The sequence below is a fragment of the Haematobia irritans genome, chromosome 2 (assembly GCF_050003625.1).
Source record: "Haematobia irritans isolate KBUSLIRL chromosome 2, ASM5000362v1, whole genome shotgun sequence".
Classification (NCBI taxonomy): Eukaryota; Metazoa; Arthropoda; class Insecta; order Diptera; family Muscidae; genus Haematobia; species Haematobia irritans.
Genome location: NC_134398.1, coordinates 103325808 through 103763307, shown reverse-complemented (window position 1 = coordinate 103763307; position 437500 = coordinate 103325808). Strand labels below are relative to the sequence as shown.

The 437500-nt window shown below is 37.0% G+C and overlaps 6 protein-coding genes, 8 long non-coding RNA genes and 2 pseudogenes across 18 annotated transcripts in view; 5 read left to right on the top strand and 11 right to left on the bottom strand.

Annotated features, from left to right (window-relative positions):
* The window catches only part of Reps (RALBP1 associated Eps domain containing), a 199330-nt gene extending 140667 nt beyond the window's left edge, over nt 1-58663 (bottom strand). Inside the window, exons 1-3 of one of the 2 annotated variants that reach the window (XM_075295784.1) lie at nt 58379-58663; nt 58060-58264; nt 57554-57991 (exon numbers count right to left, since the gene is read on the bottom strand). In XM_075295784.1, the coding sequence (XP_075151899.1) occupies nt 57554-57991; nt 58060-58209 (588 nt within the window). In that variant the 5' untranslated portion in view covers nt 58210-58264; nt 58379-58663. The remainder of the gene's footprint in view (nt 1-57553; nt 57992-58059; nt 58265-58378) is intronic. The other variant, XM_075295783.1, reaches the window with a different exon arrangement.
* A 3941-nt stretch (nt 58664-62604) lies between these two features.
* On the bottom strand, nt 62605-63499 carry LOC142223594 (uncharacterized). The gene is made up of 2 exons (XR_012718809.1): nt 63304-63499; nt 62605-63229 (listed from the first exon to the last, which is right to left on the bottom strand). It is a non-coding gene; the product is annotated as an uncharacterized LOC142223594 (long non-coding RNA).
* A 7941-nt stretch (nt 63500-71440) lies between these two features.
* On the bottom strand, nt 71441-71967 carry LOC142223593 (uncharacterized). The gene is made up of 2 exons (XR_012718808.1): nt 71718-71967; nt 71441-71650 (listed from the first exon to the last, which is right to left on the bottom strand). It is a non-coding gene; the product is annotated as an uncharacterized LOC142223593 (long non-coding RNA).
* A 10048-nt stretch (nt 71968-82015) lies between these two features.
* Nucleotides 82016-84732, top strand: LOC142224905 (uncharacterized). Its single transcript, XM_075294682.1, has 3 exons — nt 82016-83833; nt 83945-84668; nt 84713-84732. Exons 1-3 carry the CDS (start codon nt 82016-82018, stop codon nt 84730-84732), a joined length of 2562 nt encoding a protein of 853 aa, XP_075150797.1.
* A 2071-nt stretch (nt 84733-86803) lies between these two features.
* Nucleotides 86804-318637, top strand: l(2)gd1 (lethal (2) giant discs 1). Of its 3 annotated transcripts, none has more exons than XM_075295777.1 (7): nt 86804-86962; nt 87069-88610; nt 208737-208888; nt 208961-209240; nt 306857-307008; nt 318153-318243; nt 318301-318637. In XM_075295777.1, the coding sequence occupies exons 1-7, from the start codon at nt 86909-86911 to the stop codon at nt 318418-318420; spliced, it is 2391 nt and encodes a 796-aa protein (XP_075151892.1). In that variant the 5' UTR covers nt 86804-86908; the 3' UTR covers nt 318421-318637. The 3 variants fall into 3 exon arrangements, with proteins under 3 accessions (XP_075151892.1, XP_075151891.1, XP_075151893.1); XM_075295776.1 differs by having other exon boundaries at nt 318099-318243; XM_075295778.1 differs by lacking the exons at nt 318153-318243; nt 318301-318637 and adding an exon at nt 307077-307596.
* LOC142225930 (uncharacterized) lies at nt 110681-111328 on the bottom strand. Its single transcript, XR_012719519.1, has 3 exons — nt 111133-111328; nt 110894-111027; nt 110681-110830 (listed from the first exon to the last, which is right to left on the bottom strand). It is a non-coding gene; the product is annotated as an uncharacterized LOC142225930 (long non-coding RNA).
* Nucleotides 206934-207328, bottom strand: LOC142225931 (uncharacterized). The gene is made up of 2 exons (XR_012719520.1): nt 207192-207328; nt 206934-207129 (listed from the first exon to the last, which is right to left on the bottom strand). It is a non-coding gene; the product is annotated as an uncharacterized LOC142225931 (long non-coding RNA).
* LOC142225929 (uncharacterized) lies at nt 307912-309093 on the top strand. Its single transcript, XM_075295780.1, has 2 exons — nt 307912-308169; nt 308257-309093. Exons 1-2 carry the CDS (start codon nt 307960-307962, stop codon nt 309091-309093), a joined length of 1047 nt encoding a protein of 348 aa, XP_075151895.1. The 5' UTR covers nt 307912-307959.
* Idua (alpha-L-iduronidase) lies at nt 318431-403624 on the bottom strand. Its single transcript, XM_075295779.1, has 5 exons — nt 403082-403624; nt 384777-384872; nt 384416-384719; nt 383428-384353; nt 318431-318706 (listed from the first exon to the last, which is right to left on the bottom strand). Exons 1-5 carry the CDS (start codon nt 403545-403547, stop codon nt 318627-318629), a joined length of 1872 nt encoding a protein of 623 aa, XP_075151894.1. The 5' UTR covers nt 403548-403624; the 3' UTR covers nt 318431-318626.
* LOC142224081 (uncharacterized) lies at nt 357024-357456 on the bottom strand. Its single transcript, XR_012719024.1, has 2 exons — nt 357297-357456; nt 357024-357235 (listed from the first exon to the last, which is right to left on the bottom strand). It is a non-coding gene; the product is annotated as an uncharacterized LOC142224081 (long non-coding RNA).
* A 1710-nt stretch (nt 403625-405334) lies between the features above and the next one.
* LOC142223588 (uncharacterized) lies at nt 405335-406789 on the top strand. 2 transcript variants are annotated; one of them, XR_012718806.1, is made up of 4 exons: nt 405335-405748; nt 405868-406034; nt 406099-406195; nt 406261-406789. It is a non-coding gene; the product is annotated as an uncharacterized LOC142223588 (long non-coding RNA). The 2 variants fall into 2 exon arrangements; XR_012718805.1 differs by having other exon boundaries at nt 405337-406034.
* Nucleotides 406790-413131: 6342 nt separating this feature from the next.
* Nucleotides 413132-415738, bottom strand: LOC142225926 (cytochrome b5-like; annotated as a pseudogene).
* A 215-nt stretch (nt 415739-415953) lies between these two features.
* LOC142223587 (N-acetyltransferase eco-like) lies at nt 415954-418488 on the top strand. Its single transcript, XM_075293468.1, has 3 exons — nt 415954-416357; nt 416489-417154; nt 417229-418488. Exons 2-3 carry the CDS (start codon nt 416895-416897, stop codon nt 417428-417430), a joined length of 462 nt encoding a protein of 153 aa, XP_075149583.1. The 5' UTR covers nt 415954-416357; nt 416489-416894; the 3' UTR covers nt 417431-418488.
* Nucleotides 418489-418598: 110 nt separating this feature from the next.
* On the bottom strand, nt 418599-420586 carry LOC142224904 (putative inorganic phosphate cotransporter; annotated as a pseudogene).
* A 631-nt stretch (nt 420587-421217) lies between these two features.
* Nucleotides 421218-421736, bottom strand: LOC142225925 (uncharacterized). Its single transcript, XR_012719518.1, has 2 exons — nt 421637-421736; nt 421218-421566 (listed from the first exon to the last, which is right to left on the bottom strand). It is a non-coding gene; the product is annotated as an uncharacterized LOC142225925 (long non-coding RNA).
* A 1327-nt stretch (nt 421737-423063) lies between these two features.
* On the bottom strand, nt 423064-425018 carry LOC142225920 (uncharacterized). The gene is made up of 6 exons (XR_012719514.1): nt 424864-425018; nt 424613-424767; nt 424093-424545; nt 423662-423723; nt 423475-423592; nt 423064-423330 (listed from the first exon to the last, which is right to left on the bottom strand). It is a non-coding gene; the product is annotated as an uncharacterized LOC142225920 (long non-coding RNA).
* Nucleotides 425019-437500: the final 12482 nt, after the last annotated feature.

Sequence of the window (437500 nt, the reverse complement as noted above, 5' to 3'; positions counted from 1 at the left end):
ATACATTTTATGTATTGACAAGTACTACGTACTTAAACTAATAAAAAAATGAAACGAAACAAAAACGAATTTCCATTCTTTGATAAAAACTATACGTATTAAAACTGTTTATCACATTTAAGTGGTTATGGGATCATGGAGGTAAATCGATCAGTCAGAGAATGACAATTTCATTCATTAAATTCAATAAAAAATAAAAGGCTCTGAAAAAGAAAAAGCTATTAAACGATATTGAGGCAAAAGTAATTCGAATACTAACCCGACCGCAATAAAAAGCAAATTTATTTAATTCTCCTCAAAGGGAATTTGATTTCAGCGCGTCAAGCTCCAATGTTTTTATTTGTAGGTCAATTCGTTTAGAGGCTATGCTTCCGTCAAACTCCATTTGTTTCAATTTGAAGGCTTGTTCCTTAAGAGAGATCAATTTATCTAGCTTACGATTAGTTTCCTCTTTTATTTTAAGTGACCGCTCTTTAATGTCAATCAACTTGCTCAATTGGTCAATGTTTTCTTTAACAAGGTCTATCTTGGTATGTTTTTCATCAATCTTTTTTGTGGATATACGTCTTTTTGAAGTTGTGGGCAACTCAATTTCAATATCTGAAAATTCACTTTCCGATGTACCACTAATGTTTTTTCGTTTGTGGGTATATTCTCATTTTCGGCACAAGTTCGATTGGTGGCACTTCCGAAACACTCAACATTTCTTAAGCCAGCTACAGCCGCAGTTAGCCCAGCTGCTTCCACAATTTTCTCCTCTGCAACAGTAAGCATTATTTGATCATATGGGCCGCCACCAGTTTTTTTTTTCGAGGCCTTGTTGTGCGAGAGTTTTTTTTTTTTGTATTATGCTTTTGATCGGCATACACCTTGCGCCAACTTGTCACATCTTTCACTGGAGGGCCCCAGGAATTTAGTTTGGTAGTCAACTCGGGCCATAAGTTGTGGCTCTTGACTTTAGCTTGAGCACAGTTTTTTAATTTATTCTTGGCTAGATCCGGGTGTTCCACCATAAATTGAGCCAGTACTTCTTTTTGTTTTGCGTTTACTTTGTTACAGTTTTTTTTTTGAAGCGGCTGTTAAGCACTTTATTTTTTGATCCGTTTCCCTAAATGCATGTAATATTATATTTTATTAAATGTATTTTTGCCAAAATAAAATAATACTTACATTTTCACAAACTTCTCGTATCTTTTTGTTTACCTTTTTTCGCGCAAAAATACTACGTACGTTGATTTCGATAACATACTACCTATCGAGTACAACTTCGAGTAGAAACAATTCGATAACGACTGCGGTGATCCGCGTAAACTACATTACGATAGCAAAGTACTCGATTTCGACTGCGGTGATTTGGCCCCTGGCCACAAGCTGAAGAACCAAAGCGTATAACTTAAAACATGGATGAAATTACAATAAACTGTTACAACAACAACAAAAACATACTGTAATTAAGATTTTATATATCTTGTAGCATTGTTGAAATTGTTTTATACGAAAATTAATTATTGTGTTTTTGTTTTTCCTGTTAGAAATATGTATGTATATACAAATACATTTTTTCAGTTAATAAAATACATTCAAACTCAATAGGTTATGGGCCCAGTCTAGTAAAGGAAAATTTTTAGCTTTTTGACAGAAAAGAAAAAATTTCAAATCAATTCAAGAATATGGAGTTCGTGAAGAATTTAAAACCGCTGTCGTGTCCTGCTGATTGGCCAATATGGAAAAGGAAGGTGAGGAGCCACCGTGGTGCAATGGTTAGCATGCCGTGGGTTCGATTCCTGCTTCGACCGAACACCAAAAAAGTTTTTTTCAGCGGTGGATTATCCCACCTCAGTAATGCTGGTGACATTTCTGAGGGTTTCAAAGCTTCTCTAAGTGGTTTCACTGCAATGTGGAACGCCGTTCGGACTCGGCTATAAAAAGGAGGTCCCTTGTCATTGAGCTTAACATGGAATCGGGAAGAACTCAGTGATAAGAGAGAAGTTCACCAATGTGGTATCACAATGGACTGAATAGTCTAAGTGAGCCTGATACATCGGGCTGCCACCTAATCTAACCTAACCTATGAAGGTACATTGGATGTCATAGACAAGAAAATTGAAGCACCAATACCTTTGGCAAATGGAGCTACAGAGGCTCAAAATAGAGAATTCAAGAAAAAGGAAGAATTTTAACCCAAAGCAAATTGTTATGCAAAGAGCATATTAACCAACACGGTTACAAATGAGGTGTACCAAAAAATTATGGACAAAGAGAATGCCTATGAAACATGAATGGCATTGAAGAACATTTTCGACGCAACCTCAAAGGACCAATTATTTAAAATTTGTTCGGACATGTTTTCATTTGGATGACAAGATAATCTAGACGCATCAACACATATTGCAAAACTAAGAGGCCTATGGGATGAATTGAATGCTGGTTTGCAATTGATAGAACAAAATATATTACCAGATATGCTATTGACCTGCAAAATACTCCACATTCTTCCTCCATCCTATGAAATGTTCCGGTCTAGTTGGATGATGCTCACGAGGGATACAGACAAATCCATAGACTAGCTAATAATGCAAATCTGTCTTTTTGAGAGAAACTTTAAGAAAAATATTCAATATTCAAATAACAATCCAGAAGTTTTAATGGTGAAATCTAAGAAAAATTACAAGCAAAAAGTAAGTAGCAATGTGTCAAAGGAGGAGGACGTGTGTCATTATTGCAAAAAGAAGGGACATTGGCTGAAAGATTGCCGAAAATGGATTGAAGATGGAAAACCGTCGAAGAAGACTGCCACCACAAATATCAAGCTGGCATTAAATACTGAAAGCAATGTAGAACGTGCCTCAGTGTCTAAAGAAGTTTGGTGGATTGACAATGGAGCTACGAAACATGTTACAAATCCGTATGAATTCTTTTCTGAATTTAATAGTTTCAAAGAGCCTCAAGTTATTCAAGCAGCAGGAAAAGAATATATTAAAGCATATGGTACGGGAACTACGAGGGCAGTTCGGAAAGATTTTAGCCTAGCACAAAAAGCGTGGTATAAACAGAAAAAAGTTAAGTGTTTTGGAAACTTCCATCTCTGTTATGAACACATGTTAAATTTTGTTTCGATCTGGCAATTCCTTCATATAGAAACAGGTGTTCAAAAAAGACGCATCCGCAATTTTTTTATAATGGAAAAATTAGATATGCGTGCTGTCATTAAATATTTACATAAAAAAGGTTTCTCGGGACAAGAAATTCATAATGATATGGTGAATGTGTTAGGTGAAAGTGCTCCTTCATATGCAACAGTAAAAAATTGGGTTGCTGAATTTAAACGTGGTCGTACAAACATTGAAGATGAACCAACTAGTGGACTTCCAAAAACAGCAACAACAACAGAAATTGTAGCCAAAGTGCATGATATGGTATTAAATGATCGACGAATAAAAGTGCGTGAAATTGCTAATATCATGGGCATCTCAAATGATCGAGTCCATTTAATTTTGCATGAAGAACTATAGATGAAAAAGCTTTCTGCAAGATGGGTGCCGCATTTGTTAACAGTCGATCAAAAACGCATAAGAATGAACATTTCTCAAGCTTGTTTGGATCGTTTTAAGCGAAATAAAATGGATATTAAGCGTCGTTTCATAACTGTTGATGAGAAATGGATCCACCACTATACTCCGTAGACAAAAGTACAATCCAAACAATGGGCTGAAGCTGGAGGAAGTGCCCCAAAGAAGGCAAAAACAATTCAATCGGCTGGTAAGGTTATGGCAACGTTTTTTTGGGACGTCAAATGTATTTTATAGATTGACTATCTGCGAAAGGGTAAAACAATAAATTCAGAGTACTATTGCAACATTTTGGATCAATTAAATGTACAAATTCGAGAAAAAAGCCCTGGCTTACAACACAAAAAAATAATTTTTCATGAAGACAACGCACCAGTGCACAAGAGTGTTTTAACAATGGCTAAAATCAACGAATTAAAGTACGAGTTGCTTGACCACCCACCTTCACCCAGAAAAAAGTGTCTTCGAAACTAAAGGAAAATATGTTCATCAATTTAGTTTTGCCAATTTATTTCCATTAAGTTACATTTTTGTTTAAAATAATAAAATTTACTTGCTTCAGTAAAAAAAATCCTAAACTGAAAGCAGCTAGGAATAGTTCATTAACTAGAATAAGGCATGGAATTTTACTAATACTGTTTTCTTCGCTGGGTATAAGAATTTACTACTGAACAAGAAAATTTTATTCACTGATAACAAAGCATTCGTCAAAATAAACAAAATATGAACTAAAACCAAGTTTCCTCAAATTTAGTAAAATTTCTTATAAAATAATAATTCTGACTTCCTTTATTATAGAAAGCTTATCATACGAATAACACTTGGCATAGAAAAATATTTTAGTTCATTCGTACTAAGAAGTATTCAATCTTTTTAAAACTTAAGGAGACACACTTGTTAGAATATAGAAAATTTTCCTATATTTCTTTCATCTACCTGTAATAGATACTAGAGGTGTGCACGTGACACAAAATTGTCGTGACTCACGAACATTTTCGTGATTCGTGAGTCACGCTCATAACAACAGCGTGAGTGTGCGTGAGCGTGATTAACAAACCAAAATGTCGTGCGTGAGTCACGAAAAAAATATCTTCGTGAGTGTGCGTGAGTAAAGAATTACACTCACGAAAATATTCCTACTCACCAAGATAAAACGCTTAAGAGTTAAATCAATTACAATTTTAGTGACACCTGGTGTTGAGTTATGAACTTAACTCTCCATTAAGTTTTTATATTTTATCAAAGCATGCTATGACTTTGAATGTATATAGTATTTGAACTAACATTTTCATATTAGTCTTTAAATATACTTTATTATTTTGACTTTCTTATTAAGTATCAGTAGGCTATGCTTATGTTTAAGATTTATTTATACATTTTATGAAAATAAAGAATAAGACAGTCGTTGTCTAAAAGTCAATAATACTACATGGCGCAGTCGTAAAAACGAAATTTTAACGAATTTACCTATGTGAACATATACATACATACAAAATGGACTCTCTTAAAGCTGTTGGTGATTTGAAACTTTCGGGAAATCAGAAAAATAATTGGAAAATTTTCAAGGAAGATTTTGAAGATTTCATTGTGGCGAGAAATGTAAAATTAAGCGAAGCATCAAAATTGGCATTGCTAAGAAATCAAATTGGACCAGATGGCAAAATAATAAGAAATTTGGAATTATCCGATCGAAAGAGTTACGAGAAAGTTATAAATGCGCTAGACAATTTATTTGGGTCACACACAAATATCTTATATGAAAGATTTGTATTTTACAACAGAAATCAAATGGAACATGAACCAGTTGAAAGCTTTATTAAAGAAATCCGAGAGTTAGCAAGCAGCTGTGAGTTTTCAAATGTATGCGAAATGGTTAGAGACCGTATAGTTTTGGGCGTTTCTGATAAAAAGCTTCAAGAAAAATTGTTGAAAATGGAGAACATAACAATAGAACAAGCAACACTTGAATGCAAAATATTTGAGGGAAGGAGTAAATCCGGGCCGTTCAAGAGACGAAGAAAATTTTGGATGAAGTTAAAGAACATTCTGGAATAGCAGACAATAATGATGATGCTTGTATTCATAAGTTATAGACTAAGGCTCCAGGTAAAGATAGTACTACAACATATAGGACAAATAGACAGTGTAATAAGTGTTTCAAGATTCACCGTAAAGATAATTGTCTGGCTTTTGGACAGATGTGTCATAAATGTAAGAAATTGAATCATTTTTCTGTGGCATGTAGGTCTAGAGCAGTAAGGGTGAATACTCTAAGCTATGGTGAAGAGAATTCGGATACAAATAGTGAATTTGCTTTAACCTACAGCATTAAATCTCGTAGTAAAAAAGACGCTTGGATGAATGAAGTTATGGTTTTAAATATGCCCGTGAAATTTAAATTAGATACCGGTTCCGATGCGAACATAATTCCTTTTTATATTCTTCTACAAATAATTAAAAATCCTTCGTTAAAGCCTACAAAAACTATGTTGACTTCATATAGTGGTCATAAGATATGCCCCATTGGAGAAATAGTTCTGCCTTGTGTTGCAAAAGATAATTTGAGAGAAGAACTTTATTTATTTATTTATTACAATTTTAAAAACTATAATAAACATTAAAGCACTAGCTACAAAGGCTATCGACGTACTTTCTATATACTAGTAACCAATGAGTATTAAAAATTATATTTTGTTATGTAAGTTTAAAATCAGCACAAAATTATATATCTTTACAATATTTTCAGTTGTTGGTAATTTTAATAAGTAAAATGCATCTGAAGTATTTAGATAGGACATGCGGGTATTGTGTAGGGCAGGGCAGGTCGAAAGGAGATGTAGTGTAGATATGGAGTGGCTGTTGCAAAAAGAGCATTGAGGAGGTGGCCCCTTTTTGAAAAGGTGTTCGTGTGTGAGTTTACAATGTAGAAGTCGTAGTCGTACGAACCATTTGTTTTGAAGCACAGTAGTTGATGTGGGCAGGACTAGTGAGATTCTGGTTGGATTCAAGGACTGGTATGGGTGCTTATATTTTTCCCAACAATTTTTGATTTTTTCGTTAACCATTTTGTTGGCTTCTTCAATTATGTATTTTTTAGAAGGAGGGATATATGTGTAGGTTGGAAACTTAGTATGAACATCTTTTGCGACATTGTCGGCGAGTTCGTTTCCAGCTATACCAACGTGGCTGGGCACCCACATAACTTTGACTTTATTTGTCATTTCGGCAATTAGTTGTCGTATGGATAAAATAATTTCATTGGTATTCCTACCGTTTAATGCTGCCTTAAATACAGAATGACTATCGGTACAAATTAGCGTCTTTGTACGCCGACCTTTGCAGAACTCCAGTGACTTTAGTAGAGCTAACTCTTCAGCTTCAAATATAGATGATGATTCGGGCAATAGTCCAGTGTGGATAATACTGCCAGTTTTGTTAACAACAGCAAAGGAAGTGTTTGAAGTAGTTTTTGATCCATCCGTGTATAGTGATTCCCATCCATCTTCTTCAAAAGAGTTGATAATGTTATAGGATAGTGATTTATAAACCAATGGGCATGTTATCGACTTGTTTAAACAAGTTAAAGCAGTAACAAACGACAACGGGTTAACTGACCAGGGTGGATGCTTTACGATCGGAACCTTAAATGTAGGGACTTTTACTTTTTTTGATATTTTATATATGCTGTATAGTGCAGATTTGTGTTTCAAAGCGGTCTTTCTTTTCAACAGTAGTGGAATTTCTTTATGACGTATATTCTTTTTGCGACACATTATTTTATGTATAAGACGAGCTTTTAATTTGTATGTCTGATCTTGCAGTGAATCGAATCCTCCTTCGGCGAGAAGGTTCTTTATTGGAGTTGTTTTGTATGCGCGTAGGCTAGATCTAATGGCATTATAGGGAGCCACCGTGGTGCAATGGTTAGCATGCCCGCCTTGCATACACAAGGTCGTGGGTTCAATTCCTGCCTCGACCGAACACCAAAAAGTTTTTCAGCGGTGGATTATCCCACCTCAGTAATGTTGGTGACATTTCTGAGGGTTTCAAAACTTCTCTAAGTGGTTTCACTGCAATGTGGAACGCCGTTCGGACTCGGCTATAAAAAGGAGGTCCCTTGTCATTGAGCTTAACATGGAATCGGGCAGCACTCAGTGATAAGAGAGAAGTTCACCAATGTGGTATCACAATGGACTGAATAGTCTAAGTGAGCCTGATACATCGGGCTGCCACCTAACCTAATGGCATTATGGAGTGTACTTTCAACAGGTTTTAATGTAGATTTAGCTGATTTTCCGTAAATAACCAAGCCATATCTTATTTTAGATGATACAATAGCTCTCACAGCTGCGAAAAGAGAGTTCAAATGCATTTGACTTTTGAACGATGCTAAATATTTAATAACGTTAACTCTACTAGCGAGATCTTTTTTAAGATATACTTAGAATCTATATATATGCCAAGAGTTTTACAAACTTTTGTATTTTCAATTTTTTTATTTTCAAAAGTAATGTTTATTGGTTTGCAATTCCTTTTATGACAAATGTGCAAATGTTTTGTTTTTTCAAACGAAATATTTGCCCCTGATATCTTAGACCAATTATCTATACATCGAATACAATTTTCAAATGCGTTTGAAATATCGCTGTTATTCTGTTTCTTGGCTACTATATACAAATCATCGGCATATAGACAATGTTCGATTTTATTATTTTCAGCCAGCATTCGACTTAGATCATCAAAGGCGATTATAAATAAGGTGACAGACAATGGTGATCCCTGTGGGATGCCATTATGAAGTGGAACTATTTCCGACTGTGAGTTGTTAAATCTAGTTGTGAACTGCCTATTTGTCAAAAAAGATTTAATAAAATTGAACATTTTCGGACCGACCTTCCAGTCTATTAGTTTACGTAATACAATATGTATTCCAACCCGGTCGAAAGCTTTAATGAAGTCAATTGACAGAATAGATGTGTGTCTCCTTTTTGATCGGTTGTTGCAGATTATATGGTCCAAGTACAAGAGAGCATCTTCTGTACTAAACCCAACTTGAAATCCCACATGACTATGAGAGAGGAGGTTGTGTCTACGAATGAACCACATTAAGCGTCTAAATATCATTTTCTCCACAACTTGGAAAAAATGTACGGTCATAGTTCGGTCCTCAAAGTAATTCCAGATGTGCCTAACGTAGTGGATTACACCCTGGCAATGTTCGATTTTATTATTTTCAGCCAGCATTCGACTTAGATCATCAAAGGCGATTATAAATAAGGTGACAGACAATGGTGATCCCTGTGGGATGCCATTATGAAGTGGAACTATTTCCGACTGTGAGTTGTTAAATCTAGTTGTGAACTGCCTATTTGTCAAAAAAGATTTAATAAAATTGAACATTTTCGGACCGACCTTCCAGTCTATTAGTTTACGTAATACAATATGTATTCCAACCCGGTCGAAAGCTTTAATGAAGTCAATTGACAGAATAGATGTGTGTCTCCTTTTTGATCGGTTGTTGCAGATTATATGGTCCAAGTACAAGAGAGCATCTTCTGTACTAAACCCAACTTGAAATCCCACATGACTATGAGAGAGGAGGTTGTGTCTACGAATGAACCACATTAAGCGTCTAAATATCATTTTCTCCACAACTTGGAAAAAATGTACGGTCATAGTTCGGTCCTCAAAGTAATTCCAGATGTGCCTAACGTAGTGGATTACACCCTGGCAAAACCACTTTTCGACAAAAAGTTTGAAACTCTAATTCCTAACAGTGAGGCGTGGTGTACACAGACCCCGGGGAATAAAAGATATATAGATTTCTATACTGATGGCTCCAAATTGAATGGACAAGTGGGGTTCGGAGTATATTCTAAAGATCTGGAAATTCGAATAGCGAAAAGATTACCTAATCACTGTAGTGTTTTTCAGGCCGAAATATTGGCAATAAGAGAGGTGGTAAATTGATTGAGAAGTAATGTTCCAACAAATATTGGCATTAATATATACTCAGACAGTCAACCTGCAATAAAATCCTTGGACTCTGTGTTCCTTAACTCAAAAACGGCCATAGACTGCCGCAAATCTCTCAACGAGATGGCTGAGCAGTACAGTATTCACCTAATATGGGTGCCTGGTCATAGGAACATACCGGGGAACTGTGAAGCAGATGTGTTAGCAAGGCTAGGAACTACCTTACATATTCCAGGCGAACTAGAATCTGTTGGTATGCCTCTGGCCACCTCCAAGCTCTTATGATGGCCAATATTCGATGGGAAAATTGCAAGGGTTGTAACGACACCAAGCAAATATGGCCCCATTTAAACTTAAACCGCACACTAGATATGCTAGAGTTCTCAAGGCGTCAGATAGCACTCCTAATATCTGCTATAACGGGTCGCTGCCTGATAGGCGAATTTGCAAAAACTATAGGTGCCTATTGTATAAGCTGTCATGACGTGGAGGAAAAGGAATCAATTAAACACCTCTTGTGTGAGTGTCCTGCTTTTTGTGTAAGGCGTAAGCGAATTTTAGGAGCATATAGCTTTAGATTACTGGCTGACCTGGAACACGTTAACTTAAGCAGTTTGTTAATGTTTTTGGAGCAATCTGGTTGGTTCCACAAAAGTAAATAATAGAGAAGGTTCAGTGGGTAAGACTAGAAGTGCTTTTAGTTAAATGTGGTATCACAATGGACTGAATAGTCTAAGTGAGCCTGAAATTTAATCGGGCTGCCACTTTAACCTAACCTACAAAAGGCTCTCCATGCATCTTGTTTCGACTCCCGTAGGATTTTCAATTCATTAGACCACCAAGGAACATTTTTGCGTCCGTGACTACGATGTCGGCTCTGTGGTATGGTTCCATTTGCCGATATTCTAATAATCTTTCTCAGTAAGGCAGATTCCCCGTTTAAGTTCTCGGAAATAGGACGAGCATCTGACGCTTTCAGAATATTTTGTCTATACTGCGACCAGTTAGCTCTCTCTGTTACATATCTGGATCTTGCAACTGAAGAGAATTTAGAGTTTAAATTTAGGTTCGTAATGGTGGGAAAGTGGTCATTATTATGAAGATCATTAGATGTCCTCCAGATACAATTAGGTACAAGAGCAATGGAGGAGCCACCGTGGTGCAATGGTTAGCATGCCCGCCTTGCATACACAAGGTCATGGGTTCGATTCCTGCTACGACCGAACACCAAAAAGTTTTTCAGCGGTGGATTATCCCACCTCAGTAATGCTGGTGACATTTCTGAGGGTTACAAAGCTTCTCTAAGTGGTTTCACTGCAATGTGGAACGCCGTTCGGACTCGGCTATAAAAAGGAGGTCCCTTGTCATTGAGCTTAACATGGAATCGGGCAGCACTCAGTGATAAGAGAGAAGTTCACCACTGTGGTATCACAATGGACTGAATAGTCTAAGTGCGCCTGATACATCGGGATGCCACATAACCTAACCTAACCTAACCTAATGGATGCAATACTAAATCAATATGTGTAAATGTATTATGTGTGCTCAGATGTGTGGGAGAGCCGTCGTTCAATACAGCAAGATTGTATTTCGAAAGAAACTCTTCAATACATCTACCCCTTTTGTTGGAATTTTGAGATCCCCACAGGGGATTCCATGCGTTAAGATCGCCAACTAAGATGATCGGAGTATTAATATCCAACAACAAGTTATCAAGATCAGTATTAGTTAGAGAATCTTGAGGTGATATATATAGTGACAGCATGGTAAATTTTATTGATAATTTTATTTCTAACGAAATACTACATAGTGAATGATGTGCGTTTGTAGGTCTATGAGGTATGTTATTTTTTATAAGTATAACAGTCCCCTGCTTAGATGACTCGTGTATATTGAAAAAATAACCTACATAATCACGGGGAGTAAAAGGAGTTCGGTCTCTACTGATTTTGGTCTCTTGGAGACAAATTATGTCGGGATTTTCTTTAGATATGAGAAGTTGTGGGTTGGAGTAATTATTAATATAGCCACGGATATTCCACTGAATAATATTCAAGATCATATCTTTTTAACAAGATATATCTTGTGTATTCCGTAATTGTAAATGGGTAGTTGAGTTAGTCGGAAATGGGCTCAGTACCAGAGTCGTCCATAAACTCTGTGACTTGTTTGTTCCCAGAGGGTAAATTTGATAAGATATTGACATCACTGCCCAGAGAGAGCGATTCATCATCTACAGCTGAATTCTGAGATAGTAAATCTGTATTTGTATACTCTTATTCACAAAAGTGCTATCGTTAGTTTTTTCCAAAGAGTTCTTGTCATTCGCAATACGAGACTTACTCGGAATAGGCTTGTGTGAGTGCATAGTACTGGTAGAGGCCTGCGGAGACTTTTTGTAGTTGTTATTTGGACTCTTAGTAATGTCATCAAAAGAGAGTCTTTCTGAATAGGTTTTGTTGTTGGTTTTTGTAATTGCTTTTTGTTTTAGAGAGCTAGGATTGGAGACTATGGTTTTTGGTGTGGAGTTGTTGTTGGGTGTATTATTTGTGAACGAAACTGTTTTCGTGGAGGGGTCGGTGGTTCTACCAGATGATAAATAATTTGAGAGAGCAGAATTTGTTTGAGTAGAGGAAATCACCTCTGCATATGTGTTTTTGTTATTGTGGTTCAGAGATTGGTTCTTATGTAGGCGAATTGCTTCTTTCATTGTACATTTTTGTTTCGTTTTAATTTCAAGTATTTCTTTTTGTTGAATGTACTTTTTACATTTGTTCGAAGATGCTGGGTGTTCTTAGTAGCAATTTGCACAATAAGGAAGGTTGCAGTTTACGTAAGCAGGTAAATTATTACAGCGTTTTATTGTATGTCCCAACAATTGGCACTGCTTGCAGCGCATTGGGTTTGGGAAATATTCCATTATCTTAGATTTGTCGATTCTAGCCTTTTTGGGAAATGGTAGCGATCAAACGTTAGAAGTATTACTCCAGTTTTTTCCTTCTTCCCGTCAACTACCCTTTCAAATTTATATGCGTCCACTACTCCTTCCCCGGCAAGTTCAGCGATGATCTCACTCTCAGGAAGTTTAAGTAAGTAGGGTGAATATACTGTACCTTTGGTGTAGTTCAATTTGTCATGGAGTGTGCAACTAATTTTACAAACACCAAATAGTTCTTTCGTCTGTAAGAATTTTCTGGCAGTATAGTCATCTTTGACTGGAAGGAGCAAAGTGCCATCTCTCAAGGGAGAAATTGTAACGATATCCTTTGATATAAGGTACAAAGCTCTTTGAATAGCAAAGCATGAATAATCGTCCAACGTCTTGTCGGTCTCGGTAGTTGCAATAATTACATACCTGGGGTTCGGACTCGCCTTTTCAGGCAGAGTGGGGAATTCAAGGGGCGATCCTCTATCTCTTGGGGACTGTCTGCCAGTAAGACAAACTGGTTGTCCCCTAAGTTGGGGGTCCCAGGGGGCATGTTAATTCGCACAAACAAAACTTACTATGCTTTATAGCGGTTCCAGCCGGAGAGAAAGAGAGAAAAAATTGTTTTTCTATTCTAAAGATGAGAAATGAAAAGAAGAAAACTAAATACACAGGCCTATAAATACTATGCGCTTTAGAGAAGTGGTTGACTGTTCACGTTGAGTGTTAGTCGACGACGAGAAGAACTTTTTCTTATAGTTAAAGATGGATATAGGCCTATACTTGGAAGAGACTCATGTGTCTAATCAAGCGAATTTGGAATATGGAAAAGACTGAATGACTAGACGGCTTAATAAATAAGTACAGGGACGTTTTCGAAGGAATTGGCAGATTCAAAGATGATTATAAAATTGAAATTAGTACTCATGCAGTTCCAGTTGGATAAATTAAAGAGAAAATTAGACGAAATGGAACTAGGGAAAATTATAGAAAAGTCTTCAAGACCACAGGCATGAGTGAATCATTTAGTGATCCGAGAAAAGAAAGATGGTAGTCTTCGTTTGTGCTTGGATCCACGTGAACTTAATAAGCATGTTCTTCCAGATCACTATCAGATACCCACATTTGAAGAAATTACATCAAGTTTAGTTGAATATGAATACTTTTAAGTTTTTGATTTAAAGGATGGATTTTGGCATGTTCCTTTGACTAATGAATCCAGCGATTTAGTTACTTTTAGTACACCGTTCGGATGCTACAGGTTCAAACACCTTCCGTTTGGGTTAGTGACAGCATCTGAGGTCAGCACTATAATTATAACACATTTGGGGACCTTCCAGGAGTTAGCATTTACATTGATGATATTATTATAGGTGGTAAAACAATTGAGGAGCATGATAGAAATGTAGAGATGTTTTTGAGAAGGGCTAGATAGTGCAATGTCAAATTGAATAGTAGAAAAATACAGGTTAGGGTGCAAGAAGTGCAATTTTTAGGCCACATTGTATCGGGTAAGGGTATTCAACCGGATCAAAAGAGAATTGAGAGAATTGATACTGGGTGGTCTTCAATGTCCAAGAAATAAGACTGAATTGCAATCCTTCCTTGGACTTGTTAATTATTTGAGAAAATTTATTCCGAATTTAGCAGATTTGACATCACATCTTCGTGAACTTCTGAAGAAGAATGTTGAATACCAGATTTTGGCAGCACATGCAGAATGTTTTGAAAATATAAAGAAGGCTGTATGTGGTTATTTCGTTCTTACCCCATTTAATGAGAATAGAGATATTGTTATTCAGACTGATGCATCAAAGGATGGTTTAGGTTGTTGTTTGTTTCAAGAGAATAGAGTTATTTCGTTTGCCTCAAGGTCATTATCGACTACTGAAAAGCAGTATGCACAAATTGAAAGAGTTTTTTAGTATTTGCTTGCAAGAAATTTCATCAGTTTATATATGGTAGAAAAGTCATTATAAACACGGACCATAAACCTTTAGAGACTATATTTAAGAAAGACATAAACAAGATTGGTTCGACGAGACTCCAGAGATTGCGGTTGAAAATGTTTCCTTATAATGTTGAAGTAGTTTACAAACCAGGAAAGAGTATTGTTGTTGCTGATTAATTATCTAGAAATTTTATTGACACTGGGGATTCTGATATGGTCCATACCATCAATATAAATGACGAAGGATTAGAGGATCTACTAAAGGAAAGTAAAGACGACGAGTTGTTAAGCACTATAAGGGAATATGAACTTAATGGTTGGCCAGTGAAAGAAAAGTTGGCCGAAATCGTTAGAGCTTATTATAGTAAAAGAAATGATATTACTGTGGATGATGGTTTTTTATAACGAAAGAATAATGGTTCCCCGTAATATGAAGTGCAGAATTTTAGATAATTTGCATGATAGTCACATGGGCATATCAAAGACAAGGAAAAGGGCATCTGAGTTATTCTTTGGATGCATATGAATGAGGATATTGAAAGAATGATATTAAAATGTAGAAAATGTCAAGAGAATAGATCTTCCAACATAAAGGAACCGCTTATATCTCATGAAATTCCTGAAATGCCATTTATTAAAGTAGGTTGTGATATTTTGGAATATGCAGGGAAGTCATATCTTGTTATAGTTGATTACTATAGTAAATGGATTGAGTTACTCCAATTGAAGTCGAAGACTTCATCTGACGTTGTGGATGGTTGGATTCAAGTATTTTCGAGATTTGGTATTCCTAGGCTTGTTATAGCCGATAACATGCCATTTGGTTCATACGAGTGTCTGGAATTTGCCAAAAGATGGAATTTTAAAATAATCACAAGCAGTCCCAACTACCCACGGAGCAATGGCTTAGCCGAGAGGGCTGTAGGAATTTGTAAGGAAATGTTACGAAAATCGTATAAAAAGGAAGATTTATATAACTCGTTGTTAGAATACCGAAATACCCCTGTGAAAGATTATAGATATTCACCAGCTCAGTTAATGTTACATAGGCGCATGAGGACTCGCATTCCAATTACAGATAGTTTAATAAGACCAGATAGTAGATATATATTCAACAATTATATAAGGGATGACATATAAAAGAAAAAGTTAAACTCTCAAAAATATTATAACAGAACCTCACGGGAAAGAAGGATTTTGAATAGTGGAGAAAATGTATTTTTCAAAAATGAGGGCTCTCGTGTGTGGGTTCCAGAGGTTGTCATTGGTCATCATGGAACTCCAAGATCCTATATAGTGAAGAGCTTGCTAGATGGGAAGATTTACAGAAGGAATTCGTATCATATAAAGGAAAGAAAATGTACTGATTGCCCTGAGGGTGAGAATGTGAATCCAACGTCTGACAGATATGATGTTGTAGGTCCAAGAAGATCTTCTCGTTTGCAAAAACTATACACTTAAGTATTTATTATTAATTATGTTGTTTGTAATCGAAACAAACGTGTTGAGTAGTTTTTTCATACTAAATCTTTATTTGAACCTCTGCTATCCCAAAGGTTTTGACAAATCTTAAATCTAGTCTAGAGGCAACACTTGGTTACCCCATGCTAAGCATATAATCTTATCGCTATCCTAAATATACAAATGCTGCGGAGTTTTATTATGGTCTTCTTAGGAGAGACGATCTTAAACACAACGACACCCAATGCACTGATAATAGAGACGACCCTAGACAACCAAATGCACTTAACATACATTATCTCCAGTGCTCTTCATGATCGTTTTTAAGGGCATTTCAGTAATCAGTGGAATATCACCAACGGTGATATTACATGTTCAATGTATTTGCTTGAACATTCTGCCGGGGGCATAAATCCATTCTAGGGATTATAATTAAATTAGAGAAGTGGACTGTAAAATTTAGAGTTATTATGACTGTCGCCTAGCCTGTAGATTCCAGCTGATTTAAGGTATCAATGAATATTAGGAGTAGGAAAGTTTAAAGCTGCTATTGTACACATACTTATATACTCCTAATGGTATTAAATTAAATTCAGCTATCTGCGCAATGTCGGCCGTGAAAGTCATCCTGTCTTCCATGACCCGGGTAGATTGAAGGCTGAGCGGAGCTGTAATGGTCGTCCCTCGAACTCTTATGGTGCAGCCAGCTTCAACTTCCAAGATACCTTGAGGCGGTAATTCAATCATCCGTTGTGCACGATCCATACACTGTATATGACCAGCCGTTTGATTGAAAACTTTGAAGATCCAACCGTTTGTAAGCTCAAGTTTTTCCCAGAAAGCGTCGATCACAAAATCAGCGAACTGGCAGTTTGGACTGATTAGGGGTTTCAGTGGCGATGTCTCACACGATTGATCGTTAGCATCTCTCCAGGGCCAACCTCCGTCACACACGTATTCATCTTCTGCAAACGTCTGACAATTATTTAGATCCGCTTGCGACAACAAGTGATACGAGTCCATTTTGAAGTTATAAATCATGTATTCATTTCGCAGGACGGGTATCATTTTCCTTCCCAGCTTCTCGAAAGGAATTCCAATTAATTTATGGAGCTGCGATACCTGGTCATTAAATAGAGGTACCCATACAGATACTACCAGGCGGTCTCCGATAACAGTAGCCTTCGCCTTTAAAAGTTTATGCGAAGCTGGTTCTCCGCTGTTCCTGGCAACTTCAAGTGCTCCGGGATGTGCTCTCGAATTTTGTTTATCTCTTCCTGCAACTGTATAGGCGTTATTAAGGAAGGATTTAATTTCCCGTGATTCATATCGATCAGCAACGCCAACATTTGTAGTTGAATTTTTTCATTTTCTTCCACAATGATCCTTCCTTAGCAATCATAAAGAACTTAGTCGACTCCCGATGGAAGAAATAGTCCTCTTTAACTGTCTCTGTGATATTATCAATGTGGGTACCTATACTTTTAAAGGTTTTGTTGACGTCATCTGTAGTTCGCCGCAGGATATTTAAGGTGGACTCCACTACCGATGTTTGTTGTTTCACGAGATACTTTAGATTATGTTGGTTATCTAGTAGACTCTTCGTATTCTCCTCCATGGCTTTTCTATCCTCAGAATCCATTGTACCGAAAAGAATGTGCTGAAGCGATCCGATGAACTCCAATGGGGCTCGTTTGGTTCTTTTATCATCGCGCGGAAAAAGGAATTGATTTGTTCTTTCCATATTTAGTAACTGGCGTTCGATGGTACCCAGTATATGACTGCACTGAGCTTCGAACGACTGCAGTTTCGTACACGTCCGCCGCATATCTTTTAGGACGGGATCAGCCTTTTCAATCACGCCAAAAAAAGGTTCCATATCGAAATATATAACCAAATTCCATTTTGACGAAACTACATCTACGGAACCGATATAATCAAGGTATATTATGGCCGTGTCCTTCACGCTCTTCAGCGATGTCCCAACCGGTAGGGAACTTGATACACCTCCAATAAATATCAAAAGTAACGCCCAAATATGAGACATTTTTATTCTTGATCTGCTGCCAAACGTCGTACAATTTACCCGTGTAATCTTCGGTGGCTCTTGTTCCGAGGACACATTCTCCAAAGGGCATATCTTATTTATTGGCCTCTTCATTGAATTAGAAGCAGTTTTTACTGTGACAGCTCTCACTAAGCCGTCCTTTCCAGGATGTACATTCGTAATTCGCCCTAGAGGCCACCTTGCCGGATGGGTTTCCTCATTCTTCAAAATGACAACTTGACCTTCCTGCAGATTTTGTTTTACAGTCTTCCATTTGTACCTTTGCTGTAAATTGGTCAAATAATCGTTGGTCCAATTGTTCCAAAAATGTTTCCTCATCTTCTGCATCAATTTCCATCGATCTAGACAACCGATCGCTAAGGCGTTGGCAGATTCTGGGGCTTCTATGAGAGGTCGGCCAATAAGAAAATGACCAGGAGTAAGAACGTCTAGGCCCCCATCGCCGTTGCTGATGTCACACATGGGTCTTGAATTTAGAATCGCCTCTATCTGAGCCAGAAGCGTGCTCATTTCTTCAAAGGTCCTCTTGTTTTCCCCGATGACCCCTTTTAAATGGTACTTCATGGACTTCACTGCCGCCTCCCATACTCCTCCGAAGTGAGGACTTCCCGGCGGAATAAAATGCCACTTAACCAGCTGATGCTCCAAAACTTCTGCCAAATTGGCATTTCGCTTTATTACCTGTGCAAACTCTCTTTCCATAGCACCGGCAGCTCCAACAAAGTTGGTGCCATTATCGGAATAAATATGGCCACTTTTCCCTCTTCTTGCAAAAAACCGCCATAAAAGCATCTGTAGTGAGACCGCTAACCGCTTCCAAATGAATGGCCCTTGTCGTCATGCAAACAAAAACAGCAATGTATCCTTTAAAAGACTTTTGTCCTCTCCCATTAGAGAACTTCATTGAAACAGGACCGGCATAATCAACTCCACAATGGTAAAATGGAAATGCCACTTTGACACGATATTCAGGTAAAATGCCCATCAGCTGCTGCTTATTCTGGTGTTTGTATCTAATACACACCGGACAATTTCTTATAATCTTTTTTATACAATTCTTCACATTAATGATCCAGAACTTCCTTCTCACTGTACATTCCAAGAGTCGATTTCCTCCGTGCATTGTTTTCTCATGTGAGTCCCGGACAATTAAATCCGCCAGTCTGGATCTTTGAATAATCATTGGATGTTTCTGATCAAGCTGCAAATTTGAGTACTGCAATCGACCTCCAACTCTTAGGATACCCTCTTCGTCTAAATATGGATGTAAGCTCGACAACTTATGCCGATGGTCAACTTGGATATCCTTTTTTAGCTTTTGTAACTCCAGCGGCCATTCTGCAATCTGATGACCTTTAATTACATATCTCTCTGCGTTCAACAACTCTTCTCGGGTTAAATAAGGCGGAAAGGACCTGTTTCCTCTCAACTTCTCAACGAACCGTAGGATGTAAGAGCAAACTCTCAGTAGTCGTCCGTACGTCGAATACCTCTCTATCAACTCATTCACCAGGGTGGGCGCTTCCTTGATCGCGGTAGATGTGCATATACTCGCTTGTGGCGGGGCTAGGGACCATTCCGTCTCTGGCATACTCAACCACTCGGGACCACTCCACCACAATTTTAAGCCTTTCAATTTATCTGGAGACACTCCTCGTGAACCCAGGTCTGCTGGATTTTCTTTTGATTTGACATACCGCCATTGAGCTTGAGGAACCAAATTTCAATGCCGGCTACTCGTGTTCTTATAAACTTGTCCTTACTCTTATTATTCTCTATCCAAGCCAAAGCTATTGTAGAGTCACTCCATGCATAAACCTCCAAATCCGCTTTGACCACATCAACGATTTTCCTCAAGAGCCTAGCCAGTAAAAATGCTGCACAAAGCTCTAGTTTGGGAAGAGTCTTCTTGTTTTTGATAGGGTTCACCTTACTCTTAGAAGCGAGCAAAGCCACTCCTTTTCCAGTTTTAACATACACTACTGCCGCATACGCCTTCTCAGATGCATCTGAGAATCCCAAAATTTGCATTTTATTGGTGGATGAAGTGTTCAGCCATCTAGGTATATGAACGTCCTGTAGAGATGAAATTTTCGTCACAAACTGCTTCCAGCTCTTTTCCAACTCCTCATTTAATTTTTCATCCCAAGACATCTTCAGCAGCAATAAGCTTTGTATAAATATCTTAGCCGTTATTGTGACTGGTGTCAGCAAACCAAGTGGGTCAAATATCTTGGCTAAATACGACAATGCCAGTCGCTTGGTTGTAACTTCAGATGAGTATTCTGATATCTTGAATCGAAAATAGTCTTCATTGGGTTTGCATTGTAGCCCCAAAGTTTTCACGTTGGTGTTTTCGTCGATATCTATTATTTCAAACTCCTTGTCTTCTCTTGATGATTTTACGACTTGCTCGCTGTTCGAACACCATTTTCTCAAATGGAAGCCGTAGTGCTCAAAATGTCTCGATATTTCATGCTGAATCCGTAGACACTCCTCTATAGAGTCGGCACCAGTAAGAAGATCGTCCATGTAAAAATCTTCCTCCATTATCTTCCTCACTTTAGTATTTTGGCATTCCTTGGCAATCTGCATCAATGTTCTGACCGCTAGAAAAGGGGCACTCGGTGTCCCGAATTTTACTGTTGTCAATTGATACTCCTTTACCTCTTCATTCGTATCTTTGCGCCAAAGAACGTGTTGATACTCCTGGCTCTCCTCGTTTACCATTATTTGCCTGTACATCTTTTCGACGTCTGATGAAATCACGAACCTTTTAAAGCGAAAGTTTGTTAACACGTCAAAAACGTCTCTCTGCAAACGAGGGCCGACATGCATTACATCATTGAGACTTCTTCCATTTGTTCTTTTGGCGGATGCATCGAAAACAACTCTGACTTTCGTAGTCAGGCTGTCTTCTCGAACTACAGCTTGATGCGGCAAATAATATTTACCTCGACGAAGCTCCTCCACCGGTCTCATGTGCCCAAGCTTAATGTATTCTTCCATAATTCGAGCATATTCAGCTTTCATGACATCATCCTTGCTCAATTTTCTCTCCAAACTTCTGAGCCTCGCTGCTGCCTGTTTGTATGATGATCCAAGGGTTTTGTCTTCTTTAAACGGGATTTGAACTACAAATCGGCCATCCGCACTTCTTTTTGTAGAAGCATCATATAACTCAAGACACCTCTCGTCATCGTTTGTGACCATGTCATATTCTACCTCCTCTGTTTCCCAAAATTTCTCAATTTCCGTAGTGTCATTAACGGCTTTCTTTCCTCCTGGTGCTCGAACTGTTAATGGACCTGACAGCATCAATCCCAGCTTGGTATTTTGTCCCAGCATTCCATTTCGTTTAAATATACCATTCTTTAAAATCTCCACGTAAACATCTCCACCAAGCACCTTGTCGATTCTTTCGTTCTTCAGGTAGTTGGGGTCAGCCAATTTAAAATTCTTCCATACGCCCTTGCTGTGTATGAAGGAAGGATCTAAGTGAACCGATGCAAGAGCTGGCAAAACCAGAGCTTCCACTTTCAGCGAGAAGCTGCTCGGGAACCTCGGCTGTATCTCCACCGTTACTTTAGTCTTGGCAATTCCCACTAAATTGTCACCCAGTCCATGTAACTCCATGTTAGCCTTTTTCCTTGGAATTTGGAGCATCTGAACTGCTTCTTCTACTGCGACCCTTGATCCACCAAAGCCTTCAATGTCATTACTTCTCCATGCACATTCTTCACCTGCACTTGGGCCGTTGCTAGTAGCACACTCTTTGTCCCATTAGCAACACATGTGGTGGACGTTTTATTTAAATGAAGTATTGTATGATGATTAAATCCACATGTTCCGCATTTAACGCTACCCTCGCAGCGACTGCTTTGGTTGTGGCCTAAGCACCTACAGCATATTTTCCTCGACTTAGCCCATGCAACTCGCTCCGCTGTCAACAACCTCAAGAAGCTTCGACAGTCTACAATCGGATGACCTTGTCTCTTACAATAAAGACACGTGTTCTTGTCTGTATAAAGAGCCACACTTCTCATAGGCTGTTGTTGGCGTTGATTCTGATTGCTCGAATACTTCCTTGTACCCGCTGCTTCTAATATCTGCCACCGCTCCTCCAAAAACGCTAAGACATCTTTAAGCTCCTGAATTTCCTTAGACTTCTTTGTATGCTGCTCGTATAACAGTAATCCTTCTTTGTCTAGTTTGCGGATGATTATACGAGCTATGATAGCATCCGAATCGTCAACATCACACTGCCTTGCTCTTAACCCTTGGACGCATTCTATGGTCGTATTTAGTAACGTTTTAACTTGTTTAGTGTTTTCACTGTTAACATGTGGTTGGTCCAAAAGCCGATCCAGTGTTGTTTCGAACAAAATTCTCTTGTTCCCATAGCGTTGGATTATTATCTCCCATGCTGGCTTATAATTGCTTCCGTCTGCTGTTAAATGTTTTATTACTTTCGACGCTTCTCCTTTTATGTCAGCTTTCAAATGAAACATTTTCTCGACATCTGATAAACTGCCATTATCGTGAATCAGCTGTTTATATAAATCGTGGAACGATGACCATTCTTCCACTTTACCATAAAAATCGGGTATTTTTATTTCTGCTAGTTTAATGGGATTTCTTTGTTCATTCAGCTTGTCCAATTTTTGTAGCAGATCCGTTTTATTTACGTCATAAAGCTCCTCAACTGCTTGAATTTCTCTGCTGATAGACTCGCAGTCCCCATCATGATTAAAGCTCAAATCCCAAAAGAGCTCATCTAACTCCTTCATCTGTCCTTCCAAGGACTTCTGCGCCTCTCCCAGCACCACTTTGCTGTCCATTGCTTCTAATCTTTCCATTACGGATTTCACTTTATAAATCAGCTTCCGTATGCGGTCTTTCTTCTTTTCCGCCAATTTCTCACTTTGGAAATCTTGGAATTCTTCCTCTACTCGATCCTTCATCTGTGAATCCTGTCTTTCTGGCCGATAGTTATCTTGTATTTTTATATTGCTTGAAGTTCCAGCATCCTGCATATGTGATTCTTCCTGCTCCGACTTCAAAGCTGCAGCGATCTCTCCCACTGCAATTTTCACAGTTAAATAGTACTGATTTTTTATATAAGGGTCATTGATCCCTAATAGCTCCAATTTGGCATGGTTATTATGAAACTCCTGCCAAAGTGCTTCCAACTGGGCTTTGCAGTTTTCTTTTACAACACCTCGGGCTGTCTCCTTAATACAGCTCCGCGTTAAAGAATCGATTTTGTCGCCAATCTCTTGCTGGCGCTTATAATATTGTTCCCGATTCATTCTGACTATAGTGTTGTTTTTATTTGTTTTTGTTTTTTTTTTTAATTCGTTGTCGAAGCCGCGAATTACGCTTTTACTACCAATTCTTTTTTTTTATGGGTTTCTTATCTTTCTTCTCGTTGTTAAAAGCCACGAGGACGCTTATTCACTACTTTTATGAAGTGAATTTTAAACAATTATATATTTTCCTTTTTTAATTGTTTGTAGGGTCTGATTCTAATTGAGCTTCTTACCTCTGGTGGGGGATAGCTTCAATTTTTACGAAGGACCAAATGTTTGTAATCGAAACAAATGTGTTGAGTAGTTTTTTCATACTAAATCTTTATTTGAACCTCTGCTATCCCAAAGGTTTTGACAAATCTTAAATCTAGTCTAGAGGCAACACTTGGTTACCCCATGCTAAGCCTATAATCTTATCGCTATCCTAAATATACAAATGCTGCGGAGTTTTATTATGGCCTTCTTAGGAGAGACGATCTTAAACACGACACCCAATGCACTGATAATAGAGACCACCCTAGACAACCAAATGCACTTAACATACATTATCTCCAGTGCTCTTCATGATCGTTTTTAAGGGCATTTCAGTTATCAGTGGAATATCACCAACGGTGATATTACATGTTCAATGCATTTGCTTGAACATATGTAATGTCTCTAAATTAAATTTTTGAATTTGCTCATTGAATGTTATTCTATATGTATATATAAATACATCTTAGCTTATATTTAGTTGGCTATTGGTTGAATTCTTAAAAAGAGGGAGGTGTTGAGTTATGAACTTAACTTTCCATTAAGTTTTTATATTTTATCAAAGCTTGCTATGACTTTGAATGTATATAGTATGTGAACTAACATTTTCATATTACTCTTTAAATATACTTTATTCTTTTGACTTTCTTATTAAGAATCAGTAGGCTATGCTTACTTCGGTAAGGTAAATTAATCATAACATTAATCGTGAGTCACGATATTTTTCGTGAGTCACGGTATTTTTCGTGAGTCACGACGTTTTCGTGCGTGAGTACAAATTTTGTTTTCGTGAGTGTGCGTGAGCGTGAGTCCTACCAAAAAATATCGTGCGTGAGTATGATTTTTCAGTCGTGAGTGTGCGTGAGCGTGAGTAAACTATTACTCACGTGCACACCTTTAATAGATACCTGTCATCGATATGTTTTAGCGTGGGTTGTTTTTTTAGTTGGAATCGCGTTGTTATGGTATACGGAGTGATTGTTAAAAAATAATATAGTAAAATAATATAATAAATAACAAATAAAATATATAAAATAGTTATTTTAAATTAGTAAGACAAAATTATGTTCGTGATGGTGTATAAAGAAAGAAACCAGAATAATAACCCCTTCGTTCGTCTTCATTTTGGAATCTTCAATTAACAGGTAACATTCAGTGACGCTAACCTTTTGGGAAAAAATTGGTTTATGATTTTTTATATTTTTAGGTATTGGAATTGTAAAAGGAGGACAAGATCGTTACGCAGCAACTTATTAAAAGTAAAAGGTACAATAAGAAGAAAAACTGCGTTTACAGTTGATGACATTACATGGAAATTGGAAATAGTGGAATAATAAACTAATATTTCAAGGCCAGTCGATGCTGTTGATTCTTAATAAATATATTTAATATATTAGTAAAACGTGTATTTTTTTAGAAAAAATTGCCTATATAAATAAATAAAATTGTATTTAAAAACGAAGGTAAGCAGTTGTAAGTTTGAAGTAAAAAGGTTTACCACAAATATGTAAGATTTGTACCAATGAATGAAAAAAGTTCAATAAAATCATTCCATATATGAATTCAATTCAGTTAATTTTTTCATTCTGTAGTATAAGGGACATAAATATAGGAAAATGTTAACTAATATATGGAATGCATTCTACCCAATTTCAACGAAAATCACATCGTTCAAAAAAATAAAAATGTCTTTGGCGCTATATGAAGTTAAACTTTCTTCACAATGAGTTCATTTTAACTTAAAGAAGGGGTCACTTTTTTCTGGGTGTTATTCTCCTGATTTAGCTCCCAGTGACTTTTACTTGTACCCAAATCTAAAAAAAATCCTTGCTGGCAAGCGTTTTACCTCAAATGAAGATGCAATTACTGTTGTAAACCACTATTTTGAAGACCTTGAGGAAAATTATTTTAATCAAGGGATAGAATTGCTAGAGAAGCGTTGGACTTAGTGTATTGAAGTTTCAGGAGATTATATTGAAATATAAAAATATTTTTGAAAAATTATTCTCTTTCATTGATAGGCTAAGAAGTTTCCGAACCGCCCTCGTATCCAAATAATTTCAAAAATAAAAGGTACGTCGCTGAGAATGGAGCTCAGAGATGTTTGGGTTGTACCTGCTATATCAAGAAATTTGTTTTCTGTACTTGCAACACAAGATAGAAATCCAAACAGTAGTTTCAACTCAACAGTAACGGAATGCTGGGTATCAGTAAATAATCAAACCGTACTCTATGGGAGTCGTTCAAGAAATGGAAGCCTTTATAAAGCCTCCATACAAAAATTTTTCAAAAAGTGTGGCATCACCGTTTCTTATGCAAACAATGTTTAACAATGTGTATTTGTTTTTGTTTTATTCCATCTGTACTCTTTAAGAACGGCTTCAAAAGAGAGAGCAAGTAAGCAGTTGGTTTTTGAAGTGTGAAAAAGTATAAAATTAAGTGCACTTTTAAATAAATAAAACAAAAGAAAGAAAAATTATATCGAAATAAATCGAAATGAATATTGCACTAAATGGTATTAACTATATTTTAAAATAAAAAAAATGTATAAAACTTGTTTTAAATTTGTTATAAAATCAATTTTTGTCAGTCTCATTGTTTCGTGTTCGTTCGTTCTTATATGTAAATTTTATGTAGAGTTTTAGTTGTGTTCCCCCCTGAAGTCTCCAACGGGATTTTTTTTGTGGTTTATTAGTTAATATTTCAAGATTCCAAATTGATAAAAATTAGCTGCTTTCTTTTGCCCCCCTTTGTGTTATCTCCCTAATACCGTAGTGGTCTTGTTTCTTTATATCCAAATATGAATTTTTGTGTGGTGTTTGTTAACACTAGTTTACACTGAAAATGTACATTTGATGACTTTTCTTATGTATTTTGATCTGCTGAATTTGAAAATGAAGGTTAAACATTTTTTTATGAAATCGTTTTTAAAATATCCCGTTATTTTTAGTTTTTCTGACTTTTTTCGCTAAACAATTTATACCTCGAGCTAGAAATGTCCGATTATATCGTTGTTTGTACTTGAATGCAAGGTATTGAGATGTCGAACAAACGTGTATAATAAGATCTATGATAAGTTAAGTGGTTTAAAATATATCGATGAAAATAGGGCGAATTTTAAAAACAATCATGAAAAGTCGGATAAAAACTACTGCCCTACATCTATACACTCTTCAGCTTCATTTGAGATACATCTTAAGGACTATTTATCAATATACTGCAGAAAGACTTCCTCATCAAATGACCCTAATAATAATTAGAAAAAATCTCTTTTGGGCCAAATACATTAATAACCTATTGAATGAATTGGGCATGCCATTATTAAGAGAATCCACGACATCGGAATCTTGGAATAGCACAGTTGATTTGTTGCTGGAAAACTTGTGCCGGGTTAACAGAGAAAAATCGATCCAGAGAGCTCAGCAAAGCACATCACGTTTTTACAGAAACTTAGACCCAGATAGAGGCAAACTATATTTCACCGGAGGTTATACCTTGAGAGAGATTACATTGATTTTCAAGGCACGTGTGGACTTAATATATCTAAATTCACATAATCGCAATGCAGATGATCAATGTTCGCTTTGCAACCTTTCGGAGAGAGAGACACTTTACCATTTCTTAGCTGTTTGTCCAATTTTTAGAGGCCAGAGGACTCAATTCTTTTGTAAAACATACTTGTCCGAGCAAGAAGTTGTACAAATCCTAGATGGAAGAGGGGATCTTGACTGGAGAAACTTGGTCAAATATATTGCAGCCTCAATTATATACAGGAAGATGATAATGTCAGAGTATTCCTAATTTACTTTGATATTCATATATGTGCAACCTTTAAAGTTATACACAAAATTTTAAAATTAAATTCCGGCCGACGACAATATGTCATAGCCGTAAATCTTTGTTTCGCTTTATTTATTTTTAGTAAGAAAAACAAAACAAATAACTAAAATTTAAAATCACAAATTTTATACCATGTATATATATAATGAAAATTATGAAATAAAGATGCTACTACTACTACTGCCCTTGGAGTACAATCGTGAGATCGGTTTATACGTGGGCTATACCAACACATGGGCTGATTCGCCTCATTTCCGTTACATCTATTTGTGATCTTAAAATAATTGTAGATTTTAAATGTAGGCAAATCGGATAGAAAGTACGTTTTCTAGAAGCCCAAAAAATAAAATCGGAAGATCGGTATATATAGGGGCTATACCAACAAAAGAACCTATAACCATCATTTTCTTCACACCTATTTGTTGTCCTAAAATATCTCTGTATTTCAAGTTTAAGGCAAATCGGATAGAAAATACGGTTTCTAGAAGCCCAAGAAGTAAAATCGGGATATCGGTCTATATGGGGGATATATAAATACATGGACCGATAGACACAATTTTTGGTACTCCTATTTGCGGCCCTAAAATACCTCTAGATTTCCACTTTCAGGGAAATCGGATAGAAATTTTCAGCCAAATCGGATAGAAAATACAGTTTCTAGAAGCCCAAGAAGTAAAATCGGGAGATCGGTCTATATGGGGGGCTAACCAAAACGTCATCAATCAATCCCATGTTATCATTAAATAGTCCTGGCATAATTATAAAGCCGTGACCGAAGTTTCACGATGATGCCTATACTGGAAGTATTTTTGACCGCTAACTCCATATAGCACCGACCACTGTGCAAAGGCAAAACAAAATATTTGTTTGGCAGTTTCAGACAGATATATGCTTCAGCTTTATCAAGAAAGATGAGGACACCAAGATATACGCCATGTGAAAGAAAATTTGGAATGTTGGATTTTCATATACAAGTCAAAATGAAACAAGAAATTTGTGAGCCATGTACTTTTGGAAAATTGTCAAGAATGCCTTTTGGAAACAGGAAAACAGCAACCGCTTGTGGAGAACTCATTTCAGCTGACGTTTGTGCTCCATTCCATGAATCCTTCCAAGGGTACAAATATCTTATTCTATATAAGGATGATTTTTCGAAATTCAGGTATGGGTATATAGTTAAAAAGAAATCCGACGTGGTAGATACACTTAGAGAAATGTTAGTTCACGCAAAAACACAAGGTCATACTGTGAAAACTTTTCTAAGTGACAATGGGTTGGAATATAATAATAAAGAAGTGAATAGAATTTTAAAAGGTTTTGGCATAACTCACAAGTTAACGGCACCATATACTCCAGAGCAAAATGGTCGGTGTGAAAGAGATAATAGGACTATAGTTGAAATGGCAAGAACGTTTAAATATGCGAATTTAGAAGCAAATTTTCCCGATTCTATGTGGGAAGAATTGGTAAAATCGGCGATATATATTTTGAACAGGACTTCGAAATCCTCTATTCCTGGTATAAGTCCTTATGAAGCGAAGAAACGGCATACGAGGAAATTGAAGATAATCGCAATTCAGAAGAAAATGAAGGACAACAGACATCACACACAGCACAGGCTGAAAATAATCAAGATCAAATTGAAACCTTGCAATCGGTATCAGATGATGAACTTTCTTCAGAGGATTTTTAAGGTTGGCCAGAAGGAACTGCACCAGACTTCGTTATGATGGCAGAGGAAATAGAAAGCAATATTGAAATTCCATAGACTTATAAAAAAGCTGCAAAAAGTTCTGAGAAGAGTGAGTGGATGAAAGCTATGGAGAAAGAGATACAATCACTAAAAGAAAATAAAACCTGGCATTTAGTTGATTAGCCACAGGGAGCAAAAGCGTTACCAGGAAAATGGGTTTACAAATTAACACTGAATGCCGATGGAACTATAGATAAGTTTAAAGCAAGACTAGTTATTTCCAGAAAAGGTATTGACTATGATCAAACATTTAGCCCTGTTGCAAAAATCACAACTATTAGGTCATTATTATCAATAGTTTCTACCGAAAACCTCTACATGATTCAGTTTGATATATCTACGGCATTTCTCTATGGGGAATTAGAAGAGACTATTTATATGAAACAACCTGAAGGCTTTGAAGATGGTAGTGAAAATGTGTGCCAAATGAAGAGAAGCCTTTACGGATTAAAACAAGCGCCAAGATGTTGAATAGAAGAATGGGAAAATATCTAGAAAAAGAACTTCACGTAAAGCAATGTTCTGCAGATCCGTGCTTATACAAAAGGGAACAAAATGGAAATAAATTGTTACTTGCCCTATATGTCGACGACAGATTAGTTGCCGCCACAGACAAAGAACAATTAAACGAATTCATAGAGAATTTAAAGAAAATGGTAGCAAAAAAAGCTAGTTACTTTCTCGGCTTAGAAATTGAAAGAACACAAGATTTTATCAAAATAAATCAATCTTCCTATGCAAATCGAATTTTACAAAAATTTTTCAGAATGTAAGGCTGTTTCTACGCCTATGGAGAAATCGAAAGACAGTTCTAAAGCAAAAAATTCTGTAACCGATTTTCCATACAGACAGGCTGTGGGAGCCTTAATGTATATAATGGTTGGAACAAGACCTGACCTAGCCTACAGTGTTGGCTATTTATCAAGACATCTGGAAGATCCAACTCAAGAAGATGTTACTAAGTTAAAAAGGGTACTTAGATATATTTCTGGAACAAAAAACCATGGTATTACTTACGAAAGAAAAGGGCAAAATGTATTAAAATGTTATAGTGATGCAGACTTTGGAGGGTGTACAGATACAGGAAGGTCTACTTCGGGTGTTGTATCAGTCTATGCTGGTGAAACCATTTCTTGGTTTAGTCAGAGACAAAGAATAGTATCAACATCTACTACAGAAGCGGAAATTATAGCTGCAAATGAAGCGTGCAAATAATTAATTTGGCTTAGAAGATTGTTTAAAGAAATAACAAAATTAGAAGATACACCTGTATTATATATTGACAATAACAAACAAACAAAACATCTCTATCAAGCACTTTTTCACCAGAGAAAAAATTTCTGAAGGAAAAATTCAAGTATCTAAAATATCTACGGAAATGCAAATTGCAGATATGATGACTAAGACGTTGCCAAAGGTTCGTTTGGCAACTCTTTGTAAACAAATCAGTTTGTTTTAACTTATAAAACAAGGGGAAGTTTTGAAATTGTTTTATAAGAAAATTAATTATTATGTTTTTGATTTTCCTGTTAGAAATATGTATGTATATACAAATACATTTTTTCAGTTAATAAAATACATTCAAATTCAATAAGTATGTGAATGAATAAATGAAGTGAAAAAGAAAATCAAAATAAACTGAGATATTTTGTGCGTACTAAATGAACTTTGTTAGCTGATGGCCTTTGTAGCCAATGCTACTTTTCCTTCTAATATTATTCTTATATCTTTCTTCTTCTAATATATAAAAATAAGTCGGGTTTTCCTTCCTGACGCAATAACTCCAGAACGCACGAACCTATTTCCACGATTTTGCATTCGTTGGAAAGGTCTCGGGCTCCGGTTTATAGCAAAGAAAATTCAAGAAAAGTTTCAACGGAAAAGCAGGAAATCTTTTTTATATACAAGGCCATCTTTGCATTCGTTTAAAAGGTCTCGGGCTCTGTGATGTTTATAGCACAGAGTTTCAGAGCACCACAGCCTCTGAAACCATTGTTCGATGTAAGTGATCCCCATTCCAGCCATTTTCTTCAACACATCCTTGAATACAATAACTGATTTCGCATGACTTCCTTTCGAGAAGGCGTCTTCATGCCGACTTGCAAGGTAAAAGATTATCACACATCATTCTGCGTCTGACTCTTGTCGAGTCAAAATCGTTATCTTGAGTGCGGAGTATCGTTTTGCGTTTTTGTTGTCTCTACACACAAAAAATTATCACCAAAATTTTTTCAATTAAACACTTAATTGAATTTGGAAACGGATTCAATTAATATGTTAATTGATTCAATTAATTATTTAATCAAATCCGAATAAAACCCAATTAAAAACATGATTGATATTTGTTACGTTTCCAATTAAAATATTAATTGATTCAAGCAATTTGTTAATCAATTCGGAAATAATTTTCAATTACAAACGTGATTGAAAATTTTTCCGTTTCCAATTACACATGTGATTGATCCAATCACCTTTGTGATTGAAATTGAATAATTTTGAGCCATGGAAAGAGCGAAAAGAGAACAAGAGAATGGGTATTTATTCAACAATGTATGATGGAGAGATCAGTATGTGGAAGTAACTCGTAACGAACGGTTGGGTTTTTGTTTTTCGTGTAAATTGAAAAATATGATTGGCGATATTCTGTCTGCTGCATTCAAAACGTGTGCATAAATATTTTGAACGCAACAACAAATCATAGCAAAGGGTTGAAATAAATAAATTGTGCAACAACAAATAGCCACCTGGTAAAGGTTTGAAAAAATAAAGGGTGATTTGTTAAGAGCTTGATAACTTTTTTTAAAAAAAAAACGCATAAAATTTGCAAAATCTCATCGGTTCTTTATTTGAAACGTTAGATTGGTCCATGACATTTAGTTTTTGAAGATAATTTCATTTAAATGTTGACCGCGGCTGCGTCTTAGGTGGTCCATTCGTAAAGTCCAATTTTGGGCAACTTTTTCGAGCATTTCGGCCGGAATAGCCCGAATTTCTTCGGAAATGTTGTCTTCCAAAGCTGGAATAGTTGCTGGCTTATTTCTGTAGACTTTAGACTTGACGTAGCCCCACAAAAAATAGTCTAAAGGCGTCAAATCGCATGATCTTGGTGGCCAACTTACCGGTCCATTTCTTGAGATGAATTGTTCTCCGAAGTTTTCCCTCAAAATGGCCATAGAATCGCGAGCTGTGTGGCATGTAGCGCCATCTTGTTGAAACCACATGTCAACCAAGTTCAGTTCTTCCATTTTTGGCAACAAAAAGTTTGTTAGCATCGAACGATAGCGATCGCCATTCACCGTAACGTTGCGTCCAACAGCATCTTTGAAAAAATACGGTCCAATGATTCCACCAGCGTACAAACCACACCAAACAGTGCATTTTTCGGGATGCATGGGCAGTTCTTGAACGGCTTCTGGTTGCTCTTCACTCCAAATGCGGCAATTTTGCTTATTTACGTAGCCCTTTTTTTTTACATATGCTTAAAGGCACATATATAGCTAACAAACGTATGCGGTATATAGGATACGGACGGACATTATTTTTCCCACTTCTCCAACGAGTTACGTAAATCTCAGTATTCTTTCCGTGTTAGAAATTAAGATTTGCACTTGATAATTTCATTATTATAATTTCTTTTCTCAGCAATTGACAGTGTTTATTAACTTTTAAGATTTTTGTATAAGTTTGACGCCATTAACAAACTTTTTCGAATATTTCCCACCTATCTTTCTCTTAGCCCACAAACTTGGGTTTTCAAAACTTTGCTTCCTTTAATAATTTTCAACAATTTCTTTTTTGTTACACACTTAACATATTTTTTACCACACTTTTACAACGACATGCACCACACATCCGTATTAAAATTATAATAAGCATGGCTTACCGAAACCGATAATTGACTGACATCTTGGTTTTATGATCTTTATGCCCATATATGGTCATGTTGTATTTCAAGTTTCATTCCACCGTTCCTATGTATGTATACTTGTAGCTCAAAGGGAGTTATTTGCATAGGAGAGGAGTAATGAAATAAGCCTACACGAATCATACAAGACAACCAATAGTGTTTTCAGTGTTCAAGAAAATGTCAACATCTTCATCATTACAATTTTTATTTTGAATGTGAATTCATATATCTGGTTAAGAGAGAGAGAGAGAGAGTTTTCCTATATCAAGCTTTGGAACACATTATTGTGGAATTAATAACATATAATTAAAAACAAAAAAAAAAAAAAAAAAAAAGCTTCTTAACTAACGTATATCGATCGTTCGGAAAAAAACAACCTGAAGCTTAATAAAATAAAATTGCATCATTATCAAATATTTATGAAAAAAGGTAATTACGCTTTTTTTTCATTTTTTAATTATACTAATCTCCACCCTAATACATATAAATAAATTTGGAAAATAAGCAGATAATCGAATACGCATATAATCTCCCACAAGTTCCATCCCATAACATAAACCAGAGTAAACGAACAATAAAGACGGTTAATAAAGAGTGATCAAATTATTGCTCTTTCATCACGCATACAGTGCAACATTCTGTTACACTCACTTCACACATACCACACAACATTCTCTTGGAACAACCAAATTAGTACTCTTTCAGCGTTCATACTGTACAACATACTGTTATACTCACTTTACATCCACACTCCACTCTTAAAAGTATCACCATACATTCCATAATAAATCTCTTCCAAATTAACATTACGTACACATGCATCACTCGGAATTACAGAAAGAAGAAGCACACACTTGGAAAAATTACCAATAAATTGATCTAGCGATATTCAAAGATTGGAACATTTAATTGAAAATAGATATTTCTACATATTTTATATATAGTTAGACAATAACAGAACTAACCCTATTTTCAAATCCTTAAACATATTTTGAAAATCATATTCTTGAAAAACGGGAAAAAAACGTTGACGTTGAAATTTTTAAATACATACGTGGTAAAGGAACATATTACAACATTCTGTTTCAGCAGGAAATGTTCAAACGATTATTTAATGATATATTTAGGCAAATCTGACGACAGTTTAGTTAACGGTCGGAAAAGTTTTGAAACCCCCTTAATTTGAATATACTTCGATTGTTTTCATTTTGCATCAAGTCAAGTGAATTCAAGCCATTTTGAGTTTTTCCATTTGGGAAGCTTATCTCATTTATATGGGAATACATTGATGTTTCGTTTGATAATTCTTACATTTTTGGCCTGAGATTTCATTCAATTTTTCAGGCAGAAGTTTTACATGTTCTTGACGAATATCAAAAACGTTCCATTTCTGTTCGTATTGAATAAGGAGCGATTTCCCTCTCGAAATAGAGAAACTAAAATCAAATTTTTTAGTTCTCCATATGGTTCAACCGATTTTTAGTTTTAATCAAACGGTTATAGTTACCCTGGCTATTATGCTTGAACATCTTGATTTCAAATCATTTTAGTAAATATCATACGATTTTATAGTTAACTTATGGGGCTATAGGCGAATCATAAAAATTTGATTTAAAATGGGTTATATTATTTGAACCGTTATTTTATTTCTGCTATGTTGCAAAAATTTATTATGTCAATGGTTTTATAGTAATCCTGTAAAAACTATACTCTCGTATATCGCTGAATTTTTTTACAAAGGTTTATAAAGGGTGATTTGTTAAGAGCTTGATAACTTTTTTAAAAAAAAAACGCATAAAATTTGCAAAATCTCATCGGTTCTTTATTTGAAACGTTAGATTGGTCCATGACATTTACTTTTTGAAGATAATTTCATTTAAATGTTGACCGCGGCTGCGTCTTAGGTGGTCCATTCGGAAAGTCCAATTTTGGGCAACTTTTTCGAGCATTTCGGCCGGAATAGCCCGAATTTCTTCGGAAATGTTGTCTTCCAAAGCTGGAATAGTTGCTGGCTTATTTCTGTAAACTTTAGACTTGACGTAGCCCCACAAAAAATAGTCTAAAGGCGTCAAATCGCATGATCTTGGTGGCCAACTTACCGGTCCATTTCTTGAGATGAATTGTTCTCCGAAGTTTTCCCTCAAAATGGCCATAGAATCGCGAGCTGTGTGGCATGTAGCGCCATCTTGTTGAAACCACATGTCAACCAAGTTCAGTTCTTCCATTTTTGGCAACAAAAAGTTTGTTAGCATCGAACGATAGCGATCGCCATTCACCGTAACGTTGCGTCCAACAGCATCTTTGAAAAAATACGGTCCAATGATTCCACCAGCGTACAAACCACACCAAACAGTGCATTTTTCGGGATGCATGGGCAGTTCTTGAACGGCTTCTGGTTGCTCTTCACTCCAAATGCGGCAATTTTGCTTATTTACGTAGCCATTCAACCAGAAATGAGCCTCATCGCTGAACAAAATTTGTCGATAAAAAAGCGGATTTTCTGCCAACTTTTCTAGGGCCCATTCACTGAAAATTCGACGTTGTGGCAGATCGTTCGGCTTCAGTTCTTGCACGAGCTGTATTTTATACGGTTTTACACCAAGATCTTTGCGTAAAATCTTCCATGTGGTCGAATAACACAAACCCAATTGCTGCGAACGGCGACGAATCGACATTTCACGGTCTTCAGCAACACTCTCAGAAACAGACGCAATATTCTCTTCTGTACGCACTGTACGCATTCGTGTGGTTGGTTTAATGTCCAATAAAGTAAACTGAGTGCGAAACTTGGTCACAATCGCATTAATTGTTTGCTCACTTGGTCGATTATGTAGACCATAAATCGGACGTAAAGCGCGAAACACATTTCGAACCGAACACTGATTTTGGTAATAAAATTCAATGATTTGCAAGCGTTGCTCGTTAGTAAGTCTATTCATGATGAAATGTCAAAGCATACTGAGCATCTTTCTCTTTGACACCATGTCTGAAATCCCACGTGATCTGTCAAATACTAATGCATGAAAATCCTAACCTCAAAAGAATCACCCTTTATATGACAGAACGCATTAGAAATTACCTGTGTCTGTGTTTTCGTGGTATTGTAAATATGAAAAACAATCCACGTTTATTAAAGGTAAGAAATTGTGGAATGTGAATACCGTTTTCCATTGAAGCCTGTTTACATTAAACGGACTAAAATAATATATTTTTTATTCATTTCTTTTAGTGACCAATTTTATTTCGTGACATTGACCAATCAATCCCATCAACTCCATCATTTTTATCAAATATATAAGAATATGTTTGCAATCAAAAGGTGGGTACAGTATTGATCTTTTAAAATTATAATTTTTTTTCACTCCTAGTTTTCTTAAAACCAAGAGCGGAATGGAAGAAGCGTTGGCATTAAATTGCATTTTTGTTTTACCTGCCTTTTTCAGTTTGAACCCAAGTAGAGAGCAGTATATCTGATATATAAACTAATGAGCTGAATTATGTAATGGTAAAAAAGTTCTTTCTTTTGGATTTAAAAATTTGAAAAATATCCGAAAATAATAAAAATATGTATTTTCCTTTTATATTTTCTTTCTATTTCCAGAATTTGCAAAGTTCATCAATATAATACCAAATATTACATTGCTTTCCCATTATTTTTGTCTTTGATTGGTTCAAATTTTAATAGACGGCTTCAATGTGTGGAAATTTTGGAAAGGAATTAAATTACCGAGCTCCTTAATACACCTTTTTATGCTAAAAGACTATAACTGCAAAAGAAGATTATAAATCTGCAACCTGGGACTAAGAACTTGATATTCTATGCAGTTAATGTTTAAGAAAATTAACTTTTAATTGAACAAAATTAAATTCGAATTATTCTGTTCACTTTCAGAAAAACTAATTTAGCTTACAGGCTGCTAATTTATTGGAAATCCAGACGCATCTACATATTAGAAGGAACATGCTGACATGGTTATTATGATAAGGAAAATAATGATATATATAGTTTATTTTTTTCACTCTAAAGGGTGATACGATCAAAAGTTGGTCAATATAAACTTGACGTATTTCTTTCAATTTTGCATTTAAAAAACCTGAACACACCTCATTTTGAAGGTGTGTGTTGCTCATATTTTGATTTTGGAATTCACTTTTCAGTTGTCAAAATGCCGTCCAAGCAAGAAGAGCAGCGTATCAAAATTTTGCTCGCGCATCGCGAAAATCCGAGCTACTAGCACGCAAAGCTGGCAAAATCGCTAAAAGTTGCCAAATCAACCGTTACAAATGTAATTAAAGTGTTTGGGGAACGTTTGTCGACAGCCAGGAAGTCTGGATCGGGGGGAAATCGAAAACCGGAAGCCGCTGATACGACAAAGAGAGTTGCCGGTAGTTTCAAGCGAAACCCTAACCTCTCTTTCCGAGATGCCGCAAATAAGCTGGGTGTATCGTCTACAACCGTGCATCGAGCCAAAAAACGAGCCGGACTATCGACTTACAAGAAGGTAGTGACTCCAAATCGCGATGATAAAGAAAATACGACCACCAAAGCGCGATCCCGGAGGCTGTACACGACGATGCTGACGAAGTTTAACCTACGTCAATCAAAGCCGACTACAAGCAGCTTCCGGGACAGGAGTTTTATACGGCAAAAGGAAGGGGAAAGGTAGCAGATATTTTCAAGCACATAAAACTGTCAAAGTTCGCAAAGAAATATCTGGTTTGGCAAGCCATCTGTACCTGTGGCTTGAAAAGCAGCATTTTCATAGCTTCCGGGACTGTCAACCAAGAAATTTACGTGAAAGAGTGTTTGAATAAACGTCTGCTGCCTTTCTTGAAGAAACACGGTTGTTCCGTACTGTTTTGGCCGGATTTGGCATCTTGCCATTACGGTAAAAAGGTCATGGAGTGGTACGCCGCCAACAACGTGCAGGTGGTTCCCAAGGACAAGAACCCTCCCAACACGCCAGAGCTCCGCCCAATTGAGAAATACTGGGTTATTGTCAAGCGGAACCTAAAGACCAAAAAAACTGCTAAGGACGAGCAGCAGTTCAAAGCAAACTGGCTTTCTGCGGCGAAGAAGGTGGACAAGGTGGCTGTACAAAATCTGATGGCAGGTGTCAAGCGTGAGGCCCGGCATTTCGGATTTGGAAAAGCGAAAGCCTAACTGAATATTTTTCCTGAATTTTATACTAATTGAACTTGAAAAAGAAATTTAATTTGATTTTTTAAATAAACGATTTCACCGATTTACACGCGTTTTCCCTTGACCAAATTTTGACCGTATCACCCTTTATAACTGTTATAGATAGTAATTTTATGTGTAAGTCATGTTAGAACAAAACACACAAATGACAAGAACCAAATTTATTTGTCTATTGCATAATTCAAAAAATAATAAAATATTGAATATGTTTTATAAGAAACACATATTTTCTTTTATTTCAAATAAAACTAAATACGATTTTTTAATTATTTAATTGAATGAATCAAATAGTTGATTGATTTTTGTCGCGAAATTAATTAAAATTTTAATTGATTCAATTAAAACTGTGATTGAATTTTATGTTAAAAATCAATCACGTTTTTAATTGATTCAATCACACAATTAATTGATTCCGTGACAAAAGTCAATTAAATTTTTAATTGAAAATCGTGTTGGTTTTCAATCAAAATGGGCGATTGATACTATCATTTTCGTGATTGAAGACATTTCAATTAAAAAAATGATTGAATCCGCGATTTTCGTGATTGAAATCAAAAAAAAATTTTGGTGTGTAAGGAGCTTGAATTTTTTTATTGGAGTTTAAACTAAAAGGAAACCTCTGACTGTTGGCTTTTGTGAATCAGACCGGAATGAACGGGGTGTATCCCCCCAACCACAACAGGTTTGACCTGTTGGACACAACCAGGAAAAACAACGGGCAAAGGGACAAGCAAAAGGATTCGTGTAGATCCTGAAGAATTTCTTCCATTGTCGACTTGTTTACCGAACTATGACCACCTGCCAAGATTTGTATTCGCTTCAGCTGTATCAACCGACACTAATTCAGAAACTAAACCTCTTTCCGCCTATAATGTGTTTCAAATCGGCAAAGGTATATCTCATATTTCCAAGGAATACACTGAGGTCACAGAGCTTAAGAGCGGAGATCTTTTAAAAAGGTTAATAATTAAAGGCTTCCGAGAATTTTTTAGCTGCTAAATATATTGACACTGTGCCGGTTAAAATGACGCTGCACCAAAATCTCAATTCATCTTTTGGCAAAATATTTTCAAGAAAACTAGGTTAGGTTAGGTGGCAGCCCGATGTATCAGGCTCACTTAGACTATTCAGTCCATTGTGATACCACATTGGTGAACTTCAAGAAAACTAATAAATGTACCTGAGGAAGAAATTTTTAGAAATATAGATCCGAAATGTAAAGTAGTTGTGGAGTACGCAAATTCAAGGTTAGAGACGATTTAATTCATCCTTAACTTTCGATTTAATTCATCCTCCAAAGACTTGTCAACTTGGGTGGCAAACAGTTACAGTAGAAGAATATATTCCAAATCCTTTAAAATGTCGAAATTGTCAACGCCTGGGTCATGCAAAGAACCGTTGCAAACGTATTGAGTTATGCCAAGAATGTGGTAAATGTGGTGGTTTAAATTTTTTTCCGGAATCGGAGAATGTTAACAAGGAGGCATCACAGATTAAGCGTTTATTAAGAAAGGCTGTAAATGAGTCGATTCCCATCAACCACAGGAGAAGGACCTTGAATTCATCTGTTTGGTTTGACTCGGGGATTACACGATTGATTAGCCAAAGGAATAGGAGTTGGAGGATATTTAAAAGGACAAGGAACGGAATCAATGCCATTGAATATAGAAGGAATTGTGCAAGGGTTAAGCGTGCATGCAAGGAAGCTAAGAGGAACACAAGGTTGAATTTTTTGAACTCATTGGATCCATTTATGGATGTAAGGTTTTTGTGGAATAAGGTTAATAAATTGAGAACGGCGCGGTCTGACGGATTCGCTGCGATTCATGTGAATGATAGTGTAATTTCTCGACCACAGGACATAGCAAAGGAATTTGCTAAATTTTGGAGTTCACTGTGTGCCGATGGTGCCTTTGACACTCAAGTTATTTCGACTAAACGTGGTATTTCAATTAGCGATTCGATTTCCTCGGACGCGCGTCTGTCCAGACTTATGGACTCTATTGAGATTTACGAATTGGACGAGGTTCTCATAACTTTGAAGGGGTCAACGCCCTCGGCGGCCAAGCTGACTTATTCTATGGTGAGGAATGCTACTCAATCCTTTAGGAAGAGAGTATGTCGTTTGTATAACAGAATTTTGGATTTGGGGGTTTTCCCACACGACTGGAAGATTGCAGTTATGGTACCCATGCCGAAGCCGGGAAAGAACCAGTGTTCCCTGGAGGGTTATAGGCCGATATCGCTTCTGCCGGTTCTCTCAAAGATTTTAGAGAAAATTTTGGCTAGGAGATTTTTTCTGTTTGCTAGGGACAAGTTTTCGGATATTCAGCATGCCTTTCTTCCTGGTCGAAGGGTCCATAGCTTTTGCCATCGTTTAGAGGCGGTGCTGCGTTCAAATTTAGTTAAAAGGAGACACAGTTTGGTGCTTTCAGAGGACCTTGAGAAGGCTTTTGACCGGGTGGTATTCACACAGATAATAGGTGAACTTAATGGTTGGGGTGTTCCGCTATCCATTCTTAAAATAATCATTTCTTTTTTGTCGAATATTTTTTTTGATTGATTTCATTTATTTAGCAATATTTATGTTATTTTTAAGTACAGTTATATGTATAAATATCTACTTGAATTGGATTTCATTTAATTAAAATTTTTGTTTTACGTATGCAATAACTTTCTGCTTAAACCTATACAAATTTGTTTCGATTTTTATTTCATCGGGTATATTATTATACATTCTTAAGCCATTGCAGAGCAGTAAATTTTGACCAAAAGTTGTTGAAGAAAATCCTAATCTAAAATCAATAGCATTTCTTAGGTTATAGGGCGGGGCATCTGCTACGTAAACTATATATTCACGCATGTATCTTGGCATCCATCCATCCTTTATTTTAAATATGAATATCAGGGCGTTCATCATAATCCTCCGATTCACAGATAACCACTTCAGTGCATCTAGCATGTCGCTTATATGTGTTAAAAAATTACACTTGAGGATAGTTCTCATTCCATTGTTTTGAAGCTTCTGTAGCAGCGTTGCCAATTTAGCTTTTTTCCCGCTAGATTTGGCTTTTTTTGAAGACGTTTAGCGGGGAAAAAATGCATTTAGCTTTTAGCTTTTTTTCTGGCTTTTTTTCATGACACTTTTAGCTATTTTTGGCTTTTTTTATTTTCGACATGTTCCTATTGAAATATGGATAAAACTTCGTTTTTATCTAAGCCTTGCTGCCAGAATAAGGTTTTCCACATATTTCAATTCCTTATATAAACTGTCAGTAAATTATTAGGAATATTAGCATTTGACTCGTTTATCCTTTTTATGTTATTATAATATTCTACACTTATTATGATATTACTAAATTAAAATAGTAGATGTGAATTGCTGTGTACATTGAAAAAATATTGTGGTGAGTCCAAAGATTTCATTTCCTTAAAATACGAACGCGAAGTTTGGTTATAATAGCATTTGTGAATTTCTCTTATATAAACTGTTTTCCTTGTCCAATAGCCGATAAATTCTTTTTGTCCTTATAGTTAAGTGATTCAACTTAAAAATGGGTATCTTTTCATGAAAGAAGGCTAGGGTCAATTCTAAAAAATTCTTAAAATTAATGAAATAGTCTTTAAATTTGTGGAGTTTTTGTATCTTGACCACAAACCAAAATAGCGTTCAAAAATAGAAGAGGTTTTTCAACATTTTATTTTAAAAACGTATACATAGAATAATTTCTACTTAAAGTCGAGTCTGAATTTGGAAATTTAAGTTGTCGTTAGCACGGTTTTAAAGCACTGTGATAGCTCATGAAGAAAAAGCTGAAAAAAACGAATATTTAAATTCAAATTTGACTCGGAATCAATACCAAAATCATTAGTGTACAAAATCTTTGGAACCGAACATAGAAATAATTATTATTTTTTTTAACATCAAAAAATGCAATGAAAAAATTCGTAGTGATAGGATCAAAACAAATCTGCTATATATTAATGGAATGGATTTACATTTACGAAAATTGGACAACAATAGGTTTGTATGGGAATTTTTCGAATAAAAGTTATTCAATATAAACTTGCAAGACAGTTAGAATGGGTTTTATTCTCTTGGGTAAAATTAGGAGAAGTGTACACGTTCACGAATTTATCATTAATTCAGTTAAAACGAAATATATTGATATTTTCTAATGCAGTTCTATGTGACATTATGCAATATATCGCACATTGGACTTGTTGATGATTAACCAGCTGGCAATTGCAAGCTTACTGGGAAAAATGTTTTTACTAGGGGAAATATAAACGAAGGACTTCCAGTAAAAATTTGTGATAGTAATCAAAATGTATCGAGTACGCAAACAGAGCTAATATGACTAACATTTTCTTACAGTCTCACAGAAATTGAATTAAAATGAATACAATTAAAATAATATGCATTTTAAGTGAAATAAAGCCTTTAAGTTTGTTAAATTTCAACCAAAAATGTGACTTTTGATACAAAAAATTTTAGCTTTTTTTCTAGCTATTTTTTAAAATTTTTTAGCTTTTTTTGGCTAGTTTTTTGGACAAATCTAGCGGTTTTTTGTGAAACAATTCTGGCAACGCTGTTCTGTAGTCTTCCTTTCCATTGTAATGTTCCCATGAACAATATCGTTGAACAATATTCAAAGTGCGGCTTAATTGTGGTATTATATATATTTATAGCGGAAATAATTGATATTTGATTACGAATCCTTCTAAAAAGGAAATCTTTTTGGATATCTTTTTACAAATATAGTTAAAATGAGCTTCGAATTTCAGATGTTTGTCAATTATTACTCCCAAATGTTTGATTTCTTCTACTTTTTCTATTTTTACTCCTTCCATACAAATATTTTGCGTAGGACTCCCGTTTAATACCATTGCTTTCTTTTTGCTTGTATTAATCTTAATCTTGTTCATCTTTAAATACGTCTCAATTTCTTTAAGGTCGTCATTTACTTTTCGCACACATTCTTCTGCATCCTCTCCACTTACATACAACAGAATATCGACAGCAAACATACAGTAATCCCTCGATTTACGTCGTCTCGGTTTACGTTGTTTCGATTTACGTCGTCAATTTTTTTGTTCCATCAAACTTCGATTTACGTCGCCATTCGATTTACGTCGTCGATTTTTTTCCCCCACTTTATCACGAACGCCTTCCATAAGTAAAGTAAGTATCAACGATGATGACATCGTAATAATTTTTTCTGAAATTCTTACCGAAATTGTTCCGGAAACCGTTGATGCTGTGCGCCTGATATGATGCAAGACCTATCGTGAGTTTGGGACAATTTTAGACATTACTGGGAGCAGCATACATTCAAAATTGCATGTACATTTGACCGTCAAAAACATTTATTCACGTTGGATCCCCCGTAATTTGTCAATCGCTCAAAAAGATTCGTTTCGATTGGTAGAGAGAAATGCTCCAAAAATACGATCGCTTCGAGAAACGTCTATGACATCGTGAGAAGTGATGAAAACACAGTCTAGTATGGAGGTTGCTCGCGAACAAAGCACTTCCAAGCAAACGAAAAACTGGACACATCGCAATCGTACCACTAGAACAACGCAGAACGGTCTATTCTGAGTGGTACACAACCATTTGTTTGCCAGTTGTCTTCCAAGAAATCAGGAAAAACAAACGTCGAAGACAGATTATTCTTCACCGCTAGAATGCGAGCACTCACACATCGGCTCAATCAACTGCAATTCTTTTTATTGCCTCACGTAAAAAATAAAATGAGAGGTCTCTGTGACTTTCATGTGAATTGAAAAAGGTAAATAGGTATTATCTGCAATATAAACCTCTGGAATGGAAAACTCTAAATGTTCACTTTTGCCATGTAGCCCAATGTAAGACGAGAATTGGCATTCACAAAAGAATATGAGTGTTTGCAAGTTGATGATATTTGAAATTAATTTTGGTGGAGAGCTCTGAATGAATTACCGAATTACCTTTATTTTTTAAGTTTGTTTTATTATGTACATGCACATACATACATAAATGGACCTAGGAGTAAGTATGAGCAGTTTTTAATTCGGTTTACGTCGTTTCGATTAACGTCGTCAAATTCCGGAACCAATCACGACGTAAATCGAGGGATTACTGTACATACTTTTGAGTTTGCAACAATTTTTTCTAAATCATTTATATATATGAGAAAGAGAAGAGTTCCAAGAACTGCACCTTGAGGTACACCAAATTCATTAGATATTGGAGCTGATATGTAATTTTCACACTTTGTTCTCTGCGTTCTATTGCTTAGATAACTTCTAAACCATGACAATTCAGTCTCTTTGATTCCATATTGTTCTAACTTCTTTATCAAAATGTCTCTATTTATTACTTCAAATGCTCGTTTGAAATCGAGAAAAACGGCAACTACAGCTTTTCGTTGGACAATTTCGATTTTCCATCCTGATACCACTAGATTTAGCAAGGCTTCACAGCTTTGATTTTTCCGGAATCCTGATTGCATTGGATATAATAATTGATTACTTTCAAAGTAATTGCTGAATTGGTCGTATACTATCCTCTCCATTAGTTTACTCAACGTAGGTAACATATTTATGGGTCTTATTTCCGCAGGATTAGTGGTATTTTGCACTTTTGGTACAACGCATGACTCTTTCAAGCATTTGGGAAAAATTCCATTTTGGAGGGATGAATTTATTATTCTTTGTAATTTATTATTATCGAAGTTTTGGGTGAGCATATTTATTGACAACATATTTTGATCTTTCTTGTTGTTCATGGTTTTCATTGTTTCCTTTATTTGAGTTAGATCCAAAATTTTAATAAATTTTAATTCTGGATTTACGTTTTTGATGCTTTCATAATTAATGAAATCAATTCCATCAGATATATTTTTGATGCTTTGGATGAAGAAGAAATTCAAACCTTCAGCTGTCTTTTTCGCTACCCGTGTAAAAATTGAGAGATCTAATCATGTCTAATAATATCAAAGTATATATAATTATATCTGCTCAGATATGGTTGTAGATATAAATAGATCTACGGAGATATGTTATGTATAGTGTTATAAATGATTAGATCCGATTCAAGATCTCATTATATATGTTGTTATATCTATTTATATCAGTCATATCTGGTAAGATCTAATTGTATATCTTCATATATGACATCATATCTAATTATATATATCGCATTAAATCATGAACCAGTTCTGTAACACGGATAAAAAAAATATTTGTATATGTTTGTGTTTAAAAATAATGTGTTTGTTACGAGAATATTAACGTGATATACTTGGTTACAAGCACGTATGTGGTGAACACAACCAAACAATCTTTATATGTTGTGACAGTTTCAAGAAACCCTTTTAAATATCATGTTGAAGTGTCTTCATAAAATGATTAACTTTCAGACACAACTGTCTTTTTGTTTTCAAAAATGTCACCCCATAACTATCACCATTAGCAACGCCTGTTGTTATTAAATTTGAAAAAAAAATATATCAAATCTAATGTCTTCTCATTTTTTGAGGAAGATAAAAAGAGTAAGAGAACCTGTGATAAGGTAAGTTTATTGTTTTGTTGCTATTTTATATAATGAATATTTTCTCTTTTTTAGGAGGATGAAGTTGTGGTAGTCCAGGAAAAGATTAAAAGGAGACAGTGAAGCAACGTAAAGATTTGTGACCAGGCTATATCCGAAGTTGCGATAGAAGGAAGTATTATCCAATATCAAAAGGAATAAAAATTTGGAGATGACTTGTATGTTCATAGTATGGTATTTGGGGCTTCGCACAAACCATTCAATATAGCGTTGGTTTAAATTATTGGGTACGAGATGCAAATTTTAGTAAGTATATGTATTATTTGCAAATATATCTTTAAATAAACTGATAATTCTTCTGTATATTTTATATTTTTCAGAGTTTTCATTCCGAGCGGCCAAATGAAGGAATTGCGAGACTCATTTAAAGAACTGTTTGCAGAGAGCAATGTACTAATGCCTTGGAAAATTTAAATGCCAGAGCCCTTGGTGGCTATGTATATATATTCAGTTTTTGTTGTTGTTGTTTTTTTTTTAATTCTTAGACTTTTATACCTAGACATATATAATGTACATATGTTTGATCCAACTTATAATATTAAATACTCTTTTCATTATAAAACCATAAAATAAATCTTTTTTTATTAATTACTGTAATTTCACTAATTTTGGAAATTTGTAGATAAAATTATGTATAATTAGATATATTAACATCTAATTATATCAAATTAGATATAGTTAGATGTGGGCCAAATTTGAGATCTGGTCAGATCTAATTCCTTTAGAATTAGATCTGATCAGATATTACCATTTTTCGGATCTGTCCAGATCCGCCTACATATACTACCATATGTAATCAGATATGGCAGGAGATCTAATAATATCTGGCTAGATCCACCAATTTTTACACGGGTACGCAAAATTTTTCCATTAATTTCAATTTCGTTTACGCAAGTGTTTACCTTCTTTACCACAAGCTTTTTTATAGACGTCCACATATTTTTTGTGTCCTACATTCATTTATTTTACTATTAATATAATTTGCTTTAGCAATGTTCTATATTGATTCCATGAATACTCATTGTTATACCATACGGCCATATTATGGAGATATATCTTTCTATGCTTCATTGATTTTAAATGTTGGTTGAACCACGGATTTGAGTTGCTTTTAATGATTCTTGAAAATACCATAGACTCCATGCAGAATTTATATCATTTAATAATAGATCAGAATAATCTTCAAATTTTGCAAACATCAAATCATCATTGATCCTACTACAATTTAGTTTCCCCCGCATAATTGTATTATTGAATTGCAGAACTCGTATATTAGTTGGCTTGCAGTAACTGATATCTTCTTGAGATGAAATAGTTATTTGTAATGTTTCGTCACTGATATTGAGACTATCTTCTGTTTTTACTTTAATATTACACATGTTAGTAACGACATAGTCAATTAAAGTTCGTGAATTTTGTGCAATTCTTGTTGGTTCCATGACAACTTGTTTAAAACAATTATCTTCGATAATTTCCTGTATCCGTTTTTTTGATGCAGTGTTGACTAACCAATCATTGTTGAAATCACCAACTACAAGAAAGTCTTTTCCTACAAATCTGTCCATCTCCTGCTCAAAATATGTTATAAAATTTCCTTCTGGTGAATGTTGTCTATTTGGCGATCTATAAACTCCCACTAAATAAAATTTTACATTCTCATAAAATATTTAAATTTTTAACCACCAAAATTGCTTGTCCACGGCCTTGACATCCAGTTTATTGAAATTCCATCTTTTATCTATGTAAAAACATACCCCTCCAGTGTGTCTTGACGTACTGTCGCATCGAACAACATTGTATTTTTCCAACATGATCTCACTATCATCGATATCATCTGTTAAGTGGGTTTCCGATATGCATATGAAGACAGGTTTTTTTATTTTCGCATAGAATTTCCAGCTCATTGTAGTTTGATGTTAATCCGCCAATATTTAAATATAACCCTTTTATTTCCTTTGGTTGCTAGTAGGCTATTCTTTCCGTTTCCATTTTTTTCCTTCTAATCAATACAGGGCAATCCTCACTTTTACTGTCATGACCAATATCAATGTCTCCCAATCTCAATCTTTCTTTAGCTTTTACACAATTAATGCATTTACTACTATTTCAACATTCTCTATACGTATGACCAGTTTGGCTACATTTAGCACAAATCTGCCCATCATTTTTACAATATTTGGCAGTATGGTTGAATGCCCAACATTTAAAGCACCTTAAAATGTTACAGATTTCGTATACTGGGCATCTATCCCATTCAACATATATTTTCTTTTTTCCATAATTTTATTTTATTTTTTATTTTCTTGGCGAATCCAAGCCGCAAAACCATATACGGATTCCAAAACTGCACAAACATAGTAATAATTACAAATTATAAAAATTATGAGCTTAAAAACTAGAAACAAAAATAGTATCAATAAGTGACTAAACAGATTTTGAAACAAACAAATACACAATAATTAAAACAATTAACAAAAAAATTATGAAAATTAAGAAAAAAAACTATTAAAAAATATAAATTAAATTATCAATTTAAAAAATTAAAAAATAAGAACAATAGAAAAAAATAAAAAAAGTAAAAAAAACATGAATATGTGAGTAAGACAGCAATACTAACATAAAAAGCTAGTAAAGGGACTCAATAAAATAAATAAAAAATGATATAACATAATACAAACTAAATAAAAAAACTAAAAACTAAAAACTAAATAAAAAAATATATATAAATAAATAAATAAAAATTAAACAAATTAATTAAGGAATTTACAGCTACTCAGTAACTAGTCAACATCTGCAGTATAAAAATTAAATTAACATTTAACATAACAAAAAAAAATAATAATAAAAATAAAATTAAAATTATTATCTGACATAAATTATATAAGACTTAGTACTTATCTCACATTTGACTCATGAATTAGAAAAATGAACATGTAGTCTTTTACGAAATGTAGTTGAGGAACAATTAAATACCTTGAGAGAAATAGGTAATGCATTGAAGATGCGAGCAACGCGGACAAAATAAGACTTTTCTAATGAAGTCGTTAACTTTGGTATAAATATTTGTGGGTTACGAACCGACCTGCAGAAGGTAAACAATTCCGCAACGTATCTAGGCGTCTGTGTCCTATATACCTTATGGAATGCAACAAAACACGAATATCTACAAATTTGCAAAATTCACATCCCAAAAAGTCAATGACACATGGTGTCACATGCTGACGAACATTGAGAGCATAAACAAATCTAATAATTCTATTAAAAATCGGCTGAATTCTCTTGAAGACAAATCCTAACGTCCCAGAAAACACCTCTAAACAATACAAAATGACAGGCATCAACAGGGATGCCTGTCATTTGTTGTATCCCTCACCATCTGTTTCTATAATTGCATTAAAAATCTGCGGATTTTTATAGGACCTATAAACCTTAATGCATTCCAAATTGACATCATAAATATCGTTTTGTTTTTTTATTGCTGGTACTATTACAGATTTCTCCAGTTCATCACTCATTCCGGTTACTAATATTTTGGGATTTCTCATCCTTGGTGCCTGCACCTCGTACTCATTCCCCATCTTCTCTTTAATTTTATCTGACAGAGCGTTTCTCTCACTCACATTATCACAACTGATTGCTATAATACCGTCATTTCTCTTTGCAATTCTCTTAACGGTCATATTCAAGTCCGATGGTTTGATTTTCTCCTTCACTTCTTTTTCTGTTAGTTCGCTTGTTTGTTGGTTTTTAGGCTTCAAAATAACTGGTACACTATTCGATGATTTAAGCTTACTTGCATATGTATCATTTCCCGTATTTGTTTGTGCTCTCTTTATTTCTCTCACAATCTCTGCCTTAGCATCTTTAACTTGTTGTTCCATTAGCTTGTTTGTTTTATTTATTTCTTCAGCCATTTTTGTTTCGGATTCCTTAACAAGATTAAATAAACTTTTGTAGTTTTCAATTGTAATTTTAATAAAATTCATTCAGCCGTCGCAAATGTATCGCAAGTTCTTGTATTTAAAAAGCGCATCACATTCATACTTGGAAAGACCAACACATTTCATGTGGTAATTTTTCTCGCAATAGCCGCCGCGGCGCACTTTAACACCTCGACAAATTAAATTGCATTTTCCACAGTTCATATCCGTGATTCGCAAGGAATCGTATGGCCAAAGTGTTATATTTCAAATAATATTATCCCTGAATTTATTTTTTCGCCGGTTTGGAAAATTGTTCATATAAAAAATCCAATTTTTGAAGAGCTTTGGTTGTAACACGTCTGTCTTACTCTCTGTGACAATATAAATAGGATAGACGAATGATTGTGAGAATATATGGTTTTTTCGCCCGATATGTTCCGATGGACAATGGGATACTTCAAGGTTCCCCTCCCTCCGTTGTGCTTTATAATATATACGCAAATTCTTTGGCAAAGGCCATAGAAGGCATTCCTGGTATAGATTTCGTTGGGATTTTTGCTGACAACATTTTTGTTGTTTCATCTGGTAGCCGGGTGATACGCAGGCGAGTCTTGAGATACTAAATGATAGCGTACAGGAGTGGTCACGTATGTCAGGTGCCGTTGTACCCATTAGTAAGACAGAGGTACTTCATGTATGCCGAAGGAGGAGGTGTATTTGTGAGGATTTGCCTTTAGGAGGAGATGTCGTACCGGTCAAATCTGAAATGAGGATATTAGGTTTGACTTTTGCAAGGAACCTTTTATGGGATAGACATGTGTGCCATGTTGAATCGAAGTTGGGTAAGGTAACCAATTTGCTTCGACTGATTTGTTCTCAGTCGAAGGGTCCACATATCGACAGGCCATTATCTATTTGCAAGGCTTTGGCAGAAGGGACTGTTGCACATTGTATCACAATTTATGGTTGGACTTCTCGGCGGAACATCTCAAAGCTGGACACTGCATTAAATAAATGCTATAGGACTGCATCGGGTCTGCTGAGATCTACTCCTATTGAGTCGCTGCATGTGGAGGGTAGATTTTCTGGTTTTTGTTCTTTACTGCATAAATTCTCCATTGGCCTATCTTCCCGTTCTTTGACTGTGACTTCAGAAAATCTACATTAAGTTTTTGGACTAATTTGGAGTTGAATGATTTAGAGTCATCTTCGGGGATACGGAACATTTTAGGGACATTTTTAGATTATGGCATGGAATTTCCCTCGAGGCCTACCGTTTCATCGGATTCTACAAACTGTGTCGAGATAGATCTGAGCTTGAGCAAGTTTAGGAAACAATAGATAAGTGCCGATCCTTTTAGAATGCTTTATAAGGAGAGAGTTGAGCGGTATAACAGGTTGGCTGATAAGTCCCCGGTCTGACACATAGATGGCGCCGCTAGTATTAAATGCATATTATTTTTATATAGTACCAACCTTCAAATGATTCGTGTCAAAATTTGACGTCTGTAAGACAATTAGTTTGTGAAATAGAGCGTCTTTTGCGAAGCAACTTTTGTTATTGTGAAAAAAAATGGAAAAAAGGAATTTCGTGTTTTAATAAAATACTGTCTTCTGAAGGGAAAAAATGCGGTGGAAGCAAAAACTTAGCTTGATAATGAGTTTCCGGACTCTGCCCCAGGGAAATCGACAATAATTGATTGGTATGCAAAATTCAAGCGTGGTGAAATGAGCACGGAGGACGGTGAACGCTGTGGACGCCCGAAAGAGGTGGATACCGACGAAAACATTAAAAAATTCCACAAAATGATTTTGAATGACCGTAAAATGAAGTTGATCGAGATAGCAGAGGCCTTAAAGATATCAAAGGAACGTTTTGGTCATATCATTCATCAATATTTGGATATGCGGAAGTTTTGTGCAAAATGGGTGCCGCGCGAGCTCACACTTGACCAAAAACAACAACGTGTTGATGATTCTGAGCGGTGTTTGCAGTTGTTAACTCGTAATACACCCGAGTTTTTCCGTCGATATGTGACAATGGATGAAACATGGCTCCATCACTACACTCCTGAGTCCAATCGACAGTCGGCTGAGTGGACAGCGACCGGTGAACCGTCTCCGAAGCATGGAAAGACTCAAAAGTCCGCTGGCAAAGTAATGGCCTCTGTTTTTTGGGATGTGTATGGAATAATTTTTATCGATTATCTTGAGAAGGGAAAAACCATCAACAGTGACTATTATATGGCGTTATTGGAGCGTTTGAAGGTCGAAATCGCGGCAAAACGGCCCCATATGAAGAAGAAAAAAGTGTTGTTCCACCAAGACAACGCACCGTGCCACAAGTCATTGAGAACGATGGCAAAAATTCATGAATTGGGCTTCGAATTGCTTCCCCACCCACCGTATTCTCCAGATCTGGCCCCCAGCGACTTTTTCTTGTTCTCAGTCCTCAAAAGGATGCTCGCAGGGAAGAAAATTTGGCTGCAATGAAGAGGTGATCGCCGAAACTGAGGCCTATTTTGAGGCAAAACCGAAGGACTACTACCAAAATTGTATCAAAAAATTGGAAGGTCGTTATAATCGTTGTATCGCTCTTGAAGGCAACTATGTTGAATAATAAAAACGAATTTTGAAAAAAATGTGTTTTTCTTTGTTAGACCGGGGACTTATCAGCCAACCTGTTAGACCGGATTTTCTTATTTTCACGGACGGATCTTTTGATGGAATAGTTACTTCATATGCAGTGGTACGGTCCATTTCTGGTGGTCACTATGAGACATTGCATGTCTCTCGGTTGCCCGATATGACGGGCATTTTTTTCTGCGGAACTCGCTGCTATTGACTATGCGACCTCATATGCGTTGAATCTAATAGGGAAGGTTCTAATTTGCACTGACAGTCTTAGCGTGGCTACGGCTCTCGTGGAAAATAGGAGAAATGCCTATGATAGGATAATTAATGTTAATGGTTCTTCTGTTAGTGTGGTTCTGATATGGATTCCCTCTCATGTAGGGATTGTCGGGAATGATAGGGCCGATAGATCGGCCAGGGAGGCATTGGGTTGTTCTCGGATTGAGAAGACACCACCATACTCTTGCGCGATTTTGCATCAGTTTCGATCTATTCTCAAATTTAGGAGGCAAGACAGCTGGGAACGCTCAGAGGTGTTCCTAAAAAACGTTTGCCCAACTGGTTTGAGATCGGATTATTGTTCTACACTCAGTAGAGCAGATGGTATTTTATTAGGGAGACTTAGGGTTGGTAAGGCACTATTTAATACCCGACATTATTACGATTCATCTGATCCATTGATGTGCTCATTTTGTGGGACAGTTTTGTCTGTAGACCACATCTTGACGATTTGCCCCCATTCCAGAATTAACACTCCTATTTCAGAAGTTCGAATGTCGAACTCGAATGTCAACCTCGAACCTCGAATTCGGGCTGCGCTTCGTTCTCATAACATTACTGATATTTAAACTAACGATGATTTTTATATTTTATATTTTTTTTAGGATAATTTAGTTCGTAGTTTTAAGTATTTATCATCATATCACAATGGACTGAATAGTCTAAGTGAGCCTGAAATTTAATCGGGCTGCCACTTTAATCTAACTTTAACCTAAGTATTTATCATTCAATTTTCTTATTTTATTTATAACTGTTCATTCCATTGTTTCCTTTCTAATTCCATATTTTAGTATATTCAGTTTTCGTTTTATAATCGGGTGCGTATGGTCTAAGTTACCCTGCACCTTTTATATATATTTCATAAATTGTATTTATGTAATATATTTCAAATAAATAAATAAATAAATGTATCACACATAACCAATCACTCACACCAACACAATGAATTGAAAGACATAACAACCACGTATACACCACACGATCAGAAGTTACACCGTATTTTTCAATAAATGATTTCAATAAATGATGACAGATACATGGACAAATATATCATTTGCATAGTTCAATGGTGTCAACATCAGATGAACCGCATCAATTTCTGCAAATATATTTCACTTCGTCGATGTTGGATCAGCGGTGCAATATATAGGGAACACAGCAGTTAAAGGGGCGAATTATTGAACAATTTCAAGCATTTTTTCACACTAATAATGCTGTCAGTAATATGTTCAAAACAGCATTGGAACGAATGCCACCGGATACGCACAAATTTGTCATAACAGGTGAACATGTGGGAAGATTAAATACACCCACCGTTAATGAGGCTGCTGCAATTATTGTTGGCGATCCAACTAAATCGCGAGACATTGTCGTTCAGCGAAGAAGCAATATCATTCATCCTTTAAACGAAACACATCATTTGTACGATGCGTTATAATATCCAACCATTTATTGGCAAGTGCGAGACGGACATCACGTTGAAGATGGTCGATCCAATTACAGGTAAAATATTCACACACTAATTATTGCTATTATTGGTTTCCATTAACAATTCATTTAATTTTGCATTTTCAGGCGTATAAGGAATAAAAATTTAAGCGCAATGAATTACTATGCGTATCATATGATGATTCGTACATATGAGGAGAATGTCATTCTGTAATGCCGTCGGCTGTTCCAGCAATTCGCTGTCGATATGTATGTCAAAGTCGAGACCGAACGTTTAGCGTTCATCCGATTCAATCAGGCAAAGCTACGATCTGAGGACTTTATACTAGAGGTGTGCACGTGACACGAAATTGTCGTGACTCACGAACATTTTCGTGATTCGTGCGTGAGCGTGAGTCACGCTCATGACAACAGCGTGAGTGTGCGTGAGCGTGATTAACAAACCAAAATGTCGTGCGTGAGCGTGAGTCACGAAAATAATATATTCGTGAGTGTGCGTGAGTAAAGAATTACACTCACGAAAATATTCCTGCTCTCCAACATAAAACGCTTAAGAGTTAAATTCAATTACAATAATAATAATAACACTCACGATTTTAATAATGCTCATGTTTTCAGAAGTGGGTAAGGTAAATTAATCATAAAATTATTCGTGAGTCACGATATTTTTCGTGAGTCACGTATTTTTCGTGAGTCACGATGTTTTCGTGCGTGAGTGTACGTGAGTACACATTTTCTTTTCGTGAGTGTGCGTGAGCGTGAGTCCTACCTAAAATATTGTGCGTGAGTGTACGTGAGTATGATTTTTCAGTCGTGAGTGTGCGTGAGCGTGAGTAAACTATTACTCACGTGCACACCTCTACTTTATAAACATGCGCGATGCTATTCATTCAGATGGTGATGTTCAGAATATTGGACGTCTGACGATTCTCCCATCATCTTATATCGGAGGCCCACGTCACATGCACGAATACGCTCAAGACGCTGACGTACGTACGAATTATGAAACTTCGGATTTATTTAGTACGGTAATTACCTTCATTTACTTAGACAAGTTCAATTAAATAACACTTCATTTTTGTAATCGAAATAAATTCAGTACTGTTGCGAAATGAAATATTTTTTTTTCCTTTTCAAATATAAAACAAAATAAAAATTTTTTCTTCACCTTTTAATCACAAACGAAATGTTACGTAAACTTTGTTGAATTGAATCAATTAAACATTTGATTGATTAGCATCTCGAATTTAATAACTATTTTAATTGATTTAAATCAAAACATAACCATTTATTTGTTAAATGAATCAAGTAAAAAATTATTTCGTGACAAATGTCAATTAAATTTTTAATTGAAAGTAGGGGTTGCTCTCGATCATACATTCTTTTTTAATAAAAATAATATTGAAGTAGTTTATAATCCAATTATTCTCTTCAGCAATGTACAACTAACGCGGCTCCCCAGCCATATATTTAAAGGGTGATACGGTCAAAATTTGGTCAAGGGAAAACGCGTGTAAATCGGCGAAATCGTTTATTTAAAAAATCAAATTAAATTTCTTTTTCAAGTTCAATTAGTATAAAATTCAGGAAAAATATTCAGTTAGGCTTTCGCTTTTCCAAATCCGAATTGCCGGGCCTCACGCTTGACACCTGCCATCAGATTTTGTACAGCCACCTTGTCAACCTTCTTCGCCGCAGAAAGCCAGTTTGCCTTGAACTGCTGCTCGTCCTTAGCAGTTTTTTTGGTCTTTTTTAGGTTCCGCATGACAATAGCCCAGTATTTCTCAATTGGGCGGAGCTCTGGCGTGTTGGGAGGGTTCTTGTCCTTGGGAACCACCTGCACGTTGTTGGCGACGTACCACTCCATGGCCTTTTTACCGTAATGACAAGATGTCAAATCCGGCCAAAACAGTACGGAACAACCGTGTTTCTTCAAGAAAGGCAGCAGACGTTTATTCAAACACTCTTTCACGTAAATTTCTTGGTTGACAGTCCCGGAAGCTATGAAAATGCTGCTTTTCAAGCCGCAGGTACAGATGGCTTGCCAAACCAGATATTTCTTTGCGAACTTTGACAGTTTTATGTGCTTGAAAATATCTGCTACCTTTCCCCTTCCTTTTGCCGTATAAAACTCCTGTCCCGGAAGCTGCTTGTAGTCGGCTTTGACGTAGGTCAAACTTCGTCAGCATCGTCGTGTACAGCCTCCGGGATCGCGCTTTGGCCGTCGTATTTTGTTTATCATCGCGATTTGGAGTCACTACCTCTTGTAAGTCGATAGTCCGGCTCGTTTTTTGGCTCGATGCACGGTTGTAGCCGATACACCCATCTTATTTGCGGCATCTCGGAGAGAGAGGTTAGGGATTCGCTTGAAACTACCGGCAACTCTCTTTGTCGTCTCAGCGGCTTCCGGTTTTCGATTTCCCCCCGATCCAGACTTCCTGGCTGTCGACAAACGTTCCCCAAACACTTTGTAACATTTGTAACGGTTGATTTGGCAACTTTTAGCGATTTTGCCAGCTTTGCGTGCGAGTAGCTCGGATTTTCGCGATGCGCGAGCAAAATTTTGATACGCTGCTCTTCTTGCTTGGACGGCATTTTGACAACTGAAGAGTGAATTCCAAAATCAAAATAGGAGCAACATTCTACACACACACACCTTCAAAATGAGGGGTGTTCAGGTTTTTTAAATGCAAAATTGAAAGAAATACGTCAAGTTTATATTGACCAAATTTTGACCGTTTCACCCTTTAAACCAACAAAATTGTAAATGTATAAAAATATTCATAGCCTTAGCTGCACGAATGTGCACATGTGTGAGCATCATAAAAACGAACTGTTATCGGAGAGTTAAAATATATGAAGTGAGCTTGTATCTAAACATAGAAACAGAATATGAAAATTTTTTTAATTCAAGAGGAAGACGATTCCAAGCACGGATCACCCTCACCAGAAAAGAACGTTCGTAAAGTTGGGTTTCAATCAAATTTGATGATTGTTGGATATATTCTCCTTCGCCCATTTGTCATCTGGAGGGCTCTTACATGATATCTGTATATATATTTGGGAATTTTTGCTGACAGATAATGTCACATAAAAATGTTTACTTGCTCTAGCGCAGCAAAAAACGTCTATTCGTTAGAAGTTGGTCTACAAACTCTGCACAAAAAAATACCACCAAAATATTTCCAATTAAAATTTTGATTGAAGTTAAAAACGTAGTCAAAAATGTTTTCCATTAACTTTTTAATCAAATTAAAAAAGAAAGACCCAGTTTACATTTTAATTAAATAAAAAAGTATATAATATTGTTGTCGGAGGTAATTAACTCCTATATACATACAAAGAATTATAATAGTAAATCCATAAGAAAGCGCTAAATCATATAAAATGTATATGTAATCCTCCTAAACATTCTTCTACAAAGATATATATTTTAGATAGAGGACAACTTACCTTTGCATGAACGTTGATGGCTCTGACGCCCTCTTCTCCACCGCAACTGGATTCGCATTGGTCCACTTCTGAATCAGTACTCGGTAAATCTGTATTACTTGCTCCCGTTTCTGTTTTGAGCTGAAGAGTGGAGGAATTGCGTCGTGAAATCATTGGGTTTGTATCCGGCCACTCTGATCGACGCTGAAGTGAGTTACGCCGATCAGTAACTGGTGGTGGCGGAATCGCATGGTGGACTTGTTGATTAATACTCGCCTCGATTTTATCATTATTATCAGTCCAACTAAACCGGGGTAATGGTAATTGCACCGAAGCAGCTATTAGTTCTTGTCTTAATTGCATAGACGCTTGGTGAGCAGCGATCAATTTAAGGCAAGAATAAAATTGTGCTCGAGACACGTGAAGCGCTGTGTCTGGAATGCCAGACAGGGAAGTTATCTGACAATGGAAAATACAAATCGGGTTTGCAAATATTGACAAATAAAACATTACATCAAACATTTTACCTCGAGTATTTTATCGTTGGAAAGATTAGCAGAACGAAATAACTCCGATGCTTTAAGCATAGGTATTTTTCCTGTTTTCTCTTCATCACAGCATAAGAATAAATCGCCATAATAACGGCTTTCTGTTTCCGTCAAAGATACCTCCTCCATTCTGTAAAACCTATGTTACAGGTGGCGATATTGTGCGAATATTAGTGGGAAGAATCTGTGCGGCACATAGATACATACATTAATATATGGAACATTTTTTATAATTTCAAATATTTTAATTTGTTTTATTTCCAATATGAAAAACTTGCACCACCTACGAAATTTGTACCTGTCTTCTCACTTGATTCTTATTTAGGCTGTTATTCCCCAAAATATGTAGAAAAAAGTCAAGCTTTTCTACATCAACTACTTTGGAGTACAAACACTAAATGAATTACAATATTTTCTCAGTGCTTATTGGGGCGGAAGTTATTAAAATGATGTATCAACGCTTGCGAAAAAATATACAAGTACAGTGATATTTGTATGAAAATAGATTTATATATTCAATTGCTCCTTAAATTCTATCCTTTCTGTCTTTTTGCACATAAAAAGGAGACTGATATTGGGAATTGTCAAAAATGACAACTTCTAGTTATAATAGACTTCGAAGTCGAACTAACAAAGTAATGCGCAGTCCAGACTATAAGTTTATCCGGACGACAGTGTTCGTGTCGAACATATCCCAGATGTTGGCCACACTATAAGTTAATTCTGAAAAGCACCTTATGCGCTTCCGGAATAACTGATGGACTGTAATGCGCTTTACAGACTATCAGTTATTCCGGATGACAGTGCTCGTGACGAACATATCCCATATATTGTGCAATTTATAAGTTAAGTCCGAAGGCATAATCGATACTGCTGCATGTTTATGGGATCGATAACACATTTATCGATTATTTAGTCATCGCCGACAAGTCGTATCGATCCGACGTCATACGAACATTTTGAGGTATAACACATGTTCCAAATCAGCTCGGTTCCTTGTCAAATTCCAGATTTAAATTTCATCAACTGGAGGGCAGGACAAAAAACCCCAGCGACGGCTGACTTGCTGTTCATTTTTTGAAAGGGGAACCTCTCCAAATGTCAGGAAATCATTTTGGGCATAATTGTCATTAAATTTATTTTTCAAAAAACTTGTTCCGTGGTTCAACCTTTGAAGGTTTCCATCGGGATTAGGTGACCAGGACACAAAATCCAGCCTGGAGGACACATATTAAAAACCTAGAAAAATTGGACAAAGGAACATGAAAGCTGACATTAATACGAACATTTTGAGGTATAACTTATGTTCCAAATCAGCTCGGTTCCTAGTCAAATTCTAGATTTCAGTGTTGAAACTGGTGGTCAGGACACTAACCAACGCCTGGTGTCCACATATTAAAAACCTAGAAAATTTGGAAAAAAAAAGGAACATGAAAGCTGACGTCAATACGAACATTTTGAGGTATAACACATGTTCCAAATCAGCTCGGTTCCTTGTCAAATTCCAGATTTAAATTTCATCAACTGGAGGGCAGGACAAAAAACCCCAGCGACGGCTGACTTTCTGTACATTTTTTGAAAGGGAAACCTCTCCAAATGTTAGGAAATCATGTTGGGCATAATTGTCATTAAAAATTTTTTCAAAAAACTTGTTCCGTGGTTCAACCTTTGAAGGTTTCCATCGGGATTAGGTGACCAGGACACAAAATCCAGCCTGGAGGACACATATTAAAAACCTAGAAAAATTGGACAAAGGAACATGAAAGCTGACATTAATACGAACATTTTGAGGTATAACTTATGTTCCAAATCAGCTCGGTTCCTAGTCAAATTCTAGATTTCAGTGTTGAAACTGGTGGTCAGGACACTAACCAACGCCTGGTGTCCACATATTAAAAACCTAGAAAATTTGGACAAAGGAACATGAAAGCTGACGTCAATACGAACATTTTGAGGTATAACACATGTTCCAAATCAGCTCGGTTCCATGTCAAATTCTGGATTTTAACTCCATCAACTGGAGGGCAGGACAAAAAACCCCAGCGACGGCTGACTTGCTGTACATTTTTTGAAAGGAAAACCTCTCCAAATGTTAGGAAATCATGTTGGACATAATTGTCATTAAAAAATTTTTCAAAAAACTTGTTCCGTGGTTCACCCCTTGAAGGTTTCCATCGGAATTAGGTGACCAGGACACTAAATCTAGCCTGGAGGACACATATTAAAAACCTAGAAAAATTGGACAAAGGAACATGAAAGCTGACATTAATATGAACATTTTGAGGTATAACTTATGTTCCAAATCAGCTCGGTTCCTAGTCAAATTCTAGATTTCAGTGTTGAAACTGGTGGTCAGGACACTAACCAACGCCTGGTGTCCACATATTAAAAACCTAGAAAATTTGGACAAAGGAACATGAAAGCTGACGTCAATACGAACATTTTGAGGTATAACACATGTTCCAAATCAGCTCGGTTCCATGTCAAATTCTGGATTTTAACTCCATCAACTGGAGGGCAGGACAAAAAACCCCAGCGACGGCTGACTTGCTGTACATTTTTTGAAAGGAAAACCTCTCCAAATGTTAGGAAATCATGTTGGACATAATTGTCATTAAAAAATTTTTCAAAAAACTTGTTCCGTGGTTCACCCCTTGAAGGTTTCCATCGGAATTAGGTGACCAGGACACTAAATCTAGCCTGGAGGACACATATTAAAAACCTAGAAAAATTGGACAAAGGAACATGAAAGCTGACATTAATACGAACATTTTGAGGTATAACTTATGTTCCAAATCAGCTCGGTTCCTAGTCAAATTCTAGATTTCAGTGTTGAAACTGGTGGTGAGGACACTAACCAACGCCTGGTGTCCACATATTAAAAACCTAGAAAATTTGGACAAAGGAACATGAAAGCTGACGTCAATACGAACATTTTGAGGTATAACACATGTTCCAAATCAGCTCGGTTCCTTGTCAAATTCCAGATTTAAATTTCATCAACTGGAGGGCAGGACAAAAAACCCCAGCGACGGCTGACTTGCTGTACATTTTTTGAAAGGGAAACCTCTCCAAATGTTAGGAAATCATGTTGGGCATAATTGTCATTAAAATTTTTTTCAAAAAACTTGTTCCGTGGTTCAACCTTTGAAGGTTTCCATCGGGATTAGGTGACCAGGACACAAAATCCAACCTGGAGGACACATAGTAAAAACCTAAAAAAATTGGATAAAGGAACATGAAAGCTGAAATTAATACGAACATTTTGAGGTATAACTTATGTTCCAAATCAGCTCGGTTTCTAGTCAAATTCTAGATTTCAGTGTTGAAACTGGTGGTCAGGACACTAACCAACGCCTGGTGTCCACATATTAAAAACCTAGAAAATTTGGATAAAGGAACATGAAAGCTGACGTCAATACGAACATTTTGAGGTATAAAACATGTTCCAAATCAGCTCGGTTCCTTGTCAAATTCCAGATTTAAATTTCATCAACTGGAGGGCAGGACAAAAAACCCCAGCGACGGCTGACTTGCTGTACATTTTTTGAAAGGGAAACCTCTCCAAATGTTAGGAAATCATGTTGGGCATAATTGTCATTAAAAATTTTTTCAAAAAACTTGTTCCGTGGTTCAACCTTTGAAGGTTTCCATCGGGATTAGGTGACCATGACACAAAATCTAGCCTGGAGGACACATATTAAAAACCTAGAAAAATTGGACAGAGGAACATGAAAGCTGACATTAATACGAACATTTTGAGGTATAACTTATGTTCCAAATCAGCTCGGTTCCTAGTCAAATTCTAGATTTCAGTGTTGAAACTGGTGGTCAGGACACTAACCAACGCCTGGTGTCCACATATTAAAAACCTAGAAAATTTGGACAAAGGAACATGAAAGCTGACGTCAATACGAACATTTTGAGGTATAACACATGTTCCAGATCAGCTCGGTTCCTTGTCAAATTCCAGATTTAAATTTCATCAACTGGAGGGCAGGACAAAAAACCCCAGCGACGGCTGACTTGCTGTACATTTTTTGAAAGGGAAACCTCTCCAAATGTTAGGAAATCATGTTGGGCATAATTTTTATTAAAAAATTTTTCAAAAAACTTGTTCCGTGGTTCACCCTTTGAAGGTTTCCATCGGAATTAGGTGACCAGGTTTGAAAAGTTGTTGCTAATATTCTGAGAAATTGTTGCTAACGTGTTGAATTCTACTGTTGAGGATAATGTCTGTTTTTTGTTGAGATCGCGATTTTCTCAACAATTTCTCAAATTGAATTCTAATATAAATTTTTGAAAAAATGTTTGAAAGCGTATTGAATATAAGCATTTCTCCAATGCTGATGTTTATTGGGCATATTCAACATTAATTATAGGGCTGTCTTTCGAGATCGATTTTCAGAAATCCCGGGATTCGGGATTTCCAGATATAGAATCCCGGGTCACGCAGTATACAGTTCAATCCTTCTTTGAATTTCAGCGAGAATTTTATGAAACTAGTATGTATACAGAAACAAATTATTTCCGAAGAAAATTTTCAATTATTTTTATTTATAAATATTTTTTAATTTTATTAAACTGTAAATTGACAATTTTCCGCTTCTTGGAAGTTGTTGAAAATCAATAAAAACAAACAATCATTATGTGTGATGCTACACGGACGAAAAACACTTTTTTCGTATGTTTCGGTGAAAAAATTTATGTTTGGAACTTAAATTTTTAGCAGATTATTTTTAAGTGCAAGCATATAATGTTCATAAACTAGCATAACGTATTTGCGACATATATGTTAATATGTTAGAACATATTATGTTTGGAACAACATTTTTTTAATTATAATATGTGTGAATGCTAATGTTTTGAACAACACTGTAGATCTCACGGTCCATAAATTATATAAACCCACTATATACACCGACCCTTATGTTGCTCTAATAGAGTTTTTCATCTTCTTCAACGATTTCGATATTTTGCTCTACCTCTATGCCAAATCCAATGATCCACACACCTGTATGACTCTCGGTCAAACATTGAACTCCTGGCGACCAAGTGACACTTGTCACTACGGTTTGTTTATAGGGCCGTATATATATATCTTTCGAATGAGGTTCAAAACCCATATCCAACATATAATCAGCTTCATCTAAAAAATAATAGGTAATATTGGCTACGTTAATAACATTCACACATCCAATTTATTTCTCAATAAGTACATACTGCTCTCATATTCCTAAATTAATACTTGTTCACTTCCTTCTCAATTTACAATGCCAATACACATCTTGGGGCCATAAGTACATTTGGACCACCACGCCATGACCGAGGAATACTTTGATATTCATAGCGGGCAAGAAAAACTCTTAACTTTTTTTCCAGTTCCCATTTGTGCTGCATTACTATTTATCTGAAATTATTCAAGAAAGCGTTCCGTCAGCGTTGCCAACACACTCGAATTTCATTGTCACCACGTTTTCTTCATGAATGCATTTTTAATGAAAATAATTGAAACTTAAAATTTGGAAAAATTCTCAATGTGCATTCAATGTGAAAATCAAAACCTTGCAACAAAAACAATTAATGCTATATATTTCATTTGTTAGTAATTTTTTAGAGATTTCATTTTGAAACAAGTGCCAAGCTGCGATCTTTCTTTTTGTTGTGATGTCCAGGCTGCATTTAGTTTCGTGGTCATCAAATTCCAGATGAAAATATTATAACAGATTTCTTAGGAACAAGTCCTTTCTTAAATTTGCGACTCAAAATTTTACCCAACCTCATTCTCCATAATTTGGAGTAGGTTTCCCTTTCACAAAATGTACAGCAAGTCAGCCGTCGCTGGGGTTTTTTGTCCTGCCCTCCAGTTGATGGAATTAAAATCCAGAATTTGACATGGAACCGAGCTGATTTGGAACATGTGTTATACCTCAAAATGTTCGTATTGACGCCAGCTTTCATGTTCCTTTGTCCAAATTTTCTAGGTTTTTAATATGTGGACACCAGGCGTTGGTTAGTGTCCTAACCACCAGTTTCAACATTGAAATCTAGAATTTGACTAGGAACCGAGCTGATTTGGAACATAAGTTATACCTCAAAATGTTCGTATTAATGTCGGCTTTCATGTTCCTTTATCCAATTTTTCTAGGTTTTTAATATGTGTCCTCCAGGCTAGATTTAGTGTCCTGGTCACCTAATTCCGATGGAAACCTTCAAAGGGTGAACCACGGAACAAGTTTTTTGAAAAATTTTTTAATAAAAATTATGCCCAACATGATTTCCTAACATTTGGAGAGGTTTCCCTTTCAAAAAATGTACAGCAAGTCAGCCGTCGCTGGGGTTTTTTGTCCTGCCCTCCAGTTGATGAAATTTAAATCTGGAATTTGACAAGGAACCGAGCTGATTTGGAACATGTGTTATACCTCAAAATGTTCGTATTGACGTCAGCTTTCATGTTCCTTTGTCCAAATTTTCTAGATTTTTAATATGTGGACACCAGGCGTTGGTTAGTGTCCTGACCACCAGTTTCAACACTGAAATCTAGAATTTGACTAGGAACCGAGCTGATTTGGAACATAAGTTATACCTTAAAATGTTCGTATTGATGCCAGCTATAATGTTCCTTTATCCAATTTTTCTAGGTTTTTAATATGTGTCCTCCAGGCTAGATTTAGTGTCCTGGTCACCTAATTCCGATTGAAACCTTCAAAGGGTGAACCACGGAACAAGTTTTTTGAAAAATTTTTTAATAAAAATTATGCCCAACATGATTTTCTAACATTTGGAGAGGTTTTCCTTTCACAAAATGTACAGCAAGTCAGCCGTCGCTGGGGTTTTTTGTCCTGCCCTCCAGTTGATGGAATTAAAATCCAGAATTTGACATGGAACCGAGCTGATTTGGAACATGTGTTATACCTCAAAATGTTCGTATTGACGCCAGCTTTCATGTTCCTTTGTCCAAATTTTCTAGGTTTTTAATATGTGGACACCAGGCGTTGGTTAGTGTCCTAACCACCAGTTTCAACATTGAAATCTAGAATTTGACTAGGAACCGAGCTGATTTGGAACATAAGTTATACCTCAAAATGTTCGTATTAATGTCAGCTTTCATGTTCCTTTCTCCAATTTTTCTAGGTTTTTAATATGTGTCCTCCAGGCTAGATTTAGTGTCCTGGTCACCTAATTCCGATGGAAACCTTCAAAGGGTGAACCACGGAACAAGTTTTTTGAAAAATTTTTTAATAAAAATTATGCCCAACATGATTTCCTAACATTTGGAGAGGTTTCCCTTTCAAAAAATGTACAGCAAGTCAGCCGTCGCTGGGGTTTTTTGTCCTGCCCTCCAGTTGATGAAATTTAAATCTGGAATTTGACAAGGAACCGAGCTGATTTGGAACATGTGTTATACCTCAAAATGTTCGTATTGACGTCAGCTTTCACGTTCCTTTGTCCAAATTTTCTAGGTTTTTAATATGTGGACACCAGGCGTTGGTTAGTGTCCTGACCACCAGTTTCAACACTGAAATCTAGAATTTGACTAGGAACCGAGCTGATTTGCAACATAAGTTATACCTCAAAATGTTCGTATTAATGTCAGCTTTCATGTTCCTTTGTCCAATTTTTCTAGGTTTTTAATATGTGTCCTCCAGGCTGGATTTTGTGTCCTGGTCACCTATTCCCGATGGAAACCTTCAAAGGTTGAACCACGGAACAAGTTTTTTTGAAAAAATTTTTAATGACAATTATGCCCAACATGATTTCCTAACATTTGGAGAGGTTTCCCTTTAAAAAAAATGTACAGCAAGTCAGCCGTCGCTGGGGTTTTTTGTCCTGCCCTCCAGTTGATGAAATTTAAATCTGGAATTTGACAAGGAACCGAGCTGATTTGGAACATGTGTTATACCTCAAAATGTTCGTATTGACGTCAGCTTTCACGTTCCTTTGTCCAAATTTTCTAGGTTTTTAATATGTGGACACCAGGCGTTGGTTAGTGTCCTGACCACCAGTTTCAACACTGAAATCTAGAATTTGACTAGAAACCGAGCTGATTTGGAACATAAGTTATACCTCAAAATGTTCGTATTAATGTCAGCTTTCATGTTCCTTTGTCCAATTTTTCTAGGTTTTTACTATGTGTCCTCCAGGCTGGATTTTGTGTCCTGGTCACCTAATCCCGATGGAAACCTTCAAAGGTTGAACCACGGAACAAGTTTTTTGAAAAAAATTTTAATGACAATTATGCCCAACATGATTTCCTAACATTTGGAGAGGTTTCCCTTTCAAAAAATGTACAGCAAGTCAGCCGTCGCTGGGGTTTTTTGTCCTGCCCTCCAGTTGATGAAATTTAAATCTGGAATTTGACAAGGAACCGAGCTGATTTGGAACATGTGTTATACCTCAAAATGTTCGTATTGACGTCAGCTTTCATGTTCCTTTGTCCAAATTTTCTAGGTTTTTAATATGTGGACACCAGGCGTTGGTTAGTGTCCTGACCACCAGTTTCAACACTGAAATCTAGAATTTGACTAGGAACCGAGCTGATTTGGAACATAAGTTATACCTCAAAATGTTCGTATTAATGTCAGCTTTCATGTTCCTTTGTCCAATTTTTCTAGGTTTTTAATATGTGTCCTCCAGGCTGGATTTTGTGTCCTGGTCACCTAATCCCGATGGAAACCTTCAAAGGTTGAACCACGGAACAAGTTTTTTTGAAAAAATTTTTAATGACAATTATGCCCAACATGATTTCCTAACATTTGGAGAGGTTTCCCTTTCAAACAATGTACAGCAAGTCAGCCGTCGCTGGGGTTTTTTGTTCTGCCCTCCAGTTGATGAAATTTAAATCTGGAATTTGACAAGGAACCGAGCTGATTTGGAACATGTGTTATACCTCAAAATGTTCGTATTGACGTCAGCTTTCACGTTCCTTTGTCCAAATTTTCTAGGTTTTTAATATGTGGACACCAGGCGTTGGTTAGTGTCCTGACCACCAGTTTCAACACTGAAATCTAGAATTTGACTAGGAACCGAGCTGATTTGGAACATAAGTTATACCTCAAAATGTTCGTATTGATGTCGGCTATCATGTTCCTTTGTCCAATTTTTCTATGGTTTTAGTTTGTGTCCTCCAGGCTGGATTTAGTGCCCTAAACTGGGAGTTGCACACAGAAATCATTGATTTCTGAATCAAACTAAGTGATTGTGACAATGAGGCATACCTTAAAGTGTAGCTAAAGAATCAGTCTACATGTCTAAAACTTCCTAAACATTAGTAATTGGACACTTTTCCTATATTTTTGTCCAGGAATCTGGTTCTCCATTAAAATTCTAGCTCCGAACAGTCGATAAAAAAGGTACTTTTGCAGTTTTTGCCGTCTCTGTGTCAGCCTGTGAATAGACCAATTTTTTGTTATCGAAAATTAGCGACGTCGCTAACTTCACGGAGGTCGCTACTTGTAACTCAACATCATCATTAGTGCCAAAAATTATGTTAAATGTAATGTGATAGTGGTATAAATGTTATATTTTTAAGAATTTGTAAATGTTTAATCAAATTAATAAATATCTAAACAAACGTGTTTTACTCGACCACAATGATTCTTTTACAACTATCTTAAAATGCACTTTTTCTGATTGTTTGGAGGGTCCCTTATTGGCGTCGTTCTAAATTGATCTATAAAGGCACCTAATAATTGCACTCATGCGAAACATTTTTGTAGTAACTTGGCGTGGTACAACTTCTCAATAGTGACGGCGCTTTTCCGACGAGTTTTTGATGTCGTATATGATTGTTTTCGACGTAGTGGGGATTCTCAAAAGAGTCCCCAAATTCAAAAAATTTTGGCAGGGTAATGACACTACCTGTTTGTTTCGGAAAAACTACCTTATTTGTTATACCCTGCCTTACTCTTCATACCTATCCGTGTGTGTACGCCCCATTATAATTCACCTGCGTGAAGATAGCGACCCAGTGTATTACAAAAGTTTCATAAAAATTGCAGGCCATAAAAGTTGCCTTCAGGTAAGTAGCGCACCGATTTATAAAAAAGGAATATTACAAAAGTTTCCATAAAAATTGCAGGCTTCATAAACCAAAAAACACAAATACTTTTTACGGCAAGCGAGCTTTTTTTATTGTATTAAGAATATAGGAATAGTCTAACAGCCTATTTCTGATATATGAACAAAAGCAATTGCGAACGAACGGTAGTCACTCACTTTCGTCTAGATTTGGGTTTCTCTAACTTTCTTTAGTTCGTTCGCAAGGCTTACGTTACTGTCAAATGCTAGCATTACCAGATCTCAATTTTTTTCAATTTCCTGAAAAAGGCCCATACATTTTAAAAATTATTTTCCATAAAATTCAATCTGGCATCGCCGTTTATTTGGCAAACTTTTCCCACATCTGATATTTGGTTTCGCTCAATAATTCTTTTAACAAATTAGCCCGCGTAGATATATAAGATTTGTATATCCATATTTCGCGTAGATTTGTATATCCATATTTCTGCATTAATTACAGTTCAGTTATCCTTTTAATGAGTGTTTCATTCGAAATGTATGTGATTGTTCGTGTTAAGGTTGAATTACACACCATGCGTCAGTCCGTGCGTTGATGGTAGGGTTGATTTTTCGGTTTGTGGCAGACTGTTCGAGCTTTTGATTTCAAAGGGAAATTTCGACTCTTCAATCATCGGACGCATTGTACGCTTTGAACGCATGGTATGTAATTCTACCTTTAGACTTTCTCTTAAATGGTCTCTATGTCGGTTATAAAGAAAAAATAGATCGATATAAATCACTTTTATCACATATTTACATCAAAAGCTTTAATAAATTTATCAATTATTAAGTTTTTCCTTATTGACGAATGCCTTTTTCCACAAAACGAAAGGTCTTTACCAAGTGAGTGGTTTTGACATTTCAGTTCGACAAAATGCGAACGAATCGAGTTAGAGAAACCCAATTTTATAGGTTACGTTAGGTCTTCGTTCGCATTGACTTTCGCTTCGATTTTCATTTAGATACCCCTTAGAGAAACCAAAATCAGCTGTTTTTCGTTTTGTATGCGAACGAAGACTAAAATTCGGATAGCAGAAATAGGCTGTAAGTCGATCTGTATTTATATCTAGAGGCTTAAGGAAGAAATTTCTGGCAGGTATATATTGAATTAGGTTCTGTAGTTTGACCACATAATTGCAATCTAATAACCGTCTGTCATTGGTATACAAATATACAAACATTACCTATAAAAAATTGTAAATTGATCTCACATATATGTAGATCAAAAGCCTTTGTTGTTAGTACCTTTTGTATTTATTTTCGTAGTTTATTATGATTGTAAATCTTGTAATAAATTAATAAAATCTCAATATAATCTGCCCTTTCATTTGATATTGGAATTTGGTTAGGATAATAGTAAAGAAAATCGAGGTCGGTTGTACCAATGCAACAAACAAACCAATTAATATGAAATTGCGACAACCAATGCAAAGTTGATCCAACATACTACCACGCAGTTACAATTGCCAAATGTTAGTTGTGCTGACAGATATCATTGATAGTTGATGGAACCACCTGCTTTCGGTTGGCAAATAATTCGGTTGAGGCAACGAATTTGTTTTCTGGGTGTAAAAACATTGGAGCTTGACGCGCTGCCCCAATTTTCCTTTTAGATGAACGTGTGTGTGCGTGTACACATACGTGTTTGTGTTTGAATTGATATATTTACAAACAGCTGTTAAATCCTCAAATCTACGAAATATCGTTATTTTGCCAGTCCGAACACTTGAGATTTGTAAAGAGATATTGGTTCTAAATAGCGAGATTTCGTGTCTAGTGCGAACGTAGTATAATGCGCTTTTCAGATTATCGGTTATTCCGGACGACAGTGCTCGTGTCGAACATATCCCAAATATTGTGCACATTATAAGTTAAGGATTGATAACACATTTACCGATTATTTAGTTATCGCCGACAAGTCGTATCGATCCGACACACTGTAAGATTCTTTACAAACACCGACATTCCGTCCGGAATAACTGATAGTCTGTAAAGCGCATTATATTGTGTACAATATATGGGATATGTTCGAAACGAGCACTGTCGTCTGGAATAATTGATAATCTGTAATGCGCTTTATAAAGGGTGATTTGTTAAGAGCTTGATAACTTTTTTTAAAAAAAAAAACGCATAAAATTTACAAAATCTCATCGGTTCTTTATTTGAAACGTTAGATTGGTCCATGACATTTACTTTTTGAAGATAATTTCATTTAAATGTTGACCGCGGCTGCGTCTTAGGTGGTCCATTCGGAAAGTCCAATTTTGGGCAACTTTTTCGAGCATTTCGGCCGGAATAGCCCGAATTTCTTCGGAAATGTTGTCTTCCAAAGCTGGAATAGTTGCTGGCTTATTTCTGTAGACTTTAGACTTGACGTAGCCCCACAAAAAATAGTCTAAAGGCGTCAAATCGCATGATCTTGGTGGCCAACTTACCGGTCCATTTCTTGAGATGAATTGTTCTCCGAAGTTTTCCCTCAAAATGGCCATAGAATCGCGAGCTGTGTGGCATGTAGCGCCATCTTGTTGAAACCACATGTCAACCAAGTTCAGTTCTTCCATATTTGGCAACAAAAAGTTTGTTAGCATCGAACGATAGCGATCGCCATTCACCGTAACGTTGCGTCCAACAGCATCTTTGAAAAAATACGGTCCAATGATTCCACCAGCGTACAAACCACACCAAACAGTGCATTTTTCGGGATGCATGGGCAGTTCTTGAACGGCTTCTGGTTGCTCTTCACTCCAAATGCGGCAATTTTGCTTATTTACGTAGCCATTCAACCAGAAATGAGCCTCATCGCTGAACAAAATTTGTCGATAAAAAAGCGGATTTTCTGCCAACTTTTCTAGGGCCCATTCACTGAAAATTCGACGTTGTGGCTCGTTAGTAAGTCTATTCATGATGAAATGTCAAAGCATACTGAGCATCTTTCTCTTTGACACCATGTCTGAAATCCCACGGGATCTGTCAAATACTAATGCATGAAAATCCTAACCTCAAAAGAATCTCCCTTTATAAACATGCGGCAGTATCGATTATGCCCCTGCCAACATTTTTTGAATTTGGGGCGCTTCTGAGAATCCCCACTACGTCGAAAACAATCATATACGACATCAAAAACTCGTCGGAAAAGCGCCGTCACTATTGAGAAGTTGTACCACGCCAAGTTACTACGAAAAAGTTTCTCATCAGTGCAATTATTAGGTGCCTATTTAGATCAATTTCGGAGGACGCCAATAAGAACCCCTGCAAACTATCAGAAAAAGTGCATTTTAAGGTAATTGTAGAAAAATCATTGTGGTCAAGTAAAACACGATTGTGTAGATGTTTATTGATTTGATTAAACATTTATAATTTCTTATAAATATAACATTTTTTGGTTTATCTCATCACATTTAACATAATTTTTTGCATTAATAAAAGAATGATGTTGAGTTTTAAGTAGCAAGTTACATATTGCAGCGTCTATCAGCCAGTTTGTTTATTTTCGATGGAGACAGCGTGCCTGGAAAAATATTTGAAAAACGATCACTTTATTCTATTTGGAAAGTCGAAAATTGTTCACCATATACCTTTCACAATTTTAAGCGTAATATCTATGTTTTCAGAACTTTATTTTCGTTTTTATTTAAATATAATATAACAAGCTGGTTGCGCTTGGCGTTTCACAAAAAATAAAATGGCTCTTCTAACAGTAGTGATGGCAAAATACTTTCATGTACATTTTGTACTTTTTGATATGCTTCCCCCATCACAGTTCGCGATGGTTGTGGTGACATTTACGAGTCTGTGGTAGCGATGAGGATGAAATGGAACTTTGAAATGTTGGCAGGGGCCTTCCGACTTAACTTATAATGTGCACTATACATGGGATATGTTCAACACGAGCTCTGTCGTCCGGAATAACTGATAATATGTAAAGCGCATAAGGGGATGTTCGCCAAACATTAGCAAAAACAAATTTAGTTTCATAATTAAAACAAGCATTTCTGCAATGAAATTAGTGATGGATCGCTAATTCAGCTTGGAATTTTTATTGTTTCTTCCATTTTTTTTTAATGGCTTTACATAATGATTCCAATATATGGGATATGTTCAATAGGAGCACTGTCGTCCGGATAAATTTATAGTCTGCACGGCACATTAGTCACGAGCACATCTCTACCAGGATGGAAAATTCAATTTTTAAGAAAGTACCAATAAGGTACTTTTTTGAGCGAAAAAGTAGTTTTCACTAAATTTTAACAAAAATTCCATTGGAAGATTATTTTCAAGAGCTCCCTTAAATTGAATTGAAGAAAATAAAATTTTGTTTGCCAACTCCTAAATTTTAAATATTTTCTTTTTTAGTCTTATATTCGCTTACAAAGACTACCGTAGTATTGTAATCGCGGGTGCCACAGCTCTACTTTATGGTACTACATAAATTTTCTCTGGATAAATAAAAATAAAATTTTGACAAAATTTTCTATAGAAATAAAATTTTGACAAAATTTCCTATAGAAATAAAATTTTGACAATATTTTCTTTATTTATTTATTTTGATTTATTTTATTTATTTTATGTTGACATTGCGTGCACTACAAGGACTTATCCTTATTAATGACAGTGCAAGCATAGATTAGAAGTTAAATATGGGGTTACATTAATTAGGTGGTTTGATGGAGTTTTAAGAATTGTATGTCTAATATTATATAATTGACATATATTGAGCTTGAACTTAAGAAAGAGCTTCTGATATTTCCTTTTTAAAATATGATGCGTTACCAATCAGTTGAGTATTATATGGAAGATTGTTCCAAAGACGAATAGCATTGATAAAGAATTGCCTTTCAGATATTTGACATTTGTATCTTTGTTGGATTAATCTTTTTGTTGTTGTTGTTGTTGTTGTTGTTGTTGTTTATTATTAAATTCCATATCTAGTATAACAAGATTTCAAATCTTATAAATGACTATACTAGTACTTCTAATTATGCATTAATAATCTTTGCAACAGATAATAATGTTTAAAGTAAATGATAAAAAAAAGAGAAAAAAAAACTTAAGCTGTACATTAACATTAAACAAAACAAATGAAATGAAATGAAATGAAATGAAAAGTACAAAATGTAGAGTATCAATCAATCATTCAAATAATAAAAACAAAAAAAAATCAGGAATACAATCTATAAAGCTCTTTTTTAAATACAGATGCATTGCTTAAAGTTTGTGTTCGGTTGGGTAGGGAATTCCAAAGACGTATGACGTGTACGAAGAACTGCTTTTCAGAAAGTGCTCTTTTAAATCTGGGAAGAATGATTGTTTTTCCTCTGCTGGATCGAGCGAACTGCAAACGGTCGTAGAGGTATGAAGGCTCTTTCGTTGATATAACCTTGTGGATTAATGTAAGACATTTAATTTTAAGAAGGTTAGTGAAGGAAACATTATAAATTTGGCATGATAGTGCAGAAATTCTCTCTCTCCTTGTTTTGTTAAAAACATAACGAGCAATGTTATTAAAAGCTACGGTAAGCGTTCGCAAGTCATTAGAATTACAATTTGCAAAAACTTCACATCCATAGAGTAGAGGGGGGGACCAAATACGTCTTTGCTAGAAGCATACGAATACTTAAAGGAGTGGAAGTACGTACGGCCCACAAGCTTCTCAACATACCATATACTTTTCCAGAAACTTTATTTATGTGATTGGTCCATGTTAACTTCGAATTGAATGTTACTCCCAAGTTACATGCTGCTTCCACTTGTTGTATTACCGCACCAGAAATAGTTAAGTTTATAGTTTCCATGCTAATATATCGGGTTCCACATATGGTGATGAATTTCGATTTACATGGGTTAATGCTTAAGCTGTTATTGCTTGCCCATTCGCTGATCTTTCTCAAATCGCTATTAATATTATTAACGCAGAGTTCGATTTTGTCTACTTGGGCACTACTGTATATTTGCACGTCATCAGCATACATTTGCATATTACATGTCTCAAGCACATCAGGTAGATCGTTTATATAGAGGGTAAAAAGTAAGGGTCCCAATATTGATCCTTGGGGAACACCACAAGAAACACGCAATGGATCAGATTGATCGTTGTTAATAACAACACATTGAGAGCGGTTTGAGAGATAGGATGATACAAGACCACACGAGGAGTCAGAGAAATTAAAAAGTTTTTCGAGTTTCGAGAGCAGGATTCCGTGGTCAACCGTATCAAACGCCTTGCTGTGGTCTAATAGCACAAGAAAAGAAACCATGTTATCATCTTGTTTTGCTCTGATTTCCTCTACAACATCAATAAGCGTTGTGATACAGCTCCGTTTCTTTCTAAATCCAGATTGTTTGATAGATAGCAATTCGTTCTGAGTAAGATAAGAAGATATCTGGAGATTTAACAGACGCTCAACAACTTTCGAAAGGAACGGTAATATAGCAATCGGCCGATAGCCAGTACCAGATTTGGGTATAGGAATTATCTTTGATAATTTCCATTTCTGAGGAAAAACGGACTTTGTGAGTATCGTATTTATGAAAAATGTAATGAATGGTAGCAATTTCGGTAATATTAATTTCAAGAATATTGGACTCAAGTCATCAGCTCCAACAGCGTTCGATTTTATTGCAAAAAAACTCTCCCAGACTTCAGTGTCATCAACGCATCGAAATGAGAAAGTGTTTTCGATGAGAACAGTATGGAGTTGGGAATACACGTTGGAAGTACTCATTGTTGTATTTATCCTTGTGAAGACTTCGTTCAATTTATCCACATCCACACTATTTGTCGTCGACTCTTTCGCTCCAATGCCAATTTCACGAATGGCTTTCCACTTAGATTTACTATCCAGTTTAGATTTAAACTTCCGCCCGTAGTAAGCATATTTAGCGGAATTGATATGTTTAACAACATCCCGTCTGGCAGTTTTGAAAAGTTCATATAACGCTTGGGTTTTGAAGCGTTGCCACCTACGGTACAAAAGATCTCTTTTATCTATTAGGAATTTAATCTGATTGTTGAACCAAGGTTGGTGCTGATAGTTGACTTGTTTAGATCTTAAGGGTACACATTGATCAAAAATAGAATAAATGTTGTTATTTAAAAACTCCATCTGGTCATCAACTCTATTCAATGTATATATAATCTCCCAATTAACATCCTCAATTAGATTGTTTAAATGATCAGTGTTCAAACTTTTAAAGTCTCGATAAGTATATGTCGAAGTTTTGGAGATGTACCGTACATCATATGTAACAAACAGTAGATCGTGTCTCGAAAACCCTGGTGCCAAAAGCTGATCATAGAGAAGGATTTTGGATCTTTTATTAGTGAAGACAAGGTCAATTAGGCTTGAACTAGAAGATGTATAGTGGGTTGGCAAGTTGCAATTGATAGGAAGTAAGCCAAGAGTTTGCATACAATCTGAAAGTTTAGTGTCAACTATGAGGTTACTATTGAAGTCGCCAACAATTATAATATCATTGTAGTTGACGGACAGTGTTTCTATTATTTGTTTAACAGGCTCAAAATCGATATTATTATTTGGCCTATATACACAGCCGAGAAGAATTTTTGGTGTATTTTGTATACAGAGTTCAGCAAAAATAAATTCCGTCTTTGAGTGAGCATCGGATCGTTGTTTGACTATGCAGTTGAGTTCATTTCTAATATATATAGCGACACCGCCACCATGTGTATGCCGGTCAGCTCTTAAAAGTTTATATCCGTGAGCACCACATATACTATCATGAACGGAAGGGTGAAACCAAGTTTCAGATACACAAATAATATCCAAGCCAGAGTTACAGAAAACATACCGGAATTCTTCCATTTTGTTGTTTAAGCTTTGGGCGTTGATATGGGCAATACGTAAACCATTTTGCTGTTTTGCCATTATTTTAAGCATACATTGCAGACCGTCTTTAGACCCCTGGGTATTATTACTATTTAACATAAATTATTAGATTTAGCAATGCTTGCGAAGATGATGAAAAAGGCTGTATTTCAAATATCGAGCTTTGGATACATTCGTTAACATGATTGAAATTTTGTTTAACAATAATAATAACAATAATATTCATAATAATAAAAACTATAATAAAAGAGTTTATTTTTAAATAATGATTGAGATGTAAAGGCAAGGCAAAAATATAGAAAGACAGTTTAATGGTTGTAAGGGGTATCCTCTGGATGATTGGTACCACGAAAAAGGTAAGATAGATGATCCACGCTCTCGACTAAGCTAGGCGCATCCGACCTACGACGCTTCACATATACAAGCCCACGGAAGGAATACGCCGATTCCACTTTTTTCTGTTTTTTGAGCTTTAGTGCATTCTGCAGTATTTTGTAGTTGTTTGTTGTCAAATTTTCATTTATATGGACGATATTATTCGAATCAAATCCTAAGTGATTTAAAAGCAACGGTGTTTTGTAAGCTCGTTTAAAATTTGCGACTGCTTTAATAATGGAATTTTTATCAAACGGTGTTTTTAAATCAACTATAACCGGAGCATCAATATTATTAGGTATTTTACTTTTTATTCTATATATAGAGTTCACCACGGGAGCGTGAATGTTTAAACAATGACAGATGTTATTAAATATAGAGCTTAAAACTTCACCATTAATGAAAGGAATTCCATTAATTCTTAGTTGTGAAGCAACTTGTAAGTTTTCCAGTGATCATACTTTCATTTTGCAAATTTGAAAAATCTCGCATTTTCAGTTCAGAAACATCTTTTTGAATATCACTGATTTTGTCGACTAGTGTTTCAACTTTCTCAACGCGCTCTTTCATGTTATTGAGTTCACACCAAAAGTCACTAATTCTCTTATCAATCTCATTTAACAAACGTGACTCACTCTCTTTAATCAGAGTTTTAATAAATTCGTTTTGTTTTTCGTTGTGTTTTTCGAGGCGCTTGTCTATTAGCGTAAGAATAGATTCGGATGATTCGAAGTCAGACAGCCGCGGTGTTTTTGTTATTTTCATGGAGAGTGGCGATTGAGACGTGCGTTTGGACGTGTGAGGGGAAAAAGCATTCTCACTGTTATTGACGTTTGCTTTATCGACGCATATGTCCATCATTGTTCTTGTAATTTACTGTGCTGCTATGAGTAAATTTATATGGTGCTTGTTCTTATTAATCGTTTTGTCTTTTTGTTTACTTTTCTCAGAGCTATGACTTTAGTTTAGTTTTAGTCTGCCAACACTATAGAAGTTTATTTTTGTTTATTTTATATTTTTATGCCAGCTGCTCAATTTATTCAACGCAATTAAAACATGCACATAGACAACATTTAATATTCAGACACTTTACAGAACAATAGCTTTATTAAAACAAGTATAAAATATATTTTTGGGGAGCCTCACAGAAAACACAACCACTCTCTTCGCCGTTTTACGTCTATCCCTCTGTTAGATCTCGCGAACATAAGTCGATCATAAAGGTAATCTGGTTCTTTTGTATTGATTATTTTATGCAGAAACAATAAGCATCTGTATTTTAGAACATTTTCAAAAGACATGTTAAAAATTTGGTATGCGAAAGATGAAATTCTTTCTGTACGTTTTCTCGAGAATATATATCTGGCAATATTATTGAAGGTTACTTTCAGTTTATGCGAATCAGTATAATCGCAACTAGCATAGATTTCACAGCCATACAGAAGTACTGGAAGCAGGTAAGTTTTAGCGAGTAACATGCGTATATTTAAAGGCGTAAAGTTTTGGACTGCCCATAAGTTTCTTAGCATTCCATGGACCTTGCCGACGGTAACATTAATGTGATTTGTCCATGTAAGTTCTTCATTGAATGTGATGCCCAGATTGGATGCCGTAACAACACGTAAAAGCGGTGTGTTGTTTATTTTAAGAGGATAATCGAACTCAGTGCATCGTTTTCTCTTTGAAATAATGATATATTTGGATTTTTCTGGGTTAAGAAATAGTCCATTTTGAGAAGCCCAGTTTTGTACACCTTGCAGATCTTCGTTAATATTCTGGAACATATTGATAGCATCGTGCGTGTAAGCATTTGCATAAAGCTGGACATCATCAGCATATATTTGTACTTTACAGTATTTCAAAACCTGTGGTAAATCATTGATATAGGCACTGAATAACAAAGGGCCTAAAATAGAACCTTGTGGAACGCCACGCCACGTTTTGATCTCGTTGGATGTGGTATTATGATACGAAACAAGTTGGGAGCGTCCATTTAAGTAAGATGCAAGAAGACTGCACGCTGAATTAGAAAATTTAAAGGAAGAATTTAGTTTTTCGATAAGATTTGCATGATTGACTGTATCAAATGCTTTACTATGATCTAACAGCACGAGGCAAGCCAACATATTGTTGTCTATTCCCAATCGTATATCTTCTATAACGTCGATAAGAGCAGTAATACAGCTTCTTTTTGCTCTGAAACCAGATTGTCTTTGCGAGAGCAATTTTTCGTTATGTAAGAATTCTTCAATTTGATTGCACATAAGCTTTTCGAAAACTTTAGATAGATAAGAGAGAATGGAAATTGGCCTAAACTCATTATTCGACTTGGGTAAAGGTATAATTTTAGATCTTTTCTAGGAAGTCGGAAACAATGATTTAGTAAATATTGTATTGAATACAAATGTCCAGTATGGCAATAGTGAAGGTAATATCATCTTAATAAGTTTGGGGTTAATCTCATCAAGGCCAGTCGCATCAGATTTGATATCCATGAAACTTTTATAGACTTCCTGATGATTTACACATCGAAATGAATACCCGTTTTCGTTAGGTATGTAGGAAGTGTTTTCGCTAGTTTCTTGTGGAAGCAGATCACCGACGAATTTTTCGTTCAAGCAGTTAACATCTACTTCGGCAGAACTACTTGAATCGTTTTTCCTGATTCCAATGTTACGTATTTCCTTCCATTTTGTGGTATATTGTATAACGTGTCTGAAATTTCCTTATAGAACCAAGTTTCTGATACGCAAATAATGTCGATCGTGGCAGCCGTAAATATGTATCGTAATTCGTCCATTTTGTTATTTAGACTTTGGGCATTGAGGTGCACTATGTGTAGACCCTCGTTTTGCTTCGATAAGATTCTCACCATGTTGAAAATATTGTCTTTGGAACTTAGTCTAATATCACGATTCAAATATCACAGATCTGTTGGTAACGCATGAACATTGGAAGTTATATTTTTTTGTGTAATGTATAACTATATTATCTTTAATTCCTATTATAAATATTAATAGAAGGGTATATTTGTATAAAAATAGACATAAAAATAATAAAAATATATAGGTTATATTAATAAGAGGAATAACAATAATAAAACAAATAAGAAATGATTCTCTCAGTGTATATATATTGTTTAGCGTATACAAGTTAGTTGGCAATTCCATTTTCAATCTCATTGTTTGACGTCTCCATAGACAGCTGACGAAAGGATTGGTGGTTTATTATGTTTGCATTACAGTTTAGCCTCAACTTTTGTTGATGTCAGACTTCTACGCGCCGGTCGCTTATCTGTTTTGTTCTCGTTAGCTATTTTGGTTGACATTACGAAAAAAAACAAACTCCTTCGTTTATAAACGGTTGTTTCCAAATATCGTTATCAAAACAAAAACAAGTGCAGTGTTATTCCAAAACTTCATTATTAAAAGGAAAACAAAAACAAACCAGTGCAGTGTTTATTATAAAATTGCAATCCTAAAAAACTTTTCCACCGATCATGGTGGGAAATGAAAAGAAAAAAGAACCGCCCAACATTCATGATGTTAGGAAAAAAGAACAAAATGCTGAAATGCCTGAGAGCAAAAAATTCAAAAGTGTCACAACAAACTACACAACACAATCTCCATCTAATATAAAGATAAATTACAATTTTAATATGTATGAAAATTCCCAGATTCTATACCCGGAAAATCATCCAGGCCCTTTTTATATAATTCTCCAAACTAAAAATGAAATTAGCTCCAGTCGGAGAAACTGTGAACTCCACCTATTTGAAAAATTGGAAAAATTAAACATTCCAAATAGCTTCCAATCCAAGCATGTTGGTCTAAACACCTTCAGACTGGAATTTAGAAAATCAAATGAAGCAAATGACTTCGTCAATAACAAGAAACTGCTGAGTCTGGAAATGAAAACATTCATTCCGGATCGTTTTGTCCAAAACTTCTATATAATTAAAAATGTTCCCACATCCTGGTCGGGTGAGAAAATAATTAATGAAATCAACAGGAAGAATATTTTTAAATGCGTCTCTGTATACCGATATATAAATAAAAATGATGAAGGTATAGAATATCCAAGTGGGACAATTAAGATTGGTTGTATTCACAATGAAGTGATTCGAAAAGTGGACATGTTTGGAACATTTGCTACAGTGAACTTGTATGTACCCCCTCTCCGTCTTTGCAAAAACTGTGGAAGATTGGGTCATATTGCAACTCGATGTCGGTCAAAAAAGAGATGTTTACTATGTGGAAATTTTATCCCATGCGAAAAAAACTGTAAAGAAATAAAATGTAAAGATTGTCTAATGACAACCCAATGCGCTGCTCCTTGTATAACACCAAGATGCATTCTCTGTAATCAATCAGACCATTCAGCCAACGATTCAACAAAGTGTAAAAAATGGGAAGTGGAAAAATCAGTAAGAACAATTATGGCCTTATCAAATAAATCCCGCAAAGAATGCCTGCAATCTCATCAAAGCACGAACTACTTTGAAATTCTTGGAGAAGAGGAATATGCCAAAAATTTTCCTGAAATTACTACCAAAAAACATCAAAACTCCAATATTGTCTCCAATTCCATAAATGAGGAAATCAACAAAAGAATTACCGAGTTGAAATATAATAAAGTTGCTAGACTCTCACCAGCGAGAATAAATCCGGTTGCCACACCAGTGACAATTACTCCCACCAGACCCACATACGAATACCAAAACTTTTCTACTGTCTCTGATTTTGAAAAAGTAGTTACGCTATTCAATACTAAAATGACTGCAGTTCTTGAATCAATCAAATGCTCGGAGGGGCTAAATATTCTACAGAATTTCCAAGAAGCTATCAAAAGTGTACCATCTACAAGTAAAATTAAAACACATAATCTTAAAAATAATAATACAACTGTGAATGATTATTCTACAATATAACATTCAAAGCTTACCAAAAAATAAATTATTTTTAGACTATCATCTAAACAAATTAAATGTTGATGTGTGCATTCTTAGTGAAATTTTTAATTATGAAGACAAAGACACTAAAACGTGCCTTAACAACTACAATATTATAACTAAGAAACGCCATGATAATTTTGGAGGTGTTGCTATACTTAGTAAAAAAAGTATAAAAATTAAAAAAATACAATTTTCTAGTTCACTGGATATTCTGATTTGTGAAACAAAAAACCTAAACACAAATTTAATATTTGTTTCAGTATACTTCCCTCATTCAATTAGCACTAATACCTTAAAAATTGAATTGGAAAAACTATTTTTCTTTTTAGAATACAAGCAAAATGTTTTCATACTAGGTGATTTCAATGCCCGGTCAAAAGCTTTCGGAGACACTTTTGACTCATCCCGAGGTAATGCAATCAAAATGATTTTTAACCAATCAATTTTTCGATGCTTAAATGATGGCAGTGTCACCTTTAGGAAGAATATAAATGACCACTCTCATGGTTCAGTTCTCGACCTTTCATTCACAAACACGAACATGCCTACTTCATGGTCAGTATTAAAAAACTATATTGGTGGTAGTCATCACTACCCCATAGAAATCAAAATTATGAGTAATAAATTAAAAAAAACAAAATTTCTGGCAAAAAACTTACTATTGGAAAATATTAAAAAAATTACAATACCGAACAACATGCGGGATATCCAAAATTGCTTTAAGTCTGAAATTAAGAAATCAACGTTCACTTTAATTAAAAACAGAGTACCCAAAAAGTGGTGGAATAAAGAAGTAGATAAACTATACAGACTAAAACAAGCAGCTCAAAAAACTTTTGATCTCAAAAAAGACAATATAAATGCCTCAAAACTACACCAAGCAATAAAAAATTTTCAAAATGCAGCCAAGAGGGCTAAAAAACAATCTTTCTGTGATAAAGTTGAAAAGCTCAACAATAAACCTGACTCAAAGTCACTTTTTAAATTTATTAGAGGATGTAAGGAGTCACAAGAAACGTCAACAAGCTCCAAATGGTGTGAAGAGAATAACATGGAATTCCTAAACCACATGAAACTTCAAGTTCCGGATAACACATTTGTTACTCCAAGAACGCACTTTGCTATATCACATGATTTTTCACTGGATGAACTAGTCCACGTCTTGAAAGGCAAAACTACCCCCTCAGCCGCTGGTCTAGATGGTATTACTTATGAAATGATCCATCAACTATCATTGGTATGTAAAAAAAGACTGCTTGAAGCTCTCAATAACTCTTGGAGATCATGCGAGATTAGTGATAATTTGAGAAAAATCAAAATAGTACCAGTACCAAAAAAAGGTAAGGATCTTGATATCTATACAAATTTTCGACCAATAGCTCTCATCTCGGTACTCATCAAAATTACAAATCTAATGGTAAAAGAACGCTTAAATACATTCATTAATCTAAACCACATATTGCCAAATAGGTCATACGCTTACAGGAAAAATATGTCGGCTTCACACTGCATTAACGACCTAATTCACACTATGAATCTCCAAAAAGAAAAGGGAAGAAAAGTTGTACTGGTTACAATGGACGTTAGCAATGCTTATGAGCGGGTTAATATCAGTGTACTGCAATCTATACTACTTGAATTAAACTTCCCTAACCAAATAATAGCATGGATAATGTCATTCCTTTGCAAAAGAATATTAGTTATGGGAAACAATCAAATAGAAATTTTTAATGGCATCCCACAAGGCAGTTGTCTGAGCCCATTATTATTTAATATCTACACGTTGGGTCTCCATGGCGTAGAAGATGAGAATACGCACGTCTTTCAATTTGCGGATGACTTCATAATCCTCACTCATAGTCATGACTTTGATGATGCTATTAAAAAACTGCAAAATAAAGTAATCAGTTTTGCTTCGCTTTTAAAAGACTTAAATCTCAAAATAAACATAGAGAAAACATCTACAATGTATGTGGCTAAAGGTGCAAGAAAAGTTCCACTAATATCTCTCGCTGGTCAACTGATAAAACCGGTTACAAGTATAAAATTCCTTGGTAGAAATATCAAAAACAGTCTGTCTCTAAAAGAACATTATGATGAAGTCATAAATTCCTGCAGCTTTTCTCTCAAGGCCATAAGAATGATAACAACTCTGAATTGTGGTATACACCCCTACGTTGCCAATAACATAACAAAATCCATTATATTCTCCAAGACAGAATATCTCAACTCCTCCATGGCGCATATGCCAACATACCTAAACAAAAAAATTACTAGTTTTCAATATCAGATTCTACGTAGGAATCTTGGTCTAACTCGAACAACACCCACGCATGTAATCTATGCTTTAGCTGGAACCTTACCTCCCAAACAAAGAACGCAACTCATTGCTGCTAAAGAACTTATAAAACTAAAAACCTTTAATCTATCTTTATACCAATATATCACCTCCTCGTCTTCTAATACAAGCTTGGGTATGGTTTATCACAAATTCAAATATATTTTTGATAATATTGTAACAAATGAGAACAAAAGACCCTCATATAAAATAAAAGTCCTGCTAAATTTGTTTGATGGAAACAAAAACAATACTAACAAAGAATGTATAATTGCTATATATCGTCAGTCTATAAATGATTTCAAAACAATGGGTTATTCCATTTGGGCCACGGATGCATCGATCGGCGCACAGTCCTCAGGATGTGCGGTTTGCAACATCTCGACAAATCAAAATTTTCTTTTTTCCATACCACACAAGGTTTCCTCTCTCACTGGTGAACTACATGCTATTGACAAAGCGATTGATCTAATATTAGAGGAAGGAATACGCAATGCTGTTATCTTCACTGATAGCAAAAATGCATGTTTGCTTATAAGCAACAATTCGGCTCACAACTATTTAGTCAACAACATACTGGAAAAAATCAACAACTCATATATTTCGACTGTTACCTTTATATGGACACCCTCGCATGTTGGGATCACACCAAATGAAACCGCAGATTATTATGCCAAATATGCTGTTAGCGCCGGCTGCCCAATCTCCACCGCCTTATCAATAAGAGATGCACAATGTAAAATTCAGGAATCACTCTGGAATGAATGGTCTGATGATTACAAGGAAGCAGTTCTACACAAAGGCACATACTTCAAACTGTTCTTCCATGAACCTCCGAAGACCCAATGGTTCAAAAATGTAACAATGGCTCCCACCGACATTAAGACGATTAATAGACTATTAACTGGCCATACTTATTGCAAAAAATTCTTACATCGTATTGGCATAGCTCCATCAAACTTATGTGACACCTGTAATGTGGTAGAAGATGAGCATCATTTAATTTTTAGCTGTATAAAATTTGAACAAAATCGACCAAATTTTGAAATTTTCAAGCATTTCAACAACTTACCTGACCTCCTTCAAAAACGGAACATGGCGGATATTGCAGAATTAGTTGACTTCATCAAACACAATAAAATTTCGCTATAAAGCTCGCCATTTTTTCTCAAATGTCAAACAAATCACGCAATGTAATAACGACCTACAATTCAAATCATGGAGATTTATACTAAGACATAGACCCTAAACATTGGCATGTCTCTCATCAAGTCCTGGTATATGAGCACTATGTGACTCTACCAACACACACTGACGTGGAACTAAAACCAAAAAAAAAAAAAAAAAAAAATGTTTGCATTAAGCGACATTTGGTTATATTGATTATTGTGTGGTTCTGTGGGCTTGAATGTGTGATTGAGTTGATCAATCGTTTCGATGCACACAGCACGATCGGAGTTAAAAGCCCGAACATACACGAGCCCGCGGAATGTGTAGGCACTCGATATATATTTTTTCTTTTTTATGTTAATTGCTGCTTGTAATATTTTGTAGTTGGCGTTTGTTAAATCTTCATTTAGGTAAATAGGTTTACTGGAATTGAAACCAAGGCAATTTAGCGTTAAGGCCGGTATGCACCTCTAGCGAAAAATTTCATTCCCATAAGAAATGCATTGCTATTTATGCTAACGAAATTTTCGGTAGCGTTCAATTTCGTAAGCTGGTACGCACCTCTAATGAAAATAACAGGGTTGTCAAAAGCATATTTGGGCAGCAAACATTTAATTTATTACAATTATTGTGTGCGTAAAAGTTTTAAAAGGTCTGTAAATAATAAACAATTTATTTGAGGAATATTTGGAACATATATTAACAATTTTTAAAAGCGATTAGCTGGTTTAAAATTTGTGTACACAGCCCTGTTTTTTTGTTGTAGACTTAAATAAATTTTTGCTACCGAAAATTTCGCTAGAGGTGCATACCGGCCTTTAATTGTGATTTGGACGTACGTTTATATTGATTGACACATTTCAGAATAAAATTTCTTTCTTCTGACGTAAACAGTTTAACCATAATTGGGCCATCAAGGGAATTATTTTGGTTTTTGTAATTAATGCGATGAATTGACTTTACATTTGGTATAGTAAGATTAAGAAATGTGCATAAGTTTTTAAACATATCATAGAGTTTTTCATTTTCTGCGTACGGGACTCCATAAATACGTAGATTGCATGAAACATTTAAATTTTCCTGGTATGAAACCTTTGTTTTTATTTGGACAATTTCATCCTTTATGTATTGCATTTCTTTTTCTGCTTTAGTTAGTTTGTCTTTCAATTCGTAAACATGTTGTTCAATAGCATTAACTCTCTCATTTATTGCAACCATAGCATCACTCACACTCTTTTTTACGCACTCTTCAATTGTTGACATAATCAGGTTGTTTTGTTTTGCAAATTTAACGTCAATTAGTTGAAGAATCTTTGGAGAGTTGTTGTTGGTTGATGTTGGCGTATGCAAATTGACGTTTCGTACTCCCAGTGGTGGCGTTTGCACGTTGATGTTTCTCACTCCCAGCGGTGTTGGTGTTGACACTGCTTTATGTTGTTGTAAGTTACTCTTTCCCATGATTTTCTTCTAATATGTACTGAGAAATATTATTTTTGCAAAATCAAAATTTTTGTCAAATTTTTCTCCAAATTTTGGTAGATTACTTTTGTCTCAAGTTTCGACATTAATTGTATTTTATATTATTATTATTTTAGAACGCGATCGATAACTTCTTATCTAGATAGGGTTCGTGTGGAAGCGTAATATAGAATCACGTGCTTTTTTCGACTAAAACACTATTGAAATTCAAGCAAATCGTATTTGTGACTATGGCTTTTACAATATCGAAATTTTCTTCCCGCATGAACTTGTCTGTTTTGCCAAATTTATAAAAGACTATTAGCAAATAATTTTGTTAAAGACTTTCTCAAAATATTAAAATATTTTGTCAAAACTATTGTACCATATATCTGATATTGGCTCAAAAATGTCTACACAAAAGGTACTAAATCATTCGCGGGGGTACTACGGTACTAACCAGGGTAAAAAAGTATTGAAAAAAGTACTATAGTACTGCATTTTCCATCCCTGCTACCAACTATATATTATGTCAAAAGTCAATTTGACAATTGGCAAATGTTGTAAACAGAAAATATTCATTGGATTAGAATTCGCATTTATAGTTGGATAGTGATTTTAAACATGTTTCGAAAAAAACCTGAGCCACCAAAGCAGCGAAATCATAACCTGTCTCAGGTATTTCAGTTATGGGAAACACCATTTAACCTTTATTTGATTACATACCTTTTGGATGATAAGTGTAAAAAAATGACTCATAATTTTTATTTTTGATGTTCACTAGTTTGGGCTTACGGATATACCAAATGACTTTGATCCTCGTATGGGATTTGATGGAGGCGTTGACGATGACGAAAATAGTGATTTAGAAGCAGAGTTAGCGGAAATAACGAGAGGCACTAAACCGAAGCTAAAGGCCTCTTTAGTAACTCCAAATGACTTGGACAAAATGGTTGCAGAGAGTTTAAAAGATGTCGACGATGACGATGATGGAGATCTCGAAAATGATGAAGAACTCTTGGGAGAACTGCAAGGTATTTCTGATCCGATAGAAGGAAGCAATGAAAATGATTGTGTTGAAAATTCGATTGAAGAAGTGCCAGTGCAATCTGACGAACCAACATTGTTTTTACCTACTTCCGAAATGTGTACGGTCGATACGATAAAGCAGCGGATTGAAATGTACAAAACGGCCGAATCGAACGCGAAAGCAATTGGTGATAACACGAAAGCTAGAAGGTTTGGTAGGGGACTAAAAACGCTAAACGACTTATTGAAACAAGCAAATGGCGGGCGAGAAATTAAACCGGAGGATATACCACCTGAAGTTAGTGTCAAGCCCCAGGCAACAATTATGACAGCTCCATACATTGATGCCAGCCCAGTAGAAGAAGTTGTGCCAAATCTTCCAGTACGCGCGGCAACCAATCCTCCCACAGCAGAAATTGCCAATGATGCTGTCAAGGAAGAACAATTGCAAGCAATGGATACTGTTGTGCAGGATATGAGAGTACGACAACAAGAATATAAGGCTGCAGCCCTGCAATCCAAACGTTCTGGAGACACTGCCATGGCTTTACAATTTCTTAAAGTGGTAAAACAATTTGATGTAGTTATTAAAATGTGCGAAGATGGTCAAGAAGTTGACCTTAGTGATATGCCTCCGTCTCCTGACCAGTTCAAGGAATTCATTGAAAAAATGCAAATGGAAGCCGAACAAAAACCAGACTCTCTAACACCTGAAATTGAAACGGCTACTCCGCAGCCAGCAGAAGCTACAGGGGCCATTAGCATGTTGGATGCCTTACAGCAACGATTTGACAAATATAAGTCAGTTGAAGAAAACGCTAAAGCTGAAGGAAATTCGAGCAAAGCTAGAAGATTTGGTCGCATAGTAAAACAATATGAAGACGCAATAAAATGCTATAAAAATGGAAGGCCGGTAGCATATGATGAACTACCGGTGCCCCCAGGCTTTGGACCACTACCCGTAGATAATACAGCGCAACCATTGTCAAGCCCATCTGAACCCACAGAACAAAGTGCAAGCTTAACACCGAAAGCTCCACCCACGGATCCCGATAAAAAGCCTTCACCACAACGTCATGATTTAACAACTCGAACTTCAGGAAATCAGACTAAAAATAATTTAGCTGAGCAACAAATGAAGATTCTGCTAGACCGGCAAAAAGAATTTAAGTTGGCAGCGTTAGATGCAAAGAAAGCCGGAGAAATCGAGCAAGCAAAAGAATACCTTAAAATTTACAAAGGATTTGATGCTCTTTTAAACGCTGCAAGTAGCGGTTTACCAGTTGATTTGAGTACGGTAAGTATATTTGTTGAACCCCGGTTACCGGGTCCCGGTGTACAAAGATAACTTAACTAAGAGTTAATGAATTTGCAACATATTCTAAAAAATGTTTTGCCTTTCGGTCCTATTGTTTCTTTGTATTGAAATATACGTTCTTCAATTTAAGTCCTGAAGTCGAGATTTAATATGTCAAATTTGGATTGCAAATTAGAGATCATTTCGAAAAATTTTGAAATTTCTAACATTTCGACAAATTTAATTTAATTGTAAAATTAACGGCTATATAGTCAAAGACTCCTTTATAACATTCTTTCCCTCGGATTCCTTAAAGGTTCTCCAAAGATACAAACATAGTGTTGCGAATCACGAAAAAAAAAGAAAACTTTGTGTGGACCCATAGGAAAATATTGAAAGTAGTTGATAGACCTTCATCTTCTTAGAATTTGATATTAACGAGGTCGTTTGACGGCTAGACAATATTCTATATTATTACAACGGAATAACCGTTCTTGCTTAATATATATGTTCAATAACAATGAAACATAAAATAGAATCGACCTATTTATTTAAACTAACCTACATAATATATTAAAAAATTAAATCACAAATTTAGTTTTGAAACTAAATTTTACATATTTTATTATTAACATGTATGTATGTGGGAAAAAGGAAATACTGTATGATCACTCTACACTCAATTTTTTATACCCTCCACCATAGGATGGGGGTATATTAACCGTTTGTAACACATCGAAATATTGCTCTCACACCCCATAAAGTATATATATTCTGGGTCGTGGTGAAATTCTGAGTCGATCTAAGCATGTCCGTCTGTTGAAATCACGCTAACTTTCGAACGAAACAAGCTATCGACTTGGAACTTGGCACAAGTAGTTGTTATTGATGTAGGTCGGATGGTATTGCAAATGGGCCATATCGGATCACTTTTACGTATAGCCCCCATATAAACGGACCACCAGATTTGGCTTGCGGAGCTTCTAAGCGAAGCGTATTTCATCCGATTTGGCTGAAATTTGGTGCATGGTGTTGGTATGGTCTCTAATAACCATGCACAAATTGGTCCACATCGGTTCATAATTATATATAGCCCCCATATAAACCGCTCCCCAGATTTGGCTTGCTGAGCCTCAAAGGAAAGCAAATTTCATCCGATCCGACTGAAATTCTGTACATGGTGTTGGTATATCGTCTCTAACAACTATAAGGATTATTTTAATAAAACTTCCGTTTAATTGGAATGCAGTAACAGAATGAATTTATTATTTTTCTACAATAATTCATAAATTGTAAAATAATTCTCTTGGCTTGTTTTTCAAAATAATATTTAAAATATTATAAAAGTGCCTACACAACCATGCAAAAATCGGCCCATAATTATATATAGCCCCCATATAAACCGATACCACATTTGGCTTGTGGAGCCTCAAAGAGAAGAACATTTCATCCAATCCGGCTGAAATTTGGTACATTATGTTGGTATATGGTCTCTAACAACCATGCAAAAATTGGTCCACATCAGTCCATAATTACCCAGCAAAAAAAGCGTCGCCAAAAAAGTAATGAAAATGTTCTTTTTGGATCCGGAAGTGGTGCAAAATTGACGCAGAAGTGATGAATTTAAGATGGACTTTTCATAGGACGGAAGTCCTCCTTTCCAACAGCCGTTGTACTGAATTTGCATCACTTCTTTAGGTGTGATCTGAATTCAATATTTTTGATGTAAATTAAAAAATTCTGTCATATTTTGTCTATTAAATAATTTTTATAATTTTTTCTAATTTTTGATGGATTCTAACGCTTATCGGAAACGTTTGACCTCAAATATTTTCAAAAATTCACAATTTTCTCAGATTGGATTTAGCATTTGTTTCGACAAAATTTGTACCATTTTATGAATTCTTAATCTGTTTTTAACCTATTTGAAACAAAAAAAGTTAAAATTACCCAGTAAAAGTATGAATAAACCAAGTTATAGAAAATTGAATTAGAAGAACTTCCTGGGTAGTTAAAATAAAGAACATAATTGGGAGTGCATCTTCAGGAAGTGTTTTTAAAGTTGTGCCTTTGGAAGAACTTCCAAATTTTTTTTCTGGGTATATATAGACCCCATATAAACCGATCTCCAGATTTGGCTTGCGGAACCTCAAAGAGAAGCAAATTTCATCCGATCCGGCTGAAATTTTGTACGTGGTGTATATGGTCTCTAACAACCATGCCAGAATTGGTCCATATCGGTCCATAATTTTATATAGCCCTTATAGAAACCGATCCCCATAGTTGACCTCCGGAGCCTCTTGGAGGAGCAAAATTCATCCGATCCGGTTGAAACTTAGTACGTGGTGTTAGTATATGGTCTCTAACAACCATGCAAAAATTGGTTCATATCGGTTCATAATTATATATAGCTCTATATAAACCGATCCCCAGATTTGATCTCCGGAGCCTCTTGAACAACGTTGCCAGAATTCTTTCACCAAAAACCGCTAGATTTGGCAAACGTCACATTTTTCATTGACATTTAACGAACTTAAAAACTTTATTTCATTTAAAATGCATTTAATTGTATTCATTTTAGTTCTACTGTGAGACTTCAACAATATCTAAGTCATATCATTAGCCAAGCCATTCTTACTATCTTGTAAGTTTATGCTGAATAAAATTACCCAAACAAACCTATTGTTGTCCAATTTTCCTAAATGTAATTCCATTCCATTAATAAATAGCAGATTTGTTTTTATCGTTTTATTTTGTTGTGATCCTATCAATACGATATTTTTTATTGTATTTTTTTTATGTTAAAAAAATAAATCCACATTCAAAACTTTATTTCATAAAAAATTTCTTGCATACACTGAAAAAAAACATGTCCGGTTCCAAAGATTTTGTACACCAATGATTTTGGTATTGATTCCGCGTCAAATTTGAATTTATTCGTTTTTCCAGCTTTTTCTTCATGAGCTATCAAAGTGCTTTAAAAACGTGCTAACGACAATTTAAATTTCCAAATTCAGAATCGACTTCAAGTAGAAATTATTCTATGTATGAAGTAAAATACGTCTTTAAAATAAAGTGTTGAAAAACATCTTCTATTGTTGAACGCTTTTTTTGTTTGTGTTGAAGATACAAAACTTCCACAAATTTAAAGACTATTTCATTCAATCCCACGGCGGCGGGTTCTGTGTACCGGATTGACCCGATGGACCCCATCCATTGGGCAGCGGCTGCCACATTAGTGTACGTGTTGTTTCGTCCGTCTTTTTGTGTTGGAGAAGGTGCATCCCGGGGAGACTTCTCCGTTTGCTGTGGGTCCGAGCCGGGATAGAGAAGAACCCCGGACCATGGTATTGTTCAGTCTGCCGAAACCTGATCCACCACCGTTCGGTTTCGGTCAGGTGTAACCGGTGCTTGGAGTGGGTGCATTACCGGAACTGCTCCGGCTTAACATCGCGAAACTGTTCCGGCTTAACATCGCGGGAGTATATTTAGTCATACTGACTACGTGGCAGGATGATGTGCCAGCGATAGCAGCAGTGGGTCGTCTGACTATGCGACCCCCCGACATCTCCCGTACAACAATATTCTCCGCCGCAGCATCTTACACCCAATATTATTGTTCCGGTTCCGGATAGTGCATCGTTTTTGCAATTTAATTGCAACGGGCTCTGAGGTAAGATTAGCGAAATCGTGGACTTTATGAATCGGAAAAGGATAAGCGTCGCGGCGATCCAGGAGACTAAGCTGAATTCCACCTGCAGCCTACGCCATTGTGATGGATACAATGTGCTTCGAAAGGATCGCACAAGAAGTGGAGGTGGTGGCCTGGCTTTCATAATACACCGTTCCGTGCAGTATAGACCTATCCCGCTTGTGCCAGACACTAGTGACCCCTATATGGAATGTATGGGGGTAGGTTAGGTTAGGTTAAAGTGGCAGCCCGATTAAGATTCAGGCTCACTTAGACTATTCAGTCCATTGTGATACCACATTAACTAAAAGTACCTATTACATATGGGCACTTCTAGTTTTAACCGCTGAACCTTCTCGATTATTTTTCTTCGCTGAACCAACCAGATTGTCCCAAAAACATTAGCAGACTGCTTAAGTTAACGTTTTCCAGATCCGCCAGTAATCTGAAGGTATATGCTCCTAAAAGTTGCTTGCGCTTTACACAAAATGCAGGACACTCACACAAGAGGTGTTTAATTGATTCTTTTTCCTCCGCATCATGACAGCTCATACAATAGTCATTATACTTCGCGCCAATAGTTTTTGCAAAATCGCCTATCAGGCAGCGACCCGTTATAGCAGATATCAGGAGTGATATCTGACGTATCGAGAACATTAGCATATCTAGTGTGCGGTTTAAGTTGAAATGGGGCCATATTTGCTTGGTGTCGTTACAACCCTTGCAATTCTCCCATCGAACATTTGCCATCATAACAGCCTTCTCACGCAGCATGAGCTTGCAGGTAGCTAGGGGCATACCAACAAATTCTAGTTCCCCTGGAATATGTAAGGTAGTCCCTAGCCTTGCCAACTCATCCGCTTCGCAGTTCCCCGGTATGTTCCTATGGCCAGGCACCAATATTAGGTGAATATTGTACTGCTCAGCCATCTCATTGAGAGATTTGCGGCAGTCGATGGCCGTTTTCGAGTTGAGGAACACAGAGTCCAATGATTTTATTGCAGGTTGACTGTCTGAGTATATATTAATGCCCACATATTTTGGAACATTACTTCTCAGCCAATTCGCCACCTTTCTTATTGCTAATATTTCAGCCTAAAAAACACTACAATGATTAGGTAATCTTTTCGCTATTCGAAGTTCCAGATCATTAGAATATACTCCGAACCCCACTTGTCCATCCAATTTGGAGTATCAGTGTAGAAATCTATACATTATTTATTCCTCGGGTTCTGTGTGCACCACGCCTCACTGTTGGGGATTAGAGTCTCAAACTTTTTCTCGAAAAGTGGACTCGCCAAAGTGTAATCCACTACGTTAGGCACATCTGGCATTATTTTGAGGACCGAACTGTGACCGTAACCTTTTTCCGACCACAGCGATAGCTCGCGCAACCGCACAGCCGTTGTTGCAGCTGACTGTTTGGCCAAAATGTCTAAAGGCAATAGATGCAGCATGACATTAAGGGAATTTGTTCCTGTCTTGCTGAATGCGCCTGAAATACACAAACACGCCATACGCTGAACTTTATCTAAACAAGTCAGTCTCTGAAGTGCCGGCCACCAGACTACAACACCATATAGCATTATAGGTCTAACCACTGTCGTGTATAGCCAATGTACAATTTTTGGTTTTAGTCCCCACTTTTTCCCTATTGCCTTTTTGCTCGAGTACAAAGCTACCGTGGCTTTTCTCGCCCTCTCTTCAATAGTAAGCCTAAAATTAAGCTTCCTGTCCAAAATAACGCCAAGGTATTTTGCACACTCACCAAACGGAACTTCAGTACCCCCTAAGGAAATGGGCCAAACCGTGGGAGTTTTGCTATCTTTACAGTACATGACTAGTTCTGTCTTTGCTGGATTTACACCAAGACCATTATCTTTCGCCCATTTCTCAGTCATCCGGAGGGCCCTCTGAATACTATCTCTGATTGTTAATGGGATTTTTCCCCTGACTGCCAGAGCCACATCATATGCGTATGCCACCACTTTTATTCTTTCTTCTTCTAGGGTAACCAGAAGGTTATTTATAGCAACATTCCAAAGAAGAGGTGATAGAACTCCTCCTTGGGGAGTGCCTCTGTTCACATACCTTTGTATGTTTGCTTGGCCTAGTGTGGCTGAAATACGTCTCTTCATTAGCAGTTCGTCTAACAGCCTAAGTATACATGGATCAGCATTCAGAGTTGTCAGTCCATTTAATATCGAGCTCGGATGGACATTATTGAACGCCCCTTCGATGTCTAGAAACGCCACGATTGTGTATTCTTTGACAGATAGTGAGCTTTAAATAAAGCTGACTAGTTCATGTAGTGCGGTCTCAGTAGACCTGTCCTTCGAGTATGCATGCTGTCGAGTGAGAGGCTTTTCCCGCTTTAGGTATGAAAACGACTTTTGTTTCCCTCCACTTACCTGGGATATATGATAAGTTGATACATCCTTTATATATCGCCGACAACCAGGGGGTAATTTAGTCAGTTACTGCTTGTAACTCCGCCGGAGTAATTCCATCAGGTCCGGGGGATTTGAATGGTCCAAAGCTATTTAGCGCCCATCTTATTCTAGTTTCCGATACAATTTCCTCGACAGGAAACGACCGCTGAGCAACTGTGGCACCGCCAGTACATGGTTCAACCGTCTGATTTCCAGGAAAATGTGTGTCCAATAGTACCTCCAGCGTCTCCTCACTGGACGTTGTCCAATTGCCCTCCGATGTTTTAATGAAACCTGGAGCGGAGTTGGTGGATGCTAGAACCTTCCGTAGTCTGGAAGCCTCGGACGTATTCTCAATACTGCTGCAGTAATCATTCCAAGAGTTATGCTGAGCCTTTCTCAGTTCTCGCTTGTATCTGGTGGACTTTGCCTTGTTAAAGAGCTTCCTGCAGGATTTCCTCATATTACTTAATTCCGTAGACCACCATGGTGGTCGATTTTTCCCCCTTGGCTTCCCTCTAGGGCATGCAGCTTTCACTGAGATGTTGAAGACCTTAGTAATCTGCTCCACTGCGTGTTCGATATCTTGCACATTTCTCATATTTGCCTCTGTTATTTCCGGTATCATTATATTGAACGATTCCCTATACCTATTCCAGTCAGCTTTCCTAACATTTGGCGGAAATATGGTCTTGGTGATATGAACATCAAATTTGAAACTGATGTAGCGATGATCTGAGAAGCTGTGTTCACTTAAAACCTATCACTCAGATATCATTTCATTCAGTTCTTGTGAGGCCAAGGTGATGTCCAAAACCTCTTGCCTGTTTTTAGTGACAAAGGTTGGGGCGTATCCCTTGTTGCAGACTCCCAGATTAGTACGCAAAATAAACTCTATTGGCGACTCTCCCCTTGCATTAGTATCACTACTTCCCCATATACTATGATGCGCATTCGCATCGCATCCCATAATGAGTTTCGTCTTTGTTTTCAGTGACTCCTCAACTAAGGTCTTAACGGAGGCATCTCCCTGTCATGTCCCATATAGACCGAAGATACCCAATATTTGCATTTGGCTATTTCTAAATTAGCAACGACAGTGTCTGCATTGCACATTGAAGGAAGCAGAAACAAGTTAAGCTCGTTTTTAGCAATTATACAGGCTCGAATTACATCATTACCAGTATACTGCAATAGTTTGAAACCTGGAGTACTTAATTCACATATTTTGTTTCTATAAACATATGGTTCTTGAATAAGAACTATGTCTATGTCCCCTTTCATCAGGAGAACTTTTAAGGCAGCACATGCAGCCTTACAATGATGAAGATTTATCTGGAGGATCCGTAGAACCATCGAGATTTTCAACAACCGTCACATCAGCCGCTTCAATCGAGTCATCAAGAATATCCTCTTCAGAGATCTCGGTGAATCTCGCAATAACCATAGGTTCAACTTTGGTGAGTTCTGAGGCAATAGAAACCTCCTCTCGCATACGGTGTCTATCCATGTCTTCAACTTTGGTATCTCCCTCGAGAGGATCCGCTTACTTCTGATTCAAGAGGATCCGCTTACTTCTGATTCAGACAGAGGCTTGTCCATTTCTGAATCCTTTAGCTGATCGTTGTTATATACCTTCATTTGGATATAATGAAAGCCATAACATACACGGCCCTGGGACTTTGCTAGATGTGGCAAAGACTGAGTGTTCGATATAAACACTGCATGCCGTCTTGGTCCATCCACTTCATCCAAACGGCCAACCTTCCAATCAGCTGTTGGAAGATCTGGATTGCATCGTTTCAGTCTATTTAAAATAGATTCAGGGTCAGAAGGGCAGCTCCTTCCCAAACTTCACCAATTAGTATCAGAGAAGCTTTAAAACATGCTATAGACCTCTGGTCCTCAAATGCGACTAGCTTAAATCGTCCTAGATACCAACCAGCCTCTTGGGGTCGAGGATCTGGACCGGGAAACTTTTCCAGCACCTGTGAGTAGACGACAGACAGAGCATTCTCAATTTCTCCCCATTTTTGCTTTGGAACCATACCGTCCAATGCTCCTTTATTAATGATAGCCATTACAAGGCTGTCTTTAGCAACTGAGGCAAACAATCTTTGATCCCTTTTGGAGGATGGTGCTCATCCGGTGATCGTTCCCTTTTTCCAGCCTCAAGAATTCCTTGAGCCCGTTTTAAGGAATCGTTTTGTTTAGCCGACAGCGTGCTTGGGTCGACTGATCCTAACTTCTTTAGGATAAACAAAGCATTTCAGCGTTCCTTGAATCTCTTTCGTGAGGGATTACCTCCTTTTGATGTCGTTACCTTAGAAAAAGTACGACTTGTCAAAGTGTCGCCACCTGTCGACCCGTCTACAGGTCGACTAATTGGGCCTAATTATGGGTGACTGCAGCAGTTCGCCAGATTTATCTTTAGCGTCGCCTGGTCCGATAAATGGCGTTTCCTAGCAACCCGTCATTTCATTGGGATTGGACCACCTCCCCAAAATTCTCACCATTAACCGACCCTCCGATTTCATAACCTCTGAACCCCGGACGTTTATCAATCAAAAGAAAGCCAACTGGCCAACAGAGAATACACCGATCGCCGCTTCAGTGAGCTCCCGTCCCCCTCTCATGTTTATGTTGCCCAGAGGGCGTTCCGGGACATCATCAACGCAGCAGCCGCTCGCTTCATACCCGCTGGTCGCATTGCCCAAGTGAGGCCCAACTTCCCAGCCGAAGCGGCGGGACTCCCGACGAGCGTGATGAATGCCGTCGTGCTAATCCTGCTGATCTTAGAATCAGAGAACTAAATCTAGAGATTAGTAAGATAGTCGACAAGCACAAGAGGAACACTTGGTTAGAGCACCTGAAGCAATGTAATTTAGGCACCGGAACTGGTAAATGTGGTCAACAGTGAGAGGCCTCTCGAACCCCGCTGCAAGGGATGATGGGATTTCAGTCACCTTTGGCGACGTAACTGTGACTGATCCGAAGAGATGCGCCAAATACTTCAACCGACAGTTTGTCGAGCATCCCGAGAGTGATAGAGCGAAAAGGAGAGCCACTCGTCGCATACGTGGTCTCCGAGCCGACGACACACCACAATTTACCGCAGCCGATGTTACCAATGTCATCAACAGCGCGAAACCATCTAAGGCGCTGGGCCCCGACGGAATTTCAATGCTAATGCTGAAGCATCTGGGAATACTGGGAGTTGAGTACCTGACCAGACTCCTCAATTTGTCCTTAGAATCCCTCATTATACCCGATGTCTGGAAGATGGGAAGAGTGATTCCACTACTGAAGCTAGGCAAAGATTCGAGTAAAGGTGAATCGTACAGACCGATATCCCTTCTCTCGCCAGTAGCCAAGACACTTGAGGCACTACTCCTCCCCAGCCTTGTGGAGAATTTTCCAGCTGCACACCATCAACATGGATTCCGTAAGGTACACAGTACGACGACAGCCTTACATTCGACAGCCTTTATAAGCCGTCCGCCCATGCCACTGCAATTTGTGATAAGCTCCGCGGTAGAAACAAGGCCCCTAAGTCGCTTGCCGGCAGCACTTGGGGTGCGGACAAAGAAACCTTGTTAACTACATATAAGGCAATTGGCCGGTCAGTAGTAAACTATGCAGCGCCAGTGTGGACACCTCAAACGAGCGATACGCAGTGGAAAAGCATACAGACCTGTCAGAACGCTGCCCTTAGAACCGCAACAGGATGTCTCCCCTGGATCACCTTTACACAACTACATGTTGTCAAAGCAGTACCTCTTGGGTTGCCATCGAAGTTGTCATCCGAATCACCATCTTGTGGATAGACAACCTCCACCCAGGAATGTAAGGGTTGATCTTCACACCTTCTAGAGCCCGAGATCCAGCGTTACAAAAGAGAGCCTCTAGATCAGGCAGCATACCAGACAGGTCTGAACAGGATTCATGAGGATACTGTAGCTGAAGCGGTGAGAAGCTACAAGGTTAATCCTGTTCTCGGAGTCCGACCGCCGCCCATAGCACCGGAGGAGAGAGACCTCCCACGGCAGACAAGGGTAGTTTTGGCCCAACTAAGATCAGGCAAGTGCAGCCGCCTCAATTCATACTTATCAGTGATTGATAGCAGCGTAGCTGACGTGTGTCCCATCTGTAATCAAGGGCCACATGACACTCGTCACCTTTTTGCTTGCCCAGCTAAGCCTACCCGTCTCACTACCAGATCACTCTGGACACACCCCATCCTTGTCGCAGAGTTCCTTGATCTGGCTACCAGCTGAACTACACAAGCATAGAACAAAATGGATGAAACTACGTTAAAAAATGTTAGAACAACAACAACTATTTCATTAATTTTAAGAATTTTTCAGAATTGACCCTAGTTTTAAAAAACTGTTTCTTCCATGATAGGTTAGGTTAGGTTAGGTTAGGGACAAAACGACTTCACTGACCAAAAAGACTTTGTCGCCTTTTGGACAAGGAACACAGTTTATGTAAGAAAAATTCACAAATGCTATTATAAGGAAAATTCGCGTTCGTATTTTAAGGACATGAAATCTTTGGCTTCGCGACAATATTTTTTTGTATAAATCAATTTATATCTAATTTTTTAACTTAGTAACTTTAACTTGAGAACAGTTTATCTAAGGAATTTGTATGGTAATAGTAGATTTAAAGTTTACGTTAACTTTTATGAATATGAGGCAAAAACTTTACAACAAGGTGTATATATTTGCTGCGAAAATGTAATGTTGTTATGGGTCTCTAATTCCATTTTTATGTGCGTGAAGTTATGCCAACTGCAGTTCCTTTTAACTGATTTCCTACCATCTCCACCGTGGAGATGGAGCCACGGAGCTACCGTGGTGCAATGGTTAGCATGCCCGCCTTGTATACACAAGGTCGTGGGTTCGATTCCTGCTTCGACCGAACACCAAAAAGTTTTTTTGCGGTGGATTATCCCACCTCAGTAATGCTGGTGAAATTTCTTAGGGTTTCAAAGCTTCTCTAAGTGGTTTCACTGCAATGTGGAACGTTCGGACTAGGCTATAAAATCGGACTAGGCTATAAAAAGGAGGTCCCTTGTCATAGAGCTTAACATGGAATCGGGCAGCACTCAGTGATAAGAGAGAAGTTCACCAATGTGGTATCACAATGGACTGAATAGTCTAAGTGAGCCTGATACATCGGGCTGCCACCTAGCCTAACCTACCATCTCCAAAATTTGGCTGGTGGATAAGGTACCACATACCATCTGGCAATATTGTCCATCGAGTGTGGACACTTTATTCGTTTACCCCTTTAAAAAAAAGCAGCAAACCAATTTCATTTCCATATAGGCACAAAATGTGAAGAGGATTATCACGCACATATTATATCAACGTTGGTACCGGGCGGTGGTACTTTGATTCTGTCTTCCGACTTAAGCTCCCCTTTGGACTGCCCACAAGAATCCATGACAGCCCCCTGAAATGTAATGGCGATAACCCTCCTACTTTACCTCATAGCAAATTTATACCGAATTCATATTAAAGCCTTTCACACGAAGTTCAATTTCAAAATGTACATTATTTTATTTTTTTTGGTAACCTTTTCGATTCAAACAATATATATTTAAAAGGCGCTTAATATAAAGTACTTAAAGATAGCGATAAAAAGAAACGAAATAAGAGTAGAGAGTTTTGTGCAAAGGTCAAAATGTATGGTGTCTTTTAATTAACCAAGAGCTAAAACAATAAAAAAGGAGGGACAATAATGACAATATTCCCTAACTAGGTTCGAACTCGATTCCTAATATGCTGGGCCAACGTCGTAACAATAACGATATTTTCTTTTGAAAATTTACTCAATTTCAACTTTGTCCAAAACACTGTGATTTATCCTAATAAATCTTTTATTGCTTAACCACTATTTCTAATATTAGTATTTTACCTTGAGCTTTGTAACTCTACCAACGTTCAAAGTATTGTTTGTTCTCAAATAAACGTTTAATCATTGTGAAATTAAGTTAAGAATTTATATAAAGTAGTTTTTTGTAGTTTGAATATTTGGCGAATGTTAAAAAATGTCGTAAATGTTTTGATATTAATATAGAAATCAATAAATTGTTTAGATTTAATCGTAGAACGAATTTAGAAATTCATCACTCTGGGTATCAATTGGTTATAAAAATGAAATATCTTTCTCTTTTGTAGAATATAAGGTAAAATATAAGGTAATTTGATGTCAAGATATATATTGTTACGTTTTTATATTTAGGCGTTTTTAATTACCCGACAATTAAAACACAGTTCTTTTAAATAACGACAATCTACAATTTATTTACTATGACTTCACACTTTACAATTCGTTCACACTGAAGTTATTCGTTTGACGCTTTAATTAAGACTGACTCGTTAGCCGCATGCGAGCGCTTTTATATATGACGGTGTGGCAATACGAGAACATTCTGGTAGCACTACAATATTCTGGCAACGCCAGAACATTCTTAGACAATGCTAGAAGTATCTACGACCATTAAGTTATTCGTATGGTGGCTGCCAAACACATACACACTCACATAGATATATGCTCGCATTACTACAACAACAATGACAATAGACAATGAGATGAAATGAAATGAGAATGCAGAATAACAAAGCAAAGCAAAGAGAGTAAGAACTAACATTTCGGTAAGCATAAAAGAAATTCAGGAAAATACTAGAAAATGAATAGATGATTCCAACAAGTGATAGAGAAATTTTATCGTTACAATTTGAAATTTTAAATTAACGGAAACTAATTTAAATAAACTTATGTCTATAATTATCAAATTCGTAACACTGCCTCCCGCTTAAGCCTGTTCGTCCCGAACAGGCACAGAACCTGTTCCGTAAGGAGCCAATCGTTCCAGATGTACAACTTTCATCTTTGATCTAGGGCTGTCGTCCTTCTGAATCCGGTATACAACATCATTGATCTTCTTGATGACTTTGTATGGGCCTTCCCACTGTGTTTGCAGTTTAGGACACAATCCTTTCTTTCGTTGCGGGTTAAATAGCAGAACCAATTCTTCTTCTTGGAAGCCCTCAGTATTTACAGCACGATCGTATCTCGCCTTCATTCTGTTGCTGACCATTTTTATTTTGTTGCGCACTGATTCGTGAACTTCACCGAAAGTGTTTGGGATGTCGTTTCTGTTTTCTTCCATGGCGAGCTCATTAGGTTTAGCGCCGAATATCAGATCTCCAGGCAACTTCAACTCAGTTCCGAATAGAACATTGGCCGGTGTTCGAGAGGTGGAATCATGAATGGCAGATCTATAGGACAGCAAAAACTTTGGTATATGCTCGTCCCAGTCCCTCTGGCCGTTGTCCACTACTTTTCGAAGATGTTCCTCCAGAGTGCGATTAAACCTTTCTACCATGCCATCGGATTGCGGATGTAATGGTGTAGTCCTCGTTTTCTTGATACCAAGGGATTCACACATCTCTTTGAATATGGCCGATTCAAAATTTCTTCCCTGGTCTGAGTGAATCTCGGACGGCACACCGTAGCGACATATCCAGTTTTTGTTGACAACATCCACAATCGTTTTTGCTTCTTGGTTTGGAATTGCATACACCTCCGGCCATTTGCTGAAGTAATCCATGACCACAAGGACATAACGGTTTCCAGAATCACTTACTGGGAAAGGGCCTGCCACGTCCATTGCTATTCTTTCAAACGGGGCTCCTGGTCTATATTCTTGCATAGGACCTCGACTTTTCCTTGTTGGACCTTTCGCCTTCATGCACTTCTCGCAATTGGCTACCCATTCAGCAATTGATTTCTGGCATCCAACCCAGTAGAATCGTTGCTTCACTTTCTCGGCGGTTTTGGTTATTCCCAGATGACCTCCACTGGGACCATTATGGAACTCCGCCAAAACATCTCTTATTTTGGAATCTGGAACGATGATCAAATTTCGGCTGCTCTTGCCATCTTCGCTTTCCCATTTACGTTGCAGGGATCCATTGACTAGAACTAAACTATCCCATTGAGCCCAGTATGATTTCATAAGTGGACTTTCGGCTGCGATGTCTTTCTTACTGGGCTTCTTGTTCTCTTCCTTTGCCGAAATAATTTTGTTCAAAATGGGATCTTTACGCTGTTCTGTTGGCCAGTCCACTCCAGATTCGACGTGTAACAGCCGAATATCAACAATCTCCTCCTTGTGTTCAGCCTTCGAGCAGTGCTTGCATTCTATACTGCAAGGTCGACGTGACAAAGCGTCAGCGTTACCGTGTTTTCCACCTTTTCTATGCTCGACACTGAAATCATAGCTTTGGAGCCTCTCGATCCAACGTGCCAGTTGAGCTTCCGGATTCTTGAATTGGAGCAACCATCGTAGAGCTGAGTGATCAGTCCTGAGCAAGAAGTGTTGTCCATACAAATATTTATGATAATGTTTTACACTCTCTATGACGGCTAGCAGCTCTCGTCGCGTTACACAGTAGTTCTTTTCGGGCTTGGACAACGTTCGGCTGAAATATCCGATGACCTTCTCCTTGCCGTCTATCTGTTGGGATAGCACACCTCCAATACCATGCGCGCTAGCATCTGTATCCAAAACAAATTTTTCGCCCGGAATAGGATACGCTAGAACAGGAGCTGAACATAAAAGTTCTTTTAAATGTTGGAATGAATCCTCCTGTTCGTCGCTCCACTGGAACTTCTGACCTTTTTGCGTCAATTTGTGGAGACTAGCGGCGATGCTGGCGAAGTTTGGGACGAATCGTCGGTAATATGTACATAACCCAAGGAAACTTCTTAATTCGTGGAGATTTCGGGGTCGTGGCCAATCTCTGACAGCTTGGATTTTGTCTTCATCGGTGGATATGCCCTCTGCAGTCACATGATGACCCAGGTATTTAACTTCCCGCTGGAAAAGGGAGCATTTCTTTGCGTTAAGGCGTAGACCAGCGGCTGACAATTGCTGGATAACGTCTTTCAAGTTCTTAAGGTGCTCGTCAAATGTTTTGCCCATCACTATGATGTCATCCAAGTATATCAAGCACGATTTCCAGTGCAACCCCTTCAGTACCCGCTCCATCAATCTTTCGAAGGTAGCCGGAGCGTTGCAGAGCCCGAACGGCATTACATTGAATTGCCAGAGACCGCCATTAACGCCAAAAGCCGTCTTTTCCTTGTCTTTCTCGGCGATCTCTACTTGCCAATATCCACTCTGCAAATCGAGCGTAGAAAACCATGTTGTTCCGGCTAGTGTGTCCAACGTGTCATCAATGCGTGGAAGCGGATAACTGTCCTTTTTGGTGACATCATTCAGTTTTCTGTAGTCCACGCAGAATCGGGTACTTCCATCTTTCTTTTTGACCAGCACAACTGGGGAACACCAAGGACTTGATGACGGCTCGATCACACCACTCTCCGCCATTTCCTTTATGAGCTTTTGAACTTCGTCTCTTTTTGCAAGGGGAACACTTCGAGGTGCCTGTTTTATGGGCCTTTCTTCTGCGGTTTTAATTTCATGTTTCACTACAGATGTTCTTCCTTGATTTCCCTTTTCAGAAGCAAAAGCAGAGGCGTTTTTCCACAACAATTGCTTGGCTTTAGTTCTCTCTGACGGCGATAGATGACGTGTCCAAGCCTCGACATACGCTTCTAGATGTTTTCTCACTGCTCCATGTGTCTTTGATGAGTTGCCTTCCAAATTGACTATTGCCTCGGCTGGTGTACATTTGCCAATGTCAGAAAATTTTACAATTTGCTCGTGATTGTCAGACAAGTTCAAGACACGAACTGGTATTAGTCTCTCTTCGTTCGTTGTTACCAGGGCATTTGCTATCAAGATGTTGTTGCTTTTGTTTTCTGCTGGTTCAACAACCCACAATTGGCCGACTTCACAATCTCCATTCATAGAAACCCATATAATTGCTTCGGCATTCGGTGGTATAGACTCTGACTGGCTCGTTGTCAAACGTCTGACAGGTGTATTCCCGTCGTATCCCACGTTTACCGTTATTTCGGCATCGCACCATGTCATTACACGACGCTTCATATCCAAATTGAGACCAAAAGCAATCATGAAATCCGCTCCAATTATAACTTCGTCTACTATATCGGCCACAATGAAATCATAAGTAACGGATTTGTTAGCATTAGTTAATTTTACGGTGACCTTTCCATATACGGTTGCGGGTTCCCCTGTAGCCGTGCGTAGCTTGACTCCAATCAGTGGTGTAACTTTTCCTTTTACTAAATCAGATCTAATGATAGACTTTGATGCACCAGTATCCAACGTCAAAGTACGCTTGTCGCCATTAATAACACCCGCAATAGTTAAATTGTTATTTTTCTGTTGAACTATTGCTATGGAGATGGTGGGGCCATCGTCTGTGGGAGCCAGCTCTTGCCCCGCTGAACTAGCTCGATTTAGTTTAAAGGTGACTCACTTGACTGTGGGGTCACCTTCTTATGGCTATTGTTTAATGGAGATGGTGATGTGGACCTTGACCGTTTGCGTCGTGCTTTGCATTCTCGAGCTAGATGTCCCGGCTTATCACAGTTATAGCATTTGATCCGGGATTTATTTGCTTCTTGCTTCATTTCTTGCATTGCCTGCTTCATGGCCTCTTTCATCGACTCAATAACGGACTTTGATTCATCACACTCTGTCTCTACTTTACGTACCTTGTGAATTTGAGGCCGCGCTAGCAATCTCGCAGTCTCCTGTGCAAGTGCGAATGTTACTGTTTCAGCGAATGTAGCCTTTTGTGACGCATATGTTGCACATTTTATATCTGGGTCTCGAATACCATTGACGAAGGTTTCAATCTTGATGCTGTCCACAAGAGGATGACTCTCACCTGGGTATGTCAAAAGCACTAGACGCTCAACTTCTGTTGCGAAATCTTGTAGGGTTTCATTCGATTTCTGGATTCTTCCTCTCAATTCCATTCTGAAGATGTCCTGCTTGTGCTCTCCACCATACTTGCGTTGAAGTGCCGCTATTACTTCATTATAGTTATTTCTAGAAGCAGCTGGAATGCTTTGTATCACATCAGCAGCATTGCCCTTTAATGCCAATAGAAGTTCAATTGCTTTATCATCGTCATTCCACAAATTTCTACAAGCAACCATTTCGAATTGGAATTTGAAGACATCAAATGACGTTGAGCCATCGAAAACAGGAGTTTTGATTTTTGAGCCCTCGATGACGCGCACTGGACCACCTTTAATTTCCAGCTCTGACATTTTTTTCTCGATGTGCAGAAACTTCTCATCATGAACCATAATTTTCTCATCCACGGAAAGAACTTTCTTATCCAATTCCACAATTTGATTTTCTATATGGTCCACACGTTTCTCCATGCCTTCAGAAATTTGTTGTAATTTTTCGTTGACCATTCTAGAAGTTTCGTCGAATTTTTCTTCCAATTTTCTAGAATTTTCTTCCATTTTTCTAGAATTTGCTTCCATTTGTAGGGCATTTTCTTTCAGCAATTTTCTAGAATTTTCTTCCATTTTTCTAGAATTTTCTTCCATTTTTCTAGAATTTTCTTCCATCATTTTGCTCAAAGCATTGAGCATTGATGTGTAATCCGCAACATTCGAAGCCACAGATGGAGTTTCTACAGTGCTTGTATTGACGAGTATTGATTTATCAATGTCTTCCTTATAATCAAACTCATGCGTCGCAATGTCCATATTACGCCGTTCAAACTCTTCCAGTAGACGCTTTTGAAGCTGGGCCTTATTGCCTGTTGTCGGCAGCTCCAGTTTGCTCAATTCCTTTTTTAAGTCTTCCACTCGAAGCTCATTAAACTTCATTGTAGATTTTTTTTTCGTTATTTCACTTCCGACACCAATTGTTACGTTTTTATATTTAGGCGTTTTTAATTACCCGACAATTAAAACACAGTTCTTTTAAATAACGACAATCTACAATTTATTTACTATGACTTCACACTTTACAATTCGTTCACACTGAAGTTATTCGTTTGACGCTTTAATTAAGACTGACTCGTTAGCCGCATGCGAGCGCTTTTATATATGACGGTGTGGCAATACGAGAACATTCTGGTAGCACTACAATATTCTGGCAACGCCAGAACATTCTTAGACAATGCTAGAAGTATCTACGACCATTAAGTTATTCGTATGGTGGCTGCCAAACACATACACACTCACATAGATATATGCTCGCATTACTACAACAACAATGACAATAGACAATGAGATGAAATGAAATGAGAATGCAGAATAACAAAGCAAAGCAAAGAGAGTAAGAACTAACATTTCGGTAAGCATAAAAGAAATTCAGGAAAATACTAGAAAATGAATAGATGATTCCAACAAGTGATAGAGAAATTTTATCGTTACAATTTGAAATTTTAAATTAACGGAAACTAATTTAAATAAACTTATGTCTATAATTATCAAATTCGTAACAATATTAATTAATAATGGACATACGCTTGTTTAACGCATTAAAATTTGGGGTATAAATAAACTGAATGATTTTTTTTATTTATGGAACTTGACTCCCTACAGGTTTTCTGCTATTCTTAAGTGAACAGAATAAAAAACAAGTAAGGAAAGTCTAAAGTCGGGTGGGGCCGACTATATTATACCCTGCACCACTTTGTAGATCTAAATGTTCGATACCATAGCACATCCGTCAAATATGTTTGGGGGCTATATATAAAGGTTTGTCCCAAATACATACATTTAAATATCACTCGATCTGGACAGAATTTGATAGACTTCTACAAAATCTATAGACTCAAAATTTAAGTCGGCTAATGCACTAGGGTGGAACACAATGTTAGTAAAAAAATATGGGTACCATTTAAATCTGAAGCAATTTTATAGACACCATGTGTCTATCTCGTCTCCTTCTGGAAGTTGCAAACATATGCACTAACTTATAATACCCTGTTCCACAGTGTGGCGCAGGGTATAAAAGGAGGAAGCACGCTCAAAATAAATCCAGCAAACTGCACTCAAATCGATGATTTGGCGGTGGCAAAGGAAAAGAGATATGTTTGTACGAATTTATTTCGGCATAAAGGTGGGTATTAAGTTCGAGTTTAGCCGCTAAAATCGCTAAAGTGAAAACTAAATCAGTAAGAAAAATGCATGAAATTATACGTATTTGTTGCAAATTTTATTATAACTTGATGGGGAAAAGCCCAAAGTAAATTTTCACAATGTTTGTATTCCTTAAAATGGATTATTAAAGAAAAGTAATCGTGAAAAAATTACGTTTTTAGCGGCTAAACTCGAACTTAATACCCACCTTAAGCCGGCTATCATGTAAAACCTTTTTTCGGAAGGTTCAAGTGTGGTTTACTTTTGGGTATAGTGAACAGCCTGAATTTATTCTGATAATTGGTTGATAGTTTTGCTGCAAGTAGAGGATGCTGATGAGGAATGTGGTAATTCCGAAACGTGCGTTCATCCAACCATCTTGCAGTCTATATGGCTTTGCCCAAATAAATTTGACAAACATTCTTTCCTCTGTTGGTTAAGATACTCTTGTAGTTTAGTCAATGCATGGCTTTAAGCTGAAATCAAAAACAACAACGAAAATAAAAAAGCTAAAAATAGCTAAAAGGGTCAGGAAAAAACCAGAAAAAAATCTAAATGCATTTTTTCCCGCTAAACGTCTTCAAAAAAGCCAAATCTAGCGGGAAAATATCTAAATTGGCAACGCTGCTCTGGAAGGAGCAAAATTCGTCCGATCCGGATGAAATTCGGTACATTTTGCTAGTGTATGGCCGATAACAATCATGCCAAAATTGGTCCGTATCGATCTATATTATATATAGCCCCCAAATAAACCGATCCCCAGTCACAGAAAAATCACGATTGCCACTCGAGCCAAAAATAATCTACCAAAATTTTATTGTCATAAAAAATTTTGTAAAAAATTTATATTTCTATAGAAAATTTTGTCAACATTTTATGTCTTTAGGAAATTTTGTCAAAATATAATATAATGGGCCATTTTTGGTAGACTGGTGTTCATAATTGTATATAGCCCCCGTATAAAGCGACCCTCATATTTCAATTCTGGCTCTATAATTACCGCACAAAGGTTCATATCGGTTCGTAATTATTTCTTCCCTTTATATACCGGTCAAGAACTGAATATATAAGTATTTAATCGGCCTTTCTTTTGTCTACTATATATCCCACATGGACTAACTTACAATTTAGAAGATAATGTTAAGAAGTTTTATGATGGCTTGCCATCGGCCGCAACCAAAGTAATTCGATTGTGGATGACAGTCTTTCGTAGAAGTTTCTACGCAATCCATGGTGAAGGGTACATAAGATTCGGCCTGGCCGAACTTACGGCTGTATATAATTGTTATACCCTCCACCATAGGATGGGGGGTATATTAACTTTGTCATTCCGTTTGTAACACATCGAAATATTGCTCTAAGACCCCATAAAGTATATATATTCTGGGTCGTGGTGAAATTCTGAGTCGATCTGAGCATGTCCGTCCGTCCGTCCGTCTGTTGAAATCACGCTAACTTCCGAACGAAACAAGCTATCGACTTGAAACTTGGCACAAGTAGTTATTATTGATGTAGGTCAGATGGTATTGCAAATGGGCCATATCGGTTCACTTTTACGTATAGAGGTCTCGCAAGCAGCAAATTTCATCCGATCCGGCAACCATGCAAAAATTGGTTCACATCGGTCCATAATTATGTATAACCCCCATATAAACCTATCCCCCGATTTGGCTTGCGGAGCCTCTAAGAGAAGCAAATTTCATCCGATCCGGCTGAAATTTGGTACATGGTGTTAGTATATGGTCTCTAACAACCATGCAAAAATTGGTCCACATCGGTCCATAATTATATATAGCCCCCATATAAACCGATCCCCCGATTTGGCTTGAAGAGCCTCTAAGAGAAACAATTTTCATCGGATCCGGCTGAAATTTGGTACATGGTGTTAGTATATGGTCTCTAACAACCATGCAAAAATTGGTCCAATGGATCCATAATTATATATAGCCCCCATATAAACCGATCACCAGATTTCCTCTCCGGAGCCTCTTGGAAGACCAAAATTCATCTGATTCAGTTAAAATTTGGTACGTGATGTTAATATATGGCCTCAAACATCCATGCAAAAATTGGTCGATATCGGTCCATAATTATATATAGGCCCCGTATAAACCGATCCCCAGATTTGACCTCCGGAGCACCTTGGAAGAGCAAAATTCTTCACATTCGGTTGGAATTTGGTACGTGATGTTAGTATAGGGTATCCAACAACCATGCAGGAATTGGTTCCTGCCAGTCCATAATTATATATAGCTCCCATATAAACCGATCCCCAGATTTGACCTCCGGTGCCTTTTGGAGAAGCAAAATTCATCCGATCTGGTTGAAATTTGGTACGTGGTGGTAGTGTATGATATGTAACAACCATGTGAGTTGAAATTTGTGGATGACAGTCTTTCGTAGAAGTTTCTACGCAATCCATGGTGGAGGGTACATAAGATTCGGCCTGGCCGAACTTACGGCCGTATATACTTGTTTTTATTTCAATCACGAAAATTATAGTATCAATCACCCATTTTGATTGAAACCCAACACGATTTTCATTAAAAATTTAATTGACTTTTGTCACGGAATCAATTAATTGTGTAATTGAGTCAATTAAAAAGTTTTTGCTTTTTGACATAAAATTCAATAACTCTTAATTGAATCAATTTAAATTTTAATAAATTTCGCGATAAAAATCAATCAACTATTTCATTGATTCAATTATTGGCAGTAAATTTTAATCAAAGAATTAATATAAAGCGCAACCAAAATTTAAATTTGAAATAAAAGAAAATATGCGTTTCTTATAAAAAATATTCAATATTTTATTTTTGTTAATTATGCTATAAACAAAAGAATTTAGTTTTTGTTATTTGTGTTTTGTTCTAACATATCGTACACACACAATAACGATCAATAAAAAATAAACGGTACAAAATAAACTATATAAATTACTATCTTCCTTATCATAATAACCAAGTGATCAGTAGATGAGCCTAGATTTCCAATAAATCAGCGGTATATAGGCTAAATTACATTTTCTGAAAGTAAACAGAATAATTAGAACTTATTTTTAATTAAAATGTAATTTTGTTAAACATTACCTGCAAAGAATATCATGAATTCTTAGTTCAAAATTGCAGATTTATATTCTTCTTTTGCTGTTGTAGACTTTTGGTATGAAAAGGTCTAATTTTGGTACCAATATTTATTGATGGTTGGAAATACTTTGCAAATTCTGGAAATAAAAAATATAAATGCAAAATACATATTTTATTATACACATTTATTGCGATTTTCGGATATTTTTCATATTTTTAAATCCGAAAAAGAATTTTTTTACATAGAGATTGTAATGCAGCTCACTAGGTTGTTTATAAGATAGGCTCATCTCTGCTTGGGCTCAAACTGAAAAAGACAGGTAAAACAAACACCAGCGCTACTTCGGAACTTCAACGTGAATTTTCCAACGCACCCATAACACTCTTGCTTTTAGGAAAACTAGGAGTGAAAAAAATTTAAAGCATCAATACGGTAAATGTTTGGGTAATAACCAAACAAGACGAGTACTCTTTTCATACTAATTTATTTACAAAAATATTCTTCCTTATATACACTTACAAACTAAACTGCCTGTGCATTAGACCAACTGATCGTCGCACACAGCTATCACTTACCTATTTTGTTACATTAAGTTCCCACACACATGCGCTCTTATCAGCTAGTACAATGATTTTATGGCGATCCTAAGTAAACAAATGCGTCTCTAATCTCTATCTAATGATAGGGACCAATTCTAAGATATTTTTATTGTTGCCGTTACAAGATGTTGTTATCGCATTCATGTTCAAAAGATATTTACTTTGAACATTCTGCCGGCCGGGAAATAGGCTATCTAGACCGTCGCCCCCCTTGGGAACTGAATCGCAGCAATGATCCTCTTTTTGATCATTCTTCTTTTGCATCTCATCACATTCGTCTATAAGCTCGTGTATCTCTTTGGATATTATAATAGACGACATCACCAAGCTGAGGTTCACCATCATAGTCCACATCACCACCATTGATAATGATGTGGACCTTGTCTCGATCCTATGTGCCGTCTTTGGCCGTGAGTTTTCCATATTCATCTCTTCCAATTTTTCACCTTCGTGCTCTAATGGGCATAACTTTGTGACTGGTCTGTTTAATTCTCCGCTTTGCGTTTTGACCGTAAAACTCTTACTATTCCATCTTTACCCGTATGTACATCCGTAACTTTCGCTAACGGCCAACGAGTAGGGTGAGTGTCTTCATTCTTCAGTATGACCATTTGTCCCACCTCCAGATTTAGATCTTTTCTTCTCCATTTCGTACGATTCTGCAAAGTGGTTAAATACTCCTCTTTCCACTTTCTCCAAAAATGATTTTTTATCCGCTGCAGCAGTCTCCACCTGCTTACACATCCCAAGCTTCCTTCATCGCTCTTCGCCGGAGCTTCTAACAATGGACGTCCAACTAGGAAATGTCCTGGGGTTATGGTGTCTACATCCTCTGCGTTGCTACTGAGCTCATGCAATGGTCTTGAATTTAGCACCGCTTCAATAATCCTTTTCAGATGATACTTCATCGACTTAACCGCGGCTTCCCATAGTCCTTCGAAGTGAGGAGCTGCCGGGGGGATAATATGCCATATTATTTTCTCACTCTCCATAATTGATGCAACTTTAGTGTTATTTTTCAAGGCTTCTACATAATCTTTGTCTAGTTGCTTTGATGATCCTATGAAGTTCGTCCCGTTTTCCGAGTAGATGTCACTTGCCTAGCCCTTCTTGCAAAGAATCGCGCAAGAGCTGCAAGAAATGCATCCGTGGTAAGTTCGCTAACTGCTTCCAAATGCACTGCCTTTGTTACCATGCAGACAAATACAGCTACATAGCCTTTCATGGTTTTAGTTCCCCTAGTTTTTGAACATCTCAGTTGAATTGGTCCTGCATAATCAACTCCACAATGTTGAAATGACTGGCTTATATTCACTCTACACGCTGGTAGGTCCCCCATCAACTGACATCTTGATTCATCTCGATACCGTACACATTTTGGGCAGCATCTTATGCATAGCTTAATTCTGCTTTTTGCCCCGATAATCCAGTACTTCCTTCTAATCACATTTTCCATTAGCCGTATTCCCCCATGTAAAGTTTCACAATGTGTCTGTCGTATGATGTTTCCGGCTAACCTCGACTTTTGGATTATAATCGGATGTTTCTGGTTCTACGGCAACGCTGAATATTGCAGTCTTCCTCCTACCCTCATCACTCCAGCTTTGTCTAATTTCGGATACAATAAAGCTAATTTGCTTCGATGATCTACATCTCCTGATATTTTTAATTGCCTCATCTCAGCCGGCCATTCTAGTTCCTGATGAAGCTTAATTATTGTCATTTCGGCTTCTTCTAGCTCTCCTGCTGTCAAATGCTCACTTCCTGGCTTATTTATTCTCAACATTTATATAAACCGGAGAACGTACGCCATAACTCTTTGTTTCTTCTTAAACGACGAAAATTTCATAAGTCTTTCATAGACACTATCTTCTTCTGCTGCAATTCTCGTCGCTGCTGACACAGTCGAATTCGTGTTCACTTTTTGCCATTCCATCTCATCCTTTACTAGCCATTCAGGCCCATTCCACCATAAATGGTTTTTTACTAATGTTTCGGGGGAAACATTAGTAAAAAACCATTTATGGTGGAATGGGCCTGAATGGCTAGTAAAGGATGAGATGGAATGGCAAAAAGTGAACACGAATTCGACTGTGTCAGCAGCGACGAGAATTGCAGCAGAAGAAGATAGTGTCTATGAAAGACTTATGAAATTGAGCCTAAATCTGCTGGGCTTTCCTTTGATTTTACATATCCCCACTTCGCTTCAGGGATTCGTTCCAAAATATCCACCACTCTATTCTTGATAAATTTGTCCATATTTTTTGAGTTGTTTATCCATGCTAACGTAATCATGGAATCACTCCATTCATAAACTTTTATCGCTGATGCCACACTTTTTCTTATCTTTTGCAGTAGTTTTGCTAGGAGATGTGCAGCACTAAGTTCCAATTTTGGAAACCCATGCAGCTGCACTCCACTGGCTGGTGTTATATTATACCATCTGGGTATTTTCACGGTTTTCAGCGCTTGCAAATTTCGTGTGATAAGTCCCATTCTATTTGCTGCTTCCACAGATGTTGAATAAATAGTTTAGCTGTTACTGTAACAGGTGTCAGCCATCCCAACGGGTCTAAAATCTTTGCTAAACTCGACAACGCCAATCGCTTTGTTATTTTATCTTCGTCATCTATCTGTATGTTGAAGGTGAAACAATCCGTGGTGGGGTTCCATTGTAATCCTAATGTTTTAAGAAACTCATCCTCTTGTATTTGCAATACTTCATTTTCCTCTCTTCTGTTCACCGCACACAAAACATCCGGGGTATTGGCGATCCATTTCTTTAGATGGAACCCGTAAGTCTCCAGTTCTCTCCATATTTGTTTCTGAATTTCCAGGCATTCTTCCCTTGAATCTGCTCCTGTCAGCAAATCGGCCTATGTCTACATTTTGACATCTCTTACCAATTTCCATTAGCGTCCTTATAGTCAGAAACGGTGCTGATACTGACCATATGTAACTGTGGTCAGCTTATATTGTTGAATTGGCTCGTTCTTGCCAGTTCTCCAGAGTACGTATTGATATTCCTGGTCGACCTCTTCTATCTTTATCTGCCTGAACATTTTTTCCACGTCGGCTGATATGCCGAATTTCCATGATCTGCATTTGGTAATAATGTCGAATATATCTCTCTGCAGTCTTGGCCCCGTAAGAAGGATATCATTCAAGGACTTTCCGTTCGATGTTTTCGATAATGCACCAAACACCACTCTTACCTTTGTGGTAAGACTTGTTTCTCGTACCACAGCTTGATGGGGCATATAGTATTTCGCTTGTTTCTCCCGAGCTACTTTCACCATGTGCCCCACGGATATAAGCTTGTCCATCGTTCTTACATATTCTGCTCTCAAGTCTGCACATTCTTCCAGCTTTTTCTCCAGACTCAAAAACCTAGCCATTGCTCTTTTATGTGATTCACCCAATTCCTTGTTTCCAGCCAACGGCAATCTAACTACAAATTTTCCCGGAGAGTCTACTCGCGTTGTATCTTCATAGAGTTTTAAGCAATAGTCATCTTCCACAAGCGCTTCTTCATCCTCTATCTCTTCAATTTCCCAAAACCTTTCAATCGTTGTTGTTGCAGCAGACCTTATGCTTTTGTTTCCAGGCTTCATTCGAACTGTTCCAGACAGGATCCAGCCTAATTTCGTGTTTTTTGCCACAATCGACTCGTCATGACGCACTCCTTCTTCCAACAATTGCGGGAAAAGGTCAGCCCCAATCACTAGATCGATCCTTTCCGACTTATTGAAGTTCGGATCTGCCAGACTAATGTGTTTCCATCTTCCCACATTGTATTGGAAGTTATTATCTGGATGAGCTGAAGCTAACTTCGGCAGAACCAGTGCTTCGATTTTGATTTTGGTATCACTGAAAAATCTGGGTCTTATTTCCAGCAATACTTTTGATTTTGCCACTCCCACCATAGTCTCTCGAACACCTCGTAGTCTTACATCTGTCTTGTTGTTGCAACTGTGCCGCGTCTTGTAATACCGATGTTATTTGAGATCCTTGGTCAATGAATGCCCTTAATGTGATATATTCTCCCTGTAGGGATTTGACACGAACTTGGGCGGTAGCCAGAAGAACATTTGCTGCTGTGGTGGTTGTCATTGCTTTCGAGTTCCTTATTCTCTCCAAGTGAGTCTCTCCGGTGAGTCTTTGAATTTCCTTTGATCTTTTTACATTTTGCTCATATTGAATGAGCCCATCTTTATCGAGTTTCCGTATTACAATTCTGGCTAGAATTGGGTCTGCATGATCCAACGGAATCTCCATTGCTCTTAATGCATGAATACTCTCATTCACGCTGTCCAACAACTTCCTCAAACTTCCTGCTGATTGGCTGTTTATATTCGGATGATCCAGAATTTTATCGATCAGCTTCGTGAATAGAATTCTCTTATTGTTATATCTTTTTTCAAGCAGTTCCCACGCTACGTTATAATTCGCATCCGTCACCTGCAAGTGCTGCACCAACCGGAAGGCCTCTCCTCTCAAGTTAGTTTTAAGATAGTACAGCTTTTGAACCTCCGATAGTTGCCTGTTTCCATCAATCATTTTCTTAAACAAGTCGTGGAAGGAACCCATTCCTCCACGTTTCCATTAAAACATGGTATCTCTATTCTTTTTAGCTCTACAGCGTGAGCTTCTTCCTTTAAGCCACTTATCATCTCAATTACATTATCTATTTTTCCGTTCATCTTGGCTTCTATATCTTCCAATTCTTCATCCACTTCTTCCATCCCATACTTCGTGCTAAGTTCTAAATGCAGCTGCTTGATGCCGCCGAATTGTTTTTCCCACGTAGCCTTCATATTTTGCAATGCGTATTTAGAAACTCCAGAAGTCTGTACTTCCACGGCATCGGACAGCTTTATTATCTTTCTTCGGAATTGGGACAGCAATGCATTTTTTTCTCATTAATTCCTTGTGTGGGAACTACCACCGCTGCTTTGACCGCTGCGAGCTCCCTTTCTCCCACAAGGTCTTCTTTCTTCTTTTCCTGCATTTGCAGCACCTGCAGCATCTGCTCCATCATTCGTTTCTGAGATTCCTCTTGCTGTCTCATCCATTGCTTTTGGTGGAATTGAATCTGCATCCGTATGCTTTCTTTTAGCGCAGCCATTTGCTGCATGTTGGCGCCTTGACTCCCTGGTCTTTCTGTGACCACTGCTTCTCTTACTGGCTCTGTTATTGGCCGCTCAATTACTGCCTCCTTATTTTCGGGCTCTTCTTTTAATTTCTGTATGAGTTACTTGCAACTTTCATAGGTGCTCTCGATTCTCTCCCATACATTATCTTTAAAATAATTATCGTTTGCTTTGGGCATTACTCCTAACTTTTACTCATTTAATTTTGCCTCATCCATTTTAATTTCTAGCGACTTGGACGTGGCTTCCAATGCCGCCTTTCTAACCATTCCGGTTTTCAGTTTTTCGGAAATTTCCGTCATTTCCTTGAGTATTTGCTGCTGAATTTTTAGAGGGTGATTCTATCTGCCGTCATTTTATTTTTTTCCTTGTATTTTTTCCAAATGTGTATTATTTTTTTCTTTTGTGCCTTTTTTATATTTATTCGGAGTTTTTTATTTAATCTGATTTAGCCCCTTTGGCTTTTCTTGTTTTATAATTGCCGTGTTTAGCGTTTATTTTAACTTTGTTATAGCCCTTCTGGCTTTTTCTTACTTTGATGCCTACTTCGGTTTTTTCTCTTCCCGTTGTCTAAGCCACGGGGACGCTTCTTCCCTGATCTTTATTTTCTCATAGGATTTGTTTTTACTTTTTAGGTCTGGTTCGTATTGAGTATCTTACCTCGGGTGGGGGATATCTCAATTTATTTTTTTTTTCTTTTCGAAGGACCAAATGTTTGATTAATAACCAAACAAGATGAGTATACTTTTCATACTAATTTATTTACAAAAATATTCTTCCTTATATACATTTACAAACTAAACTGCCTGTGCATTAGACCAACTGATCGTGGCACACAGCTATCTTTTATCTATTTTGTTACATTAAGATCCCACACACACATGCGCTCTTATCATCTAGTACAATGATTTTATGGCGATCCTAAGTAAACAAATGCGTCTCTAATCTCTATCTAATGATAGGGACCAATTCTAAGATATTTTTATTGTTGCCGTTACAAGATGTTGTTATCGCATTCATGTTCAAAAGATATTTACTTTGAACAGTAACCCACCTTGATTGGAAAAATATTTTGTATACACACAAAAAAAATCTGATTCATGTCTTCAATCACAGAAATGATAGTATCAATTAAAAAAAATATTTGACAGTCAATTAAAATATTAATTGATCCAATTAAAAAATTAATTGATTCTATTAATTTGTGTGATTGATTTTTGTTTCAATTAAAAAATTGTTAAATCCATTAAATTTTTAATTAAACATGTATTAAAACTCAATTAATTGGAAAAATTTTCGTGAAATTTGTTTCTGTGTACTACATGATTTTTGATCAAAATGATGCGGTAAATTGGTCAATTTATTTCGTCAAATTGACCAATTTGAAGAAATAAAAATGATCACTAAAGGAAATGTATTTAATATTTTAATAAAAAAGGAATATTATTTTAGTCCGTTTACATTTCACAATTGCTTACATTCAATAAACGTAGATTGTTTTCCAGTTTTACAATACCACAAAACACAAACAGGTAATTCCAAATGCGTTCTGCCATATATTTTGTTTCAAGGGTGTGAAGATAAATTCGCGAGTTAAATTCGTGGTTTGTGTCTTGGATAAGCAAGATTCAAATTTGTGGAACGAATTTAACTTTGTGGGACGAATTTAACTTGTGGAACGCATTCCAAAAAAAATAGTTTTTCTTAAAAAGAGGCAAATTTGTGGTGGAAAAACTGTCAAACACCGTCAGTTATTTTATGTGTAGTCATATTATGCATTGGTGGTTTTATATCGTCGAAAAATTTATCCATAAGAGATAACCGCTAATAATTCTAAAATCGTATAAAAATGTCAATATATCCTGAAGTAATGGACATAAGATATTAAAATACAATAATAAAAACATCTAAGGGGTACCAAAATAAGATTCTTCAATAACTTCAAAAATCTCGTGCACAGTATTTGAGATATAGTGTCATCAGATATCGGCTATATAAAGGGTGATTTGTTAAGAGCTTGATAACTTTTTTAAAAAAAAAACGCATAAAATTTGCAAAATCTCATCGGTTCTTTATTTAAAACGTTAGATTGGTCCATGACATTTACTTTTTGAAGATAATTTCATTTAAATGTTGACCGCGGCTGCGTCTTAGGTGGTCCATTCGGAAAGTCCAATTTTGGGCAACTTTTTCGAGCATTTCGGCCGGAATAGCCCGAATTTCTTCGGAAATGTTGTCTTCCAAAGCTGGAATAGTTGCTGGCTTATTTCTGTAGACTTTAGACTTGACGTAGCCCCACAAAAAATAGTCTAAAGGCGTCAAATCGCATGATCTTGGTGGCCAACTTACCGGTCCATTTCTTGAGATGAATTGTTCTCCGAAGTTTTCCCTCAAAATGGCCATAGAATCGCGAGCTGTGTGGCATGTAGCGCCATCTTGTTGAAACCACATGTCAACCAAGTTCAGTTCTTCCATTTTTGGCAACAAAAAGTTTGTTAGCATCGAACGATAGCGATCGCCATTCACCGTAACGTTGCGTCCAACAGCATCTTTGAAAAAATACAATGATTCCACCAGCGTACAAACCACACCAAACAGTGCATTTTTCGGGATGCATGGCCAGTTCTTGAACGGCTTCTGGTTGCTCTTCACTCCAAATGCGGCAATTTTGCTTATTTACGTAGCCATTCAACCAGAAATGAGCCTCATCGCTGAACAAAATTTGTCGATAAAAAAGCGGATTTTCTGCCAACTTTTCTAGGGCCCATTCACTGAAAATTCGACGTTGTGGCTCGTTAGTAAGTCTATTCATGATGAAATGTCAAAGCATACTGAGCATCTTTCTCTTTGACACCATGTCTGAAATCCCACGTGATCTGTCAAATACTAATGCATGAAAATCCTAACCTCAAAAGAATCACCCTTTATATAGCCACGATATTAAATCGCCTATACCTAAGGAACCATTTGAGAGGAATTGACCAGACAAAATGCCAGTGGTAGATATTGGCCTGCACCAAAAACCAAAATTAAAAAATCAAAAATAAATTAAAAAATTTTCATGTAGGGTATTTGAGATATAGCGTCACCGATATCGGCTATATAGTCCCGATATTGGATCTCCTATATATACGAAACAATTTGAGAGGAATTGACCAGACCAAATGCCAGTAATAGATATTGGTTATTGCAAAAAATCAAAATTAGAAATTTTAAAGTCCCATGTACAGTTTTTGAGCTACATTATCGCCAGATATCGGCTATATATAGCCCCGATATTGGATCTCCTATATCTAAGAAACCATTTGAGAGGAATTGACCAGACCCAATGGGAATAAGAGATATTGGTGACTACAACAAATCAAAATTAAAAAATAAAAAGTCTCATATACAGTTTTTGAGCTATATTATCGCCAGATATCGGCTATATATAGCCCTGATATTGGATCTCCTATATCTAAGAAACCATTTGAGAGGAATTGACCAGACCAAATGCAAATAAGAGATATTGGTGACTACAAAAAATCAAAATTAAAAAATAAAAAGCATTTGGTCTGGTCAATTCCTCTCAAATGGTTTCTTAGATATAGGAGATCCAATATCAGGGCTATATATAGCCGATATCTGGCGATAATATAGCTCAAAAACTGTACATGAGACTTTTTATTTTTTAATTTTGATTTGTTGTAGTCACCAATATCTCTTATTTCCATTATCTTCTTTATCATAATAACCAAGTGATCAGTAGATGAGCCTAGATTTCCAATAAATCAGCAATCTGTAGCTAAATTAGATTTTCTGAAAGTAAACAGAATAATTAGAACTTATTTTTAATTAAAATTTAATTTTGTTAAACATTACCTGCAAAGAACATCATGAATACTAAGTTCCAAATTGCAGATTTATATTCTTCTTTTGCTGTTGTAGACTTTTGGTATGCAAAGGTTTAATTTTAGTACCAATTCCGTCTGAAATTTCCACACATTGTAATAGTTCGTCACAATTTATCAATCAGACACAAAAAGAATGGAAAAACACTACAATATTTATTGATGGTTGGAAATAACAGGTTGGCTGATAAGTCCCCGGTCTGACACATAGATGGCGTCGCTAGTATTAAATGTATATTATTTTTATATAGTACCAACCTTCAAATGATTCGTGTCAACCTTCAAATGATTGACGTCTGTAAGTCAATTAGTTTGTGAGATAGAGCGTCTTTTGTAAAGCAACTTTTGTTATTGTGAAAAAAATGGAAAAAAAGGAATTTCGTGTTTTGATAAAATACTGTTTTCTGAAGGGAAAATACGGTGGAAGCAAAAACTTGGCTTGATAATGAGTTTCCGGACTCTGCCCCAGGGAAATCAACAATAATTGATTGGTATGCAAAATTCAAGCGTGGTGAAATGAGCACGGAGGACGGTGAACGCAGTGGACGCCCGAAAGAGGTGGCTACCGACGAAAACATCAAAAAAATCCACAAAATGAAAATCTGGTCTAAACTCTTAGATAATCTAAAACCTGGCGACAAGAAGTTTTGGAAATTAAGCAGGAGTTTAAGAGGAAAACGTAAGGTACAATTACCTCCATTGGAAGTCGACGGCAAGAGGTCATTATCAGACGGCGAAAAAGCCGAGAGCTTAGCAAACACAATCAAATTATCTAACCTTAAACTATAAACATCCTTCCGAAAATAAAATTAATCGAACGATGGAAAATTTGATGATGGAACCTTCTGATTACGATGTACTGGATCTTATCACTGTTGGGGAGCTATCTGCTATATTATCACAGCTGAAAGCGTCAAAATCACCTGGTCTGGATGGGAAAATTTTAGAAAAATGTCTGCAATGCAGGATAAACGATTTCGCTGCTGATCACAACTTAATAGCTCAAGAACAGTTCGGATTCAAAAAGAATCACAGCACAGTGCATCAAATCAAACGAATACAAAATAAGATATGTATGAATAAAACCCAGAGAATGTCAACAGGGGTTGTGCTTCTGGATGTCGAAAAGGCATTTGACACTGTTTGGCATAATGGTCTTATCTATAAGCTGATTAGAATGAACTTCCCTAAATATCTTATGAAAATAATAGCAGGTTTTCTTACAAACAGAAATTTTTCAGTGTTTGTCAACAATGCATGCTCATCAGCCAGGACTATTCCAGATGGCCTCCCCCAGGGGTCTATCTTATCTCCTATATTATATTCGCTCTACACGTCTGATTTCAAACATCCACAAACATACGAAACAGCCTTTTATGCTGACGATACGGCTTTAATTACAAAAAGTAAGCTTACGAGTGCATTGCTTAAGAAAATGGAAAGAAGCCTTACATCATGTAACAACTACTTTAAGAAATGGAAGATTAAAATTAATCAAGATAAGACACAGGCCATTATATTTCCATACAACAAGTCCCCAAAAAGAATTCCTAGACGACCTTTATCCTTTAATAGAATTCATATCGAAATCAAAGATGAAGTCAAATACCTCGGAGTTATACTTGACAAAAAACTTTTATTCCATCGACATATTGAAACATCTTGTGAAAAAGCTATTAAGTCATTCCGAGCTCTGTGGACCTTTCTAAACCGACGATCAGTAGTCAACACCCAAAACAAAAATCTGTTGTACAAATGCGTAATTCGGCCGATCCTCGCATATGGCTGTCCGGTGTGGCAAAAAGCTGCAAAGTCTCACTTCAAGAAGATGCAAATAATACAAAACAAATGTTTGAAAATGATCTATAATAAACATTGGCGCCACCCTACTCAAAGACTGCATGAAGAAACTAATTACTTACTGTTTAATGAATTCACAGCTATTCAAAATACAAAATTTTTCAACAACATCAGAAACTCGCATTATGAAATAATGAGAGAATGTTTAGATTAACCAGCATAGCAATATGAAAAATTTGGTACACAGTTGATTATATACCTATATAATCAAATTGTATCCATCTCTTTTTCTAATTAATGTTTTGAATTTATAAATTTCTCTAATCAGTTTAAGGTTTTACCCATTTTTCCTATGCAAATAAAACATATGTATGCCCATGTTTACTTCCACATAACGAGATAAACTAACAAATCAACTACTATTATATAGACTACATTTTGTTGTAATATCATATAGATAAATCTCAAAACACAACTGAAAATATGTACTTTATAGCAATAAGATGATTTTGGATGAATAAAAATTGAAAAATTGAAAAAAAATTGTGCCTTTTCAATATTATCCTTAAGTTTCTCCCGAATTGCATTTAATTTATTGGAATGAGGGAAAATCGGAATATGGTCATATGTTACACTGTTCAATTTTGTTAGTATTTCATAGTTGGAACCATATTGACACTTAATTTGCCCGAAAAGAGCCAAATAGGGAGAACAGCCTATTGAGGTATGAAATTCACTCCTAAGGACAGTGAGTATTTGAGGAATGTAACAGGTTGGCTGATAAGTCCCCGGTTTGACACATAGATGGCGTCTCTAGTATTAAATGCTAGTGTTTATATAGTACCAACCTTCAAATGATTCGTGTCAAAATTTGACGTCTGTAAGTCAATTAGTTTGTGAGATAGAGCGTCTTTTGTGAAGCAACTTTTGTTATTGTGAAAAAATTGAAAAAAAAGGAATTTCGTGTTTTGATAAAATACTGTTTTCTGAAGGGAAAAATACGGTGGAAGCAAAAACTTGGCTTGATAATGAGTTTCCGGACTCTGCCCCAGGGAAATCAACAATAATTGATTGGTATGCAAAATTCAATGAAATGAGCACGGAGGACGGTGAACGCAGTGGACGCCCGAAAGAAGTGGTTACCGACGAAAACATCAAAACAATCCACAAAATGATTTTGAATGACCGTAAAATGAAGTTGATCGAGATAGCGAAGGCCTTAATGATATCAAAGGAACGTGTTGGTTATATCATTCATCAATATTTAGATATGCGGAAGCTCTGTGCAAAATGGGTGCCGCGCGAGCTCACATTTGACCAAAAACAACAACGTGTTGATGATTCTGAGCGGTGTTTGCAGCTGTTAACTCGTAATACGCCCGAGTTTTTCCGTCGATATGTGACAATGGATGAAACATGGCTCCATCACTACACTCCTGAGTCCAATCGACAGCGACCGGTGAACCGTCTCCGAAGCGTGGAAAGACTCAAAAGTCCGCTGGCAATGTTTTTTGGGATGCGTATGGAATACTTTTTATCGATTATCTTGAGAAGGGAAAAACCATCAACAGTAACTATTATATGACGTTCTTGGAGCGTTTGAAGGTCGAAATCGCGGCAAAACGGCCCCATATGAAGAAGAAAAAATGTTGTTCCACCAAGACAACGCACCGTGCCACAAGTCATTGGGAACGATGGCAAAAATTAATGAATTGGGCTTCGAATTGCTTCCCCACCCACCGTATTCTCCAGATCTGGCCCCCAGCGACTTTTTCTTGTTCTCAGACCTCAAAAGGATGCTCGCAGGGAAAAAATTTGGCTGCAATGAAGAGGTGATCGCCGAAAATGAGGCCTATTTTGAGGCAAAACCGAAGGAGTACTATCAAAATGGTATCAAAAAATTGGAAGGTCGTTATAATCGTTGTATCGCTCTTGTAGGGAACTATGTTGAATAATAAAAACGAATTTTGACAAAAAATGTGTTTTTCTTTGTTAGACCGGGGACTTATCAGCCAACCTGTTAGTTATCCCAATTAGAATGATCACTTTCATCCTTTAGAAAGCACCGCAACTTAGTCAATATCGCCCTATGCACTCAGACGAGTTTGACTGAGGCGAGTAGAACCCAGTCCTTAAGTGCCTTATACCTGTAAAAAGTTTGTAAAATCTTTTGAAACAAATTGTTTCCCATTGTCGCTATGAAGACATTGAGTTACTCCAAACATAGGAAACAATTCAGTTAGCAAAAACGATATGGTATTCGCGGCGTTTACTGCACGAAGTGGTTTTAGGAATAAAAATTTCGTTAGATGGTATAGACAAATGAATACAAAAGAATTTCTCCTTTTTGAACAAGTATAAGGCCCCAAAAAATCACAAAATAGCCTTTGGAAAGGCCTAAAGGCAGGAAATTGGTCCCCCATAGGTGGTCTAGAGATTCTGTTAGTGGGTTTCACGGACTTGCAAGTATCGCAACTTCCAATATAAGTTTGAATATCTTTCGCCATTGAAGGCCAAAAATATCTTTCCCTTACTTTTGCTAAGGTTTTTGAAAACCCACCGTGGCATGATAAAATATCATGAGCACATTTTGTTACTTTTTCCCTGCAAGGTGAGGGCAACCAAAGTCCACAATCCGGACTCCTCATTTTCCAAGCCAAGTCTGTATTTACTCGTTTAAACACCAATTTGCCAGAAACACATAAATCAGGCAAACTAGCTTTCTGGGTTTCAATAAAATTCCTGAGGCTCACATAATCCTCATCATCAAAATCTGTCCCATCCATATCAATTTCAACATAATCTTTCCCCGAGAAGACCAGCTCGTCCACATCGAAACGGGACAAGGCGTCCGGCACCGTGTTCAATCATCCCTTACGATGTTCAATGATGAAATCCAACCGTTGCAGTTTTAGGCTCCAACGTGCAAGGCGTCCAGAGAGATCTTTTTGGCTCATCAAGCATCGTAAGCTGGAGTGATCTGTCACAATCCGAAACGGTAAGCCCTCAACATATTGCCTGAATCTCTCAACTGAAATAACTGCCGCCAAACATTCCTGTTCGGTAACAGTATAATTCTTTTGCGCCTTGTTAAGCTTCTGCGAAACAAACGCTATTGGGTGCTCGTGTCCTTCGTCGTCAAACTGTAGAAGGACACCACACACACCAATTTTAGAGGCATCACATTGTTTTTAGGCAAGCAAACGACTGGATACCCTCATATGTTAGACGAAATGGTCTGCACGATTTTTGTAAGCAATTGGTCAACGGACCGCTAAGGTCAGCGAAATTCTGAATGAATCCGCGGTACCAATTTGCTATACCCAGAAATTTTCTTAGTTGGCGGGGTGTCTTCGGTAAAGGGAACTCAGTTATGCTCTCTACCTTGGACGGATCGGTCTTTAAACACCCATTGCCTACGATATAGCCCAAATATTTAATTTCACATTGGTTTGTTAACATTAATTGTGAGTTTAGCTTTCCACAAGCAGCTTGCCACTTACTGTAGCAGTATTGAGAATACGTCAGAGGCTTCCAGACTACGGAAGGTACTAGCATCCACTAACACCGCTCTAGGTTTCATTAAAACAACGGAGGGAAATTGGACAACGTCCAGTGAGGAGACGTTGGAGGTACTTTTGGACACACACTTCCCTGAAAATCAGACGGTTGAACCATGTTCTTGCGGTGTAACAGAGGCTCAGCGGTCATTTCCTATCGAGGAAATTGTGTCAGAATCTAGAATAAAATGGGCTTTAAATAGCTTTGGATCATTCCAATCCCCCGGACCTGATGGAATTACTCCGGCGGAATTACAAGCAGTGGCTGAAAGAATTATCCCCTGGTTGACGATGTGTAAACTTAGCATATATTCCAGAAAAGTGGAGGGAAACAAAAGTCGTTTTCATACCTAAAGCGGGAAAAGCCTCTCACTAGAGTGCGAAGGATTTCCGACCAATCAGCTTATCCTCATTCCTACTTAAGACTCTGGAGAGGATGATAGATATTTATCTTAGAACTAGCGTCGATTCAAGTTTGCTGTCGAAACGACAACATGCATACTCGAAGGGCAGGTCTACTGAGATCGCATTACACGAACTAGTCAGCTTTATTGAAAGCTCACTATCTGTCAAAGAATACACAATCGTGGCGTTTCTAGACGTCGAAGGGGCGTTCAAGAACGTCCATCCGAGCTCGATATTAAATGGACTGACAACTCTGAATGTTGATCCAGGTATACTTAGGCTGTTAGACGAACTTCTAATAAAGAGACGTATTTCAGCCACACTAGGGCACGCAAACATACAAAGGTATATGAACAGAGGCACTCCCCAAGGAGGAGTTCTATCACCTCTTCTTTGGAATGTTGCTATAAATAACCTTCTGGTTTCCCTAGAAAAAGAAAGGCTAAAAGTGGTAGCATACGCAGATGATGTGGCGCTAGCAGTCAGGGGAAAATTCCCATAAACAGTTAGATATATTATACAGAGAGCCCTCCGGATGACTGAGAAATGGGCGAAAGATAATGGTCTTGGGGTAAATCCTGCAACGACAGAACTAGTAATGTACTGCAAAGATCGCAAAACTCCCACGGTTAGGTTAGGCTATATGGTGTTGTAGTCTGGTGGCCGGCACTTCACCAGCCAACAAGTTTAGACAAAGTTCAGCGTATGACGTGCTTGTGTATCTCAGGTGCATTCAGCAAGACAGGAACAAATTCCTTTAATGTCATACTGCATCTATTGCCTTTAGACATTGTGGCCAAACAGTCAGCTGCAACAACGGCTGTGCGGTTGCGCGAGCTATCGCTGTGGTCGGAAAAAAGTTACGGTCACAGTTCGGTCCTCAAAATAATGCCAGATGTGCCTAACGTAGTGGATTACACTTTGGCGAGACCACTTTTCGACAATATGTTTGAGACTCTAATTCCCAACAGTGAGGCGTGGTGTACACGGACCCCGGGGAATAAAAGATATATAGATTTCTACACTGATGGCTCCAACTTGGATGACCAAGTGGGTTTCAGTCAGACAGTCAACCTGCAATAAAATCCTTGGACTCTGTGGAAAACGGCCATCGACTGCCGCAAATCTCTCAATGAGATGGCTGAGCAGCACAATATTCACCTAATATGGGTGCCTGGCCATAGGAACATACCGAGGAACATCGAAGCAGATGATCCAGCAAGGCTAGGAACTACCTTACATATTCCAGGGGAACTAGAATCTGTTGGTATGCCTCTGGCTACCTGCAAGCTCTTACTGCGTGAGAAGGCTGTCATGGCGGCAAATGTTCGATGGGAGAATTGCAAGGGTTGTAACGACACCAAGCAAATATGGCCCAATTTAAACTTAAACCGCACACTAGATATGCTAGGGTTCTCGAGACGCCAGATATCACCCCTGATATCTGCTATAACGGGTCGCTGCCTGATAGGCGATTTTGCAAAAACTATTGGTGCGAAGTATAATGACTATTGTATGAGCTGTCATGATGCGTAGGAAAAGGAATCAATAAAACACCTCTTGTGTGAGTACCCTGCATTTTGTGTAAGGCGTAAGCAAATTTTAGGGGCATATAGCTTCAGATTACTGGCGGACCTGGAAAACGTTAACTTAAGCATACGACGTCAAGATACGACGAAATCCAAGCCAAAAGTGTACTGGCCAATCCAATCCTATCCAGCTTATACAACAACAGCTTATGATTTACCCCGTCAAAAGCTTTACTAAAATCCGTATTAATAACATGTGTCTGATTCCCAACAACAAACTGATTAATAACATGAGAAGTAAATTCCAACAAGTTCGTAGTGGTCGATAGGCCCTTACGAAAACCATGCTGGCAAGGATCCAGAAATGCTATGCGACAAAACATCCGTCACCATCTTCTCAAAAACCTTGGGAATAGCACTCAATCTTGGTATCCCCCTGACTTATGAAGTGGTACGACAAAAGAAATCCTCCATCTTAGAGGGAAATAACCGAATTTCAATGAACTATTAAATAACATCGAAAATGGAGCGGAGAGACATTCGGAGCAAAACTTCAAAATTATCCCAGTAATGCCATCTGGACGCCTTAACCTCACGCAAATACCCAGACACAGACAGACTATCAAATAATGGAATTACCACTCGATCAAGCGACCTTAATAGAGATATGAACCATCAGCATCATAAGTACCATTCCTATAAACAGATTCAAAATAGCCCGCAAACAGTCCGCAATGGACGGGTCCCCATAAAAGTCAACACCCTCCCTCCGGATCTTCGATGGCCTAATCGAAGACTTAAGTTCCATCCCAACAAAATCATAAAAAGACCTCGGGTTATAATGAATGTCATTCCTAACCCTATAGATGTAACGAGCATAATCAAATCAGATCAGATCAGATCTACCCTTACCACAAGGAATTCAATATCATCAACTTCGTCCAGAACAATTCGCTCAGAGGGGAAGGTGCCAAGGACACCAATCAGTACTCCACCACCAGTCCTACCCATACGATCCTTCCTGAACACCAAGTAACGACCACAAAGAATCTCAGAATCATATACCGATGGCCTGAACCAAGTCTCAGTCATAATCAAAACCGCAAACTCAAAATCAAGAAACTCCTTAACGAATGCCCTAGGAGGCCAAAAATCACGATTACACTGCGTATCGAAGAGAACTGAGACTTCAACATAATAGTTCTAAAACCCGATATACCATCGACCCTAAACCTAATATAACAATCAATATCCTCAGCCGTCGTCTCCGGAGAAAAACGAGAAACAAAAACTACCCTCTTTGAAGCAGCCATATTGAGTTTCCTCAAGCTTTTCCCCTTCGACTGAGGCTGAGGGCAATTCAACAAAATAGGTGTCGCGAAACTTATGAGAGACAAGCCTGAATCAACCCCACGACCCCGCGAAGAAGACGATATCGAGTCAGTCACCAAAGGAATCGGAACAGGAGCTTGCGTGGGCTGTTCAGCTACAATACCTGGAACAGGATGACAAGCAATAGGAGCAGTCACAGCCGTTCGGGGCAGTGATGATACGGCACCACCTTCCGACGTACCGGAAACACTAGGCATCGCATCCTTCGTACCCCTTACACCTGCGGACACACCACCAACCGCTGATGATCCCACACCAGATTTCGGCAGCCCAGAACCAGTCCCAACAACCTTACTACGACCCTCCTTCGGCGATGACTTCTTGGAAGACCTCTTCCGTTTCGTCCCCCATACAGGAGAGGCAACAAATGACCAAAATCCGGAAACCTATCAAAAAACGTCGAAAATTTAACAAAGTTCGAATACAACTCTCAGATGTCACGCGTCATCGTAGTCACATTAGACGTAGCCTCTCTAAAAAAAGTTATAGAACTCCACACTAATCTTCCTACATCTTACACCATCTAAGACCGTTGTTACCAATAGACAACTCATCTACCACCCTTGCAGCAAGTCCAGCACATTTCGAATGCCAGTGCCCATTACAAAGCCAGAATACAATAACATCAGAAGCAATTTTACAATCCTCATTGGAGCATACCATGGTGAATTCAGTAAAAAAATAAAATTAAGTTGAAATCCAAATACAAATTATAAAACAAACTATAACAAAAATCTAATGAAAATATCCCACTGCCTCAATATACTAAGATGTCACAAAACTAAAAACGCCAAAAACACAAACCAACAATACAAGTATTGACCACAAATCAATAATACAAGTATTGACAACACCGCTTAATAAGAATGTATGTATTTCCACAGCCACTGAGAAAATTACATGCACAAAAAAAAAACAACAACAAACAACTGGTACTGCAAAGTAAAGCACCTTGTTGTTATTGTAAATTAACACAAACTATTTAGCAGACAAATAATCCAATGAGAATAAGTACAATATAGATTAATTACACGGAGAATCAACCAACATTGAACTATTTCAACAAACTAATCATTTATCTGAATAAATTAAAATACATGCAAACAACACAAAAAACTTTTAAAATTTTAATAGCGCTAAGAAAACACAACTAAAGCACAACAGTGTTACCAAATATCTTTTAATAATCCAATTCTCAGCCTTATGAATTTTTGTAATATATTTCTGCAAGCAGGTACTGAGGACACCGGCGGAACTTTATTTGGGTTAATTTGTTTATCATAGTGCTTATAACATAGTTGGACCATTGTTTAGCTTGTAGTCAGAGATGGTCTGTCGTAAGCTGTAAGGTATTTGACATACATTTACGACGTATTTTACCATACGTCAAAAACGTCGTAAACCTCCGTAAAATAGTTAGTTTTTTACAATATTGGAGTTGGTATAGTATACGTTTTTTTAGAACAATTTATTCCATACATTTTTTTTAATTTTGTATATACGAATGTATTTTCCTTATAGAAAATGCTAATACCAGAGTCGTAATATATTGAATCAATCTTTGCGACAAATTTCATAGCGTACTATTGTCAGTTTGATTACACATAACCATATGACAATCGGGGCTATATATACATCTAAATCTAAATCGTGGTTAGTATTTTGTATGCCCACACGTTGTAGCAAATCCGACTTTTGCCATGACTTTTTCCACAGTTTCAACAATTTGAAAACACGTTGCATTTAGACGTTTTTAAAATGCCTGTTTCTCTGGAAAATTGCAAATTAACAGGTTGGCTGATAAGTCCCCGGTCTGACAAAGAAAAACACATTTTTTGTCAAAATTCGTTTTTATTATTCAACATAGTTCTCTTCAAGAGCGATACAACGATTATATACTGAAAGGAAAATGTACGTCATGAAAACGAATTTTTACGTCCCGGTGACGAATTTTTCGTCAAAAATGAATTGTAATTCATCACTGTGATGAACACTTTGACATCCCATAGATCACTATATTACGTCCAGGTGATGAAAATATTTCATCTATGCGATTATTCTCTTTCATCCATGCGATGATGAAATTTTTCATAAGTACGATTCTCCTTCGTCGTCGCTACAAACGCGATCGTCACAGCGATGAATGCTTTTCCTAATTTTGACGTAATCCATTCATCAATATGATGTAATCGATTCATCCATTTGATGTACTCGATTCATTAATATGATGTAAACCGCTCATAAATTTGATGTATCATATTCATCAATATAAGTCAATTTTGTGGTAAGGAGGAGACATTTATATTAGTGAATGGACGATAGATAATTTCCGTCCTTATCACAAATTTGACTTATATGGTGAATAGGTTACATTAAATTGATAAATGGATTATCAGAAATATTTTCTACGACACTTAATAAACAACCATATTGTTTTTTTTTAAATTAAATTTAAATTTTATTTATTTGAAATAAAGTACAACTAACGAAATAAATACGTACATAAAATGTATCATAAAGGGTGATACGGTCAAAATTTGGTCAATATAAACTTGACGTATTTCTTTGAATTTTGCATTTAAAAAACCTGAACACCCCTCATTTTGAAGGTGTGTGTGTGTAGAATGTTGCTCCTATTTTGAATGGAATTCACTCTTCAATTGTCAAAATGCCGTCCAAGCAAGAAGAACAGCGTATCAAAATTTTGCTCGCGCATCGCGAAAATCCGAGCTACTCGCACGCAAAGCTGGCAAAATCGCTAAAAGTTGCCAAATCAACCGTTACAAATATAATTAAAGTGTTTGGGGAACGTTTGTCGACAGCCAGGAAGTCTGGATCGGGGGGAAATCGAAAACCGGAAGCCGCTGAGACGACAAAGAGAGTTGCCGGTAGTTTCAAGCGAAACCCTAACCTCTCTCTCCGAGATGCCGCAAATAAGCTGGGTGTATCGTCTACAACCGTGCATCGAACCAAAAACGAGCCGGACTATCGACTTACAAGAAGGTGGTGACTCCAAATCGCGATGATAAACCAAATACGACGGCCAAAGCGCGATCCCGGAGGCTGTACACGACGATGCTGACGAAGTTTGACTGCGTGGTAATGGACGACGAAACCTACGTCAAAGCCGACTACAAGCAGCTTCCGGGACAGGAGTTTTATACGGCAAAAGGTAGGGGAAAGGTAGCAGATATTTTCAAGCACATAAAACTGTCAAAGCTCGCAAAGAAATATCTGGTTTGGCAAGCCATCTGTACCTGTGGCTTGAAAAGCAGCATTTTCATAGCTTCCGGGACTGTCAACCAAGAAATTTACGTGAAAGAGTGTTTGAATAAACGTCTGCTGCCTTTCCTGAAGAAACACGGTTGTTCCGTACTGTTTTGGCCGGATTTGGCATCTTGTCATTACGGTAAAAAGGCCATGGAGTGGTACGCCGCCAACAACGTGCAGGTGGTTCCCAAGGACAAGAACCCTCCCAACACGCCAGAGCTCCGCCCAATTGAGAAATACTGGGCTATTGTCAAGCGGAACCTAAAGAAAACCAAAAAAAAACTGCTAAGGACGAGCAGCAGTTCAAAGCAAACTGGCTTTCTGCGGCGAAGAAGGTTGACAAGGTGGCTGTACAAAATCTGATGGCAGGTGTCAAGCGTGAGGCCCGGCAATTCGGATTTGGAAAAGCGAAAGCCTAACTGAATATTTTTCCTGAATTTTATACTAATTGAACTTGAAAAAGAAATTTAATTTGATTTTTTAAATAAACGATTTCACCGATTTACACGCGTTTTCCCTCTACCAAATTTTGACCGTATCACCCTTTATAAATGCAAATATCTGCTCTTCTTCGAAAGCTGTTGATCTTGATAAATTGACCATCAAGATACACAAACATTGCTGTTTAGATCACCAATAGCAAGGATGAAAAGTTTTTTGGGTTCAGCCTATGGAGTAAACAAATTATAAAGAAGAATTTAAAAATTTATATTTTGAATTATTGTAAAATATTTTCGATGCTAGTAGAACAACATTTAACTCACCCTTTTCTTTTGAATTTCTTGTTCATTCAATTCGTCTTTCTCACAGAACGAAAAATGTTATTCAAGTAGCTCTTTATTTTCGGCATGCGCGACCACCTTCACACTTTGGACTAAACTCATCAACTGATAAGAACCATTTGAGAAATTCTTACCGCACAACAAAAAAAACATATCTACCACACAACTACATATGAGTGTGTTATTGCATTACTGTTTGAATACACATCAACGGAGTAGATGAAAAGTTTCGTCTATTTGATTACTTTTTTCATCAATTTGGCGACTTTAGTTGTCCTCATACATCTTGGAAGCCGATTTAAAAACAACCATGTGAACAAATGTTTGCTAAAATTCTCGTTTGAGTTAAGTTAAATGTGGAGAGAGCATGAAATACAAAAAAAAATAACTTTGCTCTCATTAATAAGCAAGCGAATTTGGCTGTGTGTGTGTTTTTTAGGTAGAGAATAAATGCACATCTACAGACCGTATGAATTTCATCATCGCATTGAACACTATTTCGTCACATTGACGATTGATTCGACTTTTAGGTGCCACCGTGGTGCAATGGTTAGCATGCCCGCCTTGCATACACAAGGTCGTGGGTTCGATTCCTGCTACGACCGAACACCAAGAAATTTTTCAGCGGTGGATTATCCCACCTCAGTAATGCTGGTGACATTTCTGAGGGTTTCAAAGCTTCTCTAAGTGGTTTCACTGGAATGTGGAACGCCGTTCGGACTCGGCTATAAAAAGGAGGTCCCTTGTCATTGAGCTTAACATGGAATCGGGCAGCACTCAGTGATAAGAGAGAAGTTCACCACTGTGGTATCACAATGGACTGAATAGTCTAAGTGAGCCTGATATATCGGGCTGCCACATAACCTAACCTAACCTAACCTAGGTGTTTCACTTTAGTACTAATGGAAAAATGTAAATTACAATGATCCATATACTATATACCAGTTTATTTAGTGTTTGAGATTTTTTCAACACATATTTTAGAGAAAAGTGTATTTCATCAATTTGAAAATTCTTTCATCGCATTGACGAAAACTAGCATCCTTGATACATCATGGAAATAAAACACTTAAAACTTTTGTCCAACTTATACTAAAATGTGGAATTCATATAATGGAACTTCATATAAACGAAATTAATTTAAATCAAAAGTAAATTTTGGTTAACTTTCCCTGAATCGGGAAGAAAATAATGTCGTCTCATTGACGAAACTAGATCGTCAATGTGACGAACTACGAAAAGAACAAAAATTAACTTTGATGATTGCTTTCGTCACGTAGACTACCGAAATACTCACATGGACGAAATTTTTCATCGCATAGACGAAAACGCATTGATGAAATTGAATCGTCAATGTGACGAACGCTTTTTCTTTCGGTGTCGATCAATTTCATTTTACGGTCATTCAAAATCATTTTGTGGATTTTTTTGATGTTTTCATCGGTAACCACCTCTTTCGGGCGTTCACCGTCCTCCGTGCTCATTTCACCACGCTTGAATTTTGCATACCAATCAATTATTGTTGATTTCCCTGGGGCAGAGTCCGGAAACTCATTATCAAGCCAAGTTTTTGCTTCCTCCGTATTTTTCCCTTCAGAAAACAGTATTTTATCAAAACACGAAATTCCTTTTTCCGGAGCTTTTGATGGGAACTTAGCTGCATTATCAACCAATATATTACCAAATATTCCTACATGACCAGGAATATACATGATTTAAAATTTAGTATGATATCTAATAAGGATATCCCTAATTTTTGAAATAGTAATGTTTTTGTTTTTAACGTTCTGTATCGCTGTGATAGTGGACTTAGATTCCGTGCACATTAGGTATTTACCACGAGTTTTTTGTAGTTGTTCAAAGCCCAATATATTGCTGTCGACTCAGCTGCGAAGACTGACGAAAAATTTTTTAATATGCCAACATAAACAGTTTCAAGGTTGTGTTTTATAACACCCAATGAAGTAGAGTAATCAGATTTTGAATCGTCAGTATATAGTAATTTCCACTTTTTATTTATGAATGAATCTGAGATTTCGTTGAAAAGTGAAAAAAAATTGTTGATTTGATGTTTCGTTCTTTGGGAATCTCATCATTTCATCGATGAAGACTTTTGATGTTAGATTCCATGGAGGCTCTGATGGGAAGAATAACCGTTGTGATTTGGAATTAATTCCAAATTTAGAGGCTAACTTCATTGTAAGGTAAAGGGATGAAGGAATTCTTAATATGGATAGTTATTGAATTGAGGAGACGCGTTTAAAAAGGTGTTGCTCGGACGGAAACATAATTTTCGTAATTATGTTTGCGCTGATTTCTTGGAACCTGTGGTCCAACGTAATCATACCAGCTTCAGCTAAGATATTCTTTATTGGTGTCGATTTTAGGGGTCCAAGAGAAATTCTAATAGCAGAGTAATATGTTGGATTGATTATGTTGGAGTGTGATTTTGGTCCTTTGCCATAAATTATAAGGCCATAGTCTAGTTTGGACATAATAAGGCTTCCTACTGCACTTAAAATAGTGTTGGGATGAACGTTACTTCTTTGGGGGCAAGGCATTTATTTAAGCTTATCGCGGGACCTCGAAAAAAAATTCCTGGTAAATATTGGTCCTAAAATACGAAGATTATCTACAATTTCGTTATTTTGAATTATAATTACGCTGTAATTACGTGAGCGTTTTTTACAAATGTGAAAACACTTTGATTTAGTGAAATATATTTTACTTCCTGTTATATCGCACCAATTATTTTTTTCGTTGAACAGAGAGTCGATTTCATTTTGTATGTCCACTGTAGCTTGTGTTTGATTAAGATGTAAAGATCATCCGCATATATTAACATACATGTTTAAAGAATTTACAATTTCTAATTATTTTGTTTAATTTCTCCGTTGTGATCTGAAATAATACCACCGACAAAGGAGATCCCTGGGGAATTCCATTATCCAATGGTTTTATTGGAGAATAGGCGTTATTAACTTTAACTCTTATTTTCCTATTTGTCAGGAAGGCATAGATAAAATTGATGATTTTATTACCAAGTTTCCATTCATTTAGCTGGTATATTACAGAATGTATCCCAATTCTGTCGAAAGCCGATTGATAGGATCGACAAGAGGCCTCAATGTGATAGAATAGATACGGCAATATGGTCAATGTAGGTAAGGACATCTATTGTACTTTTGTTAGATTTGAAAACCACTTGTTGAGTGCTGATGAGCTTATTCTTTTGAAGAAATCATGAGATTCTGAAGGCAACAATTTTTAAGAATTTTGGCTGTACATGGTATTAGGGCGATATTCATCGATTGCATTTTTATTCCTGTTTGGCTTCGGTATTGGGATAATGGTTGAAGTTTTCCACTGCTGTGGAAGTACACCTGAGGAGAAAATTGAATTTAATAGCTGGAGAGAAATCTGAACAATATTAGTTGGAAGATTTTGTAACATAGGATAAAATATTTTGTCAAAACCAGGGGTTTTGCCTTTAAGTGATCGCAGAGTTGAAAGAAGCTCAAAAGTGGTAATGTCCGATTCAAGTGTTTTAGCAGCAGCATTTATTGGATATGCGACGGAAGGTCTGGCTAATAATTTGTTTCGTTTAAAAGTTTCACCAAAATTGTCGTCGTTAGATTGTTGAGACCAAATGCCAGCAAACAGGTCAGCAATATCATAAGGTGAATTCCATACCTGGTTATCAAACTCGATAAAACGAATGCTGTTAGCTGTGGGAGTGTTCTAGAGTTTTTTTTTTAACTGAAGTGTGAAGCTTAATGTTATTGGTGAAAGCTATGAAGCAGTCACGTTTAGTTTTCTTGCTGTAAAATTTAAATAGTGCGTCAACCTTTTTGTATGCTGTCCCTTTACTAGGGGTGGGGTGTTTTTTGAATATATTGAACAGTCGCTGTTTTTCATCACGTAACATTTTTAGGTGGTCATTCCACCAGTATGTGTACATTTTTCTTACTGTATTGCTGTAACGTGTTATAAATATATTAGTTGCAGAAATGATCAGTTTTTGGAATTTAGCAGCATTTTTGTTTACATTTGAAGAATCAAATTCGATTGTGGATTGCTCCAGAAATTATGAACTTAGACCAGTCGGCTTTGTTGACATTAAATCTGGTGTGGAGACGAGGGAGGCTGGATTGGATACATCCAGGCAGTTGAACTTCTATAGTAATGAGAAAGTGATCGCTGCAATGTACTTGTTTGACAGTATTCCACGTTAACTCTGGAGCGATGTCGGCAGATACTAATGAAATATCAACGTGAGTTAGTGTCATTGAGCTTAACATGGAATCGGGCAGCACTCAGTGATAAGAGAGAAGTTCACCAATGTGGTATCACAATGGACTGAATAGTCTAAGTGAGCCTTAGACTATTCAGTCCATTGGTTAGGTTAGGCTGCCACCTAACCTAGCCTAACTTAACCTAGTGTGTTTTTGGTAGAAAAGTGGGTTGGTGATCCATCGTTTAATATGATCATATTGTATGATTGTATTATCAGATCTTCCATGATGAGTCCTTTGGATGAAGTATTTGGTGAGCCCCACAAAGAAGAGTGGGAGTTGAAATCTCCTTGAATTAGAGTGTTCCGGTTATTAGATGAAAAACATGATGATAGAAAAGTTAATGAAAGAGGATCCGAAGGTCTAAGTTATAGAGATATAATTTTCATCCTGAAACCTATAAAAATTTCTACAGCAGTAGGAAAAATATTTGTTGATGCTAAACACTTAGACTTTATGTTATGTTACGAATTTGATAATTATAGTTTAAGTTTATTTAAATTAGTTTCCGTTAATTTAAATTTCAGATTGTAACGATGAAATTTCGTTATAACTTGTTGGAATCATCTATTCATTTTCTAGCACTTTCCTGAATTTCTTTTATGTTCTTTTGTTTGCTTATTTTCATGTAAGTTCTCACTCTCTTTGATAACAACCCCTTTGTTTTGTTATTTTGCATTCTCATTTCATCTCATTGTATATTGTCATTGTTTTTGTTCTTGTAGTAATGCGAGCGCATATCTATGTGAGTGTGTATGTGTTTGGCAGCCACCAGATGAATGACTTAATGGTCGTAGATCCTTCTATCATTGTCTAAGAATGTTCTGGCGTTGCCAGAATATTGTAGTGCTACCAGAATGTTCTCGAATTGCCACACCGTCATATATAAAAGCGCTCGCATGCTGCTAACGAGTCAGTCTTAATTAAAGCGTCAAACGAATAACTCCAGTGTGAACGAATTGTAAAGTGTGAAGTCATAGTAAATAAATTGTAGATTGTCGTTATTTAAAAGAACTGTGTTTTAATTGTCGGGTAATTAAAAACGCCTAAATATAAAAACGTAACAATTGGTGTCGGAAGTGAAATAACGGAAAAAAATCTACAATGAAGTTTAATGAGCTTCGTGTGGAAGACTTAAAAAAGGAATTGAGCAAACTGGAGCTGCCGACAACAGGAAACAAGGCTCAATTACAAAAGCGACTACTGGAAGAGTTCGAGCGGCGCAGTATTGATATCGAAACACATGAGTTCGATTATAAGGAAGATCTTGACGAATCAGTAGTAGCCAGCGCCTTGGAAACTCCATCTGTAGCTTCTAATGTTGTTGATTACACATCGATGGTCAATATTTTGAGCAAAATGATGGAAGAAAATTCTCTAAAAATGCAAGAGAATTCTAGAAAAATGATGGAAGCTAATTCTAGAAAATTGGAAGAAAAATTCGACGAAAATTCAAAAAAGATGGACGAAAATTCTAGAATTCTAAATGAGAATCTTCAACAAATTGCTGAAGGCATGGAAAAACGTGTGGACCATATCGAAAGCCAAATTGGGGAGCTGGATAAGAAGATTATTTCTGTGGATGAGAAAATTATGGTTCATGATGAGAAGTTTCTACACATTGAAAGAAAAATGTCAGAGCTGGAAATTAAAGGTGGACCAGTGCGCGTCATTGAGGGCTCAAAAATCAAAACTCCTGTTTTCGATGGCTCAACGTCATTTGATGTCTTCAAATTCCAATTCGAAATGGTTGCTTCTAGAAATTTGTGGAATGACGATGATAAAGCAATTGAACTTCTATTGGCATTAAAGGGCAATGCTGCTGATGTGATACAAAGCATTCCCGCTGCTTCTAGAAATAACTATAATGAAGTAATAGCGGCGCTTCAACGCAAGTATGGTGGAGAGCACAAGCAAGACATCTTTAGAATGGAATTAAGAGGTAGAGTCCAGAAATCAAACGAGACTCTACAAGACTTTGCAACAGAAGTTGAGCGGTTGGTGCTACTGACATACCCAGGAGAGAGTCACCCACTTGTGGACCGCATCAAAATTGAGACCTTTGTGAATGGCATTCGAGACCCTGAGATAAAATGTGCAACATATGCCGCACAAAAAGCTACATTCACAGAAACAGTAACATTTGCACTTGTACAAGAGACTGCGAGATTGCTGGCACGGCCTCAAATTCACAAAGTACGCAGAGTAGAGACCGAGTGTGAAGAATCGAAATCGGTCATTGAATTGGTAAAAGAGGCTCTAAAGCAGATAATGCAAGAAATGAAGCAGCAAGCAAATAAATCTAGAATGAAATGCTATAACTGTGATAAGGCTGGACATCTTTCCCGGGAATGTAAAGCGTGGCGTAAAACGTCGGGGTCAATCTCGCCATCTCCATTAAACAATAATCAGAAGAAGGCGACCACAAAGCCAAGCGACTCAAATTCAAATTTTGCGGATAATAGAAAAGGTGGCAAACAAGTTATTGATCAAGCCTTGACACGACGGCATTGCAATGTAGAAAGCAGACGCTACTCGAAGGCTGAACCAAAGGAGACAGTTGTAAATGTCAGGCAGTTACACATCGAATCTGGCACAGACTGGTCAACAGAGCAACATAAAGATCCCATTCTGAGAAAAATTATTTCGGCAAAACAAGAAAATAAGAAACCCAGCAAGAAAGACATCGCAGCCGAAAGTCCACTTATGAAAGCATACTGGGCTCAATGGGATAGTTTAGTTCTAGTCAATGGATCCCTGCAACGTAAATGGGAAAGCGAAGATGGCAAGAACAGCCGAAATTTGATCATCGTTCCAGATTCCAAAATAAGAGATGTTTTGGCGGAGTTCCATAATGGTCCCAGTGGAGGTCATCTGGGAATAACCAAAACCGCCGAGAAAGTGAAGCAACGATTCTACTGGGTTGGATGCCAGAAATCAATTGCTGAATGGGTAGCCAATTGCGAGAAGTGCATGAAGGCGAAAGGTCCAACAAGGAAAAGTCGAGGTCCTATGCAAGAATATAGACCAGGAGCCCCGTTTGAAAGAATAGCAATGGACGTGGCAGGCCCTTTCCCAGTAAGTGATTCTGGAAACCGTTATGTCCTTGTGGTCATGGATTACTTCAGCAAATGGCCGGAGGTGTATGCAATTCCAAACCAAGAGGCAAAAACGATTGTGGATGTGGTCAACAAAAACTGGATATGTCGCTATGGTGTGCCGTCCGAGATTCACTCAGACCAGGGAAGAAATTTTGAATCGGCCATATTCAAAGAGATGTGTGAATCCCTTGGTATCAAGAAAACGAGGACTACGCCATTACATCCACAATCCGATGGCATGGTAGAAAGGTTCAATCGCACCCTGGAGGAACATCTTCGAAAAGTGGTGGACAACGGCCAGAGGGACTGGGACGAGCATATACCAAAGTTTTTGCTGTCCTATAGATCTGCCATTCATGATTCCACCTCTCGAACACCGGCCAATGTTCTATTCGGAACTGAGTTAAAGTTGCCTGGAGATCTGATATTCGGCGCTAAACCTTATGAGCTCGCCATGGAAGAAAACAGAAACGACATCCCAAACACTTTCGGAGAAGTTCACGAATCAGTGCGCAACAAAATAAAAATGGTCAGCAACAGAATGAAGGCGAGATACGATCGTGCTGTAAATACTGAGGGCTTCCAAGAAGAAGAATTGGTTCTGCTATTTAACCCGCAACGAAAGAAAGGACTGTGTCCCAAACTGCAAACACAGTGGGAAGGCCCATACAAAGTCATCAAGAAGATCAATGATGTTGTATACCGGATTCAGAAGGACGACAGCCCTAGATCAAAGATGAAAGTTGTACATCTGGAACGATTGGCTCCTTACGGAACAGGTTCTGTGCCTGTTCGGGACGAACAGGCTTAAGCGGGAGGCAGTGTTACGAATTTGATAATTATAGATATATGCTTATTTAAATTAGTTTCCGTTAATTTAAATTTCAAATTGTAACGATGAAATTTCGTTATAACTTGTTGGAATCATCTATTCATTTTCTAGCACTTTCCTGAATTTCTTTTATGTTCTTTTGTTTGCTTATTTTCATGTAAGTTCTCACTCTCTTTGATAACAACCCCTTTGTTTTGTTATTTTGCATTCTCATTTCATCTCATTGTATATTGTCATTGTTTTTGTTCTTGTAGTAATGCGAGCGCATATCTATGTGAGTGTGTATGTGTTTGGCAGCCACCAGATGAATGACTTAATGGTCGTAGATCCTTCTATCATTGTCTAAGAATGTTCTGGCGTTGCCAGAATATTGTAGTGCTACCAGAATGTTCTCGAATTGCCACACCGTCATATATAAAAGCGCTCGCATGCTGCTAACGAGTCAGTCTTAATTAAAGCGTCAAACGAATAACTCCAGTGTGAACGAATTGTAAAGTGTGAAGTCATAGTAAATAAATTGTAGATTGTCGTTATTTAAAAGAACTGTGTTTTAATTGTCGGGTAATTAAAAACGCCTAAATATAAAAACGTAACAGTTATTTTTCACGAATATACAGGCTCCACCTCTGCTATAGCCGTCGGTAGCGGATAGACATGGGTGATAGCCGTTTAGATGCAATGAATGTTGTGAGTGATGGGTTTTTTTTGTAATGCTATGATGTCAGGAGCATATTCTGTTACTAATAATTGACGTTCGTGAAGGTTATTGAAGAAACCATTAATATTCCATTGCAAGATTTTGATTGCCATAGCTTAAAAAGAAAAATGTTACCTCATTGGTCGCCCATGCTTTGTGGATGTGAATCGGTAGCATTTCTTCTCTTTGATATGCGCTTTGGAGTGTATTTTACAAACTCTTCCTGAGTATCAATTGCGGTAGTAGAAGAATCAATAGATAAGTTGAGATTGATATTTTAAGATTGATATTTTGAGATTGTGTTGAGAGAGAGTTATTTTGAGAGAGAGAAAAGTTGTCGGAGGGATAGTAAAGAGATTTAGATAGTGAACGGTTATGTTCAGGAGACAATCGATAGAGGAAGAGATTTTTTCCAGTTTTTTTTGTCGTTTTGATTGGTGATGAAGGGGAGTTGAATTTTTCATTACTGGATTTTGGGTTGGTGGTTGTGTTTTGTTGACTAACAGTTGAAATTGTTGCATTTGTAGCTGCTGTGTTTTGTGTTTCTTTAGTTTCTATAGTTTGTATATTAGAGTTATTTTCTTTGTTTTGCATTCGTTTTTGTTTTTCTTCTAATAGGTTATTTAGTTCTTCGGTGGTTATTTTGAATTGTTATATATATATATCCGTATTAAATTGATAATAGGATGTAAACTAAACTGACGATGGGATGCACATTTTCACGCAGAAGTTGTTGATATGGAAAAATATCAAGTTTTGTACAATTTTAATTGGTTGCACTTTGACATGTTTCTGGAAACTTTTTCTTGTCGATAAGCCACTCATTTTTCATCGATCAGCTTCTTAATAGTTGCAAGAATGTCGCATCCACAGATTTTAGTTTTCTGCAAAGAGATTTAAGTTCACTGACTTCCCTAAAGTGTTGATTTAATTTTTCATATTGACTGACCAATTATAAACTATTTGACGCAGTTCCAGTTAATTGTCCAACATTTTTTCATCGGTCAGCTTCTTAATATTTTTAAGAACGTAGAATCCATAATTTTAGTTTCCGGCAAAGTTTGCAGCTGACTGTTTGGCCAAAATGGCTAAAGGCAATAGATGCAGCATGACATTAAGGGAATTTGTTCCTGTCTTACTGAATGCGCCTGACATACGCAAGCACGCCATACGCTGAACTTGATATAAACTTGTCGGCTGCTGAATTACCGACCACCAGACTACAACACCATATAGCATTATAAGTTTAACCACTGCCGTGTATAGCCAATGTACACTTTTCGGTTTTAGTCCCCACTTTTTTCCTATTGCCTTTTTGCACGAGTACAAAGCTACCATGGCTTTTCTCGCCCTTTATTCAATATTAAGCTTAAAATTAAGCTTTCCATTCACCCTAAGGATATGGGTTTAACCGTGGGAATTTTGCGATCTTTCCAGTACACTGGTAGAAAAAAGCCGGTACGTGGTGGTACCGTTTGGCATTAATAGATTGGTTCACGTTACCTTTTAATTTTGATACCACTTTATATCAAATCATTTACATCCTGTATTATGGTACTAACTATCACATCGCCGTAACATATGATATGTAGCCGTTGCGAAAAATTATAATTGCTTGCCTTGGTAGTTTGATTTTTCATATGGCTTGTAAATAACAATATTTCTGGGATAATATGACAACCGAAGAAATTAATTCAGTTAATATTGCGAAGTATAGGTAAGTATAATACTTCTTTCGCATTATTAATCTTTACTAATTCTGACATTCTTTAATTAGAATCGCAAGTGACATGCAACCACCACAATAGACGATTTGAGGGATGCAGTGCCTGAAGTGTGACATGAAGCTGAATTGGGAGAAAAACTTTGAATGGAGAAATGATTAGGTGTATGTATGTTATGTATTAAATGAATTAAAGAAACAAAGAAATTTTACGTGTGTTTTATTAAACAAAATATGTATTACCATTATTAATACCCAATACCATTTAGGTATTATTTGGTAATACCGCACTGTTTATACATCAATACCTTTATGGTATAAATAAAAATACCGGGTAGGTATTATTTCCAATACCATATTGGTACTTTCATAATATCGAATGGTACATTCATGCTTTGCTTACCGTCTGTACCGTTCGATATTGTACCCTACGGGGTTGGCTAACTATCACTTACATACTGTATCGATTTGAGCCCGTATATGGTAATAATTTTTCTACGGGTGTACATGAGTAGTTCTGTCTTTGCAGGATTTACCCCAAGACCATTCTCTTTCGCCCATTTCTCCGTCACCCGGAGGCAGTGTTACCGTTGAAAATTTTGAAAAAGTGGCAAAAAAGTCGCATATTCAAAACAAGGTCGCACAAAAAAGTCGCATGATGATAAAAAAAGTCGCTTATATATATGGGTTTTTTTTATTACAAAAATGTTCTATAAAACAACTCAAAAACAACAAAGGAACAGTCACTTTATCATAAAAAGATATTTTACCAACTTATTGTAACATAAAATCCAGTAAAACGTAAACTTGCAAGAGAGTAAAAATGGATTTTTTCTCTTTGCTAAAATTAGCAGAAATGTACGCGAACACCATCAAGTACCAATTGTTACGGATTGCGCACTACGATGCCATGCGCCACGCATTACATCACGCGAAGTTTAGTTTTAATGATCTCTAATTACTGTGGTAACATCTTTCATGATAATGACACTTTGTCTAGATGGCAACCTTAAGACTAAGGATGAAGCTCACACGCACATATATACATAATTCTTGCAAGCCGATAATTCTAAGAAAAGCAGGCGTTGTGAACAGTTCAAAGTAACAAAATAAAATATTTTATTTTAATAAAAGTGAATAAGGCGCTGATCAAAATAAATTCTTTTTGTTTGTATGTGCGTAGTGGCATAACACGTGGTGAGTTTCCAAATAAAAAAAGAAATAGTACAATTAGTGGACACATTTTGATTTTGGTTTCAATTCCCAATAGCTAATTGCAAGGGCATTTAACACACACACACTCCTTTTGGTGACAAGAAACATTTGCTGAGAATTTCGCCAAAATTTCTCAACCTGAACTCGTGGAAGTAGCCAACCAGCATCCACTCGAATTATAATTTCGTTGGTTGTGAAATAGCCTTCCAACTAGTGCCCAAGAGGAGACAGCAAGTTTTTGTTACCCAGGATTTCGACAATTCGTCATACACCATCTCGACGGCTGCCTGGAATTAACACAATTTGGTACCACCATCTCAACCACGACTACAATCAAAGATTTTGCTGTGAACTCAATCAACTTTTTTAGAATCAAATGGAGGATACAAAACGAGCCCTAAGTCGCTGGAAAGCGCAAATTGTTTTTATTGAATTTTAAATCGTGTTGGTGTTTGCGGACCCCAACACGTCCCAGCATAAGAGTACCATCCTCGCAAAATATTGGACAATACCCGGGTGATGTATACATGAAATTTAGAAATGCATGTCCGTGGAAAAACGCTTAAAAGCAAACTATACACAAGTGATTATTTTCTAAAAATTACACAAAATATTGTTTTCTTTTTTGCATACGTGCAGTATGCATTGTTAAAATCAAAACTAGCGGTACTCTATTTTTTTATATATTCTTTTTTTTTTTTTTTTTTTGGTTTACATTACAAATGTAAGTGCTCTTAAGCGCACCGAAAAAAAAGTTTACTATTTTTTATGAAAAATGAACTAACCCATAGTAAGAATGACCATGATTTGGCGCCAAAGATTTTTTTCATCTAGATAAGTTCATGATTTTCTTATAAATTAGTTCATGTATTGCATCGTATTTTAGTTCATTATTACTATGCTGTGGGAAGAATATAGTTAAACTCATTCAAAATATTCCTGCTATCCGGAAAAATGAACAATTTTTTGGGAAACCTGTATTAAGAAATTGGTTTGAAATAAACTGTTTGACGGTATAATTTTCAAAAAAGTAGAGAAATTGAGGAATCAAAGGTACAACAAGCCTGTATACAACTAATACATTTTTCGTACAAAACAAGTCAATTTTCTATAACCACCAGTATTTTATTCCAAAAAAATATTATTATATTACACAATACTATGGTTTATGATATACAATAAAGGAAATATTTTTATTAGTACGTTGGATGCAGTTACTTGTCGGTAGTTAGTAATTGCTTCTTCAAAAGAGTAATATTCTACGTTATTAGGACTAAACTAATTAATTTAAATTTCCATGTTTTCTATCCAGATGAAAGATATATTGAATTGTGCAATTTCGTCGATTTTGGCTAACTTTTGTTGGGCGGATTTGTCTTATAAGCATCTGAAATTGCAAAGTTATACAAAATATAAGAAAAATATTATCAAATTCTATCGTTCATATTGATTTTTACTTACGGTTTTCAAGAGTATTTCCTAGAGCCAATAAGGATATCAGCATAATTAGCATTAAACAGTAAGAATATTCAAAAAAATTACCATTACAAGACCTGTTTACCTGCAAGTGAAAATAATAATTTTTAATAAATTGAAATTTTAGTTTTATTAAAAACGGACAAAATACCGTTTATAGAAAACTTACCACATTGAAAAATCCATCCAGTTGGTACATTATTGAAATATATCCATGGACTAATGGGACGTTTTTGAAATTATTCTCAGAATATATTTGAAATAAAAAACGAAAAAAATTAGACATAATTTCCAATTGTCAGTATAGCATTTAGTATTTAAGGTGGATATTAAGTTCGAGTTTAGAGGCTAAAATCGCAATTTTCATGATACGTTTTCTTTAATAATCCATTATAAAAAAAAATAATCTTTATAAAAAACGTGGTTTGGGCTATTCTCCGTCAAGTTATATTTAAATTTTTATCAGAAGACGTACAATTTTACACTTTTCTTAGTAATTTATTTTTATTTTTAGCGTCTAAACTCGAACTTAGTACTCACCTGTAGGAATTGCTGTAACATAAAAAATATAGATTCAAAAACATGGTTGCATCTCCAACCTGTGATCCAGATGTAGAATAAATATAGATCATCCTATTACCACTCATGTTGTATATTTTTTATGTAAATCAATTAAAAATCCGCACTAATTTTAAACTATTAACAGAAATATACAGTTCCTTAATCTGTTATTTGTTTTTTTTTTTTTTTATCAATAAAAAGCGTTTTTGATTACTTTAACATCACATCATTCACTTCTCAGTTTATAAAATGTTTCGAAATAAATGTATTTTCATTAATAATCACCAATGCCTCACGTACAATTTTGCAAAATTAAAACCACGTGTGCACTTCATAAATGCATCAACATAACTGAATGCAACAATAAAACTCAAAGACACAAATAGTCATAAAGGATACATAGCTGCCGTAAAGAAAAACATCTCCACACACACACACGATCCCTTTCTGATCTCGCTATTGCAAGAAAACAACTCTCACCAAAAAAGATACCAACAACACACAAGGAACATTCCATTGTCTCTAGAATCAAAACAACCAACAACAGCATAAATGACGCAATAACAAACACAAACAATCATACGAGATATACACAAAATGTCTCTAAAAACTCCCTCATATGATGCACTCACATTTTCCAGTAGCACGTTTATTGATTAGTTGGAATTCTATCTATAAGTTAAGGTAAAATATATACCAAATCTATGAGGAATCTATAAAAAATGATATACACCCGGCAAGGATTATATTAACTACTTTTTATTCTACTTTATCTACAATTTTCAATGTGAGGAAAAACACTCCAACTTATAATAAAAAGGGAAATAATCTGTAGGTAGCCATCATACGAATCGGTAATGTCGTTAAGTTAATTTTTACTACAAAAATTTTTTTCCATACAAATTTTTTTCTTAGTAAATTGTCCACATTTCGTAGTAAGATTTTTATATTGCCCATGTATTTTTATAATAGAATCAACGATGCATTAACTACTGTGTTGGAAATTTATTTAAGGAAAAATCCTTCCCATTTCGTAGTTAGTGAACTAAAAAACATTTACTGAATTTTTATAAGTTTTCCTTTAGCTAAGTTAATTTTCGTTGTGGTTACGAAAAATGAACTATATTACAGTAAATTTGTTGAACTATGTGGAAGTCAAAATGGTCCTTAAATTTACAAGACACTTTTTTTTCTGTGCGATATTTACCGACTAGTATAAGAATTTTCAAGACATGTTAAATATACAGAATTTGAATATGACCTGCTAAATCTTTTCATTTATGAGGTATGTTGAGTGTGTGAAGTTATAACGAAGTAAAGTGGTCTTTATAGGGATAGCTAAATGGTAAACAGGTACAAATGCTATCATAGGCGATATGGGAGGGACTAATATACCTCGATATGGCACACCGGCTAGGTGGTGTAATGATGTAATGATCTGCGATTTATATTTATGAACTTTTATCTTGAACAACAACTTATTTGAAATATTTAAGACGGCATGGATATTTCACAAATATGCTTACGTGCTAGAACTCCGGGTCAAGAACCATTTATCCTGTCTGAGCTAGTCAGGGAGCTTTCAGCTTACCATGCCAACTTGACTGATGGATTAGTTATCGAAATTTATTGTTTTTTTTTTAATTTTGTTGTGGCAAAGCCACCGTAATAGCGGCGCGTAACATAGATGGCACCCAACGTTCAAGCAATATTTTTATGTAATTTACACCTAATAATTTAAATCGTTTTGAAACTTACATATTATATTATTTCAAGATGTCTGTCTGTTTTTATAGTCATGACCATTGGGTCATTATCATCATACCTGGTGTCATTGCAATGAAACACATTCAGTCATAGCAAATAATATTTTGGGAGATCTGTTCTTGCGCAACATCTTTGCATTGTCTTGGTGATTTTTGATCTTTAGGAGTCCTTTGAAATAAAATATGTCTGTCTGTAGTTGTACTAAAGATCCTAATCATTAAGATTCTGTAGTGATCATTTCAATTGGATTCAGTCGTTGTTATTATTCAACAATTGTCGAACGCTTGAAATAGGACACAAAGTAATTGGCATAATAGTGCTGAATCCGAACAGAATCCTAATATAATAAAATATTCTATTTTAGGCTTGAGTCTTCTAAAGGATTTCAGACGGAAGTCTTGATAGGCCAAGTTTATTAGGAGAGAGACAGATAAACTGATTATCTTTGCACTTTCTGGAAATAAGACCGCTTTCATTGTAATATTAACTTAACTCAACATTCCTCAATGATTCTATGCATTCGTTTCATAACACCCTTTTTACACGGAACTGGATTTGGAACATATGTGAAAGCTCACATTAAACTAAATATAATATCACACTGAGTAACCAGAGAACAACTCGTTCAACATCGGGAGCAACGCTAAAAGTACATTAAAATCTGGAATCTGAGAAAAGGGCTAAGGCGAAAACTTTTCCTTAGGGAAAAGATAACCAAAAGGAAAAAACAAATCTTTTTCTACGCAATGCTAAATACTTCTGTTACTAGTACATTAGGCAGAGGGAAAAGAATTCCAATCGACAACGACAAGAATTTAGACAGCTCTATAAATACTAACACAGAATTTCAAGAATCTTCCATTAGGTCTACGACGAGACCAGGTCAAATTTTCAATAGAGCCTCGAATTCTCAAAATCAATCGTGTATAGGACAGAATATTTCTGAAGATCACTACAGCAATTGTGACCCATATTCTAGTGCAGATCTTTATACATCACTTTCTGGAAAGTCTAGTCAGACTGGTCAAATGGAATCGGGTAACCAAAATTTAGGGGATCCCCCACCTTTAGCTGCGAATCCTCATATGAACGCAAACACGATAGAATCGCTTATGGCATATATACAGCAGGCAATGGCTGCCAGTCGATTAGAAATAGCTCAGGAGATGCGATCTTTGAGAGACTCCATTAGCCAGCCAGTACAAAATGCAGGATCGGGACCTCCGTCCCCTAGTAATAATAATCAGTTGCAGGATTTTGTATCGAGTTCAGCTCGAATCAAACTTAAAGATTGGAATGTCACGTTCAGTGGGGAGGGTAATGTTTCGGATTTTATATTCAAAATAGATGTGTTAACTCAGAGAACACAATGTCCCTTAGATTATTTACTGAACAACTTCCAGATATTTCTAACAGGCAAAGCTGAAACCTGGTACTGGTTGTACATGAGACAATACCCCCACACGACTTATTCTCAACTTAAATCCGCATTAACTTCAGAATTCGGAAATTTGGAAAGTGACAATGAGATCAGAATCAGAATTTCGACTAGGAAACAACATCTGAAAGAAACATGCGATGATTTCCATTCAATTGTCATTCAAATGAATTCTAGACTACGTAGCCCAATGGATGATGCCTCATTAATTGAGATTATAAAGAAGAATGTACTCCCTGAGCTTAAGGTTATGCTGGTTATTGTAAACCCTAAGACCCTGGAAGAACTTAGAGAGTTGGCCCGGACTTTTGAAAAGGTTGTTCAATAGAACAAAACTCATTCCCATCGCAATCGTCAGGTTAACGAGTTATCGGTTGACAATGTTAATAATCTGGAGGACAATTTCGATCCTCAGGTGGATGCCATTAAGGTGCCGCGTTCTCATGCGACGGGAGACTATTACAGAATTAAATGCTGGAACTGTCTTCAGATGGGGCATAGTTACATTTATTGTCCAGACGAGACAAGGCGAGTTCTTTGTTACAAATGCGGGCGTAAAGACGTCACAACTCCCAAATGTGACCACCAGTTGTCGGAAAACGGACGCAAGAGCGAGTTGTTAAACGGGGACACTCGTTCTCCGAAATAAAGCCCGAGATTGTTTCGGAAAAGGAAGACAATTCACCACAGGTGAATTTTCTTCCTCCACAACAACCTAAATTGGCCCAAGACATAAATCAGAATTATTTCACACATACATTTACACCTTCACGGAAAATTTTGAAATGCAGAGAGAGATATAGGAAACGATTACACTTTAGGAGGACAATAGAGTCGACATTATTCGCCCTGGCTCCAGAAATAATTCCAAAGATATCTAGTATTGAATTGGGCGATGAAGGGGAGATAGAGAACTCTATATTTCATGATCTCAGTCCCGAACAGAAACTCGAACTTGATCGTGTTGTTTTGAAATTTCCATCTTATGAAACACTCGGCCTCGGACGCACGAGCCTAGTCGAACACCGGATCGACACGGGGATGCCGCCCCCGTGAAGTCTACACATTACCCACTCTCACCCCCTAGACAGACCGAAGTCTATGAAGAGCTTGACAGGCTTTTGACTCTTGGAGTCATTGAGGAGTCAAACTCTCCATGGTGTAGCCCAATTGTCACTGTACGTAAACCCGGCAAAATAAGACTATGTTTGGATTGTAGGAAGATTAATTCATTGACGAAAAAGGATTCGTATCCGCTACCCCATATCAATGGTTTATTGAGTCGATTAAAAGACACGCATTTTATAACGGGGATAGATTTGAAAGACGCTTTCTTTCAAATCCCTCTATCTGAGGATTCGAAAGAAAAGACCGCGTTTGCCGTACCGGGCAGACCCCTATTCCAATATAGGGTTATGCCATTTGGGGTTTGCAACGGCCCGCAAACCATGAGTCGCCTCATGGATAAGGCTATTCCTTCCCGATTACGTGATTCCGTGTTTATATACCTCGACGACTTACTCGTATGTAGTCCTGATTACGAAAGTCATCTCATCGTACTTGGCCAAGTTGCGGATTGTCTTAAAACTGCTGGCCTTACAATAAATGTCTCTAAGACAAAATTTTGTCAAAAGGAAATCGACTATTTAGGATATAAAATGGGTGGGGGTCAACTCAAAGTTAACCCAGATAGAGTCGAAGCCATAGTCCAATTTCCACTACCTAGGACACCAAAGCAGGTGAGTAGGTTAGGTTAGGTTAAAGTGGCAGCCCGATTAAGATTCAGGCTCACTTAGACTATTCAGTCCATTGTGATACCACATTAACTAAAAGTACCTATTACATATGGGCACTTCTAGTTTTAACCGCTGAACCTTCTTGATTATTTTTCTTTGTTGAACCAACCAGATTGTTCCAAAAACATTAGCAGACTGCTTAAGTTAACGTTTTCCAGATCCGCCAGTAATCTGAAGCTATATGCTCCTAAAAGTTGCTTGCGCTTTACACAAAATGCAGGACACTCACACAAGAGGTGTTTAATTGATTCTTTTTCCTCCGCATCATGACAGCTCATACAATAGTCATTATACTTCGCGCCAATAGTTTTTGCAAAATCGCCTATCAGGCAGCGACCCGTTATAGCAGATATCAGGAGTGATATCTGACGTCTCGAGAACATTAGCATATCTAGTGTGCGGTTTAAGTTGAAATGGGGCCATATTTGCTTGGTGTCGTTACAACCCTTGCAATTCTCCCATCGAACATTTGCCATCCTAACAGCCTTCTCACGCAGCATGAGCTTGCAGGTAGCTAGGGGCATACCAACAAATTCCAGTTCCCCTGGAATATGTAAGGTAGTCCCTAGCCTTGCCAACTCATCCGCTTCGCAGTTCCCCGGTATGTTCCTATGGCCAGGCACCCATATTAGGTGAATATTGTACTGCTCAGCCATCTCATTGAGAGATTTGCGGCAGTCGATGGCCGTTTTCGAGTTGAGGAACACAGAGTCCAAGGATTTTATTGCAGGTTGACTGTCTGAGTATATATTAATGCCAATATTTGTTGGAACATTACTTCTCAGCCAATTCGCCACCTCTCTTATTGCTAATATTTCAGCCTGAAAAACACTACAGTGATTAGGTAATCTTTTCGCTATTCGAATTTCCAGATCTTTAGAATATACTCCGAACCCCACTTGTCCATTCAATTTGGAGCCATCAGTATAGAAATCTATATATCTTTTATTCCCCGGGGTCTGTGTACACCACGCCTCACTGGTGGGAATTAGAGTTTCAAAGTTTTTGTCGAAAAGTGGTTTTGCCAGGGTATAATCCACTACGTTAGGCACATCTGGCATTATTTTGAGTACCGAACTATGACCGTACATTTTTTCCGACCACAGCGATAGCTCGCGCAACCGCACAGCCGTTGTTGCAGCTGACTGTTTGGCCAAAATGTCTAAAGGCAATAGATGTAGCATGACATTAAGGGAGTCTGTTCCTGTCTTACTAAATGCGCCTGAGATACATAAGCTCGCCATACGCTGAACTTTATCTAAACAAGTCGGTTTCTGAAGTGCCGGCCACCAGACTACAACACCATATAGCATTATAGGTCTAACTACTGCAGTGTATAGCCAATGCACAATTTTTGGTTTTAGTCCCCACTTTTTCCCTATTGCCTTTTTGCACGAGTACAAAGCTACCGTGGCTTTTCTCGCCCTCTCTTCAATATTAAGCCTAAAATTCAGCTTCCTGTCCAAAATAACGCCAAGATATTTTGCACACTCACCAAAGGGAATTTCAGTACCCCCTAAGGAAATGGGCCTAACCGTGGGAGTTTTACGATCTTTGCAGTACATGACTAGTTCTGTCTTTGCTGGATTTACACCAAGACCATTATCTTTCGCCCATTTCTCAGTCATCCGGAGAGCTCTCTGTATAATATCTCTGATTGTGGATGGGAATTTTCCCCTGACTGCTAGCGCCACATCATCTGCGTATGCCACCACTTTTATCCTTTCTTTTTCTAGGGAAACCAGAAGGTTGTTTATAGCAACATTCCAAAGAAGAGGTGATAGAACTCCTCCTTGGGGAGTGCCTCTGTTCACATACCTTTGTATGTTTGCTTGCCCTAGTGTGGCTGAAATACGTCTCTTTATTAGAAGTTCGTCTAACAGCCTAAGTATACCTGGATCAACATTCAGAGTTGTCAGTCCATTTAATATCGAGCTCGGATGGACATTATTGAACGCCCCTTCGATGTCTAGAAACGCCACGATTGTGTATTCTTTGACAGATAGTGAGCTTTCAATAAAGCTGACTAGTTCATGCAATGCGGTCTCAGTAGACCTGCCCTTCGAGTATGCATGCTGTCGTTTCGAGAGCAAACTTGAATCCACGCTAGTTCTAAGATACATGTCTATCATCCTCTCCAGGGTCTTAAGTAGGAATGAGGATAAGCTGATTGGTCGGAAATCCTTCGCACTCGAGTGAGAGGCTTTTCCTGCTTTAGGTATGAAGACGACTTTTGTTTCCCTCCACTTTTCTGGAATATATGCTAAGTTTACACATTGTTTATATATCACCGTCAACCAGGGGATAACTCTTTCAGCCACTGCCTGTAACTCCGCCGGAGTAATTCCATCAGGTCCGGGGGATTTGAATGGTCCAAAGCTATTTAAAGCCCATTTTATTCTAGATTCCGACACAATTTCCTCGATAGGAAATGATCGCTGAGCCTCTGTTACACCGCCGGAACATGGTTCAACCGTCTGATTTCCAGGGAAGTGTGTGTCCAAAAGTACCTCCAACGTCTCCTCACTGGACGTTGTCCAATTTCCCTCCGATGTTTTAATGAAACCTGGAGCGGTGTTAGTGGATGCTAGTACCTTCCGTAGTCTGGAAGCCTCTAACGTATTCTCAATACTGCTACAGTAATCATCCCAAGAGTTTTGTTGAGACCTTCTCAGTTCTCGTTTATATTCTCTCATATTCATCTTGTAAGTGTCCCAATCCTCCGGAGCTCTTGTGGACTTTGCTTTGTTAAAGAGCTTCCTGCAGGATTTCCTCATATTACTTAACTCCGTAGTCCACCATATGGCGGCCGATTTTTTCCCCTTGGGTTTCCTCTAGGGCAAGCAGCTTTCAGTGAAATGTTGAAGGCCTTAGTAATCCGCTCCACTGCGTGTTCGATATCTTGCACAGTGCTCATATTTGTCTCCGGCATTTCCGGTATCATCGAATTGAACGATTCCCTATACCTATTCCAATCAGCTTTCCTAACATTTGGCGGAAATATGGTCTTTGAAGTACGAACAGCCAATCTGAAACTGATGTAGCGATGATCTGAGAAGCTATGTTCCCTCAAAACTTGCCACTCAGATATCTTATCATTCAGTTCCGGAGAGGTCAACGTTACGTCCAAAACCTCTTGTCTGTTCCTGGTGACGAAGGTTGGTGCATCTCCCTTATTGCAAACTACCAGGTTAGTACGCAAAATAAACTCTATTAGCGACTCTCCCCTTGCATTAGTATCACTACTTCCCCAAATACTATGATGTGCATTTGCATCGCATCCCATAATGAGTTTTGTCTTTGTTTTTAGTGACTCCTCAACTAAGGTCTTAACGGCACAGGGTGGCATCTCCTTATCATGTCCCATGTAGACCGAAGATACCCAATATTTGCATGTGGATATCTCTAGACTGGCTACGACAGTGTCTGCATTGCTCAATGAATGAAGCAGAAACAAGTTTAGTTCGTTTTTAGCAATTATACATGCTCGATTTATATCGGTACCGGTATTATGCAAAAGTTTGAAACCCGGAGTGCTTAATTCACAGATCTTGTTCTTATATATGTATGGTTCTTGAATAAGAACTATATCTATGTCTCCTTTCATCAGGAGAACTTTTAAGGCAGCACAAGCGGCCTTACAATGGTGAAGATTTATCTGGAGGAACCGTAGAACCATCCAAATTTTCAACCACCGTCACATCAGCCGCTTCAATTGAGTCATCAAGGGCTTCCTCTTCACAGATCTCGATGACTCTCGCAACAATCCGCGGTTCAGTTTTGGTGAGGCTTGAGCCTGTAGAAACTTCCCGCATATGATTTTCGCCATAGTCTGCAGGTTTTATGTCTCCTTCGGCTTCGCTAGGAGATTTTTCCACTGCTGACTCTACCGGAGGCTTGTCCGTTTCGGAATCCTTTGGCTGATCGCTTTTGTATACCTTCATATGGATATCATGAAAGCCATAACTTACGCGTCCTTGGGTCTGGGCTAGATGTGGCAGCGACTCTATGTTTAATATAAACACCGCATGTCGTCTTGGTCCATCCACCTCATCCAAACGACCAACCTTCCAATCGGCGGTTGGAAGATCTGGGTTACATTCTTTTAGTCTCTCTAGTATTGACTCAGGATCAGGAGGGTTTGCCGGTATCCATGCATGTGCTCTAGGTTTAGCCGGTATGTCTTTTTTATCGACTAACTCCAAAGCGGCTCCTTCCCAAACTTCACCAATTAGCATCAATGCAGCTTTAAAGCAATCCATAGACCTCTGGTCTGCAAAAGCTATTAACTTATATCGTCCTTGATACCATCCAGCATCTTGCCGTCGAGGACTTGGTCCGGGAAACTTTTTTCGCACCTCTGAGTAGACACCAGACATCGCGTTCTCAATTTCCCCCCATTTTTGCCTTGGAATCATACCGTCCAATGCTCCTTTATTAATAATAGCCATCACAAGGCTGTCTTTTGCAACTGAGGCAAACGATCTTTGATCCCGTTTAGAGGATGGCAGCTCATCCGGTGATCGTTCCCTTTTTCCAGCTTCAAGAATTCCTTGAGCCCATTTTAAGGAATCGCTTTGCTTAGCCGACAACGTGTTTGGGTCGACTGATCCTAATTTCTTTAGGATAAACAAAGCATTTCTTCGTTCCTTGAATCTCTTTCGAGAGGGATTGCCTCCTTTTGATGTCGTCACCTTAGAAAAGGTTCGACTTGCCAAAGTGTCACCGCCAGTCGACCCGTCTACAGGTCGACTAATTGGGCCTGACTCTTGGTCGATGCCCAAATTTATAACTTCAGTCGTTACCCGTCCACTGGGCCCTGAAGTTAGCAACCCAGTGGATGACTTTGAATTTCGCTGCATGGTGGTTTATTATTTCCACCACACTTGAAATTCGTAATAAGTACTTATTACGATGAAATACTCCGCTATTAAAAAACACGTCCGTTCAGTTCGACGGTTGAAGAACAATGGGTGAGTAGGAATGGCCAATTGGTATCGTTCTTTTATTAGGAGTTTTTCTGATTTATCTGGCCCTTTGACAGACTGTCTTAATAAATCTAACAAACCATTCCGATTATCGAAAGAAGCTATGGATTCGTTTTCGAAGTTGAAGTTGGCACTTTCCGAAGCTCCAGTTCTTGCGGAGCCAAATTTCAGTAAGGAATTTGTAATTCAATGCGATGCATCGAGGGTAGGAGTCGGCGGAGTTCTTTTCCAGTACGACGACCAGGGTAGGGAACATCCCATCGCATATGTTTCGAAAAAGTTGAATAAAGCTCAGCGTAACTATACAGTTACAGAATTAGAATGTCTGGCGGCTATAGTATGTGTTGCCGCCACATACAGAGACCCCATAAGGATTTTAGTCTAGTTTGGCATCTCTATTTGATAACAATTAATTGTGCATGTTTAAAGAATGATTGTTTTAATTGTCAACTATTTTTAACGAAACAGTATATCTTGTCAAGAAGCGTGGTTTTTAATGCGCCATTTTTAGTCCTTGCTTGGTAGATATAATTGCCTAATTGTGCAGTTTTTAGAAGACCACGAGATTTTAAGAATTGTTAGCAGTTTTTGCACTAAAAAGTATGTTGTCTCCTTAATTATTTATTGTATGCCATTTTTAACGAACCTTGTTTGTAGGAATTTTAATATAAGTGCGAATTGTGCCAATAAATTTTAAAGCCGAAACTTTTCGTACTTTATTCAAAGTCCAGCGGAAATTGCTAGCTAGACCTGTTTGCTGTCAACATTCTTAAAATTCCCGGTTTCCCTGTCTCCAATTTGCCAATCGCAGTAAGTAGACATGAATTCCACTGACCTAGAGAATCAACCAAACGATCGGACCTCCTCCTTGTGTCCTAAACCCCCTGACGAACGAATGGTAATATGCTCGGTTTGTACCAAACCATTTTACCAAACGCGCGACGTTTCATCAAACGAAAATGTCGTAAAATGCCAAAAGTGCTGCCGCTCAAAGCCAACTTCTGCCCACAGTGTTCACAGCCACAACTCTCAACGTTCTCACCGTTCCCGTTCGTCCAGAATTGAACTACAACTTCAACGTTTGGAAGAAGAAAGAGTAATGGAACAAAAGCGGTTAGAAAAGGAAGCGTTACTAAATAAACAATACCTAGAAAAGAAGTATCAACTGCTCGAAGAACAAGCAGATAGTATATCAGATGAGTCCTCATGTAGGTCTCAGTCTGTATGAAACTGGCTAGAAAATATGCCTGAACACTGCGAAAATGATCAATCGCCCAACAACAATACTCAAAACGCAACTGATGACTCTAGCATAGACCAACCAATCCCACAATCTGCAACAAATAACAACACAGATCAGCAGGAGCTGTTCCCGCCAGAAGAGACCCTTTATTTAGATATTCCTTCAGGTGTTACGAATTCTCTAAGTACACATATGCCCGCATCAATTCAGGAAAACAACATATCTAATATATACCAACGAACAGCACCCATAGCACAACCAACTTCTTCCAATCCACAGGCAAATACTTCCCGCCCCGTTCCTGATAGCCATTCAGCGCACCGCCAGTGCTACGTAACATTCGACAGTAATGAACAATACCAAATGGATTCCACTTACAGGCCAACGTACACGTATCCAATTGCGTCTTCTTCAAATAATTTTAATCCGGTAAACAACACATCACATCCTATATCATCAACAATGAACTGTCTTCCATCCACATCACGAAATATAAATGGGAATACACAATGTGGTTGTGATACACTCAACAATTTATCGCATAATCAAATTATTTCTCGACAATCGATTCCGAAAGAGCTTCCACCATTCTCAGGACAGCCAGAAGAATGGCCCATATTCTCCTCCACTTTCCACTGGTCTACTCAAGAATGCGGGCTTACGGATGCCGAAAATTTAGTCCGCTTACAAAAGTCACTGAAGGGCAGCGCTTTGCAAAGTGTTCAACAAATGCTTGTTCACCCTTCAAATGTAAACACAGTGATGGACATTTTAAAAATGCTTTTCGGTCAGCCTGAAAAGATTATAAATTCAATAAAACATCTTATAAAAATGACCCCAAAAGTTAGTGAAAATAACTTAAATACACTTACCACATTTACCGTAAATGTCCGCAGTCCAGTTTCTACTATTCACGCCAGCAAACAAACCGATGAAATAAATAATTCTTCACTCCTCCATGAATTGTTGTCCAAATTGCCCTCGTCATATCAAATGCAGTGGGCCACACAAAGAATGCGTTTAGCAAACGAAAACAAAAAACCCAATTTGTCCGAATTTGACAAATGGATGTTTAACCTAGGTATTACAGCAAGCAGTATAACAGTTGACCACTCCACTACATATGGCAACAACAACGTCGGTGAGAGTAGAAGTTATAATCAAAGTAATAATAACAAAGCTTACGTCCACTCTCACGGAGAGGGACGAGAATGCATCATTTGTAACAACAAGTGTGAATCGGTTGATCGTTGTGATGCATATCGTAAACTAGATCGTGGAGATAAGTGGAGAGTTGTGCGAGAACATAATCTTTGCAAATTTTGCCTACGAAAGCATAAAGGAGAGTGCAGAAAGCGAATTAAATGTGGGGTGGAAGGGTGTGACTATTTTCATCATCCGTCTCTACATAGGTACAAAAACATAAGAGATAATGAAGAAAATGAAATGTCAAACAACGATGGTATTGAATCAAATAGTAATAAAAGTGTGGTAAACTCTCATAGTGCCCAAGCGAGCAAAATTTTATTTAAAATTATTCCTGTTAAAGTGTATGGTGAAAATAAATACGTCGAGACGTTTGCATTCATTGATGAAGGCTCTTCCATTAGCCTAATGGATGAGTCAATTCAAAAAGAATTGGATTTAAAGGGAGTATGCAACCCCTTGTGCCTTCTTTGGACTGGTGGTATAGAGAGAACAGAAAAGAATTCTAAAAAAATGAATATGGAAATTTCAGGGCAAAATATGCAGCGTCTATCTCTTGAAGTATGTACAGTGGATAATTTGAACCTGCCCACGCAATCACTTGAATACGACTTCTTGGCACAAAGATACCAGCATTTGCGTAAACTTCCAGTTACAAGTTACAAAAACGCTGTACCGAAAATTCTAATTGGGCTTAACAACTGTAACCTATGTGTCCCACAAAAAATTTATGAAGGCGGAGAAGAAGAACCGGTAGCAGCACGTACGAGGCTAGGATGGGTGGTGTATGGCAGCTATGGTGGTGAGTCAAACACAAATAGATATTTAAATTTGCATATCTGTGATTGTTCAAAAGAAATGGATGACTTAGATAGGATGAAAGGTTTTTTTGCGCTAGAGAGTATAGGTGTAAGGGTTTGCGATCCACTTGTGACCGAAAGTGATAAGCGGGCTTTGGATCTATTGCAAAAATATACAAAAAAGAAATCCAATGGCCATTATGAAGTTCCTCTGTTATGGAAGTATGACTTAGTGGAACTACCAGATAGTTATAATATGTGCTTAAGACGTTTACGTTGCCTCGAAAGAAAATTGCGGGAAAATGCGGATTTGCAAAAAATCTTCCACGACAAAATTCAAATGTATTTATCAAAGGGTTACATTCGAAAATTAACACCTGATGAAGTTCATCAACATAACACTAGGGTTTGGTATCTTCCGATCTTTGCGGTTTTCAATAAAAACAAACCAGGCAAATCCCGTGTCGTCTGGGATGCAGCAGCGAAAACTAATGGACTATCTTTGAACTCGTTTTTATTGAAAGGGCCTGATCTGTTGACGCCATTGCCAGCAATTTTGTTCTCTTTTCGGGAGAAGTCAGTGGCCGTATGTGGTGACATTGAGGAAATGTTTCACCAAGTGTACATAAGACCTGAAGACCAAAATGTTCAACGCTTCCTATGGCGGGATTGCAATCAAGAAAGAGATCCAGATATTTACGTTATGGACGTCATGATATTCGGAGCCACTTGTGCTCCTAGCATTTCACAGTATATAAAAAACTTGAATGCTACTAGCTATGAACAAGATTTCCCAATTGCTTCAAAATGTATCAAAGAGAACCATTATGTGGATGATTTACTTATATCCGTTGATACTCCAGAACAGGCCGTCAATCTAATTGCAGATGTGACTTATATACACGAAAAGGCGGGATTCAATATTAGGAATTGGATATCAAACAGCCATGTTGTAATGAATTCGTTGCATCAAAATGGGGAGGAAAAAGAAAAGTGTTTGAATATAGGCGAAGAAAAACAGGTGGAAAAAGTATTGGGAATATTTTGGGAGCATAATGGTGACTCTATAACTTTTAAAATTTCTGATTGGCTTAGAGAAACAAACGTACTTGCTGAATGCAAAAAGCCCACGAAGAGAGAGATTTTACGAACTATTATGGCAATATATGACCCTCTGGGTCTTATCGGACATATTATTATGTATGTGAAAATATTACTACAGGAGGTTTGGCTTATGGAAATCCCTGACAGTTTAATGGCCAAGTGGACGCAATGGATAAAAATATTGCCAGATATGCAGAATCTTAAAATTCCTCGATGCTACTTGCAATATTTTATGAACTATAGTGATGTCGAAGTTCAGTTGCATACATTTGTGGATGCGAGTCGGGATGGTTATGCTGCGGTTTGTTATTTTAGATTGATGAAGGACTCGACTATAGTTTGTTCTATCATAGGCTCAAAGACAAAGGTAGCGCCATTAAAAATAATCTCTGTCCCAAGATTGGAGCTTATGGCTGCACTTATTGGTGCTCGTTTTGCTGATTATATAGCTAAAAACCATAAAATAAAAATCGACCGTAAATTTTATTGGTCAGATTCTAAGACCGTATTGAGTTGGCTGAAGTCCGATCATCGAAACTACCACCAGTTTGTGGCCTTTAGAGTCACTGAGATCTTAGATCTATCGAACATAAGAGAATGGAATTGGATTTCCACAAAGCAAAATGTAACTGACGATGCCACTCGATGGGGTAAACTTCCAAATATAACCAAATCTCATAGATGGTTTAAGGGACCAGAGTTTTTGAATCAGCCGGAAGGAAGTTGGCCAAATCCAGAAATTATTCCCGAGTCCACCCAGGAAGAGAGTGTACACCATTCGATGACTTTGGCGAAGTATTGTCCCCCTTTTGATGTGCAAAGATTCTCAAGGTGGAAAGATTAAAAAGATCAGCTGCATACGTAGTTCGTTTTTTGCAAAATTGTAGAAGCTCTATTAAAGAGAAGGGCGAGTTAACACAAAGTGAATTGATGAAAGCCGAAAATTTACTATATCGTCAGGCCCAGAAAGAAAAATATTCTGCCGAGATTTCCTGTCTCGTGACTCAGAATTCTATTTCAAAAGGAAGTGAAATTTTTTCAAAATCACCCTATTTAGATGACGGAGTTTTGCGTGTTAACAGTCGTATCGATAACGCAAACATTCCAGATGATAACAAACGGCCGATAATACTGCCAAAGGAAAGTTACATTACAAATCTTATTATTTTATACTTCCACAAAAATTTTTTTCATATGAACCATGAAACTGCGGTGAATGAAATTCGGCAGAAATATGCAATAGCCAGATTACGAACACTTTATAAGGCCGCAGTTAGAAATTGTCAGGCATGTAAAATCAATAGAGCTACTCCGCAGCCACCAGAAATGGAAAAATTACCTCGGGCACGCCTAGCTACGTTTGAAGCACCATTCACGTTCAGCGGAGTAGATTTTTTTGGACCAATCTGGGTGGTAGCTAACAGGCATAGGGAAACACGTTATGGATGCTTGTTTACTTGTCTGACAATCCGTGCTGTCCACATAGAAGTTGCCCATTCTTTAACAACTGATTCGTGTATTCTCGCAATAAGAAACTTTATGTCTAGACGAGGCATACCTCGCGAGTTCTATAGCGATAATGGAACTAATTTCATTGGAGCCGAACGAGAACTTCGTGAAGCATTAGCCGACGTTAACAAAGATGAATTAGTCAAAGCTTTTACTTCATCAACCTGCAAGTGGAACTTCAACCCTCCTGGTGCCCCTCACATGGGTGGTGCTTGGGAGCGACTAGTACGCTCGGTGAAGACAGTGCTGTACAATATGATGCCATCCAGATCTCCTAGTGATGAGCTTTTACGTAGCATGCTTATCGAAGTCGAGAATGTGATAAATTCTAGACCACTCTCTTACGTTCCACTTGATGACGTCACCAGTGAGGCTATTACACCAAATCATTTTCTCCTTGGGAGTTCAACTGGACTAAAGCCGATGTCTCTCTGTAACGATAGCGGTGTAGCACTTAAGCACAATTGGCGTGTTTCGCAGCAATATGCAAATATTTTTTGGAAAAGGTGGATTTCGGAGTATCTGCCGACATTAACTTGCAGAACGAAGTGGCATGAAAGACGTAAACCATTATGTCAGGGGGATTTGGTGATCGTTGTTGATCCTTCGCTTCCACGAAATGTCTGGATTCGTGGTAAAGTCGTGGAAACGCGATTGGCTAAGGACGGACAAGTTCGCAGTGCCAAGATTATTACCAGCAACGGAATAATGCAGAGACCAGTAAATAAGTTAGCGATTTTGGATGTGTCGTCAGAAAAGAAGTCTGACAATGAAAGGATGCTTTGTCATACTGCGGGGGGAATGTTGCCGCCACATACAGAGACCCCATAAGGATTTTAGTCTATTTTGGCATCTCTATTTGTTAACAATTAATTGTGCATGTTTAAAGAATGATTGTTTTAATTGTCAACTATTTTTAACGAAACAGTATATCTTGTCAAGAAGCGTGGTTTTTAATGCGCCATTTTTAGTCCTTGCTTGGTAGATATAATTGCCTAATTGTGCAGTTTTTAGAAGACCACGAGATTTTAAGAATTGTTAGCAGTTTTTGCACTAAAAAGTATGTTGTCTCCTTAATTATTTATTGTATGCCATTTTTAACGAACCTTGTTTGTAGGAATTTTAATATAAGTGCGAATTGTGCCAATAAATTTTAAAGCCGAAACTTTTCGTACTTTATTCAAAGTCCAGCGGAAATTGCTAGCTAGACCTGTTTGCTGTCAACAGTATGTGTGAAACGGTTTAGGCAATATGTTGAAGGGCTTCCTTTTAGAATAATCACTGATCACTCCAGCTTGCGCTGGTTAATGAACCTAAGGGATTTGTCCGGCAGGTTGGCTCGCTGGAGCCTCCAGCTTCAAAACTTTGACTTTAAAATGGAACACCGCAAGGGTTCGTTAAACATAGTGCCTGACACTCTCTCCAGGTTCGATGTTGACCAAGTTGACCTTTCAGTACCAGATATCGATATTTCCTCTCCGGCTTTCAAGGGAGATGATTACAACGAACTCAAGCGACAAATTATCGAGAATTCTAGGAATTTGCCAGATTTGCGGGTAGTTGACGATGTAGTTTATAAAAGAGTTAGATTCAGGGATGGGAATGTCGATGAGAACGATGTTTGGAGGATATGGTTGCCCCAGTCCTTAATAGATCAGACGATAAGTAATACACATAACGGTGGTATACACGGCGGTTATCAAAAGACTTTGTATAGAATTCGGCAAATGTATTTCTGGCCTAGAATGACACACGATATAAAGATGTATATAAAACAGTGCGATGATTGTAAGATTATTAAACCAGTTAATAGTATTTCGCGCCCACCAATGGGGAACCAAGTTATTACTTCTCGTCCGTTTCAAAGAATATATTGTAATTTTTTGGGACCATACCCTTGCAGCAAGTCCAGGAATTGTCAACTATTCATAGCAATCGATCATCTCAGCAAATTCGTATTTCTGAAGCCCATGCGTGCAGCAACATCGCTAAACGTTATCGATTTTTTTTTTTCAAATGAACTGTTTTGTACAGTTCGTATCCAAGTTCGTATCCAAGGAGCTTCGAGAATTTTTTGATATTCATGGCATTACTCATGTGACAACGGCGTATTATTCTCCACAGGCAAATGCCTCAGAGAGAGCAAATCGGGAGATTATATCCAAAATTAGGTATTTTCTTAAGGGTGAACCTGACCATACGAACTGGGATAGAAACATCTCGAAGATTCTTTCTGTATTACGTAGTGATTTTCATACCGCCATTGGCTGTTCGCCATACTTGGCCGTTTTTGGGCAGAACATGCTGTTACACGGTTCTTCATATGCTATCTTGGAAAAATTGAACATGATCAGTGATGACACACAAGTTCTGCATTTCGATAGGATGCAAGATATTCGCGATAAAAATGGGAATAAGTTGGAGTCGGCACACGAGAAAGCGAGTAAGACATACAATACACGTTGTAAACCAACTACATTTTTTGAAGGTCAGGAGGTTTACAGGAAAAACCATTCCCAGAGCGATTTTCAGCGTGCAATTAATGCGAAATTCAGTCCTAAGTTCGTAAAATGTAGAATTAGGAAAAAATTAGGAAACGTCCTTTATGATATTGAAGACCTACACGGTATATATATTGGAAGGTATCACGCTTCAGACTTGCGAGCATAGCATCGAGGTTTTGTTTTTACCCGGCTATGTGGGTCGTGCCCCACGTTTACCCAATCCTGCCTGTTCATATTTCCGAATATAATCATAATATGAAGCAGGTTTGTTACGGATTGCGCAATACGATGCCATGCGCCACGCATTACATCACGCGAAGTTTAGTTTTAATGATCTCTAATTACTGTGGTAACATCTTTCATGATAATGACACTTTGTCTAGATGGCAACCTTAAGACTAAGGATGAAGCTCACACGCACATATATACATAATTCGTGCAAGCCGATCATTCTAAGTAAAGCAGGCGTTGTGAACAGTTCAAAGTAACAAAATAAAATATTTTATTTTAATAAAAGTGAATAAGGCGCTGATCAAAAGAAATTCTTTTTGTTTGTATGTGCGTAGTGGCATAACACGTGGTGAGTTTCCAAATAAAAAAAGAAATAGTACAATTAGTGGACACATTTTGATTTTGGTTTCAATTCCCAATAGCTAATTGCAAGGGCATTTAACACACACACACACTCCTTTTGGTGACAAGAAACATTTGCTGAGAATTTCGCCAAAATTTCTCAACCTGAACTCGTTGAAGTAGCCAACCAGCATCCACTCGAATTATAATTTCGTTGGTTGTGAAATAGCCTTCCAACTAGTGCCCAAGAGGAGACAGCAAGTTTTTGTTACCCAGGATTTCGACAATTCGTCATACACCATCTCGACGGCTGCCTGGAATTAACACAATTTGGTACCACCATCTCAACCACGACTACAATCAAAGATTTTGCTGTGAACTCGAATCAACTTTTTTAGAATCAAATGGAGGATACAAAACGAGCCCTAAGTCGCTGGAAAGCGCAAATTGTTTTTATTGAATTTTAAATCGTGTTGGTGTTTGCGGACCCCAACACGTCCCAGCATAAGAGGACCATCCTGGCAAAATATTGGACAATACCCGGGTGATGTATACATGAAATTTAGAAATGCATGTCCGTGGAAAAACGCTTAAAAGCAAACTATACACAAGTGATTATTTTCTAAAAATTACACAAAATATTGTTTTCTTTTTTGCATACGTGCAGTATGCATTGTTAAAATCAAAACTAGCGGTACTCTATTTTTTTATATATTCTTTTACATTTTTCCGCATATACATATACACATATGCTAATGAAATAGTGTGAGTAAAGAACTCGTGTGAATATGTTAAAGTATATGATCAACAAATATGTGTACATGTATATGTAAACGTTGTACTTATACATACTTACGAATTGCTTTAAGATAATACCGTTATTTTCTGTATGGATATTTTCCATCCACACCTTTTATTTTTATTTTCGTTGTTTTTATTTCATTTTTTTTTACTTTTCGTTTACCAATAGTCATTAAGATATTCATGTGCAGGTGATTAATGTCTAGACAACATAAAATTATTTTTTTTTTCGACTACAGAGGAACCGTTAATTGAGCTCAATTCTTAGGTGTCCCTTGTCGCCTACCCCAAAACGTTTGTAGGGCATAAAACCTTCGTCGTTTAAAAATGAAATCAAAATTGAATTTTTCCTATTAGACATTGATCGCCCATTAAGGCCTTGCCACTTAATCTGTATTACTTTATCATCCATCTACACCCCTTTTCTTTTTTTATTTTTTTTGTTTATCATTTTTATTACTATTTTTTCCCCCTTTTTTATTTGGTTTACATTACAAATGTAAGTACTCTTAAGCGATATTTACCGACTAGTATAAGAATTTTCAAGACATGTTAAATATACAGAATTCGAATATGACCTGCTAAATCTTTTCATTTATGAGGAATGTTGAGTGTGTGAAGTTATAACGAAGTAAAGTGGTCTTTATAGGGATAGGTAAATGGTAAACAGGTACAAATGCTATCATAGGCGATATGGGAGGGACTAATGTACCTCGATATGGCACACCACCTAGCCATACAAAATGTAATGATCTGCGATTTATATTTATGAACTTTTATCTTGAACAACAACTTATTTGAAATATTTAAGACGGCATGGATATTTCACAAATATGCTTACGTGCTAGAACTCCGGGTCAAGAACCATTTATCCTGTCTGAGCTAGTCAGGGAGCTTTCAGCTTACCATGCCAACTTGACTGATGGATTAGTTCTCGAAATTTATTGTTTTTTGTTTTTAATTTTGTTGCGGCAAAGCCACCGTAATAGCGGCGCGTAGCACAATTTAAAGCTTTTACATCAATTAAAATAATAAAAATGATAATTTTTTATACTACACTGGTAGAAAAAAGGCGGTATGTGGACATTACCGTTTGGTATTAATAAATTGATTCACGTTACCATTTAATTTTGGTACCACTTTGTATCAAATCATTTACATCCCGCTGTAACACATGATATGTAGACGTTGCGACCAATTGCAATTGGTCGCCTTGGTAGTTTATTTTTTCATATGGGTTGTAAAGAACTATAGGTTGGGATAACATGGCTACGGAAAAAATTAATTCTGTGAATATAGCGAAGTATAAGGAAGTATAATATTTTTTTTACCAATATTAGTGTTTACTAATGCGAATGTTCTTTAATTAGATGCGCAAGTGACATACAAAACTCATCCATATACCACAGCAGACGACTTGTGGAATGCAGTGCCTGAGGTGTGACATGGAAATAAATTGGTAGAAAAACTTTTCGTGAAGAAATGATAAGGTGTATGTATGTATGTTATGTATTAAATGAATTAAAGAATCAAAGCCTTTTACTTGTGTTTTATTAAACTAAATATTTATTTCCATAATTAATACTGTGTTTGTATTAAAACCCAATACCGTTTTGGTGTTATTTGATAATACCGCACTGTTTAAACATCAATACCTTTACGGTATAAATATTAATACCGCTTAGGCTTTGTGTTTAATACCATATTGGTACTTTCTTAATACTGTTACGTTTTTATATTTAGGCGTTTTTAATTACCCGACAATTAAAACACAGTTCTTTTAAATAACGACAATCTACAATTTATTTACTATGACTTCACACTTTACAATTCGTTCACACTGAAGTTATTCGTTTGACGCTTTAATTAAGACTGACTCGTTAGCAGCATGCGAGCGCTTTTATATATGACGGTGTGGCAATACGAGAACATTCTGGTAGCACTACAATATTTTGGCAACGCCAGAACATTCTTTGACAATGCTAGAAGGATCTACGACCATTAAGTTGTTCGTCTGGTGGCTACCAAACACATACACACTCACATAGATATATGCTCGCATTACTACAACAATAATGACAATAGACAATGAGATGAAATGAGAATGCAGAATAACAAAGCAAAGGGGTTGCTATTCTATGAGAGAGTAAGAACTAACATTTCGATAAGCAAACAAAAGAACATAAAAGAAATTCAGGAAAATACTAGAAAATGAATAGATGATTCCAACAAGTGATAGCGAAATTGTATCGTTACAATTTGAAATTTTAAATTAACGGAAACTAATTTAAATAAGCATATATCTATAATTATCAAATTCGTAACACTGCCTCCCGCTTAAGCCTGTTCGTCCCGAACAGGCACAGAACCTGTTCCGTAAGGAGCCAATCGTTCCAGATGTACAACTTTCATCTTTGATCTAGGGCTGTCGTCCTTCTGAATCCGGTATACAACATCATTGATCTTCTTGATGACTTTGTATGGGCCTTCCCACTGTGTTTGCAGTTTGGGACACAGTCCTTTCTTTCGTTGCGGGTTAAATAGCAGAACCAATTCTTCTTCTTGGAAGCCCTCAGTATTTACAGCACGATCGTATCTCGCCTTCATTCTGTTGCTGACCATTTTTATTTTGTTGCGCACTGATTCGTGAACTTCTCCGAAAGTGTTTGGGATGTCGTTTCTGTTTTCTTCCATGGCGAGCTCATAAGGTTTAGCGCCGAATATCAGATCTCCAGGCAACTTTAACTCAGTTCCGAATAGAACATTGGCCGGTGTTCGAGAGGTTGAATCATGAATGGCAGATCTATAGGACAGCAAAAACTTTGGTATATGCTCGTCCCAGTCCCTCTGGCCGTTGTCCACCACTTTTCGAAGATGTTCCTCCAGGGTGCGATTAAACCTTTCTACCATGCCATCGGATTGTGGATGTAATGGCGTAGTCCTCGTTTTCTTGATACCAAGGGATTCACACATCTCTTTGAATATGGCCGGTTCAAAATTTCTTCCCCGGTCTGAGTGAATCTCGGACGGCACACCGTAGCGACATATCCAGTTTTTGTTGACCACATCCACAATCGTTTTTGCCTCTTGGTTTGGAATTGCATACACCTCCGGCCATTTGCTGAAGTAATCCATGACCACAAGGACATAACGGTTTCCAGAATCACTTACTGGGAAAGGGCCTGCCACGTCCATTGCTATTCTTTCAAACGGGGCTCCAGGTCTATACTCTTGCATAGAACCTCGACTTTTCCTTGTTGGACCTTTCGCCTTCATGCACTTCTCGCAATTGGCTACCCATTCAGCAATTGATTTTTGGCATCCAACCCAGTAGAATCGTTGCTTCACTTTCTCGGCGGTTTTGGTTATTCCCAGATGACCTCCACTGGGACCATTATGGAACTCCGCCAAAACGTCTCTTATTTTGGAATCCGGAACGATGATCAAATTTCGGCTGCTCTTGCCATCTTCGCTTTCCCATTTACGTTGCAGGGATCCATTGACTAGAACTAAACTATCCCATTGAGCCCAGTATGATTTCAAAAGTGGACTTTCGGCTGCGATGTCTTTCTTACTGGGCTTCTTGTTCTCTTCCTTTGCCGAAATAATTTTGTCCAAAATGGGATCTTTACGCTGTTCTGTTGGCCAGTCCACTCCAGATTCGATGTGTAACAGCCGAATATCAACAATCTCCTCCTTATGTTCAGTTTTCGAGCAGTGCTTGCATTCTATACTGCAGGGTCGACGTGACAAGGCGTCAGCGTTACCGTGTTTTCCACCTTTTCTATGCTCGATACTGAAATCATAGCTTTGGAGCCTCTCGATCCAACGTGCCAGTTGAGCTTCCGGATTCTTGAATTGGAGCAACCATCGTAGAGCTGAGTGATCAGTCCTGAGCAAGAAGTGTTGTCCATACAAATATTTATGATAATGTTTTACACTCTCTATGACGGCTAGCAGCTCTCGTCGCGTTACACAGTAGTTCTTTTCGGGCTTGGACAACGTTCGGCTGAAATATCCGATGACCTTCTCCTTGCCGTCTATCTGTTGGGATAGCACACCTCCAATACCATGCGCGCTAGCATCTGTATCTAAAACAAATTTTTCGCCCGGAATAGGATACGCTAGAACAGGAGCTGAACATAATAGTTCTTTTAAATGTTGGAATGAATCCTCCTGTTCGTCGCTCCACTGGAACTTCTGACCTTTTTGCGTAAATTTATGGAGACTAGCGGCGATGCTGGCGAAGTTTGGGACGAATCGTCGGTAATATGTACATAACCCAAGGAAACTTCTTAATTCGTGGAGATTTCGTGGTCGTGGCCAATCTCTGACAGCTTGGATTTTGTCTTCATCGGTGGATATGCCCTCTGCAGTCACATGATGACCCAGGTATTTAACTTCCCGCTGGAAAAGGGAGCATTTCTTTGCGTTAAGGCGTAGACCAGCGGCTGACAATTGCTGCATAATGTCTTTCAAGTTCTTAAGGTGCTCGTCAAACGTTTTGCCCATCACTATGATGTCGTCCAAGTATATCAAGCACGACTTCCAGTGCAACCCCTTCAGTACCCGCTCCATCAATCTTTCGAAGGTAGCCGGAGCGTTGCAGAGCCCGAATGGCATTACATTGAATTGCCAGAGACCGCCATTAACGCCAAAAGCCGTCTTTTCCTTGTCTTTCTCGGCGATCTCTACTTGCCAATATCCACTCTGCAAATCAAGCGTAGAAAACCATGTAGTTCCTGCTAGTGTGTCCAACGTGTCATCAATGCGTGGAAGCGGATAACTGTCCTTTTTGGTGACATCATTCAGTTTTCTGTAGTCCACGCAGAATCGGGTACTTCCATCTTTCTTTTTGACCAGCACAACTGGGGAACACCAAGGACTTGATGATGGCTCGATCACTCCACTCTCCGCCATTTCCTTTATGAGCTTTTGAACTTCGTCTCTTTTTGCCAGGGGAACACTTCGTGGTGCCTGTTTTATGGGCCTTTCTTCTGCGGTTTTAATTTCATGTTTCACTACAGATGTTCTTCCTTGATTTCCCTTTTCAGAAGCAAAAGCAGAGGCGTTTTTCCACAACAATTGCTTGGCTTTATTTCTCTCTGACGGCGATAGATGACGTGTCCAAGCCTCGAAATACCCTTCTAGATGTTTTCTCACTGCTCCATATGTCTTTGATGAGTTGCCTTCCAAATTGACTATTGCCTCGGCTGGTGTACATTTTCCAATATCAGAAAATTGTACAATTTGCTCATGATTGTCAGACAAGTTCAAGACACGAACTGGTATTAGCCTCTCTTCGTTCGTTGTTACCAGGGCATTTGCTATCAAGATGTTGTTGCTTTTGTTTTCTGCTGGTTCAACAACCCACAATTGGCCGACTTCACAATCTCCATTCATAGAAACCCATATAATTGCTTCGGCATTCGGTGGTATAGACTCTGACTGGCTCGTTGTCAAACGTCTGACAGGTGTATTCCCGTCGTATCCCACGTTTACCGTTATTTCGGCATCGTACCATGTCATTACACGACGCTTCATATCCAAATTGAGACCAAAAGCAATCATGAAATCCGCTCCAATTATAACTTCGTCTACTATATCGGCCACAATGAAATCATAAGTAACGGATTTGTTAGCAATAGTTAATTTTACGGTGACCTTTCCATATACGGTTGCGGGTTCCCCTGTAGCCGTGCGTAGCTTGACTCCAATCAGTGGTGTAACTTTTCCTTTTACTAAATCAGATCTAATGATAGACTTTGATGCACCAGTATCCAACGTCAAAGTACGCTTGTCGCCATAAATAACACCCGCAATAGTTAAATTGTTATTTTTCTGTTGAACTATTGCTATGGAGATGGTGGGGCCATCGTCTGTGGGAGCCAGCTCTTGCCCCGCTGAACTAGCTCGATTTAGTTTAAAGGTGACTCACTTGACTGTGGGGTCACCTTCTTATGGCTATTGTTTAATGGAGATGGTGATGTGGACCTTGACCGTTTGCGTCGTGCTTTGCATTCTCGAGCTAGATGTCCAGGCTTATCACAGTTATAGCACTTCATTCTGGATTTTGTTGTTTCCTGCTTCATTTCTTGCATTGCCTGCTTAACGGCTTCTTTCACTGAATCAATCACGGAATTTGATTCGTCATTCTCAGTCTCCACCTTACGTACTTTGTGAACTTGAGGACGTGCTAGTACTCTCGCTGTCTCTTGTGCAAGGGCAAATGTTACAGTTTCCACAAATGTAGCTTTTTGTGACGCATATGTTGCACATTTTATGTCTGGGTCTCGAATGCCATTCACAAAGGTCTCAATTTTGATGCGGTCCACAAGTGGGTGACTCTCTCCTGGGTATGCCAAAAGCATCAACCGCTCAACCTCTGTTGCAAAGTCTTGTAGAGTCTCATTTGACTTCTGGACTCTTCCTCTTAATTCCATTCTGAAGATGTCTTGCTTATGTTCTCCGCCGTACTTACGTTGAAGTGCCGCTATTACTTCATTATAATTATTTCTAGAGGCAGCGGGAATGCTTTGTATCACATCAGCGGCGTTGCCCTTTAATGCCAATAGAAGTTCAATTGCTTTGTCATTGTCGTTCCATAAATTTATAGAAGCAACCATTTCAAATTGGAATTTGAATACATCAAATGAAGTTGAGCCATCGAAAACAGGAGGTTTGGTTTTTGAGCCCTCGATGACGCGCACTGGTCCACCTTTAATTTCCAGCTCTGACATTTTTCTTTCAATGTGTAGAAACTTCTCATCATGAACCATAATTTTCTCATCCACAGAAATAATCTTCTTATCCAGCTCCCCAATTTGGCTTTCGATATGGTCCACACGTTTTCCCATGCCTTCAGCAATTTGTTGAAGATTCTCATTTAGAATTCTAGAATTTTCGTCCATCTTTTTTGAATTTTCGTCGAATTTTTCTTCCAATTTTCTAGAATTAGCTTCCATCATTTTTCTAGAATTCTCTTGCATTTTTAGAGAATTTTCTTCCATCATTTTGCTCAAAATATTGACCATCGATGTGTAATCAACAACATTAGAAGCTACAGATGGAGTTTCCAAGGCGCTGGCTACTACTGATTCGTCAAGATCTTCCTTATAATCGAACTCATGTGTTTCGATATCAATACTGCGCCGCTCGAACTCTTCCAGTAGTCGCTTTTGTAATTGAGTCTTGTTTCCTGTTGTCGGCAGCTCCAGTTTGCTCAATTCCTTTTTTAAGTCTTCCACACGAAGCTCATTTAACTTCATTGTAGATTTTTTTCCGTTATCCCACTTCTGACACCAATTGTTACGTTTTTATATTTAGGCGTTTTTATTTACCCGACAATTAAAACACAGTTCTTTTAAATAACGACAATCTACAATTTATTTACTATGACTTCACACTTTACAATTCGTTCACACTGAAGTTATTCGTTTGACGCTTTAATTAAGACTGACTCGTTAGCAGCATGCGAGCGCTTTTATATATGACGGTGTGGCAATACGAGAACATTCTGGTAGCACTACAATATTCTGGCGTCGCCAGAACATTCTTTGACAATGCTAGAAGGATCTACGACCATTAAGTTGTTCGTCTGGTGGCTACCAAACACATACACACTCACATAGATATATGCTCGCATTACTACAACAATAATGACAATAGACAATGAGATGAAATGAGAATGCAGAATAACAAAGCAAAGGGGTTGCTATTCTATGAGAGAGTAAGAACTAACATTTCGATAAGCAAACAAAAGAACATAAAAGAAATTCAGGAAAATACTAGAAAATGAATAGATGATTCCAACAAGTGATAGCGAAATTGTATCGTTACAATTTGAAATTTTAAATTAACGGAAACTAATTTAAATAAGCATATATCTATAATTATCAAATTCGTAACAATACGGTATGGTACTTTCAAGCTTTGCGTACCGCCTTTACCGTTTGGTATTGATATTGTACCATACGGGGTTGGCTAACTATCAATAATGTACCGTATCGATTTGAGCCCCTATGGTAATAATTTTTCTATGGGTGTACACTTCTAATTGACTCTGTGAAATATATTGCACGTATGATTTGTTTATGACAAACTCTTGCAAGTTTTTACTGGGAAAAACTGCTCTATTTCTCAAATGCCACATTTGATCTATCTTTGGCTCTCTTTTGCTGGCTTTTTGGAGTAACCGAACGATTTCCAGTATAAATTTGTGATGATTATCAAAAATTATTTAGTACTAGTTGTGTAGTTGTTGAAATGGTATGCAATAAAGCAACGGCTGAACCAACCAGAACACCGTGTAGGTTAGGTATCGTAGGTTAGTTGCCCATTGTAATACTATACGTGATTGTAGCTCAATGATAAGTGAATTCCTTTTTATAGCCGAGTTCAAACGGCGTTTCACATTGCGGTGAAGTACTTAGAGAAGCTTTGAAACACTCAGCATCCACCGCTGAAACACATTTAGTAGTTTGGTCGAAACTGGGGTCCATGAGCAAGGAGGGCCATTGCATAACGGTGGCTCCCACGTAAGGCGCAGGGCGATTAATTCCTATTTATGAAAATTGCTTCAAATTGAAGCACTTCCCTTTTATGCGATTTTAGTCGCACGCCTGCGACTATAGTCGCACTTTTTGTATATTTTAAAAAAGTCGCACAAAATGTTGCATGACGTCAGAAAGGTTGCAAAATGCGACTAAAGTCGCACAACGGTAACACTGTCCGTAGGGCTCTTTGTATAATATCTCTAATTGTGCATGGGAATTTTCCCCTGACTGCTAAAGCCACATCATCTGCATATGCCGACACTTTTATTCTTTATTTTTCTAGGGAAACCAGAAAGTTGTTTATAGCAACATTCCAGAGAAGAGGTGATAGAACTCCTCCTTGGGGAGTGCCTCTGTTCACATACGTTTTTATGTTTGGTTGTCCTAACAGTCTAAGTATTCCTTGGTCGACATTCAGAGTTGTCAATCCATTTAATATCGAGCTCCGATGGACGTTGTTGAATGCCCCTTCGATGTCTAGAAAAGCCACAATTATGTATTCAATGGCATATAATGGGCTTTCAATAAAACTGACTAGTTGATTTAATGCGGTCTCAGTAGACCTGCCCTCCGAGTAAGCATGTTGTCGTTTCCAGAGCAATCTTGAATCGATGCTAGTTCTAAGATAACTATCATCCTCTCCAGAGGATAAACTGATTGGTCGTAAATCCTTCATCCTTCTTGAGTGAGAGGCTTTTCCCGCTTTAGGTATGAAAACGACTTTTGTTTCTCTCTACTTTTCTGGAATTTATGCTATTTAAGTTTATACATCCTTTATATATCACCGTCAACCAAGGGATAATTCTGCCAGTCACTGCGTGTAACCCCGCCGGAGTAATTCCATCAGGTCCGGGGGATTTGAATGGTCCAAAACTATTCAAAGTCCATTTTATTCTAGATTCCGATACAATTTCCTCGATAGGAAATGACCGCTGAGCCTCTGTTGAATATTGCCTTTGACTTCCAAGTGACCACTCGCATCTCATAATTTAGTTTTTTTTTAATAAAACTATATATTCAGGTTGGTTAGGTTAGGTTAGGTTAAAGTGGCAGCCCGATTAAGTTTCAGGCTCACTTAGTCTATTCAGTCCATTGTGATACCACATTAACTAAAAGTACCTTTTAACTGCTAACCTGCTCGATTATTTTCTTCTGTTGAACCAACCAAAATCATTAGCAGACTGGTTAAGTTAACGTTTTCCAGGTCCGCCAGTAATCTAAAGCTCTATGCCCCTAAAATTCGCTTACGCCTTACACAAAATGCGGGACATGCACACAAAAGGTGTTTAATTGATTCTTTTTCCTCCGCATCATGACATTTCATATAGTAATCATTATACTTCGCGCCAATGGTTTTTGCAAAATCGCCTGATGTGTTAGTCTTGTTAGTATGAGGAGGTTATCTGAGTGGAATAGGCATGTAAGGTGAGTGTGTGGAATACGGAGTCCTTGGTAATATAATAGTTGGACAACAAGGATCATGGCAGGGAGGGCAAAGTGAGGGAGCAGAGGGCCGAGCTCCCGCAGTCAGACAGTGTGTTTTGTGTATGATGATCGTTTTTTTGTGAGATTTGTTTTGTTAAAGTTACCTTTTTTAGTGTTCGGGCTTGTTGGCTAAGGTGAAGGGTTGGAACCATCCGGACACCGCCTTCGTGCCGATATATAGGGTCCGTAAAAGTAATGGTCATGTAATCTGTGTGGTTATATTTGTTGTTGTGATTGAGTGGAATGTTGATGGGAATTTGTGTTTGAAAGTGTTATGCCTGCCTAGTTTGTTTGCCGGCGCTTAAGAACGCCATGGCCAGGCACCCATATAGGTGAATATTGTACTGCTCAGCCATCTCATTGAGAGGTTTGCGGCAGACGATGGACGTTTTCGAGTTCAGGAACACAGAGTCCAAGGATTTTATGCAGGTTGACTGACTAATTCTGTATTTGTAGGTTTTACCACAAGACCATTCTCTTTCGCCCATTTCCAAGGCACCCAAAGGGCTCTTTGTATAATATCTCTAATGTGAATGACAGTTTTTTCATAAATACTTTTCTAATGAAGTGTTTTGTGATTATGAAAGCTGAGCTCAAAACCTTTCGAATGAACCTAGTCTCCATACCGCACGCGGCTTAGTTTTAGCATAACAAGCCAAATGTAAAAATTCAAATTCGACTTTGAAAAAGTAAATTCGTATTTAAAGTAAAGCTGTGCACGTGACACGAAATTGTCGTGACTCACGAAAATGTTCATGATTCGTGAGTCACGCTCATTACAATAGCGTGAGTGTGCGTGAGCGTGATTAACAAACCAAAATGTCGTGCGTGAGTCACGAAAATAATATCTTCGTGAGTGTGCGTGAGTAACGAATTACACTCACGAAAATATTCCTACTCACCAACACAAAACACTTAAAAGTTAAATTCAATTACAATTTTAGTGACACCTGGGATGTTAAGAGTTTAATAACACTCTCTTTGATAATGCTCATGTTTTCAGACACTTCAGTAAGGTAAATTAATCATAAAATTATTCGTTAGTCACGATATTTTTCGTGAGTCACTATATTTTTCGTGAGTCACGATATTTTTCGTGAGTCACGGTATCTTTCGTGAGTCACGACGTTTTCGTGCTTTCAATAAAGCCGACTAGTTCATGCAATGCGTTCTCAATAGATCTGCCCTTTGACTAAGCATGTTGTCGTTTCGAGAACAATCTTGAATCGATGGTAGTTCTAAGATAAATATCGATCATTCTCTCCAGAGTTTTAAGAAGGAATGAGGATAAGCTGATGATAATCCTTCGCACTCGAGCGAGAGGCTTTTCCCGCTTTAGGTATGAAAACGACTTTTGTTTCCCTCCACTTTCCTGGAATATACGCTAAATTGGTACAGCCTATATAAATTACGTGTTTTTATATTTTTTTAAAAATGTTTTGCCGGTTGCCCGGTCTTGTTCATTAAAATTAAGTTGTTAGGTTGAGAACAAAGAATGAACTAAACAATTTTTCTAAATTATTCTTTATATTGATTGTTGGTATTGTTTATGTGATGAACGCTGCTCGTCTCCAATTTCGTTCGTTTTCCCACCACGCGATTTGAATTGTGAATTCTTCAGTGGAATATTCCACTGCGGAATATTTTGTTGGAGGATTTCATATTTATGTTTATTTGTTGTAGGATAAAGGAGTCTATTGTGTCTATTTGTTGTGCGGGAAGAGAATCCATTGTGTTAACTTCTCCCCCTTTTAATTCACACGTCCTCGTTTGATCAACGTTGTTTTCTTTTGTGCTCATATTTTGTAATTTTTCCATAATATTCAAATTATTATCGAGATTGATATAATGATCAATAACAAGATGGAATTGGTGGTTTCATGGACAACATTTTGTAGCCGTGTTATAATCAGTATTGTTCAGATGTAAGTTTTTTAACATCCCTCGATAACCCTTCCTTCAACAATGGGTCCAATTTTCGTAAATGTAATTCCATTCCATTCACAATTTTGCAGAATAGTTTTTATAGGGCGTATAATAATGTTTGATCTTTCCATGCCATATTTTTATTATATTTTTTGATGTTATAAAAATAATACCACATTCAAAGCTTTATTTCCTTCATTTTTTCTTGCATGCACTGAAAAAATCATGCCCGGTTCTAAAGATTTTGTCTTTACACTAATGATTTTGGTATTGATTCCGAGTCAAATTTGAATTTATTCGTTTTTTTTCATCTTTTCTCCATGAGCTATCAAAGTCGTTTAAAAACGTGCTAACGAAAACTTTCATTTCCAAATTCAGACTCGAACACAAAATGTTCTTTCATGTAAAGATACCAATTTTTAAGGTGAACCACTTAACTATAAGGACACAACGACATCACCGAGTTTGTCGACTTTTGGACATGGAAAAAACTTTATATAAGAGAAATGCACAAATGCCAGCAAAATTCGTTCGGACATGAAGTCACGACAATATTTTTTTAAGTGTACAAATTTAATTTTTTAACTTAGTAATAACACAATAACTTGAGAATATTATAATAACATAATAAGAACACCATAAACAAGTCAAAAATTTTACAACAATGTGTATTTGCTGCAAAAATGTTCCATATAATGGCGGGAATCATTGTTAATGTTTCAATTAAGCTTTGAAATATGTGGAAACCCTTATTCTTACAGCAAGAGTTAGGTAAAAACACAGTTTTGCCCATATTTCAATGCAAACATATCGAAAATAAAAAAGCTAAAATCGCTAAAAGGGTCATGAAAAAAGCCAGAAAAAAAGCTAAATACATTTTTCCCGCTAAATGACTTAAAAAAACAGATCTAGCGGGAAAATAGCTAAATTGGCAACATTGTTCCTATGAAATCCAGTGAACGTTTCACTTTATCTCTACCCAATAAACACAGGATGAGCGTTTTTTCAAACGCAACAACTTTTCAGTTTGAGGGTAAATATAATTTTCAACATAAATTCAACTTGACTTGAAACAGCTCATCTTCAATACATCTTCAAATTGTTTGCGAATTATTTCCAATTTGCCAAAATTTTGACGCAATCTTCGAAAAGGTGTTGAAGATAATATGAGAAAACTTTGACAAAACACTACCAAAATGCAACGAAAAAAACATGTGGTTTTCAATACTTATTTGTGCAACGAAGTTCGCGGACAATTGGAAGAAATAAAAAAAAATTGGAAAATTTTAGACAAATAAATGAATTTGCTCCAAATAGTTTATAATAATAGGTAAGTGAAAATAAGAAATGAAATAAAACTTTAAGGAAGTAACTAAATGTATATCTTTTTGCAGAAAACTAAAATTATGGATTCTACGTTATTGAAAACATTAAAAAGCAGACCGATGAAAAATTGTTGGACAATTAACTCGAACTGCTTCAAATAGTTTATAATAATTGGTAAGTCAATATGAAAAATTAAATCAACACTTTAGAGAAGTCACTAAATTTAAATCTCTTTGCAGAAAACTAAAATCTATGGACGCTACATTCTTGCAAACATTAAGAAGCTGACCAATAAAAAAATGCGTGGTTTATCGACAAGAAAAAGTTTCCAGAAACATTTCAAAGTGCAACCAATTAAAATTGTTAAAAACAACAAATTGGTAAAATCAACAACTTCTGGATGAAAATGTGCATGACTTTCAATTTGAAGTGGGGATATCATTCATACAAATTTTGGTTGTAAAGTATTTGCAACGGATGTTAATTTTTAATTTGACTCGCATCGAATGTTGTTTGAGAAATTATTGAGTAGCGATGCACTTCAATTTGAGGATAACACTTGAGAAATTATTGCTACTGTGTTGTTGCTGTTGTTGTAGCAGTTTATTGTGATTTCATCCATTTTTATGTTATACGCTTTGGTACTTCAGCTCGTGGCCATATCGAGGAACTCTGCGACTAAGGTGGGGTGCGTCCAGAGTGACCTGGCGGTAAGTCGGGTTGGTTTAGCTGGGCAAGAGAAAAGATGACGTGTGTCGTGTGGCCCTTGGGTGCAAATTGGACATATGTCAGCTACGCTGCTATCAATCACTGATAAATATGAATTGAGACGGCTGCACTTGCCTGATCTTAACTGGGCTAAAACTACCCTAGTCTGCCGTGGGTGGTCTCTTTCCTCCGGTGCTATGGGCGGTGGACGGACTCCGAGAACAGGATTAACCTTGTAGCTTCTCACCGCTTCAGCTACAGTATCCTCATGAATCCTGTTCAATCCTGCCTGGTACGCTGCTTGATCTAAAGGTTATCTTTTGTAGCGCTGGATCTCGCGCTCTAGATTATGTATATCAACCCTTACGTTCCTGGGTGGTGGTTGTGCATCCATGAGATGGTGGTTTGGATGATTACTGCGATAACAACCCAGGAGATACTGCTTTGACAACATGTAGTTGTGTCTTCGCACAGGGATGATCTTTGTCTCCACATAAAGGTGATCCAGGGGTGTGCTGCGGAGACACCCAGTCGCAGTTCTAAGAGCAGCGTTCTGACAGGTTTGTATGTTATTCCACTGCGTATCACTAGTCTGCGGTGTCCACACTGGTGCTGCATAGTTTACCACTGACCGGCCAATTGCCTTATAGGTAGCTAACAAGGTTTCTTTGTCCGCACCCCAAGTACTGCCGGCAAGTGACTTGAGGACCTTGTTTCTACCACGGAGCTTATTACAAATTGCAGTGGCATGGGCAGACGACCTGAAAAGGCTGTCGAATGTGACCCCAAGAATCTTGGGGTAATTTGTGGTCGGAATTATTACTCCATCGACACTAATATTCAATTGCCTGCGCACTTCTGCCGTCCATGTAGTGAATAGTGTGGCTGAGGATTTGGTGGGGGATATCCTCAAGTTTCTCGCAGTGAAATAACTGGTAAGATTAGCTAAGTAGACATTTAAACGATCGCAGATGTCATAAACATTGGGCCCAGATGCCAAGATTGTACAGTCATCCGCATATGATACAATCTCGACGCCGTCAGGTGGGCATGGAATCGAGGACAGGTAGAGGTTAAACAGTGCCGGAGATATCACCCCACCTTGGGGAACTCCCTGTTTAACTCTACGGGGTTTTGACTTTTTGTCCCTGAATTCCACGTACGACTGGCGTCCACACATATAATTCAGCACCCAACGTTTCACTCCTGCCGGTAGGAACGTATTTTCGATGTCCTCAAATAATTTGGCATGGTTGACCGTATCGAATGCTTTCGATAGGTCAAGCGCCACGAGGACCGTCCTATGACACGGCCTGGGCTGATTAAGTCCCTTATTGATATGTGTCGAAATGGCATGTAAGGCTGTCGTCGTACTGTGTACCTTACGGAATCCATGTTGATGGTGGGCAGCTGGAAAATTCTCCACAAGCCTAGGGAGGAGTAGTGCCTCAAGTGTCTTGGCTACTGGCGAGAGAAGGGATATCGGTCTGTAGGATTCATCTTTACTCGAATATTTGCCTGGATTCAGTAGTGGAATCACCCTTCCCATCTTCCAGACATCGGGTATAATGAGGGATTCTAAGGACAAATTGAGGAGTCTGGTCAGGTACTCAACTCCCAGTATTCCCAGATGCTTCAACATTAGCATTGAAATTCCGTCGGGGCCCAGCGCCTTGGATGGTTTCGCGCTGTTGATGACACTAACTTCGGCTGCAGTAAATTGTGGTGTGTCGTCGGCTCGGAGACCACGTATACGACGTGTGGCTCTCCTTTTCGCTCTATCACTCTCGGGATGCTCGACAAACTGTCGGTTGAAGTATTTGCGCATCTCTTCGGATCAGTCACAGTCACGTCGCCAAAGGTGACTGAAATCCCATCATCCCTTGTAGCGGGGTTCGAGAGGGCTCTAACTGTTGACCACAACTTACCAGTCCCTGTGCCTAAGTTACATTGCTTCAGGTGCTCTAACCAAGTGTTCCGCTTGTGCTCGTCGACTATCTTACTAATCTCTAGATTTAGTTCTCTGATTCTGGGATCAGCAGGATTAGCACGACGGCGTTCATCACGCTCGTCTGCGAGTCCCGCCGCTTCGGCTGGGAAGTTGGGCCTCACTTGGGCAATGTGCTAATGTGTTGAATTTTACTGTTGAGGGTAATGTCTGTTTTTTTGTTGAGAACGCGATTTTCTCAACAATTTCTCAACTTGAATATTACACTAATCCTTTGAATAATTGTTGAATAAATTGTTGAAATTTTTCAAACGTTTGTGTTTATTGTGTAGGTTTAAGTCTCGTAATTAGATTTTTCAATTGAGAAATTTCGTGTGTTAAAAATTTTGATAATGGATGATCGTTTCTTACTGCCGTTTCTATTGTACTATTAATTTTTTAATGAATCTTTCATATTTGTTCGATGATATGTACGATTTTACATGTTCCGTGCTGAATAAGTCCTGTTCTGTCCTTAATTGTAACCAGTTGTAATCCTGAGTAATCAAAGATTTGTGTTCCCGCGAAAACTATTGCAATTTGTAACCTGAAATAAAAATATTTATTATGTCCGTATGTTATGTTTTTATGAATGACTCGTCCAGTTTTTGTCTAAATTGATGTTTCAAAATTCTCATCTACTATTTCCTTTCTATATCTCGGTGTTAATTTAGATCCCAACCGTTTGTTAATTTTCACAAAAACTATATCTCCTTCTTCATAATTTTTAGTATTTCTATTTTTGTTGTGATATTCCAAATCTATATCTTGTTTTTTTCTTTAAAGTTTCCATATTATTTTGTGGAAATTCTTCTAATTTTTGTGGGTCAGACCATACTCTCTTTTCCAAAAAATTTTTCAATTGGTGTTTTATTTATTGTTGAATGTACTGTTGAATTATATTCTTTCACAGATCTATAAAGTAAATCTTCAAAATTGATATGTGTGTTGTCCGGTTTTGAACATCGCATAATTTCCCATAACGTGGAGTGGAATCTTTCCACTTGTCCATTTACTGTACTAGAATATGGTGGCATGGTAAATACATCATTGCCTATTTGGTCTTTTAACAAAAATGAGATGGAAGCTGAATATAAAGATTTTTCGTTATCAATAACAACAAATTTAGGTATACCGAACGATATCACTAACTCTGTTAATGGACCTCGAATATGCTCCACTGCTCTCGATAGAATAACTATAACTGTTTTTCCGTAGTGAAAATATCAATATGTATTATTTATCCAGGATATTCTGGTATGGGAGTAACCTTAATTTTCGGTTTTGCTGGATGTCTGTCTGTATTTTTGTTCCTTCACCCAAAAAATTTTGTTACTCATAATAGCAAAAATGTTTGCTAAAACAGCAGATTTGGTTTGCTGAAAAAGGGACGGCAGTAGCATGTAGTTGTTTCAGCGAACATACGTTAGTTGAAACAGCAAACTTTTTTGCAGCTAAAATAGTAACCAAATGCTGCTGAATTAGCAAACTTGTTTGCTAAAAATTTTTGACAGACATCGCTGCTGAAATAGCAAACTGTGTTCATTTGGTGTTTTATTTATTTTTCAATTGGTGTCTTATTTATTGTTGTATGTACTGTTGAATTATATTCTTTCACAGATCTACAAAGTAAATCTTCAAAATTGATATGTGTGTTGTCCGGTTTTAAACATCGCATAATTTCCGATAACGTGGAGTGGAATCTTTCCACTTGTCCATTTACTGTACTAGAATATGGTGGCATGGTAAATACATCAATGCCTATTTGGTCTTTTAACAAAAATGAGTTGGAAGCTGAATTTAAGGATTTTTCTTTATCAAAAACAACAAATTTAGGTATACCGAACGATATCACTAACTCTGTTAATGGACCTCGAATATGCTCCACTGCTCTCGATAGAATAACTCTAACTGTTTTTCCCTAGTGAAAATATCAACATGTATTATTTATCCAGGACATTCTGGTATGGGAGTAGCCTTAATTTTCGGTTTTGCTGGACGTCTGTCTGTATTTTTGTTCTTTCACCCAAAGAATTTTGCTACTCATAATAGCATAAATGTTTGCCAAAACAGCAGATTTTGTTTGCTGAAAAAGGGACAGCAGTAGCATGTAGTTGTTTCAGCAAACATTCGTTAGTTGAAACAGCAAACATTTTTTACAGCTAAAATAGTAAACAAATGCTGCTGAATTAGCAAACTTGTTTGCTAAAAATTTTTGACAAACATCGCTGCTGAAATAGCAAACTGCGTTAGTTGAAATAGCTAACGTTTTTACTGCTATAACAACTACAAATGTTTGTTGTCCCAGCAACAAAATTTTTCATTTTTAACGTTATGTTGAAATGAAACCCGTAAATCATTTAATACAACAACTTCTACATTTATTAAATGTGTGAAATAAATTGAATTTCATCGAAGTATTGGAAGTTGAGTTGAAGTGTTGTACAAGATTTATTTACGTTTGTAACGAGATATTTCTCAAATATTGTTGTTTTTTATGGGCGCCAGCCGTTGTTTCCTATTTGCCTTCCAAAATGAAAACACAGCAGAATTTTTTGTTGTTAAATTCAAAAATTACAGCAATCCTGTATTGGCGAAAATAACTTAGGATGTTTTGAAAATTAAAAGAAAATGAAATGCATTTAAGTTGTAAACAAAACAAAGCTGTTTCATTGGACTGCTGACACAAGTAAACAACAAAACAGACAAGCAACGACGACCATCGTCGCCTCGAATACCTGCATTGTAATGTTTTTTACAAGTTACAGCGACACAACAACATAACAGTAGACTCGGTGTGAAAAACGACCTCGAGTCATACATGTTAGTTGTTAGTGTCTTTCCACAGTCATAACAAACAAAACAACAAGAAACGATGCAAATAGAAGCGATCACAAATTCTTTTTTGTTATGTTGCATTAGAAACCTTAACACTGATCTGTTTTGAAAATTAAAAGAGAATGAACAAACTGGTGTGAAGTGCTCCTTTTATACCTTTGAGAAAAGAGCTTTCGATCAGTGACATGAACATTGAACAACTACACACAAACAAAAGCTTTCACATCTGATTTGTTCATTCTATTTGTTGTCAACGTAAGAAAAGTTTAATGCAAGAAAGGATAATGTTTAAGATACGTTACGTTACGTTCAAAGATTCAAATTCAAAAGATACTTTTAGTTAAAAGTAAAAGATACTTTAAGTTCAATGTGCAAATACAAAATATAGAAGTAGATACTCTTGAAAGATATGGTATATGCAAAATATGTCTGCTACAGACTACCCCAATACGTGACTTTTTACATCACTGCAGACACGAATTGCACACCATTATCAGATTTTATTCGACGGGGCATGCCGCAACGGAGATATATTTCTTCAATTAGTATTTTCGCGCAGGCTTCGGCCGTAGCATCAACAAGTTTAAATAGTTCTACCCACCGACTTGTTACGTCTTCGGCAATAAATATCCTCCATCGGTTTGCGGCAACGGTCCAAATAAATCGATCGCCACAACTTCGAAACGTTGATTACTACTTGTTGTTTGAAGCAATCCTGCCGGATTGCTTGCTTTATACCGCTGGCAATCGATGCAATTCTTCACATGTTTAGCGATATCACTGCGCATCCCAGGCCAAAAATATCTGCTGACTATACGCGCTATTTTCTTCTCGTTCCCTAATGTCCAGCGGTGCTGTCATCATGATAACCTTTTAGTATGTCAGACCGTTCATGAACTGGGATAACGAGTTGAGCATCATCGGTATCAACGTTAGCATAACAGTATAGTATTCCATTGTTAAGGACATAGTTTCTATTGATTATGCTGATTATGATTATGCTTTTCAAGTAATCATCCTTTAATTGCTCTTCTCGAATCTGTGATGCACTTTTGTTTGGAATATCGATGAAAAACGAGCAGATACAATTATCCGGATTATCGTGTTTCTCCTCCGGGCATGGTGGCCTGGAAAGCATATCCGCTGTAGCATTGTTTTTCCCAGGTAGATATTCTATAACAAAATCATAATGCTTAATTTGTAATCCCCATCTCGCAAGTCTACCAGTTGGTGACTTAATGTCAATCAACCATTTCAATGGCTGGTGATCTGTTAAAAGCTTCACTGATCCACCTTCAATGTAGCCAAGAAATTTGTTACATGCCCATACTATGGTCAGAGCTTCCCTTTCGGTTGTGGAGTAGTTGCGTTCAGCATTACTTAATAGACGACTCCCTCCCCCTGGAGCAAAACTGCCCCAAGAGCATAAGCACTTGCATCAGCTTGAATTGCAAAAGCGACACCGTCCACTGCTTGTTTCAATATGGGTGGAGTTGTTGGAGCCCGCTTCAGATCCTCAAATACATCTTGTTCCAACTTTCCCCACTTCCAAACTGCAGATTTCTTTATTAAATTCGTTAGTGGCCTGGCAATTTCTGCATAGTGGTTAATGAATCGGCGGTACCAGGAACACGTTTGAATAAAGGATATCAATTCTTTTACATTTCTAGGTTCTTTTCGTTCCACTATTGCCTGAACCTTTGACGGGTCAACAGTTACGCCTTCTCGTTTTAAAAGGTGGCCAAGAAATTTCACTTGTGAACAGTAAAACTTACATTTCTTATTATTGAGTCATAACTGGAAAGTGATAGGACGGTTCATGACTAACTCGATATCATTTAAATGTCGTTGAAATGATTCAGAACATATGGTAATGTCGTCCAAATAGGGCAAGATACAAACATTAGGAATCCCCACTTTAAATCGATGTATTAGCCTTTGGAACGTGGCGGGTGCATTTCTTAATCTAAAAGGCATTCGTTTAACCCCTTCGACCCCAAAGTTGCCTGTGGGCAACTTTTTGTGTTTTGAGACTCACTGTCAGCGTTGTTTTTGTTTTTGTTCATAAAACTGTAACGGTATCGAAAGCTACAAGTGTTTTCTTCAAGTTGAATGAAAAATCAGCTAATTTGGTTGTCAATTAGCAAAAAAATTTTCATTAATTCGCACGTACCTCAAGAAAAAAATATTTGCGAATTTAAAAAGAGGTTTTTATACATGTGACTTTTTTCAAAAATTACAACTAAAATGTTGAAAGTTTTTATTAAATCTATTGTAGTACATGTCAAATAAAATATTTCTGGAAGTCAAATCTTAGAATTGCAAAAAAACAACAGATGAGAAATTGTTAAAATTGAAAAGTTGCCTGTGGGCAACTTTGGGCAATTGTGGTAGTAAAATTACATATTTTTGAACATAAGGCCTGAGAAAAAAGGTTTGAAAAACAATGATTTTGAAAAAATTTTGAACTTCAATTGGGATGTCCCAGTGACGATAAATGCGGCGATGATGTGGAAAACATATCTGCAGTGCAATGGGGAATTTGGAAGGAATCGTAAAAAGGGAGGAAGCCACTTCTTGGCAACATACTAGTGGATTAGCAGGAATATTGACGCTTTATAATACTTTGTTTTTTTACACCGCCAGTTAGATTGACATGGGTTAAAAAAAAAAAAAAAAACATTTTCGTGAGTCACGCGAAGCCGTGAATGAAATTTAAACGAATTCTCGTGAATATGCGTGAACGGGATTAAAGAAAAATGTGTGGCGCGTGAGCGTGAGTAAAAATCAAATTGTGTTCGTGATTGTGAGTGAGTAAACTTTCTCCGAAATCACGCTCACGATAAAAATTTACTTTCACGATCCAACCCACCCTCACGATCCAACTCACGCTCAAGATAAAATTCACGTTAACGATAAAATTCACACTCACGGTAAAACAGACACAAAAAGTCACAATCACGAACAAATTCACGTTCACGATTAAATTCAAGCTCACCGATTTTAATCACCCTTACTTATTTAATCACGCTTAATATTTCAATAGCGTGAGTCACGAGAAATTTCGTTAATTACCAGAATTTTATTGAGCCACGAAAATTTTCGTGTTCCGAAAATATTCGTGACTCACGAGATTTGTCGTGAATTACGAAAATTGTCGTGGATCGTGCGAAAGCGTGAGACATAAACGTTGTTCATGTGTGATCGTGCGCGAGTATGACTTTTCATTTCGTGAATTCATTTCGTGACCGTGAATTCCTACCCACATGGCGTGCGTGAGTACAAATATTTCTTCGTGAATGTGTTTGAGCGTGATTGAAATTCCACTCACGCGCGCATCTAAGTATATATTTACTGTAAAATAACAAAAAACTTAACAAAAATCCAATAAAACGTAATACGTCTATCATTACAAAACAAACTATTTTGTAGTCACAATTGCCCAAAGTTGCCCACAGGCAACATTCTCTACCGCCTAAACGAATGGGCGTGGCGACCCGAAATTTTGGCTAGACGCTTCTTAAATGACTTCAACATGATTAAAAGTAAAAAAAAAATTTAGCGATACCTATAAAAATTCCGGGTCGAAAGGGTTAAAACGAAATGTACCAAATGGTGTTATAAGGCATGTTTTGTCCCTGTCTTCCACCGCAACTTCCACCTTATAATACAACACTCTAGGGTTGTCATATAATTGGTACTTTTCGCTGCGTGCAATAAATCATCCATTCTTGGCAACGGATATCTATCGGGCGTAGTGATAGCATTGAGCTTTCTATAGTAAATACATACACGGACCGAACCATCTTTTTGGGCTTAAGGTCTCGGCACTTGGCAGATGATAAGCGATATGATGGTGAAAATATTGGTTGATGCTCGGCAGTATTAATTTTATGAGTAATCAGAACCACTATGGTAATCCGGACATAAGTTTCGAAATCGGAGACATAGCATTTGCATGATCGCTTAGGGGTTACACATTTTGGCTCAACATGTTGGGCTGCAACTTCAGTCGGCTTACGCTTGATATGTGTCTCTGCCACTTTTATTGTTTCCATAATATTCAGCTCCAAAGGCCATTCTTTGACGAAATCAAAAACTTGAGCAGGACATCCCTCGAAGTGCCAATTTTGTTGACCCATATTTAAAACAATTTGTGCTTGCTCCATAAAATCTATACCAAGCAACGTCCTATTAATTTTGTCATCTGGGAAAATTAGGAAATTGATATCCAGACATCTACCTCCTATGACAATTTTACATATTGTGGTAGAAAACTTTCGAATATCTGTGGTTCCATCCGCTAGAGTTGTTCGACAATCCACAGTCTCGAACATGCAGCCTTTAAACTGCATTATACGTTTAAGATTGGAACTAGCCACACTCGTTTTAGCACCGGTGTCGAAAAAGGCCTGGCCGGGGAAACCAAGAATTTCCACATTTCCTACTGGGGTATCTCGTCCCATACACATACAAAGGGAGTTAAAACTGACTCTCATTAGGGCGCTATTACGAGGTTTCTTGCTACATTTCGGGCAATTTGAGCGCACATAACCTGGTGCATTACATCCATAGCAGGCTAATTTTGGTCTCACTAGCGCTTCTTCTACATCCGCTGTTACCTTTGAAACTGCATCTTGCATTTTATAACAATTTTCGACTGTATGCCCCTTTTTACGGCAGAAAGTGCATCGTTTTGTAACGCCTTGGCGACCACCGTTGCTAGCCTGGATGTTCACCTCGTTACGTTCACAAAACTTGTCTGCTTCTCTTGCATCGGCCAAAAGCTCATCAAATGTTTTGACTTTGTGGCGGTATACACGCTCCCTTACTTGAGAATGCAACATCCCAAACACCATGTCAATTTGATCGGTTTCCTGTGGTACCTTTGGCAATTGGGCAAAAAGTGTCCTCTTTTTACGAATAATGCTGTCAGTCGGTTCGTTCCTCTGCTGCTTTGCTTAATTTATTTCGGCGTAGATGCGCCAGGCTGGTTTTGGTGGTGCAAAAGCATCTCGCAACATTCTGATTACATCAGCAAAGGTTTTTGCATTCGATTTAACTCCACTCCACCATTCGGCAGCATCCCCTTCTAAAAGCAATGGCATTCCATTTGCCGCATTTGCATCAGCTATATTCTCCACAATTTTATATGTTGATATCGCGGAAATAAATTCCTCAACTTTCAATGAGTTACGTTCCCCATTGTATCTGGACTAGACTAGACACTAGATTTATTCGCTGCGCTTAGCAACTTCGCAAATTGTTCAGTTGTTAGAGATAGCATGGTTTTTGCTGCAATCCTTTTACTTCTGCGTAACTCTTCAGCTTCAAGCTCGATTCTCATCACTTTCTACAGGATCAGCCACGTTAACGCCGGAGTGCTACAAACGTGCAAACAAGAAATTTCAAAGGATTCTTGAAACAAAAGTAGTGAAATTTAATTCACGACCTAAATGTTGCATATATTAATGTGCTCGACTATACGGGTGTTATTCGGGCCACTAGGTTGGGCGTCAATTTGTAGAGAGATATTTCTCAAATATTGTTGTTTTGTGGGCGCCAGCCGTTGTTTCCTATTTGCCTTCCAAAATAAAAACAGCAGAATTTTCGTTGTTAAATTCAAAAATCACAGCAACCCTTTATTGGCGAAAATAACTTAACTTAAAATTAAAAGAGAATGAAATGCATTTAAGTTGTAAATAAAACAAAACTGTTTCATTAGACTGCTGGCACAAGTAAACAACAAAACAGACAAGCAACGACGACCATCGTCGCCTCGAATACCTGCATTGTAATGTTGTTTACAAGTTAGGTTAGGTTAGGTTATGTGGCAGCCCGATGTATCAGGCTCACTTAGACTATTCAGTCCATTGTGATACCACAGTGGTGAACTTCTCTCTTATCACTGAGTGCTGCCGGATTCCATGTTAAGCTCAATGACAAGGGACCTCCTTTTTATAGCCGAGTCCGAACGGCGTTCCACATTCCAGTGAAACCACTTAGAGAAGCTTTGAAAACCTCAGAAATGTCACCAGCATTACTGAGGTGGGATAATCCACCGCTGAAAAACTTTTTGGTGTTCGGTTGTAGCAGGAATCGAACCCACGACTTTGTGTATGCAAGGCGGGTATGCTAACAATTGCACCATGGTGGCTCCCTTGTTTACAAGTTACAGCGACACAACAACATAACAGTAGACTCGGTGTGAAAAACAACCTCCAGTCATACATGTTAGTTGTTAGTGTCCTTCCACAGTCATAACAATCAAAACAATAAGAAACGATGCAAATAGAAGCGATCACGAATTCTTGTTTGTTATGTTGCATTAGAAACCTTAACACTGATCTGTTTTGAAAATTAAAAGAGAATGAACAAACTGGTGTGAAGTGCTCCTTTTATACCTTTGAGAAAAGAGCTTTCGATCAGTGACATGAACATTGAACAACTACACACAAACAAAAGATACTTTTAGTTAAAAGTAAAAGATACTTTAAGTTCAATGTACAAATACAAAATATAGAAGTAGATACTCTTGAAAGCTATGGTATATGCAAATATATCTGCTACACGTTTATTTTTCTTCTTTGGCCTTATACACGCGGATAAAACATAACAATCTGTAATCAAAAGAAGTAGAAAAAAGCAATTAGTAACTACACTAGTTTATGTATTTTCATCAAGTGAATTCGAAAATAGAGGTTAAAATGTTTTTAATGAAACAGTTTTTGAGATATACTTATATTTTTTTGTCCTGTTTTCATTAGAAAAATCATTTCTCGAGCTAAAAATGTACGATTATATCGAACAAATGTGTATCGGTGATAAGTTAAGTGGTTCAAAATATATTTAAAAAAGGGCACATTTTCAAAAAATATGCTTATAACTTTGTCATTTTTTCTTCTAATCTTATTCTAACGTTAAAGTATCACCTTTACGAGCATAAAGAGAAATCCGACGTTATTTCAACGGTTGGCACTTTTCCACCGGCACAGAAGCACTGTAAAACATGATGAAAATGTGCTCAATTTTTATCGATATATTTAGAACCACTTAACTTATCACAGATTCAACGCTATAAGCGGACATTTGAGATATGATTCTCGCGTCTAGTAAAAAACTAAAAATATAAGTAGATCTCAAAACGTGTTGCATATACAAATTTAACTTCTATATTCGAACTCAGAAGATGCAAATATATAAAAAATCATCTCACATCAAATAGACATGGCAAAAATTTTGTTTTGTAAACTATTTTTGTTTATAGGTATTGTATTGAACGACGTCATCAAAGTTCAACCATTTTAATTTTTTGCTAAAAGTACCTATAGCAAAAATTAAAATGGTTAAAACTAAAAGCATACATTATTCTCTTAAGGGCGTATTTAGTAAAATAGCAAGGTTGTAATGTTATCCTGGTTTTAATACTCACATTTAAGGTGAACTTTGCCAATTGTGAAACATTCGGGTACAGTTTAGGTTAGCTATAGTGGCAGCCCGTTATTTTAGACCCACTTTGACTATTAAGTCCCTTATGATACAGCAGTGTTGAACTTCTCTCTTGTCACTGAGTGCTACCCGATTCCATGCAGGAAGCTCAAAAACAAGGAATCTCTTTTTAATAGCCTAGCCTGAACACCATATCCCATACCGATGAAAAATTTAGAGTAGGTTTGAAACATTCAGAAATGTCACCAACATTCCAGAGGGAGTAATCCACCTATCCACCGTTGCAAAACTTTATAGTGTTTAGTCGAAACTAGGATTGAATCCATAACCATTGTACGACGGTTGCTCCCATATATCAATGTATAATAGCAATTTTCCAATCTAAAAATTATTAAAAAAAAGGTCTTTAAAAGGAATACAATATTATAACATACAATCCAATACTTACCAAACAACACAAAATAATTTTTATATTTTCCCGGCTTGTCTCGTGTTTTCGTTTAAAAGTGATGCTTTGACGGCGTTGGCGTTTGACATATCGACGTTGACATTTGTCAAAACCAACATTAGGTCTGTTCGCGTACTTTTTTTTTAGCAATAATTATCCAATAAAAACTAGAAAAAGAGTAAATGTGCGTTTTACTCTCTTTGCTTAAAATTGCTGAAAAGTACGCGAATGCAATCCAGTAACTAGAGAAAAGGCTAAACTCGAACCCACCTTAAAATGTAAATTACTAAAAAGTGTTGCTTGTTCACAAATGTTATTGCATAATCAAAAAATACTAATTGTTTTTAACGTTTGAAGTTTTATAATGTGTACCATTTTACTATTGTCCATTTTACTGGAGAGACTTTATAATTTTATTCGGATCAGCAGAAAATTTCAGCAAACTACTGACTTTTCTGCAGCATGTCTGCTGTTCCAAAATAACAGATTGTTTGCTGTTTTAGCAAAAAAAATCTGCTAAAACAGCAGCATTTTGTTTGCTGAAAAACAGCAGACAGCCTTTGCTATTAACAACAGACTTTTTTTAATGAGTGTTGCATACGGAACAAAGTTTAATTATTTTTTCAATCTTCGATATCATTTTAGGAAAATAATATTTTTTTAATATTTGAACTTTGTTGTCACGACTTCCTCTATGAGCACGCTTATGTTCCTGTAGTATAATTTCCATTTGAATATCTTCAGATATGATGTCTTTCAGTCTGTTTTGAGTAAAGCAAGCCTTTATGTTAGAAAAATGTAAAAGGTATATTTCCTGAATTTTTCCCATTATTTCTTCATTTGTAAATATCCCGTTCTTCAAAGCCGGATCTAGCCGTCTTTTTAATATGTCCACTAATTCTTCCGGCGAACATGAAGGTCTCTTAATGATATGTCTGTAATATCCAGAAAATGGGATTATGAAGCTATAACTTTCTTTACCTGTCTCAAGAAAAATTTGATTTTTAAATGCGTTTATAGGTGCGTCTGTACCATGAATTAAATTATAGGAAGAAGTTTCATCACTATGAGCTGTGACTGACGTAGCATTTACTGCTGTTGTTTGAATTGTAGATAAATTGTCCGCCACAATATTTGAATTTCCTGGTTTGTACCTTAACTCGTTGTCGTATTCCTCAAGTCTGCATTTCCACTTGCGCAATCTCAAGTTACTGTTTTTATTATGCAAGGCAAATGTTAATGGTTGATGATCAGTGAAAATTATAACTTTTGCTGTACCGGTGGAAAATTACACCGCCCTTCGCAACATCATAAAGCCAAAAGCCTCTCATGGGTTTACTATAAAACAAATAGATGATCATTCTCTTAAAATATCAACGTTCGAAGCCAATGATTACAGAGAAGTAACCAAAGCTCTTAATGAGGCCAACATACAGTGGCATTCATATGAAAGCAAACATGATCGCCCTATACGTGTGGTAGCGAAAAACCCACATCACTCTTGCAGCCCCATCGAAATTATTTCGGATCTGAAAGAACAAGGCTTCAATATTTTGAATGCTTTTAACAAAACTCATCACTATACGAAGAGTCCCATCATTGTTTTTATTCTAAGCTTCCATCCTTCGGAGCATATAAAAGATATATAAGAAAAAAGCAAATTTTGAACACCATTGTCAAAATAGAAGCCATCAAACTTCCAAAAGCTATTCCCCAATGTAAGAACTGTCAGGGATATAATCATACAAAGAATTACTGCTCTAATTAACCAAGGTGCGCTAAATGCGCGGGCAAACACGAAACAAAAAATTGCGAAAAACCGTCCGTTTTTCTTCCGAAATGCTGCAATTGCGGTGAACAACATCCTGCGAGCTATAGAGGATGTATTGTCGCTAAGGAACTTCAAAAGTTGCGTAATCAAAAGCAAAAACTCCATAAACGTGTTCAAAACGCTGAAAATCGGCTTCAAAACAATAATGGACCACAAAGAAATGAACAAGCTCCAACTACCTCGCAAAATACTTCAAAAACAATTCAATTCAGAACTACTAATTTGTACTCTGACACAGTCAAAAACAAAAGCGCTCAACAGGTAAATGCACAAAAAGTTACCAACGAAACAATTATATTATGGGAGGGGATTTCAATGTTAAAAAACACAATGGGGCTCTAGATTGGCCACACCAAAGGGCAGAGAGTTACATCGTGCAATTATGAATGCAGAATGTACAGTAATATCTACCGGAAAGCCAACATACTGGCCAACAGACGTGTCTAAAACTCCTGATCTGATTGACTTTTTTATTACTAGAAAAATACCGGAAAACAAACTGATAATTGAAGATGGACATGAACTCAGTTCTGACCATTCTCCTATATATCTTCATTATCTAAGTGAAGCAACTAATAAACAAACTAATTTCAACCTAACAAGCAACAGAACCGTCTGGGTTTACTTTCGTTACATAATTACCACGTCTATTAAACATTCGCCAATCTACAATCCAAATGATATTGTAGAAGAAGTCGATGCTTTTACAAAGTTGATACAACAAGCGGCCTGGGAGAGTATACCAGTACCAAGTATTCAAACAAATACGTCTCAGTATCCCCAATACATAGTAAATCAAGTAAAGTATAAAAGAAGGATTAGGAAAAAATGGCAACAAACTCGATCACCAGAGGATAAAAGAGTGTTAAACAATGCTTCAAAAAACTTAGCAGATTAATAAAACAATATAATGGCCGTACATTCCACAAGTATGTGTCCAATCTAAGTCCCAACAAAAACTCTGACTATTCTCTCTGGAAGGCAGCAAAATTAAAAAATAAACAAATTGTGCAGAACGTCGCAATACTTAAAGGTAATGGTCAATGGGCCAAAAGCAGTATCGAAAAGGCGAACGAATTTGCGAATAATCTTCAGATGACTTATTCAAATTCTTATGTAACAAGAAATCTTCAACATCAAATAAATAACTATGCAATTAGCGAGCAGCCGCTTTACAACGTAACTATTAAAGAAGTTTATATTGCAGTGACTCAAATTAAGGTCAAAAAATCTGGTGGTTTCGATAAAATAAAGGGAGATATCCTAAGAAATTTACCATACCATGGATTTATGCGTCTAACCACAAAAATGAACGCCGTCCTAAAAATTAAATATATTCCAACTTGCTGGAAAGTTGCAGATGTGGTCACAATACAAAAACCGGGGAAAACACCGCACGATCCCAATTCATACAGACCAATATCTCTGCTTCCAGTAATTGGTAAGCTATTCGAAAAACTCTTTTGCAGAAAACTGAAATCATTTATTGTCTCGAAAAATATAATACCGGATCATCAATTTGGATTCCGGAAAAAGCACTCGACTATCGAACAAGTACATCGAGTCACCGATAATATTGAAAAAGCCTTCGAGAAAAAACAAGTTTGCTCCGCTGTATTCTTGGACATTTACAAAGCTTTTGATGGAGTATGGCATTATGGTCTCCTTCTAAAGCTCAGCAGATTACTTCCAAAGAATTATTGTGAGATTCTTTGCTCTGTTCATGTTGACTTTGCGAAAATTGCCTCAAGATACAAACCCCTAAATATAGGCAATGAAGAAGTGCCTTTTTCAAACTCAGCAAAATATCTTGGCTTTACACTGGATTCTAAATTAAATTGGAAAATTCATATGGATAAAAAGTGCGAAGAACTAAATATTAAATACCGCAAACTAAGCTGGTTAATCGGAAAAAAATTCAGTCCTGTCCACAGATAATAAACTCTTAATATCTAAGCAAACATTAAAACCAATGTGGTTATACGACATTCAACTATGGGGATGTGCGGCAAACAGTTCTATCGAGAAAATACAAAGGTTTCAAAACAAAGTGATAAGAAGTGCAGTAAACGCTCCATGGTATGTCCGAAATAGTGACCTCCACCGAGACTTAAAAATGACTATGATCAAAGAGGAAATCTCTAGAAATGCAGAAAAACATTTTTCTGCCTACAGAACCATACAAATCGCGAAGCCTGTAATTTACTTCAAACTTCCAATCAATCTAGAAGATTGCGCCGTTTCAAACCACATGATTTACTAACTCGCTTTAATATATGAAAGCCTCAATCCAAACAACAATTTTACAAGAATATTTGTCTTAGCTTAGTCTTAGGATATTTTAATTTCTATAAGTCTATTGATTGTAAATAAATAAACTACTGGTTAGTCACTTCTTCATAATAGAGACTAGTTGTAGTATAAGTTAAGCATCATATATGTATTCGCTTAAATAAATAAAAAAAATTAAAATGTAAGCTGAGACTTTAACATATGCTTTATTACCCTTTAACAATATTTTCTTCAGCTTAGAACAATTACAAATTATTTTTTTAAACAATTAATAATTTAATTTCCACTTTTCGGAAAATATGAAAACGGTACGTGTATCTTATATCTGTTGTGAACTGTCCAATGAAATCAAATTGGCACAAATTTCTGACGAAATGCGAACGTTAACGGTCGAGGATCCGTGTCTTGACAAACACCCTGATAAATAGCTGTTATAGGCACTATATTTTCGCGGTGTTTGTAAATTTTTTTGGAATAAAATCCAAGTCGTTGCAAGGCTCCGTCTACACACCGGAGGGCGGCACCGACAGCAATATCTGATGCATCGACATACAGGGGAGCCACCGTGGTGCAATGGTTAGGATGCCCGCCTTGCATACACAGGGTCGTGGGTTCAAACCCAGTTTCCACCAAACACCAAAAAGTTTCCAATAAACACCAAAAGGTGACATTTCTGAGTGTTTCGAAGTTTCTCTAACTGGTTTAACTGCAATGTGGAACGCCGTTCGGACTCGGCTATAAAAAGGAAGCCCCTTGTCACTGAGCTTAACATAGAACCGGCAGCACACAGAAAAAAATTTCACGAAAATTTTTCCAGTTAAAATCTTAATTGAGTTTTAAAAAATATTCAATTAAAAATTTAATTGATTTAACAAATTTTTTAATTGAAATAAAAATCAATCACACAAATTAATAGTATCAATTAAATATTTAATTGGATCAATTAATTTTTTAATTGACTGTCAATTAATTTTTTAATTGATACTATCATTTCTGTGATTGAAGACATTTCAATTAAAAAATTAATTGGATCAATTAATTTCGTGATTGAATCAGAAAAAACTTTTTGTGTGCACTCAGTAATAAGAAAAAAGTTCAGCACTGTGGTATCACAATAGACTGAATTTTCTGTAGAAATTTATTATGCCAATAAATCTTTTCAATTCTTTGTCCAATTGAGGTTTGGGAAAATCGCGAATCACCGAAACTTTTTCCGGAAATGGCCGAATTCCATCTGCCGTAACAAGATGTCCCAAGAAAGTTATTCCCATTTTCCCAAATTCACATTTAGTGCGGTTTATCGCCACATTTTTTTCCCGTAAATGCTTAAAAACTTTCATAAGGTCGCTTTTATGCTGCTCGACACTATGTGATGTTGTGAAAATATCATCGATATACGGGAAAGCACAGTCAATGCCAGGCAGAACTTCGTTTATCAGTCGCTGAAAAGTCTGCGCGGCATTGCATAACCCAAACGTGCTGAAAACAGCACGGACCTGACTGGTAGAAACGGCATCCACTATAGAATCAGCAATTTTCATAAACTTAGAAGCGGGGCCTGTGGATGCTGCTACGGGGTGAACTACGTCTGGCAATGGCTTAATCCAAAGACTTTTTAAGGCGGCTTAGCCCAATGTCGTTCCGGCTACCCTCTTCATTTCGTGATATAGTTCAGATGGTTTACGGTCATCCTACGGAAACTCAGATAGGAGGTTTAATCTGCGCTCAGATAGGAGGTTTAATCTGCGCTGTTTGCTGTCTGCAAAATGCTCAATTATTTTGGACCGAATATATTCGTATCTCTCCACTTCTTGTTTTTAATTTTTATTTACATTACAACTGAGTCACAATTATTAGTTCATTATCTTACTGCTAAAATATATAGCAAAGAATACAATTTTGAGAAGAAATTCAAGAATTTCTCTCTAGTTGGGTTCTTGAACGAATTTTAGATGACTAAATCCATGGGGGTTGTCCTCTGTAACCTTCTTATTGGTAGATAGTTTTGGAATATGGTGTTCAAATCGGTGTTTACATTTTTTTTAATCTCTTTATTAATGCATTCTATCTTATTAGCGATATTTTCATTATTTAATTGATTATTAATACAGTTATGCTAATGGTACCCATCCAGTGATGAGCCCATTTTATATTGAATATATTTAATTAAAATTATTATATTTTCAATATTTGTTTTCCTCAATCTTCATGTTTATGGTTTTTTAATGATTACAATAGTAAATCTTGCGGAGCTTTTCTTTTTAGTCTAGTGAAGGTTTCCACATTTGCCATTGAATTTGTTGCTAATGGGTTTGGATGATTTTGTGTTCTTATTTTGTAACTTTGAAGTTGCGATATTATTTCTTCTTTAACAGTTTTCATATTCAGTTCTTCATGTATTTGTTTATCTGTTATGTAGTAAGGAGCAGCAGTTATTTTCCTTAGTATTTTAGATTAAAATTGTTGCAGTATCTTGATAGTTGTATTGGAAGCTGTGTCCCATAGCTGGATACCATATGTCCAGATAGGTTTTATTATACATTTATATATCAGTATTTTATTTTCCAAAGAGAGTTTCGAATTGGGACCAATTAGAAAGTTCATTTTATTGGCTTGAATATCAAGTGCTTTTCGTTTCGTTTTGATATGGGTTCCCCATTTCAGTTTGCTATCTAAGTACAATCCAAGATATTTGACCTCTTTCTTTTGTGGAATATCTATTTGATTCATTTTCGCAGGTGGACAAGTTGAATGATTTAATGTAAATGTGACATGGGTAGATTTCGACTCATTCGCTTTTATGCGCCAGTTTTTTAGCCATATACTTAAAGTATTTAAATAATTCTGTAGTAAATTACTCGCATTTTCCGCATTGATGTCTACTACCAGTACTGCGGTATCATCCGCAAAAGTTCCAATGACAGTAGATTCTGATTCAGGCAGATCTGATGTAAATAGTACATATAAGATAGGACCCATAAGGCTCCCCTGGGGAACGCCCGCCCTAATAGATCTCAGTGTACTCATCTCATCATTCTCTTGTACATAGAATAATCGGTTTTGAATATATGATTTGATAAACAAATAATAGTTTATTGGAACAAGCGATTTGACTTTGTGTAGTAGGCCATCATGCCATACTTTATCAAATGCTTGTGAAATATCTAGAAACGCAGATGTACAGTATTGTCTCGATTCAAAAGCTAGATTTATTGTTTCCACCAAGCGATGTACTTGTTCGATTGTTCCGTGATTCTTCCTGAATCCAAACTGGTGATTTGGTATAATTTTATTTTCTTCAGTTATTGGCATTAATCTTTTAAGGAAAGGATACTCCAGAAGTTTAGATAGTACAGGCAGTAAACTGATTGGTCGATAAGAATTCACTTGGTCAAATGGCTTACCAGGTTTTTGAATCATAGAAATTTGTGCATCTTTCCATTGCGGAGGAATAAAGTTGTAAACTAGACAGGCGTTAAATATAAATGTGATACAATCAATACCTTCTTTTGGAAGCTCCTTCAGAACCTTTGGGGTTATTAAGTCATAACCCGGAGCTTTACCAAGTTTTAGAGATTTTATAGCTTGTGTAATTTCGCTTTTAGTGAATTTTTTAATTGGCAAATCGAGTTAATGAGTTTGATCTAAAAAAGTTTGAATATATTCTGGAGTTTCTTCGCAAATGTTATGAGTGAATACATTGTACAAATGGTCAGCGAATGTTTCTACTTTTTCAGTATTGTTTTTTGTCCATGTACTGTCACTCTTCCGAATTGGATAAATTGTTTTATCGTTCAGATTTAGTTTTTTAGTAATTTTCCACAAAGAATAGTCACTTGACTTAGTTGGGCCAAGATTGAGAATTTCCTTCTCAATTTGTTTGTCTTGTATTGTCTGTAGAATTTTTTTGAGTTCAGACGTTGTTTAGTCGACGTTTGTCTTCGGGAGATTTTGATAGTTGCCACTGCTTTTGGCCTTTCTTTTCTCTATTATTTTTCTCTTCACTGTATTGGATACGGTCGGGAAGTCTTTGAAACTTGTTTTTGGCGTTGAATTCCATGCAGCATTTTGTATTACTTGGACAAAATGTTCTACAGCTTCAGTTATTTCATACTCAGTTTTTAGAGGGAGTTTCTTATTTAAGTTTTTGCTGACTTGATATTTAAAGTAATGCCAGTTAGTTTTCTTAGTATGAAGTTTGCATTTATGATCTTTTTCGATTCGTTGTGTATGCAAGGTTAAGAAAACTGGGGAATGATCTGAAGACAAGTCTTCGCTACATTCACATTTTACAGAATCAGTCGGGATACCCTTTGAAATGCAGAAGTCTATCAAATCAGGAAATTTATTTAAATCAGTAGGCCAATAGGTCGGTGAATATGGAGAAATTGTCTCTAATCTAAGCTCTTTGATTGCCAAATACAATTGTCTGCCTTTGGGTGTCGTGAGACGTGACCCCAAAGGGTATGCTTCGCATTATAGTCACCACATGCTAGAAACCTATTTCCAAGAGTTTCTAAGAAGTTCATGTACTGATCTTTTTTAATAGTGTATCTTGGTGGACTATATACCGAAGATATAGTAATAAGACCCTGTAAATTTTCGACTCTAATATTAGTTGCTTGAATTTCGTCTGAGCAATAATTGCGTTCAGGATAATGCTTAATTGTTTCTTTGATAAGGATTCCGGATCCACCACGCGCCCTCCCACTGGGGTCCATAGTATGGTAAAAATTGTATTTTGGAATGGAAAAATGGTGCTTATCAGTAAAATGTGTTTCAGATATAAGTAAAATATCCACTTGGTTATATAGCAAAAAGTTTTTTATTTCCAATGTATGCTGGACCATTTGCATTCCAGAATACTACTTTCAGATAATCCAGTGTTAATATTATTGCTCAGGGTTGCAAGGTAAGTTTTGTGCTTATATTCGTAATCAGATTTGACATTTGTTGCACAAGCAAGGTTAAATTTTTCAGCATATCTTGAATTTCAGACACTTTATTTGGTTCAGTGGTTTGTGTATTGTTTGGTTGGGGTTCAGTGCATTGTTGATTGTTTAGTAGAAGGCGATCGCTTGCAGTAACAGTTGCGTATGTCATACCATCGTTTCTTTGAGCTTGGCCAAAGGAAGCTTGGGATTGAGTTTCTCTCGATGTTCTAGGAGGGGGATAGTGCTTGGTATATATTTGCTTATATACTAAGCATCCCTTATAATTTGCAGGGTGATTACAGTTACAGAGAGCGCACTTAACGTCATTTGCCCAATTTCTGCGAGTACATGACTTGGATTCATGATTTCCAGCACATTTAATACAGACAAGTTTTTTCCTGCAATATGATTTAGTATGCCCATACTGTTGACAGTTTGAACATTGAGGAACAGTTTTTCTTGGAATCGGGGGTTCAAATTTGATTATACTTGATACCAGTTTCGTTACATTATAAATTTCTTTATTATTAAATTTGGTGTTTAACACCAATTCAAATAGTGGTAGTGGTTTCTTTGTATAACGGCTTTTTATATTCAAGATATTCAATACTTCATGTCCAAGTGCAAAAGTTCATCCTTGAGTTGTTGTATATCAACTGAGGAATGCATGTTTCTCAGGATTACTTTGAATCCTCTCTCACTCTTCGGTTTGTAAGTGTAGAATTCAGTATTTTTAAGGTCTAACTCTTGGATTATCTTTTTATAGGTATCAGGGGTCTTTGGCAGTATCTTGACCTGCTCATTACGTAGAGCTTTTATTTCAAATTGGTCAGGTACAGTTTGGGATAAAAGTGTTATTAAAGGTTGAATATTTGAGACATTTTCAACGAAAATAGGTGGTGGTTTCGGAATGGTTGAGTTTCTGACGAAGTTTTCATTTTGAGTTTCATTTTCCCTGTCTTCATTATCTAGAACTGCAAATTGGTTTGTAGTTTGCGGATCTTTACTTAACCAATATGTGTTTTCAGTGGCAGGTTTTTTATTATTATTTGCTTTTTCAGGACTTTCGTTTGATCTTTTCTTCCTTCTAACAGTTTGCCATTCATTTGAGGTGGATTCCATCTCCCTCTCCGTATTTCTTGGTAGTTGTTGGTTTTCATTTTCAAAGTGACCTACTTCATGCTGAAGTTCGTCTTCTTCTGTCTCGTACGATTCAGTTTGTTTATGTAGTTGTTGTTTTAAATAGGCAACGTCGTGTTGTAATTGAATACATAATCTTTCATATTTCTCATTTCGTAGCGTTAGTTCGGCATTTGCCTTTCTAATTCTTGGAGCTTATTTAGGCGAAAGGAGCCAATGCTGTTTCTACTAGTTGTTTCGCCGCTTTCATAACGACCAAGATCAGACACAGGGTGACTCATGTCGTTAAAAATGTATTCGGTGTTTACACACCAATACGCACGGCATTACCCACCCACAAATCTTGAATGTTACTCTTCGGTACAACTCTGTTCAATATGGTGTATTGATAATGCAACTGAACAACCACTATTTTGAGAAAAACGATGTCATGTAAACGGTGTTTACATGACATCGCAATTTATTGGCGTGACTCTGCGCAGCAGATGATATTTCTTCTACAATAGGCTTCACTTGTAAATCTCTGTGAAGATCAGAATTTCAGATGTACCAAAGTGCATTAACTATAGTACGTAAAATCTTGTTTTGGGTTTTCTGAATACACTCGACATAGTTGTTTGAAGCACAACCCCAAAGCTGAATTCCATACATCCAAATTGGCTTAATCATTTGATTATAAATGATAACTTTGTTTTTTATGGATACCCTACTATCCACAAAAAGCCAATATAGCTGACTAAATTTTAGTTTCATCTCTTGGTTTTTCTTCTTGACATGTTCCTTCCATTTGATTTTCGTGTCCAATGTCATTCCGAGGTATTTGGCATTATTTGCGTAAGGGATTTGAACATTATTTATAAATATTGGTGTTGGCGATACTTTTTTATTTGTAAATAACATGTGTATTGATTTATTTTGATTTATATGCATTCTCCATCTAGCAATCCAATCATGAATCTCTGTCAGAGTTTTTTGTAGTTTGTTAGTTGCTTGCTTCTCTGAGTCCGATGTGCAAAGCAACGTAGTATCATCCGCAAATGTAGCTATCGTCGAAGATGTCTGATTTGGAACATCTCTAGTAAATAGTAAGTACAATAGAGGTCCAAGCACACTCCCTTGGGGTACACCGGCTTTTATTGGTTTAAGGGTAGAAAATTCATTTGCATGTTTTACGCGGAAGTACCGATCTGTTAAATATGATTCCAATATTTCATAGAACTCCGTTGGGAGATCGTTGTACAATTTAAAAAGAAGGCCTTTATGCCAAACTTGATCAAATGCGTTGCCTATGTCAAGAAACACAGCAGAGCAGACTTGTTTATTTTCTAAAGCTTTTTCTGCTACATCCATTATACGGTGAACTTGCTGCACAGTAGAATGTTGACTCCTGAAGCCAAATTGATGGTCAGGAATTAATTTTCTCTGTGTAATGATCAATTCCAGTCTTTTTAAGAGAAGTTTTTCAAAAATTTTGGATAGAATAGGAAGAAGGGATATGGGTCTGTAGGAGTTTATATCATTTTCGGGTTTACCGGGTTTATGTACTACAATTATTTCAGCTATCTTCCATGACAATGGCACATATCTCAAACGAAAACAAGCATTTATAATCAGTAATAGTGTTTTTAGGGATTCTTTGGGTTATTTTTTTCATTAATTTCCCCGTAATTATGTCGTAGCCTGGGGCCTTTTTTGCACTCAAATCATTTTTGATATCGTTTACTAATTCGTTCAGTTTGGCCGGCTTGATTGTGAATCTATCTATTTTAGTGATTCTACTTAAATCTTCGTTAGTGGCACTTTGTAGTGGTGTGAAAATATTTTGAAAATGTTCGGCAAACAGTTCAGTCTTTTCAATGGTTTTTTTTTGCCCAGGAACCATCTTCTTTTTTATTGGAGGTATTTTTGCTCGAGATTGTTGCAAATGTTTAGTGGCTTTCCATAAACTATAATTAGATTCTTTGGTCGACGCCAAATTCACTAATTTTTGTGACAGTGTGTTGTTTTTGAGTTTCAACTCTGTGACAAGTTTGTTTAATATCCTTTTGTTTTCTGGAGTTCTATGTTCTTGCCATTTTTTCCTGGCTTTACGCTTTTGGGACAAAAGTTCTCTAATCTTTTTGGGATAGTTATTACATTGATTCATTTTGTAAGGTGTATGTGTACACAGAAAAAAATTAATTGAAATTTGCTGAAAAAATCAATTAATTTTTTAATCAAGAATTTTTTCTATGTCCAATTAAAACTGTGATTGATACTATCATTTTCGTGATTGAAGACATTTCAATTAAAAAATTAATTGGATCAATTAATTTGGTGATTGAATCAGAAAAAATTTTTTTGTGAGTACTCTCCCGTGCAGCCGTTTGGATTGTGGAGACAAATATATCTAATTGTTCTTCAATTTGAAGCGTGGTTTTCAAAGGAACATTTAGGTTCAGTTTTTCATTAAGACTGAAATTGAAGTAATGCCAGTTAGTTTTACCGTTAAGCAAATGGTCAGTTGTTTTATTTTCAATTACGGTATCGCTGATGGTCATGATGACCGCAAAGTGATCAGACGAAGAAAGTACTGTGGTGTTATGTATTTGAATATAGTTCTTAGAGATGTTTTTAAGAAGAAAAGAGTCTATCCGGAATCAGTTCTGTATTTGTGGGCCAGTAAGTTGGTTCATTGCCAGTATATACTTCACATTTGCAAGTTTTGCACGCCATGTAAAGCTACCTGCATTTTGAAATAGTCTACACCCAGAAAAAAGTGACCCCTTCTTTAAGTTAAAATGAACTCATTGTGAAGAAAGTTGAACTTCGTATAGCGCCAAAGCCATTTTTATTTGTTTGAACGATGTGATTTTCGTAGAAATTAGGAATAATGTATTCCATATATTAGTTAACATTTTCCTATATTTATGTACCACTATACTACAGAATGAAAAAATTTAACTAATTTGAATTCATATATGGAGTGATTTTATTGAAATTTTTTCATTCATTTGGACAAATCTTACACATTTGTGGTAAAACTTTTACATCATAATTAGAACTGCTTACCTTCGTTTTTAAATACAATTTTATTTATTTCTATAAGCAACTTTATCTTCAATAAAAGACATGTTTTATTAATATATTGAATATATTTATTAAGAATCAACAGCATCGAATCTCTTTGAAATATTAGTTTATTATTCCACTATTTCCAATTTCCGTGTGATATTATCAACTGTAAAACGCACTTTTTCTTCTTCTTGTACTTTTCACTTTTAATAAGTTGCTGCCTAACGATTTTGTCCTCCTTTTACAATTTCAATAGCTACAAATATAAAAAATCATAAAACATTTTTGTTGCAAAAGGTTAGCGTCACTGAATATTACCTGATAATTGAAGATTCCAAAATGAAGACAAATGAAAGGGTTGTTATTCTGCTGGTGTTTTCTTTCTTTATACACTATCACGAACATTGATAGATTTATTTAAAAAACGAAATTTTTTCTCACTAATTTAAAATAACAAATATTTTATATATTTTATTTGTTATTTATTATATTATTTTACCTTATTATTTTTTAACAATCTCTCCGAAACAACGCGATTCCAACTAAAAAACAACCGACGCGCAAATATATCGATTACACCCACGCGCAAACACATCGATTACGATGACAGGTATCGATTACAGGTAGACAATAGAAATTTAGGAAAATTTCCTATATTCTAACAAGTGTGTTTCCTTAAGTTTTGAAAGGATTGCATACTTCTTAGTACGAACGAACTAAAATATTTTTCTATGCCAAGTGTTGTTCGTATGTATGAAAAACTTTCTATTATAAAGGAAGTCGCAATTATCATTTTATAAGAAATTTTACTAATTTTGAGGAAACTTGGTTTTAGTTCGGTTTTTGTTTATTTTTACGAATGCTTTGTTATCGGTGAATAAAATTTTCTTTTTCAGTAGTAAATTCTTATACCCAGCGAAGAAAATAGTATGAGTAAAATTCCATGCCTTATTCTAGTTAATGAACTATTCCTAACTGCTTACAGTTTAGGATTTTTTTACTGAAACGAGTAAATTTTATTATTTTTCACAAAAATTTACCTTAATGGAAATAAAATGGATAAACTATATTGATGAAAATTTTTTCCTTTAGTTTCAAAGGCACTTTTTTCTGGGTGTAAAAGATACAAATTAAACATACAGACCACGAGCTCGTTTTTATCAACAATTATCAATTGGAAAAACTTTTTAAACCATCTTATGTATAATATGTTAAGGTTATTCATTTAATACACCATTAAAATATTTCTAAATGGAAAAATCTTTGGAATAACTGTTAGATTATATATATTGGTTTTAATTTTTTATGTAATAAATGCTCAATTATGTTGATATTTATACTTTATTATCGGTCAACTTTATTACATTTAGAGAATAATCATCACAATTTACTGAGAGTATTTGCTATTATCATTATATGTTAGTCATTATAACACATAGCAATGTAGTGCAACGTGTAATGAGTGTTTTACCTCTGGTAATGCAAATTGTAATAGACGGTTCGTCTCCACTCTGTTGAAATGGTTGGTAGCATTCCCACTAATTGCGGTAAAATATATATTAATTATTACATATTACTAAAGAATATCCACAAAAAACTCAAACAAAACCCAATTTCAAAACAATTGCATATGTGTAAGCCCATTATGTGACATATGAGAAAAACCCCATTTCGCAGAAATGCAAATTAGTTAAAAAAATACCCTTTCTAAAACAAACCTAGTTTTTGCTCGATAACCTACTGTATATAATGACAAGCGGTGGTTTTTTAACAGTAACCAATACACAATCGAAACATGTACATTGCGACTTTTTTGTACGCTTTCTCTGTTCTATTCATTTCAATAAAATGCATTATTTTTAGTTACCAGTACCTCCATCCCAAAGAGATAATCTGGAAGCTTCCTTCGCAATGGTTGCCTCGGATGAATGTGATCCAGATGACGACATATCTGACATTGGAGTTCGTATTGAAGAGCAACTTGCTAAACAATTAATGATGATTAAGAATACAAGGTATAAATTCAATTTGATGCTGGACGTTTTATATCTATTTATTTTTATTATATAATACTTTTGTTCTTTCAGAGACCATCACAAAGCCATGGGTGATATTGCAGGAATGAATCGCTTTGAAAATTTGGCTCTAACAGTTCAAAAGGATTTGGATTTTGTTCGTTACTCTAAGCGAAATAAATTTCCACTACCGAAGTTTCACTATGAGAAACGTAGTTTCAACATCGTCCACTGCAACACGGACTTAACAGACAATGAATTAGAAATTGTTGTAGTAAGAGGGCTGAATTATAATGTTCCTAATCCAAAAGATGTTGATACATACGTCAAGGTGGAATTTCCTCTTTTGAACGTAAGTATGAGATTCAGATATATAGTTGTGTACAAATTCATATGAAAATTTCTTTGCAACTTGCTTTATACAAACAAACTATTGAGATTGTTGGAACAAGCTAGTCGCACTTTGAATATTAACTGCAATATTGCGTTATGAGGAATTCTGATTCAAAGGAGTGCAGTAATAATGAGATATCGTTCTCGTATTAAAAAGTTTTAATAAACACCATCTTCGCGAGTATGTATTTAATTAAAAAAATGTTAGGTGGTTATAAAAAGACAAACTTATCTTTAAAATAATCAAAGTAAACTTTTATAAAAATGATGACTAATAAAATTAGGAATGTGTTCAGTCAGTGCATTGTAGTAACCAACCAATATTTAGGTTAGCTTGTAGAGGATGTTGAAAAAAAAAACAATCTTTATTTGTGAACCGTTTATTCAAAATTTGGTATCTTTTGCTACAAGTTTTTATATCCTTCACCACTTCTGTGGTGCAGGGTGTAATAAGTTTGTGCATTTGTATGTAACGCCAAGAAGGAAAATTCTGAGACCCATCGTTTAGTATACCGATCGTCTTAGAATTAAATTCTGAGTCGATTTAGCGATGTCCGTCTGTCAATCTGTCTGGCTGTCCGTCCGTCTGTCTGTATATGTAATTTTGTGTGCAAAGTACAGTCCGATCGTCCTCAAATTTGGAACAGAGTTTTACATTGGATCAAAGACAATCGCTATTGATTTTGAAAAAAAAAAAATCGGTTCAGATTTAGATGTAGCTGCCATATATATATTTATCACCGATATGGTCATAATTGACGTACTTATCAACGTATTTTCTCAAAATTTCGGGCAGCCAAATATATTGAGGCTTTCGTAAGGTATGCAAAATATCAGACAAATCGGTTCAGATTTTGATATAGCTCCCATATATATATTTCGTCCGATTTGCACTTATATGACTTCAAAAGCCAGAGTTTTGCATAAGGAGTACGTTTAATAGTATCGTTAAGTGTGCCAAAATTTGGTTAAAATCGGTTCAGATTTGGATATAGCTCCCATATACATATATCTTTCGCCCGATTTACACCCATATGACCACGAAGGTCAAAATTATTTTCCCGTTTACCTTTTTTGAGAGATAGCAGGATTATTATTCTAACCCATATATATGTACGCTAGAGTAGGGGAAATATTGTAGAATGTCTCATATTTTAGACCCATTTTCAATGGGAGTTTCCTCCAATTGACTCGATAGTTTCCACAGAGAATACATTTAATATGCTATTTAATCTTGATCTAATATGGCCAAAATACCCACATTTTACACAAAATTCTGTGATGATTTCCCCATATCGTAGTCATATCCTACGATATGGGGAAATCATCACATATTATTTATTCAACCGTCGAACTGAACGGACGTGTTTTCTAATAGCGGAGTATTTCATCGTAATAAGTACTTATTACGAATTTCACGTGTGGTGGAAATAATAAACCACCATGCAGCGAAATTCAAAGTCATCCACTGGGTTGCTAACTTCAGGGCCCAGTGGACGGGTAACGACTGAAGTTATAAATTTGGGCAGCGACCAAGAGTCAGGCCCAATTAATCGACCTGTAGACGGGTCGACTGGCGGTGACACTTTGGCAAGTCGAACCTTTTCTAAGGTGACGACATCAAAAGGAGGCAATCCCTCCCGAAAGAGATTCAAGGAACGAAGAAATGCTTTGTTTATCCTAAAGAAATTAGGATCAGTCGACCCAAGCACGTTGTCGGCTAAGCAAAGCGATTCCTTAAAATGGGCTCAAGGAATTCTTGAAGCTGGAAAAAGGGAACGATCACCGGATGAGCTACCATCCTCCAAACGGGATCAAAGATCGTTTGCCTCAGTTGCAAAAGACAGCCTTGTGATGGCTATTATTAATAAAGGAGCATTGGACGGTATGATTCCAAGGCAAAAATGGGGGAAATTGAGAACGCGATGTCTGGTGTCTACTCAGAGGTGCGAAAAAAGTTTCCCGGACCAAGTCCTCGACAGCAAGATGCTGGATGGTATCAAGGACGATATAAGTTAATAGCTTTTGCAGACCAGAGGTCTATGGATTGCTTTAAAGCTGCATTGATGCTAATTGGTGAAGTTTGGGAAGGAGCCGCTTTGGAGTTAGTCGATAAAAAAGACATACCGGCTAAACCTAGAGCACATGCATGGATACCGGCAAACCCTCCTGATCCTGAGTCAATACTAGAGAGACTAAAAGAATGTAACCCAGATCTTCCAACCGCCGATTGGAAGGTTGGTCGTTTGGATGAGGTGGATGGACCAAGACGACATGCGGTGTTTATATTAAACATAGAGTCGCTGCCACATCTAGCCCAGACCCAAGGACGCGTAAGTTATGGCTTTCATGATATCCATATGAAGGTATACAAACGCGATCAGCCAAAGGATACCGAAACGGACAAGCCTCCGGTAGAGTCAGCAGTGAAAAAATCTCCTAGCGAAGCCGAAGGAGACATAAAACCTACAGACTATGGCGAAAATCATATGCGGGAAGTTTCTACAGGCTCAAGCCTCACCAAAGCTGAACCGCGGATTGTTGCGAGAGTCACCGAGATCTGTGAAGAGGAAGCCCTTGATGACTCAATTGAAGCGGCTGATGTGACGGTGGTTGAAAATTTGGATGGTTCTACGGTTCCTCCAGATAAATCTTCACCATTGTAAGGCCGCTTGTGCAGCCTTAAAAGTTCTCCTGATGAAAGGAGACATAGATATAGTTCTTATTCAAGAACCATACATATATAAGAACAAGATCTGTGAATTAAGCACTCCGGGTTTCAAACTTTTGCATAATACCGGTAACGATATAAATCGAGCATGTATAATTGCTAAAAACGAACTAAACTTGTTTCTGCTTCATTCATTGAGCAATGCAGACACTGTCGTAGCCAGTCTAGAGATATCGACATGCAAATATTGGGTATCTTCGGTCTACATGGGACATGATAGGGATATGCCACCCTGTGCCGTTAAGACCTTAGTTGAGGAGTCACTAAAAACAAAGACAAAACTCATTATGGGATGCGATGCAAATGCACATCATAGTATTTGGGGAAGTAGTGATACTAATGCAAGGGGAGAGTCGCTAATAGAGTTTATTTTGCGTACTAACCTGGTAGTTTGCAATAAGGGAGATGCACCAACCTTCGTCACCAGGAACAGACAAGAGGTTTTGGACGTCACGTTGACCTCTCCGGAACTGAATGATAAGATATCTGAGTGGCAAGTTTTGAGGGAACATAGCTTCTCAGATCATCGCTACATCAGTTTCAGATTGGCTGTTCGTACTTCAAAGACCATATTTCCGCCAAATGTTAGGAAAGCTGATTGGAATAGGTATAGGGAATCGTTCAATTTGATGATACCGGAAGTGCCGGAGACAAATATGGGCACTGTGCAAGATATCGAACACGCAGTGGAGCGGATTACTAAGGCCTTCAACATTTCACTGAAAGCTGCATGCCCTAGAGGAAAGCCAAGGGGAAAAAATCGGCCGCCATGGTGGACTACGGAGTTAAGTAATATGAGGAAACCTGCAGGAAGCTCTTTAACAAAGCAAAGTCCACAAGAGCTCCGGAGGATTGGGACACTTACAAGATGAATCTGAGAGAATATAAACGAGAACTGAGAAGGTCTCAACAAAACTCTTGGGATGATTACTGTAGCAGTATTGAGAATACGTCAGAGGCTTCCAGACTACGGAAGGTACTAGCATCCACTAACACCGCTCCAGGTTTCATTAAAACATCGGAGGGAAATTGGACAACGTCCAGTGAGGAGACGTTGGAGGTACTTTTGGACACACACTTCCCTGGAAATCAGACGGTTGAACCATGTTCCGGCGGTGTAACAGAGGCTCAGCGATCATTTCCTATCGAGGAAATTGTGTCGAAATCTAGAATAAAATGGGCGCTAAATAGCTTTGGACCATTCAAATCCCCCGGACCTGATGGAATTACTCCGGCGGAGTTACAGGCAGTGGCTGGAAGAATTATCCCCTGGTTGACGGTGATATATAAACAATGTGTAAACTTAGCATATATTCCAGAAAAGTGGAGGGAAACAAAAGTCGTCTTCATACCTAAAGCAGGAAAAGCCTCTCACTCGAGTGCGAAGGATTTCCGAACAATCAGCTTATCCTCATTCCTACTTAAGACCCTGGAGAGGATGATAGACATGTATCTTAGAACTACCGTGGATTCAGGTTTGCTCTCGAAACGACAGCATGCATACTCGAAGGGCAGGTCTACTGAGACCGCATTGCATGAACTGGTCAGCTTTATTGAAAGCTCACTATCTGTCAAAGAATACACAATCGTGGCGTTTCTAGACATCGAAGGGGCGTTCAATAATATCCATCCGAGCTCGATATTAAATGGACTGATAACTCTGAATGTTGATCCAGGTATTCTTAGGCTGTTAGACGAACTTCTAATGAAGAGACGTATTTCAGCCACACTAGGACAAGCAAACATACAAAGATATGTGAACAGAGGCACTCCCCAAGGAGGAGTTCTATCACCTCTTCTTTGGAATGTTGCTATAAACAACCTTCTGGTTTCTCTAGAAAAAGAAAGGATAAAAGTGGTGGCACACGCAGATGATGTGGCGCTAGCAGTCAGGGGAAAATTCCCATCCACAATCAGAGATATTATACAGAGAGCTCCCCGGATGACTGAGAAATGGGCGAAAGATAATGGTCTTGGTGTAAATCCAGCAAAGACAGAAATAGTCATGTACTGCAAAGATCGCAAAACTCCCACGGTTAGGCCCATTTCCTTAGGGGGTACTGAAATTCCCTTTGGTGAGTGTGCAAAATACCTTGGCGTTATTTTGGACAGGAAGCTGAATTTTAGGCTTAATATTGAAGAGAGGGCGAGAAAAGCCACGGTAGCTTTGTACTCGTGCAAAAAGGCAATAGGGAAAAAGTGGGGGACTAAGACCAAAAATTGTGCATTGGCTATACACGGCAGTGGTTAGACCTATAATGCTATATGGTGTTGTAGTCTGGTGGCCGGCACTTCAGAAACCGACTTGTTTAGATAAAGTTCAGCGTATGGCGAGCTTATGTATCTCAGGCGCATTTAGTAAGACAGGAACAGACTCCCTTAATGTCATGCTACATCTATTGCCTTTAGACATTTTGGCCAAACAGTCCGCTGCAACAACGGCTGTGCGGTTGCGCGAGCTATCGCTGTGGTCGGAAAAAATGTACGGTCATAGTTCGGTCCTCAAAGTAATGCCAGATGTGCCTAACGTAGTGGATTACACCCTGGCAAAACCACTTTTCGACAAAAAGTTTGAAACTCTAATTCCCAACAGTGAGGCGTGGTGTACACAGACCCCGGGGAATAAAAGATATATAGATTTCTATACTGATGGCTCCAAATTGAATGGACAAGTGGGGTTCGGAGTATATTCTAAAGATCTGGAAATTCGAATAGCGAAAAGATTACCTAATCACTGTAGTGTTTTTCAGGCTGAAATATTGGCAATAAGAGAGGTGGTGAATTGGCTGAGAAGTAATGTTCCAACAAATATTGGCATTAATATATACTCAGACAGTCAACCTGCAATAAAATCCTTGGACTCTGTGTTCCTTAACTCAAAAACGGCCATAGACTGCCGCAAATCTCTCAACGAGATGGCTGAGCGGTACAATATTCACCTAATATTCACCTAATATGGGTGCCTGGTCATAGGAACATACCGGGGAACTGTGAAGCAGATGTGTTAGCAAGGCTAGGAACTACCTTACATATTTCAGGGGAACTAGAATCTGTTGGTATGCCTCTGGCCACCTGCAAGCTCTTACTGCGTGAGAAGGCTGTTATGATGGCCAATATTCGATGGGAAAATTGCAAGGGTTGTAACGACACCAAGCAAATATGGCCCCATTTAAACTTAAACCGCACACTAGATATGCTAGTGTTCTCAAGGCGTCAGATAGCACTCCTAATATCTGCTATAATGGGTCGCTACCTGATAGGCGAATTTGCAAAAACTATAGGTGCGAAGTATAATGACTATTGTATAAGCTGTCATGACGTGGAGGAAAAGGAATCAATTAAACACCTCTTGTGTGAGTGTCCTGGTTTTTGTGTAAGGCGTAAGCGAATTTTAGGAGCATATAGCTTTAGATTACTGGCTGACCTGGAAAACGTTAACTTAAGCAGTTTGTTAATGTTTTTGGAGCAATCTGGTTGGTTCCACAAAAGTTAATAATAGAGAAGGTTCAGTGGTTAAGACTAGAAGTGCCCATATGTAATAGGTACTTTTAGTTAAATGTGGTATCACAATGGACTGAATAGTCTAAGTGAGCCTGAAATTTAATCGGGCTGCCACTTTAACCTAACCTAACCTAACCATCCTACGCACTGTAATAAAGCTCCGACTTGTGGAAATATCGCCCGAATTGGCCAAATAATATATCACAACCAACAATTGACCACATATCTTGGCGAGATTTAACCAATGTCCTTGTAAAATCGCCACTACTGAGTAGCAAAAATTGTAAATATTACTCAAATTGTCCTATATCTCGAATACATATGTATCGCCCGATAAATCATACATGCTCTTTTGCACAATTGCATCAAAATTGCTTTAGCTTTATATTTCCCATATTTTTGTACTAACATTGTATTTCATCCCAGGACGTTAACCGTATCACGATTTTTCGAAACACATACAAACATTGAGAGTTGTCATTCGGCCAAATCAATCAAATATTTGTGCAAGTATGTCACAAAAGTCAGTGACATGGCTGTGTTTGGTATGGCTGTGTTTGGTACTAATGTTGTTGTTGTTGTAACAGTTTTTAATGTAGTTTCATCCATTTTGTTCTATGCATGCGTAGTTCAGCTGGTAGCCAGATCAAGGAACCCTGCGACAAGGATGGGGTGTGTCGAGAGTGATCTGGTAGTGAGACGGGTAGACTTAGCTGGGTAAGCGAAAAGGTGACGGGCGTCATGTGGCTCTTGATTACAGATGGGACACACGTCAGCTACGCTGCTATCAATCACTGATAAGTATGAATTGAGGCGGCTGCACTTGCCTAATCTTAGTTGGGCCAAAACAGGAAAACAGGATTAACCTTCTCACCGCTTCAGCTACAGTATCCTCATGAATCCTGTTCAGACCTGCCTGGAATGCTGCCTGATCTAGAGGCTCTCTTTTGTAACGCTGGATCTCGGGCTCTAGAAGGTTAATATCAACCCTTACATTCCTGGCAACGACTTCGATGGCAACCCAAGAGGTACTGCTTTGACAACATGTAATTGTGTCGACGCACTGGGATGATCTTGGTCTCCGCATAAAGGTGATCCTGGGGTGTACTGTGGAGACATCCTGTTGCGATTCTAAGGGCAGCGTTCTGACAGGTCTGTATGTTATTCCACTGCGTATCGCTCGTTTGAGGTGTCCACACTGGCGCTGCATAGTTTACCACTGACCGGCCAATTGCCTTATACGTAGTTAACAAGGTTTCTTTGTCCGCACCCCAAATGCTGCTGGCAAGCGACTGGAGGACCTTGTTTCTGTCGAATGTGACCCCGAGAATCTTGGGGTAATTTGTTGTCGGAATTGTTTCGCCATCGACTCTGACATTCAATGCCTGCGTACTTCCGCCGTCCATGTAATATTCATAGCTACCATGCACCATGTATTACACTTGTGGTCTTACATTGAGCTACATGCCGTCAATCGAATATTTCGGATAGGCTGCATTGGATTTTCCAATCGAAAAACAGTTCCGTTTTTTGTGGAAAATGTATAAATATGCAACACATTTCTGACCTACCGAAATCACCATAAGTGAGCATGACCAATTCTCATTTCCATGTAATTTCTCGATCTTAAAATCGTCTATATTTGATGTCCATAAATTGAACTTCTGTCAATAAAATTGTCTTTTCAGCGACTTGACAAATTCACAAATGTTCAAAAACGTACCCAAATTTCCCAATAACCAGTTTAAAAAACGCCTTTATTGAATAATAGTTTTTAAACGGAATGAAAAAATATTTTCCAGAGAAACCAAATAATATCAAACGTTATTTTAAATATCCTACTTTGTTACAAAGTATATTATTAAGTAACATTTCTATTAACAACATGCAAACAGACAAGAAACTTAAAGACAATTTCATTAATTTTGAAAATGTGAATAGTGTGGCTGAGGATTTGGTGGGAGATATCCTCAAATTTCTTGCATTGAAATAACTGGTAATATCAGCGAGGTAGACATTAGAGGTGTGCGCGTGACTGAAATTTCACTCACACTCACGCGCATTCACGAAGCAAAATGTTTATTCAATCCCACTCACGCACATTCACGAAATGAAAACCAGTACTCACGCACGATTCACGACAATTCACGTGATTCACGACAAATTCACGAGACTCACGACATTTTCAAAACGAACAAAGGCAAAGGTAACAAAATTCTAAAATAGAATATAGTTCGAGAGCTAAATTAATTTCAGTTAATATACGAGTATGAATTAAATCTTGATTTTTTTCGTGAGCGTGATTTTGCAGAAATTTTATTCACGCACATTCACGAACTGATTTTATTTATCACGCACGTTCACGCACGACATATTTATTTTAGTCCCATTCGCGCACATTCACGAGAGTTGCTTTGGATTTTGTTCACGACTCACGTGATTCACGCGTGTCACGAGAATTTCGTGTCACGCGCACACCTCTAGTAGACATTCATTCGATCGCAAATGTTATCAACAATGGGTCCGGATGCCATGATTGTGCAATCGTCTGCATATGACACCGTCATATGCAGGAGGGGGTGGAAGGACCGTCCTATGACACGGCTTGGGCTGATTAAGTCCCCTATTGATATGTGTCGAAATGGCATGTAAGGCTGTCGTCGTACTATGTACCTTACGGAATCCATGTTGATGGTGGGCAGCTGGAAAATTCTGGGGAGGAGTAGTGCTTCAAGTGTCTTGGCTACTGGCGAGAGAAGGGATATCGGTCTATACGATTCACCTTTACTCGAATCTTTGCTTGGCTTCAGTAGTGGAATCACTCTACCCATCTTCCAGACATCGGGTATAATGAGTGATTCCAAGGACAAATTGAGGAGTCTGGTCAGGTACTCAACTCCCAGTATTCCCAGATGCTTCAGCATTAGCATTGAAATTCCGTCGGGGCCCAGCGTCTTGGATGGTTTCGCGCTGTTGATGACATTGGTAACATCGGCTGCGGTAAATTGTGGTGTGTCGTCGGCTTGGAGACCACGTATACGACGAGTGGCTCTCCTTTTCGTTCTATCACTCACGGGGTGTTTGACAAACTGTCGGTTGAAGAATATGGCGTACCTCTTCGGATCAGTCACAGTCACGTCGCCAAAGGCGACTGAAATCCCATCATCCCTTGTAGCGGGGTTCGAGAGGGCTCTCACTGTCGACCACAATTTACCACTTCCTGTACTTAAGTTACATTGCTTCACGTGCTCTAACCAAGTGTTCCGCTTGAGCTCGTCGACTATCTTACTAATCTCTAGATTTAGTTATCTGATTCTAGGATCAGCAGGGTTAGCACGACGGTGTTCATCACGCTCGTCCGCGAGTCCCGCCGCTTCGGCTGGGAAGCTGGGCCTCACTTGGGCAATTCGACCAGCGGGTCTTCTAGAACCAATCGGTTATGCCCGCACAACAGCCACTCAATGTTTGGGCTATAACCTGGAGCACAGCTACCAACTGGCGGTATATACACATTGTATAGCTCTATCTCGGTAGCCTCAGACTTGACTGCTACCCCCATACATTCCATATACGGGTCACCAGTGTCTGACACAAGCGGGATAGGTCTATACTGCACGGAACGGTGTACCATGAAAGCCAGGACACCACCTCCACTTCTTGTGCGATCCTTTCGAAACACATTGTATCGATCACAATGGCGTAGGCTTCAGGTGGAATTCAGCTTAGTCTCCTGGATCGCTGCGACCCTTATCCTTTTCCGATTCATAAAGTCCACAATCTCGCTAATCTTACCTCGGAGCCCGTTGCAATTAAATTGCCAAAACGATGCACTATCCGGAACTGGAACAACAATATTGGGTGTAAGATGCTGCGGCGGAGAATATTGTTGTACGGGGGATGTCGGGGGGGTCGCATAGTCTGACGACCCACTGCTGCTATCGCTGGCACAGCATCCTGCCACGTAGTCGGTATGACTATACTCCCGCAGCGATGTTAAGCCGGAGCAGTTCCGGAAGTGCACCCACTCCAAGCATCGGTTACACTTGACCGAAACCGAAGGGTGGTGGATCAGGTTTCGGCAGACTGAACAATACCATGGTCCGGGGTTCTCCTCTATCCCGGCTCGGACCAACAGCAAACGGAGAAGGCTCCCCGGGATGCACCTTCTCCAACACAAAAAGACGGACGAAACAACACGTATGTGGCAGCCGCTGACCAATGAGTGTGGTCCATCGGGACAATCCGGTACACAGAACCCGCCGCCGCCAATTCAGTTATGGAACAAATACAAAGACGACATATGTGAAGATATTTTATATCGCTTGCGCATTTAAACGAATACTCCTGATATCCAAATAACCGAAGAAATCTACAATGAAGGATTGATTCTGATTGAAGATCAATGCTTGACTATTGCAAACAAGCTACTGATTGAAGTATGAATGATTGCGCCAAATCGATCCAGTGCAATGGGAAAATCCTTTTGAAATATAAAACAAAATTAAAAATGTTTCTCATCTTTTAATCACCAAACGAACGGAATGGAGTTCGCCGAGTTTGCTAGTGTATATATATATATATTCAGTGCTGTTCAAAACATTTGCAACTAGGCCTACCATAAACCTAATCTACACACAAAAATTTTTTTTTATTTCAATCACGACAATCGCGGATTCAATCATTTTTTTAATTGAAATGTCTTCAATCACGAAAATGATAGTATCAATCACCCATTTTGATTGAAAACCAACACGATTTTCAATTAAAAATTTAATTGACTTTTGTCACGGAATCAATTAATTGTGTGATTGAATCAATTAAAAACGTGTTTGATTTTTAACATAAAATTCAATCACAGTTTTAATTGAATCAATTAACTTACACATACAATTACTATTAATAACAACCATAGGGTGAAAAAAAAAATAAACTATATCCCTTATAAACTATCTTCCTTATCATACTAACCATGTCAGCATGTTCCTTCTAATTGTAGATGCGCCTAGATTTCCAATAAATCAGCAGCCTGTAAGCTAAGTTAGTTTTTCTGAAAGTAAACAGAATAATTGGAAATTAATTTTGTTCAATTAAAAGTTAATTTTGGTAAACATTACCTGCATAGAATATCGAGTTCAGTTCTTAGTTCCAGGTTGCAGATTTATAATCTTCTTTTGCAGTTGTAGTCTTTTAGTATAAAAAGGTGTATTAAGGAGCTCTGTAATTTAATTTTAGTAACAATAGTTTTCCAAAGTTTCCACACATTGAAATCGTCTATTAAAATTTGAACCAATCAAAGACAAAAATAATGGGAAAGGAATGTAATATTTGGTATTATATAGATGATGCTTTGCAAATTCTGGAAATAGAAAAAATATAAATAGAAAGAAATTTTTACCATTACATAATTCAGCTCATTAGTTTATATATCAGATATACTGCTCTCTACTTGGGTTCAAACTTAAAAAGGCAGGTAAAACAAAAATGCAATTTAATGTCAACGCTACTTCGCAACTTCAAGGTGAATCTTCCAAAAAACTCATACCGCTCTTGTTTTTAAGGAAGAAATTTATAATTTTAAAAGATCAATACGGTACCCACCTTTTGATTACAAACATATTCTTATATATTTGATAAAATGATGGAGTTGATGGGATTGATTGGTCAGTTTTACGAAATAAAATTGGTCACTAAAAGAAATGAATAAAAAATATATTATTTTAGTCCGGTTAATGTAAACAGACTTCAATGGAAAACGGTATTCACATTTCACAATTTCTTACCTTCAATAAAAGTAGATTGTTTTCCATTTTTACAATACCACAAAACACAAACACAGCTAATTTCAAATGCGTTCTGTCATATATTTTTTGAAACCTTTACCACGTGGACATTTGTTGTTGCACACTTTATTTATTTCAACCCTTTGATATGATTTGTTGTTGCGTTCAAAATATTTATGCACACATTTTGAATGCAGCAGACAGAATGTCGCCAATCATGTTTTTAAATTTACGCGAAAAACAAAAACCCGACCGTTCGTTACGAGTTACTTCCACAGACATACATTGTTGAATAAATACCCATTCTCTTGTTCTCTTTTCGCTCTTTCCATCGCTCAAAATTATTCAATTTTAATCACAAAGGTGATTGGATCACGTTTGTAATTGAAAATTATTTCCGAATTGATTAACAAATTGATTGAATCAATTAATATTTTAATTGGAAACGTAACAAATATCAATCATTTTTTAAATTGGTTTTTATTCGGATTTGATTAAATAATTAATTAAATCAATTAACATATTAATTGAATCCGTTTCCAAATCCAATTAAGTGTTTAATTGAAAAATAATAAAATAATTTTTTGTGTGTACGTATATCTCCCATAATAATAACTTTATTGTTTCGCTTCCACTTATAATCTTTATGGAGTGTTATTTCCAAATTCTAATTGGGAAAATGAATGGGCTGTTATTAAAAATTGATATTTCACGACAGGTAAAGAATCGTATGATTCGACCTGTTCAAAACATTTGCAACTACTTATCACCCTGTAATATTTTCTTCTTTAAGGGCATTATTTTTTGTATTTTTTGCCTGTAATAGTTATAGGGACCTATAAGAAGATGGATTAAATGTACAAAAATGGCATTGTAGGAATATCGTTAAGTTCATTGCTTAATTTGGCCATAAACTGATCGCCATAGGCCTTGAAGGGTGATACGGTCAAAATTTGGTCAAGGGAAACGCGTGTAAATCGGTGAAATCCGTTATTTAAAAAAAATCAAATTAAATTTCTTTTTCAAGTTCAATTAGTATAAAATTCAGGAAAAATATTCAGTTAGGCTTTCGCTTTTCCAAATCCGAATTGCCGGGCCTCACGCTTGACACTTGCCATCAGATTTTGTACAGCCACCTTGTCCACCTTCTTCGCCGCAGAAAGCCAGTTTGCCTTGAACTGCTGCTCGTCCTTAGCAGTTTTTTTGGTCTTCTTTAGGTTCCGCTTGACAATAGCCCAGTATTTCTCAATTGGGCGGAGCTCTGGCGTGTTGGGAGGGTTCTTGTCCTTGGGAACCACCTGCACGTTGTTGGCGGCGTACCACTCCATGGCCTTTTTACCGCAATGGCAAGATGCCAAATCCGGCCAAAACAGTACGGAAAAACCGTGTCAGGAAAGGCAGCAGACGCTTATTCAAACACTCTTTCACGTAAATTTCTTGGTTGACAGTCCCGGAAGCTATGAAAATGCTGCTTTTCAAGCCACAGGTACATATGGCTTGCCAAACCAGATATTTCTTTGCGAACTTTGACAGTTTTATGTGCTTGAAAATATCTGCTACCTTTCCCCTTCCTTTTGACGTATAAAACTCCTGTCCCGGAAGCTGCTTGTAGTCGGCTTTGACGTAGGTTTCGTCGTCCCTTACCACGCAGTCAAACTTCGTCAGCATCGTCGTGTACAGCCTCCGGGATCGCGCTTTGGCCGTCGTATTTGGTTTATCATCGCGATTTGGAGTCACTACCTTCTTGTAAGTCGATAGTCCGGCTCGTTTTTTCGTTCGATGCACGGTTGTAGACGATACACTCAGCTTATTTGCGGCATCTCGGAGAGAGAGGTTAGGGTTTCGCTTGAAACTACCGGCAACTCTCTTTGTCGTCTCAGCGGCTTCCGGTTTTCGATTTCCCCCCGATCCAGACTTCCTGGCTGTCGACAAACGTTCCCAAACACTTTAATTACATTTGTAACGGTGTATTTGGCAACTTTTAGCGATTTTGCCAGCTTTGCGTGCGAGTAGCTCGGATTTTCGCGATGCGCGAGCAAAATTTTGATACGCTGTTCTTCTTGCTTGGACGGCATTTTGACAACTGAAGAGTGAATTCCAAAATCAAAATAGGAGCAACATTCTACACACACACACACCTTCAAAATGAGGGGTGTTCAGGGTTTTTAAATGCAAAATTGAAAGAAATACGTCAAGTTTATATTGACCAAATTTTGACCGTATCACCCTTTAATGTCATATTTTTTGAATAATTCGATAAAATTACCGGCAATAAGCATAATCAACATAATAAAAAGCAAAATATCGATGATTTTAAAGTTGAAGTATCACAAAAATGAATTTCGGAAGAGTACAATAGAAGAATGTCTAACATTACGCCAAAAGAAGATCATATAATCAAACGAACTATGCAACAATTCAATCAAATATCATGTAAAGAAGTCAAAAATTAAATTCAACTGGGTATATCTACCATAAGGGTAACGAGGTAGAGCATTATAAGTTATTTTAATTATTTAATTTCTCTGTATTATGGAAAGATTTATTTAAAAAATTTTATTCGTCGACAGACTGTTAACCAAGTTTTATTATCGAGTTTCCCAAAAAATAATTAAGTAAACAAAATAATACAGTTTTTTTTTTAACTTGGTTGGTGTTTATTAATCTCATGGTGTTGTAAAATTGATAATGCCATAGATGAACTAAAATTTAATTTTATCAATCCCACGGCGGCTGGTTCTTTGCACCGGATTGACACTCTGGATCCCATTCATCGGCTAGCGGCTGTCACATCAGTGTTGTTTCGTCCGTTTTTTTTGTGTTGGAGAAGGTGCATCCCGGGAAGCCTTATCCGCTTGCTTTTGGTCCGAGCCGGGATAGAGAGAAACCACGGATCATGGTACTGTGCAGTTTGCCGAAACCAATCCGATCCAAGATACTAAGCTGAATAACACCTGCAGCCTGCGCCATTGTGATGGATACAATGTGCTACAAAAGGATCGCACATAAAGTGGAGGTGGTGGCCTGGCTTTCACATTACACCGTTCCGAGCAGTATAGACCTATCCCGCTTGTGCCAGACACTAGTGACCCGTATATGGAATGTATGGGGGTAGCAGTTAAGGCTGGAGCTGCCGAGATAGAGCTATACAACGTGTATATACCGCCGGTTGGTAGCTGTGACCCAGGTTATAGCCTAAACATTCATGGATGTTTTGGGTCTCGCCGCATTGTATACCACACTGTACACTTTCCACACACCACACAAAAAGTTAGTTATTCTGGCTTACACGTGAGAACAGTTTTTTCAGACTTCTGATCGAAACATTTAAACTGCAATGCATTTTATTTGCAGGCAGAAACTATAAACTATTAATATTGGTCATCTAAATACCTTTCATTTAAGTACCAACAACGATATAATCGGACATTTCTAACTCGATATATAATTTGTTTAGTGAAAAAAGAGCGAAAAACTAAAAATAACGGGATATCTCAAAAACTGTTCCATAACAAATTTTTAAACATTTTTTCTCGAATTCAGCAGATCAAAATACAGAAGAAAAGTCGACTCTCATCAATTGTATATTTTCATTGTAAACTAGTGTAATCTATACAAAATAATAACACAATTACACAAGACTGTTATATTAAAATTAAAAAAATATAAGGAAGAATGCATTTTATTTTACTTCTCAAAAGCTAGTTTTGACTTGGTTTTTACATTCGAGGTCGAGGTCACTATTGGAGAAATAATCGCCGTGCCGCTCATTCATTTTTGACGACGGGAGATTTTTTTTACATTCTTTATGTTGTTAAACATGTTTTTTGTATCCGGGAATTTAAATGTAATGATCAAAATGACAGTTTTGTTTGTGAATTCACACCTTTTTACTTCTAAAATATTTGCAACAATATTGCAAACTAGAGCTGTCGCCCGGGATAAATCCCGTCCCGAAAATCCCTGGATTTTTTTGAATCCCGGGATTTTTCGGGATCTCGAACAAATAATTTCAATTTGTTAAATTTGTGGCTTTTTAGCATTATTTATTAATAAATTATAGTCTTCCCGACATATTGTGTTAATAAACATTTATTGTACACTATGTTACGATTCTTTTCTAATTTTTATTTTATTGAATGATAGAGAAAGGAAACAGAATTGTTCAAGTTGTAATGTTTGGTTTTTGGGTAACCTTCCCCTCATGGGGAGATTTGACTATGTTTTCGGCAATAGTTATGTGTGAGAGTATGTTGATGGCCTAATGTACTCTCTGTTGGCATACTCAATATTTCTCACAAGGCTAACATACTTACACATTTCTGAACTCGTGTCCAGATACACTGTTACGAATATTTTACAACGCCACAATTGGTTTTTATCGAGGTGTCCAACATTCCCAGAACTGGAAATATTATATCAATTTCGGCCACTTACAACATCATGAAGTTTTACGATCTTTCCAAAAACATTTTAAATATAAGCGAAGTACAAATGGATTGACACAAGTATACGAAAATATACCTAATCTGATCAAAAACCTTAAAATGCATTGCTGAGTAATATAGCGATAAGAAATTCCTTTTTAATTTAGTTTTGTCATCATTTTTTGTTTTTCATTTCTTCATATTATTGAGTTGGACTAAGTGTTCGTTAAGTATGATAGTAATTTGAAATTTCTTTTTAATTTACTCTTACGTTCTATTGTTATTTTGTTAATAAAATTGAATTAAACTAAAATGGTTTAATGTACAACAATTTTTTGTCGCTGTAGATTTTTATTACTTAAAATATTTAGAAAATCCCGAACATTTCGCGATCCCGAAAAATCCCGGGATCCAGGGATTCCATATTTTGAAATCCAGAATCCCGGGATTTATAAAAATCGATCCCGAAAGACAGTACTATTGCAAAAAATATTTGATCAACAGAAAGATGTTGCTGCGTTAGCTTTTGTCCATTAGGTCTGCCAAGAACACTTTGCAGATGTGAAGATGCCGTATTTGTCATGCAATAAATTTGGTGAAATTCACTTTTATTCACCCTCAAAAAAAATCGCTTCTTTAACATATGTTCCAAACATATTTTGCAGGAAGCACATATATTATTGGATACTGCCGAAACATTAATATGTTTGTTTTATGTGAACATATTATATGTTTGGAAGCATTTTGAGCCCAAAAATATGGTATGCTTGGAAGAATTTTTCCCAAAGACGATTGTGCTCATTCCCTAACATACTCGTAATTTTCACTTCCACGAAATATTTTAGTTCTTGGCACCTTTTTCTGTAATACAAATAATGTTGAAGAAATTATTCACTTTTATAAATTTTACCTTTCGCCTGCACGGAGAATCGAACCGAGGACCATACAGTTTGTAAGCCAACACACTATCCACTGGGCTACGTAGCTGTTATAGTCACCAGTAGATAATTATCCTTATAAGATACATTTATATAGCATAGTTTGCAGCGCCCACGAGCCCATACAAACATAACATTATTTAACAGAAACATACATTTGTTTGCCACGTGGAGCAGTGGTTATCATGTCTGGCTTGCATGCAAAGGGTCGTGGGTTCAATCCCTGCTCCGACCGAACACTTTTTTTTTAATTTACACATTTATATTTATACTATATTAAAGTTTTATAATGAAACTTCGAAATGTGGGTTATTAAAGATTTATAGTCAGTAACAGTGCTTGATATAAACGAAATTGACTGATTTTTGGATAAAATATTATTTTTTGTTATTGTTATTTTTGCAATAACAATTTTGTAACAAAAACGGTTTTTGGTACAAAACTTTTAAATTTGGAAGGAATTCAAAAACTAACAAAAGAAGAACGTGGAGTCGAGTATAAACATACATAAATAATTTTATAATATAAACATAAATTTAGTTAGGCGTGAACAGGTTTTTACTAGCATTTAACACCATCGCTCTAAAATGCCTTTTATTTTTCTTTAATAATTCATTTTAAAGAAAATAAACTTTTTAAATTGTTTCAGCTGCAAACTCGAACTTAATGCCCGCTTTTATATTTGAAGGTGTCCGTCAAATCCTCTTGGACTACTTATTAATAAAGAGGAACTAAATTTTGTTTTTATACATTTTACTGTTTAATTTTTCACTATTTCCTCGTTTTTTCATTTTACTGTCCCAACTCTAAAATGAATATAGTGCCCTTTCGTTATTTTTATGAAGACCCCTGATTTCTTTTAACGAACGAAGAAAAAAATTGTGCCCATAATGCCAAAATGATAAACAAAACACATGTCCACACATACATAAAATGCTGCTCTCAAGGCGAAAACATATGCTGTTTGTTTTTCAAATGTCTATTCTCTTGGTTCCGAATGTCTATTCTCTTTATTCAAATTAAATAATATTTAGACTTAAGCATATCAAATTTTTGGCCTTATCATAAAACAGTTTTCCGAAACAACATACAAGCGGTTTCACAGAAATTGTTCTCTTTTGATTCTTGCGCTGTGTTATGTTGATATCTTTCGTCAACCCTCCCGGTTTCCATCTCTATTTCTGTCTCTATACTCTCTCTCTCTGTCGCTCTCTGAATAAAATATCACAACATATATATGTTTACTCGAAATTTGTAAATTTATATATGTTTACATTCACACATATTATTTTTATAAAACATTCATGCCCCAAACATAATATATTCTAACATATTAACATATGTGTCCCAAACATTTAGTTTTAGTTTAGGAACATTACATGTTTGCACTTAAATATATTGTGTTTAAAAATTGTGCCCGAAACACATTTTGTTTATATGGGAACATATGAAAAACATATTTTTCTAACAGTGTTATTTGATTTTTGATTTGATTTATTGATTGATTTCGTAAAGCTAGTACAACAAGATCTTAAATCTTATAATTGAAAGTACCAGCTTATCACATTCCAAATGTTATATGTAACAAACAAAATAAAAATTTATAAATTATATTTTCAACATATTAACATAATATAATAAATAAAGTATAAAAAGTGAAAAGTGTGTTAGAAGTACGTAAAAAAAAAAATTTTAATTAAAAACAATATATATTATTTTCTTTAAGTAAATGTTTTAAATATTTCTTTTTTGAACAAATTAGCATCCCAGCAAAAAAAATTGGAAGTGCTTCTAAAGGCACAACTTGAAAAGCACTTCCAAAAATGTCCTCCCAAAGATGTTATTTATTTTAACTACTCAGGAAGTTATTTTAATTCAATTTTTTGTAACTCGCTTTTTTTTCATATTATTGAAAGGAAATTGTAACTTTTTTTGTTTCAAATAGGTTAAAATCCGAGTAAGAATTAATAAAATGGTTACATTTTTTTTCGAAAGAAATACTAAATCCATTCTAGAAAAATTGCCAATTTTCGAAAATATTTGATGTCAAACGTTTCAGACAAGCGGTACAATGCTTTAAAAATCATAAAAAAATTATAAAAAATATTTATTTGGCAAATTATTGCAAATTTTTTAATTTATATCAAAAACACTGAATTCGGATCACACCTTAAGAAGTGCAGCAAATTCAGTGCAACGGCATTTTAAATGGTGGACTTCCGTCCTATGACAAGCCCGTGTTAAATTCATCGCTTCTGCGCCAATTTTGCACCACTTTCGGACATTAGCGTAGCTAGACAATTTTCCTAGGGGGGGCTATAGCCCCCCCTGGCTAAAAATTTATAGACTGAACTTATAGGTTCAATTAATGTTTTATTTCATAAAATTGAATAAAAAATTAGACATCAAAATAACTCGTCAATTAATTTATAATAAAGCAACTAAAAGTAGTTCCACACTTTTACCAGCAAAAAAAATTGTTAGTTGTTCTAAAGGCACAACTTTAAAAGAACTTCCAAAAATGCCCTCAATTATTTTAACTACACAGGAAGTTTTTTTACTTGATTTTTTTCATATTTTTATGTGTAATTTGTTGTTTTCTTTTTTTCAAATAGTTTAAGAAAAGAGTAAGCATAAATAAATTGGTACAAATTATTAAAATTTTGCCACAAAACTGCTAAATCCATTATAGAAAAATCGATAATTTTGGAAATTGTTCTAGGAAAAACGTTTCAAACAAGCGTCAGAATGCATTAAAAATCATAAAAACAATATAAAAATTATTTATTTAAAATATCACAAAATGTTTTAATTCACATTCAAAACACTGAATTCGGATCTCACCTTAAGAAGTGATGCAAATTCATTGCAAAGGCTGTTGAAACGGTGGACATTTGTCCTATGACAAGCTCATATTACATTCATTGCTTCTCCGCCAATTTTGCACCACTTCTATACCCAAAAAGAACATTTTCACTACTTTTTTGGCGACGCTTTTTCGCAGCATTATTAAGATATTAATTTATGAAAGAATAGTTTTAATATCAATTACTATTTTTTTAAATTAAATTGACTAAACTACATCAATCATAAGTTCAACCACAGCTTTATTTCATAAATATCTGACTTCAAACATTGCCATCGGCAACTGCTACCACAAACCAAGTAATTCGATTGTTCATGAAAGTTTAGCGGAACTTTTTGCGATTGTATATACTTGTTTAATTTTTATAACAATTAAAAAAAAAAACTATTGACATTTATTGAAAAATGGAAAATCATAAATAGAGTTTCAAATTCTGGGGGGGGGGCTAAAATTTTTCTGTGGGGGTCTAAGCCCCCTCCCCAGAGGCCTTCCTACGCTTATGCTTTCGGATCCAAAAAGAACATTTTCATTACTTTTTTGGCGACGCTTTTTTGCTGGGATTGCTTATAGTTTGTAAACGTGATGGTAAGGAGTTCCAAAGACGAAAACTAAAAATAAGAATTGTCTCTCTGATATCAATGAATTGATTCGTCCTCTGTTTGATCGGGCAACACGAATGCAGTTGTAAAGGAGGTGAGGTTCTTTAGTGTAAATTATTTTATGAAGTTGTGTCAGGCATTTCACTTTTAATTGGTTCTCGAACGTAATATTAAATAGTTTAAAAGCAAACTCAGATATTCGGTCTCGGCGGCCTTTGTTGAAAACATATCGTAATATGTTGTTTCATGCTACTTTTAATTTATGGGAATCTGAATAGTCGCAGCTCGCAAATAATTCACAACCATACAATAAACTTGGTCTTAGGTACGATTTAGCCAATAGAATGCGTATGGATATTGGCGTATTTGTCCGAACAGTCCATAAATTACGCAGCATACCATTAAGATTACCAACAGCACATGTTATATGATCTGTCCATGATAGCTTCGAAGCTTAAATAGCCCATTGATTTTGTAGAATTGATTCTGGAAGTGCCCTCTATTATCATTAAGAAGCTAGGATTTGTTTTGCAGGCATTGTTCACAAAAATCAATCACATTTTGCTTAAAACTTTTTTGTTAACTTTTAAAAATTGTGGCAACATTTCAGTTTCGAACAGACTGAAAAACAGCTGACTAGAAATAACCCCCAAATGTACATACCAGTGACAAGAAATTTTGTTTCAAATTTTAGATGGATTTTTTAAATCGTGTTTTGTGCCATTGACATTTCAGAATATGTTATTTATTTTCTATAAAAATCTTCTAAATTTGCATACACAAAAAAAATTTTAATTTCAATCACGAAAATCGAGGATTCAATCATTTTTTTAATTGAAATGTCTTCAATCACGAACATGATAGTATCAACCGCCCATTTTGATTGAAAACGAACAAAATCGTGTTAAAAATTTAATTGACTTTTGTCACGGATTCAATTAATTGTGTGATTGAATCAATTTAAAAAAATTATTGGTTTTTGACATAAAATTCTATCAATGTTTTACTTGAATAAATTACAAATCAATTATCAATTATTTGATTGATTTAGTTAAATAATTAATTGATATTTCCAATAAATTTCAATGAAAAAATTAATTAATTGCGCACCCAAAACTTTATTTAATTTTGTTTGAAATAAAAGAAAATATGTGTTTCTTTCGTTCGTGTACATTTTTAGGTCTGTGACGGTGTAAAGTGTAGTCCAAACACTTTTCAAGTGTGACACCACACAAAAATTATACATGTGTGTACCAGAACAGGCACGATTGAGTGGTTGTGCGGGTATAACCGATTGGTGCTAGCAGACAGAGAACGGCTGCGATCTACCGCAACCGACCAGTGTATTTAGTAAACACCAATATTTGCAATCTTAAAATACCAATTGGTAAAATGAATTTAAATTGTTAGTATGAGTGTTGGTTTCTCGAAAACAACGTCTCTCGAAACCAACCACTCAAGTTGGTTACCTCATATCTTAGCAGTTTGGTATTCTCTTATTTGGTACACTCTCAATTCTCTTAAGGTGATGCCAACCTCTGCTCGTTGTTATTGTTGAGTGCAATCACACTCAGTGTGTGAACACGACCAAACTCGATTTTTGTTAACCGAGCATTGTAGGCGATGCGATTGGGTTAACACTACAAACGAATATTGGATATACTAGTGGTGTTTTTGCATTTGTATTAATGCAAAAGATCGCATGGTAATTGGTGTTGTACTCACTGCTACTGACATTTTTTGGGTAAGATTGTAACACGGTTGCAGTTCTCTCCTTGGCAATGATCAGAGAGGCATAGCTTTGGCAGTGCAGATATATGACTCTACATTTTCCACGGTGAACGAAGAGGCCCCCACGCAGAGGCAACGGGACTCGCAGACGAGCGTGATGAACGCCGTCGCGCTAACCCTGCTGATCCTAGAATCATGAAACTGAATCTAGAGATTAGTAAGATAGTCGACGAGCACAAGCGGAACGCATGGTTACCTGAAACAATGCAACCTAGGCACAGGAACAGGTAAGATGTTGTCAACAGTGAGAGCCCTCTCGAACCTCGCTACTAGGGATGATGGTATTTCAGTCACCTTTAGCGACGTGTCAGTGACTGATCCGAAGAGGTGCGCCATATTCTTCAACCGACAGTTTGTCGAACACCCCGTGAGTGATAGAGCGAAAAGGAGAGTCATTGTCTCCGAGTCGACTACACACCACAATTTACCACAGCCGAAGTGACCGAAGTCATCAACAGCGCGCACAGAAAAAAACTTCACGAAAATTTTTCCAATCAAAATCTTAATTGAGTTTTTAAAAATATTCAATTAAAAATTTAATTGATTCAAAAATTTTTTTTAATTGAAATAAAAATCAATCACACAAATTAATAGTATCTGCTCTGTCACACACAAATCAAATGTCCTATAAACTTGTTAGTGGTAACCAATTCGAACACATAAATCCGAACTGACACTAACCCTATTTGTTTATGTACCTTCCAGCACTTGTAACTGGAAAGCAGTAAAAAAAGCACAATGGTCGTAATTTCAATTGAATAACTGACAAAAATTTATTGATTTCCAATTGTATATATACCTACAAGATAGTTACATTATTGCCTATGCGTTGTACGAGAATTCATGAGTTTGCATATTGCAGTGTTCCACATGTCGGCCAAGTCATTTTTGGTGAATTAATTACTGCTTACTCAGTAATTAACGTCCAACACTCACAAATATGGGACAATTGATCATTGACAAATAGAATGTGTTGAACTAAACATAAATGAAATATAAAACCAAAGAAGTAAAATATGCGGAAATATAAAAAAACTGATCTACGACAATGTGTTGCAATGTGTTCTACTTATACGTTGATGAATTTTATAATAAATAGGTTATTCACCAAATAAAGACAAAAAGAAAAAACAAAGAAAAAACAAAAGAATCATATTACAGTACAATACTAAACATTAAATGAGCCAAAATCTAACATTCTCCCCCGCGTTGACCTATTGGTCAACCTAATAGTAATTCTTAAACATGAATGGCAAAATTATGTCTTGGAGTAGGTGTTGGTCTATTATTACTCGTCTCAGTAGATGGATATTTTCGTCTGTATGGCCTCTTGGATATAAGACATCTACATGATATAAGAATAAAGATTATGCCACCAATGCATAATGCTGCATACGATATTGGCATACTGTGTTGGTAATTACGGTGGCGCTCTTCTCGTGTGTTTTCTATTGCCTGGAGTTTCTTCTGTATGGATGATAGTTCGGCCAGATGTGAATCGAGTTGTTCCAGTGGCTGATTGGTCTTGGTAGCGTTATCATTGATCATGTTGTGCTTTACAACCAAATCCGTCACACTTCCTAAACTTGTATACGATGACCTAAGCGTAGATGATATGGTTTGTTGTCCTGACACGTGAATTGGACCATGTTTCAGTAAACAGTTTTGTTGCAGCGTCAGGATCCCGGATCCTTCTAGTTGCATCGGTATAATGTTCTTCTCACATACTGCTGTTGCTTGAGTGATGCTCAGAGTGGCATACATCCATTGATTTTGGTGAGTAAAGGTGGAATTACATACCATGCGGTCATGCGTGCGTACGTTATATGCTTTTGTCAAAAAAAGTTAAAATGTTATAACTACAATTGTTTGAGTTACACGACAAAAGTAACGTATGCATATGACGCATAAAGTTGACGAACTTTTAACTTTTCAATGCGTCGGGTGCGTTGACAACATTAAACAACATGTAAACAAATCAAGAAACGAAAAACAATTTAAAATATTGACGAGAAATTATTGATTGAATTTAAAATACATAAAGTCCTATACTTTAAAAAGTGTGTGGAATACAAAAACATAACAAAAAGCGCAGAGGCAAGGAATGTAATCAGCAAATTCATTGGTATTCCGACGCATACTGTGTAACTCAATTGAAGAATCGTATTCGTCAACGCATTCGAATACAACGTACGCACGCATGATCGCATGGTATGTAATTCCACCTTAAGTGGTACCCATGCCACGTTAGTTTGTAGAGTCTTTAAGTTGCAATCTGGTTTGGTGATATTCTGAAATAAACTGATCTCACATGAACATATCTCTGCTCCGAAATTGAACTGTAACTGAATATCAGAGCAGATCAACAGATCTTGGCTGATGACGTCACATTTCTGCAATTTTAGTGTTGAAATTGGGAAATACTGTTGTTGGTCTAGATTGACAGCTAACATTAAGCTACAGATATTTATAACTGACAATGAATCATCAACTCGTGTCGGAACTGGAATCAGATGATACAGTTTGAAATCGTCTAATTCTACCAATGGTAATGATATAGTGAACACTACATGGTCTTCTGTAAGTCCTCCTTTGATTTTCATTAGCTTGTACAGTTCTAATAAATTTTCATCAGTGACTGGTGACCTTAAAGAGTGTGGCATATGGATCTTTATCTGTTCGATTTCTGTCTGATGTTGATCTGGGGTTAACAGTAAAGGATTTATCTTCCCGTGATGGACATCAGTTAGGACGTTCAGCATGCATGTTTGCATCCGTTGAATTCTATCAGCAATTAATGACACTTGCTTGGTATTCAGATTGAAGTATTGAGACAATTTCATTTGATATATCTCACCACTGATTGCATGTTCTCTCTTATTTAGCTCGTTAAGTTTTTTCTCCATTTGTTCGAAGTTGTGTTTAGTTGTTGTCATACTTTGTTTCACAACATTCAGAGTTGAGTTGATAACTGAAGTCTGATCTCTCTACAGTTTCAACATGACGGCATCATCTGTTTTCATGTTTCTTATAGTTGCTGACATCTGTTCTGCGTACTCCGAGTCTAGAATACCAAACAGTGAACTAGCTAAATTTCCAATTACGTTAATAGCACGTCTTCTTATTCGCGATTTACGCAGCAGTCTGTTGTCTAATTCTAGTTCTTGTTCAATTCGGTAAAAATGTTGAAGAATATGGCGACAAGATTCCTTAATCTCCATCATATCACATGTCTTTTGCATGGAGAGAGTTTCATCACGCAACAATTTGATATCTTTCCAATACATTGATAAATCGTAGTAAACAATCAGATTCCATTGACTTGTTGCAATTTTTGTTCTTCCAACTTCTTCGAAGTGAACTCCGAATTTGGATGCAAACCTTGAGATGTTTATGTAAGTTGATGATACAATCGGCAGGATTAAAAGCATCGCTAGCAAAGTTAAAACTAAATGGTTTCCATGTAAGCGTGTCTTCTTTCTTTCTGATTCAGTTTCATTGACTTCATCAACACAACTAGTCTCATTTTCAATCGGAAGCAGTGCTAGGCGGTGTATCGGTCTCTTGAAAGTCCCTGTTGCCGTTTTCACCTTGTGGAGTGTTATCCTCCTCAATTTCCACCATATTTCCTGGTTTGACGTTGGGAGATGATTTCTTCCATTTATGTCGAAGCTGAAGTTCTTGCTTGAAGTACTCTTTTGACCATTGCTTCCAAAACTCCAGCTTCAGCCTTGATACAAGCTCCCATCTGGATAGCAAGGATAATTTTCGGGAGTCTGCTTCACTATCTATTGGAGTGGTAGGTGGCTCACCAATTAGGAAGTGTCCTGGAGTCAGTGCCGTTAAATCGGATGGATCACTTGACATAGGTGTCAATGGACGGGAATTCAGTATTGCCTCGACTTCCACAATTACTGTTTCTAATTCTTCGTACGTTAGCGAAGCAGTACCCATACTTCTTAAAAGAAGATGTTTTGCAGACTTTACTGCTGCTTCCCATAAACCTCCAAAATGAGGTGCTCTTGGTGGAATAAAGTTAAATTTGATTCCCTTGGAACTGGCAGCAGTCATTATATTTTATTGTGCGCCTGGTGAGTAAATCGCTTCAGCCAATTCTGATAGTTGATTCTTAGCTCCCACGAAATTAGTTGCATTGTCTGAATATATGTTTTGACAGTGTCCACGACGAGCAATGAACCTTTTCAAAGTTCCAATAAATGCACTAGTCGATAGGTCAGATACAAGTTCCAAGTGTACTGCCTTAGTTGCAAAACAACGAAAATCTGATATGTATGCCTTAGTAGGCCGCTTGCCTCTTACACTGTGATGTATCCAAAATGGACCACAGTAATCAACGCCACTATTAATGAATGGACGAGCAGGAACTACGCGTGTCTGTGGTAGGTCGCCCATTATTTGTTGACACAATTGTGGTTTCGCCCTGGTACATCTGACGCATTTTTGGACAACAGATCGAACTGTTATTTTTCCCTTCACCGGCCAAAACCGTTGTCTTACTGTGTTTAATAATGCCTGGGGTCCACAATGTTTGTTTTCTTCATGTAAAGAAATAAATAATAACTTCGTTATTGGGTCATTGTAAGGGAGTACCATAGGTTGTTTAACATCTTCGTGAAGGTCTGAGTTCCCTAAGCGACCTCCAACACGTATGATACCCTTAGGATCCAAATATGGACTAAGAGCATTAATACAACTTCTTTTATCCACTTCGTGGCTTTTCTGCAACTGTTTGGTATCGTCATAGAACTCAGATCTTTGAATCCTCCGAATGATGACGTATAGAGACTCATCTAACTCTTTTGGGGTGAGGGATATATGTGAATTTCGCTTATGTTTGTTATGTTCTCGTGTTGTTTACAAATCGGAAAAGGTATCCAATAATTCTTTGTAGACGTTTGAATGAATCTCCATGATGCACTTTGTATATGATTTCATCCTGCTCTACTGCGGTAGCTAACGTTGCCTTCTTCGCAATATCAGTGGGAATGGCTAAACTAGAATTATATTTTTGTGGCCACAAAGATTCCTTCCCATGAAGGAATAAAGGCCCGTGAAACCACAACTGGCATTTTGGCAAGTCTACTGCAGGAAGTCCACGTGACACAATATCTGCAGGATTATCTATGGATCTCACGTGGCGCCATTGATCACGAATGCTCAAAGATTGGATTGTTGATACTCTGTTAGCCACAAATGTCTTCAGAGAGGATGACTGAGCATTGATCCAGGATAAGACGATTTCAGAGTCAGTCCATAAATACACAGATTCGTTTTGAATGTTGAGATCTACTCGTACTCGTTGAACAAGTTCTGCCGCGATGACTGCTGCACATAATTCTAATCTGGGTAATGTTTGTCGCTTCTATGGCGATACTCGTGACTTTGAACACAATAATCGTACAATAATCCGACCGTCTTTGAGTGAAGCTCGAATATATGCTACTGCACCATACGCCTTTTCGGATGCATCTGCAAATACATGAAGCTGGATCTCTTTCGGAACATCGCCATCGAACATGTGTCTCGGCATTTTGAAATTGTTCAGACTGTATAGGTTGTCTCTTAGAGTTTTCCATTCTGAACAAAATGACTTAGGTAGCGGATCATCCCAACCTAATGAAGCTTCACAAAGATTTTGCATAAAGATTTTTGCTTTAACCACTGCAGGTGCTAATAGTCCAAGGGGATCAAATAATTTCGCAAGATCGGATGTGGCTGTACGCCTAGTAACTGTTTCATGTTCGTTAAATTTGACTTTAACACAAAAGTTATCACTGTGGGGCAACCAAAATAGTCCCAAAGTTTTGACTGTATCAGAACTTATAACATCGAAATCAAGATTAACTTCTTGACAGCTTCTGGTATGTCTTTTAGTAGTTTCGGGTGGTTGGCACACCACTTCTTCAGATTGAATCCATACTGTTTTAACATTTGTATTAATTCGTTTTGTGTTGTAATCGCTATGTTGATGTTATCTGAGCCACAAAGTCCATCGTCAACATAAAAGTTATCCTTCAACATCTTAGAGCCGTATGTATATTTTATGGCATTATCTACTGCAACCTTCTGCAGACATTTGGTAGCAATATAAGGTGCTGCTCTTGTGCCGTATGCTACCGTATTGAGCACATAATAGTCGATTGGCAGTCCAGGATCTTCCCTCCACATTATTAATTAAAACTGATGATTACTTGGATGTATTAGTATCTGTCTATACATATTTTCAATGTCAGTAGTGAATACATATTTCGGAAAACGAAATCGAAGTAAAATGGCAAATAGATCACTTTGAACGACTGGTCCAGTATACATTAGATCGTTCAGAGATAACCCAGTTGATGTCTTCGCTGATGCATCAAACACTACTCTTAGTTTCGTAGTTGTGCTATCTGGCTTTAGCACACAATGATGTGGAATGAAATATTTAGGATCCATTAGATCATCAATCTTGACTCGGTGCATGTGCCCAAGTCTTTCACATTCTTTCATAAACTGCACATGGCGCCCAAATCTGAATTCTTCAGCAAACGTCGCTCTAATCCCATAAATCGATTGTACGCCATTGTATATGAATCCCCTAGAGCCTGTGGGATCTCTCGAAACGGCAATCTTACAACAAACCTGCCGCTTTTATTGATTGCTACGTTGTGAGCAAAATGCGCTTCACATAGATTCTCTTCTGTGCTCAACGGTTTTGATGTTGGCTCCACTTCATCAATTTTCCACAATCTTTTAATAGCTTCATCAAGCGCCTTGTCACTATCGAAAACTGCACAGGTGGGCGTTGACAAACATCTTTCAGTATTATTGTTTTGCAGAGAACCTCCCACGATCCAACCGAGAGCAGTATTTGGAAGAACTGGTAGATTGTCTGAGAGTTTTATAGTGCCAGGATGCATCAAACTGAAGAAAAACTCTGCTCCAAGTAGAATGTCTATCTTACTTTGTTTATTGAAGTGCGGGTTTGCCATTTTAATATGAGGTGGCAAATTCCCTGGGGGCCTGAATAATGACTCTTGCAGTAGCTAGCATCGCATACGCCTCGCGTCCAACAAAAGTCTCCGTAACGTATTCATATTTATTTGGAATTTCCTTATTAGCCGGCTACTTCGTCTGTAAACCCTCCGGAACAAGCTCCAATATTTGTTCCGAGAACATCATCAACTGTCTGTTGATCTATACTCATTTGTTTTGTTTTTTGTCTCAATCTATCGGCCTCCGACTGGAATAGGGCAAGGAACTTATGTGCAAGCGACCGCACCTTCTCGTAAAACCCAGTTTCGAAATAGTCAACACCTTCCTTTGCCATAACCGCCATTCGAAGTTTTCCGTCATTTCCATCAAATCTAGCCCAATCCTCAGACAGAGCTCGATATCTTGCTTCGTAATAGGACGACTTGTCCTTCCTGCTATCCAAATCCTTTTTAAAGTTACGGATAATTTTTTCGATCTTTTCTCCAAGTTCACTCTGTTCTTTGAATAGTTCCTCAGTAGACATTTTCGCTTCGATTTTGTCTTCTTCGCTAATTAAATTGCCTCTCAACGTGTTGCTAATGACTTCGTCTTTTTCTATTCTTCACAAACTTCCACACGAAGTTATTTATACTCGCCACCACGTGACGATGCGTTGATTATATTCAAGTCGCGACACTGCGTCGGATTACTTGTATCCCGAACTGCGCGTTCTAATATTGTAACTTGCAGACGCAAGTCCTTACCACTGGTGGGGGGAACTCGAATCTGGAAGTGTTGTCGGGGTCACCAAATGTTCTGTCACACACAAATCAAATGTCCTATAAACTTGTTAGTGGTAACCAATTCGAACACATAAATCCGAACTGACACTAACCCTTTTTGTTTATGTACTCTATTCAACCGTCGAACGGAACGGACGGGTTTTTTTAATAGCGGATAAAATCATCGTAATAAGTACCTACTACGAATTTCAAGTGTGGTGGGATATTAGGCCACCATGCAGAGAAATTCAAAGACATCCACTGGGTTGCTAACTTCAGGGCCCAGTGGACGGGTATCGACTGGAGTTATAAATTTGGTCTACTCACAGGTGCTGGAAAAGTTTCCCGGCCCAGATCCTCGACACCAAGAGGCTGGTTGATATCAAGGACGATTTAAGCTAGTCGGATTTGAGGACCAGAGGTCTATAGAATGTTTTAAAGCTGCTCTGATACTAATTGGTGAAGTTTGGGAAGGAGCTGCTCTAGAGTTAGTCGAGAAGAAAGACATACCGGCTAGACCTAAAGCAAATGCGTGGATACCTGCAAACCCTCCTGACCCTGAATCTATTTTAAATAGACTGAAACAATGCAATCCAGATCTTCCAACAGCTGATTGGAAGGTTGGCCGTTTGGATGAAGTGGATGGGCCAAGACGGTATGCAGTGTTTATATTGAACACTCAGTCTTTGCCACATCTAGCAAAGTCTCAGGGCCGTGTATGTTATGGCTTTCATTATATCCAAATGAAGGTGTATAAAAACGATCAGCTAAAGGATTCAGAAATGGACAAGCCGCTGTCTGAATCAGAAGTAAGCGGATCCTCTTGCGAAGTCGAGGGAGATACCAAAGTTGAAGACATGGATAGATACCGTATGCGTGAGGAGGCTTCTACTGCCTCAGAACTCACCAAAGTTGAACCTATGGTTATTGCGAGAGTCACTGAGATCTCTGAAGAGGACATTCTTGATGACTCGATTGAAGCGGCTGATGTGACGGTTGTTGAAAATCTCGATGGTCCTACGGATCCTCCAGATAAATCTTCATCATTGTAAGGCTGCATGTGCTGCCTTAAAAGTTCTCCTGATGAAAGGGGACATAGACATAGTTCTTATTCAAGAACCATATGTTTATAGAAACAAAATATGTGAATTAAGTACTCCGGGGTTCAAACTATTGCAGTATACTGGTAATGATGTAATTCGAGCCTGTATAATTGCTAAAAACGAGCTAACTTGTTTCTGCTTCCTTCAATGTGCAATGCAGACACTGTCGTTGACAATTTAGAAATAACCAAATGCAAATATTGGGTATCTTCGGTCTATATGGGACATGACAGGGAGATGCCTCCATGTGCCGTTAAGACCTTAGTTGAGGAGTCACTGAAAACAAAGACGAAACTCATTATGGCATGCGATGCGAATGCGCAGTATATGGGGAAGTAGTGATACTAATGCAAGGGGAGAGTCGCTAATAGAGTTTATTTTGCGTACTAATCTGGTAGTTTGCAACAAGGGAGATGCCCTAACCTTTGTCACTAAAAACAGGCAAGAGGTTTTGGACACCACCTTGGCCTCGCAAGAACTGAATGAAATGATATCTGAGTGTCATGTTTTAAGTGAACACAGCTTCTCAGATCATCGCTACATCAGTTTCAAATTTGATGTTCATACCACCAAGACCATATTTCCGCCAAATGTTAGGAAAGCTGACTGGAATAGGTATAGGGAATCGTTCAATATGATGATACCGGAAATACAAGAGACAAATATGATCACTGTGCACAAGTTATCGAACACGCAGTGGAGAGGATTACTAAGGCCTTCAACATTTCACTGAAAGCTGCATGCCCTAAAGGGAAGCCAAGGGGGGAAAATCGACCACCATGGTGGTCTACGGAGGTAGGTAATATGAGGAAATCGTGCAGGAAGCTCATTAACAAAGCAAAGTCCACCAGAGCTCCTATGGATTGGGACGCTTACAAGAAGAATCTGAGAGGATACAAGCGAGAACTGAGAAAGGCTCAGCATAACTCTTGGAATGATTACTGCAGCAGCATTGAGAATACGTCCGAGGCTTCCAGACTACGGAAGGTGCTAGCATCCACGAGCTCCGCTCTAGGTTTCATTAAAACATCGGAGGGCAAATGCACAACGTCCAGTGAGGAGACGTTGGAGGTACTATTGGACACACATTTTCCCGGAAATCAGACGGTTGAACCATGCACTGGCGGTGCCACAGTGGCTCAGCGGTCGTTTCCTATCGAGGAAATTTTATCAGAATCTAGAATAAAATGGGCGTTAAATAGATTTGGATCATTCAAATCCCACGGACCTGATGGAATTACTCCGGCGGAGTTACAAGCGATGGCTGACAGAATTATCCCCTGGTTGTCGGCGATATATATAGGATGTATCAACTTAGCATATATTCCACGAAAGTGGAGGGAATCAAAAGTCGTTTTCATACCTAAAGCGGGAAAAGCCTCTCACTCGAATGCGAAGGATTTCTGACCAATCAGCTTATCATCATTCCTACTTAAGACTCTGGAGAGGATGATAGATATTTATCTTAGAACTAGCGTCGATTCAAGTTTGCTCTCGATACGACAACATGCATACTCGAAGGGCAGGTCTACTGAGACCTCATTACATGAACTAGTCAGCTTTATTGAAAGCTCACTATCTGTCAAAGAATACACAATCGTGGCATTTCTAGACATCGAAGGGGCGTTCAATAACGTCCATCCGAGCTCGATATTAAATGGACTGACAACTCTGAATGTTGATCCAGGTATACTTTCAGCCACACTAGGTTAGGTTAAAGTGGCAGCCCGATTAAGATTCAGGCTCACTTAGACTATTCAGTCCACACTAGGACAAGCAATCATATAAAGGTATGTGAACAGAGGCACTCCTCAAGGAGGAGTTCTATCACCTCTTCTTTGGAATGTTGCTATAAACGACCTTCTGGTTTCCCTGGAAAAAGAAAGGATACAAGTGGTGGCATACGCAGATGATGTGGCGCTAGCAGTCAGGGGAAAATTCCCATCAACAGTTCGAGATATTATACAGAGAGCCCTCCGGATGACTGAGAAATGGGCGAAAGATAATGGTCTTGGGGTAAATCCTGCAAAGACAGAACTAGTCATGTACTGCAAAGATCGCAAAACTCCCACGGTTAGGCCCATTTCCTTAGGGGTATTGAAATTCCCTTTGGTGAGTGTGCAAAATACCTTGGCGTTATTTTGGACAGGAAGCTGAACTTTAAGCATAATATTGAAGAAAGGGCGAGAAAAGCAACGGTAGCTTTATACTCGTGCAAAAAGGCAGTAGGGAAAAAGTGGGGACTAAAACCAAAAATTTTACATTGGCTATACACGGCAGTGGTAAGACCTATAATGCTATATGGTGTTGTAGTCTGGTGGCCGGCACTTCACCAGCCGACAAGTTTAGACAAAGTTCAGCGTATGGCGTGCTTGTGTATCTCAGGTGCATTCAGCAAGACAGGAACAAACTCCCTTAATGTCATACTGCATCTATTGCCTTTAGACATTTTGGCCAAACAGTCAGCTGCAACAACGGCTGTGCGGTTGCGCGAGCTATCGCTGTGGTCGGAAAAAAGTTACGGTCACAGTTCGGTCCTCAAAATAATGTCTGATGTGCCTAACGTAGTGGATTACACTTTGGCGAGTCCACTTTTCGACAATAAGTTTTCGACAATAAGTGGTGTACACGGACCCCGGGTGAACAAACGTGGGAGTAATTTCTAAAAGTGGACTGTAGTTAATAATGGTAAACTCCCAGAGTTGTTAATGCAGAAACCAAGACAATTGACCAAAAAATAAAGAAACAGAAAAAATTCAAGATTCAGTATACAATATTCAGATTTATTGCTGCTGCTCTCGATTGTGCTTCTTACCGTCTTCGATGAAGATGTACAAGTGAAGTTGAGAATTTTAACAATAGTCTAATAAAGCAATGTTAGTTAAACAATTCAGTTATGAAAAGGACAACTATTTTAATTCATTTGAGCAAAACTATTGTTGTAGTACGGATAAAAAATAGGGTTGCCGTTTTGGCTGAATTTAAAGTTATTTCATTACAATTCAATAATTCATTTATATAGTAGATACTGCAGTTCAATAATAAATTCAAATAATTCATAATTTTTTAATAAAATAAAAATAGTAAAATTGTTGAACTAGATTCAACACCGGGTAATAAAGGATATATAGATTTCTACACTGATGGCTCCAAATTGGATGGCCAAGTGGGTTTCGGAGTATATTCTAAAGATCTGGAACTTCGAATAGCGAAAAGATTACCTGATCACTGTAGTGTTTTTCAGGCTGAAATATTAGCAATAAGAGAAGTGGTGAATTCGCTGAGAAGTAATGCTCCAAGCAATATTGGCATTAATATATACTCAGACAGTCAACCTGCAATAAAATCCTTGGACTCTGTGTTCCTCAACTCGAAAACGGCCATCGACTGCCGCGAATCTTTCAATGAGATGGCTGAGCAGCGCAATATTCACCTAATATGGGTGCCTGGCCATAGGAACATACCGGGGAACTGCGAAGCAGATGTGTTAGCAAGGCTAGGAACTACCTTACATATTCCAGGGGAACTAGAATCTGTTGGTATGCCTCTGGCCACCTGCAAGCTCTTACTGCGTGAGAAGGCTGTTATGATGGCCAATATTCGATGGGAAAATTACAAGGGTTGTAACGACACCAAGCAAATATGGCCCCATTTAAACTTAAACCGCACACTAGATATGCTAGTGTTCTCTAGACGCCAGATATCACTCCTGATATCTGCTATAACGGGTCGCTGCCTGATAGGCGATTTTGCAAAAACTATTGGTGCGAAGTATAATGACTATTGTATGAGCTGTCATGATGCGGAGGAAAAGGAATCAATAAAACACCTCTTGTGTGAGTGTCCTGCATTTTGTGTAAGGCGTAAGCAAATTTTAGGGGCATATAGCTTCAGATTACTGGCGAACCTGGAAAACGTTAACTTAAGCAGTCTGCTAATGTTTTTGGAACAATCTGGTTGGTTCAACAGAAGAAAATAATCGAGAAGGTTCAACGGTTAAAACTAGAAGTGCCCATATGTAATAGGTACTTTTAATTAATGTGGTATCACAATGGACTGAATAGTCTAAGTGAGCCTGAATCTTAATCGGGCTGCCACTTTAACCTAACCTAGACATTTTCGCTTCAATTTTGTCTTCTTCGCTAATTAAATTGTCTCTCAAGGTGTTGCTAAGGACTTCGTCCTTTTCTATTCTTCACAAACTTCCACACGAAGTTATTTATACTCGCCACCACGTGACGATGCGTTGATTATATCCAAGTCGCGACACTGCGTCGGATTACTTGTATCGTGAACTGCGCGTTCTAATATTGTAACGTGCAGACTCAAGTCCTTACCACTGGTGGGGGAAACTCGAATCTGGAAGTGTTGTCGGGGTCACCAAATGTTCTGTCACACACAAATCAAATGTCCCATAAACTTGTTAGTGGTAACCAATTCGAACACATAAATCCGAACTGACACTAACCCTTTTTGTTTATGTACCTTCCAGCACTTGTAACTGGAAAGCAGTAAAAAAGAACAATGGTCGTAATTTCAATTGAATAACTGACAAAAATTTAATGATTTCCAATTGTATATATACCTACAAGATAGTTACATTATTGCCTATGCGTTGTACGAGAATTCATGAGTTTGCATATCGCAGTGTTCCAACACTCACAAATATGGGACAATTGATTTTTATATGAAAAACTTCTTTTGGCCATATCTCCTAAACTAAGCGCCCTAGAGCGAAAAGGACGATAATTCGTGACCACCCTCAAAAAATTGAAAAACCCCCCCAAAACCTAAGAAAAATAAAATTTGTATATGAAAAACTTCTTTTGGCCATATCTCCTAAACAAAGCGTCCTAGAGCGAAAAGGACAATAATTCGTGAATTGAATTGAAATTTTTATATGAAAAACTTCTTTTGGCCATATCTCCTAAACTAAGCGTCCTAGAGCGAAAAGGACGATAATTCGTGACCACCATCAAAATATTGAAAAATCCACCCAAATCCTACAAAAATTGAAAATTTTATATGAAAAACTTTTTTTGGCCATATCTCCTTAAATATGCGTCCTAGAGCGAAAAGGACAATAATTCGAGACCACCCTCAAAAAATTCAAAAATCCACCCAAAACCTAAAAAATTGAAATTTTTATATGAAACACTTCTTTTGGACATATCTCCTTAAATATGCGTCCTAGAAAAACTTCTTTTGGCCATATCTCCTAAACTAAGCGAAAAGGACGATAATTCGTGACCACCCTCAAAAAATTGAAAAATCCACCCAAAACCTAAAAAAATTTAAATTTTTATATGAAAAACTTCTTTTGGCCATAACTCCTAAACTAAGCGTACTAGAGCGAAAAGGACGATAATTCGTGACCACCCTCAAAAAATTGAAAAATCCACCCAAAACCTAAAAAAATTGAAATTTTTATATGAAAAACTTCTTTTGGCCCTATCTCCTTAAATATGCGTCTAGAGCGAAAAGGACGATAGTTCGTGACCACCCTCAAAAAATTCAAAAATCTACCCAAAACCTAAAAAAATTGAAATTTTTATATGAAAAACTTCTTTTGGCCATAACTCCTAAACTAAGCGTCCTAGAGCGAAAAGGACGATAATTCGTGACCACCCTCAAAAAATTGAAAAATCCACCCAAAACCTAAAAAAATTTAAATTTTTATATGAAAAACTTCTTTTGGCCCTATCTCCTTAAATATGCGTCCTAGAGCGAAAAGGACGATAATTCGTGACCACCCTCAAAAAATTGAAAAATCCACCCAAAACCTAAACAAATTGAAATTTTTATATGAAAAACTTCTTTTGGCCATATCTCCTAAACTAAGCGTCCTAGAGCGAAAAGGACGATAATTCGTGACCACCCTCAAAAAATTGAAAAATCCACCCAAACCTAAAAAAATGAAATTTTTATATGGAAAACTTCTTTTGGCCATATCTCCTTAAATATGCGTCCTAGAGCGAAAAGGACGATAATTCGTGACCACCATAAATAGAATGTGTGATTGACATAAATAGAATGTGTTGAACTAAACATAAATGAAATAAAAAACTAAAGAAGTAAAATATGCGGAAATATAAAAAACTGATTTACGACAATGTGTTGCAATGTGTTCTACTTATACGTTGATGAATTTTATAATAAATAGGTTATTGACCAAATAAAGACAAAAAGAAAAACAAAGTACAATACTAAACATTAAATAAGCCAATAATCTAACAGTATCAATAGTATTCATTTTTTTTAGTTGGATCAATTAATTTTTTACTTGACTGTCAATTAATTTTTTAATTGATGCTATAATTTCTGTGATTGAAGACATTTCAATTAAAAACTTAATTGGATCAATTAATTTTAGTGTGCGTAACCATCCAAAGCCATGGGGCCCGACGAAATCTCTATCGTCGAGAACACGTCCCTATCGGCAGGAATTAAGCGTTGGGTTACTAATTATCTGTGCGGGCGCCAGTTGTGCGTGGAGTTTAGGGATAGGAAACATGACCCCGTAGAGTGAAATAGGGATTTCTCCAGGGTGGGGTGATATCTCCGCTACTGTTTAACCTCTGACGGCGTCGAGCTTGTATCATACGTAGACGACTGTACAATCATGGCATCCGGGCCCAATGTTGATGACATCTGCGATCGTTTAAACGTCTACCTCGTTAATCTAGTTATTTCACTGCGAGAAATTTGAGGACATCCCAGGCAGGCAGTTGAATATTTGTGTCGATGGCGAAACGATTCCGACCACAAATTACCCCAAGATTCTCGGGGTCACATTCGACAGCCTTTTCAGATCGTCTGCCCATGCCACTGCAATTTGTAATAAGCTCCGCGGTAGAAACAAGGTCCTCAAGTCACTTGCCGGAGCCTGGGAGCCACCGTGGTGCAATGGTTAGCATGCCCGCCTTGCATACACAAGGTCGTGGGTTCGATTCCTGCTTCGACCGAACACCAAAAAGTTTTTCAGCGGTGGATTATCCCACCTCAGTAATGCTGGTGACATTTCTGAGGGTTTCAAAGCTTCTCTAAGTGGTTTCACTGCAATGTGGAACGCCGTTCGGACTCGGCTATAAAAAGGAGGTCCTTTGTCATTGAGCTTAACATGGAATCGGGCAGCACTCTGTGCTAAGGGAGAAGTTCACCAATGTGGTATCACAATGGACTGAATAGTCTAAGTGAGCCTGATACATCGGGCTGCCACCTAACCAAACCAAACCAAGTCACTTGCCGGCAGCGTACTAGGTAGGTCTGAAAAGGATTCATAAGGATACTGTAGCTGAAGCGGTGAGAAGCTACAAAGTTAATCCTGTTCTCGGAGTCCGACCACCGCCCATACCGGAGAAAAGAGTCCTCCCGCCGCGGTAGACTAGGGTAGTTTTAGCCCAATTAAGATCAGGCAAGTGCAGTCGCCTCAATTCCTATCTATCAGTGATTGATAGCAGCGTTGTTGACGTGTGCAACTAAGGGCCACATGACACGCGTCATCTTTTCTTTTGCCCAGCTAAACCTTCTCGACTCACCACCAGATCACTTTGTACACATCCCACCTTAGTCGCAGAGTTCCTAGATCTGACTACAAGTTCAAGTACCAAAGTATCACAATGGACTGAATAGTCTAAGTGAGCCTGAAACTAAATCGGGCTGCCACTTTAACCTAACCTAAGTACCAACAACTTTCACAGCAGCATGCGATTTACCATGGAACTGGAAGAAAACGGAAAATTACCATATTTTGACATATTAATACTTAGAAACAAGAAAAAAATAACTGTGGACTGGTATCAGAAAAACACGGCGTCAGGCAGAATTATGAATTTTTATTCAAAACATCCAAAGAGGATAATTATTAATACAGCCCAAAATCTAATTGACAGAGTTCTTTCCATCAGTGACAAACGATTCCATCAAGACAACAAGAAAATACTACAAAGGATACTAGAAGAGAATTTCCCTAAGAACCTAATTAAGAATTTAATAACATCCTTTAAGCCACGCACGGAAAAACGAGACATTGAAAAACCGGAAAAAAATTGTTTACCACCATCAAGGACAAAATTCCAAAAACGGAAACACCAAACGTAGTTTATGAAATTCCAACGAAGGAAATTCAGTAGAAAAGTGTAAAATGGTGTATATTGGAACCACAAAAAACAAATTAAAAACAAGAATATCAGGTCACAAATCCGATATAAAAACTCGCAGCAATTCTAAACTACAAAAAACCGCGTTGGCAGCCCACTGTGCAACAACCAAACATCAACCGAACTTCAATAATGTCCGCATATTACAGCAAGAAAACAATACCAACAAAAGATACACATTAGAAATGCTGCACATCAATAATGTACCAACAAACAGAAGAATGAATTACAAAACAGACACAGACAACATCGCCCACATATACAGACACATGATATGCAAAAATGATCACCGACAGACGAAGATCATTTCGAACAACAACATCAGCCAACAGTGCAATAGCGAAAGTTGACGAGAGCAGTGTTGCTCTAATAAGAATTTTGTGTATAGTGATTGATTTATATGTAAGTTGGAGATAATAGTTACGGCTTAACATTTATGTTAGCCTGGTAGATGATTTTTAGAATATGTATTTGAAATTTGTATTAATTGTTTAATTTAAGTTAACCTAATCATTTAATTAATATTATAATAAATGTAAAAAATGTTTATAGATCATACACCTCTGATGAAGCAATTCAATGAAAATTGCGAAATATTAGGACGGATGAACTAAAAATAATAAAAACAAATAGATCTCAAGCTTGGCAAAATAAAGAATTTTATCTAAGTACCAAAGCGTATAACATAAAAATGGATGAAATAACTATAAACTGCTACAACAACAACTAAAATTTAAGAGAATTATAAACTATAAACAATACTAAGGGCTAAATCATGGTTGATTTTACTACAGTTTAGTTTATTTTGTAATGGAAAATGGTTAACTGTTTCAGTGTCCCGATCCCAAAATTTATATAAGACAGCCCAGTAAAATATTATTCATATCGGATATCGTAGTGATACATCCCTACGCATGCATCACCAAATCATCAAGAAACTTCTTTCACTGCCCTCATGTATTCAATTTTTTTCAAATTTAGCACAGGGTAATACATTGCAACATCTCGGTTTAGATGTAGGTTAGGTTAGGTTAGGTTAAAGTGGCAGCCCGATTAAGATTCAGGCTCACTTAGACTATTCAGTCCATTGTGATACCACCTATAAGTACCTATTACATATGGGCACTTCTAGTTTTAACCGCTGAACCTTCTTGATTATTTTTCTTTGTTGAACCAACCAGATTGTTCCAAAAACATTAGCAGACTGCTTAAGTTAACGTTTTCCAGATCCGCCAGTAATCTGAAGCTATATGCTCCTAAAAGTTGCTTGCGCTTTACACAAAATGCAGGACACTCACACAAGAGGTGTTTAATTGATTCTTTTTCCTCCGCATCATGACAGCTCATACAATAGTCATTATACTTCGCGCCAATAGTTTTCGCGCCAATAGTTTTTGCAAAATCGCCTATCAGGCAGCGACCCGTTATAGCAGATATCAGGAGTGATATCTGACGTCTCGAGAACATTAGCATATCTAGTGTGCGGTTTAAGTTGAAATGGGGCCATATTTGCTTGGTGTCGTTACAACCCTTGCAATTCTCCCATCGAACATTTGCCATCCTAACAGCCTTCTCACGCAGCATGAGCTTGCAGGTAGCTAGGGGCATACCAACAAATTCCAGTTCCCCTGGAATATGTAAGGTAGTCCCTAGCCTTGCCAACTCATCCGCTTCGCAGTTCCCCGGTATGTTCCTATGGCCAGGCACCCATATTAGGTGAATATTGTACTGCTCAGCCATCTCATTGAGAGATTTGCGGCAGTCGATGGCCGTTTTCGAGTTGAGGAACACAGAGTCCAAGGATTTTATTGCAGGTTGACTGTCTGAGTATATATTAATGCCAATATTTGTTGGAACATTACTTCTCAGCCAATTCGCCACCTCTCTTATTGCTAATATTTCAGCCTGAAAAACACTACAGTGATTAGGTAATCTTTTCGCTATTCGAATTTCCAGATCTTTAGAATATACTCCGAACCCCACTTGTCCATTCAATTTGGAGCCATCAGTATAGAAATCTATATATCTTTTATTCCCCGGGGTCTGTGTACACCACGCCTCACTGTTGGGAATTAGAGTTTCAAACTTTTTGTCGAAAAGTGGTTTTGCCAGGGTATAATCCACTACGTTAGGCACATCTGGCATTATTTTGAGGACCGAACTATGACCGTACATTTTTTCCGACCACAGCGATAGCTCGCGCAACCGCACAGCCGTTGTTGCAGCTGACTGTTTGGCCAAAATGTCTAAAGGCAATAGATGTAGCATGACATTAAGGGAGTCTGTTCCTGTCTTACTAAATGCGCCTGAGATACATAAGCTCGCCATACGCTGAACTTTATCTAAACAAGTCGGTTTCTGAAGTGCCGGCCACCAGACTACAACACCATATAGCATTATAGGTCTAACTACTGCAGTGTATAGCCAATGCACAATTTTTGGTTTTAGTCCCCACTTTTTCCCTATTGCCTTTTTGCACGAGTACAAAGCTACCGTGGCTTTTCTCGCCCTCTCTTCAATATTAAGCCTAAAATTCAGCTTCCTGTCCAAAATAACGCCAAGGTATTTTGCACACTCACCAAAGGGAATTTCAGTACCCCCTAAGGAAATGGGCCTAACCGTGGGAGTTTTACGATCTTTGCAGTACATGACTAGTTCTGTCTTTGCTGGATTTACACCAAGACCATTATCTTTCGCCCATTTCTCAGTCATCCGGAGAGCTCTCTGTATAATATCTCTGATTGTGGATGGGAATTTTCCCCTGACTGCTAGCGCCACATCTTCTGCGTATGCCACCACTTTTATCCTTTCTTTTTCTAGGGAAACCAGAAGGTTGTTTATAGCAACATTCCAAAGAAGAGGTGATAGAACTCCTCCTTGGGGAGTGCCTCTGTTCACATACCTTTGTATGTTTGCTTGCCCTAGTGTGGCTGAAATACGTCTCTTTATTAGAAGTTCATCTAACAGCCTAAGTATACCTGGATCAACATTCAGAGTTGTCAGTCCATTTAATATCGAGCTCGGATGGACATTATTGAACGCCCCTTCGATGTCTAGAAACGCCACGATTGTGTATTCTTTGACAGATAGTGAGCTTTCAATAAAGCTGACTAGTTCATGCAATGCGGTCTCAGTAGACCTGCCCTTCGAGTATGCATGCTGTCGTTTCGAGAGCAAACTTGAATCCACGCTATTTCTAAGATACATGTCTATCATCCTCTCCAGGGTCTTAAGTAGGAATGAGGATAAGCTGATTGGTCGGAAATCCTTCGCACTCGAGTGAGAGGCTTTTCCTGCTTTAGGTATGAAGACGACTTTTGTTTCCCTCCACTTTTCTGGAATATATGCTAAGTTTACACATCGTTTATATATCACCGTCAACCAGGGGATAACTCTTTCAGCCACTGCCTGTAACTCCGCCGGAGTAATTCCATCAGGTCCGGGGGATTTGAATGGTCCAAAGCTATTTAAAGCCCATTTTATTCTAGATTCCGACACAATTTCCTCGATAGGAAATGATCGCTGAGCCTCTGTTACACCGCCGGAACATGGTTCAACCGTCTGATTTCCAGGGAAGTGTGTGTCCAAAAGTACCTCCAACGTCTCCTCACTGGACGTTGTCCAATTTCCCTCCGATGTTTTAATGAAACCTGGAGCGGTGTTAGTGGATGCTAGTACCTTCCGTAGTCTGGAAGCCTCTGACGTATTCTCAATACTGCTACAGTAATCATCCCAAGAGTTTTGTTGAGACCTTCTCAGTTCTCGTTTATATTCTCTCAGATTCATCTTGTAAGTGTCCCAATCCTCCGGAGCTCTTGTGGACTTTGCTTTGTTAAAGAGCTTCCTGCAGGATTTCCTCATATTACTTAACTCCGTAGTCCACCATGGCGGCCGATTTTTTCCCCTTGGCTTTCCTCTAGGGCAAGCAGTTTTCAGTGAAATGTTGAAGGCCTTAGTAATCCGCTCCACTGCGTGTTCGATATCTTGCACAGTGCTCATATTTGTCTCCGGCATTTCCGGTATCATCGAATTGAACGATACCCTATACCTATTCCAATCAGCTTTCCTAACATTTGGCGGAAATATGGTCTTTGAAGTACGAACAGCCAATCTGAAACTGATGTAGCGATGATCTGAGAAGCTATGTTCCCTCAAAACTTGCCACTCAGATATCTTATCATTCAGTTCCGGAGAGGTCAACGTTACGTCCAAAACCTCTTGTCTGTTCCTGGTGACGAAGGTTGGTGCATCTCCCTTATTGCAAACTACCAGGTTAGTACGCAAAATAAACTCTATTAGCGACTCTCCCCTTGCATTAGTATCACTACTTCCCCAAATACTATGATGTGCATTTGCATCGCATCCCATAATGAGTTTTGTCTTTGTTTTTAGTGACTCCTCAACTAAGGTCTTAACGGCACAGGGTGGCATCTCCCTATCATGTCCCATGTAGACCGAAGATACCCAATATTTGCATGTGGATATCTCTAGACTGGCTACGACAGTGTCTGCATTGCTCAATGAAGGAAGCAGAAACAAGTTTAGTTCGTTTTTAGCAATTATACATGCTCGATTTATATCGGTACCGGTATTATGCAAAAGTTTGAAACCCGGAGTGCTTAATTCACAGATCTTGTTCTTATATATGTATGGTTCTTGAATAAGAACTATATCTATGTCTCCTTTCATCAGGAGAACTTTTAAGGCAGCACAAGCGGCCTTACAATGGTGAAGATTTATCTGGAGGAACCGTAGAACCATCCAAATTTTCAACCACCGTCACATCAGCCGCTTCAATTGAGTCATCAAGGGCTTCCTCTTCACAGATCTCGGTGACTCTCGCAACAATCCGCGGTTCAGTTTTGGTGAGGCTTGAGCCTGTAGAAATTTCCCGCATATGATTTTCGCCATAGTCTGCAGGTTTTATATCTCCTTCGGCTTCGCTAGGAGATTTTTCCACTGCTGACTCTACCGGAGGCTTGTCCGTTTCGGAATCCTTTGGCTGATCGCTTTTGTATACCTTCATATGGATATCATGAAAGCCATAACTTACGCGTCCTTGGGTCTGGGCTAGATGTGGCAGCGACTCTATGTTTAATATAAACACCGCATGTCGTCTTGGTCCATCCACCTCATCCAAACGACCAACCTTCCAATCGGCGGTTGGAAGATCTGGGTTACATTCTTTTAGTCTCTCTAGTATTGGTATCCATGCATGTGCTCTAGGTTTAGCCGGTATGTCTTTTTTATCGACTAACTCCAAAGCGGCTCCTTCCCAAACTTCACCAATTAGCATCAATGCAGCTTTAAAGCAATCCATAGACCTCTGGTCTGCAAAAGCTATTAACTTATATCGTCCTTGATACCATCCAGCATCTTGCCGTCGAGGACTTGGTCCGGGAAACTTTTTTCGCACCTCTGAGTAGACACCAGACATCGCGTTCTCAATTTCCCCCCATTTTTGCCTTGGAATCATACCGTCCAATGCTCCTTTATTAATAATAGCCATCACAAGGCTGTCTTTTGCAACTGAGGCAAACGATCTTTGATCCCGTTTAGAGGATGGCAGCTCATCCGGTGATCGTTCCCTTTTTCCAGCTTCAAGAATTCCTTGAGCCCATTTTAAGGAATCGCTTTGCTTAGCCGACAACGTGCTTGGGTCGACTGATCCTAATTTCTTTAGGATAAACAAAGCATTTCTTCGTTCCTTGAATCTCTTTCGAGAGGGATTGCCTCCTTTTGATGTCGTCACCTTAGAAAAGGTTCGACTTGCCAAAGTGTCACCGCCAGTCGACCCGTCTACAGGTCGACTAATTGGGCCTGACTCTTGGTCGATGCCCAAATTTATAACTTCAGTCGTTACCCGTCCACTGGGCCCTGAAGTTAGCAACCCAGTGGATGACTTTGAATTTCGCTGCATGGTGGTTTATTATTTCCACCACACGTGAAATTCGTAATAAGTACTTATTACGATGAAATACTCCGCTATTAAAAAACACGTCCGTTCAGTTCGACGGTTTTGTTTAGATGTAGATAAAGCTTCCAAAATATGTTCCAATTAATTTTCTTATATACGATCATAGAATATAGAAGTGCGAAGCATCAGCCACGTCATACGAGATTTTATCTCCAAAACTTTATTAATAATACCCCCAAATTAGAATGGAAAATGAAATGGACGGCCTTAACCCATTATCGCCCACTGTTCCCATATGAAGACACCAATTTAAAGTCAAACAAACTACCCGTTATTTTTGTAATTTTAAATACACGTATAATAGCTTTTTACTGAATCTAATCTACAAACAAAGACACTTGGTCGCATTTGATAAACAAGTTTCATATCAGTGCGTTATATTCTTGTTATTATTCCGATAACTTTCGTAAAATACTTTCAAAAGTTTTATTTATTTTTGGTTATAATAGCATAGCACAACAAGATATTAAATCTTACAAGTTGTAGCACTAGGTTATATACTTTTAGTTACATGTATGTTCATGATTTGTATAAAATTGTTGAAACAATGATTTCAATATTTCTGAGACATAAAAATGTATCCATATTAAATAATACAAAATTATTCATCATGTAATTTATAAAATTCTTTAAGCTCTTTTTTTGAAATGTAGTGTGTTGCTGAGTAGTTCCAAAGGTGGATTGAGGGTATTAGAAACTGTTGTTTAGATCTGGTGTATTTATATCGCAATTGAGTTATTCTTTTTTTCGCGATTGGATCTAGAAAACTGCAATCTCTCATATACATATTTTGGTTCAGCGGTATAGATAATTTTTTGAAGAAAAACGAGGCACTTGTACTTGATTAGGTTGTTCAGGCTCATGTCAAAAAGCTGAGACGCGTAACGTCTCTTGTTGCAATGGAGTTGTAAACTATGAAGAGTGCAATGGAGTTGTAAAGTACGTTTAGTCTTTGCATATCGGCTCTATTACAATTTGCAAATGTTGCTACTCCATGTAGAAGAACAGGAATCAGGTACGTTTTTGCTAATAGCATTCTGATTTGAAGAGGTGTTGAAGATTGTACAGCCTATAAGTTACGAAGCATATCATAGGTTTTGGCAATGTTGTGTTGTATATGATTAGTCCAGGTTAGACGGTCGTTGAACGTTCTACCGAGGTTTGGCGGATGAAACAATGTTTATTGCGGTGTGTTTTATATGAATATGTAGTTCCAGTACCAGACATTTCGACTTCGTAGGATTTATTTTCAATTCATTTCTCGCGGCCCAGTTTTCTATTCTTTCCAGATCATGGCTTATTTCATTAATGCACTCGGTTAGATTCCTCATACATGCACTAGCATAATTTGGACGTCATCGGCATAGAAATGTATATTACAAAATCTTAACACATCACGCAGGTCATTGACGTAAATACAGAATAGAAGGGGACCTAAGACAGACCTTTTTGGAATACCTCTTTGATTTACACAGACGGATTGCTTCCTCTCACTGAGGTATTAGGTATGCTGAGTCGACATACAGATTCATCAAAGTGAAACTGTTCTCTAAGTTTGGAAACTAAAATTGCGTGATTTACTGTATCAAATGTCTTACTATGGTCCAGCAAAACGAGTATTGATACCATGAATTCGTCCATTTTTGATCGTAGGAACTCGACCACATCTGTAAGAACAGTAGTACAATTCCTTTGCTCTCTCAATCCGGACTGTCGGTCTGCAAGTAAGTTATTTGATGTTATGTAGGTGTTCATTTGATTAAACATGAGTTTTTCCAAAACCTTCGAAAGATATGGCAAGATAGAAATTGACGGAATTCGTGGTTTGCTTTTGGCATTGGTATAATTTTGGTGTATTTCCATGCTGAAAATATAAGTATAGTATGGAAGACAAATTGGTAGCATTAGATTAATAAATTTTGGATTAAGTTCATTCATTCCTTCTGCATTCGACTTTATTGAAAGGAAACATTTTCGTACTTCATATTGATCAACACAACGGTAGGTTAGGTTAGGTTAAAGTGGCAGCCCGATTAAGATTCAGGCTCACTTAGACTATTCAGTCCATTGTGATACCACATTAACTAAAAGTACCTATTACATATGGGCACTTCTAGTTTTAACCGCTGAACTTTCTCGATTATTTTCTTCTGTTGAACCAACCAGATTGTTCCAAAAACATTAGCAGTCTGCTTAAGTTAAGGTTTTCCAGGTCCGCCAGTAATCTAAAGCTATATGCCCCTAAAATTACGCCTTACACAAAATGCAGGACACTCACACAAGATGTGTTTAATTGATTCCTCCGCATCATGACAGCTCATACAATAGTCATTATACTTCGCGCCAATAGTTTTTGCAAAATCGCCTATCAGGCAGCGAACCGTTATAGCAGATATCAGGAGTGATATCAGAAGTCTCGAGAACACTAGCATATCTAATGTGCGGTTTAAGTTTAAATGGGGCCGTATTTGCTTGGTGTCGTTACAACCAGGGATCCGGAGCGGTCCATTTTTTTCGCTCCGCTCCGCTCCCGCTCCGGAGAAAAATAAACCGCTCCGCTCCACGCTCCGCTCCGAGAAAAAAAATCGCTCCGCTCCGCTCCTCTTCGAGAAAATTATAGTTCAAACATTGTATTATTTGTTCAATTGAGATTTATTTTATGGGGGCACAGCGTGACCCCTACTAAGGAGGTGATTCTGAGTCGATCGGTATATATTTTATGGGGTCTAAAATGAATATTACTGGTAGGCACATTTTTTGGCAGATCAAACTTATTATACCCTAACCACTATGTGGTTTAGGGTACACGGATGAAAAAGACTGTTTTTCATATGTTTGGCTATAAACATTATATGTTTGGAACACAAATTTTTAACACACAATATTTTTGAGTGCAAGCATATAATGTTCATAAACTAGCATAACATGTTTGGGACATATATGTTAATATGTTAGAACATATTATGTTTGGGACATAAAATGTTTTTAAATATAATATGCTTGGATGCAAACATATATTAATTTAGAAATAGCCTATAAACATATATGTGTTTAGTAGCTTGGAGCGCTATTTAACAGGGAGCGATATTGAATTAAGTTGGTGGTTGTTGCTTGTTATTACAAAATTAACATTTTATTTTTCCTTGGACAATTGATCAGCTACTTCTTTGATCCTTACAAACTGTGTGGTCCGCTGTTCGAATCCCCGTCCGGCAAAAGGTAAAATTAAAATAAAAAATCATACAATTGAATAATTTCTTCTACAATGTTTGTATTACAGAAAAAGGTGCTAAGAACTAAAAAATCTCGTGGAAGTGAGAAAGATGTGGGAGAATATACAATTGGGCAGAAACAAAATTTTGAGCATTCAGGTCGAAAACCTATGTTGTTAGCACCTATATTACCTGTTTATTTTCATAATTCATTATGATTGTAAATATATAAATAAATAAATAAAATTTTGAGCACAATATTGTTTGGGAGAATTTTTTTAAGCATATAATATTTTTGGGTGCAAAATGCTTCCAAACATATTATATGTTCACATAATAACATATTGTTTTTTGGAAGACAACATTATTGAATTTGGATGCAAAAATACAAAATGTTTGGAAATTGACTACCCAAACATATATTGTTTAGACCAATATGCTTTCAAACATATTGTATATTGGAAGAGATCAAACATATAAATGTTTGGGCAATAGCCAAAAATGTATATGCTTGAAGCAAAATATGTTTGGGAGTATATGTTACAGAAGCGATTTTTTGTGAGCGTGTATAATGACTTTAAAACAATGAGTTGAAACATTTTATTAATTTTGAAGATTTTTTCAGAAATATTAAATCCATTTTGACTTCATTAAAACGAAATTTTCATTCATGTTAGGATACACATTTTTATGTCGAATCACTTAGCTATAAGGACAAACAGCCTTATTTGAAAATTTAAAAATTAGAAATCTTTTGGACCAATTTTGGTCCGATCGGACCAAAACGGCAACGCTGATTGGAATTGAAAGTCTATACACAGAGTAGAAGTAACTACTCTCCGAAAGTTTTTTTTTTGTTTTGCAACAGACGTAGAGAAGAGGTTTTGTTATATTTGTAATGTGTGTGTATGTTTATGTTTGCAACAACCTCCATCGATATCAGTCCGTGGTATACCTACGAATATTCTTACACAGATCTATTGTTACCTAATTTCGCTTTTTTCCCCTTTATTGTAAAAATACATTTTCGAACAGCGTTTTTAAGAAATGTTCGTTCTCAAAAAAAGTAGATAACATGCAATAATACAAATCAAGTCATTAGTTTTCAATGTGAGAAAAATTAAAATAAATGTATATGCGCACATTTTTCAACCAAAATTGAAACTATGCATAATTTGAATTAAATTTTCGAGAACTAATATCAGAAATAAGAGAATGCTAGGATATAGTACAATAGTAAATATGAATGTCCTTACACTGAAAAAAGCATGCCCGGTTCCAAAGATTTTGTCTTTACTTTAACAGTTTGGGTATTAATTCCGAGCCAAAGAAGCGGAGAATACAAGTAAGGATACTTTAAAGACGCAATTCTCTTTTAAATTTGGGGGTTATGTACTTGCTTCTAGGAAGCAAATTTTAATTTTTCATTTTTTGTAGATTTTTTTCGTCAGTTGTTATCAAAATCCTTTAAAAACGAGTTAACGACAATTTTATTTTCCATATCAAGACTCGACTTCCAGTAGAAATTATGCTATGTTTCAAGTAAAAAGCGTCTTTAAAATAAAGTGTTGAAAAACATGTTTTATTTTTTAACGATTTTTTGCTTTGTAGGCAAGATGCAAAAAGGAACCAAATTTAAAGACAATTTTATTAATTTTAAAGAATTTTTCTTAATTATTAAAGTCACTGTGACCTTACCTCAAAAATTTTATCTTTCATGTTATGATACACATTTTTAAGTAAAATCACTTAACATAACATGAAAGAAAAAAATTTTGGGCTAAGGTCAACTTGACTTTAATAATTCAGAAAAATTCTTTACATTTAATGAAATTGTCTTCAAATTTGTTGCCTTTTTGCATCTTGACTACAAAACAAAAAAATCGTTCACATATAGGACATGTTTTTCAACACTTCATTTTAAAGACGTTTATTACTTGAAACATATCATAATTTCTACTGGAAGTCAAGTCTTAATTTAGAAAATAAAGTTGTCGTTAACTCGTTTTTAAAGGACTTTCATATCATACGAAGAAAAAAAGCTGAAAAAGCGAAAAATTAAAATTTGTTTCCTAGACGCAAGAACACAAAACCCAAATTTAAAAGAGAATAGTGTCTTAAAAATATCCTTACTTGTATTCTCCGCTTCTTTGGCTCGGAATCAATACCAAAATTTTTAAAGTAAAGCCGAAATCTTTGGAACCGGGAATGCTTTTTTTTTCAGTGTAGAGATATATTTTGACATTTGCCGTTTTTGAAAACAATTACTAAAAAAACACGTTGTGTTTCCCCAATGTACGTACGTACAAAAATACATATCGTACATTTTAAACGTTTACTCACACTACGCTAAGTACTAGCTATATTTGAAATTACCTACACAGTGTAATTTCAAAGTTACACATTTCATTCTAGTAATATTTTATTCGGAGCGGAGCGGTTTTTCATTTGGAAACCGCTCCGCTCCCGCTCCGCTCCGGATTTTAGAAATGCCGCTCCCGCTCCGGCAAAAAAGGGCTTGCTCCGCTCCGCTCCACGCTCCGGATCCCTGGTTACAACCCTTGCAATTCTCCCATCGAACATTTGCCATCATAACAGCCTTCTCACGCAGTATGAGCAGGTAGCCAGGGGCAACAGACTATAGTTCCCTTGGAATATGTAAGGTAGTCCCTAGCCTTGCCAACTCATCCGCTTCACAGTTCCCCGGTATGTTCCTAAGGCCAGGCACCATATTAGGTGAATATTTTGCTGCTCAGCCATCTCATTGAGAGATTTGCGGCAGTCGATGGCCGTTTTCGGGTTAAGGAACACAGTGTCCAAGGATTTTATTGCAGGTTGACTGTCTGAGTATATATTCATGCCAACATTTTTTGGAACATTACTTCTCATCCAATTCGCCACCTTTCTTATTGCTAATTTCAGCCTGAAAAACACTACAGTTGTTGAACTCCGTTCCCCAACCTTTCAGTTTATTATTTATTAACTTTTGAATATTTTGAATTTAACGTAAATAATTGAATTGCCAATACCTAATATGAATTATTGTTATCGATACTTGAATTCAACCTTTATGCGATAACCCTAAAGCTTTTACTCAAAATGAATTAATTGTTGTAAATTCTAAACCATAATGTCTGACTGACACTTCGTTTGTTGTAAAACTTCACTTGTGCTTCGTCATTGCCTTTGGTAAGCTGCCGTCATCCTGAATAAAGCCATAGTTTTGAATTCACAAACTTAAAACTTGCCTTTTGCTTTCTTCTCTTTTCGTTACAAAAAAATCTTTACATTTCTGGGAGTTAATAACCTTTACATACAGCCCACTAAAGGAAATGCCTCACGGATTTGTACATGGTCCTTCGAACCGGATAGGAACTGGGAAGAATCTTTTAATCTTGGATTACGTCCACTGTCTTGGAAAAGCGTTTGCATTTAACTTGGGATTACGTCCTCCGCTCATTACACAAATCGCAGACTTGCCTATCCATTTATTTCATATTCTCAAAATCATTATGGACAAAAGGTACGTGAAATTTATTATATTGTGAATGGTTGAGAATATCAGTGTTTGGCTTGTGATTTAGTGGCAACGCAACGGTAGAATCTGGTAGTTTGCAACAAGGGAGATGTCCCAACCTTTGTCACTAAAAACAGGCAAGAGGTTTTGGACATCACCTTGGCCTCGCAAGAACTGAATGAAATGATATCTGAGTGGCAGGTTTTAAGTGAACACAGCTTCTCAGATCATCGCTACATCAGTTTTAAATTTGATGTTCATATCACCAAGATCATATTTCCGCCAAATGTTAGGAAAGCTGACTGGAATAGGTATAGGGAATCGTTCAATATGATGATACCGGAAATAACAGAGACAAATATGAGAAATGTGTAAGATATCGAACACGCAGTGGAGCGGATTACTAAGGCCTTCAACATCTCACTGAAAGCTGCATGCCCTAGAGGAAAGCCAAGGGGGAAACATCGACCACCATGGTGGTCTACGGAAATAAGTAATATGAGGAAATCCTGCAGGAAGCTCTTTAACAAGGCAAAGTCCACCAGAGCCCCTGAGGACTGGGACGCTTACAAGAAGAATCTGAGAGGATACAAGCGAGAACTGAGAAAGGCTCAGCATAACTCTTGGAATGCTTACTGCAGCAGTATTGAGAATACGTCCGAGGCTTCCAGACTACGGAAGGTTCTAGCATCCACCAACTCCGCTCCAGGTTTCATTAAAACATCGGAGGGCAATTGGACAACGTCCAGTGAGGAGACGCTGGAGGTACTATTGGACACACATTTTCCTGGAAATCAGACGGTTGAACCATGTACTGGCGGTGCCACAGTTGCTCAGCGGTCGTTTCCTGTCGAGGACATTGTATCGGAAACTAGAATAAGATGGGCGCTAAATAGCTTTGGACCATTCAAATCCCCTGGACCTGATGGAATTACTCCGGCGGAGTTACAAGCTGTAACTGACAAAATTATCCCCTGGTTGTCGGTGATATATAAAGGATGTATCAACTTATCATATATCCCAGGAAAGTGGAGGGAAACAAAAGTCGTTTTCATACCTAAATCGGGAAAAGCCTCTCACTCGAGGGCGAAGGATTTCCGACCAATCAGTTTATCCTCAATCCTACTTAAGACTCTGGAGAGGATGATAGATATTTATCTTAGAACTAGCATCGATTCAAGTTTGTTCTCGAAACGACAGCATGCATACTCGAAGGGCAGGTCTACTGAGACCGCACTACATGAACTAGTCAGCTTTATTGAAAGCTCACTATCTGTCAAAGAATACACAATCGTGGCGTTTCTAGACATCGAAGGGGCGTTCAATAATGTCCATCCGAGCTCGATATTAAATGGACTGACAACTCTGAATGTTGATCCATGTATACTCAGGCTGTTAGACGAACTGCTAATGAAGAGACGTATTTCAGCCACACTAGGACAAGCAAACATACAAAAGTATGTGAACAGAGGCACTCCCCAAGGAGGAGTTCTATCACCTCTTCTTTGGAATGTTGCTATAAATAGCCTTCTGGTTACTCTAGAAAAAGAAAGGATAAAAGTGGTGGCATACGCAGATGATGTAGCTCTGGCAGTCAGGGGAAAATTCCCATCCACAATCAGAGATATTATTCAGAGGGCCCTCCGGATGACTGAACAATGGGCGAAAGACAATGGTCTTGGGGTAAATCCTGCAAAGACAGAATTAGTCATGTACTGCAAAGATCGCAAAACTCCCACGGTTAGGCCTATTTCCTTAGGGGGTATTGAAATTCCCTTTGGTGATTGTGCAAAATACCTTGGCGTTATTTTGGACAGGAAGCTGAACTTTAAGCTTAATATTGAAGAAAGGGCGAGGAAGGCAACTGTAGCTTTGTACTCGTGCAAAAAGGCAATAGGAAAAAAGTGGGGACTAAAACCAAAAATTGTGCATTGGCTATACACGGCAGTGGTTAGACCTATAATGCTATATGGTGTTGTAGTCTGGTGGCCGGCACTTCAGAAACCGACTGGTTTAGATAAAGTTCAGCGTATGGCGTGTTTGTGTATTTCAGGCGCATTCAGCAAGACAGGAACAAATTCCCTTAATGTCATGATGCATCTATTGCCTTTAGACATTTTGGCCAAACAGTCAGCTGCAACAACGGCTGTGCGGTTGCGCGAACTATCGCTGTGGTCGGAAAATGGTTACGGTCACAGTTCTGTCCTCAAAATAATGTCAGATGTGCCTAGCGTAGTGGATTACACTTTGGCGAGTCCACTTTTCGACAAAAAGTTTGAGACTCTAATCCCCAACAGTGAGGCGTGGTGCACACATACCCCGGGGAATAAAGAATATATAGATTTCTACACTGATGGCTCCAAATTGGATGGACAAGTGGGTTTCGGAGTATATTCTAATGATCTGGAACTTCAAATAGCGAAAAGATTACCTAATCACTGTAGTGTTTTTCAGGCTGAAATATTAACAATAAGAGAGGTGGCGAATTGGCTGAGAAGTAATGTTCCAAAAAATGTGGGCATTAATATATACTCAGACAGTCAACCTGCAATAAAATCCTTGGACTCTGTGTTCCTCAACTCGAAAACGGCCATCGATTGCCGCAAATCTCTCAATGAGATGGCTGAGCAGTACAATATTCACCTAATATGGGTGCCTGGCCATAGGAACATACCGGGGAACTGCGAAGCGGATGAGTTGGCAAGGCTAGGGACTACCTTACATATTCCAGGGGAACTAGAATTTGTTGGTATGCCCCTAGCTACCTGCAAGCTCATGCTGCGTGAGAAGGCTGTTATGATGGCAAATGTTCGATGGGAGAATTGCAAGGGTTGTAACGACACCAAGCAAATATGGCCCCATTTCAACTTAAACCGCACACTAGATATGCTAATGTTCTCGAGACGTCAGGTATCACTCCTGATATCTGCTATAACGGGTCGCTGCCTGATAGGAGATTTTGCAAAAACTATTGGCGCGAAGTATAATGACTATTGTATGAGCTGTCATGATGCGGAGGAAAAAGAATCAATTAAACACCTCTTGTGTGAGTGTCCTGCATTTTGTGTAAAGCGCAAGCAACTTTTAGGAGCATATAGCTTCAGATTACTGGCGGATCTGGAAAACGTTAACTTAAGCAGTCTGCTAATATTTTTGGAACAATCTGGTTGGTTCAACAAAGAAAAGTAATCAAGAAGGTTCAGCGGTTAAAACTAGAAGTGCCCATATGTAATAGGTACTTTTAGTTAATGTGGTATCACAATGGACTGAATAGTCTAAGTGAGCCTGAATCTTAATCGGGCTGCCACTTTAACCTAACCTAACGGTAGAATAACTTTGTGATCTGAATAATTACTTTTTACATTATTGGTGGTTCTTATCTCGAAACTTAAACCAGAAAGCACATAGTCAGAAATTCTTCTCACAAGAGATCGATGTTAATTGTAACATACATTGTTGTTACAGACTGCAAATTTGAACTCTGTTAGGTTCTTTGCAAAAGAAACAAAAAGCTGTTTAATATTAACCACTGTAAATTGGGAAAAATTGTTGGTTAAGCTACACTTGTAGTTTAGTCAATGTATGGTTTTAAGCTAAAATCAAAAAAACAACAACAATGATTAAAGAACAAAAACCAACAATAACAAAACAAAACGAATGAAAGAAAAAAGAGGAAGCACGCTCAAAATAAAACCCAGCCAACTTCACTCCAATAGATGATGTGATGGTGGCAAAGGAAAAATAGATGTTTGTACGAAAGCCTTTTTTCGGAGGGTTCAAGTGTGGTTTATTGTTGGGTTTAATTAACTGCCTGAATTTGTTCTGATTATTGGTTGATAGTTTTGCTGCAAGTAGAGGATGCTGATGAGGAATGTGGTAATTCCGAAACGTGCGTCCATCCAACCATCTTGCAGTCTATAGGGCTTTGCCCAAATAAATTTGACAAACATTCTTTTCCTCTGTTGGTTAAGCTACAGTTGTAGTTTAGTCAATGTATGGTTTTAAGCTGAAATCAAAAAAAAAAAAAAAAACAACAACAATGATTAAAGAACAAAAACCAACAATAACAAAACAAAACGAATGAAAGAAAGAAGAGGAAGCTGAAATCAAAAAAACAACAACAATTTTAAAAAATTTAACTTTGCATTTGTCTAAAAATCGTTGGTGAATGAAAATATTGTAAATTCACAGTTTATATCGAACTCATTGCAATCCCGAATTCGTACTACAAATCATAGATTGTGGCAAACGATAGGGCATCTCTGCCTTCGTCTTAGGAAATAGAGAGAGAGAGTTAGAGTATCAAAGCCGGTAAAGTGTTATTTGGATTAAGATTTCATAGCACTAACATCTAATTTGGGAGCTGTAAATAAAAATAAAGAAAGAAGAAGAAAAGTATGTGCAGAAAGCTGAAAGATTGAATATTGAATTGTATTAAAGAATATTATAGTTTCAAAAAACTCAAAGTATTTGAGAGTTTTTCATTTAAGCGCTTTTCGTGATTTCTGTTATCGAAGGCAACCCTGCATATGTATAAACATACCAACATACACTCACCATATATATGCCAATGAACGTATTGATGTTAACAATATGTTCTTCATGTGCCACCACAGAACTGTTAAGGAACAGCCCACAAAATTCTCAACCAGCATCCTCAGCAATATTCTAAATTAGCAGGCCTATCTTTCAATAATTTTTCATTCAATTTTCTTTTTTTTCCAAATTTTCTAAGCTTTTAAGGAACAGCCCACAAAATTCTCAACCAGCATCCTCAGCAATATTCTAAATTAGCAGGCCTATCTCTAAATAATTTTTCATTCAATTTTCTTTTTTTCCAAATCTTCTAAGCTTAGAAAATTTGGAAAAAAAAGGAAGCAGGAAGGAAGCAGAAACAAGTTAAGCTCGTTTTTAGCAATTATACAGGCTCGAATTACATCATTACCAGTATACTGCAATAGTTTGAAACCCGGAGTACTTAATTCACATATTTTGTTTCTATAAACATATGGTTCTTGAATAAGAACTATGTCTATGTCCCCTTTCATCAGGAGAACTTTTAAGGCAGCACATGCAGCCTTACAATGATGAAGATTTATCTGGAGGATCCGTAGGACCATCGAGATTTTCAACAACCGCCACATCAGCCGCTTCAATCGAGTCATCAAGAATGTCCTCTTCAGAGATCTCAGTGACTCTCGCAATAACCATAGGTTCAACTTTGGTGAGTTCTGAGGCAGTAGAAGCCTCCTCACGCATACGGTATCTATCCATGTCTTCAACTTTGGTATCTCCCTCGACTTCACAAGAGGATCCGCTTACTTCTGATTCAGACAGAGGCTTGTCCATTTCTGAATCCTTTAGCTGATCGTTTTTATACACCTTCATTTGGATATAATGAAAGCCATAACATACACGGCCCTGAGACTTTGCTAGATGTGGCAAAGACTGAGTGTTCAATATAAACACTGCATACCGTCTTGGCCCATCCACTTCATCCAAACGGCCAACCTTCCAATCAGCTGTTGGAAGATCTGGATTGCATTGTTTCAGTCTATTTAAAATAGATTCAGGGTCAGGAGGGTTTGCAGGTATCCACGCATGTGCTCTTGGTCTAGCCGGTATGTCTTTCTTCTCGACTAACTCTAGAGCAGCTCCTTCCCAAACTTCACCAATTAGTATCAGAGCAGCTTTAAAACATTCTATAGACCTCTGGTCCTCAAATGCGACTAGATTAAATCGTCCTTGATACCAACCAGCCTCTTGGTGTCGAGGATCTGGGCCGGGAAACTTTTCCAGCACCTGTGAGTAGACGCCAGACAAAGCATTCTCAATTTCCCCCCATTTTTGCTTTGGAACCATACCGTCCAATGTTTCTTTATTTATGATAGCCATCACAAGGCTGTCTTTAGCAACTGAGGCAAACGATCGTTGATCCCTTTTGGAGGATGGCAGCTCATCCGGTGATCGTTCCCTTTTCCCAGCCTCAAGAATTCCTTGAGCCCATTTTAAGGAATCGCTTTGTTTAGCCGACAACGTGCTTGGGTCGACTGATCCTAATTTCTTTAGGATAAACAAAGCATTTCTGCGTTCCTTGAATCTCTTTCGTGAGGGATTACCTCCTTTTGATGCCGTTACTTTGGAAAAGGTTCGACTTGTCAACTTGTCGCCACCTGTAGACCCGTCTACAGGTCGACTAATTGGGCCTAACTCTTGGTCATTGCCCAAATTTATAACTCCAGTCGATACCCGTCCACTGGGCCCTGAAGTTAGCAACCCAGTGGATGTCTTTGAATTTCTCTGCATGGTGACCTAATATCCCACCACACTTGAAATTCGTAGTAGGTACTTATTACGATGATTTTATTCGCTATTAAAAAACACGTCCGTTCCGTTCGACGGTTGATCATCATTATACGAAAAATTATATGCAAATTGAATTTTACACTGAAACAAATGTTTCAAATGAAAATTATATAGAAAACATACCATTTTATGATATACTGAAAAATATATTTACGAAACCTATTTGTCTGGTCTGACTTTCACTATATAGAGATTGGAGACAAATATATGTATGTATATATAGTTGGTAAGAATTTCCCTGGGCTCTGGTCTACATGACAGAATTTCTAATTTTTGTGTTTTGACACGGAAGATAATTGGAAAGAAATCTTTAATGATTGTACTGAGGTTTGGCGCATAAAATTTACTCGAGAAATATGGGATATACTTACATATGAATCGAAATATTCACTTCAGAAATTCGTAATACTTACCTTCAAAGAAAAATAACACTTACCTTTATAATTTGAAACACTGGAGGAAAAAATACTTACCTACACTCGCAGAAAAAGTGACTCTATATTTCACGAAAGCCAATTTAACATTATTTTAGTTCGTGGAGCTTGGAAAAAGTTTCCTTTACTCTAATAATTTTTTGCGTACGTTCGGTAAATGAACTAAGAGACGTGAAAAAATTCACACAAATTAAGCATTACTTAATTCGTATTTCTCACAAAATAGTACATTATTTATTTAAATTTGTAATTTTTACTACAAATACGGTCATCGTGAACTTCGTATGTCACTAAAGACATTCTTTCAATTTGCAATTCTCCAATTTTTCCATGCAAACTACAAAATTTTCTTTGAAAAGTGAAAAGAACTTAATTATGTCTAATAAGTATTCTTGAATTTGTCAGAAAATATATACTTATTTGTGCGATATCGGCGTGTTGCCAGCGTTTAATACTGTTTAGTTAAAATTTTCTAAGGATATTCAGAATTTTCTGAAATTAACCAAAAGTGTTCTTCTTGGTGGGTTCACTGTTTTGTCAGTGTGTAAAGGGAATATATGCCTATGATACGAAATACCTTCATATGAAAGTGAGAATATTGCACATCAAAATTGAGGCTACTTACTTGCCTGAAATTGCTATTCTGAATTGTAAGAATGAATTTTGTATTTCTTTGAATTCGGTTGTTGGTTTACACAGAAGGAAAAGTGAACTGTTTACGGGATTCTTCCTTATCGTGGCAATAAAGATTGAATAAAAGTGAAGATTAACATCATTGTTATTATCGTTACCATATTAACTACGCTGTAGTTTATATAAATCAAGAGAGGTGTACGAATTTTTTTTCCAGCTTGAGTTAGCATTTATTCAACAATTGTGGGACATAAAGAATTTCATACATGAAATTTTGAAAATTGACTAATGCAACATTATTTTTTCTACGATAAGGAGAAGTTCAATTAGCACCAGGTTTAGCGACATTTTTCTACATATTGAAGCACTTGTGTTTTTTTTAAGTTAATTTTGGCAATTTTCATTTATGGAGTCAATTGGATATTTATTTACGGTTTTCGTACTTTGAATCTCTAGAAATGCCACAGATTACTCTGTGAAAAGGCGGGGAATTAAATAAAATAATTTATCAATGAGGGGGAAAACAAATAAAAATGCAACTAAACTTTGGTTTTTAAAGAATAAATTAAAATTCAATTTATTGGCGGGGGTATTCGTACCTTCGGGTATTTGAGAGAGAGTGAGTGTCAGAGAAATTCGTTCAGTTAAATGTCATTTTCAATCTTTTCATACTACGTTATAAATTGCAGGGGTGTATTTTACAATTCATTATTCTTAAAACTAACAGGGTGTCAACCTGAACATCCCGCCCCCTTGCAGGAATGCAACATAGGGGCCAGCAGGAGCTAGGGGACAAAACAAGATTTCATTTCATAATTCAAAAAATATACAAATAAAAAACCATAAACATTGACGGTCGGATTATGACCACGGGTGCATCGTTCACTGTCATTTCGTTGCTAATCTCTGGATTTTGCGATGTCCTATGTGATCCATTATTGCGGCGACGTCTACTTTTGCCTCAGGGCGCCAGTTGGTGAGACGATAGGATAGGTCAGACATGTCTGGAACTACGAAAAATAAAATGGGACAGCACACACAAAGAAAAGAAGTGGTTATTAATTTTGATCATGAACAGGTAGTAGTACGAGTTTAACAACGGGCCTTGCAATAGTACAATTTTCAACCCTGATGTCAACAACTCGCACCTTTTTGTCGGGGCCTAAGTAGATCTTTTCGATTCTACCTATTTTCCACTCTGGTGGAGGCAAATTATCCTTCCTGATTACTACCATGTCACCAACTGCAAAATCTCTTTGTGGAAAGTTCCACTTATTTCGCTTATGGAGTTCAACGAGATATTCCTCTTTCCACCGTTTGGCGAAAGAGTGATAAAGTCCCTTAAGTTTCTGCCATCGATTCACATAACTTAAAGGCTCAATTGTCGTGTCGGGCTCCGGTGGGGAGAGAAGGGCAGAACCTATAAGGAAGTGTCCCGGGGTTAAAGGGGCCAAATCGTTCGGATTATCGCTCATAGGACTAAGGGGCCTTGAATTAAGGCATGCCTCGATTCTGGCTAACATAGTGCTGAACTCCTCTAAAGTGAACTTCTGAGAGTGAGACACCTTCTTACGATGAGTCTTGAAACTCTTAACTCCTGCCTCCCAAAGACCACCCATATGTGGCACACCAGGGGGAATAAATTTCCATTCTAATAATTGTAAGGCATTAAGCGAAATAAGATTTTGCTTCACTTCAGAAAGAAATCGGGCTTGGTCTCTGCCAAGAACATTAGAAGCTCCTACAAAAGATGTCCCATTATCAGAAAACATCTTAGAAGGACAGCCTCTTCGGAAAAAACCGAATAAATGCAGCAATAAAACAATCAGTCGACATATCATTTGTTGCTTCCAAATGAATTGCCTTAGTCTCAAAGCAGACAAACACAAGCACATATCCGTTAGTGATATGGCAACCTCTACCAATGTAGGTCTTAATATCAAAGGGGCCTGCAAAGTCGACTCCAGTGCATGTAAACGGGCGAGACAATGTAGGGGGAAGAGCGGCCATAATTTGGTCGACAGTTTTCTTCCGAAACAGTACGCATGCACGGAAATTATGAATGATTCTTCTGACGAGATTCTTCAGTCTGGGCACCCAAAATTCTGATCTCATTAATCTCAACATTAATGAATTTTCACCATGTACCGCATTCCTGTGAATATACTCCAGGTACAATTTGGTAAACCGGGCATCATAGGGTAGAATTTTGGGGAATCTCTCGTCATAGGTGAGAGTAGGGGAACGCGCAAGTCTACCATTCATCCGCATAAATCCAACAGAATCTATAAACGGATTGAAATTCAACAGAGGGCTCTTTCGAGATAACTGCGCATTGTTCTCCAGCGCCACATATTCAGGGAAATGACGACGCTGGCAGAGGACAACAAGACGACCTTTCACAAAGTTGATTTCACCTTGTTCCAAATTGAAGGATGAATGCGTCTGTGTCGATCTAAACTTCGGGTGTATTCGATGAAAGAATCTGAATACATATGCCAAAACTCTCAGGGCTCTGGATAAATCAGAGAAACGGGCCAAAATATCCTCAGGAGGGGATAATTGATTCAAATTGACTCGAATCGGTTTAGTCTCAAGATTCGTCATGATTCTAAACGTAGATTTTGGACATTCGGAGCGAGGGCGACATAACCAAGCTGGACCTTTCCACCAAAGGTTACTCGTTAGAAGATCGCGCGCTGAAGAACCTCTCGAGACTATATCAGCGGGATTATCGTGTGATAGAACATGATGCCAATTATTAGTACCGATCTTAGTAGAGATGTTAGCTACTCGATTAGCAACAAACGTAGGCCAGTGGCACGGGGGCTTGTGAAGCAACGAATATTGTCGAATCAGTCGAATAGAATGTCTCAATTTCTGGGAGACTCAGCTCGGAGCGTATAGTCTCAACCATATCAGTCAATAGAGTTGCACCGCAGAGCTCTATACTGGGCAAGGATTCAACCTTGATTGGGGCTACCTTAGTTCGTTCTGCGAGTAGATGCGTGACATAATCACCAGGGGCGTTTTTAATTCGGACGTATAGTGAATGCTTTCACAGAACCATCACAAAATGCATGAAGCTGAACTTCATGGTCTGGGCTGAAACCTACCCATCGGGGGATCTCTATCCGTTCGATTTCACTATAGTCGTCCAAAAACACAAACCATCTATTCAGAGTCATGGGTTTCAAACATTCGTCCCAATCTGTTTTGTCTTTCGAAAAAGTCCATTTTCGTAGATTAAACCTGCCAAAATGTCATCGACATACATCTGCGAACGTATTATCTCCGCAGCAGTTGGAACTCACCCTCAACGTCATCAGCCAGTCTAAGTAGGGTCCGAATAGCTAAATATGGGGCACAGTTCACACCAAATGTGACCGTGTTCAATTCGAAATCTCGAATCACATCATCAGGGGCTAAACGGAAAACAATTCGCTGATATGACGCATGGTCGGGGTGAATCAGAATTTGTCTATACATCTTCTCGATGTCAGCATTGAAGACAAATCTAAATAATCTCCATCGGAGAATCAAAACAATTAGATTTGCTTGTAGAACGGGTCCAGTATACAATACGTTATTAAGACTAACGCCATTAGAAGTAGGACTGGAAGCAGGCTTGAAAACAGCGTGATGGGGTAAATAATACACAGTATCAGAAGAATTTACCTTATTCTCATCAACCATGACCATATGTCCCAAATCAGCGTACTCTTGTAGTACCCTGTCATACTGAATCTTCAGCTCGGGATTTCTCATTAACCGCGACTCATTTCGCTTAAATAGAGAAATGGCATTATTTCGGGACAAACCAAGTTGCAAATCTTTGGGGTATTCACGCTTAAAAGGCAGTGAAAGAACATATCGACCATTATCATTACGATAAGTCGTTCGAAGGTATAATTCTTCACACGATCTATCCTCTTCTGACATAGTGCATACTTTTGGTACATCTTCGTTTTCCCAAAACCTAGCAAGTTTATCATTCAACTCCATGTGGTTGTAAAATGATACCCCCGACTGTAGGGGCTTGGTTTGGGGGACTTTGCCAGTCACGATCCAACCGAAAACTGATTTCTGGGCAATAAGATCACCATTAGGGTGCTTATGAAAATCAGTATGCATTATCCGAGAATATATGTCACCACCCAGTAAAAGGTCCATATGAGAACATTTTAAATCACACATCGTGATCTCGGACAGGTTTACATCTAATAGCTGCGACAATGAATAAGTTGACAAACGACCAGTCAATTTGTCAACAACACACGCCATCTGTCAACAGCTGAAAAGTTGGGTCAATATGGGAGCGCAATAAGATCCTACAAACATTAGTAGACTTCGCCGATATCGTGCCGTTTAGCCAACAATATTCGCAGAAGTAACTGGGAATATCGGCAAGGCAAGTTTCTTTTGCAACTTTCGTGAAATGAAAGTTGCTTGCGAGACAGGATCGATCAATGCTCTAGCCGAACACTTTACGCCATGACAACACAATTCTACCACAATAGTTCCCAAAAAGAACTGTAGAAAACTCTGATGTTTCCATAGCAGTTGCAAAAGTTTGCAACGAACGGGCAGCCTCTGATGTAGAAGGAACATCGTCAGAAGCTGATCGGGCCGGATTTCCCATATCGCGGATCATTCCAGGTCGTGAGCCCGAATCTCGACTTACTTGTGTTGAAGATTCCCTTCTATTTATGCAAGTGAGAATGATGTCTTTGTTTGCAGAAGAAACATATATTCGAGCTCTTACAATTGCTAATAGTGTGCGACGATGCTAGACAATTTGTGCAACATTTGAGTCGTTTGACGGTTTCCAATCGATTGTTAACCTACATTCTAAGAAATTTTCGCATAATCGAAGGGGATGCGATTCGGAACAAAGAGGACATTTCTGCTGAGGATTCGATGGTACAGTCGTAGCGAAACTCTTAAAATTTCTGTTACCATTACTATTAGTACTTGACTTTCGCTTTGGGCTAGTAGGTTTTTTAACATAACTCGGACCAGATGTCGAAATATTATGGGCGCCTTTAATGTCAAAGACGGACTCAAGGGTCTGATACCGAGCAGTCAAAAACTTATCCATTGTTTCCCATTTAGGTAGGTCAGAACACAACCCTTGAGATTGCTCCCAATGTCCTAGGGTAACCTCAGGAGGACGGGTGGAACATTTAAAAACAAATATAACGTCTCAATTCCTCGTATCAATGCCCAAAAAAGACAAATTAGTTATGCAGTCGCTCATAGTACGCTGCAATTGCTTTATAGAGGGACCAGATTCTTTTAAAACGGGTGCAAGATTGAGTAAAATCTTGAGTTGGGTGTTTACAAGAACCATTTTGTGCCAAGCCACCTGGAAACATGTCTTTATAATATCACGAGCTTCACCTTCCGTCTTTTGCATCTGATAATACATTTACTGAATGTTATCTTTATATAGGACAGAGAACATATCTCTGAACGTGGGCCAAGATTTATAATCACCAGAAAAAATCTCAGTATCACAAGGGGGAAGGTGAATTGGAAGGGATGAACTAGAAGACTTCTTCTTCGCATTGAGCTTTTCAATTAAAGACTCAATAAGGTCTAGTCAACGCACATACGTCTTATATGTCGCGATATATTTTGCCTTAACTTTGGAAATATCCTCACTAGAACCCATTGTGTCACACAATTCCTCATAAATTTCACGGAAATTCTCCCAAAGTCGAATAATTTCCTGCTTATGAATATTGAGGCTGTGGACGGTGTGATCATCCTCTTTGAGAGAAGTCACGAACATATCCAAATCAATTAAGCGGTCCGCGCTTTTAATCAAATTCTTGATATCAGACATCACTTTCGATAAAATTCAAATTTCGAGTAAAAATAAATAATTCGGAATGAAAACCGGGGTTGTACAACACAATTCCAACAACGTTAATGTTACCAAACTTATGTGTAGCACAAAAGGCAGAAAGTTGTGCTCAATACTCATTGGATTTTTTTGCATTTATTACTCCTCGTTTATAAATGAGACAAACAGTTTTGCTCGCTAGTTCGTAGATGAACGTGTCAAAGCCCACAAGCATTTGGAGGAGGTAATAGCTACGCGATGATACACATATACTTTGTTGGATTTGGCGACATTTGGGAAAGTGGTTTGCGCTAATGCACAAAACTGTTAAGATACATTTTGAATTATATTTTGTGGAAATCCACTTTCAATTGATTTTGGGCACGGTCTGAATTTACGAGTAAAGGTTTGAAAAGAAATCTTGATTATCCCACTTGATTGAAGCTTTCGTACGAATTTTTTATGGATTCTTATGAGCACATTTGCAGTTAAAGTTGCTTTGAGAGGAAATACATATCAATACACAGTTATATGCTGACTTCTAAGAGATTCTCTAGCGAGAAAATTCAACTTTGTTAGACTTCACTGTTCTTTTTTTTGGCTCTCTTTGTCGGCGTGGATCACTTGTGGATTTGATGTTCAACCCTCTGTGGGAGAAGAATTTTATTTATGAACTGACTCAATTGGGTTTGATGGAATTGCAGTATGGTTTTTGTTTATTGTGATCATCATATCATATGATCGGAGAATTTGACATTACGACATATTTTTCACGATTTGTCACAACACTGCATTACACTGTGAATGTTTTCATGAATTCTATTCAACACTCACAGTTTTCTGGATGTTATATAGTTGATGTTGAGGAAATTACTTATGAAGTGGTTCACTGTTGGATTTTATACTGATTTCTTGCTATCTTATTTGAAATTGCTCTTGTGGAGTTTAAACTTATATATGAATTGAATTTATTTATCTGGAATGAAGTATTACTTATTCCTATATGAGAATTAAGGTTGCGTGTGAAACTGTGATTGTTTTGCTGAATTTTGATTCAAGTTTACTTATACTTTATACTTTACTGGAAATTTTGTTAATATATTGCTCTCGTGGAGTTAAAAGTTTGTAATAGTACAATTACTCTGTCTTACCTCAGTTTAACATTTTTAGAGGTAAATATCAAGTAAATTTCTTGTCATTTAAATCTTTTTTTTTTGGATTATAAAAGCTACTGGCACATATCTGGAAGTGAGTGTGCACATTCATATTTACTTTGAGTTTTGGAACTTTAATTTTTTTATTATCGCAATAATACTTTTTATACATCTTACATTTTATTTGAACCCCAATTACTTAATTACGATTTGTAATGGCTTCACAAAAGTTCATATTTTTTTCGGACCAAGTCGTCACTTATTGCTCCATCTTTGGAGCCATTGATACTTCTGAGCATAGACTTTCAAGTTTACAAGTTGATCTTGAAGAGTCGTTGGCCGACTCTCACTCAGATGTATGAGACAGAGTTGGTTACCGATAGCGCTAAGGCGGAGAAAGAGTCAATACACGTGAAGTTTAATGAGTCTATAAGGGCTTATAAGAAATGCAAAGCTGATATGTTAGACTTGATTGAAATAGAAAAACGAGCGATGAAGCGATCTGCGCGTCCTCAAGAGATACTTGGAACCACATCGCAGGAGGTGACTGGGTATTCTTTGAAAGTCCCTCCATGCGATACTGAAATATTTGGTGGTGGATATGACAATGGTAAAACAATTCGCATTAACTGATGACAATTTTCTCTTAGCTTGGGAATCCCTACGTCAACGTTACGAAAATAAGCACATACTTATTAATCATCAGCTCAGGAAAATATTTGAAACTGAGCGCGTAACTTCGGAAAAAGGAAAAGCTCTACGAAACTTGCAGTACAATATAAATAATTGTCTTTCTATATTGAAAACTTACAATATATCGGTCATGTCGTGGGATCCATTACTAGTTTTCTGGGTTTCATCAAAACTTCCGGATGAAACTTTGACAGCCTGGGAAAATTCGTTAACCGACTTTATTTCAAAAAGATTAAATATGTTGGAGTCTATTTCTGATATGAGGAAGCCTTCAAGTAGTACAAATGCGACTCAGAAAACTCAGACTTATCACACGAAAACTGATTCCAAAGTCCGATCTTGTAAAGCTTGCAAACTTAATCATTCTTAAATTCAAAACTTGGCCTCTTGCACAAAGGAGAAAGTTTGTCAAGGATAACAAAGTATGCGAGAATTGTTTGTGTTACGGCCACACTGCGCAAAATTGTCAAAGCGAAAATGTTTGTCAGAAATGTCACCAGAAACATCATACACTTTTACACCCAGATTCTGTTCAGGAGCTACAAAGTAGTCCACCACCTGAAGTCACGACATTTCATACGGAAACTGCATATGATAATCAACCTTCGCTATCAGCTGCTGCTTATGGAAATTCAGTTTCACATGTGCAATCTAACTTTACTACTTCTGCAGATTCTACTATTTTGCCAACGGCGTTAATCTATTTAAAACACTTAGGAACTAATTTAACAATACGGGCTTTTATTGATCAAGGATCCCAAGAATCTTCAAACAGACTTGTAAAGCGATACTTAATACCAACCAAAAAGTCATTTACCACCATTTCAGGATTGGCGGGTACTCTTCTTGAGAATTCTTCGAAACTTTGACATCTGATTTTAAAATCTCGAAAATCTGATTTCAAAATTCGTACAACTGCATTTGTTGTTTCTAATATGAATCACTTAATGCCCTCTTACCCAAACAGATCTCTAACTGGTCAGATTTGGAGAATATTGACTTAGCTGATCCCTACTTTTGCAAAAATAGACATGTCATTAGGTAGCGACATTCTTCCATTCATCTTGAAATCGGGTGTGCGAAGAAATATATCTGGAAGTCTTCTTGCACAAAAAACTGAATTTGGTTGGATTTTGAGTGGCCCTCCAAAAACTAGATCTACTCACGTGCTTGCGAATTTTGTGACATGTACTGATTCACTTAATAATGAAATAAGAAAATTTTGGGAACTTGAAGAAGTTCCAACTTCAAAAAATTTGTCTGAAACTGACATGTGGTGTGAAGATTTTTATCGAAAAACTACTGTTTGCCAATCTGACGGGAGATATCAAGTTAGATTACCCTTTCGTCAGGAGCTACCCAAAGACTTAGCTCTAGGACCGTCAAGACGAGCTGACCTCGAACAATATCTTCATATGGAAAAGAACTTGAAAAAATCGCCTAAACTTGCTGCAGAATACACTGCTGTTTTATCTGAATATTTAGCACTTGACCACATGGAGATAACGTCTTCTTCAGAAATCTGTCGTAATTCTGCATATTTTTCCTTTTATCTTCCTCATCACGCAGTCGTAAAACCTGAAAAGTCATCTACAAAAGTACGTGTGGTATTTAACGCCTCGAAGAAAACTTCATTGAATGATATTCTACATACTGGACCGATACTACAAAATGAACTAATGAATGGTGTACTACGCTGGCGTTTCTTCTGATACGTGTTTAATGGCGATATTCAAAAGATGTATCGCTAAATTTATGTTCATCAGGATGATAGACAATATCAGCGCATTTTATTGCGGGAAAGTTCGACCGAAGGGATCAAAGACTTTTGCTTGAAGACTGTGACTTTTCGAGTAAACTGTGCTCCATACTTGGATATTCGCACACGTTTACAATTAGACGAGGAAGGAAAAAATACTCATCCCACAGCATCACATATTTTACAATACCAAACATATGTTGATGATATATTCTTTCTGGAGGACATTCGTTAACTGAGACCAAGATTTACTTGTTAGAACTTATTGATCTAATTCTTCGGGGTTTCCACTTAAAAAGCTTACGGCTAATCACCCACATATTCTTCGCAATGTGCCCCCGGAAGATCTTCTAAATGAAGATTTCTTGAAACTTGAAGATGCCAGCGAAACTAAAACGTTAAGCATTCGATGGATTGCCATGTCAGATATTACTCTTCCTTCCACACCGATGACGAAAAGAAAAATATTATCCATTGTGGCGAAGATATTCGATCCCGTTGGTTGGTTGGCGCCGATTATAGTTGTAGCAAAAACGCTTTTACAACACCTTTGGTTTGATGGGACTGATTGGGATGAGGAAGTCAAGCCTCACTCTTTTCATAAATGGAATTCTTTCAGATATCAGATACCTTGTAGGATTTATTATGCCCCCGACAGGCGTATTCAAATTCACGGATTCTGCGATGCTTCTGAAAAAGCATACTGCTCATGTATATATATCCTCATCATATCATCTGAGAATTATATAACATCAAATTTACTTGTGTCAAAAATTAAGGTGGCACCTTTGAAAACATTGAGCTTACCCAGGTTAGAATTCTGCGGCGCGGCACTACTGTCTAGACTTTTGAAATCAGTATCCCAAAATCTGACTTTTCCAGTTACCGGTGTTTATCTTTGGTGCGACTCAACTATTACTTTGGTTTGTTAGATAAACCCCCTTTCCATTGGAAAACTTTTGTCGCAAATAAGATTTCAGAAATTTTGGATAATGTGGGAAATGTGACTTGGCTGAAAACCCAGCCGATATTGGAACGCGAGGCTGTACTGCGGCAGAACTGAAAAATAATCATCTCTGGTGGCATGGACCAAAGTGGTTGGTACAACACTCAGAATGTTGGCCAAAATCTAAAACATTTCAAGAGCCAGAACTTGAGCGAAAAACTGTTAACTTCCAAATTGAAACACATATGGTAGACGTACTTGAAAGATTATCTTCCTTCAGTCGAGCTCTACGAGTTGTATGTTTTATGTACAGATTTCTAAGGAAATGTCAAAAGCGGAATTCTGACACATTTGGGGATCAATTTATTACTTCAGCGGAAATTAGAACGGTCAAATTTCAATTAATTAGGCTGGCGCAACTTAAATTTTTTTCTACGGAATATCAAGCAATGAAAAACAATCAACCAATATCTTCTAACAGCATACTTCTAACTCTGAACCCTTTTTTAGATGAACGAGACTTACTTAGGGTAAATGGTCGTTTAGCGAATTCGGATCTTCATACAACGAGACGTATCCGATCATTCTCACTTTTCTAAATTGCTTCTAACTTTTACCCACAATATTCTTTTACATGCCGAACATCAAAGTATGTTACGGGCAATAAGAGCTGAATTCTATGTGATCCGTTTAAAGAACTCTGTTCGATCTTGTATTCGAAATTGCCGTACTTGTACCATATATAAACAGCTCATTCGAAATCAGATAAAGGCTGCGTTGCCTGAAGAGCGTTGTACTTTCTCACTGCCCTTTATCAACACGGGTTTGGGTTTTGCCGGCCCATTCGATTTGAAAACTTCGAAATTACGAAACGCGAAACTTCATAAAGGTTATGCCTCTGTTTTCATTTGTTTATCAACTCGAGCTGTGCATCTGGAGGCGTGCTCCGAGTTAACTACTGAAGCTTTCTTAGCCACATTTGATCGATTTGTAGGGAGACGTGGTTTACCTAATAAAGTATTCTCTGATAATGGGACGAATTTTGTTGGTGCCAGCAAAGCCATCTCCCGAGAGTATCGAAACTTTATGCAATCTTCTGAGAAAGGTCTAGTTGATAAATACAATATTCACGGGTTCACTTGGCATTTTATTCCACCACATGCGCCACACATGGGGGGACTGTGGGAAGCTGCTGTAAAAAGCATGAAATCCCATCTTCGAAAAGCCGCAGGCAATATTAAATTTACGTATGAGGAATTCTCTACTTTACTAGTTTGAATAGATAGTGTACTGAATTCTAGGCCCTTGTCTCCTATAAGCGAAGACCCTTCGGAAATTACTGCTTTGACACCTGTTCATTTTCTTAGAGGTTCCGCATTGATTGCTGCACTGGAGCAATGTACTGATAACTTGACTTTAATAAATCGATATTAAAAACGATCCAATTTAATTTCGCAAAGAGATGGAAGAACGAGTACATCTCCAAATTGCAAAAGAGATATAAATGGAAGACGGAACAGCAAAATCTTAAGGAAGCTGAACAGACGTATTTTTCTTGTTCGGATAAATTCAATAAAATAAATAAGGTAGCAATTGTACCTATTACGAGTTTCTCATGTGGTGGCGCAGAACCAAAGCAGGAGTTTCGAACGGGGTTTTAGTCAACCGGGGTCTATGAATTTTCATCCCAATGCAAATCACATTACCGCGCAGGAGACTTTAACCTCAGGGCCGGCGGCCGATGACCCACCCAGGAGTCACCGGGAGTCGTCATCTTGCAATCCTGGGCTAATTCCAACAGTTGCGGATGCCTTGGCGCCTGTAATCGATGGAATTGAACCAAGAGCATATTTAGCCAACTATGGCAAACCAAACGCAAAGGAAGAAGAGGAGCCCACTCAGTCTTCAAAGACAGATGGAAACAGCGACTCCGAATCTGATCCAAACGAGTCCGTTAACACTACTGTTTTAGAAAATACTAAAACGAAAGAAGTCAGTGATGGAACGAAGCTGACACCAAAAATAAAGAAGTTGTCCGGGGCACAGCGACGTAAGTTGCAAAGGTTGAACCAGGCAACTAAGAAGGCCACGATGCAAACCGATCTACAAGGAACGACTGAATCTCCTTCCACATCCGTGGAGACGGAAAAGAGAATTAGATCTCCTGAAGACCAGTTTATTCCAACGCCAATGAAAAAGCAGAAGTTCCATGTTTTCAATTACATCGCTCTCGGATAAGTCTTGTAAATCTCTCAATGGGGACTCTAGTAAGAGAAACCCAATGAAGATAGAGAAAGCAAATCCGAATAAGGAAGAAGCGCACGCGGCCACAGAGAATTCTGCGAAGGGAACGAAGCCCGCTAAGGCTACAAACCCTCCAAAGAACACTAAAATGGCAGGCGGAAAGAAAATGGTGGCACCTCCTTATGCTAATATAGTCAAGAAGCAGTACAGGGAAGAGCTATGCTATGCAGTTATCAATCGCTGTACTGAATCTGGTAAAATCCCATAAGACCTGCAATCTCAAGTGGAAGATCTGGTCGACGAAAAGATCTATGAACATCTACTCTGCCCTAGAGATGGATCATCGATCGAAATCATGAATTCCGATTTCAAAGGGGGCTTCCTCATGCTGAGGTTGACGACAGCAGCATGTGTGAAGACGCTTGAAGAGTTGGTGGATGGCATAGCTTGCCCTAGGGAAGGTGTTAAGCTGAAACTAGTCAAGAAAGATGACATCCCTCAACTTACGAAAACGACAGTCTATATCAACGGAAGGCGTGCTGCTTCTCGCCCGACAGAAGGCATACTCAAAGTCTTGGGAAACCAAAATAAAGGGCTGGAAACAGAGAAGTGGGAGGTATTTCACAGGAAAAATGACTGTAATGGAACTCTTCTTGTGGTGGGCCTCGATCAAGTCTCTAAGCCACCCTAACCAAGACGAATGGTATGTGCTTCTTTGTTACCAATGCGATCTTTTTCAAGATTTGGTGAAGAACTCAAGAAGAAACCAAAAATTACAAGCGACCACACAGGGAAGGAGAAGAAAGTATTGAAACCGAGGAAAGAGAATGGCGATACTAACCTCCTCCAGACCGGTGTGGAAAGAAGCGTTACGGAAACTGAGGGGAAGTTAGGGAATGTAGGTGACGATAGTGGGAAAAGGAAGGAAGTATCGGAACCACCCAACGACCAGGTAGCATCTGTGGAGAGAGATACCATGCTTGCCGAAGAAATCAAGGACAAGCAAAATATTGTTGGTGAAGATACAGGAGAGAAGAGGGTAGTATCAGAGCCAATGAAGTGTCAGGGAATCGGCAGGACAAGCGCCGAATCTCAATCAGTCTACTTATCGGATGACCAATGATCCAGGTCATCCAAATAAATCTCCATCGGAGTGAGATGGCGACATGTGCTCTGATGGATACGATAATAAGAGGTAAGATTCACATCGCTTTAATTCAGGAACCTTGGACCACAAACAACAAGGTAAATGGATTAAATCATGTAAATTACCAATTATTCTATGCAGGAACTGGAACTAGACCATGAACCTGCATTCTCTGTCACAAAAACCTATGTTATCTTTTTTCTCCAGTGTTGTCAACATCGGATGCAACAGTACTGAAGCAATGGAATGGAAGTACATATCTTGCATCAGTATATTTGCCATTCGACTCACCGACGTTACCACCATCGTCGGAATTGCAGCGTCTGGTAAGCAGAGTGAAACAAACTGGCAGCGAAGTGTTAGTAGACTGTGATGCCAACTCACACCACATAGCGTGGGGTAGTACAAACACTAATAAAAGGGGTCAGTCTCTGTTAGAATTTTTGAACTCTAACAATTTAATAACCCTTAATAAAGGTAATAGCGCCACCTTCATTAATAAAGTTAGAGAGGAGGTGATAGATATAACCTTTAGTTCAGAAAATCTGATAGATGAGATACAGGAGTGGAGGGTCTCCGATGAGCACTCCTTTTCTGACCATCGATATATAAGGTTTAAGATAGCAAGGCCTGGGCCAAATCCAATAACTTTCCGCAACAAGGCGAAAACAAATTGGGCAAAGTATGGGAGACTAATCAAGGATGGTCTAGAGCAGCCCAATCCTGAATGTTCAGACATAGAAGCGATTGATGCCAGTGTCAACAAGATAACGGCAGTGATGGTGAGGGCTTTCGAGGAGAGTTGTCCTCTCCGAGAAAGGAGATCAGCCCACGAAAAACCCTGGATGACAGGGGAGATTCGTAATATTGGGAAGGATGTCCGAAGGCTCTACAACAGAGCACGAAGAAAGAAAGCAGTAGTGTACTGGGATGAGTATCATAAGAGACTAAGAGAGTACTACAAGATTACTAGAACGGCAAAACGCAACTCCTGGCGTCTTTTTTGTGAACAGGTTGACGGCGTCACCGGTACATCCAGGATAAAGAAGTTCATTTCCAAAACACATAACCAAGTCGAAACAATGGTCGATGATATGGACAATAAAGAGGAATCAATGGAAGATATAATGAAACTCTTGATGAAAACTCACTTTCCGAAAACGAGACGGTACAAACCGAAACTCCGTTACGAAGGGAGGATGAGTATGTGCAGAGTTTCACTATAACGGACATTATGGTTAGGGAAGCCGTGAAAAGTTTCTCTCCCTTTAAGTCACCGGGTCCAGACGGGATTTTCCCTGCACTAATACAAAGGGAGGCAAATCTCCTAGCACCTCATTTAGCTGTCATTTATACAGCATGCTTAAAGTTCGCATGCGAAGGCCTGGCAAGAGGCAAAAATGGTATTTATACCCAAACCAGGCAAAGCGAGTTATGCGGTACCAAAATCTTACAGACCGATCAGTCTTACATCATTTCTACTCAAAACCATGGAACGTATCGTAGACACCATGATAAAGAGTAAGATTCCAAAAACATTACTAACAACATGCATACGTGAAGGGAAGATCAGTAGAGACGGCCCTGCATGAGGTGGTACACAATATTGAAAAATCCTTTGACGCCAAGATGTACACATTAGCGGTATGTATGGACATTGAAGGAGCCTGCAATAACCCAGCAAAAAAAGCGTCGCCAAAAAAGTAATGAAAATGTTCTTTTTGGATCCGGAAGTGGTGCAAAATTGACGCAGAAGCGATGAATTTAACATGGGCTTGTCATAGGACGGAAGTCCTCCAATTCAACAGTCGTTGCACTGAATTTGCATCACTTCTTTAGGTGTGATCCGAATTCAATGTTTTGGATGTAAATTAAAAAATTCTGTGATATTTTATCAAATAAATAATTTTTGTAATATTTTATAATTTTTAATGGATTCTAACGCTTGTCGAAAACGTTTGACCTCAAATATTTTCAAAAATTCACAATATTTTCAGATTGGATTTAGCATTTTTTTCGACAAAATTTAAATGATTTGTACCATTTTATGAATTCTTACTCTGTTTTTTAACCTATTTGAAACAAAACAAAGTTAAAATTACCCATTAAAAGTATAAAAAACAAAGTTATAAAAAATTGAATTAAAAGAACTTCCTGCGTAGTTAAAATAAAGAACATCATTGGGAGTGCATCTTCTGGAAGTGCTTTATAAGTTGTGCCTTTGGAAGAACTTCCAAATTTTTTTGCTGGGAATGTAAGGACAGACGCGCTTATCGAATCCCTAGACCAGTATAAGGTAGACCGGGCACTACGGGACTGGATAAACCATATGCTAAGGAATAGATGGATAAGCTGTGGATTGTACGATACCAAAATAAGGGACAAAGTTACACGGGGAACACCACAGGGTGGAATTTTATCACCTCTATTGTGGGTAACCACCATTAACGGTCTGCTGAGGATTCTAACTAAGGAAGGATTTGAACCAGTTTGTTATGCAGACGATGTTATAATACTTCTGAAGGGGACGGATCCAAACAAGGTATGTAGGAGAGCTGAGCGTGTTCTAAGGATAGCATATGATTGGGCTAGACCAAGGGGTCTGAACGTAAACCCAGAGAAGACTGATATATGCCTCTTCACCAGAAAGACGAAGATCGGCCAATACGTTGAACCTTGCTTTTTAAGCAATACTATAGCAGTATCTGACAGGGTGAAATACTTAGGAGTAATCCTTGACAGGAAGTTGAATTGGAAGTGCCACATCAAGGAGAGGGCAGGGAAAGCACACAGATGCTGGGCACTATGTCGAAGAGCCGTTGGCTCAAAATGGGGACTAAATCCCAAAATGTCGCTCTGGATATACGCCAGCGTAATAAGACCTATGGTGACTTACGCATCGGTAGTATGGTGGACATCAATGGAGAAGAAATGTAACGTAGAAACCCTGCAAAAGGTACAACAGACATGTTGTCTTGGTGTAAGCGGGGCAATGAGGACAACTTCAACTAGAGCGCTAGAAACGATTCTAAACGTCCTCCCTATAGAGATACAGATAAAAAGTGAAGCAGCCATGACTGCAATGAGACTCAAGATGATGGGAGAATGGTACCAAATGGGGAACAGATCAAACCATCAGAGGATAATTGAGGTGACGATAGGAGAGACGTCTGATTTAGGAGTGCTCCATGATCGCATACCTGAAGAAACGCTAGAGACCGAGTGTGAAATACTCATACCGGAGAGACAATCATGGTCTAACGGAACCCATATTGAAGTTCCTTATGGTAACAATTGTTACACAGACGGAGCGAAGATGGGGGATAGAACGGGATTGGGGGTATACTTTGAAAACTCTGGCACCGAAATCTCCTTTCGCTTGCCAGATCATACAACTATTCTGCAAGCAGAAATCAGAGCGATCACGGAGTGTGTAAAATGGCTCAGCACAAACACAAGACCACTAAGTGTAAATGTTCTCACCGATAGCCAGATGGCTATACGAGCTATAGCATCCAATACGGTTAAATCACGAACCATTTTGGAATGCAAAAATATAATAAATTCCTACACCGAGTATGGCTCCATTCGAATTATCTGGGTACCTGCTCACTGTGGGGTGGATGGAAACGAGCATGTGAATGACCTAGCGATAAAAACCAGGGAAGCTGAGGAAGTAAACTTGGATAACCCCAAGCCCTTTGGGGCTACCCGGTCCGAGTTAAAAGTGTGGGCAAAGCGAGCACATGTAGAGCTGTGGAACAGAGAAATAGTCGGAAGGACCACGAAGATCATATGGGGAGATCCCGATGAAGATAAAACAAGAGAACTACTGAAGGGGAGTAGGAGTACGATCAGTAGGGTTATTGGAATCATCACGGGACACTTGGACCTCAGGGCACACTTGAACCGTATAGGTGTAATAAACGATAGTTTATGCAGGGCGTGTGGAGAGGACGAAGAGACACTTGAACATTATCTGTGTCACTGCCCGGCATTTACAAGATACAGATCCCAACATTTGGGAGTCGAAAACATTCCAAATTTAAACCGATTGAAGGGAGTAAAATGGAAACAAATTAAGGAATTCGTCGAAAAAAGCAGGGGGTTATAATTATAAACTAGAGCGCACAACAAGCCGATTTCTGGCTTAGGCGTATGTTATATGACATGAGACGGAGTAATCCGACTCCTCTTTTCAACCTAACCTAACCTAACCTAAGGAAGACGACATAGTTATTATTAAAGACGATAACTTGCCGCCGACTGAATGGAGTTTGGGACGTGTTACTAAGGTATTTCGCGGTCCTGACTCAAAGGTCCGCGTTGCTGAGATTAGGACACAATCTGGTACGCTTTTGCGTCCAATAGTTAAACTGTGTATTCTACCCGTCGCCAACTAAATTTCATGATCTTTATTCTCAAGTTCACAAGTTAATAAATTTACGTTACAGTACCACATTTAGTCAGCCGAAATGCCGTATCTGCCACAACCGTCATACATTGAAAGACTGCCCAGAAGTCCAACGAATGGACGTCCATGAAAGAAGGAAACATATGAAAGAACATCGGTTTTGTTTTAAATGCCTTTGTGCTTCCCATACTCGCGAATAGTGCGGGTCCCGAAAAACGTGCGTGGTATGAAACTACAACCACCACACAATGCTCCATGTCGATGATCACATGAGAAGTAAAGGACGACGAGATAACAAACCACACCATGAGAGCGCTAGAAAAAACCATCGGAAAGCCCCAAAGGTAACTCATACGCTAAGCAGAAGTTCTCCACCGCTGGTACGTGAAAGACCAAAGAGATACATCTTCCTGCCAACCGCTCTAGCCCGAGTTTTGACACCAAACGGTCCCATAAAAGCACGGTTAATGTTAAACTAAGCTGGTTTACAAACATTGGTTCTTAAGTCACTGGTACAGCGTCTTCATCTACGTACAACCAGAAAAAACAAAAGCGAATTCTGAACATTGAATTTGCAGTCTTACTATGATCCAACCGTAAAAATTCAAATAACTGGCATAGTGAAGAACCAATTTAATATGACATTACCGGAAGCGACATCCGAGAAAAAACTTCAATCGGTTTACAACCATCTGCCTAACTAGGCAGACCCACATTTTTTTAAGCCAACTAATATTGAACTTGTTGTTGGAAATGATCAGTTGTCAAGAATCTTGTTGGCTGGCCTCATTCAGACATCGTCCTCAATGCCCATCGCCCAAAGGTCTGTGTTTGGATGGATAATATCTGCAGCCTGTTCTTACTGAATTGCATTGCTGCAAGGGGGCGGCATGTTGAACTCCGTTCCCCAACCTTTCAGTTTATTATTAACTTTTGAATATTTTGAATTTAACGTAAATAATTGAATTGTCAATACCTAATATGAATTATTGTTGTAAATTCTAAACCATAATGTCTGACTGACACTTCGTTTGTTGTAAAACTTCACTTGTGATTCGTCATTGCCCTAAGCTGCCGACATCCTGAATAAAGCCATACTTTTGAATTCACAAACTTAAAACTTGCATTTTGCTTTCTTCTCTTTTCGTTACAAAAAAATCTTTACATTTATGGGAGTTAATAACCTTTACATGCAGTCCACTAAAGGAAACACCTCACGGATTTGTACAACAGTGATTAGATAATCTTTTCGCTATTCGAAGTTCCAGATCTTTGGAATATACCTCAAAACCCACTTGTCCATCCAATTTGGAGCCATCAGTGCAGAAATCTATATATCTTTTATTCCCCGGGGTCTGTGTACACCACGCCTCACTGTGGGAATTAGAGTTTCAAACTTTTTGTCGAAAAGTGCTCTCGCCAAAGTATAATCCACTACGTTAGGCACATCTGGCATTATTTTGAGGACCGAACTGTGGCCGTACCTTTTTTCCGACCACAGCGATAGCTCGCGCAACTGCACAGCCGTTGTTGCAGCTGACTGTTTGGCCAAAATGTCCAAAGGCAATAGATGCAGCATGACATTGAGGGAATTTGTTCCTGGCTTAGTGAATGCTCCTGAGATACACAAGCACGCTATACGCACAAGCACGCCATACGCACAAGCACGCCATACGCTGCCGGCACTTCAGCAACCTGTCGGTTGTGCCGGCCACCAGATTACAACACCATATAGCATTGTAGGTCTAACTACTGCCGTGAATAACCAATGCACAATTTTTGTTTTAGTCCCCACTTTTTTCCTATTGCCTTTTTGCACGAGTACAAAGCTACCGTTGCTTTCCTCGCCCTTTCTTCAATATTAAAGCTTCCTGTCCAAAATAACGCCAATGTATTTCGCACACTCACTAAAGGGAATTTCAATACCCCCTAGGGAAATGGGCCTAACCGTGGGAGGTTTTCGATCTTTGCAGTACACTAGTTCTGTCTTTGCAGGATTTACCCCAAGACCATTATCTTTCGCCCATTTCTCAGTCATCCGGAGGGCTCTCTGTATAATATCTCTGATTGTGCATGGGAATTTTCCCCTGACTGCTAGCGCCACATCATCTGCGTATGCCATCACTTTTATCCTTTCTCTTTCTAGGGAAACAAGAAGGTTGATTATAGTATACATTCCAAAGAAGAGGTGATAGAACTCCTCCTTGGGGAGTGCCTCTGTTCACATACGTTTGCTAGTCCTAGTGAGGCTGAAATACGTCTCTTCGTTAGGAGTTCGTCTAACAGTCTAAGTATACCTGGATCAACATTAAGAGTTGTCAGTCTATTTAATATCGAGCTCGGATGGACGTTATTGAACGCCCCTTCGATGTCTAGAAATGCCGCGATTGTGTATTCTTTGACACATAGTGATCTTTCAATAAAGCTGACTAGTTCATGTAATGCGGTCTCAGTAGACCTGTCCTTCGAGTATGCATGCTGTCGTTTCGAGAGCAAATTTGAATCGACGCTAGTTCTAAGATAAATATATATCATCCTTTCCAGAGTCTTTTTCCGCTTTAGGTATGAAGACGACTTTTGTTTCCCTCCACTTTCCTGGAATATATGCTAAGTTGATACATCCTATATATATCGCCGACAACCAGGGGTGATTCTGTCAGTCACTGCTTGTAACTCCGCCGGAGTAATTCCATCACGTCCGGGGGATTTGAATGGTCCAAAGCTATTTAACGCCCATTGTATTCTAGATTCCGATACAATTTCCTCGTTAGGAAATGACCGCTGAGCCACTGTGGCACCGCCAGAACATGGTTCAACCGTCTGATTTCCAGGAAAATGTGTGTCCAAAAGTACCTCCAGCGTCTCCTCAATGGACGTTGTCCAATTGCCCTCCGATGTTGAAACCTGGAGCGGAATGAATGAAACCTGGAGCGGAGTTCGTGGATGCTAGTACCTTCCGTAGTCTGGAAGCCTCCGACGTATTCTCAATGCTGCTGCAGTAATCATTCCAAGAATTATGCTGAGCCTTTCTCAGTTCTCGCTTGTATCCTCTCAGATTCTTCTTATAAGAGTCCCAATCCTCAAGAGCTCTGGTGGACTTTGCTCATATTACTTAACTCCGTAGACCACCATGGCTTTCCTCTAGGGCATTCAGCTTTCAGTGAGATATTGAATGCGTTAGTAATCATCTCCACTGCGTGTTCGATATCTTGCACAGTGCTCATATTTGTCTCTGGTATTTCCGGTATCATCATATTGAACGATTCCCTATACCTATTCCAATCAGCTTTCCTAACATTTGGCAGAAATATGGTCTTGGCATTATGAACATCTAATTTCAAAATGATGTAGCGATGATCTGAGAAGCTATGTTGGGGCATCTCCCTTATTGCAAATTACCAAATTAGTACGCAAAATAAACTCTAGGAGTGACCCTCCACTTGTATTAATGTCACCACTTCCCCATATACTATGATGTGCATTTGCATCGCTTCCTATAATGAGTTTTGTCTTTGTTTTCAATGACTCCTCAACTAAGGTGTTGACGGCACATGGAGGCATCTCCCTATCATGTCCCATGTAGACCGAAGATATTTGCATTTGGCTATTTCTATATTTGCATTTGGCTATTTCTAAACTGGCAGTGTCAGTATTGTACATTGAACGAAGCAGAAACAAGTTGAGCTCGTTTTTAGCAATTATACAGGCTCGATTTAGATTATTACCAGTATACTGCAATAGTTTGAAACCCGGAGTACTTAATTCACATATTTTGTTTCTATAAACATATGGTTCTTGAATAAGAACTATGTCTATGTCCCCTTTCATAAGGATAACTTTTACGGCAGCACATGCAGCCATACAATGATGAAGATTTATCTGGAGGATCCGTAGGACCATCAAGATTTTCAACAACCGTCACATCAGCCGCTTCAATCGAGTCATCAAGAATGTCCTCTTCAGAGATCTCGGTGACTCTCGCAATAACCATAGGTTCAACTTTGGTGAGTTCTGAGGCAGTAGATGCCTCCTCACGCATACGGTATCTATCCATGTCTTCATCTTTGGTATCTCCCTCGACTTCGCAAGAGGATGCGCTTATTTCGGATTCAGACAAAGGCTTGTCTTCTGAATCCTCTAGTTGATCGTTTCTATATACCTTCATGGATATAATGAAAGCCATAACATACACTGCCCTGGGACTTCGCTAGATGTGGCAAAGACTGAGTGTGCAATATAAACACTGCATGCCGTCTTAGCCCATCCACTTCATCCAAACGGCCAACCTTCCAAACAGCTATTGGAATAATCAGCTGTTGGATCTGGATTGCATTGTTTCAGCGTATTTAAAATAGATTCAGGGTCAGAAGGGTTTGGAGATATCCACGCATTTGCTCTAGGTCTAGCCGGTATGTCTTTCTTCTCGACTAACTCTAGAGCAGCTCCTTCCCAAACTTCACCAATTGGTATCAAACCAGCTTTAAAACATTCTATAGACCTCTGGTCCTCAAATGCGAGTAGGTTAAATCGTCCTTGATACCAACCAGCCTCTTGGTGTCGAGGATCTGGGCCGGGAGCAGCTGTGAGTAGACGCCAGACAAAGCATTCTCAATTTCCCCCTATTTTTGCTTTGGAACCATACCGTCCAATGCTCCTTTATTAATGATAGCCATCACAAGGCTGTCTTTAGCAACTGAGGTAAACGATCTTTGATCTCTTTTTGAGGATTGCTTTGGAACCATACCGTCCAATACTCCTTTATTAATGATAGCCATCACAAGGCTGTCTTTAGCAACTGAGGTAAACGATCTTTGATCTTTTTTTGAGGATGGCAGCTCATCCGGTGATCGTTCCCTTTTTCCAGCTTCAAGAATTCCTTGGGCCCATTTTAAGGAATCGCTTTGTTTAGCCGACAACGTGCTTGGGTCGACTGACCCTAATTTCTTTAGGATAAACAAAGCATTTCTGCGTTCCTTGAATCTCTTTCGTGAGGGATTACCTCCTTTTGATGTCGTTGCCTTAGAAAATGTTCGACTTGTCAAAGTGTCGACACATGTCGACCCGTCTACAGGTAGATACTTATTACTATGAGTTATTCCGCTAGTGGAGGAAGTGGATTTGAACTATTGTTTCTACGTTAGTTGTTTGGTTTGCAAATAAGCGATTAAGACTACAATATCTATATCACCGATCGCATTTTGCTTGCGTCCAATACCAATGGCTTTCCGCTTTAACCTGCTATCAACTGCAGTAGTGAATGGCTATATTCCTGTTGACGTCGCGTCTTGCTTTCTTGAACTGATTTTGTATCGTTTCCACAATTCATACTTTGCATCTCGAGCTTGAATCAATTGTTTAATTTCACGACTAAACGGTTGCTGCTTAAGTTTGATTACGACATATTTTCAGGTACGCATGTGTTATATAATATAGATAAATATTCCTGTATAATATTCTTGATTCTCGCTAGATTCGATGAGGTAGATGTCATCCCAAGGAATGTCATTAGATAATTCAAGAAGTTGAGTATAGTATAATTTCCGAAAATATCTGAATTTATATGAAGTTTCCATTTTTCTTAAGTTAACTTCATATGTAGCGAAAAACAGGTCGTGTTTTGAGAAAGTCGGGGCGGATTATTGATCATAACAGGTTGTCTGATAAGTCCCCGGTCTAACAAAGAAAAACACATTTTTTTGTCAAAATTCGTTTTTATTATTCAACATAGTTCCATTCAAGAGCTATAACGTGTTTTGTCGTAGGCTGAGATAGACCAGTAGTTGTCCAGGATTACCTTTAAGGACCCACAAACCTTAAAATTAAAACACACGATTTATGCCTTAATAGGTTGAACAGTACAGGTTTTATTGATGGTTATTTTATCGTTATACGTATATATATAATAATTCGTTTTATAAGCTTGGAATTCAGGGATATTGTAGATATTCGTTGCTGAGGCTCACTGTTGATTTGACGACCGTGAAGACGAGCTAGGTTCGTTGATTTGGGTTTTATTGTTGTCGATTCGTTTAAAGGTTGTCGGCCACCGTCCGGTGATTCGGGCTTTTTGTTAACGATCTGTTCGGCTGTCGTTAACGATCCCCTGAATCGGCGTTCGTGGACGAGGCTTCGGTATTGGTAAGTCAGGATTGTCGTAGATGATTCGGCGTCGTTGACTAGTCGGTTGTTGATTAGGTTTTTGTGGTTCGTGATGGTCGTTGGTTCGGGTATCGTGACGTTGACGATTCGTTAATTCGAGTCTGTCGTTAACGATCCATTGACACAGCGTTCGGTAGTTCAGGATTGTCGTTGACTGTTCGGGTGATAAATCGGTTCGGTGATGCAGGCTTGTTTTCAACGATTTGTTTCGGTAGTTCAGGTTTGTCGTTGACGATTCGTGCTTGATTGTTGATTTGGTAACTCAGGGTTGTCGGTAATTCGGGGTTGTTGTTGACGATGTCTTGATAGGGTGGTAGGTTGATAGGTTGATTTCGTGATCGTTGCTTTCTCGGTGATGAGATGCTGGTGATATGTTGATTGTAGTTCGTCGATCCGGTGCTCGTTGGCTGCTCGGTGATTCGTTGAAGCTTCGTTGTTCGGTTAGTAAACTAATACTAAGGGAAGATACACGAATGTAGAAGCAAGCTAATGGCCGAAGCGATCAATGCGGAAGCAAGCGAATGCGGAAGAAAGCTAATTGCCGAAACAATTAGTGCGGAAGCAAACTAAAAGCCGAAGCAATTAGTGCAAGCGAATGCGGAAGCAAGCTAATTGCCGAAACAATTAGTGCGGAAGCAAGCTAAAAGCCTAATCAATTAGTGCGGAAGCAAGCTAATTGCCGAAACAATTAGTGCGGAAGCAAGCTAAAAGCCGAAGCTATTAGTGCGGAAGCAAGCTAATTGTCGAAACAATTAGTGCGGAAGCAAGCTAAAAGCCGAAGCAATTAGTGCGGAAGCAAGCGAATGCGGAAGCAAGCTAAAAGCCGAAGCAATTAGTGCGGAAGCAAGCTAATTGCCGAAACAATTAGTGCGGAAGCAAGCTAAAAGCCGAAGCAATTAGTGCGGAAGCAAGCTAATTGCCGAAACTATTAGTGCGGAAGCAAGATAAAAGCCGAAGCAATTAGTGCGGAAGCAAACTAATTGCCGAAACAATTAGTGCGGAAGCAAGCGAATGCGTAAGGGGGTGAACTCCTTTTGATTAGACGCATCTATGCCAATTGACTTGTCCGTCTGTTGGAATTCTGCCTACTCACTAAAAAGGCTGCCCATATAAGTGGGGGTCACAATGAAGTGAATGAAAATTATCTCCATAGCGACCAAAAAAATAAAAAAAAATATTGTAGTCAGAAGTCATGTTACCATGTAACTGGCATCACTCGGTAGTGAAAACATAATCGGCATTGAGTGATAATGGGCTATAGTGGTAGGCACAGTATATGTAGAGGTGTAAAACGATTATAAGTAATGGTACGAAAAATACGTATTTTTTAATATCATGTGGTAGTGGGAGATAGTATGTACGGGCGAAATATATTTCGAACCTTTACATCCCCCCCTTTCTTCGCGAAAAAAGCGTAACCTTTCTTTCCAAAAATAAAGACTTCGTTGATGGTCGAATTTTGGTCCTAACGAATTCACGCTTGTCCAAATTTATTATCATCTGGGCTTGTTGTAATCGATTAAAAACAATATTCATTGTGTGTATATGCTCCTCGAATGTTCTCCCCAAGATAATAATGTCGTCAAGATAGACGAAAACCAATGGTTGTAGGTCGGATCCGATAATCTGGTCTATTGCGCGCTGAAAAGTAGCTGGAGTCGAATGAAGCCCGAACGGCATTACTTTCCATTGGAATAGCCCTCTTCCAGGCACGGTAAAAGCGGTGTATCGCCTGGAATCTTTGCTTAGCGGAATCTGCCAATATCCATTTTTTAAATCTAACGAGGAAATAAATTTTTCTTCACGAAGCTGGTCTAAAATTGAATTTATTTGGGGCAGTGGATAAGCGTCTGGCCCACTAATGGCGTTCAGTTGCCGATAATCAATACACATTCGCCATCCGCCTTGCTTCTTCCTAGCTAACACGACGGGAGAACTGTAGGCACTACACGAGGGTTCTATGCGACCTTCGGCAAGTAGCTTATCCAATTCTTCGTTGATGATCGCCATCATAGCCGGATTACGTGGAATATACTTTTTCTTGAACGGCCTGTTGTCAGTCAATGTTATGTGGTGTTCGGCTGTGGTACACAGCCCCGATATGCGGTTGAAACGTGCCTGGTGTTGCTTCAGAAGACAATCTAGGGCTTTGTTCTCTTTTTCGCTGAGGAAATCTCGAGATGTAATGAGTGTATGACTGGACGACATTGGTTCGGTCGATGTACGGGTTATTACTTTATCATCCATCGAGAGCTTGACATTACGGTCGCACAGGAAGTCCATGCCTAATATGATCGTTTCGGCTAGGGTAAGGATGACGGCGGCTTTCACTTGTGTAACCCTGTTGGCGTATTTTATATTTAAAGCATAGATGTCGGTGCACGATGTGAGTCGTTGATCAGCCATTTGCACCTCTCTTCGCATTCTCTCGGGTTTGATTCCCTGTTGAGCCAAGAATTCTTTCAGTGTTCCCGATATGCAACTAGCTGTGGCGCCGGTACCAATCAGGGCCTTGAATGGTCTGCCGAACAGACTTATATTTATGAAATAGCGAGTGATTGGAACGTCGTCGCAAGCCAACCAGTTGCGTTTTCTGTAACATGAGCAGTCAATTGTTTGGAGTCCTTCCTTGCCACAGTAAGAACAAAATAAAATTCCCGGGTTTTTACAGTGGAAACGAGAATGCCCGACCGCCTTACACCTCCAGCAATGATTGTGCCTTGAATAACCCACCGATGTTGTGGTCATCCCGTGCGACGTATGGGGTTGCATTTGTCGGGATTCATCACGTTTCAGTAGTTCAAAATCGTCGGTTAACCCGATTAATTCGTCGAGCGTCTTGAAGTCGCCTCTTCTAATGTAATGGCGATACTCCGGCCTGAGTCCTTCGTAAATTCTATCGAGATGATCCAGGGTTTTGAGTTGCGCGTGCTGACGGGCCGTTGTCAGCATGTGCAGTATGTAGTCTTTTGCCCTTTCTTGGTTGAATTGCTTTCGGTTGTAAAACGACTGTTCTGACTGGGTAACATGTCGCTTTGATAAGAAGAATCGTTCGGCTTCTGTCCGAAATTCTGCCCAGTCGGTAATGTCTCCTCGTTTCACCCGAAACCACTTCAACGCGTTTCCTTGTAGAACCACGAGGAGGGTCTGTAGTAGTCTGTCCTTGGTGATGCGGTAACATTCGGATAACTCCTCTATTCTCTCGAGGAGGTCGCCATCCCCCGAGTATTTTAAGTCCCATCTTTGTACAATGGCAATCATCTCGTGATCAGGTGATTTGGACTTATTCGGAGTAGTGGAATTATGGTGTGTGAGTTTAATCGGGGTACCTCGAGTATTTTCGGTTGTATGATTTCATTTTCTTTAGCTTTAAGTTCGGCTTCCAAGTCTTTCAACAAGTCTTCCGAGGAGTGTCTCAAGCGTTTTGCTCGGACGTATTTAGCTAGCTCTTTCCTAAGGCGGTCTACCGTCGAACCTTCTGTGGGAATATTTGCTGCTTTACACTCAGCTACCAGTTGCTCCTTTTTCAACAAATATATCCAGCCGAGTGATTTCGTTTCCAGATGCTTAAGTTTAACCATCGTACTGTCTTCGTGTGTTGAACTGGAACTATCCTCGTCGTTGGGGTTAATTCGTTTTTCCCCAGCGCGATTCTGTTCCAGTCCCTGCTCGGGCGCCATTTTATAACGTGGTTTTGTCGTAGGCTGAGATAGACCAGTAGTTGTCCAGGATTACCTTTAAGGACCCACAAACCTTAAAATTAAAACACATGATTTATGCCTTAATAGGTTGAACAGTACAGGTTTTATTGATGGTTATTTTATCGTATATACGTATATATATAATAATTAGTTTTATAAGCTTGGAATTCAGGGATATTGTAGATATTCGTTGCTGAGGCTCACTGTTGATTTGACGACCGTGAAGACGAGCTAGGTTCGTTGATTTGGGTTTTATTGTTGTCGATTCGTTTAAAGGTTGTCGGCCACCGTCCGGTGATTCGGGCTTTTTGTTAACGATCTGTTCGGCTGTCGTTAACGATCCCCGGAATAGCGTTCGTGGACGAGGCTTCGGTAAGTCGGTAAGTCGGGATTGTAGTAGATGATTCGGCGTCGTTGACTAGTCGGTTGTTGATTAGGTTTTTGTGGTTCGTGATGGTCATTGGTTCGGGTATCGTGACGTTGACGATTCGTTAATTCGAGTCTGTCGTTAACGATCCATTGACACAGCGTTCGGTAGTTCAGGATTGTCGTTGACTGTTCGGGTGATAAATCGGTTCGGTGATGCAGGCTTGTCTTCAACGATTTGTTTCGGTAGTTCAGGTTTGTCGTTGGCGATTCGTGCTTGATTTTTGATTTGGTAACTCAGGGTTGTCGGTAATTCGGGGTTGTTGTTGACGATGTCTTGATAGGGTGGTAGGTTGATTTCGTGATCGTTGCTTTCTCGATGATGAGATGCTGGTGGTTAGGTTAGGTTAGGTTAAAGTGGCAGCCCGATTAAGATTCAGGCTCACTTAGACTATTCAGTCCATTGTGATACCACATTAACTAAAAGTACCTATTACATATGGGCACTTCTAGTTTTAACCGCTGAACCTTCTTGATTATTTTTCTTTGTTGAACCAACCAGATTGTTCCAAAAACATTAGCAGACTGCTTAAGTTAACGTTTTCCAGATCCGCCAGTAATCTGGAGCTATATGCTCCTAAAAGTTGCTTGCGCTTTACACAAAATGCAGGACACTCACACAGGAGGTGTTTAATTGATTCTTTTTCCTCCGCATCATGACAGCTCATACAATAGTCATTATACTTCGCGCCAATAGTTTTTGCAAAATCGCCTATCAGGCAGCGACCCGTTATAGCAGATATCAGGAGTGATATCTGACGTCTCGAGAACATTAGCATATCTAGTGTCCGGTTTAAGTTGAAATGGGGCCATATTTGCTTGGTGTCGTTACAACCCTTGCAATTCTCCCATCGAACATTTGCCATCATAACAGCCTTTTCACGCAGCATGAGCTTGCAGGTAGCTAGGGGCATACCAACAAATTCTAGTTCCCCTGGAATATGTAAGGTAGTCCCTAGCCTTGCCAACTCATCCGCTTCGCAGTTCCCCGGTATGTTCCTATGGCCAGGCACCCATATTAGGTGAATATTGTACTGCTCAGCCATCTCATTGAGAGATTTGCGGCAGTCGATGGCCGTTTTCGAGTTGAGGAACACAGAGTCCAAGGATTTTATTGCAGGTTGACTGTCTGAGTATATATTAATGCCCACATTTTTTGGAACATTACTTCTCAGCCAATTCGCCACCTCTCTTATTGCTAATATTTCAGCCTGAAAAACACTACAGTGATTAGGTAATCTTTTCGCTATTCGAAGTTCCAGATCATTAGAATATACTCCGAACCCCACTTGTCCATCCAATTTGGAGCCATCAGTATAGAAATCTATATATCTTTTATTCCCCGGGGTCTGTGTACACCACGCCTCACTGTTGGGAATTAGAGTTTCAAACTTTTTGTCGAAAAGTTGTTTTGCCAGGTTATAATCCACTACCTTAGGCCCATCTGGCATTATTTTGAGTACCGAACTATGACCGTACATTTTTTCCGACCACAGCGATAGCTCGCGCAACCGCACAGCCGTTGTTGCAGCTGACTGTTTGGCCAAAATGTCTAAAGGCAATAGATGTAGCATGACATTAAGGGAGTCTGTTCCTGTCTTACTAAATGCGCCTGAGATACATAAGCTCGCCATACGCTGAACTTTATCTAAAAAAGTCGGTTTCTGAAGTGCCGGCCACCAGACTACAACACCATATAGCATTATAGGTCTAACTACTGCCGTGTATAGCCAATGCACAATTTTTGGTTTTAGTCCCCAATGCCTTTTTGCACGGGTACAAAGCTACCGTGGCTTTTCTCGCCCTCTCTTCAATATTAAGCATAAAATTCAGCTTCCTGTCCAAAATAACGCCAAGGTATTTTGCACACTCACCAAAGGGAATTTCAGTACCCCCTAAGGAAATGGGCCTAACCGTGGGAGTTTTGCGATCTTTGCAGTACATGACTAGTTCTGTCTTTGCTGGATTTACACCAAGACCATTATCTTTCGCCCATTTCTCAGTCATCCGGAGAGCTCTCTGTATAATATCTCTGATTGTGGATGGGAATTTTCCCCTGACTGCTAGCGCCACATCATCTGCGTATGCCACCACTTTTATCCTTTCTTTTTCTAGGGAAACCAAAAGGTTGTTTATAGCAACATTCCAAAGAAGAGGTGATAGAACTCCTCCTTGGGGAGTGCCTCTGTTCACATACCTTTGTATGTTTGCTTGCCCTAGTGTGGCTGAAATACGTCTCTTTATTAGAAGTTCGTCTAACAGCCTAAGTATACCTGGATCAACATTCAGAGTTGTCAGTCCATTTAATATCGAGCTCGGATGGACATTATTGAACGCCCCTTCGATGTCTAGAAACGCCACGATTGTGTAATCTTTGACAGATAGCGAGCTTTCAATAAAGCTGACTAGTTCATGCAATGCGGTCTCAATAGACCTGCCCTTCGAGTATGCATGCTGTCGTTTCGAGAGCAAACCTGAATCCACGCTAGTTCTAAGATACATGTCTATCATCCTCTCCAGGGTCTTAAGTAGGAATGAGGATAAGCTGATTGGTCGGAAATCCTTCGCACTCGAGTGAAAGGCTTTTCCTGCTTTAGGTATGAAGACGACTTTTGTTTCCCTCCACTTTTCTGGAATATATGCTAAGTTTACACATCGTTTATATATCACCGTCAACCAGGGGATAATTCTTTCAGCCACTGCCTGTAACTCCGCCGGAGTAATTCCATCAGGTCCGGGGGATTTGAAAGGTCCAAAGCTATTTAAAGCCCATTTTATTCTAGATTCCGACACAATTTCCTCGATAGGAAATGATCGCTGAGCCTCCGTTACACCGCCGGAACATGGTTCAACCGTCTGATTTCCCGGGAAGTGTGTGTCCAAAAGTACCTCCAACGTCTCCTCACTGGAGGTTGTCCAATTTCCCTCCGATGTTTTAATGAAACCTGGAGCGGTGTTAGTGGATGCTAGTACCTTCCGTAGTCTGGAAGCCTCTGACGTATTCTCAATACTGCTACAGTAATCATCCCAAGAGTTTTGTTGAGACCTTCTCAGTTCTCGTTTATATTCTCTCAGATTCATCTTGTAAGTGTCCCAATCCTCCGGAGCTCTTGTGGACTTTGCTTTGTTAAAGAGCTTCCTGCAGGATTTCTCATATTACTTAACTCCGTAGTCCACCATGGCGTCCGATTTTTTCCCCTTGGCTTTCCTCTAGGGCAAGCAGCTTTCAGTGAAATGTTGAAGGCCTTAGTAATCCGCTCCACTGCGTGTTCGATATCTTGCACAGTGCTCATATTTGTCTCCGGCATTTCCGGTATCATCGAATTGAACGATTCCCTATACCTATTCCAATCAGCTTTCCTAACATTTGGCGGAAATATGGTCTTTGAAGTACGAACAGCCAATCTGAAACTGATGTAGCGATGATCTGAGAAGCTATGTTCCCTCAAAACTTGCCACTCAGATATCTTATCATTCTGTTCCGGAGAGGTCAACGTTACGTCCGAAACCTCTTGTCTGTTCCTGGTGACGAAGGTTGGTGCATCTCCCTTATTGCAAACTACCAGGTTAGTACGCAAAATAAACTCTATTAGCGACTTGCATTAGTATCACAACTTCCCCAAATACTATGATGTGCATTTGCATCGCATCCCATAATGAGTTTTGTTTTTAGTGACTCCTCAACTAAGATCTTAACGGCACAGGGTGGCATCTCCCTATCATGTCCCATGTAGACCGAAGATACCCAATATTTGCATTTGGATATCTCTAGACTGGCTACGACAATATCTGCATTGCTCAATGAAGGAAGCAGAAACAAGTTTAGTTCGTTTTTAGCAATTATACATGCTCGATTTATATCGTTACCGGTATTATGCAAAAGTTTGAAACCCGGAGTGCTTAATTCACAGATCTTGTTCTTATATATGTATGGTTCTTGAATAAGAACTATATCTATGTCTCCTTTCATCAGGAGAACTTTTAAGGCAGCACAAGCGGCCTTACAATGGTGAAGATTTATCTGGAGGAACCGTACAACCATCCAAATTTTCAACCACCGTCACATCAGCCGCTTCAATTGAGTCATCAAGGGCTTCCTCTTCACAGATCTCGGTGACTCTCGCAACAATCCGCGGTTCAGCTTTGGTGAGGCTTGAGTCTGTAGAAACTTCCCGCATATGATTTTCGCCATAGTCTGCAGGTTTTATGTCTCCTTCGGCTTCGCTAGGAGATTTTTTCACTGCTGACTCTACCGGAGGCTTGTCCGTTTCGGAATCCTTTGGCTGATCGCTTTTGTATACCTTCATATGGATATCATGAAAGCCATAACTTACGCGTCCTTGGGTCTGGGTTAGATGTGGCAGCGACTCTATGTTTAATATAAACACCGCATGTCGTCTTGGTCCATCCACCTCATCCAAACGACCAACCTTCCAATCGGCGGTTGGAAGATCTGGGTTACATTCTTTTAGTCTCTCTAGTATAGACTGAGGATCAGGGGGGTTTGCCGGTATCCATGCATGTGCTCTAGGTTTAGCCGGTATGTCTTTTTTATCGACTAACTCCAAAGCGGCTCTTTCCCAAACTTCACCAATTAGCATCAATGCAGCTTTAAAGCAATCCATAGACCTCTGGTCTGCAAAAGCTATTAACTTATATCGTCCTTGATACCATCCAGCATCTTGCCGTCGAGGACTTGGTCCGGGAAACTTTTTTTCGCACCTCTGAGTAGACACCAGACATCGCGTTCTCAATTTCCCCCCATTTTTGCCTTGGAATCATACCGTCCAATGCTCCTTTATTAATAATAGCCATCACAAGGCTGTCTTTTGCAACTGAGGCAAACGATCTTTGATCCCGTTTAGAGGATGGCAGCTCATCCGGTGATCGTTCCCTTTTTCCAGCTTCAAGAATTCCTTGAGCCCATTTTAAGGAATCGCTTTGCTTAGCCGACAACGTGCTTGGGTCGACTGATCCTAATTTCTTTAGGATAAACAAAGCATTTCTTCGTTCCTTGAATCTCTTTCGAGAGGGATTGCCTCCTTTTGATGTCGTCACCTTAGAAAAGGTTCGACTTGACAAAGTGTCACCGGCAGTCGACCCGTCTACAGGTCGACTAATTGGGCCTGACTCTTGGTCGCTGCTGGTGGTTTGTTGATTGTAGTTCGTCGATCCGGTGCTCGTTGTCTGCTCGGTGATTCGTTGAAGCTTCGTTGTTCGTTTAGTAAACTAATACTAAGGGAAGATACACGAATGTAGAAGCAAGCTAATGGCCGAAGCGATCAATGCGGAAGTAAGCGAATACGGAAGAAAGCTAATTGCCGAAACAATTAGTGCGGAAGCAAACTAAAAGCCGAAGCAATTAGTGCGGAAGCAAGCTAATTGCCGAAACAATTAGTGCGGAAGCAAGCTAATTGCCGAAACAATTAGTGCGGAAGCAAGCTAATTGCCGAAACAATTAGTGCGGAAGCAAGCGAATGCGGAAGCAAGCTAATTTCCGAAACAATTAGTGCGGAAGCAAGCTAAAAGCCGAAGCAATTAGTGCGGAAGCAAGCGAATGCGGAAGCAAGCTAATTGCCGAAACAATTAGTGCGGAAGCAAGCTAAAAGCCGAAGCAATTAGTGCGGGAGCAAGCGAATGCGGAAGCAAGCTAATTGCCGAAACAATTAGTGCGGAAGCAAGCTAAAAGCCGAAGCAATTAGTGCGGAAGCAAGCTAAAAGCCGAAGCAATTAGTGCGGAAGCAAGCGAATGCGGAAGCAAGCTAATTGCCGAAACAATTAGTGCGGAAGCAAGCTAAAAGCCGAAGCAATTAGTGCGAAAGCAAGCTAATTGCCGAAACAATTAGTGCGGAAGCAAGCGAATGCGTAAGGGGGTGAACTCCTTTTGATTAGACGGATCTATGCCAATTGACTTGTCCGTCTGTTGGAATTCTGCCTACTCACTAAAAAGGCTGCCCATATAAGTGGGGGTCACAATGAAGTGAATGAAAATTATCTCCATAGCGACCAAAAAAATAAAAAATAAAAAATATTGTAGTCAGAAGTCATGTTACCATGTAACTGGCATCACTCGGTAGTGAAAACATAATCGGCATTGAGTGATAATGGGCTATAGTGGTAGGCACATTATATGTAGAGGTGTAAAACGATTATAAGTAATGGTACGAAAAATACGTTTTTTTTTTAATATCGTGTGGTAGTGGGAGATAGTACGTACGGGCGAAATATATGTCGAACCGTTACAGAGCGATACAACGATTATAACGACCTTTCAATTTTTTGATACCATTTTGGTAGTACTCCTTCGGTTTTGCCTCGAAATAGCCCTCAGTTTCGGCGATCACCTCTTCATTGCAGCCAAATTTTTCCCCTGCGAGCATCCTTTTGAGGTCTGAGAACACGACACGGTGCGTTGTCTTGGTGGAACAACACTTTTTTTCTTCTTCATATGGGCCGTTTTGCCGCGATTTCGACCTTCAAACGCTCCAATAACGCCATATAATAGCCACTGTTGATGGTTTTTCCCTTCTCAAGATAATCGATAAAAATTATTCCATGCGCATCCCAAAAAACAGAGGCCATTACTTTGCCAGCGGACTTTTGAGTCTTTCCACGCTTCGGAGACGGTTCACCGGTCGCTGTCCACTCAGCCGACTGTCGATTGGACTCAGGAGTGTAGTGATGGAGCCATGTTTCATCCATTGTCACATATCGACAGAAAAACGCGGGTGTATTACGAGTTGTTGTTTTTGGTCAAATGTGAGCTCGCGCGGCACCCATTTTGCACAGAGCTTCCGCATAACCAAATATTGATGAATGATCGATCGACTTCATTTTACGGCCATTCAAAATCATTTTGTGGATTTTTTTGATGTTTTCGTCGGTAACCACCTCTTTCGGACGTCCACTGCGTTCACCGTCCTCCGTGCTCATTTCACCACGTTTGGATTTTGCATACCAATCAATTATTGTTGATTTCCCTGGGGCAGAGTCCGGAAACTCATTAGTAAGCCAAGTTTTTGCTTCCACCGCATTTGTTCCCTCCAGAAAACAGTATTTCATCAAAACACGAAATTCCTTTTTTTTCCATTTTTTTCACAATATCAAAAGTTGCTTCACAAAAGACGCTCTATCTGACAAACTAATTGACTTACAGACGTCAAATTTTGACACGAATCATTTGAAGGTTGGTACTATATAAAAATAATATGCATTTAATACTAGCGACGCCATCTATGTGTCAGACCGGGGACTTATCAGCCAACCTGTTAAAGGAGTACCTTCTCTTTGCGATTTACAAAGATTGCATCGATTAGTATATTGACAGTATGTGAGTAATGAGTGGGAACAGTATTATTTATGGATTGTAGCCCGAAAGCGTTGAAGGTATCAGATAATCTTTTTTAGGCAAGAAGATTGCTGTTAAAATCGCCTGCGATTATGATATTATTGTAAGACACAGTAAGATATTCTAGTGCATTGATAAGATTGACAAATGGTGTATTTCGATGAGGCCTGTATACTGTTCCTACTAGTAATTTTGGCCCTTGAGCTGAGCATATTTCTAAAAATATAAATTCCATTGAGCTAGCGATGACGGATTTTAATTTCAAGTTGCACTTTAGCTCATTCCGAACGTACATGCATACACCACGTTAGACTCTCGGTCAGCCGAAATAGTCGATACCCCTGCAGTTCGTAAATAGAGTCCAAAATATTGCATTGAAACCATGTCTCAGACACGCATATGATGTCGATATTTTATGTTATAAAAATCTGTCTCAGCTCGTCCATTTTATTATTAAGACTTTGGGCATTGATATGAACAATTGATTCTCTGTTTTTTTTTTTTTTGTATTTAAGAGCAGCTTGGAAGATTTTAAAATAGTCTTTCGTTAACTCTTCATTTACAAAAAAACTGTCTATTGGAGTTAAAACACACATACTAAAAGAAAGAAATGTTTTATGTTCTTTCCTAAATTTAGCAATTGTTCTCCACAAAAAGTTTTTGTCGAGTGGTGAGCACAATTTAACAATAACAACTCCATCGTTGTTCCTTTACGTACTCGCTGAATGCTATTAAAGTTCGGAGTCATAAGTTGTAACGAAGAGCATAGGTTTTTGAATATTTCGAACAAATTTTCGTTTTCTTGTGGTCGTATTCCGCATAGACGAATATTACAAGAGACTTTGTCGTTTTCTTGATGACTTATTTTAGATTTAAGTTCAACAATCTCATTTTGAAGATCATGTATTATTGCATTTGACTTTTCAAGCTCAATCACCCTTACTGCAAGATCATTTAAATTTTTCGAAATGTCTTGGATTTTACAGTCTATAGCACTCATGACATTAGCAATTGCATTATCAATCTTAGCTGATAGTATTTCGGTTTGGTGTGCGTGCTTTTGTTCAATAAATTTAATTATTTTAGGGGATTTATTTTTTGATGATATTGGAATGTCCTCCAATATCATGTGGGATTTAGTTGTGCTTGGTGTGGAAAGTAAGTTTATCCGTATGTTTCAATTTTTGCTGTTCATATTGACACGCTTGTTTTAATGATGGTAACCTTACAAAATGGTATTTTAATTTAACCGTTGACACCCTGTTAGTATTGGCTTGAACCAATTTAGTTTATTTCTTCAATCAATGTTCACAGACCGATTGCACTTATCGTTATCGATTTGCGTACCAAGTGATATAAAATCTATAATTCATCGCATATAATATCTCGATTGTGTGTAGATAAAACTGTTAAGTTTATTTTATTAACCCCCATTTTCATGAAGCTCCGTTAGTGCTACGTTAGCTAACGAACTTTTAAACCGAACTAGAGACATATCTGTTATCTTGTCTATGTATTCCATATGCCTGTTAGGAGCTTAACTGCTGGAAATTTTTCAGTTAAAGTTAACTGAAGAGAAGATATTTGGAATTTACTTTCTGTTAACTGGCAGTTAAAGCCTAACGGAGCTACATGAAAATGGCCGTAAAAAGTTTAATATTGTTCTACCAGTTAATGGAGATGTTTGAAGAAATTCAAACTCTGCGCAATGTCCCCACATCGGTACACTGTTTTTTCTAAAGTGTCAGTTTTTTATTTAAATCTTTTTATTTAGTCGTTACTGAGTTAATAAAACCCCATAAAATCAATTTTTGTCCGGCAGTTTCATTTTGGGGGTTAATGGGTTAAAGCAAGAATCGGGTTATTAAAAATAAGGAAAATGCTAAATGAAACTATATATTACCGTAATATCTACAACAATAACCCTCGGATTTCTTTACAGGATGAAACATTCAGAACAAAAACAAATTTGGTAAAAGACACTGATTGTCCCGACTACAACCAGCGCTTTAAAGTTGAGATTTTGCGTGGAAATAGGCAATTTCAACGAATTTTCAAAAGACACAGCGTTAAATTTGAAGTTTATTCTCGAGGGTAAGTTTAAACTTAGACTATTTAATGTGAATGTAATCTTCACAAGTTATATGTATATCTCTTGTTAGCTTTTTAGGTAGATCATTTTACATGTTGTTTTGTTTTTGTCTGTCCGACAACATGAGACCTGTTTTCTTTAGTACTGGATCCACGATTTGTATAGCTCTCCAGAACATCTATGAACTGGTGTTCAATCCAGAGCGTCGGTGTTGCCAGATTGCATCTTGATAAAGTGACGTTCTTTCGATTCACAATAGCAACTTATTGTTACTAACTAATTTGTCAAATAACATGAAATTCAAAATGGTACAGTGTCATAACTAATTACAGCAGTAAATATTTATTTCTATTTGAGCATTTAATACATTAAAATGTAAGATTTCACGTGTTTTCTGTGATTGTTTGTAAACAGCTAATGACAGTGTTGCATATTTTTGAAGATGTTGTTGCTTTGCAAAACTCTACATCACTAGTTTAGCATGTCAATTATGACAATCATATTTCACGCTTTACAACACTTGGGAACTGTCAACAAGACATGTAGAAAATCGCTCTTTTTGAATTGAGATTCATTATAGTTAATACTCATTTTTTCACATCGATAAAAAATTAAAGAATTATTCTAAATTCCTTTAAGTAAAAATAAACGATTTTGAATTTAATGTTAAGGTGTTCGATTAAAATAAACTCCTACTGTAAAGCACAAGTGTACGTATATAAAAAAAAATCATATGAAATATAACTGTAAATATAAATGAATTATTTAAATAAATTTACAGATTTTAGCTATCTGAATTTACAAGCTGAAAATACGCTTTCCTTTTCTTCAATAATCGTCGCCTCAACATAACTAAAATACTTGGAGTTTATTTATAACTCAAATTTTGAATACCTTATTGGGCTGAAAACACGTTGGTTAATTGCGTTACGTAACCACAAGACTGCGCCACCATGTCTACACACAGTGACAAATTGGATATCTTGGTTACTGAAAAGGGATTAGGTGATAACTCAGCACCTATTACACCATCAACTGCGCAACACTCATCCACTTTAAACACCTCCACCGCCGGGGACAACATTGAAGACGGACAAAACTTGCCTACAGATGATCACCCAAAAATAAATGCCAACCCAGCTGCGCCCAAGAAAAAGGTTAAGGTAAGAAAAACATCATCCTCTACACCCCTTCGCATGCATTCTGCTTTGACACGAGTCCCAATTAAACGCACTCGTCGTACAATCAAGCTCACCAGAATAAATTCTAATGACAAGGAACATCACGTTAGTTGGCTCGCCCCTACCTCTCCAAAATCAACTCCACAATGTCCACCGACGTCTCTTTCCAGCTCCCAAGTACACTCGGAACCATTGCAGATTCAAGACCAAATAAATAAAATGTCTTCACTCTCCATTCAAAGCTCCACGAACAAAACGATTAATCCCAATATATTTTCGACCTCTTCCACTCAAGGTGTGTTCGTTCCGAGTACTTCCAGTTCAGCCGTATATGGAATACATAACAATCAACAGCCAGGTAGGCAACCTTCCACTGTTTTGTCACATACTGGTGTGAATTTAATGAATTCAGCTTGCACTGGAAAAGACTTCCAAAATAACCAAAATTTGTTCAGAGGTACTTCATCGGGTATGAATCAAAAAAGAGTGGCGCTTATTAGCTCAAACTCATTATTCGGCAGTTCTTGTCTGAACAATGCTCAACACAACCAGCCTACAGCAAATAACAATTCTCTACATATTCCCGTTTTCAACCTTCCCTTCACCCAATCTTCTCATTCTATTGCATGCCCACCTTCTCAAGCACTTCCACACCTCTCTTCAGCTTCTTTTTTGTATAACAATACTACTGCTTCTAACTCCCACTCGCAGTGGCACAATCATAGCGGGTATTATAATCAACACCCTTCAGTCCCCTTCATGTCTTACAGCACCATGCCATCTTCAATTGCTGCACCATCGTATAGTTACTCAACAGTCGATTTGACATTATCCAATTCGCAAATAGCAGCACGTCAAGTCATTAGCAAAGATTTGTCGGTATTTAATGGCAATCCTGAGGAATGACCCGTTTTTATTACAAATTATGTTCAGTCAACTGAAAGATGTGGTTTCACAGAACAAGAAAACTTAATACGTTTACAGAAGAGTTTAAAAGGACAAGCTTTGGAAGCCGTGAGGGGAAATTTAATGGTACCCGGTACTGTAAAATATGCTGTGGAAACTCTACGAATGTTATATGGTAGGCCGGAGATAATTCATCACACTCTTCAAAAAAAACTCAAAGAGCATCCAGTGGTACGTAAAGAGAAATTGGAGACTCCCATTCATTTCGCTCTCGCTGTTCAAAACTACCGTACAACTATGCAGGCTATGGGTCTCTCAGAGTATTTGAATGATCCAATGCTCTTAAATGAATTAGTAGACAAATTGCCGAGTGACTTAAAATTGGATTGGGGGAGACATCGTTTCGCTTCGCCTCGAGCAGACATCGCTGTATTCGATGGGTGGCTGTTTAGCTTAGCGGCTTGCGCATCCCATGTGACGTCATTTGTGTCAACGTGTTATGATGAATCTAAAAAGCATACAAAAGAGCGCATAAATTTGCATGACGTCACTTTCCACAATAAAGGGAATACTATTACAACAACAGCATGCTGCAAGTGCGCCCAAATTCATCGATTAGCAGAGTGTCCAGAATTTTTGTTGTTTACTGTTAACGAAAGGTGGAACTTCATAAAAGAAAATAATCTTTGCGTGCGATGCTTCAAGAAACACTCAGTGCGACGTTGTTATTCGAAGAAACTATGCGGAGTGGACAAATGCACGAAACCGCATAACCCTTTACTACATAAAAGTAATTTGGGCGAAATCACAAACAAAACGAGTGAACCGTCAGAGCAAAATGTAAATTTAAATTCTTCTGTTTTGTTCCATGCAAGAGAAAATAAAACGCTATTTCGTTATGTCCCTGTAACTATTTATGGAAAGTCACAATCATTAAATACATTTGCACTAATCGATGAGGGCTCGTCGTGTACACTTATCGAAAATGAACTAGCCATGCAGTTAGAATTAAGTGGGCCCAAAGAAGAGTTGTGCTTGCAATGGACGGGTGACATAACGCAAATAGATGACAGTTCAAGAATAGTTTCTCTGAAAATATCGTCACAATCAGAACAAGGGAACAAAATGGAAATGCGAAATGTAAGAACTATTGCAAATCTTGGATTGCCTATACAAACCCTCAAAAAGAAAGATATTGAGTGTTGCGAACATTTGGCGAATTTACCGATTATGCCATATACGTCGGCTAAAGCAAGAATACTTATCGGAATCGATAATGCAAAGCTCTGTGTTCCTCTAGAAATTCGTGAAGGAACAAATAATGAATTAATTGCAAAACGAAGTCGTATTGGTTGGGGGGTATAAGGGCGGCCTCCAGCTGATATGTTTCCAATACATAGAGTGATGCACGTATGCCCTAGTGCTGTTCATAATCGCTTGGATGATTTATTGCAACACTACTTTTCTTTAGATTCAGTGGGCATAAGCATGAGTAAAGATAAAAATTATGGAATCAAAAACTAAATATATACAGAAAGAAAAAATATGGGAGACTGGTTTGCTTTGGAAATATGACAACATAAATCTTCCTGATTCGTATTCCATGGCCTGCCGAAGATTGTTTTGCCTTGAGGCTAAAATGAACAAAAATCCCGAATTAAAATCATTTCTGTTAGAAACGCTACACGGATATAAAGAAAAAGGGTACATAAGGAAATTGGAAGAAAATGAAATTTCTTCAGGTGGGAAGTCATGGTATATACCAATATTTACTGTTACTAATAAGAACAAAAACAAGAAGCGTGTTGTGTGGGACGCGGCAGCATCGGTCGAAAACACTTCGTTAAATACAATGCTATTGAAAGGGCCAGATCTATTAAACAATTTATTGGGTATTCTACTACGGTTTCGAGAGAGACCAATTGCTATTTCGGGTGACATTCGTGAAATGTTTCACCAAATTCGTATTGCAAAAGAAGATCAGCAGGCTCAGCAATTTTTATGGCGCAGTGGAAATAACAAGGATAAAATAGATGTATACGTAATGACAGCCATGACCTTCGGAGCTTCTTGTTCCCCTTCCTTAGCTAATTTCATAAAAAACAAGAATGCTGAGCACTTTGCCTGTCAACATCCAAAGGCTGTTCATTCAATTTTAAATAATATGTTTGTGGACGATTGGCTACAAAGTTTAAACTCGGAAGAAGAGATGATACAAATAGCGAAAACTGTTCGATATATACACGAAGAGGGGGGATTTGAAATGCGCAACTGGCTTTCGAATTCGGCAAAAGTTTTAAATGCGCTAAAAGAGACCACAACGCATATGGAAAAACCCATCGTAGATCCAGAAGGGAAATTCGAAAAGGTTTTAGGCATGTGGTGGATGCCAACAAACGATGAGTTGACATTTATTGGGAAATTTGATGCTGACGTGTTTAATGAATACATAGTACCAACGAAAAGGAGCGTTTTACGTGTTATAATGTCTATATTTGATCCCTTAGGTCTTCTGGGTCACTATGTTGTACATGCGAAAATTATTATGCAGGAAATTTGGAGATCGGGGGTGAATTGGGACGAACCGCTTTGCGATAAGGAATGTGAAAAGTGGCGAACATGGGTTAGTTTTTTGCCTAGTCTGACAAATATTCGAATACCAAGATGTCATGGTCATTCATCAAATGTTCAAATTCACACATTCGTGGACGCAAGCGTCGATGCTTACGCAGCGGCTGTTTATTTGAGAGTTGAATTGGAAGGCAATGTGAAGTGTAGCCTCATCGCATCTAAAACCAGGGTTGCCCCTTTAAAGCCTATTTCGATACCAAAATTGGAATTGATGGCTGCCATAATTGGATTGCGACTTTCGAATTTTATCACTAGAGAAATGTCGATAGAAATCCATCGGAAAGTATTTTGGTCCGATTCCAAAGATGTCTTATACTGGATTAGGTCAGATGCAAGAAAATTCCAGCAGTTTGTGGCTGTACGTGTGGGAGAAATTTTGGAAGGTTCACTCATCAACCAGTGGAGATGGGTTCCATCTGCTCAAAATGTGGCTGATGAAGGAACGAAATGGAACAATATGCCTAATCTAAGGTCTGACTCAAGATGGTTCACAGGCCCGCCTTTTTTGTATTTTAATGAATCAGAATGGCCAATTTCAGATCTATCTTACACTCCTCATGAGAACACAGAAATAAATTGTCATATAAAATCTAGGAAATCTGAGTTTCCCCTGTTCAATTTAGTTCCAGATCCAAAGAGAATAAGTAAATGGGAAATACTTCGCCTCAGCCAAAATTTAGTTTTTAAATTCATCATTTTGATAATGGGTAAACGGGCCTTCAAAGATGAAATTAAGCCATTCACTAAACAAGAAGGAATATATATGTCCGAGCTGTTCATATTTAAAGCCTGTCAGGAACAAGCATACCCTGAAGAAACTTCAGATCTGAAATTAAAAAAGAATCTAAAGCCAAGTAGCCCTTTGTTTAAATGCTCGCCCTATTTAGACCAAATGGGAGTTTTACGTGTTAATGGTGAATAGATGCAGTTTTAAATGTTCCAACAGACATGAAAAGACCCATAATTCTTCCAAAAAACCACAGAACCACATTTTTATTACTGGACTTTTACCATCGCAAATACCATCATCACCATAATGAGGTCGTTGTTAACGAAATCCGACAACGCTTTTGGATACAAGGATTACGAGCCATTGCTCGCAAAATATCGAAAAATTGTCAATACTGCAAAAATAAAAGTGCAAGGCCTATTCCTCCAAAAATGAGCGAACTTCCCATAGAAAGACTTTCACCGTTTACGCCACCATTCTATTTTACAGGAGTTGATTATTTCGGCCCTTTTGAAGTGGTTATCGGAAGACGCAGAGAAAAACGATGGGGTGTTTTGTTCACCTGTATGACGGTCCGTGCAGTACATTTAGAAATATCTCCTTCATTATCTACTGATTCATTCCTACTTGTGTTGAAGCAGTTCATATGTCGTCGTGGAGTACCACGTCGTATCGTGTCAGACAATGCAACCAACTTTCGTGGGGCAAGTCGGGTATTGGAAAAAGAAATCAAAAAAATATCCACATGTGAACTTCAAAGAGAATACCCAAACATTGAGTGGCTATTCATTCCACCCTCTTCGCCACATATGGGAGGTTCGTGGGAAAGAATGATACGTTCAGTGAAATCGATTTTGATGGACATTTTACCAGCTGCCGTACTCCGCGAAGAAGTTCTCCGATCATTATTAGCAGATGTAGAAAATATTCTTAACTCACGGCCACTAACGTATGTTCCACTCGACTCTTGGGAGAGCGAAGCGTTAACACCAAACCATCTTTTAATTGGATCATCCAGTGGAATAAGAGAGCGAGTAAATGTAGATCGCAATGGTTCGGCATTAAGTAAAATGTTCAGAACATCCAGTGCTATAGCTGATACCTTTTGGAAGCGATGGGTGAGAGAGGTTCTTCCGTGCTTAACCAGACGTACGAAATGGCATGGAGAAGTTGAGAGTACAATAAACGTCATGATATTGTTATAATTGTTGACGAGAGGACCAAGCGAAATACATGGACGAAGGGTTTTGTGATTGATGTTCACAGAGGCAAAGATGGAGTGGTGAGAAGTGCAGTGGTTAAAACGGAAAATGGCATAGTCACTCGTCCAACGGTAAAATTGGCAAAACTAGATGTGGAAAGTAAACCCTGAGCTGAAGCACAAAGTTTACGGGGGGGATCATGTTGCGGTGCAAAACTCTACATCACTAGTTTAGCATGTCAATTATGACAATCATATTTCACGCTTTACAATACTTGGGAACTGTCAACAAGACATGTAGAAAATCGCTCTTTTTGAATTGAGATTCATTATAGTTAATACTCATTTTTTCACATCGATAAAAAATTCAAGAATTATTCTAAATTCCTTTAAGTAAAAATAAGAATTCATAAACGATTTTGAATTTAATGTTAAGGTGTTCGATTAAAATAAACTCCTACTGTAAAGCACAAGTGTACGTATATAAAAAAAAAATCATATGAAATATAACTGTAAATATAAATGAATTATTTAAATAAATTTACAGATTTTAGCTATCTGAATTTACAAGCTGAAAATACGCTTTCGTTTTCTTCAATAATCGTCGCCTCAACAGATGTCTTGGATAAACGAGTACTCTGGTTTCTTTAGTCCGTCACGGCTTAGAGTATCCAGTACTAAAAGAAAACAGCTCTATTAATATAATTTTCTAATTCTTCGTAGTACTGTTCACGTAGAAGCGAATCTGGCTAACTGTATTTAATAGGAATTATCTGTGATAATCTCAAATTCAAAAACTCTATAAACGTTGGCATTAAAAAACATAGCAACAGATCATAAGAGTAAATTAAAAAGCAATCTCAAATTGCTACTTAGCAAAAAATATGAACACAAAAATAAATTAAAAAGCTATTTTATATTGCTTTCGTACCCAACAAAAGATTTTAAGGATTTTCTTTTATACTTCATAGTTTCAAGTAACCTCTTAAGAATATCAAGGCATCCAAAGTTTCATCAGATATACGCGATCTTACACTGAAAAAGCAGTGAACCACCGGGAAGAAAAAATTTTGTCCATTTTAGAAAATTTAGATTTTTAGAAAAATTTTACTAACCAGTAACCAGTAACGCTGACATCACGCCGATATCACAAAACTAAGTAAATATTTTTCGACAATTTCAAGAAAATTTATTAGACATAATTAATTTTTCCCTTTGTTAAAGAAAACTTTTTAGTTTGAAGGAGAAATTGGAGTTCAAACTTGGAAGAATGTCTTTAGTTCATTTAACTTTTTTAGTTCATTTAACTAACGTGCGCAAAAAAATTATTAGAGTAATGGAAACTTTCTCCAAACATTATAATATCATGAACTATAGTAAAGTTAAATTGGCTTTAGTGAAATAGAGGGTTCACTTTTTTTTTTGAGTGTATCTTATTGCAGATGAAAAACATCGCTCACAGTCGACACTGGTCTAAGGGTCGTAGACCAGTGTTCATATTTAGTTTTCTATCATAGACCAATAAGGACCAATAACCTAACCTATCATAGACCAATAAAGGACATTATTTGTGTGCACTCCAGAGAACTGCAACCGGTGGCTTTTTTCGTATTGCAATCTTTCCCACAAAATGTCGGTGGCAGTGAGTAAAACACCAATTACCATGCGATCTTTTGCTTTAATACAAATGCAACAATAATACCAATAGTATATACCAGTATTCGTTTGCTGTGTTTTACAGTGTTAAACCAATCGGCATCGGAACAATGGTCGGTTAACAAAAATCTAGTTTGGTCGTATGAAGGCCTGGTTATGCGCCCAAACGTGTCAGCTGTTTGTTCTTGATATACGTGTCGTAAGATTCAGAAAAAAAACAAACGCGTCGTTGTCTTTTTAGCTGATCAAAAAACTAGCGTTATCGATTGAAAGAAAAAAATGCTATTATCGTGAAAATACATTGAATGTACTACACGTTGTTTCGATTAAAATGGAGGATGAGAAATTAATATTATTCGTGAAATTAATTTTAAGTGTAAAAAATCTATCTGTTCTTGATAGTTTGTTGGTACGTTTATTCTATTAGTCTAATCGCCAAAAAATCATACGTAGCCATTATGTTACGGCTACGTTACATGTTTAGATGCATAACCAGGCCTTGAGGTTGATTGCACTCAACAACAACAACCAGCAGAAGTTGGATCACCATAAATTAATTGAGAGAGTACCAAATAAGAGAATAACAAACTGCTGAGATATGAGCAGGGCTGCCAATTTTGCCGATTTATCGGCATTTTGACGATTTTTGACTCCAAAAATAGCAGTTTCCGATTTTTGCCTCGAAAATGACGATATTTATTCCGTTAAAAAATTTGGGAAAATCGAGCGAATTCGAAAACTGAACCGATTTCGATTACATTTTGCTTACTTTAAGGGTGTTTAATTGTCTTGTATTAAATTTGAAGACGACCGGTTAGTAAATAGGCTCAATACGACCCCATTTGTTACAATCGATATCTAAATTTGATCCGATTTTTTCCAAATTCGGTAGCATTCGTCCTTGTGGATGTATTAATTGCTTTTAATGTTTAAAAGCTGAAATTTAGAATATACAAATAGTTACTGCACTGAAAAAAGCATGCCCGGTTCCAAAGATTTTGTCTTTACTTTCAAATTTTTGGTAGTGATTCCGAGAAGCGGAGAATACAAGTAAGGATAATTTTAAGACAAAATTCTCTTTTAAATATGGGGTTTGTGTACTTGCTTCTAGGAAGCAAATTAATTTTTCGCTTTTTCAGCTTTTTTCTTCATATGCTATCAAAGTCCTTTAAAAACTAGTTAACGACAACTTTATTTTCGAAATTCAGACTCGACTTCCAGTAGAAATTATGCTATGTTTCAAGTAAAAAACGTCTTTAAAATAAAATGTAGAAAAACATGTCCTATTTTTGAACGATTTTTTTATTTGTAGTCAGGATGCAAAAAGGCAACAAATTTAAAGACAATTTCATTAATTTTAAAGAATTTTTCTGAATTTTTAAAGTCAAGTTGACTTTACCCCAAAAAATGTTCTTTTATGTTAGGATACCCATTTTTAAGTCAAATCACCTAATTATAAGAACAATACGACTTCATTGAAAAGTTTATCGACTTATGGACAAAGAAAAAAACTTTATATTAGAGAAATGCGTCCTTTATGCTAAGCAAAATTTGCATTCGTATTTTAAGGACATGAAATCTTTGGCCTCACGACAATATTTCTTTTCAGTGTGGATGGCGTTCGCGTACTTTTCAGAATGCGTAATAGGTTAGGTTAGGTATAATGGCAGCCCCATATTTCAGCCTCACTTGGACTATTCAGTCCATTGTGAGACCCCAGTGGTGAACTTCTCTCTAATCACTGAGTGCTGCCCGATTCTATGTTAAGCTCAATGACAAGGGACCTCCTTTTTATAGCCGAGTCAGAATGGCGTTCCACATTGCAGTGAAACTACTTAGAGTAGCTTTGAAACAATCAGAAATGTCACCAGCATTACTGAGGTGGAATAATCCACTGCTTACCACGATTTTTTTTGACGATTTGTAAAATGCAAATGCCGATTATAACGATTTTTTCCGGAAAAAGGGGCGATTTTTCCTAAAAATTTCTTGGCAGCCCTGGATATGAGGTAACCAATTTGAGTGCTTGTTTTACTACGTTGTTTTCGAGAGACCCAACACTCATACTAACAACCATAGACCTTATACACATTAAAAAAAATGTGTCAGTTACAAAAATTAATTTTCTGACATTTCGTTTTGATTTTTTCTTAAAGAGTCAGTCCCAAGCATTAATTTTCGCGCATTTGCTTTTGCATTTTCGCGGTTTTGGTCACAATTTTTTGTTCAAATATGAACTTTTAATATATTAATTTATTTATAAATCCTCTGTTGCATCATAAACGTTCTAATTTTGTGTAAAATTGGCAAACTACAAAAAGGAAAACGAAAGAGATTATAAACGTGCACTTATTTTTCTTCATTATTCATCTATGTATTATAAGGTCTATGCTAACAACCACCGAAGTCGTTGGTTTAGTTTATTAATTAATCCTTAATTTCGTTCCTTTCTACTTTTCACAAAAAGGGAAATTGAGTGAATCGTGTGAGGAATTGTAAGTATGTGAGTGCATACAGATAAGCAAAAGCGTAGTTATTTAATAGTCTATGGTACTACGAAAAAATGTTGGTAATAAATTGGCTTGCAGAACTAGTCTGTGAAGAGTAAATACCGGTTGCATGATAGTTGGGTAGAATTACCAACCTATTTGCTCGTTTTATTCATACATCTCTTGAATCTTCCTGGTCTTACTTGTCATTTTTCAAAAATGTATCTGTCCTAAGCGCATGTTCTTGTCGAATGGATTAAAAGATTAATTCTTACTATAAAAATAATCAAATTATTAGATGCAGTTTTAACTGTTATGGATTAAGTCGATTACTGCCCATATGTTGTTTCAGAGGATTTCTTCGCTCGGATATTCTGATTGGAACTGTTACTGTCAAATTGCAACCACTGGAGACAAAATGTGATATCCACGATACATTTGAAGTGAGTTAATACAATAAATATATCGTATAAAAAATTGAAAGTTATTTTTCTTTGTAGCTCATGGACGGTCGCAAATCTGTTGGCGGTAAATTGGAAATTAAAGTACGTGTTCGCAATCCCATTTTAACAAAACAAATCGAGCATCTGAATGAGAAATGGTTAATACTGGATACATAAACAGTAGTAATATATTTTACACTATATTTTATTTATTTAACTATGTGGATAATTGTTACAATATCATGCGGTCAAACGTATAACTATTGTAAGTCTATAAGATAGTAATGTCAATCAAGCCTTTGTTTTTCTTACGTAATATTTGATTGTTTATTAAAACATTATTGTAAACATTGAAGTGAGTTGTCTCATATTCTAATAAATTGTTATATCTCAATATATTGTACTTGTCGTGAAAAGGGGCTGGTCCTGTTGAAGACATCTACGCTGCGTACTCTGTAAAAACCTGAAAATACATAATAAATTTCAATATTACTATGCTATAAATTTTATTAGTTTATGAAGACTATATTTTTCTCAAATCTTGAAAAACATGGATGGAGAAGCTTCATTGCATTGATTGTATAATATTTCGCAGTTTGATATTCACTCATTGAAAAGCTTCATTGCATTGATTGTATAAAATTTCAGTTTAATATTAATTCATTAAAAAGATATTTATTATTTTTTATGTTAGCCTGGTATCAATGCAGAATTTACAATACGCTATGCAATCGTGAAGCTGATGTTCGGCAAAAAAAGCAATAATCGGCCGAAGCCTATTATTTTCCTCAAATTTGTAATTAAAGAAATTTGTTGTTTTTTAGTTTAATGTTAAAATATATTTTAAACAAATGCATAAATACAACAATCAAAGGTAATTCATTTGATATTATAGTGACAAAACAAAATTTTTATAATTTTTTTACGTATTATTTGTACTAGGTGTTTTGACAAATTCAACACTTGGACAATTCAATATCAAATAAATTATTCAAAAAGCTTCGTCTTCGGTTAATCGGCCTCTTGATGCTCATATATTCCTCAGGCTTCGGAATATTCTATCATGTTGTGGCAATTAATACAATTATATCTGGAACGAGTGATTCCGACAGGATCGTGGTTTTGGGAGATTTTAATTTGCCTATGGTGTCTTGACTTGCCCGATACTGTGGCATTGACTCCACTGCCTTCTTCTGGTGGATCGGAATGGGTGACATTTTTTTGGATCTTTTTCTTGATGCAGAAAAAAATTTCACGAAAATTTTTCCAATTAAAATCTTAATTGAGTTTTTAAAAACATTCAATTAAAAATTTAATTGATTCAACAATTTTTTTAATTGAAATAAAAATCAATCGCCCAAATTAATAGTATCAATTAATTTTTTAGTTGGATCAATTAATTTTTTAATCGATACTATTATTTCTGTGATTGAAGACATTTCAATTAAAATCTTAATTGGATCAATGAATTTCGTGATTGAATCAGAAAAACAATTTTTGGTGTGTGGTTTAGGTCAGATCAATGCGTTTATGAATTCCTTTGGGAGGACTGTTGATTTGGTTTTTGTAGGCGATTCTTATAATTTTGATTTGTCTAGGTGGGATCCTATTTCTTATACCGAGGATAGGTATCACCCTGCCTTCTCTCTTTCCCTCTTGGATGTTACTCATGAGTCCCCATTGGTTGCTGGTCGGGATGAGGTATTATCGGTATGTTTTAAGAATAAGAAAATCGATATGTTGAATTCGCTTCTTTCGGGTGTTCATTGGGGTTCTGTATGTATGTGCGATTGGTTATCCGATCTCGATGTTGCTGTTGATAATTTCTACTGCATTTTGTACGGTTTTGTGTCTCGGACTGTTCCTAGGCAGATGGTGGGTTTTCCCTAGGAATAAGCCGTGGTATTCTCCTGAGTTGACGAGAGTTAGGAATGATAGGAGTAGATGTTTTAGACGGGTCTGATTTTGATTATTCTCGTTACTCGGTCGTAATAGTATTAGTACCTATAGTCATGGCTCATATCCCTATTTTATACGATCGCTTGTTCGGCAGTTCCATTATTTGATGTGTCTGAACATTTGCATGGGGTAAGGCCTCCACCCGTGGTGGCCCGGATGAGACTATCGGACCATGTATTTATATAGCCCCCATATCCCTATTTTTGGGCTTCTAGAAACCTATTTTCTACCCGATTTGTCTTAAACTTCAAATACAGAGGTATTTTAGGACCACAAATAGGTGTAAAGAAAATGATGGTTATCGGTTCATGTGTTGGTATAGCTCCCATATAGACCGATCTTCCGATTTTATTTTTTGGGCTTCTAGAAAACGTACATTCTATCCGATTTGCCTAAAATTTAAAATGTAAAAGTATTTTAAGATCACAAATATGTGTAACGGAAATGAGGTGAATCAGCCCATGTGTTGGTATAGCCCACATATAGACCCATCTTCCGATTTTACTCCACGGGCAGTAGTTTTTGTCCGATTTTCATGAAATTGCAAATCTTTTGGTATTTTATATATAGGTTAGGTTAGGTTAAAGTGGCAGCCCGATTAAGATTCAGGCTCACTTAGACTATTCAGTCCATTGTGATACCACATTAACTAAAAGTACCTATTACATATGGGCACTTCTAGTTTTAACCGTTGAACCTTCTCGATTATTTTCTTCTGTTGAACCAACCAGATTGTTCCAAAAACATTAGCAGACTGGTTAAGTTAACGTTTTCCAGGTCCGCTAGTAATCTGAAGCTATATGCCCCTAAAATTTGCTTACGCCTTACACAAAATGCAGGACACTCACACAAGAGGTGTTTTATTGATTCCTTTTCCTCCGCATCATGACAGCTCATACAATAGTCATTATACTTCGCACCAATAGTTTTTGCAAAATCGCCTATCAGGCAGCGACCCGTTATAGCAGATATCAGGAGTGATATCTGGCGTCTCGAGAACACTAGCATATCTAGTGTGCGGTTTAAGTTTAAATGGGGCCATATTTGCTTGGTGTCGTTACAACCCTTACAATTCTCCCATCGAACATTTGCCATCATGACAGCCTTCTCACGCAGTAAGAGCTTGCAGGTAGCCAGAGGCACACCAACAGATTCTAGTTCCCCTGGAATATGTAAGGTAGTTCCTAGCCTTGCTAGCTCATCTGCTTCGCAGTTCCCCGGTATGTTCCTATGGCCAGGCACCCATATTAGGTGAATATTGTACTGCTCAGCCATCTCGTTGAGAGATTTGCGGCAGTCTATGGCCGTTTTCGAGTTGAGGAACACAGAGTCCAAGGATTTTATTGCAGGTTGACTGTCTGAGTATATATTAATGCCAATATTGCTTGGAGCATTACTTCTCAGCCAATTCACCAATTCTCTTATTGCTAATATTTCAGCCTGAAAAACACTACAGTGATCAGGTAATCTTTTCGCTATTCGAAGTTCCAGATCTTTAGAATATACTCCGAAACCCACTTGGCCATCCAATTTGGAGCCATCAGTGTAGAAATCTATATATCTTTTATTCCCCGGGGTCCGTGTACACCACGCCTCACTGTTGGGAATTAGAGTCTCAAACTTTTTGTCGAAAAGTGGACTCGCCAAAGTGTAATCCACTACGTTAGGCACATCTGGCATTATTTTGAGGACCGAACTGTGACCGTAACTTTTTTCCGACCACAGCGATAGCTCGCGCAACCGCACAGCCGTTGTTGCAGCTGACTGTTTGGCCAAAATGTCTAAAGGCAATAGATGCAGTATGACATTAAGGGAGTTTGTTCCTGTCTTGCTGAATGCAACTGAGATACACGAGCACGCCATACGCTGAACTTTGTCTAAACTTGTCGGCTGGTGAAGTGCCGGCCACCAGACTACAACACCATACAGCCAATGTAAAATTTTTGGTTTTAGTCCCCACTTTTTCCCTATTGCCTTTTTGCACGAGTATAAAGCTACCGTTGCTTTCCTCGCCCTTTCTTCAATATTAAGCTTAAAGTTCAGCTTCCTGTCCAAAATAACGCCAAGGTATTTTGCACACTCCCTAAAGGGAATTTCAATACCCCCTAAGGAAATGGGCCTAACCGTGGGAGTTTTGCGATCTTTGCAGTACATGGCTATTTCTGTCTTTGCAGGATTTACCCCAAGACCATTATCTTTCGCCCATTTCTCAGTCATCCGGAGGGCTCTCTGTATAATATCTCGAACTGTTGATGGGAATTTTCCCCTGACTGCTAGCGCCACATCATCTGCGTATGCCACCACTTGTATCCTTTCTTTTTCTAGGGAAACCAGAAGGTCGTTTATAGCAACATTCCAAAGAAGAGGTGATAGAACTCCTCCTTGAGGAGTGCCTCTGTTCACATACCTTTGCATGTTTGCTTGTCCTAGTGTGGCTGAAATGCGTCTCTTCCTTAGAAGTTCGTCTAACAGCCTAAGTATACCTGGATCAACATTCAGAGTTGTCAGTCCATTTAATATCGAGCTCGGATGAACGTTATTGAACGCCCCTTCGATGTCTAGAAACGCCACGATTGTGTATTCTTTGACAGATAGTGAGCTTTCAATAAAGCTGACTAGTTCATGTAATGCGGTCTCAGTAGACCTGCCTTTCGAGTATGCATGTTGTCGTTTCGAGAGCAAACTTGAATCGACGCTAGTTCTAAGATAAATATCTATCATCCTCTCCAGAGTCTTAAGTAGGAATGATGATAAGATGATTGGTCGGAAATCCTTCGCATTCGAGTGAGAGGCTTTTCCCGCTTTAGGTATGAAAACGACTTTTGATTCTCTCCACTTTCGTGGAATATATGCTAAGTTGATACATCCTATATATATCGCCGACAACCAGGGGATAATTCTGTCAGCCACCGCTTTTAACTCCGCCGGAGTAATTCCATCAGGTCCGGGGGATTTGAATGATCCAAAGCTATTTAACGCCCATTTTATTCTAGATTCTGATACAATTTCCTCGATAGGAAACGACCGCTGAGCCACTGTGGCACCGCCAGTGCATGGTTCAACCGTCTGATTTCCGGGAAAATATGTGTCCAATAGTACCTCCAGCGTCTCCTCACTGGACGTTGTCCAATTGCCCTCCGATGTTTTAATGAAACCTGGAGCGGAGCTCGTGGATGCTAGAACCTTCCGTAGTCTGGAAGCCTCGGACGTATTCTCAATGCTGCTGCAGTAATCATTCCAAGAGTTATGCTGAGCCTTTCTCAGTTCTCGCTTGTATCCTCTCAGATTCTTCTTGTAGCACCTTCCGTAGTCTGGAAGCCTCGGACGTATTCTCAATGCTGCTGCAGTAATCATTCCAAGAGTTATGCTGAGCCTTTCTCAGTTCTCGCTTGTATCCTCTCAGATTCTTCTTGTATGCGTCCCAATCCACAGGAGCTCTGGTGGACTTTGCTTTGTTAAAGAGCTTCCTGCACGATTTCCTCATATTACCTAACTCCGTAGACCACCATGGTGGTCGATTTTTCCCCCTTGGCTTCCCTTTAGGGCATGCAGCTTTCAGTGAAATGTTGAAGGCCTTAGTAATCCTCTCCACTGCGTGTTCGATAACTTGCACAGTGCTCATATTTGTCTCTGGTATTTCCGGTATCATCATATTGAACGATTCCCTATACCTATTCCTATTATATATAAAGTCATTGTAAAAGAAGATTGTTTCGCCCTATTTTCATCGATATATTTTGAACCACTTAACTTATCACAGATCCTATTATACACATTTGTTCGTCATCCCAATACCTTGCATTCAAGTACAACGATATAATCAGACATTTCTAGCTCGAGTTATAATTTGTTTAATGAAAAAAGTCAGAAAAACTAAAAATAACGGGATATCTCAAAAACGGTTCCATAAAAAATTAACCTTCATTTTCGAGTTCAGCAGATCAAAATACACAAGAAAAGTCTTCAAATGTACATTTTCAGTGTAAACTAGTGTTAACAAACACCACACAAAAATTCATATTTGGATATAAAAAAAACAAGACCACATCGGTATTAGGGAGTTAACACAAAGAGGGGCAAAAGAAAGCAGCTGATTTTATCAATTTATAATCTTGAAATATTAACTAGTAAACCACAAAAAATCCCATTGGTGACTTCAGGGGGAACACAACTAAAACTCTAGTTAAAATTTACATTTATGGACGAACGAACACGTAATAATGAGAATGAAAAATATAAATTTTATAACAAATTTAAAACAAGTTTTACACATTTTTATTATTTTAAAATATAGTTAACACCATTTAATTCAATAGTTTCAATAATTTCGATAGAAGTTTTTTCTTCTTTTGTTTTATTTGCACTTAATTTTATACTTTTTATTGTTCATGTTAATGGATCCCATTCTAGTACAAAAACTATAACAGCAGGGGTCTGTTCTTTCCCCCTTGTTATACTCGTTGTATACCTCCGATTTTAAACCTCCTACCCACACGGATGAAAAATACTGTTTTTCATATGTTTGGCTATAAACATTATATGTTTGGAACACAAATTTTTAAACACAATATTTTTGAGTGCAAGCATATAATGTTCATAAACTAGCATAACATGTTTGGGACATATATGTTAATATGTTAGAACATATTATGTTTGGGACATAAAATGTTTGTAAATATAATATGCTTGGATGCAAACATATATTAATTTAGAAATAGCCTATAAACATATATGTGTTTAGTAGCTTGGAGCGCTATTTAACAGGGAGCGATATTGAATTAAGTTGGTGGTTGTTGCTTGTTATTACAAAATTAACATTTTATTTTTCCTTGGGCAATTGATCAGCTACTTCTTTGATCCTTACAAACTGTGTGGTCCGCTGTTCGAATCCCCGTCCGGCAAAAGGTAAAATTAAAATAAAAAAAATCATACAATTGAATAATTTCTTCTACAATGTTTGTATTACAGAAAAAGGTGCTAAGAACTAAAAAATCTCGTGGAAGTGAGAAAGGTGTGGGGGAATATACAATTAGGCAGAAACAAAATTTTGAGCATTCAGGGGCCAAATCACCGCATTCGTCATCGAGTTCTGTTTCGTATCGAGAAACATTTCGATCGCTGTAAAATTTTGGATCACCGCATTCGATCGTAATTTATTTTGTCTACTACTTTTTTTTTACATTGCTGTAAACATATGATAATAAGAAATTGGAAGCAAAAGATGATTTCAAAATAACTTTTTGTGATCAAAATATGTATATGTGTAAAAATTATTATGAATCCATGTGTTTTTGTTTTCCTCGTCTTCGGATTCAGAGGATGAGTACAAAGTGGCATTAGTAAGGAAAAATATTCGAGACAAAATCAGTCGTTTGCCTGAGGTGCATTGCCTGTAAGTGATTCTATTTTGAAGTTTGTGCTTTTATCTAATTGTGTTTTTAACATCCATAGATTTAAAAGACTCTTTCGTTTTTAAATATGTTCTTGAAAAATGAGTTTTTTTTCAAGCGGCTACTGAGCATTCCTTTCTTTGTTCCGTTTCCCTAAATGCAAGTAATATTATATTTTCTTAAATGTATTTTGCCAAAATATATAAATAATACATCCATTTTCATCAACTATTTGTTTCTTTTTGTTTACCTTTTTTCTGCTCAAAAATCACTACATATTTCGTTTTCGATAGCATGCTACCTATCGTGTTCAACTTGGAGTAGAAACAATTCGATAACGACTGCGGTGATTTGCGTAAACTACATTACGACGACGAAGTACTCGATTTCGACTGCGGTGATTTGGCCCCAGGTCGAAAACCTATGTTGTTAGCACCTATATTACCTGTTTATTTTCATAATTCATTATGATTGTAAATATATAAATAAATAAAATTTTGAGCACAATATTGTTTGGGAGAATTTTTTTTAAGCATATAATATTTTTGGGTGCAAAATGCTTCCAAACATATTATATGTTCACATAATAACATATTGTTTTTTGGAAGACAACATTATTGAATTTGTATGCAAAAATACAAAATGTTTGGAACTTAGACTACCCAAACATATATTGTTTAGACCAATATGCTTTCAAACATATTATATATTGGAAGAGATCAAACATATAAATGTTTGGGCAATACCCAAAAATGTATATGCTTGAAGCAAAATGTGTTTGGGAGTATATGTTACAGAAGCGATTTTTTGTGAGGATGCATGTAAGTGCAGCATATTATGCAGATGATACAGCACTGATCTCGTCCAGTAAATTTACATCTGCTTTACTCTAAAAGATGGGAAGAGGTCTAGTAAGCTGTACTAAATACTTAAAAAAATGGAAATATATAATAATATTTCCTTTTAATAAGTCACCTAAGCGCCTTCCTGCTCGTGACATATCGATTGGCGATGGCCAAATTCTAATTATTGATGAGGTGAAATACTTAGGAATTCATCTGGATAAAAAATTGACGTTTGGCAAACAAAAATATTAAACCGAAACCACCAAAAAAGTTCAAAAATAATAAAGTCTCTTTGGTCGTTAATAAACTATCGTTCACATCTCAATTCTAGAAACAAGAACCTTATATTTAAGTCTATTATTAGACCAATGCTAACTTTTGCATGTCCCTTGTGGTATAAAACAGCAAAATCACACACCAAGAAATTAAAGGTAGTTCAAAACAAATGCCTTAAAATTATCAATAATCTTCGCTGGCGATATCCAAAAGAACTTCTGCACATACGTACTGGATATAAGAACATCTCTGATTTCATGAAACGAATCAGTCAAAACTACTACCATACGAACACACAGTCCACTTATTGATTGATAAGGGATTGCAGAAAATTATCACCATAATCACTGTACAACATTCACCAAATAGAAAGTGCAATATACAGTCAGTCCAAGCCAAACTCGGACACTGAAGCAAATTATAATGATCTGTTATAATTTGGACAAAATTTGAATCAAGGAATCAGGAAAATCGTTGTTTGTATGCCTATACCTTAAGCATTTGAAAACAAAACGGAAATCCATCATGCACGAAAGCCAAGAAAAACTGGATCAGAAAAACAACTGGTACCTAAAAAATAGTGCGCAGGCCAAACTCGGACGAATGCATTAATGACCCATAAATTGTTTATGCAATTCAGTGCATGGAATTGTTTTGTAGTAATCTCGAAAATGGTTAATAGAAGCCATTCGACCGTACACGATGTTATAAAACGCTTCAAGATGAGGAATTCTGTGGAAAATAAGGCAAAGAAAGCTTACAATAAAATTTTTTCGGATGCTGAAGAACGCTTTCTAGTAAGAAAAACAAAATGTTCCCCCTTTCTAAGTGCTCCAAAACTTGCTTCTTTAGCTGAAAATGAGCTAGGTAAAAAAGCTAGCCCATCCACCATAAGAAACGTGCTTCACAGGGCCGGCCTAAATGGAAGAAAGGCAAGAGAGAAACCACTTATAAGCAAGCATAATCAAAAAGGATTTCGCGAAGGAACACGAGAACAAAGTTTTTTGTTTTGGAGCAATGTCTTATTTAAAGGCGAGAGCAAATTCAATGTTTTTGGCTCAGATGGTAAACCGATTGTGTGGGGGGCCAAATCTTAAACCGACCGTGAAACATGTAGGATCAGTGATGGTTTGGGGCTCTTTTTCCGCAACAGGACCTGGATCATTGCATTTTATTGATGGAGTCATGGACCAAAATGTATATTTAGATATCCTCAAGCAAAATATTCCCCATAGTGTTCGGAAACTGGGACTTAGTGAGGGCTGGTACTTCTATTAAGATAATGATCCGAAACATAAAGCCTATAAAGTTCGATCATGGCTTTTATGTAATGTTCCCCACGTAATGGAAACACCACCACAAAGCCCAGATATAAACCCAATTGAAAATTTATGGGATTATCTCATTATGATCCGGTTGAACTCCGTTGGTGACGTTTTTATCCCTGGGTGAGTTGACATTGTTTGTATTCGGCTGGATTCTTCATCGACAGGTACATGTAAGTAGGCTTTAAATAAGTCAAGTTTGCAGAAGAATCTCGAATCTCGTAAGGTGTTAGAATATCTTCAATTCTACAAGATGCTCATTGACTCCGACTTTGTAGTTAACACACAGCCTTATTCCTCCATCCGCTTTAGGAATCACAACTAGGGGTGAACTCCAGTCACTGGTTTCAATTTTTTTCGATAATTCCTGCTGACTCCAATTGAACCAATTCTTGATTCACTTTTTCGATTAGAGCGTATGGCAATTCCCGTTCCTTATTGAAAATTGATTTTGCTTCTTTAGGTAGACCAAGTGATGTCTTATATTGTTTCTTTATAATAGATTCTAAAGATTCGGATACCACTTGTATCCTTTCTTTTTCTAGGGAAACCAGAAGGTCGTTTATAGCAACATTCCAAAGAAGAGGTGATAGAACTCCTCCTTGAGGAGTGCCTCTGTTCACATACCTTTGCATGTTTGCTTGTCCTAGTGTGGCTGAAATGCGTCTTCCTTAGAAGTTCGTCTAACAGCCTAAGTATACCTGGATCAACATTCAGAGTTGTCAGTCCATTTAATATCGAGCTCGGATGAACGTTATTGAACGCCCCTTCGATGTCTAGAAACGCCACGATTGTGTATTCTTTGACAGATAGTGAGCTTTCAATAAAGCTGACTAGTTCATGTAATGCGGTCTCAGTAGACCTGCCTTTCGAGTATGCATGTTGTCGTTTCGAGAGCAAACTTGAATCGACGCTAGTTCTAAGATAAATATCTATCATCCTCTCCAGAGTCTTAAGTAGGAATGATGATAAGATGATTGGTCGGAAATCCTTCGCATTCGAGTGAGAGGCTTTTCCCGCTTTAGGTATGAAAACGACTTTTGATTCTCTCCACTTTCGTGGAATATATGCTAAGTTGATACATCCTATATATATCGCCGACAACCAGGGGATAATTCTGTCAGCCACCGCTTTTAACTCCGCCGGAGTAATTCCATCAGGTCCGGGGGATTTGAATGATCCAAAGCTATTTAACGCCCATTTTATTCTAGATTCTGATACAATTTCCTCGATAGGAAACGACCGCTGAGCCACTGTGGCACCGCCAGTGCATGGTTCAACCGTCTGATTTCCGGGAAAATGTGTGTCCAATAGTACCTCCAGCGTCTCCTCACTGGACGTTGTCCAATTGCCCTCCGATGTTTTAATGAAACCTGGAGCGGAGCTCGTGGATGCTAGAACCTTCCGAAGTCTGGAAGCCTCGGACGTATTCTCAATGCTGCTGCAGTAATCATTCCAAGAGTTATGCTGAGCCTTTCTCAGTTCTCGCTTGTATCCTCTCAGATTCTTCTTGTAGCACCTTCCGTAGTCTGGAAGCCTCGGACGTATTCTCAATGCTGCTGCAGTAATCATTCCAAGAGTTATGCTGAGCCTTTCTCAGTTCTCGCTTGTATCCTCTCAGATTCTTCTTGTATGCGTCCCAATCCACAGGAGCTCTGGTGGACTTTGCTTTGTTAAAGAGCTTCCTGCACGATTTCCTCATATTACCTAACTCCGTAGACCACCATGGTGGTCGATTTTTCCCCCTTGGCTTCCCTTTAGGGCATACAGCTTTCAGTGAAATGTTGAAGGCCTTAGTAATCCTCTCCACTGCGTGTTCGATAACTTGCACAGTGCTCATATTTGTCTCTGGTATTTCCGGTATCATCATATTGAACGATTTCCTATACCTATTCCTATTATATATAAAGTCATTGTAAAAGAAGATTGTTTCGCCCTATTTTCATCGATATATTTTGAACCACTTAACTTATCACAGATCCAATTATACACATTTGTTCGTCATCCCAATACCTTGCATTCAAGTACAACGATATAATCAGACATTTCTAGCTCGAGTTATAATTTGTTTAATGAAAAAAGTCAGAAAAACTAAAAATAACGGGATATCTCAAAAACGGTTCCATAAAAAATTAACCTTCATTTTCGAGTTCAGCAGATCAAAATACACAAGAAAAGTCTTCAAATGTACATTTTCAGTGTAAACTAGTGTTAACAAACACCACACAAAAATTCATATTTGGATATAAAAAAAACAAGACCACATCGGTATTAGGGAGTTAACACAAAGAGGGGCAAAAGAAAGCAGCTGATTTTATCAATTTATAATCTTGAAATATTAACTAGTAAACCACAAAAAATCCCATTGGTGACTTCAGGGGGAACACAACTAAAACTCTAGTTAAAATTTACATTTATGGACGAACGAACACGTAATAATGAGAATGAAAAATATAAATTTTATAACAAATTTAAAACAAGTTTTACACATTTTTATTATTTTAAAATATAGTTAACACCATTTAATTCAATAGTTTCAATAATTTCGATAGAAGTTTTTTCTTCTTTTGTTTTATTTGCACTTAATTTTATACTTTTTATTGTTCATGTTAATGGATCCCATTCTAGTACAAAAACTATAACAGCAGGGGTCTGTTCTTTCCCCCTTGTTATACTCGTTGTATACCTCCGATTTTAAACCTCCTACCCACACGGATGAAAAATACTGTTTTTCATATGTTTGGCTATAAACATTATATGTTTGGAACACAAATTTTTAAACACAATATTTTTGAGTGCAAGCATATAATGTTCATAAACTAGCATAACATGTTTGGGACATATATGTTAATATGTTAGAACATATTATGTTTGGGACATAAAATGTTTGTAAATATAATATGCTTGGATGCAAACATATATTAATTTAGAAATAGCCTATAAACATATATGTGTTTAGTAGCTTGGAGCGCTATTTAACAGGGAGCGATATTGAATTAAGTTGGTGGTTGTTGCTTGTTATTACAAAATTAACATTTTATTTTTCCTTGGGCAATTGATCAGCTACTTCTTTGATCCTTACAAACTGTGTGGTCCGCTGTTCGAATCCCCGTCCGGCAAAAGGTAAAATTAAAATAAAAAAAATCATACAATTGAATAATTTCTTCTACAATGTTTGTATTACAGAAAAAGGTGCTAAGAACTAAAAAATCTCGTGGAAGTGAGAAAGATGTGGGGGAATATACAATTAGGCAGAAACAAAATTTTGAGCATTCAGGGGCCAAATCACCGCATTCGTCATCGAGTTCTGTTTCGTATCGAGAAACATTTCGATCGCTGTAAAATTTTGGATCACCGCATTCGATCGTAATTTATTTTGTCTACTACTTTTTTTTACATTGCTGTAAACATATGGTAATAAGAAATTGGAAGCAAAAGATGATTTCAAAATAACTTTTTGTGATCAAAATATGTATATGTGTAAAAATTATTATGAATCCATGTGTTTTTGTTTTCCTCGTCTTCGGATTCAGAGGATGAGTACAAAGTGGCATTAGTAAGGAAAAATATTCGAGACAAAATCAGTCGTTTGCCTGAGGTGCATTGCCTGTAAGTGATTCTATTTTGAAGTTTGTGCTTTTAACTAATTGTGTTTTTAACATCCATAGATTTAAAAGACTCTTTCGTTTTTAAATATGTTCTTGAAAAATGAGTTTTTTTCAAGCGGCTACTGAGCATTCCTTTCTTTGTTCCGTTTCCCTAAATGCAAGTAATATTATATTTTCTTAAATGTATTTTGCCAAAATATATAAATAATACATCCATTTTCACCAACTACTTGTTTCTTTTTGTTTACCTTTTTTCTGCTCAAAAATCACTACATATTTCGTTTTCGATAGCATGCTACCTATCGTGTTCAACTTGGAGTAGAAACAATTCGATAACGACTGCGGTGATTTGCGTAAACTACATTACGACGACGAAGTACTCGATTTCGACTGCGGTGATTTGGCCCCAGGTCGAAAACCTATGTTGTTAGCACCTATATTACCTGTTTATTTTCATAATTCATTATGATTGTAAATATATAAATAAATAAAATTTTGAGCACAATATTGTTTGGGAGAATTTTTTTTAAGCATATAATATTTTTGGGTGCAAAATGCTTCCAAACATATTATATGTTCACATAATAACATATTGTTTTTTGGAAGACAACATTATTGAATTTGTATGCAAAAATACAAAATGTTTGGAACTTAGACTACCCAAACATATATTGTTTAGACCAATATGCTTTCAAACATATTATATATTGGAAGAGATCAAACATATAAATGTTTGGGCAATACCCAAAAATGTATATGCTTGAAGCAAAATGTGTTTGGGAGTATATGTTACAGAAGCGATTTTTTGTGAGGATGCATGTAAGTGCAGCATATTATGCAGATGATACAGCACTGATCTCGTCCAGTAAATTTACATCTGCTTTACTCTAAAAGATGGGAAGAGGTCTAGTAAGCTGTACTAAATACTTAAAAAAATGGAAATATATAATAATATTTCCTTTTAATAAGTCACCTAAGCGCCTTCCTGCTCGTGACATATCGATTGGCGATGGCCAAATTCTAATTATTGATGAGGTGAAATACTTAGGAATTCATCTGGATAAAAAATTGACGTTTGGCAAACAAAAATATTAAACCGAAACCACCAAAAAAGTTCAAAAATAATAAAGTCTCTTTGGTCGTTAATAAACTATCGTTCACATCTCAATTCTAGAAACAAGAACCTTATATTTAAGTCTATTATTAGACCAATGCTAACTTTTGCATGTCCCTTGTGGTATAAAACAGCAAAATCACACACCAAGAAATTAAAGGTAGTTCAAAACAAATGCCTTAAAATTATCAATAATCTTCGCTGGCGATATCCAAAAGAACTTCTGCACATACGTACTGGATATAAGAACATCTCTGATTTCATGAAACGAATCAGTCAAAACTACTACCATACGAACACACAGTCCACTTATTGATTGATAAGGGATTGCAGAAAATTATCACCATAATCACTGTACAACATTCACCAAATAGAAAGTGCAATATACAGTCAGTCCAAGCCAAACTCGGACACTGAAGCAAATTATAATGATCTGTTATAATTTGGACAAAATTTGAATCAAGGAATCAGGATCGTTGTTTGTATGCCTATACCTTAAGCATTTGAAAACAAAACGGAAATCCATCATGCACGAAAGCCAAGAAAAACTGGATCAGAAAAACAACTGGTACCTAAAAAATAGTGCGCAAGCCAAACTCGGACGAATGCATTAATGACCCATAAATTGTTTATGCAATTCAGTGCATGGAATTGTTTTGTAGTAATCTCGAAAATGGTTAATAGAAGCCATTCGACCGTACACGATGTTATAAAACGCTTCAAGATGAGGAATTCTGTGGAAAATAAGGCAAAGAAAGCTTACAATAAAATTTTTTCGGATGCTGAAGAACGCTTTCTAGTAAGAAAAACAAAATGTTCCCCCTTTCTAAGTGCTCCAAAACTTGCTTCTTTAGCTGAAAATGAGCTAGGTAAAAAAGCTAGCCCATCCACCATAATAAACGTGCTTCACAGGGCCGGCCTAAATGGAAGAAAGGCAAGAGAGAAACCACTTATAAGCAAGCGTAATCAAAAAGGATTTCGCGAAGGAACACGAGAACAAAGTTTTTTGTTTTGGAGCAATGTCTTATTTAAAGGCGAGAGCAAATTCAATGTTTTTGGCTCAGATGGTAAACCGATTGTGTGGGGGCCCAAATCTTAAACCGACCGTGAAACATGTAGGATCAGTGATGGTTTGGGGCTCTTTTTCCGCAACAGGACCTGGATCATTGCATTTTATTGATGGAGTCATGGACCAAAATGTATATTTAGATATCCTCAAGCAAAATATTCCCCATAGTGTTCGGAAACTGGGACTTAGTGAGGGCTGGTACTTCTATTAAGATAATGATCCGAAACATAAAGCCTATAAAGTTCGATCATGGCTTTTGTGTAATGTTCCCCACGTAATGGAAACACCACCACAAAGCCCAGATATAAACCCAATTGAAAATTTATGGGATTATCTCATTATGATCCGGTTGAACTCCGTTGGTGACGTTTTTATCCCTGGGTGAGTTGACATTGTTTGTATTCGGCTGGATTCTTCATCGACAGGTACATGTAAGTAGGCTTTAAATAAGTCAAGTTTGCAGAAGAATCTCGAATCTCGTAAGGTGTTAGAATATCTTCAATTCTACAAGATGCTCATTGACTCCGACTTTGTAGTTAACACACAGCCTTATTCCTCCATCCGCTTTAGGAATCACAACTAGGGGTGAACTCCAGTCACTGGTTTCAATTTTTTTCGATAATTGCTGCTGACTCCAATTGAACCAATTCTTGATTCACTTTGTCTTGAGTATAAGACTTAAACGAAATATTTATTGGTAATAGCGGAATGTTGACTTTTAGTTAGCTAAATTTGCTACGTGGTAAAAATGTAAATCCTGAACCTGTGTCCACTTTAAACTTAACCTTGAATATCGATTGTGGCGTAGAATTGATCTCAGTTGTTCGAATTATTTTGTCAAATTTCTATTTAGGACACCGTATTCGAGAACTTGATTTGATGTGTTTGCTGTTGTTTCCCCCTTTTCATCCTTGACTTCACGCACACGTTCACAACGTGACCAGTTTTTTGCATTGTATTGAGGTTATACTTGTTGCATTTACAATCTTTAGTGTAATGATTGTCTTTACCACACCTCAAGCAAAGTTCATCTAAACCCAATTCCTTAAAGTCAAATCTCAATTGATGTCGATGGTAAATGTTGGTAATGGGCGAGCTCTTTTGAATTTCTTTGTGTTGCTTCTAATGCAATAACTTTTGTCACATTGTTAAATTCTGGTAATTGCTCTGTACTTTGAAGCAATTTTTCTCGAAAGCCGTTGTTTTTTATGCCACATATGAACTGTGCGCGTAGGAAAATATCCGCAATGGACTTGGCATTGGTATGCAAATCCGCAATCGGCTATGTCCATACGTAGCGATGCAACGTATTCTGCTATAGTCCGGTCCTCTTTTTGGTACTTACTTAAAACTTGATGCTGGACAACCACGACGTTTTGCTTTGGAGGCCGATGAGCTTCATGCAGTTTTATCAAGTCTTCATATTCCATGTCGCTGGGCGGATTTGGTGCCGCTAAGGTCAAAACTGTGTTGAAGCTTTTGGATTCAATGAAATTCAGGCTTACCGGAAGGACGTGTTTGTTTATGCTGCCACAAATTCACAAAAATACCACTGTTTAAAGCGTTGATTGTTAGTGACGGGTCGTTTTATTGGAGGCGTGACCCTCTGGAGCATCTCTTCACTGTATTGTTAACTTTGTCGGCGGTGAGTTTTGTTCATATTCATATTCTATTATTTTATTTGCCAAAAACCCCGAAGAAAAAGGCAAAAAAAAAATAATAAATTCACTTGAAAGAGGCGGATAATGGAAACACCAGCTGGATACATTGTTTATATTATTTACAGTATCATCTGGTCGTTTCTCTCAAAATAGTGGTTGTTCAGTTGCATCTGCAATACACCATATTGAACAGAGTTGTACCGAAGAGTAACATTCAAGATTTGTGGGTGGGTAATGCCGTGCGTATTGATGTGTATCTTAGATAAACACCGAATACATTTTTAACGATATGAGTCACCCTGTGTCAGATCTTAGGTTAGGTTAGGTTAAAGTGGCAGCCCGATTAAGATTCAGGCTCACTTAGACTATTCAGTCCATTGTGATACCACATTAACTAAAAGTACCTATTACATATGGGCACTTCTAGTTTTAACCGCTGAACCTTCTTGATTATTTTTCTTTGTTGAACCAACCAGATTGTTCCAAAAATATTAGCAGACTGCTTAAGTTAACGTTTTCCAGATCCGCCAGTAATCTGAAGCTATATGCTCCTAAAAGTTGCTTGCGCTTTACACAAAATGCAGGACACTCACACAAGAGGTGTTTAATTGATTCTTTTTCCTCCGCATCATGACAGCTCATACAATAGTCATTATACTTCGCGCCAATAGTTTTTGCAAAATCTCCTATCAGGCAGCGACCCGTTATAGCAGATATCAGGAGTGATACCTGACGTCTCGAGAACATTAGCATATCTAGTGTGCGGTTTAAGTTGAAATGGGGCCATATTTGCTTGGTGTCGTTACAACCCTTGCAATTCTCCCATCGAACATTTGCCATCATAACAGCCTTCTCACGCAGCATGAGCTTGCAGGTAGCTAGGGGCATACCAACAAATTCTAGTTCCCCTGGAATATGTAAGGTAGTCCCTAGCCTTGCCAACTCATCCGCTTCGCAGTTCCCCGGAATGTTCCTATGGCCAGGCACCCATATTAGGTGAATATTGTACTGCTCAGTCATCTCATTGAGAGATTTGCGGCAATCGATGGCCGTTTTCGAGTTGAGGAACACAGAGTCCAAGGATTTTATTGCAGGTTGACTGTCTGAGTATATATTAATGCCCACATTTTTTGGAACATTACTTCTCAGCCAATTCGCCACCTCTCTTATTGCTAATATTTCAGCCTGAAAAACACTACAGTGATTAGGTAATCTTTTCGCTATTTGAAGTTCCAGATCATTAGAATATACTCCGAAACCCACTTGTCCATCCAATTTGGAGCCATCAGTGTAGAAATCTATATATTCTTTATTCCCCGGGGTATGTGTGCACCACGCCTCACTGTTGGGGATTAAAGTCTCAAACTTTTTGTCGAAAAGTGGACTCGCCAAAGTGTAATCCACTACGTTAGGCACATCTGACATTATTTTGAGGACAGAACTGTGACCGTAACCATTTTCCGACCACAGCGATAGTTCGCGCAACCGCACAGCCGTTGTTGCAGCTGACTGTTTGGCCAAAATGTCTAAAGGCAATAGATGCATCATGACATTAAGGGAATTTGTTCCTGTCTTGCTGAATGCGCCTGAAATACACAAACACGCCATACGCTGAACTTTATCTAAACCAGTCGGTTTCTGAAGTGCCGGCCACCAGACTACAACACCATATAGCATTATAGGTCTAACCACTGCCGTGTATAGCCAATGCACAATTTTTGGTTTTAGTCCCCACTTTTTTCCTATTGCCTTTTTGCACGAGTATAAAGCTACCGTTGCTTTCCTCGCCCTTTCTTCAATATTAATCTTAAAGTTCAGCTTCCTGTCCAAAATAACGCCAAGGTATTTTGCACAATCACCAAAGGGAATTTCAATACCCCCTAAGGAAATAGGCCTAACCGTGGGAGTTTTGCGATCTTTGCAGTACATGACTAATTCTGTCTTTGCAGGATTTACCCCAAGACCATTGTCTTTCGCCCATTGTTCAGTCATCCGGAGGGCCCTCTGAATAATATCTCTGATTGTGGATGGGAATTTTCCCCTGACTGCCAGAGCTACATCATCTGCGTATGCCACCACTTTTATCCTTTCTTTTTCTAGAGTAACCAGAAGGCTATTTATAGCAACATTCCAAAGAAGAGGTGATAGAACTCCTCCTTGGGGAGTGCCTCTGTTCACATACTTTTGTATGTTTGCTTGTCCTAGTGTGGCTGAAATACGTCTCTTCATTAGCAGTTCGTCTAACAGCCTGAGTATACATGGATCAACATTCAGAGTTGTCAGTCCATTTAATATCGAGCTCGGATGGACATTATTGAACGCCCCTTCGATGTCTAGAAACGCCACGATTGTGTATTCTTTGACAGATAGTGAGCTTTCAACAAAGCTGACTAGTTCATGTAGTGCGGTCTCAGTAGACCTGCCCTTCGAGTATGCATGCTGTCGTTTCGAGAACAAACTTGAATCGATGCTAGTTCTAAGATAAATATCTATCATCCTCTCCAGAGTCTTAAGTAGGAATGAGGATAAGCTGATTGGTCGGAAATCCTTCGCCCTCGAGTGAGAGGCTTTTCCCGCTTTAGGTATGAAAACGACTTTTGTTTCCCTCCACTTTCCTGGGATATATGATAAGTTGATACATCCTTTATATATCACCGACAACCAGGGGATAATTTTGTCAGTTACAGCTTGTAACTCCGCCGGAGTAATTCCATCAGGTCCAGGGGATTTGAATGGTCCAAAGCTATTTAGCGCCCATCTTATTCTAGTTTCCGATACAATGTCCTCGACAGGAAACGACCGCTGAGCAACTGTGGCACCGCCAGTACATGGTTCAACCGTCTGATTTCCAGGGAAATGTGTGTCCAATAGTACCTCCAGCGTCTCCTCACTGGACGTTGTCCAATTGCCCTCCGATGTTTTAATGAAACCTGGAGCGGAGTTGGTGGATACTAGAACCTTCCGTAGTCTGGAAGCCTCGGACGTATTCTCAATACTGCTGCAGTAAGCATTCCAAGAGTTATGCTGAGCCTTTCTCAGTTCTCGCTTGTATCCTCTCAGATTCTTCTTGTAAGCGTCCCAGTCCTCAGGGGCTCTGGTGGACTTTGCCTTGTTAAAGAGCTTCCTGCAGGATTTCCTCATATTACTTATTTCCGTAGACCACCATGGTGGTCGATGTTTCCCCCTTGGCTTTCCTCTAGGGCATGCAGCTTTCAGTGAGATGTTGAAGGCCTTAGTAATCCGCTCCACTGCGTGTTCGATATCTTGCACATTTCTCATATTTGTCTCTGTTATTTCCGGTATCATCATATTGAACGATTCCCTATACCTATTCCAGTCAGCTTTCCTAACATTTGGCGGAAATATGATCTTGGTGATATGAACATCAAATTTAAAACTGATGTAGCGATGATCTGAGAAGCTGTGTTCACTTAAAACCTGCCACTCAGATATCATTTCATTCAGTTCTTGCGAGGCCAAGGTGATGCCCAAAACCTCTTGCCTGTTTTTAGTGACAAAGGTTGGGACATCTCCCTTGTTGCAAACTACCAGATTAGTACGCAAAATAAACTCTATTAGCGACTCTCCCCTTGCATTAGTATCACTACTTCCCCATATACTATGATGTGCATTCGCATCGCATCCCATAATGAGTTTCGTCCCTGTTTTCAGTGACTCCTCCACTAAGGTCTTAACGGCATATGGAGGCATCTCCCTGTCATGTCCCATGTAGACCGAAGATACCCAATATTTGCATTTGGCTATTTCTAAACTTGCAACGACAGTGTCTGTATTGCACATTGAAGGAAGCAGAAACAAGTTGAGCTCGTTTTTAGCCATTATACAGGCTCGATTTACATCATTACCAGTATACTGCAATAGTTTGAACCCCGGAGTACTTAATTCACATATTTTGTTTTTATAAACATATGGTTCTTGAATAAGAACTATATCTATGTCCCCTTTCATCAGGAGAACTTTTAAGGCAGCACATGCAGCCTTACAATGATGAAGATTTATCTGGAGGATCCGTAGGACCATCGAGATTTTCAACAACCGTCACATCAGCCGCTTCAATCGAGTCATCAAGAATGTCCTCTTCAGAGATATCGGTGACTCTCGCAATAACCATAGGTTCAACTTTGGTGAGTTCTGAGGCAGTAGAAGCCTCCTCACGCATACGGTATCTATCCATGTCTTCAAATGTCTTGGTATCCCCCTCGACTTCGCAAGAGGATCCGCTTACTTCTGATTCAGACAGAGGCTTGTCCATTTTACACCTTCATTTGGATATAATGAAAGCCATAACATACACGGCCCTGGGACTTTGCTAGATGTGGCAAAGACTGAGTGTTCAATATAAACACTGCATGCCGTCTTGGCCCATCCACTTCATCCAAACGGCCAACCTTCCAATCAGCTGTTGGAAGATCTGGATTGCATTGTTTCAGTCTATTTAAAATAGATTCAGGGTCAGGAGGGTTTGCAGGTATCCACGCATGTGCTCTTGGTCTAGCCGGTATGTCTTTCTTCTCGACTAACTCTAGAGCAGCTCCTTCCCAAACTTCACCAATTAGTATCAGAGCAGCTTTAAAACATTCTATAGACCTCTGGTCCTCAAATGCGACTAGCTTAAATCGTCCTTGATACCAACCAGCCTCTTGGTGTCGAGGATCTGGGCCGGGAAACTTTTCCAGCACCTGTGAGTAGACGCCAGACAAAGCATTCTCAATTTCCCCCCATTTTTGCTTTGGAACCATACCGTCCAATGCTCCTTTATTTATGATAGCCATCACAAGGCTGTCTTTAGCAACTGAGGCAAACGATCGTTGATCCCTTTTGGAGGATGGCAGCTCATCCGGTGATCGTTCCCTTTTTCCAGCCTCAAGAATTCCTTGAGCCCATTTTAAGGAATCGCTTTGTTTAGCCGACAACGTGCTTGGGTCGACTGATCCTAATTTCTTTAGGATAAACAAAGCATTTCTGCGTTCTTTGAATCTCTTTCGTGAGGGATTACCTCCTTTTGATGCCGTTACCTTGGAAAAGGTCCGACTTGTCAAATTGTCGCCACCTGTCGACCCGTCTACAGGTCGACTAATTGGGCCTAACTCTTGGTCATTGCCCAAATTTATAACTCCAGTCGATACCCGTCCACTGGGCCCTGAAGTTAGCAACCCAGTGGATGTCTTTGAATTTCTCTGCATGGTGGCCTAATATCCCACCACACTTGAAATTCGTAGTAGGTACTTATTACGATGATTTTATCCGCTATTAAAAAACACGTCCGTTCCGTTCGACGGTTGAATAAGAATGTCAGATCTTGGTCGTTATGAAAGCGGTGAAACAACACATAGAAACACCATTGGCCCTTTTGCTTAAATAAGCTTCAAGAATTAGAAAAGGCAAATGCCGAACTAACACTACGAAACGAGAAATATGAAAGATTATGTATTCAATTGCAACACGATGTTGTCTGTTTAAAAAAACAACAAAATAAATCGTACGAGACAGATGAAGACGAACTTCAACATGAAGTAGGTCACTTTGAAAATGAAAACCAAAAACTACCAAGAAATACGGATAGAGAGTTGGAATCCGCCTCGAATGAATGGAAAACTGTTAAAAAGCAAATAATAATAAAAAACCTGCCACTGAAAATACATATTGGTTAAGTAAAGACCTGCAATCAAACCAATTTGCAGTTCTAGATATTGAAGACAGGGAAGATGAAACTCAAAATGAAAACTTCGTCAGAAACTCAACCAATTCAAAACCACCAACTATTTTCGTTGAACATGTCTCAAATATTCAACCTTTAATAACACTTTTATCCCAAACTGTACCTGACCAATTTGAAATCATAGCTCTACGTAATGAGCAGGTCAAGATACTGCCACAGGGGTCTACTTATAAAAAGATAATCCAAGGGTTAGTCCTTAAAAATACTGAATTTTACACTTACAAACCAAAGATTAAGAGAGGATTCGAAGTAATCCTGAGAAACATGCATTCCTCAGTTGATATACAACAACTCAAGGATGAGCTTTTTGCACTGGGACATGAAGTATTGAATATCTGGAATATAAAAAGCCGTTATACAAAGAAACCACACCGACTATTTGAATTGGTGTTAAACACCAAACCTAATAATAAAGAAATGTATAATGTAACGAAACTGGTATCAAGTATAATCAAGAAAAACTGTTCCTCAATGTTCAAACTGCCAACAATATGGGCATACTAAATCATATTGCAGGAAAAAACCTGTCTGTATTAAATGTGCTGGAAATCATGAGAAATCATACGTTAAGTGTACTCTTTGTAACGGTAATCACCTTGCAAATTAAAAGGGATGGTTGGTATATTAACAAATATACACAAAACACTATCTCTCTCCAAGAATATGATCGTATGACATAGGCAACTGTTCCTACAAGCCAATCTTCTCTAAGAAATAACCAACAATGCATTGAAACCCAATCAAGCAACACACAAAACACTTAATCAAACTGTCTGAAATTCAAGATATGCTGAAAATCTAACCTTGCTTATGCAACAAATGTCAAATCTGCTTACGAATATAAGCACAGAACTTACCTTACAACCCTAGAAAACACCAAAAGAGAAAAGAAACACATATAATACTTATGGATTTTGGAATACAAATGGCCTTGCCCAGCATACGTTGGAAATAAAAAACTTTCTGTTATGTAACCAGGTGGATATTTTACTTATATCTGAAACTCATTTTACTGAAAAGCACTATTTTTCCATTCCAAAATACAATTTTTACCACACTATGCACCAGAGTGGGAGCGCGTGTTGGATCAGGAATTCTTATCAAAGAAACCATTAAGCACTACCCGGAACACAACTATTGTTCAGACGAAATTCAAGCCACTAATATTAGAGTTGAAAGTTCACAAGGTCCTATATATTCTGTATATAGTCCACCAAGCTATAGTATTAAAAAAGACCAATACATAACATTCTTAGAAACTCTTGGAAATAAGTTCGTGTGGCGACTATAACGCGAAACATACCTTATGGGGATCACGTCTCACGACACCCAAAGGCAGACAATTGTATTTGGCAGTCAAAGAGCTTAACTTAAAGACAATTTCTCCATATACACCAACCTATTGGCCTACTGATTTAAATAAATTCCCCGATCTGATAGATTTCTGTATTTCAAAGGGTATTTCTACTGAATCTGTAAAATGTGTATGTAGCGAAGACTTGTCTTCTGTCCACTCACCAGTCTTCTTAACCTTGAATACACAACGTATTGCAAACGACCATAAATGCAAACTTCATAACAAAAAAACTAATTGGCATTTTAATACCAAGTCAGTATGAAATAATTTTAAATACCAAGTCAGTATGAAATATCTCGTCCAAGTGATTCAAAATGCTGCATGGAATTAAACGCCCAAGACTAGTTTCAAATATTCCCCGAACTTTTCCAATGTAGTAAAGAGGAAAATAATAGAGAAAAGGAAGGCTAAAAAACAGTGGCAACTATCCAAATGCCCTTATGACAAACGTCGACCAAACAAGGATACGTCCGAACTCAAAAAAGTCCTACAAACAGTACAAAATGAACAAATTGCGAAGAAAATTCTCAATCTTGGACCAACTACATGAGCAACAAAACAATTTATCCAGTTCGAAAAAGCTATAGCACATGGACCAGAAATAAAACTGAGAAAGTAGAAACATTCGCTGATCATTTGTATAATGTATTTACTCCCAACAGTTATGAAGAAACACCAGAATATATTCAAACTTGTTTGGATCAAACTCATCAACTCGATTTGCCTATTAAGAAATTCCCTAAGACCGAAATTATACAAGCTATAAAATCTCTGAAACTTGCTAAAGCTCCTGGTTATGACTTAATAACCCCAAATGTCCTGAAGGAGCTTCCAAAAGAAGGAATTGATTTGATCACATGTATATTTAATGCATGTATAACTTATAACTTTGTATCTCCGCAATGGAAGGTTGCACAAATTTCTATGATTCAAAAACTTGGTAAGGCAGGGAAATCTTAGTTTACTGCCAGTATTATCTAAAGTTCTGGCGACTCTTTTCCTAAAAAGATTAATGCAAATAATTGAAGAAAATAGCATTATACAAAACCATCAGTTTGGATTCAGGAGGAATCACGGAACAATCGAACAGGTACATCGTTGGGGGAGGCAATAAATTTTGCATTTGAATCGGGGCAATACTGTACATCTGCGTTTCCAGATATTTCGCAGACATTTGACAAAGTATGGCACGATGGCCTACTATACAAAGTCAAATCACTTGTTCCTATAAACTATTATTCATTTATCTTATATTAAAGATAGACTATTCTATGTACAAGAGAATGGTGAGATGAGTACACTGAAATCTATTAGAGCGGGCGTCCTCCAGGGGAGCGTTATGGGCCATTTTTATATGTATTATTTACATCAGATCTGTCTAAATCAGAATCTACTTTCATTAGAACTTTTGCTGATGATACCGCAGTACTGGTAGTAGACCGCAATGCGAAAAATGCGAGTGGCTGGCGCATTAAAGCAAATGAGTCGAAATCTACCCATGTCACATTTACTTTAAATCATGCAACCTGTCCACCTTTGAAAATGAATCAAGTAGATATTAGAGGTCTGCATCGAATAACTTTTCACTACATGCATGCAATTCGCTGTCGAATATAGTACATACACTGTCTTTCTCTCAGAGCGCAAGTAGTGAAGTGAAGAGAACACTTGCTTGTCAAAAACCACCAAGTACTTATCCGAAACAATATGTGTTCCGAAAAAAGGAACAATAAAAATGTAAGTAATTGAGAAAAAAATACAACATGGATTCTCTTCACTTCATGTGGTACCACAAGTATTTCTCAGTTATGTGCGAAGCAAAACTTTCCATTATTATTAATCATAGATATGTATGTATATCACATATTTCATATATTTATGTATGTCACACACTTACCTTAACGTTTGCCGTTCTTTATAACAAACCAAAACATATATTATGGAGAGTAACTGTTTTTTTGTATTTCTGAAACTGCACGTGGTACATGGAGTACTCTATGAAGTTTTGTTCTCGCAACATACTCGACGTGATCACTCTGAGTACACTTCAATAAGAGAGAAAGAAGAATATGTGTTTGTTGGTAGTGAAGACATCAGAGTAGCAACAAGAAGTTACTCGTGGCTTTTGGTGTTCATCAAAATGTGTACCAATAGTTTTGCGACTCTCTCAAATAGATGTACTCATGTAGCAAGTACACGTGTACTCTGCATTTACAAATGGAATTGTGCAGACCTCTACTAGATATCCCACAAAAGAAAGAGGTCAAATATCTTGGATTGTACTTAGATAGTAAACTGAAATGGGGAACCCACATCAAAACAAAAAGAAAAGCACTTGATATCCAAGCCAACAAAATGCACTTCCTAATTGGTTCCACGAAACTGTCTCTTGAAAATAAAATACTGATATATAAATGTATAATAAAAACTTTCACTAGATTAAAAAGGAAAGCTCTGCAAGATTTACTGTTGTAAACAACATGAATGAAGAAACAAAATCGTATAGAATAAAATGAAATAATGTAGTTTATATTTGATATAAAATGGGCTCATCACTGTACCATTAATGTAAATAAAATAATCATCAATTAAATAATGTAAATATCGCTTTAAGATAGAAAGCATTAATATATAAATAAAAAAGGAGTAACTTTGCACATAGTTATCATGAATTTCATCTTTGAGTAGTTTTCGAAACGTTGTCGATAGTTCCGAAAAGACTCCTTCGTTGTGTCCAAGGTTTCGAAGTTTGGAACTAAGGCAATATTAGTTACCGCACTGACCACTTGATTTGATAAATTTCCCGAAGAAACGTTTTTTGAAACGCTATCAAGAACTCTGCTGCACTTCCACGAACAACTTAAATTGATCAGCATCCATATCGATATAGATTATGTTACGTAATTCGATGAAATTAAATCCTTTAATTTATACGATTACAAAAAAAAAAGAAAACGTAACCTGCCGCTTGTAGAGGCAATTTTTATTAGATTATTGATATTTAGCGAGAACTTTTACTAATTTTCTTCGTCGCCAAATTGTTATATCTAGATGAAATTAAAAAGAAGTATTGAGCACACTGTAATATTTTTGGATCAAGTTTTTTCCCTTTTTACGACGGGCTCTCAAAAAATATGATTAGGGATTGTAGTTGTATGAGAAGATGATACACAGTGGTGGTTAAAAATGGTTCAATTTGGGAAGAATAATTCTCGTATGTAATTTCCATAAGAAATTAGCATAAGTCCCAAAATTAATCATATCCCCCAGCCAGCTCTATACTAAAGGCTGTCGAAATCCGAAGCCAACGATGAAACATGTGTATAGTCAGCAGTGTTGCCAGTATTGGGGATTTTTTCCCAAATTGGGGATATTTTTTTGTTAATGGGGACGAAATTTCTGAGTTGGGGACTTGGGGATTTTGTGGGGAATTTCCAAAAATTTGGGAATTTTTGTGGGGATTTATTTCTATAGGAAATTGTGTCAAAATTTTATTTCTATAGACAATGTTGCCAAACTTTTGTTTTAATAGAAAATTTTGTCAAATTTTTTTTTTCTATATAGAAAACTTTCTCAATTTTTTTTCCACATAGAAAATTTTCTCAAAATTTTATTTCTATAGAAAATTTTGTTAACATTTTATTTCTATAGAAAATTTTGTTAAAATTTTATTTCTATAGAATATTTTGTCTAAATTTTATTTCTATAGAATATTTTATCAATATTTTATTTCTATAGAAAATTTTCTCAAAATTTTATTTATATAGAATATTATCTCAAAATTTTATTTCTATAGAATATTTTGTCAGAATTTTATTTCTATAGCAAATTTTTTCAAAATTATATTTCTATAGAAAATTTTGTCAGAATTTTATTTCTATAGAAAATTTTGTCAAAATTTTATTTCTATAGAAAATTTTTTTTAAATTTTATTTCTAAGGAAATTTTGTCAAAATTTTGTTTCTATAGAAAATGTTCTCAAAATTTTTTTCTATATTGAAAATTTTCTCAAAATTTTATTTCTATAGAAAATTTTCTCAAAATTTTATTTCTGTAGAAAATTATCTCAATTTTTTTTTCTATATAGAAAATTTTCTCAAAATTTGATTTCTATCCATAAAATTTTATTTGTATAGAAAATTTTATTTCTAAATACAATTTTATTCCTGTATAGAAAGTTATCTCAAATTTTTTTCAATACAAAAAATTTTGGCAAAATTTTATTTCCATAGAAAATTGTGTCAATTTATTTCTATGTAAAGGGTGATACGGTCAAAATTTGGTCAATATAAACTTGACGTATTTCTTTCAATTTTGCATTTAAAAAACCTGAACACCCCTCATTTTGAAGGTGTATGTGTGTAGAATGTTGCTCCTATTTTGATTTTGGAATTCACTCTTTAGTTGTCAAAACGCCGTCCAACCAAGAAGAGCAGCGTATCAAAATTTTGCTCGCGCATCGCGAAAATCCGAGCTACTCGCACGCAAAGCTGGCAAAATTGCTAAAAGTTGCCAAATCAACCGTTGCAAATGTAATTAAAGTGTTTGGGGAACGATTGTCGACAGCCAGTAAGTCTGGATCGGGGGGAAATCGAAAACCGGAAGCCGCTGAGACGACAGTTTCAGCGAAACCCTAAACTCTCTCTCCGAGATGCCGCAAATAATCTGGGTGTATCGTCTACAACCGTGCATCGAGCCAAAAAACGAGCCGGACTATCGACTTACAAGAAGGTAGTGACTCCAAATCGCGATGATAAACAAAATACGACGGCCAAAGCGCGATCCCGGATGCTGTACACGACGATGCTGACGAAGTTTGACTGCGTGGTAATGGACGACGAAACCTACGTCAAAGCCGACTATAAGCAGCTTCCGGGACAGGAGTTTTATACGGCAAAAGGAGGGGGAAAGGTAGCAGATATTTTCAAGCACATAAAACTGTCAAAGTTCGCAAAGAAATATCTGGTTTGGCAAGCCATCTGTACTTGTGGCTTGAAAAGCAGCATTTTCATAGCAAGAAATTTACGTGAAAGAGTGTTTGAATAAACGTCTGCTGCCTTTGCTGAAGAAACACGGTTGTTCCGTACTGTTTTGGCCGGATTTGGCATCTTGCCATTACGGTAAAAAGGTCATGGAGTGGTACGCCGCCAACAACGTGCAGGTGGTTCCCAAGGACAAGAACCCTCCCAACACGCCAGAGCTCCGCCCAATTGAGAAATACTAAGCTATTGCCAAGCGGAACCTAAAGAAGACCAAAAAAACTGCTAAGGACGAGCAGCAGTTCAAGGCAAACTGGCTTTCTTCGGCGAAGAAGGTGGACAAGGTGGCTGTACAAAATCTGATGGCAGGTGTCAAGCGTGAGGCCCGGTAAAGCCTAACTGAATATTTTTCCTGAATTTTATACTAATTGAACTTGAAAAAGAAATTTAATTTGATTTTTTAAATAAACGATTTCACCGATTTACACGCGTTTTCCCTTGACCAAATTTTGACCGTATCACCCTTTATGTGTATAATTTTATTTCTATATAGAAAATTTTGTCAGAATATTATTTTTGTACAAAATTTATGAAGTACCTCCTTGCAAAATCTACCAAAACATCAAAAATTCTACCAATCTACCAAACAATAAAAAAATCTAACTTCTACCAACTTTGGCAACGTGTCTAACACATAATTTTACTAGAAAATTTTATTTAGAAGTAAATTTTCGTTCATAAATACAAGGTGACCATTTTCACACCTCCAGCATCTGGAAGACGATCACCAGTCTCTTGGTGTTGTGGTCCGAAATCTTGATCTTATTGCAGCTTGTTGGATGTGACAAAATTTTAAATTATTACTAATTTTTTGCTTTTTTTCTTTCAAACAAAATTCTCAAAACTGTATTGGGGATTTTTGTGGGGAATTTATGTTTAAATTGGGGATTTTTGGGGACGAAAACATCATAATTTGGGGACAAAAGCCATAAAAATACTGGCAACACTAATAGTCAGGCTTGTGTAGACTGGTATCTGGTAATTTCTTTTCAATAACTTAATAGTATCAATTCCCTTAATTTTCTTGTCAAATAAGCTGCAATAAATATTGTAATAATATGTGTGTTTAGATTTCTAAACATGCACTATCTGCGATATGTGTCTTTAGGATAGATAAGGTTTACGGCATAATAAAATGAAAACGCATTACATGTGTAGCCGTAGCTGATAACGCAGCAATGTGGTGCACATGCGTGGCCATAAATATTATTAAGGGGTTTATGTTCTTATCTTTACTTTTTAAGAATATTTAGATTGTAGCTAGTTTAAGATTTAGTATATAAGTATGAATATTTTTTACAATAAATTAGTGACGTACAACCACTCAATCGTGTAAGAAGTTTTTATTATTTCTTTACAATGTGATATTTATTTTATTTATCCATTCAAAAAATCTTGCATTAACCAAAAATCTAGAAATAAGGGAATGATTTGATAAAAGTATGTTTGGCTAGTATTAAACAGAATAATTTCTTCAACGTATTAGTATTGCCAATAAATTGAATCGGCATAGGTAAAGAGTTGTAAGTGACTGGAAAAAATATTAGAAGATATGTTGTAAGTGACTGGAAAAAATATTTGTACAAATATCTAAATAAAACAGGAACCCCAAGTATTTTATTTCAAAAGCTTTCATAAAAAAAAAAAATCTGACAAAAAGAAAAAATATTTCATTGAAATATAAGTAAGAAATTTGAGTTGAAGATAATTTCCTTATTAAATTTGGGGAAGCAAAAAAAGAATTAAAATACTTTTACATCGCCGGGAATTCGATCCTTGGTATTATCAGCATCGCTAAAGAAAATCAAGAATATCAACAAATTTTAGCTAAAATTCCGATTAACAAAAGAGGGAAAAAGGAAAACATTATAATAATCATAAATTTATTTACAATTTGGTGTGGTAAGTTATAGGATATTAGCACAAAACCGCGACTTATTACTAATCTTGTTATAGGTCTGGGACCCAAGGGGATCCCACAGGCCACATCAGCTGTACCTTTGGAAGTAAATCGTTTTGTAGAACATTTGGTACATCAAACATTATAAATTGAATTAATTAATCATAAAAGAAAACGCAATATGAACTTAAAGGATGGAAGGAAATTAGCGGATAAATTATATTAAGAAGAAATACAAAATTATTTACTAAATATTACCTACTGATAAAGATGCTACAACTAAAGGATTATAAGAACTTTTTATCTAATCTTGAATTACACGATTGAACAGTAGGAATTAAATATTTCCAAAACAAATATTTATTTTCAATGTCATATAGTTATATAAATATATATATATATATATATATATATATATATATATATATATATATATATATATATATAATATATATATATATATATATATATATATATATATATGTATATATGTATATATATATATATATATATATATATATATATATATATATATATATATATATATATATATATATATATATATATATATATATATATATATATATATATATATATATATATATATTATTTATTATTATCACTTTAATTCACATTAACACAGCATTAATACATACATTTTTTTGTTTTTTTTTATTTAAACATTAATTAATTGATCAATTCTGTTAAACATTTCATGATTTTAATATAATTTACAATTATGTTTTTCCTATAAATCCGGAAATTTTAATTTACGAAAGGTAACAATGGCATAATGAGGCAACGATAAAGGGACTTATTGGCTAAGTTCCATCTAATGCCAATTCGATCTATAAGCATAAAAATAGAACTATCTATATTCGATTTATTTTTTTTATAAAAGAGCTATCTTAAAATTTTCTTTTATGATGACCGATCCGAATCTCTTCCTCTTGAACAAGAACTCTCCCAAGACTGAGCATGGCCGAGAACAAGAAGATAGCCAAGTTCAAAGAGGTAGAAACCGTAAGGGGGTTCGTCACAGAGTTCCACAGGCGAACGGCGAAAGTAACGATGATGTTTTAGAAATATTAAAATTCATCTCTTCGATCTTCCAAAAACGTAATTTATTGTAAAGATATTTTGGTTCTTTAGTGTAGATAATCTTTTGCAGTAAAATTAACGTTATGATTTTCGCAAATCTACACCATAAAGACATTTAGTGTGAGTAGGAAAACTAACAAAGCGTTTGTATGCAGGAGGATTAGTTATATTTAGATCCACTTTGTGGGTCGATTTTCAAGTGTTCCTAAGAAGAGTTTTGTTGTATTTTTAACTGATGTGACAACCTGATCCTTTCTGACATACAAATGTAAACAAATGTTAATTGTTGTTGCAAACACAATAAGCGCTTGTTACGCAACTTGGAAAATTAACTACTGGTACTGGTTCCATAGGGGGAAGCCAGAACAACATCGTTGGTAATAGCAGCAGTATCATCACAGCTCTCGTGCCTAATTTCGACGTTTTTGACCTCGGAAAGGAAACTTACAAAAATTACGTCCAAAGTTTCTCGAATTACGTAACCATGAAGGGGGTACAAACCAACGAAAGCTACTGCACAAAGTTCAATTGGCACAAAATTTTTCAACACGATGGCCTCGCTGCACTAAAAGTTGCGACAGAATTAAAGTACGATGAGTTAATAAAACTTTTGGAAGAACATTTGGCACCAAAAACAAACATTCTTGGGTAACAAAAAAATAAAAAACGCATACGTCTCTCAGACGTAGATAAGGGTTAATACGTGCGAATTTGTGTCACCGTGTCAATGTGTAGTTACTATTGCAGATGTCTTTCTGAGGGCTCAGTTCATCAGGGACATAAACGACAATAATATCAGAGAGCCGGTCCTACAAGCAAGTGCAAGTAGGCTTGATGATATTGTATCAAAAGCATTGGCTTTAGAGGCGGCAAAATCGGTTGCTGAAGTGCCGGCCACCAGACTACAACACCATATAGCATTATAGGTCTAACCACTGCCATGTATAGCCAATGCACAATTTTCGGTTTTAGTCCCTACTTTTTTCCTATTGCCTTTTTGCACGAGTACAAAGCTACCGAGGCTTTTCTCGCTCTTTTTTCAATATTAAGCCTAAAGTTCAGCTTCCTGTCCAGAATAACGCCAAGGTATTTTGCACACTCACCAAAGGAAATTTCAATACCCCCTAAAGATAAGGGCTTAACGTGGGAGTTTTGCGATCTTTGCAGTACATGACTAATTCTGTCTTTGCAGGATTTACCCCAAGACCATTCTCTTTCGCCCATTTCTCAGTCATCCGGAAGGCTCTCTGTATAACATTTCTGATTGTGGATGGGAATTTTCCCCTGACGGCTAGAGCCACATCGTCTGGGTATGCCACCACTTTTATCCTTTCTTTTTCTTGGGAAACCAGAAGGTTGTTTATAGAAACATTCCAAAGAAGAGGTGATAGAACTCCTCCTTCAGAGTAGCCAGTCCATTTACTATAGAGCTCGGACGTTATTGAATGACCCCTCGATGTCTAGAAACGCCACGATTGTGTATTCATTAACAGATAGTGAGCTTTCAATAAAACTGACTAGTTCATGCAAAGCGGTCTCATTAGACCTGCCCTTCGAGTATGCATGTTGTCGTTTCTAGAGCAAACTTGAATCGACGCTAGTTCTAAGAAAAATATCTATCCTCTCCAGAGTCTTAAGTAGGAATGAGCTTGATTGGTCGGAAATCCTTCGCACTCGAGTGAGAGGCTTTTCCCGCTTTAGGTATGAAAACGACTTTTGTTCCCTCCACTTTTCTGGAATATATGCTATGCTTGTACATCCTTTATATATCACCGTCAACCAGGGGATAATTCTTTCAGCCACTGCTTGTAATTCGGCCGGAGTAATTCCATCAGGTCCGGGGGATTTGAATGGTCCAAAGCTATTTAAAGCCCATTTTATTCTAGATTCCGACACAATTTCCTCGATAGAAAATGACCGCTGAGCCACTGTGGCACCGCCAGAACATGGTTCAACTGTCTGATTTCCAGGAAAATGTGTGTCCAATAGTACCTCCAGCGTCTCCTCACTAGACGTTGTCCAATTGCCCTCCGATATTTTAATGAAACCTGGAGCGGAGATAGTGGATGCTAGTACCTTCCGTAGTCTAGAAGCCTCGGACGTATTCTCAATACTGCTGCAGTAAACATTCCAAGAGTTGTGCTGAGCCTTTCTCAGTTCTCGCTTGTATCCTCTCAGATTCTTTTTGTAAGCGTCCCAATCTTCAGGAGCTCTGGTGGACTTTGCTTTGTTAAAGAGTTTCTTGCAGGATTTCCTCATATTACTTAACTCCGTAGACCACCATGGTGGTGATTTTTCCTCCTTGGCTTCCCTCTAGGGCATGCAGCTTTCAGTAAGATGTTGAAGGCCTTAGTTATACGCTCCACTGCGTGTTCGATATCTTGCACAGTGCTCATATTTGTCTCTGGTACTTCCGGTATCATCATATCGAGCGATTCCCTATACCTATTCCAATCAGCTTTCCTAACATTTGGCAGAATATGGTATTGGTGGTATGAACATAAAATTTGAAACTGATGTAGCGATGATCTGAGAAGCTATGTTCCCCCAAAACTTTCCACTCAGATATCTTATCATTCAATTCCGGAGAGGCCAATATGACGTCCACACCTCTTGCCTGTTTTTGGTGACGAAGGTTGGTGCATCTCCCTTATTGCAAACTACCAGGTTAGTACCTGGTAGTTTGCATTAGTATCACTACTTCCCCAAATACTATGATGTGCATTTGCGTCGCATCCCGTAATGAGTTTTGTCTTTGTTTTCAGTGACTCCTTAACTAAGGTCTTAACGGCAAATGGATACAATTCCCTATCATGTCCCATGTAGACCAAAGATACCCAGTGCATTTGGATATCTCTAGACTGGCTACGACAGTGTCAGCATTGTTCAATGAAGGAAGCAGAAACAAGTTTAGTTCGTTTGTTAGCAATTATACATGCTCGAATTATATCTTTACCGGTATTATGTAAAAGTTTGAATCCCGGAATGCTTAATTAACAGATCTTGTTCTTATATATGTATGATTCTTGAATAAGATTTATATAAATGTCTCCTTTCATCAGGAGAACTTTTAAGGCAGCACAAGCGGCCTTACAATGGTGAAGATTTATCTGGAGGAACCGTAGAACCATCCAAATTTTCAACCACCGTCACATCAGCCGCTTCAATTGAGTCATCAAGGGCTTCCTCTTCACAGATCTCGGTGACTCTCGTAACAACCCGCGGTTTAGCTTTGGTGAGGTATGAGCCTGTAGGGACTTGCTGCATACGATGTTCGTCTATGTCTGCAGTTTTTATGTCTCCTTCGGCTTCGCAAGATTTTTCTTCTTCTGACTCTACCGGAGGCTTGTCCGTATCCTTTGGCTGATCGCTTTTGTATACCTTCATATGGATATCATGAAAGCCATAACTTACACGTCCTTGGGTCTGGACTAGATGTATGTGCTCTAGGTTTGGCCGGTATATCTTTTTTATCGACTAACTCCAAAACGGCTCCTTCCCAAACTTCACCAATTAGCAGCATCAATGCAGCTTTAAAGCAATCCATAGACCTCTGGTCCGCAAAAGCTATTAACTTATATCGTCCTTGATACCATAATAACCATCACAAGGCTGTCTTTTCCAACTGAAGCAAACGATCTTTGATCCCGTTTAGAGGATGACAGCTCATCCGGTGATCGTTCCCTTTTTCCAGCTTCAAGAATTCCTTGAGCCCATTTTAAGGAATCGCTTTGCTTAGCCGACAACGTGCTTGGGTCGACTGATCCTAATTTCTTTAGGATAAACAAAGCATTTCTTCGTTCCTTGAATCTCTTTCGAGAGGGATTGCCTCCTTTTGATGTCGTCACCTTAGAAAAGGTTCGACTTGCCAAAGTGTCACCGCCAGTCGACCCGTCTACAGGTCGACTAATTGGGCCTGACTCTTGGTCGCTGCCCAAATGTATAACTTCAGTCATTACCCGTCCACTGGGCCTTCACCAATTAGCTTCAAAGCAGCTTTAAAGCAATCCATAGACCTCTGGTCCGCAAATGCTATTAACTTATATCGTCCTTGATACCATCCAGCATCTTACTGTCGAGGATGTGGGCCGGGAAACTTTTTCCCCACCTCTGAGTAGACACCAGACATCGCGTTCTCAATTTCGCCCCATTTTTGCCTTGGAACCATACCGTCCAATACTCCTTTATTAATGATAGCCATCACATGGCTGTCTTTTGCAACTGAGGCAAACGATCTTTGATCCCGTTTAGAGGATGGCAGTTCACTCGGTGACCGTTCCCTTTTTCCAGCTTCAAGAATTCCTTGAGCCCTTTTTAAGGAATCACATTGCTTAGCTGACAACGTGCTTGGGTCGACAGATCCTAATTTCTTTAAGATAAACAAAGAATTTCTGCGTTCTTTGAATCTCTTTCGTGAGGCATTACCCCCTTTTGATGTCGTGACCTTAGAAAAGGTTCGACTTGCCAAAGTGTCGACCCGTCGACAGGTCGACTAATTGGGACTGACTCTTTGTCACTGCCCAAATTTATAACTTCAGTCGATACCCGTCCACTGGGCCCTGAAGTTAGCAACCAAGTGGATGACTTTGAATTTCGCTGCATGGTGGTTTAATTTTCCACCTCACGTGAAATTCGTAATAAGTACTTATTACGATGAAATATGGTGAAGGACATTATTTTTTAGTTGTAGTGGATGTGAAATCTAAGTGGGCTGCATGTGACTATCAGCTCCAACATCTTCTTCAACAATATCCATATTGAATAATATTTTTGTAAGGAATGAATTTCCTGACATTTTAGTTTCGGACAACACCACTATTTTTAAAAGTGAGGAATTCACAAACTTTTGCATTAACTCTGGAATTTTCCAGAAATATATTGCCCCAGGACATCCTGCAACAATCGTCTATATCAAAAAAAGTGCGATATAATCTATTTCGATACAGGGCAATTCCTCTCCGAAACGGGAAGTCACCATCAGAAATGTATTTCGGAAGACAAATAAGAAAAAAATTAAATGCTTTGAAACCAGATCAAAACGAACCTGTACGTGATCTTAGTGAAGGTGGCCGTGTCCAACCAAGATATTATACGGCAAACAAGCAGATTTGAAGAAATTAGGTAAATTGCATTACATTACCGTTGCATTGCATTACCGTTACTAATGTATGTGTGCTTGGGCTCACCATCATACGATTAAAAAAACAAAATCACTCATCGTTTTAGGGGTAAGCTTTTACCCCTTGTAACATGTTATTATTATGACAAATGCCTTGGGAACCAGTCTTAGACTGGCACTTCTAGCGGCTTCTCAAAGAAGTGAGCAACAACCAATTCTTGTAACACTTAGGAATGACTCCATACCAAGTCGTCGTGCTTCGCAAAGGCAGTGAAGAGCTCCTCAACATTTTGGAGACTATATAAGACATAAAATTTTATTAGTTTCGAAATTAAGTGAGGGAGAATTGTGGCACTGATGTGGCAACCTGATCCTTTCTAACATACAAATGTAAACAAATGTCAATTGTTGTTGTTGTGTAATAATCTTTACTTATTCCTTTTTCTATTGTCATTCTGATCTCCATTTTGTCATTCGATAAAAAGCCGTTATTTGATGTACAACTCTTTCTTTAAAATAAAGTAGTAATTATGGAATAAACTTCCAATATTCTTTTTATTCGGCCATAAACCAAGTACGGGTTACAAGTTTAAAGTTGAAAGTGGATATAGCAATTAGCCTCAAGCTAAGGAAATCCACTCTCAAAAATGAGTTAATCATCTAGTTAATCATATGAGACAATAATATACTTTGTAAAATCTAAAAAACATTGCTCGAGGATAGTTTTTGAAAATTTGAATTGAGTCTGTTGGCCTTAATTGTGTAGGATCCTATTCTGATGATTTCATGGGCGTTATGGGCTATGTACTATTAAGACCAATTTTGCGGGTTGATTTTTGGGCATTTCTACGAGTTGAAAGGCAAACGTAGCCTCAAGCTACACACAACAATTTTTTTTTTGATTTCTATCACGAAAATCGCGAATTCAATCATTTTTTATTTGAAACGTCTTCAATCACGAAAATGATAGTATCAATCCCCCATTTTGATTGAAAACCAACACGATTTTCAATTAAAAATTTAATTGACTTTTGTCACGGAATCAATTAATTGTATGATTGAATCAATTAAAAAAATTATTGGTTTTTGACATAAAATTCAATCAATGTTTTAATTTAATCAATTAAAATTTTATTTAGTTTCGCGACAAATATCAATAAACTATTTGATTGATTCAGTTAAATAATTAATTGATATTGCAAATGAATTTCAATCAAAACATTAATTAATTTCGCACCGAAAACTTTATTTAATTTTGTTTGAAATAAAAGAAAATATTCATTATTTAATTTTTGTGAATTTTATTTGTGTGTTTTGCTCTAACATAACTTACGCACACAATTACGATCAATAACAACTAAAGGGTGAACATAAACTACATAGATCATTATGCTCTTTATCATAATAACCATGTCAGCATGTTCCTTGTAATATGTAGATGCGCCTAGATTTCCAATAAATAAGCAGTCTGTAAGCTAAATTAGTTTCTCTGAAAGTAAACATAATAATTAGAACTTTTTTAATTAAGAGTAAATTTTGTTAAACATTACCTGCATAGAATATCAAGTTGTATTCATAGTTCCAGGTCACAGAGTTATAATCTTTTTTTGCCATTGTGGTCTTTTAGCATAAAAAGGCGTGTTGATGGGGCTCGGCAAGATTAACTTTAGTAGCAATTCCTTTTCTAAATTTCCACACAGTGATTAAAAATTGGACTAATCAGAGACAAAAATAATATCAAAGCAACATAATATAAGAAATTATATTGATACATTGCAAATTCTGGAAATAAACAATATTATATATAGAACTATATTATAGAACTTCGTTTGCCAACGCTACTTCGTCTTCCAACACATCCATACCGCTAGGCGTGAAAAATTTTACAATTTTAAAACACCAATACGGTAGCCACCTTTTGATTGCACAAATATTCTGTATACTAGACGATTTTTGATTAAAATAATAGAGGTAATTCATTGACCAATTTAATGAAATAAAAATGCTCACTAAAGGAAATTAATTTTATATTTTCATAAAAAATTATATTAGTTTAGTCTGTTTAATATAAATAGGCTTCAATGGAAAATTTTATTCACATTTCACAATTGGTTACCTTCAATATATGTAGATTGTGTTCCATATTTACAACACCGCAAAACACAAACGCCTGTAATTCCAAATGCATTCTGTCATATATTTTTCAGTCCTTTACCGCATGGTCATTTGTTGTTTATTTCAACCCTTTTGTATGACTTGTTACTCTGTTTAAAAAATGTATGCATACATTTCGAACGCAGCTGACATAATGTCATGTTTTTCAATTTAAGCGAAATTACTTCCACAGACTGTTGTCACGTGTTGTTGAACAAATACACATTCTCTTTACACGCTCTTTCTCTCCATCGCTCAAAACTATTCAATTATAATTACAAAGATGATTGAATCAATCACATGTTTAATTAGGGAGGGAAAAATTGTCAATCACGCGTGTAATTGAAAATTATTTCCAAATTGGTTAACAAATTAATTGAATCAATTAATATTTTAATTGGAAACGTAACAAATATCAATGTTTTTTTAAATTGGTTCGGATTTGATTAAATAAGTGTTACCTTTAGTTTCCCATAAACAATGGCCTCTCTCTTTTGTCAGGATTAAAACGCGGGTGCGATTATATTCAATATATAATTTATTAAAAATATAATTAGGAATAATTGGTGTTAACAAAAAAAAAACTTGTACGCTGCTTAGCTCAACTCTAGGCTCTAATAATCTAACAAGAATGAATAAACACTGTTGTATCAAAAGGTATATAAAAGTACAAAAAAAGGAGAGAAAATTTATCGATAGCTAACATTCGACCATCCTTCTCAAGGATCGTCCTCGATCCTACTTCGGGGTATAGTCCTTAAGATAACTAGGCATAGTCTTCTTTCGGCTTGATCTTCCTGCAACATTGGATATCGTCATTTCCGTTGAATCATAATCATCTTTGACTTCGTTTAAGCTCGGGGTAATCGGAAACTCGGTATCGATCATTAGGCAAGACTTCGGTTACAGAATATGGACCTTTATAATGCGCTAACAGTTTAGTTGATTCTCCAGTAGTTACATGCTCACGTCGAATCATTACAAAATATCTTGGTAAATAAGTGTTTGCATGTCATCGCTTCTTGTAAAACTGTGTACGTTGTGTTTCCTGATCAGCTCTTATTCGTTCAATCGCTTTTGACCTCAAATCCATAATTTCTTCATTGCCTTCAATCTCAATAGCATCATCCAACCTGTTCGTCAAAAGTTATCTCTGATCGTAATTAAAAAGTAGCTTGAACGGTGTAGTCTTCAAAACATTATGGATCGTATTATTTATACTCCATTGGACTATACCAATATGTTGATCACTTCCGTTTTGCTTTTTGTACAAAGTCGCTGGCTCTCTGTCCTTTATGATGCGGTTTGGAACACCAAAAATTATCATAACATCTTCCATCGCTCTCACTGTTGTGGCACTTTTCACATTTCTACAGGTTTTAATATACAAAATTCGTAAATCCATCAATAAGTATGTAAAGATTTCCATATTTTTCTCGAACTAGCACCATTTGTTCGAGGAAAATATGGAGTGATCAGCATGAATAGTGTGAAATGGAACATTGTAACAGACCAATAAAACATCATACACATCATTTCGTTTACATATTACTTTTTCGTATTTGTTCATTTTGCATCTACCAATTTATCTTAATTTGTTTCTAATGCTAAATTTCAATAACAGAGATCAATCATGTTAATAAAAAAAACTCATAACAGCGTTAAGTAGTCATTGCTATGCTAGTGATTAGTCACAACAACGAAAGCATTAACATAACTCTTGCTCTCATTAGTAATGTTATATCGCTTGTGGTAATCACTCATACAAATTATAACGTTTTTCTTATTTTCAATTGTATTTTTTTGTATCACTCTCAAATACTCAGCTCATTTGACCAATCACTATGCGAGATGCATAGTGATTGGTCATACATAATTTGGATAAAAGCTTAGTGGTAAGATGTAAACAAAAAGTAAATTCATTCTGATCGAGAAATAAACGAATAAAGACACATTCAAAAGGAAAGCGCTGAGTTTCATTTCAGAAGGAAAATAAAAAAAAATATTATTAAAATTTATAATATCGCTAAGACTCAGGAAGTTTAGCTGCTGTAGCAAGCGATTCCTAAGACGGATACCGAGCCTTGTCGACTTATCCCTGTCTAGGAAATAAAATACAAAATTAAATAAATAGAAATAAAAAAACACTTTAAGGTGAAACCCTCGATAATGATCTAGAGGATTTCTTCCTTACAACACCTATTTTATCTATAGAATGTAGATACCCTTGCTTCCTTCCAGCAGGTTTCTTGTGGCACAAGCATTCGAAACAAGCTCCTATATATCTCTTCACATAGTTTCGTAGCTTCGGGAATCAGTATTTCTCTTTAATCTTTGTAAGTCTTATCCAATCCAGTATGTCCAATTTCATCATGATTCATTTGCATCACTCGGTATCTCGCAGAATCTGGTATATATAAAAGATCATTTTTCTCTTCAACTTTGTACACTCAACCATCTTTTATTTTAAACTCAGATTTAATTCGCATATCGTCCATTGTTAACTCTTTCTTTTTCTCAATAGAATCTTTAATTCTAATTATTCTGTCATCGTGAGGCTCAGCTCAATGCGTCATGTCTGTTTGTATGCTTTGCCTGGTGTATGCTTTATATCAAAATTGAACTCGGATAACTTTAGCCACCATCTCCCTATTCTGGGCAAAATATTCTTTTTAGTCATAGGACATCTTACGGCGTTACAATCAGTTTTAATGGTAAATTGAATTACAATCAAATAACACTAGTTTACACTCAAAATGTACAATTGATAAAAACCAACTTTTCTTGTATTTTAAGCTGCTGAATTCGAAAAAATGTTTAAAAATTTTTTTATGGAACCGTTTTTGAGATATCCCGTTATTTTTAAATTTTCGCTCTTTTTTCACTAAACACAATATATCTCGAGTTAGAAACGTCCGATTATAACGTTGTTGATACACAAATGAAAGGTTATAAGATGACGAATAATCGTGTGCAAATGGATTTGTGATAAGTGGTTCAAAAAATATCAATGCGAAAAATCAAAATTTTCAAAAAATTCGTGTTCTACAACGGACCTTTTCCGCCAGAAAAGTATAAACCAATTATAATAAAATTCTTTTCTCTTCGTGGTCGTATAGACGATACTCTAACGTAAGCAACAAGACCAACTAGAAGAAAATCGAAATGACAAAGTTATAAGCAATTTAATGACGACAAAACATGCAAAAATTAGCGACTTTCCCACACAAAAATGCATTTGACGTCATTATATTGCTTATAACTTTGTCATTTTTCGATTTTCTTCTTGTTGGTCTTGTTACTTACGTTAGAGTATCGTCTATACGACCATGAAGAGAAAAAAAATTTATTAAAATTGGTTTATACTTTTCTAGCGGAAAAGGTCATTTGTAAAACACGAATTTTTCGAAAATTTTGAATTTTCAATGGTGTATGAAAAAAAAAATTTGTAAACTAGTGTAATTATAAAATCGCTCTACAACCCTAACAACATCTAATGTTTCAATTCGGTTGAGTGATATCGAGACTCTTCTTGTGTAGTTTGACGACTAGCATCAGCTATCGGTTTGAGTTGTCCATCAATTTGTCATTGTAATAAAACTCCAAACAATCCGTCGTTGCATGCATCAGTATTAGGGCTGTAATTCGGGATCGATTTTTAGAAATCCCGGGAATTCGTGATATAGAATCCCGGGATTTTCCGGGATTTTTTCGGGATCCCGAAAATTTCGGGATTCTTTAAATATTTTGCGTAATAGCAATCTACAGCTCCAAAAAATTGTTGTACATTAAACTAATTTAGTTTATATCAATTTATTAACAAAAGAACACAAAAATTAATTAAAAACCAATTACAAATGCTATCATACTGAACAATATGAAGAAAAGAAAAACAAAAAATTATGACAAAGTAAATTAAAACCCAATTTCATATCGTCCCAAAAATCCCGGGATTTCGGGACGGGATTTATCCCGAGTGACAGCCCTAATCAGTATGCACTTCAGTTTCATCATCTTTACTGAAAATACCCAAGACTGGTTTCTCAGTTTGGCTATTAATGAATATTTCTCCATGAATTTCCTGAAGTAGCTCGTTAGACCTATAAATTGTCGCACCTCATGTACATTTGTTGGGCGTTTAAACTCCAGAACTGCCACTTGAAATTTCAAAACATAAATATTCAATCTTCGTCATCAGAAATTTGCATTTCTTAATATTCAATTTCAAATTCTATCTTCGAAAAACTATTTTATTTATTTATTTCCACGGCTAATAGCAGCCGAGACATTACAAAATATAATTTTTCAATTCAATTAAATATAATTCAATATATATATTCAATATATAGGGACCCTATAGGTCAGTAAGGACCACAGCGAGTCAGAAGGGACTCCCAAGCTAGTTATTCGAGATGGGTCAGTAGGGACCCCGTTGAGTCAGTAAGGGCTCCGCGGTACTCAATAAGGTTCAACATATATAAGCAGATGGGTCAGAATGGACCCCATTGAACCACACAAAGTTTAAAAAGTGCCACCATGGACGGTAAGAGCGCGGCAAATAGGATCATAGAAACAGCAATTGGATGAGCAGAAACAAAATTTCTTCATAATACAGCTGGAAATTTAGAAGGTAACAACCCTTGGATCATAAACTCTGTTGTTAAAATTAAGAATAATTTCCTTGATGGCAGGAATCGAATCAGTTAAAGAAATCAATGAAGAGACGGAATTAAAGTTTTTACATAAAACATTAAGTGGATTAAATAATTCATAGTTATGTCTGCAAAATTCTGTCTTTATAAAGGGTGATTCTTTTGAGGTTAGGATTTTCATGCATTAGTATTTGACAGATCACGTGGGATTTCAGACATGGTGTCAAAGAGAAAGATGCTCAGTATGCTTTGACATTTCATCATGAATAGACTTACTAACGAGCAACGCTTGCAAATCATTGAATTTTATTACCAAAATCAGTGTTCGGTTCGAAATGTGTTTCGCACTTTACGTCCGATTTATGGTCTACATAATCGACCAAGTGAGCAAACAATTAATGCGATTGTGACCAAGTTTCGCACTCAGTTTACTTTATTGGACATTAAACCAACCACACGAATGCGTACAGTGCGTACAGAAGAGAATATTGCGTCTGTTTCTGAGAGTGTTGCTGAAGACCGTGAAATGTCGATTCGTCGCCGTTCGCAGCAATTGGGTTTGTGTTATTCGACCACATGGAAGATTTTACGCAAAGATCTTGGTGTAAAACCGTATAAAATACAGCTCGTGCAAGAACTGAAGCCGAACGATCTGCCACAACGTCGAATTTTCAGTGAATGGGCCCTAGAAAAGTTGGCAGAAAATCCGCTTTTTTATCGACAAATTTTGTTCAGCGATGAGGCTCATTTCTGGTTGAATGGCTACGTAAATAAGCAAAATTGCCGCATTTGGAGTGAAGAGCAACCAGAAGCCGTTCAAGAACTGCCCACGCATCCCGAAAAATGCACTGTTTGGTGTGGTTTGTACGCTGGTGGAATCATTGGACCGTATTTTTTCAAAGATGCTGTTGGACGCAACGTTACGGTGAATGGCGATCGCTATCGTTCGATGCTAACAAACTTTTTGTTGCCAAAAATGGAAGAACTGAACTTGGTTGACATGTGGTTTCAACAAGATGGCGCTACATGCCACACAGCTCGCGATTCTATGGCCATTTTGAGGGAAAACTTCGGAGAACAATTCATCTCAAGAAATGGACCGGTAAGTTGGCCACCAAGATCATGCGATTTGACGCCTTTAGACTATTTTTTGTGGGGCTACGTCAAGTCTAAAGTCTACAGAAATAAGCCAGCAACTATTCCAGCTTTGGAAGACAACATTTCCGAAGAAATTCGGGCTATTCCGGCCGAAATGCTCGAAAAAGTTGCCCAAAATTGGACTTTCCGAATGGACCACCTAAGACGCAGCCGCGGTCAACATTTAAATGAAATTATCTTCAAAAAGTAAATGTCATGGACCAATCTAACGTTTCAAATAAAGAACCGATGAGATTTTGCAAATTTTATGCGTTTTTTTTTTTAAAAAAGTTATCAAGCTCTTAACAAATCACCCTTTATATACGATTTGGAACGTTGTAGCAATACGATGTTAAGTAGTGTGAATCAGTATCTCCATTAATAAATTTATTGAGAAACATAAATGGAAGATCAATTAACATAACTAAGATGGCTAGAATATGGAGGTAAATCGTATAAATTATTCTAGCAAAGCCCCCTCAAAGCAAAAATAAGAAACTGCTTCTGTACAGATTCAATACGATCAATAGAACAACGATAACTCGGTGACCAGATAACACATGCATACTCTAATATCGGTCTAACCAGAGTCCTAAAGATCCTCTTCGTAAGATAAGGATCAACAAATTCCTTAGGCCATCTCTTATTGAAACCCAAAACACCAGTTGCCTTATTGACACATCCCTCAATATGAGGACCAAAGTCAAGCCTGGAATCAAACAAAACACCCAAATCATTAAATCTAAGCACATTCTCGAGCCTATAATTCCCAACATAGTACTCAATCTGTATACAAACTCTACGAGAAAAAGTCATCTTCTTACACTTCACAAGATTGAGTAACATACAATTAATAGAAGCACACCAATCAGCTAACTTGTCAATGTCCTCCTGAAGAAGTAAATAATCACTAGCATAATCTAATGAAAGGAACAGCTTAACATCATCTGCGCCCAGCAAAAACTCTCATTACCCGGTAATCTTGTAGGTAAGCCTATTTAAAAATTAATAACCACTTATTAATTGGCATCGTTTCGGATTACATTTACATACGCATGTCCTAGGAGGAAAGTACTTCTCCCCAGGCATACTTTCGGCCATAAAATAAGTAGTGCATTTAAAGCATATAATCACCTAATATGTAATGACTTATTCGTAGATACACCAAAGCTTGCAAAATAGCCACTTATAGTCTCAGGCAACCAAATCTCGAAAATATTGATTTCTATCGCCGATTACAATGGATCAAAATATGGCGAGTGGTGCTGTAATAGGAGAACTACTGAATAGAAATAGAATATTGTATAAATAAACAAAAAATCTAATAAATAATCTAAATACGATTACACACAAATTAATGTTACACTTAAAATAGAAATAAATGTAGGTTGTTTAAGGGAGTTGGATTCGTGAATTACGTTATAATATATCCAATAGCCAATTCACATAAGGTTCGAAATCTACTAAAAGTGGATTTTAAGTCTCTTTTTTATAAGGCAAATGGCATTTGATTTATTTATTTATTTATTATTGTAAAACTAGTACAACAAGATTTGATATCTTATAAATTACAGTACTAGCTGGTATTTGGCAATACAAATGATTTGAAATTATTATTAGAATTATACTTAGTATTAATATAAATTTTAATATAATTTTAAGATTTTAAATAATTGAACATAACAAAAAATTTTGAAATTTAGTTTAAGCGCATTTTGGATTATTATCATATTATGTTTATTTAAAACATAATATGATAATGTCATTAAACACAATTATTATGAAATATTTGTGATAAAAAATTCTTAACGGAAAAATCTTCTGAATTACCGTTACATTACATATTCTTTTTGATTTTTTATGTAAGTGCTCGATTATGTGAATACTTATATTAACTACAACTGCCTAAAAGTTTGAGAATAACAATTCGAAAATTACCGAGAAGTATTTATTTTTGTCATTACAATTTAGTCATTATAACTCGCCGCAATGTAATGCAACGTGTAATGACAGCTTTACTCCTGGTAATGTCAATTGTAATGAGATGTGGTTACCTAGTTTTTGCTGGGCGTACATTAATATCCTCGATGATACGATAACCGACGGAAGATCGTTCAAATATAGATTAAACAGAACCGGCCCTAAGTGGCTACCTTGTTGAACACCAGATTCACACGTATAAGCGTAGATAAATTATCTTTAAATGCAACTCTCTGTGTTCTATCATGTAAGTAGGAATCGATTCAGCGGAGAAGAATAGGTGGAAATCCCAAAACATCTAATTTGTACAAGAGCAGCCTATGATTCACCAACAGCTTAACATCATCTGCGTACATTAATATCCTCGATGATACGATAACCGACGGAAGATCGTTCAAATATAGATTAAACAGAACCGGCCCTAAGTGGCTACCTTGTTGAACACCAGATTCACACGTATAAGCGTAGATAAATTATCTTTAAATGCAACTCTCTGTGTTCTATCATGTAAGTAGGAATCGATCCAGCGGAGAAGAATAGGTGGAAATCCCAAAACATCTAATTTGTACAAGAGCAGCCTATGATTCACCATGTCGAACGTCTTGCTGAAATCCGTATAGATTACATCTAGTTGACGTCTTTGAGAGAATGATTCGAATACATGACCAATAAATTCAAGCAAATTAGTCACAATAGACTTGCCTCTCATAAAAACATGTTGGCTTCCTGATATAATATTGGAAAGGGAGCACGAAATTCTCCTAGTTACCAAAAGCTCAAACAGTTTATAACACTTACAGTTTATAACAAACAGGTATAACACTTAACTTAACAATACATCCGTATTTCCCAATGTCAGTCATACTACCTTTCTTGAACAAGGGAATGACATAACTAATCTTCCATATGTCTGGGAAGCTACCATCCCTCTAAGATAAGATAAACAGACGCGTCAGAGGAATATATAAGAGATCCGCACATTCCTTCAGGATGAAAGAAGGTATACCATCAGGCCCAGGGCAATAATTTACAGGTAAGGATCTTAATCCGTTAAGAACCTCAGTTTCCGTCAAAGTAACATGGGAAATATAGTAAAAGAGGGAATGAAATACGGATAATCCGATCCAACAATCGAACTATCAACATAGGACTGCTTAAAATAATCAGCGAACATATCAGCAATCACTCTCTTGTCATTAGAAGCTGTGTCTCTATATCTCATGAAACTAGGAAAGGCTCATGTCCTTCTTTTCGAATTAACGAAATTGTAAAAACTCTTAGGATTGGAGTTCAGCGCATAGCGCATTCTACTCAAATAACATTCATAGCAATTCTTGTTGAGACTGACGAAATTGGATCTAGCAACTGAGTAGTTAAGAAAACCAATAGACTTGCCACTCGAAAAGAAATTTCCTTTACAACCTATTTCTTAAGTTACGATCACGACGAAGTTTCTTCGTCCGACTGTCTATTAGATAAGGGAACGAAAGTCCTCATCATATCGGCAAAAAATACCATAAAAACCAGAAACCTGAGGGATTAAATTATCGCAATCAAATAACCAATCAACACGGCTAAGAGCACCCTTAAGTCTTAATATGCCAGATTTTCTAAAATCCAATAGTATCCTACGAGTAGAATTAGAGCACGTAATTCGCAGAAATTCATAATGCCCGTCCGACGTGGCGAAAGCTGTTAAAAGTTCGCGAATTCTCTGCCATTTTCACTTGATAGTACCCACTTCTCATATCAAGCATGTTGAAATATTTCATTCCATTCGATTGAGAGATCTATAGTCAATACAAATTCTCTTTTCGCCGTTTCTCTTTTTCACAATTAATATTGGACTGGCGTATTCAGAATTTGAATTATGCCGGCGCTTTTCAATTTGTCCATCTCATCACGTACAAATTGTCTTTCAGATTCGCTAAGTCGATATGGATTGTACACGCAAAGAAAAAAAACGTTTGGAAAACGTGTACCGAAAACGTTTTTCTTTTGTTAGAGTTTTTTGAATTGCTTCGAAAATTTTAAACTTTTATCACCAAAAAAATTCGTTTGTTACAAAATTTTTATTTTTTCAATAAAAAAAGTTATTTTTGAAATAACAACACAGTCCATTTCGTTTATATCAAACACTGTTCTTTTCTGACTTTAGGTCTTTAATAAGACACATTTTACAGTTCAAAATTTAATATACTACAATGTAATGTTGAACATTTTTTCGGAATCTTCCGAATATATCTGGAATATATGTAAAAAAAAAACAAAAGCAAAAAAAAAACTTTGGCCGAAGCAGGGATCGAACCCACGACCCTTGGCATGAGAGTCGGACGTAGCTACCACTGCTCCACGGTGCCAAACTAAATGTTTGTTTCTGTTAAATAAACTTTGTTTATTCGATTCGTGGGCGCCGCAAGCTATGCTATATAAATATAACTTATATGGATATTTGTCTATTGATGACCATAACAGGTACATAGCTCAGTGGTTAGTGTGTTGGCTTACAATGTGCATGGTCCGCGGTTCGATTCTCCGTCCAGGCGAAAGGTAAAAAAAATTTTAAAAATTTATAAAATCGTATAATTTCTTCTACATTGTTGGTATTACAGGAAAAGGTGTTAAGAACTAAAAATCCTCGTGGATGTGAGAAAGATGTGAGGACAATACAATTAGCAAGAAAATAATGTTTTTTTGAGCTAGTCTTTATGAAATTGTTTTTACATCCTGGAAAAGAATAAACGTTTATCACAAAAAGTATATACTTTTCTTCCAAATACACTTCCTTACAGCGAAAAGCAAATGAGAAACGAACTTTGTTTGTCTAAAATTTCGTTTGGGAGGAAAGAATTATTTTTTTGCGTGTATGTAACGGGTGTGTTATCATTCAATTCAATAGAAAACTCGGTATCCCTAGTACATCCTAGTTCGCTCAAAGTCAGGGCGAAACAAGTTCTATAGTCAGTAATCACATTCAATAGTCTCTTTCGATAATCCTCATTTATATCCAGATTAATATCAATCATATCAATAAAATCAATCGCAGTCTCATTTTTTCCAAAACCAAAATTTTCAGCCTCATCATCTAAAATACATAGCTCACCTTCTTCAAAAATAATGTCGGTAGAAGACATATTAATAATCGGCACAGCTAATCCATCGTTTGTTGAATCAATCACACTTGCCGGTATTATCGACCCCATTCTGGTTGTAGTTGAATCAATATAAATTTGTTGAGCACCACTCAAATTTTCATCTGTCTTTACAGCAACAAAACAAACACGGTTAGTTGGCAAAACAATTGCTTCTTTAACCCATAAGTTGGTTTTCAATTCTGGCAAGGTCGGAATTTCAATTTGACCTTGATCGTTTTCACTTAGTACAAATTGCTCAGAAACTCGGAAACTTCTTAGTTTTTCAAAAATATTTTTATTTTTCAATATAATCTCCTGAAACTTCAATACACTTAGTCCAACGCTTTTCTAGCAATTCTATCCCTTGATTAAAATAGTTTTCCTCAAGGTCTCCAAAATAGTGGTTTACAACTGTAATTGCATCTTCATTTGAGGTAAAACGCTTGCCACCAAGGATTTTTTTAGATTTGGGAACAAGTAAAAGTCACTGGGAGCTAAATCAGGAGAATAAGGTGGGTGGTCAAGCAACTCGTACTTTAATTCGTTAATTTTAGCCAGCTTCAGTCCATTGTTTGGATTGTTCTTTTGTCTCTGGAGTATAGTGGTGGATCCATGTCTCATCAACAGTTATGAAACGACACATAAAATCCATTTTATTTCGCTTAAAACGATCCAAACAAGCTTGAGAAATGTTCATTCTTATGTGTTTTTGATCTGTTAAAAAATGCGTCTTGCAGAAAACTTTTTCATCTGTAGTTCTTCATGCAAAATGAAATGGACTCGATCATTTGAGATGCCCATGATATTAGCAATTTCACGCACTTTTATTCGTCGATCATTTAATACCATATCATGCACTTTGGCTACAATATCTGTTGTTTTGCTGCTTTGGACGTCCACCACGTGGTTCATCTTCAATGCTTGTACGACCACGTTTAAATTCAGTAACCCAATTTTTTACTGTTGCATATGAAGGAGCACTTTCACCTAACACATTCACCATATCATTTTGAATTTCTTGTCCCCATAAACCTTTTTTATGTAAATGACAGCACGCATTTCTAATTTTTCCATTGTAAAAAATTGCGGATGCGTCTTTTTTGAACACGTGTTTCTATATGAAGGAGTTGCCAAATCGAAACAAAATTTAACATGTGTTCATAACAGAGATGGAAGTTTCCAAAACACTTAACTTTTTTCAGTTTATACCGCGCTTTTTGTGCTAGGCTAAGATGTTTCCGAACTGCCCTCGTAATACACGATGTGTTCCTGCTCGGTAAACGGCTGTCCAATAATCATAGGAATGTCAATTGCACTATCTGCCACTACACTTCATACATCTGTCAATTTTTATTTTTGCATCAAAATTTCCTAAAGGTGTAATTTTTCCTCCACCTACGCCTTTAATAACAACAGCACTGGGAAAAGGATACATTTCAAAACCACACTCCGCTAATGTTGACGATTTCATCATTATGCATTTACTACCAAAATCGACATATGTTTTATTAATTTTCCATCCATATCAACAACAAAAAAATATTTCTGGTGAAACACACATTTTTTGTCGCTCATTAATGCACAATTTGTTGTCTTTTGAGATTTCGCTTCATTGGGCTTCGAAGTACAATCCTTTCGAATATGACCTGGTTTACCACATTTCAGACATATCACCGGCGAAGTACAATTTTGCTTAACATGTCCCTTCGCATTACACAAAAATTCCGTATATCGACCAGTAAGGAATTTGATTCGGTATGCAATTTACACAATAAAAATGCATTCAATCCTCAATCGTGCAACCCTTGGACGATTTCCAGTTTTGACTCTGCAAAAGACATTTTCAAGTCTTCACATATGCGTTGTTTCCTGAAATAGTAATCGTTCACATCGTCATTTTTGCTTCGTCGATAATTTAACATTAACGACCACATACAGTAAAATAATAGGGACAGTGCCTACCCACATTTAGATAACATTAAAAACCGAACAAAAAACGAAAATTCTTTCTCGTTTAAACGATTTACTTTTTCTTAAAAGGTAGAGACAAAATTAGAAACAAAATTTTTGTTACCGTTGTACGAGTAATTCGATATTTTTGTGATTGGTTATAAATTGATATGATTTACGTGTTAAAAAAAAATAAGAAAACTGTTGTTTTTGATCTCAGCTTAAAGCCATGCATTGACTAAACTACAAGTGTAGCTTAACCAACAGAGGTAATTCCGAAACAGCTGTACATCCAACCATCTTGCAGTCTATAGGGCCTTGCCCAAATAAATTTGACAAGCATACTTTTCCTCTGTTGGTTAAACTACACTTGTAGTTTAGTCAATGCATGGCTTTAAGCTGAGATCAAAAACAACAATAACGATTGAAGAGAAGCCAACAATAACAAACAAAACGAATGAAGATAGAGGAAGCACGCTCAAAAACAAACCCAGCCAAATACATTCAAATCGATGATTTGAGTTTGGCAAAGGAAAAGAGATATGCTGGCAAATTTGTTTAGGCAGTAGCCGACTATCAAACCCTTTTTCGGGAGGTTCAAGTGTAGTTCACTTTGGGTTGAGTGAATTACCCGAATTTATTCTGATAATTGGTTGATAGTTTTGCTGCAAGTATAGGATGCTGATGAGGAATGTGGTAATTCCGAAACAGCTGTACATCCAACCATCTTGCAGTCTATAGGGCTTTGCCCAAATAAATTTGACAAGCATACTTTTCCTCTGTTGGTTAAGCTACACTTGTAGTTTAGTCAATGCATGGCTTTAAGCTGAGATCAAAAACAACAATAACGATTGAAGAGAAGCCAACAATAACAAACAAAACAGGAAAAAAAAATAAGAAAACTTCATGAAAGTTTAAACCTATTATCAAATTAAATAAAACTAAATATATAGATATTTATACTGAATATTGTTCCATAGAGTCGTAGTGTTACATTAGTACTTATTTGCGGATCCTTTGTTATCCAGAACAGAAGAACATCTTCTATGTATTGAATCGACCAAAGTTTGGCAAACAATATGACGGAATATCATTCCACGCATCCTGTATTAGATTCCAGAGCTCATCGCAGTGATGAAAACTCCCGGAAGGCCAAAAGCACCAAAACTTTATTATAAAAACTACTAAAGCCAACTAAAATTCAATGCTTTAATAAAAAAAACTTTCTAAGTTATATTATAGAAGTTTTCGTGTATTGATTTGACGCATTTGTAATTTAATGAAACTGGGAACCTCTATTCAAGTGTACACCTTGATCACTTTGAATGCTTTCATCCAATTCATTTTGGTCAGTAATGTCTTTCAAATTTCAAAATATTTTTTTAGAGGAGAAAAGCATTTTTTCGACATTAAATTTGGAAATATTAATATTTATTTCAGTTATGAGTGCTTTTGTTCATTTAATACAAACGTTTTTAATTACATCTTTATCAAGCTCAAAATTCCTATTACCAGGTATGAGTATAAGTATGCCTGCGCCAAATTGGTTCTAAACAATACACTAAATACCAATATTTATTAAAAAGAGATTCTACACCTTATACACCTTAATAACAATCAAATTCTACATTTGCCAATGTACCCACCAAAAAATTTGGAAGTTCTTCCAAAAGCACAACTGTAAAAGCACTTCCAGAAGATGCACTCCCAATGATGTAGAGGTGTGCACGTGAGTAATAGTTTACTCACGCTCACGCACATTCACGACTGAAAAATCATACTCACGCACACTCACGCACGATATTTTTAGGTAGGACTCACACACACTCACGAAAAGAAAATTTGTACTCAAGCACACTCACGCACGAAAACGTCGTGACTCACGAAAAATACCGTGACTCACGAAAAATATCGTGACTCACGAATAATTTTATGATTAATTTACCTTACCGAAGTGTCTGAAAACATGAGCATTATTAAAATCGAGTGTTATTAAACTCTTAACATCCCAGGTGTCACTAAAATTGTAATTGAATTTAACTCTTAAGCGTTTTATGTTGGTGAGCAGGAATATTTTCGTGAGTTTAATTCGTTACTCACGCACACTCACGAAGATATTATTTGCGTGACTCACGCTCACGCACGACATTTTGGTTTGTTAATCACGCTCACGCACACTCACGCTATTGTCATGAGCGTGACTCACGCACGAATCGCGAAAATTTTCGTGAGTCACGACAATTTCGTGTCACGTGCACACCTCTACAATGATGTTCTTTATTTTAACTACCCAGGAAGTTCTTTTAATTAAAAATTTTATAACTTGGTTTTTTCATACTTTTAATGGATAATTTTAACTCTTTTTATTTCAAATAGGTTAAAAACAAGGTAAGAATTCATAAAATGGTACAAATCATTTAAGTTTTGTCGACAAAAATGATAAATCCAATCTAAAAAAATTGTGCATTTTTGAAAATATTTGAGGTCAAACGTTTCCGGCAAGCGTTAGAATACATTAAAAATTATAAAAAAAATATTTATTTGACAAAATATCACAGAATTTTTTAATTTACATCCAAAATATTGAATTCGGATCACACCTAAAGAAGTTATGCAAATTCAGTGCATCGGCTGTTGAAATAGAGGACTTCCGTCCTATGACAAGTCCATGTTAAATTCATCGCTTCTGCGTCAATTTTGCACCACTTCCGGATCCAAAAAGAACATTTTCATTACTTTTTTGGCGACGCTTTTTTTGCTGGGTAGTTGAGTTTAAGCTTTTGAAAGTCTAATCCGAATTTTTGTATGAAAAGATATCGTCATTAAACTTAATACTGTTCAAATTGAAAACAGCACTAAATGAAAATGCCAGAAAGCACCAACTTGGTGTTTTTTTTTGAAAAGGCACTAAAAGGCAATTTGGTGCTTTTTGGAAATAAAAAAGCACTAAATTTGGTGCTAAAAGCACCAAATTGGCATCGCTGGCTCATCGCAAATTAATGTACACTTTCCCCTTATTGGCCGTTTAACCTTGTTGCACAAATGTTCTATTGGATTCAATTCTGGGGACTGTACCGCTCATTATAACACATTGCTTTTGTGTCCTGGAACCACTTCTTTGTGTACCTTGCTGTATGTTTTGGGTTATTATTATTCTGCTGGAAAATCCATTTGAGTGGCATATTTTCTCCGGCATACGTCAGCATTGTATTTTGCAAAATGTCTGTGTAATCAGCTGAATTCATTATATTCTGTATACGATATAAAGAATCCACACCATAATACGAGAATGACTCCTATACCATGATATTGCCACCACCGTTTTGGACCATCTTCAAAGTACATTTGGGATTGAATTCTTGATGGATAGGTGTTCTTACAGAGTGGACATATCTATCACAAGAAAACAAGTTCGCTTTTGTGTCATCGGGCCATAAAATATTACGCCATTTTTGCTTAGGCCAATCAATCCTTATTTAATATTCTTTTTGGATAACAATGACACTTTGCATGCACTACGGACTCTGAATTAGTTTACAATGTGTGTTTTTCGAATAGTTTATGCATCAACGTCAATATTCAAATAATTTCTTAGTTAGTTAGATGCGATAAATGAATCTTTTTTACGTATAAATTGATACTTCTCTTAATAGTATGTGTAATTTTAGGTTTTCTGCCGAATTTCAAACTTGTGAATCTATATAATGGCATTTTCGCCATCGGTTATAGATATAACGACCAGTTTTGTAATGTTTCTGTACGAATGTCCGCCTTTAATTAATTTTTTAATACTATTTTGTAAAGCGCGGTTGTTGCGCTCATTTCTACTCATATTTCACAAAAAATTTACAGAAATAGAATTTATTTTATGCATTTACTTACAAAAAGAAAAGGGTTTTTAATTTTTAGTATCGTTTTATTAAAAAATGCAAAACTGTCCTTATTATTTTTCACAGCAGGAATCACTCATTTTGCAAACAACATGTTTTGCTATGAAAACGAAAGGAAGAGAAACGCAAATTCTAACATAATTTCTTATTATCGTCATTGCATTGCACACCAAAATCCTTTTTTCTAAATTTTTTTAATTTGATATGAATTTGTAAACACAAAAGACGGTGAAAGCGACTGTCCTTATTATTTTTCACACAACTGTATCTGCTAAACTTGCAATGCCAATAAATGTTTCACGAAACTGCTTCTCAAAATCTGCCCATGACGTCAATTGCAAGGAATGAAACCAATCTGAAGCACTATCAATTAGATTTGAACGCGCCAATTCCCACCTAAATGCATCGGACCAGTTATGAAAGCCTCCCATTCCTTTAATCGACGCAATCCATTCCATCGCATCGGCCTCAGAACCTTTACAACTAAATTTCTTAATCGTATTTTGCAAATCGGACACAACGTTGTATTTAGGGGTTTTTCTATTTAATGTGAATCGGACCAGTTATGCAAGTCTCACATTCCTTCGACTCAATCCATTTCATCGCTCGTCTTCCGAAAAAGAAGTTTCTTCATTGACGGCGTCAATTCTTCTCATTTGCAGGCTCATACAAAATGTTGGCCGTTGAAAATTCAAAATTTTCTGACTCTATTATAGTGTGAGTAACAGCAAAAACAACACAGCAAAGTTAGCAGAAACGCTAACAGCAAGACAAATTTTGCACACAACAACAACAGCAAGGAATATACTCTTTGACAAACTGGGCAACCACTCTTGGATCACTCCCGTATGAAGAAATCCTTAATATGCTCCAGACTACACCACACCAAATCCAGCAATCTGCCTTTCACGTCTCCTCTGATTGTTCCTTATGACTCCTCGTTGTGAGCACAACATTATTCCACGTGATAGAATTATCTCACTTATGGTTACTTATGGTAACCATAAACAATGGCCTCTCTCCTTTGTCAGGATTAAATCGCGGACGCGATTATATTCAATATATAATTTATTAAAAATATAGTTAGGAATAATTGGTGTTAACAAAAATAAACTTGTACGCTGCTTAGCTTAAATGTAGTCTCTAATAAAATGACAAGAATGAATAAACACAGTTGTATAAAAAGGTATATAAAAGTACAAAAAAGGAGTAAAAATTTATCGATAGCTAACATAATTAATTGAATCAATTAACATATTAATTGAATCCGTTTACAAAATCAAATAAATCGTTAATTAAAAAAATGTCCGTGAAAAATTGTTTGTGTGTGTAGTAAAGGTCTGCACAAGCATATTTGAATTTTCAAATTTCAAAATGTTCTGAAACATGAATAGAACTTTCAAAACATAGCTATAAGCAAAACTTTCAAACATCAAATATCAGAACATAACCTACGTATACTTGGTTGCAAACGAACGATGTTTTGAAGGTTCTATTCGAAACCAAGCATTAAGGTTGCAAGCATTGTAGAACCTGTGCGCATGTTCTAAACTGCTTGCAACATTTTGTTACGCTTGCAACATCTTCTGAACAGAGCAGAAAGCAAAAAATTAAATGGTGGGGCAGTTGGTGCGTAGTTATTGAAGTGTGTGTTTATGTTTATTAGTTATTTCATTTAAAGTAAAGGAAAATAAAATACCAGCAGCATTTCAAAGTTCCATTTCATCCTCATCGCTACCACAGACTCGTAAGTGACACTGCAATAATCGCCAACTGTGATAGTATTTTGCCATCACTATTCGCATGAAAGTATTTTGCCATCACTATTGTTACAACAGCCATTTTATATTTTGTGAAACACCAAGCACAACTAGCTTCTTATAATTTATGGAATAAAGTGATAGTTTTTCAAATATTTTTCCAGACACGCTGCCTCCATTGGGAATAAAAGCACTGGTTGATAGGCACTACAACATGTAACTTTCAACTTGTAACTCAACATAAATCTTTTATTAATGCATAAAAATATGTTAAATGTGATGTGATAGTCGTATAAATGTTATATTTATGAGAATTTATAAATGTTTAATAAAATTAATAAACATCGAAACAATCGTGGTTTACTTGACCACAATGATTATTTTACAACTATCTTAAAATGCACTTTCTCTGAAGGGCACCTAATAATTGCACTCATGCGATACTTTTTTTGTAGTAACTTGGCGTGGTACAACTTCTCAATAGTGACGGCGCTTTTCCGAGGAGTTTTGGATATCGTATACGACTGTTTTCGACGTAGTGGGGATTCTCAGAAGCGCCCCCAAATTCAAAAAATGATGGCAGGGATAGTTTCATTTAATAAAACCAAAGACAATACACAAAGGAAGATATGAAATTGGCTACTGAGGAGATCAAACCATTTACGGTGTTAGTTTCATACTTTTCGTTTATCGAACCAAACGCGTATACGACAAGTATTGACATAGCATTAGGCTAGGTTAGGTTAGGTTAAAGTGGCAGCCCGATTAAATTTCAGGCTCACTTAGACTATTCAGTCCATTGTGATACCACATTTAACTAAAAGTACCTATTACATATGGGCACTTCTAGTCTTAACCACTGAACCTTCTCTATTATTTACTTTTGTGGAACCAACCAGATTGCTCCAAAAACATTAACAAACTGCTTAAGTTAACGTTTTCCAGGTCAGCCAGTAATCTAAAGCTATATGCTCCTAAAATTCGCTTACGCCTTACACAAAAAGCAGGACTCTCACACAAGAGGTTTTTAATTGATTCCTTTTCCTCCACGTCATGACAGCTTATACAATAGTCATTATACTTCGCACCTATAGTTTTTGCAAATTCGCCTATCAGGCAGCGACCCGTTATAGCAGATATTAGGAGTGCTATCTGACGCCTTGAGAACACTAGCATATCTAGTGTGCGGTTTAAGTTTAAATGGGGCCATATTTGCTTGGTGTCGTTACAACCCTTGCAATTTTCCCATCGAATATTGGCCATCATAACAGCCTTCTCACGCAGTAAGAGCTTGCAGGTGGCCAGAGGCATACCAACAGATTCTAGTTCCCCTGGAACATGTAAGGTAGTTCCTAGCCTTGCTAACACATCTGCTTCACAGTTCCCCGCTATGTTCCTATGACCAGGCACCCATATTAGGTGAATATTGTACTGCTCAGCCATCTCGTTGAGAGATTTGCGGCAGTCTATGGCCGTTTTTGAGTTAAGGAACACAGAGTCCAAGGATTTTATTGCAGGTTGACTGTCTGAGTATATATTAATGCCAATATTTGTTGGAACATTACTTCTCAGCCAATTCACCACCTCTCTTATTGCCAATATTTCAGCCTGAAAAACACTACAGTGATTAGGTAATCTTTTCGCTATTCGAATTTCCAGATCTTTAGAATATACTCCGAACCCCACTTGTCCATTCAATTTGGAGCCATCAGTATAGAAATCTATATATCTGTTATTCCCCGGGGTCTGTGTACACCACGCCTCACTGTTGGGAATTAGAGTTTCAAACTTTTTGTCGAAAAGTGGTTTTGCCAGGGTGTAATCCACTACGTTAGGCACATCTGGCATTACTTTGAGGACCGAACTATGACCGTACATTTTTTCCGACCACAGCGATAGCTCGCGCAACCGCACAGCCGTTGTTGCAGCTGACTGTTTGGCCAAAATGTCTAAAGGCAATAGATGTAGCATGACATTAAGGGAGTCTGTTCCTGTCTTACTAAATGCGCCTGAGATACATAAGCTCGCCATTCGCTGAACTTTATCTAAACAAGTCGGTTTCTGAAGTGCCGGCCACCAGACTACAACACCATACAGCATTATAGGTCTAACCACTGCCGTGTATAGCCAATGCACAATTTTTGGTCTTAGTCCCCACTTTTTCCCTATTGCCTTTTGCACGAGTACAAAGCTACCGTGGCTTTTCTTGCCCTCTCTTCAATATTAAGCCTAAAATTCAGCTTCCTGTCCAAAATAACGCCAAGGTATTTTGCACACTCACCAAAGGGAATTTCAGTACCCCCGAAGGAAATGGGCCTAACCGTGGGAGTTTTGCGATCTTTGCAGTACATGACTATTTCTGTCTTTGCTGGATTTACACCAAGACCATTATCTTTCGCCCATTTCTCAGTTATCCGGAGAGCTCTCTGTATAATATCTCTGATTGTGGATGGGAATTTTCCCCTGACTGCTAGCGCCACATCATCTGCGTATGCCACCACTTTTATCCTTTCTTTTTCTAGAGAAACCAGAAGGTTGTTTATAGCAACATTCCAAAGAAGAGGTGATAGAACTCCTCCTTGGGGAGTGCCTCTGTTCACATACCTTTGTATGTTTGCTTGCCCTAGTGTGGCTGAAATACGTCTCTTCGTTAGAAGTTCGTCTAACAGTCTAAGTATACCTGGATCAACATTCAGAGTTGTCAGTCCATTTAATATCGAGCTCGGATGGACATTATTGAACGCCCCTTCGATGTCTAGAAACGCCACGATTGTGTATTCTTTGACAGATAGTGAGCTTTCAATAAAGCTGACCAGTTCATGCAATGCGGTCTCAGTAGACCTGCCCTTCGAGTATGCATGCTGTCGTTTCGAGAGCAAACCTGAATCCACGCTAGTTCTAAGATACATGTCTATCATCCTCTCCAGGGTCTTAAGTAGGAATGAGGATAAGCTGATTGGTCGGAAATCCTTCGCACTCGAGTGAGAGGTTTTTCCTGCTTTAGGTATGAAGACGACTTTTGTTTCCCTCCACTTTTCTGGAATATATGCTAAGTTTACACATTTTTTATATATCACCGTCAACCAGGGGATAATTCTTTCAGCCACTGCCTGTAACTCCGCCGGAGTAATTCCATCAGGTCCGGGGGATTTGAATGGTCCAAAGCTATTTAAAGCCCATTTTATTCTAGATTCCGACACAATTTCCTCGATAGGAAATGATCGCTGAGCCTCTGTTACACCGCCGGAACATGGTTCAACCGTCTGATTTCCAGGGAAGTGTGTGTCCAAAAGTACCTCCAACGTCTCCTCACTGGACGTTGTCCAATTTCCCTCCGATGTTTTAATGAAACCTGGAGCGGTGTTAGTGGATGCTAGTACCTTCCGTAGTCTGGAAGCCTCTGACGTATTCTCAATACTGCTACAGTAATCATCCCAAGAGTTTTGTTGAGACCTTCTCAGTTCTCGTTTATATTCTCTCAGATTCATCTTGTAAGTGTCCCAATCCTCCGGAGCTCTTGTGGACTTTGCTTTGTTAAAGAGCTTCCTGCAGGATTTCCTCATATTACTTAACTCCGTAGTCCACCATGGCGGCCGATTTTTCCCCCTTGGCTTTCCTCTAGGGCATGCAGCTTTCAGTGAAATGTTGAAGGCCTTAGTAATCCGCTCCACTGCGTGTTCGATATCTTGCACAGTGCTCATATTTGTCTCCGGCACTTCCGGTATCATCAAATTGAACGATTCCCTATACCTATTCCAATCAGCTTTCCTAACATTTGGCGGAAATATGGTCTTTGAAGTACGAACAGCCAATCTGAAACTGATGTAGCGATGATCTGAGAAGCTATGTTCCCTCAAAACTTGCCACTCAGATATCTTATCATTCAGTTCCGGAGAGGTCAACGTTACGTCCAAAATCTCTTGTCTGTTCCTGGTGACGAAGGTTGGTGCATCTCCCTTATTGCAAACTACCAGGTTAGTACGCAAAATAAACTCTATTAGCGACTCTCCCCTTGCATTAGTATCACTACTTCCCCAAATACTATGATGTGCATTTGCATCGCATCCCATAATGAGTTTTGTCTTTGTTTTTAGTGACTCCTCAACTAAAGTCTTAACGGCACAGGGTGGCATATCCCTATCACGTCCCATGTAGACCGAAGATACCCAATATTTGCATGTCGATATCTCTAGACTGGCTACGACAGTGTCTGCATTGCTCAATGAAGGAAGCAGAAACAAGTTTAGTTCGTTTTTAGCAATTATACATGCTCGATTTATATCGTTACCGGTATTATGCAAAAGTTTGAAACCCGGAGTGCTTAATTCACAGATCTTGTTCTTATATATGTATGGTTCTTGAATAAGAACTATATCTATGTCTCCTTTCATCAGGAGAACTTTTAAGGCAGCACAAGCGGCCTTACAATGGTGAAGATTTATCTGGAGGAACCGTAGAACAATCCAAATTTTCAACCACCGTCACATCAGCCGCTTCAATTGAGTCATCAAGGGCTTCCTCTTCACAGATCTCGGTGACTCTCGCAACAATCCGCGGTTCAGCTTTGGTGAGGCTTGAGCCTGTAGAAACTTCCCGCCTATGATTTTCGCCATAGTCTGCAGGTTTTATGTCTCCTTCGGCTTCGCTAGGAGATTTTTTCACTGCTGACTCTACCAGAGGCTTGTCCGTTTCGGTATCCTTTGGCTGATCGCTTTTGTATACCTTCATATGGATATCATGAAAGCCATAACTTACGCGTCCTTGGGTCTGGGCTAGATGTGGCAGCGACTCTATGTTTAATATAAACACCGCATGTCGTCTTGGTCCATCCACCTCATCCAAACGACCAACCTTCCAATCGGCGGTTGGAAGATCTGGGTTACATTCTTTTAGTCTCTCTAGTATTGACTCAGGATCAGGAGGGTTTGCCGGTATCCATGCATGTGCTCTAGGTTTAGCCGGTATGTCTTTTTTATCGACTAACTCCAAAGCGGCTCCTTCCCAAACTTCACCAATTAGCATCAATGCAGCTTTAAAGCAATCCATAGACCTCTGGTCTGCAAAAGCTATTAACTTATATCGTCCTTGATACCATCCAGCATCTTGCTGTCGAGGACTTGGTCCGGGAAACTTTTTTCGCACCTCTGAGTAGACACCAGACATCGCGTTCTCAATTTCCCCCCATTTTTGCCTTGGAATCATACCGTCCAATGCTCCTTTATTAATAATAGCCATCACAAGGCTGTCTTTTGCAACTGAGGCAAACGATCTTCGATCCCGTTTAGAGGATGGTAGCTCATCCGGTGATCGTTCCCTTTTTCCAGCTTCAAGAATTCCTTGAGCCCATTTTAAGGAATCGCTTTGCTTAGCCGACAACGTGCTTGGGTCGACTGATCCTAATTTCTTTAGGATAAACAAAGCATTTCTTCGTTCCTTGAATCTCTTTCGAGAGGGATTGCCTCCTTTTGATGTTTGACTTGAAGGTTTGACTTGCCAAAGTGTCACCGCCAGTCGACCCGTCTACAGGTCGACTAATTGGGCCTGACTCTTGGTCGCTGCCCAAATTTATAACTTCAGTCGTTACCCGTCCACTGGGCCCTGAAGTTAGCAACCCAGTGGATGACTTTGAATTTCGCTGCATGGTGGTTTATTATTTCCACCACACGTGAAATTCGTAATAAGTACTTATTACGATGAAATACTCCGCTATTAGAAAACACGTCCGTTCAGTTCGACGGTTGAATAAGGTTTATTGTCTTTGGGTTCGATTGCCTTTTATTGTGTTTGTATTTTCAAGCCATGCTGCCGACGACCAAAGACGATAATCTCTAGGAAGATATGAAATTGGCTACTGAGGAGATCAAACCATTTACCGTGTTAGTTTCATACTCGAACCAAACGCGTATACGACAAGTATTGACATAGCATTAAAATGCAAATAAAAAGAATTTAAGTGCACGAAATAAATTTCCTTAAACGGGAAAATTTAAGTTTTTTGTTGTTGCCTAAAATTTAACATTATTTCATAAAGAAAATTAAGTTTTTCATTTAAAAAATAAAAACGAAAAGCAAATAAAAAATTACAAACATGTATGGAACTAACATTGTAAATGCAACATTTGGTATGACGCAAGCCAATTTCCTATCTTCCTTAAGTTTATTGTCTTTGCCGTCGACGAGGTATTTGTTCGGTTTGTTTAGCGAAGCGCTGATGTTCTGCATGTTCTATAAAAATCCAAGCCTCTCCAAAATGCCGCTGGAGTAAGGAATCTAGTTAATAAAGGAGATGGACATTAATGTATTTTCTAACAACTGAAAAAAAGCTTGGGCATAGTTTTTGCAAAATTGTCTATTGGCAATGCATATATGTGGGCCATATATATAGGGATTTCCAAACACATTTTCCAATATCCGTTTTTACCATCGAAGGAAAGAAAGATCTTTCACATATAAATCTCGATGCTCATCCTTATCCATTTGGTCGCAATAGAATCATTTCTTTCTGTTTGGTATATGCTTTCATTTCAGTGTATCTTTAGTTAAAATTTAGCTTTATGTCACCATCTATGTTATGACCAACAAAAATAATTTTGTATTCGTAATTTATTTGTTTCTGTGCTGAAACGAATATTCGTATACCGATTTATTTTCCCTCACAGTTAAACACTTATTCTTTGAAAACGAAAACTTATAGATTTTTTCCAACATTTTTGCAAGTTATCATAATGTATTTTTCTGATACAAACCCAATATTTTCTTCTATTTCAATCAAAATTAACTGTGATTATGAGTACGTATTAAATTAAGCACAGTGAAACCTCTCAAACTTGTACACGCTGAAAAGCGGACTCCTCTCAAAAGTAGACAATTTTGCATTAAATTTACCTCTCATAAGTGAACACCTCCCAAATATGGAAAACATTTAGAGAGACGTTTTCAATGCATATGGGCGATTGATATTAATATTTTCATGACTGAAGACATTTCATTTGAAACAATTGTTAAATGGTAGACTAAAACTTACCATTGGCATTTCGTCCTGGGGCATAGTGAAATGATGGAAATGGTATGTGCCAATCACGTGATATGTGCGTCCATTCCATAAAGTTGTTCGACCTAAACCAAACTTCATACGTTTTGAGACATAGCGAAACACTAGCTTCCTGCCATGTCACAAATACCTCATTAGACGTTATAGCAGTTACTTGGAGGCTTTTTGGTTCATATGGAGTGCTAACAATACTGGAGCACATTCTCACGACCATTATCCACGGGTAATAGAGTTTTGAGAAATTGAGATATATGTCGGGTGTTTCTAGAACTCTTAAGTCATGTATTTGTGGTGTTTGGCGACGACGCATTTCTTCTCTCACAGTAGAATTGGGAAAAGCTGGACTCCCAAACTGTCTCCAAACCAAAGTTGGGTTTGTCTTGTTTTGATCTATGACTTCTGCAATTAGTACAACAATATCTTTATCGCATAAATGGATAAATGATGGTATGCGTATACTGTGATGAATATAGCTTCCGCCTTCTTTTACCGGAAATAACAACCAACTTTTGTATAGTGGCTTTCCTTTAGCACTGGTGGATTTCAAAATATTTAATTTTAATCCATGAGAAGTTTTTATTTCCATCAAATCGGACGCTAACTCTCCCATCCTCGTTAGAATTCCAAGTGCAGCGTATACAGGTTTCTGTATGAATTGCGAGTGGGGTGGAGTTGTGTTGTTCATACGGAAATGCGCTAATAATGTTCTTTGGGAAAATTCATAAGGATGAAAACTGAGGAAAGCATTGTCGTGGCTAATAGTTTCCATATTTGAAAATATATCGTTATTTAATTTTGCGTTCCAATATCTTGCGATAATTCCAACTAAAATTATAGCATAACGGACATCTTCATGAAATTCACGAGGGATCGACCATCCGGATGTGGGATCAGCTTCGCTGAACAACAAATAGTATATCATTAAAATTACGGTTGTGAAATCATACAAATAAATCAATACTCATTTGAAAACGGCATTTTCCTCAATTGTGGAAACATTTCGAAAATCTTTGAAACCAGGAACTTGGATTCATCTATAATTATTGCAGCACTTCCATTCCCTTTTTTATGAAATGTAAGTACTTCGAATGGACATTCTTTGATATTGTTGTTACATTGCCGAAGAATACCCCAACACAGAGGGTGATGAGTTTGTTCCTTGAACAAACCGGCTGGACCTCTCAGAGAAATATGCAAATCGTTTTTTGGTCTAATAGTTGCACGTTGTATTCCCCTGTGTAATGCTTCTGCATAGCCCAAATAACCTGTTAATGGTTACCATATAAATATTTATCAAATACGAATTGTGCCAAAAGTCCAACCTGATATTGAAAAATTTAGTTTGTTATATATATGCAAGTCTGGTTCATTCCACATTTCTAAACGCCAATTTAAAACTTTTTTTGCTCCAAAAATATCTAAAATTTTACAAATAAGAAAACGTTTATTAGTTTTGCATAATAATATCCCACTTTTTATTTATATATTTTCTTTTTTCAAAGAACATAGAAACCACATTAATTTATAACATACATACTTTCATTCTATCCCTTTGCTATAGAAGTCACTATTCCTTAGATTTTCTTTCATTATTTAATTATTTAAAAAATATTTTCTGTATAAAATACAGTTGTGGGCATAGTTTTAATACGTGTTTTATTACTTCTTCACAACAGTTTTTGGCTACGTGATAAAAATAAACGATTGTAAATTGGCGGAATTTATGAGAGCGCAGGTGAAATGTGCAAACTTGTATACCGCACTATCTAATTTGATTGCACAAGGGCATACATTGTACACAAAGGGAAAAGGTATAGCAAAAACCTTTGCAAATGCTTGACTAGGTTTTGATGCTTAGGGCCATTTGAAGTGTCAAGATCGTGAAAGAATTATAAAAATGTTTTTCATATCAGTTTATTTAATTAATAAAAGAAAAATAAAAGTATTTCAAATGAATTCAATATTTTTATTTGGTTATGGGTGCCCTCGGTTTTATACGTCTTCACTCTTTGGCGCTCTCTCACTGACTGATAGAAGTAATTTCATTGATATGTTCATATGTAGATGCTTCACATCTTCAATTAACATTTGTGTATATTTCGTCAAGTTTTTGTTGTTTTTTGTTGTTACAAGTGGTCGTGAACTAATATAAATACAATTTCCTTTTTTGGGCTCTAAATAACACTAAATTTGAAGGTAAAAATGCGCTTCTATGTCCTCAATCAACTTCCACCGGTATATACCGTATTTGAAATATCGCTGTTTGGGCCCAAAATTGCAAGTATATAACATGTAAGGAAAGTCTAAAGTCGGGCGGGGCCGACTATATTATACCCTGCACCACTTTGTAGATCTAAATTTTCGATACCATATTACATCCGTCAAATGTGTTGGGGGCTATATATAAAGGTTTGTCCAAATACATACATTTAAATATCACTCGATCTGGACAGAATTTGATAGACTTCTACAAAATCTATAGACTCAAAATGTTAGTCGGCTAATGCACTAGGGTGGAACACAATGTTAGTAAAAAACAAGTAAGGAAAGTCTAAAGTCGGGCGGGGCCGACTATATTATACCCTGCACCACTTTGTAGATCTAAATTTTCGATACCATATTACATCCGTCAAATGTGTTGGGGCTATATATAATGGTTTGTCCCAAATACATACATTTAAATATCACTCGATCTGGACAGAATTTGATAGACTTCTACAAAATCTATAGACTCAAAATGTAAGTCGGCTAATGCACGAGGGTGGAACACAATGTTAGTAAAAAATATGGGAAACATTTAAATCTGAAGCAATTTTAAGGAAACTTCGCAAAAGTTTATTTATGATTTATGGCTCTATATATATGTATTAGAAGTTTAGGAAAATTAGAGTCATTTTTACAACTTTTCGACTAAGCAGTGGCGATTTTACAAGGAAAATGTTGGTATTTTGACCATTTTTGTCGAAATCAGAAAAACATATATATGGGAGCTATATCTAAATCTGAACCGATTTCAACCAAATTTGGCACGCATAGCTACAACGCTAATTCTACTGCCTATGCAAAAAATCAACTAAATCGGAGTTAAAAATTGGCCTCTGTGGTCATATGAGTGTAAATCGGGCGAAAGCTATATATGGGAGATATATCTAAATCTGAACCTATTTCAACCAAATTAAGCACGCATAGCTACAATGCACAATCTACTCCCTGCGCAAAATTTCAACCAAATTGGGCCAAAACTCTGGCTATTAGAACCATATTAGTCCATATCGGGCGAAAGCTATATATGGGAGCTATACATAAATCTGAACCGATTTCAATCAAATTTTGCACACTTAACTGCACTACTAATTGTACTCTTAGTGCAAACTTTCAAACAAATTGGGCCACAACTCTGGCTTCTAGGACCATATTAGTCCATATCGGGCGAAAGATATATATGGGAGCTATATCTAAATCTGAATCGATTTCATCCAAATTTGGCACGCATAGCTACAATGCTAAATCTACTCCCTGTGCAAAATTTCACCCAAATCGGAAAAAAAACTCTGGCTTCTAGGACCGTATTAGTGCATATCGGACGAAAGATATATATGGGAGCTATATCTAAAACTGAACCGATTTCAATAAAATTTGGCACAGTTGACTACAGTACTAATTGTTTTTCTTGTGCAAAATTTTAAGCAAATCAGGGTAAAACTCTGGCTACTGGGGCCATATAAGTCCATATCGGGCGATATATATATATATATATATATATATATATATATATATATATATATATATATATATATATATATATATATATATATATATATATATATATATATATATATATATATATATATATATATATATATATATATATATATATATATATATATATATATATATATATTTCAATCAAATTTGGCACGCGTAGCTACAATGCAAAATCTACTCCCTGTGCAAAATTTGAACCAAATTGGGCCAAAACTCTGGCTATTAGAACCATATTAGTCCATATCGGGCAAAAGATATATATGGGAGCTAAATCTAAATCTGAACCGATTTCAATCAAATTTTGCACACTTGACTATACGACTAAGTGTTATGTTTGTACAAAATTTCAAGCAAATCGGTATAAAACTCTGGCTGCTGGGTCCATATAGTGCATATCGGGCGAAAGATATATATGGGAGCTATATCTAAATCTGAACCGATTTCTTCCAAAATCAATAGGGTTCTATTCTGACCCAAATTAGGAACATGTGGCAAATTTGAAGGCGATTGGACTTAAATTGCGACCTAGACTTTGATCACAAAAATGTGTTCACAGGCAGACGGATGGACGGACGGGCATGGTTATATCGACTCAGGGACCCACCCTGAGCATTATTGCCAAAGATACCATGTGTCTATCTCGTCTCCTTCTGGGTGTTACAAACATATGCACTAACTTATAATACCCTGTTCCACAGTGTGGCGCAGGGTATAAAAAGAAAAAAATTAGATGTTTGAGATTCCATGAATTCTAAGGGATTCTCGTATTTTCGGTATCATTACTTTTAAAAAGCAGTCAAGGATGATTCTAATAGGTTTATTTATTCTGGATGATGGAAAGAAAGCTACAACTTTATACTTATCAAAATATTTGAATATTTAAATTTGAATATAACGTCCATTTTGAATTAAAGGGTGATTCTTTTGAGGTTAGGATTTTCATGCATTAGTATTTGACAGATCACGTGGGATTTCAGACATGGTGTCAAAGAGAAAGATGCTCAGTATGCTTTGACATTTCATCATGAATAGACTTACTAACGAGCAACGCTTGCAAATCATTGAATTTTATTACCAAAATCAGTGGCAGAAAATCCGCTTTTTTATCGACAAATTTTGTTCAGCGATGAGGCTCATTTCTGGTTGAATGGCTACGTAAATAAGCAAAATTGCCGCATTTGGAGTGAAGAGCAACCAGAAGCCGTTCAAGAACTGCCCATGCATCCCGAAAAATGCACTGTTTGGTGTGGTTTGTACGCTGGTGGAATCATTGGACCGTATTTTTTCAAAGATGCTGTTGGACGCAACGTTACGGTGAATGGCGATCGCTATCGTTCGATGCTAACAAACTTTTTGTTGCCAAAAATGGAAGAACTGAACTTGGTTGACATGTGGTTTCAACAAGATGGCGCTACATGCCACACAGCTCGCGATTCTATGGCCATTTTGAGGGAAAACTTCGGAGAACAATTCATCTCAAGAAATGGACCGGTAAGTTGGCCACCAAGATCATGCGATTTGACGCCTTTAGACTATTTTTTGTGGGGCTACGTCAAGTCTAAAGTCTACAGAAATAAGCCAGCAACTATTCCAGCTTTGGAAGACAACATTTCCGAAGAAATTCGGGCTATTCCGGCCGAAATGCTCGAAAAAGTTGCCCAAAATTGGACTTTCCGAATGGACCACCTAAGACGCAGCCGCGGTCAACATTTAAATGAAATTATCTTCAAAAAGTAAATGTCATGGACCAATCTAACGTTTCAAATAAAGAACCGATGAGATTTTGCAAATTTTATGCGTTTTTTTTAAAAAAAAAGTTATCAAGCTCTTAACAAATCACCCTTTACAATAGTTTCTAAGTTACAGTTTGAAAATATTTGAAATGAACACTATAGTCTTAGAACATTAAAATAAATGTCAAACAAAATTGAATTAAATTGTCCTAAAAAGATTTCTTGGTAACCGGATCAACAGCATTGGTGAGGAACAGAGAACTGCACGAGTAACAGCATTTTTTCAATCGCACTCGTTCAGTGACTTTGTCTTATTAAAAAATGTAAATCTTCTAGTAAATTTTTTTTTAATTAATTTTTGTTTAATTTCGTTTGTTAAAGTTAATTTCCCTGAGGACGGACAACGATGGTGTTCAAAATATTGGAAAGAATTAAAAATAAAACACTATAAAAACTAAGATTTTATTTTGTTTTATTAAAACATGACCTCAAGCCTTACAAACTCTGCAAAGAAAATTATTAATCGCACTAAACCTCTGCACATGTTGTCAATTTTATATTTTACTATTAACATCACATAACATACAATAATCATCCGATCAAAAATTTCAAGATAATTAAGCTTACCGACACCGTGATCATACTGACTTCCTTCCTTCTTGTGTGATATTTGCCTCTGCTGCCGAATTCTCTATTTCTCTTTGCGAGAGGACCATGAACAAAACAATTGGGCTATGGTAATCAGGTTGTAGGGGGGTGACTCCAACTCAGTGGGTGTTGGCAGTGATGGAGCGCGGCGAGAAGACTAGACGGTTGTTGTGGACTGCATCGTAGGGCTTAGAGACAACCTCACCAGAGAAAATATTTTCTATTTGTGGAAGACAATGTTAGGTTAGGTTAGGTTAAAGAGGCAGTCCGATTAAATTTCAGGCTCACTTAGACTATTCAGTCCATTGTGATACCACATTTAACTAAAAGTACCTATTACATATGGGCACTTCTAGTCTTAACCACTGAACCTTCTCTATTATTTACTTTTGTGGAACCAACCAGATTGCTCCAAAAACATTAACAAACTGCTTACGTTTTCCAGGTCCGCCAGTAATCTAAAGCTATATGCTCCTAAAATTCGCTTACGCCTTACACAAAAAGCAGGACACTCACACAAGAGGTGTTTAATTGATTCCTTTTCCTCCACATCATGACAGCTCATACAATAGTCATTATACTTCGCGCCAATAGTTTTTGCAAAATCGCCTATCAGGCAGCGACCCGTTATAGCAGATATCAGGAGTGCTATCTGACGCCTTGAGAACACTAGCATATCTAGTGTGCGGTTTAAGTTTAAATGGGGCCATATTTGCTTGGTGTCGTTACAACCCTTGTAATTTTCCCATCGAATATTGGCCATCATAACAGCCTTCTCACGCAGTAAGAGCTTGCAGGTGGCCAGAGGCATACCAACAGATTCTAGTTCCCCTGGAATATGTAAGGTAGTTCCTAGCCTTGCTAACACATCTGCTTCGCAGTTCCCCGGTATGTTCCTATGGCCAGGCACCCATATTAGGTGAATATTGTACTGCTCAGCCATCTCGTTGAGAGATTTGCGGCAGTCTATGGCCGTTTTCGAGTTAAGGAACACAGAGTCCAAGGATTTTATTGCAGGTTGACTGTTTGAGTATATATTAATGCCAATATTTGTTGGAACATTACTTCTCAGCCAATTCACCACCTCTCTTATATTTCAGCCTGAAAAACACTACAGTGATTAGGTAATCTTTTCGCTATTCGAATTTCCAGATCTTTAGAATATACTCCGAAACCCACTTGTCCATTCAATTCGGAGCCATCAGTATAGAAATCTATATATCATTTATTCCCCGGGGTCTGTGTACACCACGCCTCACTGTTGGTAATTAGAGTTTCAAACTTTTTGTCGAAAAGTGGTTTTGCCAGGGTGCAATCCACTACGTTAGGCACATCTGGCATTACTTTGAGGACCGAACTATGACCGTACATTTTTTCCGACCACAGCGATAGCTCGCGTAAACGCACAGCCGTTGTTGCAGCTGACTGTTTGGCCAAAATGTCTAAAGGCAATAGATGCAGCATGACATTAAGGGAATCTGTTCCTGTCTTACTGAATGCGCCTGAGATACCCAAGCACGCCATACGCTGAACTTTATCTAAACCTGTCGGTTGCTGAAGTGCCGGCCACCAGACTACAACACCATATAGCATTATAGGTCTCACTACTGCCGTGTATAGCCAATGCACAATTTTTGGTGTTAGTCCCCACTTTTTCCCTATAGCCTTTTTGCACGAGTACAAAGCTATCGTGGCTTTTCTCGCCCTCTCTTCAATATTAAGCCTAAAATTCAGCTTCCTGTCCACAATAACGCCAAGGTATTTTGCACACTCACCAAAGGGAATTTCAATACCCCCTAAGGAAATGGGCCTAACCGTGGGAGTTTTGCGATCTTTGCAGTACATGACTAGTTCTGTCTTTGCTGGATTTACACCAAGACCATTATCTTTCGCCCATTTTTCAGTCATCCGGAGAGCTCTCTGTATAATATCTCTGATTGTGGATGGGAATTTTCCCCTGCCTGCTAGCGCCACATCATCTGCGTATGCCACCACTTTTATCCTTTCTTTTTCTAGGGAAACCAGAAGGTTATTTATAGCAACATTCCAAAGAAGAGGTGATAGAACTCCTCCTTGGGGAGTGCCTCCGTTCACATACCTTTGTGTGTTTGCTTGCCCTAGTGTGGCTGAAATACGTCTCTTTATTAGAAGTTCGTCTAACAGCCTAAGTATACCTAGATCAACATTCAGAGTTGTCAGTCCATTTAATATCGAGCTTGGATGGACATTATTGAACGCCCCTTCGATGTCTAGAAACACCACGATTGTGTATTCTTTGACAGATAGTGAGCTTTCAATAAAGCTGACTAGTTCATGCAATGCGGTCTCAGTAGACCTGCCCTTCGAATATGCATGCTGTCGTTTCGAGAGCAAACTTGAATCCACGCTAGTTCTAAGATACATGTCTATCATCCTCTCCAGGGTCTTAAGTAGGAATGAGGAAAAGCTGATTGGTCGGAAATCCTTCGCACTCGAGTGAGAGGCTTTTCCTGCTTTAGGTATGAAGACGACTTTTGTTTCCCTCCACTTTTCTGGAATATATGCTAAGTTTACACATCGTTTATATAACACCGTCAACCAGGGGATAATTCTTTCAGCCACTGCTTGTAATTCCGCCGGTAATTCCATCAGGTCCGGGGGATTTGAATGGTCCAAAGCTATTTAATGCACATTTTATTCTAGATTCCGACACAATTTCCTCGATAGGAAATGACCGCTGAGCCTCTGTTACACCGCCAGAACATGGTTCAACCGTCTGATTTCCAGGGAAGTGTGTGTCCAAAAGTACCTCCAACGTCTCCTCACTGGACGTTGTCCAATTTCCCTCCGATGTTTTAATGAAACCTGGAGCGGTGTTAGTGGATGCTAGTACCTTCCGTAGTCTGGAAGCGTCGGACGTATTCTCAATACCGCTGCAGTAATCATCCCAAGTGTTTTGTTGAGACATTCTCAGTTCTCGTTTATATGCTCTCAGATTCATCTTGTAAGTGTCCCAATTCTCCGGAGCTCTTGTGGACTTTGCTTTGTTAAAGAGCTTCCTGCAGGATTTCCTCATATTACTTAACTCCGTAGTCCACCATGGCGGCCGATTTTTTCCCCTTGGCTTTCCTCTAGGGCAAGCAGCTTTCAGTGACATGTTGAAGGCCTTAGTAATCCGCTCTACTGCGTATTCGATATCTTGCACAGTGCTCATATTTGTCTCTGGCTTTTCCGGTATCATCAAATTGAACGATTCCCTATACCTATTCCAATCAGCTTTCCTAACATTTGGCGGAAATATGGTCTTTGAAGTACGAACAGCCAATCTGAAACTGATGTAGCGATGATCTGGGAAGCTATGTTCTCTCAAAACTTGCCACTCAGATGTCTTATCATTCAGTTCCGGAGAGGTCAACGTGACGTCCAAAACCTCTTGTCTGTTCCTGGTGACGAAGGTTGGTGCATCTCCCTTATTGCAAACTACCAGGTTAGTACGCAAAATAAACTCTATTAGCGACTTGCATTAGTATCACAACTTCCCCAAATACTATGATGTGCATTTGCATCGCATCCCATAATGAGTTTTGTTTTTAGTGACTCCTCAACTAAGATCTTAACGGCACAGGGTGGCATCTTCCTATCATGTCCCATGTAGACCGAAGATACCCAATATTTGCATTTGGATATCTCTAGACTGGCTACGACAATATCTGCATTGCTCAATGAAGGAAGCAGAAACAAGTTTAGTTCGTTTTTAGCAATTATACATGCTCGATTTATATCGTTACCGTTATTATGCAAAAGTTTGAAACCCGGAGTGCTTAATTCACAGATCTTGTTCTTATGTATGTATGGTTCTTGAATAAGAACTATATCTATGTCTCCTTTCATCAGGAGAACTTTTAAGGCAGCACAAGCGGCCTTACAATGGTGAAGATTTATCTGGAAGAACCGTAGAACCATCCAAATTTTCAACCACCGTCACATCAGCCGCTTCAATTGTAAAGGGCTTCCTCTTTACAGATCTCGGTGACTCTCGCAACAATCCGCGGTTCAGCTTTGGTGAGGTTTGAGCCTGTAGAAACTTCCCGCCTATGATTTTCGCCATAGTCTGCAGGTTTTATGTCTCCTTCGGCTTCGCTAGGAGATTTTTTTCACAGCTGACTCTACCGGTGGCTTGTCCGTTTCGGAATCCTTTGGCTGATCGCTTTTGTATACCTTCATATGGATATCATGAAAGCCATAACTTACACGTCCTTGGGTCTGGGCTAGATGTGGCAGCGACTCTATGTTTAATATAAACACCGCATGTCGTCTTGGTCCATCCACATCATCCAAACGACCAACCTTCCAATCGGCGGTTGGAAGATCTGGGTTACATTCTTTTAGTCTCTTTAGTATTGACTCAGGATCAGGAGGGTTTGCCGGTATCCATACATGTGCTCTAGGTTTAGCCGGTATGTCTTTTTTATCGACTAACTCCAAAGCGGCTCCTTCCCAAACTTCACCAATTAACATCAATGCAGCTTTAAAGCAATCCATAGACCTCTGGTCCGCAAAGGCTATTAACTTATATCGTCCTTGATACCATCCAGCATCTTGCCGTCGAGGACTTGGTCTGGGAAACTTTTTTCGCACCTCTGAGTAGACACCAGACTTCGTGTTCTCAATTTCCCCCCGTTTTTGCCTTGGAATCGTACCGTCCAATGCTCCTTTATTAATAATAACCATCACAAGGCTGTCTTTTGCAACTGAGGCAAACGATCTTTGATCCCGTTTAGAGGATGGCAGCTCATCCGGTGATCGTTCCCTTTTTCCAACTGAGGCAAACGATCTTTGATCCCGTTTAGAGGATGGCAGCTCATCCGGTGATCGTTCCCTTGTTCCAGCTTCAAGAATTCCTTGAGCCCATTTTAAGGAATCGATTTGCTTAGCCGACAACGTGCTTGGGTCGACTGATCCTAATTTCTTTAGGATAAACAAAGCATTTCTTCGTTCCTTGAATCTCTTTCGAGAGGGATTGTCTCCTTTTGATGTCGTCACCTTAGAAAAGGTTCGACTTGCCAAAGTGTCACCGCCAGTCGACCCGTCTACAGGTCGACTAATTGGGCCTGACTCTTGGTCGCTGCCCAAAGTTATAACTTCAGTCGTTACCCGTCCACTGGGCCCTGAAGTTAGCAACCCAGTGGATGACATTGAATTTCGCTGCATGGTGGTTTATTATTTCCACCACACGTGAAATTCGTAATAAGTACTTATTACGATGAAATACTCCGCTATCAGAAAACACGTCCATTCAGTTCGACGGATGAATAAATATGTTCAATGTTAGTAACTTGTGGAATGAGATCAATCCACACAAGTAGAGGAAAAGTTCAAGTTAGTGTTTATTGTGGATGATTAAGTTCCTCACCAGAGAGCTGCAACGAGTATGTTCAAGCCTACTCAATCATCTCGTAAAAAACGAATACAATCACTCATGTGCATAGAAAAAACGAGTTCGTTCGACCCGCTCAAACTACAACAAAAATGCTGTGATTTCAAAATGTATTGATTAAAGAACTTTGTTACAATCCAACAAATCATACGCTTGTGTTGGTTAGGAGGTTGTGAATGATTATTCCGAACGGGACGCTCAATTTCAGTGAACATGATTGGTATGATTTTTCTGTTTGTTATGTTTGAAATGAAGAAGCCTGAATAAAATCAAACAACATAAATTTCAATAAATTAGCATAGATTTAGAAAACAAAAAGTTTTTTTATTTCATTTTGTTTTATGACTAAATTCTATGATAAGGAACATCATGAAATTAACTAGGTACAAGTGTAAAAAATAAACACATATTCATATGGGGTTTGCGATTTTTAGGTAAAGGGTGATTTGTTAAGAGCTTGATAACTTTTTTTTTTTAAAAAACGCATAAAATTTGCAAAATCTCATCGGTTCTTTATTTGAAACGTTAGATTGGTCCATGACATTTACTTTTTGAAGATAATTTCATTTAAATGTTGACCGCGGCTGCGTCTTAGGTGGTCCATTCGGAAAGTCCAATTTTGGGCAACTTTTTCGAGCATTTCGGCCGGAATAGCCCGAATTTCTTCGGAAATGTTGTCTTCCAAAGCTGGAATAGTTGCTGGCTTATTTCTGTAGACTTTAGACTTGACGTAGCCCCACAAAAAATAGTCTAAAGGCGTCAAATCGCATGATCTTGGTGGCCAACTTACCGGTCCATTTCTTGAGATGAATTGTTCTCCGAAGTTTTCCCTCAAAATGGCCATAGAATCGCGAGCTGTGTGGCATGTAGCGCCATCTTGTTGAAACCACATGTCAACCAAGTTCAGTTCTTCCATTTTTGGCAACAAAAAGTTTGTTAGCATCGAACGATAGCGATCGCCATTCACCGTAACGTTGCGTCCAACAGCATCTTTGAAAAAATACGGTCCAATGATTCCACCAGCGTACAAACCACACCAAACAGTGCATTTTTCGGGATGCATGGGCAGTTCTTGAACGGCTTCTGGTTGCTCTTCACTCCAAATGCGGCAATTTTGCTTATTTACGTAGCCATTCAACCAGAAATGAGCCTCATCGCTGAACAAAATTTGTCGATAAAAAAGCGGATTTCCTGCCAACTTTTCTAGGGCCCATTCACTGAAAATTCGACGTTGTGGCAGATCGTAAGTCTATTCATGATGAAATGTCAAAGCATACTGAGCATCTTTCTCTTTGACACCATGTCTGAAATCCCACGTGATCTGTCAAATACTAATGCATGAAAATCCTAACCTCAAAAGAATCACCCTTTATTAACATTTTTATATAAAGAATGCTTTCACAATTTTCGTCCATTTTAAGCAAAAAAAAACTAAGGTGTTTGTTAGTTGTTTTTAGAGCACGTGCACCGAGTTGTCTGAATGTGCGTTGAATAATCAAATGTGCCGAACAAACTCGAATGAAAACAAAAGTTCACTGTCGTTCATTCAATTCCAAACAGCGTGTTTGATCATCCCTTGATCCCGATTTATATTGATCCACAAAAGCATCACTGAACGAGTGCGATTGAAAAATGCTGTTACAGTTCTCTGTTCCTAACCAATGCTGTTGATCCGGTTAAGTTACAACCTACCAAGAAATCTTTTTAGGACAATTTAATTCATTTTGTTTGACATTTACTTTTACGTTCTAAGACTATAGTGTTCATTTCAAATATTTTCAAACTTTAACTTAGAAACTATTGTAATTCAAAATGGACTTTATATTCAAATTTAAATATTCAAATATTTTGATAAGTATAAAGTTGTAGCTTTCTTTCCATCATCCAGAATAAATAACCCTATTAGAAGCATCCTTGACTGCTTTTTAAAAGTAATGATACCGAAAATATGAGAATCCCTTAGAATTCATGGAATCTCAAACATCTAATTTTTTTTCTTTTTATATACTCAGAAACCGTATTAATATCGTTATCAATTAAAACTTGTTCATAGTATTTAAATTAGTAATATATAAACCAATATTACAAAAAAGGGAGCCACCGTGGTGCAATGGTTAGCATGCCAGATTTTTTTTCAACAAATTCCTGCTTCGACCGAACACCAAAAAGTTTTTCAGCGGTGGATTATCCCACCTCAGTAATGCTGGTGACATTTCTGAGGGTTTCAAAGCTTCTCTAAGTGGTTTCACTGCAATGTGGAACGCCGTTCGGACTCGGCTATAAAAAGGAGGTCCCTTGTCATTGAGCTTAATATGGAATCGGGCAGCACTCAGTGATAAGAGAAAAGTTTACCAATGTGGTATCACAATGGACTGAATAGTCTAAGTGAGCCTGATACATCGGGCTGCCACCTAACCTAATATTACAACAATGCAACAGGTACAACTGATATGTGTTATCCGGTGACTTTTAGTTATATTTTACAAATTTATTTTATGAAATGTATCTTGTAAATAAATAACAAATAAATACAATTAGGCTTTTGTAGGACAATATATCAACTACCGAAGAATGTGAAATTTGGGCCTTGGGACAAATATTTATGCTAACCCAGTTTACATTGAATACCGAGGTCAGTTTAATTAAAAAAATGTTCTAACTAAAATGTAAATTACTACCTCCGTGTGGGTCATATATTACATGTTTACAAATGTTATTGTACAATCAAAAATTACTAACCGTAATGTTGTTATTTATTTGACAATTTTGGACTTACTTCAGCAGTAGTACTAATATCACTTAGACCGGAGTGAATTTACAATTTTATTCGGATCAGCAGAATATTTCAGAAAATTACTGACTTCAGCAGTATGTCTGCTTTTCCAAAATGACAGATTGTTTGCTGTTTTAACAAAATACTGCTAATACAACAGTTTTTTGTTAGCTGAAAAACAGCAGTCAGTTTTTGCTATTAACAGCGTTTTTTATGAGTGTAGTTTGATGTAGGTTCTATATAGACCGAATTGATTTAATCAAGGCATATAAACCGCAAATTTAGTCCGATTCGCTTGCAATTTTGGGCCCAAACAGAAGATGTGAAGCATCTACATATGAACATATCAATGAAATTACCCAGCAAAAAAATTTGGAAGTTCTTCCAAAGGCACAACTTTAAAAGCACTTCCAGAAGATGCACTCCCAATTATGTTCTTTATAGAAGTCTATCAAATTCTGTCCAGATCGAGTGATATTTAAATGTATGTATTTGGGACAAACCTTTATATATAGCCCCCAACACATTTGACGGATGTAATATGGTATCGAAAATTTAGATCTACAAAGTAGTGCAGGGTATAATATAGTCGGCCCCGCCCGACTTATATATATATATATATATATATATATAGATATATATATATATATATATATATATATATATATATATATATATATATATATATATATATATATATATATATATATATATATATATATATATATATATATATATATATATATATATATATATATATATATATATATATATATATATATATATATATATATATATATATATATATATATATATATATATATATATATATATATATATGTAATTCCTATTCATAATTATTATTATTATACTTCTTAAAATATCTTTCAACTTATTATATTTATTATAACATTATTGATTCTAATACTCATTATAAGATATATATCTTGTGTATTAGGAGAAACTATGTTTACTCTTGTATTCTCTTGGTGTCTGTTTGCTTTCTAATGTTTAAATGCACTCTTCTCCTTTGATGTTGAACAAGGGGAACTTGTTTTTGTTGTCGGGAGAGAGAATTTAGGCCCTATCGAGAATTTGGCCACTCCACATTGGATGATATGTGTGTTAGTGTTATTCCCGAACCATTCTCTTTTATTTTTTAAGTTCAATTCTAATTGTTTTTGTTTAGTGCTTGTAATTTCTTTATATGTGTTGCATTATTCTTACTACTGTGTGACAATCTGAGAGTATTCTCACTCTCAATAAATGATTTAAAGCCATCTTCATCCATGAGTACATTTAACCGATCTTTTGCGTTAGAAAGTTCGGCGGTGTTGTTGTTTATCAGTTTGTATTTGAATGAGAAGATTTAAAAATTTACTGTGAAAGTTGTAGCTGTGTTTTTCAAGCTCGTGTTTTAAATTTGGCAGAAAATGATTCGTATTGAAGATACTGCGTATGTTTTTGGTGGTGTTAGTAATTAAGTTGGGTACTATACCTGTATGTTTGCACTTTATGAGAAATGTTGTCGATGATCTGAGAGAAGCTTCTTGCCTGTTAGTTGTACCGAATTGTTTATTTTTCGCAAACTTTGTGATAAAAATTAGCTAAAATTTGTGCCGAAATAATAATAATAAAATCTACGACTTTCGATTGTCGATGTTTACATTTTAAGTGAAAACTTTGAAACTTAGGTTAGGTTAGGTTAGGTGGCAGCCCGATGTATCAGCTCACTTAGACTATTCAGTCCATTGTGATACCACATTGGTGAACTTCTCTCTTATCACTGAGTGCTGCCCGATTCCATGTTAAGCTCAATGACAAGGGCAAAACCGTATTTATAAAACAAAAAATAATAAGTAATATAATTACTATTACATAATCTTTTCAGTCTTGGCAAACCGAAATTAATGTCCCCCAAAAAAGTGAAACCAAACAAGTAAGGAAAGTCTAAAGTCGGGCGGGGCCGACTATATTATACCCTGCACCACTTTGTAGATCTAAATTTTCGATACCATATTACATCCGTCAAATGTGTTGGGGGCTATATATAAAGGTTTGTCCCAAATACATACATTTAAATATCACTCGATCTGGACAGAATTTGATAGACTTCTACAAAATCTATAGACTCAAAATGTAAGTCGGCCAATGCACTAGGGTGGAACACAATGTTAGTAAAAAATATGGGAAACGTTTAAATCTGAAGCAATTTTAAGGAAACTTCGCAAAAGTTTATTTATGATTTATCGCTCAATATATATGTATTAGAAGTTTAGGAAAATTAGAGTCATTTTTACGACTTTTCAAATAAGCTGTGGCGATTTTACAAGGAAAATATTGGTATTTTGACCATTTTTGTCGAAATCAGAAAAACATATATATGGGAGCTATATCTAAATCTGAACCGATTTCAACCAAATTTGGCACACATAGCTACAGCGCCAATTCTACTGCCTGTGCAAAAATTCAACTAAATCGGAGTTAAAAATTGGGCCTCTGTGGTCATATGAGTGTAAATCGGGCGAAAACTTTATATGGGAGATATATCTAAATCTGAACCAAATTTGGCACGCATAGCTGAAATGCTAATTCTACTCCCTGTGCAAAATTTCAACCAAATTGGGCCAAAACTCTGGCTATTAGAACCATATTAGTCCATATCGGGCGAAAGCTATATATGGGAGCTATATATAAATCTGAACCGATTTCAATCAAATTTTGCACATTTGACTATACGACTAATTTTGCACACTTGACTATACGACTTGACTATACAAAATTTCAAGCAAATCGGTATAAAACTCTGACTGCTGGGTCCATATTAGTGCATATCGGGCGAAAGATATATATGGGAGCTATATCTAAATCTGAACTGATTTCTTCCAAAATCAAAAGGGGTCTATTCTATTCCAAATTAGGAATATGTGCCAAATTTGAAGGCGATTGGACTTAAATTGCGACCTAGACTTTGATCACAAAAATGTGTTGACAGACGGACGGAACGACGGACATGGTTATATCGACTCAGGGACCCACCCTGAGCATTATTGCCAAAGACACCATGTGTCTATCTCGTCTCCTTCTGGGTGTTACAAACATATGCACTAACTTATATATATATATATATATATATATATATATATATATATATATATATATATATATATATATATATATATATATATATATATATATATATATATATATATATATATATATAAAGGGTGATTTTTTAAGAGCTTGATAACTTTTTTTTTAAAAAAAACGCTTAAAATTTGCAAAATCTCATCGGTTCTTTATTTGAAACGTTAGATTGGTCCATGACATTTACTTTTTGAAGATAATTTCATTTAAATGTTGACCGCGGCTGCGTCTTAGGTGGTCCATTCGGAAAGTCCAATTTTGGGCAACTTTTTCGAGCATTTCGGCCGGAATAGCCCGAATTTCTTCGGAAATGTTGTCTTCCAAAGCTGGAATAGTTGTTGGCTTATTTCTGTAGACTTTAGACTTGACGTAGCCCCACAAAAAATAGTCTAAAGGCGTCAAATCGCATGATCTTGGTGGCCAACTTACCGGTCCATTTCTTGAGATGAATTGTTCTCCGAAGTTTTCCCTCAAAATGGCCATAGAATCGCGAGCTGTGTGGCATGTAGCGCCATCTTGTTGAAACCACATGTCAACCAAGTTCAGTTCTTCCATTTTTGGCAACAAAAAGTTTGTTAGCATCGAACGATAGCGATCGCCATTCACCGTAACGTTGCGTCCAACAGCATCTTTGAAAAAATACGGTCCAATGATTCCACCAGCGTACAAACCACACCAAACAGTGCATTTTTCGGGATGCATGGGCAGTTCTTGAACGGCTTCTGGTTGCTCTTCACACCAAATGCGGCAATTTTGCTTATTTACGTAGCCATTCAACCAGAAATGAGCCTCATCGCTGAACAAAATTTGTCGATAAAAAAGCGAATTTTCTGCCACTGATTTTGGTAATAAAATTCAATGATTTGCAAGCGTTGCTCGTTAGTAAGTCTATTCATGATGAAATGTCAAAGCATACTGAGCATCTTTCTCTTTGACACCATGTCTGAAATCCCACGTGATCTGTCAAATACTAATGCATGAAAATCCTAACCTCAAAAGAATCACCCTTTATATATATATATATGTTTTCTTTTAGTCCTTCACGGCTTAGGGTATCCAGTGCTAAAAGAAAACAGCCCTAATATACCTGCCTATTTTTTCATGCGAAAAATCCAGGGTTGTATAAATATGCTCAAAACAATGATTTCGCATTTATTCCGCGCTAACGTTTTTTGTATGGAGTATAACAGTTTTTCGCGCGAAAACTTAGTACTAGGCTTTACATAGAAATGCAGAAGATTTGTTCCACTTTATGTTAGTTTTTCTTATTTCATACACAAACTCCTTTCCATCAACGTACAACTAAACAAACGTACAATACATATAAAAGTTGTTGTTATTGTTACTACGTGAGGGCAAAAAAAGATTCGTAATCCTCGATTCCTTCACTCTGTTTTCAAAACCAATTTCACTCACTATGTTTGATCCCGAAGACTGAAGTTGTTTGATTGACTGTGACAACACAAACGGGAAAGAGTTGTTGTTTTATTCGAACGAACAAACATCGGCTCAATCGAGAAGAAATCTATATTTTATTTGTTGGGCTTCGAGTTGGTCTCGAACACAAAAATATATGACCGATGCAACGCTCTAGTCCAGAACACCTTTTCGTTGCGACGCGTCACGAAAGCCATACATGTGTGTACCAGAACGGCACATACATGTTAATGCTAAACTTAGAAGAAGTAAATTCTTTTGCTAATTTTTATGATTAGATAGCTCAAGTACTGTTTTCAAAGACAATTACCAACTTTACAACGGGTACGAACACCAAATTTTGGCCAAATTATTTCTAGTCTGACTATAATTTTCTCATATTAATATAATTTGAACTACAAAATAACGAAATAGAGTATTTTTAAAATAAAAATTCTTCACGTGATGAAAAAAATATCAAATAAGGAAAGAACCACGGATCAATTGAAAATTAGAAATGTAACCGGAGTCCACCATAATACGACCAGATCCATAAAAGTCAAACTCATAAAAAACAAATGACTTCCATTTTCATTGTAATTGAAACATTCAACATTGTATGGTGAGATTATACGTATAGTTATTATATTTACATTTTCATAACTACTCCTATGAATTTTCGTCACCCCTGTCATAAAACTATTAGAGATTAACAATAAGCAAACTTACTTAAATATCGTTTGGTCACTTCGTAACTTAATTCTTCCCATATAACGGTGTTGTATGATGGATTCTTTTCAAAAATATTTGATATATTGCCCATGAACTCAATGACAGGATAGAGATTGAGAATGTCCAAATCCGCTAAGAAATTATCCAAATGGTCAAAATTGTAAACAGGCAAACCAGACTGCGAATATTGAACAAATTCAAGTAATTCCAGCATCCAATGTATTCTTATGTGCGTTAATGTTCCTTTTGGTAAAGCGGATAAATAAAGGAGATTTAGTTGCAATGAGTCCGAATTGAGAAATGATTTAATATTCGTGTGTGTAACATCACCGGGTGGGCATAACCCCGTATTGGTCCAAAACTTCGGGAAATCATAGTATGTCGTATTGTCTGCTTCATAGCCGTGGTTATGTATTGCCGATAGGGACAAAGCACTTAAGAGCACAGCCAAGGAACCTGACATTCTTTACTACAACCACCAGTTGTTTATTAAGCGTAAAACCAACCAATTGCAACGTATAACTAAAGTGACCTAACCAGAAATGTTAAAACAATTTCAGTTGTGCATAAATTCTCAAACTGCCTTAAATCTACTTTAGTACAAATGGTCCCATTGGTCCAAGTTTTGGCCACAGTGTAGACTTTTCGATTCTAAACACAAAATGTTATATACCACTTTTTGTCGGAAAGACCTATTTTCGGAGTTACGGGCCCCTATAGTTTTCACTATCATGTATATTGAAATTAATATTTAGAGTAACATGGACCCGGGGAGGTCCTGGGATAGCTCACTTTGGACTCGGTCTAAAACCCCGGCCGAAAACCGGCCACTTATCCACTTTGGGTCCACGTTAGACCACTTTGGACTCTGTCCATAGTAGAAAGGTTCGATTTAGCCCACTTTGGACTCTGCTCATAGAAAAGTCACAAACCCCAGCCGAAGGCCGGTCACCTATACGCCAATTTTCAAGGGTCAGTATCTCGAAAACTGCACTCTTCCGATAAAATTTTTACATAATATTGTCTCGTTAAAATGTACTATTTTTACCAAAAAAAAAAACGCTTAAAACAACGCAATTTTATTCATTTCATGAAAAATTGCTTTTAGAATTAACAAACATATAAAGAAAAATACCGATTTTCAGATGTCGATTTCTCGAAAACCATGCTTTTCCGACAAATTTTTTATCTTACATTTTCTCTTTTTTGCTAAAGGTAAGTACTATGTTCGCTTTTCGAGTTGAAATTTTCGCGGTTACTTTAATAAAACAGTTCAATATGAAGCAGATAAATTAATTCAAGTGATGCGCAGTTTCTTGTTCCCCTAGATTTCGGCAAGACTTTACAGGAATATTTTGGTTTTAATTTATAATTTTGATTATTTCAGGAAAAGTAATCGCGAAAATAAAGTGATTTTCAACTCGAAAACCGAACATAGTACCCACCTTAAAGTAGATTTGTTCCTTTCATACTTTGGAAAGAGTTATACTTCGTCCAGACTATAGGTTTTTCCGGACGGAATGTCTGTGTTTTTAAGGAATTTTATGCGCTTTACAACTATCAGTTATTCCGGACGGAATGTCGGTGTTTGGAAAGAATCTTACAGTGTGTCGGATCGATACGACTTGTCGGCGATTACTAAATAATCGGTAAATGTGTTATCGATCCCATAAACATGCAGCATTATCGATTATGCCTTCGGACTTAACTTATAATGTGCACAATATATGGGATATGTTCGACACGAGCGCCGTCGTCCGGAATAACTGATAGTCTGTAAAGCGCATTACAGTGTGTCCAATTGATACGACAATTCGTGTATGACTAATGTGCTTTACAGACTATCAGTTATTCCGGACGGAATGTCGGTGTTTGTAAAGAATCTTACAGTGTGTCGGATCGATACGACTTGTCGGCGATGACTAAATAATCGATAAATGTGTTATCGATCCCATAACCATGCAGCAGTATCGATTATGCCTTCGGTCTTAACTTATAATGTGCACAATATATGGGATATGTTCGACACGAGCACTGTCGTCCGGAATAACTGATACTCTGCAAACGCATAATGCGCTTTACAACTATCAGTTATTCCGGACGGAATATCGGTGTTTGTAAAGAATCTTACAGTGTGTCGGATCGATATGACTTGTCGGCGATGACTAAATAATCGGTAAATATGTTATCGATCCCATAAACATGCAGCAAACATGACATTCCGTCCGGAATAACTGATAATATGTAAAGCGCATAACAGCCAAATATTTATAACACATAACAAAATGGCGGACTGGTATATAACATGGCATATGTGTGTAGGATAGTTGCACTTAAAGAGCTCATTAAACATATTTTTGTTTTCATTAAAAATGTAGATTATTAATTGCACATAAAAAAAAATTTATTTATAAGAAGAACAAACTACTTCGTGCGAAAATTTAACTAAATTGTACTCCACAAAGCGTTGTTAAAACTAGGAAAATTTAATGCCTTGGTGTACTTTATAACTACAACTCAAGAAATTGCACCCTCTCATAGAAGAAAAACTGAACCAAATGTAAAGAAAAAACCATTGGCGCCAAATCATTACCATTTTTACCATACAGACCCAATAAACACAGGATGAGCGTTTTTCAAATGCAACACCTCTTCAGTTTGAGGGTAAATATAATTTTCAACATAAATTCAACTTGACTTGAAATAGCTCATCTTCAATACATCTTCAAATTGTTTGCGAATTACTTCCAATTTGCCAAAATGTTGACGAAATCTTTGAAAAGGTGTTGAAGATAATATGAGAAAACTTTGACAAAACACTACCCTAAAATGCAACGAAAAAACCATGTGGTTTTCAATACTTATTTGTGCAACGAAGTTCGTGGTCAAGTGCAAGAAATAAAATAAATGGAAAATTTTAGACAAATAACCAAATAGTTTATAAAAATGGGTAAGTGAAAATAAAAAATGAAATAAAACTTTAAGGAAGTCACTAAATGTATATCTCTTTGCAGAAAACTAAAATTACGTTCTTGAAAACATTAAAAAGCTGACCGGTGAAAAAATGGTGGACAATTAACTGGAACTGCTTCAAATAGTTTATAATAATTGGTACGTCAATATGAAAAATTAAATCAACACTTTAGAGAAGTCACTAAATCTAAATCTCTTTGCAGAAAACTAAAATCTTTGGATGCTACATTCTTGCAAACATCATTAAGAAGCTGACCAATTAAAAATGAGTGGCTTATCGACAAGAAAAAGTTTCCAGAAACATTACAAGTGCAACCAATTAAAATTGTTAAAAACAACAAATTGTTGAAATCAACAACTTCTGGATGAAAATGTGCATCACATCGTCAGTTTAATTCATATGCTATTATCAGTTTAAAATGGATATTTTGTGAATTCCTTCTGCTGGAAATCAATTCTAACACGCGGTTCAGTACGTTCCTAATTTTAAATTACACGCATGTTAATAAATTGTAATGCTGTTTTATGACACCAAAAGGAAGGAAAACGAATTAACAATGCAGAAGTGTTTATTAATAATGTTTAAGATATTTAAAGTTTTGTTGTTTGTTTTTATTTTGTTCTTATTTGTTGATATGTTTAATAAGATTATTATTTATCAATTGGTATTGTAGTGTATTATGTAGTGTAGTGTATTATTATATATTATTATATATTTTATTTTGATGAGAATGAATGACTTTCGATTTGAAGTGGGGATATCATTCATACAAATTTAGGTTGAAAAGTATTTGCAACGATGTTAATTTTGAATTTGACTCGCATCGAAAATTGTTTGACAAATTATTGAGTAGCGATGCATTTCAATTTGAGGATAACACTTGAGATATTATTGCTAATGTGTTGAATTTCACTGTTGAGGGTAATGTCTGTTTTTTGTTGAGAACGCGATTTTCTCAACAATTTCTCAACTTGAATATTACCCTAATCCTTTGAAAAAATGTTTGAAAAATTGTTGAAATTTAGCATTTTTCAAACGTTTGTGTTTATTGGGGAAGTTCATTCTGACAACTTTTGAGAACCGTACTAAAAAATTCTTTTGCTTTAGTTCATATTGAACTTATATGTACGATCACTGAACTTTATACCCACGTTTGGGAGCCACCGTGGTGCAATGGTTAGCATGCCCGCCTTGCATACACAAGGTCGTGGGTTCGATTCCTGCTACGACCGAACACCAAAAAGTTTTTCAGCGGTGGATTATCCCACCTCAGTAATGCTGGTGACATTTCTGAGGGTTTCAAAACTTCTCTAAGTGGTTTCACTGGAATGTGGAACGCCGTTCGGACTCGGCTATAAAAAGGAGGTCCCTTGTCATTGAGCTTAACATGGAATCGGGCAGCACTCAGTGATAAGAGAGAAGTTCACCACTGTGGTATCACAATGGACTGAATAGTCTAAGTGAGCCTGATACATCGGGCTGCCACATAACCTAACCTAACCTTGGTTCATAAAATGTTTGATACATACTTAAAACAAGTGATAACATCAGATGTAAAAGACAATGCGTATCTATCAATTGAGTTAAATTATCTGAAATGAAATAAATTATAAATTATAACGCACTATATTAATAATATAACCGCGGAAATTTCAACTCGAAAAGCAAACATAGTACCGCATATAACATTTGTTGATATTAAAATTGGAGTAAACAATTGCATTTTGTTCTTATTTTTCCAAAAATAAAAACTCCATTATGTGATCACCAATTGTGCATGACAGTGCAGTGGATTTTGTTGAAATCCAATTGTAAAACTACTGAAATCCGTAGATATTTCAACTGAAATCCATTGTAAGTGAACATCGGGTATAATGTGAACATAGTATTAATATTGATTAGATGAAACGGGAGCGTAATAGGATTGGAGTCGAAATGAAATTCCTCTGTGAGCCAACAACAAAGAAGTGGGTGATTTTGTTTCTCCAAAAAGAGTTTATTTAATCATAAACTCAAGACCAAGTGATGATAAAGAAATGGAAAGAAAACACAAATTTATTAGGATGGGAGGCTTACTAGTGGATTTATTCTTTCTTGATCTTACCAGTGCGAGCGATGAAATCGAACAAGAAGGATTATATTTAGGGTTTGTCGGAAATAGTATCTTCGGCTTGAACGTCAAAAGCTTTCGTTAAGAAAAGGGGGCTATCATTTTTTAGAGCATTGATTTAAATTTTAATTAGTAGTTGGGAATTATTTACACTTTATTTGGGAATTCTAGGATTTCATAGGATGTTTAAACCATAAAATAAAATGAAATGATGGCAATTTTAGTTTATGATTTTTAGCATAAACATTACCGCCCGCCTTGCAGTACGGCTGCAATGAAAGCTATCATTGTCATGCTGTAGATACTAAATCCACTTTGTAGAATATTAAGTGTAATTAAAAATTCAGTTGAATATAAATTATTAAATTCAAGCTTAAATTACTTGGGAACTACAATTGTGTCAATTCATTCAAAGCAAAATATTATTCATTCTTAGTATTATAGATTAAAAATATTTAATAATGATATTATGTATATAATAAAATATCAATGATTAGTTCACATTTTTTCTTTAGGGCTGTTTTCTTTTTGCACTGGATAGAACTTTTGTATGGCAATCGTTAGGTTAGGTTAGGTTAGGATATGTGGCAGCCCGATGTATCAGGCTCACTTAGACTATTCAGTCCATTGTGATACCACAGTGGTATCACTGGTGTTCTATCCAGTGCAACTATCAGTGCAAGTCGCACCAGAGTCACCATTATATGCGAATTTTGTAGTTGTCAAAATATGAATTGGCAACTAACTAAAATACTGGGGAGGAACACATCTCAAGTGAATGTCACATACTGAAAAGAAGAAGAAACAAAAGCATGTAAATAAACAAAACAGAAGTATTTGTTTAAATTTTGTTTCACTGCAACAAAAACAGGAATATGTATCGAATTATGTAGAAATATCTAGTGGCCCAACTTTAAATGTAGCGTCTCTAACAACTTCCAATAAAGGAACTCTCACGGAAGTGACGATTTCATTTGGACATTTCGTCAAAGGCCTTCTCTGTATTTCGTGAGACTCACAATAATTATGGAGTTCGAAAAAATTTAACCGCGCCTTAAATTTTTACAAAAACACCTTAAATGGCATGAGAATCAGTGAAATGTGTTTTATTTTCCTACAAATCAAACTTTAAATTGCATGGCTCGGGTGGTGGAAGTTTAGTACGAAGGTCCAAAGAAAAGTCTTAATCCAAGAAATAAAAACAGTTCCTTCAATAATGGTGGGGGTAATATTATGGTCTGGGGGTCGTTTTTTGGACATGTTATGGCTCCGATTTATAGAGTATAGAGGGCACTATGCTTTTGGAAATCTTCAAAAACAGTTTGTCCCATGTAATATTACCATAACAATCACGGGAAATACCGTCTACATGGATTATTCAGTGCGATCATGATCTCCAGCACTCGTATAGTGTGCTAAAACAACTTATTTCTAATGAAAAAGTGTGTGTACTTGTACTCTATGTTTCGAATTCAGGCCAATGTCGTTCCTATGTTTAATAAAAAAATAATGTATTATACCCTTCATTGTGGACCAAATTCATTGATACCATCTCAAGTTTGTTGCGAGCTATATAAAGGTTGATATTCCCATATGCATGAATTTGAATCTGCACCGATTTAGACAAAATTGTATACACTTCAACAAAATCTATGTACTTAATATTTGAATCTAACTTTATGGGACGAAACATAATTTTAGTCAAAAAAAAAAAAAAAAATAATAATAAGAAGAAAATCTGAAGTCTGGCGGGCAGACTATAATATACACAACTTTATATTTAGATCCACATTTTGATAAAATCTCAATCCTTCAATTTTGTTGAGTGCTTTGTATAAAGGTTTATGTTGCTATTTACCTCACTCGATTTGGACAATGTATATTGTAATACTTCTATAAAGAGTGCGACGCAGGGTATACATTTTTAGGCAATTTCGCAAAATTGAATTTATAATCGGTCGAAAGATTTATATTAGAGGTTTTTTAAGAATCAGTGACCATCAGCACGAAATAACATTATATGAAAATTTACTATAGAAATACATTTTCAATAAATATGCTAAATTTTGAGAAAATTTTCTATAGAAATAAAATTTTGACAAATTTTTCTATAGAAAAACAAATAAGGAAAGTCTATAGTCGGACAGGGCCGACTATATTATACCCTGCACCACTTTGTGATCTACATTTTCGACACCATCTGAATTCCTTCAAATTTTTTGAGAGGTATATATAAAGATTTATGTTCCCATATACATGCATTTAAATCTGAACCGACAATATATTTAAGACCAAAATTCTATTGACTTAAAATTTATGTCGGCTAATGCCCTGGGGTGGAACACAATGTTAGTAAAAAACAAGTAAGTAAAGTCTAAAGTCGGGCTGGGCCGACTATATTATACCCTTCACCACTATGTATACCAACATTTGTGTTACCACCTTAACTACTTCAAATTTGCTGGGAGCTATGCAAAGGTTTGCATTTCCAGATACAAATACTTATAATGAAGAGAATATTTGTACAAAAACACTAGAATTAAAATCGGCTATCACCATGGGATGAAACACAATGTTAGTAAAAAATATGGGAAATATGAAGCGAGAGAAATTTTAATGCAAGTGTACAAAAGGACATTTATGATTTATCAGGCGATACATATGTATACCAAATATAGGAAAATTTTAGTAATATTTGCAATTTTTGCTACTCACCAGTGGCGATTTTAAAAGGATATTGGTAGATCTCGCCAAGATATGTTGTCAAGTGTGGGTTGTAACATATTATTTGGTCAAGTCGAGCGACTTGGAGCCTTATTTAAAAATCAACTGTTCTCTGGAAATTCTGGCACTACAGGATATGACTAAGATATGAGGAAATCATCACAGAGTTTTGTCTAAAGTGTGGGAATTTTGGTCATATTTGTAATAACTGGAAACACGAATATATGGGGGTTTTATCTAAATCTGAACCAAATCAGATCAAACTTTACACACTTAAATATCTAAAATATTAAAGATTTTAACCAAATTTAGCACACATAACGACACCTAAATCTGAATCGATTTCAATCAAATTTACCAAGCATTGCTAGAATGTTAATTCTACTCTCTGTGCAAAACTTCACGAAAATCGGTAGTAAACTTTGGCCTCTGTTGTCATATGAGTCTAAATCGGACAAAAGATATATATGGGTGCTATATCTAAATTTGAACCGATTTCAATCAAATTTTGCACTCGTGACTATATGGCCAAGCGTTATGTTTGAGCAAAATTTCAACCAAATCAGGGTAAAACTCAGGCTGAATCCATATAAGTGCATATCGTACGAAAGATATATATGGAAGCTATATCTAAATTTGAACCGATTTCAATAAAATTTGGCACATTTGACTACCAATTGTACTCCTAGTGCAAAATTTCTACCAAATTTGGATTAAAATCTGGCTTCTAGGGCCGTATAAGTGGACGAAAGATATATATGGGAGCTATATCTAAATCTGAACCGATTTCTTCCAAAATCAATAGGGTTCTATTCTGACCCAAAACACATACTTGTGCCAAATTCGAAGTCGATTGGGCTTAAATTGCGACCTAGACTTTGATTACAAAAATGTGTTCACGGACAGACGGACATGGCTATATCGACTCAGGAGCCCACCCTAAGCATTTTTGCCAAAGACAACATGTGTCTATCTCGTCTCCTTCTGGGTGTTTCAAACATATGCACTAACTTATAATACCCTGTTCAACAGTGTGGCGCAGGGTATAAAAATTTTATAAATTGTTGTTCATTAGGCCGTGAAGTACAAAAATATAACAGCAGACATCTACTGCTGTTTTTAGCAGACTTTTTCTATGAGTATACTGGAAGTCGAGTCTGAATTTGGAAAATAAAGTTGTTAACTCGTTTTAAAGGATTTTAATAGCATATGGAGAACAAAAGCTGAAAAAATGAAAACTTAAAATTCGCTTCCTATTTAGAAAGAAGTACACAAAACCGAAATTTAAAAAAAAAATGTGTCTTAAAAATATCCTTACTAGTATTCTCCGCTTCTTTGGCTCGGATTTAAAAAAAAAGGAAAAAAAGGAAAGGGAAAAAGTAAATTTTTAAAGTAAAGACAAAATCTTTGTAACAGGACATGCCTTTTTTTGAGTGTCATCTCATCTCCCAAACCTATACCAATGATACCCTTGCTTATGTTTACTAATTCGCATGGGGTGGTTTAGGGTATGATATAGTCGGCCCCGCCCAATACCGATATGGACCAATTTTTGTATGGTTGTTAGAAACCACATACTAACACCACGTACCAAATTTCAACCGGATCGGACGAATTTTGCCCCTCCAAGAGTCTCCGAAGGTCAAATCTGGGGATCAGTTTATATGGGGGCTATACGTAAAGTAATGCGATATGGCCCTTTTCCAATAAGATACGACCTATATCAATAACAACTTCTTGTGCCAAGTTTCAAGTCGATAGCTTGTTTCGAACGGAAGTTGGCGTGATTTCAACAGACGGACCGACCATCATCGGGTCGTATTTCTTCCAAAATGAGGCCGGTCAGGCAGTTACTGTGAATGGTGTTCGCTATCGTAAGATGATAACGAACTTTGTATGGCCCGAATTTGCCCCACAGCTAACGAAACAATGGCTCTTTTGCGCAACAAATTTAATGTCCGTGTTATCTCACGTAATGGCAATGTCAATTGACCGCCAAGATCATTATTTGAAAGAAAAGGTGTACGTCGATAAGCCAGCAACAATTCAATAGCTAAAGGACGAGATAATTCGGCACATTAACGGCATAGAACCTCAATTATGCCCCAGCGTCATCGAAAATTTGGACCATCGGATGGAGGTGTGCCACCGAGGTCGCGGCGTCTATTTGGCCTATAGTTTGTTCCATACATAATTGAGTAATACGAATATATCATAATAAAATAAAATTACAATAATGTCCTAAATAGTTTGTGTTTTATTCAAAATCAACATCGGCCCTTGAAAATTTAACCACCCTATTCTTTATGGGGTCTTAGAGCAATTTTTCGATCTGTTACAAACGGAATGACAAACTTAAAAAACCACCATCTTATGGTGGAGGGTATAAAAATAGCATTTGGAATAGTATATAATAATAAAATTGCCTTCTTCATCATTATTTAGAAAATATTCACCAAGACAGTATGATTTTGGTTTGGATTTTGCGGTAAAATTTAAAATTTTCGTGAATTTTTTAGATATTTACGCTTCATTTGTGTATAATTTTTCTATTCTTTAGTTAACCCTCTAATGCCCAATCCCGCCTTTAGGCGGGATTCAATAAATAAGGAAGCTTTTAGTAAAACACACCTTAACACAATAAAAATGGGTAAAATAAAAAGAAAACAGTTGGAACTGTTCAAGAGGCTTTGCAGCATATACTGAATTTTACCTATAAAATTTTTTTGTTTAGTTTTCTTGCTTTTGTGTCGTTAACATTAAATATTTATTCAGATGGCCAAAAAATTGGGGCATTAGAGGGATAATTATACAAACATAATCCAAAAATGAATAAAGTTAAGTTAATTTGCTGAAGAAATAATAATTCCGATAACTAAAATAAACCTAATTTTTTTAATGGTTTCATTTTCTTAATACATTTTAAAATAATAAAAACTTTTGTCTTACACTTTTCGACATTTTTTATTTTCACGGCGAAAGCTTAGGGAAACCTTGAAAATAAAAAATGTAAAAACAAGTGTAATGAAACTTAGTTTTTATTGATGGAACCATGAACGCCTAAATGTTTTTTAACATATTTAAACATTTTGAAGGAAAATCTTCACTCCAGCGCCTCTAAAATGGGATTTCGTGATAAAGACTCCTTGTTCCAACAAGCAAACACCTCAAACACACGGCCTGGGATGTGAAAATATGGCTCCTTCACAACACTAAATATCTCAAAACGCAACCACAAAGCCCAGGTAGCAACCCCATTGAAAACTAGGATCTCATTTGGAACCGTGGATCGGACAAAACCAAATTTCATCTTGGACAGCCCTTAAAAAAAGTGTTACAAGAAGAATGGGGCAAAATCTCTCAAGAAACGTGTCGATGCCAAGACGACTGGAAGCCATTTGCGCTAACAAAGGGTACTATTCCAAATACTAAGTGGACCAAAATAATGTCTCATACAATGTGATTACTGATACGACGAATACTTTTGTGAGATTTTTTTTGTAGTTTTTTGATTTAATGATTAAAAATAATACAATAAAATTAATTTCACGATTTTTGTTTACGTTTTGCTGTTATGTATATCCATGGAAACATTTTAATAAAACTTTTTCATATAAATGTTAAGCGGTTTGCGATTTCAAGATATAAAAAAGAATATTTTTGTGAGTCACTGTATATGTTTTGTTTTTGTTTTTTGTATGACTTGTTTTATGGTCTAAAACAGCAAGAAATCCCTTTCTCAACTAAATATACAAATAAACTTGCGATATTTGTTTGTGGCTGGTGGTGGTGAAGTTTTTCTCTGCCTACAATTATTGGTATTTCGTTCCAAAGAAAAACTTATAAACCAAGGTGGCTATTAAACCCAAGACAAAAGGCATCAGCCATGACTTCATTACGATTCCTCGTTCTTTTGCTCAGTATTCCATGTGGGTTCGGATTTTTCTGGAACATTTGTACGCTCTTCAGCAACTAGTTAACCGATTTTGTATTGTTGCATCATTTCACGGGCATATGAACTGTGACCAACTTCTTCGAAATTTTCTGTAGCATCTTTACCAGCTTGTTCGATCAAGACTTCTTCACCACCAGGATGCTCATTGAGAAAAGGGGTCACGTCATACACGTTGTTGTGGATTATGAACCAATTCTTTTCTTTTGTAATATTTTTGGCAACTTCGGCGTGGGTAAATTATTTTACATTTTGCGATGACATGGTGTTTAATTAAATAATTTGTGGTATTAAGTTGAATTATATTTCCTGTATATTCTCTCCCTCTTGTGATGGCTGGCCGAAGTCTGTAATTCTACGTTAACTAGGCTTTTGTGATTTTGATGCAATTGGCATATCCATTTCTATACCACACATGCTTGTGGTATTAGCCACTTGTAAATCCACCACTTGAGCAAATTCCCATATTTCCACGCGTTTGGTTGATAAACATGACTCACTGAATCTGTTTCCACGCACGTAGCTGTTGCCAGCAGTCATTTGTTTTTGAAAGGCAAGCAGCAAATCCTTTAAAATTAATAATCACTCTTTCGTTTTTGGTACACTTATTTCTATAAATTGATTATTAAATGTATACCCCCTATTTTTATTTGTAAACAATAACTTTGATTTTGACATTTGACGACCAATCAAAATCGAAAATTGAACTGGTTAGACGTTTTGCGTTTTCTTTTTGCACTGGTTATCAGTGCAATAAGAAAACAGACCTTTTGTTATTGAGACTGTGCGTAGTAGTGTATCTATGAAATACGATGAATATATCTGATAGATATGGTGAGTGTATCTATAGGGCTGTTTTCTTTTTGCACTGGATGGAACTTTTGTATGTGATTCGTTGCACTGGTGTTCTATCCAGTGCAACTATCAGTGCAAGTCGCACCAGAGTTACCATGGTAAGATAATTTTGTAGTTGTCAAAATATGAGTTGGCAACTACAAAAATTGGATTGGCAACTACAAAAATAAATAACAAACATGTCGCAGAAATTGTAAGTACAAGAAATATTTCTAGATTTTGTTTAATAATTTATTTATAAATTATAGGAAACGAAGAGGGTGGACCAAATCTGAAACGCTCCTTTTTTTGTCGTGCTATAGTGCAAGGAAAGAGGACATTGAAGATCCTCGTAGAGAAATAAGCGCCTATTCATGTGTGTTAGAGGACATGATTTTTCAAGGGTTTAAGGTTAGAATCATATTTACAATTTAATATTTAATACATCCCATTTACTAGGATATCAGCATAACGCCAGAAAGCCTGGAAAATAAAATGAAATCTTTATTAAGGGCCTATAAATCTGCAAAAAACAATGCTGGGCGCACAGGCGCTGGTGCTACTTGTGTTCCATACATGGATGAATTGGAAGAGTTGTTTGGAAGGCAGCCAACAATTTCCAACTAACATTCATTAGATGTAGGAATAGAACAAAGATGTACTCCTTCAAAACTTTCAGGTATTTTAGTGAATGCAGTGCTTTATATTGGGGTTTGATAAAATTGTGACCCTTATAGAAAGATAGAACTATTGTCTAACAAATGCTTAAATAGCTAAGCGTAAACCTCTTTCTTTATGTTTTAATACCAGTGGAATCTTATGAAAATATGTCTATTGAAATTCTCTCCGAGGGCGAATATGAATATAGCCAAGTTGTATATGAAACTCCACTATATTCACAAACCACAATTTCGAAGGCGGCAAAGAAAATTGCAGAAGACGAGAAAAATGCAAATGAGAGGTTATCAACCATTGGCTGTGCCAGAAACTAAACGAAAACAACCTCGCTCCTGGAATGCAGGCAGGCAGGTCATGATCAGTATCAAATAGATGCTGGACAAAAAGAGTTTGGAGCCCACTAGTGCAAACAATGCGGCTTAATCTATACAGTCCATGAACCCGAAGAAGAAAAACTCCATCGTGATTTTCACGCCTCTCTTCATGTTTTGCAATTTAAGGGTTGGATAGATGAGGACATCATGGCCATATATCCCGAATGGGGCCCGATGGTCGCATTATCCGCTTAACAGAATCAACTGCCTTGAAACGTAAGGAACGTCTAATGGATATATTAAAAATTGTCGATAAAAAGCGGGGCTTTTCGTCGTACCTTGTACCAAACACGTTTGTTGCCTATTTCGCCGTAAGAAAAATGCAAATTGTGGGCTCATGTTTGGTCCAACCACTGGAAAAGGCCAACAAATATATGTGTGTGGATGGTGTTGATTGTTGTACAGAAGAACAATTTGAAGCCAAGTAAGTTAAACCTTCAAACAACAAATGAAAACAAACAAACGAGTAAAAAATTCTTAATTTCCTTCCGATTTTAGGTGTGGCATTTCACGCATATGGGTTTCCCCTTTACATAGGCGATTCCACATCGCTACCAAATTGATACAAGCAGTGCAATTAAATACGATATATGGTGAAGAAATGCCTTTGGATAAAATAGCCTTTAGTGCCCCCACTGAAATGGGTAAAAGTTTCGCTCAGAAAATTACACAAACCGATAACTTTTTGGTTTATCAATAAATTGAAAATATGCAGATAATTAGAGATTGTTACTCCATCGATATAAGACAATTATGCTGGAAATCAATTGGTCTATTTTTAGATTTTATTTTGCATGTTTATCATTTTTTTTTTATAGAAATAATGATGCCCCTAAACTTTATATTTATGGAATTAAGATCAGAAAATGCCTCATTTTCATCTGTCTGTTAAAAACAATCGCTTTTTAGTTTAAATCTTAAAATAGAAATTTTACATGGCTATCAGGATGATGGGGTAGTGTATAGAGTATTTACTTGCTCCCCCATCAGGATTACCTATTAAATTTCTTTGTATAGTATGGGCAATTATTTTTGCATTCAAAATGGATTTTTAAATATTAACGCATAATCTATAGTAACATATCCGAAATATATTTGAACTGTACATAAAAACCATTCGCTTTGAATAATCATACAAAAATGTTAACGTTCTTTTTATTACTCCAAGTACACATAAAAAATACTTTTTAGCAACACATATAACTACAAGTTATTCGCTTTTTTCATTTCGTTTTGAATTTTATTATAGGTTTCTTAAAGGCATTGCATTTGCTTACATGTTTGTCAACTGTTATTTTAAACCAACATATATACATACAAACATATTTTTTTCATTTGTAAGAATATTTGTTTTTTTATTACATACTCTATTCGGATTGTTTTAAGCAAATCATTACAATTTAAGGTTCCATCAGCACCGAAACAACCTTAATAAAAAGTGTGTGTTTTTTAATCCTGAATAAATAACATTTTTAAGAAAAAGTATCAATTTATTTTTTACATAGTCTGTTTTTAACTCCATACACTTCTCTGTCTCCAAGCACGGTTGCCATAGTTACCTAGAAAAAACTAGGTAACCACAACCCATTACAATTGGCATCAGTTTTCATTACACGTTGCATTACATTGCGATGAGTTATAATGACTTACTTGTAATGACAAAAATAAATACTTCTCGGTAATTTTCCAATTGTTATTGTCAAATTTTTAGGCAGTTGGCTTAATAAAATAGAATAAATGATGGTACCATTTTTAAGGCTTTTAGTTCGATTGTTTTTAAAATTAAACGTTTTGTGCTTTTTAAATAAAAACAAACTTAAAACAGTGAAAATACAGTTTTCTGAGAATAAATCAATTATTTCCTTTAAATACACATTTGGTAGCAAGACATCATTAAATTAAATTAATCCTGATTTATTGTTTCTCCAAGTTATCTGTACCAAATAACTTTTTTTTTAATTTTTGGACTTAGGTTAAAACTAAATCCATTTACTGCATTTCTGTTGTCGTTTTGCAAACAGTCTTGTGGAATTTAATTATTTTCCTTATTTTTGCCACGTTCTTCGTTTTCAATATCTTTCACTGCTGGTGGATCATTGAAAGGTTGAACTTCTCCCGAAGCCCAAATACAATAAACTACAACAGTACCACAGAGAACAGCAAAAGCCACCCAGAATAACAAACGCCATTCCAGTAATGTATCATTTGGTGTCATAACTCCCACCAAATATGGTGTAATTACACCAGTTATAGCACCAATACCATTAGTGATGGCCATCAATGTACCCGAATAATTCGGACTCATATCAAGTGGGCTAAGTTTCATGCCAGCATAGAAAGCACATTACAAATTGTAATGAAGGCCACAACAGCAACACGATCACAACCAGCATAGGATGCAGCAACCATGAAAATAGCAGGACCAAATGCAGCAACAGCAGTCATCACTTTACGGGTATTTGTAATACTCAAAATCTTTTTGGCCATCAACCAATCACCAATGAAACCAGATGAAATCGAGAAAATCCACATGAATACAAGCCATTAGCTTTGATGGAGAATTGCATAACATCAGACATATATGTGGGTAAATCGGTAACCATAATGTAGAAGCCCCAATCATGACTGATTTGAGCACAGACTTAAGCAATCATAGGTAAATTAGTTAAAATAGCCTTCCAGGGTGTGGGTGGAAGATTTTCATTGCGAACAATGGAGCCCATTTCTTTTTCCAAGTAATCACGTTCGCTGGGTTTGATGTAGGGATGAGAGGCGGGGTCACTAAAGCATAAGAGACTGAAAAATATGAACCATAAAACACCAAGACCACCAAAGAGGTAAAATACAATAGGTCAATCATAGGCATCCAAAAGTACTCCGGATAGGGAATTAGCCAATATAGTACCTACCACCACCACCCAAAACCAAGGCACCCAATTTTCCACGTTCTTTTAGAGGGACCCATTGTGATAGTAGAACACTTAAAGCTGGGAAAGTAGTACCTTCGCCCAACCCCATCAATATGCGAACAATGATAAGAGCTGTGGAACCCCCTTCGGTAATGGCGATTGGTGTACCAAAGTGAAAATAGCCGTCGATAGAATACCCAAAGTCCATTTACCACCGAATTTTTCAGCCAATAGACCACCAGGAATATGGGTTACAATGTAACCAATATAGAATGAGGACAGAATTAAACCTTGTAATTCTTCGGACCATTCATAATCACCACCACTCGAATAATCAGAGTCCAAATCACCTGCTGGACACACCGCCGCTTCACCCTCTTCTGTATGATTCCTTTTTACGACTAAAGGCCGGTACTATGTCCATTCTTGCGAAAAATTTTTATGGAAACCATTATTTCGCACATAGAAAGCGGCGTTTTTTTAGGTAGCTTGGTGCGATATTTTACAGGGAGCGATATTGGATTAAGTTGGTGGTTGTTGCTTGTTTTTACAAAATAGTATTTTATTTTTCCTTGGGCAATTGATCTGCTATTCCCTTGATCCTTTGTATAGTTTCGGAACAAAAATATGGTCCGTGTTTGATTTATAAACCCGCACAAATAGTTTTTAATAAATAAATTATTTCTTAATTCACATTGCAAATGGCGCCGTGCTATAAACGTCAGTTTTTCAACACGAAAAAACAAAGTATCACAAATGGAAAAAATTTCGCAAATTTTTCGCATTTTTTGGTTTTGTATGGAGTTCCAACGCGAAAACCGAACAGAGTACCGGCCTTAATTCGGTAATGGCAATTGAAAGACTAATTATTTTTGTTTGTTTTTGATATCTACATTTAATGTTATTAATTTCACTTTTTGCTATAAATTGGTGGTCTCTACCTCCATTTTTATTTGTAAAAAAAAACTTCATTTTGACAGCTGGGGTAAAAGTGTTGCCAACCAAAATCGAAATTTGAACTGAAAAATTTTTGCGTTTTATTTTAGCACTGGTTATCAGTGCAAAAATAAAACAGCCCTTATTATGTTAACGGTGAGTAGGTCTCATTCGGAGCACAGACCATATAGTACCCACCCAAATACCGTGTTCTGGGCAGTTGGAAGGCCCTTTCGATGGAGTATACCGTCGCTTATAATTTTGGCATATATATTGTCATGTGCGCCCACTAGTTAGATTGGTAATACTAGATAGGTCAGCGCCATCTATTGGCTACAGGAGGAAATAGGCAGAGGGAGAGATGATGGACATCAATAAACATTCTCTATGAGAGGATGTCTGACAGATGATTTGGGTTGGATGGTGTTTTGGAATTTGGTAATAAAATGGCTGGGAAAGCTGGGGATGATGGCGAATGAAGCGTGAATAATAGAGGATTTTGGAGTTTGAGCGGCAGATTATTCTGGTTTTGGACGCGAGCGAGTGAGGTTGATGGTTGAAAGAAAGTGCGGTTGTTTTTTTTGAAGTTGTGAAAGTCTGCCGAATGTACCCAAAAGTCGTGTAAATAAAAACACAAGACAATCGAAACAAATATAAACAAATGTTTATCTTTATTATTGGCAAATGAAACTGTTTATTGTGCTAAATATTGGCAAGATTCGATGCTACTGTGAAATAGACCTAATGCTAAACTTATACATTGAAGAAGAAAAGTTAAAATAGACTTAAAACTAAACTTAAAAGCTAAAAGAAAAGTACAATACAATTTAAAAATTAAAAGAAAAGTGAACAAACTTAAAAGCTAATCTTAAATGCTAAATTATAAGTAACCTGTAACGAAAGGAAACAAGAAGAAGGAGAACTTTAATAAAAGGAAAAGGCAAATAGACTATAATAAAAAGAAATAAATTGTAAAATATAAAAAGACAACCTGGAAAAAAGAAAGAAAGACATTTTAAATAAAAAGGAAAACCATCAATCTAAACCATTGCTATACTCACCGAACGTCCACATCCATTCGACACTACATTTGCGGCCCCAAGCATTCCCGGCAGACAGGATTCATATGACCCTGGTGACCCATTTCCATACATTGCTAGGTGTCGTTGTCATCAATTCATCGTTGTCATCATCTTCAGTTGGGTGTAATTGCGTTGCGCTGGTCATCCTACAGCGCCCAGGTATCGTGCTACTTTTGTTTTCGTAGTCTTACAATACTTGGACAATACACCCAGAAAAAAGTGACCCCTTCTTTAAGTTAAAATGAACTCATTGTGAAGAAAGTTGAACTTCGTATAGCGCCAAAGACATTTTTATTTGTTTGAACGATGTGATTTTCGTAGAAATTAGGAATAATACATTCCATATTTTAGTTAACAGTTTCCTATATTTATATACCACTATACTACAGAATGAAAAAATTTAACTAATTTGAATTCATATATGGAATGATTTTATTGAAATTTTTTCATTCATTTCGACAAATCTTACACATTTGTGGTAAAACTTTTACTTCATAATTAGAACTGCTTACCTTCGTTTTTAAATACAATTTTATTTATTTCTATAAGCAATTTTATCTTCAATAAAAGACATGTTTTATTAATATATTGAATATATTTATTAAGAATCAACAGCATCGAATCTCTTTGAAATATTAGTTTATTATTCCACTATTTCCAATTTCCATGTGATATTATCAACTGTAAAACGCATTTTTTCTTCTTCTTGTACTTTTCACTTTTAATAAGTTGCTGCCTAACGATTTTGTCCTCCTTTTACAATTTCAATACCTATAAATATAAAAAATCATAAAACATTTTTGTTGCAAAAGGTTAGCGTCACTGAATATTACCTGATAATTGAAGATTCCAAAATGAAGACAAATGAAAGGGTTGTTATTCTGCTGGTGTTTTCTTTCTTTATACACCATCACGAACATAGATTTATTTAAAAAAACGAAAAATTTTCTCACTAATTTAAAATAACAAATATTTTATATATTTTATTTGTTATTTATTATATTATTTTACCATATTATTTTTTAACAATCTCTCCGAAACAACGCGATTCCAACTAAAAAACAACCGACGCGCAAATATATCGATTACACCCACGCGCAAACACATCGATTACGATGACAGGTATCGATTACAGGTAGACAATAGAAATTTAGGAAAATTTCCTATATTCTAACAAGTGTGTTTCCTTAAGTTTTTAAAGGATTGCATACTTCTTAGTACGAACGAACTAAAATATTTTTCTATGCCAAGTGTTGTTCGTATGTATGAAAAACTTTCTATTATAAAGGAAGTCGCAATTATCATTTTATAAGAAATTTTACTAATTTTGAGGAAACTTGGTTTTAGTTCGGTTTTTGTTTATTTTTACGAATGCTTTGTTATCGGTGAATAAAATTTTCTTTTTCAGTAGTAAATTCTTATACCCAGCGAAGAAAATAGTATGAGTAAAATTCCATGCCTTATTCTAGTTAATGAACTATTCCTAACTGCTTACAGTTTAGGATTTTTTTTACTGAAACGAGTAAATTTTATTATTTTTCACAAAAATTTACCTTAATGGAAATAAAATGGATAAACTATATTGATGAAAATTTTTTCCTTTAGTTTCGAAGGCACTTTTTTCTGGGTGTACTTGGACGTTGACGGACGGACAGACTGAGACTTTTTCGCTTCTGTAAATAAAAATTGCTTAAATATTAATAAGTGTAGTGGCACTTTTTCACTAGTTTGCTGTAGGGTATTAAGGGGGATAGTCATTAACATTTGGGTTTTGTAAATAGTGTCAGTTTTGGACAATAGTGTTAGGCTGAGCTCACCCTAGGACTCTATTTTAAACTGCGTGGACAAAGAGAGTGTGTCCCCCATATATATGTCTAATGTGTTCCCCATAAGACTCTAGGCCGGACAGTGATTCCTTGTAAACAAAAACTACATCTGAAAAGAAGAAAAATACAAATTTTTATTAACAGAAAATTACTTGACGTTACACTATACTTATCTTACCTTGACGGACGGACGGAGAAGACAGGAAACCAAAAGAAGGAAGACGGTTTCATCAGTTATTCCTGGAAAATGAAAGAAAAACAATAATTAGTAATAGAATTTTTATATATTTTGTTTTTGGGTTTTGTTTTAAATAGAAAATATTGTTAGAGTTAGTTTCAATAAAACCTTAAAACTTTTATAACGTTATGAATTGAAATATTGGCGTGTAAAAATGAATTTAAATATGGAGGAATAAGGGAATTTTAAAAGGGGAAGGTAAAAGGTGATTTGAAAAACAGGTGAGTAGCGTTTGGGGTGTCCCGAGTTGATGGGCCACGGGGACACCATGGTTGGGGAGGGTCAGGCCACGGCATGCCTTGGAAAACCGGCATGCCAGCAAGCCAATATGGGTGGTAAGTTGTGTGGATAGTAATTTTTGTGATACGTACCTGTTGGTCTTTGTGCTGTCCTCCAAAGCTGGTTGAATGTTTAGTTTTTTTGTCAGCTGCCAGAGGACTGAGTTGCCAATGAACCGCGCCCCACAGACTGAGCCAAAAGCCGGCAACACCGTTCAGCAACCAGCGTACGGCAATTCAGTTCCTCCCTCCAGATGGCGGTAGCCTCCGGGCTGTGACAAAAAATGGCGCCCGCAACGTGGGGCCTGAGAAATCAGGTTTACCACTTCATGTTTTTGACCACAACAATTTCCGATCTTGTCTCGTGTGTTCGTTTGTGTAGGTCCCGATGTTAGTCCGATTTAAGAGTCCGAAATCGCGTGTCCATAAACGGATATATGAAGTCTGGGTGGGAACAAATGTGGTCAGGTATTCGCCGATTCCAAAAGGGGAGCGTAAGTCACGACGCGGATTGGTTTTCGACAAAGTTGTCGGTTACGACGTTTCCTGGGAAAAGAAAATACCATCATTAACAATAGTAATAGTTTCAATAGTCCAAATTGTGTTTACTTACCTGTCCGTCCGTGTACTTTTAGCTTTACATATGCCAACCAAAAAGAGTCGTGGATGAAATTTGTGTTTAGTGTTTCTCCATTGTCCTTTTGATTTTCGTTTATAAGGGGGTAACACAATACCGGTTTTTCATTTATAAGTGCCAGCAGTACGTATCTGTAAAAAGGGGAATAGAGAGAAAATTTGTGTTATTTTTGGAGTTATGTGAATTTTCTTGTTATTAATCCACCCAATTCGTTTGCAGTTACTCACCTGTTTGAAAAATCACCTTTGAAAGCCTTTTCCTGATTTTGATGTATAGTTAGTTAGCTTTTTGGGATATTTTAGCGAAAGTGTCTGAAAGAAGAACAGAAAATTTAATATTACATTTTAATGAGCTTTATTTATCTGAGTTTTAGAAATTTCAAATTGAAGTGTGTGTGCGTCCTGAAAGAGAAAGATATTGAATTAGATTGCGATTATTACTATTTGTTATAATTTCCTTTTATTTGAATTTTTATTTTATTTATTATTTTTATTTTATTTTCATTTTATTACTTTTTAATTTTCAAATTTACTTTTTCGTTAAAACTTTTTTTTATTATTATTATTATTTTATTATTATTAATATAATTATTAATTCATTTTGGGTTATTTTTAAGATTCAAAGATATTAATTTAATCAATCATAATCTATTATCATTTATTTTATTTTTTTAGATTTAATAGTTTTTTTTCTAGATTTAAAAAAATAAGTATTCATAAATTTTATATTAGGTTTAAAAAAATAGAATTGTTGTTATTTTTTTTTTATTTGGTATTCCATTTATTATTCAACGTTTTTATTCATTTCATTTCATTTTTGTGTTTATTGCATTTCATTTTGATTTTTTTTTTTGCATTTCATATTTTTATCCATTTCATTTTAAATTTAATTTTTGTCATTTACTATTTAGTTTTCCATTTATATAATAGTTTCTATTGGGAAAGTTTTGAATCTGGGTTTTTATAATTATTTGTGTTTTTATTTTCGATTTTCATTTTATTCATCTCATTTCAATATCATTTCTATATATTTCATTTTATTAATTTTTTCATTTTTACTCACTTTTAATCCTTTATTCACTTCATTCCATTTTGTTTTACTGCGTTTCATTTTTATTCATTCCATTTCATTCGTTGTTATTCATTTTTTTTCATGTCTTTATATTTTTATTCATTTCATATTATTTTTAGTATTTCATTGTATTTCTATTCATTTCATAATCATTCAATTCATTTTCATTCACTTCATTTCATTCCATTTTGATTCATTGAATTTCATTTTTTTTATTCATTTCATTTTAAATTTAATTTAATTTGTTGGTTTCGTCGAAAGTTGTTTTAGATTTATTATTGTTAGTTTTTTTTATTTGTTTGGTAATTATTTTTGTATTAGGTAAATTTTTTTTTTTAATTTAATTTTTGTTATATATTTATTTTTTTTATTTTAATTTTTTTATATTACTACACCCAGAAAAAAGTGCCTTTGAAACTAAAGGAAAAAATTTTCATCAATATAGTTTATCCATTTTATTTCCATTAAGGTAAATTTTTGTGAAAAATAATAAAATTTACTCGTTTCAGTAAAAAAATCCTAAACTGTAAGTAGTTAGGAATAGTTCATTAACTAGAATAAGGCATGGAATTTTACTCATACTATTTTCTTCGGTGGGTATAAGAATTTACTACTGAAAAAGAAAATTTTATTCACCGATAACAAAGCATTCGTAAAAATAAACAAAAACCGAACTAAAACCAAGTTTCCTCAAAATTAGTAAAATTTCTTATAAAATGATAATTGCGACTTCCTTTATAATAGAAAGTTTTTCATACATACGAACAACACTTGGCATAGAAAAATATTTTAGTTCGTTCGTACTAAGAAGTATGCAATCCTTTAAAAACTTAAGGAAACACACTTGTTTGAATATAGGAAATTTTCCTAAATTTCTATTGTCTACCTGTAATCGATACCTGTCATCGTAATCGATGTGTTTGCGCGTGGGTGTAATCGATATATTTGCGCGTCGGTTGTTTTTTAGTTGGAATCGCGTTGTTTCGGAGAGATTGTAAAAAAATAATATGGTAAAATAATATAATAAATAAAAAATAAAATATATAAAATATTTGTTATTTTAAATTAGTGAGAAAAATTGTCGTTTTTTTTAAATAAATCTATCAATGTTCGTGATAGTGTATAAAGAAAGAAAACACCAGCAGAATAACAACCCTTTCATTTGTCTTCATTTTGGAATCTTCAATTATCAGGTAATATTCAGTGACGCTAACCTTTTGCAACAAAAATGTTTTATGATTTTTTATATTTGTAGGTATTGAAATTGTAAAAGGAGGACAAAATCGTTAGGCAGCAACTTATTAAAAGTGAAAAGTACAAGAAGAAGAAAAAGTGCGTTTTACAGTTGATAATATCACACGGAAATTGGAAATAGTGGAATAATAAACTAATATTTCAAAGAGATTCGATGCTGTTGATTCTTAATAAATATATTCAATATATTAATAAAACATGTCTTTTATTGAAGATAAAGTTGCTTATAGAAATAAATAAAATTGTATTTAAAAACGAAGGTAAGCAGTTCTAATTATGAAGTAAAAGTTTTACCACAAATGTGTAAGATTTGTCCAAATGAATGAAAAATTTCAATAAAATCATTCCATATATGAATTCAAATTAGTTAAATTTTTTCATTCTGTAGTATAGTGGTACATAAATATAGGAAAATGTTAACTAATATATGGAATACATTATTCCTAATTTCTACGAAAATCACATCGTTCAAACAAATAAAAATGGCTTTGGCGCTATACGAAGTTCAACTTTCTTCACAATGAGTTCATTTTAACTTAAAGAAGGGGTCACTTATTTCTGGGTGTAGGTTTACAATTTTTAGTTATTTTGTGTTAGGAAATGAATTTTGATTGATTGATTTTGTTTTAGTTTCGTGTTTTTTTATAAATTACGTTTGGACGTTTAGTTTTACATTTTTATTTTTTTTTTATTTCAAAAGTTTCATTTAATTAGCTTATTAGGAATTTATTTGCTTCAGTTTTGATTTGTTTCTGTTTCATTTTGGTTTTGATTCAATATTTTTTTTGTTTCTGGTTTTCATAAAATGCTATTATTATTTTTTTAGTTTAGATTGTTGTTACATTTCATTTTAAAATTGTTTATTTCTGATATTTCATTTAATTACTTTTTAGGTATTAAATTTTAATTTTTTTACGAATTATTTTTTTATTTTTGTTTTACAGTTTTAATTAGATCTGAATTACAAATAATCTCTTTTACTTTTCATTTTCATGTTTTTTATGTTTGATTTGCAAAATAATATTTTCAGAGTTTTACTCATTCGTTTTTTTTTTCTCAATTTTTTTTTAATTAAAAGTTTTAAATTCTAAGATTTAAATTACAATTTCTTATTTTTTTGCATGTTACTTCATTTAATTATTAGTATTTATTTATTATTTTATTAGGTATTAAGTTTTTTTCAAATTTTTATGAATTCTCGATTTTTTTATATTGGTTTACATTTGTTTTGCTTTGATTAAATTATTGAGTGAATTGAAATTTGAAGTTTGGTTTTGGTTGGTTTACTAGTGCTAGTTAATTTTTTTATGCAATTTTTATAGTTATTGTTCAGTTCATTGTTTTATTAGGTTAATCATTTTTTTATTAGATTTTAGACTATTCTTATTGTATTTTTTTTTTGTTTTAAAGTATTCATTTATTTATTTTAGGTAATAGATTCTTATAGTGTATAGTATTTTTTTAATTCGGCCATTCTTAGCAATTTTTTTTTTGGTTTTGAGTTTGAGTTTAACACAGTTTTTACTTTGAATTTTTATAAATTGTTAATTTTTATCTTTACTAAGTTTTAAAATTTATTGTTTGTTTTGTTTTCATTTTTTTTTAGTAATTAATTGTTTTATTTTATATATTTTTTTTTATAATTATTATTTTTGAATTTTGCGTTATTGAAGTTTTTTATTAAAATTTTTACTTATAGTTATCATTGAATTGCTTACATTTAAATTGAAGTTTAGTTTGAGAGAGAATAGTAGGTGTACCTAAAAGAAAAAATCAAAAACATATTAGTTTAGGAATATAATTAGAGAAATAACAATTTACCTTATTTTACTAGTTATGGTTAGCACTAGGGCAGCAAGTTATGATCAGGCGCTTTCAGTTCCTAACTGCTCAGCCATGCCATCCACCACTACAACTACGAAACTAACCACGACGACAACAAATGCTGGACTTGTGTTTACCCAGGCTCTGGGTGGGGCTACAACAACAAGCACATCGACCACGTCTAGCCCAGCACAATCGGCCAATGTAACAATGATGTCGGGAATCAACAGCACTCCGAATACTCCCAACTTCAACAGTGAGACGGCAATTAATATACAAAGGCAAATGCGAGAAAATAGAAATTTGGACGCAGATGCTCAGAGGACTGCTGATCCGCACGCCGACAATCAGTTACATGCTGTAATTGATTCTGCCATTGGGTTGGGGCAAGTGGAGTTAATCCGATTGTTGGATGAGAAGTTACGGCAGCTTGTACCACAGCTTGTACAGCAAAGTTTGGCTGGTATTACGAACGGCCCAAATACACTTGTGCAAAACCAAACAAGTAAAAATTCATTGCCTCCGAATCCACTACTCCAAAATGCTCTAGCACAAGACGTTCCACCAGTCACCACAAGGAACACACAACGAAGTGAAGCGAGATTGCAGTCCAATGGTCCACCACCACAAGCTGAAGAGTTCGGAGCGGTTGGATATTCGGCACAACAATACCATCAAGGTTACAGTGGAGGCGGACAAAATCGATTTCCACCGCCCCAGACGTTTCCAGCGCAATCTCCATATGTTCCAGCATCGTCATCATCACGTAATAACAGGAAAGTGGACATTGAAAAGTGGAGGCTAAAGTTCGATGGTACGTCCAAGTCGATCACGGCTGAAGATTTTATTTTCCGACTAGAACAGCTCAAGAACGACCATGCATGTGATGATGAGGAGGTGTTGATTAGATTTCCACAACTGTTAGAGGGTCCAGCTGAGCACTGGTACTGGACGCAGAGGCGTCTGGGGCGAGTGCATAGCTTCGAGGCTCTCAAACAGTCGTTCTTGTCACAATTCCGAAAATTTGAGAGCGACTTCGATGTACAAAGGCGTATGATGGACAGGCGACAGGGTCCACAAGAGCCATTTGAAGATTACTACAATGCAATGCTACAACTTCATCATCATCAGAGAGAACCTATGAGTGAAACAATGTTAATCGAAATGATGAAAGGTAATCTCAAACATACCTTGGCAACTTTGGTTTTCCCAATTCTGATGTTTGGCCTGCAGCATTTCAGGGAGGAGTGTCGAAAGGCAGAACAATTGCTGATAAATCAACGGCAAGCAATGCAGACACATCGGCAGTATGCTCCACGAGTTCATGCAATTTATTATGAAGAGCAGCCAGAAATCGAGGTGGAGGCAATTTCTCGTCAGGCAAATTATACATGCTGGAATTGCAAAGAAAAAGGCCACGGATTTATGGACTGCCTTTCGACCACTCGTAACCTCTTTTGTTATGGATGTGGTATGGAAAATGTGGTTAAGCCGAAATGTCCCAGATGTAGGGGAAACCAGCAAACGGGCACGTCGAGAGGGGTAGCGGGCCCGACAGCATCGAATCCCCTGCAGAAGTAGTTGGTGATGGTCATGATGAGCAGAAGGGACCTGAAATAAAAATTTTAAAAAATAGAATTAGTGATAGTGATAAGTATAGGAGTAAAAGTAGTGAAATGAATTTCAGGGAAATAAGACCTTGGCATGTTAGAATGAGGGAATATGAAATAGTTAGAAATAGGATTTTTTAATGGAAATAATGAATTAAATAGAAATAATGTAGAAAATGAAGTAGGAACAAATATTGGAGAAAATGAAGTAAGTGAGGAATTCTCAAGCAGTTTACGTCCAAATAGTAGTAGTGAAAAAGTAGAGGAAATTCAATATAGACGTCGTGAACCAACTAGACGGATACTGCGAGCTAGGGAACGTTTTAAAACTAGAAAAAGACTAAGGCGCGAGATTGCGACAACAACACTGTATGAGGGAGAAGATACACGATTGTATGTAAAAATAAAAATTGGTGAAGAGGTAGTTGAGGGGTTGTTAGATAGTGGCGCAACGGTGACTTGTCTAGGCAAAGGTTGCTTGGAGCTAGTTGAGCGAGCCCGAATCCCTATCTACAACTTCTCAGCTACCGTAGGCACGGCAGATGAAACCCCTCATCGTGTTGTTGGCCACATTCGAGCGCCTGTCAAGTTAGGAAGGATTGAGAGAGTAGTAACTTTCTTTCTAGTCCCAACCTTGAGTAAGGCTCTTTATCTCGGGGTTGATTTCATGAAGAAATACAATTTACTAGCCGGCGTTGCATGTCTATCGCTTGAGGAAGAGTCTGGTGAGGTTTCATTGGATCCATCGCAACACCAGTTAAGCAACGACGAGAGGAAACATTTGGAGGAGGTCATAGGCCAGTTTCCGTCGTTTGAAGTTAGGGGACTGGGCAAAACTTCATTAGAGACGCACATCATTGACACGGCAGATGCAGTTCCGGTAAAACAACGTCACTATCCGGTATCTCCAGCAGTGCAAAGCCTAATGTATGCAGAGCTGGATAGAATGCTTGACATGAAGGTCATTGAGCCCAGTGAAAGTCCCTGGAATAATCCTGTAACTTTGGTCCTTAAAGGCACAAAGAACAGGTTATGCCTAGATGCCAGGAAGCTCAATGCCCTTACTGTCAAGGATGCCTATTCGCTCCCAAATATTGAAGGCCTTCTTAGCCGGCTTAGAGATACACACATCATTTCGAGTGTTGATTTGAAAGATGCCTTTTGGCAAATACCACTCGAAATGAAGAGTCGGGAGAAGACTGCGTTTACGGTACCAGGAAGGCCTTTATATCATTTTACGGTCATGCCTTTTGGGTTGTGTAATGCAGCCCAAAGGATGTGTCGTTTAATGGATAAAGTCATTCCTGCAAATCTTCGTGAAAGGGTGTTTGTCTATCTTGATGATTTGCTCATTGTTGCCCCTGATTTCAAAACACATTTGGAACTTTTGCGACAAGTTGCAAAAGCTCTGAATGAGGCGGGACTGACTATCAACGTGGCCAAATCCAAATTTTGCTTCAAGGAGTTGCGCTATCTGGGATATATAGTTGGTGGGGGAACATTGAAACCAGATCCAGGCAAAGTCTCAGCGATAGTCAGCTGTGAGTATCCAAAGAGAGCCAAACAAGTTAGACGTTTCATGGGCATGACAGGATGGTACAGGCGATTTATTGCAGATTATGCGGAAATTGCTGCACCGATTTTTAAGACATTGAAAAAGGGACGTGGGTTTGAGTTCGGCGATGAGGCGAAAGCAGCGTTTGAACGGTTAAAGGATGCGCTAACCCAGAGTCCAGTTTTAAGGCACCCCGATTTCGAAAAAAGATTTTTCATCCAGTGTGATGCTTCCGATGTGGGAATTGGTGGTGTTCTATTTCAAAGAGACGATGCGGGAGGAGAAAACCCTATCGCATACGTCTCTCAGAAATTGACCGCAGCGCAAAAGAACTATTCCGTTACTGAAAGGGAGTGCCTGGCCGTGGTGATGTCGATAAAAAAATTTCGCCCTTATATTGAGTTAATGCCTTTTACGGTCATCACTGACCATTCATCACTGAAGTGGCTGATGGCGAATAAAGAACTGAGTGGTCGTTTGGCAAGGCGGAGTCTTTTGCTGCAGGGGCACAATTTCGAGATAGAGCACCGACGGGGTAGTCAGAACGTGGTACCGGATACTTTATCGAGATACAATTTGGACGAACTGGAGTTAGCATCCTTTAACCTAGTAGACCTGGATGCTCCAGTGTTTAAGGAGGAAGACTATTTGGACAAAGTGAAAACCGTGGTGGAGAATCAATCAAGTTTGCCAGATTTACGCGTGGTTGATGGCTTTCTCTATAAGCGGACAACACCAGTGACAATAAATATTCCATTGGAAGATTCAGTCTGGAAGTTGTGGGTTCCACAATCTCTCACTGAGTCTGCTATAGAGAAAGCCCACAACCCAACTACGGCGGCGCATGGTGGTTTTCATAAAACTCTGGGTAGGCTTAAAGAGTATTACTATTGGCCGAATATGAATACTCAGGTAAGACTTTTCGTCCAAAAGTGCCGAATTTGTAAAGAGACGAAACCCAATAATCAAGTTATGCGGCAACCCATGGATTCTCATGTAGAAATAGACCGACCGTTTCAGAAAGTTTATATAGACTTTTTAGGCCCCTACGTTCGCTCTAAGACCGGAAATAGTTTCATTTTTATAGTTTTGGATCATGTGACAAGATATGTTTTATTAAAACCAATGAGTAAGGCGACTTCAAGGAATGTGATAAAATTCCTTGAGGCCGAAGTATTCCATAAATTTGGTGACCCAGAAACTATCTTGTCAGACAATGGAAAACAATTTACTGGAAAAGATTTTGGAGCGTTCCGTCACATGAAGACTGGGTTATACTCTCCGCAAGCAAATGCGTCGGAGCGGGTAAATCAGTCTATACTGGCAGCGATTCGGGCCTATCTACATGAGGATCAACGGGATTGGGATCAAAATTTGTCCGCGATTGAATGTGCACTGCGATCGTCTGTACACTCCTCGATTGGCATGACACCCTACTTTGCCTTGTTTGGTACTAATATGGTTACTCACGGTAGCGTTTATAGGCTGGCTAGGAAATTGGACTCCATGAAAGACCCTGAGTTTAGTGCTTTACCCAAGTCTACCAAGTTGGAGTTAGTGAGACAGGAAGTTGGAAAAAGGCTAGAAAAGAGTTACCGTGATCGAGCTCGTAAGTATAATATACGCGCTAGGAAAATCAAGTTTTTCCCTGGTCAGGAGGTTTATCGGAGAAATCACCAGCTTAGTGATTTCAGCAAGAATATTAATGCTAAATTGAACCGAAAATATCTCAAATGCCGAATTGTGAGAGCGGTCGGAAAACGCCTCTACGAAATTGAAGATCTAAAGGGAAAACCGTTAGGCGTATATCACGCGAAAGATTTAAAACAGTAACGATTTCCTTTCTCTTTTGACAAAATGTGTAGTTGATATAAAGAAAATGAATCACTTACCTCATTAATAGTTATGTATACTGGCAATTTCATCTTTCTTCGTTTAAATCCAAGGTCAATAGGTTAAGGTATATATAGGCTATAGTGTAGGGAAAAATGAAAACGAGAAATTAGTTAATTGAATTTTTGAAACAAATTTCAGAAATATTGCTTACCGTGAATTGGTCGTAACAGTTTAGCTTAGCTAAGAAATCTTCGGATGACCAATATCAGCAATACCTGGGTCCATGGAATACAATTCACCTGTTAGGAGAGATTATACTTACGGCGTTTATTACTTACCTTTGGTGATACTTACCTTTAGCAACATGTTTGAACCAAGTTAGTAGATACAAAATCAAAACAAATATAGACCAAAAACAAGCCAGAGGCAAACCAAACAAAGATCAACTCAGAAACAAGCCAAAAACCAAAAGCAAATAGAAGCGAACAGAAACCAATCATACAAGAACAAATCAAATGCATTCCAACTGAGTTCGCATCACTTTCGAACCATTCTTAAAATCAGGATAATACAAGAAAAACGTTTCGCGAATTTATACTAGGCCGATCCGAATCGAAGGGAAAACAAATAAAATTTGTTTCGAACTCGAATAAATTCCAGCTCAAAATAAAATCCAAGTTACACAATATATACACAAGTATAAACTAAATTCAAATAAAGTTACAATTGAAATCAAGTTAAATTCCAATTAAAATCAAGTGAAATTCAAATTAAATGTCAATTGAATTTGATTTGGGTTAAATTAAATTAAATTAAATTAAATTAAATTAAATTAAATTAAACTAAATTAAATTAAATTAATTAAATTAAATTAAATTAAATTAAATTAAATTAAATTAAATTAAATTAAATTAAATTAAATTAAATTAAATTAAATTAAATTAAATTAAATTAAATTAAATTAAATTAAATTAAATTAAATTAAATTAAATTAAATTAAATTAAATTAAATTAAATTAAATTAAATTAAATTAAATTAAATTAAATTAAATTAAATTAAATTAAATTAAATTAAATTAAATTAAATTAAATTAAATTAAATTAAATTAAATTAAATTAAATTAAATTAAATTAAATTAAATTAAATTAAATTAAATTAAATTAAATTAAATTAAATTAAATTAAATTAAATTAAATTAAATTAAATTAAATTAAATTAAATTAAATTAAATTAAATTAAATTAAATTAAATTAAATTAAATTAAATTAAATTAAATTAAATTAAATTAAATTAAATTAAATTAAATTAAATTAAATTAAATTAAATTAAATTAAATTAAATTAAATTAAATTAAATTAAATTAAATTAAATTAAATTAAATTAAATTAAATTAAATTAAATTAAATTAAATTAAATTAAATTAAATTAAATTAAATTAAATTAAATTAAATTAAATTAAATTAAATTAAATTAAATTAAATTAAATTAAATTAAATTAAATTAAATTAAATTAAATTAAATTAAATTAAATTAAATTAAATTAAATTAAATTAAATTAAATTAAATTAAATTAAATTAAATTAAATTAAATTAAATTAAATTAAATTAAATTAAATTAAATTAAATTAAATTAAATTAAATTAAATTAAATTAAATTAAATTAAATTAAATTAAATTAAATTAAATTAAATTAAATTAAATTAAATTAAATTAAATTAAATTAAATTAAATTAAATTAAATTAAATTAAATTAAATTAAATTAAATTAAATTAAATTAAATTAAATTAAATTAAATTAAATTAAATTAAATTAAATTAAATTAAATTAAATTAAATTAAATTAAATTAAATTAAATTAAATTAAATTAAATTAAATTAAATTAAATTAAATTAAATTAAATTAAATTAAATTAAATTAAATTAAATTAAATTAAATTAAATTAAATTAAATTAAATTAAATTAAATTAAATTAAATTAAATTAAATTAAATTAAATTAAATTAAATTAAATTAAATTAAATTAAATTAAATTAAATTAAATTAAATTAAATTAAATTAAATTAAATTAAATTAAATTAAATTAAATTAAATTAAATTAAATTAAATTAAATTAAATTAAATTAAATTAAATTAAATTAAATTAAATTAAATTAAATTAAATTAAATTAAATTAAATTAAATTAAATTAAATTAAATTAAATTAAATTAAATTAAATTAAATTAAATTAAATTAAATTAAATTAAATTAAATTAAATTAAATTAAATTAAATTAAATTAAATTAAATTAAATTAAATTAAATTAAATTAAATTAAATTAAATTAAATTAAATTAAATTAAATTAAATTAAATTAAATTAAATTAAATTAAATTAAATTAAATTAAATTAAATTAAATTAAATTAAATTAAATTAAATTAAATTAAATTAAATTAAATTAAATTAAATTAAATTAAATTAAATTAAATTAAATTAAATTAAATTAAATTAAATTAAATTAAATTAAATTAAATTAAATTAAATTAAATTAAATTAAATTAAATTAAATTAAATTAAATTAAATTAAATTAAATTAAATTAAATTAAATTAAATTAAATTAAATTAAATTAAATTAAATTAAATTAAATTAAATTAAATTAAATTAAATTAAATTAAATTAAATTAAATTAAATTAAATTAAATTAAATTAAATTAAATTAAATTAAATTAAATTAAATTAAATTAAATTAAATTAAATTAAATTAAATTAAATTAAATTAAATTAAATTAAATTAAATTAAATTAAATTAAATTAAATTAAATTAAATTAAATTAAATTAAATTAAATTAAATTAAATTAAATTAAATTAAATTAAATTAAATTAAATTAAATTAAATTAAATTAAATTAAATTAAATTAAATTAAATTAAATTAAATTAAATTAAATTAAATTAAATTAAATTAAATTAAATTAAATTAAATTAAATTAAATTAAATTAAATTAAATTAAATTAAATTAAATTAAATTAAATTAAATTAAATTAAATTAAATTAAATTAAATTAAATTAAATTAAATTAAATTAAATTAAATTAAATTAAATTAAATTAAATTAAATTAAATTAAATTAAATTAAATTAAATTAAATTAAATTAAATTAAATTAAATTAAATTAAATTAAATTAAATTAAATTAAATTAAATTAAATTAAATTAAATTAAATTAAATTAAATTAAATTAAATTAAATTAAATTAAATTAAATTAAATTAAATTAAATTAAATTAAATTAAATTAAATTAAATTAAATTAAATTAAATTAAATTAAATTAAATTAAATTAAATTAAATTAAATTAAATTAAATTAAATTAAATTAAATTAAATTAAATTAAATTAAATTAAATTAAATTAAATTAAATTAAATTAAATTAAATTAAATTAAATTAAATTAAATTAAATTAAATTAAATTAAATTTTTTTAATTTTTTGATCAAAATAAATTAAATCAGGTTTATTGATCAAAATAAATCATTCACAATTCATCCTTAATTCTAAAATCCCACGAAGCCTTAAGGCTTGTCTGCAGGTTAATTAAATTTTAAGTTTAATTGTATATAACAAAAAGTAACAATATCATTATAATTCAGCTCAGCTGTTTAATTTTGGCTTCCATAAGTTAAAGCTTTATGTGTGAAAATATTTCCTTATCTTCTTCTTCCTTCTTCTTTCATTTGTT

Bases quoted from the DNA above. Each gene is read 5' to 3' on its own strand.
- LOC142223587 (XM_075293468.1), top strand. From the start codon at position 416,895: ATGGGGCCCGATGGTCGCATTATCCGCTTAACAGAATCAACTGCCTTG. The intron at 417,155-417,228 runs GTAAGTTAAACC...TTCCGATTTTAG, and splicing joins GAAGAACAATTTGAAGCCAA to GTGTGGCATTTCACGCATAT.
- Idua (XM_075295779.1), bottom strand. From the start codon at position 403,547: ATGTCAGGTTCCTTGGCTGTGCTCTTAAGTGCTTTGTCCCTATCGGCA. The intron at 384,720-384,776 runs GTTGGACTTTTG...AACCATTAACAG, and splicing joins ACTAAATTTTTCAATATCAG to GTTATTTGGGCTATGCAGAA. The intron at 318,707-383,427 runs GTAAGTTTTAGT...ATGTATTTTCAG, and splicing joins CCCAGGACGAAATGCCAATG to GTTTTTACAGAGTACGCAGC.
- LOC142224905 (XM_075294682.1), top strand. From the start codon at position 82,016: ATGCGGGATATCCAAAATTGCTTTAAGTCTGAAATTAAGAAATCAACG. The intron at 83,834-83,944 runs GTAACAAATGAG...ATATATCGTCAG, and splicing joins AATATATTTTTGATAATATT to TCTATAAATGATTTCAAAAC. The intron at 84,669-84,712 runs GTATAAAATTTG...GAAATTTTCAAG, and splicing joins GCATCATTTAATTTTTAGCT to CATTTCAACAACTTACCTGA.
- LOC142225929 (XM_075295780.1), top strand. From the start codon at position 307,960: ATGTCTACACACAGTGACAAATTGGATATCTTGGTTACTGAAAAGGGA. The intron at 308,170-308,256 runs GTAAGAAAAACA...CGTACAATCAAG, and splicing joins CGCCCAAGAAAAAGGTTAAG to CTCACCAGAATAAATTCTAA.